The sequence below is a fragment of the Diceros bicornis genome, chromosome 22 (genome assembly GCF_020826845.1).
Source record: "Diceros bicornis minor isolate mBicDic1 chromosome 22, mDicBic1.mat.cur, whole genome shotgun sequence".
NCBI lineage: Eukaryota > Metazoa > Chordata > Mammalia > Perissodactyla > Rhinocerotidae > Diceros > Diceros bicornis.
Window position 1 is genome coordinate 53,750,297 of NC_080761.1, and position 564,886 is coordinate 54,315,182.

The following is a 564,886-nucleotide window of genomic DNA, read 5'->3' on the forward strand; positions in this document are numbered from 1 at the left end:
AAGAGGCTGATTTGGCCGGAGCATACCCAGTGGGGAGCAGTAGATTGAGATCCAAAAGGTGGAGAGGACCTTGTGGGCCAGTGGTAGAGACTTTGAGGTCTACTCTACTCTGAGAGACAGTAAGCACTGGAGAGTTTTGCACAGAGTAATGTCATGATCCGAACTTTTTATTTATTTATTTTTGTGGGGAAGATCAGCCCTGTGCTGACATCTGCCAATTCTCTCTTTTTTTGCTGAGGAAGACTGGCCCTGGGCTAACATCCGTGCCCATCTTCCTCTATTTTATATGGGACGCCACCACAGCATGGCTTGCCAAGCGGTGTGCGCCTGGGATCTGAACCGGCGAACCCCAGGCTGCTGCAGTGGAGCGCGTGCACTTAACCGCTTGCACCACCGGGCCGGCCCCCTATTATTTTTTTTTTGTGAGGAAGTTTGGCCATGAGCTAACATCTGTTGCCAATATGCCTCTTTTTGCTAAGGAAGATTGGCTCTGAGCTAACATCTGTGCCCATCTTCCTCTATTTTGCACGTGGGACACCTGCCACAGCATGGTCCTATGAGCAGTGTGTCAGTCTGCACTCGGGACTCGTACCTGTGAGCTCTGGGCCACGGAAGCGGAGCGTGCGAACCCAACCACTATGCCACTGGGCTGGCCCCCCTGAACTTATATTTTAAAAAGATCACTCAGCTGTGTGACTACTGTAGGGGCAGTGAGCATGTGAGGAAGCTGGAGACCAGTCAGCAGCTGAAAGGTGATGTGGCTTGGACCAAGGAGGCAGCAGTGGAGTCGATGAGAATCAGTCAGATTTTAGATTTATTTTTTTTTTGAGGAAGATCAGCCCTGAGCTAACATCCATGCTAATCCTCCTCTTTTTGCTGAGGAAGACTGGCCCTGAGCTAACATCTATTGCCAATCCTCCTCCTTTTTTTCCCCAAAGCCCCAGTAGATAGTTGTATGTCATAGTTGCACATCCTTCTAGTTGCTGTATGTGGGACGCGGCCTCAGCATGGCCAGAGAAGCAGTGCGTCGGTCCGCGCCCGGGATCCAAACCCCGGGCCGCCAACAGTGGAGCGCGTGCACTTAACAGCTAAGCCACGGGGCTGGCCCAGATTTTAGATTTGAAATCTTCCTGACAAGAAAAGCTGATGGATGGGATGTGGGGTGTGAGAGAAAGAGATAAGTCAAGGATGACTTCAAGGTTTTTGGCCTGAACAACTGGAAGATTGAAATACCATTTACTTGAAAGAAATCAGAAAGTGGTTGGAGGAGGGCGGGTTGGGAGCCATGGTGGGAATTTGTTGGTAAGAGGCTCACAAATGAACTTTCTGGGGTAATGGAAATGTTTTATGTTTTGTTTTGAGTGGTGGTTGCCCAGGTATATACACTGTCAAAACTCAATGAACTAAAATAATCATCTCTGCATTTTATTTTACATAAATTATGCCTAAAAACACATACACACACACACTCCAGAAATTACTATTTATTGATGTGGGGAAGACTCAAGAATAAAAGGGTTTACTTTAAAGGATGCACGTGAGTGGAAATGGGATCCATGTGGTAGGCATTAAGATCCAAGGCTGGGGCTGGCCCGGTGGCATAGTGGTTGAGTTCACGCACTCCGCTTTGGTGGCCTGGGGTTCACAGTTTCGGATCCTGGCCGTGGACATATACACTGCTCATCAAGCCATGCTGTGGCAGCATCCATATACAAAATAGAGGAAGATTAGCACAGATGTTAGCTCAGGGACAATCTTCCTCATCAAAAAAAAAAAGATCCAAGGCTGTTTTAGGGGTGATTCCCCCTTCTCTATCATGGGGTCTCTGCATCTCCCTGTACATCTCCCTCTCCATCACTTTCTTAAGTCTGCACAATCAACAAAACAAGCCTGATTTGTAGCATTTGCTGATTTCTGCAACATAAAGACTCCCACCATAGCCTGTTTCAAGCTACAGCATATACGAAGCCACATCCACGTACGGTATAATCCCGGAGGTGGTGGAGTGAAGTAGTAGAGAACACAGATTCCAGTGCAGTTTCTTTTCCAAGTTTCTTTACCTCTCTGAGCCTCAGTTTCCTCATCTGTAAAATGAGATGATAATTCTAATGCTTCCTCCACAAGGTTGTTATGAGGGTTAAATGAGGGAATAAAGGAAAAACACTTAGAGCAGAGCTCACCATTATGTGTCTTTTAACTGTTATGAGCTCTGCTATTAATTTACTGTGATCTTGGGCAAGATCCTTCCTCTCTCTGAATCTTAGTTCTCTTATTTGTAAAAAAAAAAAGGATTATTGTAAATCATCTTTGAAGTCCTTCCAACTCTAGAAGTCTTAGGGCCGTCTATGACTCCCGTTAAAGAGAAATCTCAGTCTGGCTCTCTGGTTTTTAAGCACTTTTCCTGAAATCATAGGTGTGAGACAACTGGGTGGTACAAGAGACAGCCAGGTGGATTCTGTCCAAAGTGTAAAGTTAAAATTAATTGTCAGTCTTGGTCTCACCCTGGGACAACTTCTCTGAGGCCAAAAGTTTCCAGCATCTGGGGCTTTCCCCCTAACTGGCAGCTCCAGGTGCGGGCCAGTTCTGGCTGCCTCATTTGTATGCCTGCCAGGGACCTTTGTTTAGGAACTGTCTGAATCTCCCCAGCTATGTAGGTGCTGAAGGAAATGCCTTTTTTTCTTTTCTTTCTTTTTTTTTTTTTTTAATGGAGAGAAACAGAAATAAAAAGAAGAAAACAAATACAGAGAGAGACTAGATTAATAGCAGTAGAGAGATTGAGAAAAAACACCAGGAGAAAGAGATTTTTCCTACATTTCCTAACAAGGGAAGACAAATACAAACAGAGCTGAAGATAAAATAAAAGCTGATTCCTCCTACAACTCTGGAGAATTTCTTGGAAAGGACCATGTTTAAAATAAACACACTTGCAGCACAGATGGAGGTATTACTTGCCTTTTTCCTTACGAACTCTTAACTCTGGCTGACTCCCTTAATACCTACACCCAAATACCCAATGGAATAATGCTACTATTTCTCCATCCTGGTTGAATTCTACAGGAGCTACACTTATCACCTTAGAACCCAGAATGATTCTAAGAGCTGAAAGTGACCTCAGAGCACCCCTTCTCTCCCTGCAGTATTTTACATAAGAGGAAACTGAGGTTCAGAGAGGTTGGGTAACTTGTCAAGGTCCCACAGACTAGTGACAGAGGTAGGGTAGGTGGTGATTCGTATATCTCCGTGGTACCTGTCCTATCTATCAGGGTCACAGCAAGAAACAGAGGGATCATTGAAGAGAGTTGAAAGGCAACAAGAGATGGTGCGGTACCCTGGGGCCAGTGACAGTAGGGAGACTTGATCACTACTAGACCTTAGGGGACAACAGAGAGGGAGAAGAGAGTGTAGGGAAAGGCCAGTTGACAGGCATCTGCAGAGACCCTGCTTTTAGGAAGGTAGGGTATGTGATGGGGAACAAACAATCTCATGTCCCTCTCTTCCCTCCTTCTAGTCTCCGTTGGCTGAACCTAACCAGAAGCCAGAGGACGAGGAAGCCTGTTGATAAGAGACCAAATAGAGGCCCTGAGCAGGGTGGAAAGCAGATCTGGAGGGGTATAAGACAGCACACCCATCATCATTTTATTTACTGAAATTTCAAACAATGTTGTTTATGCCCCATAATTTGGCCATAGAGTGTGCAACACAGCGAGCCTCCAGGAATGTAAGATACAACAGGAGTCAAGAAGCTGCAAGTTAGGGCACTGAGCTGTCATATACTGATGGAAGCAGAAGACTGGATGGTGGATGGAAGTTTCCAGGGCTGCTCTACTCTTCAGCCCAACACTGACTCCACACAGACCCGGTGGAGATTCGGACAACAGCTCAGGCCCTGCCCTCAAGGAACCTGAGTCTAGTCTACAGAGGGTGAGGCCTGGCTGTAGATGACTGCACATGGAGACCTGCATGATGGTGATGGGCAGGTAAGACTTCTCCAAGTGGGCGACTTCCTGGAGAATCAAAAGTGATATTAACTATAGGAGAGGCAGAGAGGGGCTGGAGTCTCTGTCCTGGGACCTGTGAGGAGATAGTTTGGCTAAGTTCAGGGAAGCCTGGGAGACCCTCTCCTCCCTCAGAGTTAAGTTATCTCTCCAGGGATCTGCTGACTTCCCAGCTCCCTTTGCCTATACCCTGTCTCCTCCTCCCCCACCCTTCCACCTCCCTTCCCTGAAGCCAAAGGAGTCTGGGGTGGAGTCAAGACTCTCAGAAGCTAGTTAAACCAGTTCCTACAGGCCTGCACTGCTGAGGATTAGCCGCTGCAGAAAACTACTGTCCCCAACTGTAGCCACAGCCAGCTACAGATGGTGCAGAGAGACCTGGGGAGGGGAAAGATCTCAGGGAAAAAACTAAACCAGCACCTGACTCCAAACACAGATGGACCCAGACTGGACCTGTAGATGCTGGGGCCTTGCCTGCAGGGCAAAGCTAATACTCGTCACCCCCCTAACCCTGGTCAGCAGTGGCCACTTCTGCCTGAGAGGGCGTCTCCTAGGAGTACCAATGCCTCTTTCCTTGAGGCCTTGCTCCAATTCTACTGGCTCAGCTCCTAGCAGAGTCCTTCATGTTCTCTGAGAAGCTGCCTCTCGACAACGTCTCAGGTGGCCCAGCTTTCAGCTTCTCTCTCCAGGGTTGCTCAGGTTCCCTGCGTCCTGGGGAAAGGCCACAGATGGTTCTTTCTCCAGCTGGGCAGCCTGGCTAAGCCTCTCACCTCTGTAGTTAAAAGGGAAGGCTGCAACCAGGAGGGGTAAAGAGGCTCCTGGGTCCTGCTTGGGTAAACAGCTGGCTGGATGCCCAAGGGCTTGGAGCTTTTTGTCCCAGTTAACTCCAGCCAGTCCCCATGCTCCTGGCTGCCCCAGAGCCACGATTATTTGGACTGAGTTTAAGTGAAGGAGATCTGCCATCTCGCTGGGACTGTGAAATCTCAACAGATGGGAGCCCTCAGAATGCTTTACAGTTGTGCTGTATTTCAAAGCACCTTCACATCCCTTGTCACAGAAGTTCACAACCAGCCCAGAGAGATTCAAACAGCCTACAGTCAAACAGCTGGTTAATGATTAGAGGCAGGATTTAACTAAGAACATCAACCTCAGACCCAGTGCTCTTTCTCCAAGCTGCCTCCTACCTAAGTCCCCCAACCAAAGCTCAGTTTATTGAATTTGGAGATCCAATGGCAACGTCCTGTTCGTTCCTTGCACAGCAAGGTCTATCTGGCTTTAAACAACACACACACACATACTTTTGAGAAGTTGTGTGCATATATTTTTGTAAATCAAATCTGCACATAAAATGTACAGGGAAGCCTGGTTCAAGGATTGCTACTCTGAAAAGTTCCTTGTAGCAAAAAGAACAAACCTCTTTCAAGACTGACATTAAGGCTCTGCCTGCTCCTTCTCCCTCCCGCCCTTAAAAAACATGTTTTGTGCATAACTTTGATCACACTCCATATGGAGTTTGTTTATGCAGGGGTGGTACCTCCAGGGGTTGGGAACTAAGTTCTGGCTCCCCCTACTGGGTGTATGATGGATTCATTGACCCAGGGGAATTTTCTCAGCCTCCCCAGAAGACTCTGGGGCCCTCAGGGCAATCCTGTACTTTCTTGTGCTTGCAAAGATCCTGGAAAGCAGGGATCCCTAAGGAGGGGTGTCATCATGAAAGACTTTCTAGAAGTGTTAGGACATGAGCTACACTTTGAGAGATTTTAACAGCAGGAGTTGGTTGTACGCAATTTCTTTTTGGGTTGAGAGCAATTTTGACAAGGAAAGTACTACGTGAGTTGAGAGGAGTGGATGAGCAGGCTGGCCTATGCAGAGGGTTCCTGCTGAAGGAAAGGGAAGCGAGGAATTTTTGTTTTAGGCTTTTTTTTTGCGAGGAAGATTAGCTCTGAGCTAACATCTGTTGCCAATCCTCTTTGCTCAGGAAGATTGGCCCTGGGCTATCATCTGTGCCCATCTTGCTCTACTACAGCGTGGCTTGACAAGTGGTGTGTTGGTCTGCGCCCAGGATCCGAACCTGCGAACCCGGGGCCACCGAAGCAGAGGGTGGGAACTTAACTGCTACACCACGACACCGGCCCCCGTTTCAGGCTTTTAAAGCAAAGGAGCAATCAATATTCTCTCTCCACTCTCCTCCTTTATTATTAATTTCTTATTCGCCACCAGCACGTGTTGAAAAACTGAGAGGGGGGACATTTTAAGTGACACCCCTAGAACATACAGACAAGCAAAGAAGAAAAAAAAGTATCATCGAAACTCCGCTGTCAACAGACCCACCATTGACATTCTAGTGATAACATTTTAGATGTTCCTACACCTAAATATAGATATGTATGCGTTTTACAAGAGATGCTGCTTTAGAAGCTGGTTTATAACCACTTTGTTATGTAATATGTCTCTGCAATCATTCTATGTCAGTATATATAGACTTACCTGTATGTACTGTTTAAAAAATTTTTCATTATGGAAAATTTCTGTTACAAAATTAGAGAGACTGGTATAATGAGCCCCCATATACCCATCTACCAGCTTCAACAATTAGCAACATATTATAGTTTTAAAACATAATCTAACTCTCTGGATTATTTTATTTATGTATTTATTTTTTGTTTGTTTGTTTTGAGGAAGATTGGCCCTGCACTAACATCTGTTGCAAATCCTCTTTTTTTTCTTTTTTCTCCTCAAAGCCCAGTACACAGTTGTATGTCACAGTTGTAGAGTTGTAGCTCTTCTATATGGGACGCAGCCTCAGCATGGCTTGATGAGCTGTGAGTAGGTCCGCGCCCAGGATCTGAACCAGTGAACCCTGGGCCGCCAAAGCGAAACGCTCGAACTTAACCGCTACGCCACTGGGCCAGCCCCTCTGGATTATTTTATTTTATTTTTATTTATTATTTTTTTTAAAGTTTCAGTAGCATAGTTTTATTGATCCCACATCTGCCCAAACCCTAGACCCTGGATCCCGCAGGCACAAGGCCCTGTGGTCAGCGTGGTGAGGCAATGGCTGCTGTCTCCCTGTCCTTCTTCCCCAGGCGGTAATGGACCTCAGGAAGTGCCCTTAGTCTCTCCGCAGCCTGCTCGGGGGTGAGGTCCCTCTGAGCCTGGGCAAGCAGTTCATAGCCAACCATGAATATCCGTAGAGTGGCAGAGCGCAGGAGTGGAGGGTAGTAACGAGCATGCAGCTGCCAGTGGTCCCAGTGGGTTCCAGCCTCTGATCCTCTGGGAGCCCTGTGCCAGCCCATGGAGTAGGGAAAGGACGTCTTAAAGAGGTTGTTGTACTTGGTCAAGAGCTTCTTCATGATGGAGGCTAGATCATCACCCTCAGCAGGGGTCAGCTCAGGCAGCTGCCACACATGCTGAGGGGGCAGCAGCAGTGTCTGGAAGAGCCACACGGCCCAGAAGGGGACCAGCACTAACCAGTGCTCACTGGTTAGGACCAGACGTTTCTTCCTGAGCAGCTCCTGGCGGCCATACTCCATCAGCAGGGGCTCTCCATGCTGACTCTGATAGGCCCGCTGAGATCGCTCCTCATGCTGGACAACGTTTGGTGGAAAACTGCTGGCCCACACCTGGCAGTGGGGGTGAGGGTTGGAACAGCCCATCATGGCTCCTTTGTTTTCAAAGATCTGCACACTTGGGGCCGCCCAGTGGCTTAGTGGTTAAGTGTGCACGCTTTGATACTGGCGACCCAGGCTCGGATCCTGGGTGCGCACTGACGCACCGCTTCTCCGGCCATGCTGAGGCCGCATTCCACATACAGCAACTAGGAGGATGTGCAACTATGACATACAGCTATCTACTGGGGCTTTGAGGGGGAAAAAAAAGGAGGAGGATTGGCAATAGATGTTAGCTCAGAGCTGGTCCTCCTCAGCAAAAAAAGGAGGATTAGCACGGATGTTAGCTCAGGGCTGATCTTCCTCACAAAAACAAAATAACAAAAACACAAAAAACAAAGATCTGTACCCAAGGATACTGGGTACCCAGCTCCTCTGTGACTGACGCCCATGCATCGATGACAGCACGGATCTCAGGGACTGACGTGAGTGGCAGTGTCACATCTGACCAGGGGTGGAAGCACATGACCTTACAAACTCCTCGAGCGGGCTCAGCATGGAAAAGGGGGTGATCGCTGGGTCCTGGATTGGGGGCATCAGGCTGCAGAGCTGGAAAGTCATTGTCAAACAGGAAAGTGCTGTCATAGTGAGGATTCACCTCTCCATTGTCCTGTGTGGCCCCAGGACACAGAGGGTTGTGGGGGTCATGGTGGGGCACTGTCTTCAGAAGTGGGGGCTCTACTGGCCCCGGCCAGGGCCGCTTCATGTGGTGAGCTGACACCAGCACCCACTCTTCTTGTAGCGGGTTGTAGCGGATATGCTGATGTTCGCTTGCCCGGAAGGCTGTGGCCGTGGCCTCTGCCTCTAACACCTGCTGGCACTGCTCAGGGCCCTCTCCGCTGTGCGACATGAGGCCACCGGGGGGATCGTCTGGAACTTCTGCCCAGCCGCCTCTCTCCCATCTCTCGGTTGGCCTCTAGATTATTTTAAAACAAATCCTTGGGCCGGCCCCGTGGCTTAGCAGTTGAGTGCGAGCGCTCTACTGCTGGTGGCCCGGGTTCGGATCCCGGGCGTGCACCGACGCACCGCTTCTCCGGCCATGCTGAGGCTGCGTCCCACATGCAGCAGCTAGAAGGATGTGCAGCGATGACATACAACTATCTACTTGGGCTTTGGGGGGAAAATAAATAAATAAATAAATAAAACAAATCCTTGACATCATATTATTTCATCTGTAAATAAAATATGTCTAAGAGCTAAGGATTTTTAAAAAACATAACCACAATTATTATACCTAGAAAAAGTAACAATAATTCTTTTCTATTATCTAATATCCAGTCAGTGTCAAATTCTCCCTGATTATCTTTTTACAGTTGCATTGTTTTAAATCAGGATGTAAACACCACCTATGCATTGCATCTGCTTGATATGCCTGTCTCAAGACTCCTTTAATCTATAACAGTTTGCTTTTTTCTTGCTCTTTATCTGTTGGAAAAAACAGGTCATTTTCCCTACAATTTTTGATTTGGTTGTTTGCATCTCTGTTATACCATTGATATGTTCCTCTAACCACTGTATTTTCTGAGAACTGATGGATCTAAAAGCTTTGTCAGATCAAGTTTGATTTTCTGGCCAGAACACTTCTTAGGTAATGCTCTTAACTTCCTATTGCAACTCATCAGGAGGCACGTAACGTCTGGTGCTCTCTCTTGGTGGTAAGATTGACCCGGGAATATTTTAAATTTTCATTTAACCATTTCCTTGTTAATAGACTTAGGATACTTCCAGTTTTTTGCTTCGTTTTTTTGCCATTTAATTCTATAACAACCATCCTTATACATCTATCTTTGCATGCTTGCCTAGAATATTTCCTCAAATTCCCAGAAGTGAAACTGTTGGGTCAATGGATATAATCAATAATTTTTCGACTTGAAAAATACCATTTTGATAGGCTAAGGGCTCCTAATAAAGACCACAGCCACCAGTTAAAGAAACCAATAGCAAAGGACAATAAAATCAATGCTGCCTTTATCTGATGACTCATGCACCCTCAATCCTTAGGGATCCTCCTCACATCCTGGCTGGCCACTCCAGGTCTGCACAGGCAGGCACAAGGCAGATCCTATAGTAAAGCCAGTTTAGGCATCTCAGACCTTAGCTGGATCTCCTATTATCTCCTGCTATCAAGGGGGACTACAGATAGCTGTACCTTTTTTTTTTTTTTTTTTTTTGCTGAGGAAGATTGTCCCTGAGCTAACATCTATGCCCATCCTCCTCTATTTTGCATACGGGATGCTGCTACAGCATGGCTTGATGAGAGGTGCACAGGTCCGCACCCGGGATCCAAACCTGTGAACCCCGGGGCCGCCAAAGCTGAGTGCAAACTTAACCACTACACCACCGGGCCGGCCCTGTACACATTATTGACTAATAAATTCAGGATGGGAAAGCATCCTAAGACTCTACAATCTGCACAATGAAAAGATGACTTACAGTAAAAGTTAACAATGTGGAGACAGTTTGAGATAGGTAGGAAAAAGCAACCAGAGGTAGGCAGTTTTGGGGGATTACTGCCTTGGTCCCAGAAGGGACAGGTTTTCCCTGATAGAATCAATTCAAGTGTGGTTCCGAGCTTTAATTTTTACTTTTACAAGTCTTAGTGCTACTATGTGAGTACAGTTCCTCTTTGTATTATCATACAAGAAAAAATTTTTCTGGGGCCAGCCCCGTGGCTTAGCGGTTGGGTGCGCGCTCCGCTGCTGGCGGCCCGGGTTCGGGTCCTGGGCGTGCACCGATGCGCCGCTTCTCCGGCCATGCTGAGGCGGAATCCCACATGCAGCAGCTAGAAGGATGTGCAACTATGACATACAACTATCCACTGGGGCTTTGGGGGGAAAAAATAAAATAAATAATAAAAAAATCTTAAAAAAAAAAAAGAAAAAATTTTTCTTAAATCTCAAATGTGATTTTATAAAAATTGGTGTCTGAAAATTCCTCAGAATACGCCTGTATTAGCTTGCTAGGGCTGCCAAAACAAATTACCACAAACTTGGTGGTTTTAAAACAACAGAAATTTAATCAGGGTGTCAGCAGGGCCATGCTCCTTCCCAGGGCTCTAGGGAAGGATCTTTCCTTGCCTCTTCCAGCTTCTGGTGGCTCCTGGCGTTCCTTGGCTTGTAGATACATTACTCTAATCTCTGCTTCTATCTTCACATTGTGTGTTCTCTGTGTGTCCCTGTATGTCCTTTCCTGTCTCCTAAGGACTATTCTTGGAGTTAGGCCCACCCTAACCCAGTGTGATCTCAGTTTGATCCTTATCTTAATTATATCTGCAAAGACCCTATTTCCAAATAAGGTCACAATCTGAGGTTCCGGGTGGATGTGAATTTTGAGGGGACACTCTTCAACCCACTAGAGTTCTCAATGTTTTATTGGAAGCCAAAACAAGGCTCACATAAAAATTTAACAAACTCTGCTATAATATTTACTGCATTGAGGACAAACTGCTTGAGGACAGGGATCACTTCCTATTCTTCTTAGACTTCCCTGCACCAGTAGAATAGTTGTGGATGTTAAGGATCCAGGAAATCATCTATTGTATAATCTGAACTCCTCTCTTCATTGTATAAGATGAAAAACCCGACGTCCAGAGAGAGGAAAAGACTTGTTCAAAGTCATATGGCCCTGAGAAGCAGTGGTAGGACTAGAACTGAACCCATATCCTCCCCTTTTAGTCCATACTTACCCTGAGCGGTTGGTACTGGGCAGTGGCATGAATCCCCCTTCAGGTAATAGCAATAGTACCTTTAATCAGGTAATATAATATCCCTGCCATACCACCACCCCTGGAAAAAAAAAAATCTAACAGTGGAACCTTAAGCATGGTGATTGGGGCAATAATGTGCTTTTAGCAGGAGGGCCCTCGGGGGCAGAAGGAGTGGGGGTGATGGTGAAGATGAGGGATGTTTCTCATCAAGCAACACATTACCGGGTCCAAACCGCCACACCTCAGGCCAGGGTACCCAGCACAGTGTTCTCTGCAATCAGCAAATGACCTTGACCCTGGAGAACAAAGAAGCCTCATTATTATTTCCAGTCCTCTGTCCAGGCTGCCACCAGCTAAGAAAAAAGTAGCTATGAGTGAGAGAAGTTTCTTTTCTTTAAGACAGGAGTTGATCATTTGTTTTCTTGCTGTCTATAGCACTAGGGATGTTAATTACAGCTCTGAAGGCTGCTTAACAAGAAATGCAGTAAACATGTGACTCTGAGCTCAGTTAATGAGTATTATTATCCTTTAAAAATTCTGACTTCAGCAATTACACACTAATCAAGAGGAGTGTTCAGTGTTCAGCCCAGAGGGAATGTGTGAGGACAGCTCACATTTCTGTCTTGGAGAGCTGAATCATAAGAGCTCACAACCCCATCTTGAGTTCAGTTCACATGCTCTCTCTAGTGATTTCTCACATGTGTTTCTCTGGATGATTCTTTGGAGGAGCTGAAGCGAGGGCAGAAGAACCAAGAAACCCGAACTTTCTTTTGTCTTCACAGTAGTTCCAGAATTAGAAGCCCAGGTTTCTACTCTCTCAAAGCTTCCAGCCATCTCAGCACACTAGCATGAAATAAAAGCAAGTAACATTGAGTGACCCTCCCTCTCTCTCTTCCTCCCCCGCCAAACTGTTTCCTTCCAGACACTAGCCAACTGAAAAGGAAGAAAAACACTTGGGTCATAGGCTCTTACAGGACTGACCCCCAATGCTAAGCCAAGGGTCTTGCTATTTCTGGGTTCCTATTCTAGGAACTGTCAGGGTGGAGTTGGATCAGAGAGGCCTGGACTGGGAGTCTTCAGCTTTATTAGGAACACTGAGGGCTCTTGGAAGGGCAGGGGCAGGGAACCTGGAGCATAAATGAGGTTCCAAAGCCTTCTACAAAAGGACCCAAAAGATGACAGGAGGAGCCAGTTGACCATTTGGAATGAGGCATGTGGCCTGAGGGAGAACAAGGAAGTTCTTTTACGGCCTGGGAGTAGGGACTGCTGGCAGGAAAGGGAGGGACCTCATGAAGTCCACAAAGCCCTTCTGTGATAACATACTTCGCTGGAAAGTCTGGTTGGAAAATGGGAGCAGAGCCAAGATTCCATGGAGGCCAGAGGCCCAGGCTAGGCCCACGCCACATCCCCTGTCACCTTTCTCTGAGAATGTTTCATGAACATGAGTTCCATAGTAACAACGTAGTGAAGAACCTGACAGGTTCTTCAGTAACCTGACGTAGTGAAGAAGCATTTGTTTTAATCTGCATTTCCCAAAAATAATTTAACCATGGAACATTTTGCAAATACCAATTACTGTTCCATGGATTGGGGATTCTAAAAACCTCATTTTGGGAAAGGCTAATTCCAGTCTCTTTCCAAATGTAACTCTTCTCCTCTAGGAGGTCCTCTCAGTCACTTCAACTCATTCCCCTTTCCCTTCTGTTTTGCAGCCTTTGGTGGTATAGGTAGGTGCCCGTCTGAGTCATGTTCTGAACCAGGCAGTCTCTAAGGCAGGCGTGAAGGGCAGCTGTATGCTGCTTGCCCTGGAAAGGAACAAGTGCCACGTGACAGAGGAATACCCCTTGCCTGGCCTGGCTCTGAGGCCCAGCCCTGATGGGTCTTCCAGAGGTGGCTGTGAGCCGGGTGGTATGATTCAGCAGTCTGCCTTTCTCTCAGCCACAGTCACAAACGGGCTCCAGGAAGAGCACCACTCACTATGGTCACTGTGTCCTCCTCTTACAAAGGGCATCTAGGATCGATGGTTCCAACTTCAAAAAAATGGTATCCTGTTCCCAAAGCACTGTGCAGCCCCTTTCACAGTCATTCTCAGGGCACCCTCCACTGAAGCAGACATGGCCTCTCACCAACCCTGGGGGATGGAAAAGGAGCTGGTCACCTTGCTCAAATCCCTAAAGTCATTCCGAGCAGGGACTAGCACGCTTCCTCCTCATCCTCAGCCTGGGTTGTTTTTCAAGCACCACACTACTCCCCCTGCGCATAACCGCCCTCAACTGGATCTCAGAGCAACTGACCTTGGGCCAGAGCTGGGGACCAGGAGCAAGCAGGTCTCAGTGTTTGTGTGTGTGCACCTGACCTGCCTTTAACCTCGAGGGAACTCCTCTGTTCCCCTTCTGCTCCAAGCAAAGCTGGCACCCCAAGCTGACCTTCCAGCCAGTCATTTAGGGCCTTTTTCCTGCTGCCTCTTGGCTATACATACTCACTCAAACCACTGTGCACTGGAATAATATTTATTTTTTTACTTGGCAAAAAGTCAAGTGCTACATTTTTGAAAACAAAATCTCAAACAAACGCATTACCCATCACAGAAGAGGGTCTGGAAACAGTACAAAACATCCTACTTAAGATCTCTTTTTTTTTTAATATACAAGTTGGTTTAAAATGATAGAAGTTCTGTGAGAACTAAGAAATCTACAGCTTGTAGTTTAACAATAGAAAAAAATTAAGACAATTAAAAGATCTATAGCATCCAGCATTTTGCTTAATTCCCTGTTTATAGCACCTATTTCTCTAGGTTAGAAGATGAGAATTCTAGAACCTGTGGTGTATGCCTTGCATCACCAAGATAGGGTGGACTTGCTGTCTCCCCTCCCCACCAGCCCCCGTCACAAGGGAGAAGACACTCTTTTTTTCCATCTCCCCACTTACACCCACAGCACAGGGGGATAACTGGGAGAGCAACTCAGAAACCGGAGTGCAGGAATAAATATGACTTTTCCTTTCCCCAGGATGGGCTGTTGACAGAAGCAGAGTATGTGCTTAGAATGGAGGAGGAATCTGTGGGTGGGAACAGCTGTTATCTGCAACATGATGCGTAAAAAGCAAGGAATAACTGGACATCACGGTCAGCCAGTTGCCTGCAAGTTTAAAAATCTCACACTAAATAGACACTTCAAGGGAGGAACAAATTACTAATCACATGGATGCTTTTACATGCACAATGTTGCTGGCTGTAGGCCACCCCCTCACCATCCCAGGGCTGAACCAACAGAGCGGGAGAGGTGGCTTCAACCCCAGCCCCACTGTATTAAGAGAATGAACATTCCAGACATGAAGCACTCACTACACACAGATAAACCCCCTGCTCACCCCCACCCTCCTGGACTGAACCCAATTTAGAACACAAAAGCAGAACCCATTGGGGAGAAGAAAGGACACAAAGCCAAGGGGACTGAGTAAGTGAATCTCAGCAGACTTGAGGCCCCCAGCTCCAGACCCCTGAGACACCAGAGCAGGTCTTGTTTGAGGGGAGGGAGAGGGAGGTTGGGATGAAGATTCTCTTCACCAAGCCCTACCAAGCCTTCTGCAGCCTCCTGAGCTGCATCTGGATGGAGACTCTCATGTTTTAGGGAGTGGCCACTGGCTAAGCAGATGGGAAGCTGAAGTGGCAGTGGCACGTACACACACAAAGTGTTCTTGCCCCGGGGGACACAGAGATGGGAAGACAGGGAGGGGCTGAGTCACTCAGGAGTTCTGGCGTGAGAGGCCCAGGAAGCTACAGTCTAACTCAGAGGGTTTTCCTGGTGGTGGTTTGTTTTCCTTTCTGTTTTTACTTCCTATCATCAGTGCTGTTAGACTTTAAAAAACAAGATCAAGACTAGTCCCAAAGCTGGACTCTGTGAATAAAGTTGTTTCTTTTATAAATATTTTAATTACAAATGATCCTCACTCCAGGTAATTTCAGTGCCACACCGGCACACAAGTTCACACACACACACACACACACACAACAAAGCCCCCAAACTTTCACAGAAAGTCTGACAGCAACCACATTATTATAAAGGAGCCCTACCTCTCAAGAGTGAAGTAAGGGTGAGAACGACTATGTCAGCCTGAAGAAGCCAGAGCGGGGAGAGTAAGTCACTCAAAGAAAAAATACAAACAGGGATTAACAACAATGTTTGGTTGAGAAGCCAGAAAGAAAAACGATAGTAAAGTAAAATTCTGATTACCAAAAGGGAAACAAACAAACAAAAAACCCTTCAGATTTTTTAAAGAGCTTCGTCCTGTCAAGAGCCTAAACCAAAGGAAAATTCTGGTGTTCCCACTAAAATATGAGGGCTTCACACAATTGGAAAAAATCAAAAAAAGAAACAAGAAAACTGAGAATGGAAGTTAGTGTAAATCTCTGCATTTTGGGGGAGTTAGCTGTCATTAACTCCAGAGCCCAGCATAGTTTCCATGGAGCCCTGAGGGGAGGGGACCTCCTGCCACAAAGAGTTTCGTTCCGGACGAGTCGTAGCAGTGGGTGTAAACAGCATTGGGGAAGAAATCAATGTCCGAAAAGTAATTCCTCCAGGTTTCATCATGATTCTACAGGAAGAGAAAGAGACTCTGTTAGCACCTCTAGCAAGGGGGCAGCAAGGGTGAGGAAGGGGCAGGAATGCTTTCTGGTCTCCTGAAGAGGAAAGGATCTGGCATCTACAACCTGACGTCAGGATAATGGTGCTCATGGGAATCAGGGCCTCATTTTTCCAACTGAACATTAGGGAGGAACTGAGCAGGCTGAAGAACTGCTACACAAACCTAAAGTCTTCTCAGGGCAGCTGGAACCAAACTCTTTAATAATTCACTGGCAGCCTCAGTGGGAGGTTCCTTCTCCTTCCTGCTCTATTATTACCTGGAGGGAATCCTGGGTCAACCAGTGTGTCTTATTGGGCCTGTTTTCCCAAGGACATGCAGACACAAAAGCAAAATCAAGGGACTGAGCCTCTGCTCCAAGGAGTGCCTCTTACCAGGGAAAACATATGTGGACAGGTGGTGTGTCAGTAGGGGGGAGTGGGTGGTCAGAGTGAAGACAATTTTTCTGTCACTGTCCAGTAACCAAGTCACGCAGGGGCTTACTTACCAGCCAGCCTTTGCCAGTGGTTAGTTTCAGATTCTCCCCTGCTAGTCTGGGCTTGGACCCATAACAAGCAGAGAGCCTCTCTTCCAGGAATCTCTGAGCTCGGATGTCATAGAACAGCAGGGAGCCCTGCCCTGTACCCACAGTGATGATGTGCTCATAGAAGCTCACTGACCGGATCCCTGAGAGAGAGAAAGGGGAATGAGCAGGGAGCGCATGCACTTGACAGTCAGCTAGCCTGAATTTCTCCGACACTGAGTTCACATGGCACCAAATACCAGACAGTGCCTTTCCCAAGGCAGGTGCAGCTCACGTGAAAGCCAGCGGACCATGATGCCACACCACCATCCATCCACTAACAGGAACCTTCTGGTCAGTCTCAGAGAAGTGCCAGACGCCTGATGATGCTCAACATGCTTTTGGCCTAAGACCTTAAGTGTGCCCTGAATCTCCCTAAACTCCCCTAGACTCACTCGAGTCATCTTTCACAATTCTACGCTCTTCTCTATTATATGTTTCCAACCTGTACTGAAACTAAGGATTAGCTGCATATATACAAACTATTACATTAACAAGGACTTCCTCATATTTGACCTAAAACCACTACCATGACACACTGGAAGAGGTCTTTGTTTGGCATTAAGTGTGTTATGAGGGTGGCAGACAGCCTAGAACTGAAGCACTCAAAGGAGCATCGTGTCTCACTCATAGTGTGAATTTAACACAAGTCACCTAACCACTCCGGGTCATAGGCAAAAGACATCTGTTGCATCTGTGGATATATGTGGATGCATCTGTGCATGGGGTATGAAGATGTCTCTTGGAACATAAGAGGTGCTCGATAATATTTATGGAATCAGTATTTCCTTATTAGGAGTGAAAGCTACTCCTGTAACAGTAACCAAAATCTCTTAAAACTTTCCATTGCAGACAGCATTCCAGCCAAGCCTACTTCTTCTCTCCCTTACTACTCTCATTACACACATTATTCTCTCTATTTTGAAATGGGAGTGTCTTAACTAGAATGAAAACAAACCCAAAACAAAAGCCACATCTGCAATATCTGCATGAAAATAAACATTACTTGAAAAAGAAAGGCTAGGGGCCGGCCCCATGGCTTAGCGGTTGAGTGCACACACTCCACTGCTGGTGGCCCGCGTTCGGATTGGATCCCGGGCGCGCACCGATGCACTGCTTGTCAGGCCATGCTGTGGCGGGGTTCTGTATAAAGTGGAGGAAGATGGGCACAGATGTTAGCTCAGGGCCAGTCTTCCTCAGCCAAAAGAGGAGGATTGGCAGATGTTAGCTCAGGGCTGATCTTCCTCACAAAAAAAAAAAGAAAAGAAAAAGAGAGGCTAAACTGTGATCCATATTGTGCCTTTTAGGGCTCTCAGGATAACACAGCCACATTTTTGCATGAGAAGGGGGACAACATGAGATGAAGAAGAAAATGCACTTCGTTAAGTTGGATGACCCGGATTCTGGTCCCCAGCTGTTCCCCCAACAACCTGTGTGATGCTGGGCAAGTTATTTAACTACTCCGGGTCTCAGTCTCCTCAACTATAAAATGGAGTTAACACTATATTTTCCTACCTGCTTCCCACAGGGTTCCTGGTAAGATGAAATGAGATATCAAATAAAGGTATTCTGAAATCTTAAAGTACAGTACTAACATAAGTCTCTCTTTTTATTCCTCAATAAAGAATGAGGGTGCTCTCACAGAGAATATGCTATAAAAGATGGGAGGCTTAAGACTAATTCACCCAGTGGTAAGAACTAAATGAAATATTTTCTTCAGCTTTACTGAGTTATAACTGACATACAATACACTGCACATATTTAAAGTATTTAATTTGAAGTTTTAACATATGTATATATCCATAACACTATCAGGACAATCAAAATAACAAACATGTTCATCATCCCCAAAAGTTTCCTCATGCCTCTTTGTAAACTCCTCCTCACCCCATCATGCCATCCCTTAGCATAAAATGAATTTTATACTTCAGGCAGGGCTCCAGCCAAAAATTACCACAGGAGAGAAAGTAGGGCTCTGTGAAAGAACATGGCAACCATCAACATCCTGACCACTGGTTTCCACCAAAGGCTTCTGTGGCCACACATCTGTCTGTGGTATTTGAAGCTCTGCTGCCATATGCAGGTATTTAAGCTCCCCTCTCGTGTCACCAAACACCCCCACCAGGTTCTATAAAGACTGGTACACTTATTTGGAAACCAACATAGAAACTAAAGGTCAAAACCCAAGTGCAATGCAGCTGTAAGCCTGAGAGGCACCCTGGGACTCTTACCACTGCCTCGCTCCCTGGAGCAAACAGACTTGACATTGTACGATGGCTGCCGTGGATCCAAGAAGGAGACATGAGCTTGGGAGCCCACTGCATACACTGACCATTCACTCCCATAGGCCAGACACACATTCTCACGGCAATATGGCAGTTTGGTGGAGAGGAGCTGAAAACAGAGAGAAGAGATATACCCGTGGCATTACCAGAGAGCATACGGCAGGGCTTTGTTCTTTTTTTTTTTGTGAGGAAGATCAGCCCTGAGCTAACATCCATGCTAATCCTCCTCTTTTTGCTGAGGAAGACCAGCTCTGAGCTAACATCTGTTGCCAATCCTCCTCCTTTTTTTTTTATCCCCAAAGCCCCAGTAGATAGTTGTATGTCATAGTTGCACATCCTTCTAGTTGCTGTATGTGGGACGCGGTCTCAGCATGGCCGGAGAAGTGGTGCGTGGGTGCGCGCCGGGGATCTGAAACCGGGCTGCCAGTAGCGGAGCACGTGCACTTAACCGCTAAGCCACGGGGCCGGCCCAGGGCTTTGTTCTTAGATGCCCACCTCTGTGGGCTTCCCTCATACACAGCCACACCAAGTCACAGACAAAAAGACAAGCCCCAATTAAGGAAATAATGCCCTGTTCTACCCCTAAGTACATAAGAGAGGGTGACTGTAATAGACAATAAGACCTAGTTACCGCAGAGGATTGGTTAGGGAAAAAGGTCAGGCTGGAATTAAATAATCAGAGGCAGAGGGAAAGGCCAAGATCTACAGGATGCTTCCAGGGATAAGCCCAGGGCACTAAAGCCAAAGTCCTACTCTGTTCTCTCTGCCGGGAAAGAGCCATCACCCTCCTCACTGCTCTTCAGTTAAAGTGGCCGATTTCTGGCTACCCCCAGCCTAACTCCCCAATTGTGTGAGAGTTGTACACTACAGAAAGCACACGCATGGGACGGGCTCAACCCCAGACAACCCCAGTCAACCTTAACCTTGGATCCTTGTCATTCAGCCAATCCTCAGTGGGTGCCTACTGCATGTTAAGGCACCAAACAAGGTGAGTGGAGCTCAAAGGCTGCTGTAACTTGAAGGAATTAATAATTCCCGGAGCTTGGCTTCCCCTTGAGAAAGAGTCTACCACAGAAGTAACAAGCAGCAAGGGCCTCTGGGACAAGAAGAGGGCAAATGATCCACAGGTAGGTTTAACCTTATGCAAAAGGTGCTTGTAAATTAAGTCCATTTTCTCATTACCTTACATGGTTATTTCAGAGATGGTTTATCTTAATTTAATTGATCTTCAGTTGCCAGGGGTTCCTAACGTTTAGGTTTTCCTGCTCTCCCAACATGCAAATAGTCAATAATCCATATGCAAAGACTGAGATGCACTGTGGACTGGAGGACTGCTGGTTAGAGGAGCCTCTCAGCAAGCCCTTGCAACGGGAAAGAGCTGCCCCATCTGATCTCTCTCTTTTTTTTTTGTGAGGAAGATCAGCCCTGAGCTAACATCCATGGCAATCCTCCTCTTTTTGCTGAGGAAGACTGGCCCTGGGCTAACATCCATGCTTATCTTCCTCTACTTTATAATTTATTTATTTATTTATTTTTTCCCCCAAAGCCCCAGTAGATAGTTGTATGTCACAGCTGCACATCCTTCTAGTTGCTGTATGTGGGACGCGGCCTCAGCGTGGCCGGAGAAGTGGTGCGTCGGTGCGCACCAGGGAGCCGAACCCGGGCCGCCAGCAGCGTAGCGCTTGCACCTAACTGCTAAGCCACAGGGCCAGCCCGATCTTCCTCTACTTTATATGGGACACTGCCACAGCACGGCCTGACAAGTGGTGCATAGGTGTGCTCCCGGGATCCGAACCCAGGCCGCCAGCAGTGGAGCACGCACACTTAACGGCTACGCCACGGGGCTGGCCCCCACTCTGATCTCTTCAAAAGACTTTCCTTCAAGAGAGGTAGGCCAGACTCAGAATTTCAGGCACATGGCAATCACATGCCCAGACGCTTGGAGAACTGGTGCTTTAGCCAAGAATGAAAAGGTTGAGGGAAAATTAAAATATCTTATTTATTTATTTATTTTTTGGTGAGGAAGATTGGCCCTGAGCTAGCATCTGTGCCAATCTTCCTCCATTTTGTATATGGGACGCCAAAACAGCATGGCTTGATGAGTGGTGTATAGGTCTGCACCTGGAATCCGAAACCGTGAATCCCGGGCTGCCGATGTGGAGCACGCAAACTTAACCACTATGCCACTGGGCCAGCCCCTGAAGTATTTTAACTGTAAGGTGAGTTTTTAGGTAAAACCACTAAGTCATGTTCATCACACCTTAGACAGTGTATTTTCAGCTTTCCAGAGATGAAAGTAGCCATCCAGAGACACTGCTCCCAATTCCTACAAAAGCAATGAAAAACAGGTTATATTCCAATCTGTAGCAACTATTATACAGTAGTGAGCAGGGGAAGACCCTGAAGGTTGGGGTCCTCCCATTCTTCACTCCTATCCCATGACAATTCCAGCAGGGGTGCCACGGATTATCAGCCCATCATCTCATGGAATGTGGCTGGACAGCATATTAAATCGAGGCTGCTTCTTGAAAGAACCCAAGAAGCAAGTCCAGATTCTCGCAATAGCGTAGAAACCCATGGTTCAGAGTCCTTACTATGCAATCATTCCCCTGACATTCTGTTGGATAGTTGGAGCGGAGCACACACATGAAGCATAGTTTCCTAAGTCTCAGTGTCAGAGCTTCTATAAGTGAAGGGTCTAAGCTAGGAGAGATGTCAACCCCTAAGCTTGAAATATGGATGGGAGACAGGAGGCTAAAGGAACTACCCTTCAAATTGTGGCCTGATTCAGAATTTGAAAGAAGGCTTTCTCCTCTTTTGGCTCTGGGTCTCCATCCCAATACTCTACTTAATACTCCAGTTTCTTTCTTTCTTTTTTTTTTTTTGGCGAGGAAGATCAGCCCTGAGCTAACATCCGATGCCAATCTTCCTCTTTTTGCTGAAGAAGATTGGCCCTGGGCTAACATCCGTCCCCATGTTCCTCTACTTTATATGGGACGCCGCCACAGCATGGCTTGACAAGCACTGCGTCGGTGTGCGCCTGGGATCCGAACCAGCGAACCCTGGGCCACTGAAGTGGAGCGCACACGCTTAACCACTGCGCAACTGGGCCGGCCCCAATACCCTAGTTTCAGGAGATCTGACTCAATGATTAGGTAAGACCCGGTGGCAGTGTTGAGAAGAGGCAGTGAAGAATGAAAAGAAACTGAATACCGAAGAGAAAAAAGTGATTGTTTTCAGAGGCATGTATGAAAATAACACCCAAAATAGAACACCTGCAAAGGCATGTGCAAATGAGAGTCAAACCAGAGTGGCCCTGGGGGACTCTGAGAGGCTGACCCACAAATGTGGATCATCCAGAGAAATACTGCAGAGCTCAATGCAAGGGGTGGGTTTCCTCATCTCACTTATAATTTCTCACCAGCACCCGTCAGCCTTCAAGAGGTGCTCTGGGTGCAGAACCCAGCTATGCAGCAAGCACTGACTTGGGGAGGGAGAAGGGAAATGCATAAGCCAAGAAGCTGAAGCAAGAGGAACAGGCTTCTGGGAACCTTTGGCGAGCTCATACCTTGTTCTTGTTGTTGAAGGCCAGAGCCCGGACCTTGCAGTTGTCAGGGTTTGTGTCCTCCTTGGGGATGTCCTTTAAGGCCTTGTGAGTGATGTGAGCATACACAGGGACCTGTGACACATTGTGCCTTGCATCACTTTTGGTCAACACATCGTCTGTCACCTCCCAGAGTCCCATAGAACCATCACGTGAGCCTGCAGGGCAGGGAGACCACAGATATCAGACAGACCCAACTCTCCATGCAGCAGTCCCACAGAAGCCAAGATGGGCTTTCTTAGTCTAGCTCTTTGAGTGTCATCCTCATATGTACGGAAGCCTGGTCAGATGGCTCACCTCAAAACAGAGAGCAGTATGCATTTTAACAGCTACACCAAGAGAATGATTCAAGTAAGGTGTAGGAGTTAAAATATAACCTTTAAGCTTAACATGGTTGGTGGGATTTTTCAAAAGAGAGTTTTATACAGTTTGCTAAAGCTCAGTTATTTTCCAAGCCAAATGTTTAGGTCACTTGGGCACGCACAGGTAATTTCCACTGGGGGAGCAGGAGGGTCTGGGAAGCTCCACTCTAGATCAGCAGTGCTGAACCTTTTCTGAGATTTGTACTCCTTTGAGAGACTTACGAATGTTAAAGATCCCTTTCTCTAGTAAAACACACAAAAACACTACATTGTACATTCAACTTCAGGGAGGTTCAAGGGCCTCTTGAAGGCTTTCCACAGACCCACAGGAACCACAATCCCCATATTAAGAATGACTGTTCTACATAAAATGAATGCTGAAAAAGAGAAACACTTTTCTTTAGCAAACAATAATGAAGCACTTAAAAAACTAAGAACACTTTTCTGTGAATTGAGCCCTAAATACACTGCTGGTGGCAAGCTAAAAATGAGACCATGTTTCTAGAGTATAACTGAGAAATCTCTGGCAAGTCCCAGAAAGTTTGTGTCCCCATCTAGGAATAATCCACTATCACAGACCCACATACAAAGATGTTTATTCAGAACAATCTATATGTCCAATAATAGGACTGTTAGAAAAGAGAATATCAAGAACCACTAGAAAATCATGTTTTAAAATTCCTTTTCCAGTAAAGTTATTTGCCAACTTTCCTTTGAGACCAGAAGGTGCCCTTCCCACACTGCAAATCTCCTGAATGCTTCACAGTAAAAATTGTCTATCATGGGAGAAATATCATCCAGTTTGCATCATAAGGCTTGTGGGCAGGGATTCAAAGCAGAGGGTTCATCACGTGTGAAATCTATAAAAGGCCAGAGAGAGAAGGGCACATCTGGAGAACTACACACGGTTTATTATGCAAATTGAAAAAATAAAACTACACAAGTTTTTTTTTCAAGCGTACTGAAATGTTGAAAGAATTTTACAACAAATTGTATACTTATACCTATATTCTATCATCACCATTTGATTATACTTGCTATATCACATATCTATCCCCATATATCCATCCTTCTATATGATCCTATTTTAACCAACTAAAAACTATGTACTGAGGGCCGGCCCCGTGGCTTAGCGGTTAAGTGCGCCCGCTCTGCTACTGGCGGCCCAGGTTTGGATCCCGGGTGCGCACTGATGCACCGCTACTCCGGCCATGCTGAGGCCGCGTCCCACATACAGCAACTAGAAGGATGTGCAACTATGACACACAACTATCTACTGGGGCTTTGGGGGCAAAAAAAAAAAAAAAAAAGGAGGAGGATTGGCAATAGATGTTAGCTCAGAGCCAGTCTTCCTCAGCAAAAAGAGGAGGATTAGCATGGATGTTAGCTCAGGGCTGATATTCCTAAAAAAAAAAAAAAAAAAAAGTACTGAGAAAAGACTAGCAAGATATATTTCAAAATGTTAATAGTGGTTATCTCCGGGTTGAGATCTTGTGGGTAATTCTTATTTTCTTTTTTGTTTATCTGTATTTTAAAAATTTCTTACAATCAACATGTATTACTTTTACAATAAGGAAAAAATTACTTAGAAAACTAATTTGGCAGCAACATGAAGATTAAATTGGAGGAGATAAGACTAGAAGCAGAGAGAAAATATGGCAGGATATTGGAGTAATTCAAGAGAGAGATGATAAACACTCAGGTAGAGAAGACAGAAAAGAAATGGATGCATATAAGAGGTATTTTAGAAACCAGTATCAACACGGCTAGGTAATCTAAGGAGCTGGAAGAGCCTAAGATGAGTCTTAGTTCTCCGGCTGTGCAGCTGGGTGGAAGGAGAGAGCATTTACCAATGTACATCAACGTGCACACAGTGAGCCTTGGAAGGGAGATGATGAGTTTGAATATACTGATTTTGAGGTGGAATGTTCAGGGGTTGATGCTCATCATTAAATTTGCACATTAACACTGGTTAACAAGTATTAAGCATTTTCAACATCGCAGCCATTGTGCATTATCTCACTTAATCTTCCCAATGACCCTCTGAAGTATATATAATCATTATCCGTGTTACAGATGAGGAAACCCAAGTCTCAAAAAGCTTAACTAACTTGCCCAAGATCACAATGCTAATAAGTGGTAGGACCAGGATTCAAATTCAGGTCTCTAATACTAGAGCCAATGTTCTTTTGTTTTTTTTAGGAAGATTGGCCCTGGGCTAACATCCACCAATCCTCCTCTTTTTGCTGAGGAAGACTGGCCCTGGGCTAACATCCATACCCATCTTCCTCCACTTTATATGGGACACCGCCATAGCATGGCTTGACAAGCAGTGCGTCTGTGCACGCCCAGGATCTGAACTGGGATCTGAACCGGCGAACCCCAGGCTGCCGCAGCGGAGCGCACGCACTTAACCAGTTGCGCCACCGGGCCAGCCCCTAGAGCCAATGTTCTTAAAACCTGCTACAATGTTCAGGAAATGCAGACTTGGGAGTCATCAGCCTGAAAACACAGGACACTAGCAGGGTACCTGAAAGAAGAGACGAGAAGCTCCCAAAACAAAGCCAAGTCCTGGCTCCCAACAACCAAATTTAGTGCAGGTTACTGTCATAAGGACAATCCCTATAGAGGTGACATGACTCAGCCTCTGCCCTCAAGGAGCTCTCATTCCTTGGGGAGACAAATGACAGGGAATCCAAAAGCTTCTGAACCCCTCCTGGGTAATTTTGCCCTTTGACTATGCTTGTTCATTCGATTTATCTTCCCTCCTGGCTGCTTTCTATTGCCTTACAAAGAATCCAAAGAAGAAATATTTATGTTCCCTTAGCTTTGTTAGTTGCAGTTCTAAGCATGGGCTTTGAAACTAGACCCGGATTCAGATCCTGACTCCATCTCTCACAATTTGTGTGGCCTTTGGCAAGTTATAATAACCCCTCAGAATCTAAATTTTCTCATTTGTGAAATGAGGCTAATAATACAAATCTTCTATTATTGTTTTGAAGATTACATGTGAAGTACTTAATTTAGCAACTATTATAATTATTTTTATTTTGGAATCTGGAATGAGGAATTGTATTTTTACATACGGGTATCGAGCAAAGCTGGTTAGCATTCTGAGCCCACTTTCTAGGCTGCTGTGGGTAACCAGAAAGCATTTTTGTATCTCTAGGTTATGTTCTCTACACTCATTTCCATTATTTTTCTGGCTGTTCTATCACTGGGAAAGAAATGCCCCCAGTCCCATACAGCTTTTATCAAGAAACTTAATGTTACATAGTTATACAGAAAATAATAATTGCTCCTAATACTTTGCAGAGTACATCAATTTTCCAAAACAATTTCACAACCATTATCTCAAAGAAGCCCCACCAAAACATCTCAACATGCCAACATGCTTTTGGGAACAAGGCAGAGTATGAATAATAAACGAAGTATGCCAGTACCTCTACATTCCAGATCAGGAATATACAGGAGAAATGACTTATCTGATGTGATAAGTCAGAGAAAGAGTCAATATTGGAAGCAAGATCTCCTGGCCCCTGGCTGATGGTCTGTTTACTGAGCTATCCCAATCACAACACTAACGCTTTTCAACCTCTAGCCCCCACTCCACCCCACACCAAAAGCTCCCCACAAAAGGGCAATTTTACCAGACACCGCCATGTTGTCGCTGATCCACGCAATGGAAAAGATCCAGTCCTTGTGTCCATCCTTGGAGGGGAGGGAGTGACACGTACAGGGAGGAAAAAAAAACAAATCAGTAAAATCAAGATCACAGTGTATGCTCTTGAAAAGCATACGTATCTCACTGAAAATATCTTTGTAAAAATTACAACTCTGATCTCTGATGATCTTAACCATAGGGCATGATCCCACAATGTTTAACTTCTGTCTTGAGGAGCTCAAGTTGGAATGGAACTGGCATTCCTGTGGGCAATAAACATGTCTGGTGGACACACGGCTCTGGCCTTCTTTCTCTGGATATCTTATTTGGAGCTCCTATACACAATCACCCACCTCACATCCCTCCAACCTCATCCTACCTTGCTACCTGGGACAATAGCTATAACTGACCTCTTTGCTGCTCCTTCTATCTGGAACTCTCTTCCTCCAGACATCAACATGGCTTGCACCCTCATTTCCTTGAAGTCTCCCTGCTCAATATCATTCTTATCAACGAGGCCTTCCCTGACTCTCCTCTGAGATAGCATTCTCCACCACACTCTCCATCCCTTTAGTCTGCCTTTACTCTCCTCCATGGCACTGACCACACTGACATACTGCTGGTAAATACTGATTGTTTATATGGTTTATATACTGGTTCATATGTCTCCCTCCATTAGAACATAGGCTTCAAGAGGGTGGCGGCTTTATCTGTTTTATTCACTGCTATGTCCCCAGTGTCTAAAACAATGCCTTGCCATAGAAGGCTCAATAAACAGTTGCTGAAGGAATGATTTAATGAACTTTGCTCTCTGATTTCAGATAGTGGGAGATGTGTGAACACTGTGGATTCAAACACCAACCCATTGCTGCTGGCCCCTCAGGTGTACTGCTTGCCCCTTCATCAAACTTATACTCTGTCAACACACTTGATACTCCTGATGGGGAGTCCAGTCCCCATTCTGATATCTCCACCCCTACACTCAGCCCACTGTCCCTAGAGTTAGCAGAAATCTAGAGGAAACCACCTGTTCCCAGAGGTCTTATGGGGAGAGGATCCATGTTACCACCAGGCTCTGTTTAAAAACAAGGCTACTTCTGACTACCATCATTGGGGAAACTTACATCTCCCACACACACAGGATCTAGCGTAGGCAGCCGGTAGATGGCAAGACTGTTGGGGTTGTCTCCTCCAGTAGCTAACAGTGTTCTAGAGGGATTCAGCTCGATAGCATGGATACCACAGCCCTGCTGGGTCACACCTCCAGGCTCTCGGTCCTTCAGAATGGGAATCTTGGTGATCTGGCTTGTCTGGACATCCACTACAAATAGCTACAAGAGAATAGGGATACAGAAGCTGAACACAGTTTCTCCTTCATGTGGCTGACCCTGGGTACAAACATCCATTCATTCAATTATGCTACTTTTAATTAATGTCTGCTACATGCCAGATCCTGGGAATTATTAAAGCCATGGTCAGGGCTACCAGTCAAATGAACCTGACTAAAGATTTTCTGCCAGTTTGGGGGTATTTTATACATATTTTCTCTACCCATGCATAGAAACTTAGAACCAAAACACAATTCCCAGAACACATCACAACCACTATTAAAGTACCTATGAATATGACTAGGTTTGCTGGAGTGACCTGAGACACATGACAAGAGTTTTGAATATCTCACTGCTTGTCTCTCTCACACACACCGTTCTGTCCTATGCCTCCACACCTCTGCTCACGTTGCCGCTTCTCCCTGAAATGCTCTCCTCCACTTTTTTTTTTTTAATAATTTTATTTATTTATTTTTCCCCCAAAGCCCCAGTAGATAGCTGTATGTCATAGCTGCACATCCCTCCAGCCGCTGTATGTGGGACGCGGCCTCAGCATGGCCAGAGAAGCGGCGCGTCAGTGCGCGCCCGGATCCGAACCCGGGCCGTCAGCAGCAGAGCGCGCACACCTAACCGCTAAGCCACAGGGCCGGCCCATCTCCTCCACTTCTTTACCAACCTAACCCCACAGAACTCGCCGAGATTCAACTCAGAGAAATGCTTCATGGAAAAGATCAGTATTAGAGAAAGGGCATTCCCGACAGAGTCTATTATGAAACTCTTTATGTGATTCAATGGTTCAGTCCTTCATTCACTCACTTATTCAGTACTAACTAAATGCCAAGTACTGTTCTAGGTACTAGGAATGTAACTAGGAACAAGAGAAAAATAACCTCTGCACTCATATACATTACAGTCTAGGAAGTTGATTTAAAATCCTGTCAGCAATTCTCATGGTGAAGCTAAATCACGTGAAATCTTTGTACAAAGAAACCTACTGCTTACACAGGAAGGAGATCAATAAAAGGAGAAACTAGATGAGTCAAATTTAAGAGATAAAAAGGAAAGGAGGAGTAGCTGGAACAAGAGCGCCAGGCAGACACTGAGGAAAAACTTTAAAAAGGAGGTGGAGTCGGGGGACGACCTCTCCCGAATCTGCAACGTCAACGCTGATAACTACCTGCAGGCTGACTCCTAGCCTCACTGACACCACCGCGACGTGTCCCACAGGCATTTTAAACTCAACGTGTCCAAGACAAACTACTTTCCTCCCCAAAGTGCTCATTTCATCTAAAGCCACCGCAATCTGCCCGGTCACCAAGCCCGGGCTTCATCCTAGACTCCTCCTTTTCCCTCACTCCCATCACTGGTCTAGTCCTGCCAACCCTTCCCCCTAAAGATTCTTTTTTTTTTTTTTTTTTTTTTATTTTATTTTTTTCCCCCAAAGTCCCAGTAGATAGTTGTATGTCATAGTTGCACAGCCTTCTAGTTGCTGTATGTGGGACGCGGCCTCATCGTGGCCAGAGAAGCGGTGCGTCGGTGCGCGCCCGGGATCCGAACCTGGGCCGCCAGCAGCGGAGCACACGCACTTAACCGCTAAGCCACGGGGCCGGCCCCCCCCAAAGATTCTTTCAGTTAGCTCCTTCCTCTCCATCCTCTCTCTCATCACCTCTTCTCTGGACAATTAAAACTGGTCTTTGTGCCTTCAAGCAAGGCCACCATCAAAACTACTCTCCATGTTATAATCAGTCATTTTCATAAAAATGGAACTCCTCCTTTGTCAATTAAAAAACATCTAGTGGTTCCCCTTCATCTAAATCCAAGCTTCTTAGCATGGCACCAAGACTCACCTCAATCTGCACGTACCTATCTTTCTAGTTTCACATCCTGCCATGGACTTAATGCTCTAGAAATAACTGCCTATTAACAACTATGCACACAAAAATCTTCAATGAAATTTAATTATTTTGTTTCACACTCATGCTGTTCACAGTGCCAGAAATGCTTTCCTCTTCTCTTTTCTTTACCTGGCCAAGATATACGACTCAGTTCAGACATGTCCTCTCTCCATATTGCCTACATATCCAGGCTCGTTAAGTTCCTTTCTCGTAGGCTCCCAGAATACCCCTCTACCCACAACACTTAGACCATATCATACTGATTTAAAATCTTTACTTGTCTCTCTTCCCCATTAATAATGCCCTCCAATCCCAAGAGCAGGGGATTTATCTTATTTGGTTCTATAACCCTGCCCCAACAGTGCAAAGCTACCTGGTATACACCTGTGGTAGCCACCTTTCAGGGAGCCTGCCCAACGATGTTAGGGCGCCCCCACATCCCTGCACTCAGAGTGGGGTCCTGTAGCTGTTTGTCTGACATAAGCCCAGATCTCCAGATCACAGCACTGTCCAGAGGTGGCCCCGTGGCTCAGGGAGAACCAGTCCAGAGGCTAGCCTGGACTGGATCATTAAAATTCTCTCAGGAGCATGGAACTGGCTGGTGGCACTAGACAAAACCACCTGCGTGGTCATTTTCTACCAAAGCCAGTCCCCGAGAAAAAGAAGAGGAAGCATGGACATCCTTGGTTCCTAGTGGCCTCCAATTCCTAGTTCTGTTTCCTTCTGAGATCCAGGGACACTTCCTGCTCTTGTGGTTTACAAACTGGCCCTTCCAATAAACCTGAATGAGTCTCTTACCCTTCTAAACAAATGATCTCTAATCAAGACAGCTTGTCTTGATTAGAGTTTAACGAAGCAAAACTAACTGGCCACTCACATGTTTGGGTTGTGTGGAACAATGCATCCATAACACATTAGCTTCTAGACCAGCGATTCCCATACTGATTATCACAATAACTTAGGGAATTTTCTTTTTTTAAAAAAACCCATAAAACAGAAACAATTCCCAGGCCCTACATTAAAACTCCTTCAATTAGAAATTTCGGGGGTCGGCCCGGTGGCGCAAGCGGTTAAGTGCGCGCGCTCCGCTGCGGCGGCCGGGGGTTCGTGGGTTCAGATCCCGGGTGCGCACCAATGCACCGCTTGTCAGGCCATGCTGTGGCGGCGTCCCATATAAAGTGGAGAAAGATGGGCACGGACGTTAGCCCAGGGCCAGTCTTCCTCAGCAAAAAAAGAGGAGGATTGGCAGATGTTAGCACAGGGCTGATCTCCTCACAAAAAAAAAAAAAAAGAAGAAATTTCGGAGTTTGGGGCCAGTAAAACGGAATTTTTTCAGAGATCTCCAGATGAATCTATTGACAGCCCAGGTTTAACAACCACTGATCTAGACCCTTGCTATTCACAGGAGCACCTGAGAGCTTGTCAGAAACAAAGAAGCTCAGGCCCCGCCTTCTACCTATTAAATCAGAATCTAGAGTTTCTCAAGATCTCCTCCAGGTACATTGAAGTTTAAGTACCACTGACGTAGTGAGAATCTGCTCTGTCCACTGAGGGAAATGAGTATGATAAGATGCAAGAGTAAACTGTGACCTGTAACCTGGGAAGAGCTGAGTTTCTCCTATGGAATCTGATGGCTGGCTAAAACTTTAAGAATTATTTTAGTCTATTCCTTTGCCTTAAAACAGGGCTCCATTTCTGTCATCCAGAAGTGAGAAGAAATATACTCAGATATTCATGAAAGAAAATCTCAAGTCCAACTTCCCCAGTTTTGGAGTTGGGGAAGATCTAGGCTTGAATTCCAGATTGGTTACCTATTAGCTGTGTGATCTTGGGCAAGTCACGCAACCTTTCCGAATTTCTTTTTTTTTTTTTTTTGGTTAGGAGTCCTCGCCCTGAGCTAACATCTGTTGCCAATCTTCCTCTTTTTCTGCTTGAGGAAGCTTTGCCCTGAGCTAACATCTGTGCCAATCTTCCTCTATTTTCTATGTGAGTTGCTGCCACAGCGTGGCCACCTACGAGTGGTATAGGTACATGCCCAGGAACAGAACCCGAGTCACTGAAGTGGAGCATGCCGAACTTAACCACGAGGCCACGGGGCTGGCCCTTGAATTTTCTTTTTTTTTTTTTTGGTGAGAAAGATTGGCCCTGGGCTAACATTTGTTGCCAATCTTCCTCTATTTTGTACATGGGACGCCACCACAGCATGGCTTGATGGGCAGTGTGTAGGTCTGCGCCCAGGATCCAAACCCATGAACCCTGGGTTGCCTAAGTGGAGCACATGAACTTAACCACTATGCCACCAGGCTGGCCCCTGAATCTTGTTTCTTATCTATAAAACTTGAATAATTTATTATTTATCTCAGGGCTGCTAAGAGATCTAATAAAATGTAAAGTGTCTAGTACAGGGCTCAGCACAGAATGGATGCTTAACAAGTGACAGCTAACAGTTGTATGTTATTCTGATGTTTGTTTAGTTTCGCAGGGTGTTAAGAAAGACTTCTATACTGGATGAAAAACATTTGATACAAGAGAGATGGAAAAAATGCTAACAGCTGGGTCTGCAGAGGGCCCAGGAGACCAAGAGTTTACCCCAACCACACCCTAATCCTCATAGAGGAATGAAAAGCACTGTGTGAAGCATAGAGCCTTTCTGCTTCTTCACAGGAAGGGACAGAGATGTGGACGAGCTGCCACAGAATATCTCCCCATGCTGTCTGACAAGGGGCCAGGGCTTCATGCAGTTCCTGTAACATATCCCAGAATGCGGCTGTTCCACAGTAACCTACTGGGATCCCTGCCAGAAACTAGCAGCATGGCAAGGTAAGCTTGAGGTTCAATGGCTCCCTGGAGCTTACACTCTAGGACAGAGGGAAAAAAAGAATGCAAAGGCCCTACAATCAGGAAGACTGTAAGACTGGTAAGCACATCTCTGTATGCATATGTACGTAGACACGTGCAAATGTGCGTACATGGCAAGATCAAGGTGGCCTAATAAAAGGGAGGGGCTCATGAAACTCAAGCGTGTTTTAGCTGGAGCCTAATGGAGAAAGCAAAGCAAATCCACACAGGTCACACAGACACCGAGATAAACTAGACTGAGTTGGACAGTAAAAGGCAAGTGGGCAGCCTCAAACTGCTGAAAGTTGGAGAAAGGGAAGACAACGTAATCCAAGCAGAAGAATCCACTCCCCATCCCAGACCAAGACGACGGGGAGGAGAAAAACAGCTGAGACCACAATAGAAAATGGTCAGACAATACGTATCAAAAACTAAAAATGTGTTAACTCTGCAATTTCAATTTTAGGAATTTCTGCTAAATGATGGGTGAACAGTTTTAACTATAGTGCAGCAACTAGTGAAACACCATACGGGATCAGGTGTACCCACACAATGCCATTTACATGGCATTTAAGAATGATGGAGTAGAGAATATCTATTACCATGGAAATCTGCTCATGCTATGGTGTGAAATAAATAAGCTTTAAAAAACATAATTCCAGGTATGTTAATTTTTTTTTACAACGAACACATATGCATAATAAAAGAAAAAGAAAAGGAAAGGACCAGAGGCCCTGAACTAATAAGGAGCTGCACTCACGTGGGACTCTGATGATGCCAGGAGAATCAGGCGCTCTGTCCAGCCCATCTCTAAAAGCTGGGTGCCCGCCCACCTGCATCCTGCTGTGCAGGAGCTGGGGGTATGGGTGAACTCAACAAGCTGCTTGAACAATCAAGACTTTGTAGCTATAAATATTTTAGACTGTTCAGGAGCTAGAAGAGTTGTCACACCCAGAAAGCCCAGCTCACTGTTTTTATTCCAAGTCCATTAAGGCAAGACCACGTGGTTATTTAAAGCAAAATAACATTTTTTTGGGTCCCAATTATAGAAGTAACACATCATAATCTATAAAAAAAATTTGTAGAACATAGAAAAGCAGAAATTAGAAAATAAAAATCATCACAATCTTACCACCACTTGGTGTATTTTCTTTCAGGTCCTTTACTACACACTCAATGACAAGCGTACATCTTTTTCTCCATTTATAAAAATGTGATTCCCATACATATTATTTTATATCTTCTTATTTGATACAGCATAAGACTTTTCCAAATTAATCAATATACTTCTATATAATTTTTAATGGCTGTAAGGTAGTTCACAGCATGGGTATAGCAGCATTTATTGAATGCATTCCCTATTATTGAACATTTACACTGTGTCCACATTTTCAGTAATATAAAACACTCTGCAATCAACATCCTTGTGTGTACATCCAGGTGCCTGTGCTCCGCCAAGATTTCTTACTCTCTGAACTGTGAACCTAAGCTGCTTCTCCAAAAGACGGCTGTGGGGCTGGCTGGCTGGATGAGATCAGCAACAGTCCTTCATATTAGCTCCTGAATTCTGATATTTTTCCACTAAAATCATGATTTTGTGGAAGGAGGACCATATTAGGATTTATAATTATCCTGGATTTAAGTGACATAATTCTTTTTTTTTTTTTAAAGATTTTATTTATTTTATTTTTTTCCCCCCAAAGCCCTAGTAGATAGTTGTATGTCATAGCTGCACATCCTTCTAGTTGCTGTATGTGGGACGCGGCCTCAGCATGGCCGGAGAAGCGGTACGTCGGTGCGTGCCCGGGATCCGAACCCGGGCCGCCAGCAGCGGAGCGCGCGCACTTAACCGCTAAGCCACGGGGCAGGCCCTCTCTCTCTTTTCAAATCTGTTTTTCATTTATCAAGTTCCTGTTTAGTCCTTAACCACATGCATGTATAATTGTGCATAGCTATGATCAGCAGAGATAGAATTTTGTATCTCATTACATTTAACATATGAAAGCTTTGCATGTTATTACAGTCTTCATATTTATGTTAGTGTCTGCATAATATCATGCAGATTTGATTTACCATAATTACTTAAGTATTCTCCTATTGTTAGCATTTAGATAAAATAGCTTCCAATGATCACCTTGTTTTTTATTTTATTATTTTATTTTATTTTTTTTGTGAGGAAGATCAGCCCTGAGCCAACATCTGTGCTAGTCCTCCTCTTTTTGCTGAGGAAGACCAGCTCTGAGCTAACACCTATTGCCAATCCTCCTCCTCTTTTTTCTCCCCAAAGCCCCAGTAGATAGTTGTATGTCATAGTTGCACATCCTTCTAGTTGCTGTATGTGGGACGTGGCCTCAGCATGGCTGGAGAAGTGGTGCGTCGTTGCGCCCGGGATCCGAACCCAGGCCACCAGCAGCAGAGCGCGCGCACTTAACTGCTAAGCCACAGGGCCGGCCCTGATTACCTTGTTAATAAAGGCTTTTCTCTTCATTTGGATAAATTCCCTAGTCTGAAGATATTAGGTCAAACGGTATAATATTCTTAGGCTCTTCATTCAACAAATAATATGTACCAGGCTTTTGAAACATAATGCCAAATTACTTTCAAAAAAGGGTTTTAGTGACAATGTATATGTACCTGTTCCACTACATCCTTATGAGAACTAGGTATTACTTTATATTTAATTTGCACACAGAAAAATATTTTGCTTTTATTTGTGTTCTTTCTATAATTAAATATGATTTCCCATAATTTACTAATTGTATTTCCTCTTATATAAATTATATGTAAATGAATTATTTTGAAATGTTTAAGCTATTTGGGATGTGACTGACATGCAGAAAGCAGCCATTCACAGGGTAGAGAAATGCTTACTTCTTGTCTTAAGTGTACCTGAATTTGCCCAGAAATACACTTAAAAGTCTAGAATCATCAAACCACTGCCGCCACTTCCTCCTCCACCACCACCATTAATGACATCAACAATGTACTAAGCACATGTTCCAGGCACTGTGCTAACCAATACCTTTTCTTCCCGACTCTGCCGGGCAGGTACTACTCTGTCCGTTTATTTTAAAGGTGAGAGAAGAAAAGCTTAGGACATACCTGGCTTGTCCAAAGGCACAAAGCTAATAAGAAATGGAGCCCAGGGGCCGGCCCCGTGGCGTAGCGGTTAAGTGCGCACACTCCACTGCTGGCAGCCCAGGTTCGGATCCCAGGCGCGCACCGACGCACTGCTTGTCAGGCCATGCGGTGGCAGCGTCCCATATAAAGTGGAGGAAGATGTGCACGGATGTTAGCTCAGGGCCAGTCTTCCTCAGCAAAAAGAGGAGGATTGGTGTGGATGTGAGCTTAGGGCTGATCTTCCTCACAAAAAAAAAAAGAAATGGAGCCCAGATTCAACTCATGTTGAGTTGAATATGTATTTGTTGAATCCAAATATATAATACAAAATGACAATCAAACTTGTTGGTATAAATGTGAATGTTTCTGATAGATGTTTACAAATTACTCTTCTAGAACAGAGACCAAAAACTTGGAAACTAACGGACTAAGCTAAGATCTGACATAAAAAAAATAATGGGAAAATCTCTTGCCTTAAGTTTTCATGTCCATTAATGAGACTAGGCAGAGGCAAATGAGGAAAATACCGTTTGTCAAGGGTTTCCTTAAAGTGCAGAAATAAGATTTAATTACACCCTGCTGGCTGCTGAACAGATATTAACGAAGATGCCTACAAGGAAATTCTTCCAGATCCATTAAATCTGACGCCCCACCTCTGCCAAGTGTGGTTTAGAAAATACAAGGAGATTCAAACAACTGGTCTAGGTGGCAAAAAAAGATTATTGCTATATAGTATAAAGGTCAAGCCAGTGATTCATATAAAATTGCCTAAGAGCTTGTTTAAAATGTCAATTCCTAGAGCCAGCCCTGATGGCCTAGTGGTCAAAGTTCAGCATGCTCTGCTTGAGTGGCCCAGGTCTGGGTTCCCGGGTGTGGAACCACACCACTTGTCTGTCAGTAGCCATGCTGTGGCGGTGGCTCACACAGAAGAGCTAGAAGAACCTACAACTATACACAACTATCTATTGGGGCTTTGGGGGGTAAGAAAAAAGCAGGAAGATTGGCATAAATGTCAGTGTAGGGTGAATCTTGCCCTGGAAAATAAATAAATAAAATTAAAAAATATGGGGCTAGCCCGGTGGTGTAGTGGGTAGGTTTGGAGTGTTCTGCTTCAGCAGCACAATGTTCACGGGTTCAGACCCTGGGCATGGACCTACACCACTCGTCAGGCCATGCTGTGGTAGCGAACCACATACAAAATAGAGGAAGACTGGCAGAGATGTTAGCTCAGGGCTAATCTTCCTAAAGCAAAAAAAAAAAAGAGGCAGATTGGCAACAGATGTCAGCTCAGAGCCAATCTTTCTCACCAAAAAAAATAAAATAAAAGACTTAAAAATAAATATTTTTTTTAAATGTCAATTCCTAGGCTTTACCAAAGGGAATTCTGAATTGGTACTGGGTGGAAACCAGGACTCTGCATTTTTAACACACACTCAAGTCATTGTGATGCAGCTGCTTCCTGGGTCGTGCTTGGGAAACAAAGGCCTCACCATCAGAAATCAAATACGCATCAATTTAAAAGAAGGTGGATCGGCAAAAGAAGCCTTGCTTAGCTCATGGAACTTTTTTATTCCTTTGGTGACATGGCAGTCATTCAAGTGATTAGGCCTGGGGGTGGGGAGGCCAGCCTTCTCAAGCAAGGGCCCAAGGAAAGCAGGAACCAACTAAAGTAACTAGACTGGTTTTTTTTTTTGTGAGGAAGATCAGCCCTGAGCTAACATCCATGTCAATCCTCCTCTTTTTGCTGAGGAAGACTGGCCCTGGGCTAACATCTGTGCCCATCTTCCTCCACTTTACATGGGACGCCACCACAGCATAGCCTGACAGGCGGTGCATTGGTGCGCGCCCGGGATCCGAACCCGGACTGCCAGCAGCAGAGTGCGTGTACTTAACCGCTACGCCACGGGGCCGGCCCTTAGACTGTCTTATATTAACTTTCCCCAGGTAGCTGGTCTGCCAGGTACCTCCCAACAAAGCTCTGCTCTCAGCAACCCAGGTTTCCCCATCCTCTTAGGCTACAGGGCTGCAGGAACAGGCCCTAAATTCACCAGGGGCCATGCTGCCAAGCATGGGACTCAATTCTCCAGATGAAAAAGGTGATTAACAGGATTATTCATTATTAAAGGCTAGATATGAACCAAAGGGAAAAGAAAAAAACATCATCCAGGGGCGATTCAGTTAGCCTTACCATCCAACTCCCCAGCAACTGAGTCACAGTCTCTTTAGTTTCCGCCCTGCATCAGCAGGCTGTCTATTCAGAGTCCCTCAACATTCCTTGTATGTTTCTGACTCTGCTGTTGAACGGACACCCCTGCTTCCTTCCCATCAGTTGAAGCCCGTTCCTCCTCTAGGAAACCCTCTCTGAATACCCTAGCTATGAACGACTTCCTCCCAGGAGTACTCCTGGTTGGCGCTACTAATGAGGCATCTATATTGTAATTAACTTTGCATGTGGCTATGTATCATATCCCAGCTAAGCTAAGCAGCGGTTGGGACCCATGTATTATATATGGTGTAGTGTTACACATTTTACAGAAAAAACTAGTACCTCATCTTCCTGGAACAACTTAATCAGGAGATGAAGGAAAATTTCCACCCTCCCTCCTAACACAGTATTTTTATATTAAGGGAATCATGAATATATTACAGTATAAAACGCAAAACACACAAGGATATTTAAGATATTCTTGGAACTTCAAAGAAATTTCACACTTGCTCAGTACTGTCCACTCGCTGAATAGTCCTCTGCCATTAGGGGTATGTCAGTGAATAAGTTTGAGGAGTTCTTGGTATAATATAAAGGATTCTGACAAGAAATAAAGAAAACTGGGGCCCAAGCTTAACTCTCCACCTATCTCATAGAATCTCAGGCAAATCACTTCTCTCCTTTGGGTCTGTTTCCTCAACTATAAAAGGAGAAATGGAGGTCAGTGGTTAGGACTCCGTTACCTTTACAGTCCCTTCCAGGTGTCTGGGATTTGTTTTTACATCAATGCAACCCCACACAGGGTCTTGTATACACAGGAGTAATTCAATAAATGTTTATGGATTTAATAAATGCAGACACAAACCACAAAGTTGTCCCACTACGTTCTAGCCAGTGAGATGCAGAATTACTCCAATTTCTCTCACATCAAAAACTGTCCTGGGGGCTGGCCTGGTGGCGTAGTGCTTTAGTTCGCATGCTCTGCTTTGGTTCAGATCCCGGGTGCGGACCTACGCACCACTTACCGAGCCATGCTGTGGCAGGCATCCCACATATAAAGTAGAGGAAGATGGGCATGGATGTTAGCTCAGGGCCAATCTTCCTCAGCAAAAAGAGGAGGATTGACAACAGATGTTAGCCAAGGGCTAATCTTCCTCACACACACAAAAATACTGTCCTGATGAGAACACTACACCTAACATGTGAGAGGGACTGGTGGCCTCCACAGACCTAAAGGCAAACAAGGCCATTCAAGTGGAATCAGCAGTTTAAGTCAAATGTTGCAGCCCAACCATAATCCTGGATTGAACCCAGCTGCCAGTTTTTTGTTTTTTTTTTTTTGTGAGGAAGATCAGCCCTGAGCTAACATCCGATGCCAATCCTTTTTTTTTTTTTTTTTTTTTGCTGAGGAAGATTGGCACTGGGCTGACATCCATGCCCATTTTCCTCTACTTTATATGAGACGCCACCACAGCATGGCTTGACAAGCAGTGCGTCGGTGTGTGCACTTAACCGCTGTGCCACCGGGCCAGCCCCCAGTTGCCAGTTTTGGGTCAGTTTCTTCCTTTTATCTCCTAGACCAGACCTTTTACATTAAGGGTCAGGCAGAAAAGCAATACTCCTAGATACCACCAGGAAAAGCTTGCATTTGTTTAAGTCTCATCTTGAATCAGACCCAGGCACTGCTCCCATTCCAACAGAAAAATATCCATATGTCAGCTTGAGAAGAAGTAAAAACCTTTTTCTCTGACTATAATGTATATCAAGGATCCAGCTGGGGAAAAAAGTCTCCAAGTACAGGAGTCAGTATGTTCCTCCTCTGTTCACTCTCCAATGCTCCAACCTTCAAACAGACTATCCTCGAAATAAAGGGCTCAGATCACTTAACAGAAAAACTGCCCACCTCAAGCTTTGCAGTGGCTGTCAACTAGGAGCATAATGTGTGAAAACGCACGCATGTGCACCTGAGTGTATACGTGCATGTGCCTGACTATCATTACTGCAGGGGAGGGGGAGTGGGGGGCATTGCTGGCATCTACAGAGCAGAGGCCAGGAATGAAAATATCTTGTGATATGAGGTCAAGTCCCAGACAATAAAGAAAGCACCAAAACACCATCAACATTCTTGTTGAGAAAAGCTGCCCTAAATAAATTCTTGAATCCCCCCATAGGACTGCTCCTCAGATCCTAACATTATTGACGATTAATTTCCTCACATGCAGAGGGTGAGCCAAAGTCTGCAATGCGCTACATGAAACGGGATTCCTGGGGCCCACACCTGTGCTAATCCAAGCAAGGCCTTCCCAAAGATGAAGACAAGGCAGAAAGGGGCAGGAAAAGCCAACTCTAGTACCATCACATATAAGAGGCATAAACTTATTCCTACTGCTCCTCTTCCTAAAGCCCATAACATCAACTAATTTTGCATAGACGCTCAGAATTTGTGAAGCATTTCCACCATGATTTGCAATCTAGAAATACTTTTGCACAGGTACCCCAGCAGAAGGAACTTGCCAACATAGCAGTTCTATCACTTCCACATCTAAAATCTTCTTCTCAAGAGTCAAATATTCTAAAAATAAGATAAAGACTAATTCTGGGATAAACCTGAACATTTCTTACTAGACAGAGAATAACCACATGCCATTTAAAAAATGGCTAATTAGCAGGTTACTATCCTAACTGCAAAATATAGATGGATTATACAGATAAGAATGCTGTTAACCTGAGATGTACACTTGGCCAGGCCCAAGGAATTCTGCAAGTATTTTAAAGCATTTACTAAAAGGTAATCCCTTTGGGAAAATAAAATAGTAAGACGAGGGGGAATGAATCAAAAATCTGATCAGAGCAAAACTCACACACTTCATCATATTTTGTTTCCCTGCTTCATGATTTCAGGAATCTGAGTATGTAAACTTAGGGATATAACAGTATAGTTATTTTCCCAACCCTGATATCTACCATTCCACCCCATCCCCAAAATTAGGCTCCTCTTAGTTCTTCTTCCTCTCATCTGGCAGCAAATAGCAGCCTACACTCATCTTGTCTGCTTCATTATGATCCACCAAGTCTGTCTGTGAAGTCAGCAGTATATCTCTGACCGTTACTTTGAGAGGCAGTGAGAAAAAGAAAAGCAGCCCTGAGAGCCGGGAGTTAGCCTGGTACTATCAGCTACGCCTTGATGTCTTGGTGAAAACAATTGATTTCACAGGAAATTTTCCTGTGAAAGTCTCCTTTCCTTAAGCCTTCCCCCAAATTACTCTTGTAAATCCTTTCTAACACCTTCCTACTGAGAGGCCCCATAGTTCCCTATGGTGTACGTTCTCCCTAGCTGCAAGGAGCAAGTTTATCTACTCCAGGCAAGTCCCTGGTAGTCTTTAGCTGCAGGGCATCAACAAATGGGAAATAAGAGCTCATGTCTAAAATTAAATACCTCAAACTCTGCATACATTATCCCTCTGCCTAGCACCATCCTTCTCTTCAAACTGCTTGCTCTCAAAATACCCCCTTTGCTGAATGTCTTGGTACTCTCCTGGTTTTCCTCTGACCTCCCTGCTCCCCGTGTAGCAGTTCTTCCTGCCCCACAAATGTAGGTGTTCTCCAAGGTTCTGTCCTTAGCCCCTCTTTCAACATCAATGGTTCTTATCCATTTTTGGCTCACAGTACTCCCTTTGAAAATCTAATGAAGGGCCGGCCCCGTGGCTCAGCGGTTAAGTGCACGTGCTCCACTGCTGGCGGCCCGAGTTCGGATTCCGGGTGTGCACTGACGCACCGCTTCTCCGGCCATGCTGAGGCCGCGTCCCACATGCAGCAACTGGAAGGATGTGCAGCTATGACATACAACAATCTGCTGGGGCTTTGGGGGGAAAAATAAATAAATAAATAAAATCTTTAAAAAAAAAGAAAATCTAATGAAAACTATGGACTGCTCCCCACACTGCCCTCCCCCTATCATGCCCAGAAAATACACATATAACGAAATTTTTGCAATTCTAGGGAAGGTTTATGAAACTTGAGAGTGCCTTCTCTACCCTCTCTCCCATGGTAATAGAACAATTTCAATAATTCCTTATACATATATGACTCTCAAACTCTTTAATCTTTACTGCTCTCCCAAACTTCAACTAATTGAAAACACAAAACTAAAATCATTTTCTTTTCAAATCTGCTCCTCAATACTCACCCTGTCATCCTTCCAGTTACCTAGGTTCAAGACATCAGTATCAATTTTGATTTATTCCTCTGAACAGACTAAATCTGAGCATGTCGTCATCTATAGATTCTCCCTCTAAGATGTCTTATATCTGTCTCCTCACTCTCTCCCTGCCACTGTCCTGGTTTTACCTCTCATTACCCTGTCTACTCCTTAGCACTAGCATCCTATAACTGTTCTCCTCAAAGCATTACTCCAACCATGTCACTCCCTGCTTAAAATCCTTGGGCCTTGTCTCTTCATTGCCCAAAGGATAAAATCTTAGCTTGACAGTCAAGGGCTTCCACAATTTGATCCTAATAAATCTTTCTAATCTTAATATCATAACACTCTTCCAGACACCTAAAGCTCTCGTCACACTAGATTCTTAATATCCCTTATAAATGGTTGATACTTTTCCCCACAAAAATCCAGATTTCCAGTTTCTCTTTAAAATGAAAATCTATTAACACTAGGCCCCAATTCCTACATGGCTACAACTGGCTGGAGCCAAGAATGCCTTCTCTGGCTCTTTGCAGTCCCCACTACTTCTTACTGCCTGTGCTTGGCTTATTTAGCTTTTCTATCTGGCTCTGTACACAACTTCAGTTTATAACTCTAAACCAGGAAAATATACCTACTCATCCTGGTTTCCAGACCCACATTCCAATTAAGGTTATACTCCCTCTCCTTCTTTAAATAATTCAGTAAAAATATGACCGTACTAACGTTATTAATGATTAAAAGATAAGTTGGCCATCCTTGCTGTTATTCCTGTGCTTACTATGCCCAGGGAATTCAGGGAGGTTGAATGACTGCCCCTAGTCTGAGTGTTAGCCCACAGCACAGGGCAATTCCCACTCCAGAATCAAGCTACAGAAAAGTTTACAAAATATCTCTGCTGCTTTTTTCAGAAGATGACCCACTGCCTCAGCAGAGGTTTCAATACTATGGTCTTAAGCCAAGTAACTTGGCAATGACCTGGCTCTTTAGTATTTGTGCACACTCAGTTAAATGCTGATTAATACCAACTCAGCCAAGAGAAAAACAACTTCTAACCTACAGATACAGGTTACTTTAGAATATAAATGGTTGTGGTATACTTTTCCTACCAAGAGAAAAACAACTTCTAACCTACAGATACAGGTTATTGTAGAATATAAATGGTTGTGGTATACTTTTCCTACTAAATATATTTAATTCATTTCATTGATGGTAAAATTTCAATATATCAAAACTTAATTTACTATTCAGAATCCAACATGAACTCCTCCTCCCCCCAAATCTTCACATGTTATCCAAAGACAGTTCTAATTATTTAAGCAATTTTCCTTTCTTTCAAACTGAGGGAATTCCCAGGGAGTGCCAAGAGCATTGGAAAAGGCTTTGGATTTATCATTACCACTACAGTTTTTCAGTAAGATATTGCTAACTTGATGTATTTCCCAAGATGTACCCAGCCACCACCTCAGCACCTGATATTACCACTCTCATTTTACAGATAGGAAAACAAAGGCACAGAAAATGGAATCATTTGCCAAACGTCACAAAGTTCAGAGAAGAGCAGTGTTCCTAGTTCCCTACTTTGGTTCTGGAAGCCAAGCAAAGGAAAACACTAACTATAGAAAGAAAACAAGGGGCTGGCCCAGTGACGCAAGCGGTTAAGTGCAAGTGCCCCTCTGCGGCAGCCCGGGGTTCGCCGGTTAGGATCCCGGGCGTTCACTGACGCACCGCTTGTCAAGCCATGCTGTGGCGGCGTCCCATATAAAGTGGAGGAGGATGGTCATGGATGTTAGCCCAGGGCCAGTCTTCCTCAGCAAAAAGAGGATGACTGGCAGATGTTAGCTTAGGGCCGATCTTCCTCACACACACAAAAAAAATTAAAAAAAAAAACATAAAAAGAAAACAAAACAGATCCTATTTAAGGTCAGGAGGACATAGAAAGACAGAAAGAGGTAGGTATTAAGAGTAGGTTAAATTATTACTTAACGTTATTCTCACCTTCAAAACAGGGTCAATAAATTCAAGAAGCAGGAGACCATGATGATTCATTCAGTTTACAATTCAGCAGCATTTGCTGAGCAAAACACTATGATGGTATCTGTGGGGAGTGGAATGAATTCCTCCAAATGGGAGACTCTACTCCAAGTGACAACAATGACAGTTCTCTTATACCAGGAGTGGTGGCCTGAGAGACTAGTAGGAAAAGGAAGTTTTGTAGAGGCTTGCCACCACCACTTAGTTTTGAAAGGCTTCTGTATAACAATTGGCCTTCAACAGAAGAGGAAATGAAAGCTTGGCCCCAACCACCATATTATTTCCTTCCTTAAAATCATGTTTAGGGCCCGGCCCCGTGGCTTAGCGGTTAAGTGCACGCACTCCGCTACTGGCGGCCCGGGTTTGGATCCTGGGCGCGCACCGACGCACCGCTTCTCCGGCCATGCTGAGGCCACGTCCCACATACAGCAACTGGAGGGATGTGCAACTATGACATACAACTATCTACTGGGGCTTTGGGGAGAAAAAGGAGGAGGACTGGCAATAGATGTTAGCTCAGAGCCGGTCTTCCTCAGCAAAAAGAGGATTGGCAGGGACGTTAGCTCAGGGCTGATCTTCCTCATAAAAATAAAACAAAACAAAATAACTCATGTTTAAATCTTTGCCTTTGTAAACAAACACTTCTAGTGTTTAAGACTTTCTTGATGTAGGGCCAGCTGATGGCGCAAGCGGTTAAGTGCGCGCGCTCCGCTGCAGCGGCCCAGGGATCGCCAGTTCGGATCCAGCTACACACAGACACACTGCTTGTCTAAGCCATGCTGTGGCAATGTCCCATATAAAGTGGAGGAGGATGGGCATGGATGTTAGCCCAGGGCCAGTCTTCCCCAGCAAAAAGAGGAGGATTGGCAGATGTTAGCTCAGGGCCAATCTTCCTCACAAAAAAAAAGACTTTCTTGATCTAGAGCAAATTTCTCTCTTCAACTGATCCAAGATGTCTTTCTGTTCAGGGTAAATTTACTCAGCAATTATGACATTACTTGTCTATTCACATAGGATGAGGTAAAAATGGAGAGTGAATAGGCCTACAATTGATCTTTGCTCACACTTCATTTGGAACCATTTCCCACCTCCAGACCCTGCCTCTTTTCACTTGCCATTCCTCTGACATCATGCTATTCATGCCCTTCTGTTTCAATCATATCCACTATATCTAAATCATAGATTGACTTATTTTATCCATACCTGTAATTGTGCTAGTTATCCAGCTTAGTGATCAATTTTTCCCTTCATTCACTTATTAACTGTCTTCTAAGTCATTCTATGTAAAAATACTCTGCTACTCATGTCATATTTAATTTTTCTCTCTTCTGAATCCTTTTCAGGAGGCCACTTTGCAAAGAGCAAACATTTACCTCCTGAAATATACCACCAGACACACATTCCCTGCCCTTTCTACATATGCCCTTAGGCTAGAAGACAACACCTAGGTTTTCACTATCATGTATCCTGAACGATGCCTTGAGCATTATTCTTTCCTAAGTCTTTTCTCTGAGGTCTCTAACTTAAAAAAAAAACATAAAAAGATGAAGCCAAAAAAAAAAAACCTCTAGAAGCAGTGGCATATCCACATGGCAAGAGACCTAAAGAAATAGACTCCTCTGAAGATTTATCAGAAAAAAAATGTGGAAGTGGGAAAAGGAGCAGACAAAGAGAGGAAGAAGTCATTAACAGATAGGAGGGAATGGAAAGGAGAGTAAGGCAATTTCTTCCCAAAGAAACTGATGAGGAAAATGCGCAGTGAGAGGTTCTAGTGCCTGTGGAGCCATATATCCAGGACCTAGGAAAAAGTTCACACCCCCCGGGACACTTACCGTGTTGCATTTTGTGCCGCACACCACTTGCCTGTGATTCAGCCACTGAGACGCAAACACTTTATTAAGGGTCCCAAGGTGAAACTCTCTCTCTTTCAGGAGACTGGGAAGTTGCTGTGCTACATAACCATGCAACACTCGAGAGTAGTTGGTTTCATTCTGCAGCCTGACTTCTCGGTTCTTCAGGTAGTACACTAAGGATCTCTTCACTGGGGGGAGTCTTTTCCTTTTGTGAAGGGAGTGCTCCCAGCCAAACTGTGGAAAGCAACATTAGAAATCGAGGCTTTGGCTACCTTCCTTCAGAACAAGGGATCCTACTGTATTAGAGAAATCACCAAGAACTCTTCCTGCAGGATTTACATACAACACAAATACAAATACAACAGAACAGGAATCTCAATCCAGAAAGTCCAGTTTAACTCCTCCAACACCGAAAAGATGCTGCGTGTAGTCAAACCTACCCGTGAGAATGAAGGGCTGAAAGACAAGGGAATGGAAGCAGAAAAGAGGACAAAAGGTATACTAGGCCTTTTAGGAGTGAAGAACTCAGATCCCCTAAAGCTATCCTTAATAAGGAAAGGAATGAGAGGCGAACGATTACCATAACGACCTGGGCTGCATCTCTACCCAGCTCCCTTTTCCCTCTCAGCATGTACTCCCCGAGGAGCATGGAGGGTGCAGCCCAAGGAGCCAGACTGGGGTCCCAGATCTTCCAGGGATGCACTATCAATGGCCGCCCCCTGTCACCAGGCCCGCGCCCCAGGCAGTTACAGAATTCGAAAAACCAAACACCAACGGAGCGGTAGGTGCGGGAAATCAGAGTCCGAATACGCGTCCAACAAGTTCTTCCCCTCCAAAGACGGCGGTATAGGGATGATACCTGGGAACTGCTGCTTCTTCTAGGGGTCTAAGTGCCAAAAGGCCCAGCTCAAGGCTTGGGCATCCACAGGGAGACTCTCCTATATGAGGGACGCAATCATCCCCGCTTCCCAGTGCCCCTGGAAGGCGGACTTCACTCTCCCTCTCCGTCTCTTCCCGGAGGTTTTGTTCCCGATTCCCCTGGGCTTGGGTTTCCCTTCCTCCAAAGCGCAGATTCTGGTTTCTCTTCAAGCCCCATTCCCGGCTGCAGGCCTCCCGCGGAATATGCCCCATTTTCAAGTCCCCTTTCAGCTACTCACTCCTCCAGCCTATCTGCTCTCCAACGAGCTCCTGAGGGCCCAGCCCTGACCCTAGAGGTCGGGGCTGCGCTCTTGCTCCCCACCCCCCCGACCCGTACCCCGACTACAGACCTTGGACCCCGGTTCCGGTTCCCTGATCAGCGAACCCTCTCTCTCTTTGGGTGCCTCGGTCTTATCACCCGGGGCCCGGCCTCTCAGCCCTCACCTGTGGGCCCTGAGCGTCGCTCCCAGCTCCCGGTGAGGCGGACGCTTTCCGCTTCCTGCTAACTGCTTTCCGGGCCATAGTGGGCAGCGCCGCCGCGGCCCCGCAGCCACATGGGGCAGGGGAAGCAAGCGGGAGCAGGACGGCGGGTCATATACTGGGCCCCGGGACCGCGCACCTTAGTGTGCCCTGCCCGGAAAATAGCCCAGACCCGGGGCGGCAGTAGAAAAACGGGGGACAGGCAGAAGGGAAGGAGGGAGGACCGGGGTCGGGAAAGGGAAAGGGAAAGGGAAAGGGAAAGGGAAAGGGATGAAGAGGCAGGAACGAGAAGCTTTCGGACCACCGAGTCTGGAAAGGACGGCGAGCGGATAGAACCAAAACACCCCACCCCTCCTCTTCTCCCGCGCTCCGTCACCCATGCGCAGCCGCACTTCGCAGCGCGTCGCCGCGGAGACGCCGCCGGGACTGGAGGGGCGGGGTTTAGGGCTGCCAGGAGAGTTCGCGGCTGTTGCTCAGTCGCCGCCCGCGTTTTTCCAACGGTCATGGGGCGGCCGCTGGAGATGGGCGAGTGGGGCCGAAGGCATCTGGATTCTGGCCGCTAAGCTCGGACCCCGGCCCGCGCCTCCGCAGGCACCCGGAAGTGAGGACGATAACCCCGCATGGAGAGGGAATCCCTCCCAGCTCACGCCTCTACCCGGCAGCCGACGCTGCTTATCTCCCCCGGAGAGCGGCTCCCTTCCCCGAAGCTATCAAAACCGAGCGCTGGCGCCAAGGGCTGGACGCTGTGGGAGGAGGCAGAACCTCCTCTCCCCAGCCCCGCAAGGTGGAGTCGGGCCCGGGATCCCCGCCCGCATGGCCAGACTCGCGCACTGCGGAGAACCCGCCCTGCCCGGCACGACCAGCGCTCCCCCCCCCACCCCCTGACCCAGTCCTTCGGCCGCCCCCGGGCCTCCGGCCGCCCTCTCCTCACCCCTGGGGAGCCCTCTGGCCCCATTCGCCACTCAGTCTCCCTCCCTCCCTCTGCTGGCCTCCTTCCCGGCCTGACCCTCTCTCCTGCCCTAATCTCAGCAGCCCCTCGGTCACCTTTCCCTTAGCTGCTGCGACCTCGCCTCCCTTGAGATTCCCATGACCAGCCGGCCACACTGTCTTGTGCTTTATGAGCTAGGCCTCACGCCCTAATTTACGTTTCTTACGTCTCGCATGCAGTCCTAAGATGAGGACTGGAACAGGGGACTGCCACGGCCTGCCTCTCCCTCGGGGCCCAGGTTGTGTCTCCATCAGGACAGATTGGGTGAAATTCTGAACCACAGAGAAGAGAGTGGCCCTTGGCTTGTCAGTCCAGTTAGGGCTGGCATTGGGCACCAGACAAGGGGGCTTCTTCAGAATAACCCTTGCTTCCCTTTTCAGAAGATCCCGTGGGAATTTTAGTGCCAGCCTCCACTTTCCTCAGGCAAAGAAACCCTTTGAGGAAGCAGGATGCTCTTGCTTGGGGCTGACTGGCCTCAGGCTGTAGTGCCATGTTACCTGCTGGTCCCTTCAGGCTTCAGGCCTCATACCTCTTGGGAGTTCTGTTGGCCCATCTGAAGTTCTGCCTACAAGGAGATTTGGATGTGTTTTCCAAGCTGAACCAAAGACCAGATGGAGACAGGGTCTTCCGCCATCCCAAGTCGGCACTGCCACTAACCCCTAATGCCACCTTGGGAAAGGCAGCCCCATCTTGCTTGGTCAGGCCTATCCCTTCAGAGACATGCACACACTGAATGGGTCACAAGCCAATCAGCTTCCTTTTTTGAGCCTGTTGTTTCAGTTCTGTCTTGCCTCACAATGCCCTGGATGGCCCAGGAGCCCACTGAGCAACAGTCTGGAATTCTTTTGAAAATCTTTAGGCTCATGTTGGGCTGTGCTTGGATCCTGGTCTGGTCTGCCTGTGTCAGAGGCTGCAGGATCATCTTTGAGGTTGGTGCACTTCGTCTTAACATCGCAGGAACAATCCCTGAATGCACCTCCAAGCAGAGCTCACCATTTCTGTGGAAATAGAATGAAGATTCATTTGGAAATTTAAAAGTTCACAATTGCTTTTAAAAGACTAATAATATGGTGCCGGCCCAGTGGCGCAGTAGTTAAGTTCTGCGCACTCCGCTTCAGTGGCCCAGGGTTCACAGGTTCGGATCCCAGGCTCGGACCTATACCACTCACCAAGCTGTGCTATGGCGGCGTTCCACATACAAAATGGAGGAAGATGGGCACAGATGTTAGCTCAGGGCCAATCTTTCTCAGCAAAAAGAGGAAGATTAGCAACAATGTTAGCTCAGGGTGAATCTTCCTCAGCAAAAAAAAAAAAAAAAAATTAAATAAAAAAAGACGGATAATACCAAGTATTGGTGAGGCGGTAGAACGACTGGAACTCTGATATGTTGCTGGTGGGCGTGTAAATTGGTACGAACGATTTGGAAAAATCTACGGCAGTACATACTAAAGCTAAACGTGTACCTTTTGATCCAGGTTCTACTTCAAGTTATAAACCCAACAGAAGTGAGTGTTTATGTCCACCAAAAGGCACTTTCAAGAATATGCATAGCAGCTTTATTCACAATAGCCCTAGATTGGAAATAGTTCAAATGTCAAATAGAAAAGATAAACTGGGGGGTCTCGTGATCTCCTCATCAGGTTGGATAATTTGCTATAATGGCTCACAGAATTCAGGGAAATACTTTACTTACTATTACCAGTTTATTATAAAGGTTGTTATAAAGGATACAAATGAACAGCCAGATGAAGAGGTACATAGGGTGAAGTCTGGAAGGGTCCTGAGCACAAGATCTTCTGTCTGTGGAGTTTAGGGTGTGGCACCCTCCTGGCACGTGGATACCTTCACCAACTTGGAAGCTCTCCAACCCCGTAGTTTAGAGTGTATATGGAAGTTCCATTACTTAGGCATAATTGATTAAATCATTAATCATTGGTAATTAACGTGATCCCCAGTCCCTCTCCCCTTCTCAGAGGTTGTAGGGTGGGGCTGAAAGTTCCAACCCTCTAATCACATGGTTGGTTCCTCTGGCAACAGGCACCCATCTTGTAGCCATTTAGAGACCCATTTTGAGTCACCCCATTAACATAAACTCAGGTATGATTGAAAGGGACTTATTATGAATAACAAAAGGTGCTCCTCTCACCATTATCACTTAAGAAATTACAAGAGTTTTAGGAGCTCTTGTGCCAGGAACCAGGGACAAAGACCAAATATAAGTATTTCTTATTATATCACAATATCGCAGCAATAGAAGTCAGAATAGTAATTGTTCTTGGTGGTTACTAACTGAGAGGAGAGCCAGGGAGGCTTCTGGTGTGCTGGAAATTTCTATATCTTGATCTTGGTGGTGATTATACTAGTGTACACACACGTAAAATTTCATCAAGCTGTACATTTAAGATTTGTGCAGTTTATGTAAGTATGCCTCAATATAGAGAAATAAACACTCAAAATTCTTTCACCTGGGTTCTTCCTCTATACTTTTAAGAGACAATCAGGCTAGGAAGGAGAAAAATTTTAAAGACCCAGCCCTAGGCTGAAATGAACCTGAGAGGACATTGAATTCATCACTTTGCCCTCAACTCTACAAACAAAACAAAAATACTTTCCAGACGAATGAAAGCCTGGGAATCATCTTTGTCTCTCCCAATTCTCGTACCCTCTCCTGACGCACACTTACAAGTCTATTCCATTACCAAGTCCTATTTATTCACCTTCTAAATATGTTGAGTCAACTCACATGTCCCCACTACCCTAGTCCAAGTCTGTCACCTGTTGATTGCCCATTTATGAAGGTCTCCTAAACGGACCTCCTGCATCCACTCTGACTTCTTTGTTATCCCGTTCTGCCTTCTGCAGATATCTTTTTGAATGCACATTTGATCAAGTCATCCCCATTCTCACCTCCAGGTTAACTTTCTTCAATGTTTTCCTCTTCCTTTTTGGATAAAGATAAAATCCTTAATCTGGCCTATGAGACTCTGCATGATCTGGCTCCTACCTTGACTTCAAACACATCTCCTACCATACTCCTCCTCCTTTCTCAGCTCCAGCCATACTGGCCCTCTTTCAACCCTTCCTAACCAAAATGCTCCATCCTGCCACAGAGCCTGGGCACAGCTTTCCCTCTGGTTCACTCTTTCTGCCCCTCTTTGCTGTTGTAATACCTACTCATCCTTCAGATCTCAGTTAAAACATGAATACTTCCTCAGGAAAGTGTTCCTTGGCCTCCTTGACTAGTTGTAATCCGCACCCCCACCTCATTATTCAGTTTCATAGCACCATATGTTACTCCTTTGTAGCATTTATCAAACTTAGGATTTTATATTTATTTGTTTGATTATTTGATTAGTGTCTGTCTTCTCCACTAGAATGTAAGCTCTTTTAAAGTAGGGACTATGGCTATTTTTGCTACCATTGTATCTCTGGTGCCTAGCATATGCTAGCACTCAACAAATATTTGTTGAATAAATGGATAAATTAATGAATGAATGCATTTTTATTTTTATTATTTATTTATTTATTTTTTGTGAGGAAGATCAGCCCTGTGCTAACATCTGCCAGTCCTCCTCTTTTTTCGCTGAGGGCTAACATCCGTGCCCATCTTCCTCCACTTTATATGGGACGCCGCCACAGCATGGCTTGCCAAGCCGTGCATCGGTGCACGCCCGGGATCCGAACCGGCGAACCCTGGGCCGCCGTATCGGAGCACGTGCACTTAACAGCTTGCGCCATCCAGCTGGCCTTGAATGCATTTTTAAACTTCTTCTTAAGATTAAGGAATGTCGCTTGTTTGTTCCAGCATCTAATAAGAATCATTCGCTCTTAATAAATGATTTCCTGGACTCAAGCATCACCTTTTCTGTGACTGGTCCCCTCCTACTTTCACTCATCTTTCAACCTTGCTAAGATACTCTGCCTCTGTGCCCCCACAGGACCTTTCATGGATAATTTATCACACTGTATTGTAATGGTCTGTTTTCACGTGTGTCTCTCCCACTAGATTGAGAGCTACTTGAAGGCAGAGGACACCATTATTCACCTCTAAATCCCTAGTGCCTGGAAAGGCACCTAGAATATTTTATGCACTCCTTAAATGTTGAATGATTTAACAAAGAGTAAGTGAGGGGCCGGCACAGTGGCGCAAGCAGTTAAGAGCGCGCGCTCCGCTGCGGTGGCCCAGGGTTCGCCGGTTCGGATCCTGGGCACGCACCGAGGCACCGCTTGTCAGGCCATGCTGTGGTGGTGTCCCATATAAAGTGGAGGAAGATGGGCATGGATGTTAGCCCAGGGTCAGTCTTCCTCAGAAAAAAGAGGAGGATTGGCAGATGTTAGCTCAGGGCTGATCTTCCTCACACACAAAAAAACTATATCTCATGGTGTCATTCTACCTCTTTCATACTTTCTCCAAATGCCTAATTGGGGGTTAAATATAAATATAAGAAGTTTAAAGGAATATTATCTTTAAATTTTGTTGAAGAGTCTTCCACCAGCTACACCTGTTAACTCACATGCAAGGCGATCTTGGCTTAAAAATAAACACGTAGGTATCAACTAATGATAGAAAAATAAAATGGCTTACAAAGTAGAACAAAGATTTTCTTATCATTAGACAATTACACAATAACATTTTTGTTCTGATAACATAAATAACAAATGTTCAGAAAATATTTTTGAAACCATTACCAAGAAATAAATGCAATAAATATTTTTGTGATTTTCCTTCCATATGTGTGTGTGTATTCATTCATCTATGGGTGTGTTTATTTTTTGAAATAAAATTGCAGACATAAATCCCCTATTGTTTAAACTTAACATAACATTATGAGAACTTCCTCATGTTGTTTACATATCTTTTGAAAACATGATTTTTTTAATGCTGAAAAATAATTCAACAAAAGAATGTATCACAATTTATTAACTATTTCATTATTGTTGGATTTTAGCCTGTGTATCAGGCAGGGTTCTCTAAAGAAAAAGAACATATGTGATGTATATGTATATCAGGAAGACAGAGAGATAGAGAGAGAGAGAGAGATTTATTCCAAAGAATTGGCTTACATAATTGTGGAGGCTGGCGAGTCTGAAATCTGTAGGGCAGGCTGGAAATTCTCAGGCAAGGCTTGATGTTGCAGTCTTGAGGCAGGATTTCTTCTTCCTCGGGGAAACCTGTTTTGCTCTTAAGGCTTTTCAACTGGTTGGATGAGGCCCACTCACATTATCAAGGGTAATCTCCTGTACTTAAAGTCAACTGATTGTAGAATTAAAAAAATTTTTTCCCAAGTTTATTAAGATTTAATTGACATATAACATTGTGTAAGTTTAAGGTGTACATTGTGAAGATTTGATGTATGTATATATTGCAAAATAATTATGTGAGATAATAGAAAATACATATATTGGTCTCTGGTCCTGGTTCTTGGCACAGAGCTCCTAAACCCGTGTAATTTACTAAGTGATAAGAGCACTAGAAGCATCTTTTGCTCTAATATTTGTTCTTTGACCCAGGATCTGACACAGAGTTCCTAAATTCTTGGAATTTCCTGGGTGATGGCAGTGTCTTTCATTTTAATGAGGTGACTCTTGGTGGGCTCCTAGATGGGGCCTGGTCACCAGAAAGACCAAGCCATGATTAGAAGTGCTCCAAAGTAGTGGACTGGAGCCAGTCTCAGTGCTTAAAACCAGAGGCTAGGTAAGGTAAGGAGGCTGAAACAAACTGCTGCCCTCTGCTGCCTGGGACTTGAGTTTTTGTAACTCTACATACCCAGGAGCCAGGTGGACACAGACACAGCCTCACAACCGGGATCTGCGCCAACCTGTGCAAGGCTGTGACTGGATCCACGATGTCCACTCTCTCCCCAGAGCAGGAGTCCCCAGCAGACTGGTAAGACCAGGTTCCAAACTGGGCACTAGAAGAGAAATAAGAAAGAGTGAGAGCATTGAGAAGAAAAACAAAACAAAACAAAATAAAACAAAACGGCAAAACTTCCCACTCAGAGATGTTTGCAAGTAAATCCTAAACTCATTAAGAAAATTAATTGTAGAAAAGACAGACCTCCTCACCAAAAACCCCCTAATCAGGAGAGTAATTCTTTCCAGACAAAGGAAAGTAAAAGAAAATCTTTTTTTTGTTTGTTTGTTTTTGTGAGGAAGATCAGCCCTGAGCTAACATCCATGCTAATCCTCCTCTTTTTGCTGAGGAAGACCTGCTCTGAGCTAACATCTATTGCCAATCCTCCTTCTTTTTTTCCCCAAAGCCCCAGTAGATAGTTGTATGTCATAGCTGCACATCCTTCTAGTTGCTGTATGTGGGACGCTGCCTCAGCGTGGCCGGAGAAGCGAGGCGTCGGTGCACGCCTGGGATCTGAACCCGGGCCGCCAGTAGCGGAGCTCGCGCTCTTAACTGCTAAGCCACGGGGCCGGCCCCCATAAAAGGACCATCTTTAAAAGACTTTAACATAAGTATGCTTTGGATCCTCAAAAGAGTAAAGGAAGAATAAGAAATTGAATAAAGCATAAAAAAGAATAAAAAATTGTGAAATAAAAGCAGGCAAAAATAAAATACAAACAGGTATATATAAAAATCAATCAATTTGAGGACATATGTTAAAAGCACCACAATAATTAATAAATGCTGTGGTGGTTTTAATAATGTTCACAAATTCTTTGATACTCCTTCCTCCAGGAGGTGGGGCTTAATTTCCCTCTTCTTGAGTGTTGGCTGAACTTGGTGACTCTAATGCATAGAGTATGGAAAGGGAAAAATAGTAACTTTCCAGTAGAGAAACCTGGAAGACACCACCTTAACCAGGTGATCAAGGTTAACGTCAGTAGTATTAAGTCAAATTAATATTGTATACTCTCTGCTGTTTTGTGATGAGAAGAGCACTTCACCTTGGTGGCATTCTTCCCAAAAATCTATAACTGTAGTTTAATATTGAGAAAACATCAGGAAAACCTAAATTGAGGGACATTCTACAACACACCTGTCCAGTACTCTTCAAAAGTGCCAAGGTCATGAGAGACAAGGAAAGACTGAAAAACTGTCACAGATTGGAGGAGACAAAGTAGACTTGATAACTAGATATAATGTGGTATCTTGGATTGGATTCTGAACATCAAAAGGAAATTAGTGAAAAAACTGGGGAAATCTGAATAAAGTTAATAGTACTGTATCAACGTTAGTTTCTTAGATTTGATAAATGTACCGTGGTTATATAAGATGTTAACATTAGGGGAAGCTAGGTGAAGAATATACAGGAACTCTCCATACTTTCTTGTAACTCTTCTGTAAATCTAAAATTATTTCAAAATGGAAAGTTTAAAAAATGAAAATAGGGGGCCAGGCCCATGGCTTAGTGGTTGAGTGTGTGCACTCCGCTACTGGCGGCCCAGGTTCAGATCCCAGGCACACACCAACGCACCACTCGTCTGGTCATACTGAGGTGGCATCCCACATACAGCAACTAGAAGGATGTGCAACTATGACATACAACTATCTACTGGGGCTTTGGGGAAAAAAAGGAGGAGGATTGGCAATGGATGTTGGCTCAGAGCCAGTCTTCCTCAGCAAAAAGAGGGGAGGATTGGCATGGATGTTGGCTCAGGGCCGATCTTCCTCACCAAAAAAAAAAAAAAAGTGAAAATAAGTGAATCAATTAGAAATCCTGAAAAGTATTTCCTAAAATAGAAAAGTACAGTTATTAGGTGGAAAAAAACCCTCAATAAACAAAATACACTATCTTAAATGACACAGTCAAAGAGAGAATTAGTGAATTAGACAGTGGTTCTAAGGAATTCACCTAGAGAACAGCACAAAAAGATAGAGATTAAGTATAATAAAAAACCATGGAGGATAGGAGTGGCATCAGCGAAAATGGCAGAGTATGGGGTCCATCCCTCCCCAGAAACACTGAAAAAAACTGGCAAAAACTATTTCAACCTTATCAGAACTCTGGGAGATAGTCAAAAGTTTATAGCAACAAGTGACTGCTTACCCAGGAGAAAGGCCACTGAAACACAGCAGGAGATCTTTGTGATGTTTTAACTTACCCTAGCCCCACCCTCCTCATTGGTGCAACAGCAGGCTTAAAGATGGCAGCCCATGTTCCTGGTGTGGGTATCTGCTTCTGGAAGAAGCAGAGTGGATCTTGTTACAAAGGAATAGAGTTTGTCTTTTTGACCTGACTGGGGTTTCCCTGAAGGACTGATGCAAAGAGCTTCCCTTTGCTTCACGTAACTTGGAACTCCTTCAGGGCAGAGAGGCTACACAGAGGACTTTCCCTAAAAACACTGAAAGACAAATGAACAAACTGCTGCTGCCTGTGGCAAACACTAGACACAGCAAAAGCCTGGGAGGGAAATCCAGAGAGTGAGATTTGGGGGGAATAAGGGCTCTGAAATGTTCCTGTGTATACTGGGGAATCTAGAAAGCCACATTCATAGGAAGGGAAGGACACATGCTTAGAGAAGAACTGAGAAGACCACAATCTTTCACTTCTGGCTGATCTTTAGGCTCAGGGCAAGCAAGAAGTGGAGGTTAAGGCAGAGTTGTAAACAACCTGGCTAAGCGTGGAAGGAGCAGTCTAACACAGATCACTGCAAAAACCTGGAGATTACTTTTTCTTTTCTGCTCCTTTTTTTTCTTCCATCCTTTTCTCCAAGCATTTAAGGAAATCTCTGTTGAACTACAATTTAAAAATGTGGTTATATAGGATAAGGTTCTTGCTTTTAGGAAATAAACACTGAAGTGTTTAGGGGTTTCTAATATTCCAACATTCTAATGATATTTCCAACTTACTCTCAAAAGGTCCAGAAAAGAAAAGAAGGTTCACTAATTTAGAAATCATTTCCTAGGCCCCACTGTGTGATAGGTGTGGTGGACAGCAGAGATCTGACTCGGACCTCATCCTTGCCCTCAAGGAACTCATAGACCAGTAGGGGAAACAATCTGACTAAAATACCAGACAGACTAAGGGCCTTAACAAATATGCAAACGACCATGGGAGCTCAGTGGAGGAAGAGGATCGGGAATGACTTCTTAAAAGAGGTTACATAAGCTAATCTTGAAGCCTGTAGGGTGTTTCAAGGGAGAAGTATGGGTAAAAGCTAGCCTTGATTGGAAGGGTGAAGGGTTCCCCAATATATCCATCTTTCAGTTAGTAATGGATGCCCCCTAAGTTTAGCTGGGTGCTTGGCAGTCAGCTACACTACATTTTTAACCTCTCTTACAGCTGAGTATGACAACATGACTACATTCAGGCCAAAAGGGAAGGAGCCAAAGTGATGTTGGCAACTTTCAGGTCACACCTTTAATAGGAAGCTGCTTGCCCTTCTCTTCCTCTTTGGGATGTAGCAATGGTAAGTCAGCTTTGACCCTGTGGATGAGTGTAACACCATGGGTAGAATAACAACATGGACAGAACTGAGTCCCAGGGGAACAGAGCCCCTGACCAGCCCTGCGTGGTCTATCAGCTCAGACTTTTACCTAGGAGAGAAACAGAACTTCTACCTTTGATTAAGCCACCGATATTTTTTTCTCTCTCTCTCTAGTCAGTGTCCTAATTAAAGCAAGAAGAGGAGAAAGATGGGCACGGATGTTAGCCCAGGGCCAATCTTCCTCAGCAAAAAGAGGAGGATTGGCATGGATGTTAGCTCAGGGCTGATCTTCCTCAAAATAAATAAATAAATAAATAAAAAATAAAGCAGGAAGAAGAGAAGAAAGGCAATGAGAATACAAAGCCTACTCAGAAAGCCAAACTCTCTCTTTGTCTTTTCTTCTGTCTCTTTTTTCCTTCCCTTCCTCTCTTCTAATTCATCCTCCTTTCCCTGTCGTTTTACTCAAATGTACACACACACACACATACACATTTGCTCCTCCATAACCCACTGGTTCCAGATTGTTAGCTCTAGACATATCAATGGACTCACATCTCATATGCTTTTCCTGTTTAATCCAGACTCCAGTGAAACCTAAGGATGGAAATCATTCCCTCCCTCAGAGGCTTTCCCCAGAGCACAGTGAGGCAGTAGGCATCTGGCTGGGCAGTAGACAGGCACATATCCTTGGTCACAGTGGACAGAGGGAACTGCTTTCTTTGTGTAATCGGATTCATAGGGAATAGAGACACTGCATCGTTCCTGGGAAGCTTTCTCTCTTTCCATAAAAGGACATTTTGAGGAAATCTTCAATGTGGGAATCACAAATGCCTAATGTTCCCTTTTTCCATCAAAATTTCTAACTTCTCTACATTACCTTACAGGATATTGTAAGTATTGTTTTGGTCTTCCCAGTATCTAGGCTCTTGGTAACGGAATCCTGATTTTATTCTTAATTTTAGTTCACGTGTTTGGCCTGGAGCTTACCCAGCCGTTTGACCCTAGGATTGGATATGTAACCTAGATCTGGCCAAAGCTGGAGTTCTTGGGAAAGAGGCTCTCATGATGCTAGGGTTACTACACTAGAAGATTATAAGGCTGGAGCTGCTGGAACTGTTTGCCATCCCATGGGGGGAGCCTATCTAAGAATAAAGTCAGCACTGAGGAAAACAGAACCAAGAGACAGAAGCCAATGATGACTTTGTCTGGGAACCGCCTGCAGTTTTAGTAGAGTTTCTGTCACTTGCAACCAACAAGTTTTGACAATCCACAGGGGATATCAAACCATTTGTCAGCTCTCTGAGTGACTCTTTGGCAGATACTATGCTTACTCAGATGTTTCTTTTTAAAAAATTTGTTTATGTTCTGTCTCATTCCAGAAAGTATTGTTGGTCCCTTCTAGTAAGAAGTTCCCTCATTTGTGATTCTGTCAATTTTCTTGTGTAGGAAAAAGGGCATCAACTGGAATTTAGGGTTCTTAATCCTGTCTCCACCACTTACTAAGAGTGAGGCTCTGAACAAATTAGAGGAACCAATCCGAACCTTGGTTTCCTTATCTGTCAAATGGATATACGGTTACATACATGTTATTGGATTATATGGAGGATCACATATAGAAATTGTAAAATGCCTTAAACGTGTTCAGAATTATTATAAAATGCACTAAAACGGGATCTAGGGAGATCCCTCTTCCTTTCTATAGCCTGATTCTTTTTTTTTTTAATTTTTTGTCCCCCAAAGTCCCAGTAGATAGTTGTATGTCATAATTGCACATCCTTCTAGTTGCTGTATGTGGGACACGGCCTCAGCATGGCTGGAGAAGCGTTGGTGCACGCCCAGGATCCGAACCCGGGCCGCCAGTAGTGGAGCGCGCGCACTCAACCGCTAAGCCACAGGGCTGGCCCACTATAGCCTGATTCTGGTGTGAAATTTGGAGTGGAGTGGAAAGGACATGGCCACATCATCCTCCAAAGATTCTGCTAAATTCTACTTTCCTAGTAAGAGTGCGCATTTTCCCACATCCTAGCCAACACTGAGTATTATCAATTTTTAAAAAAAGCAACTAATTGCTACATTTTAATCTTGTGAATGGTACTTCCAGGCAGTTGCAGATGTTTTTAAACATCTTCCAAACCAGCATCCCAACGCCTGCACAAAGAGCTGAGCAGCAACTGCTTTTCTTCCACCCTGGCACCAGCTAGTTGCTGGGCATAGATAAAGCAGTTGGCCAGAGGCCTTTACAAGCTGTTGTGGCAACAGAAAATGACACCTCCACTTCTGCCTAATTTGTTGTGTGAATGAATGAACACATGCCCCCAGTGAAGCTGTTAAATCATAGCCCCATAATCCACATCTCTTCAGATCCATTTCAGGCGATGCTTAGTGCCTTCTGAAATCATTGCACGATCCAGTTCAAGTTCCTTCTCCTTGGAGCAAGCAGCTGGGTGAGGGACCCATTCATATGTTTAAAATATAAAAGAATGATTAGGGCCAGCCCCGTGGCTTAGCGGTTAAGTGCGCTCACTCCACTGCTGGCAGCCCGGGTTTGGACCCCGGGGGGGGGGGAACCGACGCACTGCTTCTCCAGCCATGCTGAGGCCACGTCCCACATACAGCAACTAGAAGGATGTGCAACTATGACATACGACTATCTACTGGGGCTTTGGGGAAAAAAAAAGGAGGAGGATTGGCAATAGATTCTAGCTCAGAGCCAGTCTTCCTCAGCAAAAAGAGGAGGATTAGCACGGATGTTAGCTCAGGTGTGATCTTCCTCACACACAAAAAAAATAGTAAAAAAAAATAAAAGAATGATTGGGGAGAAGATGGATAAAATTATATTCTACTCTATTTTATGACCCTTTATGCTTCTCAAAGTGCTATCACACCCTTTCAAAAACCCTGAGAAGTAGACAGTATCATCCCCATTCTACAGAGGAGGAATTTGAGGCTCAGAGAGGTAAGGTAACTTGTGAAAGCCACACAGCGAATTAGTGGCAGAAGCAGGACTAAAACCATATCTATCAATTGCCACCCAATCCAACAGTCTTTCCCCTATATCACACTGTTTGGGACATCGTTCATCCTCTATGGTGGTGAGATCAATACTCACAAAGGCCCATCGTACTCTAGGAAGTTCATTCTAGGCACCGGTAGCTCTGTTAAGGTCGTTTATCCCTCTGATCCTTTGTAAAGCCCCTCTCCTTGGCCAGAGCCAAGGGGTATCCCTTACACCAGATCCTGCACACCTGTCAGCCTGAGTGCATAGTCAGTGCTAGTGAAAAAGAGTTCCCTCACCCTTCACAACTAATTAACGATGGGGTCAGAATCAAGCAGTAATCACTATCCCAGCCTCCCAGGTCAAGTCTTAACATTAATGAGTATGTTGATAAGGGAGCTTTTCTACCATTAATGGAAATTCAGCTAAAATAATCAGCCAGCTCCCACAAGAGGGAAATTTCTGGCCGCAGCCAAGAGATCATATTTCAGCCAATTCTCCTTCATATATGAGCCAGACGGGAGAGGGTGGGGGGCAGAGGAAAGGCAAAGGACGAAACATGATTAAGGAAATTGTAAAAGAAGGAGATGAGAAGATCTAGTGCTCTGGGAAGGAATGTCAAGATGTAGCACTTTGCTCAAGCAAAGTTTCAAAAGGCCTTTCACAACCTCCGTGTCTCTCTCTTTCTTTCTTTCCTTCCTTTTTTTTTTTATAATTTTATTTATTTATTTATTTCCCCCCAAAGCCCCAGTAGATAGTTGTATGTCATAGTTACACATCCTTCTAGTTGCTGTATGTGGGATGCAGCCTCAGCATGGCCGGAGAAGGGGTGCGTCGGTGCGCGCCCGGGATCCGGACCTGGTTGGCCAGCTGCGGAGAGCACGCACTTAACCGCTAAGCCACGGGGCCGGCCCTTCCTTTCTTTTCTCTTTTTTTTAGCAGTCTGGCTGTACAAGGGTTAAAAAATGCTGGGGATTTAATTTCTCTAATTACTTGGAAGACCACCTGTGCCCTACTTTGACACATGAGCCCCTGCCCTGGAGAAGGAACCACATGCTAATCTGGCCAGTCCTCCCTTTCTCCAGCCTTCCCCACTCCCCATCCCCTACCATCTGGCCATGGGATCACTTTTGTCAAAGAGCAGGGCTGGGAGATGGAACTCTCGGCAGAAATTTTCCCCGCCCAGCTGTGCCCCTGATACGCTGGGGACTGGCAAACACCAAAGGATCATTTGACATCAACTCACTCTTGGCCACCAACCAATATCCAGGAGCTGCATCTGGGTGGAAACCTACTCTGGCTGAAGGAGTGTTTTTCTCCCTCTCCATGGAGACTCAGCAGCGTTATCTCCCTTTTGCAGACCTGACTTAAATTCAAGGCTGAGTCATCAGGGTGAGCCTGGGAATATCTTTTCTACACTTAATACAGGTTGATGACATTATAGCAGAATGCTAGTAACTATAATATATTGATTTGGTTGAAATTTATTCTCTATAATGAAAAATCATGAGCAAAAATGGATTTTTCAGATTCCTGTTTACCATCTAGCATGAGACTAATTGTGGTCTGTTTGGCAAGAAGAGAAGGTTGGTTTAAATTTCCATTGCGTCTTTTTCTTTTTTTGCCCTTCGATAGTAATTTCCCTTCAACTTCATCTACTCCTCCTTACTCTTCCAAGAATATGGGGAAGAAAGAAAATAGAGCTAAAGATGAGGGCAAGAGGAGTAGGAAAGGAAGAAAATTGCCTCAAAGGGTGTCCCACTTTTCTCATCAACTTCTCTCTCTGGTATATCACTGTTCTCTCTATCCAGCCATTTCTCAGAATGATCTGCAGCCCACATCCCCACCCCCAGTCTTCCAGGGGCTCTCTTCTATACTGGAATAAGCCACGCCTCTTGGTTCAGAGCTCAGGGCTGGTCCAGGCACAAAGTTCATTAGGTAGGACCTTGCTCTTCCCTCTGTGTTTTATAAGAATGTCATTGTGTTTCTGAGTGTGATGCCCTCAGGGAAACAGTGTGAGCTCAGAGTTTTTCTTTTCAATCTCTCTCATGAGTTGGAAATTCTTCTCCTTTTCCTGGTAAATCTTCTGGCCTGGGTTACAATCAGGAGAGTTCTGATCACATGATGGACAGACTGTCTGGGATCTTGGAGGTACAGGGGCAAGGACCCCTAAGGTCCAAGGAATCAATGTCTGAAGCACTCCACAAAATGCTGTACAAATGTTAATTTTAGGGAATAGTTTTAGGAATCCATTTGGACAGAATTTAGCTCTTTGCCTTGCCAGTGCAAGCAGAGATCAGAGTCAGAGGGGCCTTCAGAGATAAGCAAATCTGGCTCCCTTATTATGTAGGTGAGGAAACTGAGACAACTGAAACACCCTCTCTCACCAAGAGTGGTTGGCAAAGTGAGGGTCCTCCAGGCTCAGTGCAAAAAGGGCAAGAGAGCTCCAGATGGGTAGTGCAGTGTAGTAGTTTGGAGCTCCAGTGTCAGAGTCAGGTGGACTTGGGTTTGAAAGCCAGTGATGCTGGGCCATAACTTCCACTCTCTAAACCTGTTTCCTTCACTGTAAATTGTGGCTAATAATATTGTCTACCTAATGGGCCTATTAAGAGAAATAAATGCAAAGATGGATATAAAACACTATGCTTAGAACATATTAAGCATTTGAAAAATGGCCAATATGTGTTTCATTACACCATGCTTTTTTTTTCTTTCTTCTTCGAATCAATGACAGGAGGCCACTCACTTTCAAGGGATACCTGGCTGCTCTGTGAGCCTAAGTTAGCTGGAACATCCAAGCTACTTAGGAGACCCAGAGCAAGTAACTACTGCTTCTTGCTGATGAGAAAATTGAGGAATAGTAGACATTTAATCTTCTACCAAGTGGAATCTCATGGTGTAACAGAAAGAGCATGAGTTTGAAAGCAGGGTTTTGACTTAAGTTCAAACGCTGGTTATGCCGCCTCGTTGCTTTGTGATCTTAGGCAAATTCCATAACGTCTCAGCTTTTCTGAAGGATGTTAATACCTATCACATAGGGTTATTGTGAGGAGGAAATGAGATGATGTATGTGTATGCCAAACGCACGCTAAGTTGTGGTGGAATCTATTGTTTTTGCCTACTCTATTGTCTAATTTCCCTTTTTATAGTAGCATAATTTGATTTTTCTTTGGAGAACTACCCTTCCTTGCAGCACACTCTTATGGTGGCTCTATCATCAGGGTGCCCTACTGCCCAGGCCAAGTGAGCATATGACCCGACTTTGGCCAGCCATACCCTCGTTTCCTGTCATTTGAATCCTTTGCAGAGTGAAACAGAGATGGAAAATGGTTGGAGGTGCTTCATCCCAGGGGCACCCTGAAGAGACTATCCAAAAGTTCTTGTCATCAGACCCCTGGATCCATTTGATTCTTGTCTTTTTGAAGGCCCAGTGGTGCAGCTGTCCTTCCAATGACTTCCTTTATCTATATCACATTAGCCAGAGTGAGTTTCTGTTACTTGCAATCTCAGAAACTTAATTGGTGCACAGCCATTTGATAAATGTTAGTTCGCTCTTATCTGCCTACTTACTCCCAGCAATCCCCATACTCTTATGCCCCCACACATATAGAATATTCCAGTGTTTCAGGCCAACATAAACAATGGACTTCTGTTGTACTTAGGGTGGAATTAAGTCCAGACTGTTGATTCAGTTGATGTTGTCAATCCATCAGCAAATCCTATTGGTTCTATATTTAAAATATGCAGAATCTGATCACTTCTCAACTCTTTCCTCTGCTACTTCACTAGCGTAAGCTACCATCATCTCTCGCCTAGACCACTGTAATCATTTCCTAACTGCTCTCCATGTTCTCATTCTTGCCCTTTTTAAAAATATTTTTTTGCTGAGGAAGATTCGCCCTGAGCTAACATCCACTGCCAATTTTCCTCTTTTTGTATGTGAGCTGCCACCACAGCATGGCCACAGATGAGTGGTGTAGGTCCACACTAGGGAACCGAACCTGGGCCACGGAAGCACAGGGCCCCGAACTTAACCACTATGCCACTGGGACTGGCCCCCATTCTTGCCCTTTTATGATCCATTCACCACCCAGGAACCAATGTGATCATTTTAAAATATAAACCACATCATGCCACACCTCACCTCTCACCCCTCCAATGATTTCTCACCAGATTTAAAATAACATCAAACTCTTTCCATGACCTTACGTGACTTTGTATGATCTGGCTCCTGGCCACCTCTTTGACTTCATTCCTTTCCACTCATCCTCACTCACTGCTCTTCACCAACAGTGGCCTTGCTGCTCCTTGAACACGCCAAGTGCATTTTTACCTTAGACTTTGCACTTGCTGTTTCCTGAGTGTCCCCGTCCCCATGTATTTGCATGAGTCTCTGCTCTCTCACTAGCACATAGTGGATGCACAAAAGATAGATACATGTTGAATTAATGAATGGATAGAGTTCTTTTTTTTTTTTTCAATTGAGGTCACATTGGTTTATAACATTACATAAATTTCAGGTGTACGTCTTATATTTCGACTTCTGTATAGACTACATAATGTTCACCACCAAAAGTCTAGTTTCCATCCATCATTGTACAAATGTCCCCCTTTACCCCGTTCACCTTCCCCCACCTCCCTTACCTTCTGGTAACCCATGAATCTGTTCTCTGTATCTATGTTTTTGTTTGTTTAATCTTCCACATATGAGTGAAACCATATGGTATTTGTCTTTGTCCGTCTGACTTATTTCACTTATGGATAGAGTTCTGATACATCAATAAAATAGAATACTCTGAAACTGTTAGAAAAGAATAAGATAGAATGTGCTAATACAGAATGACCTCTAAGATATAACATAAAGTAATAAAAAAGAAAGAAAGGAAAAATATACTGTACATTGTATGTAATAGGTTTCAATTTATCTAAAAAAGATATATATTTCTGGAAGTTTACACAAGAAATTGATAACATCAGTTGACTGGGGGCTTAGGGGTGTCTGTGGGACAGACTTTCTTTTTACTGTATATCCTTTTGTACTACTTAATTTTTTAAATCATATTTATGATAAAATTGCTTCTTCCAATAAAAACCAGTAATTTAAAAAATCAGTAGTGGACTAAATAAAATAAATATTAAAGAAACCCACATACACCTGAAATTTATATGATGTTATAAACCAATGTTACCACAATAAACAAAAAATAAAAATAAGAAAAGAAAACTTCTATTAAAAAATAAAGAAACCTGGGAGTCAGCCCGGTGGTGCAAGCGGTTAAGTGCACGTGCTCTGCTGCAGTGGCCCGGGGTTTGCCGGTTCAGATCCCGGGCGGGCACTGATGCACTGCTTGGCAAGCCATGCTGTGGTGCGTCCCATATAAAGTGGAGGAAGATGGGCATGGATGTTAGCCCAGGGCCAGACTTCCTCAGCAAAAAGAGGAGGATTGGCAGATGTTAGCTCAGGGGCTCAGGGCCAATCTTCCTCACCAAAAAAAAAAAAAAGGAATATAAAGAAAGAAACCTAGAACAGTAGTTTTGTGTGTGTGTGTGAGAAAGATTAGCCCTGAGCTAATATCTGTCGCCAATCCTCCTCTTTTTGCTGAGGAAGACTGGCCCTAGGCTAACAACAATGCCCATCTTCCTCTACTTTATATGTGGGACGCCTGCCATAGCATGGCTTTATAAGTGGTGCATAGGTCCGTGCCTGGGATCCGAACCCCGGGCCGTTGAAGCAGAGTGCACAAACTTAACCACTATGCCACTGGGCAGGCCCCAAATATATTTATTTATTTTTTAACTGCTGTGAACCTTTGACATAACTTCATTGGTGTCGGAATGCTTCTTTGTTTTTTTCTACATAACATGTCCTAAGCTCACCTTGTAATCTCCCTGCCACAGAAATGTAATCAACTATTTCTCCAAGGATTACTACTTCCTTGCAATAAAATATTTAAAAGTCAACTTTAGGGGCCGGCCCTGTGGCGTACTGGTTAAGTGCTCACGCTCTGCTGCTGGCGGCTCTGGGTTCGGATCCCAGGTGCGCACCGAGGCACCACTTGTCAGGCCATGCTGTACCAGCGTCCCATATAAAGTGGAGGAAGATAGGCACAGATAGTTAGCCCAGAGCCCGTCTTCCTCAGCAAAAAAAAAGGGGAGGATTGGCATGGATGTTAGCTCAGGGCTGATCTTCCTCACACACACAAAAAAATAAATAAATAATAAAAATAAAAATTAACTTTATCGACGTATAATTTAATACAATACAATGCACACATTTTTAAGTATCTAGTTTGATGAGTCTTGTCAAATATATGCCTGTAACTGCCACCACAATCAAAACATAGAAACGTAGAACTTTTTCATCACCCTGGAAAATTCCCTTGTGAACCTTTGCAGTCAATTTCCACCCACCCCCATCTCCACCCCCCATAACCACTGATTTGCTTTCTTCTTTTTTTTTTTTTTTGTGAGGAAGATCAGCCCTGAGCTAACATCCACGCCAATCCTCCTCTTTTTGCTGAGGAAGACCGGCCCTGAGCTAACATCTATTGCCAATCCTCCTCCTTTTTCTCCCCAAAGTCCCAGTAGATAGGTGCATGTCACAGTTGCACATCCTTCTAGTTGCCGTACGTGGGACACCGCCTCAGCATGGCCAGACGAGCGGTGCGTTGGTGCGCGCCCGGGATCCGAACCCGGGCCGCCAGTAGTGGAGCGCATGCACTTAACCGCTAAGCCACAGGGCGGCCCCTGATTTGCTTTCTATCACTATGGATTCATTTTGCCAGTTCTAGAATTTCATATAAATAGCATTATGCAATATGTACTCAGTCTTTAATCTTGCTTCTTTTATCCAACATGTTTTTTTTTTTTTGTGAGGAAGATCGGCCCTGAGCTAACATCTGCCAATCCTCCTCTTTTTTTTGTTTTTGGCTGAGGAAGACTGGCCCTGGGCTAACACTCATGCCCATTTTCCTCCGCTTTATATGGGACGCCACCACAGCACGGCTTGCCAAGCAGTGTGTCGGTGCGCACCCAGGATCCGAACCGGTGAATCCCAGGCCACCGCAGCAGAGCACGTGCACTTAACCACTTGCGCCACCAGGCTGGCCCCTATCCAACATGTTTTTATTTATTTATTTATTTTTAATTTTTATATTTTTATTTTTTGTGAGGAAGATCAGCCCTGAGCTAACATCCGTGCTAATCCTCCTCTTTTTGCTGAGGAAGACCGGCTCTGAGCTAACATCTATCCTCCTCCTTTTTTTTTTTTCCTGAAGCCCCAGTCCATAGTTGTTATGTCGTAGTTGCACATCCTTCTAGTTGCTGTATGTGGGACGCGGCCTCAGCATGGCTGGAGAAGTGGTGCGTCGGTGCACGCCCGGGATCTAAACCCGGGCCGTCAGTAGCGGAGCATGTGCACTTAACTGCTAAGCCACAGGGCCGGCCCATCCAACATGTTTTTGAGGTTTCTCCATATTGTTGTAAGTATCAGTAGTTCATTCCCTTTATATTGCTGAGTAGTATTCCACTGGATGGATATACCACAACTTGTATATCTATTCATCTATTGATGAACATTTGAGTTAGTTCTAGTTTTTTTTACTATTAAGAATAAAGCTGCTAAGAACATTCATGTGCAAGTCTTTTTATGGACATATGTTTTCATTTCTCTAACAGAAATATCTGGGAATGGAATTGCTGGGTCATATGGTAAGTGTACATTTAACTTTACAATTGGCAGACTTCAAGTTAGCTAATTATTTCTTCTGCCAATTCAAATCTACTGTTGAGCCCCTCTAGAAAATTTTTAAATTCCACTTATTATACTTCTCAACTCCAGAATTTCCATTTGGTTCTTTTTTATGATTTCTATCTCTTTATTGATATTCTCTAAATTGATGTGACATTGTCATCATACTTTCCTTCCCTTCTTTAATTGTGGTTTCCTTTAGTTCGTTAAACATATTTATAACGGCTACTTTGAAGTCTTTGTTGGTTAATTCTGACCTCTGGTAGTGCTCAGACAGTTTCTGTTCCCCGTTTTTTTTCTTTTTCTGGCTCTCTTTCTCTCACCACACTCAGCTGTTAGACTCCACTAATTGTCTGCTGATTGCTCTGTTTTTCACAATGCTAGGGCACAAATTGCTTCACAGAGTAGTAATCCAATCAAATTTGGGCTCCTTTGAAGGGATGGTTCCTTAGGTCAGTGTTTAAGCTTTGTTCTGACCCTAGGAGGGATCTTTCCAGTTATCTCTTTCCATATTTCTCTCTGGCATACAAGCAGGCCAGTATCTGAGCTTATTGTCAATGAATCTATTCACTGGGGAGGAATGCAGGTCCGTGTCACCTTGGCTTGCCTCTTTTCCTGGAACCCCTGCCTGTGAGCCTCAAGGGCAATCTGGGTCGCAGTATTCTCAACTGCACCATACCCAATGAGTAGGGGCTGGCAGAAGAAGGGAATCCCCCACCTTTTGGCTGCCCTCACCCAGAACTTAACCTCAGCAACAGGTAGCTGGGGGCAGAACGAGAAATGCTGATGTATGGTCCCTTCCAGGAAGAGAGCCCTCTGAGCTGGGGAGGTGAGGGAGCCCTGTGTTCTTCGCTGCACCAGTCTGGAGTAGAGTTCTTGTCTCACTGAGCTTGGGGTGGGGGATGGAGGGTGAGCTTCTTGGTTCAAATACCACAGACTAATTCTTGCTGAGTTTTAGTAGATTTTCTTAAATGTTTCTTCATTTGCTTTATGCTTTTAGAGCCATTTCCAGAAACTTTAAATGGTTTTTTTAAAAAAATGATTTTCACTGAGATCCTCATGCTCTAATGCCAGAAGTGGAACCTCTAGACCATTTATATTTAATGTAATTACTGATACGGTTTAAATGGTTTAAACATACCTTATTGCTCTTTGTCTTCTTTGTCTTCTACTTGTCCTCCTGTGTTCTTCCTCCTCCTCCTCCTCCTTCTTCCAGTCTTGTCCTTCCTTCTTTTGGAGTGAGTAGCTCTTATTCCATTTTATCTCCTTTATTGGCTTATTAGCTATACCTCTTTTTTTTTTTTTTTAATGAGGTGGGAGTATTTTTTTTTTTTTTATAATTTTATTTATTTATTTTATCCCCAAAGCTCCAGTAGATAGTTGTATGTCATAGCTGCACATCCTTCTAGTTGCTGTATGTGGGACGCGGCCTCAGCATGGCCAGAGAAGCGGTGCGTCGGTGCGCGCCCGGGATCCGAACCCGGGCCACCAGCAGCGGAGCACGCGCACTTAACCGCTAAGCCACAGGGCCGGCCCTAGCTATACCTCTTTTAAAAATTTTTTAATTGATTGCTCTAGGTTTTATAGTACACATCTTTAACTCATCACAGTCTACCTTCAAGTAGTAGTATATTCATTTTACATATTATGCAAGGACCTTATAAGAGTATACTTCCATTTTCTCCTCTTGTTCTTTGTATTGTTATTGTAATACATTTTATTCTACGTATGTTATAAACTACAAAATACATTCTTATATTTCTCATTTAAACGGTCAATTATTTTTAAAATATATTTAAAAATTAGATAAGATATCTCTTGTTTGTATCTACATATTTACCATTTCTGGCTCTCTTTTTCCCTTTACATAGACCTAAATTTCCATCTGGTATCATCATACTTCTGTTTAAAGAACTTTAACATTTTTTGTAGTATGAAAAAACGTGGTCTGAAGGTGATAAAATCTCTCAGCTTTTGTTTGTTTGATAAAGCCTTTATTGCTCCTTCATTTTTTTTAATTATTTTTTTTAATTGTGGTAAAATACACATAACATAAAACTTACCATCTTAACCTTTTTTTTGTGTGTGAGGAAGATCAGCCCTGAGCTAACATCCATGCCAATCCTCCCCTTTCTGCTGAGGAAGACCAGCCCTGAGCTAACATCTATTGCCAATCCTCCTCCTTTTTTCCCCCTTTTTCTCCCCAAAGCCCCAGTAGATAGTTGTATGTTGTAGTTGCACATCCTGCTGGTTGCTGTATGTGGGACGCTGCCTCAGCATGGCTGGAGAAGCAGTGTGTCGGTGCATGCGGGATCTGAACCCAGGGCCACCAGTAGCAGAGGGTGCACTCTTAACTGCTAAGCCGCAGGGCCGGCCCCATCTTAACCATTTTTAAGTGTACAGCTCAGTAGTGTTAAGTATACTCACATTGTTGTGTAACCAATCTCCAGAACTTTTTCATCTTGCAAAACTGAAACTCCATTCCACCTTCCTCTAAGGCACCGGCAACCATCATTCTACTTTCTGTCTCTACGAATTTGACTACTCTGGATACCTTATATAAGTTGAATCAAATAATTTTTGTCTTTTTGTGACTAGCTTATTTTACTTAACAATGTCCTCAAGGTTCACCCATGTTGTAGCATGTGTCAAAATTTCCTTTCTTTTTAAAGCTGAGTAATATTGCATTTGTATGTATAACCATTTTTAAGTCTGCTATTTTTCCTTTATTTTTTAAACTTTTTTTTTTAAGATTTTATTTATTTATTTTTCCCCCCAAAGCCCCAGTAGTTGTATGTCATAGCTGCACATCCTTCTAGTTGCTGTATGTGGGATGCGGCCTCAGCGTGGCCGGAGAAGCGGTGCGTCGGTGCGCGCCCGGGATCTGAACCCCGGGCCGCCTGCAGCGGAGCACGCGCACTTAACCGCTAAGCCACAGGGCTGGCCCTTTCCTTCATTTTTGATAGATATTTTTTCTGAGTAGAGAATTCTAGGTTGCTACTCAACACTTTATCAATGTCATTCCATTGTTTGGTTTGCACAGTTTCAGATGAGAGGTCTTTGATTTTTCTTATATTTGTTCCTGTGTATTTTCTTTTTTTTTTCCTGACTGCCTTTAAGATATTTCTCTATGTTACTGTTTTCCAGTAATATGCCTGGGTGTGGTTTTGTTTGTCTTTAGCCTGATTGAAATTTATTGAACAGTCTAGATCTGTAGATAAATGGTTTTTCAGAAAATTTAGAAAAATGTGGATATTACTCAAGAAATTTTCCTGACTCCTTCTGGGACTCCAATTATGCATATGTTAGAATACTAGATATTGTCTTACAGAGCACTGAGACTCTGTTCACTTTTTTTTTCCTGTGTTTTATTTTGGATAGTATCTATTCCTATGCCTTCAATTTCACTGATCTTTCCTTTTTGTAGTGTTTAATCTGCTATTAAGATTATCCTGTAAAATTTTCCTTACAGATATTATAGTTTTCATCTCTAGAAGGAACATTTTGTTCTTCTTTTACATCTTCCATTTCTCTCTTCATTATGTTAACACTTTTTTTTTTTAACTTTCGAGCAGATTTATAATATTTATAATGGTTCTTTTAAATTCCTTGCCTGTTAATGCCATCATCACTGTTTCTAATTATTGATTTTTTTCCCCCTGGTTCTGAGTCACATTTTTCTCCTTGTTTACATGTCTTGCATTTTTAAAAATTTCATGCCAGAGATTGTGAATGTTACATTGTTGAGTATCTGGATTTTGTTTTTTCCTTAAACAGTGTCGAATTTTGTTTTGGCTTGCTATTAACTTACTTGATCCTTTTTTAAAATCTTTGTTTATTTATTTTTTTTAAAGGCCTTTATCTTTTTTTTTTGAATTTTATTTATTTATTTATTTTCCCCCCAAAGCCCCAGTAGATAGTTGTATGTCATTGCAGCACATCCATCTAGTTGCTGTATGTGGGACGCGGCCTCAGCATGGCCGGAGAAGCGGTGCATCGATGCGCCCCCGGGATCCGAACCCGGGCCGCCAGCAGCAGAGTGCGAGCACTTAACCGCTAAGCCACGGGGCCGGCCCTATTGATGTCTTAATAGTTTATAACATTGTGAAATTTTAGCTGTACATTATTGTTTGTCAGTCACCATATAAATGCCTCCCTTCACCCCTTGTGCCCACCTCCCAATCCCCGTGCCCCTATTAACTACCAAACAGTTCTCTCTGTCCCTGTGTTAGTTTATCCTCCACATATGAGTGAAATCATGCGGTGTTTGTCTTTCCCTCTCTGGCTTATTTCACTTAACATAATACCCTCCAGATCCATCCATGTTGTTGCAAATGGGACAATTTTGTCTTTTTTTGTGGCTCAGTAGTATTCCATTGTGTATATATGCCACATCTTCTTTATCCATTCATGAGTCGGGGGATATGGGTTGCTTTCATGTCTTGGCTATAGTGAATAATGCTGCAATGAACATAGGGGTGCATAAGCCTCTTTGGATTATTGATTTCAGGTTCATTGGATAGATACCCAGTAGTGGGATAGCTGGATCATAAGGTATTTCTATTTTTAATTTTTTGAGGAAACTCCATACTGTTTTCCATAGAGGCTGTACCAGTCTGTGTTCCCACCAGTAGTGAATTAGGGTTCCCATTTCTCCACATCCTCTCCAACATTCGTTATTTTTTGTCTTGGTGATTATAGCCATTCTAACAGGTGTAAGGTGATATCTTAGTGTTGTTTTGATTTGCATTTCCCTGATGATTAGTGATGTTGAATATCTTTTCATATGCCTATTGGCCATCTATATATCTTCCTTGGGAAAGTATCTGTTCATATCCTCTGCCCATTTTTTGATCAGGTTGTTTGTTTTTTTTGTTGTTCAGTTGTGTGAGTTCTTTATATGTTATGGAGATTAACCCCTTGTCGGATATACGATTTGCAAATATTTTCTCCCAGCTGGTCGATTGTCTATTCATTTTGATCCTGGTTTCATTTGTCTTGTAGAAGCTCTTTAATCTGATGAAGTCCCACTTGTTTATTTTTTTATTTTTTATTTTTTTTGTGAGGAAGATCAGCCCTGAGCTGACATCCATGCCAATCCTCCTCTTTTTGCTGAGGAAGACGGGCTCTGAGCTAACATCTATTGCCAATCCTCCTCCTTTTTTTTTCCCCAAAGCCCCAGTAGATAGTTGTATGTCATAGTTGCACATCTTTCTAGTTGCTGTACGTGGGATGCGGCCTCAGCGTGGCTGGAGAAGCGGTGTGTCGGTGCACGCCTGGGATCCGAACCCCGGGCTGCCAGTAGCGGAGCTCGTTCACTTAACGGCTAAGCCGTGGGGCCGGCCCTACTTTCATTCTTTTGCATGTGGCTGTCCAGTTTTCCCAGCACCATTTATTGAAGACTTTGCTTTCTCCATGTGTGTTCTTAGCTCCTTTGTCGAAGATTAGCTGTCTGTAACCATGCTGTTTTTTTTTTCTTTTTTTGGTGAGGAAGATCAGCCCTGAGCTAACATCCATGCCAATCTTCCTCTTTTTGCTGAGGAAGACCAGCCCTCAGCTAACATCTATTGCCAATCCTCCTCCCTTTTTCCCCCTTTTTCTCCCCAAAGCCCCAGTAGATAGTTGTGTGTCATAGTTGCACATCCTTCTAGTTGCTGTATGTGAGACGCTGCCTCAGCATGGCCGGACAAGCAGTGCATCGGTGTGTGCCGGGGAGCCAAACCCAGACACCAGTAGCGGAATGCACACACTTAACCGCTAAGCCACGGGGCCGGCTCCCCCATGCTGTTTTGCTTACTATAGCTTTGTAGTATATTTTGAAGTCAAGGATTGTGATGCCTCCAGAGAAAAGCTTGATCCTTTTAAGGCTTGTTTTTAACATTTGTTAGGGCAGGTCTAGAGTAGCCTTTACTATGGGACCGGCCCAGTGGCATAGCAGTTAAGTGCGCGTGCTCTGCTTCGGTGGCCCGGGGTTCAAGGGTTCGGACCCCGGGCATGCACTGACGCACTGCTTGTCAAGCCATGCTGTGGCAGCATCCCATATAAAGTAGAGGAAGATGGGCATGGACGTTAGCCTGGGGCCAATCTTCCTCAGCAACAAAAAGGAGGATTGGCATCGGATGTTAGCTCCACACACACAAAAAAGAATAGCCTTGGGGCCGGCCCGTGGCTTAGTGGTTAAGTGCACGCGCTCCGCTACTGGTGGCCCGGGTTTGGATCCCCGGCTCGCACCGACGCACTGCTTCTCCGGCCATGCTGAGGTGGCGTCCCACATACAGCAACTAGAAGGATGCGCAACTATGACATACAACTATCTGCTGGGGCTTTGGGAGCAAAAAAGGAGGAGGATTGGCAATAGATGTTAGCTCAGAGCCGGTCTTCCTCAGGAAAAGGAGGAGGATTGGCATGGATGCTAGCTCAGGGCTGATCTTCCTCGGGAAAAAAAAAAAAAAAAAAGAATAGCCTTTACTCTAGGGCGAGTTTAGTCCCACTTTAAGGTGAGATCGTCTGAGGGTCTCTACCAAATTCCCCAGGTGCTCAATGGGATCTCTACACTCTGCTGGCTGGAAAGTGAACTTCCCCCAGCCCCGTGTGAGCTCTGGGACTTGTTCAGCTGACAGTGCTCTTACAGTTTGACAAAGACTCTCTTTGACCAAACTCTAGCCAGGTTCCTCTAAGCCCTCTTCTTGTTCAGGCATCAACTTTGGCCTCTAAAAACTATAGACTCTCAGTACAAATTATTTTGTCCAGCCTCCTTTCCCCACATGAAAAATCTTAAACAAACACTAACATAGTTTCTAACAGCTCAAGGCTGCATCTCCAGGATAAGCCCCTTTAAAATGCTTGCCTGAGAAAGCTCAAGGCTGCCAAAAGTTGTTTGTTCTATCCAACACCTGACAATAGGCCACCTGACCACCTTGGCTTCGAGCATTTGCTAAAAAGGGCTTACAACTGTGAAATCTTTCTTCTGTCCCTTTGAGATGTATCTGTATCTCTTATAACTCCAAAGTGTCTTTCTCAAGGACTTGAAAACCATTGCTCTGAAATATAATCATCAGGAAAGGTAGGGCTTCCTCTACTAGTCTCTGTGGAAGGATAGAATCCTAACTTAGAAAATTGCCAGCTAACAGACACAGCTGGCTTAATTGGCATTTACACTACGAACTCCTTGTAATTTTTCACTTCCCTGACTCTGCTCAGGCCCCCACCTTTGCCCCTGCCTACTCCCTCATTCTCTCTTTAAAATGCCCAATCTGTACCAATCGAAGTTGAGTTTATTTCATGCTGGACTCGCTTCCTCTTGCAACAGCATACTATTTCTCAAAGTCTGTCCTTACCACTTTAACTAGTGTCTGGCTTTGTTTATCTTTGCCAAGTTCTTTGACCAGCCTCATGGAGTTTCACCCTATTCACATGTGGCCTAGTAATCAGCATCAGATTCAATGGGACCAATATGCATATTTCTGGTTCTCTTTTTCCACGTAGCTCTTTCTTCTCTGTTACTCTGCCTTGCAAATTCCAGCTGTCTCCTCAAACTTGACCTCTGCTTCCTCAACTCACCAAGACCGCTGTGTTCTGCTTGGGTTCCCGTACTTGAACTGAAGTCTGGAAGGTGTCTCTAGGCCAAAACCTAAAGTGGTGTTGAGCACATCTTCTTTGTTTTCCTTCTCTCAGGGCTCACAGTCTTACACTGCTCACCAGCCTAGAGTCTCAAAATAGTTGTTTCATATATTTTGTCCACTTTTCTGGCTATTTATCACTAGAGGGCAAGTCCAGTACCATTTATTCCTTCTAGTGCAAGTTAGAATCTCCTAATCGATAAACTTTTTTTTTTAATTTTTTTATTTTTTTCCCCCAAAGCCCCAGTAGATAGTTGTACACCATAGTTGCACATCCTTCTAGCCGCTGCATGTGGGACATGGCCTCAGCATGGCTGGAGAAACGGTGCGTCGGTGCGCGCCCGGGATCCGAACCCAGGCCGCCAGCAGCAGAGTGCGCGCACTTAACCGCTAAGCCACGGGGCCGGCCCTCGATAAACTTTTAATCCATTTAATTTAATTGGGTTGGAGTAAAGAAAGAAAAAAAAAAAGACAGACATCATAAAACTTAAAAGGCAAATGACATTCCTAGTACATTTAACAGACAATTAATGTATAGAATATGTGACAGCTCCTACAAATCCCTAAGTAAAAAGGAAACAACCCAGTAGTAAAATGGACAAGAATAATAGCAAGCAATTCACAAATGGTCAATAAACGCAAGAAATACACAACACCAGGAAATACAAATTAAAATCTAATTAAATATCATTTATCACCCCCCTGGCAAAATTGAAAAGATTGATAATTTAAAATATTGGTAAGAATACAGCAAAACACGGTGCTGGCCCGGTGGCGTAGTGGTTGAGTTCGTGTGCTCCACTTCAGCGGCCTGGGGTTCGCAGGTTTGGAGCCCAGGCGCAGACTTATGCACGGCTTGTCAAGCCATGCTGTGGTGGCGTCCCATATAAAGTAGAGGAAGATGGGCATGGATGTTAGCCCAGGGCCTGTCTTCCTTAGCAAAAAGAAGAGGATTGGCAATGGATGTTAGCTCAGGGCTAATCTTCCTCACAAAACCAACAAACAAAAAGAATACAGCAAAACAGATACCTTCACACACTTTGGCTCTAGTGTAAATTGATTAAATCTCTTTGTTAGGCAATTTGGGGAAATGAGGAAGTCTTGGTGAGTGGGAATCCGTGCTGTTGGACCCATAAAAAGCCTCCATTCCTGCCACTATGGCTACTTTGTCTATGTGCGCAGGGTGTCTTCTCTGGGGTGGTCGATGACAGAGGCTGACTGCTGTCAACTGGCTGAGTCATTTTGTTTACTTGGTTGCCTCTTCTGTAGTGGAGTCTCTTTGATATGCATTAACATTGTGTGGGGTGCTTAACCACAAGCTGTCAGCCATTAACATTCCCTGCAGCAGGGAATGAGCAGTTTAGTTTTGAAGGGTAGAGATCTGGGAAGCAGACCACAATGGTACTAAAATACACTTCTATTGTTTGAACCATTTACAATGGGAAAGCATTCATGTGTTTTGTGTAATAAAAAATGTTTAAAAGCATTTTTAAATAAGGAAGCCAAAAGAAGAAATTAGAAATTACCCGGAATCTTTCCACCAAGAGTTAACCATTGTAAATATTTTGACATATGTCCTTTCAGAATTTCAAATTCAAAATTATATTGTGTGTGTATAATTTTACAAAAATGAGACCATATTGTATATTGTTAGTAGCTCCTTTTTAACTTAGCAAGGTTTTATAAGCATCTTTTCATATTTACATACTTCTATAACAACCTTTTTTAGAATTTATTATTTTTTTTATTTTTATTTTTTGTGAGAAAGGTTAGTCCTCAGCTAAACATCTATTGCCAATCCTCCTCTCTTTGCTGAGGAAGATTAGCCCTGAGCTAACATCTGTACCCATCTTCCTCTACTTTGTATGTGGGACGCCTGCCACAGCATGGCTTGATAAGTGGTGTGTAGGTCCGTGCCAGGGATCCAAACCTGCGAACCCTGGGCCGCCAAAGTGGAGAGTGCAAACTCAACCACTATGCCACTGGGCCAGCTCCTAGACTTTATTTTTCAGAACAGTTTTAGATTTACAGACAAAATTGAGCAGATAGTACAGAGTTCCCATATTCCCCCAGCCCCACCACAGTTCCCCCTGTTATTAATACCTTGCCTTAGTGGGGTATATTTGTTACAATTAATGAACCAGTATTGATGCATTATTATTAGCTAAAGTCCATAGTTTACATTAAGATTCACTCTTCGTGTTGTACAGTTCTATGGATTTTTACAAATGCATAATGTCATGTATTCACCATTACAGTATCATACAGAATAGTTTTACACCCCTAAAAATGCTATGTACTTCACCTATTCATTCCTGTTCCCCAACCCCTGGCAATTGCTGATCTTACTGTGTCTATAATTTTACCTTTTACAACATCCTTCTTGTAACATTGTCTCAAGGCTGCATAACATTGTCTCGTGGATTTATTCAGCCAACCGCCTATTGTGGGACACTGATGCTGTTACATGACTTAAAGAAAGGGCTAGAATAGTAACACCAAACCTTCCATTCACACAGCAGCAAATCAAACTTTGCTGAACTGGCACAGGATTCACTTGCCCACATACTCACACTTAACTGTGTATGCCAATGTTTCATTATCTTCAGGCAAAGGAGCCTTTTAGATCTCACACGCTATCTTGGAAACCAGAAGAAAACATCTGGCATTCACTCTGATGGGAGAACCAAAGCAAAGCTGTAAACACCATCTGTCAATTTTTCCTTCCAAAGGAGCCTTTCCAGATTTCCAGGGTTTTTTTTTGCCAACTCCTTGTCACAGTAGCAGCACCAGAAGCAAATGAAATCATTGAGGTTTCTAATGATGTTTCTGGGCTAGGAGGCTGGGTTCCCAGGGCTTCTTGCTGCACAGGTGCACATCCTCATAGGCTACCTCTACCATCCTTCCATAGGTGCTAGTCTCTACCTCCCCAAGCAGGGCAGCTATGTACGAATGCACGCTTTGTGCTCTGCACAAAAGTGCCTGGCTGAGGGGTCCAGAGAAGGCTGAAGTCCAGCTGCATTCAGCTTGCCAAGCCATATACCCTGGCATTGCATCCACTCAGAGAGGGGGCCTTTTTCTATCTTGCACAGAGGCGCAGTTTAGCCTAGTGGCTGGCCTTGTTCTTGAGCTCACTGAGATTAACTCCACTGTAACTGTCTGTTTACACATCTGTCCTCCTCCAAAGACTCTTGATGACTGAAACCTGGTCTTGTTTAATCTTTGTTCCGTTTGCAGCACAGGGCTTGGTGTGTATGGTAGACCTCAGTATATTAGCTGAGTGATTACTAGACACAGAGCTCTTTTAGCTCAGTGCCAGGACAGTCTACCCACACCATTTAAAAATTTTTAATAAAATCAATTATCTTTTACTATCACTATTTACTATTAACCAGTTGTCTTTTACTTTTTTATAGGGTGACTCTTACCATGCTTCCTGCTGTGTTTTCTTTTTTCGGGAAGATTAGCCCTGAGCTAACATGTGTTGCCAATCCTCCTCTTTTTTGCTGAGGATGATTGGCCCTAGGCTAACATCTGTGCCCATCTTCCTCTACTTTATATGGGACGCCATCACAACATCACTTGACAAGCAGTGTGTAGGTCCACGCCCAGGATCTGAACCTGCAAACTCTGGGCTGCCAAAGCAGACCACGCAAACTTAACTGCTGCCACCAGGCAAGCCATACCTGCTGTGTTCTTTTACTAGGTTTTCTCCTGTTTTTCATATCAGGTTCTCCATCTCTCTCATTGGTTCTGTGAACTACCCAATAACTTTTTGAGGTTGATCATTACATCTTGGTTCTCAAACCCACTGTCTGTTCTTCTTCTGAAAACTATATTTCCCGGCTCCTTTGCCAACTGAATACTAGCTAGATTCAGTCAATGGGAGGCACTGGCAGGAGACTGGAGGGCACGAGGAAGGGAGGAGTCAGGGTAGTTCTTTCTCCTTCTTATGGCTGTGGGAGCATTTTCCAGCAGTGGCTGCCATCTTCTACATGGTTTCTACTTCCCCTTTTTCCTTGGTTCCAGGTCCTACTGCCCACTGTCCTCCAGCCATGTCCTGCTCCCTCAAGAGCCACAATTAATAGTTTGGTGTGTATCTTTTCAGTCTTTTATCTATGCTTAAATAAATCTATCTATCTATCTATAGTCTATATGTTTTCTTTTTACAAAAATGGATACAATATGCATTATTCTGCAGCTTGCTTTTTCACTTTACGATATACTGTGCTAGTCATTGCCAAATTGCTCTACAAAAGTTTTCACCAATTTATACTACCATCAACAGTATATAAGAATGCTTATTTCTCCATCCATGCCAGCACTGGATGTAATCAATCCTTTTAGCTTTTGCCAATTTGTTAGGTGAAAAATGGGGCCTTGTTTCATTTTTAAGAATTATCAGTGATGTTGACCATATTTTCATACGTTCACTAGCTATTTGTGTTTCTTTTTTAGTGAATTGCTTTTTGACAAGTTACACTGATATTTTTCTATTGAATCATTCTATTTTTCTTATTGATTTGTTGGGGCTCTTTGTATATCGGGGAAATTAATTATTTTTCTGTTATATAGGTCACAAATATTTTCCTCCAGTTTATCTTTTCACTTTGTGTATTGAGTCTTTTGCCATCATCAAATCTGTCAACCATTTTCTTTATGGCTTCTGAATTTGGTGTCATGATTAGAAAAGTTCTTTCCAACCCATGATTCAAAACATATACTTCTACATTCTCATCTAATATATATATATATATTTATTTTTTTGTGTGTGTGAGGAAGATCAGCCCTGAGCTAACATCCATGCCAATCCTCCTCTTTTTGCTGAGGAAGACCGGCCCTGAGCTAACCTGTATTACCAATCCTCCTCCTTTTTTTTTTCCCTTTTTCTCCCCAAAGTCCCAGTAGGTAGTTGTATGTCATAGTTGCACATCCTTCTAGTTGCTGTTCGGGTTGGATCCGAACCCGGGCCGCCAGTAGCAGAGCGCACGCACTTAACCGCTAAGCCATGGGGCCGACTCCTCATCTAATATTTTAGAGTTGGGGTGTGTGTGTTTATATTTTCATCCTTTTGGAATCTGAAATCATCTTTATCCATTCATGGTCATCAAGATAATTGCATCTTCATATGATGGTCATCATACAGGTCTTAGAATCAGAAGGAACCTCAGAGGTCACCCAGAGACTTGAGTCCTTAATTATAACCTTGAGCTTCTGGGGGAGGGGAAACACCTTCAGCCTGACTTCCAAGGTTCTAAGGATTCATCCAGACTTTTATCTTGGATTTCCCAGAAGAAAAGATGCCATGACTTTATTTACAGTCTTAGAACTGTTAAATTCAAGCCAAGCCTATTCCCTCCTGGTCTCTCCAGCTTTATCTTCCTCTGCTCTCCTACATAATATCCTTTGCTCTACTTACTGAGTCTGAATTTTCCTGGCACTTTCCTGCATCCATGCCTTTGCTCAAACTGCTTTGTTCTCATTGCTTCCGGCACCCTTCATTCTACCTGTCCTTTAAGGCCTAACTGAAATGCTTCAATTCTACCATGAAGTCTTCCTTGATTTCTCAAGTCCACCTGAGCTCTCTCTCCTCTCTCCTCCTTAAGCATGGAATGTGCTACCTAGGGGAATTTAGGTGATTTTCTGCCAGGTACCATCATTATCTGTACGCCTGTTTGATTCTCTCACTTGACCTCTTTGAGAGCATCTTTGTAGACTCATGGAGCCTGGCATATGGTAGGACTGAGTCAATGCTAGACAGTTGAATGAATGAAAGATTGTAGAGCTGGTTGTCTGTCTTTCCTGTCTCTGCTGTTAGACACCCCAAAAGCTTAGTGTATGAAGGGAGGGAGAAAGAAGAGGAAAAGAGAGATGAATGCAAGCTGGTGCCCCTTGGCCTGGAGCACTGCTTCTACGCCAGCAGGTATGCTGGCATTGCCTAGGTGCACCGGGAGGAAAAGATACAGGGAAGGGGTAATAGAGGACTGGCATCCTGTTCAGTCTCTTCTGGTCCCAGGTGAGTTACCATTGGGATTTACGCCTGAAAACTGACAAGTATGCATCACTCCTAGGAAGGTGAAGAAGTATTTGTTTTTCCAGGAAATGTCCCACTTCGTTTCCATTTCTTAAGGATGGGTTGCCTCCATGGGGGTTGGGGGACACAGCAGGCTGGTCCAGGACTAGGTGGTCAGCAACCTGGTCCCCACTTAAAGCAAGAAGGTAGGAAGGAAAAATTATTAGCTCAGGAGACCTAGGCTAATGGGGAATCTCAGGAAGTCCCTGTCTGATGGGGGAGGCTTGTCTCTGGTCTCAGGAAGTCCTATTCTGAGAGGAGAGGCACAGGCCTAGCCCTCCAAAAGGTTTTTCCTTCTTAATCTTCCATGGCACCATAGTCTTCTGATTCCTTTTCTACTTCTTTGGCCACTACTTTTCCATCTCTTTCTCTGCTTCCTCTTCCCATGCCCTATTTATTAGTGTTCCAAAGGGTCCTATGCTCAGAAATTTTAATTAATCTGATTTTCCATTCTTCTAGCCAAATCTGTAAGAATTTGACTCAGATCAAATATCTTAAAGTCATCCTTGAGTCTTTTCATTTCCTCACACTGTGTGTCTAATCTATAAGCAAATTCTTATGGCTTTACCTTCAAAATGTACCCAGAACCTGACCATATCTAGTCACTTTCACTGCTATGTCCACTCTGGTCTAGTCTTATTATCTCCTGCCTGGATTACTGCAATGACCTCTAAGTGGTCTGTCTGCTTCCACTCTGGCCCTTCTTTAGCTTACGCTCGGTGCTCTAGTAGCTAGAGTGATCCTGCTAAAAAGTTAGATCATTTCTCTTCTCTGCTCAAAACTCTCCAATGGCTTTCAGCTCACTTAGAGTAAAAGCCAAAGTCCTTAAAATGATCTACAAGACTTGATGTGACTTAGCCCCCTGTTACTTGTCTGACTTCATCTCCCACTATTCTCCTCTTTGCTCACTACATTCCAGCCACACTGGGATGCTTACTGTTCCCAGAACTTAGAAGGTGAACTTCCACCTTAGGGCCTTTGTACTTGCTGTTCACTTGGCTGGGCATTTTCTTCTTCTGGATATCTGCATGACTCATTTCCTCACTTCCTTCAGGTCTTTATTCAGATGTCACTTTTCCCTGGCCATCCTTTATAAATTTCAACCATGGCTACTTTCTATCTCCTTTCCCCTGCTTCATTCTTCTTCTTAACACCTATCACCATTATTATTAGTTATTTTTCTCTAGAACGTAAGCTCTGTGACAGCAGGGATTTTTTTTTTTTTTTTGGTCTCTTTTATATACTGCTGTAATTATAGTAAGAACAGTGCCTTTTATACTGCAGGCACTCAATAAACGCTTGTTGAATGAATGAATGACAAGTTTATTTGTTCAAGGAGTACCAATATACTACACATGGGTACTCCTTCCCTCTTTCCTAATTTCCAAGCTCACATTCCCTCCTGAACATCTCTCCACGTCTTAATTCCCATCATCTTAATCTCACTTTGGCCAGCTGAACTCATTGTTATCTTCCTTAGCACTTCAGTAAACCTTAGGTCTCTCTTGTTTCTGTTAATAAGAGGCCCCCAAAACTTGGCTCTTTCTTCTTCATGATTTCTCCTCCCATATAGCAGGTCTCTAAATCTTGTTGAGTCAATCGCCTAAAATCTTGCTCCAGTTCATCCCCTAGTCTCCATCCCTACTGCCGCTGCTTTAGTCCAGGTGTGAGTCTTTTACTCGATGCAGAAGTCTACCATGTAGTCTCCAATCCATTTTATTCACTGCTACCATTTTAATTCTCCTGATGAAGAGTTTTGCTCAGCTCACTGCTCTCTCCACAAACCTTCTGTTGTTGCCCATTATCTGTTGAATTAAGTAGGCAAATAATCCAGAACTGACGATTTGCTATTCTCTGCTCACTTTAATTCCCCCTCCTTCTGGAATGCCCACCTTCTCTACTAGTGAGTCAACATTGCTGCACCCTTCAAAGTATAAATATTATTTTCTCTGGAATTCTGGAGAGAAAACAGGGCTGGAGAATTTGACATGGAGTGTACACACTCTTTATGTACCCAGAAAGTGTGGAGATGTAAACCTTTCCTAACCCCTTAGCCAAAAGTCATTTTTTCCACAGCAATTGATGCACCTGTTACGTCATTATCACTCTCTGACTTCTCCTAGAGTTAACCGTTTATGCTAGTATTTCTCCCATCAATTAGGAACTTTTGGGAAGATTCATCTCATTCAGTTATGAATCCTCCATGCACCTGATTCCAGGAGACATCCAATAAACGCAGAAGGCAGTAAAGGTTTGGGATTGTATTACCTGGTTTAAATCCGTTGAATGTCAGAATTGAAGGGATATTTAGAGGTCCCCTTTCAACCTATTCATTTGTAAATGGAGAAAGTGAGGCCCAGAAAGGGCAGGACTTGTACCAGGTCACTGACCCCGGACCAGAAGCCAGACATCCTAATTCCCAAGTAGGTCTTGCTGGTAAATCTTTGTGCGTCCCTTCGCGATTCAAGGCTCTCAGTTTCCGCCTTGGCAGCTTCTCCAACCCCTACGCCTTACCCTCTCAGTGACCCCCTCCTTTCCTCCCTCCCTTTGGGTCAGCCGGGTCCATCCGTTCCAATCGCAACGCTCCGGGCAGCTAGAGCTGTCTGGCACTAGAAGAGAGATTAGTTTACGTAACCATCGGCTCCTCCCATTGGCCTCGAGGGTGGAGCGCGGCGCCCTAACGTCAGACGCCCAAAGGGGCGGAGCGGGGAGGAGAACGAGGAGGGAAGTGGGACTTCAACATGGCGGCCGTGATACTGGCGGTGGCTACGGTGACGGTGACGGCCTGGCCCAGGGTGGGCAGACTTGGAGGTGGCGGCGTTCGCTTTCCCTAGGGGCCGTCAGGAGCTCAGCGGGGACCGAGCCTGGGAGGCCGGCCGGCGCCAGCACCTTTCGGCTTCTGGGACGGCAGCGGCAGCGGCATTCAAGTGAGGGGGTCTCCCTCTGGGGGACGGGGGAGAGGGGCGGAGTTGGGGGAGGGGGCCGGTACCGGGAGACGGATGGGGGAGGTAACCGGGGGAAGAGGTTGGAGGCCGAGCGGGATGAAAGGAACTGCGGCTGAGGGAGTGGGAGGAGGAAGGGGCCAGAGATCCGTGACTTGGGGTGGATTCTGGGGGGAGGGTCGGAGTGAGGGGACCAAGAGTTGAAAGGGCGGAGGGCAGATGGGATGCGGGAAAATGGGTTCGGATTAAGGGGACTAATACTCTGCGGGAAAATAGGCATAGGCGATCTCTCTCTGGCTGGAGTGAATTAGAGGATGTCGGAGAGGGGGACCCAGGTTTTAGTAAAGAAGCTGAGTGACGGGGAGTTGAGAGTTGGGGACGTGAGGTGCAGATTTAGTTCTCCCTGAGGCAATGAGATTAGGGAGAAAGGGAGACCAGACCCGGATGAGTGATCTTTGGGGATATCTTTGACATTGTCTGGTCTTCTCCGGCTATGTTTATCTTGCCTCTTTTGTTTGTTTCTTGGGTGGAGACTTACCTGTGCAGTCCACCTGGGCCTCAGAAACAGCCCCAAATCTTTCTGTGGAACATCAAGTTATGATTCATTTGTTTGATCTATATCAGTGATCTCTGACCTTTGTGTTGTTGCCACATGTACTTGTTTCCAGACTAGGCTCTTAAAAGTATGGCTGGGCATAAAAACACATTTTATATTAAACTGAAATAAAATTTTGAGCGTTCTTATACACCATGAAGTGTTGCAAAACCAGATTTAATAATTCAGTTAACTATTAAATATGTTCTGTTCTAACCCCACTTATTAGTGCTTTCTCTCTCTCCTCAGTCTTATTATTAGCATTTGAGAATTTGGATAGATATGATTGATGTTTCTCTTTAAAATTTTGTCAGATTTGATGGTGGGAGAAACAGGGCACTTAGTCTTTTGTGATAGCTCTCTCTTTCTAGAATATGTCCCAAACTAGTTAAACTGAAAATTTCTGTATTATAGCAAAGAATGTGAAATGTCTAAAGTCTAAAAGTACACTTTCTGCATTAACTTATTTTTTTAAGTGAAATTTTTTTGTAAATTAAATTTTTATTTCTAATTCATCCTATTCATTCTTTCTGTTACTTATTTATTCAACATTTATTGAAAGCCTATTGTGTGTTGCATTAATAAGAGTTATTATAGTTATGGAAATGGGGAAATCAATGTTTCTTTAGTGAGCATGTCTGTTGCCTCACGGCAGATAACTTACTAACTTGCTATAGCCTCATTGGAAGAAAATGTGTTATTTTAGAAATGAGGACAAGGAAATTAAAGTATGTGAATATAAGAACTTCCTGAATTTTTATTTTGTTTAGTATTTGACTCATTAACTCATCATGACATATTTTATGTGTATCTGAAAGATTTTATTTTTCATTTTGATTTTGAAGAAGACAGTAACAATATCCTGATATGATATTAGGTCTGTAGACAATTCTCATCAATGTTTGTTTGTTCACATTTCTCAGACTGGCAAATGTCACTTTATCTCACACGTCTTTTGTGTCTTGACTATGGTATGGTATTTAAAATAAGGATTCCAGGGCCGGCCCTGTGGCTTAGCGGTTGGGTGCGCGCGCTCCGCTGCTGGCGGCCTGGGTTCGGATCCCGGGCGTGCACCGACGCACTGCTGCTCCGGCCATGCTGAGGCCACGTCCCACATACAGCAACTAGAAGGATGTGCAGCTATGACATACAGCTATCTACTGGGGCTTTGGGGGAAGAAATAAATAAATAAAAAATTAAAAAAAAAAATAAGGATTCCTGAAGTTTAATTCAGGGACTAAAGTTCTGTCCAGGTATCTTCAGCATTATATGTATTATCATTAGAGTATAGATGCTAGTATTATAAACTTTTCTGTTCTTTAATTGTATTGTTGAATGTGTTGAGGTTTTTGAAATGTAGATCATTTTAAGTGTAAACTTTTTTCCCACAGACTAACCAAAAAATACCAAAACAAAACATCAATTCATCATTAATCAAGTAATTTTCTTTAGGTAATCTTTCTCAAGAAATACAAAAGGTAGTATGCAGTACCTTAAATTATTAAATAAGGTTTTTCTTAGAGTCAAAAACACCTTGAGTTGAAGCTTAGAAATCAGCTGGGTTTAGTTTCCCACATTGAATGGAAATCCCTGCTTCTATATTACAAAGATAAGTGAAAATCTGTCCTCTTTTCCAGAATCTAATTTCATATAGGAAAGAGCCTTTTAGTTAGAGAAGGAAGTAAGCAGGGTATTGCTCTTCTAACCTGTAGTACACAGTTTCTTGTAATATTGGAAAATAATTTGAATGTAAGAGTAATATTTTCCTATGAATTGAGAGTTACAATTTGAGGCTTTAAAAATTTTAGGTGAGGGTAGCAAGATTTACAAAGGGAAAGGTGCTAACACTGGGCCTGTGCTAATGAGCTAGGTGTTGTTAAGCATTTTACATAATCTCAGTCCTTACAGTTTGATTAGGCAGGTAGTGATGTGCATGCTTTTTATGTGTTGAGGAAACTGAGGATCAAAGATGTTGAATAATTTAACTAAGGTTACAGCTATAAAATGGTAGAGTCTGAATTTGAACTCAGATTTGTCCAACTTCAGTGCCTATCTGCATTTGTCACAGGGCCATTCCTATTCCTATCAAGTAATTTAAAGTATGAGCACTAGTTTTAAAGTAATACTATCGGGGCTGGCCCCGTGGCTTAGCGGTTAAGTGCGCGCGCTCTGCTGCTGGTGGCCCGGTTCGGATCCCGGGCGCACACCGACGCACTGCTTGTCTGGCCGTGCTGAGGCCGCGTCCCACATACAGCAACTAGAAGGATGTGCAGCTATGACATACAACTATCTACTGGGGCTTTGGGGGAAAAAAATAAAATAAATAAAATTAAAAAAAAAAAATACTATCTTAAACTACTTGTTCTCATTGATATAGTAGTGTAACTGGAATGATGAATAGTTCATTAAAATTTTAGTCACTTATGGTGTCATCAGGTGTTCATTTCCTCCTAGAATACTGAATATTTTGTATGTAACAAAATTAACTGGATAAACTGGATAAGGGACTAAAGTGTTCTTACTTGTATTGCTGAGTCACATTGGACCCAGTTTATTAAGGGCCAAAATTTGTATTGGGAGTAATGCGCATGTGTTCACAGAATTCTGCATTGGTCATTATCAGTTGCTTAATGCTTACCAAACACTTCCAGTATTTGAGTCACTGAATTGGCTTATGATAATTGTGAATCTTGTGGTTACTGAGTCAGGAGCCAGCAGTGTGTGTTTTGGTTGCTTCACTTCCTCCCCAATACTTGATACTGTCAGACTTTTAAATTTTTTTCTAATCTAGGGGTTTGAAATGGTATCTGTTGTGTTTTTAGCAGCATTTCCTGAAGTTGAGCATCTTTTCATACATCATTGGTTGGTTGTGCTTCTGTGAAGTGTATGTTCAAGGTCTTTTTTTTTTTTTTTTCCACTTTTTCTTTTTTTTAACAATTTTATTTATTTATTTTTTCCCCCAAAGCCCCAGTAGATAGTTGTATGTCATAGTTGTACATCCTTCTAGTTGCTGCATGTGGGACACGGCCTCAGCATGGCCAGAGAAGCGGTGCGTTGGTGCGCGCCTGGGATCCGAACCCGGGCCTCCAGCAGCGGAGCGCGCGCACTTAACCACTAAGCCACGGGGCTGGCCCCTTTTTCACTTTTTCTGATCAATTTTTAAGAGTTCTTTGTAAGTTAATTAATACTAATTGTTTGTTAATTCATGAGTTGCAGATATCCTCTCCCAATTTGTGACTTGTGTTTTCATCTCTTCATAGTCTTTTGGTGAGAAAAGTTCATAAATTTTTTTTTTTTACATATAGTTTATTTAATCAGTATTAGATTATTTCCAATTTCTTATAATTTGAACTTTTTCATGTACAAATAAATGTTTGCATTTAGAATTATTATTGCTCAGAATTGGTTCCCAGAAGTGAAACTACAGAATCAAAAGAGGAGCACTTTTTTTTTTTTTTGGTGAGGAAGATGGTCCCTGAGCTAACATCTGTTCCAATTTTTGTCTATTTTATATGTGGGATGCCTCCACAGCATGGCCACTGAGGAGTGGTATGTAGGTCCGTGCCCGGGATCCAAACCCGAAAACCCTGGGCTGCCGAAGCAGAGAGCGTGAACTTAACTACTATGCCACTGGGCCAGCCTCAAAGTTCATAATTTTAATGAATTGAATTTATCAATCTTTTATGGTTTGTGCTTTTTGTATCATATTTAGGAAATCCTTTTCTTCTCCTTTTCTTCTCCTAGGCATGCTGTTTTAATAAATACAATAGTATATCCATCTGTAATGTGGCATCTAACCTGACATTTAGTCCCAATATTTGCTTGATTAGAAAGGCAGACTTCTCAGGAGTTACTTTCCTGTTGTCTTGCGAATTATAGGTCCAGAGGGCTTTAAAAGCAGCTTGAGTTGTGCCTTATACATAGGTTAAATATATTTTCCCCAACTAGGAAACCAACAGATTTGTGAATGAGGTTTGCATTTTACTGAATGTTAATAATGTGGTTTGACAATGAGAGACTTGTGTGGACAGTATTAGATACAATTCATAACGAGGCGCTCAGTCTAAGCTGTTAGCATTTCTCCTAAAATATGTTCAGAAAGATTTTTTGATGTCCAGTTCTTACAGTGTTGGTCTTCATCAAGAATAGTTGTGGATTGTGGAAGGGCTGATGTGGAAACATTTTGGAAGTTTTTTTGTTTATTTTCAAGTACACAATTTAATGTAATTAGGATACAGTTCTCTGGAATATAATTACATGATCAAGTAAAAAAGAAATGTGTAAATTTTCATAGTTAACAGCTTCTTCATGTATTTTTCTTTTAGGGTGGGTATCACATGTTTATGATATTTAAGTTCCATTATTAAGTTCCATTAGATACATTTAAAAGAATGAAGTAACTCTTTTATTCTCAATATTGGAGAAATTACATCTATTTAAAGTTATGAAACATTTCAAATCAACTAGAAAATATATGATGGAATATATAGTTTTTCTAACACTCTGCCCAGTTCCTTGGACTTGTGTGGCTCCTATCCATCATTAAACCCTTATCTCTTAAGTTATATATATATATAAAAATCTTGGTGGCATTAGATTTTCTCTGTTGTGTATTAAAGCCTCTTAAAAACATTTTTTCCCCCCATAAGAAGACTAGGGACTTTAGGAATTTTTCTTATAAGGAGTTGGATATTTGATCCTGGCAAAGATCACGCTGAAATATAAAACAACCACCAGACTTGAAATGTACTGCAAATACTATATAGTGATATGCAGTACACCCTTGATATTTATGAAAGGTATGTCTGTAGATCTTTGAGAATCCTTGCATACCCATAGTGTAGAATGTCTCTCATAACATACAGAAAAGTATAACAGAAAATGTTTAGTTACCATCAAGTTTGATGGGTATACATCTAGAAGAGAGCAACAAAGTTAGAGATTTATACACTAAACTCAATCTTAGCTGTCTTAACTCCCAGTCTTTTTCTGTTTATTATTACTGGCTGGCCTATCCCCAGCCTTCTTTAATAATCCAATGGAAGCTCAAGATCAGGCTGGCTTTTCTTGTCTTGTGCTGCATGTCATCATCATGGTCTTGGTCCCAGGCGGAGTTTGCATCCTCCTTCTTGTTTCTTCCCTTGTTGGTAAGACTGGAATCTTCCTAATCCTAACATCTTCCTGTAGTTTGGGAGTGTCAACATTTCCTTTTACAGTTTGGTGGTGAAGTTGTATAGACAGTAACTTCCCCATTTCTTTCTTCTGGTAGATTATTATACCTTACACCACACCTTGTAAGAGAAGTGATTCCCTTCTGTGGGTGGAATTCAAAGTCAAATGTCAGCCAAATTACAAATTAGTATATGGAGTGGACTTTAATGGTAGCTTGTGAATTCTCAGAATTGGAAGTATTTAATTTCTTCTATCAAAGGTTACTATATTTTCTAGTGATTCTAACAATAGAAAACAAACAAACAAGCTAATCTACCACAAATTTTGTTTTGAAAATACTTTAAAAAATCACTGAAGGTCTTCACTTGTTTATATCCTGTCTCATCCATTTTCTGGAACAGGAAATTCTAGCTTGTTATTGTAATTTAATAGGGAATCTCACTTTATCCTTGTACTAGATACTTTTTATAATAGTACTTAACTTATCTAGCTTATTCAGAGACCTAGGTGTTTTATATAAGCAGAATTTCAAGATAACTGAACATTACCCCTTTGAGAGACCATATTAAACAAAATTGTTGGTAGATTATTAAATGAGAATCTTTTATAAATGTACCTTGTATAATGCAGTCAGTAATGGGGTATGTACAGCTTATTCCAAATGACTCGAGGTTGCTGTACTTTTTGAGTTGTTGGGTCTTTGTAAAAAAAATTCTGTTTTTGGTCTCTGTATTACTGGCAGTATACTTAGTGAAAGAGTGTATATATTAAGGTAATGGAGGCTTATTTTATTTAGTATTGTAAGAAATTGTATTTAGGCACAGTTCTAGTTAGAGATGTTCTAGATCTTACCTGTCCAACATGGTAGCCGCATAGACAGTGCAGATATAAAGCATTTTCATCACTGCAGAAAGTTCTGTTGGACATTGCTATTGTAGATCAGTGATTTTCAGACTTCATTGTATATAGATGACCTGGAGATCTTGGTAAAATGTAGATTCTGATTCAGTAGTTCTGAGTAGGTTTGAGATCGTGCATTTTCTGTTTTTTTATAATTTTATTTATTTTTTTCCCCCAAAGTCCCAGTAGATAGTTGTATATGTCGTAGTTGCACATTCTTCTAGTTGCTGTATGTGGGACGCGGCCCCAGCATGGCCGGAGAAGTGGTGCGTCGGTGCGCACCCGGGATCCAAACCCGGGCCGCCAGCAGCGGAGCGTGAGCACTTAACCACTAAGCCGCGGGGCCGGCCCCAGAGATTGTGCATTTTCTTTCTTTTTTTTCTTAAAGATTTTATTTATTTATTTATTTATTTCCCCCAAAGCCCCAGTAGATAGTTGTATGTCATAGCTGCACATCCTTCTAGTTGCTGTATGTGGGACACGGCCTCAGCATGGCCAGAGAAGCAGTGCCTCGGTGCGCGCCCGGGATCCGAACGCGGGCCGCGAGCAGTGGAGTGCGCGCACTTAACCCCTAAGCCAGGGGCCGGCCCAGATTGTGCATTTTCTAACAAGCTCCCAGGTTATGCTGATGGTCCGAGAACCGTACTTTGAGTAATAAGGTTCTGAATGTAGTATGACAGGAAGTTTATTTGGGACTCTCTATGAGATACTTTCTTACTTTAATTTATTATAAGGTTTTTTTTTTTTTTTAAAGATTTTATTTATTTATTTTTCCCCCAAAGTCCCAGTAGATAGTTGTCTATCATAGCTGCACATCCTTCTAGTTGCTGTATGTGGGACACGGCCTCAGCATGGCCAGAGGAGCAGTGCGTCGGTGCGCACCCGGGATCCAAACCCCGGGCCGCCGGCAGTGGAGCACGAGCACTCAACCGCTGAGCCACGGGGCCGGCCCTATTATAAGGTTTTTAATTAGTGTCTTTTGCCATGAGAGATTGTATTGTAATGGACAGAACTCTGGACAGTGAATTGAAAGATCTAAAGTTCTAATTCCAGTTTCCCATTTAAAAACCAGTCGTCTCTCTCAGCCTTGAACTGTTTAATTTATAAAATGAGGATAGTAATACCTGCTTATATCTCATAGCATGTGAAGCTCGAATAAGATGATGTTTGTGATGGTATTATGAAAACTACATAAGTCTTCAACATATAGTTTTGAAAACTATTATGTTTTCAACATATGCTTCATTAGAAGCATAATACTTCTTTTCCACTGTCAGTTAACAGTCGACTTATTTTCTAAAGCTAATATATTCCATTTTATCCAGGAATTCTCAGTAACTTTTATTTTTCCTTTTAAGCTTAATGTTTGTCTCTATTAGAATTAATTTTAATGAGGGATTTTGTCCTGTTACTGCTGCCACTTAGAGCAGTACCAAGGAGTAGTAGGTGTTCATTACACAAATGTTGAGTGAATGAAGCATGAAGCCTGAGAAGCTGTCTTTTGCTGTGACCAGACAGGGATAGTTTTTCATATGAACAGCAAAATTTGATTGGGAACTGACTATAAGGGGCAAACAAAGAAGTAATTATTTAGCTAGTTTTTCCATTGGGGGAAAAAAATGGAAGCCAGATAACATACCTCTTCACTACAGAATTCTATTTATATATTTCTATTTCTGTATCTTCTTAGTATGTACTGTTTTTGACAATGATTTTAGTAATTGTGTACAATTTCTTGTGGGTATCCTTTTGACAGGTTTAACAATTAACATTTGCCATCTGATTTTTTTTCCTGAAATAAAGTAAATGATAGATATTTTACACTAGAATACTTAATTATGTAACTTTTTAAAAGATGAGGACATTTTCTTTCATAACCACAATACTGTTATCATATCCCATCATCAACAGTAATTCCCTAATATCATATTATACCAGTACTTATGGAAATTTCCTCACTTGTCCCCTAAATGTCTTTTACAGATTCACAATGCAATTCAGACGCTAACTACCCAGAAATAGGCCAAACTACACAGGTTAAGGGCATAGTCATTCAGAAGCCTGCCCTCACTTCAGATGTGAGCCACAAGCTCAAGGATTTCCAAGCCACCCACATGTCTGAAATAACTGGCTACAAATTTGAGGGTTCCCTCTCTGCCCTCAGGTTTGATAATTTGCTAGAATGATTCACAGAACTCGGGAAAATGCTATACTTAGATTACAGTTTTATTATAGCAAAAAGGATACAAGGCAGGAGCAGCCAAAAGAAGAGATGCATAGGGTGAAGTCTGGGAAGGTCCTAGACTTGAATCTTCTATGTCCTGTCCTCGTGGAGTCAAGATGTATACCCTCCTGGCACATTGTTGTGTTACAATATGCAAAGTATTATTAACCAGGGAAGCTCACCTGAGCTGCAGTGTCCAGAGTTTTTATTTTATTGGGTTTTCATTAGATGAGCATGATTCACTGAATCATGAAAAGATTGAATTTGATCCCCAGGCCCCCTTCCCTCCCTGAAGGTCGAGCATATTACATGGCTTAAAGCCCCAACCTGGGGCTGGCCCCATAGCCTAGTGGTCAGGTTTGGCACACTCCACTTTGGTGGCCCGGACCTACACCATTTGTTAGCGGCCATGCTGTGGTGGCGACCCACATACAAAATAGAGAAAGATTAGCCCTGAGCTAACAACCTTGCCAATCTGCTACCACAGATGTGAGCTCAGGGCGAATCTTCCTCAGCACACACACACAAAAAAAAGCCCTAACCCTCTAATCACATGATTGACCTTTCTGGTATGGCCATACTGTTATACTGTTAGCATAAATTATCTCAGGGATCATGATGAGTGAACTCTTGAGCATAAACTGTCAAGCGTGGTCTGAGGGACCCACCATGAAAAACAAAGATACTCCTATCATTTGGGAAATTCCAAGGATTTAGAGGATACTTCTCGGGAACCCGGGACAAAGGCCAGCCAAATTCTTTATTATACAAGATTTGTTCCGAGTTAGATCCAATTAAGATTACTTAATGGTTTGGATTTGGGTTTTTTTTTTTAATCTTTTAGGCTTCTGTTTTTTAGATGTTTTATTATGGGAATTTTAAGACAGAGAGTAGAAAGAAGAATGTAATGAACTCCCATGTAACTATTGCCCAGCTTTCACAAAAATCAACATTTGATCTCTTTTTCAACTCTGTTCTCCTACTTTTTTGGGGAGATGGGAAAGTGCCTGAGGTATTTTAAAGCAAATCTCAAACATTCCTGTAAATACATTATTATGCATTTCTACCTGATAGTGCTTTTATTTATTTAATTTTTAAATTAAATTTAATGTTTTTGGTGAAGAAGATTGGCCCTGAGCTCACATCTGTGAGCTGAGGTATTTTAAAGCAAATCTCAAACATTCCTGTAAATACATTATTATGCATTTCTACCTGATAGTGCTTTTATTTATTTAATTTTTAAATTAAATTTAATTTTTTTGCTGAGGAAGATTGGCCCTGAGCTAACATCTCTGCCCATCTTGCTGTGTTCTATGGAGGTGGCTTGATGAGCGGTGCATACGTCTGTTCCCGGGATGTGAACCCGAGAACCCTAGGCCACTGAAGCAGAGTGCGGGAACTTAACCACTATGCCACTGGGCTGGTCCTAGTGCTTTCTTTTAAAAACATAACCACCTTGCTATTATCACATCTAACAATCGTTAGTAATTCCTTAATGTAATCGAATACCATCCATGTTAAAATTTCTCTTATTGCCTTAGAAATGTCACTTTAACGTTGGTTTGTTCCATTCATGATTCAAATAAGGTCCATAGTCACCACTTATTTGGTTTTCATGTCTCCTAAGTCTCTTTTATGACATAATAATTACGCCCTTTTCGTGTTATTGATTCATTGGAGAAATCAGGCTATTTGTCCTGTAGGTATCCCACATTCAGGGTTTGTCTGTGTGTTCTTGTATTGTCTTTTCACTTGTCTCCTCTATTTCTTGTAAACTAATGGTTAGAAGCTTGATTTAGTCCATGGTTTTTTTTGGGTGTGCGGGGGTGGGAGTGGCATCACGTAGGTGGTGCTGTGTCCTTCCTCATACATCACATCAGGAGGTACGTAATGAGTGGTTGTCCCACTTTTAGTGCTTCTAGTTGTGTTCAGATGGTGTCAGCTTGATCTTTCTATTATAAAGTTTCCTATTAATCTTTACCTAATTGTTTAGCATCCATTGATGATACTTACTTGAATCAATTATTTAATTAGAAGTTGTGAAGTTTTGTCATTATGCTATTTCTGTCATATTTATATTTATGAGGAGTCATTCTTCTGTAAAGAAGAGCTTACCCTCATCAGGCTTACCGTGAGGTGTAGTTTCTATTGGAAAGGCAGGATGAATGCTTAATTCTTTTCCTTTAATTACAAATTTAAAATAAAGAGTTGGTATAACAGTAATTTCTAATAGTAGCGGGTTATTTGTGTTTTTTTTTTTTCCTCTTTTGGACTGTTTGTTTTCTAAGGATCTTTTCTCTTCTTTGAGTATCATCATAGGCTCGTGGATTTACACTATGTGTTTGCAACAATTATAGTCATTCTTTTTGATGCACAAGCTGTTTTATCTTTGATCAGTGAGAACCATTTCAAGTTGGTAGCTTTTTGACGTGATCCATAAATCTTTGAAAAATTTCTTGCTTTCGTGCACAACAGATGGCCCAGATTCATCTTATGAATTTCTTCCTGGACATCTGAAAACAACCATTTCTCTAAGAATTAATGCAGAAATGATATTGAGAGACTAAAATCCGGATGCTGGGGATGCTCATTGATACTGTCCTTCCTTCTACAAATAAATATTTTTTATTTTTTTCCTGAGGAAGATTTGCCCTGAGCTAACATGCATTGCCAGTCTTCCTCCTTTTTTTGCTTGAGGAAGATTCGCCCTGAGCTAACGTCTGTGCCAGTCTTGCTCTATTTAGTATGTGGGTTGCCACCACAGCATGGCTGCCAACGACTGGTGTAGGTCCGCACCCAGGAACCGAACCTGGGCTGCCAAAGCAGAGAGCGCTGAACTTAACCGCTAGGCTATGGGGCAAGTCCCTATTTTTTCTTTCATGGTTTGTGCTTTCAGTGTTATATCCAAGAAATGTTTACTAACCCAAAGTCAGAAAGATTTTCTTCTATCTTCTCTTCTAGAAGTTTTATAGTTTTAGGATGTACAAAGTCTGTGGTCCATTTTGAGTTCATTTTTTTGTATATGATGTGAGGTATGGATGGAATTTGTTTTTTGTTTTTTGTTTTTTTTTCGCTTTTACATATCCATTATCCATTTGTTCCAGCACTTTTTGTTGAAAAGATTATATTTCTCTATTGAATTGCTTTTGCACCATAAAAATATTTTGTCCAGATGTATGTGAATCTATTCCTGGACTCTGTTCTGTTCTGTTGATCTATTTGTCTGTCTTTATGCCAATATCATATTATCTTGGTAACTGTAACTGTATAATAAATTTTGAAATCAGGAAGTTTCTTGAAGTTGTTTTGGCTATCTAGGTCCTTTGCATTTCTGTGTGAATTTTGGAATTAGCTTGTGAAAATATCTACAAAAAGCCTGCTAGGATTTTGATTAGGATTGTATTGAATCTATAGATTGAGTTGGGGAGAATTGACATTTTAGCAGTATTGTTTTATGACCTATGAACATGGTATATCTCTTCATTTATTTAGGTTTTTGCTATAGACTGAATATTTGTGTACCTCCCAGTTCATATGTTGAAACCTAAGCCCCAAAGGGATGGTATTTGGAGGTGGGGGCCTTTGGAAGGTGGTAATTAGGTCATGAGGGAGGAACCCTCATGAATGGGATTAGTGCCCTTATGAAAGAGGCCCCAGAGAGCTCCCTTGTCCCCTTCCATGGTCATGTGAGGTTATAGCGAAAAGACAGCTATCTGTGAACCAGGAAGCAGACTCTCACCAGACACTAAATCTGCTGGTGGCTTGATCTTGGACTTTCCAGCCTCCAGAACTGTGAGAAATACATTTCTGTTGTTTATAAGCCATCCAGTCTATGATATTTCGTTATAGCAGCCCGAACAGACTAAGACAGTCTTCTTAAATTTCTCTCAGCAATGTTTTGTAGTTTCAGTGTACAAGCCTTGCACATTTTTTGTCAGATAGATCCTTAATTTTTGGTGCTGTTGTAAGTGGTGATTTTTAAAATTTCAGTTCCTGATTGTTCATTGCTAGTATATAAAAATGCAATTGAATGTTATGTATTGATCTTACATCCTCCAGTCTTGCTAAACTCATGTATTAGTTCTAGTATTCTTTTGTAGATTCCACTAGATTTTCTACAGACCACATTATTTTTGAATAAAGATAGTTTTTACTTGTTTTTTCTAATCTGGATGACTCCCCCCCCCCCCCCCCGAGGTATAATTGACGTATAACATTATATTAGTTTCAGGTGGTTGACATAATGATTTGATATTTGTATATCTATTATGAAATGATCACCACAATAAGTCTAGTTAACATCCATTACCATACATAGTTACAAAAAATTTTTTTTTCTTGATGGGAGCTTTTAAGATTTACTTCTTAGCAAGTTTCAAATATGCAGTACATATTATTAACTATAGGCACCATGCTGTACAGTCATGCATTACTTAATGATGGAGATAGGTTCTGAGAAATGCATTGTTAGGTGACTTTGGTGTTGTGCGACCATCATAGAGTGTACTTACACAAACCTAGATGGTATAGACTACTACAAACCTAGGCTTTATGGTATTAATCTTACGGGACCACAGTTGTGTTATGTGGTCTGTCGTTGACCAAAATGTTGTTATGTGACGCATGACTGTACATTACATCCTCATGACTTATTTATCACTGGAAGTGTGTACCTTTTGACCCCCTTCACCTATTTTTTTTTTTTTTAGATTCCATGTATAAGTGAGATCGTATAGTATTTGTCTTTCTCTGTCTGACTTACTTCACTTAGCGTAATGCCCTCAAGATCTATCCATGTTGTTGCAAATGGCAAAATTTCCTGCTCTTTTATGGCTGAATAATATTCCATTGTATGTATAATATCACATTTTCTTTATCCATTCATCCATCGACAGATACTTAGGTTATTTCAGTATCTTGGCTGTTGTAAATAATGCTGCAGTGAACAAGGGGGTGCATATATCTTTTCAAGGTAGTATTTTCATTTTCTTTGGATAAATACCCGGAAGTGGAATTGCTGGATCATATGGTAATTCTATTTTTAATTTTTTTTTTTTTTAGTGAGGAAGATTGGCCCTGAGCTAACATCTGCCAATCTGCCTCTTTTTGCTGAGGAAGAGTGGCCATGGGCTAACATCCATGCCCATCTTCCTCCACTTTATACGGGACGCCGCCACAGCATGGCTTACCAAGCGGTGCGTTGGTGCGTGCACTTCACTGTTTCTGCCGCTGGGCCGGCCCCCTATTTTTCATTTTTTGAGGAACCTCCATACTGTTTTTCATCATAGCTGCACCCATTTACATTCCCACCAACGGTGCACAGTGTTCCCTTTTCTCCATATCCTTGCCAACGCTTGTTGTTTTGTCTTGTCTTTTTATTGCTAGCCATTCTAACAGTTGTGAGATGATATCTCATTATGGTTTTTTATTTATTTATTTATTTTTCCCCCCAAAGCCCCAGTAGATAGTTGTGTGTCATAGCTGCACATCCTTCTAGTTGCTGTATGTGGGACGCGGCCTCAGCATGGCCGGAGAAGCAGCGCGTCGGTGTGAGCCCGGGATCCGAACCCGGGTTGCCAGCAGTGGAGCACGCTCACTTAACCACTAAGCCACGGGGCCGGCCCTCTCATTGTGGTTTTGATTTGCATTTCCCTGGTGATTAGTGGTGTTGAGCACTTTTTCATGTACCTGTTGGCCATCTGTGTGTCTTCCTTGGAAAAATGTGTATTCAAGTCTTCTGCCCATTTTTTAATCGGATCTTTTTTTTTTTGCTATCAAGTTGTATGAGTTCTTTGTATATTTTGGATATTAACCAATCTGGATGCCTTTTGTTTCTAGTCTTATCGCACTGGCTAGAACCTTCACTACAATGTTGAATAAAAGCAATGAAAGTGGACCTTCTTGCCTTATTCCTGAACTTAAGGGGAAAGTCTTTTACCGTTAGGTATGATGTTAACTGTAGGTTTTTTATAGATGCCCTTTATCAGATTGCAGAAGTTCCCTTCTTAATTTGTTGCAAGTTTTTTCAGGAATGGGTGTTGGATTTTGTCAAATGCTTTTTCTGTGTCTATTGAGATAATCATATGCTTTTTCTTTTTTAGTTTGTTTATTTGGTGAATTACATTGATTTTTTTTTTTCTTTAAATATTCGACCAATCTTGCATTCCAGGGAAAAACTCCACTTGGTCATGATACATTATGCTTTTTATATGTTGTTGGGTTTGAGTTGCTAAAATTTTAAGAATTTTACATTTATGTTCATGAGGGATATTCTGTAGTTTTCTTGTAATATCTTTGGCTCTTTTGGTATCCAGGTAATGTCTGTCTTATAGAATGAGTTGGGAAATATTCCTTCCTCTTTAATATTCTAGAAGAGTTTGTGTAGAATTGGTATTATTTCTTCCTTAAATGTGTGGTAGATTTCACCAGTAAAGTATTCTGTAGTGGTGTTCTCTCTTTTATTCCTAATATCAGTAGGTTTTTTTCTTCTAATGAACCTTGCCTAGGGGGTTATCAATTTTATTGACCTTTACAAAGAACCAGCTTTTGGTTTTATTTATTTTTCTCTCCTGTTATTCTTAGTTATTATTTAGGAAAAAAAATTGCTTTTTTATTTGAAGTCAGTAGTATTCTGATTTTTAATGTAGGGCTGGCCACCTATGGCTTTATTGTGCTATAGGCAGGTTTCCAAACTGCCTGCCTTGCTTACAGTGCCAATCTTTTCCATTTTTCTGAAAATAATGTACAGTACTTACATTATAGGTAACTGGCTTGTACATAGTTGGGCAATTTGTGCATTGTGTTGATACAGTTCATAAAATTGTATTGGGGGATGAAGAATTTTAAGATTTATATTTACATTTGTATTACAAGTAATTCTGTATTATGTAAATGCCACACGTTAAGCAAATCTTGTATATTTGGAATTTCCTAAACACTTTGACAGAAGTTTCTGCTTCTGTGGTAGAGCAAACCAATGCATCGTATTTATGACTTTGTAGTTGGTAATTCCAGTTAGATGCCGGGATATTATTTTTAAGTAATTTGGTTCTAGTAACCTGGTAGGACTTGTATTTCTATTCAATATGGATGTGAAAAGGCAATAGTAATATTTTGTTAACGGACATAGTCTACTTTGTTGAAGTATTGTAATGTGCAGTGATTTTCGTTTTTAGTCTAACATAAAGTATACCAACATCCTCATTCTCCTTAAAACTTTTCTGGACTTTATGTGATAGTAGGAGGAGAGACTTACTGGAGTAAGTTTTTATTCTTTGGAGAATGGTAGAGTTTTGATTGTTTTCCAGGGGAATTTCAAAAGATTGAGTACATATGTATGCTGAAATATCTTTAACCTTTATAGAAGGTTTTCTCTTTGATTGTCAGATACTCACCTGGGAATCAATAAAAAATAAACGAGTTTCTTACTATAGGTGATGATCTTTTGGTACTAGTTTTGTTTGTTCTTTAGAGTAAGTCTAAGCTGTTGAAATATGGAACTACTTAAAATAGATTTAGGAAGGTGAGGAAGTTCCAGTAGACAATGGTGAGTAACTCTTGCTTGCATTATCTTATTTAATCCTTATAATAACCACCTTTAGATTTGTTCCATAGTGACATTTTATTTAATTTCTTATATTATTAATCTTTGTTTTTATTGGTAAGAAGAATATGTTGAGTTTTGTTATCAGAGAGATAAATTACAACCCATTTTGGTAGATACCTGTAAAGCAGTTGAAGATTAGTAGAAGACTTGCCATCTACTTTTTGTGTTCCTTGATTAGAAATCATTTCTTTTTTTCTTTTGCTGAGAAATATTCACTCTGAGCTAACATCTGTTGCCAATCTTCCTCTTTTTGCTGATGAAGCTTTGCCCTGAGCTAACATCTGTTGCCGGTCTTCCTCTATTTTTTGTGTGTGGGTCACTGCCACAGCATGGCCACTGAGGAGTGGAGTAGGTCCGTGCCCGGGAACTGAACCTGGGCCGCCGAAGTGGAGCATGCCGAACTTAACCACTAGGCCACTGGGGCTGGCCCCAGAAATCATTTCATATTAAGATTTCTGAGTTGTAAAATATAGGAGGAAGATTCTTTTGTGTATGCGTTGTATATACCTTCGGCTTTAGAAGTAGAGTTCTTATCACAAGTACCAATAATTTTATTATGTTGATTGCTACGTGCAATAATCTGAAGCATAATCTATTAGTTGATAATGTTCAGAGGAAGGGAAACCTTTGCTGATTTTGTTTCCTGGACTTTAAACACACAGACATCTTTTCTATAACATTTCCTATCCTAGCTTCTCATTTTCTAGTTTTTATTTTATTTTTTTCCCCCAAAGCCCCAGTAGATAGTTGTATGTCATAGTTGCACATCCTTCTAGTTGCTGTATGTGGAACGCGGCCTGAGCATGGCCAGAGAAGCGGTGCGGCGGTGCGCGCCTGGGATCCGAACCCTGGGCCGCCAGCAGTGGAGCGCATGCGCTTAACTGCTAAGCCACCAGGCCGGCCCTAGCTTCTCATTTTCTAAAAGGCTTGTCTTTTATGCTTTTTCTTTTTTTAAACCTAAGATGAGACTTGGCCTTTGAATAGGGAGAGTAAACCCTTTCACATTAATTAGTTGTGATTAGAGATATATTTGGATTTATTCTTCCTTATTCTCTATTTTCTGTTTACCCTCCTTTTTTTCTTTTTAAAATCTCTTTCCTCCTTTTGATTGAATTTTCTTTATTTGGTGTCTTTGCTCTAGTAGTTTGGAAGTTGCTCATTATCTTCCGTTTTTCCTGGTGGTTACCCTTAAAATTTTTATGTATAAGTTTTTATACATAAAGTCTTTCTATCTGTGCTATGTATATGATCTCTATTCTCTGTATCCTCCTTTCTCTGCAATAAGACAAGTTTGTTTTACTTCCTCCTCTCTCTTCCAACCTTCTCCCATTTTTAGGCCATGTGGGATTTTAGTTCTAGATCACTTATTTACTTTTACATCATATGTTAGCAGTTACCTTGGACTAGATATATTTAACTGATTTATTTACCCACTGCTTTTTCTTATGTCTCACATTTCCCTCGCTTTAATTTTATGCTTTGCTGGACTTTATCTTTGAATTATTCTTTCAGGGAGAGATCAGTGGATAGGGACTTTTCAGAGTCCTTGGATGTTGAAATGTTTTCATCTTGCTCCCTCATTTGGATACTAGGATTCTAATTTAAAACTATTTTTCGTTAGATTTTTTGAAGATAATTGCTTCATAGTTTTATATCATCTGTTATTGATAATGAGAGTTCTTGAAGTTAGTCTTCTTCTCTTTTCTTTGTAGATAACCACTTTCCATCTAGAAGCTATTTGTTGTTTAGGCTTTTAAAAATCTGCTGATGATTTAAATTTGCATGATGTGTCTAGATTTCAGTTTTTACCAGTGCATTCTGCTTAGTACTCAGCTCTTTCAGTTTCAAGACTGTGTTATGTATTTATTCAACTCTTAGAGGTTTTGTTTCTTCCTTTCTATTCTCTCAGTTTTCTCTCTCTCTCTCTCTTTTTTTTTTTTGTGAGGAAGATCAGCCCTGAGCTAACATCCATGCCAATCCTCCTCTTTTTGCTGAGGGAGACCGGCTCTGAGCTAACATCTATTGCCAATCCTCCTCCTTTTTTCCCCCCTTTTTCTCCCCAAAGCCCCAGTAGATAGTTTAGGTCATAGTTGTACATTCTTCTAGTTGCTGTATGTGGGACGCTGCCTTAGCATGGCCAGAGAAGCGGTGCGTTGGTGCGCGCCCGGGATCCGAACCGGGGCCGCTGGTAGTGGAGCTTGCGCACTTAATCACTAAGCCACCGGGCCGGCCCCCCAGTTCTCTCTTGAAACTGCTGTTAAACAGATTTGGGAACTGCTTGAAACCATTGATCCTGAGCTTGAGACACTTTCACGGTAGCAGCTTTTTCCCACCTTCTGTCCTCTTCTCTATTTAGGACTGGATTTTTTAAATAGCTTTATTAAAATATATTTTCACATACCACAAAATTCACCCATTAAAAGTGTAGAGTATTTTTACCGAGTGATGAAACCACCATCACAATCTATTGAAAAATTTCCAGAACATTTTCAGTACCCCAAAAAGAATTCCCATGCCCCCTTAGCATTCACTCCCCATTTCCCTCTCCCCCCCGCCCCTGGCAACTACTGATACTTTCTGTCTCTGGATTTGCCTATCCTAGACATTTCACATAAATGGGAAGCATATAATATGTAGTCTTTTGTGACTGGCTTCTTTCATTTAGCATAATGTTTTTTAGGTTCAAGCATGCCGTTTTTTATTGCCAAATAGTAGTCTATTGTGTGGATATACTATATTTTATTTATCCATTCATTAGTTGATGGACATTTGGGTTGTTTCTACATTGTGTACAAGTTTTTGTGTGGACGTTTGTTTTCATTTCTCTTGAGTATTCTCTTGGGTTACCTCTTGGGGATTACAGTTAACATCTTAAATTTCTAACAGTCTAGTTTGAACTGATGCCAACTTAACTTCAATATCATACAAAGACTCTGCTCCTATACAGTTTCGTCCTACCCCTTTTTAACATCGTTGTTGTTACGAATTACAACTTTATATATAACATTGATGAACCTGGAGGGCATTATGCTAAGTGAAATAAGCCAGACAGAAAGACATTAATGTAGATGGAAAATAATTTTTATGCATTTGTCTTTTAAATCTCGTAGGAAATAAAAAAGGAAATTGGAAATGAAAAACACAATATTGGCTTTTATATTTGCCTAGTTACCCTTACCAGAGATCTTTATTTCTTCCTATGGCTTTGAGTTACTGTCTAGGGTCCTGCCATTTCAGCCTTGAGGACTTCATCTAGCATTTCTTGTAGGGCAGATCTAGCAGCAACAGACTCCCTCAGCTTTTATCTGGGAATGTCTTAATTTCTCCCTCTTTTTTTTTTTTTTTTTTTTTGGTGAGGAAGACGAGTCCTGAGCTGAGCTAACATCTGTTGCCAGTCCCCCTCTTTTTGTTGAGGAAGATTGGCCCTGGGCTAACATCCGTGCCCATCTTCCTCTACTTTATATGTGGGACACCTGCCACAGCATGGCTTGATGAGCAGTGCGAAGGTCTGCGCCCGGGATCCGAACCTGTGAACCCTGGGCCGCCGAAACAGAGCACGCGAGCCCAACCACTACGCCACTGGGCTGGCCCCCTTCTCCCTCATTTTTGAAGGACAGTTTTTCCCAGGTATAGGATTCTTAGTTGACAGTTTTTTCTTTCAGCGCCTTAAATATGTTGTCCTACTGTCTTCTGGTCTCCATGGTTTCTGATTAGAGATTGGCTGTTAATCTTATTGATGATCCCTTGTACGTGATGAGTTGCTTCCCTTGCTTTTAAAGGTTCTTTCTTTGTCTTTGTTTTTCAGCAGTTTGGTTATACTGTGTCTTGGTGTGAATCTCTTTGAGTTTATCTTACATGGATTTACTTCATTGAATCTTTACTGCATTGAGCTTCTTGGATTTGTAGATCATGTCTTCTGTCAAATCTGGGAAGTCTTTGGCCTTTATTTCTTAAGATAATCTTTCTGCCCCTTTCTTTCTTCTTTTGGGACTCCTGTAATGTGTCTATTGAAATGCTTAATGTTGTCCCGTAGGTCCTTTAGGCTCTGTTTGCTTTTCTTTATTTTTTTTTCTTTCTCCTCAGACTCAATTTTAATTATTCTATCTTCAAGTTTGCTGATTCTTTCATTTGCTTGCTCAAATCTGTTGTACCCCTCTGTTGAATTTTTTGTTTCATTTATTGTACTTTTCAGCTCCAAAGTTAAAACTACAGAAGTATAGAAAGTAGAAAGTCAAAGCCTTGTTTTTTTACTCTTTGCCAGAACTAACCACTATTAACACCTTGGTAGGACGTTTTCTTGATTTTGTGTATATACAAACAACCATACAAATCTATGTGTGTTTTGAGGTTTTTTTTTTAGTTTTTTATTTTGTTATAATTTCAGACATACTAGAAAAGTTGCAATAATAAAGAGAATTCCTGTATACCCTCTACCCAGATTCCCTAAATGTTTCATATTTTTGTTATCTTCCCCTCTCTCTCTCCTTTTCTGTCATATGTCTGTCATCTGTCTATATTTACATATACATATTATTTTTTTCCGAACTGCTTGAAAGTAAGTTGCAGACGTGATGCCCTGTTACCCTTTTACAGTGTATGTTTTCTAAAAACAAGGTGGTTATCTTAAATAACCACAATACTAATGATCAAAATCAGGACATTCACTGTTATTGAATCACCAGTTGTACAATAAGATCCTTTTTGTACAAAGGAGCATCCTAGATCATACATTACATTCAGTTGTTTTGTCTCTTTAATCTCCTTTAACTTGAAATGATTTCTTAGTCTCTCTTTGTCTAATGACTTTGACATATTTGTAGAGTATAGGCCGTTCATTTTATAAAATGTTCCTCAAGATGGGTTTGTTGGATACTTTCTCATGATTAGATTCAGGTTATGTATTTTTGGCAGGAATACCACAGAATTGATGTTGCATTCTTAGTGCATCATATCTGGAGGCAGTGATGTCAATTTGTCACATTACTGGTGGTGTTAATTTGATCACTTGGTTAAGGTGGTGTCTGCCAAGATAAAGTTACTATTTTTTCCATTGTAATTAATAAATACATAGGGGGAGATACTTTGAGACTATATAAATGTCCTCTCATGGATATTTGGATAAATACTCTCCAAATGGATAAATACTCTCATGGAACTTGCACCCACTCATTTTAGTATCTAGTGATAATGATTCTTTGAATTACTAATATGATGGTTGCCAGTTATGACTTATATGCAGTTTTAGAAAATTAGTGTGATTATTCTGCAGCCTCTTTCATTTTGTACTATCGCAGTAACATCATTTTGTTTTAGTTCTTTATTTTGTAAGTTCCAAACTTATAAATGTAGATCCAGCCCAAACAGCTATGAATCTTATTTCACATGCATACCCTCTTCTCAGTTATTTTGGAGCAAATCCCAGTCATATTTCATCTGTAAATATATTTTTGTGTATCTCTGAGAGATAATAAGTTAAAAGTATAATACCATTATCCTACCTAAAAAAAAATTAACAATACTATCAAATCTGCAGGTAGTGTTCATATTTTCCCAATTGTTTTATCTTTTTCCCCGGTTTATTGGGATTGGGATCCAAATAAGATTTATATGTGGTGGTTGAGATTTATCTCTTATGCTCTTTTTTAGTCTATAGATTCCTTCCTTTCCATTTTTCTTTTTCTTTTCTTTGAAATTTTATGTTGAAGAAAATGATCATTTTTCCTGAGCAGTTTCCTACAGCCATGAGTTTGCTGAATGTTTAATTCAATTTACTTCTATTTAATTAGAATTTGGGTGTGTATGTATATATATAAATATACACATATATATGATTTTGTTCTTTGTTTTCCTTTTTTTCTCCTATCCATGTCAAGTTTTGGTATCAGAATTATGCTGATCTCATATAATAACTTGGAAATTCGGCAACATTTATTCAACAAATACTTACTGAGCACTGACAGGTGCTATGCTTGGTGCAATGGTAAGCAAAACAGAAGTGGTTCTTGTCTTCATAGTGCTTAAAGGTTATGGGGAAGATAGGCAATAAACAAATCCTGTATAAAACTACAAGCTGCAAAGCTGTATTTGTTTTCGTTTTGTATGTTGGAATAATTTAAATAAAATAGAAATCTGTTTCTTAAAGATTTGATAGAACTTGAAATAAAAGCATCTATTCTGGTGTTTAACATAAAAGTATTTTATTTACCTGTGAAATTACTTAACAGTGCTTAACTTTCTCCCCTCATATCCTTGACATTCTATGAAGTTGTGCCATCGTTGTATTGTTTGTTCCCTGGTACTGCACAGTGTTCCTCTGGGGGTATAAGTTCTCAAGTTTGGTGAGCAAGGCTCTGTTACTTCTTTGTTTCTATGGGAAAAATCATTCAGATTTCACATGACTGGACAGTCAGAATGATGTAATCGATTAAGTATGAAGACTGCCGGAAGAATAGAAAAATTATGTTTGTGATTACTTCTCTCAGGTCACATTAGTAGCCTCTGATACGATAGTTAGCTTCTTTATATTTTAAATTAACCAGTTATATTGCATTGCTGAAATAGTGTTATTAGCGTCAAATAGTAAGCATTTTCTTTTCCTTAAAAAAAGATGGGTGTGGACAGTGTATACTTCCTGAATCATGGACTCAGCCAGTGATTGCATGTGTTTATGTGCCCTCATAACTAAGAATATGAAGTCTCTTATATATATGTGAGACCATTGAAGTCCATAGTTGTAAAAGAGTATATCTAGACGCTTAATTCTGAAAAGGTTGTCAGAGATCATTTACTCCAGGCCTGTTATTTTATAGAAGAAGACCTGAAAAATTTTTTTCTTTCTTTCGGAGGTTTTGACTGGCTCCAAACCATCCCAAATTGACAGAAGAAGGGAAACTAGAACCCAGGTTTTTAACTGTGCAGAGTGCTCTTTTTCTCTTTTGTTTTGTGGCATGAGTTATGATGTGATTTTTGAAAGAGCTGAGGAGGAGATGATGTTTTTGATTCATAACTTCTTGAAATTGTTTTTTTCTTAGTCAATGTTTATTCACAATTAAAAAATTCTTTTTTTTTTTTTTAAAGATTTTATTTATTTATTTTTTTCCCCCCAAAGCCCCAGTAGATAGTTGTATGTCACAGCTGCACATCCTTCTAGTTGCTGTATGTGGGACGCGGTCTCAGCATGGTGGGAGAAGCAGTGCGTTCGTGCGCGCCCGTGATCCGAACCCCGGGCGGGCAGTAGTGGAGTGCGCGCACTTAACCGCTAAGCCACGGGGCCGGCCCCTAAAAAATTAAATTCTTAGGTTTGGGGCCGGCCCCTAAAAAATTAAATTCTTAGGTTTGGGGCCAGCCCTAAAAAATTAAATTCTTAGGTTTGGGGCCGGCCCCTAAAAAATTAAATTCTTAGGTTTGGGGCCAGCCCTGTGGCTTAGCGGTTAAGTGCGCGCGCTCTGCTACTGGCGGCCCGGGTTCGGATCACGGGCGCGCACGAGCGCACTGCTTCTCCTGCCATGCTGAGGCCACGTCCCACATACAGCAACTAGAAGGATGTGCCGCTGTGACATACAACTATCTACTGGGGCTTTGGGGGGAAAAAGGAGGAGGATTGGCAATAGATGTTAGCTCAGGGCCGGTCTTCCTCAGCAAAAAGAGGAGGATTGGCATGGATGTTAGCTCAGAGCTGATCTTCCTCACAAAAAAAAAAAAAAAATTCTTAGGTTTGTAGCCATGTTTCCTCTTGGGACACTGTGCTCTTGCTAACTCAACTCTAAATCACATTGAAGAAAGCATGTTAAATGAATTTTAATGAATTGGTTAAGTTACTGACTTGAAGTTTCTAATTTGCTAATGCCTTATGTCATGACTCCTTATTCTAACTTTTAACTAGTCAGTACTTTCCTGTTCTTACATTATGTTCGTCTTATATACGCCTTATGACTTCAGACTATTTATTGACTATTTCATCATTTGTTCATTTTCATTCATCATTTTATCATTATCATCATATTTTCAGAAAATTTTAGAGGAGAGGGCAAGAAGATATAAAAGGCTGCCCCTGCCAAAGATCACACACAGTGCTAGATGCTTGGAGGATTAAGAGAGCCTCAGAGTTGAGGAAAATCCTTGTCTGGATTTTTCTTGACCCATTTTGGAGTTCGCTAGATTTCTTAACGAAATCAGATTGGGTCAGTAATTTGCCTCGACAATACTGTATTATCTTTGTGTGTATAACTTGTTGCTTTTTAAATTTTAGGGAATTGATATTCAAGTATGTTCAGTTTTTATTAAACTATGTGAAATGAGCTTTGTATTGAGTCACTAGTTGCTTTTCTTATAGCCTTAATACTATATAATTAATAACTTTGGTAAAACCTCATTTGCAAGAGTACTTCAGTTAGTGAGAAAATTTGTACATTATAGCAATTTGACTTTAGAAATAACCTTCATTTTCTAAGTTTTTCATAAGGCAAGCATTTTTTTGGATTTTAGGTCTCAGGAACTTGTTATTTTTACCCATTAGCTTTCTGTGTAGAATGAAAATGGGATTTATATATTTGGGCAGTTGCCTAATGTTACTATTCCTTTGGTCCATCTGAGTTTATTTTGGTATGGCATGTGAGTTGAGCAGCCCACCTTATTTTTTCTAGATGGTTACCCAGTTTTTCCATCACTTCATGGATTTTAAATGGCAGCTTTATTATATACCACATTTCCATATTTTGGGTATGTTTATTGATTTCTACTCTGTTCCATTGATCTCTCTGTCTGTGCCCCAGTACGGCACAGCTTTAAGTGTTGTGTTTTATAATAAATATTTTAATATTTGAGAGGCTAGTCTCCCTTCATTATTTTCTTTGGAATTTTCTTGGTTGTTGTTGCTTAATTGTTATTTCCATATAACTTTAGAATCAACTTGGCTAGTTAAAAAAACAAAAACGGGCCAGCCCGGTGGCTCAATGGTTAAGTGTGCAAGCTCTGCTTCGGCGGCCTGGGGTTCTCAGGTTCAGGCCCCAGGCCTGGACTGACGCACCGCTTGTCAAGCCATGCTGTGGCGGCGTCCCATATAAAGTAGAGGAAGATGGGCATGGGTGTTAGCCCAGGGCCAATCTTCCTCGGCAAAAAGAGGAGGATTGACAGATGTTAGCTCAGGGCTGATCTTCCTCACAAAAAACAAAACAAAACAAAACAAAAACAGAAGACTCCAGTTTTCATTTGCATTGTGCCAAATTTATGTAGCAGCTTAGGGAGAATTGATATTAATGATGCTGTGTTTCCTGTCCAAGATTCTCATATGTTTTTCCAGTTGTATGTCTTCTTTTCTGTCTTTCAATAGAGCTTTAGTTTTCTTCCTTTACCCCCTAAGTGTATTCCTGCTTTTTACCTCCTGTGGTACATTGTATGTTTCCGTTATATTTCTTATCTGGTCATTGTATATATGAAGGCTATTTGTTTCAGAGTATTAATTTTGTATTCAGAAACACTTCATTATATTGTCTTATATTTGTAACAGTTTTTCAGTTTTGGGGCTTTCCTGGGAAAAACAGTCTGTTTTCTGACTTTTTATACCTTTTGCTTCTTTCATCTGTTATATAACAATATTATTTTTCCCCCTCTTTTTTTTGGTTAGCTGGATGGTTTATCTGCTCTTGGATTTATTTATTAGTTGATCTATTTTTCTGATTTTTAATTGATTATTTTCTGCTTATATCTTTACTGTTTCCATTCTTGTGTTTTCCTTAGGTGGTTATTTATATTCTAAGTCCTGGTGCTGTGAATTTTCCTCTGAATACTGCTGTTTGCCCTGAGTTTTCCAGAGTACTGCTTTAGTTGCATATTTGAGATTCTCAAATGCAATATTTTCGTTGTCATTATCTTCTACAATTTTATTTTTGGTTCCCTCTTTGATCCATGAGTTCTGTAAGAGACCATTTAGAAATTCAAGTAGTAGGATTTTTTTGTTTTCTATGTAATTCATTTCTCATTTTTTTGCCTTTTGAGTATTGGCTGTGCTACTTCTGATTTTGGAAATTTATTGGGATTTTCTCTGTGGCCTAATAGTCACTCAAATTTTTGTAAAGTGTTCTGTGGGTGTTTTAAAAGGTGTATTCTGCTTTCAAGGTGCTTTTGACATAATATAAATTAGATATATCTCATTAATTATGTATTTCTACCTACTTCTGTTTCCTATAGTTTTTGCTGTATGAGTGGTGATGCTGTGTTACTTGGGGCTCTTCATTGTGGATTGCACTCTTTACCGTCAATAAAGTAAAACATCTACTCCATTTCCATGAAGTCTGTAACTTAGAAGCATTTGTGTGTTTCTAGGTATTCTTACTGGTCTGGAAACCACTGATTTATTCTTTTTTCTCTCTCTGAGGTCACAGTCTTTCCTTAGTTACGTGTTGTGTTGTTTTTAGTCCAGGTATCGAGGTTTTTTTTTTTTCCTTCTTGCTCACTAGATTTTTTTCCCCCTAATTACAAAGTATGCATTTGTGTGTCAATCGATAGATAAAATATGTGCTCAATATAGAAAGCCTGGAAAGCAAATAGCATAAAAGAAAAAACCAAAAGCTCCACCTGTAAACCCGTCACCCAAATATAACCACTATTATAAGACTATATCTTACCCTTGTTTCCATATCCATATAGACATACTCCCCTATTTTCCAAAATGGCAGAGCACATTAGATCTAGTTTCTGCAGGTTAGTGACTCAAATTTAGGTTTTCCTTTTTAGCTTGTCATAAAACAGTGGTGCTCGGGAAATCTGACTGAACAAGCAGTATTCCAGCAGAACTGAAAGAAGAAATTAATGTGTAAAGAAAAGCTTACTGGGGCTATTGAAATGCTCCTCAGTATGAATCAGTGTACTCTTGACCTCCGTTGCTGGCCTTCCATCTTCAGCCACATATGCTGATGTGCAGCAGCCAATAATAAGGGGGCTTAGTTTTGCAAACACAGAGCTTATGGACAGTGCTGGATCCTGAAAATAGTGTGTCTGGCTAGTTCTCAGACTTGAAGAGACTGAAAATAAGGTCTGATAAACTCAATTCAGTCTTCCCAGCCACATTCTTCACTCATAAAAAAAAAAAATAAGATTCTATTATTGTCATGTTCAAATAAAAATCTATGTGTTGTGTATAGGTATCCTATTGTGATTAGGTAGTTACAGTACTTGGACAATGGTTTACTCTCTTGCAAGTTATATTCAGTTCACCAACCTTTGTTGAGCTGTCGCTGCATCTCAGGCAGTATGCAAAAGTGTGTTTTTTTGTTTTTATAATCAGACCCATTTGAGGTTATTATTTTATATGTGGTAAAGGAAAATGGTTTCCAGATTTCTGGGTTTCATGGATCACTAACGTTTTAAAAAGCAGGGAAGATTAGCATATGGTTGCTGACTTTTTATTTTGCCAGTAAAGACATCTTTAAAAAGTTACTCATGGGCCGGCCTCATGGCTTAGCGGTTAAGTGAGCGCGCTCCGCTGCTGGCGGCCCGGGTTCGGATCCCGGGCGCGCACTGACGCACTGCTTCTCCGGCCATGCTGAGGCCACGTCCCACATACAGCAACTAGAAGGATGTGCAACTATGACACACAACTATCTGCTGGGGCTTTGGGGGAAAAATAAATAAATAAATAAAATTATTAAAAAAAAAAGTTACTCAGTATAGTAAGTGATGATATCACTTATCCTGAATACTGAATATTTAATTTGGAAATGTGAATATTTTTCCTTCATTTTATTCCACCATTATAGATTTATGGTATGTTTAGGGTTGGCTTATTGTTCAGTCTACTACTCTTATTTTACTGATGAAGGAACTGAGGCTCCAAAATGCCTCTGAGATCTGAGAGAGAAGGCGGCTTTTTCTCATGAATAGAGTGTAGCCTAGTATTGACATATTAATAGCAGTTACATGTGTGATTTTTGTCATATATATGTTGGATGAGTGCTAGTTGTATGGGTGTTAACTCTGTTTTCAGACCTGAAATTTGATGATTCTGAAAGCCATCTTTTTCTGTAAGTTGGAGAATTTCCTGGATTAATTTGTATCTTGGGAAATTCCTGATTGCAGCTCTTGCTGTAGGTTAATTGTGACTGTGATGGCTTACTGAGGTATGAAATGGCTGTTGTGTTTTGGGAAGTTGTTTGTAGAGTGTAATTTCATGTAATAGCAATTTAATGATGATACGAGAAAGGGAAGAAAGATAATGAGAACGTTAATATAAATTGCCCTTGGGCTTTCCCTTCCCCTGTGAAAGGCCTGGGCCTTACCAGGATGTTTGTTTTCATTCTGGTCAGCTACCCCACCTCCTTCCTACCCTCCTCACCTTTTCCCTTTTTCCATTCCTTACGCCCTCTCTCCTGCCTCCTGCACTCTACTCTTCCACCTCTCCCTGCAGTTCTCTTCTTGTTACCTATTTCCTCATCTCTTTTTTGTTCTTAGATGTTTTTAATCAGTGGTTCAAGTTTTAAGTTATCAGGTTTTCTTCCTGTAGCATTTGAACTGAAGTGGTGCTGAACTGGCAAAACAGAACATTGCTGTTACTACATTTTATTGGTGTAAAAGTTTATGAATTAAGAATGTGTGTTATTGGGGCCGGCCCAGTGGCATAGTGGTTAAGTGCGAGCGCTCCGCTGTGGCAGCCTGAGGTTTGCAGGTTCGGATCTCGGGTGCACATTGATGCACCGCTTGTCAAGCCATGCTGTGGCGGCATCCTATATAAAGTAGAGGAAGATGGGCATGGATGTTAGCCCAGGCCCAATCTTCCTCAGCAAAAAGAGGGGGACTGGCATCAGATGTTAGCTCAGGGCTAATCTTGCTCACCAAAAAAAAAAAAAAAAAAAAAGAATGTGTGTTATTGTTATTTCTGCTTGATAGTTTTCCTTTAATAGAAGCATTTATATGTTAGTGGAAATTTGTGATTGCTTATGAAATTTTTTTTCTCCCCAATTGAGGGCAAATGTATTTTTTCTGTCTTGTTTTGTGCACATTTTTTACATAGTTAAAGTAATTCAATCCAACTTGTGAAAACATTTTAAAACTTATATTTATTTCTCATTAATTATATGCTTTTAATAAACACTTTTAATTCCATCACAACTTAACTTTTGAATTTTCCATAATGTATTTAATCATTTTTCCATAACTGAATATTTACATTATAGGAAGGTATTATAAAATAAATGGTTATAATTAAATAAAATATAGGAAGTTTATGAGGAAGCTTATATATATCACTTGCTTTTGCTCAGATGTTCCAGGAAAAAAAGTTGACCCTAAGTAGCTAGTACTACAAAATGCCTTTGATCCTTGAGAGACAGTGAAGTTTTACTACATAGCAGACATTTGGAAAAACTTTAAGTGACCAAATATGGATTTCTCATATTCTCTCTCTTTTTTTTCTTTTGCTGAGGATTTGCCTTGAGCTCACATCTGCTGCCAATCCTCCTCTTTTTTTGCTTGAGGAAGATTAACCCTGAGTTAATATCTGTGCCAGTCTTCCTTTATGTTGTATGTGGGTTGCCGCCACAGCATGGCTGACAAGCGGTGTAGGTCTGCACCCGGGATTCAAATCTGCAAACCTGGGCTGCCAAAAGAGAGCGTGCAGCATTTTAACCACTAGGCTGTGGGGCTGGCCCCATTTTTTTTTTTCCAGTTATTTTATTGAGGTCATAATGTGTACATTATCAGTTATCAGTTTCTGTGTAGATGCATTGTGCTCACCACCATAGTCTAATTTTTATCCATCACCATACATATGTGCCCCTTTACCCCTTATGTGCCCATCCCCCAACCCCCTTCCCCTCTAGTAACCACTAATCTCTTCTCTTTATCCATGTGTTTATCTTCCACATATGAGTGAAATCATGCAGTGTTTGTCTTTCTCTGTCTGGCTTATTTTGCTTAACATAATACCATCAAGGCCCATCTATATTGTTGCAAGTGAGACAATTTTGTCTTTTTTTTATGGCTGAGTAGTATTCCATTGTATATGTATACCACATCTTCTCTATCCATTCATCAGTTGATGGGCACTTGGGTTGCTTCCACATCTTGGCTATTGTGAATAATGCTGCAATGAACATAGGGGTGCATAAATCTCTTTGAATTGTTGATTTCAAGTTTTCTTGATAGATACCCAGTAGTGGGATAGCTGGATTGTATGGTATTTCTGTTTTTAATTTTTTGAGAGGATTTCTCATATTCTTAAGGTTTGTGGAAAATATGATAGGAGTTGCATTCAGTGAACTATTTTAATATTTAAAGAAAAATCCTAGAAAGTCTACATTTTATCAGCTCTCTTGAGGCATAATTTTCAAGAATTCACACCCTTTTATTTACTAATAAGGGGCACTATATTTTAATTTTTACTTACCATCCTTTGTTTAATAGAAATTTTGCTTTGTTGCAGACAACATGCATGCTTTAACATAGGGGGTGGGGAGGGGAGTTTTTGATTTGTGTTTCTCTGATTGATGAATATGTAATGATGTTGAACATCTTCTCATGTGCTACCTTGTCATTTCTGTATCTGCTTTGGAGAATTCATTATTCACATCCTTTTGCCCATTTTCTAATTGAGTTATTTGTCTTTTTATTATTGAGTTGTAGAGTTATTTATGTATTCTGGATACAAGTCCCTTATCAGATATAGGATTTGCAGATATCTTCTGCCATTCTGTGGGTTGTCTTTTGGTTGAGCCTTTTTAAAAAAGCCATTAAGAATCCATTTAAATTTCTTTATTTTTTTCTTTTTATTTTTATATATATTTTTTTTTGTGAGGAAGATCGGCCCTGAGCTAACATCTGCCAATCCTCCTCTTTTTGCTGAGGAAGACTGGCCCTGGGCCAACATCCATGCCCATCTTCCTCTACTTTATATGGGACGCCGCCCCAGCATGGCCTGACAAGCAGTGCACTGGTGCACGCCTGGGATCCGAACCGGCGAACCCCGGGCCGCTGTAGAGGAGTGCGTGCACTTAACCCCTTGCACCACCAGGCTGGCCCTTCTTTCTTTTAAAATTATTTTATTGAGGTCGTAATAGTTTATAACATTGTGAAATTTCAGTTGTACATTATTATTTGTCTGTCACCGTATATATATATGCCCCTTTACCCCATATACGCACCCACAACTCCCTTCCCCTCTGGTAAGCACTAATCTTTTCTCTTTGTCCATGTTTGTTTTTCTTCCACATATGAGTGAAATCATATGGTGTTTGTCTTTCTCTGTCTGGCTTATTTTGCTTAATGTCATACCCACAAGGTCCATCCATGTTGTTGCAAATGGGCTGACTTTGCCTTTTTTATGGCTGAGTAGTATTCCATTGTATATATATACCACATGTTCTTTATCCATTTATCAGTTCATGGGCCCTTGGGTTGCTTCCACGTCTTAGCTATTGTGAATAATGCTGCGGTGAACATAGGGGTGCATAAATCTCTCTGAATTGTTGATTTCAGGTTCTTTGGATAAATACCTGGTAGTGAGAGAGCTGGGTCATATGGTATTTCTATTATTAATTTTTTGAGAAGTCTTGAGAAGCCTTCATATTGTTTTCCGTAGTGGCTGCACCAGTTTGCATTCCCACCAGCAGTGAATGAGTGTTCTGTTTTCTCCACATCCTCTCCAACATTTGTTGTTTTTTGTCTTGGTGATTATAGCCATTCTGACAGGTGTAAGATGATATCTCAATGTAGTTTTGATTTGTATTTCCCTGTTGATTAGTGATGTTGAATATCTTTTCATGTGCCTGTTGGCCATCTATATATCTTCCTTGGAAAAATGTCTGTTCGTATCCTCTGCCCATTTTTTGATTGGGTTGTTTGTGTTTTTGTTGTTGAGTTGTGTGAGTTCTTTATGTATTTTGGAGATTAACCTTTTGTCTGATATATGATTTGCAAATATTTTCTCCTAGTTGTCTTTTCGTTTTGTTCCTGGTTTCCTTTGCCTTTCACAAGCTCTTTGGTCTGATGAAGTCCCATTTGTTTATTTTTTCTTTTGTTTCCCTTGCCCATGTAGACATGGTATTTGAAAAGATCTTTCTAAGACTGATATAAAAGAATGTACTACCTGTATTTTCTTCTAGGAGTTTTATGGTTTCACGACTTACGTTCAAGTCTAATCCATTTTGAGTTAATTTTTGTGTATGGCGAAAGATAATGGCCTACTTTCATTCTTTTACATGTGGCCGTCCAGTTTTCCCAACACTTTATTGAAGAGACTTTCCTTTCTCCATTGTATATTCTTAGCTCCTTTGTCGAAAATTAGCTGTCCGTAGATGTGTGGTTTTATTCCTGGGCTTTCAGTTATGTTCCATTGATCTGTGTGTCTGTTTTTGTACCACTATCATGCTGTTTTGATTATTATAGCTTTGTAGTATATTTTGAAGTCAGAGATTGTGATGCTTCCAGCTTTGTTCGTTTTTCTCAGGATTGCTTTAGCTATTTGGGGTCTTTTGTTGTCCCATATGAATTTTAGGATTCTTTGTTCTATTTCTGTGAAGAATGTCATTGGGATTTTTAACTATGTTTATTCCAATCCATGTGCATGGACTATCTTTCCATTTCTTTATGTCATCATTGATTTCTTTCAATAATATCTTATAGCTTTCATTGTATAGGTCTTCCACCTCCATGGTTAAATTTATTCCTGGATATTTTATTCTTTTTGTTGGAATTGTAAAGGATTGTATTCTTGAGTTCTCTTTCTGTTAGTTCGTGATTAGAGTATAGAAATGCAGCTGATTTTTGTAGCTTGATTTTGTACCCAGCAACTTTGCTGCAGTTGTTGATTGTTTCTAATAGTTTTCCAATGGATTCTTTAGGGTTTTCTATATATAAAATCATGTTGTCTGCAGACAATGAGAGTTTCACTTCTTCCTTGCCAATTTGGATTCCTTTTATTTCTTTTTCTTGCCTAAGTGCTCTGACCAAAACCTCCAGTACTATGTTGAATAAGAGTGGCGAGAGTGGGCACCCTTGTCTTGTTCCTGTTCTCAGAGGGATGGCTTTCAGTTTTTCCCTGTTGAGTATGATGTTGGCTGTGGGTTTGCCATATATGACCTTTATTATGTTGAGATACTTTCCTTCTATACCCATTTTATTGAGAGTTTTTATCATAAATGGATGTTGGATCTTCTCAAATGCTTTCTCAGCATCTGTTGAGATGATCATGTGGTTTTTATTCCTCATTTTGTTAATGTGGTGTGTCACATTGATTGATTTGCAGATGTTGAACTATCCTTGTGTCCCTGGTATAAATCCCACTTGATCATGGTGTATGATCCTTTTGATGTATTGCTGTGTTTGGTTTGCCAATATTTTGTTGAAGAATTTTGCATCTGTGTTCATCAGTGATATTGACCTGTAATTTTCCTTCTTTGTGTTGTCCTTGCCTGGCTTTGGGATCAGGGTGATGTTGGCCTTGCAAAATGTGTTAGGAAGTGTTCCGTTTTCAGTCTTTTGGAATAGTTTGAGAAGGACAGGTATTAAATCTTTTTTGAATGTTTGGTAGAATTCTCCAGAGAAGCCATTTGGTCCTGGGCTTTTATTTTTTGGGAGGTTTTTGATTGCTGTTTCAATCTCTTTACTTGTGATTGGTCTATTCAGATTCTCTGTTTCTTCTTGATTCAGTTTTGGGAGGTTGTATGAGCATAAAAATTTATTCATTTCTTCTAGATTGTCTGATTTGTTCGCATATAGTTTTTCATAGTATTCTCTTATAATCTTTTGTATTTCTGTGATATCCATTTTAATTTCTCCTCTTTTATTTCTTTTTTTTTTTAAATAATTATTTATTTATTTTTCCCCCAAAGCCCCAGTAGATGCTTTGCATGTCATAGCTGCACATCCCTCCAGTTGCTGTATGTGGGACGCGGCCTCAGCATGGCCAGAGAAGCGGTGCCGTCGGTGCGTGCCCGGGATCCGAACCCGGGCTGCCAGCAGCAGAGTGCGTGCACTTAACTGCTAAGCCACGGGGCCGGCTCTCTTTCATTTCTAATTTTATTTATTTGAGCCTTCTCTCTTTTTTCTTGGTGAGTCTGGCTAAGAGTTTGTCAATTTTGTTCATCTCTCAGAGAACTAGCTCTTAGTTTCATTGACCCTTCCTACTGTTTTTTTGGTTTCCATTTCATTTATTTCTGCTCTGATTTTTATTGTTTCCCACCTTCTGCTGACTTTGGGCTTTGTTCTTTTTCTAGTTCTGTTAGGTATAGATTAAGATTGCTTATTTGAGATTTTTCTTGTTTGTTAAGGTAGGCTTGTGTTACTATGAATTTCCCCTCTTAGGACCACTTTTGCTGCATCCCATATGAGTTGGTATGGTGTATTTTTGTTTTCATTTGTCTCCAGATATTTTTTGATTTCTCCTTTAATTTGTTCAGTGATCCGTTGGTTGTTCAGTAGCATGTTGTTTAGTCTCCACATATTTGTCACTTTCCCAGCTTTTTTCTTATAGTTGATTTCTAGTTTCATAGCCTTAGGGTCAGAAAAGATGCTTGATATGATTTCAGTCATCTTAAATTTATTGAGGCTTGCCTTGTTTCCCACCATATGGTCTATCTTTGAGAGTGTTCCAGTGCTTGAGAAGAATGTGTATTCTGCTGTTTTTGGATGGAGTGTTCTATATAAATCTATTAAGTCCATATGGTCTAGTTTTTTGTTTAATTCTACTATTTCCTTGTTGACTTTCTGTATGGATGATCTATCCATTGATGTAAGTGGGGTGTTAAGGTCTCCTACTGTTACTGTTGCTGTTAATATCTCCTTTTAGGTCTGTTAATAGTTGCTTTATTACTTTAGTGCTCCTGTGTTAGGTGCATATATATTTATAGGTGTTATGTCCTCTTGGTGGAGTGTCCCTTTTATAATTATATACTGCCCCTGTTTGTCTCTCATTGCCTTTTTTATCTTGAAGTCTACTTTGTCTGATATAAGTATGGCAACACCTGCTGATATAAGTATGGCAACACTTGCTTTCTTTTTTTTTTTTTTTTAATTGATGTTTTAATGGTTTCTAACATTGTGAAATTTTGGGTTGTACATTTTTGTTTGTCCATCACCCCATATATGACTCCCTTCAGCCCTTGTGCCCACCCCCACCCCCACTTCCCGGGTAACCACAGTCCAGTTTTCTCTGTCCATGTGTTGGTTTATATTCCACATATGAGTGAGATCATACAGTGTTTGTCTTTCTCTTTCTGGCTTATTTCACTTAACATAATACGCTCCAGGCCCATCCATGTTGTTGCAAATGGGACGATTTTGTCTTTTTTTATGGCTGAGTAGTATTCCATTGTATATATACACCACATTTTCTTAATCCAATCGTCAGTCGAGGGACACTTAGGTTGCTTCCACTTCTTGGCTATGGTGAATAATGCTGCAATGAACATAGGGGTGCATAAGCCTCTTTGGATTGTTGATTTCAGGTGCGTTGGATAGATTCCCAGTAGTGGGATGGCTGGATCATAGGGCATCTCTATTTTTAATTCTTTGAGGAATCTCCATACCGTTTTCCATAGAGGCTGCACCAATTTGCATTCCCACCAGCTGTGTGTGAGGGTTCCTGTTTCTCCACATCCTCTCCAACATTTGTTGTTTTTTGTCTTGGTGATTATAGCCATTCTAACGGGCGTGAGGTGGTATCTTAGTGTTGTTTTGATTTGCATTTCCCTGATGATTAGTGATGTTGAGCATCTTTTCATGTGCCTATTGGCCATCTGTATATCTTCCTTGGAGAAGTGTCTGTTCATTTCCTCTGCCCATTTTTTGATCGGGTTGTTTGTTTTTTTGTTGTTCAATTGTGTGAGTTCTTTATATATTATGGAGATCAACCCCTTGTCAGATGTATGTTTTGCAAATATTCTCTCCCAGCTGGTTGGTTGTTTGTTCATCTTGATTCTGGTTTCATTTGTCTTATAAAAGCTCTTTAGTCTGATAAAGTCCCACTTGTTTATTTTTTCTTTAGTTTCCCTAGTCTGGGTAGGCATGTCATCCGAAAAGATTCCTTTAAACCCAATGTCAAATAGTGTGTTGCCTATATTTTCTTCTATGAGTTTTATAGTTTCAGGTCTCACCTTCAGGTCTTTGATCCATTTTGAGTTAATTTTTGTGAATGGCGATAGCACATGGTCCACTTTCATTCTTTTGCATGTGGCTGTCCAGTTTTCCCAACACCATTTATTGAAGAGACTTTCCTTTCTCCATTGCATGTCCTTAGCACCTTTGTCGAAAATTAGCTGTCCGTATATGTGTGGTTTTATTTCTGGGCTTTCAATTCTGTTCCATTGATCTGTGTGTCTGTTTTTGTACCAGTACCATGCTGTTTTGATTACTATTGCTTTGTAGTATGTTTTGAAGTCAGGAATTGTGATGCCTCCTGCTTTGTTCTTTTTCTTTAGGATTTCTTTAGCTATTCGGGGTCTTTTGTTGCCCCATATAAATTTTAGTATTCTTTTTTCTATTTCTGTGAAGAATGTCATTGGGATTCTGATTGGGATTGCATTGAATCTGTAGATTGCTTTAGGTAATATAGACATTTTAACTATGTTTATTCTTCCAATCCACGTGCATGGGATATCTTTCCATTTCTTTATGTCATCGTGGATTTCCCTCAATAATGTCTTGTAGTTCTCATTGTATAGGTCCTTCACCTCCTTGGTAAGATTTATTCCTAGGTATTTTATTCTTTTTGATGCAATTGTAAATGGTATTATCTTTTTGAGCTCTCTTTCTGTTAGTTCATTATTAGCATATAGAAATGCAACTGATTTTTGTAGATTGATTTTGTACCCTGCAACTTTGCTGTAGTGGTTGATTGTTTCTAACAGTTTTCCAACAGATTCTTTAGGGTTTTCTATATATACAATCATGTCATCTGCAAATAGTGAGAGTTTCACTTCTTCGTTACCTATTTGGATTCCTTTTATTCCTTTTTCTTGCCTAATTGCTCTGGCCAAAACCTCCAGTACTATGTTGAACAGGAGTGGTGAGAGTGGGCAGCCCTGCCTCGTTCCTGTTCTCAGAGGAATGGCTTTCAGTCTTTCCCCATTGAGTATGATGTTAGCTGTGGGTTTGTCATATATGGCCTTTATTATGTTGAGGTACTTTCCTTCTATTCCCATTTTATTGAGAGTTTTTATCATAAATGGATGTTGTATCTTGTCAAATGCCTTCTCTGTGTCTATTGAGACGATCATGTGGTTTTTATTCTTTGTTTTGTTGATGTGATGTATCACGTTGATTGATTTGCGGATCTTGAACCATCCCTGCGTCTCTGGTATAAATCCCACTTGATCATGATGTATGATCTTTTTAATATATTGTTGTATTCGGTTTGCCAATATTTTGTTGAGGATTTTTGCATCAATGTTCATCAGCGATATTGGCCTGTAATTTTCTTTCTTTGTATTGTCTTTGTCTGGTTTTGGTATCAGGGTGATGTTGGCCTCATAGAATGATTCAGGAAGTGTTCCATCTTCCTCTATTTTTTGGAATAGTTTGAGGAGGATGGGTATTAAATCTTCTTTGAATGTTTGGTAAAATTCACTGGAGAAGCCATCTGGTCCTGGACTTTTATTTTTTGGGAGATTTTTGATTACTATTTCAATCTCTTTACTTGTGATTGGTCTATTCAGATTCTCCATTTCTTCTTGGTTCAATTTTGGGAGGTTGTATAAGTCTAAGAATTTATCCATTTCTTCTAGATTGTCCAATTTGTTGGCATATAATTTCTCATAGTATTCTCTTATAATCCTCTGTATTTCCATGGTATCCGTTGTAATTTCTCCTCTTTCATTTCTAATTTTATTTACTTGAGCCTTTTCTCTTTTTTTCTTAGTTAGCCTGGCTAAGGGTTTGTCTATTTTGTTTATCTTCTCGAAGAACCAACTCTTTGTTTCATTAATCCTTTCTACTGTTTTTTTGGTCTCAATATCATTTATTTCTGCTCTGATTTTTATTATTTCTCTCCTTCTGCTGGCTTTGGGCTTTGTTTGTTCTTCTTTTTCTAGTTCTGTTAGGTGTAATTTAAGGTTGCCTATTAGGGCTTTTTCTTGTTTGTTAAGGTGGGCTTGTATCGCTATGAGTTTCCCTCTCAGGACAGCTTTTGCTGCATCCCATATGGTTTGATATGGCATGTTATCATTTTCGTTTGTTTCCAGATAGTTTTTGATTTCTCCTTTAATTTCATCAATGATCCATTGGTTGTTCAGTAGCATGTTGTTTAATCTCCACATTTTTGTCACTTTCCCAGTTTTTTTTTCCTGGTTCATTTCCAGTTTCATAGCCTTATGGTCTGAAAAGATGCTTGTTATGATTTCAATCTTCTTAAATTTATTGAGGCTTGCTTTGTTTCCCAACATATGGTCTATCCTAGAGAATGTTCCATGCGCGCTTGAGAAGAATGTGTAGTCAGCTGTTTTTGGGTGGAGTGCTCTGTATATGTCTACTAGGTCCATCTCGTCCAGTTTTTCATTTAAGTCTAATATTTCTTTATTAACTTTTTGTCTGGATGATCTATCCATTGCTGTAAGTGGGGTGTTAAGATCCCCTACTATTATTGTGTTGTTGTTGATTTCTCCTTTTAGGTTTGTTAATAGTTGTTTTATGTACATTGGTGCTCCTATGTTGGGTGCATATATATTTATAAGTGATATGTCTTCTTGATGGAGTGTCCCTTTTATCATTATATATTTCCCTTCTTTGTCTTTCTTAACCTGTTTTATCTTGAAGTCTACTTTGTCTGATATGAGTATGGCAACACCTGCTTTCTTTTGTTTGCCATTAGCTTGGAGTATTGTCTTCCATCCTTTCACTCTGAGCCTGTGCTTGTCTTTAGTGCTAAGATGTGTTTCCTGAAGGCAGCATATTGTTGGGTCTTGCTTTTTAATCCATCCTGCCACTCTGTATCTTTTGATTGGAGAGTTCAATCCATTTACATTTAGGGTAATTATTGAAATATGAGGGCTGAATTTTGCTGTTTTGTCACTTATTTTCTGGTTCTTTTGCATTTCCTTTGTTTCTTGTCCCATTTGTTTTGGACTGCCAATTCAGTTTGGTTGTTCTGTCTTATGATTCTTCTAGTTTTCTCTTTGTTTATCATATGTGGTTTTAATTTGATTATTTGTTTAGTGGTTACCTTGAGGTTTGGGCAAAAAATCTTGTGTATGAGATAGTCCATTATCTGATAGCCTCCTATTTCCTTATACTAAGTCAATTCAGTCACTTTCCTCTTCCCCTTCTAAGTTGCTCTTGTTATACCTTATTCTATCTTGTGTTGTGGCTGTGTGTTTACAGTGATGAGGTTAAATTTATTTTTGGTGAATTTCTTCCTTTGATCTTTGAGTTTAGTATTTAAGTGGTTGCTGACCTATTCCGGTAAAGATCTACTATTTCTCTGATTTTGTCTACCTACTTTTCTCCTTACTCCAAGCTTTGTGTTCCCTTTCTCTTCTTGTTTTCAGGCCTGAGGGCCTTCTTGAGTATTTCTTGTAGTGGGGGTCTCATGGCCATGAACTCCCTTAGCTTTTGTTTATCTGGGAGAGTTACTATTTCTCCATCATATTTGAAGGATATTTTTGCTGGATAGAGTATTCTTGGCTGAAAGTTTTTGTCTTTCAGTATTTTGAATATATCATTCCAGTCTCTTCTAGCCTGAAAAGTTTCTGTTGAGAAATCCGCTGAGAGCCTGATGGGAGTTCCTTTGTACGTTATTTTTTGTTTTTGTCTAGCTGCCCTTAATATTGTTTCTTTGTCGTTGACCCTGGCTAGCCTTACCACTAGGTGTCGTGGTGAAGGCCTTTGTCTGTTAATATATATAGGCGTCCTGTTGGCTTCGCTTACTGGTATTTCCTGCTCCTTCCCCAGATTTGGGAAATTTTCAGCTATTATTTCCTTGAATAGGCTCTCTGTTCCTCTTTCCCTCTCCTCTCCCTCAGGAATACCTATAATTCTTATGTTACATTTTCTAATAGAGTCTGATATTTCTCGGAGTCTTTCTTCATTTCTTTTTAGTCTTAGTTCTCTCTCTTCTTCCATCTGGAGTATATCTGTATTCCTATCCTCTAAAGTACTAATTCTTTCCTCCATATTGTCAGCTCTGTTCTTTAAAGATTCCAGATTCTCCTTTATCTCCTCCATTGTGTTCTTCATCTCCATCAGCACTGATAGGTTTTTCTTTATGATTTCAATCTCTTTTGTGAAGAAACTCCTAATCTCATTTAATTGTTTGTCTGTGTTGTCTCGTATTTCGTTGAGTGTTTTTATGATAGCTATTTTGAAATCTCTGTCATTTAGTTTATGGATTTCTGTGTCTTCGGGGTTGATTTCTGGGTGCTTGTCATTTTGTTTCTGGTCTGGTGATTTCATATATTTTTGCATTGTGGTTCCTGTGTTGGTTTTGATTTTCCTCATCCTGGAAGTCTCTGGTTGCAATTTCCAACTGCCGCCACTGTCTGGTGGTAAAGGGCTGTGTAGTCTAAGCCCCCTGCGCTCTGCCCCAGTTTTTCTGCTGCGATTCGCAGTTTTGTTTTGTTTTGTTTTGTTTTTTCCCCACTGCGATCCACGGGTCCAGTCCAGTTTGTTCAGGTAGCCTCGGATCGCTAGATCTGGTCGAGCTGCAGACTCCGGGTTGCGGGGAGGGGGGAGCTCTCTCTTTTGCCCTCTGGGTCCCTGACGTGGGAGGCTTCTCGTTTGCCCCGCTTTATCCGCTCTCTGGGGTGCTCAGATGTTGATGGTAGCCTTGTGGCTCCTCTGAGCCCTCTGTGCGGGAGTTTCCCACTGGCTGAGAGAGCCCGGGAGTTTCCCACTGGCTGAGAGAGCCCGAAGAGCTACAGTTTCCCGCCGAGGGCCGCCCCTCCCCCCTCTCTGGGAGCCGCGCGGACCAGATCGCTGATCTGATGGGGAGGGAGCGGAGTTCTCCTTACCTCTCCCCACTTCCTCCGGGGGCCCAGCACGTTCCGCTCTCAGATGTGCGGCAGTGTGGATCTCTCCGCTCTAGCTTTTCACTGTCTGGGATTCCGTTGTTGGTCTGTGGCTGTTGCTTTTGTTGTATCTCGTGGGGGAAGAATTCACGGGAAAGCTCGCTCCGCCATGATGCTGACGTCACTCAACACTTGCTTTCTTTTGTTTGCCATTAGCTTGGAGTATCATCTTCCATCCTTTCAGTCTGAGCCTGTGTTTGTCTTTAGAGCTAAGATATGTTTCCTGGAGGGAGCATATTGTTGGGTCTTATTTTTTAATCCATCCAGCTACTCTGTGTCTTTCGATTGGAGAATTCAATCCATTTACATTTAGATTTATTAGTGATATATGAGGGCTTAATGCTGCCATTTTATCGCTTGTTTTCCGGTGGTTTTGTATTTCCCTTGTTTCTTGTCCCGTGTGTTTCAGACTGACAATTCAGTTTCATGGTTCTCTTTAATGGTTTTCTCAGTTTTTCTTTATTTATCATTTGTCTCTCTGTTCTGATTTTTTGTTTAGTGGTTACCATCAGGTTTGTATAAAAGATCTTGTAGGTGAGATCATCCATTTTCTTTCTTTTTTTTTGTTTAACTTTATTTATTTATTTTTCCCCCCAAAGCCCCAGTAGATAGTTGTACGTTATAGTTGCACATCCTTCTAGTTGCTGTATGTGGGACTCGCCCTCAGCATGGCCAGAGAAGCGGTGCATCAGTGCGCGCCTGGGATGCGAACCTGGGCCGCCAGCAGTAGAGCGCACGCACTTAACTGCTAAGCCACGGGGCTGGGCCCTCCATTTTCTGATAGACTCTATTTCCTTAGTCTAAGCAGGTTCCATCCCTCTCCTCTTCCTCATCTAAGTTATTGTTGTCACAACGTATTCTGTTTTGTGTTGTTAATTTGTGGTTAAAATGAAGTGATTATAGTTATTTTTGATGTTTTCCTTATTTATCTTTAATGTTATAATTAAGTGTTTGCTAACTTGTTCTGATAGAGAGCTGCAGGTTTCTGATTTTGTCTGCTTATTTATCTCCTTGCTCAAGGCTTTGTAAACTCTGTCTTTTTCTTTTCAGGTATGAGGGCCTTCTGGATCATTTCTTGTAGGGGGGGGTCTTGTGGTGATGAACTCCCTCAGCTTTTCTTTATCTGGGGAAGTTTTTATTTCTCTGTCATATCTGAAGGATATTTTTGCTGGATAGAGTATTCTTGGTTGAAGGTTTTTGTCTTTCAGAATTTTGAATATATCATTCTGCTCTCTCCTAGCCTGTAAGTTTCCTGCTGAGATATCCACCGAAAGCCTGATAGGGGTTCCTTTGTAAGTTATTTTCTTCTGCCTTGCTGCCCTTAATATTTTTCCGTTGTCATTGACTTTTGCCAGTTTTACTAATAAATGCCTTGGAGAAGGTCTTTTACATTGATGTAATTAGGAGTTCTATTAGCTTCTTTTACTTGTAATTCCAGCTCCTTCTCCAAGTTTGGGAAGTTCTCAGCAGTTATTTCTTTGAACAAGTTCTCTGCTCCTTTCTCCCTTTCTTCTCCCTCTGGAATACCTGTAATCCTTATGTTGCATTTCCTGATTGAGTCAGATAGTTTCAGAGAACTTCTTCATTTCTTTTTAGTCTTAGTTCTCTCTCCTCCTCCATCTGAAGCATTACTATATTTCTGTCCTCTAAATTGCTAATTCTGTCCTCCATAATATCAGATCTGTTAAGGACTCCAGATTTTTCTTTATCTCGTTCATTGTGTTTTTCATCTCCAACATTTCTGATTGGTTTTTCTTTATAGTTTCATTCTCTTTTGTGAAGAATTTCCTCTGTTCATTAATTTTATTTCTGATTTCATTGAACTGTGCTTCTGAGTTTTCTTGTAATTCATTGAGTTTTTTTATGATAGCTATTTTGAATTCTCTGTTGTTTAGATTGTAAATTTCTGTGCCTTCAGGATTGATTTCTGCATACTTGTCATTTTCCCTCTGGTCTGGAGTATTAATGTAGCTCTTCATACTATTTGATGGGATGGATTTGTGCCTTTGCATAGTGGTAGTATCTGGTCGTAGATTCCACCTGCCAACATTGGGCATGGAGGAGCTGTGTATTCTGAGCCCGTCACGATCCCTGGCAGCTGTATCTGTCGTTTGGAAGCTATGCTGACAGAGCCTACCTGCATTTGCCTGCTGGCTGCCACTGCTTTACACATGTATGTGCTGGCATTCTGGTGGGTGTCCCTTGTTCTGGCCAAGTGGCTGAGCTGGTGTGCCAGGCCGGGGGAAGGAGTGCTTTCTTCTGCATGCGTGGTCCCGAGAGTGCTCCCACTGTGCCCTCGCTGACTTTCCTCCTGGGCTTCTCACCTTGGTGAATACGCCCCAGCGATTGCTTAGCCTGCTTGGTGTGGAGCTTTCCCATGGGCTGGGAGGCAAGTCAGAGAGTGAAGGCAAAGAGTGAAGGTGTTCCCCTGGAGGACTGCCCCCTACCCCCCTCCTCTCAGATCTGCACAGTCCTGCACCCTAGGTCACTTCTGTTGAGGGGAAGGAGAGGAGAGCCCCTTACCTCCTTCCACTGCCTCTAAGAGAGTCCAGCACCTCCACTTTCAGATATATAGCTGCATGGGTCTCTCAGATGTCTGTTGTGTTCTGTGAAAGTCTTCTATTGGTTTATGCGTGTCCTTTTTGTTGTATCTTAGGGAGGTGAGTCTAAGGGAAGAGCTCACTCCACCATGATGCTGACGTCACTCTGGTGGAACTTCTTTAAAACATTCTTGATGTTAGCTTGTTCTGGGGGTTGTTTGCAAAATTATTTATTAAATTAGAGGCTCAAGCAGCCTCTTCCAAGCCATTTACGTCTCACAAACAGCTCCTTCTTCAAACAGCTGATACCCCACAATATCAATAAATATTTATTAGGGACACAGAGATGAAAACGCTCATTCCTGCAGCTGTCTGTGAGCATATTCACACCTCTAATTGCTGGATGCCTAGATATGCTTCTTTCCCAACAGAGATTTAGAAAAATACATTTCTGGTATGTGCCTGTGTGGGAAGATTGAGGCTGCCAAAAATCTTGCTTCTGGGTTTAAAAGTCTCACTCTATTGTTGTGGTTTATGTACATTATGATGATCCTGAATCCTGTAAGAGCCTATGGAGTGTCTTCTGCACATATAAGAAGGTTAAATAATTTTCAGTGTGGTTTGTTGGTTCTTTGAAAATTGATGATCCATATACTTTATAATTTTGACTCCCCATTAACTAGAATATTACCTTTGCCTTTCCATGTAAAATTTAAAGTCAGCTTGTCAGTTTCTTAAAAAAAAAAATCATATGCAGATTTAAATTCTGTTTTGAGTTAAGTTTCACAAGAGGGTGCAATATACTTGCCTTTTTTATTTTTAACTTTCAGTGGAAAATAGATCATTTTTAGTATGATGCCTTGTGCTGTATTGTAATGCAGGCTAGTAGACACCATACCATAAATTCATGTAGTTAACTTTAATTTTTTTCCTGCTTATGTCTTAGATGAGTTAAAGGTATGAACACCATATCAAGGGAGATAAACTTTCAGGTTAGAGCTCACATAATTTGTGCAAGAAAAGACTTTGTATCTGTTTATATAGGGGCTGAAAGTGCAAAGATAATATTAAGCTAAATGTGTGGTTTTATAGATTTTTTTCTCCATTTTTTGGCATTTTATACAAAATTAAAACAGTGCAAAATGTTGCATATCATTCATTCCGTACTTCAAAAGTTTGAGTCTTAATAGTTATAGCATGATGTGAGGAGGAAGTATTCTGATTAACAGTTATAGTTAATTGTCAGTAAAAGGTCTATATTAGCATAACTGAATTAATGGGATATTTTTCTTAATCTATTATTGACATATTTGTAGTTTGTATCAGGCTGATATGTGCTTAGTAATTTTTTCCTCTTGATAGTTCACATGTAAATTGGTCAATGGCTAGTACTCTATTTTTCTAATTTTTTATTTTTCAGAATGTGCAGATTTCAGAAATGTTTAATTTTTCTCTAGAAAACCAAATTTTTCCCCTTTCTGCTTTCTTTTTTGAGACTTTGGGACTGAGAAATTTGAGGACTGTGTCAGTCCTGGAACCTTTTGGTCTTCTGGTTTCTTTTTTGTAGTCTCAATTTTCTTATGATGATTTGTTTATATCCCCTCAAGGCATCATGAGCCTAAGAAATATTTCTTTGTTTTTCAGGTTCTAAATGGCTTCTAAGAAGTTGGGTGCAGATTTTCATGGTAAGTGGACTGTTAACATATCATGATTTAAGTTATGATTTGATCAGAGAATTTGAAATCACTTAGTATTGTTTAAGTGCCCCTTTTTGTTTGTTTATGTGAGCAGCTTGAGAAAAATAAAGTTGTACAACAATGTAGCATATACACTTCATAGGACTTCATATAACTTTAATATTGAAGAATTTCTTGAAATGGATAGTCAAACTTCAGAGTCTCTTTGTGGTTATTGAACTTGAAACTACCAGAGATGGATAGGGAACCTGTGTAATTTTGTTGTTCTTCAGCAGTATTTTGAAGTAGTTACCATTCCTTCTCTTACTCCTTGGTCATACCTCTTCTCCATATCAGGTGTGAAAAATTCTGAACCTTTAGTTACACACTATAATGTTTTGGTTTAGTTTTTTCACCCGCATAAAAGGAATTAACTTACTACAAATAAGCCATGATCAGCAGATCCATATATTACAGAAGGATCAGTAGTGGTAATTACAGTTTTGCATTTGAAACTAATAGTTTCTCATCTTTTTCTAAGACTTGACCTTTCAAAATGGAATACATTAATAAACTTTATTATCTCCATTTGGAGGAATGGAGGTGCCTAAGAAGTTAAAATTAGATCCTCTTTTCATACAGTAGAAGATAAGAAATACCAGAAATATCCAAACAACACAATTATTTTATTTTATTTATTTATTTATTTTTAATTTTATTTTTCCCCCAAAGCCCCAGTAGATAGTTGTATGTCATAGCTGCATATCCTTCTAGCTGCTGTATGTGGGATGCGGCCTCAGCATGGCCGGAGAAGCGGTGCATCGGTGCACGCCTGGGATCCGAACCCGGGCTGCCAGCAGTGGAGAGCGCGCACTTAACCGCTAAGCCACGGGACCGGCCCAACACAATTATTTTAAAAGGAGTTTTAAAACTGATCTTCCATTTTAAAGATGGTGTCATTGTAAGAATGATTTGCTAGACTGCATGGCAACATGTGTTGGTATGCTCTTCTGAACTACAAATGGTTGCTTGACAGTATCACTCAGCTAAGTCAGGGTGGTGCAGCAATCACTATGGTTTTAACTTGCTTATATATTTTATACAACAGCTTTAATATTTTGAATTGTCATCATGCATATACTTACATACATCACTTGCACATGTTTTGTGAAACCATTTTGGAGTTACATCATTCAAACTTTGGAATTTGCATTCTGTATAACAGGTCAGGCATCAGATCTTCCAGTAAGCTATCTCCTGTTGTTTAAGGATTATTACAGGTCTCTTTCAAAGTGTTCAAATGTTAGCAGAGAGGCAGATCTGAAGTTGCCTTTGGATTACTCTTTCAAGGGAAAAGAGAGGATGGAGCTAAGGACAAGGAAAGGCCTGGGGACAGAAAATAGCAAAAATGAAAAATTGAAACTTATAATCTTATTTCAAAAGATAAGCTTTCTATCATGAATCTTTGGGAACTCCTCTTTTTTTTGGTGAGGAAGATCGGCCCTGAGCTAACATCTGCCAATCCTCCTCTTTTTTTTTTTTTTTTTTTTTTTTGCTGAGGAAGACTGGCCCTGGGCTAACATCCATGCCCATCTTCCTCTTTGGGAACTCCTTTTTGATTGGAGTGAAAATAAGTTGGACCCCAGGTTATGTATTCCTGCTAAACAATTGAGAGAGAAGATTGTAATTCTGAAGTTATCTGATCAATAAAGACTTATGTTTTAGAACTTCCTCCATCTCCTTACATTCCTAATCAAAATTTTATTGTTTAAATGAAACGTTTTTTTCTGAGTAAAATTTGAGAAAAAGATTTTCACTTTCTCTCTTTGGCTTCTTCTGCTTTAATTTGCTGAGCTTCTACTTGAATTTCAGTGACTTTAGTTGGGGTTTTAGAGTAAATAATCTTATTTTTAGATATCATGTAGTTTAAGGAATAGAAATTAAAGGGAATAGGGGGAGAATATTGAATAGGCAATTTTGTAGGCATCTGAGTGCCAGAAATCAAGTTCAGCCTGGCTGAAATTAGAAAGCCAGGAAACTAAGGCTGCCACCCCCTCCATCTCTCAGGAAGCTGCGTAGCCTTTCCTCACTGCTTTTCTCTGAGGATACGCTCCATTTTTATTCCTCTGTTTATAGACTTGATTTCTTGGCCTACTTGTGTAGAGTGCACAGGGCCAAAAATGGCCACCCCAGTTATGGCGCTGCTTGCTATTTGATCTTGCATCTTAAGTGGCTACCGTCACATAGCTAGAGTTTTTGTATCTTTTGGTCAAAGGAGTGTCCGTTTGGCACAGCCTAGCTTATGAGCCTATGGATTGGTTGCCACTAAGGTATTAGCTGACTGGTCCATTGCAGGTTACTTGATGTGTGTATGTGTGAGTGTAGTTTTTCTAGGGCATTTGGGGTGTGGACAGGGAGGTGACAACTGCTCTCATGACTGGATATGAAAATGTTTCTTTTTCTGTTTAAATATTTGGGCTGACTAGATCTTGTGCTATGCTGTCTTATGGCTAGTATTTGATTTACCTTCAAGTTCATTCTTTTCAACTGAGGTTGAACCACTTACACTGTCATTAATAACCACATATTCCTAAATAAGAGAATAAGAGATATGAGCAGTTACTTCTCAAAGATTTAAAAAAATATTTTCTTTATATTATGTGAATTGCAAACCCTTGGCTCAGTTTAAATCAGGCCTTTCTTGGAGCCTGGTGCTTTAAAATGTCAATCCTCTTTAACTCATTTTCCACTTGTTTCATTTAAGAAAATAGTTATTTTCCAGAAGCGACTTTTAAAGGATTTTTAAAATGTTTCAAGGAACAAATAAATTACTCTTTTAATATCTGGAAAAATGCCTTGAGACTCTAATTTAGGAAAAAACAAGTCTCTATAATTAGACTTAATAAACTCCCCATTTTGAAAGGCCTATTTTATCGCTTCTCGGCCTTTTGGCTAAGATCAAGTGTAGTATCTGTTCTTATCAGTTTAATATCTGATACGTCCTCTATCTGAGGACAATATATTAAATGGATTTTTGGAGCAAAGACTTGGAAGCAACCTAAGTGCCCATCAAGGGACGAATGGATAAAGAAGCTGTGGTATATATACACAATGGAATACTACTCAGCCATAAGAAACGATGAAATCCATCTATTTGTGACATCATGGATGGACATTGAGGGTATAATGCAAAGTGAAATAAGTCAGAGGGAGAAGGTCAAATACCATATGATTTCCTTCATTAAGTAGTAGATAATAACAACAATAAACAAACACATAGGGACAGAGATTGGATTGGTGGTTACCAGAGGGGAAGGGGGGAGGGAGGAGGGTGAAAGGGATAATTTGGTACATGTGTGTGGTGATGGGTTGTAATTAGTATTTGGGTGGTGAACATGATGTAATCTATGCAGAAATAGAAGTACAATGATGTACACCTGAAATTTTTACGTTATAAACCAATGTTACTGCAATAAACAAAAAATTAAAAAAAAAAAAACAAAAACTGAAAGGCCTATTTTATAACCATTTAGCTAACTTCTTGAAAGGTTCATTTTGCCATTGATTTATTAGTGCTTTACAGTGTAATGTAGAGAAGTCGGCTATCATTTAATCAGTGTTCTCCTGGGCCGGCCCCGTGGTTTAGTGGTTAAGTGTGCGCGCCCTGCTGCTGGCAGCCCGGGTTCGGATCCCGGGCGCGCACCGACGCACCGCTTCTCCGGCCATGCTGAGGCCGCGTCCCACATACAGCAACTAGAAGGATGTGCAGCTATGACATACAACTATCTACTGGGGCTTTGGGGGAAAAAATAAATAAATAAATAAAATTAATCAGTGTTCTCCTGTATCTAATATGCTGCCCTCCTCCTTTTTTCAAGATTTTCTCTTTATCTTTTGTTTTCAACATTTTGACTATGATGTGTCCTTGGTGTGATTTTCTATGCATTTATCCTGCTTGGAGTTAGCTAACTTCTTGGATCTGTGGGTTAATATCTTTTATCACTTTTGGAAAATTCACAGCCGTTATCTCTTCTCACATTTCTTCTGCCCCATTGTCTCTCTCCAATCCTTTTGAGACTCTAATAACACGTGCATTAGGCTGTTTGATATTGTCGCAGAGATCTCTTAAGGTTCTATTTGATTTTTTTTCTATTTTTTTTCTCTTTTCGTTTCAATTCGGTTAATTTCTTTTGACCTAACTTCAGGTTCTCTGATTCTTCCCTCTGTTGAATATTGTCTTCTGATTAGCATACCCTGGCTTATGAACTATCAAAAATTTTCTTCTCTGATACTGCATTTTTCATTTCTAGCATTTCCATTTGTCTCTTTCTGTTTTCATCTCTCTGTTGAAATTCCCCGTCTGCTCAAACATGTTCACCTTTTCCATTAGATCCTTTAACATATTTATTATAGATGTATACGCTCTCTGATAGTTCCAGTATCTTGGCCATCCCTGGGTTTGGGTCTGATGACTGGTTCCTCTCTTGATGATAGAGCACATTTTTTGTGTGTCTTATTTTTGATTGAATGCCAGACATTGTATATTAAAAAGCTGATTTCGTAGGTTATCTGGCTTGTTTTTGTTGTTAGAGTGTGAGTAACATTTTCTTGTGACTTCACATCCTATAGGAGATATCTTATAATTTTGTGTATGTATATATATGTGTGTGTGTGTGTGTGTGTGTGTCTGTCTGTCTATCTATCTAATTTTGCAGGTGTTACCTGACTTATGGCTTTTTTCTTTTTTTTTTTTTTGTGAGGAAGATCAGCCCTGAGCTAACATCTGCCAGTCCTCCTCTTTTTGCTGAGGATGACTGGCCCTGGGCTAACCTCTGTGCCCATCTTCCTCCACTTTTTATGGGATGCCACCACAGCATGGCTTGCCAAGTGGTATGTCAGTGCACGCCTGGGATCCGAACCGGCGAACCCCGGGCAGCCACAGCAGAGTGCACGCACTTAACTGCTTGCGCCACCGGGCGGGCCCCTGACTTATGGCTTTAAGGTAGTGATACCCAGTCATGAAATTGCAGTTTTTTACTTAATTTTAAGTTTGATCTGTCCTATTCTTCTTTTTTCAAAAACCTCAATTTGAATCCTCAATTTGAATTCATGATAAAGCCTGAGTTAAGCACGATCCAGTTGGTACCCTCTATTAGGAATTTCTTCCACTACATGGAATTGTACCTTTTCAGAAAAATAGGCAGGTCACAAGATCATAAGCATATCAGCAATTTAGAAAGAAAGAAAACAGAATGAAGCTTTCCCAGAATTTGTGCAGAGTCATTATAGTTTCAGCCCCGTCTCTTCCACCATGGCGTAATGCTAAGTGATGTGTAGGTCCTGACTTCACTTCCTCACAGCCACGGCCAGCAGAGATGAACTTAATTTCTTTTTCTTCAATATAATTCTAGATTGAACTTAAGAAAATGGGCTCAGATATTTTAGAAAGATTTTCAATAATAAAGACTGAAACTGAAGGTATTAGGGGTTAGCCAGAAAATCGTTAGCCACAATGCTTAATTCTCTGGGCATGTGGTTAATTGAGTTTTTATTGAATCTATTTAAAAAATAAAACATTGAGAAACAAAAGAAAATGATGTCTTTAAATAGATATTCTGATATATTGGATAATGTATTAAGTCCTTAAGGCCTAGTTGGTTGTATTTGCAAAAAATATTCTTTGTAGTCCTCACAGCATCATCGTTAATTGTGCTTATGGTAGTCTCTGTCCGTTATTCAAAAGGTTGTTCTTTTTTGTTGACATCTCTTTAAATGCCTTTTTGCCCTTCCCTTTATCCACCCCCCCCCACCGCCCCCAATAATCAGACAACTATTTGCTCATTCCCTGTTAACAGAGTTTAAAAGACTAAGACCAGGGAAGGTTAGAGGATGTGCTAAATCACCTTGGCATTGGCTTTGTTAGTGAAATGAAACTGCTTTTTAAAGCAGATACTTATAATTGGTGCTAATGAAGGGAAACAGCAGTTGTTTAAATGTGTGCTACTTGATCTTGTCTGTACCTAAGCCAAGGCCTAGTTCCATTTATGGAATATGTGTCATTAGTGTATACAACACTGTCATAGTTTCCTAACTGAAAGACAGGTAAGGAAACTGAATGTCCTTCTTGAAAGATATTCTCATTTCGCTCAGATATCTTAAGTATAGTGCTTTTTTGTATAGTTTTTCTCCTTCAACTTGCCATTACCAATCTATAATATAGAACTGTTCATTTAAGAAAATTTTGTTAGTATTGATATAGGATAGGTTTTCTTATGTTTGTATATCATATATGCTTGTAAATGTTATTATGGATAGGATTTTTTTATAATATGTGTGTGTCATATAATTAACCTACTTTGAATGTATACATAAAATTTTCTTAAACAAAAGACTTAATTTTGTGATCGTTAACTTGACTGTAAATCTTTCCAATGCTTCTTAGAAAATGCTAGTTTCAGCTTTATTTCCAGTTAATCAGGGTACTAGCCAAAGTCAGAATCTAACTTTCAGTAACATTTGAGCACCTGTTTTCATGAAAGACAGATAAAAATTCTTTAAAATTAGCTTTGCTTTTAATCTCTATAATTTAATGCATTTTATAAGTGGCAGAAGGTTTTAGTGTTATAGCTAACACTTAGTTTTGTTGGCAAGCTGTGAGGGTACCTGGTACCTTTTTTTTTTTTTTTTTTGTGAGGAAGATCAGCCCTGAGCTAACATCCATGCCAATCCTCCTCTTTTTGCTGAGGAAGACTGGCCCTGGGCTAACATCCATGCGGATCTTCCTCCACTTTATATGGGACACCGCCACAGCATGGCTTGACAAGCAGTGCGTCGGTGTGCACCCGGGATCTGAACCTGGGCCGCCAGCAGCGGAGTGTGTGCACTTAACCACTACGCCACGGGGACGGCACCACCTGGTACCTTTTTTCTTTTTTTGTACCTGGTGACTTTTTGTGACTTTGTACAGAATCTTAGAAATGTGCTTTCATCTTGCGTGAGTACTCTGTTAAAATGTTTTCATGACTAGCTTTGCCATTTTAGGTAAATGATTTTGAATTTTAATAAATATTAATTGAATGTGAGTTAGTGTGGGGGTGAGAGTTAAATATGAAAGAAGTACAAGACCATGTCTTCTTTATTTGTTCTTTACTTATTGAGCAAATCTCATCTGTCAGACATTATGCTGAGCTTGGGGGATGTAGAAATGAAACATCCCTTGTTAAGGGACTCTCAAATTCTTGCTCAGAGTCTTTAGGAGGAGTATAAGGAAACGGACTGTTAACAATACAGAGGGGTAAAACCTGAGGTGGTATTCTGAGATTGAGAAGGGAGTTGTTCTTAAGATCATTCTTAAAGGACTAGAAATAATTAATCAAGTAAACAAGGGTGGGAATGTGACAGGTATTGCTGGCTGAGAAAACAGCACTTATAAAGGTATGACCAACTTGGAAACTTTCCTGGAGTGTTAATAATTATGGTTATGCCCCAAGAAAATTATTAAATTGAATACAGTTGTGATGTGGATTTAATTTGCTAGCTGAGTGAGAGTGAGTTAAAATGTTTTAATTCTGGCTCGAAGTTATATGGAAAAGAGAGACTCCTTCCCCCAAGGGTGGGAGCAGGGGCCTTCTTCCTGATGGGAGGTTTCAGGTGTATCAGAGCAATATTTACCTCAGGAAATATATCTTGACCTCTGTAAGTCTTGACAGCTACAGAGTTTTTAGAAGGGCAAGAAGTCATCTTCATGGAAGAGTATTGTCATATTCTGTCCATGAGCACTCAAGAAAATACACTAGTGTGAGGCCCAGAAGCAAGCCTTATTTTACTAGCTGTTAATATTCAAAAAGCAAAACTCATTTTATCAACTATGTTTCATTGCCTATGATGGTTCTGCCAGTAAGTTAGCTCCAAACCTGGTCCGGAAAAGAAACCATGGTCTAATTTGGAGTGTATACCTAGTGAGAGTCATATACCAGAGTCACTCTCATTTTGTGGCCTAAATTAATGATGACGTCCTGGTCTTTCTGTATTATTCAGCTGTGACAGGCAAAGAATCTTCAGGGAGTTAAGTTGTGTATGGCTTCTGTCTCCTGATAATCCTCTTCTGAGTCCCATGGTCTTGTCTGGTTTTCCTTTTTTCATATGTGCTGTACTTCTTAAATATTTCCACATCTGCTCCAGAATGTAGTCTTAAAAAACAAAATCTGGAGTAATTCTTTGTGTTAATTGAAAAATGATTCTTACTGGGCCGGCCCCGTGGCTTAGCGGTTAAGTGCGCGCGCTCCGATGCAGGCGGCCCGGGTTCGGATCCCGGGCGCGCACAGACGCACTGCTTCTCCGGCCATGCTGAGGCCGTGTCCCACATACAGCAGCTAGAAGAATGTGCAACTATGACATAACAACTATCTACTGGGGCTTTGGGGGAAAAAGAAATAAATAAATAAAATTATAAAAAAAAAAAAAGAAAAAAATGATTCTTACTGAAGTAGAGAGATCCTAATCAAGGAGGTTCTTTTGTGGAGATTCATCAGTTTGGCCGTATTTATTAAGTGCCTACTATGTGCCAGGCAGTGCTGTAGGTTTTAGGATGACATTAGCTAAGAACATAGACTTAAATGTTGCCTGCAAGGAGCTTACATCCTGTTGGGAAAGACAGACAATAAATATAATTTAAAAGTGAATTATATAATATGTTAGAAGGTAATAAGTGCTATAGGGGAAAAGATAGATGTAACGTGGGAGTACTGCGGTGAGGGTGTGGCAGTAATTTTAAACAGTGGTCAGGATAATAAGCCTTACTGTGAGAAAGTGACATTTGATCAAAGACTTGAAGGAGGTGAAGGAATAAGTCACGTAAATATCTGAGAAAAGAACATTCCAGATAGTGGGAGCAGCTAGTGTAGAATTTTTGAGGTGGGTGTGACCCCATCATGGTTGAGGAACAGAGAATCACTGTGACTTAGTGCAGTGAGCCAGGAGGGGACTGCTAGGAGTTCAGAGCAGAGTGGTGGTGGGCGTTGGGAAGGCCATTTAGGCTGCTGTGAGTAGTTTTGCTTTTACGCTATGTATACATAATTGAAAATAAACCCTGATAAGATCAAGTAGGCTCAAGTAGGCTTTCCTTTTTAGAGATCTAGGGTCAGGAGAAGGTAAGCAGTCAGAAAACGAACTCTCTGTAACTTCTGGTCTTAGGATAGCATAAATCAATGTTGTATCCTAGATTTAAGATTATAGCAAAACAAATAATAAAGTTCTTTGCTGATATTTTCTACTTTATTTTTGATTGTAGGGACTTTCACTTACCTTGATGATGTCCCATTTAAGATAGGAGACAAATTCAAAACACCAGCTAAAGTTGGTCTACCTATTGGCTTCTCCTTGCCTGATTGTTTGCAGGTTGTCAGAGAAGTACAGGTAAGTGGTGATTTTTAGTTCAAGTTTAGTGCATTTAAAAATTTAAAGAGTTAAGAATTTGATGTATAGTGAAGTAGAAAAAAACCATTCTGATATCTCTTATTTGTATTTCTTATAGCTCCTGTTATTGCTTGGCTTACATTATCACGTACACAAATTTATATATGTTTTTATATCTATTACAGGTCTTGTGTAATTGGTTAGATTGTACATTCCTGGGATTCTGTGCCTTGTCCAGAACACATCCCCACTGCCCATCTGATGTGCTTATTCACCTCTTTTCCTCCTCTCTGTTAATGTCCTCATGATCTTCCTGGTCACTCAAGTAGATAATATTTTTCTCTCTGTCATGTTGCTCCTTTGCCATCCAGTTCATCCTTACCTTATTTTTTCACCTGGGCTATTGCAGTGTCTCTTCAATTGGCCCCTCTGCTTACAGCATTTTCCTTCTATTTTTCGTATTGTTTCTAGAATAATATTCCTAAATTAAAGTTTTCAAGTCTCACATCCCTGTTAAAAATTTAGTGATTCATCAATCCTTGTTGAATTAAGTCTGGACCTAGGGTCATGGTAAAGTACCTTAGTTCATCATCCCCTCCATGTTCCCTTCAAACCAGGTTACTAACAATTTGTTGAGCATACCGTGTATATTACCTGTCTATACCATACTTTTTGTCAGGAGCTATTGTCTCTACTTGGAATATCCTTCTCTTTTTCACCATACTAAAAGCTGTCTGCCTGTTACAATCTATTTATTCTTCTAGATTGTTTAAATGCCATCTCCTCAATAGCATCCTTCTCACCTCTCGTCTTTAAAGCTCACTTATATATACATGTATAGAATTACTTGTTGAAAGCAGCAAATAGCCCTATGTTATGTGACTTCCTTTCTTCCTTCAGTACACATTTATTGAATGCCTGCTTTTGAGCAGTGCTCTGCTAGGGCTGAGGGTAGAGATGAATGTGTCTCTCACTGTCCTTAGGAGCTGACAGTTTAGAGAAGGAGTCACGTGGAAAACAGGAAAGTACACCACTCATACACTTCTTCCTGTGACAAGATTTCTTTAAATACAAATTTCTAGCAAAGAAGTTTTGTTTCTAGGGGATTCACTAAGGCATCACCATGTTACTCTATAAAGTATTCTTTGTTTTATATTCCAGTCTGTATGCAGTGAGTAATCATAGTGGGAGAATTTTAGTTTCATTTTTTTAAATAACAGCTTTATCAAGATAAAATTCACATCCCTTTTAAGGTGTGCAAATAAGTGGTTTTTAGTATATTCAGAGTTATATAACCGTCATTACTAGCTAATTCCAGAACGTTTTCATCACCCCAAAAAGAAACCCAGTGCCCATTAGCAGTCACTCCCTATTTTCCCCTCCCCCCAGCCCCTGACAACCACTAAATCTACCTTCTGTCTCTATGAATTTGCCTGTTCTGGACATATTATAGAAATGGAATAATACAATATATAGCCTTTTTTGACCTGCTTATTTCACTTAGCATAATGTTTTCAAGGTTTATCCATGTTGTATGAATGAAGAATTAGTACTTTATTTTTATGGCTGAATAATATTCATTGTATGAACATAGCACATTTTGTTTATCTGTTCATCTGTTGATGGACATTTTGGTGGTTTCCACTTTTTGGCAATTGGGAATAGTGCTGTTATGAAAATTTGTATACAGGTTTTTGTGTGGACATATGCTTTCAGTTTTCTTGAGTATATACATAGGAGTGGAATTGCTGGGTCATGTGGTAACTATGTTTATCCTTTGGGGAATTGCCAGACTGTTTTCCAAAGTGGCTGCACCATTTTACAATCCCATCCTCACTGCATTTGGGTTCTAATTTCTCCACATCCTTGCCAACTCTTGTTATTATCTTTTTGGTTATATACATCCTTGTGGGTGTGCTGTGGTCTCTTGTGGTTTGGATGTGTATTTCCCTAATTACTAATGGTTTTGAGTATCTTATATATTTTTGAATACTAAATTGATATTTCTTTGGTGTGTGGTGACGTTATTGGGCCAGAAGACATATAGATTTCTGTTATAAAGTTTTACCTGTTCTGTTTGCCTAGTGACTTTTTTATTGGCAACAAGTATTCAGTAAACACTTCTCTGTGTGCAGGATACTATTAGCAATATGGTTAAAAAACACCTCCATAGGGAGTGTGTGAGGCTTAGAAACAAAACAAAACACCTCCATCTTCTTTCAGTAGTTCTCATATTATTCACAACTTCATTGATTCATTCAGAAAATTTGTTTTGAATTTCAAATTGTTGCTGTTTTAGGCCTTGCTGGGGATTTTCTGTTTATTTGATAAGTGTGAAGCTCTGATAAATGTATGGTACTGTGCCCAGTATACTCATAGCACCCACTAATAACAAAAGAGGAGCTCACGGCTCTGAGCGCCATTTGTGTGGGCTAGTTGACCTTTTTTTTTTTTTTTTTTTGGTGAGGAAAATTAGCTCTGAGCTAACATCTGTTGCTAATCCTCCTCTTATTGCTGAGGAAGATTGGCCTTGGCCTAACATCCATGCCCATCTTCCTTTACTTCATATGTGGGATGCCTGCCACAGCGTGGCTTGATAAGCGGTGCATAGGTCCGCGCCTGGGGTTCCAAACCTGCGAACCCTGGGCCGCTGAAGTGGAGCATGTAAACTTAACCACTACACCACCGGGCAGGCCCCTAGTTGGACTTTTTGTTCTCTAATTGCAGATAGCTGCCTTAAACTTTGACTGCCTGGGGTATGCATGGGGGATGTGGCTGTGGTGTTGGTGCTGGCCCCCTCTCTATCTAGAGAAGAGTTAGACCTAGAGCCCTAGACAGATAGCTTGAAACTTCCTATAACTTTGTCATATTTGCCCTTGTATGACAGTACAAACTTGATTCTTCAGCTGAAAATTCATCAGAGTGAGCCAGTAAAACATACATAACCCTGCACCCAGGATCCAGAAAGCTTTCATTGAATATGGTGATGGTGGCCACAGTCATGGCAGGGGTAGCCCTTAGTGTTGTGGTTTAAAGTGGATTCTGGTGTCACTCGTTCATGGGCTAGAATTGCCATGCAATAGCTGTGTAATCTTGTAGAGATTTCTTACACTCTCCAAGCTTTTATTTCCTCATCTGCAAAATGGGGATAATTAGCTTTTAAGGTTGTTATAAGGATTAAATAAAGTAATGCATTTATAATGCTTACTCTGGTTCCTGGTACTCCATGAATGTTAGATGCTATTGTTATTTATTATTGTATATTCAGACCACATCTTATTATTTCACTGTAATATTTCTGCTGTTTTTTTCTATGTTCCAAGTAGTCTACATTACTTTGGTAATGAAAAAGCAAAAGATCAATAAAGGTTTTATTAAAAAGGAAAGAAATTTCCAGTTGTTCTTGGGAGTAAAACGTCAGAGACCTGTGTTTACAGGTAGCGGGGAGTTGGTTACAGTTTTTGGTGGAGGAGACCAGTTGCACAGCTGGATTTCCTCCTCAGTTAGAAGCAGCAGTCTTTGCCCAGTACTGGTAGAAAGTCTCGTTAGTGGTAGAAAGGAAGCACCACGATCACTCAGGTGTCTTTCTGGGGCCCAGCAGTTGGCTCAGGGGTGTAATTGAGCTTCTTGACTTGTGCATTTGCAGGTGTCTCTTGTGTTGTTTGAAGCTAAAAGGCTTGGGGACGACCAGAGGCACTTTGTTATGTTTCTTCCACTCTAAAACACTTGTCTTGGCATGGTAGGCCTGTTTCCTTTCCCCCTCTTTTTTACTGTTAATGTGTCTCCAACCTTGAATGTGCACACAGACATTGTTTAGCTTTGGTGCTTTAGGGTGAGCACCAAAGGTTTTGTTTTCTCCTGTCCTAGGTGAATTTTGTTTTGTATAGTATTTTTTTCAAGTGTGCAAATGAAATTTTTATCAGTTGAGCTATACTTTAAGGTATTATTAAGGAACCATGAAGTGAATCCTTGTGCAGTTTGCACTGTAAAATCTAAATTTGAATACCTCTAGATTTCTTAATAAGCAGTTTTCCTGCATTTAGCGTAGAGTGTTCATTATAATGTGATAGTGGTTTAAGAGCATAGAATATGTTGTCAGACTGCCTGGGTTCAAATCCAGGCTCTGCCACTTACCAGCTTTATAACCTGGGGCACAGATAGCCCTTGTAAAGTGAGGAGAAGGATAGTACCTATCTTAAAGGGTTGTTGAGAAGATCCAGAGAGTTGACACATAAAAGGTGCTTAGAATCACGCATGGTACCTTGTAAGTGCTTCTTAACTGTTAGGGGCTGTTGTTACTCTTGAGCACGGGATCTGTTTAGAGCATTGTGCTAGATAATAGAGACTTTCACAAGGTCTAAAGCCCAGTTGCTGCCCACTGTCAGCCAAGAGGCTTGTGACATTGTTGGGGAAGTGTTTAGAGAAAGATTAAAGCTACGTGTGGTCACATGTGCTTGGCATCAATTGATAGAGACAGATGTTATGTAAGAGATCAGAGGAAGGAATGGGTGGGCCTTCAGGGAAGCCTTGTAGAGGAGGTGGCCGAGCTCTGCCTGAGTCACTAATGAAGAATTCTAGGAAGGGAGCTGGCCTGAGGGGAGAGGCGCAAGAGAAGTGGCAAGGTACATTTGGCCTGGTGTGTAGGGTTAGAGCTGGTAGGGGCTCTTTCTAGTTAATTTTTAGAAGTAATCTGGGAGCAGAGTTTGATTAAATTGTATAAGATTAGGAAGCCTTAATCTTCCTGAGCGGGGATCATCCCATACACCTTAAATGCTGCCTTGCCCAGTTCCTCTCTTGTGCCAGAGTGAAGGAGAAGGGAATTGGGTGGGGAATTGAGTAGGGGAGGGGCAGCCACCTGGGTTCACACCTCCTTTCTCTCATATACCTTTGCAGTATGACTTCTCCTTGGAAAAGAGAACCGTTGAGTGGGCTGAAGATATTAAGAAAATCCAAGAAGCCCAGCGGGAAGCAGAGCGCAAGGCTGAGGAAGCAGAAGCTAAAGTGAATTCTAAGAGTGGCCCAGAGAGTGACAGCAAAACGAGCTTCTCCAAGACTCACAGTACAGCCACAATGCCACCTCCTATTAACCCCATCCTTGCCAGCTTACAGCACAACAGCATCCTCACCCCGACTCGGGTTAGCAGCAGTGCCACGAAACAGCAAGTTCTCAGCCCACCCCACACAAAGGCAGATTTCAATCCTGCTGACTTTGAGTGTGAAGAAGACCCATTTGAAAATCTGGAGCTAAAAACTATTGATGAGAAGGAAGAGCTGAGAAACATTCTGGTAGGAACCACTGGACCCATTATGGCTCAGTTATTGGACAGTAACTTGCCTAGAGGAGGCTCTGGGTCCGTGTTACAGGATGAGGAGGTCCTGGCATCCCTGGAGCGGGCAACCCTAGATTTCAAGCCTCTTCACAAACCCAATGGCTTTATAACCTTACCACGGTTGGGCAACTGTGAAAAGATGTCACTGTCTTCCAAAGTGTCCCTCCCCCCCATCCCTGCAGTAAGCAATATCAAATCCCTGTCCTTCCCCAAACTTGACTCTGATGACAGCAATCAGAAGACAGCCAAGCTGGCAAGCACTTTCCATAGCACATCCTGCCTCCGCAATGGCACGTTCCAGAATTCCCTAAAGCCTTCCACCCAAAGCAGTGCCAGTGAGCTCAAGGAGCATCATACTCTTGGGCTTTCAGCTTTGAACTTGGACAGTGGCACAGAGGTGCGGACCCTGACCCCTTCTGATCTGATCTCCCAGATGCCTTCCCTCTCTGTCTTGTCTGTATGCACAGAAGAATCATCACCTCCAAATACAGGTCCCACGGTAAGCCTTTTAAATCCCCCTAAATTAAAGCTTCAAAGATTTCTAGATTCTACTTAGCAGTTGCCACCTTTACATTCTTCTTTTCGAGATTTAGGGCAAGATGGGGCAGGGCCAAATTGACCTTACTTGTATAAGTATATGTAGTTCTGGTCGTTTTCCTGAGAGCAAGGGTTATCAGCTTTGCACCTAGCCTGGGTGATGTTGGCTTGTTCCTCACTGCATCTTTTTGGTCTTTTCCTTTGAAAGGATAATCTATGTCATGTAAATGGTGTTTTCCAGCCTAATCAGTTTGTTCTTTTCTGTGCCGCCATGTCTTGTGTTCACATTTTTTGAAGGCTTTCTTTGTACCTTTTTATGTGTTCCTATTACCTTTCTTCATTTTTTTAAGGTTGCTTGGCACTCCTCAGTATATCTTCTCCCTGCCTCCCTCTCTCCATCTCATTCTGCTCTGAAGTTTGGTTCTTGTGTGGTTTGGCTAACTTGGGGTTATGTTTCTTCAGATTGGGTGGGTGCCTAGTAACTGGGAGATAATTTGTATTGGAAGTCCAAGCAAAAGGTAGAAATTTGTCATTTTTAAACCTGCAGGTTTTAATCCTACAATTCTTTTTTTTTTGTTCACTTCTAAGAATTGTGCAGTTTTCTCCGAAGGAAGGGAGAGGGGAGGGTTGGAACTCAGATTTAGTGTTGAAGGATGTATGGATACAAAAGTTGCAATTTGTATCGTCTTGAAAGTCTGATTTTGTCACACACAAAAAAGTTGCATAAACAGCGAGGTTACTTTGTCATGAAGTATAGGCTTAGCTCTTGTGGTTGTTTCAGCAGCACAGAACAATACATCATTGCATTCTAGGATAGAAATCATAGAAGTCCAAGAACCTTTTGCTACACAGGTCACAGATTTTTTAAATGACAGCATATCAAGACAGTATTTAGAGTCAGAAAGGAGCCTGATTGGTGGGATATCTATCAGAGACCATAACAAGCCTGCTGTTAGCTGTAGATAGGTGAGCCTTGGCCTGCCTTAAACAGTGCAAGGCCCCAGCAATAGCATTCTTGGTAAATGATTGTCTCTACGTGAGTGCTTCCGTTGTCAGAGAGCTCACTGTTGCTTGTAAACTTCTGTGGACCTTGGCCCAGCTAAACTCGATAGAGTGCATAACACTCTAGTGTTATCTCCTAGGAATGGGCTTCAGTCCTGTTTCTCCTGGTCTCTTGTTGGGCTCTGATCAGCAAGATCCTCCTCTCCATGACTCATTGTGTGCTTTAGAGACATAAAAAGCACTCCGGGAAAGATTAGGGATCCTTAGCCGTGTGCCCCCCCCCCCCCGCCCATTTAAAGTTAGAGTAACTATGTAGAGACCAAAGCCGATGATCTAATGGCAGAAGTCTTTCTCAAACCAGAACACTCCTCATCCTTTGACTCACCTGATTGTGGAGTTTCTTTCGGGCCCATTTATTTCAGGGTGCAAAAGGACTTGCTGCCTTCAGGGGGCAGCTGTAAACGTAGCTGGAGTTCTGGTGTTCTTCTAAGGAAATCATGACCCTTACCTTCAGGGAGCAAAGCCTGGTTCCCAGCACTGCCCCCCCACCCCCCACAGGGAGAACCTTACCCAGCAAGAGAAGCAGTTCTCTCCTGGGTAGTTAGTGACTTGAGGCAGTTGCAGGGGTGGGGGTGGTGGTCAGCTGGGCTGTATGTCCACCCTTCACAGAGGAACTCCCAGGGAGGCATTCCTGGAATTTGGTTCTTGTTGGCTATTTTAGGCCCAGGCTTTGGGTCTCATTTTTTAGATTTTGATTTCATGTTTTATTATTTATATAAACTAATTTTAGAAGTTGAGAAATCCCTGGGATCATATTGGGAGGAACAATCTTGCCATGTGCAAGATTATTTGGAGTCCAGTGTAGAACTGCCTGACCTAGCCCGAGCTGGTGTCTCCTCCCACTGCCTCCCAACCTACAGGGGCCTTGCTCTGCTCACGGGTTAGGCTCATTCTGCCTTTGGGTTTTCTTTCACTAGGTTTGGGTTCATTCCTTACTCTTTCACAATTACTTCAGCAAAATATTTCTGCCTTTTCCCGTATACTTCTGAGTTTTCAATTTACTAATTATGGCCAATAAGCATAAGAATAGTGCCAGTTTGCTTTTAAATTGTATTTTAAATAATTTTTGACATATAGAATCTCTCAGCTTTTAGGTATTCGAATCTGTTGATCATTTATGTTGCCATTGCTTTAATACTTACAAAGTCCTTCTTTGTCTTTAGATTTTAAAAATGAATTTATTTTTAAAAAATAATACAAGCACATTTTAATGAAATCAAGTAGCATTTAAAAGGCTTAGATTGAAAAACGGTAGCTCCCTGCCTCATTTGTCCCCAACTCCTCTCTTGCTTCCCACAGTCAGGCACTTTTAACTCTAAGCTGTTTCTGCTGGGATTTATCTCTGTATTTCTAAATAAAATGCTTATATTGGTTTCTTAAAATTTATCAACTTTAGACAGTTTTATACTTCCTGTTATAGTAGTTGAGGATTTAGCTCTTATAGTAGCCCCTCCTCCACCTTCTTCCAGTATCCTCCATCATATTGATATCACAGATTTGGGGTAAACTGATGTTATTGTTCACGTTATTACGATTGGGTAAATATTTATTGCCAAGTTCAGATAGTATGCTATGATTACTTTTTTTTTCTTTTTGTTTCTCATAAACTGCCCCATTAAAAAATTTTGCATAGTTTCTTTGTACCCATTGCTAATTTTGTCCAAATGCTCTGAGAGAGCTATCACAGACCTAATGATAATTTTCTCATTTAAACACATTCAGACATATTGGTTGTTAACCTGTCAGTTTTTGAGTCTTTGAATATCCACAAAATGTCTTAATTTTACCCTCATGTGTGAATAATAGTTTGGCTGGATTTAGATTTCTTAGTTGAAAATCATTTTCCTTTAAGAATTTTCAAGACATTGATCCCTTTTTTTTAAAAAAACCTTTTTTATTGAAGTATAAGCTCTACTGATTTCTAGCATTCCTGTGCCATTCTGAGTTCTTCCTCCCCTGCCCTCCAAAGCTTTTGGGATCTTTTCTTCATTTCTGGAGATTCGAAATTTGCTAGATGATGGCCCTTGTTTTCCTTTCTGCTAGGCCCTCCTGGATCCTTGCAAGCTAAGGCTCAGCTCAGTTTTAAAAATCTGGGGTTTTTTTTTGGTGGGGGTATTTCTTTGATACTCTCTCTCTGTTTTAAAAACTCTGTTCTTTTTCTGTAATTCCTGTAAGCTGAATGTTGGACCTCCTTGACTGTGGTTCTAATTCGCTACCCTTTTCTGTTTCCTATCTCTTTGTTTTACTTTCTAGGATATATCCTTGACTATTTTACAGCTTTTTAAAATTTATTTTATTTTATTATTATTTTTAAAGCTTCAGTGTATGATTGTGTATCCTAGTTGCTAGTTTAATTCTTTTTTATGTGAGCCACCACCACAGTATGACAACCGACAGATGGGTGGTGTGGTTCCACGACCAGGAAACAAACTCGGGCTGTGGCAGTGAGAACACCAGATCCTAACCACTAGATCACCAGGGCTGGCTGGCTCTTTTTTTTTTCTTAAATCTCACAAACTTTTAAATAAAAATTTTACTTTATCATGTTTTAAATTTCCAAGTCCTTTGTCTATTCCCTCTTTTGCTTTGATGTCTCATGCAGGTGGCTTTGGCTTTCTATTCATGTTGAGGCACTAAAATAATCAATCAAAAGGGGGGGATGTGTTTGCTGATGTGCTTGCTGATCATTGAGTTTCACTGTAGGTTCATGGTTAGTTGGCTTTGAGGGGAGCTCTGCAGAATGTCAACATGTGAAGTTCTTGGGGCTGTTTCAGTTTCTCCTGAGAATTCTGCTTGAGGGCTAAGGCAGGTTGGGAAAGGCTGGTGCAGACTTGTACTTCATCCCCTTTTTGGTTCTTGCACCTCACTCTACAGTATGCTGTGCCTGGTGTCTTTAGTCCTTTTTGGCATCTGGTTCACATTTTCTAGGGACTAAACCTTCTGCCTCCTGCAGAGGGTGAGGGTGGGTTGGGGAAGGTTTTGCCTGAGGGTGTTGCTGCTCCGATCACTTCACTTTGTGCGCTTGCCTTATCCCAACAATACATGGTGCTTTGGGATGCCAAAGAACCCCTCTCAGGGGTCTTGAGAGGCTGGTGGGCTGACTGTCCTCTCTCCCACTGACTTAATAACTTCATCGTTTCTGTCAGTTACCATGCCTCCATTAGCGTTCCAAATTCTAAAATTTCATCGAAATATATCATCCACTACTGTTTTCTTTGACAGTAAAGGTTAATACAGTTTTAATTCTTTTATTATCATTTTAGTGGGCTTTGGGGAGGGAGAATCAGTGTCAGTTTGCTGTGTTAAATGAAATTCCCCCTTTGAAATCCTAATAGACCTCTATTTATTCAACAGCTTTGATCAGGGCCCTTTAAGTGCCAAGCCCAAAGTGCCTGGCCCTTTCTTCTAGGCAGACTGCTTGGCTAGGGGTTTGATTAGTGTCAGAAATGGTAAGCCCCTGGAGCGGGCCATCTCCGTGATGGCTTCTGGGGCCCAGGTCTTCTTTCTTCTTGCCTCGATTCTCTTGTCTGTCTCTTACCAGGTCACGCCGCCTAATTTCTCAATGTCACAAGTGCCCAACACTCCCAGCTGTCCCCAGGCTTACTCTGAACTGCAAACACTATCCCCCAGTGAGCGGCAGTGTGTGGCGACAGTGGTGAACATGGGCTACTCGTATGAGTGTGTCCTGAGAGCCATGAAGAAGAAAGGAGAGAATATTGAACAGGTGAGTTGTTGGTTGGCAGGGGGTTGGGTGGTCAGACAGGAGTGAGGTCCCAGACCTCTGGAGCTGGAGTAGTGCCCTGCCTCTATCCCAGAGCCCCTCGGACTCAGAGCATCAACTTTCCCATGAGTTTGGGGGGACCCAGAGGGGCTTGTTGAGACCAGCAGCCTCAGCAGCAGTGCTTCCGCTTTGGGGGCTGCTCTGGGACCTAGGCTGAGGGAAAGCTTTGGGAGTACTGGACTGTTACCCAGTTACCCCCTTCTCTGCCCCTCCTCCATAACTCACTAGGCTTGAATTATGGTCAGATGTCTTTTTCCAGAAATGTTTATCCTGTCATAGCTGCCCAAGGAGTTCCAAAATAGGGTACTAGAGTCCTAAACCTTGGCATTTTCTGACTTGGGCTATTTCTTAGAAGAATATCCTGCCCAGGCTGTGGAGGTGATGTTCTGGGAGATGTGAGTCAGCTGTGACAGGAATTCCTTTGAAAAATGGCTACTCATGTTTAGAAGGGTGTGCGTGTCTTTTCAGCAAATTGTCACTCAGGTCCTGCCGTGTTGGATGCTGTTCAAGGCACAAAATCAAGTCCTGTCTGGGATCTAACAGCCAGGGTGGGGAGCAGAAGTCACACTTGCTGGGTTGTGTAAGACTCTTGGGAAGCACAGGAGTGGCAGTAGGTGCTCAATCCTCTTGTTTCTTTTCTCAGATTCTTGACTATCTCTTTGCACATGGACAGCTCTGTGAGAAGGGCTTTGACCCTCTTTTAGTGGAAGAGGCTCTGGAAATGCACCAGTGTTCAGAGGAAAAGGTAGGAACCTTCATGCTTCACAGGAACCCTCTGGAAAGGAGGGACAGAGTGGTTTCTCCTGGGGTTCTCCTCTGGTCTACAACCCCCTTTCCCTACCAGTGACTGCAGGCAGAGGCAGTTGAAGCACAGAATCTTCTGTGTCCAGACAGGCGTTTGGCTAGTTTGGGTGTTTGGCTCGGGAGAAGCATTGGGTTGAAGACTTAGAATTCCAAGGAAGAGAAGGGAAAAATGACCTGGGCAAAAAGTCATACTTTTGGGTGACTGGAGAGATTGCTGGTCAGTTTGCCTTAGCCTGGAAAATAGCCATTTCTGGGTTCAGTATCCTGCCTTGGTGGGAGCGTGGATGTATGTGGTGGGACCTAAACAAAGCAAGAGTTGGGACTGGGCATGGCTCCTGAAGGATGATGGGCCGTGGCATCAACCTGTCTGCCCTGGCTCCCTCCACAGGCTTCCTCTGCTTGTGAGCAGACCTGAGAGAGGCTCATGAGGCTCTGGCGAAGGATGCAGACTCCCCCGAGCAGCACCCCACACACATTCCTCCACGCAGCTGTGCTGCGTGACCAGACCCCTTTCTTTAATCTGTATTCTGTTCTATCCCTTAGATGATGGAGTTTCTTCAGTTAATGAGCAAATTTAAGGAAATGGGCTTTGAACTGAAAGACATTAAGGAAGTTCTGCTATTACACAACAATGACCAGGACAATGCTCTGGAAGACCTCATGGCTCGGGCGGGAGCCAGCTGAGACCAGGCCCTGCTTAGGCCCTGCCACGGAACCACCCCCACAGGAGGCCCTGAGGAGCCCACCTGTGGGGAAGAAGGGGCACACTTTGGAATTTTCTTTTGGGGATGGAAGGTCAGGTGTGGAGACTGTGCTTGTCAGTCTCTGAGCCTAGGCCCTGAGCTGGATAGAAGTGGGGAAGATTTGGGCATGTGAATGCCTCCAGAACTGTCCTGGCTCCTTCCGTATTAAATGTATTTGTATTTTGAGAAGTGTCCTTCCCACCTCGGCCCTCCGGAGAGACTTCCTTGGTCTTTCTGGGGTCTGTACGTCTCGGCTGAAACCTGTCCGGCTGCCAAAAGGAGTCGGGGAGAAGGGGTGGGAGGGCCAGACTCAGTGCTGCTTTGGGGCTAGATGCTTCCCTTCCCTTCCCTGCACTGCTGGACTGAACTCTAATCTGAGTTGAGTGCAATTGAAAGGTTCTTCCAGGGTTTTGTTCATTTTTTTCCCCTTTTAACAAAGTCGCTAGTGTTACACTGGTTCTGCAATGTCTCTGAGGTGCAAAGAATGCCCTTTTCCCCATGGGGCCCTGAGTTTGCCTCTTCTGCCAGGCAGTCACCACGCTTCCCTGCCCCAGCCTGTTTCTTTTGGCTTGGTTTGGACCACAGTCCTCTCCTACCTAGGATTTTAGAGTCCCCTCCTCTAGGAAACAGTTGTCGGTTTAAGGAATCATTGGCCCCTTCCCAGCACATTGAGTGGGGGAGAAATGGGCCCCGATTTAGTCGCCCAGCACTAACCACCTCAGTTCTCCTCAGAGAACAGCCTCTCCCTCCAGCCCCCTGCTCTAGGATGACACACAATGAGTAACACCTAGTCATAGAAGTCAGTCTCTTTGGTTTGTTTTGTATTATGTTGTACATCATTAAAGATCTAAATACAAAGGATATACATCTTGATGAATCTAAAGTAATTTGCTAACTATTTTGATTCTTCAGAGAGAACTACTAATAAAAATCTAAAAGGTATGTCCTGCTGTGATCATTTCTTTATTGCCAAGGGGTGCTGGGGGAGTGGTGGTGAAGGGATTTCCTGCTTAGATTTGCTGGAGATGGAACAGCACCTAACCATTTTCTGTCATTTCAGTGTTTTCTTCCCACTCTAGACTTGTGGGACCCAGGAGCTGGCCCTCCAGTCTGCCCTGGTTTTTGGTTTGCAAAGGTAGGCCCAGACAGTCTGTTTAAACCTGACCTAGCTCCATCTCTGGGCCACGGACATTTGCCTTCCTGCATGAGTGACTGGGGAGGTGAGACAGGCTGGGCCTTCGGGGGACTCGCCCAGAGATGAGGAAGAAGTCCCTTTTCCTGTGAGCAGCATCAGGCATTTATGTGCTCTGTGCCACAGGCAGGACTGGATTCAGACTGCTCCACCAGCTCTCAGTGGTGCTGTTGTATCTGATTGAAATAGGTTTATCCCTGAAGTTTCTTGTTCTTATACTTAATACTGTCCCATAGTCCCTCTGGTGCTCTTGGCTGGGTCTCTCTTTCTTTTACTGATCATGAGGAAGGGCTGCAGAGCCTTTGGGCCAGGAAGCACCAACCTGGAAAGAGTCCGCCCTCTGGCCGTCACATCAGGCATGCCCAGAGGTTGACAAAAGGTGCCCAAGGGTGGCAGGACTGTAGTCTCTGAAATCGTTAGTCTCTCTTCTGGCCTTTAAAATTAATTAAGCCCTCCTTTTAAAACCTTAAGAAGTTATCCTTTACCTTTAGGAAATTAAAGTTTCACACCATAGTGGGCGTCAGGGCCAAGGCTGTGACACGTGATCAGTTTGACTCAGGATGGCCTTGGTAAGTGATGGGCCACCTGGAGCCCCCTTTGTATTTCTTGAGCCTCTTCCCACTAGAAAGATACACAGCAAGTAGAACTCAAATGAAGTGTATGCACGTGTGTGTATAAACACTCTGCTTCAGAGTCTCAGACTGTTGACTAGAGCACTGAAGGCCAAGATACTGAATACAGGCCCTTGAGAGGAGGAGTGGGCAGCCAGGGTGAGCCTGGGTGAAGATGAGGCTAGGAGATGGACTTGCCTGAGATCCTCCAGCTCTTCAACTATTCCGCGAGGGGGCAGGGCAGGTGAGGAGTCCCTGACAGGAGCCAGGAACTGCCACAGGAGCATGAGAGCTGTTGGGGCTTCTAACAGGCCAACTGTCCCACCAAAAGGCAGAGATGGGAAAAGAACAATGCAGTGACGTGGGCACCCTCTTCTGTCCCAATACTGGATTGCAGGAAGGGAGGGGAACTGGAAACAAAGCTACACATCTGCCACTGTTAAAGACACAAGTGAAGGTTTACTCATTTTACATTTTCAAAAACTAACCTAAAGCCCCAAATCAATCTCCAAGGGCTGATAGGGCAGAGTTCACCCTGCCTGCCCCCGCCCCACCAGCACCAATGTTTTAGTCCTGAAGAAAGGCACAGAATTCAGCTGATAAATTCCCTGGGCTCAGCATGTTATCTTCCCCAGCTTGTGACCTCTGACCTCTAGGTTACCACTGACCACTCCATCCTCTGATCCCCAAATTCAGAAACGTCTACAGAGTTATTAGACTCAAGTATGTTTCCACAGGCAAGGGATTAGTAAGACAAATTCTCTTCCAGCCCCAAAGAAAAAGGGAGGGTCACAATAAGTTCTGGCTGATCTGTCCTTCCTTACAGATGCTCCTGGGCTTGGAACTTAGGGACAGTTCCAAGTTCCAACTGAGAGAAGAGCGGGGGCCCAGCTAAGGCCGTGTGAGGCAGGGGAGAGGCTAGCACGGGCAGGACCAGGGGCTGGGTTCTGGCACCTGTAGAGAGGACCTGGCAGAGGCCCCTCTGGCCCAGCACAGGCCCCCGAGCTGCCCCACCATTCCATACTGCATCTTGCTCTAAGACACCACTGTCCTCTCGGGGGCTGCGGCTGGCCTGTGGCAGGCCAGGTACAGTTGCAGCTGGCTCCTCAGACTCTGGATGCACTCAGATTTCAGAGCCATGATTTCATCCAACTGGGTCACAAAATCTTCAAAATCCTGAGAAAGGAAACACAGGACAAGTGAAGCTTTTACTATTGCTTGCCTTCTGCCAGCTCTGCTTTTCTAGTCTCTTCTCTTGTAGGAAGATTTCCAGGCCCCTCTTCCAGCTGGAAAACTTGCAGGTTAGTCACTATGGCACAGGGTGGGGCCCACTTCTCTGCATTTGAGACACTCTTTACGTAGAGAGGTATTTTGCAGGGCAGAGGGGTGTTTTTGTAGATGTACCACTGGTCTGCATGTGGCCGGTCACTGTTATTGTCACAGGGGAAGAGCCTAAATAAGCCATAAGGAAGGCAGCACAGCGAAGGACAGAGGCTGGAAACCTTTTAGCCTGGGCATCGGGGGTTTAGCACCATCTCCCACCTGTCCTTGCACCCCCTCAGGCTATCTCAGAGGAGTGGCAAGAGGAGGTCCAAGGCCTTAACAATGGTTAGAGTGTGACAGCAGACCCTTACCCCACACATAACCACAGAAAACAAGGATGACCATCAAACTTGCTGCAGGCTAATTCCCAACAGCTCCCGAGTGTCCAGCCAAGGCCACTTACATTAGGAGCCAGGTGGTTCATTAGGGTCTCCTCTTTGAAGCCCAGCTTGGCCATTTCATCCAGCTGTTCCTGATGTGCTTGGATGACCACCTGCCTGGGAACACCAGAGGGGATGCGGTGAACCTCAGGGCCTCCCATCTCTCCTAGGCAGCTGTCTGGAGCTGAGCCTCATTTTCAGGCCAGGAGCTGCCTCTGCCCAAAGCGGTCAAAGCTTTCACCAGGACCACCAGCTCACCACCACCTCCTCCCCCCTCACCTGTTCTTTTCAGGACTTGTCAAGAGACTAGGGAGTACCCATGAGATAAAGAGAGGGGCTTCTGGAGCTGCCCCCTGCCTCCCCAGGTACACTGAAGGACAGGGCTGGGTGCTGCTTCTGTACAGGAGCTGCTCACAGCCTCCCTGCAGAAAGGCTCAAGGCTGTGCCACTGCAGCTGACTTGCCAAGCCTGCCATCATATCTACTTCTAGGGACCAAAGCAAGGGGGTTTGAGCTAGAAGCTGGAGGATCTGCTTTTTGTCAGACTCTACTGATGGGTGGAGACCATGGAGACAGCAAGATTGTTCACCTGGGAGAGGCGGGCTCTTCACCTGTATATCCCTGCATGCCCTTCTCTTTGTCTATGGCCCTGGCCCGAGCCCCAGCGAGCAGGAGGCAGACCGCTGGCGTAGGTCTCAGGAGCCCTAGCAAAGGGCTGTAGCTTCACAGAAGAAGCATCTGTTCCCACAGGCCGACCCTGCGGTCCAGCTCCTGGGCCTCTGATGCTGAGAGGCACCTTGCTAGAACTCTCTGTCTCTTTTCTTTCACATCCTCTAAAGCTGTTGTCTCATCTCTTTCTGTTGCACCAACCACAGCATCCTTTGGGGAAAGCAGCACAAATTAACCAGCCTCTGTTTTTTGCCTTCCCCATCCTGGAAGGTACCCAGGCTGTCTTGGCTCTGGGGGCACAAGGCTGCAGCTGCTGTGTCCCTGGGCAGCACTTCCAGGAACAAAGGAAGGAATGGAGACTTAGCTCCAGGAATGAAGAAGAGGATTCTGATCTGACAATAGGTCATAGACTTGCTTATGGGGACAGGTCCTCCCTTCACTCACATTTCAGCTTTCCCAGGCTGAGGGTCCACACACCTTGGCAAGCCTGCTCCAATACATTTTATTCCTGCTGTTGATCTAGGCGGGCTCCCTTGAAAAGCTGGACAAAGCCCTTCTCTAGTTGCAGTACAGCTCTGACACTGAGTGAACCATAGCCATTCCCAGAACAGACAGAACATTTAAGCTGGGGTAGAACTAGGGGAGCGAGAAGAGCTCAAGTCTTGGAGAGAAAGTTCAACTTACTGTGCGTGCCCCAGGGTGGGCTGATGGAGTGTCCTGGCAGTCTTGGGAGAGCAGCTGGGGACCAGGGGAGAGCCTGGCCTTGCTAAGCACCTTGGGATCAGCCTGCGTTTGAGCCATGCAATGTCCTCGTTGTAGCAGGGCAACTTGATGGGGTGTGTGGACAAACCCAGCTCCTGCCAACCAAGCCTTGCCAGATGCTTTCTCTCCTGGGCCCAGGGCTGGTCAGCCACATCACTACTTCCTATTTGTGGGGTGAGTGTAGGCTCAGCGTGAGGTCCTCCTGTGTGTATGGTGGGCAATGGTTTTCCTGGGAAACCCCGGGACCCGTCCAGCTCTGTCTCTTCAGCGTCAGCATCATACTGCTCGCTATCCACATGTTCCTGGGAGAAGAGTGCAGTCTCTCTGCTCTGGAAGCCCTCCCCCAGGTCAGCCTCCCTACTGGGCAGCTTGTCCTGTGGGTGCTGATGGATGGGTGATGGGGACAGAGCTGGAAGATCACCACTAGGCTTATTGTCAGGGGGAGATGATGAGAGCCACAGGTGCCCAGTTCCTAAAGACACTGGCAGGACTGCCTCTTGATCACCAGATGACACTGTGTGGCCCACAGCTGGCCCCTCTGTGCCCAGTGCCACTAGACTGTGTGCAGCCCTATCCTGGGCCGGCTGCTCCGAGGGAGGAGAGCCCTTATTGTCTGGGTTCTTCAGGAGGGACACAGTGAGGGGAGCCATCAGTCCAGAAGCATATTCAGAGCACATGCCTAATTCCCCTCTAGAGTCTTCTCCTTGGAAAAAGTTACTGCTTTTCATTGTTCTGGTTGCCAGAGTTGGGCTGTCTTTGCTGACTTCTCTCAGAGGTGTGCTGACTGTGTCTCTTTGGTCTGAGGATCCAGGAACTGCAATGTGGGATAGTGAGAAAGTGAAACCATTTTCTTCCGGGGATGGCAAGCTGCCCTCAGCCTGCCCAGGAACCTTACATCTGAAGGCATCCTGTCTGAGATCAAAGGCTAGGCCGCCACCTCTTTTCTGGCCATAGACAAAGTCTACCTGTGAGCAGTAAGGCTTCTCTGCCAGGTTGTCTCTGGGAGAAGGCCCTGAGAAGGTGGAGTCCTCCTCTCTGCTCCAGTCCAGGGGCACCTTACTTGGGCTGCGGCCGTGATCAAGTGCTGCTCTTCTGTGGCTTGTGGGGTCCCTGGAGTACATACAGCTTCCAGTTAGACCCTTCTCGTCACTGTCTGTCCTGGGGCTAAAAAAAAGGCTCTGCCGCCTTTTGGCCACCTGCTCCTCAGGACCTTGCTCCTTCTGATGAAGGAAAAACGAGCCTTCGCTGTTCTCCAGGATGCTTCTCTGCTTTGTGGTCCTCTGACTGGAGACATGTGAAAAAGAATCTTCACTGAAATCGCTGTCATCAGGGTCCTCAGCTTGGGCTCCATCGTGGCTCTCGGAATAAGAGCGGAAGGGAGGAGGGGTCTCATTCTGGAGCTGCCCCTCTTGGGACCTGTACTGGCATAAAAACCTTTCCAGTGGTTGGTACTTTAACTTCTGCTGGAGGAGAGGCGGCTGCTGGAACTGCTGGTGATAGAAGCGCAAATGTTCCTCCCTCTCCTTCTGACGTGGAGGGATGTCTGTCCAAGCTGCAGAGGCAGGCCTGGCAGGCGTGTCCCCCTTGCTGGCCTGACTGTACTCTGCTAAGTGGTGGACGTTGCCAAAGGAGAGCGCACCTCGTGACACAAGCTGCTTCTGCACTGGCTGCACAGTCTGTACCTTCTGGCACTTGGAGGGCAGCTTACCGTGCACCAGGTCTTTTCCTGGGCCAGGGGCCCTGCTTCCCCACCCGAGGGCAGTTTTGCTGCTGATTTGATTTTTCTCAGAGCACAATGAGGCTGACTCTCCTGCCGTTTTTTTGGCTAAATGTCTAGACTGCATGGCTCCTTTGACAGGGCTGGTCTGAATGACCCACCCTTGGGGAGGACTCCCTCTGGAGCCACCTCTTTTACCAGGGACTTTAGGTACAGAAGCAAAAGGGATGTTGGGTGGGTGGCTGGCCAGAGGATGGGCCTTCCCTTTTGTGGAGCCAGGTGCCACTGTGAGTGACTGCTGAAGCCCTAGCTTGACTTTTTTGGGAGAACATTTGTCCCCTGGCAGGGCCACAGGGGAGCTCTGAATTCGTTTTGGAGAAGAGTTTCCAGACGTCCGATTTCGACTGGTAGCTGAAGTGCAACATTTAATGCCTTTCTTTAGTTCTTTGACCCTGTAAATGACCATGTTATGTTAAATGTGTATTCTTCATGTTCTGTAATTCCTTTTCTATAGCTTTCAGGGAAAACAAAAACCAAAGAAAAGCATTACAAGAATTGGGAGTTATTTTTTTATCTGGGAAAGAATAAGAGGAAATGGGGAGATTCTGCGTCAGCATGAGATACCTCTCTTTACCTGAACAACACACCAGTGACTTCTCTGAGGCTATAAGCATGCACCGCACATTCCATGATCAGAAGAGTTTTGGAAATCACCACAGTCCCATGGGAGGGACAGGCCCAGGGAGCTAGTCTCAGAACTGCACTACATTCATGAGGGGCTCACACCTGAAGATGGCCAATTCGGGAGCTCGTGTCCACCACGCACCTGCTCTCCACAGTCAGAGCCGTCTCGTCCTGCACACCACCTCCCTTCAGGCTTCTCAGAAAATGAGCTCCCTCAACCCTGCTGGGCACGGCAAGAAGCAAAAGCCCTCTGGAAATAAGCAGGCTTGTGCTGATTCTATTAAGGGAAAAATGACCTGTCTATTCCCAGGGTTTCTCAACCTCAGCACTAGTGGTATTTGGAGTTGGATAATTCCTTGGGAGCTGTCCTGTGCACGGTGGGATGTTTAGCAGCATCCTTGGCCCTCTACCCGCTAGATGCCAGTATCACTTCTCCCCAGCCATGACAGTCAAAAGTGTCTCCAGACATTGCCAAATGTCCCGTGGGAGGTAAAATCACCCCACAGAGAGAGAAATACCGAACCATGCTCTATTCCACAAGGGAATTTTAGAGAATATGAAAAATCCAGAATTAGGTCTCTGTGCTAGGATTCAGTTGCCAAGATCATAGTCTCTTATACTGTGATACTTAAAATAAAAACACTGTAAGAATTTGAAATTACAAGGAGACATCAAGTAAAAATGTGACTCTCCGGTGGTTTGTTTGTAGATTCTGCATTAAAATCCCCCAGGAAGGAGCAGTACTTTAGCCTGGGGGCTCCCGGAAAAGTCTTTTCCGTTGTTTTGGTTTTAATCCGATCCTCAATGGTAGCCAAATGACTCCTCTGGCCATTTCTGAAAACCAAGATAGTAAACCTGACACAGACTTGATTTAAATCTTCCTTTTAGGTCTGAGAGGCAAGGCAGGCAGATAACACAGCAAAGAGATGTAGGATGTGACTAAAGACACGTGAACTGTGTCCCGGGGCCTTTGCTAGGTGTTGTAATAGGGCACACGTACAAGGAATGGCCTGAGAGCTGCCACAGCAAGTCTGGATGGTTCCAAATGACTTCCTTTTATACAAATTGGAGTATTTTAGTTTCCTTAAGAGAGAATCACCACAATTTCCTCGTAGGAGTCATAGTAAATAATTCTAGAAACCTGAGTGCCAGAAGGAATCTTACAAGTAAGTTGGTCATTGACGCTATATACTTCCAATAGACTCTCTCTGCTACCAGAATCACTCCTGTCACTGATCTGTCTTCTGAAACACCTGCTAGGGGTTCGTCTGAAACTTTATTTTTGGACTATTAAGCAACACTCTTCTAGTATGTAGCAGATGAAAATTTTAAATCAGAGAGAGGAAGTTTTAAAATAAGCAATAAAATCATCCTTATCCTGTGTGTGCATAGCTTGTTACCTAAATTAATTTAATTAGGCCTTATTTAAGCACATGAAACAAATGGCTTTCATATTTATTTTCAATAATTTATCAGACTGCTTTGAACGGTAGAGATTATTTCTATTGTATTTTTCTATTCTTTTTTTTAAACCAAAATTATTTCAAATAATTTGTCAATATATCCCCTATGAGAAAGGGTTATTTTCATCTTCCTTTACTGAGGCACTGGGAGGAATATCTTGTTTTCTGCTCCTAATGATGATGTTCTCACTTCAAGCAATTGACAAGATGTGATGTGAGGAGAAGGTGGAGTTATGAAACAAGATCGGCTTAGAGTTAATAATTATTGAAGCTGGGCTGGATACATGGGGGGAAAGAACTTCAAGCCTTACTGCTTTTTGGAAACAATTTTGGAAGACCCCAGGTCTTCTATCTGATCTCAGCCTCTTCACTTTCTCCTTGCAGTGCTAGTGTGCTGGCATTAGGAAACCATGCAATAAGGGAAACGTCCTTGAGGAAACTTATTTGGGGGACCTATTAACATTACTGTTAAAGTTAACATATATTGAGTGCTCACTATGTGCCAGGTGTGGTGCTAAGCCCTCCAGACATATTACCTCATTAATTCTACATGACTGTTATATCAGGTAGGTGCTATCATTATCTCCTTTCAGATAAGAAAACTGGGGCCTAGAGAAGTTGAAAACTTGCCGAAGGCCATTCAGCTAGCTAGTGGCAGAGGCAGGGTACTGGCCCAGATAGTCTGGCTCCAGAGCTCACTCTTGTAACCACTCTGTAAACTCTCTCTCCTATTTAAATGAGATAAGGTACACAGAGGGACTCACTTAAGCCCTGACACCCAGGAGGAGCTCCTTTCATTCACAAATATTTACTGTGCATCTACTGGGTACCAAGTACTGTCTGGGTAGTAGAGATACAGTGAAGAAAAAGATAAAGTTCCTGTCCTCCTGGAACTTAAATGATAGCTCATCTTTCCTTCCCAATGAGTTTCATAAAATGCCATGGATACTAAAGATTCTTCAACAAAATTAAAAAAAAAAACAACAGGTTTCCCTCAAATAGTTTGTTAACCCTGGAGACAGCTTCTGGGAGATGGAAGAGGAGGCTATAAGAGGACCAGGCAGCAAAGCAGCTAGAGGAAAGGATGGTAATGAGAACATCTTCACCCACCGTAGGAGACACATGTGACCACAGGGTAAGAGGGAAGGACCCTGGCAGATACCAAAGACACCCCAGAAAGAGCTCTGACCAGCAGTCAGAGGTGCTGGCTCTGCCACTAACTCCCAATGAGTCTATCTATCTATCTAATCTGTCTAACTAATCTATCTATCTATCTAGTAAGGAAGACTGGCCCTGAGCTAACACCTGTTGCCAATCTTCCTTTTTTTTCTTTTTGGTCAAGGAAGATTGTCCCTGAGCTAACATCTATGCCAATCTTCCTGTATTTTGTATGTGGGATGCTGCCACAGCATGGCTCGATGAGCTGTGTGTAGGTCTCTGCCCGAGATCCAAACCTGTGAACCCCAGGCTGCTGAAGTGAAGCACACAAACTTAACCACTATACCATCAGGCCAGCCCCCCAATGAGCTCTTTTAAAGTTCCTGCCCTTCTCCAGGCCTCAGTTTCTCCTTCTGTAACACGTCTGGTTTGGTCTCTCCTGGACATACAAAGCTCTAAGTGCTTCTGCCTTGACAAGTAATATGTACTCTATCGCCACTGTAGGGCTGAAGCTAGCAGGAAGAAAACCTCACTTAGCCTTCTACTCCAAATATTTCATCTCCCACTATCCATTTAAAAGCCACTGATGGAGTTGTCTCCTGAAAGGGAATGTGTCACCTTCCTCTTGTCACATTCACACTTATAAAATGGCAGGGCCTACCAGGTCACATTCTTCAAATGACCAATTGTACATTCCCCGGTTAGCAGGATCACTGCCCCAAGAACAGACTTGGGGAGCTCAAGGTCAGATCCCCGTGTGTGTATGAGACACACACACACAGGACCTGCCACTGAGAGGAACTCACCGGTCAGCATAGCGCAAAGTGTTCAGAGTGTGTTCTGTGGCCAAGTGGCTTGGTGAGATGTTGGCGATCATGCAGGTTTTGGCATTGCCGATGAAAGAGTCCTTCAGGACCTGTCCGAAACCAAAGGCAGGTCAATGAAGTCAACTAACAAAGGGCATACTGACTACTTATTGTGTGTAGGACACTGGGCCATAGGCCTCCCATCTACAAAAAGGCAATTCACAAAAGAAGAAATACAAATGATCAATAAACACAAAAAAAGGTACTTGTTTTACCACTAATCAAAGAAATGCAAACAAACCATTTAAAAAACTAATATTTTTTCACCTATAAGATTAAGAAACGATACCCTGCCCTAGTGAGGGTCTAAGGAAATGGGAACTCTCGTACACTGCTACGCTGCCCATATACCGTGTACCACGAACTGGAACAAGCTTTCAGGAGGGCAGTTTGGCAATCTGTATCAAAATGCACACTACTGGTTTCGCAATCACACTTCCACGACTTTATCCTAAAGACATAATTGCTCAATTGATCAAAAAAATAAAGTACACACAGACTATTCATTACAACATTATTATAATAAAATTTGGAAAATCGAGGAGTCTATAAACAGGGAGCGAACTAAATAACTATAAACTAAATACAATATAACCATTAAAAAGAATTATGCATCTCTGTACTTAGGTACATGGAAAGATCTAAAACTTTTCTTTGAGTGAAAAAGGTATATGATTCCATAACTGTAAGTGGATCTACGTGTGGATATATGGGCAGAGAGATGCCTGGCAGGATGTTCACCAAAGTGCAGCAGTGCTTATCACTGGGAGGTGGGATTTTCAGGTACTTTTTACTATCTTCTTTGTACTTGTATGTACTGTTTGAAAATTTCTTTTAATTAAATAGGAACGCATTTTCTGGGGATGGGGAACTTGTTTTAAAAAATAACAGAGCCACTTCAACAAATGGTGTTGGGAAAACTGGATAGCCACATGCAAAAAAATGAAAGTAGACCCTTACCTTACACCATACACAAAAATTAACTCCAAATGGATTAAAGACTTGAATGTAAGACCTGAAACTATGAAACTTCTAGAAGAAAACATAGGCAGTACGCTCTTCGACATCGGTCTTAGCAACATCTTTTCAAGCACCATGTCTGACCGGGCAAGAGAAACAATAGAAAAAATAAACAAATGGGACTACATCAAACTAAAAAGCTTCTGTACAGCAAAGGAAACCATCAACAAAACGAAAAGACAACCTAACAATTGGGAGAAGATATTTGCAAACCATACATCTGATAAGGGCTTAATCTCCAAAATATAAATATAAAGAACTCATGCATCTCAACAACAAAAAAACTAACAACCCAATTAAAAAATGGGCAAAAGACCTGAACAGACATTTCTCCAAAGAAGATATACAGATGGCCAACAGACACATGAAAAGATGTTGAAAATCACTAACTATCAGGGAAATGCAAATCAAAACTACAATGAGATATCACCTCACGCCCGTCAGAATGGCTATAATTAACAAGACAGGAAACAACATGTGTTGGAGAGGATGTGGAGAGAAGGGAACTCTCATACACTGCTGGTGGGAGTGCAAACTGGTGCAGCCACTATGGAAAACAGTATGGAGATTCCTCAAAAAATCGAGGATAGAACTACCATATGATCCAGCTATTCCACTGCTGGGTATTTATCCAAAGAACTTGAAAACACCAATTTGTAAAGATACATGCACCCCTGTGTTCATTGCAGCGTTATTCACAATAGCCAAGACTTGGAAGCAACCTAAGTGCCCATCAAGGGACGAATGGATAAAGAAGATGTGGTATATATACACAATGGAATACTACTCAGCCATAAGATACGATGAAATCCAGGCATTTGTGACAACATGGATGGACATTGAGGGTATAATGCAAAGTGAATTAAGTCAGAGGGAGAAGGTCAAATACGGTATGATTTCCTTCATTAAGTAGTAGATAATAACAACAATAAACAAACACATAGAGATAGAGATTGGATTGGTGGTTACCAGAGGGGAAGTGGGGAGGGAGGAGGGTGAAAGGGATAATTCGGTACATGTGTGTGGTGATGGGTTGTAATTAGTATTTTGGTGGTGAACATGATGTAATCTATGCAGAAACAGAAGTATAATGATGTACACCTGAAATTTTTACAATATTATAAACCAATGTTACTGCAATAAACAAAAAATTAAAATAAATAAATAAAAAATGTAAAAAAAAAAAAAAAATAACAGAGCCAATATCAGAATCAGGACTAACCACCTATAAGAAGGGTTCCCTAAGGTCCTTGGTTGAAATCATGTTTGAGAAGATACAATCTAACCCACAGATCACCAATTCTGACTAGCAAGGAGCTATGTTATTACAGGTTCTGCTCCCGGCCCTGTGCAGCCACTAGTCTAGCTACACAGTGTGAAAACCTCTCCCAGAATACCAAGACCCTCACCTAGACTGCCCTCTACCTAGTCTGAGTCCTCACAGGACTCGGCGCAGAAAGGAACCAGAGGCACCCACAACTGTCTTCATCGCCGTTTGTACATAGGCAAACCCCTCCATGGGCCACTCTTCAGCAGCCATTGCAGATGCTGACTTATTGGTGTTTTCCGTTAATAAAGAAGCACATTTTTCATGACAGAAAAACAGAAGAAAAAGATTACCTATAGTTCCTACCACTCAGAATAATCAGTTAATATATGCATAATTTTTCTGTGTAATTTTTTTCTCATTTCATATTTTTTAACTATAGATTTTGGTCATCTTTCCTATCAGTACGTGCCAAAAATCAATCTCACTCTTTTTAACTGCAGCCACTATTTTTTGTCTTGAAATATCAGTCTAAGTTTTACAGCTAAGAAAGTACCAAGAACAGCTACCCGCCCCCCCCCATCCCACCCCCTTCAAAGGCTCAGAGATGCCACTAAATCACTGAGGTTTCTTTACATTAGAAATAAGCAGAAAGTGGTTGGATGGTGACCAGAAGAGCAGTGCTGCCCCTGCAGGAGCCCGACTGCTCTCCTTCCCAGTTCGTCCCGCCGCCGTCTGGGACAACATCTGTCCCCCCGCCCCCCCGCCCCCTTGCTAGAAGGGGCATTCCAGCCTCAAGCCTTGCTAGAATTGGATGCTCTGCTGAACAAAGAAATGAATGGAGGAAGGAACAAACGACTGAACCAGAACAAGCTCAAAGCTCACATTTAACTTTACCTGAGTTAACTTGCTTTGCCTGAAGGGAGTGTGGGTGTGTTCCTGATCCAAAGCTCGGATACATTCCTTCAGCTGCAAAGTGGCAGAATAACAACAAGCAAATCAAATATCACATGCAAAGAAAGAGTCAAGATCAGATTTTTCTTAAATAAATCACATTCAGGCAATCCTCCAAAAGGAAGTCAAATGCCCTAGTAGTTTCTTGTTTAATGAGAAAAATCAAGCTAGACGGGGAATCATCTTCCTGTGCAAGCTGTGCCTAGTTACGGGCCCCCTACCTTAAAAGCTGTGATCCTAGGATTAGCCCTGAGAGCGTGGAACAGGGCCCAGAGTCCCAGCTCACGGAGTGGCAATTCCGGCTTGCCAGCTCCCTTTCTCTCTTCTCACACTCTTCCCAACTATAGACGTACTTCAGTAGAGAAAATACCCACACCACTCCCCTGCCTCCCAGCTCATACACGCACACCCACAGGTGTAGGTTCAAGTGTAGATTCAGATGTAAGTTGTCTGAATGGGGCAGGAGAAATTCTAGAGTCAGAGCTAGGAAGGAATGGAGAAATCACTTAGGTCTACCTCCTCATTTAAAAAGCAAGGACGGTAGCCCAAAGGCAAGGGCATTTGACTTGCTCCTGGGCAAAGCCCCTCAAAGAAGTGCTCATTGAACATCACTAGTGCCAGCAGAGGCGCGGATACATAGACTTCCAGGGCAACATGCCCATCAGAGCAGGAAAGCAGGGGTGGGGGGACAAGATGAGAGAGGAGAAATCTTCTATTTCTGAGTCATGTGTCTTAGTTAAAAGAGAGTAAATGAAAAAAAAGGGAGGGAAGAGAATGGAAGGAATCCCTTGGAAGTGCCAGTGCTGGGAGTTCACCAAGAACAGGTAATAGCCTTGGGAGCTTGCTGTGGCTGTTCTCGGCAGCAGGCATAGATGCCTGCAGCTAACCTCTCCCTATCCAAGAAGCTGCAGGGTATAAGAAGGTATAAGGGAAATTCTTTTTTTATTACAAATCAATTCAATATCCCCAAACTTGAACACTGGGAAGATTCTCCAGCAGGGACGAACAGGTAAGCAAACCCTGCCCCTGAGTTATACCTACCCTTATATACTCAAATCTAAGTGTGGCCACCAATACCTACGAGCCCTTGGGTCCCTTTAGCCCTGCTGACTCGGAATGGAAAGTAAATTTTACTAAATACTAAGGCAGAAGCAAGGGGGGGAAATACCCAGGAAAGAAACAAGAGGTACCTCTGTGTACCTCACAAAGTACAAGATTTTGTTTGTTTTTTCCAAATTAATCTGTATGTTTATTGCAATTCCAATCAAAATCACGAGTTTTTTTAAATTTGAGATATAATTCATACCATACAATTTACCCATTTAAAATGAACAATTCAATGATTTTTAGTATATTCACAGAGTTGTGCAATCATCATCACAATCAGTTTTAGACCACTTTCAACACACCAAAAGGAAATCCCATATTCATTAGCAGTCACTCCTCATTTCCCTGCCACTTTTCCCACCTCAGTCCTAGGCAACTGCTAATCTGCTTTCTGTCTCTATGAAGATTTTGCTCCTATTCTAGAAGGCTTGTTCCCAGGCCCCTTTACATGTTGTCGCCCATGTGAAGTAGACATAGCCAAGCCCCAAAGGGTTGTATGACTTCATCGGTACTTCTTCCCAGGCTTCACAGTTGATTCCTAGACCATAGTTTTAAATATGAGAATCACAGATTTCTAGCTAGAGGCAGTGGACCCCTGGCCAACTCACTGAATCCATTTGAGCCTCAGAATCCTGATCTATAAAGTGGGGATAAGAGGACTTGCTTAACTTACCTCACAGGGTTGTTGTGAAGACTAAACTGACTAGCATACAGTAAGTGCTCAAAATATATTGGTTCTGGGACTCCTTGGAGAAATGCTGATTCCAGGGCTTGGGCAAGGGAAGTACAAGATGAGTGTGTGACATCTTATAGCGCCAAAAGGTAACGAGACGCTCAAAAACCGATGGGGACACGTCAAAAGGATACAGGAGCCAATTTGAAAGAGCTCCCAATGGCCAAATCTGGCACAATTTGAACAACAAAATAAATAATGATAGAAATGGATTATAATCTAGCAAATAAAAGAAATATCCATTTACTATTATGAATAAATAATCTAATAAATAAATAAATTGGAGAGAAAGGACAGCTCTTTCTTACAGCAGAATTCCAACTAATTAATGTAGAAAGAATAATAGGAATAGAAAATCCCATCAGGTAAATACCACAGTGATAATTGCTGCAGGTAAGAATCATCAATGGATGCTAAAATTAGGCAGCAAAAGTGTGATGTAAACAGGATATTTGCATAGTTTCAAAGTATCTCCTCATAAGATATTTATTAATTACAAAGGGAAAAAAGTCACTTGACAGTGGAGAAAGCCAGCACAAACCACCCTAACTACGTGATCAAGGTTAACATCACCAGTAGTAAGACACTGACTTCATGTACCACCTGATATGATACACTGAGAAAGGTACAACTTCCATGGTATTTTTGCTAAAAATTCATTACCTCAATCTAATCATGAGAAAACATTAGACAAACCCAAATTCAGACATTCTGCAAAATAACTGGCCAGCATTCTTCAAATGTTAAGGTCACGACTGACAAAAACTGAGGAGACTACGGAGACATGACAACTAAATGTAACATAGGATCCTGGACTCAAAAAAGGACATTAGTGGGACTGCTGGTGAAATTCAAAGGTCTGTAGATAACAAGTGCTGGAGAGGATGTGGAGAGAAGGGAACACTCACACACCACTGGTGGGAGTGCAAACTGGTGCACCACTATGCAAACCAGTATGGAGATTCCTCAAAATTAAGAAATAAAACTACTGCTCATAAACCAATGTTACTGCAAGAAACAAAAAATTAAAAAAAAAAAAAAAAAAAATACAACTACTGGGCCGGCTCTGTGGCTTAGCAGTTAAGTGCGCGCGCTCCGCTGCTGGCGGCCCGGGTTCGGATCCCAGGTGTGCACAGATGCACCGCTTCTCCGGCCATGCTGAGGCCATGTCCCACATACAGCAACTAGAAGGATGTGCAGCTATGACACACAACTATCTACTGGGGCTTTGGGGGATAAATAAATAAATAAATAAAAAAAAAAAAAAAAAAAGAATAGAACTACCATATGACCAGCTGGGTACCCATTCCACTGCTGGGTATTTATCCAAAGAACATGAAAACATGAATGCATAAAGATACATGCACCCCTGTGTTCATTGCAGCGTTATTCACAACAGCCAAGACTTGGAAGCAACCTAAGTGCCCATCAAGGGATGAATGGATAAAGAAGATGTGGTATATATACACAACGGAATACTCCTCAGCCATAGGAAACTATGAAATCCAGCCATTTGTGACAACATGGATGGACATTGAGGGTATTATGCAAAGTGAAATAAGTCAGAGGGAGAAGGTCAAATACCGTATGATCTCATTCAGAAGATAAAAACAACAACAAACAAACACATAGAGACAGAGATTGGATTGGTGGTTACCAGAGGGGAAGTGGGGAGGGAGGAGGGTGAAAGGGATGATTAGGCACATGTGTGTGGTGATAGATTGTCATTAGTCTTTGGGCGGTGAACATGATGTAATCTATGCAGAAACAGAAGTATAATGATGTATACCTGAAATTTATACAATGTTATAAACCAATGTTACCACGATTAAAAAAAAAAATCAAAAAACAAAGGTCTGTAGATTAGTTAATAGTATTATGGTGATGTTAATTTCCTGATGATTTAGATCATTTTACTATGGTTATGTTAACATTAGGGAAGCTAGGTGAAGAAATGCTGTGTATTTATTTTAGCAACGTTTTTTGTAAATCTAAAATTATCCAAAAATTTGAAAAAAAATAAAGATAAAAAGATGCTGATTTCTCGATCAGCCTCCCAGTTTATCCCTCATGAGGCCTGGAAATAATGTGCCTAGCTGGTGACTTCAGTTCTGATCAAAGGACTTAAATAATGTGGATGGGCACAAGGCAGCACCATGCAGCTGTAGGCAGGATCGAGGGAGATCTCTGAGCACAGCCGTGGAGCGGGCTCCAGGACACTGTCTGGTGGAAAAGCAAAGTGCACAACACTGTTTACAGTATGCTGCCTTTTTTCTGAGAAAAGGAGTGAATATAAACATAGAGACAGGTAGAAAAACGGTTACCTAAGGGGAGAGAGGTAATAGGGTTGAGGGGACAGAATCTGAATGTGGCTTGTTTTACAATTTTTACTTCAATTGAATATGAAATTGGTAAGCTTAAACACACAGAGAAGAATTATTTCAAGTGACTTTGTCACACAATATTATGACCATACATCCCTAGTGGGATACGACCTAAGGGTAAAAAGGAAACTCCAAAGAAATCTTAATCTGAATTCAGCAACCACATTATGAGTAATAGTAGCACTATTTTGAAATACATATATTATAGGGAGGTAGAGCAGATAAATTATATTAATGTTTTTAGGAACTAAGAATTCTAGCATATATTTGGGTGGTGAACATGATGTAATTTATGCAGAAATAGAAGTAAAATGATGTACACCTGAAATTTATACAATGTTATAAACCAATGTTACTACAAATAAATAAATAAATAAATGAAACAAAAAAAGAATTCTAGCATAAGAGAAAAGGGGGAGAAATATAAATTCAAAAAAGTTAAGCAGGGGCTGACCCAGTGGTTAAGTGCGCGCGCTCCACTTCAGCGGCCTGGGGTTCGCAGGTTTGGATCCCGGGTGTGTAGCGATGCAGCGCTTGTCAAGCCATGCTGTGGCGGCATCCCATATAAAGTGGAGGAAGATGGGCACGGATGTTAGCCCAGGGCCAATCTTCCTCAGCAAGAAGTAGGAGGATTGGTATTGGATGTTAGCTCAGGGATGATCTTCCTCACAAAAAAAAAAAAAAAACCAGGCCAGCCTGGTGGCATAATGGTTAAGTGCGCACACTCTGTGCACCGATGCACCGCTTGTCAGGCCATGCTGTGGCGGTGTCCCACATATAAAGTGGAGGAAGATGGGCACAGATGTTAGCCCAGGGCCAGTCTTCCTCAACAAAAAAAGAGGAGGATTGGCATCGGATGCTAGCTCAGGGCTAATCTTCTTCACACAAAAAAAGTGAAGCAAAAACCATGGAATCTTAATTTTTTTCCCTTCTTTTTTTTTTTTTGTGAGGAAGATCAGCCCTGAGCTAACACGCGATGCTGATCCTTTTTTTTTTTTTTTTTGCCGAGGAAGATTGGTCCTGAGCTACATCTGTGCCCATCTTCCTCCACTTCACATGGGACGCCGCCACAGCATGGCGTGACAAGCACTGCATTGGTGCACGCCTGGAATCCGAACCCACGAACCCCTGGCCGCTGAAGCGGAGTGCGTGTACTTAACCAATTGCACCACTGCGCCAGCCCCTGGGATCTTAATTTTGAATTAATTTATTAGAATGAATCCCTGATATATTTTTCTCCTTCAAAAAAATCTATTTCCTACCTCTGTCCATTAGAAAAGCCTAGAAGCAAGGATTAACCCAGTGTGTGGTAAGCACCCCTAGCACCCTTAAATGGTCTCTAAATACCGTTTTCTTTAAAACCAAGGCTTGTTGAAAAAATGGCTGATTCAAGGTCTAGGGAAGGAAACATATAAGATAAGCCTAGAACATCCTGTCATACCAGAAAGCCAGGAGGCTATCAGAGACTAGTGGAGTTGGGGCAAAAAGACACAGGAACACACTTGAAAAGGCTCCCACTGGCCAATGACATACAATTTAAGCAGCAAAAAGAATAATGATTACAAAGTGTTATAATAATACAAAAACAAAAAAAAGTAAACAATAACAACACAATCATTAGTCATATTTAGGTTACCAGGACACCAATTCATTCTGAAAACTGGTGAGTAAAGGCAAAAAATCAAGCATTTATCTTGCCTCCACTACATTTCAGGATAATCAGATAGTTTGGGAAAGTTCTTTCCAGCAATAAATACAGAAGGAATATTAGAATTAGAATATCACCATTTTGGAATCCCTAATGAAACAATGGATATAGGTGATGCTCATCAATGGCTGCTAAAACCATTAGGTGAAAAAGGCTGATGGAAAACTTTATAATGGAGGAATTAGGCTGACAACATTTGTATCTTTCTTAATTCTTTTTTTTTTTTTTAATATTTTCCTTTTTTAAAAAAATTTTATTTATTTATTTATTTTTCCCCCAAAGCCCCAGTAGATAGTTGTATGTCATAGCTGCACATCCTTCTAGTTGCTGTATGTGGGACGCGGCCTCAGCATGGCCGGAGAAGCGGTGCGCCAGTGCGCGCCCGGGATCTGAACCCGGGCCGCCAGCAGTGGAGCGCGCGCACTTAACCGCTAAGCCACGGGGCCGGCCCTCTTAATTCTTAATATCACAAAGACAGTCAGACGTTCTGTAACTCCCGATGTGTTCCTATAGGAAGTCTAAGAACTACCTATGAATTATTCTTGCCAAAAAAATAAACCTAAATCTGATCAAGCCTCCAGGTCAGCGCTTCCTCAATAGAAATACGTATTTCTCAAGAGAAATACGTTTGCACAAATGTAAACCATATACGTAATATTAAATTTCTAATAGCCACATTGAAAAATAAAAAGATGGGGTCCAGCCCGGTAGCGTAATGGTTAAGTTCGCACACTCGGCTTTGGTGGCCCGGGGTCCGCAGGCTCGGATCTTGGGCAGAGACCTACTCACTGCTCATCAAGCCATGCTGAGGCAGCATCCCACACAGAAGAGCTACAACTCTACAACTATGATACACAGCTATGTACTGGGGCTTTGGGGAGAAAAAAGAAAAGAGGAAGATTGGCAACAGATGTTAGCAGAGGGCCAGTCTTCCTCAAAAAAAACCCAAATAACTAAAATAAAAAGATGAAATTATATATACTATACAATTACATATAATATTCTATATAATAATATATTATATGTAATATATATTAGTAATACATATAAAATATGTAATCTTAATTATATATTTTAGTTAACCTAATACACCCAAAACTATTATTTCAGCATGTATATCAATACGGAAAAATATTAATGAGATACTTTACATGCTTCAAAATCTAGTATGTATTTTACACTTAGAGCATACTGCAATTCAGACTAGCTACATTTCAAGTGCTCAACGGCCACATGTGGCTTAGTGGCTACCATACTGGACAGCAAAAATATAGATCTTAATCACTTTATAGAAAATATAGATGATAGAGTACCAGGTTAAACATCAACATGGGGATGCAGTCAGCCTAATCCAGAATGTGGGAAATCTTACAGGACAAGTGACCTAGTTTTCGTCAACAAATACATTGACATAAAAAAAAAAGAGAGAGAAGAAGAACTCATATGGAATAAAAGGGACATATCAACCAAAAGCAATCCAAGGATCTTGTTTGCATCTTGATTTGAACGAATCAACTATAAAAAGACATTTATGGGGGGGCCAGCCCAGTGTTCACGGGTTCGGATCCGGGCCAGACCAATGCACCGCTTATCAGGCCGTGTGTGGCGGCGTCCTGCATATAGAGTAGAGGAAGATGGGCACAGATGTTAGCCCAGCGCCAATCTTCCTCAGCAAAAAAGAAGACAACTGGTAATGGATGTTAGCTCATCCTCACCAAAAAAAGGAAGGACACTTATGGGACAACTGGAAAAATTATAATACTTACTGGATAACAGACAACATTAAATAATTATTTATTTAGGTATGATAATAGTATTATGGTTATATTAAAAAATAAGAGTCCTTTGAGATATGTAACGAAATATTTGTGGAAGAAATGACATGACGACAGAATTTGCTTTAAAATAATCCAACCAGGGGAAGGAAACAGTTGCTTAGATTTTCACATGTTGAAGCTGAGTGACAAGTATTTGGGAGACCATTATACTACTTGTTCTACTTTTATATATTTGAAAAATTAATACAATGTTATTTATTTATTTTTTTATGAGGAAGTTCAGCCCTGAGCTAACATCCATGCCAATCCTCCTCTCTTTGCTGAGGAAGACTGGCCCTGGGCTAACATCTGTGCCCATCTTCCTCCACTTTATATGGGATGCCGCCACAGCACGGCCTGACAAGCGGTGCATTGGTGCGTGCCCGGGATCCGAACCCCGGCTGCCAGCAGCGGAGCGCGCACACTTAACTGCTACGCCACGGGGCCGGCCCCTAATACAATTTTATTTTTATTTTTATTTTTTTTTCCCTTTTTCTCCCCAAAGCCCCAGTACATAGTTGTATGTCACAGTTGCACCTCCTTCTAGTTGCTGTATGTGGGATGCCGCCTCAGCACGGCCGGACAAGCAGTGCACAAGTAGGTGCGCGCCCGGGATCCAAACCTGGGCCACCAGTAGCAGAGCACGTGCACTTAACCGCTACGCCACGGTGGGGCCGGCCCCCGAATACAATTTTAAAACTTGACGAGAGGGAGAAACCTTACCTAAGTTAACTATTCAGCAACTGCAGAAATAATTCTCTGTTCCTAATTGGCAGGGACTGACCAGAGGAAGAGAAGGCAGGGAGAGAAGGGAAGAGTTGCCTCGAATTGCTGAGAATCTGACTGAGCAGCCTCCATCTCCAACGCTGGAATTCCACTGCCAGATAAGAGCATGCCCTTGCTCTGCTGATTCCACCCCACCCTCACCCACTCTGGCTACATGTAAAGACAGGCAAAAATCTCTCAAGGAGGATTTTTAGATTAAAGCTTTCAAACAACTTACAGCTAGAAGACTCTGGTTTATTTCTGCACCTTCCATCTTTGTCTGTCTATCTGAGTCTCTGGCATCCGCCGCTCTTTCACTGCCAGCCAAGTCAATAAAAGAGATCCTAGAAAAAAGACACAGCAGAGATGACTTCTTTGGGGCTTTGGTTTATTTTTACATCAGTCAGCACTTTGTGATGGCAGGAAGAAATTAACACTGGCCCATCCTCATTAAAGACAAGACATTACTGTCAGCTTTCCAAAAGCATTGCAAGATTCTGATCTGTCAGCTGCTGCTGGCACTGTTCACTTAGACACTTCCGTTGGTTTTAATCATTTGTGAGAAAGTATGACTGAAATTAATAAAACATTCTTCCCATAAGGCTAAACGACCACACTGCAAATCACTTAGGTGACCACTTAGATAATTAAATAGAAACTTTTGTGGGCGGCTTTCCAGCCAAAAAAAAAAGGAAGAAAGAGAAGGAAAAAAAAAAAGACTCATTACTCAGAGGTGAGACAGGCTCATCCATCAGTGTGGCAGAGTTTGCTAAGATAGCACCAGAGAAGCAATGAGGGTACCCAATTGTCTTATGGCTCCTTTCAAGAAGGATGGATTAATTTTTCTTTTTTGCCTGTAAGCTCTCTGAGATGCATTCTCTGCTACTCCTATGCTGATATTGTGTTCCATGTTAGAAGCAATCAATGTCCCTTTTAATAACTTAGGGTTGACCAACAATAGGTCATTACTTCACAGTTAATCAACCGATGGCACTTTAGTGCAATGATTTATTTCAGGGCTAACAACTCTACTCTGTATCCCTGAAATAAAGAACTCCATGGTGGCAGGGTGTCCTGTTGTTGATAACACATATTTCAAAGTCACATTAGGGAAGGCAGACAATGCAATTCCTTGCATATTTCCAGCTCACCTGCCAAACGTCCTCTTGGCTGAATCTTTGATCTGAATTTGGATGACAGCATGAGAGCGCGAGGAGTCTGCATTAACCCCAGTGGCCCCGGTGCTGCGCTCCTTGCTGCCCTTCAGAATCGCCTGAAAATAAAATTGGGTGACTTCACCAAGGAGTAAACAAAGCCCTCTGGCTCCTGAGAGTTGGCTGAGAGCAGTAGAGACCAGACATAGAACTCTGTCAGTACACACTGCAGCTTTTTCCCTCCATGTGGAAAGCTGCTTAACTCTAAATCATACAGAGTAAGTACCCAATAGCAATGAAAACAATGTGGAATACTAATCTTGGAGAAGAACATTCAATAGCTCAAGAGCTAATTTACTTCTTGATCTCCTATATTCTTTTTAATATCTTTGATGGATTTAGCCTGACTAAAATCCTCAGGGCATAACTTGGCTCCAAAGCAAGGTCCCATAATACCCATCTATCTTAGTAACTGAAGCAAAGGACAGAAATGTGCATCACGGAATGACTGATCACATCCACCTGTTCACCCAGAATGCAGCCATAAAACAGGCCAGTCCTGATGTGTGGGAACATGGAAGTGATGAGTTACCGTAAGTGCCATGAGCCCATGATTTCCCTTGAGACCAATGTCCCTCCAAATGGAAGTAAAGACTAACCTGGGTCCCTCTGGCCACAAGGGAATGGGGGAGAGGAAACGAAGCCTCAGGATTGGCCTCTAGCCACTGAAAACACAGCCATATATGAACATGCTACACTGATTTTGGACAGGGGGAGGAGTGTTGATTACTGAGAATCAACAAAGTGAAGAACTTTAAAAATATTATTTGATAGAATCCTCACAATAGCCTAATATGAAGCAAGTACGATTATTATGCCCAGTTTACAGCTGAGGAATAAACTCAGAGGCTGACTTACTCACCAACAGCTGTTGTATGGCAGAACCAAATTCCACATCCAATGTGTCTGACTCCAAAGCCCATGTGGTTTCTACTGCACTGCGGGGCACTTATGATAAATTCATTTATTTTGCAGTGAATTAAGGGTTAGGAAGTCCTATTTCATTTTGTCTCAATCTCTCAGAATTTCTATTTATATCATATTGAACACAGCCACAGTTTCCAAATTAAGAGTCCAAAAGATGAGAGTCAAACTTCAACGATAGGCCATAAAATATCTTAAGAAGCAGGGGCCGGTGCTTTTTAAAAATTTAACTAACTGATAATAAGTTCCTCCATGGTCTAAGCAACAGTTATGTTTCTAAAGACTATCTCTACGTGATATTTACAATCGTATTTTAGAATCATATTTTAAATGCACCAATTCTGTAAATAGCTTGCTAAAAGTTTAAAGGGACTATGATGAATCCTTTTATAAAGAGAAGAATCTGTTAATTTATAAATCTAGATTATTAACTGCATGGATAGTGTGTTGCTGCTAATCAGAAACCAGAGCAGTAATCCCTTACACTGGGTTTGGCAAGTACCAAAAAAAGAGCACTGCTAACTAAGCTTGGATGCTGGCTAGGTCACTGAAGGCCATATCTCTGACTGAACCACCTAGTTTAAAGGCACTTCCTCATCCTGGCCTCTATGTATCACTCTGACTTCATGCTTACATAGACTGTAATGCAATGATGATGGATCATCTTAGACTTGTATTGTTCTTTTTATCAAACTTTTCTCTGTCTTTTTTTCTTTTTCATTAGAAAAGTAAGACAGGCTTACTGTGGAAAAATTGGAAAATATAGGAAAAGCATAAAGAAGAAAATATATACCTCTCGTAATCCCAGAGTTAACAAGATTCTGGTGCCTTTCCTCCTAGAGTTTCAGGATTATCATTGCTGTTTTGATTTTTTTGTCTTTTACAAACCCCGTGAAGAGACAGGAGAGATGTTTTAAACCCCTACATTTGTGTAAGCAATATGCTCGATGGATAAAGGATCACAAAGGAGTTAACTGACTCATCCAATGTCCCATAGGTAGAATGTGATCAGGCTAGGGAAAGAAGCCAGGTGCCCTCTGTGACATGTGAGTAATGATGCTACTTCTGTTGGGACCTAGTGAGAGCTCAGAGAGGCCTCAAGGTCATACCTAGCCAGGAACTGTGGATACTGTCAGGAAGCTGAAAGGATAGCTTTGTGGTTCACCCCCAGGGGAGTCAAGAAAGACTGGCTTCTGGGGTTCCATTATAGAGTTTTATACTTGGCTTTTCAATGTACCTTGTCCACCATGATGTACTAGGTACCTGTGAGTGCGTCTCAGAAAACCTAATGTGTTGAGGTGACCTTCCTGACTAAATGCCTTTTAGGGAAGGCATGAAGGAATTTTTGGTCCTTGGTCCAGTTTCCTCAGCTTCAGTAACAGCCTACAATCACCATGCCTTTCACAAATTGTAGAATGAAACAGCGGAGTTCTGAGGAGTAAAAATGAGGCAGTTTGTGAAGGTCATCAGACAAACTTTTGTAAATGATACAATTCAAGTGTAGCAGTTAAGAGAGTGAAATCTGAAGTTAGACTGTTTGGGTTCACATGCCAGCTGACATATGGTTGGGTGAACTTTTGCAAATCATTTAATTTTTCAGGGCCTCAGTTTCTTAACTATAAAATGGTAGTCTCCTAGGTTACTTATGAGGACTAAAAAAGATGATACATGTAAAGCACTTAGTACCATGATTGGCACATGGTAAGTTCTCAATAAATATTAATTTTTAAAAAGATATTAAAGAACTAACATCTTCGTGTAAACTTTCAAAACTTAAACTATTTCTTTTCACAAAATGTAAAACAATCAGGGTTTCATGAGGAAATAGAGCTTTATAATCAACATGCGATCCCATGGGCTCCCTAGTAAAAGGAAAAAAAAAAAAAAAAGAAGAAAGGAAGGAAGAAAGAGAATAAAGAGGAAAAAAGAGAGACAATCTATTTGAGGTAAATGCAAGTTGAGGAGCAGAGCAAAATTAATGCAATCCTCTTAAAAATCACCAGGGCCCCTTTTCCTCTCACTACCTCCTCCTCCTCCTCCTCCTCCAATTCCTCCTTCCATAACTCAAGTCTATCGGCAAGTTTCTAAATCTACGTCCTTTAGACAAAACATGTTATGTGAGTAGTGAAATGAGGACCTGCTACAATAGAAAGTAGAGACAACTGCCGAATTCTGCGGCATGGGGAAACCTGCAGGGACTAATTAATAAGAATAACAGATGTGACAAATTGAGCTAGCATCACAGTAAGCATTTTATGTACATTATCTCATTTCCTTCTCTATCACCCAACTCAATCATCTACTATCACACACATGTTTCAGGCTCAGAAGGGTAAAGGACGTGCTCAAGGGTACACGGCACTAGGACCCAGCTCTGTGTGGGTATAAGGCTTTCATCACTGAGCTTCCTGCACAAATACCAAAGAAGGACAGGACAGGATACCTTCAGCAGGACAGGCACTATGTAGAGATTAAGTCTCTATCACCCGCATACAACTGAGGCTCATCTAGGGGAGGCTCTTGCTACATGGGCCTCTGCTACCAATTACAGCCAAGGCAATGATAAAACATGAAACAGATTTATTAGAAGTTTGGGAATAGATATCTAGAAGTATGTGAAATGGCTGTAGGAACGACTTAAAAACCTGCAAATCTCTACAAGTGAAAAAATGCCTATCAGTTGCCTGACAGACAAAATCTTGATTCCAAATCTGGATGAGTCAGTGAATCCTCTGGAGAGGCAGGGAAGTCCCAGTGCCTGCACTGGTAAGACCAGGTAATAAAATACACCTAGGAGAAACTTCCTGGAGGAAGGACAATCCTGTGTGAAAAATAAAGCTGCCAGTTGCAGGCAGGTGACAAGTGGCCATGCTTGAGTGAGCTTGAGGGTGATCTGTGAGGGTAACACTTGATGATGACACCTGAGGATGACACTTGAGCAAACAGATGGGTGATACCTGAGTGAGCATGAATGGCGACACCTGAGAGAGAGTGAAAGTGTAACACCTGAGTTAGCAAGTGCTGTTGTTTCGAGTCAGTAAATGTTTATGAGGGTAACTGTGTCAGATATCCATAATTTATATCAACTTTCCACTTTGATCTCAGCTAGCTTCCTTCTTGTACAACCTCATATGTATTACAGACTGAGGGTATCAATGGCGATAATATGTTGACTAACAAGAAACTTCCTTCTGCTTTTCTTAGGAAACATAACTTAGGATAGAGCAGTGTCATAAACTCTCTAGGGTGAGAGTGCAATTTGACACTAGATTGTCCTTTGGCACAGTTATGGCCCATAACCGAAGAAAAGGGACTTCCTCCTAGTGTTTGTTCCTTTCCCATTCAATTGGTCTAATCTCCAGGGACAAAGGCATCACAAGGACCAACACTCCTGAAACTTCCAGCCAAATGAAGGAATGGCTGGGGAGGTGGGGGCAAGAGGACCACAGGGAATAGGTGTGTGAGGAACAATTTCCTTAGGACTCCACAGTGGAGGGAGCTCAGGACAGGTTAAGAATGGTCACAGTCTCAGAGGAGCCCCTTCATGTCCCACACACTTTTGTTCCACGCCTGCCTTTGCAATCACTAGAAAGCGACTCTTGGCTCTTAGGTGACCCTCTATAATAGTCACACTCAGGTGCTAGCCTCAGGTTTTGGATCCCAGGACTCAGGAATCTGATAATCACACAAACATGAGGTCCCAGCCCTTAAACAAAATTTACCTATTTGTCCCAGGAAAAAGAAACTGTTAGAAACTGGCTCAATGGTGAGCCACCCTGCCATTTCACACACCCAAGTCCCTGGAGGGGTATACTGTGAAGCTGTTCTAAAAGTGGGTATTGTGAAGTATGCAGCCTGTCCTTCTAGCCTTCTCTATTTGACTCTAGCTTTGCTGGATATACTAGAAGAATGACTATCATGGCCGAATGGTTAGAATCACCTGTGGAGCTTTTAAAATAATACCCACCTTGGGGCCAGCCCGCTGGCGCAAGCGGTTAAGTGCGCGCACTCCGCTGCAGCAGCCCAGGGTTCCCTGGTTCGGATCCCAGGCGCACACCAATGCACCGCTTGACAAGCCATGCTGTGGCGGCATCCCATATAAAGTGGAGGAAGATGGGCACAGATGTTAGCCCAGGGCCAGTCTTCCTCAGCAAAAAAAGAGGAGGATTGGCAGATGTTAGCACAGGGCTGATCTTCCTTACAAAAAAAAAAAAAAGTAACATAATACCCACCTTCATACATTGCTGGTGGGAATATAAAATGGTGCAGCCACTTTGGAAAGCAGTTTGGCAGTTCCTCAAGAAGTATGACCCAGCAATTCCACTCTTAGGCATATACTCAAGAAAACTGAAAACACAAGGTCCACACAAAAACTTGTACATGAATGTTCAGAGCAGCATTATTCATAATAGCTAAAAAGCAGAAAAAATCTACATGTCCATCAACTGATGCATGAATAAATAAAATATGGTATATCCATACAACAGAATATTATTTGGCCATAGAAAGGAATGAAATACTGATACACGCTACAACATGGATGAACCTTGAAAATATTATGCTAAGTGAAAAAAGCCAGAGACAAAAGGACTCCTATTGTATGATTCCATTTATATGATATGGCCAGAAAAGGTAAATCCATAGAGATAGAAATTAGTGGTTGCCAGGCACTGGGAGTAGGGGAAATAAGGAGTAACTGCTAATGGTACAGGGTTTCATTTTGGTGTAACAAAAATGTTCTGGAGTTAGATATTGGTGATGGCTGCACAACTTTTTGAAAATACTAAAAAAAATCACTGATTTGTACATTTTAAAAAGGTGAATAATATGGCATATGGATTGTATCTTAACAAGAAAATTATATTAAAAAACCACTGAAGTGTACACTTTAAAGAGGTGAATTTTATGGTATGTGAACTATATGTCAATTTAAAATAATAATAATACCTGCATCTAGGCCTCACCCGAGAGATTCTGATTTAATCCGCTTCAGGGGAACTCAAGCAAGCATTGAAAGACATTATGATGAAACTAGAAAGACAAGCCACAGAATGAGACGACAGCTTAAGACACAAATAACTGACAAAAGATTCATATCCAGAATATATAAATCAGTAAGAAAGACAGAAATCCAAAAATAAGGAAAAGACCCGAACTGGCATTCCCGAAAGAGGAAATTCAAAAGATAAAACTATGAAAAGCTATTCAATTTCACTCTCAACCAGCGAAATGCAAAGTAAAACCACAACGAGATATAACTAAACACCTCCGGGCCGGCCCCGTGGGTTAGTGGTTAAGTTAGCGCGCTCCGCTACTGGCAGCCCGGGGTTCAGATCCCGGGCGCGCACCAACGCACCACTTCTCCGGCCATGCTGAGGCTGCGTCCCACATACAGCAACTAGAAGGATGTGCAACTATGACATACAACTATCTACTGGGGCTTTGGGGAAAAAAAAGGAGGATTGGCAATAGATGTTAGCTCAGAGCCGGTCTTCCTCAGCAAAAAGAGGAGCATTAGTGTGGATGTTAGCTCAGGGCTGATCTTCCTCACAAAAAAAAAAAAAACACCTCCATACTGGCAAAAATTCAAAAATCAATAAAGTGATGGTGAGGATGAGTAATGGGATTGCTCATACACTGCTTGTGGGAGTCTATATCACTTTGGAAAACAGTTGGCATTATCTAGTAAGTGGAAGATATGCATGTCCTCTGACACAATCATTTCACAACTATATATACAAATATATCCTAGAGAACTCATATACTGCGTCCTGAAATACATGTATAATGACACTCACAGCTGCATTGTTCAGAATAGCCCCAAAATAGAAACAACACCATTGTCCATTAACAGTATAACAGTTAAATTGTAGTATATTCATATGATTGAATATTATACAGCAAATAAAAATTAACAAACCTATAGCCATATGGAAAAATATAGATGGAACTGTTGAGCAAAAGAAGCAAGATACAAAAGAATATATATACAGGGTGATTCTATTCATACAAAGTCAAAAAACAAGAAAAACTAAGCTACATGGTTTATGGATGAATACATAGGTGGTAAAACTGTAACAAAGAACAAGAAAGTGATCAGCATAAAAGTCAAGATAATAGGGGAGTGTGATTGGGAGGTTGTGCAGGGGACTTGAGGGGTGCTGCAATGTCCTATTTCTTAACATGGGTAGTTGATTATGAGGGCGCTTGTTAATTCTTTATACTGTACATATTTAGGTTTTATGCATTTTTCTGTATAGTGATATTTTTCACAATAAAAAAGGTTAAACTATTTTTTTTTAAGTAAGGAAAAAAAGCCCCCTAATGATCTAATGTAAAGCCAGGTTTGAGAACTACTGCATTAAAGGAAAGTTCACCAGAAATATATTTGGACCGAAGTTAATAAATGCCCAGAACAGGAAAAAATATTTATATTTATATATAAATATTCTAAACTGTTAACAGTGGATATCTCAGTGGAGAATGGGGAACAGTGTACAATAAGTTAGAGGGGGCTTTATTTTTCTATCTTCTTACATATTTTTGTAATGTTTAGATTTAATAATGAGCAAGTGTTACTTTGGTTATAATAAAAAGATAACTTTTAATAAAAGAAGCAGATTTTAAAATACCTTTGGAAAGATACACAAAAAATTGTCTGAAAATTAGTTGCCTCAGGAAAAGGGAATGAAAGGGATATTTTCATTGTACCTTCTGAATTTTGAACCCATGTGAAAGTATTACCTATTAAAATTTTTATTTAAAATAAGGATATTTCTCTCCAGTAGCTTTTCCCAGAGCCCACCACCACAGAAATATCCATTAGCAGCCTTTGAAATTGGCCAAGACTATCCGCTCACGCATTAGGTTCTCCTACATGCCCTACCTCCCACTACCACGCTATTGAGACTATAACCTTGTAGGGAAAGGAGCTATTCTCTCAGAGGAGGACTCACACTTTATAAATGTGAAGTGGTGTGCTTGTCATTGCCCTTTGCCTAAATCTGAGTCCATCATACTTGCTTGATAGCAAAATGAATTCTTTCCCTGTACTTACAGTGGAGTAGTAAGGAAGGGTTACCTCTAAGAGAAGCTCCACACCATCCACCTGAAGCTCTTGCAGACCCACTATCTGTACCACATGCTTGCTATCTTCTCTTGCGAAGAGCCTGCAGATGCAAGAACATGGTTGGTGTGGCAGAGCTGCTGTAATAAACTTTGTTCTTGCCTCCCCAGAAATCATTCCACCACTCCTCCATTAAGTAGCAGTTTTGCTGTTTGGGTGAGATTAATGTGCATTCTCCCTGCCCACTCTCACACCTCCTGACCCCACCCTCAGGGTTCAAGGGTAGTCCTTGATAGAAACTGTGCCCTTATAACATCCTGAGCGGCTGAAGTAAAAAGACCCTAAGGTCTGACTGTCCTCTAGGCTTTCTAGTTATATGAGATAATGACCTCCCTAAATGCTTAAGTGAGTATAAGTGGGATTTTATTTTACTTGCAACCTAAAGAGTCTTGATCTATCTTCTAAGGGAGCAAGGATGGTGCTGCAACTGGATGCCTCAGGCCTGCGTACAAGATAATGAATGGTTATGGTCTACCATCATCATTAAACCAGATACATCAAGGGGCATATACTGAATCTATCAAACACTCTAATTATTTTTCTCCCTTAATAAGACACTGATTAAGGTTTAAAATGGAATTCTACTTCATAGCCAAAAAACGACCTGATTCTCTCAAAAAAAATTTTTTTCTCAGTCTATGCTTCACCCCAAGTTTCCAAATTTTTACAGAAGGATTGGGGGAAAATAGCCTCACCAATGCCTATGATCTTTCAGTAAACAACTCTATTGGAACAGTTAGGCTTCTGGAATAAAAGAAGAATCTAGTTTTCAGAGCCTTCATGTCCCTCCTGCACATACTTCCCATGCCTTATGCCCTGAGCTCACCCCAGAAAGATTCTTAATGGATAGCCCAAAATGTACTGATAGAATTTTCAGTCCTATAAGCAAGCAGTATATTTCTATCACTTTTAAAGCAAGGGTACAAAAACAATTTATTCTCTACTTTTAAGAGTTAATTTGAAGATCCTTAAACTTTGGTTTCTAGTTTAAGAGGTGGACTGAACGTAAATAATTCTATCTACCTTTGTCAAAGCCCCATTATTATTACAAAAATTATATTTTATTAAAAAAAACAACAGAGGCAGGCCCCATGGCCTAGTGGTTAAGTTTGGCATGCTCTGCTTCAGCAGCCCAGGTTCATGGGTTTGGAGCCCAGGCACAGACCTATACCACTCATCAGCCAGGCTGTGGCTGTGACCCACATACAAAATAGAGAAAGACTGGCACGGACGTTAACTCAGGGCTAATCTTCCTCAAGCGAAAAAAAAAACAGACAAATCATTACAACTCTAAACAAATAAGAAAGGGTGCCATCAGTGGACCAGGACACTTCAGAAGTCCCAGAAGGTAGGAAACAAAGAGATATTAGCCAATTAGTCAGAGACATTAAAATACCAAAAAACCCACAGCCCAAGACACACATGCAGAGTAAGTATGGGTCTTCCCTAGTGAGCCCAGGGAAGCTTCAAAACCAGGAGTTAGCATGTTCCCATCCCCTTGGCTACAATTAAAGAATGCAAATATACAGGGCAATATATCTGGGTCATTCATTAAAGAACTGCACTCACAAACAGCTGGATATCCTGACTGTCCCTTCACACAAACACACAAACCACACACACGGAACAACAGTGGCTTTTGTTCTCATGCCAACTGTCCTTTAAAGGAAGCGGGCATTCTGACTGGAAAGGGCTCCTAATAAGGGTGTTGGGGCTTGGAAGAGAAGCTGTGATTGAGCTAACTTGAGGCTTCAAAACCAACACAGACAGGGCAAAAAAGAAAGGCAACTCTTCCCCAAGGCAACTCCAGAGCAGCACCCTCCTTTATTTGGCAGTTGAGTCACAACTGAACATTCTCTGAATGGTGGCATTTCTGAAGGTGCCCTTCTTTTGGAACAGTCCACAGGACGGTGGCCTCTCCAGTTACGCTACTCAATACTCCAGTGCCCCTCTACGATGGGGGCCGGCCCTATCACACTCTCCCTACAGAACTGGGCTACGCCTCCACTCTCACCCCTATTTTAGTGCTTGCCTGGAGCATGTGGAACTTGCATGTCCTTTTGGACAGATCCTTAGGGATGCCTTTGCTGGGGGCTAGTCTCTTTCACTGATTTAGTTTCCCTAGCCTTCCACCAAGCTCAGCCTCAACTCACTCCTCTCCATCTAATGTAGCTGCTCTCAACATGTCTCAAGTCTGGTTAATTCTGTTATGACAACCTTTTATCCTTCCACCTCCCCTACTCCCTCTCTCCATCCTATTCTCCCAGTCAGTTGATACCTTCACAACTTCATTGCCTCTTACTCAATTAATGTCATCTGTATCAACCTAAACAAAACTTTATGCCAGAAAAATGCAATAGGGATTTAAAATCAGAGTTACTGAATACATTTCTAAAATACTGTATTATCTTACAAGGGCAATAGTTTAAGCCTTCTAAGGGTTAAAAGTCTAATGTGAAGAGAGATTCTTTTCTTTTTACTGATTTCAGGAAACTATCGTTAAATGTACCCTAAGATTACTGACAGGAAAAACAAGAGAAAGTGGGAAACATTATTTATCCTTCTTTCAGTGTAATAACAGGTCAAAAGGGATTTAAGTACATGTTGGTTTTCTGACTTCCTGAAATTATGACATTTTTCATAGACCAAAATAAAAGAAACAGTCTTTTGATAAACATTAGGATATTGATCACTTAAAAAAATACCAATAGAAGGCTAATTTACATTTTTCTCTAGCTGAATTGACAGTTTAAAAAATACGCATCTGATTTAGGAGACTATCATTTCACAAAAGGGCATTAATGTACCAACGCGTCTCATTAAATCCCATGATTCAGTGGGACTCCAGCGTAAAACAATGATAAACAGATTAACAGTTTCCACTCATATCCAGTACCTTTTTCTCCCGTTTAGGAGGTCATAAAGCTGTCCACAGTAAATTTCATAGAAGCTGATCCACACAAAGAGATGCCTTCTTGGCTGGGATACTTCTAGTTGCCTGAAGATATCTTTGGCAGCCAGAGCATATAGTCCTGGGTTCTGATGAGTTCCTATCATGGTGTAGGTCTTTCCAGCACCTGTCTGTCCATATGCAAAGCAAGTGGCATTGCCTCTGGGGGAAGAATCATTTGTATCACTCATACATAGTAAGAGAAATGTTAATTTACACATGGATTTTTAATGACAAAATTCGGGTAGGAAAAGAATCCTTGACAAAATGCAGCTATAAACATACAATCCTTTAAGGGGCCGACTCAGTGGCGTAGCAGTTAAGCACGTGTGCTCCGCTTCGGCAGCCCGGGGTTTGCAGGTTCAGATCCTGGGTGCGCACCAATGCACCACTTGTCAAGCCATGCTGTGGCGGCATCCCATATAAAGTTTAGAGGAAGATGGGCACAGATGTTAGCCCACTGCCAATCTTCGTTGGCAAAACGCAGAGGACTGGCATCAGATGTTAGCCCAGGGCTGAACTTCCTCACAAAAAACAAACAAAAAAAATACAATCATTTTAGGAGAGGAGGGCTTTACATGATAAAAACATAAGATGACGAAAAACATTCTCACAGCAGTACATGAGTTTTCTTCAAGGAATTTTTTATGGAACTGGTAAAACCATAAGACAACTCTGGAAGATAAGGAAACAAGGACTCCATGCTAGGTGCTTTAGAGGATCCCAGAGAAGATTCTGTGTTAATTGTAAAAGATAAGTTTGGTGAAAGAAGTAATAGAGAATTAAATACAATAAATAACAGAAGATCATACGATAAACAGGAGGGTAGTGACCACTCATTTGAATATTAAGGAAGTTTAGACAGAAGTGACAATCAATGTAAGAAAAATATTTGAGGAAGGACTCACAACAGAGCTTCTCTCAGGGCCTCAGTTCTCACTTTCACCAATAAACTACTGTGTTACTTGATTTCTAAGATCCTTTCTAGCCCTGATGTCCTATGATTCTAAGTGAGAATCACTATTCTTGCATGTGGGTATGTGTGTGTGCACACACTCCGTATCAGTATGAAGAACTGCAGAATAAAAGGTGGAGAGGGGGGCCGGCCCGGTGGCGCAAGCGGTTAAGTGCGCGCGCTCTGCTGCGGCGGCCCGGGGTTCGCTGGTTCGGATCCCGGGCGCGCACCGACACACTGCTTGGTAAGCCATGCTGTGGCGGCGTCCCATATAAAGTGGAGGAAGATAGGCACCGATGTTAGCCCAGGGCCGTCTTCCTCAGCGAAAAAAGAGGAGGATTGGCGGATGTTAGCTCAGGGCTGATCTCCTCACAAAAAAAAAAAAAAAAAAAAAAAAAAAAAAGGTGGAGAGGAGAGGTGGAGGCCAGCCAAGATTATGGGAGTATTGTGGGGCCCAACTATGTAGTACTAAATAGAGAGTGAACATAATGTTAGGTAGTAAGTAGCTATTGCAGACTCTTGAAGAGGAATCACATGGATTAATAATAAAAGTAGCTGCTTGCAGCAAGAAAAAACGTCTATGTAGGGACACAGGGGTACGGGGAGGCTGATGGTGGGCAGAGAGACAAAAACACAGAAAGGGACCTGAAGCCAGATAGAAACCAAAGAGTGATATGATAAGAGCAAAGGAACTGTGGAAGTGTGAGACTCAAGAGATGGGAGCTAATCAGATTTAAGCTGCTTAGAGCAGAGACCAACTAGTTACTCCTTTTTTTTTTCTTTTTTTTTTTGTGTGAGGAACATCAGCCCTGAGCTAACATCCATGCTAATCCTCCTCTTTTTGCTGAGGAAGACCGGCTCTGAGCTAACATCTATTGCCAATCCTCCTCCTTTTTTTTTCCCCCCAAAGCCCCAGTAGATAGCTGTATGTCATAGCTGCACATCCTTCTAGTTGCTGTATGTGGGACGCGGCCTCAGCATGGCCGGAGAAGAGGTGCGTCAGTGCGCGCCCAGGATCCGAACCCGGGCCGCCAGTAGCAGAGCGCGTGCACCCAACCGCCAACCCACAGGGCCGGCCCCTACTCCTTGTCTTTTAACCATGGCTCCCAGCAGTGTGGGCACTTGAATACACTGGCAGTGGCACAGTCAGGGAAAAGATTACAGGAGGAAAATCTTTTATTTTTTTATTTTTAATTTTTTTTAAAGATTTTATTTATTTATTTTATTTTCCCCCCAAAAGCCCCAGTAGGTAGTTGTATGTCTCAGCTGCACATCCTTCTAGTTGCTGTATGTGGGACACGGCCTCAGCGTGGCCGGAGAAGTGGTGCGTCGGTGAGCGCCCGGGATCCGAACCCGGGCCGCCAGCAGCGGAGCGCGCGCACTTAACCGCTAAGCCACGGGGCCGGCCCATACAGGAGGAAAATCTGAACACACCAAAGAAGATCTAGCAGAATGAGAGTAAAGAATAATATCTACCTTATCTTCTGAACATTTTAGTAATTAGTTTTTTTCAAAAAAAACAACAAATACGGGCATAAAGAATCTCTTATTACACTGTACAGAATTTACAGTTAAGCTGCACTTAATTTGCAACTCTCTTATTTTTTATTGGTAATGTCTCAACATTCCAATTCTAACTTATTTTAGAAACTTGCTCTCTCAAAAAGCATACCCTAGATTTGATGCATAAGAAACTGAACCTGAAAGATATTTCATTTTTTTAACCTGCTCATAAAAATAATAAAAAAATTAAATAACTTCTACAAAGCAACAATAAAAAGACAACACAAAAAATGGGCAAATGAAGATATCTGAACGGCCAACAAGCACATGAAAAGATGCAAAGTATCATTAGGCATTAAGGAAATGCAAATTAAAAACACAAAGAGATATAGTTCCATACCCATTAGATTGGGTAAAATAAAAAAGACTGACAATACCAAATATGGTGAGGATGCAGAACTGCAATTCTCATACAGTGCTGTTGGGAGTATAAAATAGCGCATGGAAAACTGTTTAACACTTTCTTATAAACATACATCTATCCTATGACCCAGCAATTCTATTTCTAGTTTATCCAAGATAAATGAAAACATGTCCACAAAAAAACTTGCATAAGAATGTTCGTACAGCTTATTCATAACAGTAAAAAATTTGGAATCCATCTAAATGTCCATCAACAGGAGAATGGATAAACAAATTGTGGTCAATTCATAGAAGGGAATATTACTAAGCAGTAAAAACCATGGACACATGAAACAACACGTACTAATATCAAAAAACTTTATGCTAAGCAAAAGAAGCCACGCATGAAAGGATATATATTGTAATGATTCTATTTCTATGACATTCTAGAACAGGCAAAACTAATTTACAGTGACAGAAAGCAAGTAAGTGGTTTTATAAGACCTGGGGGTGCTGGTGGGGGATTAACTAAAAAAGGACACGAGAACTTTCTGGGGTGATGGAAATGTTCTTTTATCTTGTTCCAGGTATTGGTTACTTGGATATATATAACTATCATAACTCATCAAACTTGAATACTTCTGTTTTTCTGTGCTGAGGAAGATTCACCCTGAACTAACATCTGTGCCCATCTTCCTCTATTTTGTATGTAGGTCGCCACCATGGCACAGCTGCAGACAAGTGGTGTAGGTCCATGCCTGGGAACTGAACCCAGGCTGCCAAAGCAGAGCACGCTGAACTTAACCACTAGGCCATGGGGCCAGCCCCCAAACCTGAATACTTCTTAAGATCTGTGCATCTTATTACACTAACTTACACTTCAATTTTTAAAAAAATTATAAAAGTTATTTTAAAAAAATAGTCAAAATACTCTGGAATCAGCAACTCTAGCAGGCTGTTTAGCATTTTCTACCCATACACACCAACATTTTAAATATATAACAGAAGCCTTAGTACCTTTTCTGTCCCATTTAATGTTTATTAAGTGTGAATAATTATTTCAAAATTTAAAAAATACATCTAAAAAAAGTGGATAAGTGATAGTCACTTATCCAATGGAGCACCCAGTGAAAAAATTAACAGAACTATAGCCAGGATACATAACTCCTATCATTAAAAGTTCAAACTTGTTATAAACCAATGTTACTGCAATAAACAAAAAATTAAAAAAAAAAAAATTTCCAAACTAACTACAACCACTTAAACTTTTTTATTCTGAGGACTTTGATGAAATTATATTGTTGACAGCTTATATTTTTCCACTAAGCACAGAGAATCAATATCACCAGTGTAAAGGAAATTTTGCTGAAGATTTCCAAATGCTTGGTAAATCCTATAAATAGAGACACTGAATTTTTCAGAAGAGTCTAATTTAAATTCATTAGATCAAAACATAAATTCCTGTTTAATTCAAAAGAATTGAAAAGCATAAGTGATATTTATAAAGAAATATGATTTATGGAAAATAGAAAATAAAAAACGAGAGAAGCAAATAATTACTATCGTACCCATTGAAAATATGCTGAATGAGTGGGTGAGTAGTCTTCATGTAAACATCTCGATTGGTGCACGCTTCACCAAAGACTTCATCAAAATAAAAAACATGCTGAAAAAGAAATTTGTTATAGAAAGAGATATTTTCTGGATTTTCTTCACCACTATTCTAGTAAACACATGATAAAGGCACAAGTACATTTTTAACTAATAGTAACTGACCATCACAAACTTACAGATAAACAAGCAATCAATAATTGTCAAATGACAGGGCCTTCTTTTACTTGAGATCTCTGCAGACGTTCTTATAATGTAAAAACTAAGGCACACAATTTTTGTTCTCTCTTAAGTGAAGTAAATTGATGAGTACAAGAATGAGGCAATCCTCCTTAGGTCCAGGAAAGGAACTGAATTCAATGGAGATTATCCTCATAGCCCAGGTAGGGCCAGCATATTTGAAATTTTGGGGGAATTCTAGAGGAAGACCTCTATTCTATAGGTTACATAGCTTAACTTTTAATTCTGTAAACATTTACTGCTCAGCTGCTAGCATGTATATTGCAGTAGGCACTTCAAGAGGCCCACAAATACAGACATTACCTTACCATTACCCCATCCCACCACCTAAAGATGTTAATCTAGACAAGTATACAAATGACTATAAGGTAGAAAAAACTTGAGAGAGAAAGTACATGTGGAATTCAAAGGAAAAACATACTCCCTCTGACTGAGAAAGACATTATGAAAAAGACTGTACTGAGAATGGACCACGGAGGAAAGAAGAGGAATTTGAGAGGTAGAGATGGAGGCAGGGAAGGTATTCCAGGCACGGGAGAAACACGAGCAAAGAGTCAAAGCAGGAAAGCACAAGGAATGTTTAGGGAACAGGGAGAATTCAATGTGGTTGAAATACAGGATCTTGGTAGGTAGAAAAGTAAAACAGCAGGCTAGAATAATGAGTTAGGACTATGTTGTAGGGGTCTTGGAACACCAGCCTTAAGGCAGGGTTGGAATGCTTACATTCAATTCAGTAAACAGTGGGAAGACAATAAAAAACTTTGCAAAAGAGAGGGATGATCTGAGCCGTTTTATTGGAAGATTAATCTGGCTTCACACTGTGAATGGATTGGGAACAGGGACACTAGTAATTCAGTGGTGAGGTAAGAAAGGTCTAAATTAGATGATGACAATGGAAATAAAGAGGAGATGGACACATGAGAAATTTGGCAAATGATTGGATGCGGGGGAGCTGGGGAACGAAGGGAGTAAGACGACCCCCAAGTGAAAAACCATGGTAATCTGGAAGAGGAGATATAGGAGACCCCATTAAATTGGGTCTAGAAAGCATTAGTTCAGCAGCCATATTATTTGCATAATTTAGAGGCTTTCATGTTCACGTTGTATCTGAGTAGAAATCCTAGTAATTTTAAGCCTGATTGTAGCATCATAATGGCTGAGAGTCACTGAGTCCAAACACAATGAACGTGAGATGAGGTTCTATCCTCTGCTAACTTTTGGGCCTGCTCTAAATACCCAGCTAAGGAAAAACTGTATGGGCAAATCCAGAAAAGTAGACTTGGGTCAATTTATTGTAGGTCACTCTACCCCAGGTTCAATTCAGTTTCGTGTACTATTACATTAGAATGGAAATTTGTTAGGTCATCTGAGAAGAAATTACGGCCACAAAGTCAAATTTATCAGTTTAAAAAAAATCTCTAGAAGTTAGGTGAGAAAATAATGAATCTGTGCAGCATGATAAAGAAATCTGTGAACTTCTAGTGCTTTGAAAAATGTGATATGATTTTAAGAACCGTAAAATGTTTATAACTGTTGAAGCTGGGTGATAGGTATACTGGGGGTTCATTAAACTTTTGATTAAGCTTGAAAACGGAAATAATGAAGAGTAAAATATATTTCTAAAATCTGGTTTTAATGAACACGATTTATATCTAAGTTATAACTGGTCTTTAAGCAAGGAGACAAATCCACTCACTGCTCAAATATTACCATAGGTTTTTACAGTTAAGTAAGAACTCAAAAGTAAAAAAATACATGTATTTGGCATTTTTCAGGAAAATAAGAAAAAATAACAGAAGTAAATATAAGAATACGTTTTTTTGTTTTTCTTTTATTTCATTGAGTACACGGCTATTCTTCCTCTCCTTCTATAAGAGCTCCTGAATAACGTTAGCTCCTGCGTAAACACCTTAAAAAGCACTTATTGATTAAAGGAATTAGTATCTTTTCTTCAATAGGATTTAGGTATTGATTTTTCCAGTAGTTTTGTAAGTATCTTTCATGAAAGACATGTGAACATGCAAGATTATTATTACAACTCATAAAGTCCTTTGCATCACATATCCTTTCATTTCATCACACTCTATCGATGAGGTTGGATTAACACTCACTTTAGCCTTGATATGATCAGTGTTCCATAGTTTATTTTTTAAATAAGTTTTTTTCAGATTATAAAAGTAATATGTATTTATAGAATATCTCTGGAAAGATACACTTAGAACAGTTAACAGTGGGTGCCTTCAAGGAGGAAACAGAATCAGGGATACTTTTCATTGTACATCCTTTTGTATCTTTTGATTTTGAAATAGGTAAATCTATCCTATTCAAAATTTTTTACTTTTTATATAAAAGTAACACAGCTGATTGTAGAATATTTGGAGAACAAAAGAGAAGAAAATCAAATTATCTGTAAATCTTACTACTCAGAGATAGTCACTGTTGACTTTTTGATATATTTCATTACCATCTTTTTTTCTATATGTATTTTTTTATTTAAGAAATTGTAATGAAACATATACAGATTTCCTTCCCTGTTTTTCCACTTATTATATTGATATTATAAAATTTAATGGTAAGCAGGATAGCACACTACTATGTATGTGATATCTTAGTGTATACTAAGTAACAAAAGAAGATAATTAAATGGATACATAAACCTACTGTTTGAATTCCTGAATAAGTTTAAAAATAAAACCTGGGGCCAGCCCCGTGGCTTAGCGGTTAAGTGCGCGCGCTCCGCTACTGGTGGCCCAGGTTCAGATCCTAGGCGTGCACTGACACACCGCTTCTCCAGTCATGCTGAGGCCGTGTCCCACATACAGCAACTAGAAGGATGTGCAACTATGACATACAACTATCTACTGGGGCTTTGGGGGGAAAAAAAAAAGGAGGAGGATTGGCAATAGATGTTAGCTCAGAGCCGGTCTTCCTCAGCAAAAAGAGGAGGATTAGCATGGATGTTAGCTCAGGGCTGATCTTCTTCACACACAAAAAAACAAAAACCCAAAGAATCTAGGATCAATATTTATTTTCTAAGTTTACTATGAACCTCTCTTTTCTTCTTCCTACTTAGGAAAGGAAAAAGCCCTCCCAACGCTTTTATAGTATAGCATTGATAGGTAAGGACTTTGACCTATGAGAGCAAAGGTCCAAAGTTCAAACAGCGGAGAAAGTGCTCTGGAAACTATGGGTATTCAATAAGTATTGACCAATGGTAATGACAAAGAAGTAGTTATTGTGTTTTGGGATAATGGAAAAAGACAAAAGATAAGATGATGCCTCCTTGAGGGAATTACTGTGACAGAAGCATCATTAACGCAGTCTTGGGTAGATGGTGATTGGATGGGGCTATTACTATGGCTATAAGTAGTCAGAGAACTGGATAGCATTACACCTAATTGGTCATTTGGACCATCTTCAAAATAAATACCTCCCACCTAGACCTAATAGACTGTGCATTGATCAGCAATCGATAAGGCTGTTAAAGTGATTGGGTTGGTTATACAGTGGCCTAGTAATTTAGTGCCCAAAGAAAGACACAGTGGATTACGTCAAATGTCACTGTGAAACCCAATTTTGGTAACCAAAGAAAAAGAACAATGCAAGTGTAAAAAAGGGGGGAAGTGTTAACAATTTGACTTCAGTATTAAGGGATTTATTCCAGTAGAGAGAGATCTCATCCGACTAAGAGGAATTTCTAGAACACCAGATTAACTCACCATTTTTTTTTTCTCTCTACCAGTCACTGGGTTTTGAGTCGAGAGAGAGAGAACAGAATGAATATAATACGAACATTTAGGGAGGCAGATTCAGAGTAAGAGAAACTCTGAATTCTCAAATCTTAACATCTGGTGGATTATCCCATTTTAGATTATACACAATTGCTTCACAATTTTAGGAGTACCTAAATTACAGTATCTTCCTTCTATGGAATTTGCTGCTTCCATGTGAGACTGAAGAGTTATTGCAAGGGTATCTGTCAGCTTGGAATAAGTTCCTTTCAATACCAAACCCTTTCTCCTTGGACTCTGTGATCATTCTGGCAGGGAGTGAACAATGTGAAACCATATCCCTGCATTATATTTACCCACTGCAATCTACCCTGGACAAAGTGGCCTGCTCAAGAACCCAATTTCCAAATTAAGTCTAAGCCCAAAGACAGTTGAGAATCAAAATAGGTAGTTGGCTGGTAATCTGGGGCCTTGTTGCTCAAAAATATATCCTTCATCATTAAACTACGGACTCACACTCAGCAGAGTGAAAAGTTCATACTGTAAGAGACAGGCAAGAATTGAGATCGACTGTGACCATCTCAGTCACTCTGGGGCATACACTCAATGACTGGTCCTGTCTACCACCAATTCACTACTTAAATTCTTTTTATCCTCTCATTCCCCCTTTTTTTTTGCTGAATATGTATAATTAAATTCATGTAAAGCGTCTTAAGTGAATATATGATGCAACTCTACTGCACTAGAGTGGCGAAATTATGTTTTTGTATCCCCCATTGCATCATATTTTTTAAAAAATGAAGGCCCAGGGTATCAATGATTTAATGCAATGTCATATTAGGAATGAATGCCTACACCCAAATCAGAAACTAGATTTTAGAATTTGTATGCTGCCACTCAAACAAAAAGCAAAAAATTGACACACTTGATAATATTACTTCCAAATACAAAAGGAAAGCATCATACCTGCAGAATATATTGTGTGAGGTCAACCGCTTCTTTCTTCTCATGAACAAGTAGAGTTTCTTTGTCTTCTACAGTAATAATATTAATTTCTCCACGACGTACCTCCCTCACACCTAGAGGGCGTTTTCGAACACAAACTCTGATTTTCTCCATCTCAGTCCAAGGATTTTCTTTCTCCGAGGTGTTCTGTCTGATACATGTTTATAAGTGGGCTTTAATTTTTAATAATAGGATAAGGCTACTTAAAAGGTCAAAGTATCAGTGCACTTTGTTATATATTAGGTGAAATATAAAGTTACATATTAAAGTTGTTGACATTGAGAAAGTTCTTTTATTAGCTAAATCCTCCCAATTACTTCTATCTCCCTCCCTACACCACCCCACCCTTTGTTCTGCCAACAAATAAAAATAAACCCCGAACTCCTCAGAGTTGCTTTAGCTCCAAGACTTGTGTGTTTGGCTTCCAGATTTGGTCTTCCAAAAGCCTTCTAATGATGGATGACAGATGCTCTTTCTTTAAGTTCCCCAACCTCATGCTGGTTAATCCTCAAAATCTAACATAATATGCTGCGTCCAAGGCCTTTATAGGACCCAAACCCATATCTCCTGCTTCCTTTCAATCTAATTATTCTTGTACATTTATTGTTTTCTTGACCATTCAATCTAATTTCTTTTTTTAATCCTACCTGGGTTTACTAAATACCTTGAATCAGGTGGTAGGTTTCAATGTACTTTTCCCATGTTCCTCTCAGGTATATTCTGTCTCTCCATTTGCCTTCTTCTCTTACTTCCTCTTTTTGCCCACCCTGATATGTATTTGTTTGTTAGAACACAATCATATATTCCTTCTTCCCAGGAAAATTTTATGACTGGTGCTGTCCATCACTAATTCACTCTTCTATTCAGATGCATTTCTTCTCTGTCTCTGACTTAGTGAACTCATCAGCCTTAACATACAGAACATCTGAGGCAATATTCCTTGGGTTAGGGATACAAAATTCATCAGGTTTATTTGCTGAGCCTAATGGTGGCATATATGTGTATATCTAAGAACTGGCTATTTACCTATATAGAAATTCCTCTTAAGCTAGGTAAAAAGAAAACAGGATTCTTCAAAGTAGGTGTTTTACCAGGATCAATGCCTTTGGTCCATTTGCTAAGAATGTCTTAGCAAGACAAATTATTCCCTTCCTTTACACTTTAGAATTTGATTAATAGCCCCTATAAAGGCTTTAACGATAGATTTTACACAGGATACTTCACTATATAATTGTTTCATATCAATTTCAATTTTCTGAGCCCTCCAACTGACTGGAAAATTATTTTTTGCCAGGATCTAAATTAGTAAAAAGTAGCAAATAAAATTTCTAATATAATGTGTAAAGGACTACTCAAGGCTTTGGAAGCATGTTTTGTTTTCTTAACATACAGAAAACTTTTAAAAATGTACCATTTGAGGTTAAGTGTGGCAAAATCTTGACAATCATTAAAAGTGGATGATGGGCATATGGGGGTTCATTGTTCCATTCTCTCTTTTTTTGCCTATGTTCAATTTTTTACAAGAAAAAACAAATTTTTAATGCATCATTTTAACAACAGCCTTGTGTCAAAATCTCTAGTTGTTGATGAGTATTAATAACTTAATCTTATGAAGCTAATCAAAGAGGACAGAAAATGTCCTTTTCAAAATTGACAGGGACTCTAGGATGGGTCATATGGACAAAGGACTGCAGGTTTCAAGTTCAAGGGGCAAAAAGGAATGAATGTCCTTCTCCTAACAGGCTTTAGTTTTAATGCCTAATCTTCTCTAGAAGAAATAGACTATATCTGTCTGACATGCAAAGAGTTAAGACAGCTGGAGTTAGATCTATTCAAGATGTTAAATAAGTCAGGGCAACCAGTTCTCTAAATGCTTCAGACTTTATTAAAATTCTGACGCCAGCAATTTATTTTGAACTTACCTGATTTGAAGCATCCAAAGAGAATGCTTTTTGGATAGGATGACTCCCTAACAGCAAACCTTAAGTTGATGAGGGAGTTTCTCAAACCCTGATTTCTACTTAGGGTTTGGGTGAGAAGACAATATTGAGGATTATTGTGGAAAATGTGCTTTCTTACTTACATTTCTCTAATATAATAAAGAATGGGAAGAGTGAGATAATAATGATATAAAAGGTGAGAAAGCTCAATTGAACAGCTTTTGCTCTGCGTTTGTCACTTATAAACCTCTGTAAGAGCACTTATCTCACCATATGGTTGGTTGTCTGTCTGTCCACTCACATTGCCCCCTAAGAGTCTCCAGAATCGAGTCTAGCAGAAGTGGTACTTAACATCTGCCATTAAATGAAATAGCAATATTTAAACTAAAATATCCATTCTATCCACATAAATAATGCAAAGTGGTATCTTTATTCTATTTATAAATAATTCCAATTTAGATTTTTATGTGTTTTTCAATAAAAAACTGTAATATTAAAGAAGATATTTGTTCTTTCACCACTGACTAACCAATAGGACAGCAACAATCCTGGCTTTGATGGTCATGGAACAATCTAGCCTCTCACAATTAAAAGAAGAAAACAGTACTAAAGGCTCTGTGCTCTGCTAAACCAAACCAAAAAAAACAGTTTACAGAAACACTATAAAATTCACTTATGTATTTCAAACTACTAAAGATACTTTTACTTTTAAAATTGAGTCTTCTGTTTTTTTTGGAATAAAAGAAGTGGTTGGTTATCAGATCCTCTGAAACCTTAGCCAATATAGGACTAGATGTAAATACCTTGTTTTAAGGTATGTATAATAGCCTTTTTAAAAAAAGAAATGTGGCTTAAGAATGTATTTTGTTGCTCCATAACTTACTGTCTATAACTTCTAAAATAACAAAACAAGCAACAGTTATTTTATTTTTTTGGTGAGGAAGATTGGCCTGAGCTAACACTTGTTGCCAATCTTCCTCTTTTCACTTGAGAAAGAATGTCCCTGAGCCAACATCTTTGCCAATCTTCCTCTATTTTGTATGTGGGTCACCGCCACAGCACGGCTTGATGAGCAGTGCATAGGTCTGTGCCCAGGATCCAAACCTGTGAACCCAGGCTGCCAAAGCAGAGTGTGCCGAACTTAACCACTATGCCACTGGGCCAGCCCCAGCAATAGTTATTTTTAAAACTATTTTCTATTATACCAATGTTAGTATTAGGGATTACTTGATATTTCAAATTCTAACCTGAAGCACTAGGTGAAAATCACTTATTGTCACCCTGACTCTCAAACTCTATAAACTCCATCAAAAGTGTCTTACTCTTTGCAATCACCAAAATCATCTGTTCTTCCACAGGTGGAATTGTAGAAAGCACTCAAAATCAGGACCATATTTCAATGTGTGCAAATAAATTAACTGCTCCAAAGACCTACTTAATTCAACAACATGCTCTTTGTTTTTAACTAAGCTTTACATTTCCTGGTTGGTTGAAGTGAATTTGATAGCCTTAAAAAAAATCCTGTGGATTGTGTAATTCTTTTCCCACTGCAGAAGGCTAGTTAACTATTTTACCTTCATGGATGCACTAGATGTATCATGTTACACTATAATAAATAATAGAATAGGTCTGCTACAGGAATAATAGCAGATCATGGCAAGTAGCAGTTCCTAGATGTACACGAACAATATCATCTTTCCCCCATCTGGAAAGTCCCAACTCCTGATTAATTTTCCCCTATCAAGGTATTTCTATTATCAATGCAGAAGATGTTCACTATCATTTTCTGTAAATAAAGAGTAGTTGCCCTCCTCTGGTTGTGGAGAGGCCTGCCCTTGCCTGAGGCTACCATCTCTCCAAAAAAAAAAGATAAAAAGAAATTATTACCTGATACAAGAATGAGGGATTCCATAGTTATACCCTGAAACATGAGAGAGTCTTTGAATAATGGGACTATCACAATCCCCCAGTCTTGGAGAAAAGTGATTTAATGCAGAGAGTGAAGTGTTAGTTTCTGTTTGAACATAGGAATCAGCAGCTATGGCATTCAGAATTCTTGTTTCTGTTTGGTACTGGAAATCCTCTGGTAGCATGTGTTCCAGCACTTTTAGGTAACTAGACTTCTGTTCATTTGCAGAAAAATCTGATAAATTGCACATTTCAAACCCATAGTTGCTGGTTGTTCTGTCTTTGTTGTCAGCAGGAGAATCAAAATGCAGTTGCCTCCGAGGGCCAGGTCTGGATTCCCGAGGCTTGCTATACAGGCTGCTTGTCTGGAGAGGATGTTCTGGGCTACTGGCTGCTTTGTCTTCTTCCTGCATCATTTGAATGATTCTGATAAGTCGGAAGAGACGTTTGCGGTCATTCATGTCGTGGACTCCCAATTTGGAGTAGTCCTTCATTGTAACCGTGGCTAATTCATCTATTTTCTGGAGGCCAATGGCAGTAAAATGAGGATAATACTGTGCAAGTTCAGCTTCACAAAGACATTCATACAACCAGGATGTCATTTTTGTCAAAGGTTTCTATAAACTCTGAAGAGAAAAAAAAATCATTTACTTGAAATATAGTATATATAATACAATTATTCCTTTAAAAAACAAAAACCACAAAAGAAACATGCAGAAAAATCCATTCTAAGGTTTTCAATAAACATTTTTCTTCTGAAACGATTAAACAGCATAGTGCATAAACAAAGATGCTTATGATGCATTTGTAGTAACAGATGTAATTTGTTCATCTGCTTAATAAAAAGAGACTTTCAACTGTATATATACATAGGTACATGCACACACACATGACACAAGTCACTTACTTATTTCTAGGGAGTTCCTTCCAACCTTGCAATGTCTACTTAATACATGCCACAAACTACTGAAACCTTGTTCCCAACCACTGATTGTAGCAGGACTAATTTTAGATGTTCAAGTTAATGTCAAGGGATGTTGCACAACTGTTTCTCACGATTAATGAACAAAAGCTAAGAACTCTTTTAGAATGGAAAGTGGAATTAAAAAGAAAACCACAGAGGATTATAAACAAATATAACTCAGAGGAAATCACATTTGTTTCTGCTGAATACTGGTAAAAGTTAGTTCAATAAAGAGACAAAAATATCATTAATTCAGAATCTCCTACACCTCAGGATTTCAGATCACTCTAAAAGGTAGGTGGCTGTAGATGTCTACCTGTACAGAATATGAATAAAAGAATTTACCTAGGAAATTAATACTATGGTCAAGATTTTAAATGGTTGCACATTAAAATGCTTAAAAAATTTTAACACCAAGATATTTAATTAAATGCTAACAAATGATGTGGTAATAGCATATAATCCTGGTCTATTATTAAAGTTAGGACTTGGAGGAGTTCTCTATACGACTTTTATTCAAGTTCAAGTTCATGAGAATATTCAAAAGTAAGTAAACTACATGTTCTTTTAAAAAATTGTTTTATAATTCAGAGTTTTCAAAATTCAATTAGTTCTTGGGAAAGCGTCTCTGTTTTTTGTTTTAATTTATATTTCATCTTCATTCTAGGAGAAACAGAGAAAGAGGTCAGGGCTGGGTAATAAAGGTGATTAAAGGACTTTGTACAATTAACTTTGGAGGAAATGCTACTTAGGCTAAAGAAAAGGCCAAAAGGGCTAAGTAACACATCCAAAACTCATCCTGCCCTTTTCCATTTGCTGTAGATTGGAAAAAAAAACAAAAAAAAAGCCACAAATTCCTTGCAGGTCCTTCCATCAAGAGATGGAGTCTATTTCTCCTCCCATTGCATCTATGCTGGTGTGTGACTTGTTCTGGCCAACAGAATGTGGGTGGAAGCAACACTGTGTGACTTCCATGCCTAGGCCTTAAGAGCCCTTGGCAGCTTCTATGGTTCTCCTGGAACTCTTCTGCTGCCGTGTGAAGAAGCCCAGCCAACAGCCATCATCAAAGCCAGGCATATGAGAGAAGTCATCTTAGACTACTTAGGCCCAGTGGCGCCACCAGATGACTGCAGCCACATGAATGACCCCAGGTGAGACCAGAACTATCCAGCTAAGCCCAGCCCAAATGTCTGACTGAAGAACTATGAGCAAATAAAATAGTAATTGTTTTAAGCCACTGAGTTTTAGTTTACTACACAGTAGTAGATAACTGCAACACCGCTTCTATGCCTTTTTAAATGCTGTATCTTTGAAATGTTCCCGACTCCCTCTGCCTACTAAAAACGAGTTATGTCCATCCTTTCAAGATAGCTCAATAGCTCCCCCTCACCCCCATGAAGTCTTCTTTCATCTCTCAGCCTCTTCTACAATTTTACCGCCAAGCACCCTATGCAGCAGTTAAACCAGGCCACCAATCCCTTTACTATTGTTTCTTCTACCTGGAATACCTTTCTTTTCCAGGAAAAACCCTATTTATATTTTTCTTCTGTGAGGTATGCCCTACCAAGGTATAACTGGTATTTCCTCTGTGCTTCAGTAATAATAATCACAGCTAGTATGCACTGAACATTTATCACGTACCAGGGACTGTTCTAAGTACTTTGTTAACCTCCAAACAATTTTATGAAGTAGATAAATGTGTGACCTTCAGCAAGTTACTTACTTAACATCTCAAACTCACTTTTCTCAACTGTAAAATGGGAATGTAAGTGTCCCCATTAGTTCCTAGGGTTAGGATTCAATGAGAAAATACTTGTAAAACTCTCAGCATAATGCCTAGCACATACTTAGTGCCCAGTAAGTGTTAGAAGTCATTTTACAACTGTGATTGTTATTTCCCTATTACTGTCTTCACCACCTAGCCCAGAACCTAGAACAGAATAAGTCTTCAATGTTTTGGTGTGTTTTAAGTTATTTCTAAGCAGTTATATTCCCCATTTGGTTCAGCCTAACCCAGGGAACAGGTTAAGTGCTATGCAGTCTTCTCCATTTCCACAGGCTGTACAAGATCCTGTATTTTCACATACTCATTCCCTAGGTGACATACCAAGCATTTCCCAATCCAACTGTGATAATCATGGCTTCTATTGCATCCCTTAAGCAGTACCTGCAAGATCAACATATTCATTTTGCAATGCTTAGATATCTCATAATATCATGGGAGGGGAAGATGCCAGGGATAGCAGGAACCTGGACATGCAGATTAAAGCAGCCAATGGCATGCTTCTACATAAACTGGCAACACGGTGCCTTCTGAGCCCCACAGTTAGCCCATGTTCTTTTGTTTCAAATTAGATACGCATTTTTGTCCCACATTCCATTTTACAAAGGTCCAGCCCCTCTCTTCTTTTGGGGTAAATATAAGAATCGCCCTAGGAACTTTAAAAAATAAGGATACCCAAGCCCCATCGCAGATCCATAGAAAAACAAAAACTAAAAAACCTCCCAGGCTTTGGGGAGGACAGACATAAGAAAATGAAAAAGTTCCCAAGGTAATTATGATTGTACTCCATTGATCTATATCTACCAAAATTACAAATGCAAATGCACTGACTCAGCAATTCCACTTCAAGGAACTTATCCTACAGATATTCTGTACAAGTACAAAATGACATAGGTACAAATTTATTCACTGCAGCACTTTATGTAACAGCAAAGAACTGGAATAGGGACTGGTTAAATAAATTATGGTAATCCATTAAATGGAATACTATGGAGCCAGCCATGATGGCCTAGTGGTTAAAGTCTGGGGCGCTCTGCTTCAGCAGCCTGGGTTTGGTTCCTGGGCAAGGAAGCACACCACTCGTCTGTCAGTAGTCGTGGTGTGGCAGCAGCTCACACAGAAGAACTAGAAGGACTAGAAGAACTAGTAGAAAATACAACTATGTACTGGGGCTTTGGGGAGGGGAAAAAAAAAAGAGGAAGACTGGCAACAGATGCTAGCTCAGGGCAAATCTTTCCCAGCAAAAAAATAAAACTAAAAAATAAATAAATGGGGGCCGGCCCGGTGGCATAGCGGTTAAGTGTGTGCGCTCTGCTGCGGCAGCCCGGGGTTCAGATCTCAGGTGGACACTGACGCACTGCTTGTCAAGCCATGCTGTGGTGGCGTCCCATATAAAGTGGAGGAAGATGGGCACGGATGTTAGCCCAGGGCCAGTCTTCCTCAGCGAAAAGAGGAGGATTGGCAGATGTTAGCTCAGGGCTGATCTTCCTTCCAAAAAAAAAAAAAAACAATGGAAATAAATAAATGGAATACTACAAAGCAATTACAAAGAATAAGTAAACTCTCAATATACTATTGAAGAAAAGAAAGCTGTCCAATGGATTGTTAAGTGACTAAAGCAACGTACAGAACAGTTTGTATAGTAAAGATACCATTTGTAAAAAAGAAAGAGATCACTGATCTATGATAGATCTATAAATCTGCTTATCAGGCATAAAGTATCTATGACAAGATGCACAAGAAAGTAATAATATTGGTTTCTGCGGGGAGGGGAACTTGTTGGTAGAGGGCAAGTGTGGGAAGGAGACTACTGTATACCAATAAATGCTGGTAGTTATTATTACCTTTCATATTGTTATTTCTATTTTACTGCTATTTCCATCACCCAGAGCAGGACCTAGAACAGTCCTTTTTTAAATTTTGAAACTATGTGACTATGTTATTTATTTTTAAAATATATTTCTAATTTCATCTACCTTTGTCCCTCCCAACCTCTCCAAATTGACCTAATACAACTTACTTATTACTCTTTTGGTGTTCTTCCCTCTAGCCTTTTTTTAATGCATTTTTCCTACATTGTATATAACACTGTACTCATAACTATATTGCAATCTACTTTTTTATTTAACATAAGCATTTTCATATGCTGTTTGTTATAGCCATTAAAAACAATCCACACCATTATTGAAATAACGTTTGCTGAAAAGATGAATTACCCCAGGGAGATGTGATTTCTCTCTCCAAACTCCTGTAGTGTTTTGATTATAAAATTGAGGGGCCGGCCTGGTGGCGCAAGCGGTTGGGTGCGCGCGCTCCGCTGCGGCGGCCCGGGGTTCGCTGGTTCGGATCCCGGGTGCGCACCGACGCACTGCTTGGTAAGCCATGCTGTGGCGGCGTCCCATATAAAGTGGAGGAAGACAGGCACAGATGTTAGCCCAGGGCCGTCTTCCTCAGCAAAAAAAGAGGAGGATTGGTGGATGTTAGCTCAGGGCTGATCTCCTCACAAAAAAAAAAAAATTGATAGGGCATTTATTACAGACTCATATATATATATTTTTTTTTTGTGAGGAAGATCAGCCCTGAGCCAATATCTGATACCAATCCTCCTCTTTTTGCTGAGGAGGGGATGCCGCCACAGCATGGCTCGACAAGCAGTGCGTCGGTGCGCGGCCGGGATCTGAACTGGCGAACCCCAGGCCACCGCAGTGGAGCGCGAGCACTCAATTGCTTGCGCCACCGGGCCAGCCCCCAGACTCATATTTTTAAATTTTTTTATTTATTGCCAGTCTTTTTCCAGAGATAATGTAAAGTATAGCATGAATTCTTAAAGAGAAAAGCAATATAATCCCACTCAGCCTAGCATTGTGCTAGGTAGGTATTCAACAAGCACTTGTTGAACGAACAGAATCTGCTTAGATAGGACAAACGACAAAAGGTTCCACCATTTCTACTTTTTACCCAAGGCAACTAAGTGATTAAAAGATTCCATGAAGCCTGCTTATGTGGCTATGGAGCCATTTTCTCTGTTTCCTAACTCTCTACAAGTTCCATCACCCACAGTAATGGAGACAACCTCACAGTTCTTACAATGTAGAAGAGCCTAATACACACAATGTCTTTACCAATGTCACCTCGAACACTTCATATAGTTCAAAGAAATATTTTATATAACAAGGCTAATCCCATTATTTCAGCCGAGAGTCCACAGTCAGACTATTTTGATGATCTGATTAAACTAAAATTTATTGAGTTCTATTTTATGCTAAGCACTGTGCTTAGGTGCTTTACATAAACTATTTTATTTAACCTGGTTAAACCAGAATTCCATTTTAGAAACCCTGTTGGAGTGAACTCCTAAAGTAAAGATAGTGTTTGTTTACTGGTTGTCATTTTAGATTGATAATTTCAATGTAAATTACTCTTAAAATGTTAATGTTTTATCCAAATTGCATTATTGGGCTTATTGTTCAGTAGGCAGAAGAGGATGGGAGCAAAGGATCATTTTAAGAGTACTTTCCTCAGCACCCAGAAGCCTAATTAGATAATTAGGGAGGAGAACAAAAAAGTCCAAGGTTGGTGGTCTGTTAACCTAGGCTATAAATTGTAGCAGTTCCCCAGACAAAGGTTATAACCCACAAGTAGCAAGAGGCCTCCCTTGGTTAGGGGGGAGAAACTACACTAAACTAAAATCTTTTTTCTCTTCCTACAAATTTAAGTATGTTTGGATTCAAGTTGCCAAAATATCACTGAAATGAACTTGATTTTATCTATACCCAGGACTTTTGCTCTAGATCTCCTTAGGCAGGCTTACTAGGATAATGACCCTTCTCCACACACCTACCCATAAATGCATGCTTTTACTTTTATTCCATGTTTTCTCTGTAGCTATGTGTTTTATTGTAGGAAGCCCCTTCATCCTTCTTAGAAATACGTTAGCTATAATAAACTATTGACATGTGAGCTTTACTAGTGGATTTAGAAGGCAGCTAACACTAAAGCACTGGTGTAATACATCACACACATCCAATACACATCGACTCTTAAAGCTACCACCGCCACCAAACACATTCTTATTGTGTAGGTAGGGAGACAGAATTGAATAAAGAGCAAAATATTCACATGATTTCTTTTTTCAATTTTAAGATGTCAAATAAGATTTTTATTTTAAACACGTCAGTAGATCATCAAAGAGTCTGTTTAGTAGTAACTAGTATAGCAGAAGATTACTGGATTAGGAGGCAATAAAATCCAGCATCCAGTCAGGCTCTGCCAAGAACCAGATGTGATAAATGGTTCAAGTATTTAATGTCTCTGGGCCTCAGCTTCTTCAAGTAAAACTAGAATAATAATTTCCACAGGTATTGACAGTAAAATTAGATATTTTAAAGTATTGATTATGCAACAGATTCTGGAAAGCACCTACTAAGGTGCCTGGAAAATGGCAGGCACAATAATCTAGCTATAGCATTTAAAAATATTTTTATTATAAAAAATTTCAAACATCACAAAAGTAAATAGAATTGTGCCATAAATCCTCATGTTATGCACTCCTAGATTCTTCAATTATCAAAATTTGCCACACTTGCTTCCTCTATCCTTTCTTTCCTTTGCTGAAATATTTAAAAGTAAATCCCAGATATTACATCATTTCACCTCTAAATTCATTTTTAATGGATATTTTCTTATATAACGATGCCATTTTATATCTAATAAAATTAAAAATAATTCTTTGCTATCTTATAATCAGTCCATAATCTAATTTCTCCAATTATCTCAAAAATATCTTTTAAAAATATTTATCTTTAAATACATATTTTTAAAATTTTTACAAAACTATCTTTGTGTTCAAATCAGAATCCAAACAAGGTCCACACATTTGGTTGTTATGTCTCCTAAGTCTTTTTTTCTTACAGGGCAATATCCCATCCTTTCTTTTTTCCTTTCTATTCTATTGACTTGTTGCAGAAACCAAGTATGTTCCAAGTATAGGTCATACTTAATACTAAAAAAAATCACTCACTGTTCATCTGCAATTCAGATTTAACTAGGTGTCCTATTTTGTTTGGGCTTAATGTGGCAACCCTATATTAGAATCAAGTTCCACATTTCAGGCAAAAATACTTCATAGGTGTTACCATGTGCTTCATAATACATCACATCAGAACATAAATGAATGTCTGCAAATAGCAGCTTGAGTCCTTCATTGTAAAGCTCTCTCCTCAACCAATCAATCCAATGGTGTCATCTACTCATGACTGCTACCTGCCTCAATTATTTCATTACGGGTTACAAAATGGTGATTTTCTGAATCTATCATTCTTTGTGGAATTTTCCTGTAAAGAAAAACTTTCTGTTAACAACTAGGGCTATCTGATTATCCAAAGTAGAGTTTGCACATGAAGGCAGACATAAAGGTATTCTTTCCTTTCAATTTCTAACTTTCACAGTAAGTAGTAGTGCCCTAGTTATTTTGGATTGTCCAATGAGTTCTTATACGGTTTTGATTTTGCTTTCTTTGGGGGAGGGCGGGGGGGGGGGGGGTCTTTTTTTTTTTTTTAAATTCATTATGAACTCATGGGTTTTTATATATTCCATGTGTTTCAATCAATTGCCTCAGTCTTTAACAGCTTCATCTTGTATATTTCCTGGCCAAAACCTGAAATCAGCTTTCCTCCAAGAAACGCATGTCTCTGTTTTAGAAGTAGCTGCCCACTGTCCCACATCCAGCTAAAGGTTATACATTCCCAGCAAGTCTCAAGCAGCGAAGGCCTGGACATTAGGGAAAGGGGAAAGGAGGAGCATACCACACTGGCCCTTCTCTTCCCTTTGGAGATCAGGAACAGCTCTGTGCAGCCACAAGTAACTTAATCCAGAATGGTCACTACTCACTTCGTATTTGAGTTACTGAATACAATCCCTCAGTATCCGCAGGGAATTGGTTCCACGATCCTCCTCATACCAAAATTCCTGGATGCTCAAGTCCCTTATAAAAATGGTGTAGTATTTGCATATAACCTAAAGTATCCTCCCATATACTTTAAATCATCTCTAGATTACTTACAATACCTAATACAATGTAAATGCTCTGTAAATAGTTGTTATACTGTATTGTTTAGGGAATAACAACAAGAAAAAAAGTCCGTACACATTCAGTACAGACACAACCATTACAGACCTTTCGATCTGAGGTTGGCTGAATCTGCAGATGGGGAACCTGCGGATGGGGAACCCATGGACAGGGAGGGATAACTGTGTTCTAGGTCAATTTTCAACTTCAGTGTCTACTCCAAACAATTAGTTGTGGCTTCTGGAAGGATTTATTAAGGAGAACTTTGAGGCACTTAACAATCATTAATAGAATACACGATGAAAATTTGGGGGGTGGTGGGTGTCAGGTCATTTCCATTTTATTTCTTGTCCCTCTCCTTATATACTGGAGTTAAGAATTCACCACTGACACCTTTGTCACACTGTGACTAGTAAGGATGTAAATGGAGTTCAACACAAAGGTGATAGGATATAATAACTACTAAGAAGCAGAACAATCAGACAAATGGACTACAGGACCAAAACATTTAGTAATTTAAGTATTTCAAATATTTTAGGAAATTTGCCTGATTTTGAATGTCCTCTACCACTTCTACTTCATAAAGATTCAGATGAAAAATGACAAATGGGTAAAGGAAGAGTTAGAGGTCAAGGCTGATGACTGTTGATTTTGTTTACTGTTTGAGTATGCCTACGATATTAGCTATAACTTTACTGGGAATCTAGAGCAAAATGGGCAAATACATAGCCTACAGATACACAACACAAACACACATCTGTGCTGCTTTTCTCCTCTCCTATACCCATGGTAAATAATCCAAACCTATTTCAATGTTCTTTCTTAATAAGCCCTGAAACAGCCTCAGAATCCCCTTTTCTGGGTGTGTGTGCACGACAGTGTATAATTCCATGAGTTTTAACAGTTGTATACAACTGTGAAAACACTACAATTAAAATACAGGGGCCAGCCTGGTGGCATAGCGGTTAAGCACGCGTGCTCCGCTTCGCAGCCCAGGGTTCGCAGGTTCATATCCCAGGCGCAGACCAACACACCGCTTGTCAAGCCACACTGTGGCAGCGTCCCATATAAATTAGAGGAAGATGGGCACAGATGTCAGCCCAGGGCCAATTTTCCTCAGCAAAAAGAAGAGGATTGGCAATGGATGTTAGCTCAGGGCTAATCTTCCTCAAAAACAAACAAACAAACAAACAAACAAACCCCAGACTATTTCCATTACCCTCAAAAGATTCCTCAGGCCTCTTTGCACTCTGTCCTTCCTTCTGGCCCCAGCCCTAGGCAAACATTGATCTGCTTTCTGTCGTTATAGTTTGCATTTTCTGAAAGTTTATAAAAATGAAATTATACAATATATTCTCTTTTGTATCTGGCTTCTTTCATTTAGCATAATGATTTTGAGATTTATCTGTAACGCACATATCACTCCCTCATTTTACTTAGGAGGAGAAAGATTGGAATGAATCAGTGAGTTGCCCAAGGTAACAGAGCTTGAGTGACAGTTCTAGGATTGGAACTTAGGTCTTCTCATGGCTAGTCCCATGTTCTTTCCACTATTCCATTCTGCCTCCTTCAAAAGTAGCTGCAAAGACAACCCCATTGCCAGGCCCCCTAAGAAGCCCACTAGCTACCCTGCTCAGCAGACTGGCTGCTCCCTGTGCTGCAGCATGGAATCTCTCACAGCTGCCACGAAAATGCCTTGCAAATCAGCGAAATCCAATGGGGGCCAGATGGGCAGGTTTTTACAAGCAGGGCCCACTCAGATTCAATGCCACAAGTATGCAGAGTTCTCCTTTGTGACAAACCCAGAGACTGCTAGGTCTCAGCTGTTGGGGTAACAATCAAAAATAGAGTTTTGGAAGAAGTCCAGCTGGCAGAAATTCAAACTTCATTCTCTCTGCCACCAGGATAAGAAACTGGTAGAGGAATACATGCAACTTTATATGCAAGGAAGTTTATTCACATTCCAGGATGTGGATAAGATCCAACTATTTAACATGCTCCCTCAAACTCTCCATTCACATACCTAAATTATGTAACTCTACCCACCTAAATTGTCTGAAACTCAACTTGGAATCAGATAACTCTCAGTCATTTAGCTGTGTGACCTTGGGCAGTCACTTACTTTCTCTGAGTTTCATTTCCCTCTCTCAAAGGATGCAATACGATATTTAGGTAAAACTAATTTGAAAACCGTAAAGTATTCCATAAGGGCGGGGCCATGCTCTCTTATTCAGCACCGGATCACCAGGCCTGGCACACAGGAAGTATTGACTTATTAGAAACAAACAGACGCACCAAAGGAAAGACTTTTAACACTATTAAAAGATGGTTTCTATTATTTGATTGATGAAAAGCTGAATACATAACAGAATGAAAAGGTAAGGGATTAGAGATACTGAAGTGGATGTATTATACCTGCAAAATATACTAATTTCGGGGGCCAGTACTGTGGCGTAGCAGTTAAGTGCTTGCGCTCTACTGCTGGCGGCCCGGGTTCAGATCCCGGGCCCTCATCGACACACCGCTTGTCAAGCCATGCTGTGGCGGCGTCCCACATAAAGTAGAGGAAGATGGGCACAGATGTTAGCTCAGGGACAGTCTTCCTCAGCAAAAAGAGGAGGACTGGCATGGATGTTAGCTCAGGGCTGATCTTCCTCACACACACACACAAAAATTTTTTTAAATAAATAAATAAATAAAAGGGAAAGCTTAGGCCAGCCCGGTGGCGCAGCGGTTAACTGCTTGTGCTCTGCTTCAGCAGCCCAGAGTTTGTAGGTTCGGATCCCAGGTGCAGACCAATACACCGCTCATCAAGCCAGGCTGTGGCAGCGTCCCATATAAAGTAGAGGAAGGTGGGCACAGATGTTAGCCCAGGGCCAATCTTCCTTAGCAAAAAAGGGGAGGATTGGCATTGGATGTTAGCTCAGGGCTGATCTTCCTCACAAAAAAAAGGGAAAGTTCTTCCCCTAAAACATTCACTTCTATAATTATCAAAAACAAAATTAACCATGGATGAAATTGAGAAAAGGTATTGAAACTTTCTATAGAAATCTGAGCTATGATTAAGAATTGTCAAGAATGCACATGTAATAAATACGTTTTTAGATTTTTCAAACAAAAAAGGAAAATCTCAAGAGCTTTAGTTGGATAAATTAGAAGGGCATAATGAACATGTTCTAGGTGGATACAATGGTCATAGTTTTTAAAAAGTAATTCAATATAAACCTAATAATGCATAAACCAAAGCCTATTTCATTTTATTAAGATGCTTAGGAACCCTATCCTACTCATTTTATTTTTTATTTATTTTTTTAAATTAATTAATGAATTAATTTTTTTGTGAGGAGGACTGGCCCTGAGCTAACATCCAATGCCAATCCTCCCCCTTTTTTCCTTGAGGAGGATTGGCCCTGGGCTAACATCCGTGCCCATCTTCCTCTACTTTATATGGGATGCCACCACAGCACGGCTTATCAAGCGGTGCGTCAGTGTGCGCCCGGGATCCGAACCTGCAAACCCCAGGCCGCCGAAGCAGAGCGCATGCACTTAACCGCTTGCACCAGCAGGCCGGCCCCTATCCTTACTTATTTTAAATAAAATAAATCTACCTGTTTAAAAAAAGAAAGAAAGCCTGACTCACTTGTACATGGATTTCATAGTATCAAATAATCTGTTATTTTTGTAATGGTTAATTAAGCAATTCCTCTTTAAAGGTGTATTTATTTCTATTACAAAGAATACAGTGAAGAGAAAAGAAAAATGTAGCTTCGGGTAACTTTTACAGTAGCTGAAAATATCTGTGTTCACAGCCTTTTTAAAAGAAAAATATTCAAAATTATTACAGAATTAATTCATGTTCCCAAGTTTAGAAAAAAATCATCTCCATTCAACAACAAAATTTCAAATTATTTATGCTGAGCAACTCCTGAAACGACTATAAGTTCACAAATGCCAGAAATAACCAGATCATTTGTGAAGTAATTGAAAAATACAGGGGCCAGTCCGGTGGGGTAGCTGTTAAGTTCGTGTGCTCCACTTTCGCAGCCCAGGGTTTGCCGGTTTGGATCCTGGGCGCGGACCTACGCACTGTTTATCAAGCCGTACTGAGGTAGCATCCCACATAGAAGAGCTAGCAGGACATACAACTAGGATACACAACTATGCAATGGTGCTTTGGGGGGAAAAAATGGGCAAAGGACCTGGATAGACATTAAAAAAAAAAAAAAAAATACAGCCACACAACAAACAGAACTTAATTGTAACTAATCCTAGACCAAACCTGACAAATACAACTCACAAAGTTCTTTAAATGACCGTTAAATGTCTAAATAAATATTTCTGCATGGAAAAGCTTTAAAAAAGGCACTTTTAGCAAGTTACATTTATAAAAGGATAAGATCTACTTCTAAATATGATTCTATTATGTTAGCCAAAAAGTTCTTTTTTTTTAATAATTGTATTTATTTATTTATTTTTTCCCCCAAAGCCCCAGTAGATAGTTGTATGTCATAGCTGCACATCCTTCTAGTTGCTGAATGTGGGACGCGGCCTCAGCATGGCCAGAGAAGCGGTATGTCGGTGTGCGCCTGGGATCCGAACCCGGGCCGCCAGCAGTGGAGCGCGAGCACTTACCGCTAAGCCACGGGGCCCAGCCCAGCCAAAAAGTTCTTAATGAAATGGCAGAGAACATACGGTTCTCTAGAAAAAGAAAATAAAGGGGTAGTGAAGCAGAAGGTCATCTTCACCAAAGGAAAAAAGCTGTGGAAGAAGAAAATACAATAAATTATAGAAGGCAGAGAGTTATGGAGAACTTTCAGAGTAAAAGATCAAGGGGCTAAATCAGTAACACTGAAAAACAGTTGGCATTATTTGGTAAAATTGAGTCTTCACATAGCATACAACCAAGCAACTCAACTCCTAGGTATATAACCTAGAAAAACTTTTACGCACGTGCTTCAGGAGGCACATACAAAACGTTCACGGGAGCACTGTTCACAAGAGCCAAAAACTGAAAATAACATGAATGTCCATTGGCTGGAGAACAGATAAGTAAATTTGGGTGTAGTCATAAATTGGAATATTTAATAGTGATAAAAGAACAAACCACAGCTACACTAAATAATTTATCAAATCTCAGAAACATCATAAGTAGAAAAACAAATCCAAGAAAACTATGTTCCTTTTTATAAGGCTCAAAAGAAGTGAATCCAATGTATTAGTTAGGCATCTAAACACAAAATGTAGGATAGTGGTCACCTCTGAGGGGAGAGCGGGGAAATGAGGAACAGGAGGAGAACACAGGGAGATTATGTGCTAGGTCTTGGGTATGTATTCATTTTGCATTATGCTCTATAACTTATATATGTTATATATGTTTCACACATATTCTTTGGTACGTACCACATTATATTTCTATAAAATGAAGAAGAAAAAAAAGACTCCTACAGCTAGCCAGGTCAATAGAGATCATCTAGTCTATAATACTTGGCTTATGAAAGATTCCTTCATACCTTGTGGTTTGGCTTGCACAGTGTTTAAAATTTTTTAGAATTAGATGCAGTATTTAAAAATCAGGAGCAATTAAAAATATCCAGTTTCTGTTTTTCTTGAAAATTAAAAGATACAGTCACATTGGGCCTACAATAAGATAAGGCAACAACAGACCAAAATTGAGTCGTGGCTGCTCTTCTTAGAAGAGCACATACTATCCAATATGCCATGGTCCCCGGATCCTGGTTCCTTTACACCAACCAACTTTATTCATTTACTATAATTAGTTTAGTCCTATGAGCATTTGAGTTTGAGAACCATGAGCTGGTCCAACACCTTCATTTTATGTGATAACTGAGGCTCTGATTAAGTGTCTTGTCTAAGGTCACACAGCTTTGGTAGGCTAAACCTCAGTGGCCTTTTCAAACATCTTACTGTTTTCCACTCTCTACTTACTCAGTTATATATGTTTTAAATGAATATGCTGTTCCTGAAAGTAAGGGATTACATAGGAAGGTCAGCAGCCATTAGGGCATATTATACATGCTAAAATTATTATTATAGAAGTAGTATGAAAATAGAAGGACTAAAATAGCTTCTGACTGCCAAGAACTATTTTTTCATCTGAGTTCCCCTAAACTGCAACAATGATCACTTTTTAAAATATATATAACAGCTTTATTGAGATATAATTCACGTACCATACAATTCACCCATTTATAATGAATTCAATGGCTTTTAGTATGTTCACATACTAACCCCCCAAACCATCCAGCCCTAGACAACCACTAATAATAACGATTTTTAAGGAATTACCAACAGTCAACGGGCTCACTGTACCATTAGAAACAGACACAATACAAACCCAACATTCTCAATGGATTTTCATAAAAATATTTCTGTACCCCATGTTAGGCATAAAGTCTCTAATTAAGAACACAAGAAATTCAGTATTATCAGTGGGAGATTAAAAGGTAAATAATACAGTATACACTTCTCCCCCAACAAGGGAATTAGTTATTCAAACTCTAGGGATTATTCTATATATAGACTACTGATCTCAACAGAAGACAAGTGATACCAGACAACTGCTTAAAACAGCTGCAAAGGAATGAGAATATACCATACTTGATGGAATTCTTAAGGCTCCATGTGGATTTTTGGATACCAATCATGTGAGTTATGCCCAAAAGTAGTTTTTGAGAGATTGTTTCTTTTTGTAACTAAAAAGAAGTTTCAAGTTTGTTTACGGTTAAGTAGCTAATGCTTTACAATGACTGCAATTTCTTTCAAGAGCTCCACTATGAGGTTATTAAGTTTCTAAGTTAAGGAGCAATCGCCCAAAAATAAACATAACAAAATTGTTGAACTCAGTTATCTTAAAACAGTGCAAGTATTACTGTCTCTAAATATAGAGGTTTAATTCTGAAAGAATTCCCAGGAACAGGTGGTAACCAACGTTGGGTTTAAATTCAGTGCTTTATTTTTAAAATCTTGGTCTAATTCAGTTGCGGAAGTTGTCATTTGCAGATTTTTGCCATTTTGCAGTTACAAAATACTTTCAACAAAATATATTTCATGTGTTTAACTGGAAAAGTAACAATTACAATCAGTTTTTATAAATTACTAAGATGATATTGTTTTACTCAGGGTTAAAGCCTTTTGGGAACTGTTACCACGAAGGCACCAAAATTATTTCTAAAGGAGTGAAACTGAGAAAGCAAAGAACAATTAAAACAATAATTCCATTCTCTGGGATCTAAATAATATGTAATTAATTGTGCTACTTGACTAATCTTCCAAAACTTTTTGTGACAGACAGCAATTACCATTACCTCCCTTTTTACAAATGAAGAAACCAAGGCATAGATAATTTATTAAAAACAACTACATGAATTTGTGTTAGAAAGTGATCAGATACCCATATGTTGGCTACACGATGCTATACCACTAGTCTTAATCAATCAAATCTCAACATAAGCAGGTAACTAACTTAAAAGACTACAGTAGACACAGTACTGCTTGCTGGTGAAATCTCAACTACAGTCTTTTTGGTCTGGATATTGTGCAATATTATTAACTGGGTACTTCCAGAACTCCAGTTTAACTTTAGTTCACCTCACAATAAAACTGACAATCTTACAGATGTCTTGCAGCAAAAACATGCAGGGATCACTGTCAAAATGTCCCCATGATTGAGCATCTGAACTACCTGTCAATAACCAAACTCATTACCTCCCCACAAAATCTGCCCCTCCACCCTTCTGTTCCTTGGTTGCTTGGGGGGCAGGGGGGAGGGGGGTGGTGGTAGGGAAGGTTGGGGGTAATGAGTGACAATACCATCCATCCAGTGACTCAGAGCTAAACTGGGAAGTATTCTAGACTCCTTCCTCTCCTTTAATCCCAAATCTAATCAACAGGTCCAGTCAATTTAATCTCGTAAATGTTTGTCAAATTTCCCCTCTGCTATCCTCATTCCTACTACCACAGTCTTGGTGGTTCAGCCCCAGTATCTTTCACCATCATCACATGTCTCTTAACTGCTCTTCCTGCCTCCAGTTTTGCCCCCTCCAAACCATCCTCCACACTACAGAGCCAGATCATTCTTTTGAAAGCATAATGACCATGCTGTTCCCTTATTTAAAACCCTTCAGTGGCATCCTGTCACCTGTCTAAAGGATAAAGTCCAAGCTCCTTAGCATGTCCTACAAAGCTTTCTATAGCTTAGCCCCTTCCTCTCTCTCTCCAGTTTAGTCAACTTCTTAGACTGTTTTATTTCTCTGTGCATTTATTCACATTGTGCTCTTAAATGGTCTCCTCCCATTCTCCTCAAATCTCAGTTTACCTGCCTACCTCTTACTCATTAAAACACAAATGAGGTCTTTTCCAATCTCCCAAGGCATGGTCAGATGTCCCTTCTGTGTTTGTATCATACCTTTTGCATATCTCTATCACTGCAGTTACATTCTGTAATAATTATCTATGAGTACGTCTATTTCCTCCACTAGAATATGATCTCCTTGTGGCCAAGGAACATTTCTTATTAATCTTTTTATCCTCAGTATCTAAAACAGTGTCTGGAAATAATAAACACTCAATAATTATTTAATGAATAAACAAATAACTATCCTTACACTGTTTTTAAAACTATACAGGGCCGGCCCTGTGGCTTGGTGGTTAAGTGCACGCGCTGCGATGCTGGTGGCCCGGGTTCGGATCCCAGGTGCGCATCGAGGCACCACTTCTCCGTTCATCCTGAGGCCGAGTCCCACATACAGCAACTAGAAGGATGTGCAGCTACGACATACAACTATCCACTGGGGCTTTGGGGGGAAAAAATAAAATAAATAAAATCTTTAAAAAAAAAAAAAAAAACTATACAAAAGCATCTGATACCATTTGTAGTCATAGGTGGTAGAAACTTTTGTATCAGGGTAATCTGATTGCTCAGGAAAACTCTGGCAGAGTTGGTGGTGCCCTGACTCACAAGAGAAAGACTGGCAATGGATGCTAGCTCATGGCTAATCTCCCTCACACACAAAAAATAAATAAATAAAGCAGGGTGAAAGGTCTACTTCACATTGGATGATCAGAGAAGGCCTCATTCAGAAGGCAGTACTTGAGGTGAAATCTGAAATAATACGAAGGAGTCATTCGTGTAAAGATCAGGAGGAAGAGCACACCAGGCAAGTACACTGGCCCTGAGATGGAAATGACCACAGCATGATCAAGCAATGAAGAGACGACCAGTTTGGTTCTAGCTCGGTAGGTGAGAGGGAGGGTAGTATGAGAAAGGTAGGGGCCAGATTATGTCTGTTGGGCCATGTAAAGGCTTCCGGATTTTAACTTAAAGTGAAACAGGAAGTCATTGGAGGACTTTAAGTGGGGAAAGGACATGATCTTTGAAGATCACTCTGCCAGTTCTGTGAGGAACCGATTGTCAGAGGTGGGCAAAAATGGGAGCAGAGAGATCATTTAGGTAGCTACTGCAGTTAAACAGGCAAAAAAATGATAGTGAAAAGATGTTTGCTTTTGTAACGATTAATCAGGATAACGTGAATAAAGTGCTAAATCCAGTGTCTGATATATACGCCCTCAACAATAAAATCGTGTGAGATAATAGAAAACATATGTTGATCTCTGACCCCGGTTCCTGGCACAGAGCTCCTAAAACCCTTGTAATTTCCTAAGTGACAAGAGCACTAGGAGCATCTCTTGTTCTAATATTTGGTCTTTGACCCTGTCCCTGACTCAGGGCTCCCAAAACCCTTATACATTCCAAAGTGATAAGAGCACTAGGAGCATCTTTTGTTCTAAGGAGGGAATTCTGGGTGGGCTCCTGGATGGGGGCTGGTCACCAGAAAGACCAAGCCATAATTAGAAGCTTGGAATTTTCAGCTCCATCTTCCATTCTCCAGAGAGGGGAAAGGGACTGGAAATGGAGTTAATAATTGATCATGCCTAGGTGACGAAGCCTCCATAAATATCCCCAAAGTACAGGGTTCAGAGAGCTTCCAGTTTGGTGAAGCATCCACACCGGGAGGGCGATGCATCCCAACTCCATGGGCACAGAAGCTCCTGTGCTTGGGACCCTCTGAGCAAACATAAGTAAGTGTTTCTCTGAATTCTGTGAGCTGCTCTAATAAATTAATCAAACCTGAGGAGGAGATCGTGGGAACCTCCGATTTGTAGCCACGTCAGATAGAAGTTGTGGGTAACCTGGGGATCAACTACTTTCTATTGGCATCTGAAGTGGGGTGGGAGCAGTCTTGTGGGACTGAGCCCTTAACCTGTGAGATCTGACACTATCTCCATGTAGACAGTGTTAGATTGAGTTAAACTGTAGGACACTCAGCTGCTGTCACAGAGAATTGCTTGGTGGGGGGAAAAACCCCCATACATTTGGTGACCAGAAGTGTCAGAAGTGAAGTGTTCTGTGTGAGTAGTCACTCAGGAGAGAAAGAACTGAGTTTTTTCCTGCACAGGAAAAACTGAGTTTTTCCAATATAAATGGTACCTATTGTTATGAGTTTATGCCTATGGACAAGTCTTCTTGTTTAATAGGATATGAACATCAAAATCCTTGAGACAATAACTTCGGAAGCATACAATGACCACAACACTCAAAGCATATGAAGCAGACCTCTATGAGTCATTTAACAAACTTTGTTGAGGATCTACTCTGCACAAATTACGAACAGGTTTGCTGAGCCAGCACAGGAAACTGGATTAACAGCTCAATTAATCTGAAAGAGATCTGAGAAGAGTTCAACCCCTCACTTTACAAACAACAAAACTGCAGCCCAGAGAAAGAAACCCGCTGTTCCTCCTAAACTGGAAGCTGAGAGGATCATGCCCTAGTTTGCCCCAGGGAAATACTATGAATAGCTAAAGATTTTCATTAACAATAGAAACCAAAAGTTTTTAATGAAATGTTATGTGGATAGCCCATTAATGTACTATGCTAAGAAAAATGCAATATTTATATAAAGCCCTTGATACAGTGCTTTGCACAGGGTAAATGCTCAATAAACAGTAACTATTACTTCCAGCTATATGGTCTTTAAAAGGAGGCTGAGTGCGTGACGTCTACCTGACACCAGCTGCTTGACTAAACCGACAGGAGAGCCACAAGAATTATAATCTAATTCAACTCTTTGATTTTCCAAATGGAAAAAAGTGAGGTCTAAAAGGGCTAAATGACTTACTTGCAAAGCCAGCCACAGTGAGTGAGTTAGAGATAGCACCAAGACCAAACCCTGAATCCCCAGGCTGGTTTCCATTACGTGTCACAGATCCGCAGTTTAGCTATAAAGTAGCATTCAAACTTTTATAAGAGGGTAATAAGAACACAGCTGCGATACCTGACTTTTTCAGTCTTTTTATTAAAGTCATCACTGAGCTATGATTTTGATATAAGAATCATCAACAACACAGGCTGGGAATATACAGTCTCGCGAGTTAACAACGCAATACTCTTGGTAATGCCGTTCTATCACCGACATCTGATGAATGGATAGGTTACAGAAGGAGCTGTTATGTACTGAAGTAGAGACTACAAGCAGAATACAAAGGAGAAAATGACTTAAAACATTTCCCAAAACACAAAACGCGACCATAGCTGTGGGTCACTAACACACCGAGCTAAACTCTCTTGGCACACAGCAACAACAGATGGTTTGTTTTTAGCAAAGACTAATAGGGAGCCTAATAAAAGCACTGGGAGACCAAGACTAAAACCCACAATGCGGGAAGAGCCGTAGCAAGCAATCCAAAAAGGGTTTCCCTTTCACAAAGAGTGGAAGGCCAACCGTGAACTTTCAGGACTTTTTACGAGATTAGGTGCCCTCCCCCTTCTCCCGTGAACACAAAAGATGATCTCCGTGTGGGAGGGAAAACGGGGCAACCTATTTGTGGTGAGTTAAATTCAACTCAACAAATATTTCCTGAAAAATCTACTGTGTGTAAGCCATTGTGAAAGATGCTTGCCTTGCCACAAAGACCTCAGAATTATGTGGGAGAAGGGAGGAGAATCGGGCTCACGGAAGTCCACAAATAACCCAAATAGGAGCGCTCTGAGGTCCCAGTCAGGGCTACGGGTTCAAAGGCAAAACGACTCCGAAGCTCAGAAAAGCCTTCACGGGAGAAGTCGCGCTCGAGATAACGCTGAAGAAAAGACGGGGATGCGAGGATGAGGGGAGGAGAGACGGCGAGCGTTCGGACACCCGGCAGAGGCCGCCTCCCGGCTCCCTCACAACCGCCCGCCTCCGCACGCGCTTGGCGGGCGTCCTGCGCAGCCTCTCCCGCCGGGCAGGCGCAAGCCTCCCGAGGGCCTACCCCGCCCCGCTTCTCCCCCGCCCTTTCTCACCTCAGGGGCTTCCCAATTCCTCCTCGGCCAACCCAGTCTGCGGACAGGAGAAGACCCCAAAGCGGGCGACCCAGGCGTCGGGTCAACTCACGAGCCTGAGGCGGCGGCCAGGCCGCATCCCCATGGCAACGCCGCCAAGCGCCGGTTCGAACGCCCGCGCCGACAGCCGCCCGCCGGCAGCCCCGCATTGTCCACCAATGGGCATCCAGGGAACTCGTTGACGTGACCGCCTTCTCCTCTAGGAGACCAATCAGAGATCCGAGGAAATAGTGGGCGTAACTCTCAAGTTTCGTCTTTCAACCAATCGTTCCTCTCGAGGGAAGATCTCGCGACGTTCTAAGCGAGAGAACGGCATCTTCGAGGCGGGCCGAGGATCCTCTGCGCCATGCTGTTGGTCGCCCGAAGCGCAGCCGAGCGCTCGGGATTGGTTGACGTTCTTCCGGTCTCTGTCCAAGGCCCGCCTCCTCAGCTTCGGTGAGTAGCCTTAGAGAGGGGCTTCTGGGTTTAGTTTTCCGCGGAACAGCTGAGACCCCGGGCTCTGGGGGTCTCCAGCTGACTAACCCTGTGTCGGGAGGCTGGGCCGGCCAGGCCCCAGCCGCTCGCAGGACTCAGTTTTCCCTTGTGCACGGGGAGAAGGGAGGGTTCAGTGGCCCTATGACCCTTGATTGCCCCCACGCAAGTGGTGGTATGGTGAGTCGTCGGAATCCCCGAGTTCGGGGTTTTAGGGCCCAGCGACCCAAGCGCCATACCTTCCCCTCCCTGGGCCTCAGTTTACACTTTTTTGTTACCCTTTAAACCCGGCCTGCTTTCCAAAAGAGATTTTATATATTCTAGTTGGTTCATTTATTGAATGGATAATATCGTGGCAATTACAACAGAAATAAAGTCACACGGGAGTCCCACCACCTAAAAACATAACTTCCTTTTCCTTTGTTCTAGCCTGGTTTGGGTCTTAAGTATTTGTTATATCTCCTAAAGAAAAAAAAAAATATATATATATATATATATATTTATATGTTAGCTTAAAATAAACTGAATGCAGGCAAATAGCCAAATGTGAAACGCTAATATAGAGTGGAGATTAAGAGCAATGATGTTGGGAGGCGGGCTGACCTGCTTTTGTAGGATTCTTTTTTTTTTTTTTTAAATATTTATTTAGTGTATGTGTGTGTGTGAGGCAGAGCAGCCCTGAGGTAACATCTATGCCAATCCTCCTCATTTTGCTGAGGAAGACTGGCCCTGGGGTAACATCTGTACCCATCTTCCTCCCCTTTATATGGGAGGCCACCACAGCAGGGCTTGACGAGCGGTGCGTGGGTGCACGCCCGGATCCGAACCCGGGTCGCCAGCAGCAGAGCGCTGGCACTTAACCACCATGCCACGGGCTGACCCCCTGACTTGCTTTTGAATCGCTACCCAGACACATCTCTGAGCCGTAGTTTCCTTTTTCCTCTTCTGAAAAATGGCGGTAATGCCTCAGGAGGTTGTTGTGAAGATTAAGTGAAATAATGAAAGTAAAGCCCTTGGCACAATGCCTGGCAAGTAGTAACTCCACTAAAAATGGTAGCAATTATTTTCATAGTAGAAACAAGCAAATATACTAGCCAACGGGGCCGCTAGACTTCCTGTAACTGAGTACCCAGTTTTGCTCAAAACTTGTCGTTAAAGAAATAACTAAAAATTAAGGAAACAATCTGTTTTTCAAAAGAGTGAAATATTTTTCCTAGTACCTATATTAAAAGGAATCTATCAGTGGGACCTTTTACATAAGGAATATACATGGTGTGATGAACAGTGCATTCACTGCAGTTTTGCAGAAAATATGAAAAGCCATTTCTTTTTGTGTGTGTGTGAGGAAGATCAGCCCTGAGCTAACATCCATGCTAATCCTCCTCTTTTTGCTGAGGAAGATTGGCCCTGGGCTAACGTCTGTGCCCTTCTTCCTCCACTTTATATGAGACGCGGCCACAGCATGGCTTGACAACTGGTGCCTCGGTGTGCGCCTGGGATCCGAACCCCGGGCCGCCAGCGGCGGAGCGCGCACACTTAACCAGTACACCACGGGGCTGCCCCTGCCATTTCTTGATTCAACTATCAATAATAAAAGCTAAGAGTATGCCATGAAAACATAGCAAAGCTTTCTGATGACCTCTTGTGATATAAGGGTAAGAGCGACTCATGTATATTCAGTACTTCTGATATATCAGATCCTGTGTATACATTATTTTAAACTCTACAAAACCATGAAAACTAGATGTTATCCTCATTTTACAGATGAGGCTTACAGAAGTTTTCTGCTCAAAGTAACAGCTCTTAAATTAGGGAGTTAGGTCTGTCTCGCTGCACAGCCAGCCAATCTTGTGTGTGTTGCGTCATGCTGTTACTGACTGAGAGGATGAAAATGCCTGGAATAGGAGATGCACAGGCAGACTTACCCAAGTGGAGGGAGGTGGGCTGCAGAGGCATCTAGGGTGCGAGAAAAATCTTTCTCTAATGGGAAATTTCCACCTTGGGAAATGAAGAGACGAGATGAGATGATCACTGAGCTCTGTCCATTTACGTTGTGGGTAGTCTGTAGCACTTCCCATTCAACCTGTCCCAAACAGAAATCGTTAGCTTACATCCTACACCCTATATTCCACCTACTTCTCTTCTAGTCACCCAAACCAAATACTCATCCCCCCACCCACCTCTCTCTCTCTCTCTCTTGCTCTTTTTCTCTCTGTCCTTTGGACAAGGAAACATCAAATGGTGTTGATTTTCTTTTTGAGATGTCTCTCAAATTCATCCATCTCCTTTCTCACTGCCTCTGCCTTAATTTAACTCTATACCATTTGTCATCTGGACTGTTGGCAACAGGCTTGCAACTGATTGGTCTCCTTGCCTTCAGTCTTCCCTTCTAATTCATTCTCCACCTTCCTTGTTGCCAGAATGTCTTCATAAAATGTCAATCTGACCATATTACAGCCCTGCCTCAATCTGACTGTATTACTGCCCTGCCTAAGACCTGTGAAAGGCTCCTCATTGCCTGCAGAATATAAACTAAGCTGTTCTTCAATGGTATGTCATCTCATGCTTGAGAGTCTTTCCACACTCCTCCCTTTGCCTGGAGTGCCCCTTGCCTCCACCTGTATTCTGCCTGGTAAACTCCTAGCCATCCTTCAAAATCCTTATGGGGTACCCCTTTGACCTAAAGATCATCACTCCTTTGCTACCTTTCCACCTTACACACAAGCCTGTGATGCACAAAAGACACTGGTAGCTTGTCTGTTTAAATATCTTCCACTTCCACTAGGCTGTCAACTCCTAGAAACAGGGGCTTTGTAGTATTCAGCTTCCTATCTACTCTTCAAGCCTGTCTCACTGCCCGTCCCGTGGGACACACTCAACAGACATTAGATGAGTAAATGAATCCCTGCAGGCTCTAATATTAGAATTCCCCGTGTTTGCTTTCCAGAATTGTACAGCAGATGGCACTAATAGGCCACTTAACAGATCCCCTTCACTAGGAATGATTTTTATCTCAACCTTATCTGACTTTGGCCTCATCCTAGAAGCCAATATTCATGTCATTACAGGTTCAATCTCCTGTTTCCTCCCTCAGCCAAATAGCAAAGAAAGCAAGATGACTCAGCAGCTTGGTCTCTCAGAAAAGAGAGATGCAGGCGTCCAGGGAAAGGGGCAGTTGAGGGAACATATTCTTTGTCTCAATATATTCATAGTAGTTGGGGGCTTTTTTTCTTTTTCTTTCTTTTTTTTTCCCCCCTCTCTTTTTGTTGTTGTTACCAGAGAGCTTTATTAATGGATGGGCACCTCATTTCTGTCCTGCTTTGGAAGGGAAGAAGGGAGCTGGAGAGTCAGAGGAAAGACCGTTATGATGTGGGAAGTGAGGGAAAGCTAAGCAGTTCGAGTTGCTCGTGGGCAAATTTCCTGGACACCAGCACCCTCAGTTAGGTGTCTGTGGGCTTGTCCAAGGCTGGCATCCCAGGTGTTCCCGACACTTGGTGCTTGGGAACCCAGGCTACTGGGTATGGTTTTGAACATGTGGTTTTAGGTTCCTACTTCCCAGAAAAAAGCAGAGGAGTCGTGGAAAGCCTTATCAGGTAGGCAAAGTGTAGGGGCCTCAGGATACACTTCACCCCTGCAGGGTCATCTTTGGGCACCGGGACCTTCATCTACACCCCCCTCCAACTAAAACCTGTTCTGTGGAAAGGATTCCGGCCAGACATCTTAAAAATCCTCTATAAGAAACTAGACCAAAGACTGGGAATTTTGGAACTGGAGGTAATTTTATAAATTATTTGCATGTCCCCTCTCTGGGCCACTTGTGCCCTAAGCCCTGCTCTTTTACGGTAGGCAGAGCTGTACTGTATAAGGGAAAAAAATATAGACTTTGGAATTAGACTTATGTGGATTCAAATCCTTCCATTCACAGACCAGCTATGCGTTTGGGCAGGTATTTTAACCTTTTTGAATCTCAGTTTCTTTGTCCTAAGCTGGAGATAATAACGCTTATGGTGAAGAGTTGTCCTGAGCATTAGAGAAGATACATGTAAAGAACCTTGCACTGTGTAGCTGGCACAGTGTAGATGTTTAATTGATAACATGGTAGCATGAAACTGTGTCTGTTACAGGGATTTTAGACTATGAGGAAACCAGTTGGAGGGAGGATTTGGGGAGCTCTTTCTGTATCTAAAGGTATATTTGTGAGGGCTTTTGGGGTTGAGCTGTGCTTGCAATAGCACTCTGATTAATTTGATGAAAACATTGGAACACCACATCAGTATAGCTATTTATCTGTGAATTATTTTTTGGCACCTAGATCCTGAATCTCTTAGGCTATGAGGGAATTGTATATATAGAGAAAGCCAAGAGCACTTTTCCTTAGCTTCTGGAACCTTCTGATGACATTGAGGTTTTTTTTTGTTCAGGTTTTTTTTAACCACCTAAGGCACTTTGCCACTTTTTTGAAGTGTGAATTGCCTGCTGTCAGCCTGGAGTTCTCACCTCCGCAATCCTGGCTGCAGGCATATCTGCATATTGGATGCTGTGTTCTTTAACCCCCTGAGGTTTGAATCCATTTGGAGTCCGTGTGTGTGTGTGTGTGTGTGTGTGTGTGTGTGTGTGTGTGTGTATGTACATGTGAAAGCTGGCTATGTTCACACCCCTGGACAGTTTCAGCTCCGTGGTCTCCAGAAAACCAGAAAACCTCCAACAATAGCTCTATTGACTTTTATGTAAATGGCACTCTTCAGGAAAACGCTGGACTATTTCCCAAAGTCCCAGAACATACCCTGAGCATTCGTTTGAACGGGAGGTGGGGAGAGAGTTCTGTTGAGTCAATGAACATCTGTTGAGAGTTGCTGTGCTGGGTCCCAAGAAGACGGAGCTCTTTGACTCTTCCCTGCCAGAGGTACAGGCAAACTTACCGTACTAGGTATGCGGGCTTGTGGTGGCTTTGTACTGTGTCCACTTAGCTAGGGTGGAACTAAGTTTCCTGGGATTCCCCTCTTATTGGTTCCAGGTTAGGGTTGACCTCAGGAAAAATTTTGTATGAGATTTGGAAAGCCGAAGTGAAGTAGCAGCCTGTACACTGTGAAGGACAGAGCAGGCTACCAGGCATGGTGGCAGTGTATACCTTTTGACACTGATCTGCTGGCTCACCTCGTTGGTGCAGGACAGCACCCAGGCCTGCAGCTCCCCAACTCCTGAATCTCCTCCTTCAGCTACTCTGAGTCCTGGACCAGGTGTACACTCAGCTTTGTGGCAAAGGGCTCCAGCTTCTCCTGCAAGTCACCTGCATCAATGTGCTTGGAGACGGTGAAAGGAAATCGCAGGTTTCAGTTTGTCTTTGTGGGTTCCAGTTGTCCTCGTAGGTCCCGATTTGTTCTCACAGGTTCTGGTTTTCCTTGCTCTCCTCCACTTCACATCCAGCTTTCCTCCCCAGCTGCTGGCCTCGCTGACCTAGAGAGACTTCAGGCCCAACACCAGATGTGGAGTCGACAGAGTTGCATGGATCTCTCCCTCAACTTCCATAATTGCACAATGTCTAATCCCTATACTAAATCCTTAGTTTTCTGTTGCTCATAGTGTTCTGCTTCTCTAATCAATCCCTATAGTAGAAGTTTATTCATGCCATGTTAAAGGCCCTCTTCACAGAAGAGGTGACATCTGAGCTGCTTCTGAAAGGATGTGTAGGAGGTTATGTGTATGGGGAAGGAGGGAGAAACTTTAGAGCACAGCTGGATCAAGCCAAGCAATTGAAAGAGCAAATAGGAGTTCTACCTTTCTAGAACAGCTGGCCTCTCCATGGGTCCAGAGCATAGGTAGAAAGTGAACATCTGATCCTAGCTCTTGATCCTAGCTCTTCTGGTCCCACTGAGATGAACTGTTGTCAGTCTGGTTCTTAGATGTGGTCACCCCTGCCCATTGGTATCTGCTGAGATACATGTTTGCTAGGGTGCACCCTTGTCACTACCCTAAGCCCCCTCCCCATAGGAAAATATTGGCCTGCTCCGCTCCCCAGTGGCTCCACCTGGCCCCCCAGGCCTGTCTTTCTTGGCCCCCATGCAGGCATCTTTGTTTCTGCAGGCTGTATTGGTGATGGCAGTGGTGTGGAGGAATGCTCTGGGGCTTCCTGTCCTAGGCAGGGCACTGTGCCCTCTAGTCTTGGATCCCTAAGCTTATGTAGGAGTTCCAGCATTCATTCCATGGGACTCCACCCAAGGCAGAGCAAGGTGTCCTATAACTATAACTTGCCGGTACTTTCTGCACAACTTGATAGGGGTATGTGGGATTAGGTAGCTGTTTCTGGAACCAGTAATTTGAAATCTTTGTTCACCAGTTCTCTGGTGACAGGGTGCTTCCTTCTGGCTTCCTGAATGGGAAAAGTTCTCAGCATAAATAGGAACACCAGGGAAGCAGAACATGATGTTTAATAAAAGTCTGCTACCAGGTTACATTTGAATTTTTAAGTAGTTTTCTTTTTCTTTCTTTCTTTTTTTTTTTTGTGAGGAAGATCAGCCCTGAGCTAACATCCGTGCTAATCCTCCTCTTTTTGCTGAGGAAGACCGGCTCTGAGCCAGTCTTCTTTCTATTGCCAATCCTCCTCCTTTTTTTTTTTCCCCCCCAAAGCCCCAGGAGATAGTTGTATGTCATAGCTGCACATCCTTCTAGTTGCTGTACGTGGGACGCGGCCTCAGCATGGCCGGAGAAGCGGTGCGTCGGTGCACGCCCGGGATCCGAACCCGGGCTGCCAGTAGCAGAGTGCGGGCACTTAACCGCTAAGCCATGGGGCCGGCCCCTTCCGTATTTTTTGTTACCTTGGTTATATGTCCTCCTTCAGATGATGATTTTTTTTTTCACTTCTGCAGATATTCCTACTCTTCCCCATCCTGTCTTTTGTTGTTGTGTTGACATTTTTTTCTGAAATGGAAAAAAGACTAAATGAAATGGAAAAGACGAAAAAATTTTAGTCTTTATCGTATTGCTAATTATAAAATTAATAAATGTTCTTTAGAAATTTACAAACAATACGGAAATATATGGAGTAGAAAATGAAAGTCTCCCCATAATCTCATCCTCCGGAAAACACTGTTAATGATGTGTATCCATCCAGACATGATTCTATGCATATTGAGGTCTACGGAGTGCTCATTACATGCCAGGCACTGTTCAAAAGCACTTTACAAAAGTTAAGCCGTGTAATACTCACAACAGCCCTTTGAGGTAGAACTATTACTATCCTGTCCTACAGATGAGGGAACTGAGACAGGAGCTAATTGCACGGTGAGTACGTGGCAGAGCCAGAACTTCAACCAGGTTCCAGATTCACGCTCGTGACCACTATGCTGGTTTGCCTCTCATGGGGTGGGAAAGAGGCTTTCTACTATGTGTGCTCTTTTGTACTTTGAATTTTGAACCATGTGAATTGTATAACATTCCAAAACATGGATTAAAGACTAAAAAAAGTCAATAACAAAAAATTTTTAGTACACCAAGCAGCCCTTCCTACATAACCCTCTGAGCCATCAGAAACCACATTGCTGGGGTCTCTGCTCCAGAGACTCAGGCTGGAGGCTGAGGGAAATGGGACCGTGGATTGATGATAATGTTGTACTGCATCTTTCCCAGTCCCAGCATATCTTGAGTTTCAGTGGGTTTGCTTTTGAGGATCTCCAGTCTCCTAACACACACACACACACACACACACACACCAGCCCTGCGTTTTAGCAGGCAGACCTGGAGGAGCTGGGATAGATCCACACTGACAGAGTAGGGGCCAGGGCCCTGCAGTTACACACAAAGGCTCATCCCTGATTCCTGGTTAACTCCCATTAGTCCTTGGCAGGCTGCTTTTTTCTGTAGGTGACGACGTCCCCATTAGTTGGTCTGTGCCACTCCCCAGCACCAGAGTGCTGCCCTCCAGTATGGATCTTCCTGTTTTGTGTAACTTCCCAATGTCCCACATCTTCTTTGTTAAGTCCTCAGATAGACCATGGCCCTGAGAGCATGTGGCTTGATCATCTTCCGAAGACGCCTCCTTCCCAAGGTGAACAACACTGCAATTGAGTTTCTGCTGCTGCAGGCATCAGATGGCATTCATCACTGGACTCCTCCCAAAGGTGCAAGGCCAGAGGCGCTGGCTCTTGGGGAAGTGCCAAGCGTTGCTCAGAAATCCACCCTGCCAGGCACCCCACAAGGCTTGCTTCTCAGTGACTGTGCAGCAGCAAGGGGTGGGGTAGGCAGGAGCCCTTGATCCTTTCTACATGCCAGGCCAGAGCAGAGCTGGGAATAGAACTCTGTGACTGGATCCCAGGGCAGAAGTAGCACCTGTTTTTTTTGTGAGTATCATTCGCCAGAGCTCCAACCCGTGTGGCGAATGGCTGGGTAGGAGAAAAGGCACTGGGCTGGGAGTTGGGGACCTTGGGGTCGAGTTATTACCAGGCTACAGGTCAGGAGCCCACAGTGAACAGCCCCCAGACAGAAGGGAGCAGGGACTCCAAAGGGGAGTGGGGTGGGGGAGGGGTAAACAAGGATCCAGGGTTGGAGGAAAACAAGGAAATGGGAACAGGACGTAAATTTTGCATATTTGAGTTTTCACTTGGCAGAAACAAGGTGAAAAAAAGGGACAAGTGTCACAAATACTATGAATAGGAATATTCACACTTGTCTCCTGATCACCTAAGTCACACTGCATGGTAGCTCTCATTGAAAAATTTCAAAAGACCTCTCCGAATTTTTTCATGCTTGGGCCTAAGGGAGTAGTTTCCCTGTTAACATTGGTGGGCAGAATGCTGAATAGATGCTGTTGGGAAGGGTGTGCTCAGAGACTCCCACACACTTCTGAGGGAAGGTACACATCCTGGATCAGTGTCACCTCTCTCTCCACCAGCATCCCTCCCACCTTCCTCCCCCGATGCATTACGTGTCTTTGTGTACATGGCTATATGAGGTGCTATAGAGAGAAAATTCCCCAGGGGCCATGAGCTAGAATGGATTTTTAAGTCCAGACTCCTGGTGCTTTCGGTGGGAGCTGTGCAGCAGCAGCTGACTTGGGGCACTGCTCTGAGGATCCCTGGGAAGCAAGAGGGCTAGGATATAGCCCTGTCTCTGAGCCAAGAAGAGAACAGCAAAAAATTCGTGCTCCCCATGAGCTCCTGAACTGAGAGATCCCCAGCAACTTGCTGGAGCCATGTGTTGACAGAGACTGCCAGACCCCTCCCAGTCCTTCTTGGCCCCTATGGGCAGGCTGAGAATTTGCAGGGAGGGCTAGAGGCAAAGCTGAGGGCTGCTCCCAGTCTGCAGAGCTTCAAGTTCTCCTACAGCAGTTTCTTGGCAGCCGTCTGCTTGGGTTTAGGTCTTGCCAACAATTTTCTTAGAACTGGCTCTCAGCTTGTCCTTAGTCTAAGTTCCCATCAGGACTTTCCCAATGAAACTAGACTCTGGCCTTGCTCAGTTAGAAAGATGAAAACAATTTGGAAAAGCCTTGATAGCTACTTGGAAACGGCTGCTGGTGCTGCAGCGCAGGGTTTTGAGCCTGTCTGTTGGCCCTGGGACGTCAGGGACCAACTGCAGACAGTGTTAAGTCCTCACTGTGGATTGTAGGCAAAGTGCTCCCTCTTCAGCTAGCTCCTGCCTGCCAAGAAGGGACTGCCCCTCCTTGGGAAAATCGCTTTAAGGTCTCCAAGGAAAAGGTCTCCCTGAGAACATGTGATGAGGAGAGCTCCAAAGAATAAAAAAGCAGAGGTCTGAGGGAAGCCAGCTCTCTCACCATCGAAGAGCAGTATTCTAGACCAGACTTGCCAAACACATGGTCTGTTTCACTCTCTGTAGAGAAGATGGGGTGGGGAGGAGGGGTTTCCCAGACACTGAGAGCCGGACACTCTCTGCCCTGCTCCTGATTCCTAGGTGTGTTAGGATATCTCTCTAGGCTCCCTTTAGCTTAGCAACACCTAGAAAAGTCACTGAAGACCCCACCTTTAAATCATCTGACCTGGGAAATCCAGCTTTGTGAAGATTATCTCTTCCTTCTCTTCCCCTCTTCTCCTAACTAGGCCATGTGGAGCCAGGAGAGAATGACTTGGAAGCAGCCCTGCGGGAGACTCGGGAGGAAGCGGGACTAGAAGCAGGCCAGCTGACCATCATTGAGGGATTCAGAAGGGAGCTCAATTATGTGGCCAGGCAGAAGCCTAAAACAGTCATCTACTGGCTGGCCGAGGTGAAGGACTGCGACGTGGAGATCCGCCTCTCCCACGAGCACCAAGCCTACCGCTGGCTGGGACTGGACGAGGCCTGCCAGTTGGCTCAGTTCGAGGAGATGAAGGCAGCGCTCCAAGAAGGACACAAGTTTCTCTGCTCCACAGCTGCCTGAGTTGACCAGAGCAGAGTCATTTGCCTCAGTAGGATCCTTGAGGGCCTTCTGACATGAACCCACCTTCAGCTCTGGGAAAAGTTGTACCAGTCTTCGGCTCATCGTAGCAAAGAGCAGATAGGTTAGTGAAATCGGCTGAGAACTCTCAGAGGTGAGCAAGCAAAAACCTTAGCTGGGTGGAAAGGAAGGCAAGGGAGAAGTGGGAAAAAAAAAAAAAAAGCCAGGCCCAGTAAGTGCATCCTTATACTTATAAATAAACTTCAAGCAGCTTATCTGTCCTTCTAACCTGTTGTATTTATTTCTTGGATTCTTGCCCTCGGTGAGGGGGAGAACACTAAAGTGAATCTGAGTTCTGACCTTAGCCAGAGGGAATCCTGTGTCCATGTGTTATCCCCAGAGAAGCTAAGGGAGGGAGTCGGAATAGGAGACACCCAACCCTGCCAGGGGGGCTCTCCTGCCTCTGGAACTCCAAGCACTCTGACCCCACCCTCACCAGCACACCCGAGACTTTTGTGACCTGTAGTGGGACAGGAGCACAGGAACAGGGTCTGTTCTACTCCCTAGTGTATCTCTCTCCCCAGCACCAGGCACATATGTTGTAGGTGCTTAGTAAATATTTCCTAAAATGAGAGACCCCCTTTGGGACATATCCCAGGTCACAACAGGCAGAGGAGGGACAGGCAATCCTGGACCACCAGGTCAGTGACACGCGCTCCAACCTCTCAGCCCAGTCCTGCCTCCCAGAGTCAGCATGGGGCTTGTCAGCACGACTCAGGTCCCTGGCAAGAGGCAGGCCCAGGCCTGGCGGGCTCTGCTGGGCCATGCAGCAGCCCTGTCGCACACCTGTGGACTCCCCGCTGTAGCTGCCTTCTCCCCTTTAGCAAGCCCTCGTCATTGGTGTTTCTCTCTTCCCACCTACTCCTTTTCTGCACAATTCAACTGTAAGACCCAGAGGTGCAAGAGTTGGGTCTCGGCCCTCTTTTCCCTTGCTACTAGGGCTCAAGGAATGCGGGGCAGGTGTTAGATCTTACAGCCCTTCCAGGAGCTGTTAGCAGCTGGGTTCATGTGGATTTTATTACAGGGTTGTTGCCCAATGAAGTGCAGAAGATTGGATGGGAAGGGGCATTGGCAAAGGTCACCCTGGATTACCAGGGTCAAGAACAGCCACCCCCAGAGGAAGGAGAGAGAATTTGCCTGGGTCTTAAGCAGGCCTCCAGATGTTTTCAGTCACTGGTTCTCCGTGCAGACAGGGCAGAAGTACTAGCGAACAGGATCTTGGAGCACCGCCAGGGACTGGAATGGTTTTGTTCCTCACCCCTCTGAGCAGCACTCTCTGAAGGAGGCCTGCTGCAGGAAGTTTTTGGAGCTTAATGTTCTCTTTCCAGGCCAGCAGGGACCACATCCCACTGATTTAATAAATGCCTGCTGGGCAGTGGTGCCAAACCACAGACTAGCTGCCTCCTAACAAGGGCTGGCTGGCCCTGTGCTCTCAGCATGGGAGGCTGTGGAATCTCAAAATGCTAAGACCTTCAGAGTTGGAAGGGAGCTGGGAAATGACCTGATTTTGCTGCTCCTTTTTATAGCTGGGGAAATCAAGGCTTAAGAAGGTAAATGGCCTTGGCAGTTGCCCATATGTGGGGTACTTTGAGGATGAGGTGCCAGAGTGAAGACTGCTTTAGAATATCTCATATAGCTTTGGAGTTATTCCTCTGGGCCTTACAGAGTTTTCCATTAAAACACAGGTACTTTGGAGAAGAGGGGGGGTGGTGGTACATAAATTGCATTCAGCTGCTTGCTTTGCAGGAAGAATTGACAGCAGGGTGGGACTGGGGCATGTTATGGGGGCTGGATGCGGGTGGGAGAGAGTGGAACTGAGGTTGGGATGCGGCAGATGAGTAGGCTTTGTTATCATCACCACTTTGCTTCTGGCCAGCTGGGCTCGTTCAAGAGAGGTGGGGCTGAGACCACAATTTCCCTTTCAATCCAAGGCCCTCCATCTCCAGAGCATCTCCAACTGGAAGCTTTCCTTTTTTTTTTTTTTATAATTTTCTTTCTTTATTTTTTTCCCCCCAAAGCCCCAGTAGATAGTTGTATGTTATAGCTGCACATCCTTCTAGTTGCTGTACCTGGGATGTGGCCTTAGCATGGCCGGAGAAGCGGTGCGTCAGTACGCGCCTGGGATCCGAACCCAGGCCGCCAGCAGCAGAGCACACGCACTTAACTGCTAAGCCACTGGGCCAGCCCTGGAAGCTTTCCTAATAACCACCCATCCTATAAACACCATCCTGTTTCCCCACCTCTACCCGAAGAGGCTCCTCTTGGAGCGCCACCTATTTTCACCACTAACAACTCCACCACCCCAGGGTGAAGAAACATCTAATGGACTTATCCCCACCAGGGTGGTCTTAAGTTGCCCCCCTCCTAGGGGCATTTAGTAGAGGCTCTAGAAAACCAAAATGCCCTCTTGACCCCCAAAAGCAATACCTTACACCCCCACACTAGGCACTTGTTTGCTGAATTGAAGACCCAAAGGAACGAAGTTATAATGGTAGTTTTAATGGTAGAATTTCAATTGAAATACTTGTGCAGGTGTGGGACCCCAAGTGAGGGCCCATGTTTGGGGAGCAGAGGCTGACCTCCATCGGTCTGGCCTGGGGCCCAACCTGTCCCTTCTTTTCTAGAGGAGGGTCTTGCCAGCCCGCTGCTGCCCCCTTGAGGCTGTGCTGTAGGTGCCCAGTGAAACCCACTTTGCCTTGCGCGCAACACACCCACTTCCCTTCCCCTTGCTTTCCTTCCTCTCCCACCCCGCCTCCTGTGACGGATTGTGTAATAGGAAGTTCTCAGCAGGACTCCCTGAGGAGGGGAAAGGGGCTAAGGAGGGAAAAACACCACAAGGATACAGACTACAGGGGCACAACCTCTTCCTGTGCTTCAGACTGGGAACTCCCAGGGACAGGGCCTCCTCCTCCTCCTCCTCAGTCTTGTCCCGTTCCTCCCCAACCCCACCCCAGCCGGACTCAGGGCTTGCCACATAAGGCCAAGAATTCTCCTCTCCCCCAATGGGTGAAGGGGCTCCAAGGTACAAATTTCCAATTATAAAATGACTAAGTCCTGGTGATGTAATGTACAGCATGGTGATTATAGTTAATAATACCGTATCGCATTTTGCAAGTTGCTAGGAGAGTAGATCTTGAATGTTCTCATTACAAGAAAAGAAATTTTTTTGTAACTATGTATGGTGATGGATGTTAACTGGACTTATTGTGGTGATCATTTTGCAATATATACAAATATTGAATCATGATGATGTATACCTGAAACTAACATAATGTTATGTCAATTATACTTCAATTAAAAAAACAGAGAGAAAGTCAGCTGCTGTTTTCTTCTATATTCCATTAAAATGGCGAAGTACATTGAAAAAAAAAAAAAGAGTTCTCCCCTTCCATCAAGCTGCTGGAAAGATCCTTGGGCATGATGAAGTAAATGGCTAGCCTTATGATAAAAACCAGGTTGTTCCTTGGGAGCTGGGGTGTGTGCCAGAGAGGGGAGGGTGTCAGCAGAAGTCCCACTGAGTAGGACAATGGCAGGAAGGGAAATCGCCCAAATCACCCAGTTGCCGCTCCAGTTTTCTTGGAGGCTGGGTCCCGGCAGGCCTCCCCTTGCACGGATGAGCTGTGCAGCTGTTCCAAGAATAGAAGGTAGTATTTCTTCAAACGCTTTTCAAAATATGCTCATAAGTATGTGTGTGTGAGCAAAACAGAAACAGAGGTTCAAGATGGATTCAGATCTTAGAGGCCTTGAACACCAGAGTTTGAATTTTTTCCTAAATGACATGATTGAATTTCAGAAAGCTTTCCTGGGCTGCTATGTGGATTGGATTAAAGGATCCAAGAGTGGAAAGAGTTAGGAGGCCACTGCAGTGGTCCAGGCTAGAATTGATAATGTCCAACGTGGAATAGTGGCCAGGGGATGGAGAAGTCAACGTTGACCTTGGATTTCATGTGGGGAGAAGGGACCAGTAAGCTCAGTGAAGGGAACCAGCAGAAGAAGAATGTTCTGGAGCCAGCCAGGGTGAGAGACACTTGACCCAAATCTGAGGGAACAAGGGTAAAGACCCTCCCAGAAAATTCACATCTTGGGCTTTGAGAGAGGGCTTGGCCAGGGTTCAGCTGATTCATATGGCACAGAAAGGGAAACTGAGGCAGACACTCAGGGCACACAGAGTCACAGAATGGGGACATTAGGCCCAGTCCCGGATTTCCTGCAGTGGCTACTCAATCCCTCCCCATTACCTCTGGAGAAAGGAGTTCCCCATTCCTCCACATCAGCCCCCACCACCAGCCCAGGGGTACATGCTGGGTATGAGATCAACGAAGAATTCTAGCCATGACAAGGCTGCTGGAAGCTCCATGGAGGAGGGGAAGCCCCCATCCAGATGTGTAGAGAGATAAGTTTGGAATGCACAAGAGTTGCTGGCAGAATTAGGGGGTTGGACAAGGCTGGAAGGGCCCGAGTTCCTAGCCTCCTGGGGAATAGGTTAGAGATAGCTTCCAGCCCGCTTCCCTCCCCTCCCCATCTCTAAAACTCAGCTCTTTCTCATGGCTCCTGCCATTCCAGCCCCCACGCCAACTTCTTACACTTCTCTTTTTTGGTGTCATGGGGGAAGGGAAACACTTCTTGGCCAAGAATCAGGCCCATTGGGTGGCAGCTTCAAAGACACACAATTCAACTGGCTCCCATCCCTGGAGGTATACAGGCCAGGACTGGGCCATGCTCTTGAACAGTGGGTGAATGCCGGGTGGGAGATTCTAGGTGTCTGGACGCAGAGCACCAGGTTCCAGTCCAGTCTTCTAATCTTCTGTGTGAGTTCAGGCCAACGCCCTCCTTTCTTCAATTTGTTCATCTGTGCTTTTGTGATTAACGAGGTCAATGGTAGTAGAGGCCAGACTGGAAACCAGATCACAGGGGCCAGCCCGGTGGCACAGTGGTTAAGTGCGCGCACTCTGCTGTGGCAGCCCTGGGTTCGCAGATTCTGCAGGTTCGGATCCAGGGTGTGCACCGACGCATTGCTTGTCGAGCCATGCTATGGTGGCGTCCCACGTAAAGTAGAGGAAGATGGGTACGGATGTTAGTCCAGGAATCTTCCTCAGCAAAAAACAGGAGGATTGGCATCGGATGTTAGCTCAGGGCTGATCTTCCTCACAAAAAAAAAAAAAAAGAAAGAAACCAGATCACAAACCAAGGGCTAGTTTGCTGGAATTTGGCCAGACACGGGCACTCTTCTTTTTAGCCATGCCCCAGCACACAGTGAGTGCTCAGTGGGCATGGTGTCCCCCACTAGGATGTAAGACACTGCTGCCTGCCCTCAATGCCCTTCTACAGGGTACCCCTCCTCCTCCACATCAGATTACTTCAGCCTTTCAGATTACTTTATCCCTCCCCATGCCATCTCAGACAGCACACACTGCTTGGTCTTGGGCTGTCCAGTAAAACTTTCTGCAACTATGGAAATGTTCTATAATCTGCACTGTCCAATATGTTAGCTACTGGTCACACATGGCTTTAGAACACTTGAAATGTGGCTGAAGAACTGGATTTTAAATTTTGCTTAATTTTAATATTAAATTGAAGAAGACACATGTGGCTAGTGGCTACCATATTGGATGGCACAGGTTCTAGGCAGAGCTTTTCTTTGTTCCTTGTTTAGAATAAGAATTGGTGAGTTACCATTTATTGAGCACTCTGCCAATTTTGCATAACTGTTTTACTGACACATCTCACTAATCCTAGGTATTCCATTTTTAATAATTTTATTTATTTTTTCCCCAAAGCCCCAGTAGATAGTTGTATGTCATAGCTGCACATCCTTCTAGTTGCTGCATGTGGGACGCGGCCTCAGCATGGCCGGAGAGGCGGTGCGTCAGTGAGTGCCCGGGATCCGAACCCGGGCCACCAGCAGTGGAGTGCGCGCACTTAACTGCTAAGCCACAGGGCCGGCCCGTAGATATTCCATTTTAAAGATGAAGAAACCAAAGCTCAAGGGGTTAGGTGAACTGGCTTCAGATTGCACAGTAGGTTGGAGGGCCATTCAAGTGTGAGTCATGCTCTCTATTTAGGGAATGTTCCCTAAATGGTCAGCCATTTAGGGAACATTCCAGGGCCCAGCCCGGGTGTCCTCCTCCTACTCTCACTGCACAGCACACGGCTGGGCACCAGGGCCTGCGGAGGCTCATCATGGAGCCTCATGATTGGTAGATGCTTTTGACCAAATGGAGAGGGAAGCTACTTCCATCTTTACTCCCCATCTCCCGGGGACCGAGGAATCCTGGCTCCTGATATCCCCCCTTCAGATACTTCTCCTCTTGGGCCGGTGTGGTGGCGTAGTGGTTAAGTTCGCACACTCTGCTTCAGCAGCCCACGGTTCGTGGGTTCAGGTCCTGGGCACAGACCAACATACCGCTCAACAAGCCATGCTGTGGCGACATCCCACATACAAAATAGAGGAAGATTGGCACAGATGTTAGCTCAGTGACAATCTTCCTCAAACAAAAAGAGGAAGATTTGCAACAGATGTTATTTCAGGGCCAATCTTCCTCACCAAAAAAAAAAAAAAAGATATTTCTCTTCTTGCCTTTCTCCTGGGCCACAGTGTCCTTTGGGTCACAAACTCAGAGTTCAACCAGGTAGGTACTATGTGCAGTGGTTTGGGAAGAGAGTATCACAGGCAGGCCCAGAGGAAGCCAGTTGGGCTGGGAGGTGGGGCCTGGAAAAATTCTTGTCGTTTTTAAGCAAGAAAACAAGAACTAGTATTATAATAGCTACCTTTTATTGAGCACCTACTTGTGCCAGGCACTTGGCATACATCTGTGCTTATAATTCCCACAACAACCTGGGAGGTAGGCATTATTATCACCAGTTTACATATGAGGAAACTGAGGCTCAGCAAGGTTAAGCAGCTTGCTCAGGGTCACACAGCTTGTAGATGAGGGGTAGAATCAGCACTCGAGATGGGCATCTGTGAGTGCACCCAAACCTTCACTAGGCATTCTTCGCACTGAGAAAATAGAGCGGGTGGAGGAGTGGGCAAAGGGATGCATTCTCTAGGGGGTGAGGGACTGGTTCTGCTGTCCAAGCTGTCCAGGGAAGCTGAGCCCTACCCTGTTTCCCACCTCCCCTTCCGGCAGCCACTCCTTCCCCCGACTCAGCTACAAAGTCAGGAAAAACTCACTCTGGCCAAGGTTGTGCTTCTCAGAAAGGGAAAATGGCTGAGTGACCTTACCGTGTATGTGTATTTGCAGGTGTCGATGTGTGCGAGTAGTTCCTATGCTGAAGCATACCACCATCGGAATAAGACCGTCGCTCGCTTTTAGGTCACACCCTTGCCACGTGTGCAGGGAGTAGGCAGCTGAGGAATCTTGGAAGGACTGTTTATTTCCTGCCAGAGTCCCAGGGACATCACCTGGAGGGGGGCTGCAACTCAACAATCAAAACCTTGAATTTGCTCCCTGCCTCCTTCCTCCAGGCTTATCCAGCCTTAGGTGTATTGTGTTCATTCCATAGATCCAGGGACACATGGTGCCTCTCTCTCTGTCTCATCACACACACACACACACACACACACTCACACACACATACACACACACACATACACACAGGTCCTTGAGTTAAGGCACCAAGTCTGGCCTGCATGGCCTTGCAAGTGCTTGCCCATCAGGCCATGGCCCAGCCCAGGGCTGAGCCCCTGTGTGTACACAGACAGGTTAGTGCAGTGTTAGGAGTCTCTTCACAAATGAGGGACAACAATGACGGCTCCGTGCTGAGCCCAGTCCTCCTGTCTTCTAGGAGGGGACCTCCTGCCTCCTTGTCAGTTGGCCAAGCACCTCCATCCCTTCTCCCCAGCTGGGGTGGAACCAGGTCAGCCACAGTTCAGGCCAGCACTGGGAACTCAGGGCCTGGCTTCCAACACCAAGAACATGCCATTTCTAAATGTGGTGAGGGCTATTTTAGACCTTAAGGAGGATCAAGTCTCCACCTCAGAAGGACAAAGATGGCCCTGCAGGCCAGGATGAAGGGCGTTTTCTCTTTGTGCTTTTAAAACTCACCCGTGTGTAGCAGGAAGAGAGCTGACCACCTTCCTCTGAGCTTTCACCCCCACCCCAGGGAAGAGGTTTCTGCAGACTGGAGGGAGTGTGGAGGGAAAGGGGGCTGTTAGGATTGTGGCTGTTGTGGGAGGTTGCTTCAGCGCCCCCTCCCCTGGCCTAGCAGGAGCTGGCTCAGGCACGTTTACCTTAGCACCCTGTCAGTGGGTGGTACAGAGATGGGGACTTCCTGGGGATACACGATGTGGTTGTGATAAAGGGTTAAAGGCCCGCATGAAGACTGGGGTTAGGGCTGTGGGGTTCCCGGGTCCCGGGCTGGGTCAGGGTGCCCAGATGAAGTAGGCGACCTCGTCCAGGTCGACGGGGTAATCAGTGAGCAGCACGGGCGTCTTGTCGAAAAGCTCGCCTTTATAGCTGCGCCACTTGCCCGCCGGCAGGTAGACATCCCGTTCCTGCTTGCCGGGTTCCAGCACCGGCGCCACGAGCAGCGTGTCCCCGATAAGGAATTGCGAGTCGATGCGGTGCGCCGTCTCGTCGCCGGGCGCGATCCACCAGAGGGGGCGCACGATCGGGTCGCCCGTGTCGGTGACCTCACCCGCCAGCTCAAGCAACAGCGGCGCCACGAGAGAGGCCCTCAGTGCGGCGAACTTGTGCGCGATGGCCACCACTTCGGCGTCGTATCGCCAGGGGGGGACTGAGAATTGCATAGCGGGCATGAAGGCGGCCACCTCCAGCCAGCGCACGTAGAGCTCGCGCTCGGGCACATCGCCGCCGCCCGCCGTGCGCTCAGGCACCGCGTTGCCACCCACCATATCGGGCAGGATGAACGGGTAGCCCAGCATGCTGACGGTGAGCACCGCGGGGATAAGCGAGCGCAGTCCCAGATCGTAGCCCCACACCGAGTCCCGGTCCACCAGGCGGAAGAAACACGAGATGTTCTGGGACTGGTAGCCCACGCGGACCTCGGCCAGCGAGAAGAAGGGCAGTGCCATCTCGGTGTAGCGCCGGCTCCAGACGCTGGGGTCGGGCAGCGGCCTGTAGGTGCTGAAGTCCCGCGGCAGGTAGCTGACCTCGCCGGCGTCGAACTTGAAGGAGGCCACTGCATAGCGCGAGCGCAGCCGCCGCAGGTGCCCCTGGAACCAGTCGCGGGCCTCGGGGCGCGTGAAGTCGAGCACCGCGCCGATGCCGTTCCACCAGCGCACGAGCGCGGGCAGCCGACCCGTGGGCTCGCGCACGAACAGCTCGCGCTCCACGCCCTCGCCAAAGCGCGACGAGTTGTAGTTGACGAACGGATGCACCCAGAGCGTGACGCGAAAGCCGGCGTCGCGCAGGCGGCGGAACATGTCGCTGGCGTTGGGGAACTTGGCTTCGTCGAAGTCGAAGTCACCATAGGCAGGTGTGTACATGTCGTCGATTTCCAGATGGCTGCTGTTGAAGCGGTGCTGGCGGATCTGTTGGGCCAAACGCAGCACCTTGTCCTGGTCCACGGCGCGCCCGTACAGCACCCACGTGGACCAGATGGGGTCCCGGAAGGCCTCGGGGGCTGGCACCCTCGACGGCTTGTTGAAATAGCGCCGCACCATGTACTTGTGGATAGAGGTGACGTCCGAGCCGACGCACACTCGGTAGCTGAGCTCTGGCGCTGCGGCGCGGCCGGCGGGCGGCTTGTAGGGCGTGTCGTGGTAGCGCGCCTGCAGCCGCAGCGAGCGCTCCGTGCTGTTCCAGCCCAAATGGAAGGGCACTGAGTCATTGACCTTGATGGCAGCCGCACGCGACGACAGCCAATAGCGCTCGAGGATGCCTCCGAAAGCCGCATCGGAGGAGAAGACGTCGCTGGTGACGAAGGGCTGCGGCTCCTGCTGGCCGTCCAGGCGGATGGGCCAGTGCTGCGTCCTCATCTCAGCGCCGCCGTACCAGTGCGCCGCCGCGTCTCCCAGGAACATGGCATGCTCCACGGCGCGCCCCGGCGCCGCCTCCTCCCAGCGCACGCGGTAGCACATGACCGTGTCCTTGGGCCGCACAGTCTGGATGAAGAAGTGCAGCGGGCACCCGTCGGCTGTGCGCGAGCAGCCTAGCCGGGCGCCGTCGCGGCTGCAGGAGTCGAGATCCAGCGCTCCCGAGCGGAAGGCCAGGCGGAAGACCTGCTCGCCCTTCTGGTTGCGGATGGAGAAGCCGCCGCGGTTGAGGTCCAGCAGCTCGGTGCGCAGGCGTTCCGCCTTGCGTAGAGAGGCGCTGTAGTAGCACCAGGCCACGACCGCGGCCAATACCAGCAGCAGCCCCAGCACCGCGGAGCCCAGCAGCGGCTTCAGCTCCTTGGACGGCTTGGGCTTGGAAGGCGAGAAATTGTCAGGCACGAAGGTGTACATGGCTGCGCTTGCGGCGGCCTCAGGGCTCTTACGGCCTGTGTGGCTCCCAAGGTGGCGGCGGGGATAGGCCTGGCTCTTCTCCTGAGGGTTGTGGGGCATCAGCCCCCAGTTAAGGAAGGAGTGGGCAGTGGGGCGACCCAAAAAAGCCCATTTGAACCTGGCCTGCCTGAGTCTGGAAGGGGAAGAGAGAGGTGAATCGGAGCTTTCTCATTCCATAGTATTTCCGTTTGCTGCAGCAGGAAAGAAGAGATGTGTACTTTGGGAAGGTGTATACCGGGACGTAAGGGCTGGGACGTAGGGGTTGAATCTTACCAGGACAATCTGTCTGTGTCTTACCCTCCCTTTCTCATGGGTCCCGGTGCTTGCCAAAATTAGTCAGGACTCTGAATGGGGAGGGGCAGATGGTATGCATCCCCATTCTCCTGGTGGAGGAACAAACCCAGACAGGGTCTGGGAGCTGTCCAGGATCACAGAATAAGTCAGGTCTCCCTGGATCACACAGGGCAGCAGTTCAGGCTGAAGAGAAGGGGAGGGATCTGGAGAGGGCCTGGTTTCCCAGAGATGTGGCCATGGTGGAGGAGGGGGGATAATCCAGTAGCTCCTTGAGACCTTTAACAGGGCAGTAGGCTGGTTTCCCTGTCCCCGGAGGGGGAGAGGAGAGAGGGGAACAGCTCAGGTAAGGAATTTAATCTTGAGTCAGAAGCCCAGTTAAACCTGGAGATTAGAGAAGATACACAAGGCCAGACTCAGCCCTATAGCCTGGTTTGGAGGGAGGCGGTGTTGGGTTGGACATTATGGCTGGGGTCAGGAGCCTAGCATGGGAGCTATGGTGGCTTCTCAAATCTCCCCCTCTTTGCCTTCAAACTCCACCCTGCTCTCAGCTGTCGATCTATCTCTCTTCAAGTCCATTTCCTTGCCCACCTTCCTGCGCTGCTCCCAGCACCACATCTGTGGGCCAGTTACCTCCTGACTTTCCTCCACCACTCACCCACTGTCCTGCTGCACCTGCTATAGTTTGGGCTCTGCCAGTTCTCCTCTGAATTATTGCAACCCTTCCCCAAGAGGCCTCCCTGCTCCCAACTTCTTTCCCCTCAATGCCTGCTGCTCACAGCAACCGCAGTGATCTTTCTAAAGCATTTATCAGACTACCAGAGAGCTGCTTATGACCCCCATGAGGAGGTGCAGAAGTGTAAGCTTTGCACTTGAGGCCCAAGGCATGATGTGGTCTTATCTGCCTTTCTGATTCCATTTCCAGCCAGGCCTATCCTGTGACTACCAGCTCATTTCTCCCTCAACCTAAATCCTTCAGGCCATCTGCTTTAGGAGATTTCACCCACCCCTCTTGGCCCAGTGTCTCTCTCCGACCTACCAGCTCTCCAGGGATGAGACCTGCCCTCCCCCACTACACACATACACTCTCACCCACTGTATGCTAAACATCCAGATATGACTGCAGGGAACCATAGACCTGGGGGGAGGTGTGTGTCCCAATCTGTTGCTCAAGGCCGCTGATACTTCCTGTCCCAGCCCTTGGGGCAGGGTCCAACAAAGAACTAGCACCAGCCAGGTGCACACACAGACATACTCACTGCCAGCCAGCTGGCTGCCCATCTGCTCCAGCTGGGGGGAAAGAGAGAGGGAGACTGGCAAACAGTAATTAGCCTCCTCCCAGATGCCAGCGTCTGTCTCTAAGTCCCCAGTGGCTTCCTAGGAGATGCCAGAACTGCTCAGGGTCCTCACCTCCCCTGCCTCTCCCATGAAGAGACTCTCAAGAATGCCAGGTGCAGATCAGAATTTTGATCCCAGATGTCAGTATACAGCTCCCCACAATGCCCTCCCCCCACCACCAGGGAGGTGCTATCTCAGGGCCTCATTCTCTGTGTTCCCTCTCCCCCACTCCCTAAGCTGGTCAGTTCCAGCTGGTCTGGAACAGCCTCTTATTCTCTTCCTGTCAGGCCACCCAACTTAGCTTTCAAAACTCCCCCACCTCGCTGTGGACTCCCCTTCCTGTAGGTACAGGCTAGAAAAGCCCTCCTGGAAAATACAGGCAGTGGCCTTTAGCTCATGCCCTCAAGCTAGGCTGAACCCAAAGAAGGCCTTAGGTGGCCCAGGCCAGACCTGCTGTACACTGATTCATTCAAGACAACCAAGGACCCAGTCTGGGCACTAAGGGAATAGGGAAAAGACTCCATATTGGAATAAGACAGAGAGCCCTTATCCTTGAAACTTACATATTAAGTCAGCCCATCTCATAACCCCTGGAGGTTTGGAGAGGCCACCAAGGTGACCTCAAAAACTCTTTCCAACACTTCTGATTCTGAGAATTTTAACTTTCTAGGATTCTGAGGTTCTTTGATGAAGGACGGGAGCCTACAGGCCTGGGAACCCACTGCATGCAGGCCCTGGGCTGGTCTTTCCAAAGCCACCACAGCATCCAGCCCTAACAATGATGCCGAATGGAGCCATGGCTGCGATGCTCACTTTACAGCTGAGGAAACAGTGGCCAAACAGAAAACGGAAATTGTTTGAAGTCATCCAGTAGCAAGGTTGTCTGAATCCAAAATCCCAGCTTAACCCTCCACAGCATAAGTTTTAGGAGATGGGAGATAATGGTCTGACTGGCTGTCTCAACACAGCAGAGGAAAGGAGCTTTGTGGCCAAGAAGGTGGGACCGGCCTCCATCAGGTGGGTGTGGGGTACCGGTGTGGTGAGGCCTGTCTTCCCAAGGGCTGCTTGCTCTAGGAAGGCTTCTTGGGGGTGGGAAAGGGGCAATTTTAATGGCATCTGGTCCCGGGGCTGTGGGGGAGGAACTGTGGTTCCGGTGTTAATGGTGGCGCTAGAGACCCCTGTAATCTGCCGCCTCCGCCATCTGGCCAACCACAGGCTAATGCCGGCAGGTGGAGTCTGCCCTAGCCAAGCCTCTCCCTACTTGACACTCAACCTCAGTCTTGGCTGCCAGCCCCTAGCCGGGTCTGAGGGGGAGGGCCGGGCCCGGCCCAACAGAGGGGAAGCCATTCCAAGCGGAGTCGTTTGTCGAACACAATTCCCGGGGGGGTGGGGCTGGAAATGTCAAAGGCAACTCGATCCGGCCCATCTCCCTGCCCTGCCCAGCGCCGGGATCCGGCGGAATCGAGTGACTGCGCCGACAGCCTAGAATACTCCACACCCACCCAGCGCTACAGCTACAATGTCCGAAGGGACAGACTGAGGTCAAGGGGCCGGTCGCCCGCTGGGAACCGTGGCCCGAGGAGGGGCTCAGGTGCCCAGGCTCGCCCCATTACTTATTGGTAGGAGCAAAAGTTCAGGGAGTGTGTGCCCTCAGCAACCCCCCCAAGTCCTCCCGCTGGGCGCACTCACGGCAGTGACCCCAGAAGTGGGGGTGAAGGGAGGCTCCCGCAGATCCCCACCACGCTAGCCGGAGCTGAGCTGCCACGGCGCGGCGCAGGGTACTGCCTGGCGGGGACAGCTGAGGCCTCCTCGCGCCCCGCCCTCTGGCTGCTCGGCCACGCCCCGGTCATTCGGTTTCGCCTTGGGCCTGGGAGTCCAGCCCCGCCCCGGGAGCCCGACCCCTCCTCCCACATTGTCACGCGGACTCGAGGCCCCGCCCCTTGGCTCCCACCTTCCTCCTAAAGCTCGGTACCCGTCTCCGGGCATCTCAGGCCGCGGTTAAGCCGGGTGCATCCTGGCTCCGCCCCCCGCCTGCAGGCCCGCCCCCGCTGGGCAGGAGCTTACCACCTGTGGGCGGGGCTCTGCCCCGGGTTTGCTGGGAAGCGTAGTTCTGGAAGAAGGAGCTGCTGTAGAATGTTGGGCTTCTTGCACCTCTCGGCTAAATTTGGAATGTGTATGAGAAGGAGCGAGCCGCAGGGTCAAGAGGCAGGGCTGGCCCTTGGGATTCCTTCCCCTCCAGATTTGCGCAGGTGGAGGCCGTCTAGGTACAACGCTGTCACCAGCTATCCATATGGAAAAAGTTTTCCCATGTGGAAAAAGGTAGCAGAATTCCGGGAGGATCTCAGCGGCTCAGTGCAGGGCGGATCCAATCAAGGACCCCATGGGGGATCCTAGTTCCACCAGCTGGGAAGCCCAAGCTGAGAAGACCGGCTTCCTCTCAGTATTTTGCAAACCTCCTCCTCCCCTGTAGTAACAGCAGTTAGAAATGCCCGTGCTGCGAGGACGTGGGTGTGCCTCGCCATACCTCTGCCCCAAGGGGAAGTGGGGTGCAAAAATACTGAAGATCCCAGAGATTCCAGAACACCCCACCTCTTGCTCCCTGGGGGACAGAGAAACAGGGCTTTGTTTCCTAATTTGAAATTTCTTGGTCATGACACTCTCTAAAATTATATTTTGGACCCCTTGGACTTGGGTGAGGAGGGCAGCAAGGGTGTCTAAACATAGGCTTTTGGGGGATCTATGTGTGATGGAGACCCTGGGGGCAGAGATCAAGAGCTTTGGGTATAGGGACAGGGCTCTGACTGCAGAATGGAGGATTCTGGGTCTACTGAGATGGTGGGGTGAGGGGGCATTTAAGTTTGGGGGATGTGGGGGAAATGCCAGCGGGAGGGCCCTCTGGGGCTGGGAGGTAGATGGGCCCTCCCTGCATGGCTAGGTAGACCCATTAGTTTGGGCTCTGGGGTGGAGGGGAAGAGGACACCAGCTGGATATAAGGCTACTGTCATCTGTCTGGAGGGCCCTCAGGGCCACCCAAGGGAAGTACTGAGATGATGGGGGTAGGGAGGGCTCAGGGCAAGATGACTTTGAGAAACTGCATCTCATCTGAGGAGGCCTGAGTGACTGGTTTCTCACTGCCAGATCCTGCTGGGTAAGGACACAGAAGGCAGCTTTTGGGGTGAAGAATTTATTGATTGCTCAGCCCCCTTGGCCCGGCCAGCCCAGGCTCTACCAGCAGTGGTAGTCGGGATAGGTCTCAGACACAAACTCAGGGTGGACAACATAGTTGTTTCTCTGGAGGCCACCGGTCTTCTTGAAGTGACTTGTGTCCCATCTGTGGGGAGAGATGGGCCAACCCATTTGGACCCTCCTATGCCTGATTCCAATTCTCAATGCTAACCTTATTCCAACATTTTGCCCCTAATACTGACCCTAGGCTCCAACACTGACCTCCTGACCTCAGGTTCTACTGTAATGCCCTGATCTCATGACTCTAAGCCCCACTGCCAACCTGTAACCCCTCAATGCGGCCTCCACGCCCTCTCATGGGGTCCTCCATTTCCCTGCCAGCTTTGAAGTGCCCATGGCACTAGCGCCCCCTGGTGGCGTCTTCCAGTCAGTGCATCGCAGTGGACAGTCTCCACCCCAACTAGTCCTTGGGTTCCCCGCCGCCGGGGGCTTGTGTATTTGCATGTGTGCGCGCCAGACTTACCTAAGGTTCGGACATGGGTAGTATGACGGCGGGGGAGTTATAACAGCACACTGCATTCCGGGCCGGTGCTCGTAGGGCAATACACTCCTGGAGGAGGAAGCGGTGGGCAGGGAGGGGTAGGGCCCTTTGCTTTCCCGCTATCCCTAAACCCAGACCAAGACTCTGAGCGGCGCTTCAGGTGTCAGTCCTACGGTTCGGAGATGCTCCCCTCCGGCCTCCTGGCCCTTCGAGACCCCATCGAAACATCCCCCTGGGAAGACACCTGGAAGTCCTCCTCCCGGTAAGGCGTCGTTCCTGCCGCCTAGTGGGCCGTGGAGCACGCTGGACTCTGGGGAGGACCTGGGAGCCCCTGGATCCTCGCCCTGGGACGGCAATTACTCCAGCACTATCGACCAGGCGACGTTTCTGAGGCTCAGGCACTTTCTCGCTCCCCCAGGCCCTTGCGAGGAATAAGACCCAGTCGCGCACAATGAATCAGGCTCTCTGCCTGGGGAGGGGCAGAGGATCACCACAGGGTTAGGGACAGGGTTCAGGACCTCCTCGCAGCTCTCCAGACGGATGCAGACACTGGAGTTCTCCTGGCTCGGCCCGCCCTGTCTCCGCCGGGCGCAGGGAGACAGCTGCGCGGCAGTCGGGCTGCGGCTGCGCGCTCGTCGGGCTGCGGCTGCGCGCTCGGGCCTCAGTGCCTCGGCAGTCACACGCGAGGCTGTTTCCCTCCAAAGGTGGCGCGGGGCTCCGAGGGCCCCTCTGGTCATCCGGTCACCATTTCCTTGCTCACTTAGCACCCGGCAATGACCCTGCCCATTACTGACCGTGACCCGAGGCCCAGAAAGAGAGGACACTTTTCTGAGGGCACATGGCACTCCGCAGGCTAGAACCTGCGTCTCCGGGGCCGGGTGTCCAGGTAGGGGCGGGGCCGGCGGGCGTGGGAAGGGGACGCGACTGGTGTGCGGGGTTTCTTGCTCAAAAAATCCCCCGGCGGGGCCCTCAGAACAGATACAGGAGCCAGTTGACCCTGAGCCCAGTTTGGGAGGGACAGGGTCGGGAACTTGGGGGAACTTTCGTGCGGGTTCTCCCGCCTCAGCGGTCTGCTCAGGTCCTGGGTCCGGAGGGCGGGACAGGCGCCCCAGTACGGGGGCAGAGCAGGCTAGAGGCGGGTCTGGCCTCGAGGCAGCGGCGAGCTGGAAGCGGCGCGGGGTGGCGCGCGCGGACGGGATCTAGGGGCGGGCCTGGGCTCTGGGGGCGGGGCCCGGCTGAGGCGCGCGCGGCCCGGCGAACCTTACAGTCGGCAGCTCTGCGCACAGAGGCCGCAGGCGGCGCTCGGTGCAGGGCGGGCCGGTGGCGTAGTAGTCCATCCCGCGCAGACAGTAGTGGCGGCCCGAGCAAGCGCTCTCATAACCCTGGAAGGGCAGGCGGCCCGGCAGCGGGTCCACGCACCCGCACCGGGGCGCGATCTGCGGCAGCGGCTGGTTCCGTGACAGCGAGTTCAGCATGTTCACCACCACGTCGCGCTCTGCGCCCGCGGACCCCGAGCCCGGGAGACCCAGACAGAGTCACAGGAATGGGAAGAGACAGGAGGAGATGGAGGCAAAAACAGGGACAGATAGAGACAGGGTTACACCCTCTCCAGGACCCTGCCTCCGCCCCGTCCCCCGGGTCCCCATCCCGCCATCCTTCTGTCCTCCCCTACCCGTTCGGCATCAACCGCCCCACCACCCGTTACCGTAGGCATTAAGTCGCTCCGGTTTAGGAGGGTACTCCAAGGGCATTCCTCGTACTGCTGTCTCCATCCCGGCCTCCTGGAAGTGGCACACACGCTACCTCAAGCTCTGACCCGCAAGAGTTCGTCCTTTTGGGGGTCCTCCCAGAACAGCCAGACGGTGCCAGGCTGCCCCTTCTTCCGCCCCCTAGATGCTCCCTACTCCCCCAGGCTCTAGGTGTTTGGGCTTGTCGCCGGGCAACGCGTTTACTCCGCCTACCGGGTGTGGGGGTGGGTGAGGGGAGCTGTAGGTAGACCGGGCCTGGAGCCGGGCTTCCGACATCCCTGCCTCAGCGTTTGCCTTTGATCTTACCCCTCTTTGTCCCTCTGGCTCTGTCTAGCTGTGTCTCCATGTCTCTCTAACAGAGAGGTTTCAATATTGCCTGCCCATCAGAATCACTCGGGAAACTTGTGGAAAATTCCGATTTTTGAGGAAGTTCTGATTCAAATGGGTTCAGTCAATCCGAAGTCAGCCATCAGCCTACAGTTAAGAACTCCTGCTCTGGTCTCGGATCCTCTCACCTTCTCTCCTCCCTCCGGCTGCAGCTGAACTCCTTCCTGTCTCCTTTGAAAACTCTCCCACATCTATCTGCACTGCCCCGGGGGGCCTTGTTCTCCGTCTTTTCCTCCTTGCTCACATCACAAAGGAGGGGAGAGTGGAGCAGGTACAGTCAGCCTATCACTGACTACTTGGCCAGACCATGTGGGCAAGCTTCAGGAAGGCAGCACATCAAGGAGTGCAGACTAGCTGTGTCCCCACAGAGCCCGGCTAGAGATAGTGACCCAGGGGCCCAGCACAGTTCCACTCCTGAGCTCCCTTGTTTCCTAAAAAATATAAACTCTAGTTTCATAGATGGGGAGGAGCCCTGGAGCATTGTTGATAGGAAAGAGATGGGAAACTAGTGAAATATAGTCACTGTGGTTTGGGAGGTGGAGGGGTGTGTGTGGCCCAGACCCCATCTGTGCTGGACACAGTAGTTACCTTAGGCAGCCGGGGAAGGCACGTGGCATATTTGTTCCAGCCGGTGCAGTTGTAAAGTCCCATCCTCCGTGTGTTATACCGGTTACTGCACAGGTAGTTTGGGGTGCATTTGTCTGCTTGATCATAGGGGAGGAGACATAGGACAGTGTTACTTGTTATTCTACCCAAGGATCTGAGACTCCCTAGATGTTTCTCCCCTGATCCCTAGATGTTTCGCCTCTGATTTCCAGCACAAAGCTAGACTCTCCCTGATCTCCCTCAGGCCAGTAAAGCCCACCCTGGCACTACACTTGTCTTAGACATTGAGATGCAGCCCATTTCCCACCTAAGGCAAACCTCTGAGTGGGGTCTGGATCCTTTGAGCTGATACTTTTCACCCTGGCACCACCCTCTCTGAATCAGCCAACCTGGAAATGAGGCCTCCTCCCAATTCCTCTCTCTCTCTCATCTTCCACATCCAGGCTCCAAAATTTGCTTATTCTGCCTCCTTGAAATCACTTGAATCTCTCCCCTTTCTGGTCCCTCATGATCTCACCCCTGTATCTCTGCAGTGCCTTAACCAGGAGACAATATGATGTCTTGGTTAGTAGAATGGACTCTGCAGACAGACTGTCAGGGTTCAAATTTCAGCTCTGCCAGATATTAGCTGTGTGTGACCTTGACTGAGTTAATTAACTTTACTGCCTCAGTTTCCTCAATTTTAAAATGGGAGTAATAGTACTATCTACCTTATAGGGTGGTTGTGAGATTTAAATGAGTTAATATATCTAAAACACTTAGAGCAATGCCTAGCACATAGAAAACTATTATTATTATTAGCCTACTGGTTTCCCTGCCTCATTTTGAAATCCTACAATCCAATCTCTACATAGAAGCTGTGACACTTTTTCACAAATGAAAATCTGACCAAGACATTTCCCTCTTTAAAACCCTCCAAAGCCCCACCTACTCAGTCACCTAGGTTTGTCCTACAAGGCCCTCGTGATCCACTCCCTAACAGTCTGAAGGAACATGTGGGAGAGACATCTGGAAAGAAGGTCTAGGAGCCCTAGAGGAAAAGCAGGTGTATGTGGGGGGCAGGGTGTTGGGATTTGGAGTTCTGGGTTGGTGGTTTGGACATACAGAGTTTGAGGTGTTTGGGGACATTCAGGTAAAGATGACCATAATCAGATGAAGGAGAGTGGAATTCTGGTTAAGAGGTCAAGTTTAGAAAGAAAAACTTGGAGTTGTCAGTAATTAAAGATATGGGCTAGATCGAGTGGTCTCAGGAGAGGAGTAAGGAGAGAAGAGGGCTCAGATTACCACCCTGAGGACCCCATGTTTCCAGAATGGGTGGACAAGAGACCCAGGAAATTGAGGCGTCAGAGAAGCTGAGGAATAAGGAGTTTCCGGAAGCAGAGGGTGGTCTGAGAGTGAAATGCATAGGGTAGGTCTCATAGGTAAAGACTGAAGAGTCCCATGGACGTGGTAATTAGAACCCGTGTTTGAGTGTAGGAGATGCAGACTCCCAATTCCAAATCGATGAAGATTTATCATCAGTTCATTCAACAAATATTTATGAAGCCTGGTGCTGTTCTAAATGGAGGGGGAAGAGCTGTGAATAAGCTAAGACTCTCTGCTCTTTTGGAAGACAGATCATAAACACCTAACCAAGTGAGAAAGATAATTTTTCATAAGGTGTAAGAAAGAGTGAAGAAGTAGAGACAGTGAATATAGACTATGTTTCAAGAATCTTGGCTATGAAGGGGAGGATCAAGAGAGAATTTTTAGGCAGGAAACAATTAAAAAAGACTTCCAGGTTGAGGGGAGAGAGGTGTGGTGGGGCAGAGGGATGCAGGAGAGATGGGAAACCTGATGGAACAGGGTCACTAAGAAGATGGGAGGAGACGGTGCCCAGAATACACTTGGAGGGATTTATTTGGAGGTTAAAGCTCCCCCCATCTCTCTAAGGATAAGACTCAGGCCTCTTCCAGTTCTTCGGCAGGGACAGGGAGCTCCCAAAAGGCAGGGCCTGGATCTCCTCCTCCAAGGTCAGGGTCACGGTCAGGTCAGGTGGTTGGGAGTCAAGCTAGAGTGGAGGTGATTAGAGAAGCAACCCAGGTCATGAGTGGGGAAAAGGTTGATATAGGATCAGGGTAGAGGTCAGGATCCAAGGTGGGTTCAAGTTGAAGGTCTTTGTTGGAGGTCACTGAATGGGGTCAGAGTTGGGTGAAGGGTGAGGCCCTACCTTCCTCTTGAGAGACCCAGTATTTCTCAGGCAAGTAAGGGTGGCCTGGAATGGAACCCTTATAGGTGTAGTCCTGCGCAGCACATTTGACCATCTTCTGTAGGGCTTCAGGATCCACGTGGCGCTGCGCAGTCTGAGTCAGGCCCTGGGCAAGGGGAGAGTGGAAGAAATGGCTAGGTGCATAGAGACCCCAGGCTTAGTGCCCTGCTGGACCCAGATGCAGCCCTATCGAGCAGGACAGCCTAGATGGGTCTCCCAACCCCCTTCCCTAGGCCAGAGGGACCCCCATGCCAGCCTTGGCCCCTCTGCATAGTTCTTTCATTTGAATCACCCTTTCCTCCTTTCTTTCCATCCAAGGCCAGGGCTTGGAGCCAGGCATTTGCCCTCAGTCAGAGTGGTTTTCTGATGTTCTCATTTCTGTCTTTCCTTGGTTGGGAGCTCTGTAAGGGCAGAGCTGGGCATTCCTGTCCTCTAACTTCCAGACTGTGTGCCGCCTTGGAGCAGGGTCTGGGTCTCCCCAAACAGAGCAACAGGCCCCCGGTACAAACCGGAACCTCAGGAAAGGCTGGCTGCCCTGGGAGCTGGCTACCTTGTGCAGGTGTTTCGGACAGGGAGAACTCTCTGGGAATCTTGCAGGAGAGGAAGGATGGGGCCGAAGGGGCATCTACTTTAAAATCTAGTTCCCTGACTCCAACCTGACCCTGATTCTGCTGTGGTTCTGATTTTGACACCAATATTGACCCTGACACTCACTTTGTCCTGGTCCTCATCCTACCCTGACCTTTTTCCTATCTTGGTTCAGGCCCTGGGCCCCTCTGCTGCTTGGGGTTCACCCCATCTTATCCCATCACCCCTTGTTGGGCTAGATCTGTGGAATCCCAGAGCAAGACCTCCCTTTGGGGCTCCCTTGTCCTCAGCTGAGGGCAGGATGCCAAGTTAGTTGTGGGCCCATAGGTCCCTGCAGGCAGCTGGGTCGCAGGGGTGGGTTACCCAGCAAAGTCAGGAACCAGAAAGGACTTCCTCATAGAGCGCAGCAAGGTGCTGGGATGGTGACACTCCCACCCACAGTGCCCCCTACGATCTAAAGAGCAGAGGCTTCTCTTGCTGCTCCTCCTGCCCCTGCCGCCCTGAAAACCCCTCAGCTGAAGGGCTTCTTGGATCCTCTGTACCAGCTGAGGTTCTGTTCTGTGGGCAGATCCCGCACGGTCATACTCCGTATCGGCGGAGGGGCCCCACGACTTGGCACTCCTCTGAGCTTTACACAGACACACATATGTCCAGACATACACATAGATCTATGCACCCAGATACATTCATAGACGCACAGATGTACATCTATATATACACACTCAGACATACTCACACACACACACACAGATACAAAAACAGTCATTTAGAAGAACTCACAGACATTATTAATTTTTCCGTTAGAGGCTTTCCTCAGATGTCCGTCATCTTTGATTATCTGCTTGTGTTTATGAGTAGGAGACTGAAAAAGCTCATTGGATGCTGTGAGCTGTGGTTGGGCTTTGTCAGCCATAAGCATCATTGTAGGATGATTTGGCTAGACTATTTTTTGCAAAATCTCTGAGTAAATTGTAGGTCTTTCCTCTGGGACTGACCAGAGCCTTCAGAAGAGACTCGTTCGGTCTTTGGCCTGAGGGCGGTGACCTAGCTGCCAGTGTTCTGAGAACCTGCTGGAGAAGAGGGCTGCTCGGGGTGTTAGCATGTGGTATATCGAGGTTCACCTGTTTTCAGTATGGTACCCTGCCCTTATCTGGGCCTGGTATCCCCAGTCCTGAGATCCTCGCCAAAAAATAAGCCTTCTGCTTTTTGCTGAGATGGGACAGGCAGTCCCCCTATGGCATGGAATACAAGAGGGATTAGTGGATTTAACTGCTTCTTAAACAGCTTTCAAATCATCTTTATTTTAGCCTTGGTCTTGTCCTATCTTCAGTTCCAGAGAAGCCTAGTATTACCAGTGCCTGAGCCTTTTGAAAATTCTGCAGTTTTAAGTTGAATTATGTCTTGTGTTTCCCACTGCTGGCTTTGGATTCAGCTTTCTCAGGTCTGCTGTCAGCTACCACTTATCTACCATACTTTCCAACTTCCAAAAGTTTTGTTGCCATTGTCCCTTCTTTCTCACTATTCTTGTGTTTATGTCTTAAATGCTCATTTACTGTAGTTTTAGAGGGGTTTCTGGAGAGAGTCAAAACACGTGTTCAATTTTAACCTGGAGAATTATAGTTCTTTATATATTCTATATGCTAATCCTTTGTCAATTACATGTTGCAATTATCTTCTCTCAGTTTATGGCTTCTATCTTCATTTTCTTTATGGTGTCTTTTGATGAATAGAATTTCTCAATTTTAACGTAGTTGAGTTTATTAATCTCTTCTTTCATGTAGTGCTTTTGTGGCTTGTTTAAGAAATCCATCCATACTCTAAGATAATGGAGATAATGTCCTATATTTTCTTAAAAAACTATACAGTTTTAATTTCCATATTTAAGTCTTTAATCTGTCAGGAATTGCTTTTTGGGTTTGGTGTGATTTGGGGATCAATTTTATTTTTATCCATATGGATAACCAATTGTCCCATTGAGTAGTCTGTCTTCCCCCCACAGATGTCTAACGCCACCCCAAGCCTGATATATCTTTTCCCATAGGTTTACTTTCATCATCTCTGTTGTATGTTGTTTCCATAGATGTGTGGCTCCATTTCTGATCTATTTTATGCCATTAATCAGTTTGCCTATTTCTACAGTAATACTATGCTTTATGAATTTCTGTAGTTTGGTAACAAATATTAATACCTGACTGGGCAAGTCCCCTTCTTCTTTAGGTGTGTTTTAGCTATTTCTTGGGCCCCTGCTCTTCCCTATAAATTTTAGAAACAGCTTGTCAAATTCTTCAAAAAATTCTGTTGCAATTTTATCATTATGATTAAATTGCATTGATTAAATGCAACTAAATTCCATTTAATCATTATGATTAAATTGCATTGAATATGTTAATGACTCTTCCTATCCAAGAGCATGTTATACCTCTCCATTTATTTTTCTAAAGTATTCAAAGTTTTGTAATATTATCCATATGGTTTTGCACACATCGTTAGATTTATTTCTACTTAATTTTATTTTTTGTTGCTAGAATGATATATGTATTTTAAAATTTTCTTCCTAAATATTTGTTGTTGATGTAAAGATATGTGGTTGACTTTTTATCTTATATTCATCCAACTTTCTAAATTCTCTTGTTCTAATAATTTGTAGATTCTCTATGCACCACTGTATCATCTGTGAATAATGAGTTTTTTGTTTTATTCCTTTCCTGTCCTTGCCTCTCACGTGATATTGTTTTCCAATATTTTGATATTGTATTCCAATATTTCCAATATTTAATTTTACAAATTAAAAATCACTATAATTATTTTCTATAGACAATGTTTGCTTGAATTTATCTCACCAATTTCTTAGCTCACCATTCCTTCTTGCATCTCAGACCTTCCTTTTGTGATCATTTTCCTTCTCCCTGAAGTAGGTCCTTTAGAAGTTCCTTTATTATAGGTCTGATGGTAATAAACATTTCAGTTTTCCCTTGCCTGTAAATGTCTTTATCTTTCTTTTGTTCTTGGAGGGAAGACACTTTGAAAAAAATTTTTCTTTTTTAAAAAAGGTCCTCTCTTAAGCCAGTGTTGTGCTGTTTCACTGTGAGATACCAAAGTGTAGAATTCCTTCTATTTATTTTGTATCTGTGGATTCATTTCTTTCATTAGTTCTGGAAAATTCAGAGCCTTTTTCTCTTCAGGTAATGCCTATTCTCCTTTCTGCTCTTTCCTTCTGGGACTCTGAGTAGGTGTGTGTGAGATCTTCTTCTATCTTTCATATTGCTTAATGTCTCTTTCGTATTTTCTATCTCTTTGTCTGTGCTGCATTCTGGGAAATTTCTTTTGCTCTATATTTTATTTCACTGACACTCTTCAGCTGTGTCTAATCTTCTCTTTAACCCATCCACTGAGTCTTTGGTTTTAACACATGTATTTTTCGTTTCTAAAATTTCTGTTCGGTTCTTTCTACATTTGTCTGGTCTTTAAAATATATAATCTCTTGTTGCTTGCTCATTTTGATGATTTCACATTTTATTTATTTATTATTATTTTTTTTTGTGAGGAACATCAGCCCTGAGCTAACATCTGCCAATCCTCCTCTTTTTGCTAAGAAAGACTGGCCCTGGGCTAACATCTGTGCCCAACTTCCTCCACCTTACATGGGACACTGCCGCAGCATGGCCTGACAAACGGTGCCTCAGTGCGCCCCCGGGATCTGAACCCAGGCTGCCGCAGCGGAGCGCACACACTCAACCGCCCGCACCACCGGGCCAGTCCTCACATTTTATTTTTAAAAATTTGTAATAATTATTTTCTATTTTTTAACTGTTAATTTTAATATCTAAAGTCTTCAGAGGTTTAAGTCTGTTGTTTACTGTTTCTGCTGGCTCTGTCATATGGTGGTTTGTTTCCTTATATCTCTTATTGTGAGCTCAGATTTGATTGACCTTACTCTGAAGGATACCTGGAAACCTACGCTGAGGATATTTTCCACCACAGAAGATATCCTTTCATCTCGTGTGTGTATGTGTGTGCACTGGGGGGATCACTGAACTTTCTGGTTCAGTTTGGAATTTACAGGTTTAGTTCTTTTATCTTTCGGCTAGCTTAAGGCTTAAACTCCTGCGTTTAGTGCTGATACTGGCGTTTGTCCTCAGGACAATCCTGTCTAAGTACACTTACCACTCACCTCCATGAGAGTCCAAAACAAAATGAAAATTAATTTTTATGAAGGACCTAGTTGTTGTGAAGCAGGAGGGACCCTCAGAGTTTCTAGACCACCATACTGCGAGGAACAGAAGCTTTTCCTTCATTCTTAATCCCACCGCTATCTGGCTTCCCCTCCTCTCCACTCACCGAAGCCAGGTTACTAGGGGTTACTACATCCAAGAGATCCCTTCCTATGTGGACAACATTTGACACTGGCCTTTGTTGAACAATGCTGTCTTTGTTGGTTTCTCTTTGATTTTCCTCCTATCACTCTGTCTCCTTTTATGGCTCTTCTTCCTTTACCTACCCCTTAAATATTGATATTCTCCAAAGTTCTGTCCTTGGCCATTTTCTTATGCTTCCTTGGCAATTTCATTCACTCCTGTGAGTTCAGCTACCACCTATATGTGATGATTTCAGAAACTATATCTGAAGCCCAATCCTCTTTTCTTTGCTTCAGATACGTATATCCAACTACCTACCACATCTTTTCCTGGAAGTCCTCGAATATTTTTGTCCCAAAATGACCCCACATCTCTCTCTAATCTGCAATTCCAAACCTCAGTTGGCAGCACCACCATTCCTCCAGTTGCCAGAGCCCCAAACCTGGGAGTCATCCTAATCTCTCTCCTCTTCTTTACATCCAAATTGTGGTGGTGACCCGAGATCTGTTGATCTACTTCTTAAAATGCCGTCCTATTGAGTGTGGGAAGCAGGCAGGCACTCTCATATTTTGATGGTGGGCATGTAGATTATTACAACTCTTATTATAGCAATTCGAAGCATATATCAAAAGTTTTAAAAATGTACATATTCTTTCTCCCAACAATTTCATGTCTAGGAATTTACTGTAAGGGAATAGGGTATACAAAGGATATACTTGATATATACAAAGATGTATGTACAAGAATGATTATACTAGCAAAATTTTGTAAACAATCTAGATTTCCAATAATATGAGATTCTTTAAATATATTTTGGTATTCATAAAATAAAACACTGTCATTAAAATTACATTATAAAATATTTTTTGATACAGGAAAATGTACCTGAAATATGGTTATGTGAAAAAAGCAAGATTCAAAATATTAGTATACATTATGATACCATTTTCATAAAAAATAATCTTTGCTTCCCCAAAGGGCATATAATCAATTAACAGTGGTTATTTCGGGTAGTGAGATTATAGGACTTTCTTCTTTGTACTTCTCTGAGTTATCTGCATTTTCTGCATTGAGCATATATTTATTTTGTAATTATAATAATTATTTAAAAAATTCTCTCCTATTCAACAAATTCCCCTTTTCACTGCCACAGTCTCTCCTTATCTCCCACTCACATCCTCCTCCCTCGTCCTTTACCACCTCACTGGACTTCCTGCCCTCAGACTCAGCCCCTCCAGTCTCCTGCCACTGTGGCCAGAGTGGTGTAACTCACAATCCAACCATGACACTCCCCGGTTCACACACCTGGAGCATTATGTCCGCATTCTCAACACAGCCTGAGGCTCCTCGTGATATGAAGGCTCTCTCTTCCTATAGGGCCAGCCTCTCTTTCTGCTCCAGCAGTTCTCAGTTCCTGGGGGGTCCCTGCCCCCACGCTGCCCTTTTCCTCCGACTCTTTTCTGCTGAAAGCCTCCCTCCTCTGGATCTCTTAGGAGACCTGCCCTTCAAGGCCTGGGAATGCTGTCCCCTGTCTGGCTCTTGACCAGCACATGCCTCTGCAGGTGCATGTTCCACACTGGGCAACCCTACTTTGTCCACTTGTTTGCTGAGAGCTCCTCAAAGGCAGAGCCTGGCCCTTCATTGTATCTGCGTTGTGCCTGGCACATGTAGATACTCAGCAAAGTTTTGTTGGATGGTATACCTGGATAAATTCCCTTAGGCAGGGTCACAATTTGATTCACAGATTTTCTCTCCATTTTGTGAAAGCTCTACAGACCCACTTGGCCACCTGTCTTCAAGCACAGACACACAGACACAAGGAGACTGTGATACACATGCATAACAACATGCCTATATCCCACAGGCAGCCTCAGGGCCTTTGCATTTTCTGATCATCCTGCCTGGAACCCTATTCTTTCAGCTCTTCACATGGCTAGTTCTCTCGCATCTTTCCAGTCTCAGCTCAACGTCACCTTGAGAGAGAGAGGTCTTCCATGACCTCTCTATTTAAGTAGCTCTCCCTGGCTACTTTCCATTTCCATTACTCTGTTTATTTCCTTTATAGCATTTTGGACAATTTGTAAAACTCTTGTTTATTTCTTGATTATTATCTATCTCTCTCCACCTCTTACTGTGGTGGAGTAGAAGGGTACCATGAGGGCAGGATCTTGTATTATTTTATATATCACTATAAATTCCATGCCTAGGCAAATGAATGAAGCACATACACAGACAAGGTACAAATAATTACAAACACATAACGACAAACACACACTGGCAGTCATCCAGACATGCATGGCCATACACTCTGGCCTGTCCCCCACCCCCAACCTCCACTTACCGGGGTCACAAACTTGTTGGCTTCCCAGGCCCACAGAGGTGGGTCCTTATAGACCTCCTTGATGGAGGTAGGAGCCCTGTAGGAGTCACTGTAGGTGCTGATGGGAGTCTTGGTCTTACGGGAGAAGAGGAACATGGTGGGGTCTAGGGGATGCCGTGGTGGGCTCTACCTACCAAGGGCTCCTGTAAGACATCAGTGACCACCCCTCTCCCAGACAGCCCACACCTCCAGGCCGGCAGGTGCCCCTAGCTGCTGTGACCCCCTGTGAAGGATCTTTCAGCTTCGCTCCCCTACAACCTTCCTGCTCCTACCCCACCCTGCTTCCCCCTCCAGGATGGGCACTGCCCATTATGATATCACCTGGCTCAGCCCCATCCCTGGGGAAGTGAGGCGGTCCTATTCCCTCCCTACCCCCGGCCTCTTCCTCCTCAAGCCTCTCAAAAGAGCCCAATTTCCCAGAGTTCAGAGGGCCCCTGGAGATCTTCTAGGCCAAGCTTCTCACTTCGATGAGGAGAAACAGAGGTTCCGAGGGATCAAGTGCCTCGCCCAGGGTCATGTAACAGATCAGCGGCAGGCCTGGCCTGCTAACCCACGAGTGGAGGTAGAATGAAATGTACATTCAGCGGATCAGTTCTCTCCCTTTCCCAGCCCACTTGCCCCTTGCCCATACCCCAGGTAGGGAGCTGAGGCTGGCTTGTTTGATGCTTTTAATATCATTATTTGTGTTACACGATACACAACCAAGGATGATGGTCAATACTGCGATGGAAATGTTAAAAAAAAAATATTATACACGGCTCATGTCTTCCACACACCTTCCTGGAAATAAATTAGTGAGCACGGAGAAACCTGGCTGGGTGGCAGCCAGAGCTGAGGGTAAAGGGAGTGTTAAGGCAGTATCTACAAGGGGAAGGGTGGCAGGGGGCAAGCTAAGGCCTCGATTCCTCCCCTCCAACCTTCCAGACAGGGGAGAAGGGAACCACGCACTCTCCCTAGACCCCAAAGGTGCTAGCTGCCAGCTTCCTACCTCTCTCCACCACTCCTACACTGCCTCGGTCAGAAGCACTTGCCTGCCAGGGGACTAGGTATATCCTGTAGGGAGCAAGCTTTCCCCTGGTTCCTCAGGGCCAGAGGTTGAGCAGTAGGCCAGAGTCACACAGCAAGTCATTAGCAAAGGCAGCAGTCTAAATGAGCCCCGGTGGGGGCCCTGCCCAGAAAAAAAGAGGTACCCATGTTCTAGAAGGGGGAGTTGAGGAGCCCAGGGTGGTGGTGGTGGTAGTAGGAGGCTTGGTTCTGGGGCCCAGATGATGGGGGGTAGGGATGCTGACCAGGGTGGGCGAGATGGGCTCAGATGGGGGCCCTGCAGGTGCCTTCTGTGTCCTTGCCTCCTTCGGCATTTTCTCCTCATCTCGGCAGGGCCCTGGCCTGGTGGAGGCAGGGGCAGGTTAGAGGAGTTGAGGGTGGAGAGCTGCACCTCCACACCTTGGAGTTGGCAGCCCTGGGCATGGTGCAGGTAGAGGTGCTGCCCTTTTAAGCCAGCAGCCTTATTCTCTTTTCCTGCCCTCTCCCCCTTCCAGCTCCCACCCCCAGGAAGAGCCAGCAGGGAGTGGGCTGTGGGTTGTCCTCCACAGACCTGCAGCATGTGAGTGGTATAGATGAGTGTGGACACACCAGCACGTGTGGGGTGTCAGCATGGAGGAATGGGGAGGGTACACTCTGGCCCTGGGATATGGGATTTGTGGGGCATAGACCTGAGCAGTCTTAGTCTATCTGTGCTTTTGTTTTTCTTCACATGGGGTCTGGTCTATATTGCCCAGTCCCAGGGGAGGGCCTTGGTCACCTCCTCCCTCTTGATTTTCATCCTCAGCTTTTCTGGCACCCCCTCCCTGCAACCAGCAACAGTGGCAGAAGCAGCAGTACACACATTCTGACTCATAGACTCCCCATATAGCTACACACACAATAGATAGCCCCCACACACATTCACAGACACACACACGTATTCACAAATAGATCCGCATGTACTCAGACACACACAGGTCCTGTAGGAACTTCCCCTCTCCTTTCCACACAGACATAAGACTCAGAAAGCCCTCTAGGTGTACTCAAAGACACACAGAGACCTCCTGTACACCTCCACAGAAATTCCTGTGAAAAAATTCCTTCAGGTTTGAAAGGACCTTAAAAATAATTTCAGACACTGCTCATTTTATGGTGAAGGAAACTGAAGACTGGAGAACCCAGGTGGCTTGTTGAAGATCATAGAGAGATGCCAGAGCTAGGACCAGAACCCAGGCTTCTGACTCCCAGTCCTGGGCTCTCATCCACTGCACTGTGGATGAGCAGCCTCTCACACTGTTAACAGACGACATAGTCACTTCCCCACCCTGGACACTCACACCCATGACAGAAAGACATCTGGAGAGACAGACACACACCCTGACAGCCTCAGGCACATACACCTTCCGCCAACCTCTCCCTACCACACACATGCAGCCACTATATTCTCCTAAGCTTGCTTCCTGGAAGATTCTTACTGGGAAGCAGCGTCCAGAATCTTGGGTTGGAGTGAGATGGGAATGGGGCATTCAAGGCCAGCCTTACCTCCTGCTTCCAGCCTGTGACAGAGACCAGTGAACAGAGTGTGTGTGGGGGGAAGTTGGCAGAGAGATAGATGCATTGGTTAGGGACAGCTGAGGACAGATCATAGCACCCCAAACTCTGGCCTGGCTCTAAGGCCCACCTTACCCTCCCTTACAACTCAGAAAGCAAGGAAGGGGGTGAATGGGGCCAAGAGAGGGAAGAAGGCAGTGATCCGATGGGTGGGGCGATGTCCGGCTGGGCAGCTTTGCCAGGCTTCCCATCTGGAGATGAGGGGAGACACGCAAATAGGTATATGGGCCGGCAGGGGGCGCGTGGAGCGGGCTCCGAGGTGCTGGGCCCCGCCCCCACTGCCTTGGGCCTTTCTCCCTCCCAGCCCCTTTCCTTGTCAGGCTGGGGCTAGGGGGTTCATGGCTTCGCTAGGGTGGGGCCAAGCCCTGGCTTTGTGATCCCTCCCCCATTCATTACTGTTGGCTTCCCTGCCGTCCAGCTCCCCCTCTCCCGCACCGGACTGCAGCTTTGGAGAGGGGGGCAGGGTGCTGGGCGAGGTCCCCCAAGTAACTGAACAAACAGCCCCCACCCCTCCTCAGCCCCCGGGGTGGAGAGAGACCCGGTTTTGGTTTCTCCGGCTCCATGAACACACAGAGGTACACGTCCTACCATAGGAGGAAGCAATGACTGTTACGAGGTTGGCGGCTGTAGGGGCGCGGACGCCCGGGGCAGGTGGACGAGCTGGGGTGGGATGGCCCCTGCCCTGTCCAACCTGGCCCGCGGCGGCCCCGCCCCGGGAGGCCGCGGCGGCCCGCCCGCTACTGAATGTGGCAGGCGGTGGAGGACGTGGCCTGGCAGCACATGCAGGTGGGGTTCACGGACTTGGGGGGAATGAGGTCCAGGTCCTCGTCGTCGGGGATCTCGTCTAACCGGTAGCCGTCCTTCAGCAGCTGGATGTTCAAATCTTGATTGATCTGCTGTAGACAAAGGGGAGGGAGGCTCGGGGCGATCCAGAGGCACGACCCACGGCCGGGCCGCATCCCCAGGCCATCCGCGCCCAGCCTGTCCCATCCCAGGTCTCTCTGAAACCCCAGGCTTCGCCCCTCCTCAGGCCCCACCCTCAGTTCTGGCCTCACTTTCTTACAGGCACATCCTTACGAGGCCCCGCCCCACTCCAGACCCCACCCCATTCTACCGACAACTTCCCACCTTAGGTCCTGCCTCTGCTCGGCCCTGCCCCTATTTCAGGCCCTCCCTCACAAGGTGTCACCTATATTTCACACCCCAGTCTATTTGAGAGCTCTGCTCCAACCCAGGGCCCAAGCCCCGCCCCTAACCATAAGGCCCCGCCTCCGTGGGGATCCGCCTAGCTTTGCCCATTGCTCCTCTGGGGCGAGATTCGGCGTTGGCCTCACCCCTTCCCCCTAGGTGGAGGTGGGCCTGCTCCGCTGTGTCTAGGGCAGGAAGGGATGGGGCCTCACCTCAGCAGAGGAGTAGCCAGAGGAGGAATATCTGGACATGTCAAAGTCATCATCGCTGCGTGGAGGAAAGAAGACAGAGAGGAAGTGATTCCGGGAAACTAAATAGAAAGCTCCCTGCACCCTCCCCCATCAGTCAATACCCCACCCCTCCCCCACGCTTCCAAATAAACAGCACGATCTAAACAAAAACTATGCTTGCTGTGCAAATGCAGTTTTAAGACAGGTTCCTTACCCCCAGCCCCCTTCTAAATAAATTGCCACCCTTAACCTCCTTCTAAATAGAGCTGCTACTCTCTTGCCCTCATCCCTCCACCTTTTTATCAGGCCCAAATCATCCTGGCTTGTTGGGTTTTCCTAAAGTCCAGGTCCATCGGGGTGTGTTCCCAGCAATAGGTCCCTTCCCTTAGAGGGTGCAGAGCATTAAGCATCGCACCAGGGCCCTTTCTAGGGGCAGCCATTGGATCAGTTGTCCAGGCCAGCAGCAGACGGCACCAGTGCCCTTTTCCTCTCTCTGCTCTCCTCCACCTCCAGGTACAAAATTCCATTCCCTGGGGGATTCACCCTCAGAGAGCATCTGGCTGTCTGAGGAACACCCCAATTCTAACAATATAGCAGATGTGGCCTGTACAGCTCACTTGGATGTTCACATGCTTCCTGTGGCTTGCCCAGCTCCCCCAGGGTCCCCGTACACACCTGTCTGTATCAAGAGCTACCAGTGGCTTCTCGTCTGGGCTCTGGTCAAGCGAGGAGTAGCCTTTATTGGGGACGACCAGCCTGGGTGGAGAATTTGGGGGATTAGATTGGCAACTGGAGCACACAAACCTGGCAAGGAACTGGGTAGGCCCCTGACCCCTCCACCCCCCTTGGATCCTGTTGAGACTCTCCTCTCACAGAGGAGCTGGGCCTGAGGAAGGAAGGAAGAGAGGGAAGCTCAGGACCAGCCGAGATAGCTGCTGACTGGTAGGGTCCGGGAGGGGCAGAGGGTCTCTACCTTGTCCGGGCCATAACGTTGTTCTTCTTGGGCTGCTGGTTGACGGGGCTACCCATACTGCCATTCTTCAGGGAGCCCTTCCGGGCCAGCTCCCGCTGCTTCTCTGCAGGGGAACGTGGGAAGGAAGCTGTGTCCTGCCCCAAGGCCACCCTACCTTACTGCTCAGGCAGCCTGGGCTGGGCCTCCATTGTGAAACCGCTTGCTTTTCTAGAAACTGAGGCAGGGATCCCAACTCCAGGCCCTCCTGCTTGGTGGAGACAGTACTTGGCCCTGCACAAGCCAAGGCAGATAGTGAGGGGCAACAGGAGGAGGCTGACCCCTGTCTATGAGGAGCTGTACTCCCATGTGGGGCAGTCGGTGTGTGCTTGATGCCAGAGAAAGGCTAGAGAGGGAGAGAGGGGCAGAAGGATGGAGCAGTCAGGGCTTCCTGCAGGTGACAACTTGAGCTGGAGAGAGGAGGGCATTCTAGGAAGGAAGGATAGTGTATATAAAAATGCATTTAGAGGGGCTGGCCCGGTGGTGTAGTGGTTAAGTTCGCATGCTCCACTTCGGCTCCACTTCGGTGGCCTGGGGTTCGCAGGTTCGGATCCTGGGTGCGGACCTACACACCACTCATCAAGCCATGCTGTGGGGCATCCCACACACAAAATAGAGGAAGATTGGCATGGATGTTAGCTCAGGCGCAACCTTCCTCAAGCAAAAAGAGGAAGATTGGCAACAGATGTTAGCTCAGGGGCAATCTTCCTCACCAAAAAGAAAAAGAAAAAAAAAAAGCATTTAGAAACGAGCATAATAAATGTGGATCTGGATGGGATGGAGGGCTGAAGATGGAAGGAAGTCAGGTTGGAAAAGTAGGATACATTTATTTGGTCATTCACTTATTCAACAAACATCTGTGTCACCAATCATGTCTCAGGTCCTGTGCTAAGGGGCTGGGGGGCTCCCTCTGATTACAAACTCAGAGCATGAAGGCTTTGAAGGTCAGAGAGGTGAGTTTGGGATTATTACAGAAGGCAAAGGAGCCACTTAAGGTTGTGGAGTGGGAGGGGAAGAATGGGGCTGGCAGCGTAAGGGGCAGGAGGCTGGGGGAGCCCCTCTGGCTATACTTCTGACTCTTCTGCCAGCCTCTGAGTTCTCCAAGGCTCCAGAGCCTACCAGATTCAAGCAGCTGGCCACCAGGTGGCCCACTGCCTCGTGTGTGGCACTGTTTCCAGTAGCCATAGCTGCCTGGATCCTGGAGGGGGCCCACCCACCCTCTCCTACTCATCTGTAATAAAGCCCAGAGGTAGGAAAAGGGACTGTTGGTGGAGAGGCATACTAGGGGAAAGCTCTCACAAAACAACCATGAGCTCCAGAGAGGAAGGACGGGGTGGACGTTTCCAGCTACTGGGACTTGGAATTTCCCCTAGGCTCCATGTCTCTGCCCCTCATCTCCCAGTCTCTGCCCCTCTTTCTTTGCCACTGCTCATCTGACTCTTCCAGTTTTTCCCCAGCCTCTTTCCAGTAGGCAGCAGCTGCCATTACCACGCCAAGCCTCTAGGGGGTGCAATTTGCCTTAAAGTTCCTGGTGGTTATTTTCTTGAGTGCAACAGGGACAAGGCTGTGAATTTTCATGAGGAGCTTTGGTGGTAAAATAATGGGGAGGAAAAAAGTGTTACTTTAAAAGCATGTTGGAATTGTTTAAAATTGTGAAAAAATGCAAACAATAAACTGGCAAAGCCAAACTACAAACTACTATGCAACCATTTAAAAGAATGAAGTCATTCTCTGCATACTGGTATTGGGAGAGGTTCCAAGACATTAAGTGGAAAATGAAAACAAAAACAAAAAAAGTTTCAGAAAATGTGTACAGTATGATACCACTTATGTTAAAATACAAAATAAAACTAGAAAAACTAAAAAAGCTTGGAATGATTATCCCTGGGGAGGAGAATGTGATGGGAAAGAGTAAAGGAGAAGTTATACTTGTTAAAATACTTGTATTGTTAAATTAAACAAAAACAAACAAATAAAACTGGCTGCAGTTTGAGTCTAGTGTCTTGGGAAGATGAATAAATTCCACTGAGAGATGCTCTCTTGTTTAGAAAACAGCCTGAAGGGCTCCCTGGATGTGGTCTGGAAGGAGAGAAGCAAGGTAAAAAAAAAAAAAGCTGAATAAAAGAACAGGACCGTGAAAAGGAGTCCTGGCAGGTGCAAAGGGAGAAGGATGTACGATAGATGGGAAAGTGCTCTTAGGATGAGGAGGGGTCCAGTATTTGGTGGACAGCTGGAGCCTGACAGAAAGATGAACAGGAAGGTGGCAGGGATGACAGAGGAGTTTGAAGGATAATGATGACTTGTATTTAATTGTAAATTCTTTCCTGGATGCACTGTGTTGTAACTTCTCTTCACAAAACCAAATTTTTAGTAGAAGTCTATTATGTACGGCAGCCTTCGCTAAGTGAAACTTTGGTCCCTGAAGGGTAGGGCACTGTTTGTGGGAACAGCATTGCAGGAGTGAGGGGCAATGGTCGGGAGCCATGGGGCTTTAAAGGAGAATAAACTGACACTGGAGTGGACATGAGATAAACTCCCAAGGAGAGGTGACCCTGGAAAGGGGGGAGATATTTGGGTTTCCTAAGACAGGAAGGGGAGGGCTCCCCAAAATGAGCCAACCAGGCCCTGAGATCTCCCGACAGGCTGAGGCAGGAATGGGGAGAGGGGCTCAGCTTCTTGGCTTTGGTCCTCATTCCTTTCTACCCTCAGACATAGCAAGTGACACCCACCTCAAAGGCAGCTTCCTCTCAGCCTGGTCCAGTGTTTGATGGCACTTCCAACCCTCTCTCTGGGGTTCCATGCTTTTATCCCTGCAGCTATCCCCTGGAATACCTAGAGCCTTCTTGGCCTCAGAGATGCCTCCTAGAGTTTTGGGCCCTGCAGAGAACTGTAACTTCCCTCGTTGCTTGCAGGAGATAAGGTGCCTGGCAGTGCCAATGACTTGGTGACTTGAGTCTTGGAATCACCTAGCCTGAGTTGGTTTATTTGTGGCACCTCGTTGCAGACCCAGCCCAGAGCACCTTGTCCACTCCCCACATCTCCCTCACCCCCCAGACACACTCACCCAGCTTCACTTGGAGCGGGGATGGTTTGTAATTCATGGCTACTGACTCACCCTCCCGGGCGTCACAGTCTCCGTCTGAGATGGAGGCGGCGGCTGGGTCCTGCGGGAAGAAAGCAGAGAGACTGGGATTTGTTAGGAAGTGAACACAGTGGGCTGCTCTCAGCCCTGAAGCTGGCCTTCCCACCTGTCCTTTGGGCCTCTGGGGGTATTCGCCCCTGGCAGCAGGCAGGAGATTCAGGGAGGGAGGGGCAGACCTGCCCGCCCTGGGAGGAAGACCGTGAGCTGAGTGTAAGACCACTTACACCCACCTGGTGTCTGTCTTCAAAGTCCTGTGCAATCCAGCCTCTCCCAGAAAGCCCACCTCAATTCCTTAAACCCACAGGACCTCCTTCTCCAACCTCCTGTACTAGTTGCCCTGCTGCTAGCGCCCTTCCTGTGTACTTGTTTGGAAAGATCTTTCTAGGTTCCTGTGAGTTTAAGTCTGGTTTAAGGTCAGAGTCAGTGCTCCCAAGATATGCCTTCTCCTTGTTTCCCCAGCACTGGACAGGTCTCGTCACAGGATCCAGAGAACTGACTGGCCAAGCCAGGCCAGACTTCAAGGCTGCAGCCACTGGACAAAGTTCTCATGAGGCCTTCTCCATTTCACAGATAAGACCTAAGGAGTGTCTCCTGGGAGAACCTGAAAGGGTGGCTGAGTATGCAAATAATGACAAGTCAGCTGGCGGCTAGTTGGTCTTGTGCTGCTTACTAATCCAGCCTCACTATTTGCTCCAAAACACCCCAAACCTCTGCTACAAGATCCAGGGCCCTGGGCCACCCTGCCTCAGTCAGTTGGAAGGGGCTGGAGTCACTCACATTCTCCCTGAGAAACTAATGACCAAGCACTGATATGCGTGCTGCCATCCTAGGCACCTGCTCAGACCACAGCGGTAAGCCCAAGGTCTGAGGATTGCAGAGTGGGTCCAAGGCTGTGCCTGTTCTGCCTCTGGGGATGCAGAGAGCAGACACAGGCAGGTAGAAAGCTCCAGGACTGGCCACACAGTGTCATCTGAGTGGCTGCTGGTGATCCAGCAAGGGAAGGATATATAACCATTATGGTGGCCTCTGCTCCTTTTAGAACGAGGCAGTGGGAATGAAAACACGCTTGTCACTAAGAGGAAAGGGAAAAGTCTAGAATGTTTGGGAGGGAAATCCTGGCTTTACCTGTATTCCTTCAGGCCATCCAGAGTGCAATGCCCTGGGTGGGCTGTGTTGCCATAGTGGTTTGTGAGTTCCTGAGGGTAGAACATGGGTCTCTGTCCTCTGCCCTGATTGCCACTTTAGCTGTGGTTGCTGCAAACCTGTTCAGTCCTCATCCTCTGCCTCCCTGGTGCAGCTCCTCCTTGGGAGACTCCTTACTGCCAGCACCTGTCCCTGCAGCTGTGGAAAAGCAGGCCGCTAGTGGCCCTCACGTGCCTCTTTGCAGCCAAAACAGCCTCGCAGGCGCTACCTGCAGGGGATGTGGAGACCTGACAGCTGGGCTCTGGCTTTCCCCTTAGGCCACAGGGAGGGCTCACTCCCAAAGCAGCCTGTGGGAGAGCTTCTCAAAGAGTAAAGTCCATAAACGTGCCTGTGGGACCCTACCAGGGAAGCATGAGCACATGTCCAATTTCCTTAGTCACATTACTTTTTCTGTAGTATTTGTCACATGGCACACATACCACATCCATTTGGAAATGGTTTCTTCCCCTGGCTTTCAGGACACTTGTGCTTCTTGGGTCATCTTGCCTCTTTGACCATCATTTCTGTCTCCTCTGCAGGGTCCTGCCCACAGCTCTCCTCTCTCTCCTTGGGGAACCCTGATGTCTCCTACAGTTTGGATTAATATGTTTATACTGGTGACTTCTAAATCTATGGCCTTCCAATCACACATTTCCTCCATAACACTCCACCCCATCCATCCCATGAGAGTGGTAAGCCTCACTGTCCTTTCCCTGGGGCTGACTTTAAAAACACAAGGCCTCAGGCATTTGGGGCTAACTTTTCCTCCTCAGTGCAGATGATTTCATCAGAGTTTCTTCTCTGAAGCTAGAGGTACTGGGTGGCAATGGGAACATTGGAGGGAGACAGTGCAGGAAGGATAGGGCCTGGGTGGCAGCTGGAAAGCTGTAGAGAAACTCCGGTCACAGGGACCCACATGTGGTTTTGAGGCCATTGGGCAGGTCCTGGTGGCATTTGATCCCTAAGTGAAACTGGCAGTCCCTTAGGGTCATTGAACCAGGGTGCAAAGCCCTAGACTGAGAGGCCCCTTCCAAAGCCCACCATTCAGCATCTCCCATCACTGTCCATGATAGAAGGCCACCTCAGTGGCAAGAACAAAGGTCTCTGGCACTGTACCTGCAAACTCAAGCCTTTACCGTGGGCTTCCTGTATGTCTTCCCTGAGAAACGCAGCCAGTGCACCATGAGCATCACATGGAAATGTAATCAGGGAGATTAAATGTGAAATATTCATGAATATAAGTATCAGAGAGGAATCCAGGCAGAAGGAAGCGTCTGGCTCCAAGAAATCAGGGAGAATTTAAAATGCTCCCCAAGGACATTTGACGGAGTTAGCTAGATCCGGGAACTAGAGCGGGGATTAGCGAGATTATTAATAAACACTCAGCAGAGACAGACATTGAAATGCATCTCTAATAGCAGCCCATGTTTCTGCAAACCTTCAAACAAGTTCTCCACAGACTGCAGAAATGATTAATAGCCCAGCCTCACTGTTTCTGGGACAGGATATTTAGGCTAATGGCCAGCGCAAAGCCAATATAACTAGAGGAAGGCAAAAGTGCCAGAAGAATTCTGGGAGTTAGTCTGGCCCAGTGATTTTCATTAAACTGTGTTCCCTGAGCCCTGTGCCTTGGGTGGGGCTGAGTGTGAGAGGGGAGAAAAAGGAGGGGCCTGGCTTCCCTTCAACCAGAGTAGATCCACTTTTATTTCATGTACATATCAGCCTTTCCACAAGATTTTTGTTGGAGAAAGGGTTCTGTTGCTTAAAAAGAAAAAAAAGGTTAAGTCCATTGATTTAATCCCATCTGGTCTTTAAAAAATGTTTTGTTGTGGAAACTATTAGACTTACACAAAAGTAGAGAAAACAATATAGTGAGATCGTGGGTACCTAACACCAGCTTCAACAAATATCAACTTATCAACCCATTCTGTTTATAAATACTGACTCCTCCGCTTACTAGCTGTATGAACTGGGCTTCAGTTTCCTCATCTGGAAAATGGGACTAATACTAATACCTATGTCAAAGGTTCTTGTAAGGCTAAAATGAGGTGATATATGTAAACACTTAGAATAGTACATATTGAGCACTGTCTCTGTGCTAGCTCTAAACTTGTTATTAGTACAGGTTCCATGAGGCCCATACAATCATGGGCAGTGTGCCCTGGGAGTGACTGGCCCACAGCTGCAGCCCTGGTACCACACAGGCTGGGGCCTGGTTATGTGGGATGTATCTGTGGAAAAGGTGCTCCCTCCAGAGGGTGAGGAGGGACCTGACCGGCGGGCATCCTGCCTGCTCTCTGTGTCCTCACTCCACTCTGCTACATTTCCCTCACTTATTGAACAATGGTAGGCCTGGGGCTTGTAAAGATAACAGAAAATGGGCCCATCCTTAAGGAGCTTCCAGTAATTATCCATAAAGGTAACAAGAGCCACAGAAGAGGGAAAGGGACAAAGAGAGGGTGGTCTGAGAAAACTGCACAGAGGAAGATACTTGAAAAGATCTCAGAACATCAGTTCACCAGTTAGCTTAAGAGGAAGGAGGAAGGACATTCAGGGAACATCTGCAAAGGCTCAGAAGCATGAAACTAGCACTGCATATTCAAGGAACAGTCAGTATTTTGCTACAGTTGAAACCTAGACGGTATGTTGAAAAGTGGCAGGGAATAAAGTTGTGGGGTTGGGAGGGCTCAGCTCACGGAGGAGGATGGGCCTTGATTTTGCTCTTTACTCAGAAGATAATGGGGAGCCAACAAAGCCTTAAGCAGGAGAGTAACATGATCAGATTTGAGATGGAGAAGGACCCTCTGATAACCATGTAGAAGATGGATGGCAGGGGACGGAGTCTGGAGGTAAGGACAATGAGGAAACCACTACAACAGTGCCAGCAAGAGATGACAGGGACCTGAACTAAGCAGAAGCAGAAGATAAAAGGACAAAAAGGAGGATGTAAAAGAGGAGGAGTGGCAGACTTTAGAGATAAAATGTAGAAGGTGGAGTCCATACATACCTGATTTTCTGTCTGTAGTAATTGGGAAAGAGGTACTAATCACTAAGACAGACAATGCCGGAGGAGGCATAGCTACATTGCCAGGGAAAGCCAGATGAGTTCCACTTGGGACATGTTGAGTTTTGAAGTGTCTTTTGGACACCCAGATGATATCATTAGTCAGTAGGATTTGAGGTTTGGGATCTCAAGAAAGAGGTGTGGGCTGATGGTGATGGAAGCCACAGAGGAGAATAAGCTCTCTCAGAGAGAATGAGCAGAGAAAAAAGATAAGAAGCAAGAATAGAGCCCTTGGGAACATTAAACCTTAAGGGAATGACTGGAAGAAGGAGACTGAGTAGGAGCAGAAAGATGAGATGTAGGAAAAGATCTAGGAAGCCATTCAAGTAGAGTTTCAAGGTGGAAGAAATCAACAGTGTCAAATGAACAGATGGGTCCATAAGATAAAGACAATATTTAGAAATAAGGAAGTCATAGGTGGCTGCAGCAAATACAGTTTTAGTAGAAGGGTAGGAACCAGATTATGGAAGATTTAGGAGGGAAAAGGAGATGAGGAAACAGAGACAGTGAACACAGGCACTTCTTTCAAGGAGCCAGACAGAGAGGGGAAGGAATGAGAGTGAATGACAGACAGAGGGAGCTTTGGAGTTGATGGATTTCTTTGGAACTAGGGAACACCTGACCACTGTCCTAGATGAGGGGAAAGAAGCTGGGTAGAAAAGGAGATGTTTGGGGCTGGCCCCATGGCTTAGCGGTTAAGTGTGCACGCTCCGCTGCTGGCAGCCCGGGTTCGGATCCCGGGCGCACACCGAGGCACCGCTTCTCCGGCCATGCTGAGGCCATGTCCCACATGCAGCAACTAGAAGGATGTGCAGCTATCTACTGGGGCACTGGGGGGAAAAGTAAATAAATAAATAAAAAATAATAATTAAAAAAAAAAAAGAAAAGGAGATGTTTGATGGGTCATAGTCTTTGAGGAGACAAGAGGAGATGGAACCAGAACCTTGGACCAGAAGAGGAAGGTTCCTTACTGAAAATGGAAAGGAGGTGAAGATGAGTGGGGGAGGCAGATTACGTGGAGGCAGAAAGGTGGGTGGAAAGTTTAAAAAGTTCATTCCTAAAAGCCTAGCTAGGTAAAGGAAGAGGGTGAATATTAACAGGTTGAGGAAAAGAGGGATACCTGGTGGCTGGCCAGGAGTGGAAAGAGATCAGACTGGCTGGGCTCCCAGCTACAAATCCTTATCTTTCACCCACCCTTGATCTCAGCGCCAGGATCAAAGGCGCTCTCCGTGGTGCTGAACAATTCTGCCTTTGTCTTGTGGACTGAACATGGATGATTCAGGGTAGAGACAATATTCAATTTTAGCTTTCCCACAGGAAAGATAACCTCTGTCCTCACTTCCAAGCACTTATTCTCAGGAAGATGGAAAGTGAAATGGATTTAGAATGCGGTATGAAGAGGCAAAGTGCTTGTACCAACTTTATCTAATCTTTCTTCACTGAACACACTTGAATTTTCCTCTAGTTTTAGGAGGGAGTGGACGGAGGCAGTTTTCAGCTGTGAAATGCTGAAAGGCTACCTCTGGAGTAGAGTCATATATGTAGCCTGTTCAGTCCTCCTGGGTGAAAGCAGGAAGCTGGACAGACCTAGAGCAGAAACAGGACCAGGAAGAAGGATAGTGCTGATAAGGAAACAGGAAAGCAGGGAAGAGCTGGATCTCAGGCCACTCTCTGACACGTGGGCACAGCAAGATAGAGCATCAAAGACCAACTCTGTTTCTGTCACAATTTGTCCAGAGGTCAGATCAGAAACTACCAGGGGAGGGGTGGGTGGTCCACCTGTTCAGGGTTATGCCTCTTCCCCCACTCTCCTGGCAGTGGAGGGGAATAAGCATGTTTAGATATCATATTTTAGAGGGAGATCCAGAAAGTACAACTCAATGCCTTTATGTCCAATGTCCATGGCTGGGCAGAAACCTAACCTCCTGTCCAAAAATATTTGGTAGCAGCCTAGGCAGGGGTTAGACCTCTCTACTTCTCTACAGATGGCTGTTCATCCAGTCTCTAAGGCATTCCTATCAGTCTCTGACTTCACACCTCAACATGAGAATCATTTGACCAATGACAGCTCTTAATCTGTGGTATGACTTGAAGTCCTGAGTCACACTTCCTGAGTCTAATTGTTGAGTAGCTCCCACTTTTATTCCCCACCTTTGCTTCTCTAGGATTTCTCCAGGAGGTGCCTGCATGCCAGGCAGTTAGCTAGGACTTCTATCCTTTGGGGACATATTAAGACCCTTAGGGGTCTCACTAGGAGGGAAGGACAAAGACCTCTTACAAGGGTAAGGTCTTTGGGGGAGATCTGGAGGAGAATTGGGGAAATATAAGGAAGACAGTCTCTCCAAATGTTGTTAGTGGCTCTTACAAACTGGCGAAGAAGAACAGAAAAGCTGGAGAAAAGTCTGTGAAGCCCAAATGTGGGAAAGGGGGCAGAGGATCCTGCCTAGCTCAGGGTGGCCTCTCTTGCCAGTGTAAATCTCCTCAATCTTTTAGATTTTTCTCTAAAAGAACACTCAATTCAAATAAAGTCAACACACTGAGTGTCCACTCTCTTTCCAGCTCTGGACTGAGTGCTGGAAGCAGAATGTAGAGGAAAGTACTCTTTTGTATGCACTACACTTCTGCAGAGCATTTTGGGACAAAGTAAAGTTCACTGAAAAGAAGTAGAGAGCATTTTTATGTTAGGGCTAGAGTTTGAGAACTCAGATTGGCTCTATGAGTAGCTGAGGATTTTCCTCTCCTTAAACAGCTCCTAGGATAGAATTCAATACCATAAATAAGCACCACCAAGCTTTAGTATCTTTGTGGAGGCTGTCACTGGGAGAACCAAAATGGAGGAGGGTGCTGCTGACCCCAGGCCTAGTAACAACTGTAGCTATGGCAAGTTTAGTAGATTTTTCTATTATAAACTAAAACATGCTAAAAATTTTTTAAAGTTATCTTTAGTTTCACCACCTTGAGCCAACTTCTGTTAATATTCTAGTATATTTGAGTCTTTTGTTTGCATTATAGTAGCAACACTTGGGTTTCCGTTCTCTGAGAGCTGGTGCTCCCATCCTCATGTTCACAGGGATGGGCCTCCAGGTACCATGTTGGTTCTGTATGGTCCTATCCCTGCTTGGACCAGGTGGAGCCAATCAGTCTCCCCCAGAATTGGGAAGTGGCACTAAGAGGAGGTGTAAAGCTCAAGACTGTGGACTAGGTAGCAGAGAAAGCCATTGGGTAGGGACACAAGAATAAAGCTGATGTTCAGAGAGAAGCAAACATAAGACAGAGAGAAAGTGCTCCCTAGGTTTCAGGCTCTGGTTCTAGAGCCTGCCCTACCCTTCCAGGGCTTGATTACATGCCTGCCCTTAGACAGTATGAGAAACTCTAGTGTCCTTACAGCCTAGTCTCCTTTTTAGCTTAAACTAGCTTGAGTTGGATTTTGTTACTGTAACCAGAGAGTACCAACTAATACATGTGTATAGAACATTTAAAGAAAAACACACTGTATCTTATAGTCTGTATTTTTAAAAATCAGTATTAGAACATAATCACTCCATATTTTTACATAGTTTTTGTAACCATCAGTTTAATGGCTGCATAATATCCATAGAGAGAATGTACAATAACTTTTTAACCATTCACTTATTTTGGACATTCAGGTTGTCTGCAATTTTTCACTATTATAAATAATACTACACTGAAATCCATATATATTACATTAAGATCATTTCCTAAATCAAATAGAATTACTAAGTCAAAAAGCATGAGCGCTTTAAGATTCTTGATACATATTGCCAAACTGTTTTCCCAAAGGATTGTTCCAATTTACAATGCCTCCAGTCATGACTGAGAGCTATAGCTGGTTTTTAATATTTTATTTTTCAATGTGCCAGGGAACTTCAGGTCATCACATATATCCATCATCTTCCAAGAGAGCTCTGCTCTTGTCCTTATTTATCTGGTTCCCTCTGGGGAATCTTCTTTCAAAGAATAGAATTCCCTCTGGGCATCATCTGCCAGACAATATACTCCTGACTTGAGGCCACCAATTAAGAACAAAAGGAGGGAAGACTGTTACACTGAAGCGTGGGAAAGGTTCTAAATGGAGCACTAGTACTGCTTGGTAGCTGGCCACCATGCTTCAGCTGGTCCTGGGCCTGTGTCAGCATGTCAGCCGGAGGAACCCTGACTGCAATTGCAGAGCCAGGAGGCAAACCTCACAGAGTGTCCTCTGCTTTCAGACTTGGAGCGGGAGAATTAACCAAAATGGCTCTGGAGTTATCCCAGTGGGGATGGCAGCTCCTACTCCCTTACCCATTATTTAATTTTCAAAAATAGCTCAGAAACAGGGAGAGGACAGAATGGTGAAAGATATGGAGCTAGCACTGGGATGACAAAGAACTGGATTCATTTTTGAAATGGGGAGACAAGGAACCAGCGAGTTTTTAAAAAGAAAATTTAGAATCCTGCTTTGCCTTCTTCATGGGTAGGACTGCTTGTCCTAGATTAAGGTTCTGCTATTCATCTCCCATTCCCACTCACCTGGAAACCTATGACCAAACAGCATTCGTTTGGGAGATAAGACAGATACCTCAACTCAGGGACACCCAATGTAGCAGCTGTGGCTTGGGGGAAGCCTGTGCATAAAGGCCTAGAGGACAAGCCTCATGACCTAGGAGGTAGGAGTCAGAGCCAGAAATCAAGAAACCTTGGTTCCTCTGGGAGGCCTGGCTTGGCCTACCTGCTTCATCCCCACCCTTAAGCTCATCTCCTGAGTCAGATGTTGAGGAAGCTCCTGCCTTACCTTGAACCACAGAGACATAGGTCTTCACGTAAAACTTCACAAGATCTTTGAGCCCCACATTCTGCTGTCCCCACCCCCCCCATTTCAACCTCTTTAGGGAAAGACCACCTCACCTAGTGGAGAAAGGGGTGAAGGTGTAAAGTTCTTTAATAATAGATCAACAATGGTTAAAATGGTAAATTTTATGTCATATATATTTTACCACAATAAAAAAATGGAAAAAAAAAAAAAGATCCACTGCAGGGCTTGAGGCAGAAGGAGAAGATGGTGTGAGGGTGGGCGGTGGAGAGGAAGCAGTTCCTTTTCCTTTTTTTTTTTTTCCCTCCTCAAATCCCCAGTACATAGCTGTATATTCCAGTTGTAAGTCCTTCCAGTTCTTTTGTGTGAGCCGCTGCCACAGCACGGCTACTGACAGATGAGTGGTGTTGCTCCACGCCCGGAAATGGAACCCAGGATGCTGAAGTGGAGTGTGACAAACTTTAATACCTAGGTCATCAGGGCTGGCCGCCTTCTCCTCTTTTTTTATTCAGGTTCAGCCAATACAGACTTTGGGGACAAGGTCTGTCACAAGAGAGGGGAAATGATTCTAAAATCAAGGGAGCTGGAGAGGCTGAGGGATTCTGGATTGAGTTTCTGGGGGCCTTCTATTCAGGGTGCTCCTAAGGCAGGGCCCAGAGGAAAAGAAGCAAAAACCAGATGTTCGGGGCTAACAGAGCTTTAGGGAGCATGGTCCAGAGGATCTTTCAGTTTCCTTCCAGGATGTGGATTCCAGTTCTCCAAGGTAAGGAAGGAGGCACAAGACACTGAGGAGAAATGCTGCCCAGGAATCGATAGAGGGCATTTGGTTGGAGGGCCCTTGAGACTGGTCCCTCAGCCCTGCATGTGGTAGGAAGCTGAAGCAAAAGAAATGTCACTGGACACTGACGTTTGGAGTGGGGCCAGACTGACTTCTAGATCCTCATTAAGATCCTGGCCCCAAATCTCATTTAAGGAATTTTGGTAATTTCAATTATTCAAGGGACTGAGACTGCCCTGCACTGGTTCACAAATCTTTTGGACTCCTTGATTTCCCAAGATAGCAAAGTAATAATCTGGTGGTCTATGGGATGCCTTCACAGAGCTGCCATCTCTGGTCCCTTTCCTCTGGCCTTGGAAGAGTAAAGAGCCACTTATCTGCAATGGACAATGGATTCAGAGGGCAGGTATCAAATAGCTTTTCCCCTCTGTGGCATTTCCTGCCCCTGCCCTTCCTCTCCATTTCAGCCTGTTCAAACTCTCTAACCTCCACTATGCCTGGCAAGCACGACTTTTTGGCCAGAGCAGTCTCCTATTCTTTCCTTTTTGTCATCCCAATAATTAAACATCAGTGAGCTCACCACTTGTTAAAAAAACTTGATATTCACTGAACACCAACAAAGCGTGGGCAGGGAACAATGTACTTTGGGGAGGGAAAAACACCAAGAGCCGGCTCTTGCCGAGAAGACTTTAGTCTAAAGGTGGGGAGATGACAGGCACACAAACTAGCTTATTTAAGGCAAGGAGAGAAGCATGAGAGACAGCAGTGCATGACGGGTGGTGGGAACACAGAGGAGAGAGTGATGGTGGCAGAGGTTTGTTATCCTCCCTCTCGTAGAGGGTCAGGCCTGGGCAGGAGCAGGTCACCAGGGGCCTGGCTATTAGGTTGCTGGGTACTTTGGCAAGAGGGTGCAGAGCAGTGACAGGTGAGGCTCAGCCCCAGGGCCAGAACTCTCATCTTAGTACTTTTAGTTGCTGCAGCTGCAATCAGGCATTCAGTCCACCCCATTTCTAGGGGGTCAAGCACAGCGGGCCTGGTCCTTACCACTGAGATGCACAAACAACTCTCCCAAAGAGAACGGTCAAGAGGCTCTAGGTGGGTGGCTGGGAAGTGTTTTTATTGGGAAGGCAAACAGGGATTCAGAGTCCTATGAGTGCTCAAGAGAGAGATATGGTGGCTCTGGTGAAACAAACTCCTGCTGCCTCCAACCAAGCCTAGGGCCTGCGGTCACTCTCCCCAGGCCTGCTTTGTGTAGCAGAGAGGTCAGAGACGGGAAGGGGATGGCTAACCCCACAAAGGCTTATGAACTCCCATCTGAGTTTCCAAAGAGAAGTTAGTTCTTCAAGTGTGTGTGGCAGTGTGCACGTGTGTGTGTGTGTGATGTGTGTGCCAGTTGGTGGTGGAAGAGTAGGGTAGATTCTAGCCTAGCACAAGCTCAAGGCAAGTTTTCAGCAGTGAAGCCAGCCAGTTTCTGGTTATGCATCTCTCCAGGGAAACAATATGCATCTGCTAAGCTAGCTGGTCCTGGGGTCCCTGCTGGAGGGTCTCCCCAGGCTCAGGGTGGTAGAGCCTGTCCCTGCCCATCCGTCACTCCCTGGCTGATGCACTGACATTGACTGGCTAACTCAAGGGTACAACCTCATTCCCGAGGGATCCACAGGAAGGGGTCCTGAAACAACAAATAACCAACATCGACCCAAAGAGCCCCTACAGCTCTGCAGCCCACACCCCTGAGGAATATCTCCTTCACTCTGACTATACACCCCCCACAGCTCCTCCCACCTGTGCAGCCTTCACCTCTTCTCGACAGCTCTGACACAGCTGCACAGCCTACATCCCTCTGCACCTTCAGAACTTATCTATGTCCCTCTAAGATGGTGCATCTTAAACATTAATGTGCATACAAATCACCTGGGGATACTGTTTAACTGCAGATTCGGATTCAGTAGGTCTGGAGTGGAGCCCGAGTGTATGCATTTCATACAAGCTCCCAGGTGATAGCAATGCTCTTAGTACACGGACCACACTTTGAATAGCAAAGCTCTAGGCCAGCCCCTCTACACCCACACCATCCCCAGGCAGCCCCTCAGAGAGCCCTCCACCTGGGCCTTAACCTAGTTACATTATTAGTACCAAGCGAGGACAGTGGTTTGGTGCGGGAGGAGGAAGGAGGGACTTAGCAGAGAGCCCTGGCTGGGCCCAGGCAGGGAATTGTTCAGAGCAATGTAGCCCAGGTGTGGTTCTTCTGGAATTCATCAAATCATTTAGTTAATATCGCTTGAACACCTGCTATAGGTACCGCTATGGTGCTTGTTGCTTTACATATATTATATCATTTAATCCTCCTAAAAGACCAAGTAGGGACCAATATCATTCCCATTTTAAAATTGAAGAACCAGGTTGTATAAAGTAACATGTTCAAAGTCACACCTTGAAGGTGGTAGCACTAGGATTTGAATTTAATTTGCTCATTTCTTATCCCCCAGTCCCTTTCAGAGACATGAGATAAAGTCGCGAGATTAACACCACATCAGAATTACACGGCCGTGGAACTGCTGTCTTGTAAAGGAAGGCTGGTACTCGTCTAATCAGGTCTCCGGTGCTCAGCCCACAAGTGGAGCCCCTCTTTAGAAGATGGCATGGATGCTTTCTGATCACCAACTTCCTGCTCAATGAGTCCTCCACAGGAAGGAAATAGTGGAATCACTGAAGCAGTCAATAACTCAAAATGCAGAGAGAGAGAGAGAGAGAGATTGAGAGAATGACTGGCAGGAAGCAGCCAGCAAGAAAAAGCACTGGGAACTGAGACTGTTGAGCTCAGGCGAGAAAAGCAGAGGGCAGTACAGGAAAAGGAGATGAAAGAGTCTCAGCCATTCAGTGCTGGCCCCACATTTTAGGGGCACTTATATTCTAGGCACTGTGCTGGGTGCCACGAACCCAAAGATAACATGATCTCTGCCCATGAAGAGCTCAAAGGCCAGTGAGTAAGGCAAATGAATAAGCAGATAATTTCAATAATATGCCAAGTGCTAGAACAGAGGTTTGTATAGTGTTGTAGGTACACAGGATGGAAGCACCTATTCTACCTGGGAAATCAGGGAAGACTTCTCCAAAGAAAGCTGAGGCATGAAGGATGAGTGGAGGCAGATGTGAAGCAGATGAAGAAAGGCATAGGGAACAAAAAGAAAAGAAAGGAGTGGGGAGAAGATGTACATGACTATGCCGCAGGCAAGAGGAACAGCTCAATTTTGCTGGAGTGTTAAATGAGAGGGGTGAAGTGGCAGGGATGAGACTAGAATGGGAGGAAGGCTTAAAGTCATGAAGGGCTTTGTAAGCCATGCTCAGGGCTTTGGACTTTACCTGGAAATAATGGGAGCCATTGAAGGATTTGAAGCCCCTTGTCAGATTTACATAGATGATTACTCTGGGAGCACTGTGGAAAGAATGGGAAGGAATGATTAAACTGGAGGCTGGGAGACCAGGTAAGAGGCAGTGCAAGAGGTAATAAAAGCTTGAAAAAGGCAGAGTCAGTGGGCCTGGAGAAAAGGGGATGGAGAAGAAAAACGTATCGAGGTCAAACTGCCAGGGCTCAGTGGCTGATTGGATCCGGGTTTGAGGGAAAGACTTAGGCAGAGTTTCTTCCTGATTCAGGAAGTGATGGGTGAATTGTGACGCCACCAAACAAGACAGAGAAACAATGTGAGTAAGTTCTAATGATTTTGTTTTGTGCTGGAGTGTGTGTATATCTATAAATGTGAAGGGCCTGAGGAAAGAACTTGGGGAACACCAATATTGAAGGGGTATGCAGAAGAAGACTGACAGCCATGGTCAGAGAGGCAGAGGACCAAGGAGAGGCTGGTGTCATCAATGTCTAGGAAGGACAAGGTTTTCAGAAGGATAATGTAAGATAAGAAGGAACCAGAACCAGAGTCCTGCAGGGGCTCTTACATGACGGGAGAGAAGGAAGATGGTTGAGGCTGCGGGAGAGCCAGTGGAGGAGGGCCAGCTGTTTGAAGACATCAGGAAAGAGCACTCAAGACACACTGTTTGTTCTCTGGTTTGCTGACATTTCAGCAAAAGCTTTATTTTGTTCTCAACAATTATGGGTCTGATCTTTACGAGGCTTGAGACTCCCCACAGAGAGAAGCCCTCCAGTAGAGAAGTCCAGCCATGGTCCAGAGATCATGACAGGTCTGATCTTTCTTAGGAATTGTGGGCTGAAGGCAAGGGAGGTTGACCAGGGCCTGCCAATCTGGAAGGAACAGCAAGCCGAGAGGTGGTACTTGCCAAGTTCTGGCTATACCACAGGCCCCTGACTTAGCCTTGGATCATCCTTCCCAGGCAATGGCAAAAAGCAGCCAAGACTCTGGGCTGCTACTCCTTGGGGCAGGAGGCCTGCACAGACCTAACAGGAGCAGCCTGGGAATCCAAGACAGAGGAGAGCAGCCTAATTGAGGTTTTCTAGAACCTGGAACACCTGCTCCACCAAACATGAACATCCAGCAAAGGCTCCACCGTGGAACCTATGCTCCAAGTGATCATGATTATGTGGTGATCATGATTTCTCACTTTAAAAACCTTCAAGAGGCCGGCCCTGTAGCGTAGTGGTTAAGCGGCGCCCTCCTCTGATGGTAGCCTGGGTTCAGATCCTGGGCGCGTACCAAGGCACTGCTTGTCAAGCCATGCTGTGGCGGCATCCCATATAAAGTGGAGGAAGGTGGGCACAGATGTTAGCCCAGGGCCAGTCTTCCTCAGCAAAAAGAAAAAAGAGGAGGATTGGCATGGGTGTTAGCTCAGGGCTGATCTTCTTCACACACACAAAAATAAAAACCTTCAATAATACTTTTCCCTAAAAACAAAGTAAAACTAAAGAATCACTTGACTTAATTATTAATCCATCCCTCAGGTATGGTAACGGAGTATAGTAAACTGCCTGTCCCTACCACGAGAAAAGTTAAGAAATGTGCAGTTGGAGTTGGGGTAGATCCTAGTTCTTCTGTCTCCTGCATGCAAACACGGGAACTTGTGGGTGAGTGGGCAGGGCCCTGAGGGCCGAGAAGCCAGCCTTGCACTAGGGCAGAGGACCGGCAAACTCAGTGAGGTGGGACTGACCTCTCCCAAAACCTGGACCTTGGGGGCCAACTGGATTTTGAAAAAATCATGTTTTGGGGATGAAGAGACTGTTTGGCTATTTACAAAAATAAGTCTGTAAATGCTGCCAGAGTTGAATGAACGTTTTATGCTATTTGATGCATTTGAAATAACCCAATAAGCTGAAATTTTTTGCTATGAAAGAGCTACTTGTTCTGTAGAGTTAAATCTTGGTTAAATCCCAGGCATCCATGACACCAGCCTCTCCTCGGTTAGAAAAGAGACTGAAAGTTCCCATGGTTCCTGGCAGGGGAACAACGCTTTCTCTTCACTCCACAACCTTGTAGCAGTCAGGTTAGTTACAAGGCCTCAAATCTGGGCCTCGAGAAAGCACCGAATAACATTTCCTGCAGTATTTTGGCTTTTACATGGACATCTAATTTCACAGGCAGTAGGAACCTGCCTTGTTCACATTATGACTCCCACTCTGCCCCCTACTCCCTTCTATCTTTCACTCCAATGGAAACCTGAGTGTTGGATCCTCAGTGATTTTATCCTATTCCAATGTTTAGGAGAGTAATTTTCAACTCCTTGTTACATCTAGGTGGGACTAAGACGAGTTCTCTCTCTAAATATAGGAGAACTGATGGTCTACGGAAAGAACCCGAAAATCCCAGATCCCAGTCTACGGTCAACCTGGGGCTGCTCTGGATTCTCAGAGAATTTTGCCACCCACTCCCCTCTGGCCCAGCTCCAGCCAGCTGCAAATTGTCTGGATCGAGCTGCTTCGACACACTGATGCTATCAGCCTTGCAGTGCCTGGAGCATGCAGATAGGAACAGGCAATGGCGCTGTCTCACCAGACGTAGTAATATAATTTAGTTTCTGAAATCCATGTATAAAATGTTGAAAGCAGACTTTTTTTTATCTACCTCAGGAGTGGAGTGATGGTGTGGAATTCCCAGCAGAACCATCTAAATAGGGAAATGGCTTCGGTCGTGTATTAATAAACAGTTCAAAGCAATGGAAATACGTAAGAGAGGATTTGTAGGGAAAGTAAGTGCCTAGTCTTTCTCGCTCCTCCCTCCCCGCTCCTCCGAGCTGTGCTGCCAGGTGAGGACCACTCCATTTGTGTGAACCCCAGCCTGGGGCTAGAAGCGCATCTCCTGAACATTCCTGTGAGAGTCCCTTGTGCTAGGGAGACAGAACAGGCCCCAGCCTTCCCTGGGGACATGCCATGGCAGTTTGGGTGGGTCTCAACTAGCCCTTTTCTTGAAAGGAGTTATTAAGACCTTGGTGAGCAAGAAGAATGGTGGCAAAGAAGCAGTCGCTGTCCCTTCCTTTTCCCCAGCTCATCTCGTGCACTTCTCCCCCAGCTGACTACACTTTGCATCACTGGTCCTCTTTGCTCCTGATGGAACACCAAGATCCTTCCCACCTCATGCTCCCCTCCGGCTAGATCTTACTGGTCCTTCAGGCCTCGGCTGACACGTCACCCTTTAAAAGAAGCTTCCCAAGAAAACCAGGCTAGGTTACGTCCCTCCATCGTCCCCGCAACCCCCATACATTTCTTTCATGTACTTATCAAATTTTACTTAAATGATTATTTGTATAATTTATTTGTTTAATAAATGTCATGAAGGCAGGGACCATGCCTGTCTCCACTATGTCCTCCCAGGGCCTAGCACAGAGAATGAAGGGTCATAATCTGATAAGAGACAAACAGATTGCCTTCTACTTGGTTTGAAGCCACAGCAAAGATCTTTCTGTAACAGAGAGGTGGCAAAAGGCTGGTGCTCTGCCAGTCTGTGCCAGGGCCCTGTCTGCTGGTGTCCCAGATAGATATCGCATTGTGTGCTCTTTGTAGGGCCACTTCATCTAGGTAAGCCTCTGGCCAGTGGCTAAAGATTGCCTTCTAGGAACTTGTTTTGGAGAACAGCCAAAGCAGGAGCCCCCAGAACCCTCACTCACTCGCTCACCTGAAAGCTTGGCCTAGTTAAAATGCCACTTCAGGTCCATGGCCAAAGCAGTAGCTCAACTCCAGGCCACCTTTTTGTGGGGACTGACCCCCAGCTGAGAAGACACAGCTCTCTGTGACTCAAGGGCCAGGCTCAGATTTTGCTTGCAGATATACACTCCCACCATCAAACAAGTAAAGCCCAACCCTTACTTTCAAGTATTAGAGGAGTGGGCAGCCAGCCTGGAATCCAAACCATTGGAAAACCCTTTGGAGGGAGACGGGGGTGAGGCTGCTCTGATCCTCTGTTCAAAGTGCTTTCTAATAACGTGAGGCCTGCAGCCATGTCTACCAGGGAGTGAACCACCCACAGCAGGGGAGCTCTTGGGAGTTCAGATATAAGGGCAAGGAGACGGCAAAGGAAAATGCAAGAAACCTCCTTGAACAGTAAACACAACCTCTGGCTGCAGAGGGCCTGTGGATTCCAGTTTTCCCTGTGAACTGCACAGGCTTTGAGAGTCTAGATAGGTCGTTTCACTCTCTGAGCTCCCAGGTCTGTTTTTATTCAGGCCCTGAGATTCTAGAAAGCCTCCAGGGCAGAGAGTAAATGAGTTGTCCCAGGTCAATGCCAGATGGCAGCCCTGGGATTAGGATCCATGGGCTCTTCTCTCCAGCCAGCTGCTCCCTCCCCTGAGTCCTGAACTGTTTCTTCTTCTGAATGCTCAGGATTGTATTCAATTTAGTAAGGTTTGTGGTCACATAATCACTGCTCCTAAATCAAACAATGACTACAGAGCATCCGCTGTGAGGAAGGCAAACATAGGGCACCTTTGCCCCTGACAGAACAGGCCAAAAGCAAGCTCTGGCTGAGGTTAGGCCTGTTCTACTTGAACAAAATCCAACACAAACAACTCTCTTGGGATCTGGCAGAGTCCACATAGTTCTCGTTTTTTCTCCAGGCTTCGTCATGTGTCGAAAGCCTGTACTTAATCCCACAGTAAGGGCCTCTCCTGGGAGCTGGAATACACTGTTTCCAGAAGCAGGAGAGGGGCCAGGCTGAGGGACAGTCTGGATCCAGATCCTCTGAGCATCTTTTCATCCATACACTAGTTACTGCATTATTTTTTGTTTTTGGTGAGGAGGATTGGCCCTGAGCTAACATCCGACACCAATCCTCCTCTTTTTGCTGAGGAAGATTAGCCCTGGGCTAACATCCATGCACGTCTTCCTCTACTTTATATGGGATGCCACCACAGCATGGCTTGATAAGCGGTGCGTCAGTCCGCAGCCGGGATCCGAACCTGTGAACCCTAGTCCGCCCAAGCGGAGCATGTGAACTTAACTGCCACGCCACTAGGCTGGTCCCATAGTTACTACATTGTTAATTCTTCCAATTCCAGGAGTGCTAGCCAGCTATGCCTCTTCAGGTGGGGTAGGGGCAGCCCTAGTCCTTCCAGCCCAAACTCTGCTGGGGTCCACTCATGGCTCAGTGAATACCAAATGTTCTTTTCTCCTCCCTGCCCTTCCCTGTCCCATTATGACTGGCTGGTGCTAAGAGAGGGAGCCTGCAGCTGTTCTCTGGTGGTTTCACTATTGCTTTAGCACCTGTTTCCTTTACCAGGAAGTTCTTTGAGGTATAAGGCATGTAATGGCCTTTGGGCTCAGACACTGCCTTCAGTAAGGGACCCAGGAGCCTATAAGAGGTGAAGAAAGCAATGGAAGAGAGCCTTGCACAAGGCCCAGAGCAGGGCTTGTTGGGGGGGATGGGGTCCTGAGTGTTTTCACAGCCTCAATCCAGGCAGACTTGCCTTCCCTCCTCACTCACTAGCCCAGGCAATCAAAGCGAGAGCACAGTAATATCATTTGCTGGCTCCGATTCATTTAGCCACGGAAGAGGCCTGGAGGTAGAAGAGGACATTTCAACTAGAAAATCCAATCCCTGGTAGATGATTATGATTCCTCTGCCCTTCCAGATTCCTCACACACACCTCTCCTCTAGATAATTTGGGGAATCGGGAAGGAAACCCCTCTACAGTGCTAATTTAAGTCTCTTCTGCCTAGGGGCCATGGACATGGCTAGGGTGGGGCTGGCAGGCTGTGAGCCTCCAGAGTCACTAGTTTCATTTCTGCTTCGACTTGCTACACCTGCCCTCTTCCACTTTATGTCAATGTCCTCCCCCTAAAAAATGATGTCTTTAAATCAAGTGTACTCCCACTGCCAGGCTGAAGGTACAGTGATGGCTCATGAAAGCTTCCAGTTTCAGGTCTTGAAAGCTGCTCAGTGCTCCCCCTTAGTTCCCCCTGCCTCACACCCCTCACTCTCAGATTGGAGAGGGGTGTGCAGGGGTATTAGAGACAAAGGCCCATTTCACATTCCCTTGTTCCACAAGACTCTTACTCTCCCCCTACAGTTCTACAGCTCTGGGGTATCAGGGTGTCAGACCCTGGCCAGGGACAGCTCAGGACATGCCATGGTTATCTTGAAAGGTTATTTCACCTTCAGAGTGATGGTGACCTCTACAGAGAGCTCAGTCAGGCTAAACGTGTGTGGGGAGGTGGGGCAGGGGCTGGGGGCAATAAGGGGGAGTCCGTGGATCCGTAGGTCTGATCTTGGAAAGAGAAGAGGCGGGGCCCTTTCACAGCTAGAGACATGTGCAGGAAGGCTATTCAAAATTAAATAAGCAAGGACCTTAAGGACTCAGGCACCTAGGCTTTTCAGACCTGGCAGGGATGGGGCTCCTCTAGGAGCTATCCATGGTCCTGAATAGCCTCCACCTGAAGACCTTGGCAGCTCTGGACAAGAGCCCTCCCTGTCAGTTAATGCCAACCTTAAATGCTGCTGGCCCCTTCTGCCTATCCCTGATATCAACGTGCCTGCTTGGATGCATGGCCTGCATGGCCTGAAGTAGCTCCAGCATGACTCCAATCACTCTGTATGGCTGCAGCCTGGGCGTCACGCCAGCAGCCTGACTCCCTGGCCAGATTTTCAACAAGGAGTGAGGTTGAGGATATTAGTGTGTATGAAAAAATATCTCCTAGTTCCTGTGGAAGCTCATGACTAACAGGCCTGGCTCAGGGACAAGGTGACCATAGGGGAGGGAGAGAATTCTCCATGTGGCACATCCTTAGACAGCTCAGCATCTCCTCCCTTCACCTCAGCAGCTGCTGCACACAGGTGCTCACACACATACACATGCCAGATTCTCTGTCCTGTCACTGCAGAGCCTGTATTGCTGCAGAGAAGGTAGACTCTCCTTTGTCTGCACTTGAGCAGAATGCACCTGTTTTGTTCTCATCATGGATATTACAGAAATTTGGCAAAGAGCACCAAAACTTAAAACTTACATAAAATATTTATTTATTTTTCTGAATTCAATAGGAATTTGTAGTCACTGTAAGAAGTCCAGATAAGCACAAAAGAAGAAGAAAAAAAATCATCACCCTTAATCCTGCCACGGAGAGCTCTCTCCCATGTTAACCTCCCGGCACAGAGCCTGGGTCCTGGCATGTGTGTGTGCGTGTGCCTCTGCCATTTACTTATCTGTGTGATCTTGATCAAATTTCTAACCTCTCTGGGTCTGTTTTTCATCTTTAACATGAGGAAAATGATAGTACCAGTCTCATAGTGTTGTTGGGAGGATTAAATGGGATAATGTATATAAAGTGCTTACCACAGTCTGTGACACATGGCAAGCAGTCAATAAAGGAAAGCTCTTATTACACATACATATGCCCTTATAGAAATCATTCTGTAATACTATTTAATGCCTAATTTAAAAGCATGGATTATTCTCCATCTCAGATAAAAGCTGAAGGAGGGTGAATGAGCTCAGCTTACTTCATTTCCTGTCTGCCCTAACTTTCTAGGCCACAGTGGGGATAAGCTGGGACTTGGGAAATAGAAAGGCCTCCTAGCTCAGGAAGGAAAAAGCAGCCCTTGAGCCAGGGCTTCCAGCTTTCAGCCTGAGTTCTGCAGCCAGAGACGGCAGGGGCTTCCTTTCAGTCTAGGCTCTCCTCTCTTCTTGAGCTTTGGGCCCCAGCCCTTGGGCCCACTTGCTCTGGACACACTTTCGGCCTCTCTGCCCAGGAGTGTCCACTCTCCTCAAGGGCTCCTTCCCCCTTGGAACCCACACAAGTCTGTCTGCCTGGCTTGGACAAGCCTGCTTCCTCACTATCTGAGTCCTGGCCATTTGATTCCTATGTCTACCATGCCCACTTCTCTACACCTGCTCTACTAACACTATTCTTTTTGAGGTTGGCACTGAGCTCCTGGTTAAAATGGTCTTTTCTGAGGTGATCTTCTATTACCTTTTGGTGTCACTGGACAGTGCTGACCAGATCTTTCCAGAAATTCTATTTTCCCTTGGCTTTTATGAAGACATCCTATTCCTACTGTTTTGACCCCCTCTCTACTGTTCCTCCTCTCATATGCTAGACATAGGTCCTCTCCTCAGTGTGGTCACGGGCTCTCTTTCCACATGCTCTCTCCTGGCATGTGGAAATACAATATAATAATATTATAAACTTATTATTTCAAGTAATATCTCCCCGGGTTTTATTCCCAAATCTATATCTCTAGCTCTGACCTCTCTCTTAAGCTCCAGACCCACATTTCCAACTGCCTACTACTTCCGCTGATGTTGTACCCCTCCCTCAGCCTAGTTCTTCCTTTTAACTACTCTTATCTTGTCAATGGCACAACCACTTTCCCAGGTAAATAAACTAAAGAAATAGAGGATTGTTTAAAAAAATTTTTATTCTGAAATAATTTTATATTTACAGAAGAGTTACAAAGACAGTGCAGAGTCCTTGTGTACCCTTCACCCAGCTCTCCCTAATGTTAGCATCTTACATTGATCAAATCAATACTATTCACTAAACTGCAGACTATAGGCAAATTTCTCTAGTTTTTCCATTAATATCCCTTTTTCTGTTCCAGGATCCATACTGCATTTCATCGACATGTCTCCATGATCTCCTTAGTTTCTCAATCTTTTCTTGACTTTCATGACCTTGACTTTTGAAGAGTACTAGTCAGGTATTTTCTAGAATGTTCCTCCAATTTGGATTTGCCTGATGTTTTCTCATGATTAGACTGATGTCATGGATTTTCAGGAAGAATGCCACATAGATGATGTATCCTTGGCATCACAGCATACCAGGGGTTATATGACTTATTGCTGGTGATGTTAACTTTAATTACCTAGGGTTTGCCAGGTCTCTCCACTATAAAGTTATTTTTTTCTCTTATTCTGACCATATTCTATTAGTCAGAAGCAAGTCACTAAGTCCAGGCCACACTCAAAGGAAAGGGAATTAAGTTCTATTTCCTGGAGGGAAGAGTATCAAAGAATTTGTGGACATATGTTAAAACTACCAGAGTAATTGATACATATTTTGGTTGAGATTCCTACTATGCAGATATCTTGTTTCTCCTTAAAGTTTCACACACTAGCTTTAGCAATCAGTGGATCTTGCCAGCAGCAATTATTAATACAATGTTCTAAAGGTAAATTTTAAATTTCCCTCATTCTTTCTATAAATAAAACTTTTAAATAAATTTTAACAATTTTTTTTAACACATAAAAATTATAGGGGCCAGCCCCGTGGCCTAGTGGTTAAGTTTGGTGCACTCCACTTTGATGGCAGCCCAGGTTCGGTTCCCAGGTTCAGACCTACACCACTCGTCAGTGGCCATGCTGTGGGGGTGACCCACATACAAAATAGAGGAAGACTGGCACAGATGTTAGCTTAGGACAAATCTTCTTCAAGCTAAAAAAGAGGAAGATTGGCAACAGATGTTAGCTCAGGGCAAATTTTCCTCAGCAAAAATAATAATAATAATAATAATTCTTCTGGAAGAAAGATTTGTTCCTTCTCCTCAGTTTATTTATTTACTTGATCATTTATTTATATCAGTATGGATTAATGTATATTTATTTTCTTTTGAGGGTTATAGTCCAATACCACCATTATTTATTTTGTTGCTCAAATTGTTCCAGCTTTGGCCACTGGGAGCTCTTTCAAATTGCCTCCTGTTTCCTTTCGACCTGCCTAGGGGGTCATTTTGGCCCACTTCTTTCCCCTTTATCCCTCTGGCAAGCTAATTATGAACCTATACAGCACTTTCTTCAAAACATCTAACATTCATCTTTTTTTTTTTTTTTTAAACATTCTCTCAGCCAACATCCTGCTTCAGGTCCTTATCAACTTATTCCAGGACCACTGCAGTGGTAACCCATCCATCTCCCCAACTTCTCTCTTCTTCCTCCAACTCATCCTGTGCATTACTCCTAAATTACTTTTCTGGGAATTAGACACTGCTCTGATTGCAGTATTCCCTTGCTCAAGACTCTTCAATGGCTCCACCACTTAAAAACTCCTCGACCTGACATTCAATAGTTTTAATGACATGCCCCCAATTTGACAATGTGGCTGCTTCTCCAATTGCTCACCTTTCCAAATGCCCTACATGCAGATGACTTCCCATTTCTATCTCTAGCTCTAACTATATCATTTTAATCCATTAAAAAATCTTTATTGGTTTCTTTAACTTAAAAAAGTAATACATGTTTAATGAGGAAAATTAAAATAATACAGAAGTGGTTAAAATAGAAAATGAGTTTCTGACTCTCCTCTGCCCTCCCCCTTCCTCAGGTTTGTTTTAAGAATGAAGTGGCCTTTCCAGACTGTTCAGTGTCTCTCCTATCTCCCTATTAAGTTGTGACATCATAGCAAACAGATTTAGAGACATGCTTCTTGACTTAAGAGTTTATAATGCAAGTCAGAAAAGGTTGAATTCAGAAAAATACAGATCTTTATGTTTGCAGTGCAATTTACATTTTCAAAGTTTTTTGCTTATTGTTATCTCATTTAATCTCTGACAATCCTAACAGATAGTAACAGCATCTATTTTTAAAATTACGACTTTTTTTTTTAGAGCAGTTTTAGGTTCACAGCAAAATTGAGGGGAAGGCACAGAGATTTCCCACATACCCCCTGCTCCCATATATGCATAGCCAGCCTTCTCTGTTATCAGCATCCCCCACCAGTGTGGTACATTTGTTACAACTGATGAACCTATAGTGACGCATCATAATCACCCAGAGTCCATAGTTTACATTAGGGTTCACTCTTGGTATTGTACATTCTGTGGGTTTGGACAATTGTAAAATGACATATATCCATCATTATGGTATCACACAGAGTATTTTCACTGCCCTAAAAATATAGCATCTATTATTTACCCCAATTTTACAGAGAAAAAAGCTGAAACCCTGTAAAGCTGAGCAGCTCCCCTGAAGTCCCCTGGCCAGGGCCAGGTCCCAAGTTTCCTGACCCCTTTCCTACTTCACCTCATAAAAAAGCCATACTGAAAACCACAATGAGCAGCGACATAAGGGGAGGGAGGATGGAAGCCAAAGAGAATCACTCAGAATGTTGACACATCAGCGATCATGGCTTTTCACCTTGGGAAATGTGAGAATAATTTTGTCCCCTTGCTTCTCTTTTTCGTGTGTGAGGAAGACTGGCCCTGAGCTAACATCTGTTGCCAATCCTCCTCTTTTTGCTGGGGAAGATTGGCCTTGAGCTCAAATCTGTGCCCATCTTCCTCCATTTATTTTTGTATGTGGGATGCCGCCACAGCATGGCTTGATGAGTGGTGCATTAGTCTGCGCCTGGGATTCAAACCCACGAACCCCGGGCCGCCAAAGCAGAGGGCGCAAACTTAACCACTACGCCACCAGGCCAGCCTCCCCTTGCTTCTCTTTTACGGTGAAGGTGAGACTATAGGAGATCTCTAAACTAGAAATAAGAGACAAGAATATATCTGATCAGTGTGATGACTTTCCATTTCTAAAGAAATGCCCTGCCTCCCAAAAGCTCTCCTTCTGTAGAACTTGAGAAGGAAGTGAGAAGAACTAAGTCACGTGTGGGCAGTTGAAGCTGGGGGTGCCCAGCAGGAACAAGACTGGCCAGGCGGGTGGCATGCAGCATTTCCACACCCAATTCATCTCACCAACTTGTTGGTGTGCATACTTGATTGAAAAACATGGGAATTATGAGGCAAAAGCTATATCTCCTGGGTAGGCATGATACAGTAGAAAGAGCATGATTTTTGACCATTTATTTCCTAAAATGGAAAAAAAATATTAGAGAAAAAGCAATAGTGGTTTGTCATAACAGATTCAAATATATAGAGGTGAACAAATTCAAATCCATAGAAGAATATGAAAGTTCTCCTGTAAGTCAGAACTGTTGTCAGTTTATTGCATATTTTCAGACTTTCAGATCATCTGTACTCCAAATGTATGTGAAAATGGTAACTTTTATGTTATATGCATTTTACCACAATAAAAAAAATATGTATCTTGAACATCTTTTCACGTCAATCCATGTTAGATCTTACCTCCTCCTTTTAAAAGGCTGCCTATATATAGGTATGCCACGGGACGGATGTACTATGACTTATTTAATCAGTCCCCACTGATGGAGATTTATGTTGTTTGCTTTCTTTTCTTTATTCCCCTCAATATTACAATGTTGCAGCTATTATAATGTTATGATATTGCAAGAGTATATATATATTTATAACTATTATAAAATCTTGTAAAAAAAGTCTTTATACATTTGTCTATTTCTTTAGTTTAATAAATTGCTAGAAGTGGAAGTGCTGAGGGGATCAATGGGCAGGCACACATTATGTCGCCAGTGTCCTTCCAGAGAGGCTGTGATGATGTACACTCTCACAATGGGGTATGGGGTGTACTCGGATTTTGAAGTCAGCTGGTTGCATGACCTTTGGCAACTTACCTTTCTTAATGTCCCTTTCCTTTCCGAGGGTGTAATATTACCTACTTTGCAGGGCCCATGTTAGAATTAAATGAAATAATATATATAAAATGCTTTATAGCATGCCTGACACATATAACAAATGATAGCTGTTTTCTGTTTTCTGTTGTTCTCTCCTCATTTACTTTGTTTCCATCTAGTCTAACGCATTCAAGAGTCCCAATCTCCCTGGTCACCAAAAGGAGCTTGGGATACTGACTAACTTGAGCTTTTCTGATCAACAGCAATAGATACTGCCTTCCCACTGAGTCTAAATTTCCCAGGAAGCCAATTTCCAGAGCTCTATCTTTAGCAACTAAATCACAAAGAGACAAACTCTCCCCTTCACAATGATCTTTCCTAGAATCTTAATCAGGCCATGCTTACTCCCCAGGACACTGCCGATCAGGCCATTTCAACAGCTGGCCCTTTTGCCCTTTGCAACAGGACATTGCATCAAGCCCGAGAGGCTACAAAGGGCCCACGGAAAACAGATGGGAGACAGACCCTGAGACACATGCACTCTGGGACATCTGGGAGTCCAGGTTGAATTCCCTTCCCTGTGTCCTTCCACAGCCCGGCCCAAAAGCAGGAGGGCTGGAACTGGATCATGGCTTCTTAGGGCTTTACGTTCCAAAAACATTGATTTAGCGTTGAAATTAATCAGGACACAGTGACAGAAAAAGCCCAGAGACAACTCTCCAAACTGCCAAAAGGGGGCAGTGTAGTGTTATGGTTAAGAGCATGGGCTTTGACTCCACACACTGGGCTTGACACAAGGCTTTGCCATTGGCTAGCTGTGTGACCTTGGGTCTCACTTGCCTTCTCTGTAGATTAAGGGTTACCTTCTTCATATTGTTGAAAGGATTAAATGAAATGTGTATCTGGTGGCAGACACATAATAAGTGCTCATAAATAGCAGGACACACATCTGCAGGGTGTATGGTTGAATATGATAGTCAGACATGACATGGGGTCACCAAGCAAAGGAGGCAAGAAGATTGAATTCATTCATTCATTCATTCATTCAACAGATCTCTACTGAATGTTTACTATGTATAAGGCACTTTGTGAGGCACAGGAGACATAATGGGAAGTAAAAATAGGTATGGTCTCTGCCTTCGTGAAACCTGGCCTTCAGAAGGACCCGTGTGAATAGAATAATCATACAAACATATGTAAAATTACAAATGTAAAAAGTACAATAAGGAGAAGGCCACTGACCAAGTCTAGAGTTCAAGGGAAGCCCTCTGTGATGAAACTATAGCTGGGCTAAGATCTGAAGGATGAGTAGGAGTCAACCAAAAAAAGGTAGAAGGTACAGGGAAAGCTTTCCAGGTAGAAGGAACAACATATGCAAAGGCCCTAAAGCAGAAGGGATACTTGGATATTAGAGAAATGGAGGAAAAGCCAGAGAGCTTGGATGCCATGATGGGGGTGCATGTGGGACGAGATGGGCTGGAGAGGAAGCAGGAGCCACATCACTGACGGCCTTGCAGGCCATGGTAAGGATTTGAGGCTTTACAGGAAGAGCGAGGGGAAGCTGTGGAAATGTAAGGGGCTATACTGGGCATACCTGCTACTTGGCAGCACTTTCCTCTGACGTCTCCTCTCATGGGATGAAAGAGATAGGTCTTCATATGATTCCGCTGTGGCCATCCAGGAGAGGGAGGCAAAGAAGTAATCTGCAACAGATCTCTCCCCAAAACAGAATGCCCCTCTGGATCCTTGCTGCCCAAAGAACTGGACATCAGGAGGAACGCAAGTGGGGATCCAGGGCTTTGAGCCTCATTGGAAATCCTATACTGGTGATGGGCTGTCACTACAGAACTCCTAACGTTTTCTAGCTGCTGCATAGCCAGGTCCCTAGCCAGACTCCACCTCTCAGACTTCCTGCCCCATCAGATTCTCCATTGTCTTGGACATATTGACTAAGAGACTAGCAGCTATTATGCTGGGGTGGTGGAGGTACAGCACTCCTGTGGGCAGGCGCAGGGCCCAGAGGTGGGTTTAGGTTTGCAAAAAGCAGGTCTCAACCTCTGTATGCATCCCTGGGTAGCTGGCTCACAGCACCCACGGTACATGCAAGGTGTTTTTCTAGGGCATATGCACACACAGAAGTGTACAGTCTCTAGAGTCTCTCCTTTGTAAGGAGAGAAACTAGGAGTGGAGATCCTGGGCAGCACAGGAATGCTCAAGTACCAGAAGTGGTGGCTGTGTTCTAACCCTCACAAGTTTTTGAACTTGGCTGGAATGAGAAAAGGGCCTAAGAGTGCTAGAGCTGCCCACTCCACCCCTCCTCCAACCTCTCCCAGCCCACAGCCCAGAGGAACAGGAAACCAAGCTTGGGTCCTTGCCAGGGCCCAGGCTGGGGCAGGAAGCTCAGGAAACAGGGGGGAAAGATCCTCTTCAGCATAGAAGAAGGCTGCTTAGAAATCCCTGGGAAGGTAGAATAAACCCAGCCCCTGCTGAACTCTCTCCCAGAAGAGTAAAAAACCAGAGCTGCCTCCACTCCCCAGCATGGTCAAGCCTGGCCCTAGGAAGATTCACAGAGAACAGACCCAGAAGCTTCATGAGGAGAGACAGTGCTGTCTCAGTGAGAACAGACTCCAAGTAAGGACCCTCCCCTCAGAGAAACACAGGTCCGCAGTGAAGCAGGGTGGGTACATGTGGTCTGAAGACATCCTAGGGCCATCTTGGGTTGATAAGGAAAGAAATGATGGTATAGGATAAGGGCAGTGGTACAAAAAGTGGACCTGAAGGAGAAAGGGCCAGGGATCTCTGTGAGATCTGTAGGGGGTGAAGGCAGAGAACTGACAGGGGTTCTTTGTTGTCCAAATGTGAAGGAAATTCCTGAGGAAATAATAGACTAAGGCAATGACTATCAATGGCTGCTAAAAACATTAAGTGAGGGGCCGGACCCGTGGCTTAGCGGTTAAGTGCGCACGCTCCGCTACTGGCAGCCCAGGTTCGGATCCCGGTCGCACACCGATGCACCGCTTCTCCGGCCATGCTGAGGCAGCGTCCCACATACAGCAACTAAAAGGATATGCAACTATGACATGCAACTATCTGCTGGGGCTTTGGGGAGAAAAAGGGAAAAAAAGGAGGAAGATTGGCAATAGATGTTAGCTCAGGGCCAGTCTTCCTCAAGCAAAAAGAGGAGGATTGGCATGGATATTAGCTTAGGGCTGATCTTCCTCACCAAAAAAAAAAAAAAGAAGAAGAAGAAGAAGAAGAAGTTGTCCTAAAAAAAAAACAACAAAAGTGAAAGGCAGAAGAGGAAGCTTTGTGATGGAGAGATCAGGCTGACTACACCACTAAATCAATCTGAACATCACAAAAAGTAGGACAACCATATAGGAAGTACACAGCACACCTCAGAAGGATTCTTCACAAAAAAGCTGAATCTCAATCTGATCAAACCTTGAGATCTAATTACCAGTTTGCAGAAATATAGGAGACAGAGGATTATAGATGAAATAATTATTCGAAGTAATCCAGTGGGTGGGGTATAGGTGAAACAAGATTAGCTGTGGGTTGATAATTGTTGAAGTTGGGTGATGAGTACGAGGGGGTTCATTTTTACCTTTTTCTCTACTATATATATGTTTGAAATTTTCTACGACAAAACACTTAAAAAATTTGAAGAATGTCTGCAGCCTGGAAACTGCCTTCTTCTCTAGCCCACTGATCTGTGGGGAGAGTAGTAGCAATGTGGATTTTTTCAAATGTTTCTTGAACCCTGAGAGTTGGCCATCGGGAGCTGAAACAGCAGCAGGACATCCTCCACTAGCATCAGTAGTGAGGCTCTCCAGGAAGGCTCCATTCCGCCAACAGGACTCTGCAACAGCCATGGCAGGGAGGGGCAGGGCCAGGGCCTCCTTCAGCCCAGGCCCACTCAATGGAACCCCTCTGGGAATCAATGGAAGCACAGAGCGCTTCCGTCTCTATCCTGGCCTCATCATGGCCCTCTCAAGGAGGCCAAGGACTCTTTTCATTTGGTGATGAGAAGAATAAACCATCTTCTCACCCTCTCCCATAAAAACTCCCGTGGAAACCACTGACAAAAATGGAAATCGCCAACTTCTTAATCACCATCAACACTTAGATCAGAAATGATACAGTAATTTGCAATTCATTTTCACATAATATGATCTTATTTATTTTATAAATAGACTGAGAGAGGTTAGGAGCCTTGCCAAAGGTCATAACAAAAGTGGTAGAGCCAGAATATACCCAGCCAACTTTCTTCCACCGCTGTGCACAGCTCCTGCCCTGAGCCCCTGTCCCTTACTAGCCCACCCTGATCTCTACAACCCCTCAAGGATACTCAAACCAGTTCCTCTTGTGGAAGTTCCCTGAGACTGCCTCACTGCTGTAGCTCATCCCTTGGCAAATGAAGTATCTGAAACATGAGGTTCCATCAGGAAGTTGATAGGGAGGCTGATAGGTGGTCAGACCTTGGTTCCTAGCTGGTTCCCTTTGGTGCCCATGTTTGCTACCTTGACTATCACTCCCCAACTTGATCTCCCTCCTGACCCCATGTAATTTTCCCTCCTCTTCCCCAAACCGCTAGCCGCCACCACCTCCCTACATGGTTATCCCCACTTGGCCTTCGTCTGAGCTTATGATCTCCTCTGAGCCAGGGCTGGAAGTAGCAGGCCAGCTGAGAGCAAAGCAGACTTTCTGGAAACTGAAATCCTCAGGGAACACCTTCGGGATTCGCAGGAGGCCCCGTGGAGACCCCTCTCACCAGCTGCTGCAATCTGCATGCCAATGTGGCTGCTGGCTTTCCCACCAGAGGCAGGCCTACTCCTGCACAAAACAGCTTGTGGCATTTGGTTTTTGTGGTAAGAGAACATGTGCCTGACACACAGAGAACAGGACCTCCAGGCTGGCACTCTTCCCTTCCTCCAAGAGATCCAGACATTTTTTTGCATCTCCAGTAGGATGTGTGCAAGTCATACAATGTTGGAAGACTCAAGTGGGAGCGCTTCATCAGCAGAGCTAAGTTTTTTGCTCACTAAATATTACACATCACAACTCTATTAATGGCTTCTCCAGCCTCACGACAAAGCTGGCAGCACAGTCATCACTGTGCTACCAATGGGAGAGGGGCAGGATTGACCCTCCTGTGTTCTTGTATGTCCCTCACTCCTGAAAACTTACCTAATGCTGCAAAGGGAGAGGATGGAGAAAGGCCAGTTTGTAAGGGATTCAGACTACCAACTCAGCTGGGAGCCCCCACCCCACTGGGGAGCAAGTAGCAAGTCACTCCTCGTCAGAACATTCAAGGTCCTTCTCATCATGTGGTCTGAGCTTAAACTTCACTTTCTCATCAGAGCCTTACCTGACATCCCCAGTCTAATGTGGCAGGCTTTATTATCCTCTGTCATGCTACCTTTTTTTTTTTTGTGAGGAAGATCAGCCCTGAGCTAACATCCATGCCAATCCTCCTCTTTTTACTGAGAAAGACTGGCCCTGAGCTAACATCCGTGCCCATCTTCCTTGACTTTATATGGGATGCCGCCACAGCATGGCCTGACAAGCGGTGCATCGGTGCGCGCCAGAGATCCAAACCTGGGCCGCCAGCAGCGGAGCGCGCGCACTTAACCCCTAAGCCACGGGGCCGGCCCATGTCATGCTACCTTGTACTTGTCTTTTCTATCACTTGTCATACTTTGTAATTGTAATTTCGTTTGTGCACTTTGTTTAGTATCTGTCTCTCCCACTGGCTTGTCAGCTCATAAAGCCAGGGACCATGTTTGCTTTATTCATTATATCGTTCCCTGTGTCTGGTACAGTGTGTTGCATATAGCAGATGCTCAAAAGATATTTTTTGAATAATGAACAAACCCCAATCCACGTATCCCCCTGAATCTCCCACAATTCCCCACATGTACTTTCTATTCCATTCACTAACTCCCACCTACTCATCCCCCTCTGGGTCTCTACTGGTCTCCTCCTTAGAATCACCTCCCAACCTCCTCTCCACTCTTACTCATCCTTAAAGGAACCTGCTATATTCCTCTGTAGTTCTGTTTCATGAGAGCAAGTCTCTTCTTTGCCAGACTGTAAGCTCTGGGGGCAGAAGCTATAGGAGTTTAAAGGGGAGTTGGGATGGTGAGACTCACAACACAACCCATCAAAGTGGACACCCCAAATCAGGATATGATCTGTATCAAGTTATGTGCTAGAGGTCAGAGAAGCTTTGGGGATGGGTTGGAAGCTCACTAGAATAGTCAGGGAAGGCTTCCTGGAGAAGGAGAGTTTATACGGACTTCTAAAGAATGGGTAGGAATGGAATAAGCAGAGAAAGAGACAGGAGAGAATTCTTAAGAGGAGAGGAGGCCTCAGGATGTCAATAGACGAGAGGAGGTGAAGGGCCTGGCTGGACGTACTAGAAAGAAATTTGGCATGAATAGTAGAAAGTATGGCCAGCTGGGAGGGGCAAAAGTCTAGTGTAGATGCCTCAAAAGCCAGTGGAGAAGTTTAAGTTGATGCAGAAGAACTTAATTAGGTCCCAAATTGTGAAGGAAATATCATGGGCCTGGGAGTCAGGATACCTGGGTTCTAGTCTGGGCCATGCCAACCTCTAGCTGGGTACTGGCCAAGCCTATTTACCTTTCTGGATATATCTGTAAAATGGGCAAAAGTAATTTTCCCAATCTACTTCACAAAGTGGTTCAGGTGCTCTGGAAACCTCTTTTCATCTATCTTAAAAAGGAATTTAAGATATGGATAAGACAACTGCACCCATAAACTTCACACAGAGACAATGGATTCAGGCCACAGGACAGGTAGAATGGAGAGTTCATACCCTACTGAAGGAAAGAAAAGGATGCATGAAGAAGGTGGCATTTTTGTGACAGGACTTGAAAGATGGGAAAGATTAGCAAACACATATCAGAAAACTAGGGAAGTGTTGCTCATAACAAGCTCCACAGTGGCTTTTTTTGGACATATTTGTATTGCACACACATAATAGAGCCATGTTCATTGCTGCAATGTTGTTCCTAGCTCCTACTTTTGCATCTGGCAAAGAGCAACATGTCTTCCAGGTGCCCTGGCCTCTGGCCCAGTTTAAGAACTGCTACCACAGGGAAGAGGAGGCAATGGAGTCCAGAGGTAGAAGCATGCTCACGCTCTCGCCCAATGGCCCTGGTTTCTCCCTGTGAAGCCACAGGTAATATGAAGTCTAACTGTCTTTCCTTTCTTAATTCCAGTGCTTTAGGCATTTGAAAACTTTAAAATGCTTTCCCTGAGACTGCTTTCTTTTACAGGCTGAACAGCCTCAGTTCTTCCAACTGTTCTCGCATGACATGGTTTTGACTCCTTTCCTCATTCCAGTCACACCCTCTCTTGAATGATAATAGCAGCATAGAATGCAGGACATCAGATAGCACTGACCAGTGCAGAATAGGACTATCACCTCCTAGGACCTGAACTCCATACTTCTATTAATGCAGCCCAACAGCACATTAGCTTTTCTGGCTATGTCTTATAGTAGACTTACAGTAAGCTTTCTGCCCACATAAGCACTAGCTCTCTCTGAAGGTCTACCCTAGCCTGTCCAATCACACAGCCTCACCTAGATTCCTATTTAAATTCCACATTGCTGAATTCAGCCAGTTACCTCTCTGAGAATAAGAGGCACATTACACATTACACCACACACACGGTATAGTTTCCAGTAAGTATGAAGCTACCACCTCACTAGCTCCAGTGGGCCCTTACCTGTGTTAGCAGCCAGCCTAGATAAGGGTGTGATTCCAGGTTCTTGCCTTGATTTTACACTGCTAAGGCAGAGGGCTACCTTGTTTCAGATGTGTCCTGAGTGCAGCAGAACAATAGGTACAGCTATTAAACATGATCGCGAAAGCTCAACTGACAATAATAGAAGTACAATATCAATATTATGGATGGTGGCAGCCCCGCAGTAATCTGTGCTGGTCAGATCACATGGAGAGGTCTGTGGCTATTTCCAGGGGTGAGAAACTCAAAAGTATCCACTAGAGCAGCCAGGATGATTGGGGATTTGGAAAATGGTAGAAGGAAGAAACAAGGCCTGTTTAGCTTGGGAAAAAGAGTGCTAAGGCTGTATAGCCCATTGGGGGGCCTTTCCTCTCCAGTAACTGCTGGCTTAAGGGTCTCTTCTCATAGCCTACTCCTTCTTCTTGCTTCTTTGGTCAAGGGCTTATAGTTTCATCTTAAGCGTGGCCAACCACTTATGTGATATTTATGAGATCTCTTCCCGAATCTGCCTCTTTTCCCCTTTTATCTGCTCAGCAGAGTCAAGGTTACTCCCTCTCACCTGGCCTATTTATTTCCAAAGGATCATTAACTTTGTATCAAGTCAATACTTCAAAAACCCGTGCTGAAGATCAGGGTGGGAAGATCAGTTTTCTCCCTTCATCTCTTTTTATTTTTTTTTATTTTTTTATTTATTTTATTTATTTTATTTTTTCCCCCCAAAGCCCCAGTAGATGGTTGTATGTCATAGTTGCACATCCTTCTAGTTGCTGTATGTGGGACACGGCCTCAGCATGGCCGGAGAAGCGGTGCGTCGGTGCGCGCCCGGGATCCGAACCCGGGCCCCCAGCAGCGGAGTGCACGCACTTAACCGCTAAGCCACGGGGCAGGCCCTCTCCCTTCATCTCTTAAACAGTCTCGGTGAAACAGATTGCTGAGCTGGTTGACATCTCCAAGAGTCTGCCTTTCCTGTGTTCTTTGCCTAGGATAACTAGAGGATTCAGGCTGCCGGGATGGCAAGAAGAGCAGTAGAACTGATGTTTCCCCTGCTGAAGACCATGGCAGATGTGGAAAATCAACCATGTCACTCTTTCTCACTGAACCAGGACTCTGCCTCAGAAGTCACCTTAACACACGTTCCAGGCAGCCACTGCTGATCAACGGGCACTAGCATAAGGAGTGAAACCTGTTTATCACCCCTCCTTTATGTAGCCCAGGGAGTCGGGGGTGTAAAATGATTACACAGGAATGCCCCTTGAGCTGCTGTGACCAGTGGGGACATTTAATGGTACTGCAGAGGAAGTACTGAGGCACCCTAATCAGGAAATCAGTTTTTCAGCTTAAATCCCAATTGAGATGGGATTCTTCCAGATGAGAGATTTGGACTATAATCTTTATATTCTCTCCTGCCCAGCAGAACACAAAGGGGCAGAGCCCAGCCCACAGGTGAAAAGAAGAAAGAGAACTGAGCCATGCGGCAGCCACACTAGGACTAAAAGTAAAGTCTATGGATTACATCTCAATGAAGCGGTCAAAAAAAAGTTAACGGTGAAAATGCTGGTTTCACCAAACCAGTATTTAGTAGAGGGACTGGAAGGGAAGTAAAACCCCCTTAGCAATGTCATGAGAAAAACTTAGTATTCACTTCTGCACCTGACCAAAGTTTGCTAAGAACTTCCTAACAGGGTAACAAGTTCAGAACCCGACACAGAGCAGCAACATCCCACCGGAGCCAGCATGGGGGAAAACGGTGTGGGTTATAAAAGAGGCTCCAAAGCACTGGGAAGAGTATAAACCAGACTGGATCAGAGAAAGACTCACTTCCAAGCCAGAGTTTCCCAAAGAGCATTCCATGAAACACATTGGTTCTGTGAGACGTTGATAGATGTAACATGAAAAAGGTTCCATAGTTACTCAAGCTTGGGAAACACTGGGTTAAACAAGGCTGGAAGGTTTCTTTACTGCAGGACTTCTCAATGCTAATACCACTGATGTGATAGAGTGGGTAGTGTTTCCCCAAGGAATCTATAGATCCTTTTTTCTCCCCCCATAGAGTATCTCAAAGGACCAATATTCCTAAGAATATACTATAGGAAATGCTGGTCTAAGCATGCTTGGCTGAGGGCTTCACCAATTCCTTTATAAGGATAAAATTGTGGGCTGGCCCCGTGGCTTAGCGGTTAAGTGCGCGCGCTCCGCTGCTGGTGGCCCGGGTTCGGATCCCGGGCGCGCACCGACGCACCGCTTCTCGGGCCATGCTGAGGCCGCATCCCACATACAGCAACTAGAAGGATGTGCAGCTATGACATACAACTATCTACTGGGGCTTTGGGGGCGGGGGGGAATAAAGAAATAAAATCTTTAAAAAAAAAAAAGGATAAAATTGTAAATTAATGTGGGAAGTATAAATCATTTATAGCTTGTACATAATTATATTTAAGTTAGCTACACAGTAAAATATATATGGTTCTCATTCTATGGTTTGGGTGCAATTAATTTAATAAACCTTAAAGTACTCCTTCAGGTATTGTTCTAGAAAGATAAGATGGGGCGGACGCTGGTTATGACAGGCAAGAGTCTGGTGGCAAAAACAGGCAAAACCAGGCCAGGGACCACAGTAGCTGGGCTCTTTTCTGCCAGGGCGTGGCCTGTTGTCATATGTGCACCCTTCAGGGCTAGAATGGTCACTCAGAAAGCACACTTCATGCTGTTAGTCCCTCTTACTTGTGCACACACTCACATCATCATCACCACAGAAACTTAAAATTGACCCTCAAGAAACACAACCATCTGATCCTCAATTTGACGTCTCTGAATAACAACAGCAACAGCAAATGCGAGTACATGTTTGCTTGAACTGGCTCCTAAGAAAGTAAAGTCTAGGGGGAACTCCTTACTGGTCCCTGTCTACCCATCCCCCAGGCCAGATCCCCTGGGCCTCCTTCCTAGATGAATTCCCCACTCCAGAGTCCCTCCCTACAGCCCAGAGTTCCCTGGTTGCCCCACAGGGAGGCCTTTGGGTCATGGGCTACTTTCTGAACTCCAGAGTAGAGCCAGATCCAGAGCTAGTCCCAGCTCTGCCTCCTTCCTTCCTTCCTTTCTCCCACCCAGATGGCCAGATTCCTACCAGTCTCCTTAGGAAACAATGACGTGAGAGCCTGCTGAGCCACGCCTCTGGCTTCCTTCCAGCACCTCTGGGTATCTGCTGTTAGCCAGATTCTTCCCTTCCTGCCCCCAGTTCTCCCAAGGTCTGCTGGGAGGCATGAAGCAGCTAAGCCAGGAAGCTGAGTCTCCCATGTCCCCTTTCCAGACACAAGGCTCCATCTGCCCTTTCAAGGAGGGGTGAGGGTCCCTGAGGCTAACCAAGTTCCAGTGAAGAAGGCTCTGTTTTCCATTTCTGTTCACTCTGGGCTATGGTCGGTCAAGGGCAGCTGGTGGCTGAGGGCTGGAAATTACTCAGCCTGACTCCCAGCTACCGTGGCTTGGGCCTTTAAGAAGCCAAGACCTCTCTGAGTGGTCTCACCCCAGAAGCCTGCTCCCTTGGCACACCTTGCCTGGAAGACAGCAGCCTGGGCGCTGCTTCTTCCCCAAGTGCAGCTTTCCAGGCTGGTCTCAGAGAAGGGAGGTATGTGTCCTTTTCCATTCTGACTCTTGCAGGTGAGGCAGTAAATCACAGATCCATTCTAGAAGAAATCAGTGAAAGGGCCCAGCTCAGCCAATCAGTCAGAAAACCATAGGTTGGGCTAGAATGATGCTAAAAGGCCAGGCCAGAAACTGCAACATAAAACACTCTCTCAGCCAACGAAGGATTTTATTTTTCCTTCATCAAAGTGCTGCTGGAAAAAAAACCCCCAACAACAACCCACTGTGGCTCCTTGCTGCTGCCAATCCGCTCGCATTCATCAAAGCAGGTTGCAGGGGAAAGTATTCACTGGCAGGTGAGCACATTTCTCGGTGTCCTTTTTGAGCCTGTGGGGCCAATGTCACCCTGCTCTTTGGTTTTCCACGACTCCTGGGTGCCCCATGACCCCAAGAATGGAGGTTCAGCAGCACAGCAAAGGAAAACAGCAGCCTTCTCCCATATAAGTAGTCCCTGAAGCCAGAAGGCACACAGGCCTCTGAATTTCCTGGGGTAGTGATGGTGCCTCTTGCCATCCAGAATCCAGGCCAGAAACCTGGTAGTCATCCTTGACTCCCTACCTCTCCACTCCACCTCCAGACAGGTAGCACATCCTGCCACTTCCACTTGATTAATATCTGCATATATGCCCCTCCTCTCTTTCTGCTTTAGTGCAGGCCTTCACCATCTCTTGCCTGGATTATTATTGCACCCACCTCCATATTAGTTTTCCAGTCTCCAATCTCACCTTCTCCAGTCTCTCATCCACTACTGGAGTGATAGTCCTAAACTCAAATTTGATCATGTTATTCCCGTAATTACAACCCTCATTCATTCAAATGCACCCTTTCGTTTCTTCCTCCACGACTTTTGCCTGGAACTCTTGCCCTCTCCTCATCTTATCAGTCTGCCAAGCTTCTAGTCCTCTTCTAAGATTCAGTTCATAGTGTCTCCTCTGTGAAGCCTTCCCTGACCACTTGATGAGAGCCCTTCCTGTCTTCCTTTGGCCCTGCAGGACCTGGTTCTTACTTCTTGCAGTGCCCATTACCCTTTAGTGCCTTAGTCTTGACTGTGCATATCCCTGGAGCAAGGTTCTGTGTTATCGAGCCCAGCAAGACATCTAGCAGAAAGTTAGTTCTGAGTGTTTGTTAACTGAGGAGATGAGTAGTAATGGAGGAGCTGGAGGCCTGAGAAAACCCGATGATCTTCACTTTGCAATACAGGAACAGACAGAAGGGTGTGCCTCTTGCTGGAAACTGAGAAATACTACTGGATCATGAGCCACATGACCCACTCGGAGAATCCACCCTTATAATGAAAAGTCTTCTGACTACAAGGAGGCAACTTAAGGCTCCCAGACCACAGAATACATGTAGGTCAATATTCCATAGTGGCTTCTTGCTATCTTTACAATGTTCTCTCTGCCACTTTCAGATGCTGTGGCCCACTCACTGGGTTAATGTCCTCACCATTCCCATCCCTGAGTGTCAGGAGGAAGAAGGAATCTGAAACTCTTTTCCAAGCTCACATGGTCAAAGGGTCAGAATGTCAGCATTCCTCGTCTTCTCCCAAGGGAGGTGTCACTCTTTCTCAGGAACACCTGCCATTGATCTCCACTCTTTCCTGATACGTATCTAAAATCTTCCTGTAGCTGTTTGCACCCATGCTTCTCCTGGCCACCCACTGGAGAGATCTCACTTGTCTCTATCCTTAAAGTACCTTGGACTGAGCATATGCTCATGAACTAAACAAATGAGTTAATAGATAACCTGGGTTTCAGGGATGCCAGACTAGCATTTCTCTCAAGCTTACAGAGACCCCATCTGGTGCCATATTTGTCTCTTTGATCTCTGACAACATAAGAGGCAGGGTGTTGCCTGGCACAATTAAGTGCTTAAAAGCTCCATTTGTTTTTTTGCAACAAATCTCTTCATCCGCAATTGCAGCCGAAGAGAAGACATAAGACTGTGAGGCTGCACCAGCCAGCCCAGCAGACAGACAATAGGGCCAGAGAGCCTCTCCCGCTGCTCACACAAACAATAGCCCAAATTCAACCCAATTGCTCAGCAGAGAGCCTTGGACAGCTGGGAGCTTCCCTAGGTCAGTGAGATGTATGGCTTGGACACAGAACTGACACACAAGGTGTGCCTATCCCTGGCAGTTTCTTTGGGAAAATCTGTCTTTAGAAACACTCAGGATTGTCTAGATTGCCACAGCAGGAGTGGAGGCCAGGGACTAGGTCTCCAAGAGGAGCTCTCATTCCTTTCCTAAGGAGACAGGAAGAGACACTGGGGAGCTCTCAGGGATGGGCCCAAGCCTGGTTCAGCTGCTGAGATGCAGCCAGGCCAATTAAATAATTGGTGTGATGGGGAAAGGAGGGAGGCCACTCCCTTCAGGCAAACTCCCACCCCAGACAGGAGGCTCCATGCAGCTGTGGCAACAGCAGCAGCAACAACAGGGCAGGGACTTCTTCCTCTTCCTCCCACTAGCTGAGAACTAATGCTTAAATTAGCACCTTGGAAACACCCAGATCTGCTGGCTGTGCCTTCTCTCCCAGCTCCTGCTACTCCCCTAGGCCTTCTTTTCAAGCTTGAGTTTCTCTTTCAAGTAAATAATAAAAAAATAAAGATGCTCTCCCCCTAGAGCTCATCTTTCCAGGTAAGGAATGGCCTCGGGATTCTTCCCATGCCTATGGGTGGGGGAGGGTTATTTGATGATGGAGCCATGTGACAGCCTCCATCAGTACAGCTTGGTCCAGAAAGGGACAATGATCTGATATCAGCATTGCCTTGTTTCCCTTAGGGCTTAAGGAGACAGCCTCCACGCTGCCCTCGGAGGGGCTCACACAGAGGGAGTCAGCAAGAACAATAAACTTCTGCTGAACTGTGAGCTCCAGGAGGGCTGGGCTATTATTGGTGTCTGTGTTGCTAACCACTGTGTCCCCAACACCTAGTATAGTATCTGGAACAGAGCAGATGCTCAGTAAATATCTGGTGAATAAATCTGATGGATCAGGGCCGGCCCCGTGGCTTAGTGGTTAAGTGCGCGTGCTCTGCTACTGGCGGCCGGGGTTTGGATCCCGGGCGCGCACCGATGCACTGCTTCTCCAGCCATGCTGAGGCCGCGTCCCACATACAGCAACTAGAAGGATGTGCAACTATGACATACAACTATCTACTGGGGCTTTAGGGAAAAAAAAATCTGATGGATCAATGATATCAGGTCTCTATAATATTCTTTGGAAGAGAGAGTGAGGGGCTATTGTTTAAACTTTAAAGAGATAGTTTGTCTTCATTTCATAAGTGGGAAAACAGTCCAGAGAAGAGGAGAGACTTCCTAGAGGTCTCAGTAAATAATGGAAAAAATTGAAATAGGTCACAGATGAGTCCAAGCCTAAGACCCTAGTTTTTATGGTCTACTCAAACACCCCTAAAGACCCCCTTTGCCCTTTTCTTCTGCAGTATGCCATATTCATTCCTTATGCCCTGAAATGAAGGCTCTTGGGGAAGCTCCACACAAGATTCTGCTGATTTCAATAATACACAGAGCATTTAAAGAGTTCTGGGGATCCTCTAGACTTCAGCCTGGGAACAAGGGTCAAGAGGCAGAGACCTGCAGGGCAATGTCTATGACCCCCAAATGAAGGATGACTGTATTGTTACTTCCATAAGGCTCTCATTCAACCTCAATGAAGGATCCTCTTGCAGAGGAGGGCTCCTTTAGCCTTCAAAGAAAGGGTCTGAAGGCAGCCACAACTTTTCTAAGTGCCTCCTTGCCATCAGCACTTCTACTTCAGAGCCACACAGACCAGAAGCCGCTCAGCAGTCTTCTGGGGCCACTGCTCACTCAAACCATCCTTGAGTACTTCAGGCAATAACAGAGGCACCAAGGACAACTGAGAGAGCCTGGTGACCCCATTCCTTCCTCCCTTTCCCTTGACAGCTATTGCCTCCCTTCTTAGGAACCCCAGATGGGAGGCAAGAACCAACTCATTGCTTTCTTCTCCTGACTCACTTGGACCTCCTCCTCCTCATCCTTTATCCACGTTCCCTTTTGGTTCTTAATTAGATGCTTAGAACTGGGAGGTCAATCCAGTTTGACAAGCCAGGTTGGCTGGAAAGATAATCTAGAAAGGAAAGTTCTCTTAATCCAGTCCAAAGTTCTTCAAGTTTACAGGACAGACTTCTTCTTTTTTTTTTAAATGATTTTATTTATTTATTTATTTATTTTTTTTCCCCAAAGCCCCAGTAGATAGTTGTATGTCATAGCTGCGCATCCTTCTAGTTGCTGTATGTGGGACACGGCCTCAGCATGGCTGGAGAAGCGGTGCGTTGGTGCGTTGGTGCTTGTCTGGGATCTGAACCCAGGCCGCCAGCAGTGGAGCACGTGCACTTAACCGCTAAGCCACGGGGCCGGCCCTTACAGGACAGGCTTCTCACCAGGATTATCTGGCTCCCAAATAATCCAGTGATGGCATCAGACTAGGAAAAAAGTCCAGCACCATCTCTCTCCCCAGTTTAATATTGTACACTTTTGTAAAGCTTCTCTGTTTTGGCTTCTAGAACTGTCTAAGTTCTAGGAAAAAGCTACTTATCTCCTGCTAGGTACCCTCTAAGAATTCTCTCTACCATCCCCCAAAAGGTGTGGCTTAGAGTCGGTCATGGGTCCCTGCCAAGGTCTGTCTTGGCTGCTGTAGTAGGCAGCTTACTTGCTCAGGAAGCCACAAAGCACATCTGTTAGCCAGGGGCCTGGGGGCCCAAGGGTAGGACCTGTTCCTTACCTCTTCACCTAACACAGACAGAGGAGGCTCAGGGAGCTCCAGCTCTTCAGAACTTGGAGAGCTCTGCTCCTCTCCAGCAGACCTCAGAGAATAGGGCATCCACACCTTCAGGTTCGTGGCCCACCCTGCCTCCTTCCAGCTCTTCCTCAGGCCCCAAGGGGAAATGAGAAGGAAAAGCGAACAGAGCCGGGGCACTCCTTCCCTTGCCCCTCTCCCTATACCAGCTGGCTAGGCCTTGGCGTCTCTCACCTCGCTGCGGGGCGGAGAGACCAGTCAGGTAGCCACCCGGAGTGGTGGCCAGCGGGCCTGATCTCCCCTAGGCCTGGCCTCCGTGCGCTCGCGTCGCCCTCCCCCTTCCATCCCCTCCGCGCCGGCAGCGATGACATCATTCCTCCCTGACTCCGGGACCGCGGACAGGCGGCAGGATCGGCGCCCAGCAAGGACTGCGAGCACGTAGGCCTAGGATGCTGGGGGCTCGCCCGAACGGGTGGGCACGGGCGGCTCCAGCGCGGCCCCGCCCCCTCTCCTGTCGGTTCCCAGGCTCTCTCATCCGCGACCCTGATTCTCCATCTCGCCGCCGCGCTCTCTCCTCCCCGCAGCCTAGACTGCCTGCGCTGTCCTCCGGAGAAGAATGGAATTCCAGGGCCCTGCACCGACCCTCTGCCCCCACCGGCCCTTGGCCCCGGATCCGCGTTCCCACCCATACCCAGCGCACTGGCGGGCAGGCCCCTCCTCCTTTCCAAGCCTATTCCCAGTCTCTCTTAGCCTGACTGCTCCCTGGCCCCCTCCCCCGCCCTGAGCATCACAGGCCTCTACAGTTAAACGCCTCCCCACCTCTCACCCCAGCCCCCGGGGCCTGCCGCCCGCGGTGCCTCATGACAGTTCCCTTCCTTTCCCAGCTAGGGGCCTCCACTAGCGGTGTGCACCATTGTGGCCCGCTCGGTTCCGTCCGAGGGCGCTCCTCGTAGCCCGCTTGGCCTCCATCCGCTGACGGTGCCCTCCGCCCTTACAGGCCGCTTTGCTGTCACCCCGCGTATTCTCCCACGGTTTTCTCGTCCTGCAAGTCCCCCTCTCCCGGTGATGCGTTTTCCTGGCTCTCTTTGCCCCATCCGAAGGCGCGCCTCCGCACAGTGCCCAAGGCCTGATTCCCTCCCTCCCCCTCAGGCAGCGCCCCCTCCCGGCCTTGGCCTGCCCGCCGCCCGCCCCCTCACCAGCGGCTGCATCTCCGAGTGCGCGGTGGGCACCTGGAACCGGTCGATCTCCTCCATCATGGTGCCGGCGAGCGGGCGAGCGGGCCCGGGGCGGGCGCGGCCAGGGACGCCGATGGACCGCGCGGGGCGGCGGCCCCAGGAGCCGGTGGGTGGTGCAGACTAGGCCGCCCCGGACGCGTCGGGCGGGCGGGCAGACGGTGGAGGGGGCGCGGGGCGGGAGGTTCGCTGGCGGCTGAGGCCGGCGTGGCTCCGTGGGCTTGCCTAGCGCTACCGCGGCTGTGGCCCGGCGGAGCCGCAGGTCTTGCCTCGCCTCCTCCTCCGCCGCCGCCTCCTGTCAGCAGCTCAGCCACTGCGGTGACTCGGCAACTCCACTTCCGGGTCCGGGACACCGCCTGGATGCTGCATTATTCATGAGGAGGCGGAGCCTGGGCGACCCGCCCCGCCCACATTCAGGGGTTCCGAAGGCGCGGCCGCGGGTCCCGTTACCCCCTGAGGGGCGGGGCTTAGCGGAGCGGGCGGTCCCCGCGCGCCCAGCCCCGCCTCCCCCTCGGGCCGGGGGGAGGCGTTAGAGGCGCCTGCGCCTTGGCTGCCGGTTGGTTGCTGGGTAACCGCGTCAGGGTGGAGCCGATTCCATCCTGCAAGGGCGCGGGGACCCACAACGACGGCTGTCCCCAAAGAACCCCTGCGACTGGAAATTGAAGTGAAAAAGAATCCGGATTTCCTGTGCGTGATCCAGGGGACGGATAAACTTCTTGTCCTTAGGCGAGGGAGCGTTTTGTAGGCGCTCCAAGTGTTGAGGTGCTTCCTGCTTCTTCGAAGATGCCCCCAAAACAGCCGCCTCGTAGGCAGGTAACACACAACCCGACCTGCCCTATCCCGATGACCTCTGACCTTCGCCGCCAGTGACCACTGATCACACCTCTCCTACTGATCCTTCATCTTCCTTTCCCTGTTGACCCCTAACCTCTCTCTGTGACCCCTGGCCTGTGTTCCCACTCACTTCTGACCCTGTCCTACTCTCTACCACTGATCCTAGCCTCCTCTCCCACACTCTGCACACTCCTCTTCCTCACTCCACTCGGTCCGCAGACCCACCCTGACCAGCCTGTCCTCCTTTACCCCCACCCTTCCTCCTTGCCCTCACATTCTTGTCTCAAAGACATTATGTGCAGGAGTTTGGTTTGGATTTTCTGTGCTGGGAAACTTGGGAGGAGAGAGGGTCAGATAAGAGGAAGAGGAGAGAGATCTGTTTCCCATTCCTGACCCCCCTTCACACAGTGCACACCCCAAACACTGGCCCCCCATTATTTTTGGAGCCGCATATGTCTCTCTTCCCTGTGAGCCCCTGGTCCACTCCTGTGACTCATTCAGCCATGTGAACATGTGTCCTTGTTGCCACCTGGCCAGATGTCATTCCTTCTCACAGGAAACCCCTGACCCACCCAGCACAGAGTTCTGCTTTCCTACCAGCATCACCCTGGAAGGTGAGGCAAGGCCCAGCTTCTCAAGAAGCCCTCTGTGGTGAAGCCACTCGGTCCTTCACAAATCACTTTTTCCAGACCCTCTATGAATTATCACCCTGGGACTAATATGCAGTTTCTGGCTCTGTGAGGCAGGATTTATATTTATTTATTCTAAATTTCCCTCACTCAGGCCTAGGTATTTTGAGGTTGAGGTGTGGAGTGCAAATCTGTGTCCATGCTGCTTGACTTTACATATTTTGGTCTGGCCTGCTCCGGATCAGCCTTTGGTCCTTTGCTTCTCTCCCCTGGCCTTCCTTGGCAGGTGGACCCATCTTTCTTAGATCTCTGTCACCATGGGGAGGCCGCTATTCCCGTATGGCCATGCCTTAGTTTTATGTCAGCGTTGAACTGTGTTTTTGAAGCTCAGGTACTGTGCTTGGGCCTACTGATTCTTTATTTACGTGCAGTTTATTTTAAATTCAGCATTACTGAGATCTGCTTTACATACAATGAAATGGACCTTTTTTTTTTGTGAGGAAGATCAGCCCTAAGCTAACATCCATGCCAATCCTCCTCTTTTTGCTGAGGAAGACTGGCCCTGGGCTAGCATCTGTGCCCATCTTCCTCCACTTTATATGGGACGCCACCACAGCATGGCCTGACAAGTGGTGCATTGGTGCACGCCCGGGAGCCGAACCCGGGCCGCCAGCAGCGGAGCGCCCGCACTTAACCGCTATGCCACGGGGCCGGCCCTGGGAAATGGACCATTTTTGTTGTACATGTTGACAAGTTTTGACAAATTTATACACTTGTGAACCACAATCAAGATACAGGACACTTTCTCACCCCCAAAATTTCCCTTGTGCCTCGTCCCAGTCAGTTCTCCCCAGGCCCTAGCCCCAGGTAACCACTGGTGTGTTTTCTGTCACTACAAATTAGTTTTGTCTTTTCTGGCACTTGCAGTTTGAACAAGCTTGGGGATCCGTTTCTCCAGCCCATTAGGGGAGACATTGGAGGCTAATTACACTGAGAGCAGAGAGAGATGACAGCAGACGGGAAGCAGAGAAACCTGGGTCAGCTGGCCCTGCACACTTCAGCCCTACCTCATGGAGGGAACGGTTGTTTTAGTACAGTGTAAATATTGGTGTGTGGGGTGTGAGAAAAGGCTGGGTTGTGCTAGGTTGTATTCATCACTCTCTTGTCTCAGTGAAGCCCACTCTGGGTCAGTGGTGAGCTGGGTGTGGGACGACCTAGAGAGGTTTGAGAAGTTGTTCCTGTCCTTGGGGAACTCAGTCTATTGCGGGAGACAGAACACAGGCATACACAGATAAGGGAGGATGGGATTCCTGGGGCTGAGAGAGAGAGATACGCAGTTTCAAGCAGCAGAAAAGCTTTAGGGAAGAGGCAGCTACAACTTGGATGCCTGCGGCAGGGAGGGCAGGTCAGGGTTGGGTTTGTTAGGAGACAGAGAAGAGTTTAAACTCCATTGTTCATGTCACTCCACTCATCAGACCTTTCAGTGGCTCCCTTTTGCTCTCAGGATAAAGTCTCAAATGTCCAAGTTGCTTTGTATGGCCTCCAAGACCTTGCAAGGTCTAGCCTTTGCTACCCACCCTACTGCAGGTCTGACCATTGCTCTGTGAAGATTCCACAGTCACAGCACACTCAACTGCCCTCACTTCCTGGAAAATGACATGTACACTCTCTTTCTCCTCCAGGCCTTTGAAACTGCTATTTCCTCTGCCTGCCTGGTACAGTCTTTTCTATCTGCTGCCGCCTGTTCCATGCCACCCTGCCCCAAAGCTCTCCTTCATCTCCTGTTCATACAGCAGGTCTCAGCTTGGCTGTCATATTCTCCTACAAGAGAGTTAAGTCCCCTTCCTGGAGGTGCGATAGGATGATATCCCCACTAGACTGTAAACTCTGGGATGGCAAGGATCATGTCTGTCTCATTCATTGTTGATTCCCCTGAACCTAGCACAATGCCTGGAATATATTAAATTTTGAGAAAATGAGTTGAATATGAATTCTGAATGCCTTGAGCTGTTCTTTGGAGATTTTGATCTGAGTGTGTTTGAAGGGTAGGAAGAGGTGACCCTGGGATGGGGAGACTAGTGGGGAGTGATAATGGGGAGATGTCTCTGTAGAAGCATGTTTTCCGGGTTCATGTCTGTATCTGCTTTGGCAGTAGGGCTGTGAGTGATGCAAATGTGAAATACACGTACCCAGCCTTAGGAGCTGGGTGTTGGACATTAAGAGGTCAAAAATTCTGATGATGTAAATATTCATTCTCATTCAACAATTATTTATTGAGCACCTACTATGGGCCATGTATTGGTGATATAGCAACAAACAAAACATAAACCCCTGCTCTCAGGAGCTCATCTTTTAGTTGGAGGTAAATTGTCAATAAACAAATGAGTAAAATATATAGATTATCAGATGTTGATAGCTGTCAAAGAGAAAAATAAAGCCGGGCAGTGGACTATGACAGTCAGGGAACCAGAAGATTGTGATTTAAATAGGGTAGTCAGGGAAGGCCTCGCAGAGGTGGCATTTGAGAAAGACCTGAGGGAAATGAAAGAGTTGACTATGTGATATCTGGAGGGGAAGCATTCCAGACAGAGGGCATAGCAAGTGTAAAGTCCCTGAGATGGGAGCTGCTGCTACACATGTTCTGGATCAGCAAGGAAGGGATGGGGAAAGTGACGGGAAATAAGGTCAGAGAGGCGTATCGCCCTACCCCACAGGGTTAATCAAATAACCCATGGCATATTAAACTGATCATGATGGAGCTCCATGAGTCATAATTTGTAATTAAAATGCATGAATGTCAGGCACCATAAACCATGACCAGCTCAAAACATCACTGGTAACGCCCTAATAACAAACCGTCCTTCCTGAAAATTGCGAGAATTCCAACTGGCTGCACGTGTATATATGCAGGAGGAGCCTTGCAGCTTTGCCAAACATTGCCTGGCAGCCAGACTTCTTAGTAGAGAACTGAATTAGAGTCTTCTGTGAACTCCAGTTAAAAGCTAATTTTAGTTTATGACTAACAAATTTTAGTATTCCTTTATAACTCAGTTGGTTACTATAAAAAAAAAAATCAAAGTCTGGGATTTTACATCATTTGCCTGTACGAGCCAAAGAAAAGACTTGTGTTTTCGGATCATTTTGTGGTCTGTCCAGAGGCCCCTCTGGGACAATACTTTTAGAAATATTGATCTTGGTGTGGGGTGACTAGGGTAGGGGCAAGTGGTGCATAGCCAGGAAGAGAGTCTGATGATTCAGAGATTTTGAGCCTGGCGACTGGGCCTGGGAAGAAAGGATAGGAGGAGGGGAGCAGAAGCTAAAGGAAATTGACATGTTTCTCTATGTCCAAAGTAAGATATGCTCACTTTTGTGACCCTTCTCCTCAGTGTCATCCTTACACCTCTTATTTTCCTCAAGCCGTGGATATGATCCTTTGCCCCTTTACCTCCTAATTATCTCTCAAATCAAACCACTTTTTTCTCGAATCAAACCACTGCCACCCGCCTAGCCCAGCCAACAGTCATCTTTCACTTTCAGAGTGCTATAAAAGCCTTGTAACTGGTTTTCCCCTCATCTACTCATGCCCCTTCCTATCCATTCTCTACGCTGCATCAAGTGATCTTTTCAAACTGTCAATCTGATTTTGTCATCCCTCACTCAGAACTTTTCAGTGACTTCCCATTGCTCTTAGGATAGGGACCAGATTTTGGATAACCCTTCAGGAGCCTAAACACCTAAGCCGAGGCCTGCTTGGCCTTCACTTGTAAGTAGGCCTTCACTTGTAAGTAAGCCTTCACTTGTACCACTCTTCCCCTTGAGAACTTAGAACTACTGTGCTGCGGTTCTACGTACTGTCCCCTCTTTCTGGAGCACTCTTCACACCCTCCCTCACACATGTACTCACTCCTAAGATTTCAGCTCAAACATCAATCCCCACAACCTGCCCCAGTGCCTCCTGCCCTGTTAATGAAGATAGGGTTGAGATTCCTCTATGTGTGATTGCTCTTGATCCTTTCTTCCATAGCATATATCACAGTGTATAATTATTCACTTGTTTGTGTAATTATTTGATTATTGTATGTCTCTCCCACTAGACTGTGAGCTCCTTGAGACCAGGGCCTGTGAGTGTTTTTGCTCGCATCTGTATTCTCAGCCCCTAACACAGTGGCCATCACGTCAGAAGCTCTCAATGAGTGATTTAAATGAATGATGGAATGTGGTTGGGGAAGTAGCAGAGGTGCTATGGAAGTGTGTGTTAGGAGATCCTAACATGGATTCTGGAGGAATCGGGGAAGACTTCTCGGAGGAACACCATGATTTAAGGTTTGGACAGAGGAAGAAGAGGTCCAAAATGTAGGATAAGAAAGAATGACCAGAGAGGTTAGAAGACGGCAAGGAAGAATAATGTCCCAGAAGCCAAAGGAAGAGTGGTGTATAGTCAGTTTATAGCGTTTATAGAGTATGTGGTCGGCCATGCCACGTGCTGCTAAAGGGTCAGTGAAGATAAGAACTAGACATAGCCATTAGATTTAGTAATTAGGAAGTCAGTGGGGACCTTGGAAAGAAAACTTTCAGAGGTAAAAGCCAGACTGAATTGAGCTAAGAAGCCAGTAAAGACCATACAGACAAAGATTTTTTTAAGAAATGAAAGTAAGACTTGGATATATTAAATGCTGAGAGGAGGGACCCTGGCATAGATAGAAGAAGTTGAAGCTGGAGACAGATAAAATAATGATGAGCGCCAAGTCTCTGAGGAGGTGGGAGTGGATCAGTTGTGGACAGGAGGTGGAACACTTTGTAACAGGAGAGGAGAAAAGAGGAAGGGATGGATGCAGATGATGATAATTTAAAGGTTTAGTGGCAGGAAGTTGAGAGAGTTTTCCCTTCTCTTCCCCTAGCAGTGTTATGGAATTCCTTCTGGAAGTGATAACTAGAAAACAAATTTTGCCAATGGCTGTCCCATTTTGTTATGATTACAGTCATGCTATTTTCAGAGTTATGGTCTGAGGTTTGTCATGCACAATTATCAGATTACAAAACAGCTGTGAGCATTTGAGGCCAGAACTTGGTCTCCTCCCCTGTTTACTGTGGAGCCTAGCACATCGTTAGTACTCAGGACATGCCAGGTACTTGAATAATAATGGCAGAGGGCTCTTGTGCTTATCCCTGGGCTTTGCAGCCTGCAAGCTGATGCTAAAGAGTAATTTTGATTCTCTGGCTCCAGCTGTGAGCAAGCCACACGAAATTGTTTTCTGCCAGTTAGGAATTTGTATGGAGTGTTTAATCCTCTCAATCCCTGAGACAGAGTTGTATGGAGGGAACAAGCAAAGGACGCAGCTGTTGATCAAACTTTGGTTTCACTGCCTTGTGTCTCACAACACTTTGTCCTACTCCTGGATTCTGGTTTGTGTGGTGTGTTGATGTGCTCCGTTTATCTCACCTCTAGATTTGAGAACCCTTGGGGTGGGACCAACTCAACCTTGGTTCTTCTTTAGCTGTCATCCTAGGATCTGGTACATAGTAGATTCTTAATAAATACTGGATGAATGAATAATGACTGAGTGAATTAGTTGATGAGTAGATAAATGAAGGATGGAAAGGTATGTACTGCAATACTCTAAGAAAAGAAAGAATACTAACTTTTCTTTCTGGGCCTGCAGAAGAAGCAACTCATGCCTCCTTTGTCCTAGCCAAAGCCGCCAAATTCTGTTAATTATGTAGGGACCCTACTCCTGATGTTAAGCTTATTTTCTTTTTTTTTTAGAAGAATGATTGCTTTTATTTATTTATTTTTCCCCCAAAGCCCCAGTAGATAGTTGTACATCATAGTTGCACATCTTTCTAGTTGCTGCATGTTGGACGCGGCCTCAGCATGGCCAGAGAAATGGTGCAGCAGTGCGCGCCTGGGATCCGAACCCGGGCCGCCAGCAGCGGAGCGCGCGCACTTAACTGCTAAGCCACGGGGCCGGCCCTAAGCTTATTTTCTTACTTTTATTGTTACCTCACATTTGTTTTCTCATTGACTTATTTTTTCTGTGTGTCATACATTCAGCCTCGAATCTTGCTTTGGAACAGATTGGGATAAAAAGGGATAAAAAACCCTGCTAATGCCTGGACAGACATATATTTCCAAGCCTCTGTATCTTTGTTAATGTTTTGTTCCCCCTGCCTTGGGAATGCCCAAGTCTTTCCTACTTCTTCTGCCCTTTATCCTGGCAAACTCTAAGGCAGATATATTTAATTTAATTAATTAATTAATTTATTTATTTTTTATTGCAGTAACATTGGTTTATAACATTATCTAAATTTTGGATGTACATCATTATATTTTGATTTCTGTGTAGACTACATCATTTTCACCACTCAAAGACTAATTACAATCCATCACCACACACATGTGCCTAATCACCCTTTTCACCCTCCTCCCTCCCCTTTCCGCTCTGGTAACCACCAATCCAATCTCTGTCTCTATGTGTTTGTTGTTGTTTTTATCTTCTATTTATGAGTGAAATCATACGGTATTTGACTTTCTCCCTCTGACTTATTTCGCTTAGCATAATACCCTCAAGATCCATCCATGTTGTCACAAATGGCCCTATTTCATCCTTTTTTATGGCTGAGTAGTATTCCATTGTGTATTTATACCACATCTTCTTTATCCATTCGTCCCTTGATGGGCACCTAGGTGGCTTCCAAGTCTTGGCTGTTGTGAATAACACTGCAATGAACATAGGGGTACATATGTCTTTATGCATTCTTATTTTCATGTTCTTTGAATAAATACCCAGAATACCCAGCAGTGGAATAGCTGGATTGTGTGGTAGTTCTAGTCTTAATTTTCTGAGGAATCTCCATACTGTTTTCCATAGTGGCTGCACCAGTTTGTACTCTCACCAGCAGTGTATGAGAGTTCCCTTCTCTCCACATCCTCTCCAACACTTCTTATTTCCTGTCTTGTTAATTATAGCCATTCTGACGGGCGTGAGGTGATATCTCATTGTAGTTTTGATTTGCATTTCCCTGATAATTAGTGATGTTGAACATCTTTTCATGTGCCTGTTGGCCATCTGTATATCTTCTTTGGAGAAATATCTGTTCAGATATTTTGCCCATTTTTTAATTGGGTTGTTAGTTTTTTTGTTGTTGAGATGTATGAGTTCCTCATATATTTTGGATATTAATCCCTTATCAGATAAATGGTTTGCAAATACCTTCTCCCAATTGTTAGGTTGTCTTTTCGTTTTGTTGATGGTTTCCTTTGCTGTGTGGGAGCTTTTTAATTTGATGTAGTCTCGTTTGTTTATTTTTTCTGTTGTTTCCCTTGCCTGGTTAGACATGGTACTTGAAAATATGCTGCTAAGACCGATATTCTAAGGCACATATATTTCAGTTAAGCTCTTTAAGTTACAAAGAGCAGAGGCTCACTCAAGTTATCTCAAGTAAAGGGAGGTGGGTGAAGGGGGAAGGTGTATATGTGGCGGTTTGTGAGTGGGTGTAATACATAGATAGCCTAGAATTGGAATTGGAAAACTATAGAGTCTAAAACAGATGTAGGATATAGGTACTCATTACTTTCTCCATCTCTCATGGCTTCGCTACTTCTCTTAACAACTACATTCCATTTCCTATTTTCATTTCCCAATCAGCCAACTTTTCCATGATTTATGGTCCCTCATAACTTTAGCACATTTCCAGCTCATCACGGCCACTCTGGCCTCTCTCTACCTCACAAGCATCTCTATCAATATCTCCATCCAACCACCAGTTCTCTTTGTAGTCCCAGTTCACAGTGTTGGAAGAGGAGTCTTACTGACCCTAGCTCATCTGTGCATGCTGGGCTGTATCAGGGGGAGAGAAGATCCCATGACTTTCTAAGCAGCCAAAGCTGTGAGCAGGGCAATTTCCCTTAGAAGGAGGTATAGTCTTTCCTTGGCTCCTCCAGTACAACGTATAACCTGCTTTACTCCAAAGTAACTTCTGCATTGTTTCTGATAAATCTCTTTCTCATACATTGTGCAAGAAGGTGCCTCAGATTTCTTCCAGCCCAATGCATTTATTTAGGGCTGATATTTACATTACAAAGGTTCTGTCTTTCACAAAAGACTTTACCTTAGGGTTTGTTTATTTTATTTTATTTTTTTTATTTAAATTTATTTATTTGTTTTTCCCCCAAAGCCCCAGTGAATAGTTGTATGTCATAGTTGCACCGCTTCTCTGGCCATGCTGAGGCCGCGTCCCACCTACAGCAACTAGAAGGATGTGCAACTATGACATACAACTATTCACTGGGGCTTTGGGGAGAAAAAGGAGGAGGATTGGCAATAGATGTTAGCTCAGAGCCGATCTTCCTCAGCAAAAAAAAAAGAGGAGGATTAGCACAGATGTTAGCTCAGGGCTGATCTTCCTCACACACACACACACAAAAATTGCACATTTCTGAAATAAATTTTAAAATGCAGTGAACTTTATATATAACTTTTAAAGACCTTGGTATAGGGGACTTATATTCTGGTCATGATGGAGCAATTCATACTAGATTTGCCTTTCTACTGTGAATAGCTATACTCTTGGACAAAATGTGTGAGGCAGCTGTTTTAGGCATTCCCTCAGGACAGCGATTCCTGAGGGAAGGAAAACGCCCAACATGAGTCAACTGTTTATCCTTGCTCTCGGCCTGGGGATAATTTCTTGATCATGGCTCAGGGAGATAGATCCAAAGGAGAGAATGATGATACCAGTGAGATAACCCAGATGTTGGAATTAGCAGACAATGACTTTAAAGCAGTTGTTATAAATATATTATGGACTTAAAGAAAACATTGACTTAATGGATGGGGAATATAAGCAGAAAAATAGAAACAATAGAAAAATAAATATCAGAAATAAAAAATTTATTGGATGAACCTAACAGCTGAATGTGAAGATGGATCCATTGAAATTATCCAATCTGAAGAACAGAGAGAAACAAGGTTAAAAAACAAAAAAGAGCCTTAGTGACCTGTGGGAACATGTCATATATATATTTAGAATATGTATGTGGTTGGAATCCTAGAAGGAAAGAGAGAAGGGGGAAAAATATTTGAAGAAATAGTGATCAAAATTTTCCTAAATTTGGTGGAAAACATGTAGTATTATCAGAAGCTCAGTGATCCTGAAGCAGGATAAATTCAGAGAAAACCACACCTAGGTCCCTCGTGGTCAAAATACTGACAACCAAAGATACAAATAAAATCTTGAAAGCAGTCAGAGAAAAATGACACATAATTGTCATTTGACGTCATAATGATATGATTACTGCTGACTTCTCATTTAAACAACAGAGATCAGAAGACAATGGAATGACATATTTAAAGCATTGAAAGAAAGTTACTATCAACCCAGAATTCTATATCCAGAAAAAAATGTCCCTCAGAGAGAAGGGTGAAATAAATACATTTTCAGATAAACTAAAGCTGAGAGAATTTGTATCAGCAGACCTTCACTACAAGAAGTACTAAAAGAAGTTCTTTAGGCTGAAGGAAAATGATGCCTGATGGAAACTGTATCTATGGGAAGGACCAAAAAGTATTGGAAATGGTTAATATGTGGCTAAAGATAAAAGACTAGCTTTTTCCCCACCTATTAATTTTCTTAAAAGACATATGACTGTTTAAAGAAAAAATAATACCATTGTAAGGTAGGGCTTATAACCTACATAGAAATAAAATATGTGACAACAACAGGGCAAAGGATGAGGTGGTAGTGGTAAATGGAATTAAGATGTTGTAAGGTTATTACATTGTGAAATATGAAGTGGTATGATATTTATTCTTAGTAGACTATGGTAAGTTTAGGATGCATGTTGTAAACCTTAGAGCAACCCTTAAATAGTAGTACAAAAAGGTACAACAAGGGGCTGGCCCAGTGGTGGGGTGGTTAAGTTTGCACACTCCGCTCAGTGGCCCGGGGTTCACGGGTTTGGATCCCAGGCGTGGACTGACGCACCACTTGTCAAGCCAGGCTGTGGCAGTGTCCCATATAAAGTAGAGGAAGATAGGCACGGATGTTAGCCCAGGGCTGATCATCCTCAGCAAAAAGAGGAGGATTGGCAACGGATGTTAGCTCAGGGCTAATCTTCCTCAAAAAAAAAAAAAAAAGGCACACCTAGGGGCTGGCCTGGTGGTGTGGTGCTTAAGATCGCATGCTCCACTCCAGTAGCCCAGGGTTTGCAGGTTCAGATCTTGGGCATGGACCTACACACCACTCATCAAGCCATGCTATGGCAGATGTCCCACATATAAAGTAGGGGAACATGGGCATGGATGTTAGCCCAGGGCCAATCTTCCTCAGTAAAAACAAGAGGATTGGCAATGGACGTTAGCTCAGGGCTAATCTTCCTCAGCAAAAAAAGAAAAAAAAAAGACAGCTAAAAAGCTAAGAGAAAATAAGATGAAATACTAAAAAACTCAGTTAACACAAAAGAAGGCAGAAGATGAACAGAGGAACAAAAGCAGATGGAAAAAAATAGAAAACAGAGAGCATTGTGATAAAGACAACCCCATACCAATACTTTCAATTAAAATGCAGTTTATCAGGCTGGAGGGAAAAAAAAAAAGCTAGACCCAACTATATGCTGCCTACAAGAGATGCAGTTTAATGTAAAGACATAGGAAGGTTGAAAATAAAAGAATGGGAAAAAAACACCGTTCTAATGGCAAACATAAGGAAGCTGTGTGACTATAGTATTATCAGAACTAAGTAGATTTCAAGATGAGGATGGGCTGGCCCGTGGCTTAGCGGTTAAGTGGGCGCACTCTGCTACTGGCGGCCCGGGTTCAGATACTGGGCGCGCACCGACGCACCGCTTGTGGGGCCATGCTGAGGTGGTGTCCCACATACAGCAACTAGAAGGATGTGCAGCTATGACATACAACTATCTACTGGGGCTTTGGGGAAAAAAAGGAGGAGGATTGGCAATAGATGTTAGCTCAGAGCCGGTCTTCCTCAGCAAAAAGAGGAGGATTGACATGGATGTTAGCTCAGGGCTGATCTTCCACACACACACACACACACAAAAAGACGAGGAGTATTTTCAAAGATAAATAGGGACATTTCATAATGATAAAGGGTCAATTCAAGAGGAGACATAAAATCACAAACATGTATGCACCTGTTAATAGAACCTCTAGATATATGAATCAAAAACTGACAGAGCTAAAAGGAGAAATAGCAAAAAAAACACAATGATAGTTAAAGATTTTAACATTCCTCTCTCAGTAATTGAAAGATATAGAGGATCTGTTGACCAACTTGACCTATTAACATTTATAGAACACTACACCCCAAGAAATGTAGAATGAAAATTATACCCAAAAGCTGCAGAATGTTCACAAAAATAGACCATATACTGGGACATAAAATAAGTCTCAATACATTTTTAAAGATTAAAATCTTACAGATTTTAATTCAGTTCAAATTCAACATCCATCCATGACAGAAAGATCTCAGCATACTAGGAATAGTTCGACCAAAGTGGAATTAAATTAAAAATAAATAGCAATATCTTTAAAATCCCCAAATATTTAGAAATCAAAGAACACACTTCTAAGTCACACTTTTCAAAAAAGCACAGGGGAAATTAGAAAATATTTTCAATTGAATAATAATGAAAATATAACATCACAAATTGTGAGGTGCTGCTCAAGTTGTGCTTAATGGAAAGGTACAGCTTTAAATGCCTATTTTGGAAAAGAAGAAAGATTTAAAATCAATGTTCTAATTTTCTACCTCAAGGAAATAGAAAAAGATGAGCAAATTAAATCCAATATAATAGAAAGAAGACTTATTTCATCAATTCCACTTATTTTATTGATTTATTCACTTATTTTATTGTTTCATAGAAACAATGAGAAAAACAATAGAGAAAATTAACAAAGCTAGAAGTTGGTTCTTTGAAAAGATTAATAAAATCGATAAAACCTAGCAGGGCTCATCAAGATAAAAAGAAAGCACAACAGCCAATATCAGCAATGAAAAGTGAGATCTTACTACAGATCCTACAGACATTAAGAAGGATAATAAGGGAATATTAACAACTTTATGGCAATAAGTTCAACAACTTAGATGGAATGGACAAATTTCTTGGAAAACAGTTTATCTTAATTGACACAAGAAGAAATGGAAAATATGAAGACTCCATATCTATTTAAAGAAATTGAATTTATAATTTAAAACCTTCCCACAAAGAAACTCTAGACCCAAAATGGTTTCACTGATGAATTGTATCAAATATGTAAGGAATAAATAACAACAATTTTACACAAAGTCTTTCAGAAAATAGAAGAGAAGAGAACAAGTCCCAACTCATTTGATGATGCCAGCATAACTCTGATATCAAAACCAAAGCTATTACAAGAAAAGAAAATGACAGACCAATACCCCTCATAAGCATAAATGCAAAAAATCCAACAAAATCTTAGCAAATCTGTCCCAGCAATATATAAAAAGAATAATATATCAGACCAAGTGGAGTTTATCTCAATAACACAAAGTTAGTTCAACATTAAAAATCAATCAAGGATTTCTTCACATTAACAGAAAAAAAGAGAAAAATCATATGATGATGTCTCAATAGATTCAGAAAAAAAAATTGAAAAAATTCAACATCAGTCCGCAAAAGATTGTTATAAGGGTCAAATGAGATAATGTACTCGAAAGTGTTTAGTAAACTGAAAGATGCTGTATAAATGGAAGGGATTTTTATTGTCATCCCTCTGCTGTGACCCCCTGAGATTTATAGGCTCCTTTCTTCTTTTTTTTTTTTTGGAATTGTTTTTTGTTTTTTTTTGTTTGTTTGTTTTTTGTGAGGAGATCAGCCCTGTGCTAACATCCGCCAATCCTCCTCTTTTTTTGCTGAGGAAGATGGCCCTGGGCTAACATCTGTGCCCATCTTCCTCCACTTTATATGGGACGCCGCCACAGCATGGCCTGCCAAGCAGTGCGTCGGTGCGCACCCGGGATCCGAACCAGCGAACCCTGGGCCGCCGCAGCGGAGCGCGCGCACTTAACCGCTTGCGCCACCGGGCAGGCCCCGGCTCCTTTCTTCTTTTTTTTTTTTTTTGTGAGGAAGATCAGCCCTGTGCTAACATCTGCCAATCCTCCTCTTTTCGCTGAGGAAGACTGGCCCTGGGCTAACATCTGTGTCCATCTTCCTCCACTTTACATGGGACGCCACCACAGCATGGCTCGACAAGCGGTGCGTTGGTGCGTGCCCGGGATCCAAACCGACGCACTAACCGCTTGCACTACCAGGCTGGCCCTGGGCTCCTTTCTGATAAGGACTTCCTGGGACCCAGACAACACGCTTTTCAACTATTCAGTAAATGCCTTCAGAATGGAACTCAATTGCCATGCATGGCAGACCATGATAGAATAATAAAATAATGACAACCACCAAGTCTACACGGCCACTGTTACTTGAGGCCTTACTGCATGCCAGGCTCTGAGTTAGGTGCTGTTCATGCATTGTTTCATTTTGTCCTCACAGCAACTCTAAGGAGGCCACTAATATTTTTCTCTGCCTTGTAGATGACAGAATGAGGATTAGAGACTAAATACCTTGCTCAAGGTCTCACATATACCATTTCGTGGCAGAGTCAGGAATCCAGCCAAGGCTTAGTCAGAGCTTCAGCTTTTCAGCCCTCCCCTGCCTTGCCTTCTGCAGCCTTACCTGGGAAGGTTCCCACAGAACTGGCTTCTGCCCTCCTGGGCTTCCAGGGAGGCGTGAGCCTGCTCTCGCATCCTCTTTTTCTGCATTCCAAGCACTGTGCTAACACTGAGTTAATGGGAGAGAAAAACCTCTTTACGTCTACTTTGTTGGTTTTTAAAATTCTCAATTAGCATTTTAAATTATAAAAGTAATGCACATTCACATTAAAAATATTAAAACCATGACAATGAGTATAATGTGAACAGTATTGTCCCCTTCCCCACAATTCCGCAGTCACATTCCCTGGACTATCAACAGATTCCACATATTCTTCCAGAAATTTTGTATGTATATGCAAATACACATATACGCATATTCTTAAAGTAAGCAGATGGGTCATCTATTCCTGTGACTTGCTTTTTTATTTAACAGTATACTGAGGCCAGCCCGGTGGCATAGCAATTAAGTTCGTGCACTCTGCTTTGGTGGCCCAGGGTTTGCAGGTTTGGATCCTGGGCATGGACCGACACACTGCGCATCAAGCCATGCTGTGGCGGCATCCCACATATAAAATCAAGGCATATGGGCACAGATGTTAGCTCAGGGCTAATTTTCCTCAAAAAAAGAGGAAGATTGGCAACAGATGTTAGCTCAGGGCTGATCTTCCTCACCAAAAAAAAAAAAAAAACCCGCAAAAAACAATATAATACATAAAAGTTTACCTCGTTCTTTTAAAAAGATGCATAATATTCCATTGAATGGCTATACAATAATTTATTTTACTAGGCCCCTATCGAAGAATATTTAGGTTTTTTACTTTTTTTAAACATTACAAATAATGCTGCAGTGAGCAATTTTGTATATACGTTTTATGCATGCGTATGAATATTTTTATAGGAAAAATTCAAGAAAGTGGAGTTGCTGAGTTGAGGGATATCTGCATTTTAAATTTTGGTAGGTATTGCCAAATAACCCTATAAAAATTTTGCATCATTTGGCACTCCCACAATAATGTGCCTGTTACCCTTCATCCAGTGTTTCAAAATTTTGTGATCTCTTTCCACTATACTTATTGAGAGCCTTCTGCGTGCCTTAGACACTGCACTAGATTCAGGGATTTGAATGCAGTCAGCGTAGCTAGAGGAAGATTTGTTGGTGAATTACTGTTCCTTTGGGACTAAGAGCTTTTACCCTTTTAGAAACGGAAACTGCAAGCTGGTGAGGTATTTAGTTTCAATTTAGCTTAATGGAAACCTGTTAGTGAGTTTTAAAATAAGGATCAAGACAACTGAAATGGTAAAGGATGTCTCCCAGGCCCCAGGACGGAGGATGCAGCGTCTGTGGATTTGCATGCTTCGAAGAGCCCCTCTTTCCAGGAATAATCATGCTTCAGCATTGAACTCTTGGGTGGAGATATGAGCTGCTAAAGGCTCTAGTCATCTCTAGGGTGGTGTTTCCTAGTAGGCAGCCACACGGATCCTGTGTGGCTGGGGGCAGAACAGGGCCTATAAATGGGAATATAATGCTGTCAACTATCATTTATTGGGTGTAAACTCCGGCTAGGCGCCACACTATGCACTTTATGTGCATCAACTCATTTAATCCTCGTAACAAGCCTATGATTGTCTGAGAGGGTGTCATTATCATGCCTATTTTAGAGCTAAGGATACTGAGATACAGAGAAGAGAAGTAGCTGGCCTAGAGTTGTGAAACTAGCAGGTGGCAGAGTGGGGACTCAAACCCCAGTATGGTTGACTTCAAAGCCCATATTTGGGCCCCAAGGGAGCATCTGATCACATACTTGTTTTTAAATATTATATCTTCATGATAGGGAATAGCTTAAGAACTTTTTATCTCCTTCCTTACCCCTAAAATATGCTCAGGGCAAATGGGTTGCTTACATTATTCAATAGGTCATATACCAAAACAGGTCTAAGAGCACGTAGGTAGTAATAATAATAATCTGTTACATTGACCGGAATTTTCATTTTCAAAGCACCCTCCCATGGCTGAGGGAGGAAAAGAGCAGAAGATGAGGTGGGTGCTGTGTCAGGGAGCTTGGCGTTCATCTCATGGCTGATGGGGGCCCTTGAAGACATCAGGAGAGTGACATGATCAGATTTATGTTTTAGGAAGATCTCTTATAGATAGTGATTAAAGTTTGGGTTCAAATCCTGATCACCTTTGGGTCAGTTACCTGGTCTCTCTATGCCTCAGTTTCCTCATCTGTAAAATAGGAATAATGATAGCTCCTACCTCATAGGGTGGTTGTGAAGATTAAATGCAATAATCTACATAAATTGCTTAGTAAACGACTGGGCCAGAGTTCGTGCTCAGTAGCTGGAAATGATGATAATGATATAATTATTGGAGTGGAGAGAAACTGGAGTCAGGGAAATCAAATGTAGTTAGTCAAGAGATAGTAAGGGCCTGAATTAAGGGGGCTATAAGTGGAGACAATAGTTATGAAAGATGTTAAAGAGATAGAATTGCTATACTTTGAAATATGATGCTGATGGGAGGGTGAGGAAAAGGCAGGCGTCTTTGATGGCTCCCACTTTCCAACTTGGGTGACTGAATGGATGGTGGTGCACTTCAGTGAGATAGGAAGTACTGGAGGAATTGGAAGTTTGGGATGGAAAAAGAACGTAATGAGGTTGGTTTTTAAGATACTGAGTTTGAGTACCGTCATCAACTTGAACGTGAGGTTTTGGGAAGTCTAAGCTATAGAAATAGATTTGAACTTCATCATGAGGCAGAAGATGAAGTTCTGGATGGGGATAAGGCACCCAAGGGGAGTGTGTAGAATAAGAAGACTAGGAGGGGGTCAAGCATGTATTCCTGGAGGGGTCAAGGATATTGAGAAGGAGCTACTGGAGAGGTCGTTGACGTGGAAATGAAGGTGGAGTAGAAGTTTCAAGAAGGACGGAGGGAGCCCTTAGCAATGTCAGGTCTTATAAGAGAACTGAGAAGTAACCACTAAGCAGCTGAGTTGTTATCAATGAACTTTGTAAGGTTAGGTGAATTCCATCCAAATGATGGTTCTGTTCTAGTGGTCCAAAGATGAATAAGACACAGTTCCTGCCCTCAGGATGCTCACACTAAAATCTGTAACAATGAGAATAGAAAAATGCCCTCCTGTGAAGGAGTTCAGTCTGGGACATCTGTTATCCCATTGATCACCAGGGTTAATTTGGCTGCCATGGCGTTCTGGATGGGTTTCCTCTTCCTGCCGCACTTCTCCGTCGACATCCTCCCTTGGCCAAATAGAATGACCTATCCAAGAGAAGAGGACCTTCTTTGGTCAATAGTATAAGAACTGTGAACCTCCCTTGCTGGAAGCACCAAGCTGCCTCCAGTGTGTACTACAGTATTATGTCTTTTTTCATAATACTGTCCCCTTTTGCAGACCAAAACCCAGAGACAACAGAGTGTCTATTTGAAGATACATTTCACACTTTATCTCGCAACAGCCAGTATTTGTGGTGGTGATGGAAGGTGGGGCAGAGCCTTGCTCAAAGTGAGGAAAGGAAGAGTAGAGGGAGGTAGGAGAACAGCGATATTATGTCAGGGTTAAATAAAGGACCAGCAGAGGCTAGTGGGTAGGGTTTTCTTAGGCAGAGATAGTGGGGTCAGGGAAGGGAAGGGGAGGATGGCGTTCCTGACAGGAGAAATGGTAAAAGCAAAGGTGCAGAGAGGGGAAAGCACAGGCCAGGCTCAGGAAATGTGAGTAGGCTCTCTGGGCTGCATCTCAAAGAGCCAGCACATGAGGGGTGGGAGAGCAGGCTGCAATGGAGATGCGGAGCCAGATCATAAATAGAATTCTTAGGGCCAGGGGAGGGAGTTTGGGCTTTCTTCTTCTGTGGTTTGACGGCTTCTGGGAGGAACCATCAAAAGCTTTTCAGGAATTCAGGCTTGTCTGTCTCAGGCTCCTCGTTATGGAAGACCAAGGGCCCAAAGTGGCAGCCTGACGTTCAATCTCCTTTGCCGTGGTTGGGAAGTCAGGGCTGTCGCTGATTTCATTGGCCTGTTTTGCATTTATTATAGTGTGGCTTTCATAGTGTGTTAATTGAAATATTTCCAACTGCCAAAAACAATTTCACTCAAATTGCCTTGTCAGTTCTTTTATTGCCAGATAAATGTTTTACAGACATATTTATGGGGGGCAGTGGTAACTGGATCTCGTTTTCTATTTAAGGCTGGCAGTTTGGGTTGGAATTGGCCCTCCAGTGGTCTGTTGTGGGCCAGAAAGCTGTTGGACATTGTGACGCTTCCATCCTGTTACCTTAGGGATCAGAGGCTCTTCAAAGGAAAGCAGCTTTCTGGCTCATGTGGCTTAGCCTCAGAAAAGGGTTCTCATCACTGGAAACCTTGGCAACCTAGCAGAAATCTGAATCCTGCTGCCTGCCCTATCAGCAACAATCCCAGCCCAAGCTGAGACATGCTCTTCTCTCCCCCTGGAATCCTTTTCCTCCAGTCTACCTGCAAACCCTCTCCCACAGACCCTGTCATATAAGTGCTATAAGAGCCCATCTAGTCTAACTCCCTCACATTGCATTTGGGAAACCGAGGCCCAGAGCTTCCCCAAGATCATACAGGTGGTCAGCTAGAGCTGGGAGCAGAGGTCTGTGTCCACGTGCCATGCTGTCACCAACATGTGCCTTTTGGCTTCTCTGCTGCCTTGACCCTTCCTTCAGTGCTCTAGGCCTGCTTCTGTCGAGAGCACCTCACTCGCATCTCCAGCCCCCACTGATCTCCCTCTTGCTCCATCATCTGAAACACCTATTTATTCTGTATATGTGCTGCAGGGGTTTTGGTTGTTTCTTTGGTGGGACATTTTACTGTCTCTATCACTATTCTGTTCTTGCCTCTGTAAATGCTGTGTTCTTCTTCTGAAAAACATTTTCTCCTCTTGGACGACCCATACTTGTCCTTTGATACCCAGCTGAGAAATAGGCCCCTCTGGGAGCCTTTCTTGTGCACCCCAGTCTGGGTGGGTGCCTCTGTGCACTCCTACAGCACCCTGGGCACGCATAGCTTGACTGCTGGCACATAGCAGGCTTGCAAAGGGGCATATGCTGAGTGAGTGAGTGAGCGAGCAAGTGAGTGGATGATGAGAACTCAGCACACTCATCTGTCCTCCACAGACCCTGAGCAAACTGGGGTAGGGACCTCATCTCTCTTTGTCTTTGTCCCACTGCTTAGGTTAGTCCCTGACACATAAACAGATGCTCAACAAATGTTTATCAAGTTGAATTGAGCATGCTGCTCTTGGGAACATAAATTTTTAGCATGTTAGAACTGGAAGGTCATCATATCCAATCCTAAGCAGTTTGCTGACGAGGAAACAGGCCCAGAAGGGAAAAACACTTTTCCCAGGGTCACGATTACTAATGGGTTTGATGGCATTCACTCATTTAAATTCAATAAGCATTTTGAACACCTACTATGTTCTGAGACAGCAGTGTACAAAACAAAGCACCTGCTCATAAAGAGCTTACATTCATCCCAACAGGTGTTTATGAATATACTCTGCCCTCACAGTCCCATTAATGCCTAGCACAGAGCTGAGCACTTAGAATATGCTTTCCAAAACTGTTTGCTGAACTGGTTGCAAGTAAGAAATGCCCAGTGCGAAGTTACCTGGTTGCTCTCCATAGGTCAGTCCCACTGATGCTGGCTGGAATAGGGTTGCCTCAGATATAGGACCTCCTTGGCTGGGCATATGTTGCCACTGACAGGACTGTTTTTGAGACTTGGGACAGCTCAGTGTCCTTTCTCTATGAGGTCCCTGGCTGGCAGCCTCCCCGGAATACTCCTTCTGATATTCCCACAGTGATTCACTCACGACTTGCCTCCTGTTTCTGTTCTTTCAGAGCATCAACGCAGGCAGAGGAACCAGGAAGAGGGTAAGTGCTGAGACCACCGCAGTCTCTCAGTAAGAAGCTAATAGCAGTTTTTCTGTTGAAAATATTAGCTATATATTTTTAAGAAAATTCAAATGAGCATAAAAACATTAAAATCACTCTTAAACCTACCACCTTGGGAAACTTCCTAATTAGCATGTGAGGTTATATCCTCCCAGACATTTCTGTGTGTATATAAGAATTACATATATTTATTTTTAAATGGAATCAAACTGTTTATGTTATTTTATAATCTGCTTTTTACATAATATATTTAGAGTGCCTTTCGTTGCCAATAAATATACTTTTATAGCATCATTTAAAATTACTGCATAATATTTTACCATATGTTCCTTAAGGCCATGCTGTAATTTGTTCAACTGTACCCCGTAGTTGGACATTTAGATGTTTTCTCTTTTTCACTATTATGAACAATCCGCCCACAAGCATTCATGAATTTAAATCTTTGGGCATATCCTTGGTTATTTCTTTAATATAAATTCTTACACATAGAAATTTGGGTCAAAGGGTATAAACACTTATTAGGCTTTTGGACAAATATTTCCAAATTGCTCTTTAGAAGGGTTGTGATAAGTTACGGGTGCCCGTTTTCCCACAACCTCACCAATATTGGATATTAGTTTTGGTTCGTTTGTTTATTTTTGGTTTTCACCAGTTTTATAGTGAAGAAATTGCATTGTTTTATTTTGCACATGTTTGATTGCTAGTGAGGGTGAATATTTTTTAATACGTCGTGGGCCACTTTGGCAAGGTGTTTAACCATCTGTCGGGAAAAGGAAAAACTTCTAGTCCTTGATTTTTTCACTCCAAGGATCTGATGGGACTGTGAGGCTTAAAGTTACCAAGTACTGAGAGTATTGCTGTAACAGTAAACTTCAAGTGGCAAATTGGAAGGTAAAATATGAAGTAGAGTTGAAGCCCTGCCTTTGTCAGCTGGTCCGGGCCATTAGCTTCCAGGCTGTATGGGAGGCAGTAGGGAGGATCCAGCTTTTCTGGTCCCAATACTGGGGCCAAAGGCCCACCACAATGTTCCAGCTAAGCCCTGAGCCCAGGGCTGAGGTGGCCGTAATCTTCCAGGCAATGAGAACTCTGGCCTGAGCAGCTCCTTTGGATTCATCTCATGAGTGGTCTGTTGTACATCCTGTGTTCTATGTATATTTTGTATATCAGGACAGAGCTTGGCTTCTGGGAGGATTTGTGAGTGAAGGGGCTTCCTGCAGCACTGCTTGCATGTCTGAGCAGATCAGGCCCTCCTGATCCTCACGTTAGGTTCTTTTCCAGGATGAAGATTCAGGGACCGAAGTGGGAGAAGGAGCAGATGAATGGGCCCAGTCCAAAGCCACAGTTAGACCCCCTGACCAGCTGGAGTTGACTGATGCGGTGAGTGAGCAGCATCCCTCCCTTGCTCCTTCCACCTCCTCCAGCCTCAGAGATGTGTTCTTCCATAGTTCTGATTAGGAGCCTGCACAGAACCTGGGTGTCAGATGTCTGCTGGTACCCTGACGGGGTCTTCCCAAGCCTCAGAGGGGGTGGAGGACCCTCCAGGTATGACCCTCTTGGTATTTCTCTCCCTTAGGAGCTAAAGGAGGAGTTCACCCGGATCCTGACAGCCAACAACCCACACGCTCCCCAGAACATCGTCAGGTACAGCTTCAAAGTAAGTCATCCCCCTAGGGCAGGAGCCTCTAGGTGCTCCTTGGCCTGGTGGTGACCTGCTACAATGCAAAAGCCTCTCAGCTGTTCAAGAGACCACCTTTATACTGAGATCTTTGGCTGGAACCCTGAGATTTTACATGGAATTTTCCAGAGATTTGTGAAATTTCTTTATGAATCTCCCCTACAGTCTTGCTAATTGCATTGTCTTAAGTACCCTGCAGAGCCAGTCTTTTCAAGAATCCTGAAGTGAATTATTTGGTTAGAAAAATACTTTTTCAATATGTATAACATGTTTTTTACTAATATCAACTATTGGGTCTTCGGAAGCCGGGCGTTCCTCCAGCCAACACCCAGGTGGAGTACAAACGCCCCTCTGGACCGGGAGCTGGCCTTTTCCTCCGGCGCTCCTGCCTGGGAGGAAGCCCCGCAGGCTCCGTTCTCAGCGTCTCCTGACATCACAGCTGTGATGTCAGCCTGGTACACGTGTTTTGGTACACGTGGCATGGGCACATTCTCACTTTGTAGACACCCGTATGGCACCTCGTTAAGGAGGACAACACTGTTTTCAGCCGTAGCAAGGTCAGCTCCTGTGAGGACTGACTGAAGAGAACTTCCAGGTGCCATTTGAGCTAAAGTGGAAGTGATGTGTATTTCATTATTTTTTTTTTCATTATTTTAAGATCCATTTGTTCCAAGCTTACTGTGTGCCAGTATCAGGTCCTATATTAGAACTTTTACACAGGGTATCTCATTTAATCATTTAATCACATTTCTTTGATATAGGAACTATTTTTATCTTCAATTTGTAGAAACCAAGGTTAAATTAGATAAAACATTACAAAAGTCACATAGCCAGAATTCAAAGCAAGATTTCAACTAGTTTGTCTTACTCCAAAGCAACATTGCACTGTTTCTTTAAAAAGATGTATATAGAGATAGATAAACTATTTTGAATCTATAATAGAAACCCATAGTGCAAATTTCAAAAGATTCAAAAGAAGAACAAAAATAGAATGAAAATGAAACCTCCCTCCCCGTCCCCTTCCCTGAAGACAACCATTATTAACGGTTTCTTTTTTTTTAGACAGTTTCATTGAGATATAATTTCTATATCATACACTCACTTTTTTACAGTGAGCCATTCACTGGCTTTTAGTGTATTCACAGATTATGTAACTATCACCACAATCAATTTTAGAACATTTTCATTTCTCCCAAAAGAAACCCCGTCCCTCTCAGCTGTCACTCCCCAGTCCTCCATCCCTTCCAGCCCTAGGCAACCACTAATCTATTTTCCATCTGTATTGATTTGCCTTTTCTGGACATTTCATATAAAAGGAATCATACAATATGTGGTCTTTTGTGACTGGGTTCTTTTACTTAGCGTATATTTTCAAGGTTCATCCATGTTGTAACATGTATCAGTACTTCATTTCTTTTTATTGCCAAATAATATGAATATACCACATTTTATTGTATGAATATACCACACTGTATGAGTATACCATATTTTATTTATCCATTCATCAGTTGGTGGACATTTGGATTGTTTCTGCTTCTTGGTTATTATGAACAGTGCTGCTATGAACATTCATGTAAGAGTTCTGGTGAACAATTTCTTGAACACACTGTTTCTTATTTAAGATTGAGTAATCAACCCCTCCACAAAGAGACTGCAACAAATCCAGATGTATTTCTTGAGAGGTTCCACTCCTGAGGTGTGCTAATGACCTCCTTTGGCAGCCCATAAGGGACAGAGGGGCAGAGGGAAGCTACCTCGCCCTCCCTGAGCTTGTGCTGGAGTGTGGTGCACTCTGTGGGCTCTTGTCCTTCCGACATCTGGAAAGTCTCTCTAGGGCTCAGTGCACTGGCCATAGGAGGCATGCTACAGGCAGAGGATTGGCCCTGCCTTGTGGGTGTCAGTGCACTCCTCTTGTCCTCTGGGAAGAAAAAACTTATTAGAAAAATTTCCTTTGAGTCACCTACTAGCCGGGTAGCCCTAGGCTCCCAGGCAGGCTCACCTTACCCAACCTTCTAACAGCCTCCCAGGCCTGCCTGGCATCCTCCCACAGAGCTGGTCTCCATCTCTTTGGTCCTTCAATGAGATCCAAGAGCTTAAGGTTTCTAAAGCTACTACTGTCCCTTGACGTGCTGGAGTGGGGACACACATGATTCAGATCTAGGCATGCCTCCCTCCTTCTAGAGAAGCACTGGAGTCTGAATTCCATCCCTAAACTGAAGAAGAAGGTCCTAGTCACTGACGGGGACAGGATGAAGGTGAAATCTCAAATAACAGCTATATGGATAATTTATTCTCATGGGAACCTCCATTGTCATAGTAAGAGTTACTATTTTTATTGAGCACTTATATTTAGCACTTTTGTGTCAGACACTGTGTTAATAGATTGTTTTCATTATTTTCAATACTTACAACTATCCTGAAAACTAGATATTATTATCCTAATTTTACAGATGAAGAAATGAAGGCTTAGATTGGTTAAGCCCAAGGTCATGAAGAAAATAGGGGCAGAATCGGGATTTGAATCCAATTCTGCCCACCTCCAAAGACCATGCTCTTAACCGCTGCACTGCCCCGTCTCCACATCCATCCAAATCACTGACAGAGGAAGGGCTTTGGGGTGACTTTTTAAGGCAGAGCCTCCCAATCTGTGTGCAGAAAGAGTGATCCTCTTAGCCCCCCAGGGGCAGGTGGGTCTGGTACAGCTGGAGCCCATGGGCTGGTTTCCTTTGCAGTGAGTTTACCCCAGGTGCTATACAGATGTGATCATCTTCTATATGACTTGAAAAGGTTTGGAAAGAACTGTTTTAAAAGAGGGAGGAACTACTGGTCTCAAAGTCAACTTTAGGACTAGCATACCGATAATGAGGAGGCAGTCTAGAGGAACCAGACTCTGGGCTCTATGAAAGCAGAAATCCTGTCTGCTTTTGCTAAGCTTTATATCCCTGGCACCTGGAAAATACTTGGCACATTGTTTATATTCAAAAATTATTTGTTGAGGCGCCGGCCCGGTGGCGCAAGCAGTTAAGTGCACGCGCTCCGCTTCGGCGGCCCGGGGTTCGCAGGTTCGGATCCCGGGCGTGCACCAACTCACCGCTTGTTAGGCCATGCTGTGGCGGCGTCCCATATAAAGTAGAGGAAGATGGGCATGGAAGTTAGCTCAGGGCCATTCTTCCTCAAGAAAAAAAAAGAAAAAAAGGGAAGGATTGGCGTCAGATGTTAGCTCAGGGCTAGTCCTCCTCATACACACACAAAAAAATTATTTGTTGAAGGAGGAATGACCAAGGTTGCCTGGGCTTTAAGCCTAGCCCTGCTTCTCATTTGCTGTGTGACCTGAACAAGTGCCAAACACAAACCTCTAGATTTCTGTGGTCCCTTGTATGGAACAGGGGGACTGGGGATTTGGTTTCTCTGAGGATCTTTCTAGCCCTGGCGTCCACTAAGTACGGTGGAGAGAGGGCCATGCCAAGGGCGTTTGATGACTATGTGTAACCCGCCCGAGGTTTGTGGTGAGACAGGTGAGGTGGGACCCCTTGGCATGGATGTAGGAGACAAGACATCTGAGCCAGTGACAGGTAAATCCAGAGCTGCTCAAATCGGAAGGAGGAGGTATCTTAAAACAAATCTCTGATGAGAACTTAAAAAAACAAAAAACTTCATTTCATTTGCCTCTTCTTCTCTAAATTGGAATACAGGGAAAACTTCAGGTTAACTGAGGCTTTGGTGAGTTATATTTCCATTAACAGAGATGGACTATCAGGCTTTAGAGAATGACTCCAGGCCTTTTGGGGACCCCTGGTCTGACTCAGGCCCCTCTCTTCTTAGGAAGGCACATATAAGCTTATTGGCTTTGTGGACCAACTGGCAGTTCACTTCAGCCAAGTCGGGAATCTGATCCCCAAAGACTCAGACGAAGGACGGAGGCAGCACTACCGTGATAAGTTGATGGCAGGTAGGCCTCTGGACAAGCCTGAGGCTGCAGGCTGGAGCTTGGTCCCCTTTCTCTGGTCACTCTAGGGAGTAGATCACTAAGCTAGAACTTTGCAGAGCCTCTACTCACATGAAGTCCAATAGCTGGCTGTTCTGGATAGGTCTAGGAGATAACCCATGGGGCTCAGGCCAAAGAGAACCCTGGGGCAGGCAGGATGTGAAAGGCAGGAACCAAGGTCAGCGTTCCAGGGGTTGGGGGAGTGGGCTTGGACTTTAGGATCATCAGCAATGTCCTACCAAGGTTCTCAGGAGTCCGCCAAGGTGGTGCTTTCAGAAGCAGAAATCCTTGAAGAAGAAGAAGAGCCCAAGGAAGCAGAAGCTGAAGCTGGGAGTCAAACAGATGTGCCTGCAGCTGAGGTGCAGTAGAATATTGCTCTCCATCCCTCCCCTTACAGTCCAGTTGTGGATGGAGGCTTCAGGGGTGGCTCATTGGGGGTGCGGGCGGAAGATGAGAAGTTAGAGGCTGCAGGTGCCAACGCCTCTGGCGTCATCACCCTCCCCCACTTCCATCCTATCCCAGGACACTACCTCTCCCACTCCCAACTCCCTACCACCTTCTTCTCCAGCCGAGTCCTGGTGCTGTGGGTCTTTTTTTCTAGGCAGCTGAAAAAGTAACAGAAGAAGAATTGATGACTCCTAAGCAACCCAAGGAGCAAAAGCTCACCAACCAGTTCAACTTCAGCGAGAGGGCCTCACAGACCTTCAACAACCCTCTCCGGGTAGAGCAGCCCCTACCCCAGCCCTTTGACCTCGCAGCTCTGCACTGTGCATGCAGGGAAGAAGCAGGCCTGACCCAGCCCCAGTGACCCTCAGCCTGGCAGGGTGACAGGGAAGATGCCACATTTTCTCTCTCCAAGGAAGGCTGGGAACATGTGTTCAGGTCCCTGTAAGCCATCCAGGCAGGAGTTCAGAGGGAGCAACACAGAGGCTGGTGCCCTCCACTGAGACTGAAACTTGAATTGGGCTTTGAAGAGGAGGTGAAAGTCAGGATCTGGGGAAGAGAGGGGAGGCCAGAGTGTGCCGGGATTGGGGGTAGGAGCCAGTTTGGCTGAAGTTGATGGTCTGTGTGGTAGACTAGCTAGAAAAGATTAGAGAAATTCCCTGGCTCATAAGTACGGAGAACCCTGAATACTAGGCTGAAAGAACCCCTCAGAGTTTCAGGTGAGAGACTCACATATGTAAGGTAGTATTCTACAGAAATGAATCTGTGAATGGAGGGCAGAGGTCTACAGGGTGGGCTTTTGGCAGCTCCTAATCACCATGTGTGGTCCCTACGCTGACATTAGGTAATCTGGGTGATACACAGTGGGAAGGGGGTGCATTCTCTTGGGGAGCCAGAGACCCCAATATCAGGGATAAGCCTTTTCAGGGTGAGGGATATTAGCCCAGTGGCCTGCCAGAGGCTGACCTCTGTGTCCTGTGTCTGAAGGTGGGCCACAGGCAGGTCTGACTATCCCCTACTTGGAGTTTTTCTTGGTTGAAACTGGCACTATGAGGCTTCATTACCCCTGCTTTCTAGCTCAGGCTTCTTCTGAAGGAAGCTTGGATGGAAAATGTAGACTCTCTTTACCCCGGCTCCTCTTTGCCTTCCCAGTTCTGTGTCTCACCCCTCCCTCAGCCCCAACCAAAATGCTTCATCCATGGATATACTGTTGGGTTAAATGAGAAAGAGTTGAGGGCTTTCTGTGGGTTTCCTGTTGTCATTGTTCTCTAGGACCGAGAATGCCAGATGGAGCCTCCTCCCAGGACAAACTTTTCAGCCACAGCCAATCAGGTGAGACTTGGGCCAGTCTAAAAGCCATCACTGTCCCCTCCCAACCCCCTATCCTATGCATCCTTGTCCTGCTTGGCAACAAGGGCAACTGGTGTGGTCAAGGATTCCTCTGGCAGTCTGCCCTTCCCATCCATCCACCTCTCTGCTCCTTGTCCAGGCTGTGAACACCAGGCACAAGAGATAGTAGGTCTCTACTCAGTGAGCTCTGGACCAGGCACATGCCCCCCAAGGCAAGATGTCTAAGGGGGAAGCGGGAGTGGCTTCTGGAAGTTCCTCCAAGAACATGAGCGAGCATTCATTCCCATGGACTCTCTGTATCCCGTGGCATCCCATGGCTGACTCTGAAGTCTTAGCACTCTGCCCCTGCCCTTGTAGCAGCCTTCAGTGTTCCTGCAGACCATCCTTCCCCCTCAAGTCTTACTGGACAGCCACGCAGATTTGGGCAGGATATGGTGCCTGGAGATCTGAGCTCAGGCCCCAACTCTGCTGCTCATGCTGTAAGATCCTGGGCAAACCATGTCACCCTTAATGCCTGTTTCTTTCTCTGTCAAGGGAGGATGATAAGCTGCCTTAGATGGTTGTTGGAGGACTCTGAGTAAAATAAACATTGAAGCACTTTGCATGTGCAGTACTGGCCCATGGGTGAATTAATAAATGTAAGGTGTGCCTATCTGGCCTCCAGGTGGCAGTGACTACCCAGCTCTGGGGAGCACACAATGTGATCTGGAGCGTTTGCCCAGCCCCAAATCCTTGCTGCTTCCTCTGCTACTATCCTTGGGCTTCTCTTGCTGTCAGATCCAGTTAGCAGGGATTCCCTTACTTTTTGTTTATCTTTTTATGCAGAGAAGGTTTAGTCAATGCTGTAGACAGCCAGCCTGATCCAATATGTTTATCCCATCTCCATGGGTGGAGACATTTTTAAATTTCCTAGTTCAGAGTCTTATAAATCACCACCAAAAATGTGAGTTAGCCTGATGTTTACCCGTTTGTTCTGCCTGGTAGTGGTTGTAAGCTGGAACAATACTGATCTTCAGCTAACAACCCAGCCCCTGAGCTGTAGGATGGATAGGCCCAGCGCAGAGGTGCTCTGAGAGCTCCTTCATTCCTGTCCTAGAGCTGACAGTTAGTAGGGAAGACAGACACTGAGTACATAATCACAGTGGGCCAAGTAGAGGATGTTATGGAGGCATGTGACAGGGGTTGACATGGTTGACTCCTCAAGCCCTAAAGGCTGAAGAGTAGCTGGCTGGGTGAAAGTGTTGCCCCACAATAATCCCTCTCATCTTGCCCTTGCCTAGTGGGAAATCTACGATGCCTATGTAGAGGAGCTGGAGAAGCAGGAAAAGACCAAAGAAAAGGAGAAGACAAAAACCCCAGTGGCTAAAAAAATGGGGAAGATGGCCATGAGGAAGATGACATCTATGGAGTCCCAGGTTTGGTGAGGGTTCCCATGGCTCTGTCACAGAGAATGACTGAGTGGGACCTTGGCTCCTGGGTAGACAGAAGCCTGGCTATCTGGGAAGGCTTCACAAACACTTAAAAGGGGGGGCTAGTGTTGAAGTATGAATATTCTTTCCTTGTGGGAAGATGTGAGGAGAGCTACAACTGTCTCTAGCATTCTACACTCCCCCCAATTTTGTATAGGTCTGGAGGCTAGCAGTAATTCAGGGTTGTTGGGCTAGGGGGAGCCCTGGAAGAGCTAGGGAGTCTTCCCAAGGTGGGGCTGTGAGGATAAGGAACCACCTCCCTGGGCAAGTGCTCATGGGGTTTGGGAGGGTGATTTGCTCTTTAACCTTCAGTCCTCAGGTTTCCTTGCACTTAATTCTTTAGATGAGTCTTCAGGGACAGGAGCGAGGTCAGAACTGACCACAGGTACCAGCAAGTCCTGGCCAATGGGTGTGGCCACTGTGGGCTGGGTTTGCCATGAGGAGCCTTGTAGGAGTTATTATAGAGGTCATGGTTGGGGGGCTCATTGTAGGTGTAGCCAGCATAGGTTTGGGATCATCATGGAAGTTACAGCGATAAGTCACTGCAGGGAGGGTCACCACAGGGAGATGCTGAAAGGACACGTTTGTCCCTTCGACGGAGAGAAGGCTGGGTCAAGGACCCAGAGTCCCAGTATTGAGCTCAGGGTGGGTTGCTGTGTGGTGAGGCAGTAAGGACAAGGCCCACAGGAAGCTGGGGGCTGAGTTCAGCACCTTGGAGAGCTCCCAGGCAGCTCTCAGGGAAGTGGCTCTGCTGCACCCCAGAATCAAGGCCGGATCAGTTAAAGGAAGTTCTGCTTCCTTTGTCTGAGATATGCCCACTGCCACTCAGTTCCATGTCCCCGATAAAGTCACATTTTGGGGGAGGTTTGGGAGTTCCCTGCCTTGGCTTAGCAGAAACTGCCCCAATCGGTTTCATTCAATCACAGACCGAGCAGTTGGTGATCATGACCATACCAGGCACTGGAACCCTGAGGTGAAAGATGGATGCACTGCAGGTGCCCTGTCCAGACCCTTGACTTCCCCTGCACCATTCCCTAGAGGTTAGGGCTTCAGGGGCTGTTGGTCTGGGTCAGGGTTCGCATGAAGATCCATCAGGGGTTTGGCTTATAGCCTCTGTGCTGGGGCCATAGTTGCAGAAACCCTAACTGCAGTCACCAAGACCCAGAGATCAGAAGAAAGGTCCCTGTGGCTGAGACTGAAAGCTGTCCTTGGCTCTAAGCCCTGCCAGAGTTGGTGTCTAACCAACACCCTCAGGCAGGCAGGACCACCCCCTCCGTCACACTGGGTCCTTCCAGCTTGGCTGACATGGAGGGCTGTGATACAGGCAGATTCCACCCCTGTGGACCGAGAAGCCACAGTGGAGGCAGGACACTGGGGAGTATACCATACTCCCCCCAGTGAATACTTTAGTGTGCAACCTCTCCCCAAGGGAATTGAGCTCAAACTGGGAATCCCAAGCACTGGGCCAGGCTGTCTGTAGGATAGAGTGGGTGTGGCAGTCACCTTCCCCTTTGCTCAAGCCCAGTGCTTGAGCAGTGTGAAATCCCTTTCTCAGAGACCCGGGTGTGACTAGGTTGGTCTAAAACTCAAGTGTGTGGGAGGGGAGAAAGCAGAATAACTTCAGGACACTCTGTAGTAAGGTCTGCAATGGTAGATCTCAGGTTTCTGTCTCATTAATGATTTGGGTGAATGTACAGAATGAATGCAAGCTTGTCTAATCTGAGTGATTAGGGCAGGAATGGGGGAAAGGGCTCGGAGTCCACAAGCTCAGTCAGAACCAATAAAGAGCTGTGGCTGCTCAGGTAACACAGTACCCAGAACAAAGGAGGTGACGGTCCACCCTACTCTCTCCTCAGAGCACATATGGAGCCTGAATCTCCCAATACTAGGAGAGGGTATTCAGGCTGGGGAGGGACTGGCTCTCTGTGTGGGGTTGACAGCATGGGCCCTGGAGTCCATAGACCTGAGTTTATATCCTTGCTGTGCCACTGATTAGCTGGGATTTTCTGAAACCTCAGTTTCCTCATCTGTAAAGACATCCTAATGATACCTACTTTCCAAGGTTGTTGTCAGAACCCAAGATAATGTATGTACAGCCCCTGACATAGTACTTACTGGATACTGGATACTGATTGATAGGTGGTGGCTGTTGTTATTAACATGCCATGTGGCTGATGGAGTTGGGACGGTTCACCTGGAGAAGGGCCGACTCGGGGAATGAGGCACTATCCTCTTACATCAGAGGAGCTATCACCAGGCACACAGTTCTCTGTGGCCAGAGGACAGAGTTAGGACCGTGGGTAGAAGACCTTGGGGAGTTAGGTTTCAGCTAGCAGGCTGTCTGCCCACAGAAGATGCTGCCTGACACAGGAGAAGCATTTGCCAGGAAGCTGCCAAGGGGAAAGGATCCTGCTTTTTGTCAGGAGTAGGGGGAGTAGCTGGGAACAGGTGAACTCTGAAGACTGTGGTTGTAAGACTCCAGTGAATGTCCTCGGTCAGTTTCTGAGATAAACTTGGAGTCAGTTTGAGACCTGACAAAAGGCTCCCAGAGGGCAGCTCCCCACATGGGACTTTGTAAGCCCCCGCCGCACTGGTCTGCATGTTTCCCCTGACACCACCACCACCGGGCACGGGGTTAATAACAGCATGAGCGTTGCTACATTTAGTCCTACAATGGCCCTGTGATGCAGGTGCCATTGTCCATCCCCACTTTATCGTGAGGACTCTAAGACTCAGAGAAGTTAAGTAATGCCCAAGGTTGCCACCCAGCTCCTAGTCTGTGGGATGGGATGGGAATGCAGGTCTGTGTAGTTCAAGAAGCTATTCTCTAACCACTGCCTGACACTGTCACTCCTGGGAAACCTCATCCTCAGGGACCATGGGCCTGGCTCCCTGGATCCCCTCTAGGGGGCTGCCCACTCCCAGCTGGCTCACTCCCGCCACCTGCCCTAAACTCTGTGTTCCTTTCTTGTCAGCCCCAAACTCTTTGCTCCTCTATTAACGTGCTAAGTGGTTCACCTTGTGGATTTATGGAATTTCACATAATGATAATCTTGTTTTTTGGTTCAAAATGAGTCATTTTTCCCTGACATGAAACTTCCTTCTTTCTCTTTGGTCTGGGCAGTGGGCAGGGCCCTGGACTAGGCGTCAGCCCTGCCTGGTGCTCCCTGTGTGCAAGCATGTCTCTCTTCCCTCTCTGGGCCTCCATGTCTTCCTCAATTCTTGACTAAATAAGTTGGACCAGAAGATCTCGGAGGCCTTTTGTGGGTCTTTGTCATCACTGAGCTGGTGAAGCCTCTCTGTCTCGTCCAAAGAAGCCTCCACCTGCCCTCGTCTGCTCTCTCTCCAATCCTTCCCTGGGCTCTCATTGATGCCCTGTCTTGTGTGCAGAGATATGCCTTCTCCGGAAGAAGCTCAGAATGAAGAGCATGAGCTCTGTTCAGGGGCCAAGTATGGCAGTGCAGTCTCCTTGTGCCACTTGTGAACCGGGGGTTCCCAGAGCTGGGTGTGGTGGGGCATGCAGAGATACCCTTACAGAGCGATCTGGGGTGGCCAGTGTCAGAGAGGCATTGCTGAACCACTTGCGAGTATGGGCTGTGGCTCAGGGCATGACCTTTCCAGACGCTAGCTTATGAGGACCTGTGGCCTCTACATCCCCACAGAGTGATGATATCACTAAAGTGACCCAAGCTGCTAAAATCGTGGAGCGGATGGTCAACCAGAACACATATGATGACATTGCTCAAGGTAAGATTTGAAGTGCTGGCAACCACTGTTATTACCTGTATCGAAAGTCCCCCATACAAGGCGAGTGTTTGAGTGTCCCCTGCTAGTTCCCATAGGTACAAGGGGAGAAAAAAATAATCCCTCCCTCCTCTGGATGTCGCTAGAGAGACGAGACTTATGCAGATCAACCATGGACAGTGGCATAAGAAATAATGGTTGTAGTGATGAGATCTGACAATGGGGTAGCAAAAAATACCTGCACATCAGTAACCCAATGTCATCTTCCCAAGAACCCTGGGAGGCAGGCTGAGCAGAAATTATTACCTCCACTTTACACATGAGGATGCTAAGGCCAAGGTCACCTGGCCAGTGAATGGCAGAGAGGACCCAAATCTAGGTTTTGAGCTTCCTACTTCTGTGCTCTGTCCTCTACGCAGTCCAGCTTGGGGACAATATAAATGCTAGAATGTACCAGATGACAGAGCCTCGAGATGGAAGAAGGGAATGAGGGATGAGTGGCAGCAGTCAAGGAAGGCTTCAGGGAGCGCTGAGCTGGGAGCCAAGGGGTAAGCAGAGTTGGAGGGGGAGGTTAGCGAAGGGCAGACGTTCTGGGCAGGACACAGCATAAGCAGTGACTTGGTGGTGAAAATGAATTGGAATGGACTCTGGGGACAAGGGGCAGCAGGCTCAGTGACCCAAACAGGGGTTTTGTTAGAAAGTGGTGAGAGTTCAGGCTGGAGAGGTGGCTGAAGCCAGTTAATGAAGGGCCTCAAATATCATGCAGGGAGTCTGAGCTTTCTCTGCAGACAGTTCAAAGATACTGTCCAGGCAGGGACATTGCCGATGAGAGCAAGGCTGGAGGAGGATGGGATTGGGCAGAATACAGGGACAGAGGCGAAGGTGAGGTTCTGGAGTGGGATGGAGTGGGCCTCGCCACACCTGACCCAGACTGCAGCCTAGGGGATGGAGAAAAAGGAGCAGTTACAACCGTAAGAAACAAGCCCCATGTTCCCTGGGAAAGGCCTATGTACCAGGCGTTGTGCTGTGCAATTTATATGTATTATTTTATTTCATCCTGACAGCCACACTGTCAGGTATAAACCATTATTATCTCCATTTTATAGATGAGAAATTCAGGCTAGATTGTTCTCACTTGTTCAAAATCACAGCTCATGTGAGGTGTGAGTGGTGGAATCAGGACTCGAACACAGGCCCCTTGGATCCACAGCCTGAGCACTTCAGCACTGGGCTACAGAGCCCCTGAGCTGGACGGGACATTTCAAATAAACACTCAATAGGTCTATGCTGGTGATTAATTGGTGATGAGGTGAAGAAAGAGATTGATTCAGAAACGCTTCAGTCCTGGAGGCCTGGGAAATTCTGGTGTCTTTGATGGAGCCAGGGAAACGGAATCCTTCCCATGGTGTGAATGGCACATTCCCGAGTGGCTCGTATTTCCCTAAGAGGTTGTGCATTTATGTGGAGCAGCTGCCTCCCCAGAGTTGGCAGCTCCTCGCTGCTGGCTGGTCTCCGTTGCTGACAGCCCAGGGCTCTTCTTGGTGACTTGATGCTCATGGCTCACCCACGGGACAGAGAAGCCGGGGCTGCCAAGACCCGCAGCCTAAACAAGCCCCCTTGTTATCATTCAGGCTGGAAAACGACCTTGAGTGCTTTTCAAAGCTGTCAAAGTACACAGCAGCTGTGAATGAATTTGTCACTCACACAGCTTGGCTCCCTGAAACCCAGCCTGTGCAACCAGCCCACCAAAGGGCTGCAAACATGATTAATACCCGTGGAGAAACTGGCCTTGGTGAACCTTTTTCATTTATAAGAACACAGTCACATCAAAATGCATTGAACTTTGATTTTTTTAATTGCATACTCTTTTCCCTTTGGGAAAGTGTAATCACGAAGAAGTGAAAATAGAGAAGTGTTACCAATTAATCTCCTTTCTGAAACGAGGTATTTTCAAAGACGGCCCGAGCCCAGGGATCTCTGATCTGATCCAGGCTCACGCCTCCGACCACTCTAATCTTTCTTTGTTCTGAGACATTTTTAAGATTTGACTTTAGTCCTACAACCTCAAGGTGTGGGGCACTGTGAGAGAGGTTGGCCATGCCGAGGCATGTCCTTGACCGTGTTAGATGAGAGGATTCATTTTCTAATGGGTCACCTTTGGTTGGAAAGAAGACTAGAACCATTTCACTTCTGTTGATTTATTTCATTGCATTCTTTGAATGTCATTGGGTGTGTGCTCTGCGGCTGGCCCTGCGCTAGGCACTGCGGGCCCAGAGATGAATCTAACATGCTTCCTGCTCTCCAGGAGCTGTCTGGTGAGGGAGGCAGGCAAAAGGATAAAAAGAGGCGACACAGTGTGACAGACGTTTCCGTAGAGGAGAGGCACAGGGCTGGAATGGAGGAAGAAATGCTCACTAGAAAGTGAAGGCCTCACAGGGGAGGAGGAGTTTGATCTGGATCTGGAGTGAGTAGGAGTTTGCTGGGAAGATGGAGGAGCAGGATATTTTAGACACTATTTGATATAGAGGGTATGTGGACAGCTGGCTGGAAATGACACGGAAGCAGTGGCCTGGAGCCGTGGTCTGAGCAGGGAGCCCCTGTGCAAGGAGAGCCATTGGGGGGTTTTCAGTGGGGTGGGGGAGGTGTGCGGTGAGGTGATGTATTGGTTCTCGCTCTGGTGGTTCTGTGGGACGTGGACTGGAGGGGGAGTTACTGGAGGCAGGGAGACCAGTTAGGAGGATGTTGTAATAATCCAGGTGATGGCTATTGGGGCCTAAACCTGAGTAGTGGTTATGGGTTTGGAGAGAAGTGAATGGATTAAAAAGATAATGAGAAGGAAAATATGAGAGATGATGGAAAGAGATCAGTCAAGGGTTACCTAGGTTTCTGGCTCAGACACATGGAAGGATGGATGCAACTTCTACCTAAGTTAGAGGAAACGGGAGGCAGAGACAATTTAGGGCAGGAGATGAACTTGAGTTCAGGTGGGCAAACCTGGGATTTTATCTATGTGGACATCGTGGCTTTATTGTAATTTACCTCGAACCACAATGATGACAGTAACAATAACACATATAGAGCACTTACTATGTGCAGGTATTTTTCTAAGTACTTTACATATATTAACTCAATTAATCCTCACAACAGTCCTTTGAGATAGGTACTATTTCTATTCCCAGTCTGAAACACAGAGAGGTTAATTGTTTTGGACAAAGGAGGTACAGACAGAAAGTGGAGGACCTGGGTTTGTCGTAAAGTGGCAGTCCCAGGGCTGACTCAGCTGTGTGTGTTTAAGATTTTAAGTACTACGAGGATGCTGCTGACGAATACCGGGACCAGGAGGGTACCCTGCTGCCGCTCTGGAAGTTCCAAAACGACAAAGCCAAGCGCCTGGCCGTCACCGCCCTCTGCTGGTAAGTGTAGACATTGCAGCAACCCCAGAGCCCCTGAGCGCCTGCGGGTGCCAAGCCCTGAGCTGGGCACTTCTACTGCACTTAGCCACCTTGAGGGTGACACGTAGCATTGTGGAAAAAATGGGACTGGGATTCTTTTGGGGTTGTGGGGTCAGCCCAGGTCTCTAAGCTGGACAGTAGATGTCTGCAGTGCAGTTAAGCACTAGTGTTCACGGGAAGGCCCGTGTCCATGGGAGGGCCATGTCCATTTCCTGGGCCAACGGGTTCATATCTCTTTTGCAGGAATCCAAAATACAACGATCTCTTTGCAGTGGGACATGGCTCCTGTAAGTGATCTGGCTCTTCATTCATTTGTTCACTCAACCAGCAAACATTAAGTACCTGCTCCGTGCAGAGTTCTTTGCCAGGTGTGAAAGATACAAAGATGACTAGGATACAGTCACTGCCCTCAAGGGGCACACAGTCTAATGGGGAAGACCGACCATCACACCAGCAATTAGTGCTGGGTAGAGAGATGCCACAAGGAGCCTTGAAGGAGTTATTGTGGTGAAGAGGGAGGAGGAGAGCACTTCTGCATATGCAGAGGTCCGGAGGCATGAGAGATATGGGAGGAAATGAAGTGCCGTGGGGCCAGGGTGGCCCCCAGGGGGCGTGGTAAGCCATTCCAAGAAGCTTGGACCTTCTCCTGAGGGCAGATTTCTGACCTTATCCCCAGGGGAAACCACTGGAGGAATTTGAGCAGGGCAGGGACACGACCAGTGCAGGGGGCACTTGCAGGCACGAGACCGGAGGCTGGGGGACCAGTCAGGAGGAGTGAGGCATCCCAAGGAGGGATAGCAGGGTGTGAGCCCCAACTGTGGAGTGGAGACGGAGAAGCAGGTGTGACAGGCATGCAAAGGTAGACTGGAGCAGACCTGGGGAGGGAGGTGTGGCGGGGCTGATGGAATGCGTTTCCTCGTCAGGCCCTGGAGCAGAGGGCTGGTGCTTGCTGTCCATCCCTTGGCCCTGAGCCCTGGGAAACCGCTGTTGCTCAGGGTGTTGCTGTCCCTTCCAGTCCCCCCAGCAGGAGGCAGCACCGTGGTAACTGTGTGGATTTGCTTTCCTTCCTTGTTCCTCGGTCCCTGCAGAAGCCCCTGCCTCCCCACTGGCCCGGGCGTTCCCCCTTCCTAACGGGAGAGGGCCCCACAGTTCGCGTTAGCCGCAGCTCCGCTAACAGCTTGTTCTCTGGCTGGGAGGATCAGCTTCTGCAAACAGAAAAACCTTTCCATTCTCCAAGCTGCTGCTGGCTGGCAGGCATACAAGCTCCTGGTCTCTGCCCCTCAGACCGCCTGTCTGCCCAGTCCAAGTCTTTGACTGTGGTGGGGGAGGTGGGGGGGGGTGGCAAGGAGGAGTTGGTGTTTGTCATTCCTCTCAGGGAGGAGGCCTTGGAGCTGCTCCCAGTCTCGTGGTCTGGGCCGCCTTTGAGGATGCCCTAAATGCCCGCTTTGTGTCCCCACTCCTAAGGGTGGGCTGCTGCCAAGTGGGAAGCACCCTCCCGCTTTGGCAGGGAACTAGCACATTCCTCCTTCTCTGCTGTAGCTACTGGGCCTGGAACAGGGCCTGGGGGCTGGGCAGGCCCTCCCAAGAGTGGGTGTGGATTCCCCTGTGAAGCTGCTCTCAGCCCAGGCTCTCTGCCCAGGACTGAGGTAGGGGTGTGCGGGGCTCCCCAGCAGGTGGGAGGAGAAATGGCTTCAGCTCCAGCCCGGTCCTCCTCCCACCCCGGGCCAGAAGCAGGGTCAGCTGGTTGGAGTTATGTGGAGACTCTCCGTGGGGGCAGCCTTAGCCAGGAGCAGTGGAGAAGGGTAACCCAACCCCCAAGAATAGATGACCCCAAGCCTGACAGGCCCAGCAGCCTCCGTTGGGCAGACGTGTGCCCAGGAAGGGTCTCTTTGTGCTTCATTGGTCCTTTCAGCCACATCCACATGCCTGGGTGCTGCCACAGTCAGCTGCAGACATTCTGGCTGGAGTGTCACTTCCCAGTGGTGTGACCTGGGGCCAGTGACTTCACAGTCATTGAGTCATGGTTCCTCATGGGTGACGTAGAGAGACTGACACCTGCCAGCCCTCCATCCCAGGGCAACTGTGAGGCACACTTGAAAGAAAGGCCTCAGATGTGCCCTGTGAGCCATAGGAACCCCCCACACAGAAATGACAATCATCGCTGATTTGTCTGTCATTCTGGCCCCCAGCTTTCCTGCAGGTCCCTTTGGGGGCCTTGGCAGAGAAAGGGAGCGTGAGGACAGAGGGGAATCAGACGAGCCCCTGCCGACTCCCTCAGAGAGCGGGGCCCTCTCTCACTGTGGCTGTGGCGCTGGTATTTGCTGTTGCTGTCATTTGCCTGGGAATCGACCAGCTTTCAGGTGGCCTCTGTTCTCCAGAGCCTTGCATATCTGGGTACCACTCTGCAGAGGCCTGAGCAGAGCCGGTTGGGGCTGGGGCTCAGAAGAGCCCCTGCACTTACTGCTGAGGTCGCCTCTGGGAGTGCTGTGCTCTTGAGTGCCAGGTACCTCTCTGGAAGAAAGGGCAAAGCTGAGGCAGGCAGAGGGCACACTAGTTACTGGACGGGGTCGTTGTAAGGAGCAGCTGGCTCGCCAGCATCCATCACACTGTCTTTGGAAGCTCTCAGATGCCAGCCTCCCAGCATCAGACTTCGCCGCCTGCAGACAAACACTGAGTGAGAATTTGAGTTTGTGGTTGGGTTTGACTCTAATGAGCTCAGCCCAGGCCTCCTTTTGCCTGGGATTCTCAGATGTTTATTCTGTGACCCAGTCAAATAAGACTTTGGCGGGGGTAGATGTGTACTCTAGGAAGGACTGGGACCAGTCTCCTATTTTGGGGACAGGGCAGGTTGGCTGGAGCCAGGCCAGGAGCAGGAGGTGGGGAAAGGGGGCCAGGCAGTTGCCCAAAACAGCACAGAAGCATTCGCACCGCCTCCCCTCTGGGGCTGCTGGGTACCGGGTGGTGGGCATGCCAGGCTGTGTCCAGGGCAGAGACTGGCGTGCCCCCAGGGCCAGGCTCCGTGTCTCCCTAGAGTGGAAAAAGAGGCCATCAGCAGGCGAAAGCAGATGGAAGAACACTGAGGGGCATAGAGATCTGGTCCAGGAAGAGATGGCCCAGGGGGCGAAGCTGGGATGTAATTATGTCAGCCTGCTGCACTGAAGGGGTCCTTTCCAGCCCATTAGCCACTTCATAGCAGGAAAATGGAGACTCCTCACGGTCTGTCGGGCAGGGATGGTGGAACAGATCCTGGAAACCCTGTGTAGTCACAGGAGACGGGTAGGAAGCTTCCCAGTGGGCCATGTCTTGGAAGGCAGAGGAGCCAGCTGTCCCTCTGGGGGCAGCACCCTCAGAAAGGGCCAGAGTCAGGCCCTGAGTCCCAACGCTTGACCAGCTCCCCCTCTGTCCCACCACATCCTGGCCTGTCCCTGAGCCTGCCCAGGCCAGAGATACACTTGTAGGGATTTAAATCTTTCCTGATCATTTATTTGTCAGCTTTGCTAATTAAGCAGTGTTAATTTCATTTACCGAAAATGGAAATTCATCCACCTCATTTCTCCCCGTTCATCCTCCACACACAAAATCCATCACTTCTCGGCTGCAGGCTGCGTAAAATTTACAGGACTAATTATGTTGTCAGGTCTCTTTGTAAATACAGTCCATAAAGGCCACTGCGCTCGCCGGGTTGTAGGCGAGGGCATTCCCGTTGTGAGTTTAATTACTGGTTAGTTATTTAGGTTCTCAAATGTTTGCCTCGTTTTCCCTAAATCAAATTAAATGTCCCGCTTGATGTATTCTGTCTCCAAGGCCTTGCCCTTATTCCCCACGCTGTTTAAACATGACTTCTAGTCGGATGACAGTGCTTGGAAAAGCCCAGCTTCCTGGGCGGCTGGTCCCGGCCTGGCACCACGGCCTCTGGGCCACACTGGACATCTGGAACCTTCGAGGACTGGTGCCCTTTTTTGGGGGCGGATTTGGGCTGGTCCCTGCCTTTGGAGACTGTGAAAATCTTACCCCAAGGGGCATTTCTATTCCCGGAGTCCGAGGTGGCAGGGCTGGGGTGTGGGAAACTCAGGGAGTTTCACTATTGTCATCAGAAGAGCTGAGGATCATTGCTCCACCCCCTGATATCTACAGGTCCTGTTTCCAAACGACCCCAGGAAAAAGGGCTATCTATGAGGTCTTCTCCCTCTGATTCCTAAAAACAGAGTTTGGGTCAACCTTCCCTGAATGCCTACTATAGTAATTTCCTATTGCTGCTATAGCAAATTACCACAAACACGATGGCTGAAAACAATGCACACTCATTATCTTACAGCTCTGGAGGTCAGAAGTCTAAAATGGGTTTCACTGAACAAAAATCAGGTGTCAGCAGGGCTTCATTCCTTCCGGAGGATCTAGGGGAACATCCATTTCCTTGCCTTTTCTAGCTTCTAGAAGCTGCCCATATTCCATGGCTCGTGGCCCCCTTCCAGCTAGTAATTGCATCATTCTGACATCTGCTTCTGTTGTCACATCTCCTTCTCTGAGTCTCCTACCTCCCTCTTTCCCTAATAAGGACCCCTGTGATTACATTGAGTCCACCCAGATAATCCAGGATAATCTCCCCATCTCAAGGTCTTTAACTTAATCACATCTGCAAAATCTCTTTTGCCGTGCAAAGTGACATATTTATGGGTTCTGGGGATTAGGACATGGACATCTTTGGGGAGGCCATTATTCTGCCTACCACAGCCCCCCTCCCAGTGCCTCTCATATGACTTAATAAGGGAGTTGTTGAACAGCAGCTGCCTTGGAGCCAGCCCTGGGCTGGACTCATTTGGGATGCCACAGAAGAGAGGACGAGGCTGCTGTCCGAGGCTGGCTTTGTACCCTTGTTGCTGCAGCTTGGCATTCATTTCCCTCTCACCACTGACCTGGCTTAGGCTGATGCTCCAACATGCCCTCTGCTTGCCTTGCCCTCCCTGAATCCTGAGCAGGAACCCAGGCTTCTCCTGACAGCCAGAACTCTCCAGAGTGGCCCCCAGAATCTGTTACTTGCAGAGCAGGGGTGGAGCTGTGGGGCTGAAGCCCCCACTGGTGGTTGCCAGTTCAAGAGGACATCCATCCATGCTCCTCACTGGGCACTACTCTGCCAGGGCCCTAGCAGAGGGAGCTGAGGGTGGTGAGAGCTTCGGTCTATGGTGGAAGTAAGCCACCCCTCCCCTGAGACCATGGCTTTCCAAGAACTGCCAGATCAGGCTCTAGTATGTTGATTATCCTCCCCCAAATCTAGTGGATCATTGAAGGTCAGAGTGAGGGAGGCCTTAGAGATTATCCAGCAGAGCAGGGTTAGCAGGAGGCCTTCTCTGGAAAGAGCAAGCCTGCTGGGCCACGCCAGGCCACGCTCACTCCATCCTTCAGTGGCAGGCTAAGGAAAACACCTGCTCATGACCACTCAAAATAATGGGATACAGGTAGAGGAGTACCTCATGCGGGAGCACTCACAGATGAGAGAGGCTGGGGGCTGAATGGTCTGGAAGGCTTCCTGGAAAAGGACAAAAATACAAAGTGGAGTGGGGGAGCTAAGGCCAGGCTGCAGCCCTCACCCTTGTCTCGGGGTCACAGAGAGACGGTCTCTCTCTCTCCCTCTGCCCCTCCCTCTCCCTCCCTCTCTGCTCTCCTCTATTCTTCCTTCCCTCTACCCAGCCACATATACTTACTGAAATCCTATGGCCTGGAGGAACCTGGAATTCATTCACTGCTCTAGACTTCAGAGTCTCTGTCTGTTTAGACAATGGAGTGTGGGTTTAGGGGCTCCCATCTGTGTCACTGGACCCTCCAGTCCTGCTTTGAGGAGCCAAGGAGTTTGTGGGGTTCAGGGCAAAGTACACCAGGGCCCAGGGCCCAAGGCTCTGTAAGCCCTGAGCTGATGGGATGCTAGCTTCCCTGAGAACTGGAGCACTGTGTGTGCCCTTGATGCCAAGGTCGTACTGGGACTGCTGGTGACCTGGCTATGATACCATGCTGGGAATGTTGGAGGGCTGGGCCACGATTTCGCTAGGTTTCTGGTAACCTGAATGATGCTATCACATGGGGACCACTGGTGGTCTGAGTAGTGATGTCATTTTAGGACTCGTGGAAGACAAAATAACAATATCATGCTTGGACTGTTGGAGGGTTGGGCTGTGACGTCACACCGGCTGTACTTAGAGAATGGAACAGTGAGGTCTCCTAGGAGCCACTGGAGTCAGGGATGAGAAGATCATAGAATAAGATGGAGTGGAGAGGAAGCCCCAGTTAAATGAGAGTTTTCTTTGCTTTCCTGGGGTGGTTTGGCAGACAGAGCACTGAACTGGAATTCGGGAAACACATAGTCTAGTCATGATTAGGAGCTGTGATCTTTACGTCAGGAGGGCTCGTTTGGTTGCAAGTAACAGAGACCACTAGAGCCAGCTTAAGAAAGGCGGGCTCGTTGGCAGGATGCTGTGACCCGGGAGCTAAGGCCTTAGTGTGACTGGTTGCTCACTATGTCCCTCTCTCATGAAATCCATGCTTCTCTCTGCCAGAAGTTTCCTCGTACCATGCTTAACTGCTGTGTCCCTTACACAGTCTTCAGTCCGGATTCTGGAGGGATTGGCCTGGCTTTGCCGGCCACCACCACCCCATTAGGTCTGATGCCCCTTCCCCTCCTTTCTCCACCTCCATGTAATGACCAGATTAGGGCTATTCCCCTGAGCGGGGTAATTTCAGCTGTAAAACAGGATATTGGGTGTGACAAACACCATGTGATGGGTCTGATGCTCCTGGGCACACTGCTCCTCCCCTCTGGCCTCCATTTACCCATCTATAAAATCAGAGGCCATAAGTCCAGCTTCTAGTCCCAGTGGTTCTGTGAGTAGATCAGACATGTCCTCACTACAGAGTTGCTAAACCAGCCTAGTGTCTCCTGCCCTCCTTTCCTGGGTTCCCTGGTCATGAAGGCTCTGTGCGCCCATGCAGGGGCAGGGGTGCTTGGAGTCTGTCCAGAGAAAGCAAGTCATCACTGCTGTCCCTCAAGGGGCTAGGTCCGGTGCCAGAGTGAGAGCAAGTGTGAGGGTCATGCCCACCTTTGCCCTTTGGTGCAGGAAGGAGAGATCTGAGTCCTCAGCCTGAGCGTCAGTCACCCACCTAGCCACACTTTCATCCACCCTTTTGCCCACTCACTCACCCTCTGCAGTCTTGCCTGGTATCAAGGACAGAGTGGACATCAAGGGCACCGACAGCTCGCCTCTGGCCTGGCAGTTAACACCCTGAGTACCCAGGGAGGGGCTTACCTCATTCCCTGCAGGGCCTGGCTCTCTCATCACACTCAGGGCTGCTGAGGGCAAGCCCACATCTTAAGTGGGGTATCTCTGTCCCTGCCAGTGTCCTGCCCGGGGGAGGCCTAGATCAGGTGCTCAGGATTTATGTGATGAACAAAGGAGCTACAAGTGATGGTCACACTGCCCAGTTCAAGCCCTTCATGAACTGGGTGGGAAAGACACTCCCCTCAGCCAGCTGCAGATCTCCCCCTTCAAGAGTCAGCCCTCCGGGCCCACTCTGGAGCCCCACAGGGTGAGGTACTGCCAGCTCCCCACCCCCCCTCAAGGCCAGCTGCCTACTGGCTCTGAGATAGTGCCAGACCCAGGGTGACCGGACTTGGCTCCAGAGGATCTGGAAGCCCCCCAGCTCCTCCTCTTTGGGAGATGCTCACTTTCCCAAAAACAGAAGCATTTTCCTTCCTGACCACTGCGTGGCAGGGAGGGCCCTCATCTCAGCTAAAGGGCTGCCTTAGCATAACAGGGCCCCCAAAACGGGGGGCTGCTCTACCTTCCACCTCTCCAGCTCTGGCTTTCTGAGCTTGGGAAGGGTCCTGAGCTGGTGGCAGGAGAGCTGGACTCAAGGCTGGGACTGGATTCTGTTCGGTGATTGCCTTATCAGGATGGGCGCCAAGTGTGCAGAGAATGAAAGAAAGAGCAGGAGGCACTCCCTTGACATGGGGTGGGCAGGAAGGAGGACCTCTGCCCAGTGGGCCACTGTTGATCTGTGCCCAGGCCAGAAGGATGGCACTGTGGCCTGTGGAAGCCTGACTGGCTGGCCTGGGACTTCTTGATCCTGGGAACATCCTAGAGCTAGGGTTCAGGCTGCAACTGGGGACTGTGGGGCCAGAGGGTATGGGAAGATGCCCACAGGTGGTGAGTTTGGGACTCATATAGACAATTCCATGTTAGTCCAAACTGAACCCATGTCCTCAGCTGGGCGTGGGGGACACATGGGCATTATCCAGGCATCTATAGACAGCAGCCTGCCCCTGGGCATCTCTGAGGGCACTGCTCCTTCCCAAGCCCACACACATTCTTCACTTAGCAACTCTTTGAGGCTGCATCCCCCTTTCCTGTACCCCAGGGAGAATAAGGAGAAGGGCTGTCCGTCCCTCAGATAAGCCTGGTCATGTGATCTCTTGGATCCTCCCATGAGTCCTGAGAAGGGGTAGGCCCAGTCTCATGATTCCATGTCACAGATGGAGAAGACAAAGCCCCGAGAGGAATCCCATGCTCTCTGGCAGAGGCAGAGCAGGCCAGGGCTTGTCCCTGTGGTGGGGGAGGGGCCGGGGCAGGGCAGCTGGATCCTCCACTCACAGCTGCCCAACTTCCCTGGGGCAGATGACTTCATGAAGCAGAGCCGGGGCATGCTGCTGCTCTACAGCATGAAGAACCCCAGCTTCCCGGAATACATCTTCAGCAGCGAGAGCGGCATCATGTGTCTCGACATGCACGTGGACCACCCCTACCTGGTGGTGGTGGGCCACTACGACGGCAACGTGGCCATTTACAACCTCAAGAAGCCACACTCCCAGCCCTCCTTCCGCAGCTCGGCCAAGTCTGGCAAGCACACGGACCCTGTGTGGCAGGTCAGCCTCCAGCCAGGATGGGAGCAGTGGCTGTGGATGAGTAGGGATGAGTAGCGTGCAGGCCCAGGAGCCACTGGAGGAGGGAGCTTGGGGAGGAGAGGCCACAGGCAAGGGGGTGGGGATGACGGGTACCAGCTTAGAGGCCAAGGGGCTGGGTGCGAGAAGGGGCAGAGAGGGGCGGCAGGTGAGAATCAAGAGGGAAGCAGCTCTGCAGTAAGAGCGGGGCTCTGGTGCCCCAGAGCTCCCATCAGGAGGGCCCATCTGTCCCCTGAGGATCTCTTAGGAGTGGTGATTGGTGACTCAGAGCCCGTGGCTGGAAGCCTCAAGGGCTTGACAGGCCTCTGCTGAGTATGTCAAGGGCTCCAGTTCCCTGTCTCTGGGCTCCTCAGCACCCCCAGGGGCTCTCCTCTACCCCTGGGCTAGATTTGGGGGACTCCCAGACAGGGGTAGGTGCTGCTGGTTGTCTGCCCTCTGGGTGGGGCTGTAAGGCCTGGTAGGCAAGGTCTGTCCTGGGGCTTCTCTATGCACCCATGTTCTCCAGATGGGCACAGAATGGGGCCATTTCCTGGACACTGTGCCTGGATTTCACCCGACTCTATCTCCCATCTTAGTGCACTGGGAGCGGATCTCACGGTGTCAGTCTCAGAGGGTCTCTTAGCTCTGGCTTTGCAGGCCCTTCCTCACTGTGTTCTAAAGGTCCTCCTGCTTCTGAGGCTGTGCATCCTTACCTCACAGGCAGGTCTGGGAGAATCTAAGGATGGATTTCTGCCTCAAGTTGCCCAAGGCCTCTGGACCTCTTCTCATCTTCCTCTGCCCCCTGCCTTGACAAAGTCTGCAGGCAGGATCTGTACCCCTGCCTTTCTGGCCCTGAGCTCTCTGAGTCATGTGGACACCCACCTCAGGCACTGGCTCTCAGCTTTCAGACAGGCCTGAGCAGAGGGAGGACTGTCCAGGCACAGGGGGCATGGTGGCCTCTCAGCTTCATCCTTTGCCCAGAGCCAGGGCACAGGGAGGGAGGCACCCCCTCCCACTAAACACTCTCTCCCCTACTCTTCACCAAGGCAGGGCCAGAGCTTGCAGCCTCAGGAGTCCTCTCCTCTGAAAAGCCCACCTCCCAGTTCGTCCTCCGGGCACACAGAGACACAGGGTGGATGTCTGCAGAGTCTTTAAAGCCTAGGGAGAGGAGAAAAGACCCACTTTGATCAGACTGAAGCAGCACCAGCCCTGCCCCTGCTCTCCATGCTCAGACAGCCCAGGGCCAAGCAGGGCACATCTCTGGTTGGCCTGACCACCCTCCTCAAGCCCAGGAGAGGGCGAGGGGCCGAGGCCAACCACCCTACTCCCACTCTGCCATGTTCTCTGAATCAGGTAGCAGGTTGGGGAAAGAAATGGGGCATGCAGAAGACACATGATCCCTTTCACTGGGTGGGTGCTGGGGAGACTGTGGCCCACCTGGACAGAGGTAGCCTTCTGCGCTCCCACCATCCTGTCAGGAAAACAGGGCTGCTGCCTTTGCAAAACCGAACACTGAGAGTTCTTGGCTGGAATCATGGCTTGTGACATGGACAGGGCCTGCCTGTCTCCTCAGTTCCCTTCTTTCTCTCTCATTCCCCTCCTTCCCCATGCCTCTACCGGGTCATCCCTGTTCAGTAACTCCTCACTGTTGGCTCCTTGGGAGCTGAGGATGGTAACGACTTGGTCTCTAGAGTTCCTGGTGGGGACATAACCACAGCCACAGGCTAAGCAGGACAGGGCAGTATGCTAAGTGCTAAAGAGGGCCCGTGGGGGCACTGAGGAGAGGCATCCAGACTGTCTAGGATGGAGAACACGGGCAGGAGGGCCAGGGAGGTCTTCCTAAAGGAAGCAACACCTGAGCTGAATTGTGAGGGCTGAGACCATATTAGTTAGCTGAAGAAGGGTACAGGGGGGTCACACGTGTAATGACACAGGGGCATCAAGCAGAGAGGCCTGCTAGGAAACAACACATCATTTAGGGCACAGTGTGAGAGATGGGGAGGGGGCGCAGGACCTGAGCAAAGGAGGGGCCCCCAATCCCAAGTGTGCTTCTCTAGCGAATAGGAAGGCTGGTTTCAAATGGCGTGTTAGTACAGGAGCCCAGTATAGTGAAGAGATGACAGTGGAGCCGCTCTGGTGGGATCCCGTCCTGCTTGCTTGAGGGGCCCTGTTCCAACTCCTCTGAGGTGCTTTCACAGGCTCCTAAGAGCTCCCCAGCTTAGTACGAAAATCGCTGCCCAACCATCAGGGTGTTTTGGGCAGAGAAGTCCCACAGGCATTCTTGTGTCCTGGAGACGGACTCTGGCTGCAGCCTGAGCTCAAGCAGGGGGAGGGGAGATAGCAACGAGAAGACAGCTGAGAGCCTTCGAGGCCGTGCAGCCAATAGAAGGAAACAACCAACCGGATGTGGGAAAAGGGAGAACCGGTGACGCTGCCTGGCACTCTGGTTTGGGGGACCCAATAGGGCATCCACGGAGGTGAGAAATGGCAGAAGAGGAACAGGTTTGGCCAGAGGTAAATCTGAGAAGCCAGAGGAGGTGTCCTACCGGCAGCTGGCTGTAGAAGCTGGAGCTTGAAGGTGAGCCGGGCTAGTGTGTGAGATGTCAGAGACATCAGAGTCTAGGTCCTTCTCTTGGTGGAGGCCAGAGTTGTGGTTCTGGGTCTCACATGCCAGGCTGGGGCAGAAGGACTTTGTTCTGTTGGCAACGGCGAGCCATGGCAGCTTTTGGAGCCACGGAGAGAAATGTCCATTCAGAGGGGATGGCTTCCTGTCCCATGGCACAGGCTACTCCCTAAGGAGCCCATCTGGGTGGCCTGGCCCTGTTCAAGCCCCACTGTGAAGCCCCAATGAGCAACAAACACTCTGTGGTGTGTGTGGGGGTATTCTTTGCTACACCGGGGAAGGGCACAGGAAGGATATATGCGCAGAGACTGCCGTCAAGCAGGTCTCCCTAATCAGATAAGGCAGAAGAGAAGGAATCCGTTAGGCAGGCTCCATCTCCTCCCTACACCTGCTGCTGGGCATTCATTCATTCTCTTAACTCCACTTACCACCTGCCCCCCCTTTTATTCCTACCCTCCCACCTTCACCCAAGGAGCACGTGTGTGACTTGCACACACACACATACACACTCACTTGCAAATACACACACCACCCCCCATTGGGCATCAGGCTGCTAAGTGGGGTGTGAAATACAGTTTCCATGCATGCTCGCGGCTGCTCATTAAACACTTCCCTTTGTAGCTCCCTAGCGCCTCTTACAGCCTGGCCTTTAACACCCCCGTCCCGTCCCCCCTTTTAAAGGGACTACCTTTACACAGAGGGGGAAAAGGTCTCAGCATCAGGGCGGCTCTGACTTGTGCCTTACAGGCTCTGTGGTGTCCTAGGCCCCCCAGTGACAGCGCAAAAGAGCCAGCTGCCCAGACAGGCACAAGCAGGACTGGGCCCGCCCTCCTGCAGCTCTGATCCACCAGGCCTGGGGGGCGGTTGGGGAGGGGCAATCCCCACTCCCCCTCACCACACCCATCAACAGCCATGGTGACAGCTGTGGTTACAGGCAGCGGCCCTGGGTTCCCGTCCTCCCTCACTGGGCCTCTGCTTGTGACAGGGGGAAGGGACGGTGGTCCCAGCATGGGAGGTCTGGAGGGAGCTGGAGAACGGAAAGCTCTGGGCACCCAGCCCCACCCCAGCTCTCCAGGACACGGCTTGGCCAGGCCTCCACATCTGGCAACAGAAACTTGAGCCTCAAGCGTGTCATCTTCATAAGACAACAGCTCTGTCTCCAAAACACTTTCCCATATGTTTGCTTCCAGCCTGAGAAGATGGGTGGGGCGGGACTATTAACCCCGATTTGCAGATGGAGAAATGCAGCTCAAATCTGAGATTTGGGAGCAAGATTCTGGGAGCTGGAGCTAGTGGTGAAGCAAAGGTGGGAAAAGAGGAGAGACTGCCTAGAGAAAGGGCGAGCCTGGAAGAGGAGGGCAGGGGATGGGGCTGCTCCTAACCTCCTAAAAAAAGCAGAAAAGAGCCCCCAGCAGAACCTTGGCACCCCGATTCCAAGGATGATGGTAATAATGAAGATACTAGCTATCATTTATTGAACACTTAACATTTGCAATGTTCTGACCTAACAGCTTCATAGTCATTGTCTCATTTATTCCTGATAACAAACCTGTGCTATTACGGTTCCTGTTTTATAAATAAGGAAACTGGTTGACGGGCCCTGTCCTTCCCAGGCCCTGTCTATGTGAGGAGGTTCAACCCAGAGCCGCCACCTCTTCCCTACAACCAGGTGCCTAGAACCCAAGCCAGGGAGGAATTGGGCATTTCCACTGCTGAGCCAGGGGGTTAGGGCAGTGCCCTGACTGGCACTGTTGCCCCAGGATGGTCAGAGAGAGGGATGAGAGAGACAGAGATGGGTGGAGGGAGAGAGGGAGGGCCAACTGTGGGACTCCGGGAAAGGGGCTCCCAGAACTTGCTCTGAACCTCAGATTTGTTCCTGAGGAAGCCCAGCTCAGCTGACAACTCTAACTCAACACCCCTGAGCTTAGGGTCCCTGAGCTCACAGTTTGGGATGTTTCAGGTCAAGTGGCAGAAGGATGACATGGACAACAATCTCAACTTCTTCTCTGTGTCATCTGACGGCAGGATCGTGTCTTGGACGCTCGTGAAGGTGCCTGTTTCCCAGAAAGGGTTGTGCAGGGGGGAGATGGGAGTGGGGCGAGCTGAATGGCAAAGGGACCCCCCCAACCCTGCTGATCCAGCCCAACCCGTGAGCCCTTCCCCATCCCTCTGTGACTGCAGAGCGAGCTGGTTCACACAGATGTCATCAAGCTGAAGGTGGAGGGCAGCACCATGGAAGGTGTCGAGGGGTTGCAGCTACACACAGTGGGTAGGAGCCCCAGCCCACTCACACCCAGGCCTGCCCAGGTCACTCGGCCCCATGAGGGTCAGCGACAGTGGCCCTCCCCCTTACTGAGCACTCTTTCCTCCACCTGTGCCAAGCCGAGCTGACAGAAGGTGATAGGAGAGCCTGGTCCTGTCTGCCCAGCCCTTGGCCTTTCGCAGACCCCTGTTTATGCAGACCCTGTTCCTGTTTATGCAGATCAGGTGCTGTTATGCAGATCCAACCCTGTTTATGCAGATCAGGCCCCTGTTTACCCAGACCACGTCCCTGTTTACTCAGTTCCTACCCTGTTTATGCAGACTGTATCCCTGTTTGCACAGACCCTGTCCCTGTTTACCCAGGCCCCATTCCTGTCTGCAGAAGCCTGGCTGTTTGCAGAGTCCCAACTGCCTGGGACAGCGGCGGGCCAGAGGGCCAGTCTCTGTGTGCCTGGCTGGCCCGGCCCTCACAAGGCGGCCCTCACAGGAGCCCAGCTCAGGCTGTCCGGGGCCTGCTGGGTGGAGGAGGTGCTGGGAGCCTCTCTTAGAACCAGGCTAAAGCTGCTCCCTCTTCTCCCGAGGCTGTGGCACCGCCTTCGACTTCCACAAAGAGATCGACTACATGTTCCTAGTGGGCACAGAGGAGGGAAAAATCTACAAGGTGAGGCAACACTGCCCCTATGCCCTTACAGGGCTGCTTAGACATGAGCACCCCCGGAGCCTATCGTTCTCGACAGACCCTCTTCTGACAGACATTAGGCTCATCAGTTCTGGAAGTCTTCTTGGGGGAAGAGAATGCATTTCTCGACCTACTGGTGAGCAGGAGGAGAGGCTGACTGCAGGAAAGAGGAGGGAGAACCTCCAGGGTGACTTTAGCTCAGCCTGGCCTCTTTCCCTCGGAGCCCTCCCTCTCTTCCTGGGAGTGGAGGAGGTAGAGGTGGGAGTGGGGGTTGAGGGAGTTGGAACATTCTGGAAAGAATTCCTGGAGGAGATCTGAACTTGAGCTGAGATTTGAAAGCCAGGTAACAAGAAAATCTCTCTCTGAATACTGAGTGCGTCCCAGCTGGCAGGACGGAACTTCATGGCTAGTTTCTGCGAGGTCTCAGTGTTAGGTGAACATCCTTCTGAACCTCCATCCATCCAGAAATAGCTCTACTGCAAGCTTTTCTGAGGCTCAGAGACTCAGAATGTTAATTACAGGCAGCCTCCCGGGAGCCCCTGGGGCCCAGCCAGAGCCGGTCTGAATGCAAAAGAGGTCCCCCTCCTTCCCAATGGCAGATGGGAGAGGCAGGAGGGAAGAAGAGACTAGTCAGTCACTCTGTCTCCTCGAGGGAGGGCGCGAGGGGCCTGCTGGTCAGGGCAAGAAACCCAGTGGGGAATCATGAGACTGGGACTTGCTCCCAGCTCAGCACCTGCTCTTACCTAGGCAAGGTGGGATGTTTCTCACTGTTGTGAGGATTCTGTGTGTGGGCCGCGGGTGAACCCAGGGCTCTGTCTGTCTGTCCACAGCCTTAGCCTGGACACAGGCTAGGCCACACCCCACCCAGCGCCCTCAGACCTGCTCTGCCTTGGCTCAGGGAAAGAAGGCCTTTTCTGCCTGGCCTGGAATCCTCTGGGCAGACTACAGCACTTTCCCTCCAGGGAGGCTCCCCTGCACCCCCTCAAGCCCTAGCCCCGTGAGCCCCTCCTTTCTCTCTGGTTATGTTGAGAGTGAGAAGAGCAGCCAGCTGCTTGGCCCCAGCTCAGCTGTGACACTGATGTAGGGTGAGGACAGAAGAGGAGTTTCAGGTTCTGACCCTCCAGAGCCGGCCCCTAGGGAAGTGGTGCTGCTGACCTCTCGCTCACTCCTGACCCCTGACCCCCACCCCAGTGCTCTAAATACTACTCCAGCCAATTCCTTGACACCTACGATGCCCACAACATGGCAGTGGACGCCGTGTCCTGGAACCCATACCACACCAAAGTCTTCATGTCCTGCAGCTCCGACTGGACAGTGAAGATCTGGGACCACACCATCAAGTGAGGGGCAAGCCCTCCCTCAGCCCAGCCTGGGCTGGGGCCTGGCCCGTGGGGCTCTGGCTCTGTGAGCCCTCTGTGTCATGAGCTCTCCACCCTTCCACCTCGGCAGGACCCCGATGTTCATCTATGACCTAAATTCAGGCGTGGGCGATGTGGCCTGGGCACCATACTCTTCTACTGTGTTTGCAGCAGTCACCACCAACGGGAAGGTGAGCGCCCCCTTCCTGACCCTGCTGAGCCCCCACTGGAGACAGGATAAGGTATCTCAGGGTCTCCCTCCTGGAGACCCCACCCCGTGCCCAGGTCAGGTAGGGAAGATGGGACAAAGGGCTGTGAATTCTCAAGGGCCACCCAGGGCCCTGTCAAAAGAGGAATCATTCATCCCTTGAGGCCTCGAGGAGAGAATGGGGCTGTTTACCTTGAAGGTGAGAGCATTGTGGAGGTAAGATGCCTTGAGGAGCAGTTATCTTCTCTGAGGCCCTGGGGAGGGAGCGACAGGGTGGCAGGGGCCAGCTTGATGTAAGGAAAACTTATGAGCCAGAGCTGATCTGTCATTGAAATAGTGTTTAAAAGGTAGCGAGTCCCCATCCCTGGGACTGTGCAAACTGAGAAGGGGAGATGGGAGGGGTCTCTGTGACACTCAGAAACAAACATTTTGTGAGAGAATTCTTAGATGCAAACCATTTTCCTTATGGACTTTGATATAAACTGAGAGGCACCTACCCAAGGAAAGAATACAGTGATTAAGACATCACCCTACAGTCAGCCCGTCAGTCAGTCAGTCATCTATCTGCTGAACAGGCGTTTACTAAGGGCCGACTATGGTGCCCAGCTCCGGGCCAGGGCCTGGTGAACCAGGTCCCTGCTCTCATAGGGCTTACACTCCAGTGAAGGGAAAGAGACAAAAAGCAACAACAAAACTCCCACAGCCTTAGGTGCTAGGCAGGGATTAAAAGAGGATGCAGTGTTTGTAGCAGCATTATTCATAATACCCAAAAAGTGGAAACAATGCAAATGTCCATCAACTGAAGAATGGATGAACAAAATGTGGCCTATCCAAACAGACTGTTATTCAGCAAGAACAAGGGATGAAGTACTGACACGTGCTGCAACACAGATGCACCTTGAAAACACACTTAGTGTAAGAAGCCAGTCACAAAAGACCCTGCTCTGTGTGATTCCCTTTATAAAGGTCTAGAATAGGCAAATCTATAGAGACAGAAAGAAGATTTGTGGTTGCCCAGGGCCATGGCAGTTGGGAGAAATGGAGAATGACGGTTAATGGGCACAAGGGTTCTTTCTGGGGTGATGAAAATGTTCTAAAATTGGTTGTGGTGATGGTTGCATAACTGTGAATATACTAAAAACCAAGAATTGTATACTTTAAATGTGTGAATTTTATAATATGTGAATTATATTTCAATAAAGCTGTTATATTTTTAAAAAGAGAGTGATGTAAAAGGAAAGGCCTGGGTGGTCTCAGATAGAAAGGTCAGGGAAAGCTTCTTTGAAGAGGTGACGTTCAAGCTGAGAGCCGAATGACAAGAGCCACCCGTGTGAAGATGGGGGAGGCATTCCGGACCAGAGGAACAGCTCATGCAAATGCCCTGGGGTGAGAATGAGAAGAGGGGTTTCAGGAACAGGCAGGCAAGCGTGGCTGGGGTCTAGTAAGCAAAGAGGAAAGCACATGAGATGAGAGTGGAGAGTGGAGAATTTAGAGTAAGGGATCTGGATTTGATGTAGAGTGCCGAGGGAGAGTCGAGGAGGGTTTTAGATTTTTTAAAGGTCAGTCTGGCTGCTGCATGGAGACTGGATTGTAGAGGGCAGGAACGGAAGCAGGGAGACCAGTTAGGATGCTCTACGGTGGTCCAGGCAAGAGTTGCTAATGGTTTGAACTACGGGCGTGGAGGAAATCAGATCAAACACTTGCTGAGCGCTTGCACGGCCAGCACTGTCTGAGCACCTCACACACGTGAGCCTCTATCCCCTCATTTATAACATGGGGATAAGAACAGAACCCACCTCACAGAGCGCTGTGAGGATTAAGATTAGATGACACACCCTGTACCATGCTTGCCCAGAGTCTAGCACAGAGTAAGTGCTCAGTGCAGGGTAGCTGCTATTGGTGTTAATGCTGCATAGATTTAAATTTTCTCCTAAAGTTTTTATTCTCATTCCCTCAGCCACAGAAAAAACACAGAGACACAAATCCCCTCTCGCCCTGCCTCCAGCTCCCACTGTGCCAGGCTTCTGTTGGGCTTCCCCAGAAGGCTGGGGGCGGGTCCTCTGAGGGGGTGCACAGGGGCCTCGTTGCCCCCCGAGGGTACTGACGTGCTGACCCCCACTTCTCCACAGGCCCACGTGTTTGACTTATCCATCAACAAGTACGAGGCCATCTGCAACCAGCCCGTGGTGGCCAAAAAGAAGAACAAGATCACCCACGTGCAGTTCAATCCCATCTACCCCATCATCATTGTGGGTGACGACCGTGGGCACGTCACCTGCCTCAAGCTCTCACCCAACCTGCGCAAGATGCCGAAGGTACAGGCCAGGGGGGTCTGCGCTGCCGCCAGAGGGGAAGTCTCCAGGATGGGGGTGTTGAAAGAAAGGGGAGGAGCCAGGGGGTAGCCCCAGGTTTCTGGCTTGGGACCCAGGGTAAGGGTGGTGTCATTGCCCAAATGAGAAGCATGGGAGAAGCAGGTTTGTGGAGAGACAGTGAGATCGGTTTTGACATGCTGAATCTGAGTTACCTGTGAGCCCCCAGGTGGAGACATGTGGTAGGCAGGGGACACTATGGGTCCCAAGCCTGGGGGAAGCATGTGGGCATCATTGGCTTATTTGGTGTGGACCAGGTCACCCAGGCAGGGGGCTCGGGGCTCAGTCACTGCTCCATTGGCTGGGCTTACACAGAGCATGAGCTCCAATGGTCCCCGAGCTGGGAGCTGTGGGTGCACCCAGGGAAGAGGAAATAAGCCGTGAAGAGGGTAACTAGGTCAGCAGCCAGGCAGTCCTCCTTTTGAGTTCTGGTTCCTTTCTGGGATCTATGATGATCTGGAGACCCTGTCCAGAGCCCAAGGGTCCCAAATACAGGCCACGGAGCCCAGAGCCCTGACCTCAAAGTCTAGATCTCAGAGTCCCAATTCAGACTTAAGAATCCAGGCCTTAGAATCCAGAGCCCAAGAGTCCAACTTAAAAATCCAGAGCCCAGTCCTGCCCATTTAGGTGCTAAGAGAGGAAATGGAATTTGCTTTCTGCCAGGTTCTGGGCCAGGATGAGAGCTGGGCCATGGCTGGGCCAAGTTGCCCTGATAGGTACAGTTGCAATTTGAGGCATTTACTTGCAGTTTGAGGCAAGGGCAGGGGCCTATCTCTTTCAACTACTGACACCTGCTCCCCTGCGTCCCTACCAAGGCAGAGGCCACCGCACCATCCCTCTGGTGCAGGCCTGGTCTATTCCTCACCATGGCCAGCGAGGCAAGGGCTGGGAGTTTGGCCGGGCCTGTAATTGTAGCCAGCTGGGGGAGGGGGTGGACTTGGCTATAAATACTCAGAAGGCTGCTAAGCGCCTGCAGCTGTGGCCCAGAGGCTGCGGTGGGCTGGGGGGGGCTGGGAAGGATGGGATGGGATGGGGGTGGGGCGTGGTCTGAAGCTCTTTGCTGAGCCCAGCTAGTTGGCCTCAAGGAGGGGGAAGGAGACAGCACAATTTGTGGAACAGATAAAATCTGCTCTTAATTTAGTGAGGAGAGAGACCCAGGCTTGAGCTGGCAGAGCTGGACAGCTCTGTGGGAGGGATCATGGCTGCCCCTTGGGGCAGGGGTACAGCCATCACACCGTGAGGTGGTAGGTCTGGATGGGGGCCTGCTCTGCCCATTCTGACCAGGGAGGCAAAGATCTCCCACAGTCCTAATCCTCTCAGAGCAAGGTCAGTCACGGCTGGGAGAGCTGGGCTCTGTGTTTCTGAGGACCCACATCTCTGAGGACCTGAGGACATGAGTACTGGGGATCAGAGGACCTGAGCAGGTGACAGCTGGAGGCTACCACTTGGGTGGATTGGAGGTTCCTGTGAAACTGCCATCTGACCTTATCAGCAGCCCAGATTCATGCAAAAGGAAGTCCTCTAGACATCCCTCCCACCACTCTGGGGCTGCAGTCTCCCTGCCCTTCCCAAGAGGGCTGGCCACAGAGGCCTGACTTCCTGGCCCAGGGAGCTTCCCATGATTGGTGTCAGAGACCAGCTTGTCACAGGTCAAGGGCTGTCTTTCCCTCACTGCTGTATAGATGGGAAACTGAAGCTCAGAAAGGCAAGGGACTTGCCTGAGGTCATGTAGGGAGTTAATGACAAAGCTGGATCCAAAAGCCAGGTCCCCTAACTCCCAGGGAATGGGGTGAGGCCAAGAAGAGAACATGAGCTTTATTTGGGAGGGAGAGAGGGAAGAGAGAGAAAGACATCTTTGTCCTCTGCCGTGAGAGTGAGGAGGTGAGCTGGGCAGTGGCAAAGGCATCGGGCTGCAAGGGGAGGGGGAGACAGATTTGGGAGCAGGTGCAGGGGTCACACCAGGAGGAAATCTGAGCTCTGCATGGTGTCAGTAGCCGGGATGGGGCCAGGAAGGGGCTGGCCCTGCCCTCTCCCCCCACCTCACAGCCCAGGCCAGACCCAGGCTGGGCCCTCAGCAGGCAAGGCTGGGGCGGATGCCAGTGAGCAGTGGGCACAGGTGGCCGACAGGGCGGGGGCTCGGGAGCAGAGGGAAGGCAGGAAATGGCAGCTGCCCCGGCCTAGCCCACACCCCACTGCCTGCACAGAAGGGAGGATGTGACTGTGCTGGTCTGCCAAGGAGCTCTCAGGGCCCTGAGTGACACACACTCTCTTTTTCTTGGGGCCCAGCTTACCAGCTGCAGTATTAGAGTGCCCTGTAGGCAGGGGTGAGGGGTCATAAATTCAGGATCTGCCCTTCTGAGAGACAGTCCCAGACAAGGACATCTGGAATCACATGAGATATCCCATCAGCCCTCTTGGGTCTCCTGACATCATTTCCCCCTCCCCGGTATGTTCCACACAGCAGGCCTGGCCCCAAATTGCACCTCACTCCCAAGAATTAGCTAAGACTACTAGGTGAGAGCACCTGTGGCTTTGTCCACACCCCACTCCCTCAGCAAACACACCTCTTAGTTCCTTGTTAGGACTCAGCCAGGGGCCATCCTGGGGGAAGGGTGGTCCCAACGGTCAGAGGCCCCACCTCTCCCCAGGGCTACAGCTCTCCCTGGCTTGCAGGGCTAGTTCCTGTGAGCGTCAGTGAGCGGATACCTTCCTCCGCTCCTTCCAGCATCAAGATCCTATGTTGATCTGAGGTTCAGAGCAAGAGCTGCATGCTTCTTGTAGGCCTCAGCTGGGCCCCTGTGTTGCCCAACCTGAGTTGGGGAAGGATCCTGTGGGGGTGGGGGGAGGCAGAGATCCAGAATCTAACTGGGCAGGGGAGGGGCGGGGCACAGCTGGGGTAGCTGAGCAGAGGAGGTGGTGCTGGGACAGGGAGAGGTGGCCCAGCCCTCACCATTCCTCCCCTACATGTACTTCCCCTCTCCCCAGGAAAAGAAGGGGCAAGAAGTGCAGAAGGGTCCAGCTGTAGAGATTGCAAAATTGGACAAACTGCTGAACCTGGTGAGGGAAGTGAAAACCAAGATCTGAGGGCCTGGCCTCAGGCCCTGTTCCATTTCTTGAACCCAGTACTTGTGTAGCCCCTGACTCTGGTACCCAAGCCTTAGAACCCCGTATGTGACCCCACCCCTGATCAGGCCCCAGCATCTGCCCTCAGCACCCGCTCCAGCCCTGGTTCCAGGACCTTATCCCAGGACTTGGCCCTCCACCACCATTACCCCCTACTACTCTGCACAAATAAACCTGTGTCTGGAAGCCCATCCCACACCTTTAATTTTGCTACCACAGGGCCCCCAGGAAGAGGAGAAAATCTCAGGTTAGAGCCATAGTTCCATTTATTACCCAGCAAACAGTGGGAGGACCAGAGGAGGGGCCCAGCCTGGACACCCTCCCATTATTGCCATGGATTCCAGTTTGCTTCCCCAATCTCAAGGGCCTAGAGGCGATTGGCCTAGGGAGAGGGTGGACCCCGCCCCCAGCCCGCCTTGGAATGGAGCAGTTCAGATGGCCCTGGCCCTAGCACCAACTCATGAACCCCCAGCGCAGGCCTGTCTACCTGGGGCCACCAGAGCCCCTCTTGGAGCTGGCTAGACTCTGGGCTGCTAGATCCAGCTCCAGACAGGCTGTTCTCTGAGTTCTGAACCCCAGGCTGGCTGGACCCTGGGATCCTGATTCCAGGCTCTGGGTGGGGTCGACTTAGGTCCCCTACTCCAGGCTAGGCCAGGGGACTTCAGGGCTGCAGCAGGTAGCTGCCTTCATGGCTGGACTTCTGGGGCGGGGGCCCCTTCTCAGGACAGGGGCCAGGGCTGGAGTTGGGACTGGATTCGGAGAGGGAGTCGATGTCAGCAGAGCGGGAATGGCAGGCCCAGCAGAGAATGACCCAGAGCAGCAGCAGCAAGAAGCCTACGAGGCCGTTGCAGACGATGGCGATGAGGGCCCCCTGGGAGATGGCTGCCCCCATGACGGGCAGCACCCTCAGACCAGCACAGACCTTGGGGCTCCCTCAACGGCAAGGCCCATGCCGAGGCGGGACTCTGGTATAGCTGGCCTTCCACGGAGGCTGTCCTGTCCACACACTCGATGATTCCTGGGCAGTGGAGATGTCCACCAGCAGTCCTGAGCCTGTGGGGGCTACAGAGCAAAGGGAAAGGTATGAGGAGGCAAGGGTGGGGTGAGGCCTGGGAGAGGGGTAGCGGAGAGAGCCCCTTCCACATCTCTGGGCTCCCTGGCAGAGGACTTCGCGTCCCAGCAGGCCCAATAGCCCACAGAGCCAACGCCCCCTCCTCATGCCCCTCTCTGGGCACCTGGATGGGGGTGTAGCCACCGTGGGGAGGCTGGAGTAGGCAGCTCATTTTCTTTAGAACCAGTGGGCTCCCCCTGGCCCTGCCCACCAGCTTCCAGCCCTCCAAGGCACTGAGTGGGAGGGACTGACGAAGCCCAAGGCCTTGGAGGATGGAGGCTGTGACCAGTTTGGTGTGGCCCGGGCGCCTCCCCTCTCAGGACTCCAGCCAGGCCGCTCAGGGCCCTCCGGAGGCGCCGGCTCACACAGAGGAAACTTTGTGGAGGTCTGGCAGGCTAGTGTGGGTCTGCGGGCCAAGGCTGTGCCCCAGGTGTGCCCCTGGGGCCGCCTCTCCGGCCAGGGCTGTGTCTGCGCGTCTGGCTGGGTCTCGGGTCCCTCGCCTGGACGTGTGCCTTGGTACCCACCTCTCGGTCTGTGCAGCTGTCTGTCTCCCCGTGTAGCGTCTCCGTGTCTGTCTCTCTGTGTGTCCCCATCTCTGGTGTGTCTCGTTTCTCTCCAGTCTCTCTCTGTGTGCACGGGTCTCTGTGTGTCCCTCTGTCCCCGTGGACGTGTCTCCCTCCTCTCTCCGTGGGTCTGTCTCTACACTTCTGCCTCTGTCTTTGTGTCCGTCTCTTTCTCCCCGCTGTCTCTGTCTCCGAGGGTCTGTCTCTTCACCTCCGTCCCGGGTCTCCGGTCCTCGCCTCGTGCCCGGGGGGAGGCCCCTTACCTGAGTGGAGCCCGGTGCGCGCCCGCGGAGGGTCCGGGGCCGCGGGATGCTGGGCGCCGACTGAGGCTCGGAGCCGGCGGCGGGGGGCGGCGGGCGGTGGGCAGGGGCGGCGTGCCCTCCCCCGGCCCTCGCCCTCGGCCGCGCAGCCTCCGCCGGCCGCTCCCGCCGCGGCGCGACCGGGGCGGCCTCTGCCGCGGGCGGTCTGCGGCGAGCGGGCACCTCCTCCCCCTGGGGCGGCGCCTCCTCCGCGGCCGCGGCTGCCCGCTCGCTCGCTCACTCGGCGGCGTTCGGTCGGCGGCGGCGGCTCGGGCGCGGGGTTCGGCTGGGCTCGGCTGCGTTCGGCTACGTTCGGCTGGGCTCGTCTGGGCTCGGCCAGGCTCGGCCGGCCGCAAAAACAGCGAGGAGCCCCGCCTCCCGGGTAGCCGGCGGCCGGCGGCCTGCCGCAGGCGGAGCCATCCCCGCGCGCTGCCGCCATGCAATTGGCTGGCCACTCCAGGCTCGTGCTATTGGTCGTGCGCTGGGGTGGGGACTGGCCTGCTCTTTGTCCGGGCGGGGGCGGGGGAGGAGGGCTCAGGGGGCTGCTCAGTCCCGATCCCTCCCAGGGGAAGGGGGCGGGGGAGGCCCACCTATTTGTGGGGATCTCTTGCACCTTCCACACCTGGAAGAGCTGCACACCCAATATCTGAGAAAAGCCGAAGCCCCTGTACCCCCCATACCTGAGGAGACCGCCCCCCATATCTGTGAGAGGTCTCTGTCCCCGTCATGTGGAGGCAGGCTCTGGGTCCCCACGTCTGGGAGGAGACTGAACCTCCTCTTCTTGGAAGCCCCCTATACTCCTGCACGTTCACTCCACCTGGGTCTGCATCTCCACTTCAGAGGGTCTGTAGTTGGCTCCACACTCCCTGGCCCCAGGAAGGGTGAGCAGCTCTGCCAATGTGTCCTTGGACACATTTGTTGAGTTCCCACTCAGGAATGGTTGCGGATTTGTGCTTTGCTCTGCTATGAGGGTGTCTAGGACAGAGAGTAACGGGGTGCTCTGAGGGATGTCTCAGCCCTGCTGGAACAGGACCAGGCATGACTGTCCATCCTAGAAGCTGTCCTAAGAGGAAGATCAGCTTGGGCAGGAGCCATCAGGTAGGCCTTCCTACCCCACCTCATATGCCAGTGATTCCTAAGTGTTCTAAACTGGACCCTTTTCTCATCTCACTCTACATGTTCTCTATGGAGGAGCACAACCCGAAAGCTATATCATGAAGACTCGCAGTGTTCCCAAATTCAGCGCTAACTTATCTCTGGAATTCTAGATAAAGATCCGTGTGCCTACCAGAATCTGGGTGGCATCGATTCCTGATTCTGCCGCTTAGCTAACTTTGTGACCTCTTTTAGCTTCAGCCTCTTCATCTGTAGAATGGTTTTTAGTATTAGCTACCTCTCAGGATTGTAACTCACGAATTCTTTCATACCAGACCAACCACATCTCAGCAAATGCCAACTGACACAACCCCGAGGACCACAGGGCTAAGGGGTCCCTTCCTCCAATGCCATGAAATTACATGAGATCCCTGTAAATCCAAATCCTATTTTGAAAATGAGAAAGGGAAAGGTAAAATAATCTGCAAGACTGAGTCATCCAAACCTACTGAATTACTTTGTCTAAAATTTTTGGACCCTACTGAGTTTACTAGAGTGGATTAATTTTAGTTGCCACTGGCCGTTAACCAGCAGGGTGGGGGCATTGTGAGCAAGATCAAATCAGTTCTAGGAAACAAGAGACTTATATCATTGCACATCTGAGTGTGCTGTGAGTGAATCTGTGACCCAGCTGCAGGAGTTCGGATGTTATCCTGAAAACAGTGGGGAGCCACTGAAGAACTGTGAGCCGAGGAATAAATGTGATCATATCCAGAAATGAGAAGGATGGTTTAGGCTGCTGGGTGGAAGGAGGGATTGAAGGCTTTTGAGAGTGAAGGCAAGGAATGATGACAAGGACTGAAATGATGTAGAAGGGTAGGAGTGGAGAGAACAGCGGAGCACTGAGGGTGTTTGGGAGTTACAACTGGCAGGACTCAGAGACCTAGACCTATAGGATATGGGGGGTAGGAGAGAGGGAAAGTCTAGGCTGACTCCCAGGTCGGCGACTAGGGACACTGTGATGCCGTGGACTGAGATAGGGAACCCATGAGGAGGGGTGAATTTCAGCAGGGGGCTGAAGGTGGCATGGGGGAGGGGATAGTAAGTTCTGTTTGGGATATGTTGAATTTGAGGTACTAATTGGACACCCAAGTTGAGATGTCTAATAAACAGTTGGATAAACAGGTCTGAAGTTCAGGAGAGAGATCCAGGCTGAAGATAAGGTTTTGTGAGTTATCAGCAAAAGAGTAGTAGTCAAACCAGAAAAGTAGATGAGCTCACCCAGGAAGAGTAAGAACTGGTTTAAGCAAAAAGATACATTTATAATCAGATACTGAAACCTAAAGACAGGGATGCCTCAGGAACCACTGGAACTAAGACACAAACCCATTATGTTCTCTCTCCATCTCACATCTGTTACTTTCTGCCTGTCTCCTTTATTTCCCTCCCCTGCCTCAGCCCCAGCCGCTGCCCTCCCTACCTCCAGACTAGCTTCCAATGCTCTTCAGGTCCACCTGGTGAGAAACCTGACTCACACAATCCCAAAGCTTAAATCTTATTGTCTAGGCATCCAACAGACACTGGCTTCTTTTTCAGTTGCAGTTCACAAATTCCTCAGGAAGTACCCTGGCTCAGCTTAGTAAGATGCTTAACTATGGCCAAGGGATGGATGACGATCAAGTTGCCTAACATGGCCCACATGATAACCCTATGGACATTGCGGGGCAGGGGGGATGCAGCGGACGTGGTGGTGGGGTGGTCCCATGAGAAGAGAGATCCTGAAAAAAGCAGAATGGTAGGTGTTTACTGTAGTTCACTCTGCCCAACACACACACATCATTTTCCTATATATATGATTCCAGAAATGCCCTCACCTACATAATCTAACCATCCCGCTGTACATATGCCAATAAATTCACCTCCTCTCTGATGGAGGGCAGCTCACTGACACATCCAGCTACTGCTTCTGGAGCTTATATCATAGGACCACTGTTCTTCATATATAGGTTCTCTGGGAAATGTCCCTTTACACTCTAGTCAGGTCTCTGTAAGGTGTGAATATGGCTTCTAGTAATCCCATTACCTTTGTTTGAACTGCTTTTGAACTATCTTTAAATCATTCCTACCCCCCAAAATAACTCCTGATATTTAGTGATGGAAGAAATAGAGAATAAAATGGAGTAAAAAGAAAACACTGCACAGTGGTCACTAATCCAGAGCATCGTCTATGTATTTTTTGGACATGAATAACAATGAAAATGATGGGACTAGGAAATCTCATGGTATCTGTTTGTTGACTCACTTCTTTGGCTACAGAGTTCCTTGGTCAGCCAGTCTGGCTGCCCCAGGTTTTTCCCACAGGGTGAGATCCCTTACCCAGGGCTCTGAGAGCGCCATTGTGGAGGATTTCTCTGTGGGGCACTGTACTGATTAGCACTGCACTTTCTAGTGGTGTCTTCGGGATTATCCTGGGATTGAGCAATCACAGATATCTGAATTTGTGAGAATCGGGTGTGGTTTTATTTTTCCTCCCAGATGACACAGTTCTTTTAAAACCATAATCAGCTGTCTGTCAGTTTCATCTGGGGGAGAATTCCTTCTGCTAATAACATATTTCATTGATCCTAAGGCACATTTTTTCTCTAGTTTAAACAACTCTGAGATCAGAATATGGCTTACAGTTAATGGCATGTAATAGTTTTTTAGCCTCTTTTTTTTCTTAGTAGTACATAAAATAACTTGCCTCTTATAATTGATGGAACATGAGATTTATTTAATATAGTAATTTTATCAGCCAGAGTTCTTTTTCACAAATAATAGGATCCGCTCTGGATAGTTGAAGCATAAAAGGGATTTGTTAAAAGATATTATTTAGCTCAGAATTGTTAGGCGGGCTGGGGAAATGGACTTGAGGCTCAGTTTCTAGGAACAACACCCAAACCATACCACACAACCTGATGAGGAAACCACAGCCACCGCCACTCCAAATACTAAGCACTAAGTGTTCAATTTGACTGCCAAGTTTACAAGCTCTTTGGCCCTTCTGTGGTAAGAACTCAATATTTGCCACCACCAGGAAACCACCGCTGTTACCACTCCCGCCCCCAGAAGCTGGACACTTGCACTACCAGCAACAGCAGAAACTGAAGTCCTGTGCCAACTTGCTTCCTTCCTCTATCCGTCAGGATTAGCTAGGTAACACAGTAGTTACAAACAACCCCCAGATCTTCCCAGCTTAAAATAACAGTGATGTATTTTTTGCTCATGCTACAGTTCCAGCATGAAGAGGGGAGGAGGGGTCTTGCTCACTGTGGTCACTCAGAGATCGAGGCTCCACCGTCTTAGGATGGTGCCACCTTCTAGATATGAACCTTCAGAGTTTGCCTTGGCAGAAGACAGTGAGGAGAAACATACATTGGCTTCTGCTCGTCTTGCGTTGATCAAAACAAATCTCATGGCCACACCTAACATCAAGGGACAAGGGAAATGCAGTCCTCCTGGCGCTCAGAAGGAGAGAAAAACCAGAAATGTTGGTGAACTTTAGTGATATTTAGCTCCCTCATATTGCTCACTTCCAAATCAAAGTCTCACATGGGGGAGGTAGCAAGCTGCAAGGGATGCTGGGAATTTTATTTCTGACTTCTACACTGAGGAGGCTGGATTTTAAAATCAGAATTTTCCCACACGGAAAAACTATTTAACAGATTCACAATATATTCGCAAATATAACAGATTTCTACCACCATAATCAATACTAGGATTTTGTAGAACCATGCTCTCTAAAGCTTCAGGTTTGTCAAGAAGATGCAGGGCCTACACAAGCTCTTGGAGGAATTTCTCTTTTTTAGCACTATGTCTGGGGCTTGTTCAGTCCCCCTGACTATGCCTTCTGGCTTCATGGGAAATCATAGGTTGGAGTTCCAGGGCTGGAAGCCTTTCTTCTTCAACCTGCCCTGGAACGATCCCTTGCCTTACGCTCATTCTAGTCAACTCACTCTACTATGGGAGGGACCATCACATTTGCCTGGCAGGGTAGGAACATCCAAAATGGGTGGTCTGCAAGCAGTTAGGGGACAGCAGAGTATTTAACTTGGATAAGGAGATGTGTTCCAGGCTTGACCTCAGACTGCTAGGAGCTAGATCATTATGTAGCCTTACTGAATTGCAGAAGCTGAGTTATTGGCTATTCTCTAATATTGGTGCCCTGATTAGGAAACTGAGAGGTCCTAGCAAACAGGATGGAGGTGTAGTGGGAGAGTCAGAGGAATTGGGAAGCCCTGCTTGTCGTCCCCACCCTGCCTCCTCTCTCTCCTTTTCTCTCTCCACACAAGCTTCTGATGCTTCTCCAGTCCACATAATGATAAACCCAGCTTCTGACAATTCTCAGCTCTATAGCTTAAATCCAGGTACCCAACAACATGTTGGCTCATCTCTTTCAGTTCCAGTTCCAAATTTCCTAAGGACTTGCTCTCATCAGCCCGGCTTTGGTCAACTGCCATTCCCTGCGCCAGCGATCCGTGGGGAGGATCATAAGATGGTGGTTCCCATGATGACCACATGAGTGAAAGGCAGTTTCCACCAGAAGGGAGGGCCATCTAAACAAAACGTAAAGGAGTCCACCATACTAACATTTATGGATGCAAGGGAAAAGATAAATCTGCAAAGTGAGTAAGGAAGGAGCTGTCAGAGGGAGAGAAGGAAAACCAAGAGGGAACATAGTTTCAGGGAAGCCCAGAAAGGACAGAGGTTCAAGAAGGAGGGAGGGGTCAGCAATCCAAATGTCAGAGAGAGGTCCAGTAGTTTAAAGAGAAGGGGGCTGGCCCCGTGGCTTAGCGGTTAAGTGCGCGCACTCCGCTGCTGGCGGCCCGGGTTCGGATCCCGGGCGCGCACCGACGCACCACTTCTCTGGCCATGCTGAGGCCGCGTCCCACATACAGCACCTAGAAGGATGTGCAGCTATGACATACAACTATCTACTGGGGCTTTGGGGAAAAAAATAAATAAATAAATAAAATTAAAGAGAAGGGACCCATGGACTTAAGAACAAGGAGGTTGTTGGTTATCTTGGCAAGAAGTAGTTCCAGTGGGCAGTGGGCAGTGGAGGTGGTGGTGGACGCCAGGTTTTAGTGGTTTCAAGAGTGAGTAAGAAGTTGATGCGATATAGATGATTCTTTCAAGAAGATTGACTGTAAAAATTAGGAGGAAGGAGAATGGATACAGAAAGATGTGGAATCAGAGGAAGTTTTTTTTAATTTCTAAAAATTTTTTTTTTTAAAGATTTTATTTATTTATTTTTCCCCCAAAGCCCCAGTAGATAGTTTGTCTGTCATAGCTGCACATCCTTCCAGTTGCTGTACGTGGGACACGGCCTCAGCATGGCCGGAGAAGTGATACGTCGGTGCGCGCCCGGGATCTGAACCCGGGCCGCCAGCAGCGGAGCGTGCGCACCTAACCGCTAAGCCACGGGGCCGACCCAAATTTCTAAAACTTTTGTATTTTTTTCTTACATGAACAGGTTTAAATACTGGTGGGAAGGAACCAGGATATAATTGATAGCTATTCTTATTACCTTCCATCTCCCCTGGGCTTTGCAGATCCAGGCAGGCAGAGACAGGGACAGAAGCTAAGGCCCTGGCAGAAGGTGTGAACCACTTCAACTTTTTCCCGGCCACACTGGAAAGTAGGGCAGAGAGGAGGTGTCTGGCCACAGCATTGGGAGACCCAGGTTGGGGCCCAGGGATTGCACCGTGGTCTGTGCCCAGACAGAGAGGCCTTGTGTGGAGAACAAAGCAGCCCAAGGCCGGAGCCAGTCCTCAGTGGGTGGGGGCCGGGGACACCAACAGTTAAACAGTGGGGCAGGCAAACTTGGCATGTGCTGATTTCCCCGTCTCAAAACCGTGCCTATCGCTGCCCTTACCCACCTACTCGCTCCTCAGCGTCCCTGCCAAGCTGTCACCTGCTTTCTTAGCTCCACTTTCCCACCTCCCATCACTCCTCAGCCACTGCCCCCACCTCCTGCTCTCACAGTCCCTGAAGCTGGCTCGCCAAGGTCACTTTCACCTCCTTGTCACATCCAATGAATACTTTTTAGTCCTTATCTTTGTTGACTTCTTGGCAGCATTGAGGCTGTTGATCCCTTTCTGAAACTCTATCTCCCCTTGCATCCGTAAAGCCACTCTCTTGGAACATTTATTACTCCTCCTAAAATGACAACCATTGTTTATTAAGCACCTAGACTCTGTCAGGCTCTGCAATCATGATAGATAGCCCTCAGCTTCATGCAAGACAGCTCCAAGGCGCGGATGAAGGAACTGGGCCTCAAGGCAGTTGAGGGGTTAAGGCCCCACAGCAGCAGCAATGGAGTCTGGATTAAAACCCCAATTTGCTGCATTGCCCTCAACTCCAGCATGCTGTCTGTCTCCCTCACCTTGCTGGGCCCCCCTCAGCTTCTTTGGTGGCCTGTGCTCTCTGCACCTACCCTCTTTTCCTCTCCTCTCCTTAAGTGAGCTTTTCCTCTGCATTCATTGCCCATTTTTGTGCTGACAATGTTTTAACACCAACCCAGACCTCCCTCCCAAGTCCCAGACTGGTATTTGTTGTTGCTGCTGCTGCTGCTATTGTGATTAAGAGCTGAGATTTATGGAGTGTTTACAACATGGCAGGCACTGGGCTAATTTCTTTATATACCTCATCTCGTTAAATCCTTACAATGACCCTATGAGGTAGGTGCTGTTTTCCCATTTTCCACTTAAGGAAACTGAGCCTTAGAGAGATTAATCACCTTACCCAAGGTCAACAGGAGCCCAGCTTTGTCTGACCCCTGAGTCCATTCTCTTAACTACTGTCCAGATGCTTTCTACCAAGAGGTCCCACTTGTGCCTTACGCTTGATATGTCTACATCTGAGCTCGTCTGTCACTTACTTGCTGTGTGACTGTAGGCAAGTGATTGAATGTCTGAACTGTGGTTATTATCAATTTCCCCAAAGCCTCTCCTTCTCCTGTACTAACTAGTTCAATACACAGTTCTACCATCTCCCAGTCAACAGGGTGGTATAAGACTCTTCCCTTTCCCTTCCCTCCCCACCCTGCGTTCATCAAGACTTGGTGACTGTAAAGAGCCCTGTGCTCACTGCCCCGGCCCTGGTCCTTCTCCTACCTGTTCTCACTCAGGCCTGCTCGTGCCCTCTGCCACCACGGCGTCCGCATTCTCTGCCCTACTTACCTACCTCTGCACAGCCCCCAGAGCAGTCTTTCCCAAACACAAATCGGTATCCCCAGCTCCCAGGGCCCCCTGCGTCTCAGCAGAAGCCCCTGAACCTCAGTCTGGCTTTCAAAGCCCCTGCTGCCTGGCCCCACCTCTTCTGAAGCCCCAGCTCCCACCGGGCCCACTGCCGACCACAGCGGGGTCCTCACCATTCCAGCCTTTCCCTCCTGTTCCCCTGCTCGTCCCCTCAGGGGTAAGGGGTGTCCTTTGTCTCTCCACAGCCCTTCCCCCGGCCGCTGGTATGTGTTTTTTCCATGACACTGAGCCCAGTGGTGGGTGTGTTCAGGTGTGCAAAATTGGTAATGTTTATTTTATAAAAACTAAATATATGGTTGCACAACAATGTGAATATGCCACAGGACTGTACACTTAAAAATGGTTAAAACTACACTAAATGTAACTCCTCTCCCAGGTCCCAGCCCCTAGAGCTGGTCGGAAGGTTATTTTGGGGACCCCTTCTCACCCCAGCCTCCCCAACTGTGTAGAGGTCCTGGGTATTTTATGCTGTGATTCATGTGGTCTCTGCTGAGATGCCCAGATTGGGACCTCAATGCCCAGGATCCCCACTTCCCAAGCCCACCCTCCCCCACTCCTAGGGCATCATTAGTGTTTGTGGGACCCACCTACCCATGTAAACACAGACCCCCTCTTCATCTGGGGGAATCTCTGGATTGTTTTGCCCCCTCTCCCCTCTCCTTGGCATAGTGCCTTCAAGAAGCTTAGGCTTCCAGAAGGCCAGAGTCAGGAAGAAGTCTGTGGTTGACTCAGCCTTCGGCCTGAGATCCTTACCCCAAGAGACAGGGAGAAAGAAGGCCCAGCCTTCTGCCTGGGACAGGACGGGGAAGACCTGGACTGAACAAAACTCACAGACCATCTCAGTAAGTTATCCCGGCACACCAACTCCTGCCACAGGGGGTCAGAGTCCTTGGGGGCAGAAACCAAAAGGTGTCCTTCCCTGCATGTATGGACACACACTAACACACACACAACCCACAAAGCAGAGACACACACGTATACAAGCAAAGACACACGTATACAGAAAAAACAAGCTTACCCACAGACAGACGCATGCACATGAAAACACACGTCCATAAAGAGACACACACTACATATCCAGGAAAATACACATAAAGAGGTTCAAAGGTCTCCATAACACACACACATACACACACACACACACACAGGAACAAAGGTAAACCTACTGACAAACTCATGCAACAGGTGTCACTGAATGTGTTTTGGACCAATGACTGAAGAAAGAAGTCAGAGATAAAGACACAGATCAGTTTTCTAGAGATTGGAAGAGTGTATGTATGTAGGGACAGACTGATGGGAGAGAGAGCCAGGCAGAAATAGGGAAGGGAGAGATCTTGACCCCAAGGAAAGAGAGTAGTGGTTATTTACATGGTCCCAGCTACTCACCTAGCCCTCATTTATTCATCTGTTCTTTTAACAGTTACCGCACTGGGTCCTCTGCTGGGCTGGGTAGGCAGAGGGGGCTGGGCCCGGCCCTGTCCTCACATATGCCCAGCCTGGGAGGGAGAGAGATCTGTCCCTGAGCAACTACAACACAGAGTGGGGAGTGCTGTGATGGGGGACATGCACCCACCTCTGGGCAGCGGTGGAAGGTAGGCATTGTCAGGGAAACCTGAATCAGATATTGAAGAGATAGGAGTTGCGGGGGATGAAAGATGGATGGGGAGGTCAGCTTGGGCCAAGGGGACAGCACATAGGAAGGTGTAAGTATTAGTTTTCTGTTGCTGTTTTAACAAACTACCATAAATTTAATGGCCTCAAACAACACAGATTTATTCTCTTACAGTCTGAAGTTCAGAGGTCTGAAATAAGTTTCACTGGGCTAAAAGCAAGGTGTAGGCAGGGCTACACCTAGTGGAACCTGTAGGCAGCGTTCCTTCTGGACGCTCTGAGAGGAGAATCAATTTCCTTGCCTGTTCAGCTTCTAGTGCCTGCTTGTGTTCCTTGGCTTGTGGACCCTTCCTCCATCTTCCAGTCTCTGCTTCCATCATCCCATTACCTTCTCCTCTGACTCTCACTCCTCCTGCCTCTTTTCTATTAGGATGGTTGTTATTACATTGGGACCACCTGATGATCCAGGATAATCTTCTCGCCTCAAGATCTTTAACTTAACCCAGCTGCAAAACCCCTTTGCCACATAACTTAACATTCACAGGTTCTGGAAATTAAGATGCGGACATATTTGGGGACCATTATTCAGCCTACCACAAGGAGGGTGGCATATTGTCTCACAATCTTCAAAACATCCTCTAATGTAAACCTTGTTTTCAATCCCCAGATTGAAGATGAGGAATCTGAGGCTCATAGAGGTTAAGTGATTTGCCTTAAACCAAAAGAAATAGATGATAGCTAGCTAGCTAACTAGCTAGATGATACATAGATGATGATAGAAAGAGAGAGAGAGAGAGAGAGAGAGAGAGAGATAGATAAATAGATAGATAGATAGATAGATAGATAGATAGATAGATAGATAGATAGATGGATGGATGATACACAGATGGTCTTTTTTTAAAAAAAATGACTGAAAAAAGATACATGCTTATTATTTAAAAGTTATCTATGCCAGAAAGAATATAAAGAAAAATGCAACAAATCCTTCAAAATCTTACCACCCGGAAATGGTCAGTGTTAACATTCGGGAAGCAGAAAGCCTTGAGAGAGAGAGAGAGGTGTAGAAAGAGAGCCAGACAGGTAGAAAAATTATATAAGATTGAGGCATACTATAGAAGCTATTTTTTTAGCCAAAAGTACAAAGTGTACTTTTACTTGAATATAACAGAGGGAAAAGAAACTAAAGTAAAAATGAAGGAATAGCTGAACTTCGGCTAAATAATTCTCCGCCTCAAAAAATGTTCATTCCTAAAAGACCCCCTCAAGTTAAGAAAAGCGATTTCAATTAAGAGATTGGAGTAGGATTTTTCCCATTATGTTTCAGTTTTTCTGCTCTGAGTTGCTCTGAACTATGAAAGAAAATGTGATTAGTGCTTCTGTCCTCCACCCCACCCCTTCTCTCCACTCTAGATTTTGTTGCCAGTGTTGTTTTTATTTTATGAGGATTTGTAATATTTACATTCTGTTCTGCAACTAAAATTCCTACACCTTAATCTCCACCTAAATGGAATGAAGATTCACTACCAGTCCTTTTACCATGAATCCTCCTTCCTCAGCTTCTTATTTTGATTTATCTCTTGGCTGACTGGATTTTGTCCTTGAGTAGATTTTTCCAGAAGGGCTCATGGGTTCTGTATCCCCAAATTCATTATTGAGGTCAACCAGTTTGTTGGTTATGTTCGGGATGACACTTTTCTACCCTCAGAACTTTGTGGATATTGCTTCATTATCTTTGTTTGTCAAATGTTCCTTGGAGAAATTTGAGATCAGACTGAATTTTCCCCTGTACGTGACTTGCTTTTTCAGCCTAGGTTCCTAAGGTATTCTTATTTTATTCTCAAAATTTGGTAAATAAATCAGTGTGTTTTAATATCAATTATTCTGTATCGATTTTTCTGGTTTATGGTGTGCATTTTCAATCTGAATATTCAATTCTTCCTTCATTTCAGGGAAAGCTTTTCTGTATTTCATACCTTAATATCTTTTTCTGTTCCATTTTTGGAACCTCTACTTTAGGGCTGCCAACAATTATGCTTATGGTGGCTTGTCTTTGTCCTGTCTGTTAACTTCCCTCTAATTGCTTTAATGACTTTACCATTTCCTATCACATTTACCCTCAATATCTCCAGCCTTTCCTAAACAACATTACTTTGATTTTCACGCATGTCTATTCTGTGTTTTGCTTTCTAGTTTATTTATTACATCTGAAACAGCATTATTCTGGTCCTTTATTATTTTTCCTTAGTTCTGTAATTTCCCTTTTCCTCTCATCCTGTTGTTTTATCATCTTGCCTTTGAGTTCTTGTTCTATTGATTTCATACTATTATTAAGGCTTCTATGACAGGAAGAACTTGCCAGGAATCTGCTTTTATTCTTTTGGTTGTGTTTTCATCTAGATTGGGTTCTTCATCGATTTTTTGCATTCTGTCTTCCTTGTTCCTTTCCCTCCCTCCTCCCTCCCCACTTCCCCTCTTTCCTTCCCTCATGCCTATATCATGGCTGTGGTCTATAAGCCTAAAGTCCATCCATTTCCTTCCCTCTTCCCACTGTCTACCATGGCTCACACTGAGCAGCCCTCTCCCTGCTCTGGAGTGTAGGTCCTCGAGCCCCTTCCCGTCTTGTCTGAACCAGTTTATCCTCCCCTGGGAGCTATGGTTTGAAAGCTGGCTATTGCTTTCAAACCCACCCACCCCATTTCTGTGGCCTGAAGGTGGCTTGGCTGGGCCTGCCTGCTGACTTGACCTTGATGGGGCCTGAGTGCTGTCTCTCCTCTGAGGCCCGGTTAAGGATCTCATTCCAGTGGGGGAGGGGACGACACACACATCCCATCCTGTAGGCTTTGGCTTGTCCCCAGAACCTCAGCCCCATCCCTTGGAAGACACCAAGTCTTGGCAGTAATTCTTACCTCTCCTGAGGTCTCATGGAAGAACACAGGGGCTTCTACTTACAAAGGTTTTTTTTCAAGACTTTTCCTAAATCTGCCACCTCACTCAACAGTCCACTTCCCTCAGATTACAGGATATTAGTGAGAATTCTTGGTGTTTTGTTGGCTCACCTTTTCTCAATGCTTTTTTGGGCATGAGGTTAGGAGACATACTGCTCATTCATTGCACCAGAATCTTCTGTTACTTTCCTTGGCTATCACATTTTAAGGTCTATAAATAGAATTTCCTTGTTTGGTTGGACTTGAGTTTGTAGCAGCGTTTTTGTGTCGGTTTGTTTTGGCTTTTGTTCATTTTGTTAGTGGAGGGTAGGAGGAGGTGGAGTGATTCTGTGACGGCTTTCCTTTGCCGTCTAACCCAGAGATCCCCAGCCTTGCCTTGCCCATACCTCTCCCCTCAGACCCCTCCTCTGGGCAAGACCCTAGCAGCCCCCAGCCCTCAGCACTTTCAAGTCCCTGGGGTGACACAGGGGCCCACAGGACTAGGCCTCGGCCCATAGTGGGTCTTCAGTCCATGGTAAAGAGAAAATGAGCAGGGAGTGTTTCACGGAGGCAGCATCAGAGGGACCTCAAATGCTTCCCAGGAGAGCCTCAGGCAGGGCAGAGCATGAACAAAAGCATGGAAGTAGGAGAGGAACAATGACTGGGGAGCGGGGTGGGTGGGGGTGTCCAGCTAGAGGAGTGCCAGCTGAAGGGAGCAGGAGGAGAGAGGCTGGAGAGCAGGGCAGGCAGGACCTAGGAGTGCAGACTGGCCTGGGGGCTGCCGTATACGTGACCAAAGCACTTAGCCCTGTGTCTGGACTCTCAGGGAGTACTATGATGGGCAGGGGCAGGGCAGGTAGGGAAGCTGGTTCCTGTCTCTCCTCCCCATCTCAGCCCCTCCCAGGGAAACTTCTCTGACTGCCCCACTGTCACTGCCTTCTGCTGCCCCAAGGCGTTCCTGCTCTCTTCTCTAGAGCCACAGGTAAGGCTTGGGCCATGGCCACACTAGGTACCCTCTCCATCACAGGCCACACACTAACACAGCACCGATATGCCCCTGGCCACCTAGTCACACAAAAACAGAGCTGCACGACTGTACACCATCACCACCAACTTAGATATGATGGCCCTGTGACACACGCGGTTGAGGGCACATGTTGCACACAGCCCCACACTATCTGGTTCCCCCAGAGGGGGAACCTTTGCCTCTGATTCTCCTGAGAGCTTGCCCTGCCCCCTGGTGGCCACTCCCCAAGCCACTGCCCTTCTGGGAGGACCCTAACTATCCACCCACTTCCTGGTCTGGTTCATGCCCAAAGAGCTTCTAGCCTAAACAGCTTCTCCCCTCAGACCGGCACTGTCAGATCAGGCCCCCTCAGATCCACTCACTCACAGGTGGGCCTCTCCCATCAGACCAGCGCTGTTTGGCAAGGCCTTCTCAAAGAGGGTGACCAACTGTCCCTGTTTGCCTGCAACTGAGGGGTTTCCCAGGACTGGAGATATTCAGTGTGAAAACTAGGACAGTCCCAGGCAAACCGGGACTAGTTGGTGATCCTAGTCTCAGATCTGTGTGCCTGTCTCTCCTCAGACTGGACCCTCTGACACTCTCTAGATCAGCCTACCCCCTCAGACTGGCCCTTCCAAACAAGATCTCTTCAGCAGCATGTCGCAGACCAGCCTCCCCTCAGAGTAATCCTGTCGCACAGGCCCTCTCAGACCCTCTCACCTTCAGATTAGCCTTCCCTATCCGAGTGGCCCTGTCAGAGAAGGTCCCCTCCAGCCTCTCTCCTCAGACTGGCTCCATCAGATTCCCCTTCTCAGACCTCCTTCCCTTCTGCCCTCCTCTGAGGACATGGAAGGATGTGAGGATTACACCCCAATCCTTCCTGCATCCCCAGACAGGTGCCACCATCTGAGGGTCATCTCTATACCTGGCCACGTTCAATAGCTCTGGGCATGTGGTCCTCAAGACATAAAGACACACAGGTGCAGGGCACAGAGCTGGGGTTTGGAGCCAAGCATTTGGATGAACTTTCTCAGAGTCCAGCCTAGGGAAGGAGTGAGCTCACCGGCTCTGGGGAGTTCTCAGGGCTGGAGACTGCCCAGGAGGGATTCCTGCCTAGTGTCTCCCGACCACCTCCCTCTCACCTGGCTGGCTGCTGGAAAGCAGACGTGGGCTGTGTGTGCTGATAGCTGCCTGCCCCGGAGCAGGAATGAAGGGCAGGCAGGCAGCCGAGAGGGGGCAGCAGAAGCCAGGACAGTCCCCAGCTGAGGCCAGAGAGGCACACGGCCACAGGCTGGGGTCTGGACCAGGGCAGGAACACAGAGAGGGAGGCAAAGAGGAGGAGGGACTGATGGAGTCAGGGAAGAGGAACAGACACAGAGATGAGGATGAAGAGTCACACAGAGAGAGACAGAAACTCCAAGATGGGGATAGACACACAGAGACAAAGAGATAGGGAGGAAGGCAGCACAAGAGAAGCCTGAAAGGTAGGGAGGAGGGACAGAGAGGCAAAGACAGGGATGGAGACAGAGAAAGATGGTTAGAGAGACAAAGTGGGCAGCAGAGACAGGAGATGGAGACATACAGAGAGACAGAGATGGGATATAGACATACAGAGAGAAACACAAGGATAGGGACCAGGACAGACATGTTCAGAGATGGGAATGGGACACAGACAGACATGGGACAGGTTCAGGGAGAAGAGGATCAGGGCAGAGACAAGTTAGCGTTGTAGGAGTGGGGCATGGTGGGGGGGGGATCCCTATCCCCAATGCACCTTGGGGAGCAAAGAGAACTGTGAGCTGGAAGGCTGGGCTGCCGTGCACATTGGGCCTGGGATCCAACTCGCCCCTGGCGGCCCCCTCAGCAGTGTTTTGATTCTCTGGGTTCTGATTTAGCTCTACGAACTGATGTCTATACTTATCCGCAGCTCCCCAGAACCACCATGGGGAATAATGGATATGGAGCGACAGCACTCAGAGGCAGCAGCAGACAGCAGCCAAGACCCTCCAAGGCGAGCAGCCTCTGTGAGGTCAAGGGCCAGGACCCCCAAGTAGGGTTGACCATCCCCAGATCCAGGCCCAGTCCAGTCAGAGGCAATGACACTGCCCCTCCAGCCACCTCCAGGCTTGGGACAGGGCTGGGTCTCTCTTCGGGTTGAGGGCAGGGAGATGCCCCAGTCCTCCTCTCCATCAGCCTCTGAGGCTCCAGCAGGCCCCCTCCCCTCCTTCTCCTCCCTAGGCCCCACATAATTGCTTTCCCATGTTGCTAATGGAGGCCAGACTGCTGATGCCCAAGCCCTGGGTGGGCGGCAAGTGGGTCAGGGCTGACCAAGGCTCTCAGGGCAGGAAGGCAGCACAGGCCAGAGACCCCTTATAACTTCAGACCCCCTACCACGGGGACAGGGAAGGAGGAGGCTCAGACCCCTCCCAGGACATTGTATTCCTGAGTTGGTGACTCCCTGCTCCCTCCCCCGCTGCTGGACATGGAGTACAGGTTCAGGCCCAGCCACACCTCAGAGGGACCAAACAGGCAGAAGTGAGGGGTCCAGAATACTGAGGTAGGTCCACAACTACTTCTCAGGATGTCCATCCCAGAGCTAGGGCCATTCAGCTTGAAAAGCCACAGGCCTGTCTACCCTGACACCTGGCCTTTGCTTTCCATGGGGTCTCCCACGTGTAGCACCCCTCTCCTCCTGTGGCACCTGGCCCAGAGGAGAGCCCGCCACCCTCACTCTGAGCCCCTCACCAGCCCGAGTCCCGTCCAGGCCTGACTCATCAGTGCTGGAGGCACTGTGACTCCCTCCTCCCAGGGCAGGATCCCATGTGGGGCTGGGGAGATGAGTAAGGAATGTCCACTTCCTGGCCCTGGTCTGAGGAAAAGGCTTTGACACGGGGTATGTGTGTGACATTGGGGGATCAGTGGCTCCATGCAAGTGTGGGGCTCAGTGCCTGCTATGGGAGTGTGTGTGCATGGGTCAGTGTGTTCAAGGCTTTGACTCCACTGCTTTCTTCTTGTTCCAGCCACCCAGAGCAAGGCCAGGCCTGGCTCCCCAGGTTGGGGCTCTGGTCTAGCCCTTTGCTCCCATCCCCAGGCCAGAGGTGCCTGGCAACTTGGCCCCAGCCCCTGACATCCTCAGCTAAGGACCCACAGTGAGTGGCTTCTACAAGGGGGCTGGACCTGAACAGGCCTGGGGCAGCCAGAGGCCCCCTGCTGAGGAGGAATCAGAGGGACCCTAGAGTCGCAGTCTGGGGACTGGAGGGGTGTGGGCAGGGTGTGGAGCTGGACCAAAGACTGGGCATCCTGTAAACCAAAGCCCACTCCTCCCTGCTCACACTGAGTCCTAACCTGAGGTAAACCTGGTACCCCACATTTCCAGTCGTTGAGCACAGGTCCCATCCCTAGTCATATTTCAAGCCTCCTTCAGGCAGCCTCCCTGCCTGCCCAGGCCCAGGATGCTCTGTGCCCTGTGGCCCAGCTGAGCCCCAGGCCTGACCTGCTAGAACCCCTAGACTGTGTCTCTTGGATGGCAGCGATGACAACCCCCCACCCCGAGGATGAAGCCTGGCCTCTTCACCTTCTTGTTTCTCTGCCCCTGTGGGTAAAGCCCAGGCCTGGGCACACATGGAAGGCAGCTCAGACGACCCTTGACAGGCCTCTGCCCTGCCAGGACTGACTGGACACCCCCATGTGGGACCTGCCTCACTGGGACCTCTCATCCCCCACGACTCTGCCCCTCGCCTCCAGGGAGCCCTACCCCCTAAGAAGCAGAAAGCCCCATCCCCAGACACTGCCTGAGAGCTGAGCTACCTCTCCCCCACTCCATGGAGAGAGCTGTCTCTCTCCAACTAGAATGTCTTCCCTCCTCCCCTCCCCCGGGCCTGGAAGGGGAGGAATGCCCTCCCAAAGTGGGTCTGTTCCAAGGACTCATGAAATGGTGGCGTTTAATGAGAACCCCCCACCCCCTCCCCTGTATATACATCTATAAAAAATTCAAATACAGCAAGTTACCATGGAGTCAGACTAGAAGGGACTGACAGGGCATTAAATACTGCAGGGTAGGAGCAGGGAAGGGGGGGGTCATACAAAACAGGGGTGGGGGGGACTGAAAAGTATGGGCGCTGGGGGGAGGGTGATGGCTGGGCCCCCCCAGCATCAGGAGCTTATAATCTGATGGTGGCAACAGAGACCCTGGGACAGACAGGAGGCTGGGGCAGGAGGAGAAACTGTGGCTGTGAGGGGCTCCCCTCAGGTCCCCCAAGGGCTCCTGGGAGTCGCTGGCGTTGGAGGGTCCAGCCCAAGGGGGCAGGGTGGGTGTGGGGGGGTCTTTGGTGGGTGGGTTAGCTGCATGGCCCTCCTCCCCTGAGGGAGGGAGGAGGGCCGGCGTGGTGTGGCAGGGCTGGGGTGCGGCAGGCCCGGGCCTGCCGGGGTCTCTACAAATTGTGTCTGAAGAGAATGCAGAAGGTCCTCCTGCCCGTGTGCAAAATAGAAACCGGGGTCTGCGGGCTCAGCTCCGGCCTCCTGCTCCTCTGCAGGTGCGCTGGCATGTCCTCACAGGCTGCCGGGCTCTGGGGAGACAGGGCAGGGGCTGTGAGGGACGAGGGTTCCCTCAGGCTCCCCTCTGCCGCCCAGCCTCACTCGACCTACCAGATCAGGAGACTGCTGGCAGTGGCGGCAGCGGCAGCCAGGGCCAGAGTGACAGTGACACTGATGGAGAAGGGTGCCGAGGACCCTCCGCCGCTGCCCAGCTCCCCGGGGTCACAAATCTTCGTGGTGGGTGGGGGCGCCAGTGAGCTTGTGGTGCTGGTCGTGGTCTCTGGGGAACAGGGGGGAAACTCAGGGCAGGGTCAGGGCTGGAGTCCCACCTAGGTCTGGGGGTCCTGAGGCACACCATTCCTGCTTCCTGCATCAGACCAGTGCAGCCTTTCCCTCAGACGGCCTCTGCCTCCTCTCCACCATGCCCTGCCTCACCTGTCAGGCAGATCCCGCTTCCTTGAGGCTCACGGATGACCCCTCCACCCACAGCCCCTACCAACAATGTCCAGACAGCAGGCACCAAGAACAGCAGGGGCTGGACGGACAGATGGGAGGGAGGCAGCCATACAGAGCATAGAGACCCTGGGGCAGAGGCGCTGAGTCCTGGGAGGAGTTGAGCGCAGGGGCGGGCTCACCCGGGGCCTGGGCCTCGGTGGTGAGGTGTCGAGGCTCCTCAGTCCAGGGTGTGGCATGGGCGGCCACGCTCCAATCACTCCATGTCCCGATCTCATTGTCCTTGGCCGCCACCTGGATGATGTACTCCTTCCCGGCGTAGGCATCCGTGATGGTGTGCGCTGTGCCATCAGACAGCTCCACCTGCAGCCAGACCAGAGGGAGCGCGTGCCTGGGGGTCAGGAGACTGGGGCACCCCTAGAGGAGGTGAGAACACTTCTGGGGAGAGAAGAGTGAAGACACCCCTGGAGGGAACGAGGACTTCCCTGGGGGAGAGGGGCTATTGAGAATACTCCTGCAGGAGAGGGAAGACTACTTAGGGAGGAGGCCCCAGGGGAGGGAAGACAGGCCTGGAGGAGGGTAAGGAAAGCTTTAAGGAGACTGGAGCCCCAGGAGAATAAGGAGGACTTTTCTCAGGGTCTCGACTCTGCTGCCATCCCAGCTCTCTCACAAGCCCCAGCCTGAGTCCTGACCTCAGTCCCAGCCTGGAGGTGACAAGAGTCACGGGGTGAGAGAGAGGATGGCGAGCTGCCCTCTCCCATGGAGAAGCAGTTAGGAGGGAAGGTCAGGAACACAGACGTGCAGCTAGGCTGCCTGAGTCCAAATTTTAGCTCCATCCCTCCCAGCTAGGTGACCAGGTTACTTGACTTCCAGCGCCTTGCAGTCCACATCTGTAAAACGGGTGTTAACGATCTTCCTCACCGGGTTGTAATGAGGACTCGGGCACGTGGTGAGCACCAGACTTTGGCCAGCTCTGTTATCATGGGTTCCAGCTCAGAGCCTGGCTTCCCAGATGTCCAGTGCACCCAGAGCCTGGCCCCAGCTGGACCTCCCCTGGGGAAGGCCTCCGTGTGGTTATCGCCCTGCCTGAGGCTCACAGGGGTGGGGGCGGCTCCCGGGCGGCAGAACAGCAGGACAGCTGCTCCATTTCCTCCTGGAGGCATCGCCGCTCCACCCCTGCCCTGGCTGGCCCCCATCCCGCTGGTCTCCCCCCACCCTCCAGGCTGGCCTGCCTGTCCGGCGCCCCTCCCAGGCCCAGGCTGGGCTCTGGTTCATCTCAGCGGCACCCGCCGCCTCATTAAGCCGCCTCGTAAACAGGGGCAGCCGGCGGGGGCGGAGGAGGGGCTGCTCTGGGCCACGTCTGGCTTCAGGGCTTTTTTGTCCCTGTTCCGGTCCTCCCCCAGAACACCGGAGTCTGGGCTACCTGACCAGATAGGCTGTGAGTATATGCGTGCGCGTGTGTGTGCATTAGTGTGTGCAGCTGGGCCTAAGTGGAGCGGGAAGCCCCTCCAAGTCCCGGGAGTCTGTGGCCCTGAGGCCCTGAGGCCCTAAGGCGAGAGGCACTGGGAAAGGTTGATGTCAGCGTGAGAGCCACTCCTGGCACAGCCCTAGGCTCAGTAAGTCTTATTCCCAGCCCTGGAAGGTCGGTGGGCCTCAGAGACCCTCCTCTTCTGGAGCGGGGGCCCAGTTCCACCTCTGCAAAGATCCCCTCTGGCTGAGTAGCCCCAACTCCTTCAGCAATTTCTCTCTCGCGCGCGCGCTCTCTCTCTCTCTCTCTCTCTCTCTCTCTCTCTATCTCTCGCCAGGATTTGCCCTCAGGCCCCTCCTTTGATTCTGTCCCCCAGACCTCCACATCTGTCTTTCTCTAGAGGGAGAGAGCCATGGGGAGCAGATCAAATTACCACCTCCTTGGTGGGCTTGTGGCGGGCACCACACCTCTACGAATGTGGCCCAGGAGCCCAATGCTCTCCTAGCAGCCACATCTTCTAGGCCTGGGCTCTTGCTGCTAGGTTTTCACTGATCCCTTAATCCATCCCCTTAAGAGAAAGGCTCCTCAACTGGCTGGCATCCGCCTCGCCTGGGAGTCCTCCATCCGCTCTGCCACAGCAGGTGTGAGACAGGCCCTCCTGGCCTCCCTGCTGAGTTAGGGCCAGAGCAGGAGATGCAGGGAACCCAGGCTGGGTCCCAGTCCTCGCCTCCCCCTTGTCCTTATCCGGCCAGATCTCACGGTGCCCATTCTTGTGCAGTTCCTGACCTGCATCTCTCATTCCCTCCTGAAAGTCCAAGGGATGTTTTTCTCTGCTCTCCCCTCCGCACCCCCTCCCACGCATACACCTGCCTCTCCAAGATTAAGGATCAGGGAGAGTAGATTCTGTTCAGAGCAAAACTCAAGTTCAAAAGAGCCATAAAACTAGCCAATCGCAATGCCAATGAGATATGGGACAGGGCTAGCACATGCCACAGGCCACGCACGTTCTTGCCACAGAGCCTGCATATTTTGCTCTGCCCATGTTGCTGTCAGGGTCAGTTCTGCCCATGGTACAGGCCAGTGCATGGTCTTGACATGTTAGTCACATGCATGTCTGGAGCATGGTTCCTGCTGGGGACCACGTGTGTGCGTGCATGTTCCCGTGTGTGTGGTGGGCAGTGTGCCAGGTCCACTACAAGGCGTGTGCACCGCGATGCGCGGGGCTGCTGCCTGTAGCTCGTTAGCAGGGGAGGGGGGCTTGTGAAACTAGACCCTGGTTATTAGCAATGCATTAGCCGTGGGCAGCTGGCCAGGCAGGAGAGACTCCGGACTGTGTCAGGGAACATATGAGCGTGAGCAGCCTTTGTGGGGGCTAGGCCTGCAACCCGGACAGGCACCCTGGAATCAAATTACGCACTTTAAAGGCCAGCTGGGACGGGGGCATAAGGAGATGGGGCTGGAGCCTGGTGTATGCGGTGGGGGTACCGGTTGACCCCCAGGTGCCAGCCTGGGTTGCCCCTGGGAGCACCCTCCCAGCCCCAGTCCTAGCCCACAGACCTCATGGGCCACACAGAGTGCCCACAATCCTATGGGCCCAGGGCTCTCAAGGAGAGAGAACCTCAAGTATGTCCCAATCCCCTGGCTGCTCCCCAGAGCCCTGTCTTGTAGCTTCATTAACAGCCCAGACCACAGCCTGACCCCACACTGCCCCTTGTCCACTACTTGGTTCCCAGCCCAGGCCACCTTCTGACCCATAACCTCAAGCTGACCTCTAAGCTAGATCTGACTGGAGCCCTGACACTAGTCATTGCCTGAACTCACGCCTTGGACCAAGCTTGACTCCTCTGCCTGATTCTGAACCCTTGAGCCCATCTGTGAGTCCTTAAGGACAGGACTGTCCTGCCCTTGGGTCCAGCACAGGCCCAGATCCTGGGCCAGAGTATAAGAGGGAGACGCTTGATCAGGTCTGAGAGCCAGAGGAAAGGGGAACACTGCCTGCCCTGCCTGCCATCTCCCTCCCAGCATTTCTCTCCACTACCCTGGGGAGCCACAAAGACAGACGTGTTCCCACCGCACTTAATGGGGGTCACCAGGAATCCCTAAGGGCCTCAGATCAGGACACCTTGCTCAGCCCCATCCATCCTCCCAGGCCCACCTGGTCCCCTCTCCCTCCCGGAAAGCTTCTCTGACTGCCCTCAGGCTTCACACTGGAACAGCTACCGGCAGGGAGCTGGGTCCCACCCACGCCCTGTGGCTCTGATTCAGGCACTGGGGATCTGGGCAGGGCAGGGCAGGGCAGGACACTCACATGCTGCCACTGGTCCAGGATGAGGGGTCGGTAGCGCAGGAAGAACTTGAGGGGAAAGGACTCAGGGTCGGGCCAGGTCGAGGGGGTCTGCCACGTCACCTCTAGCCGGCGAGGGTTGCTGGGCACTGGCCGGGCTACCACGTTTTCTGGAGGGTCAGGCTTCACTGTTTAGGAGACACAGCTTCATTACCACACTAATCTCTGGGAACAACTCCACTTCATCAACACCAGCCACCATGTCTGCCATCTCACATCGTCACCTAGTGTCTTCATCACCACGGTTGCCATCCTTCTTCTCTGTTGTCAGTTCTGGCAACCATCATTAACCACCATCTCATGATTTCCGCCTCTGACATCCCCGTCATCACCAATGACTGTCAATACAGTCATTGTCATCAGCTCATGATATCAGCATCCCAAATTTCATCCCATCATCCCAACCCCATCTTCATGATGACCAACATCCCAGTTACTAAGCCTGTGTGATGAACATTACCCCCATCATCACCCGGATCAGCTCCTCCTGCATCAGCATCATACACTCCCCACAAGCCTGGTTTTTCACCTCAATTTTTCCAGTTCAAACCGAGACACAGCCTCCCTTGGAAGAGTCTGGGTTTGAAGCTGCTCTGTGGGTCAAGGGTAAAAGACAGTCCACAGGTGCTGCAGATCTGGATTGAAGATAGGCTGGGGGTCTGATGGGAGCATCTAAGGGCCCAGCTCATGTAGAAACAGTCTGGCTGGGGACTCAGCCAGGGGGTGGGGGCATAGGCAGAGGGTCTGGTTGAGACGGGGCAGGGGCAGACAAGGGGGTCTGCTGGGAAGGGGCAGGGGCAGGCAGAGGGTGTGGCTGGGATGGGGCAGGGGTGGGCAGGGGGTCTGCTGGGATGAGGCAGGGGCAGACAAGGGGGTCTTCTGGGATGGAGCAGACACAGGCAGAGGGTGTGGCTGGGATGGGGCAGGGGCAGGCAGGGGGTCTTCTGGGATGGAGCAGACACAGACAGAGGGTCTGGCTGGGATGGGGCAGGGGCAGGCAGGGGGTCTGCTGAGATGGGGCAGGGGCAGGCAGAGGGTCTGGCTGGGATGGGGGCGGGGGGAGGGCAGTATCTGTCCCAGTCCTGTCTCCTGTTCTGACACCTCATTCATCATAGGCCGTAAGGAAGCCATTAGCGTGGGGGGGTGGCGGCTGCAGCTGCACAAGGGTCTGGCCCAGCCTGCCCCCCTCCCCCTCCTGCATGCTCTGGGAGCCAGAGAGATGATGGGAAGAACTGCTGGAGAGGTCTCTGGGCCCCTGCAGGTAAAGGACATTCACTTGCCTGTTCACAGGTATATATGTGCTATACATACATGTGCACGTGTACATACATGCCTCATATACCTGTGCACATGTGAACATCCCCACCAATGCTCACATCCTCTAGCACTCATCCACTTCCACACTCCCACCAGAATATGCAGCAGCACCCCCTGCCCTCCACGCACCAATGGTGAACTCGTCAAAGGTGATGGCTGTGGCGTTGTGGCCCAGGGCATTGCTGACACTTATGGAGACCTTGTACTTGATGGTGGAGAACAGGTGCATGTAGCGGATGTGGCAGCGGTTCTTGAGGGCTGGGTCCTTCTCACAGACCATAATTTTGGAGCCGTGCCTGGGGAGGGGTGAGGCCCAGGCACTGTTACCAACATCAAGGGTCAGGTGGGGCAGAGGTTGGGGGAAGGTCACGCACAAGGCTGGGCTAGGGTCTGGACTGAGAGCTTGGTGGGGTGGGGGTGCAGGAGAGGTCAGAGGTCAGGGGTGGCACCGGGTCACAGGCGTGTCTACTCACAGCACGGTCACATTGAAGGTGTTGGGGATGTAGGTGGGGGTGGGCAGGTGCCAGCTGCAGTAGAAGCCCTTTGGGTAAGTGTTGGAGCGGCAGCTGAGCACGGGCTCCCGCGGCGGCACTGGGGATGAGGACAGCATGGTCAGGGCATTCTTGGAGCCCCCAGTCCCCTGCACTAGTGTGGGGACAGGTGGGCCCCAGAACCCCAGCTCTCCCCCTTCAACCCATCAGCAATGCCAGAGGTTGCGGGGGGGAGGCTGTCAGCGAGGGTCTGAGGCTTCCCAGGCCACAGAGAGCCAGATGTTTAATTAAAGAAAAACAAGGGCTTGTATGCAGAGGGAGCCCCCCCCACCTGCTCAGTGGAGGCGGGAATTGTGGGGAGCCGGGGCCGCGGGGCTCAGCTCATCAATCAGAGGATGGACGTGACGTCTGGGGGAACCAGCCCCGTCCCACAGCTCCTGCCACACTGTGTCCGTTCCCACAGGACGATGGTGCTGCAGCCGAGGCCGAGGGGGTTCTGGACTGGGTCCCCCGGTTGCTGGGTGATCAGGGTGCACTCCCTTGAGAAGAGACATCCCGGGCTTCCCCTCAGTGGAGACTGAGAAACACGAGGACAGGTCTGGTGGCTCCACGGGAACAGCACAGGGCAGCTGCTCACATGCATATCTGTGTGTGTAGGTGTCTGCGTGCATGGGTAACTGTTACATGTGTGTCTGAGACGTGAATGAGTGACCCGTGACTGAACATGGGCACAGACGTAGGAGCGTCTATGTGCACGGCTCTCAGAGTGCATGTCCATGGATGATGCATGTGCGTGCACGTGTCTGCTGAGAGGAAGCTGCTGTTCCCTTGCTGTTCACCTCCCCCCAGCTTCTCCATCACAGACCTTTTAAGAAGCCCTTTACGTGGTCAGCAGCTGCCTTCACTCTGGTATGGGGAGGCCCAGAGGGATGGGGACCTGCCTGGGCTCACACAGCAAGCCAGAGCCAAACCCCAGATTGGGATACCCACCTACATGACCACACACACACTTGGGAAGTCCTTTCTGCTGTCTAACCACTTTTTGCTGCTGTGAGCACTTAGCCCAGCTGTCTCACCTCAGGCACTGGGTAAGGCGTGAGGACAGCCGGCTCAGGTTCGTGGAAGGAGGCAGCTTCTGTGATCCGACCCAGGCAAGGAATGTCCGTCCGTGGCTCCAGGGACACTGACCCCTCCCTCCTGTGCCCTCCCCCCACCCCCTGCCTGACAGGTGGACAGGAAATGGGAGGGGGGCAGCTCAATAAGCCGGGGACGGCAAAGGGGAGTGCATGTCTATGCTTGCCGAGTGGCCATGGTGACACACGGGGAGCTGTGGGCTTTCATCCACAGTGTGCATGTGATTCTGAGTGACTGTGATTGTGCGTGCATGTCCAGTATGTGTGAAGCGGTGGAGGGACCCGGGGCAGAGCCCCCAGGGCCTGATCTGGATTTGCAGCAGGAGAGATGAGGGAGCCAGAGAGGCCTCAGGGAAGCTTGGGTATAGCAGGTGGAGTGGGCCAGGCTGTGGGCAGAGGCTCCACGCCCCAGGCCTGCAGGGGAGCGCCAGAGCCCAGCCGAGCCCCCACAAGGGGCAACCGACATTCTGCCCGCTGCTGCCTGAGTCCCCTGGGAAGCCTTCCTGGACCCACGTCCATCCTGTGTCTGCTCCATGTTCATCCTGTGTGCCTCTCATATCCCCTCCCTATCTGCCCAGGGGCGCAGAGGTGTGGGGGTGGGGTGGGGGGTGGCCAAGGACACAGGAAGTGCCTTGTGGGGGCCTGTGGGCCAGGCCAGAGTTGGCAGCCACCCCAGGAGGAAAGGACATTCCGAGGTCGGCGAGAAGCCTCCACTCCCGCCTCCTGCCACCACCACCCCCCCAGCTTCAAAGGAGAAGGGCGCTGGGGGCGGGGGGGCCGGGGGGGCAGGACTGAAGGCTGCAGAGTCAGCTCCCTGCCACCTGGGACTTGGGAGGGCAGAGCAGGCCAAGGCACTGGGCTCCCAGGCCTCCTCCCCCCGCCAGCCTCCTCACTGACCAGTCTCCTCCATTCCCCTCTGACGGTCCCCGACTCAGACCAGCCTCCCCCTCAAACCTCCCCCTCAAACCAGCTCCCCCCTCTGACTGGGCAGGTCATGGGGGACGAGGGGGCCAGGCAGGGCTTTGTCTGTCATCTGGCTACTCCTGCCTGGCCCTGGGCCCTGAGCAGGGAAGGGCTTGGGTTTCCTGACAGGGACCAGGTTTCTCAGAGGGAAAAGGAGGAAAGAAAAACAAAGAAAAGGAAGAAAAGGAGTGACTTGCTGCAGCTGGAGCCCAGCTGAGGGGCCGGGTGGGCGGAGGTGGGGGTGCTGGGAGAGACCAAGTGTGAGGCTGTGGGACGGTGCGGTCAGGCCCGTTGTGAGTGTGCAGCGAGTCGGGGGGAAGCTGTTTTCAAGACGTTGAGATTGTGAGGCTGTGTGTGTAACTCTGAGAGGCTTCATGCGTGTGACAGACTCGGGGCAGCCGTGTAACTGTGTGATTGGCCGTGTGTGACTGGATGACTGGGTTCGTGTGTGACTCGGCGAGGCTGTGGGATTTCGAGACCGTCTATATGTGTGAGGCCGTGTGGCTGAGGTGCTCTGTGAGAACACGTGTAAACGCGCCATTGTTTCTGAAACCAGTGACAGCAAGAAGACAGATGTGAAACACTGTATTGGAGATGGAGCTGAAGCCCGAGTGTATTTTCCAACTGCGGGTGTGGGAAGGTGCCCAGAATTCCACGTGTGTTCACACATATGAGCTGAACAGCGTGTGACAGCATGTTAGAGGCTGTGTGTGAGCGAAAGCTTGTACGCACACGTGTCATAATCTCACACTCTGGCACAGAGGCCCGCTCCTGGATGTCCAGGCATCCTGAGTTGCCCCTTGTGGGAGCTCCTCAGACGCACAAGTGACTGCGTCAGCCTGTGGCAGGGTGTCCCTGGGTCCCATGCGGGGACGCGTGTGCATGCGTGCGTGTGCCCCCGCTGGCCCAGGATTTGTTTGTTTTCCTCCTAATTGGCTTGTTTTTCCATGTCCAGCCCACCAAACCGCATGTTTTTCCTCTCATCTCGCCAGCCCGCCTGTGCTGGAGCCCCCGGCACGCACGAGGCCTGCCCGCCGGCCCAGAAAAGAGGAGGGGCAGGCTGCCCACACCCCTGGCCAGGCCAGAGCAGGCTGGGCGGGGCAGAGTGACCCTTCCAGCTCAGCCCTGCCCGGGGCCCCACCCGCACTACTCCTCCTGCCTGGCATTCAGGGCGCATGCCTGCCCCAACCTTATCTCTGATACCCCGAGGCACCCCGACTCCTGGACTCCCAAATTCCCCTCCTGCCTCCCACCCATCACTTCTCTGCAGACATCTTCTTCAAGCACAGGCTGCTCTTTCCTTCCCAGCAAACAGGGCTGAGGGGGAAGCAGTGCTGAACCAAGGGGTCTGGAGTTGCTGTCCTGACCAATCAAAGATTTTAAAACTGGACAAGGAACTGTCTGTTTAAAATTAGTCAATTAATCTCTGGTTTGTTTTAGCTTAAAATAAGAATGACAGTGAATCAGCAGTGTCTAGTAAACAAAGGCTGCTCCTAAAGGAACCCTGTGGTCCTGTTTCCTAATGTGGGGGGGTCCTTTCATCATCCTGGGGAGGGGCCTCCTTAGAGCCATTTGTGAGCATCCACCTGAGTGCAGGCAGGTGGATCAGGAGAAAGCAGTTCAGGGATCTGCCTGGTTCAGGGGATTTGCAACAGAATATTTTTATGATCAGGTTCCCTTGGAAATAGAGACATGAAAATCTTATATGTTTAGGATAAATATTAAATGATGTTAGGTTTGAACGACGCACAAATCAGGGGTAACTTTGTCCCGTTCTCTGAGCGCTGGCAAGAAGGATAATTTGATGTTGAGTGTTGCCAAACCCAGTCTCTTGTTACTAATATAAAGTGACTGAGACAATCATGATTAATGTCCCCTGTTCCTCTGACCAGCTCTTTAGGAGGAAATAAGGCAATGGGAGATAAGTACCTGTTACTAATGCTACAGCCAATTCACGGCCAGCTCTCCTCTGACAGGCAGGGCTTGGGTGGGGGTCAGCACTGGATATGAAAGGGCTGGACTCTGGTCACAATGTCCTGTGGGTACGGACTACAGACATTACTCCTAGACCCAATTCCCCTCCAACAAACTCTCCAAGATCAGGTCATCAGGAATGGGAGCCCAGGGTCACCAAGGCCCAGCCCTCACGGCCAGACTCGTCCATCCTGAGGGCTTCTGGGACTCAAACTGAGAAGCCAGGGGTGTGGGTGACTTGTGCCAAGTTGGCCTCATCCTGTTTCCATGGCACTCAGTATACGTCCTCTCTCCCACGTAAGGGCCCAGGGCTCGGCTGAGTGCTCCACCTCTGATGGACCCTGTGGCAGCTAGGAAGGACTCCAGTAGGCTGGTCCTGCACTTCTCAGGCTGGCCGACATGGGTCACTCCACCCTTGGCTTGCAACTAAGACGTTTGGTAACAAAAGCATCTCTCCAGTTTAAACACACAAAAGGCTTTTCTGTGGGGACAGGAACATCCCCACCAAAACATATTTTCACCCTCCCCTGGCCCGGCCAGTGGGTCAGAGATTTGTGGAGGGCCCTGAGCAACCCTGCAGCCTAACATTTCCCACGGCTGTCACGGATCTCCTGACGACAGGGAAAGGGCCTGCTCCCAGATCCCTCAGGCGTCTCCTCCCCTCGGTAGCTCCCAGGGAGTAAAGAAACCATCTTCAGACAGTGGGGTGCATGACCCAAATGGGGTGAGGCCAGAGAAGCTTCAATCTTTGGCTCAAGGAGAAAAGAAATGGCACTGTTTTCAGAGTGTTTATTCTGTCGGTGGGTGCCGCTGGCTGACGTCCGGGCACCTGCCTAGCTGACCCAGAGCAAGACTGACAACCTCATCACTCCGACTTCTCCAAACCCCTCTTCCGAATCACACTCACCTGCTCTTCCCTCGACCCTCCTGCTGGCTCCTTCTCACAGCTCATTTCTCTCCATCAACCCCTTACACAGTGATGGTTTCCAGGCCTCAGTAATGGGTCTTCATCTCTCCTCATCCCACAATCCCGCCTTTGGCCACCGCACCCCCTCCCATGGCCTTGGTGCTGACAACCCCCCAAACTCCCATCTCCAGCACAGGCCTCTCCCTGAGTCCCAGGCCCTCAGATCCACTGGCTACAGCCATCAATCCCCAGTCGTCCTCGAGGACCCCAACCCAACCTGTCCTAGCAGATGGCGGTGGTGCCGCAGGTCCTTTGCTGCATCTGCTGCCGCTTCGGCAGTTGTTTGCCTAAGAGCTTTCTGTGGCCACCAAAGCCTGCATTGCCTGCGAGGCATCAGGCCAAAAGTGCTGGGGAATAAAGCATCCCTGCCCCCACCCCAGGAGACTCTGCCACCAAGTGTGGGCAGGAGTCAGCGTACAAGCGCCCAGGCTCCTCTCCCCACAGGCAGGAGAACCCCCAGGCGCATGTCTGAATGGGCTCCAGGGTTCCACCAACGGGTTAAGCCCCAGATGCCCAGAGGCAATGGCTGCAGAACTCCCTCTTTATTAGCTAACTTCCTTTTCAGGATAACTTCCTTTTTCTTTCTTTCTTTTTTGTGAGGAAGATCAGCCCTGAGCTAACATCCAATGCCAATCCTCCTCTTTTTGCAGAGGAAGATTGGCCCTGGGCTAACGTTCGTGCCCATCTTCCTCTACTTTATATAGGACGCCACCACAGCATGGCTTGACAAGTGGTGCATCAGGGCGCGCCTGGGATCCAAACTTGTGAACCCTGGGCCTCCACAGCGGAGTGCGCGCACCTAACCGCAGCGCCACTGTGCCGGCCCCAGCTAACTTCCCTTTTCTATCACTTTCCCATTCCCTTATGGTGTTCCTATCACCTGCCAAATAAACTACTTGCATACGAATTCTCATCTTGGGATCTGATTCTAGGGAAACCCAAACGGAACACAGGATCTTCTCCTCCCACAGGAACACACTCTCTTCTCCAACCAGCCCTCTCACCTCGTCTCTGCTGCGGTGACAGAGACCACCAGCCCTCTTGACTCCTCCCGCTCTCTGCTCTCGTGTCTTCCCTGCCTCCCATCCATCACCAGCTCCTGGAGGTCCAGCCGCCCCTCTCAAGTTCCCCAGCTCCATGCCCTGGTCCCAGGTCCCCATCGTCTCTCCTGGATCCCAGCAACAGGCTCCTTCCTAGCCTGGCTTTGCCTCATCTACACTGCCTCTGCTCACCACAGTGAGGAGGATCTTTTAAGAACATGAGCCTGATCACGACCTGCCCCATCCCCTCCTTTAGCTCCCTTCCCCCATTTACAACAGCCCAAGTGGCCTTTTCATGTCCTCCCAGCCTCTGAGGCCTACAGTCACACTCAGCTCTCTGCTGGAAATGACTTTTTCAATGTGTCTTCCAAATCCTCTAAGTCTCCATGTGCCTCCCATTGCACGAAGCCTTCCTCCTTCCTGGGGCCTCCCAGAGTGCCCATACCTATACCCACATAACCCCACTTTTGTCCCTAAGGCCCTCAAGGCCAGTCCCTGTGGGAGCACACAGGGGAGTGGGGCCGTTCCAGCCAGGGGCTGTGGCTGGAGGATTCCTCTGCACCAGGCCCCAGACAGGCTACACCCCGCCAGCCCTCCTCTGCCCGTCTTGTCATAGGGAACAGGATTTCAGGATCTCAAAGACCTCTGGGGGGGGGGTGGGACACATGTGCAAAATGCCCAGGGGTCTGGACTCAGTGGGCAAGACTGGGCTCAGAGGTCAGAAGAGCAGGCAAGGACAGGATCAGAGGGCAAGGGTCAGGGTGCTGCAACCCTCCCCCCACCCCAACAGGAAGGGGACTTGATCTGGGCCAGGGGTCTGGGCCTCACTGACAATCCCTTGAGTGAGTGGGGGGTCGGATGAGCGGTTGGGAGCAACACTTACAGCCCACGTGTAGGAGGACTTGGTGGCGCAGATGCCAGGAGTCACGGTGGAAGCAGGCGTAGAGGCCGCTGTGGCCCAGTTCCAGGCCCCGGAGCACAAGCTGAGAGCCGTTGAGCAGGTCAGGGGCCAGGTCTGTCCCATTCACCCGCCACGTCACAGCTGCGTCCCAGTTTGCTGTCCCACATGGCAGGGTCACGTCTGAGCCCAGACGCTCGTACTGCACGTGGGGTGCCTCTGTGGGGGCAGGGAGGGCACAGGGCAGAAGTCACAAGTCACAGCCCTGTCCAGCACCCCCAGGTGAACGTGCGGGGATGACAGCCTGAGAACGTCACAAGTAAGGAGTCCAGGACGAGAGGCTCCGTGTCTGACAGTGTGTGTCCTGGGGAGGTGAGGAGTGTGCAGAATTCCTCTGTGGCTGTGCATATATACAGGTATGTAGTGTCTCCAGATTTTTATGTGTGTGCATGTCTGGGGACCGTGTGTGTGTGTATTAGACAGAGAGTTGTGTAGAGTGCTGGGAGGGGTTAGATCTGGGTGAAAACCCAGTTCACCTCCAGTCCCTAGGTCCTTTAGAAAGTTTTCCTAACCCCCATGACTCTAACCTCTTGCCACCAACAGGCCAGGCCCCAATCACTGACATCTGCTCCCCAAGCAAGCTGGAGCTGAGGGGCCCCACTTCTGGATGCTTTTCTCTGTCTTTCCCCATTGCCTTCGCTTCCCCATCCTTGTCTCTTTCTGTCCTGCCTCTCTCTCTCTCCCCAACTCTGGACCCCTGACAAGTCCCTCTCCCCCAGCCACCCAGGGCTTGGGCAGCAGCAGGAGAAGGGAGAACGGGCAGGGTCCAGGACAGGAGCCCTGGGGATCTCCTGGCAGCTGTCAACTCTGCGAGGCAGGAACTGCTTGGGGTGGAGGTAGGGAGTGCTGGGACCGAGGGAGCTCTCTGACCATTCCTCTCCTGCCCCCAGGAGGGGCCTGTCAGAGCCAAAAGCAAACCCCAGCCCTGGCCTCGGCAACCCAGGCGTGATGGACTGAGCCCAGGGGACCAGAGTGGAAGGGCGGGAGGGAGCACCTGTCGGGAGGCAGCACTAGGTGGGGGAGGTGAGTGGGACAGAGAAAGTCCTAGACACTGATCTATAGAGGACAGGAGATCAGCACACATGCAGAGCCAGGAGATGTGAATCTCCTCCCCTCATCTTGCCCCCCAAGCCTGTGAGGATAGATGCTTCCCTGATCCCTGGATCCGTGGAGTGAGGTGGGAGGGAAGGAGCGAGGGGGGAGGGGGCAGCAGTGGGGGGCTGCGGGATCCCTCGTTAACACTCCCTCACATCTCCCCTCCAGAGAGCCACCCCACTGAGTTGGGGGATTTTCAGAGGCAATTCCTGTTAACGAGCCAATTAAGTTGGGCCAGTGGCCTCTTAATTAGACTTGTTAACACCCTCAGGCCTGCAGGGGGTAGGGATCCCCCTATGCCGCCCGCCCCTCTTCCCTCCATCAGAGCACCCTCCCCAGTACTGCTTTTCTCTGCGCGGGAACAGCTGTCCCGGTTTGCTGCCTCTGTCGCCCTCCCTGTGCAGGGGTCTCTCCCCGGCTGCCTGTCTCCGTCTTGCCCCTCTCTGAGCCTCTCTGTCCCTGTCGGAGGAGAGGGAAGCAGGAAACCTGGCCAGCCCTGACCACTCGTTTGTGGGGCCTGGGACCAGCCGAGCAGAGGATGAACGGGCGGAAGGGCGGCGGCTGGGGGCCTTGGAGGCCACAGCTGTGAGGCTGGACCAGAGACTGAGTGAGGGCCTCCCCCTGACCAGAGGCCCAGTGTCCAAGGCTCAAGCCATAGAGCACCCCCAATCCACCAGCCATAGCCATTGAGCCCCCCTCCAGCCTCCCTTCCAAAAACCTGGAGCTTCCAGGAAACATGCCAAGCCCCTCTCCCTGCACCCCCCACCCCCAGCAGACTCTGCATCCAGCTGCCTGAGGAGGAGGCTGAAAACTGACCGCTGGGGAGGGGGTGTGGCCATCATGGTCCCAGCGGCAACACATCAACACTGACCAACAGCAGCTCAGAACAAACTCGGACCCAAAATGGTCCTTTAAGACTGCAGGCAGGTCCAGCCGCAAGACGAGGAAACAGCCGCCCAACAGCACAAGAAATACAATGGCGGTAGGACAGCACGTCCCCACCTCACCTCGTCTGCCTCACAAAGGAAATGGAAACACAACCCGACAACAATGACAAACCAACGATGTGAGGTCAGGGCAGGCGTGAAAAAATGACGACACAATGACAGAAGACAACCACAGGCCACAATGCAGAGGTGGAGGGAGCAACGTGACATGACAATCACGGTGTCACAACTGCTACAATAACACAACAATGGCAATACACATGGCCATGCAACAGCTCCAAAGATGGCAATGATTTAATCCTTTGTCTCTGGACAGCTCTCCTCCCGCCCCGTGGGTGCCCCTACTGATGTGCTGTCCATTTCATAAATTAAATCAAGAGCAGGGGGAGGATGGGGTTCTTGGCCCTGATGCGGTGACAAATGCTCCGAAAGAATCAGCTGTGAAAAGGTTGTTAGAAGCCAGGATGAGAGACAGAGACAGGATGAGGTCATGGACATGGAGAACACAGAGGGACAGGGCTGACAGCTCCCTCACACCTGCGCACACGGGCTCACATGGGGACCACATGCCGGAAACAGTCCCCCAGGGCGTCCTAAGCAACTTCACATTGCCACACACATAGGACGAGGACAGTTACCAGAAAGAACAAGCACACCCAGGACAACCGTCCCCAAGGTCTCAGCCACACAGGGACATTGTTCCACTTCAGGGATGGTAACACTTGATACAAGGTCACATGCATGCACGGGAAGGGCACTGCCACCCAGAGGCAGTTACGCATAGGGACACGGTCTCACACTCAGAGACAGTTACATGCGGGGACAGGGTCTCACACTCAGGGAGACAGTTACACGCGGGGACACGGTCTCACACTCGGAGACAGATACATGCAGGGACACCGTCTCACACTCAGGGAGACAGTTATACACGGGGACACAGTCTCACACTCAGGGAGACAGTGTAACAGGGATACAAACACACAAAGAGACAGAAACTATCATAGTTATGCATGGGGTAAGGTTTCAAACACAAGGACACAGCCTCACAAGGGCATGGTCACACACAGACAATATCACACAGAGGGCACAGAGCCCACAGCCCCACACAGAAACGCTCTCAAACAGGGACACGGTCTCACTCACACAGGAACACAGCCTAATGCACAAGCACAGTCTCACTCGCTCTCGGAGATGCAGCCTGACGCCCAGGGCCTTGGTCACACGTGGCTCTGCCTTGACATACAGGGCAGGCACCAGGCCAATGGCTGTGACCACTGGCAGGCCCAGGCAGGTGGGGTCAGCCCAGGAGCCCAGGGCAGGCTGATTGCAGGCAGGGGTCGATGGGCTGGCCTGGTGCTCCCTTCAGTCCCTGCCCACTGGGGAGAAGCCTGGGGCAGGCCAGGCTCTCTGGGTCTCAGTGTTGGTCTCACAAGGAAGAGGCCACAGGAGCCTCAACCCACTGCTCTCCTGAACCCACAGGCTGAGAGTGGCAGAGCTTAACCATCAGGGTTCTGTGCCTGGGCCCCCAAGATGCACCCACCCTCTCTGCCTCTACCCAACCCAGCCGAGATCAGGTGCAGGACCCCTCCAAGGGGGAGCACCCCACACTCAGAGCCGGCTGGAGGGGTTTCAAGGGCAGACCTTGTACTGATGTAGCCGTGTGAGCTGCTGCCTCAAATGCAGCAGAAGGGCTGGTGGTCGAGTCAAGAGGGCACCTGTTTCCCAGCAAAGGTGCAGCTCGTTGCCCCATGGGATGTGGGGAGGACTCAGCCCTCATGGGACAAGTGGTAGTGAGGGAAGGAGGTTGCCATGGCCCAGGCTGGACAATCCCTGCCTCCTCCAGCCACTCCAGCTGCTGGACCCAGCCCCTGCCTCAGTGTGCCAGCCCTCTGCTCACCCTGCCCTCCCCCACCTTGTTCCCAGTCTACCATCTCCGTCCCTGTCTTCCCTCTATGATGAGGAGAAGTAGTCTTGCCCACTGTCTCTCTCAGTGCCTCCCAAAAACCCCCAGAGGACACCATTTCACCAGATATTGTCTAAGGACCCTGCCCCTAGCCGCCCCCAACTCTCATCCCACCTGCATATACCCTACATCCACCCTAGTGGGCAGAGGAAAAGATCATTTAAAGCCAGGGATACCATTGGCATGAGACCACCCGGGAGTAACTGGAGGTCTGTGTCTATAAGACACCAGTGGGTCATCCTGCATATCAGGGTCACATGACTCATGTACCTCTGGGTGTTCATGTGTAATGATGCCAGCATGTGCCACTGTGTGGCTCTTGGGTGGGTGCATACAGCTGTGCCACGGAGGGGTCACTCTTAGCTCTGAGAGGGGGTTGGCAGGGAGCCCCCCACCCAGCACTTACCCTGCGGACTGTGTCTCTGGGCATAGACGACAGCAGCGGCGGCAGCAAGCACAGCACAGCAGGCCCACGGGACAGGAGCTGCCATCTGGTGGGAGAAACAGGCGGCAGGGGAAGCGGCAGCATCAGCCCAGGCAGGAACGTCCTGGGGAGCCCCCCACCCCGTTCTCAGGCAAGACTGGGAAATCCCAGCCCCAAGGCCAGGGCACCTTGAGACAAATGTGCTTCTTAACGGGGCTCAGGATCCTCTTTCAAGCAATAGAAAGCAACATTATTGGCATCTGTAGGCAAAGGTTTGCTAAGATGGTAGACAGCAACCTACAGCGGTTTGCTGTTCCACGAGGCTGCTGGCTGCAGGATGTAGTCAGCCGCGGATGAGTTACAGAACATTGGTAACGCCAGGGCCATTCTTCTAAAAAAAATTACTTTACTGGCGAGGTTGGCTAATTAGCTACAAACATCACAAACTGAAAAGGTAATGTTTTAACTTAATTGGACGTCTGTGCTTCTCCAAATTGCCTTAAATGGAAGGCCCCTTGCCGTGCTCCTGGGGAGAGAGCCCAAAACCTGGATGCTCAGGAGCCCCTCACATCTGCACCCCTCTCCAGGGGGGCCTTGCCGCTGGGCTTTGGGAAGTTCAGAGCAGCAGGGGGGCAGGACAGCGGTACGCTGTCACTGAGGTCAGATGTGGATCTTGCTTTAGTGTACACCAATGACCAAGAGAAGAATGAGGGACTTTTACATATAAGTCCTCGTCAGCGGCACCCCCATCCTTCGCCCCAGCAAGTGTCCAGGAGCCTGGCAGCCCCAGCCCAGCAGATGTGCATCACTGTCCACACGCACCCACGCAGGTACACAAAGCACACTCAGGACATGTCCCCAGGAGCCAGGATGGATCCAGTGCCACCCCCCGCCCCGCCCCCCCCGTTATCCCACTTCCTGGGATGGGTCCAGCTGCCCCCTACCCCCCCCAGCACATGCTCACACCTGAGGGCAGGGAAATAACTATCTCCTGCAGAAAAGGCTCCAAATCTGACCCTCCCACCCCAGTGTGAGGAGAGAGGGGGACTGTCAACTATACAGAAGCAGAGACCCAGAGAGGGACACTGCCAGACACTCAACCAGGGCTGCTGTCAGAGATACCGCCAGACACACAGCAAAGTCACTGGCCAGACACTGCCCGAAACAACCAGACAGAACCCCAAAGAAACAGCTCCACACACCGTGGAGATATCCTGCAGAGACTGTGCAAGGCACAATCAGACAAAGCCAGACAAACAGGTAGATATAACCAGATAACCAGCCAGAGATATGGTCAGAGAACAGCCGACACACAACCAAAGGACCCACCAGAAACACTGTACAAGACCAGGCCAGACGCAAGCAGACGCACCACCAGAGAAAGAGCAAGAAGCACAGGCAGAGAAACCATTAGTGACATAGCCAGAGAGCTAGAGACCCTGTCAGAAACCACGCCAGAGAAACTGCCTGACACACAAGCAGAGAAATACCAGAGAAACTGATAGACACAAACAGGCGCACACCCAGAAAAACAGCTAGAGAGAGCCAGAGACACAGCCAGATGCTCAGTCAGGAAGTATCCACACCACTGAAAACACTGCCAGGGACACTCAGACACACAGTCGGATACACTGCCAGACACAGGCAGAGACACTGTCAGAAACACTGCCAGAGAAACAACCAGAGACACTGCAGACAGAACTACAGCAGGGGGAGACAAATGTGGGGGTCGCCTGTAGCAGTGGGTGCAGAGTTGGAGACTCTGACTTCCGGGGGCTCCTCTGTGGGAGAAGGCTCTGCCTGCCTACTGCTATGCTCACCCCTTGCCAGGCGAGTCCCCCCGTCTGCACCTGGTTTTCCTCCAGCCACAGCTGCAGGTGCTCTGCCTGGCCCTCCCTGGCACAGCTCCTCTCTCTAGGCCCCATGTGGCCGTGGCTACCCCTCCCACATCAGTGACTCCTGGGGCCTTAGCTACCACTTGGCCTGGCTCCTGCCCCTCAGCCACTCCCCCTCCTTCAGCTTCTCAGGACTAGGAGGTTAAGACAACGGCCAAAGTCACAGTCAGCAAGTGGTGGGGCCCGGAAAGGAACCCAGGACTGTCTGAATTCAGAGCTGGTGCTGGAGAGAAAGACCAGAGGCTGGAGGCCTACCTGGTTCCCCACCTCAACCTTCAACCTTGCAGGTAGCTCGCAGACCCTCCCCCTCCATCTCTGCCATCTGCTCATGCCTTTCTCCTCACAGCCAGGAGACACACCATCTCAGTGCCAGGCCCAGCGCCCACCACGTGGGAGCAGGAACCAGGGCAGGGGGAGGCAGATGGGCAGGCAGAGTGGATGGAAGTTAGCCCACAGGGTGGCAGAAGAGGGACAGGGTGGCCTTCTGCTCCCAGCTCCTTCCTCGCCCCTGTTGGGGAGCGGGGGGCAAGGAGACAGCCTGGCACGGGTGTACTTGCATACAAGCAAATGCAAACACACACACACACACACACACACACACACACTCGGGCCCCTGCTGGGGGAGAGGTGGCTTCTTCATCAAAGTCGCCTCCATCAGCCCGATGAGTTACTGTAAGGGCCGGGCCCTGGGCCAACGGGGCTGCAGCCATGGGAGACGGGCGCTGCTGAGAGCGAGTGCTGCAGAGAGTGGGGGATGGGGTACCAAGACAGACACTGCATGGCTGGGGGCACCCAGAAAAGGGAGAGACCCAGGGAGCAGGGAGAGAGGGAAAGCCGTGAGCAGAGACCCAGAGGGACAAGAAGAGACCGAGACAGCGAGAAATGGAAGAGCCGCAGGAAGAGAGCCGGGGAGCGCAGGAGATGGGCAGAGATTCAAGGGCAGAAGGAGAGACAGACCCAGAGAGAATGACAGAGACACCGGCAGGGTCTCTGTGCCCACCCTAGAGCATCTCTCTAAGCCTACCCAGCTCTCCAGCGTGAGGGGAGGACGGTGTCAGTGCCACAGCTGAGACAAGAGCAGGGCCTTCCTGGGGGCTGTGGGACTTCTCCCTGCGGCTCCAGGGGCCCAGCCCCCAGGAGATAAGGGTGGACTAAAACCCCACCCACCTCTGCCCCTGCAGATCCAGAAAGCCCCAGGCCAATTTCACTTCCCCTTCCCTGGAGTCCCAGCTGGGCCTGTTCCCAGGTAGGGAAGCTAAGGCCAGAGGCGTCCAGGCTCCACTTCCGCCCGGCCCTAGCTCACCTCAGGCCACCCATCCCAGGGCAAAGAGCATCTTTCCCAGGAATTTTCCGAATCCACACCCCATGGCTCTGGGATAGATCGGGAGGATAAATCCCATAAAGCCCCAGATAAAGGCTATGCAAACTGGCCTAGGCTCCCTGTAGACCCTTCCAGGGGGCCAGCCTGGCCTCCAGCCCCGGCCCCACAATGAGGGGGGAACACAGGGCACCCCACCAGCAAGAAAGGAGCCCAGTGCCCAGCAGCCCAAACCCCATCAGCACAAGAAGCCCAGCACCTCTCCTGACATAGAACCCTACAGTGTCACTGTTATACACACACCAGTGACACATCAAGAGACAAATCCTGGGCCCCCAACTTACTGTCACTGTCCCAGTGAAACATGGAGACACCACTACACAGTGATAATACCCATTGAAAATGACACCAGTTGCACAGTTGACAATGACACATAGAGGTGTTGACAGTCACTACAGTGACAATGATGCAGTGACAGTCACATACAATGACACCAACAAACAGGGCAATGACACCTGTTGACACCAACACACTCATAGTGACAGTAACCTCAGAATCAAAGAGGCAGAGACTGATAGTCACAGACAGTAACAATGATGGTGACATCCACAGTGATACAAGGATGTTGACAGACTCAGTAACATGGACAGTCACAGAATAACACCAGTCCATAGTAATACTGGCACCAGGGAGGCTGAGAGTCACCAGCAGTGACAGTGACAGACACAATGACAGACTCCAGATCAGGGACCTCAATGACCCAGTTTCTGAGTCTGGCTTAGGATCCAGGGCCCAAGACCCCTCTGGCCAGCCCCAGCAAGGTCCCAGGTACCCTGTGCCCCCACCCTCACCCCTCCCCAGCTGAAGGCAGAACCTGAGGGAGGGCAGGTGTGAGTTTTGGGAGCCCCTATTCATGCCTGCAGAAGCAGAGGGGAGCTTAGGTGACATGAGCCCAGCCCTGAGGAACCCCTGCCACATGCAGGGTGGGGTGGGGGGTTCTGAGTGCACTGCCTGGGGCCCAGCCCTGTGTGTCAGTGGTGATGGGCAACAGAGTGTTCTGAGCTTCAGGGTGTTGGCTGGCGTGGGTGTGCTGAGGGTCAGGAAGGCTCAATCTGGCCTGGACAGTGAATGAGCAGGGAGGCCCCAGGTGGTGCCTCCGAAAACTGAAATCCAAGGAAGGTCACTGGCCTGGACTCCCCCCATGGCCCCAGGCCGAGGTGAGGTCAGGAACATTCATCTGCTGGAGGGCATCTGACCCACGTAGGGCCAAGGTGACATCTCCACGGCTTCCAGTCCCCCTCAGACTCCAGAATCCCTAGATGTGAGGGAAAAGCACTCTTTGCCCTGGGGCCTCGTCCCTTCCCCTCTCCTCACCGCAGCCCTGGAGGACCCCATCCTGGGAACGAGACAAGAACACAGGACAGGACTCGCATGGACTAACTGATGCAAAGTCCTGGGGAACTCAGAGGCCTCAGACCTGCAGAGGATTAGGGTGGAGCGAGGAAGAGACATCTACCCTTGGAGCTGGAGAGAGAAAATGAGAGACAGCAGGGGCAGAGACAGGGACAAGGACATGGTGGGCAGGGAGGAACAGCCCTGGCCGAGGGTGAGCCTGGGAGAGATAGTCAGGGCGGGCGGGAAGCTCCCAGAGTGGGAGGAGGGGCTGAGGCTGGGAGGCCCCCAGATCCCACCAGGCCTAGGCAGCCTGGACAGCGTGGGCGGTGGGGGCGGGGGCAGAGGCCTGAGCCGTCCAGAGGCTGGGGGGGTAGGCCGAGGAGGGAGGCCTGGCCCCTGGCAGCTGGCCCAGCAGGCCCCTACCGGGGAGGGGGCGGGCCCAGGTCAGAGGCCAGCTCCTGGGCTGGGGCCGGCTGTTCACAGGGCGGACTCCCACTCCCTGTGGCATCTCTCCCTCCTGTGTCTGTCTCCTGTCTCTGGCTCTTTCTCCTTGCTCTCTGAATCCAGACCTGGCTCACCTCTCAGCCCTCGGTGACCCCACCCCAAGTGGCACAGGAGCCAGAAGCCATGCCTGGGCTCAGGATTCAAGCGTTATCTCCTCCTGGGCTACCATATCCCCACACACTCCAGGGGCAAGCCCCGGGGCTCAGGGGAAAGGACCCCACCAAACATAGGCCCTCTCCTCCCCCCATAGAAGGGGCAGGAGAAGCTGAGCACCAGTGGGAGGGGGGCCGGGAGGGAGGCAGGGAGAGTGGTCCCCCAGCTCCAGTGCTGGCGGAGGTTGTGGAAAAGGAGGCGGCCCAATGTGAGCGAGTTGGGGGGGTGGGTATCCGCACCTGCTGTTGTGACCTCCACAGCCGGAGATGGGGGCCTGGGGGGGACAAGATTCCGATGGATTTTGGCAGCAGCCTGGACTCCGAGTGCACAAACCCCCCACCCCCAGCCTCTTGCACCGTGGGGACCCTGAGATCAGCATGTGCGTGCCCTGCTGCACGTGTGTGCGGGCGTGTTGTGGGGGGAGGCCTTTCCATGATGGGCCTGGCTGGGCGGCTGGGAGGTATCTGGGGAGGAGGAAATCTGAATGGTACCAGCCTGTGCCCACATGTGGAGCCCCACTCGGGGCCCTGCGTGCTGCCTGCTGTCCTGGGCACGGGCTTGTCTACACACACACATGCAGGCCTGTGCTTAAGCAGCCCTCTAGGTGCAAAAGGTCTGGACTTTCTCCCTCAGAAGTCATCTGGTCCAGCCCCTCACCTCTCAAATGGGGAGCAGGAAGGGACAGATAAGTCCAAATCCTCCCTTTGGGCACATGGGCTCCAGACAGCTTCACAGAACCTGAGGCACAAGTGCCAATCCCCCCATCCCCTAACCCCAGTCCAGAGTCCCTTCAGGCTTCTAGAAGAATCAGGAGGACCCCTCTACCCAGAAAAGGCCCACACAGCAGTCAGGTTAAATTCGCAGGGAGTGGGGCCGCTCCTCTCGGCGGGACAGAACTCTGCAGCCGGAGGTTATACGGCTGGAAGAAGTCCACGAAAGGCGGGGGGCGCAGAGCAGCAGGGTCGAACGAGACTGCCCAGAGCTGACAGGGAGAGGGCTCGAAGCAGATGAGGCTGGGGCAGGAAGGAGACTGCAGAGCCCTCCATGGAGACCTAGAATGGACAGAAGAGCTTTCCAGACGTGGGGGCCGGGACAAAGACCTATTTGCCTCAGCATCTCCCACTACACCCCACCCCTGGCCCTATCACTGCTGCGGTGCAGACACACCCTCCAATACATACACAGAGGCCTATGCTTGCAACCTCGTGTCCGCGCGCGCGCGCACACACACACACACACACACACGCAAGCAGGCACACATGCGAGGGTGGGGGGCGGGGCCGCAGTGCATGTGAGGCATCAGTCTGCAAGAACAGGAACCGAAGACGGTCCTTCTGTCAGAGCAGAGTTGAGTAGGGGGAACAGAAACTTCAACTGTCTTCGTGTAACAGTGTTCTGTTCTCCCTGCCCCCCTAACATGCACGCACACTGCACACACCACTTCTGAGGAAGCTTCTGGTCCGCTGGGCAAAAGCAAGCCATCCTCCCTCCCCCTCACTCCCCTCCTCACAGTGGGGAAGCCAGAGCAATCTGTTCCTGATGGGTAAACACAGGCATGAGTACGCGCGCACACATGCTCACACACACCCCAGCAAGTCAGGGTCACACAGCACCCAGGGCCCATTTCACCTGAGACAGCATACACTCGGGCTCTCACTACCATCCGGTGGAGCTCGCCAAAGCCCTCACCTCCACACACGCACAGCCAGGGCTCAACAGACACACCCAGGCGGCCTCTCCCCGACACTGCCACACAGTCTGCCGTCACGGCCACACATCACCGCCTCCCATGTGGACACCCACTGCCTCAGCCTTGCACACGCTGGTGTACGTGCACACACGCATTACAGTCACAGTCACACACACAGACTCACACGCACTCACACAAAAAGTCATGGTCTCACATATGGATACCATCACACACATGGAACAGTCCATCTTCCACATAGAACCATTGCACCTCCGCAAACTCAGAGCCCCCCAGTCACCCTCAACTTCTCACACTCCCACACCCGGCGGTGGGAAAACAGATCCACACTCGGAACAGTCACCTCATGCTGGGACCTCGGGTTGGGATTGAGGGGCGGTGCTTGGTTGGAGGGGGTAAAGCTCAGGGTGGCCTAAGGCGGGAAGGAGGAACTTTGTTGATCCCTAAAAATCCGAGGAAATAGATGATTATTCCCTTGGCAGCTCCTTCGCCCCCTAACACCACTTTCACCAGCATTTAGGAATGAAAGGAGATCCAGGCCAGACAGGAGTAGTAATGAAGCCCCTGGGAGAAGAGATGGTGGCAGGAGCCAGAAAACCCCAGAAGCCAGCCTGCCCCCTACTGTAGACCCCTACCACTCCCCACCTTCTCTAGGAGGAGGATCAGCAGCAGCCCTCAGCCTAGCTCCCTGCTGTGTGATCTCAGGCCTCTTCAAAACCTCTCTGTGTCCACAGGGCACCGGAGCATTAGCCCTGGCTGCAGGAGGGGCGGGAAGGGGAAGGAGATGGGGCCTCGCCCTTAACCCCCAGCCTCTGCCAAAGCCCTGTCATCACTGTCAGGCCCAAAGAGAGATGGGGATAGCACTGGCCAAGCTGGCGCTCCCCTAACTAACCACTGAGGACAAGAATCCTAAAGTGTCCTTGGACCACGCAGCCCCGCCCCCCATCACGAGAGAGGACGCTGTGTCGCTGTCCAGGCAGAATGGAATCCAGGCTGTGCTGGCCCGGCCCCAACCAGGGAACAATTGGCAGTGCTGCTGACATCCTCACCACTTGCCACTCCAGGTGTAGCTTGGGCCCCGTTGCCCTGTCCTGAAGGGAGCCTGACAGGGCTCCATGGAAGCCAGGCAGGGGGGCAGACGCCAGGCAGCAGGACCTAAGGAAGCCAGGCAGTGTGATCCCATACAGCCAGGTGGTAGGGACTTATGGAAAGCAGGCAGTGGGAACAAAAGAAATCAGGCAGCAGGGTCTAGGGAACCAGGTGAGAGGGCCCTGAAGGACACAGGCCATGGGGGCCACATGAAACCAGGCAGCGGGGACTCAAGTTAGCTAGGAGGTGGGGACAAATGAAGCCAGGCAAGAGGCCCACAGGATGTGAGAAAAGAAAGATATCAGGAGCTCATCCCCTCCTCTGCATGTCACCCCACGGCCCGGGCCTCTCTCTCGGTAGCCCCCTTCCCACCCAGGCGGTGGTCCCCTCCCCCAGGCCAATGGACACAGCCAGAGCCCCCTCCTCTCTCGGAGGCCTGGTCCGGTTGCAGCCAATGGGCCCCGGCCCCATCCCCGGGACCTCAGGAAGTCCCAGTCCCTCCCACCGGCTGCAGAGGCAGGGGGGCGGCGGGGGCAGACAACGGAGAGGAGAGAGACAGCTTGGCAGGGGGAGCGCCGAGCAGCCGCGGGGGGCGGGGGCCGAGGAAGGAGCGGGAAGCGCCGAGGCGGGCGGGCGGGCGGGCGGGGGCGTCTCGGCGGCGGCGGGGTGACAAGTTCTCCGGCCCTGCGGCCGCGCGGCCACTGACCTGGGTCCCCGCGCAGGCGCCCCGTCGGTGCCTCCGGCGCGGCGTGGTCCGCCCGGCCGCCCGCGGGCATCGGGGCCGCGCCCGGGCGGCTCGCGAGGCAAGAGCGTCCCCGCCCCGAGGGTCCCAGTGGGCGGGCGGGCAGGGGCCGGGCCGCGAGGGAGCCGGGGGCGCGCGGCGGGCGAGCGGGCGGGCGGGCGAGCCGAGCGAGCGGAGGAGCGAGTGAGGGACGGCAGGCAGTGAGGTCATCCTTTGAATCTAATTGTCTGAGTCAGGAGGAGATGTGGCACTTGATGCAGGGGGAGGCGAGGGGGAAGGGACCCTCCCGGCTCCAGGCCGGGCCCCTCCTCACCCCGGGGCCGGCCGGGGCCTCCCTTCCCCCGCCAGAGGCGAAGCGTCTCTGGCCAACTCCGACGGCCCCCTGCCTGTCTCAGGGCTGACCTCTGCTGCCGGGGGGCCTCAGCAGGCCGGGGCGATGTGGGACGCAGTCCCCTATCACCCCCGGAGAGCGGCCGTCTTCTCTCTGAGGGTGATGGGGACCCCCACCCAGGCCCAGGTCACCTTCCTGCATTTCTGAAGGTAATGTGAGGCCCCAACCCGCCCCCAGGTCCTATTCTTGCCCTCCGAGGATAAAGGGGGGACTTCAGCGGCCTTCCAAGGTACCTTCCTGCACTTTAGGAGCATGGAGTCCCCAACTCCATTCCCCAAGTTACATCTTGCACTAGGAATTTGGGGGAATCTGGGCACTGAACCCCAGCTCACCTTCCTGCCCTCTGAGAATGATGGTGCAATGCTGCCCACTCCTCCAGTGATTGCACTTTGGGGGGCATGAGGACCCCCAACTGACCCCAAGGTCTCCCTATTCTGCATGCCCAACCCTTCTGGAGGGGCAGGAGCTGGGCCAGACTCCTAGGGTCCCCAGGGGCCGCCCAGGGGACCGGGCTGCTCAGATGGTGGGGGGCAAGACAGCAGCTGGGCCCTGGGCAGTCAGGTGTGCACACCCATGCATGCACACATGAGCACATGCACATGTGTTCATGCACACATGTGTACACACGGTGGGGGGGGGCAGGAGACAGCTGGGGATCCTCACACCAAGGGCCATACACCCCTCCCCTCACCCCCATGGGGGAGGGGTGATAAATATTTAAGGGGCTTTTAGCTCTGAAGGGGCTGACGCTGGGGGAGGGAGGGGGATCCACGATGCCTGATTAATGGGGTTACGGGCTTGGATCCATCCATCCGCCCGCGGCTCCCTCCTCCCTCCTCCTCCTCCCTCCGCCTAATGCGCTTTATCAGGAGCCGCTTTTCTGACTTGGCAGCGTCGGGTGTTTTAAATAGACCCATTTAGAGCAGGGGCTGGGGGAGAACGGAGGAGGGGGAGGGAGACGGAGTTGAGACAGGCTGGGAGACAGAGACGAAGCAGGGGAGAGAGACAAGCTCCGGAAGAGAGAGACTGGGAGAGGAGAGACAGAAGGCCATGCAGAGACAAGGGGCTGAGGATGGGACTCCCACAGAGGCCGACATGGGGGTGGTGATGGGAGGCCGAGGGGAAACTGCCGGCCGAGGAGCACAAACAACAAGAAAAGAGAGATGGAGACGGAGAGGGAAGGAGCCACCGGCAGCGGGAGAAACCCAGAGAGAGGCTCTCAGCAAGGGCTGAGTGCTAGCCTGGGAGACAGCAGATATCTTTTATTTCCAAAAACAGTTTTTCATCCACTTTGTTAAATTAAAAAGCTGTTTTTAAAGTGGTGCTGGAGGTGCTGGTGGGGGAGGGTGGACAGAACTGCCAAGTCCTCCCTCCTGGCCTCCTCCTCGGCCCCCACAGAAGCTGCCTCAGCCTTAACCCCCCGGGGTGTTCTCCAGCTCCCCTGCTCTCTGTGATCCTCTAGGATCCCCAGGGACAGGGTCAGGGCATCTGAGCTACTGTTCATTGGCAGGAAGTCCTTCCTGCTGTCTGGCCTCAGTCCCTCCTGCTGCAGGAAGCCCATTCTCTTGCCTGACCACTAGCCTTCTCTTCTCCAGCCTGTTTTGGCTCCCTAAGGTGTTCCCAATTTGGGGGGAGGATTATGTGCCCTCACAGCTCAGTAGCTCCCTTTCCCAACAAGCCATCAGACTCCTCCCAGGTGTGCCCCCTATAAATATTTATTATCTATTGTGTAGATACACTACTCCATGTCCTTGGGTCCTCTGGGAACAGCGAGATGGAAGCTTAACTGTCTACAGCCGTCTGGAGCCTCCCTTCCTCCTCTTCAGAACCCCAGCTCCATTTTAAGTCCCTTTTATGGCCATGTGTCAGCCTAGGATACCCCACCCCACCCTCAACAACACCCCAGTCCTAGTTCTGAAGGGTCAGTCCCCCTCCACTCCCAGGCCGGGAAAATGGCCAGTCTGTTTGGGAGCTGAGATGAAAAGCCCACGGCCTTTGTGGGCCTCTGGCGGGTTTTGGACAATAGGCCCTTCCGTTCCGCTCCAGCGCCTCAATTCCTTGGACGTCCCCACCCCCAGGCTGCCAATCCAGGGGCCTTGCCTGGCCTGAATAAAAGGCGGGGAGAGTCAGGCCCAGCCCCACGGCTGGCCCCAGAAGATTATGGACTTTCTGACCTCCCATCCCATTTCCTCCAAGCCCGGCTGCTCTCCCAGTCAAGCCAGAGATGTTTTGGGGGCAGAGGGAGCCTGGCGACCAAACAGAAACATACCCCACAGCCGGGATTCAGCCCCTCAGTACAGAACCCAGTTTTCTGACCCAGCTTTGCCCTTGCCTGCATGACTGGGGGTAAGTCTCTTCCCCTTTCCGGGCCTATCATAGGGGCATGAAAAGCCTCCAGACAAGAACGAAGGGATCTCAGGCCCTCCTTCACTCATGTCCCCAGACCTGCAGCCCCAGTGCACCTGCCTGACATCCTGAGACTGACCTGCCCGGCCTGGGTCCCCAGCACTTACCTCTTCACCACTGACCGCACACCGAGTACATCAATGGCCTCCTCCTCCAGACCAAACTTTTCCCGAGACCTCCAAACCAAGGGGGCGGGATGACGGGACAAGGCTGGATTCTAGAAGGGGAAAGGGCACAAATCAGAGGTCATAGAGGAGCCACAGGCCTTAATCCAAATCATAGATCTCTCCATACTCACAACCCTATGGTGAGAAGGGGAGACTGAGGCAGAGAGTGGGTAAGCGTCTACAAGAGGAAAAGTTGGGAGCAGTCCAGACTCCCTCCAGCATACCTTGCTGACCTAAGGTTCTAACTACGGGACAAAAGGAAGCCCAGAAGCCAGTGGCCTGACACCACACACAGATCCACACTCATACACACTGACAGACAATCCAAAATCCCCACACAACCAGTTCACAGATGCAAGTACCTCCATATCTCACACACTCTCCCATGCACGCTCACACGGAGACACATGGCCACCAGCAGGGCATAAGCACCCACCATCACACCATCCTCTTCCTCTGTCTCATCACCGCTGTGATTTATTGAGCATCTGTCATGTGCCAGGAACTGTGTTAGGCCGTTTACATGCATTATCTCATTTAATCCTCATGACTTCGCCATGAGGTAGGTTCTATTATTATTCCTATTTGACAGCTGAAAAAGCGGAGATTCAGGGAAGTTAAGCAACTTGCCCAAGACCACATAACTGATCGGTTCCAGAGCACAGATCCAGTTCCAAAGCCTTTCTGCTCCACAAGTTTGCCTCTGCAGATCTCTCTCCCCCTGCACAGTGCCTTTCCCAGTAATAATAGGAACAGCTAAAACTTGTTCTGGGTCCTAGATGAGCCAGACTCCCATGATAAGTACTGAATCTACATTTTTGCACTCTATTATCAAAACTACCTTTGGAGGTAATCCTGTTTCCATTCTGCAGATGAGGAAACAGGCTCAGAGAGCAAAAGCACTGCGCCGAAAGTCACACAACTGGTAGTTGGTAAGGGAGCTGGCGTTGTACCCAAAGCCATGTTGCTTCTACAGAGTCCAGTCACTTAACAGAGCCCTCACCTTCTCCAAGACCTCAGGAGATCCTCAGGGGCCAGCTGCCCTCTCCCACCAAAACACAGGGCCCAGATGTGTCTGCCAAAGGCATAATCAGATGTCTAAACACAAGAAAGGGACTCCATGTCACCCAGCTATGCCCAGAGATGCAGAGACACCACCAACCAGGAAGAGACGGCCAGAAACTAAACTGAGGTGTTAGAGACAGGCTGGCTGGTGCTAACAGAGAGACACGCCAAGAGACAGGCCCAAAGAGGGAGACAGAGAGGAAGACAGGGACAGAGAGACACGCATCGGGCCAAAGATTGACAGAGACAGTGGGAAAGGAGACAACAGAGGGAGAGGAGGGTACAGGCTGCCATGAAAATGCACAGACATACACAGCATCAGACACAGAGACACATAAGAGCCACCCAACCTTCACAAGAAAACAACTGTGAAAGCAAACAAGGCTCAGGCCTTGTGTAGCGTGTGCGTGCGTGTGTGCGCGCGTGTTGGGGGGGCATGAAGAGTCTGTATCGCTACGCACATTACACCAGCTGCTTCCAGCAATTTCATCTGATTAATAATAAATGCCCCGTAATTAGAGCCGCTCCCCCAGCCCTTCTTCCTGTTTTTTGCCAGCTGCCGCCAGGCCAGCCCCCTATAGACCCCATGGTCCCCGCCACCCTCACCTGCTGCCTTCTAGGAGGCCGAGAGGACATGGGCTGATGGAGGAGGCCAGACTCCCAATCTGAGGGTGAATACCCATCTTTCTATCTTGGACGAATGCCCTCTGCCTCCAAGCAAAAGGTCATCTCTCGTAGAGCTCACTCAGAACTCTCCCTCTACCCTGGATATAACCTGTGGCCCCTAATACACCCAGGGGCCCAGGTCTGGGATGCTAGAGGAACTCTGAACTCCCCTTGCCCACTCTTTATCACTCCATGGCTGAAAGAAATCTCCATTCCCAAACATCCCCTAGCCTCAGAACCCCACAGGCTCAAAGGACGAAGGGACCAGGACAGGGGCCCCCACCCCCTGATTCCAACCCGGGCAGCCCAGAGTCTCTGCCCACTTGTGTACCCTCACACGTCGGACATTCGGTGGCCCTGCCTCCCATCCCTGAGCCCCCAGGTCCTCCCACCCTCGCTCTCCCAGGCAGCTCTATCAGAATCAGCTGCGGGTTTGTGCTGATCTGTTTCTAATCGCTGGGGCCTGGTTCACGCTTGCCCCCCCCAAATATTGATTCCATTATTTGGAGAGTCATTGACGTCAGGGGCCTGGATGGGTGCCAGAACCGCCTTCTCTCTGGGCCTGGGCCAGGGCCCAGCCCCCCCCATCCCGAGATTTCACGGAGAAGCCCAAAAAGGTCAGCTCACAGGCCAAGGTCACATGGCCTCTGCCCTCAGAGGCTGGGCTCTTCCTACCTTTTGGGGACCACTGTGCAGCTCCTTCTCCTGGGCAAAGGGGCTACACAGGAGGTAGGGTCAGAGGAGAGGGGGTGCTATCAAAGACGGGTGTGTGGGAACCTCACTGGGACTCGGGCTGCAAGGAAGAGCTCCAGGAGGTAGGGAGGGGGGCAGTGGCTCAGACAAGGCTACTTGGGGAAGACTTGTTCTTTGCCACACATTTATTTTGGAATCCTAAAGCTGGACTTGAAATGGTTACTACTGTTGACTCCTTGATTTTTATGTCTGATATCAGATGCATCTCCAGACTCTGAGAAGGAAGTTCTCGGCAGTGTAGGATAACAGATTTCCCTAAATGTTGCCATAACTTGACTAACTGGCACCACTCATTTTATAAATCTTTGTTCCATATAAAACAAAGGCTCCGTCTCCTGTGCATCTCCTGCCCATGCTGCCTCAGTTTCCCTATACTCTCCCAGCTTCTCCCGGCTCTGTGTCTGTCTGATCAAGATGCAGTCACTGCTACACCAGCTCACACCGGCAACTCCTAGGCTCTGGCCACACAGGGTATTTTTAGGATCTGAACCCCGTGTTCTCAAACAGACATTAACAACCAACACAGACAGTCCGCGGTGCCCACAGCAGCTAAACAATCTCAGAGCCCAGCTTTAGATGCTCAGAGATGGGGTCCATGGCCTCCGCTAGAGTCCAAGAAACCCAGACCTAGAGAGAGCAAAGGACACACCCACAACCACATAGGGAGAAAAGGACTTTCCCACCTTCCAAAAAATCCTGAAGCTGGGGAGAGGACAGAGGTGATCTCTGACCTCTGCCACAGAATCAGGGTAATTGCCCTGCACTAGTCTCCCCTAGTCCAGCCATTTTCAGGGAAGAAGCTGCCTATCCTCTGCACTCCTACCCTGAGTGCAGGGAAGTCCTTCCTTTAGTCTAGCCTATAGATCACTCAGGGGTCCTTCAAGCCAAACAGGGGTATACAACAGAGGCTGTTGGGTCTCAAGCCACAAACCCCAGAGTCCCCTCTCCCTGTGGTGTGTCCCACTCAGTGATTCATTCCTCAGTATGTAGTGAGCACTTAATCCCTGCCAGGCACTGTGCTGGGAGCTGGGGATGCAGTCCTGCCCACCAGGAGCACGCTCTCTGATGGGAGAGAAAAAGATGTCTTGTTAACATCACACTGGCTCCTACTGTACACCAGGTCTGAGCCGGGGGCAGGGTACAGTGGTGAGCAAGGCAGACCCAGCCCTGAGCCCCACAGAGCTCACAGGCAACCACTGCAACCTTGCTAAACACTGTGAGGGGAAGTGCAGGTAGTATATGGTGCGGCACACTGACCACCCCGGCTCTGGAAAAACCCACCCTCCTGCAGGACTGAGGACCCTTCAGTGCATTCCTCAAGCCCAGGACGGGCCCCTGCCCTGCCGAGAAGTCACCACCATAGTCCAACTCCAGCTCCTTCCACTGCGGCTCCTGCCCCAGCCTCTGGGAGCTGGTTCCCCAGGAAGCAGGGTCTGACCCTTCCCCCACATGGGCCCCTGGCTCCTCCTTCCACCCCTTGGCCCCCAGAGCTCCAGGCTCTGGGGACCCCCAACCCAGCATGGCTCTGGGGGCTCTCTTTGCCCTTCACAGAGGTAGAGATGACCTCAGTGCTCTCGGCCCACAGGGACCCCTTACCTCCCCAGCCCTTCCCCACAGGAAGCCTGAGCCCTGGTGGGTGTGGTCACCCAGGGCCACAGTTTACACAGCTGAGGTCTCCCCCACCCCATGGTGGGTCTGGAGGAGGGGTCAGCTCTCTTCAGGATCTTTGCTCTCTGGGACCCCCCAAACCAGGCACACATGGTCCCCCCAACCCATCTGCATTTCAAAGAAAATCCACCCCATATGTTTCCAATTCATTTACACTTCAACTCGCCATGGGGGGGCAGAGAGCAGGGCGCCTTGCCTCCAAGCCCCCCACCCCCATAGCGGGGCTGGAGAGCACGTGTCCCCTTCGGGGCAGGGAATAGTTACAGCCCAGCCTTCTGAGCCTGAGGGCCAGGTCCCTACTGTGTGGGTTCCCTTGTGGTGACAGTGCACCCCAGGCAGCCCCACCCGCTGGCCTCCATAATGGGAGGGCGTGTAAGGCCCCAGGCAGTGTCTCCAAGGCAGGTGGAGTCCCAGGGTTGGTTGCAACCCGGCCTCCCTCCGTCCTCCCCACCTCAGGGGGCTACTGCTCTTCTGGGGAATGGAGAACCTACGCTTACCCTGGAAACAGGATAAGGCTCAACAGGCATGCCAGGAGACGCTGTGAGATACAACTTAACTTGGCCCCTACCCGTCTCCAGCCAGAGCAGAGGAGAGAAGAGAGGGTGGGTTCCAGTCCAGTCTCTTCCTCCACTTGCCTTGTCACCACAGATCTGGGGCTACCATCTCCCCCGAATCGGAGATTCAACAGCCTGGAAGGGTCAAAGGAGCCACAGGTCTACCCCTCTCCAAGTCAATCTTCACACCCCTCCCATCCTAAGGATGACTGGGATGGGGCGATGTCTTGGGAGATGTGAGTCTTATTTCACCACACCTGACCATCTCTACCACAGAAGGGATGCCAAAAACTATTTAAGGGGGATGTGTATGTACATGGCAGGGGGGGACTCGAAGAGTACATATCACCTCTGTACCAGAAAGCCCCTCATACCCTGCTGCCAAGAGCCTAGTCTCCTTGTGCAAGGAAAGGCAGAAAGGTTTAACTGGGTCCAGCATCCTCTTGGAGACACATAGGGCGTGACCAGACATGTATCCCCTCCCCTCCCCACCTCTGGAGAGGACAGATCCTGCAGCAGTCTCTGCTCTTCACCCCAACTGCCCTGACATACACCATAAACCAAAGAGAGCATGCATGTATTTGACTACGAGTTCTAAGCTCCACTGGGAGCGTGAACACCACAATCCTGGTGCGGGTCTGAACGTGAGCCCCAGGATGGAAGCGTAACCCAGGGCCCCCACGTGCACATGAAAGCCTCAAGATGGAAGCAAGAGTCTGAGTGTGAGCACTAGGGTCCCAGTGCAAGCGTGAGCATAAGCCCCAGTATGGAAGTGAGTTTAACGTAATCGCCAGGGATGTCAGTCTGAGTGTGAACTCTGAGATGGAAGTATAGGTTTGAGTGCGAACCCAGGTCCCAGTGTGCATCTGAGTGTGAGCCCCAGGACTGAGGTGTGAGTCTAAATGTGAGTCCCAGGATTCCCACACAAGTCAGTATAAGCATTAGAGTCCTAGAGCAATTGCATCTGAGTGTGGGCCCCTGGTCTTAAGGGCATTCTGAGTGTGAGCTAAGGTTCCTCATGTGAGTCTGCGTGTGAATACTGGGTCCCAAGTGATCCCAGGATGGAAGTGAGAATCTTATGTGTGAGCACCAGAGTCCTAGTGTGAGTCTATGAACCCCAGTGTCCTATGTGAGTCCTTGAGTTCCAATGTGCGTCCCAGGTTCCCTGTGTGAGTCTGGGTGTGAGCCCCAGAATGTAAGTGTGAACCTGAGCAAGCTCCAGGCTCTCAGTGTGAGTCTGAGTGTCAGCCCTAGGACCCCAGTAAGATCCTGAGCATGGGCTCTAGGTCTCGACGTAACTCTATGAGCCTCAGGGTAGAAATGTGAATCTGAGTGAATTGATCCTAGAGTCCCAACGTGAGTCTGAGTGTAAACCACAGGACTGAAGTGTACAGCTGGTACGAGCCCCGGAACGTAAGTGTGAATCTGAGAGTGAGTCCCATTATCCTGGTGTAATTCTGAGTGTGAGTCCATATGAGTTTGTGTCCCAGTGTGAATCTGAGTATGAATTCCAGAGCCCCAAGAAGTCTTGACTGTGAACTTTAAGCTCCCAGTCCTTGTATAAGGCTTGGGATTCCAGCTGGAGTATTAGCCCTGATGGAGTGTGAACCCTACTCCACATCACCAAACCTGATCAGGAGCCCCAAGAACCAGTCCAGAGGATGTGTGCAGGTTTTGACAGTGGAGTCAGGGAGGCATAGTTTATTGAGACACACAGACTCCTCACCCCCAAGCCCTGGCTAGCCCTACACCATAGGAATAACCAACTGTTCAAGCCCCATCCCCACACAGTGGGGATGGGGTACACATCACATCCAGAATTAGACACACAAAACTACACTCAGTGCTTCAGAGCCCCTGGACACAGGCAATTATAGATGCACGAACACACCCAGCATTTCAGACCCCCACCACCTCAGTGATTACAGCCACGAGAACACCCCCGGTGACACAGACACAAATATACCAAGTAGTACAGGCAAAACAACTAGTGTTACAGACACACTCCTACAGCGGCATGCAGACACACACCCAGTGTTGCAGACAAGCTGCCAGCCACACAGACACACAGAGACGCTTCTCAAAGAGAGAGACTAGATGGAAAGAGAAAGAAAATCCTGAATTTTCAACAAGGCGTGAAATAGTCCTGTCCGCCTGAAGCTACTGAAGGGGGGAGGGGGCCGAGAGAGCGAGCGAGAGCGAGACGCAGGAGAGGCTCAGGAGAGGAGAGGAGAGGAAAGGAACCGAGGAGGAGAGCTGTCCGTCTGGTGACCTCCCAGCGGCCCAGCCCCCACGCACGGGGAGATAGACTACTCCGAGCAGCACAGGGACACCCAGGCCGGCTCACACAGAGCCGCACTGGAGGAGACACACACGGGCAGACTCACAAAGAGAGGGGGATACACCACAAGCCGGACTCACACGGACAGACAACACAGAAGGACTTACAAAGAGACACCGGGGGGAGACCCACTACATGGAGATACATCCAGGCGGACTCATGAGGAAACCATAGGCAGGCTCACGCCGACACACACACGCACACACCAAGCGGATTCACACGGACACACATACACTGGCAGACGCGCAACCGTCTGGGCGCTTTGAAGTCCAGATTTCTGCCGGAGAAGGCAGCCGCCTCCGGGCACGCGGGGGTCACTGCGACCCCCCAGCTCCGGAATTTTCCCAGACCCCGCGCGCGCTGCTGAGGGGTGAGGGAGAACAGAGACGCTAGGACAATCCGCCCGGCCACCTCCCCCCGGCGATCGTTCGCCCCCACGACCACCACCACCACCACCACCACGCCCAGCCCCCGGCGCGCCCGGACGTGGGGGGCCGCTTCTCCTGAGCCCCCGCCCCCGACTTTGCGGGCAAAGTTTCCCGTGAACTTTCTCGTCCCCCCCCCCCGGTCGCTGGCCCACGCATGTCCCTCCCTCTTCCCGCGCACACGAGGGCCGCCGATCTCTTGGTCAGCGCCCGGGTCTGAGGGTCCAGCCGCGCGCGGTCCGCCGCGGGGTACTCACCGCGCCCTCGGGCCGCCGGGGCTCCGCGCCTCGCCCTTCGACCGCCCCCGGCAGGGAGCGAGGCAGGGAGCGCGGAGCGAGCACCGCTGCCGGATCCCGCCGCCAAGCCCCGCGCCGCGCCGGCTGGAGCCGCCGCCTCCGTTGCCGCTGCCGCCGCCCGCTCTGCACCGGCTCCTCGGCGCTCGGCGGCTTTAACCCCCCCATCCTCCTCCCTCCCTCGCGCGCGCGCGCGCCCTCCCTCCCTCGCCCATGTGACCGCGGGCGCCCGCTCGGCCGCGCGCGCCCTGGCTCCCCTCCCCCTCCCGCCTTGTCTCCCCGCGCCTCCGCGGCCGCGCGCCACGACCCCCTCCCGGCCACGGCCCCCGCACGCCCCCGCCTTGGCACGCTCCCGCGCCTGGCACGCGCGGCCGGGTCGCGCGGTCACACTCACCCTGCGCAGGCCCGTGAGCCCCCACTCCCACCCGCCTCGTGCTGGCACGCGCCCTACCCCCGCTGGCACAGTCGCCCGCCCTGGCACGCATGGCCCCCTCACATTCGCCCTTTCTCGGGAACGCCTTCCAGACGGAGGGGTCTCCGCGCTTCAGGCGCAGCCCCGACCGCGGGGCTTAGAAACGCGCGCGCACGCATACCCACACCCACTCGCTGGGGCCGCGGGGCGCGCACCCACCCCCTGGGGTCGCTCATTCACACTCAGCCTCGGCGAGGTCTCGGCTGCGCACACTCCCGCACATTCAGGCCTTGACTGCCGCGTACCGACACCCTGGCACACCCCGGGCCAACTCTCGGGTTCTCCCGCCGGCATCTCGGTGAGAGGAGCGCGAGCCAGAGCCCCACTTTGGGGGGAGGAGACCAGCCATCTCCGCCCCTGCCCTCTTCCCACCGCCCCCGGCAATGCCCCCCTCCCAGTCACACACACGTACACCCCTCGGCGGAGGGAAGGGGGCTCTACGCTCCCAGAACCCAGGACGCACCAGGCTGCGAGCCCAGGCCCTCGCCTCCCACCGAGTCTCCAGTGGCACTGCCACAACCACCCTCTCGTTCCTCCCTCTGGACACGGGGCCTGGGGAGAACCCTCCGCTGGGATGAAAGGGGTCGGAAGGGTGCGCCCTCTGGCCTGGACGGGCAGTTCCAGAGCGCGGGGCGTGCGAGGCTGGCGCAGGAGGTTCACCCCGGAGCTCTCATTTCGCAGCCTGGGCCTCTGAGGGGCCAGTGTGCTCACTGCATCGCCCCCGGGCCTCCGGTCTGGCTACGACATGGGGGATTAAGGTTAGACAACCTGACCAACGTCTGAAGCCGCGGTAGAGCGCAACAGAAAGGGTGGATGCCAGAGGCGGGGAACGAGCAGCCCACCCCCATCTCCACGCCGTGGATTTTTCACCTGACTTTTGACCCACAATCCCGCGCCTTGCCCCTCCGGGAAGCAGCTCCGGGCTGGGAACGGGAAGAGGGGAAGGAAACTTCTCGCTGTTTCCTCACTCTCTTCCCCAGTAGGCTGCCCAGAGCGCCCGGGCCCTTTCCCAACAAACGCCTCAGGGACTCCCACTGCAGAGGAAAAACCTTCTTCCCGCCACTGCCCGGGCTTTTCACTTTCACTTCCGTGGCCGCAGAATCCCCCTAGCGCAACCCGCAGGGGTCAGCCCGGGCCGAGGCTCAGAGAGGGCCGTCGGGGGCTTAGGGACACACAGGGAAGTGGTGGCGCCCAGCTGAGATCCCGCCCCCCATACAGTAGGTGTCCGCTCTCCGGCCTCACCGGGCCCGCAGCCGCCAGGTCCCCGGGCCGCGGATGGGGACGAGATGGTGGGCACCGAGAGAGGCGGGGGCGGAGCGACGGGATCTGCAGGGGGTCGGGAAGCGCCCCTTCCCCTGCGCCGACACCAGGCCTGCGTGGTTGGCTGCCCAGGGGAGGCCGGGAGTCGAGATCGACGGTCACTGGTGGGCTGACTTGACCCTGGGGTCCCCTAGTGTCGGAACTGCCCGCTTGAGAGCGGTGGAGAGTTCCGCCCCGGACCGATGTCCCCTCTCTGCCGGGGGACGCGGAGGCTGCCGTGGGCAGCGCCGAAGTCCACGGAAGCCGGGGCGGGGTCCGCGCGGGGCAGCCGGGGTCGAGAAGGCGGACGTGCCGGTGTGTCCGGGGTTAGCGAGGCCGGGAGACGCACGTCGGACCGGACCCGTCTGTCGATCCGCAGCTCCTCCAGGCGCAGCACCGGCGGCCGCGCCCGCTTCCCCGAGGCCGCAGCGACACCTGGCGGGCGGTGCGGGACGCGCGCTCCCGCGCGGGTTGCGGCTCCCGCTCAGAGGCAGCGCCCACCTACGAACCACCGGGGTGCGGCCCCCGCCGGCTCCCGCCACCACCGCCTGGCCCAGAACCGATTCTCTTCCCACCTGAGCTGGGCAACAGATTACTTGTGGGTTTCCGCTCCTGCCGCCTCCAATGCCCTATCTGCACCGAGCTTCGGAGCTTCCTAAGCCTCGGTGTTGAGCCCTCGCGGACCCCACTACCATGGTACAAAGCCAGGCTTCTTAGGCGGGGCTTCAAAGCCCTTGCAGGATCTGGTCCCGTCTACTCTCCGCTTTGTTAGACGTCCCTATCCGGCCTTCCCAGCTCTGCATCAGCCCCTTTCTCTGTCATGGCGCATTTATCCTTAAGCCCAGCCCCGCTTCACTGACACGCTCCCCCCAGCCCCACCTCGTCTTCCCCATCTGCCTCTTCCATGAGGGGCAGCAGGAATAATGCCCACAGTTCGGAGCCCTAGTGCCCTGCACGTGATGGGGATCCCCGATTTGATAACCCTGAAAGGCCTTGGGAAATGGGGAGAAATTCTTCACTTTGAGTCCCTGGAGTTTTACATCCACCGTGAAGGAGGGCTCTGCGGCGGGACTTGTGGCTTCACCCTAGCAGGTGACCACCCCCCACCCCCCACCCCAGGAGTCGACTGTGTCATCCCAAGCCTTTGAGTAGCAAGGACCCGTCCCCATTCCTGCTGATGTGTCTTCAGGAAGGAGAGCCCCACTCCGCCTCCTGCGGTCTGCCTTTTCCTGCGCTCCTTCGGGAAATGGTGCTCATTTCCAACCTGCTCTACCAACAGAAAGTTCCACTGTGCAGCACAAACCCGGCTACCCAAAGTTACAAACACTCACAGGCTCTCTGCCTCACCCACAAATGCCAAACGCACCGCATGTGAAGTCACACACCTAGCCTCAGAGTTGAACGCGTAGATTCAACCTCACTATGGCACACTGGGACTCAGGGTCCCCTGCTTGGGGCTGGGAGCTAGAGGTCCCAGAAATCTTCTGGGACTCCTCGAATGACACGTTGATACACCATAGCCACACAGAGACACAGTCACACACACAGCCATGTCCTCAGCCACAGCGCGTGTCACACGGGCACACAGGCAGAGCCACACACGCTCTCAATCACACCAAGTCCCACACTGGGGTTTGGCGGGTCGGAGCGGGCTCCGGGAGGCAGTTACAGTTACGTAAACGCCCGCACCCCCCCCCCCTTGCTCCCCCTCACCCCCCTGCTTCCTCGCGCAGTGCCAGCGCCCGGGGCGGCTTGGCCGGGGCTCGGGAACAGCTCGGCCTCGCGGAGGCTCCAGGCGCCGAGAAACCCGATCCGACACAGCCCCAGGCCGAGCCAGGGAGGGGGGCCCAGAGCACCCCCCACACTCAGGGTCCAGCCCAGCCCCCCAGGGACGACTCACCCCCATCCTGAGACAGCTCCCAGCACCATCCTGGGGCTGCACCCAGAGCCCACTGACAACACCCACATCCTGCAGACCCCCTTCTGGAATCTGTCGTCTGGACCGCGGCCTGAGTGTGCCCTGACCCTGCCAGCCTCTGGCACCAGAAAAGGGCGACGAGTCCCTAAAGGTAGAGAATGGGAGGGGGCTGGAGCCATAATGGGGGAACCCTGTATTCAGCCCGAAATTACCAGGCCACCCTCCATTCTCGGGAGCCATCCCACCCCACCCATCCCCCAACCTCCCGGGCTCCAAAACCACCCTGGTAGAAAGAGGGGCTTTCACTCCAGCTCCAGGACCCCTCAGATTGCTGCCTACCCATCCCAACGAATTCTATCAGAACGCTAAACTATTTGGAGAGGTCCAAGGCCTCCCCTCCTCCCTTTGACATCCTTCCTTCCTCCTTAGCTGGAAGTTCTAACTCCAGTCTAACCCCAGCTCCTCCTGTTTTGCTAAGAAGGAAGTTTGAGGGCAACCTGAGACACTGAGAATTAAATCCCCTTAAGGAGGAAGGATTAAGGTTCAGGAAACCCCTGCAAGTCAGGAGTCTAAGAGGGGGAAGAGAACGTCTGTGTGTCCCCCACCACATAACCCCCACCCCTCACTGCAGCCCAGACCCGATTTTTCACAACAGCTTTTGAGTATCGGCCTGGGCTGCCTGGGCCCAGGCAGAAAGGGGATTTCCCCCTGTGTTCTCTGTTAATGAACAAAACATTTCATGTTGAAATTCCTCCTCTGCCCCCAGCCCAGTGTCTCCAGGGCCCCCTAGCCTGACCAAGCAGGGGGACCACTGGGAGGGAGTAACAGAGTAGGGGTCAGCCCCCAGGGGAAGCATAATTTACATTGCGGGGCATCTTTTTTCATAAATAATTAGGGTGGCTTTTTTTTTTTTGCACTTTTGGCTAAAATTACCCACTCCTGTGGCAGCTTCCCAAAAAGGGCGCGGGAGGGCGGCCGGAGCTGTCCCGAGGCCGGGGACATGGCCCCCCTCCCCGGGCGAGGAGCCTTCCCCAAGTTGTTTTCCTGGTCTCTTGGATGTTTTTTTGATTATTAATCACATTTTCCATCCACAGGCTTAGTCCAGACCCCCTCCTCCTGGGGTCAGGGCTGAACAGAGGGAGGAGGAGCGGGCTCCAGGAGGATGAGTTGGGGACAAGATGGGCAGTGACCCTTGGTCTTGGCTGACCCAAAAGAGGCTGTCAGTGGCAGGTCACAGATCACACCCTCACCATCCCAGTACATAGTAGGACCTTAATCAATACAAGTGGAGTGAATGAATGGACAGGTGTCCAGCTTTCACAGCACCCAGCTGCACTGAAAGGCAAAGTCCCTAGGGTAGGTCCCCTTGTGCTACAGAAAGGGAAACAGCTCAGAGAGGGAGAGTCACCTGCCCAGAGTCACACAGCGAGTTAGTGCCAGGGCCAGAGCAGGACCTCAGACATGCTGATGGCTCCCACGTTCATAACGCAGTCAATGAATATGTATTGAGCACACGCTATATGCCAGGCCTTGACCTAAGTGATGGGATACAGCAGTGAAGCCACCAGACAAAACCCTACCCACTCAAGGACATGGAGCAACTGCTGGGCATGGGCAAGCTGGTCCAACCACTTTGGAACACTGTCTGGCAGGATCTAAGCTTACAACCCAGCAATTCCACCCCTAGTCACATACCCCAAAGAAATGATTATATATGGTCACCAAGAATGTTCATAGCAGCTTTATTCATAATAGCCTCAAACTGGAAACAAGCCGAAAGGATGAATAGATTGTGCTATAGCTCCAGCAACGGAAAAGAACCAACTATAGCCACACACAACAAAAACGGTAAAGCTCACAGACAAAATGTCGAGCAAAGAAAAGAAAGAACCAGACACAAAAGAGTGCGTGTTTTGTGACTTCATTTAAATAAAGCTCAAGGGCTGAGGCAGAATGCATTTATGGCTGTGGAAGTCAGAAGCGCAGTCACCTTTGGGGAGGGGTGGTTCCAAGAGTGTACATACATATGACAAAATTTGAGCTGTGCCCTTGAGGTTTGTGCACTTTTTTTTTTGTGAGGAAGATTAGCCCTGAGCTAACATCTGTTGCCAATCCTCCTCTTTTTTGCTGAGGAAGATTGGCCTTGGGCCAACATCTGTGCCCATCTTCCTCTACTTTATATGCGGGACGCTTGCCACAGCATGGCTTGATGAGCGGTGCGTAGGTCCACGCCTGGGATCTGAACCTGCGAACCCTGGGCCACCAAAGTGGAGCACGCAAACTTAACCACTACACAACCGGGCAGGCCCCGCACTTTACTTTTTGCCATAAAAAATATTTAAAAGTCCCCTGCCCTCATGGGACTCACATTCTAGTCAGGAAAGATGGATACTGAACAAAATAGGTAAGTATACAGTTTGTCCATGTGACAGTGTGGTGTCTGACTCCACAGCCCCCTCAGGCAGGAGGTGACAGCCTAAATATCGCCTAAGAGAAGCCTAGACTAAGCCCCTGTGCCCTCTCCCGTGGTGCCATACAGTGGTTGGTGTGACGTTAACTGCCTGGTCACTTGGGTGGGGCCTGTAGCCCCCATCTCCAGGCACCTAGAGCTGGATCTGGCACAGAACAGGTGCTCCCAACATTTGAAAGAGGTTAAATAAGCATTGGATGAATAAATGAATGGTGCAAGCAAGCAGCACAGCCCTGACCTGGAGGAGTAAAGTCCCAGGGCGGGGTGAGGGAGCCTATATGAATGGGTCACGGTCTCTAGGGATGGGAAGGAGGGTTTGGGACCCAGTGAGGGATTAAGCAGAGACCCAGAAGGCAGGCTGAAGCAGCCTGAGTGCCTCAGAGACCACATCCTGAAGTGCCTTTGGTGCCAAGGCCACGCAAGCCTGGAAAGGCATAAAGTAGGTGAGGAACATAACCAGATTTGCATTTTAGTGAGGTCGTTCAGGCTGCTGGGTAGACGCTCATGAGAAAGGCGATGGCTGAACGTGGGGCAGTCAGGGAGGAGGAGTTTGCAGTGACCCACAGGATAGAGACCTCCAGCCTGTCCTGGGGCAGGGCCAGGGGGCTGAGGAGAGACAACAGGGCTTTAGGTGGGGGAGGGTGGGCACTCAGATTCATCTTCTCCACCTGCTCCCAGGAACCCTGGAGGAACCCCCACGTTGCCGTACGCGCAGAGAAAAGGCTCCCTGGACAGCTAGTCCAGTGTCTGCTCTCCCAAGGACCCTCCCCCAGGGTGATCCCGGGGTCTGAGCTAAGTTTGGAAAGAGAGGCAGATGGTCAGAGAGGGGGTAGAGGATCCAGAGGGGGTTGGGGGAGTGGGACAAGTGAGGATAAGGAAACTAGAGGTTAGGGGATGATGTGTGTTTGAAGGTGGGAGCAGGGCACAGACTTGCAAAATCACAGAGGCAGTTTTTCATTTTGTGTTACAAAAATTTGCATGAAACTAATTCCCTGCTCAGATACACAAAGTCCCTCCCTCCCTGGTGGGCCCTGACCCCCCTCCCCCTTCATGGAGGAGGCCTATATCTTTAAAGATTGTCCCCTCCCAGTGGCAGCCCAGAGTCTGACCTTGATCCCCACTGCTGTCAAGCTGCTTCCCTGAGAACAGGACTGGGATTTCCAAATAGGAGTGAGGGCCATGTGGCCCCAAGAGTGGCTCCAGCCCTTCATTTCCCATGGCTCCATTCCCCGCCAGCCTGCGATTCCCTGGGGCCGGGCGAGAGGGAGAAAAGAGGCCCCAACTTCCCCCAGAAACTCAACTGTGGTGACTCGGAAGGCAGAGAGAAATGAGAGATCTGAAGACTGAATGCCAGAGACACCAAGCCCCAGGGAAATAGAAAGAGGCAGAGGGGGAGTCCAAGAGAGAAAATTGAATTAAATTCAGTTCCACAGACATTTATTAGCACCTACTGTGTGCCAGGCCCAGAGGGAACATCGTGTACAAAAGCACAGAGGAATCCGGGTTTGGGCACGAATGACTGGGAGGTGATGGTGCCATTCAGTGAACTGGAGAGAGAGCTGGGGCTTGTGGTGTCCAGCTGAGGAGTCTGTGGGATGACGGCCAGCAGGGGCAAGGACAGGAGAGCAGAGAAGGTGTGAGAGGGCTGGCTGGCTGGCTGGCTGGAGGTGTGCAGTCTCCGACCAACAGCCCAGTGCTTCTGTACCTGGCTCGTGCTGGTTGCATGGGCATTCATCAAAGTCTCAGACAGACCTGGGCACCACGAGCCTCTGGGATGAGGAGATAGATCAGCCAGCAGGGTGAGGGTGTGATGAGATGAGATGGAGGGAGGAGAGGATTGAGGCTGAAACCCTGGGAACCATGATTAAAAGACAGAGAGGGCAGGGAAGGTGTGCTGACCCCAGAGGTAGGAGAAGAGCCGGGAGTCAGGCTTGCCACAGCACCGAAAAGGAGCCTGGTGAGTCCAAGAAAGAGCCCTGGGCTTTAGCAGCCAGGAGTGGGGTGGGGCCGCAGGACCAAGCTGGAGCTATGGAGCTGGCTAACACAGACCCTCCACAGGGGCCTGGGAGCGGAGTGCAGGCTCCTCCTTCCCCAGCCTCCCTCTGACCCCAGAGCCCTGCTTGGTCTGGGGGCCTCTCTCAGCCAGCTACAGGGGAAGAAGAGGATGAAAAACTTTCCCTGCCCCCAGACTTCCATCCTTGAGCCCCTGGTTTCTGGCCTCCCAGGAGGGTCCTGAGCCTTCCTTGAGCTCGGGAGCCCGCAGCGGTCAGGGAACCCTTGGGACCCTGGGGGTAATTGAAACCAGGGCTAAGACATTAGAAACCATAACGCCGACTCCCCGGCTCCCCCAGGATAGCTCCTGGTTTTCTTCTCGCCCCGATCCTCCCTGCTGCTGACAGCTCAGCTCTCTAGGCCCCTACCAGCTGGGCTGATGACCCTCCTCCCCAAACCAACTAGAAGGGGCCTCCATCCAGAAGGCACCCAAAGCCAGCCCTTGGGGACCTTTTCTCTGTGCTCGAACATCCTCACTGCATACCAGGCTAACCCCTCATATCGAAGTGTCCTCAAATTCTTATCTTAATCTCTTATTGTAGAACCTATCCTAGGGGGTTGAGGTTAGGCAGTGGGAAGGATTTCTCAATAGTGAGAGAGAAAAGAGAGGGAAGAGATATGGGGCAGGAGTGGCTCTCAATGAGCAGGTGCTCAATAAGGATGTGGGGAAGAAAGAACAAGTCTCAAAGCCTGGGCCCCACCCGAGCGAGGGGTTTGCCGCCAGCTCTGAAGCAGGGGCAGGACAGGCTGCACACGGAGGGGCAGAAAGGAGGATGGTCAGTAAGAGCTTCTGGGGCCCAGCATTCCCTTTCCATCTCTCCCTGCTCTGAGGTCTCACTCTGTCTCCCTGTGTCGCAGTCCTTACCTCTGACCAGGACAGGAAGCCCTGTGTCTGTGGCCGGATGGGAGGGCCCTCTCCCTGCTCAGCTGCCTGATGACTCCAGGATTCCCAGACTCCCCGTGAGTGCTGGTGTGCACTCACGGGGAGACCCCACCTGGGTCTCTCTGTCTGTCTGTCTTCTTGGCTCTTCAGTGAGACTCCACCACTTACTGGCTTGGTGGCCTCAGGCAAGTGACTTAACGTGCCTCAATGACCTCAAGAGTAAGAGGGGATCATAATAGTGCCAATTTCCTAGGACTATGGTGAAGGTTCAGTTAAACGAGATAATCCAGTCAGGTGTTAGCACCCTTCATCTGCTGGCTTTGCCTTTCTCCCAGTCCGTGTCTCCCACGTCTCTCCTGTCTGTCTCCATCTCCATCATCCTCTCTCCGTGCTGATCTCTGTCTCCATCTTTCTCCTGATTCCCTTTCCCTCCCCGTGTCTGGCTCTGCCTGCAGCCCCCTAGACAGCCCTGTTTGACCCTGTTGCTCCCCCGTTGGCACAACTGGCCCAGATGCAGTGGGGTTGGGTGTCCACGGAGGTTTTTAGTTCAAATATGGAATTCCTGGCAGCAGGATCATGCCTGGGCCTGAACATGGGTGAATCACAGTCAAGGGAAGAGTGATTGTGTCTGTGTCCTCTCGGCGGGGCAGGAGTGTGGGGGCTTCAGCCTGGCAGCCTCTTGGAGGAGAGGGGACTTGCCCTGACTCCTCCAACTGCCCCCACACCTGGGCCCAGGCCGGATCCCCCATGTCTAGTGCCTGCCTGGAGGTAAGGCAACCTACCCAGAGCCCAGGACTGAAAGGGGAAGCCTTCCACTTCTACATAGGGTGGCTTACCTGCCCTCAAAATACTTTGGCCCGCCCTCACCCCAAGTCCTGCTCTGAGTTTCCCTTACCATCTCAAACCCTGCATAGAGGCACGTTGCCTCCATCAATCCAGCTTCTCTCGTCTCTCTCTCTCTCTCTTTCTCTTTCTTTCTCTATCTGTGTGTCTCTGTCTCTCTTAACCTTGATCCATGACTTTGGCAGCTGCATATGCTTTGCACCCCCGAACTGAGGCCACCAGGGGTAGGAAACTATGGAGGTTGAAGAGTCTGTGTTCTTCACTTGGACCAGAGAGCCCCTTCTTAGGGAGAGGGGGAGGACACAAAAGGTCCAGATGTCATTTCTGTATCACTGTGGCTCTGCGAAGGCAGAGGTGTGGTGTAGAATAGGTGCTCCATAAATGGAGACCAAATGGAGACAGGGCAACAAAGGATCCCAACAGGGAACAGGATGGCTGAGGTTGCAGCAGGCGGGAGCGCGGACAGATTGTGGAAAGGCTGCTGCTTGACTCGTGGCTCAGCAAGGAGTCTCCTCTGGGGGCAGGATTGGTCTCAACTAGCCCCAGACACCTCTATACCTGGGCCCCAGCCAGACTCCTCATGTCAGCCCTTGGGCAGAGGGCCAGATGGGTGAACCACTAAGACTTGCCTCTCAATTCCCAACACATCATTGCCTCAAGCTGCCCACCAGCTCCAAGGAGAGAGAGCTGGGACTACAGATCCAGAGACAGAGAAACAATAGGCAGGGTCACACAGCAGACAGAGGCTGGGACAGCAGCTCTGGTGTCCTGGCAGCCAGCCTGGGCCTGTCACAGGGATCCTGTACCAACACTGTGACAGGGGCCAGACCCGAAACAGGATTTTGTGTGGGGACAGCGCCTAGGAGTCCTTGAACATGTGGGCAGCTGGGCCAGGGTAGAGCATCCCATCAGGCAAGGACAGATGTGCAGCTTTCTGTCCTTCCCACAAGACAGAGACCAGCACTGGGATAAGAGGTTCAGAGAGAAAGATCAGAGCAAAAGAGAGGACCTGGGAGAGAGACCAAGAAATAGACACAATCAGGGATGGAGTCAGACACAAAAACAGAGATGCAGAGAAAGAAAGATGTGAGTCAGAGACGTGGAGACAGGGAGATGCAGAAGGAGGGAGCCCTGGAATTAAAGAGACAGAGACAGAGATAGGGAGAGACATGAAGTCAGAGAGAAACAGCGTGTCTCAGAGTCAGAGCAACAGTGACGTGGATTCAACAATATACGGACACAGACAGATAGAGAAACTCAGAGACTGGGAGACAGAAAAAAAAACAGTGAGGAGGGAGAAATAGAGATGGAGAAGACAGAGAGAGAGACACGGAGACAGAAAGATCAAGAGAGGCAGAGAGAAGGAGAGAGAGCCAGGCAATGGGAGACAAAGACAGAGTGAGGCCAAGAAAGGGATCAAAACAGCAGGAAGGGGAGGCGGGTGACAGAGGAGAGTCTCCTGGCCTCCAGTATCTCCAGCCTGGTCTCCCCAGGGTTTGGGCCCCCCTTGCTATTCTTTGGTTTCCATAGCAACAGGGAGGGCAGCACCAAATTTGCATATACATTTACATCCTTTCTGTCTGCATAATTCAACAGGTTTCTGTGCATATTCATGAGACTGTGAATGAAGGTGACTCTCCCAATCTCTGCTCAAAACCTGGCTGTGGTGCCCCCTGCTGGCAGTACATGGTCATGGCTCCAGCCCCACCCACTGGCCCTGACCCGTCCCTGTCAGACCCTGCTAACAACATTCCCCTGCTCCCCAAACACTCCCTTGTCCTTTCCTACCTCCAGACCTTTCTCAGGTGATGCCCCTCTGCCTGCCGGGTGCTGTCCCTCAACATCAGTCCTGCCAACAGAACACACGCATGCCTGCATGCGAGCACACACACACTCACACACACGTGCACACGTGAACTCTGGGTGGCGGGGCATGGCAGGGAGTGACCAACGCTCGTCCTGGCTCCTGGCGGAGGCAGCTCCTCAGTCACACTCCCACCTGGGTGTTTCGGTCAAAAAAAAAGGGGGTTCATGAAAGGATCACGTGGAGAGAGGCTGGGGTGTAGGCTGAGCTGAAGGCTGACACATCTACCAACAGAGAGAGATCTAGGACACTGTGGCCTCCACATGGAAACTGACAGAGACCCTGGTTCCAGCCAGAATAATATCCAGAGGAGCTAGGATACAGCCAGAAGGAGCCTCAGGAACAGGAGGGCTGCGGTGGCTCAAATGGTGGGGAGAGGGCGCCGAGGGCCAAGAATGCTTTCAAAGTGCCAGGCCTTGAAAGCTCTTGTGGGCTAGGAGGGGCTTCTCCAGGGCCTGCTCCAACCATAATTTTGGCTTTACCATCTCACCCTGGATCCCCATGGCAGCCGCCTCACTGCTCTTCCTACCCTGTGCCCCCAAACCACTTTCCACACTGTAGCAGCCTGAGCTCTCTCTAAAACATCAGTCTGACATTCCACATCACTCTCTCCTTAAAGCCTTCCGTGACTCCCCCTCACCCTCAAGAGAAAGCGCAAGCTCCTTGGCCAGGCACTCAGGCCCTTCCAGCCTGGCCCCACCCACATCTGAGCCTCATTCCTCACACTTCCTGCCTTGAACTTCATGCTCCAGTGACCATCTCTATGCTCCTCTCACCTCTATGCCTTAGCTCATGCCTGCCCTTTACCCAGAATGTCCTTTCCACTTTTCTTCTAGCTCTTCTTCAAGATTCTGCACAGACATCACCTCCTCTTCTTTGAAGCTTTGTCTGTCCCTAAAGACTAGATGAGAGGCCCTGAACTGCTGAAGTCTAATGAACTTCCCTAATCTCTGTACTTATCACACCAATGGCGAAATTATCCATGTATGAGGCTATAGCCCTCAATGGGACTGGAGGTTCTGAGCCCAGTGACTATATTTGTCATTGTGGGTGGTCATCAGCTGTTTGGTGAGTCACTGAGAGGTCACTGAGCCTACTGAGGGCCAAATTCCAAGTCTAGACTATCCTCTCTGTGCCTTGAGGCTCCTGAGGACCTCTGCACAGACCCTGCCAAGGGAAGAGATGGGCTGTCCCTTTGTGAATGCTGCCACCTTGTGGCCAGACTCAGAAGCGCAGCCAGACATTACCTTCCCAGTGCAAGGATCAAAGTGGCAGCTGGAGATGCCCTACCGAATCAGGCCTGATCCCTGAGTTCCAGGCTGGTGGTCCAGACAAATAGGGGGGAGTGGGCAGGTAGGCCTCGAGGAGGGAGTCCTCAGAGCCTAGCACTGGTGTCCTCTGAATACTCGTGATGAGTTTCAAACAGACAGAATGGCAAGAGCAAAGGCTCAGAGGCAGAAAATCTCATGGGGGCCAGCCCGTGGCTTAGCGGTTAAGTGCGCGCACTCTGCTGCTGGTGGCCCGGGTTCGGATCCCGGGCGCGCACCGACGCACCGCTTCTCGGGCCATGCTGAGACCGTGTCCCACATACAGCAACTAGAAGGATGTGCAGCTATGACATACAACTATCTACTGGGGCTTTGGGGGAAATAAATAAATAAATAAAATTATAAAAAAAAAAGAAAAGAAAATCTCATGGTACGTGGGAAGAGTGAGGTGTTAGTGCGGCCAGAGCCCAGAGTCCAAGGGGACCAGGCCAAGATGGACTGACCCATGGCAGTGACCAAGCAAGAAGGCCCTCTAAGGCCATCTAGTGAATGAATTTGGATCTTGTCCTCTAATCTGGGCACGGGGAGGGTGAGAGCAGAATGACACACTTTGAGGCTCAATATTCATTCACTCACTCAGTAAATATCTATCGAGCACCCACTATGTGCCAAGTGATGTTCGAGATCCTTAGGTTACAACATTGAGCAAAACAAAGATTCCTGCCCATTTGGAGCTTACATTCTCATCAGGAGGAGACAGACAATAAACAAAAAACATTATCAAGAAGTAAATTATACGGGCCGGCCCCGTGGCTTAGTGGTTAAGTGCGTGCGCTCCGCTGCCAGCGGCCCGGGTTCGGATCCCGGGTGCGCACCGAGGCACCACTCCTCCAGCCATGCTGAGGCCGCATCCCACATACAGCAACTAGAAGGATGTGCAGCTAAGACAGACAACTATGTACTGGGGCTTTGGGGGAAAAATAAATAAATAAAGTCTTTAAAAAAAAAAAGAAGTAAATTATATTTAGAAGGCAAAAAAAAAAAAATCACACATGGGAGAAAAAAAGGCAGGGCAAGGGAGAGCAGAAGAGCTTGCCTGTAATTTTAAATGGAGTGGTGAATAGGCCTTGTTGAGGTGACATTTGAATAAAGACTTAAAAGAGGGAGGGAGACAGCCCCGCAGGATCTGGCAGAAGGGCGTTCTACGCAAAGGGAACAGCCAGTGGCTTGGTTTGGAGGACAGCTCAGAGGCGAGAGAAGCAGGGAGATCAGTAAGGAGACTGTTGCAAGATAATGAGGGGCACAGACCAACAGAGGCTGTGGGAATGGAGAGAGGCTGAGGAAGGAAGCAAAATTGGCAGGACTTAGTGCCTGCTTGGGTATGGGAGGTACATAACTCCTCCATCATACTGTGCCCTGAAGTCCCCATTTCAAGGCTAACAGACTCGCTATACGTGCCACCTCTAAGGCAGGTAGTGAGAATGCTCAGCACATTCCATCCTGGATGACTCCACAGCTCTCCTGGATGCTCCCTCCCTCCCTCACAACACACACACCACTACCCTCCCTGGCGTCTTAATTCCTTAACCTCAACTTCAGTGACTTTTCCTCCAGGCCACCCAGCTACCCACTCTCATGCTCACAACCAAGTCCTGTCAGCTCCTAAAACTCTCAAACCCACTGACGACTCCACCTCATCCTTTAACTACTGTTAGGGGTTGAACTGTGTCCCTCCAAAAAAGACATGTTGAAGTTACCGTATACTACCTTAACCCCTAGTACCTCAAAATGTGACCTTATTTGTGCACAGGATCTTTACAGAGGGAACCAGGTTAAAATGAGGTCATTAGGGTGGGCCCCAATCCAATAGGACTGGTGTGCTTATGACAAGGAGAAATTTGGACGCAGAAAGAGACACGCACAAAGGAAAGAGGATGTGAAGATGGACGACAGAGTCATGCAACTAAACGCCAAGAAGGCCAACGGCTGCCGGCAAACGCGAAGCTGGGAAGAGGCCAGGACGGACTCCCTTCGGGTTTCAGAGGGAAAACGGCCCGGCTGACACCTTGATTTCGGACTTCTGCTCTCCAAAACTGGGAGACAGTAAATTTCTGTTGTTCTAAGCCACCCAGGTTGTGGTCCTTACTTAGGGCAGCCCTAGAACCTGACAGAGCTACAACGCCTTCCTAGCTCTCTCGACTACCCCACCCCACCCCAGACATTTTCACGGGGACCTCCAGGCCACTGACCCCTGCCCCTTTCTGTCTTCACTTCTTTCCCGACCCAGCTGGGATCCCTTGGTCCCTCACCACACTCTCTTGCTAGTCTCCTCAGTTCCTCCACCATCCCAGCGACTTCACCTCCGTCTGGAAGAATGCACGTGTTTTCTCTGAGTCCTCACCCGTCCTGTGGGTGCTGCTGGAGCTCACACACCCTGACTGATGACACTGCAAGTTCATGGTCACCAGCCTCGACTGGGCTTTTAGCGCTGCCTGGTCATCCTCCTGTACCCTCTAGTGATCTCACCCAGTTGCAACAACTACCTCACACCTCCTTCCCACCAGACGGAAGAGCTGGACTCCTGCTTCAAGAGGAGATAGGAGCCTTGGGAACTCGGAACTCCCTCACGTCCCACCTTCACCTCCACACCCATCTGCATGCTGCCCATCCTCCACTCCTTCCCTCCAGGTACAGGGAGTCATGGCTCCTCTTCCCTTCGGGAGGCCCATACCTCTACACTTCTGGATCCCAATCCCTTTCAGCCCCTCAGGGTCTCCCTCTATGAGTTATCCACAATCTCCTGCACCTTTGAAATCTTTCCCTATTGGCTTCTTCCATTAGCCTACAAACATGCTCAAGTCTCTGCTCATTCATTAAAAATAAATAAATAAATAAATAAGAAAAAACCTCTCTGTAACCCACATTCCTCTCCAGTTATTTATCACCTCTCTCCTCCCATTCACAATCCAACTTCTTGAAAGGCCTGTCTCTATTTCCTTACCTTCTGTGCCAAGGCAGAATAACCTTTCCTAAGGATTATGGAAGTAATAGCCATACTGCAGTGGATTAAGGAGAAAGTGGGAAGTAAAGAAATTGAATCAGCAATTTATATACAACTCTTATGTTCCTTCCAAAGCTTGGTCAGTCTCTCTGACTCTGAGGGCCTCACTTCTCTCTGGCTCCCTCCCTGCAATTCCTCCTGTGGGCCCCAGTTGTGCCCTGTAGAGGCCAAGGAGGGAAAAGGCCCCAGAATCACTAGCCATCCCTCCCGCAGCCTATTTCCTGATTGTCTGAGCTGTGGATCCTATTCTTCCCAAGAGACTTTGTCCCCAGCTCAGTTTCCCTCCACACTGCCCCTGCCATCATCCTGGAAACACCAGGTGGTACCTTAATGATGAGCTGCCCAATTGGGAGCCCCCCCTAGGACTCCAAAAGCTTGTGATGCCACCTTACTGAATCACTCCTTCAGCACTTCAGGTCACCAAGCTTATTCTACGTGATCATTCCACCCAGGCCACAGCAGGCTGGATCAGGATGGGATTCCCCAAAGCTCCAGAGCCCATGACACTCAGAAGGCTGTTGATGGTAGAAGACACACAAGTGGAGACACTCAAAGAAAAGGCAATATGCAGAAGCTGGGAGGGAGCAAAACCCCTCATTAGCCACAAAGAGAATGGGGAAAAGTCAGGCAGTTGCTGGTAGCAAGACCCCTGAGTCACTACCACAGCCTCTAGCAGGGTGTTAGAAGCTCCATGACCCTCTGCATTTGAGAGGCCTGGCTGGGCAGTTGCTGAGAGGGTTTCCCGTCTCTTCTAATATCCCCTGAATCTCCATCACCTGCCCTCCCTCAAGATCTTCCGCATCACTCTGGACAACCTACCTTGGAAAGCAAAGGATGCAGTGTTCAAAGTTTTGACCACAGCCTGCAGGCCCTATGGACGCCTCTAGTCCCCCCAACTCTCTCTCTCCCAACATCTCAACCCTCCTGCCTGGACTCAGCCAAACATCACTTCAACACTCTCAAATTGCTGGGCCCACCCTGACACAATGTGAGTCCAGAATTCCTGGCGACTGGACTCCCAGGCTACTGGACACTTTGGAGAAGATCTCAAAATCCAGTGGGAGACCCAACTGATTCAACTCTTCATTGAGTCTACCACTGCCCACAGTTCTGCTCTGGTTCCTGCAGCCCCCTGGCTACTACTGCAAGTTTCACCTCTCTCCTCAGGCCCCTGACCTGCCCATGGTGAATCTGAGAGTCTAAGGCCGAGGTGAGACAGAAAAGGAGCAGCAAGGGGCAAAAAGGCAAGGATGAGACCTGCAGGGGAGATGTGAGATTAAGGTATGTTTTTTTTTTTTTTTTGAGGAAGAGTAGCCCTGAGCTAACATCTGTTGCCAATCCTCCTCTTGTTGCTGAGGAAGATTGGCCCTGGGCTAACATCTATGCCCATCTTCCTCTACTTTATATGTGGGACACCTGCCATAGCATGGCTTGATAAGCGGTGCATAGGTCCGCACCCAGCATCTGAACCAGCGAACCCTGGGCCACTGAAGCGGAGTGCACGAACTTAACCACTACGCCACCAGGCCTGCCCCTAAGGTATGCTTTTAAGATAGGAAAAGGTGTGTTTGTAAGCTGAGTCATTAATAACGATAGCAATTAACAATTATCTAGCACTATATGCCCAGGTGGTATCTAAGAGTCATATGTGTATATTTCTACATTTAATCCTCGTAACAACCCTATGAGGTAAGTACTATATCCTGTTTTACGGAAAACACTATGGCACAGAGCACTAACTCGCTAGGAAGTGGCAGAACCAGGATTCAAATCCACACAGGCTGGTGCCCGAGACCATGAGCTTAACTGCTATACTCTAAAATACGCTGCAGATGGAGAAAAATGTCTGACCTGGCAAAGTCCCTAAACCAGCCGAAAGTAGGTGGCAGACAGCCACCCAGGGGTCTTGATACAGTCAGGTTACTGCTTGAGGCTTCTTATCATGTCTAGATCCTCCCAGCACCGGCCTGAGCCTACCCTTCCTGTCTTCCGTCTGTGAGCTCCCGGTGACAAGGGCAGGACTCCCACTCCCTTAATCCCACCTTCACACAGCAGGCCGAGCAGAGGCTCATCAGACAAATGGGCAGAATCTTTATTTCATAACCCACTCCCTGGACCTCCGTCAGAAGGCAGATCAGAGGCACTGCAGGCAGAAGGCAGAGTGAGCCCTTCTTAAGCAATCCAGAACCCAGCAGAGACCCCACACCTGTCACTCCTCACAGCAGTCTCTTTCCACACGCCAGAGGGAAGGGGAAGCAGGACAGAGGCCCACTTCTGTGATTTAAGTCTTGATGGGGATGTTGAGCAGTTACAGAGGCTTCTGAGAGAAGGCACAGCTGTCTTAGACATTCAGGCCTGGAGAACAGCTTGCTCAGCAGGTCCTCAGGACCGGGTGTCCCGAGCCCTTCTTCTGGGTCGGGGGCCACAGCTGGAGCTTGGTGTGGGGCCCAGGCCAGGGGGTGCCCCTGGGGGCTGGTAGCCACACTCATTGGGGTCCAGGGGGTCCCGGCTGAGCAGCACCCACACTGCAGGAACGTGGCGGCGCACCGTGAGAGGATCTAGGCCTGTGTCGGGTGAGGTTGGCACCCAGCTGTCCTCGGTCTGCAGGAAGCGCAGCTTGGTGAGCTGGTGCAGGCCTGGTACCCGCCGCTTGACAATTTCAGCACAGCTGACCGCCTTCCCTGCAGCCCGGCCAGAACCTGAGAACACCACATGCCGGGCGCTGCCACCCTCCAACCGACCCAGAGCCAGCCCCAGCAGGTTTCGGATTTTGCTGCCATCTCGGACCCGCATCTCCAGGGTATCAGGAGGTAGCTGGGGCATCGGGGAAGGTGCTGGGAGTTCCACAGAGCCAGCTTTCCGGTAGTGCTCCATCCTGCTTGCTGTCGCGTCTGAATCTCGCTGCCACTGCAGGGAGGTGTCAGATGAATGCTCGGCAATGTGGCCCAGGCCATCCCCCCACCCCGGCTCTCTGGGACATGGCCCTGCTCCTCATCTCAGACTTGCCAGGAACAGGACCCTATCCCATCACCCCTAGCTTCTCAGGACAGGGGGTACGCCTGCCTCACCCTAGGAAGGGGCTGTACCCTGTATACCGCCTTTCCTCCAGACAGGGCCACAACCCTCCCCCCACCCTGGAGTTCCTGAGACAGGACCAAATTCCCCAAACACTGGGCTCCTTGGGATAGGCCAAGACCCCTCATCCCAAGCTCCCTAGGACTGGGACCAAGCCTCCCTCATCTTGGGCTCCTTGGGGTAGGGCCCGGCCCTCACCCCAGACCCCCTGAGAAAACGACTGAGCGCTCCTCACCCCGGCTCCCCAAGCACAGGGAAAGGCCCCTCACTTCGTGCTCCGAGAGGACAGCGCCAAGCCCCTACACCCCGCGCTCCCGAGACAGCCGAGAGCCCTCACCCAAACGCTCCTCCAAGACAGAAACAGCCCCCTCCCCCACTCCGGGACCCCCAGGACTCCGGGATTCCCAGGTCGACTGCCCCCAACCCAGGCCACTCGGAAGCTCGGGAGCAGAGGCTCGACGCGCACGGCGGCTTGGGCTACTCCCGGCGTCGGGTCCACGGCCCGGCCGGCCTTGGGCACCTCCATCGCCACCCCGCAGCGGCCGAGCAGCCGGCCCCGCCTCTGCTCCCCCACCTCCAGGCGTCCCCACGACCGCGCCCCGACTCTCACCGCGCGGCCCCGCACGCCTCGAACTCGACCCGGAGCCAAGATGGCGCGCGGGCGGGGAGCGCGCCGAGGCCGCGGGGCCGCGCACGCCAGAGGGGGCGGGGCCTGAGGACCGCACCGGCGGCGTCTCCGCGGGAAAACTGGGGACGGCCGGGAGGTCCGGGGACGCCGGCACACACGCGCAGTGTCCGCGGTTACGCCCCGGGAGGGGGCACTCCTGTTGGGGCAGAGACCCCTGCGGAGGAGAGGAGCGGCCATCAGCGGAGTCCCGCGTCCGAAGGGCGGGGAGGATTTGGCCCTTAGAAGATGGCAGGGCTGGCGTTACCGGCTGACCACACCAAAGTGGCAAAGGCGAAGCGGCGGGATTCACTTTGGACAGCAGCAAGAGGTTCCGTTGGAGTGGCTGCTGCTGCGCGGCGAGAGCCTTGGTCACCGGGTTCTGAGCTTCGACCTCATCCTGTGGGCACTGGCAATCCACGGGGGGCTTTCATCAGGGGCCAAACCAGTTCGTGGGCACAGCTCTCTGGCTGCAGCGCAGAAGGTAGTTGGGGTGGGGACATTGGGCAGCAACAGCTGGTGACTCCAGGCCACGGGGCCCCGGGGGCTTGTCCACGGAGACTCGTATGGTGACCGGCGTATAATAGGCGCTCAAATATTTGTTAAATGATTTGTTGAAACAAGGAACCAGAGAAATGGCAGTGGGAATGGAGAAAAGTAGATTAAGTTGGGAGATATTAGGAGGTAGGTTTGGTGAGGAGTTGGCGACTGTTTTGATGGAGGAGAGAACAGTCTAGGATGACTCCTGGTTTTAGACTTCGGACATGCTGAATTTGAGGCCAGTGAGCCCGCGCAGGCCGGGTGGCCAGCAGGCAGTTTGAAAAGGGCCAGGAGCCACAGCACCCCGAGACCACAAGGGGGCAGCAAACACTTGGCGGAGTGAGGTGTCAATCAGTCTCGCTGCTCTTTTTCTTCATGCTCCCTCCCTGTCCTTCCCAGCAGCGCGCCCCACAACCCAAAACCCCTACATCCAAACCTCTTCTGGGCTCCCCTTCTTGGCTAATAGCACGGAGAAACTTCAAGCCTCCTCTCTACCTTTGCACATGCTGCTCCCTTAGCTCTCAAAGACCCTGCATATCACCCTGCAGGGCTCCCTCCCCCATCCCTTTTTCTTCTGTGCCCCAATGGACCCTGTGCCCACCTGGTGGGACTGCCCTTTTCCTTGATTGTCTCCCCAGCTAGCCAGGGCAGGGATCAGGTGGACCCTACCTGTGTCCTCCCCACCTGGCATGGCATCTGACATTTAAAGGGTACTTGGTAAATGTGGGACAAATGGATACATAACCGAGTGTTACACTCACATCAGTCAAATGAGCGCATTCGTCCTGAGAGCACTACACCTCCCAGAAAGCCAGACTAGGATGAGTATAGCTCCTGGTCCAACCATTAGGAAGGCTGACAACTCTGCCCTCCACCACCCCTATCCCCACCCCCACCCCCATCTGAGACCAGGAAGCCGGCATACTCTTCCAGTGATTCCTATAGTTTATTGTCACTGGAATAGGACACTTATGAGGGGAGGGGGTGCAAATAGCAAATCTCAAGTCGACAGACCTCTGACCTCAGAGCCCCACCTGAGTGCAGACAGCTAGGCCATGAATCTAATAAATACAGAGCTGCCTCTGCCCTGTTACAAGGGCAGGTTGGCACAGGCCCCAGGAGCCTGGCTGTTCTGGTCCACCCTGGGATGGGGAGCAGCCATCACTCCTCTGCTGGCTTCACTTGCTTGGCGGCCTCTAGCTGGCAAAGTAGCTCATCCCACTGCACGAACTGCTTGGAGAGAAGCATTGTCTGGTCGTAGGTCAAGGTGAGAACAGGAGTCTGAGTGAGGGAGTGGAGAGATTTTGCATCTGCCAAAAGGGTGGCGGAGCAAGTGAAAGACAGGCTGGTTGGGATGGGATGAGAGACAGAGCTGGAGATGGAACAACAGGACGGGGCTTTGGACAGCACGCCTCTGGGCCTGGCTGAGCAGAAAGGATACAGTCTTGTTGTATTCTTCCAGAAGAGCCTTGGACTCCTCAGTGACCTCCACACACTGGTCCTATGGGGCCAAAGTGTGACAGAGAAAGGAGTTGGACAAAGCCCCCACTTCCCACTAACCTTCCTGCCTCATCAGGGACCCTCACTCCCCATAGAGCCTAGAGAAGGTGATGTTTAACCCCAGAGCCAAAAGGAGCACATTTCTAAAGGGGCACTTTCAGGTTCCAGGATGGGTACCCTAACAGTAGTCCGAAGGCTGATGGAAGGCGGAGTGGACCACACATTTAAGGAAACATTCCTGCTAGTATATGTCTCCTTCTCCCCTGTCCCCCATTTCTGAACCCTCTTTGACCTTTACGCGAGGGCCTGGGATAGTGAAAAGACAGCTCCACTACCCATAGTCAAGGACACACCATCCCCAGGAATTCTTGGGTACCTCCCGACATCAACCTTCTGGTGTCTCAGAATAGCCCTACTCGGGCAGGCAGGAGACCTGGATGGGGCCCTAGACAAGTCCTTTCCCTTCCAAAGGCAGATGGAAGATGAAGGATAAACCCCCAAGTTTCCCCTGGAGGGGAGCCTGAGGCTGCTTCCCCAGATGGCAGTGCTGGGGATTAGGAACCTTACCACCTCTACATTCCCTTCCAGTCCTCTCCCCTCACAAACCTGCTGCTGGATGTGGATCTGGGCCAAGCGCTGCAGGTGGGCGGCATGCTCAGGAACGGCTGTAAAACACAACGCACACTGCCCGATGATGCTGTGCCTTCCCCCGGGACTGCTCAATAGTCTATTAGGTCTTCGGCAGGATTAGAGTATTGAGTGGAGAAGCTAAACAAACGCCAGCCTTCATCGAACGCTGCAGTTGGAGGTGGTGGTGGCGCTCCCTGCCCACCCCAGTCTTACTCTAGGACCTAAAGGGGAGGGGAAGATACACGCCCCTAGGAGAAGACAGAACCTTGGGGTCCCCAGAGTTGCCCCATACCCCCACCCTGGTGCTGTAAGCAGGGCCAGGTAAAGAGAGCTTTGCCTATCTTGGGATCTGCCCCTTTGCTCTTAGCCCAGTGGAACCAGGTCTGCCTGGCCTAGGGAACAGGGAGCCTGCAGGTGTGCTGAGGATGAATGCCAGGTCCCTAAGCTGGCCTCCTGGAATCCAACACCCAGAGCCTCAGCCACTATGATGGGCCCCACAGCTTAAGGCTGTCAGATGCTCAGCAGGTAGCTGATCAGGGCTAGCGAGGGGGAGCTGGAAAAAACACCTCCAGTGACAGACAAGATGGATATCTGGATTCAATTAAAGCCACTGTCTGCTTGTCAAAACCCCGTTCTAGGAGCTGCTCCTAGCAGTGCGGCAGGAAGAATCACGCACATTCACACACAGGCAGGGACTCTTACAGAAGAATCTGGGCTCTGCAGCACCCTGAAGGACAGATGCTGAGGGCTGGGGTAGAAGGCAAAAGGAATCCCCAGAGTTGGGGGCTGCTGGGCTCACAGTAGTATCTTTAGGCCCAAACTGCCTGAGGTTCTGAAACTGAGCTCTCCGCCCTGGGAATTTTAACCCCAATGCAGGTGGCAGGTCCCCCCTGGGTGAGGGTAAAGACAAGGAGCAGACCTAGCCTGAGGCCCAGGAACCCGCACAGGGAAGTCCTGCCCATCCCCCCACTGCCCCAGGCGGAGCAGTGCAGCTGCAGCGGCTGGAGGTACCTTTGATATGAGCGCTGTCCAGCATGGGCACCAAAGCCTCCACCTGCTCCAGGAGCGCGACCTGGGAGAGGATGAACTGTTCCTCTGCAGCAGAAACAGACAATGTAGGGGCAGTGAGGCAAGCCTGGGTACTGCTAACCCCACGCAAGGGGCTGAGGCCCTGGCAGGGGAGATGGCTGGGTCCTGGAGCTTAGGACAGCTACTCTGCTCACTGCCCTCTTCTCTAGGTGCACATTCCCCCACTCTGCCCCCACCTCTCCTGGATGCCTCTGACCTGACCCACGTTGAGCCCAAAGAGCCTCTAAGTTTGTCCAAATCCCACCTTTCTCCAAGTTTTAAATCTAAGGCCTCTTCCTCTAGCTTCCTATCAGCAAACTTAGTGAGCTGCTCTTGGGCCACAGGAGACAAAGTACTTCAGACTTGGGTCCCCACACCCAAGGGCTCCTGGCAAGGTTTGAAAGAGGAGACGTGGCAGACTACCAGGTAGGTTCTGCTCAGCGGCTCTGAGAGGCACAGACAATTACAAGCTCCTGGAGAGCTGGGACAGTAACAGGAGAGTCCAGTGACGACAGCAGGATCTGGGCTGGGCCCTGCACAGGCGATTTCAATGGTTGCATGAGTGGGAAGGGCATTCAAGAAGGGAGGACTGTTATTATATCAAATGTTTGGAGGCACGAATGCCTGTCAATTAGGAAAAAGAATTCAGTTGGCTGAACTGGAGCAAGAAGGGCACAGGAAACAGAGCTGGGGGAAAGGATGGATCTGGCAGACTATAGAAGGCTTTGAATGACAGGCTAAGGAATTTATCCTAGCAAGGAGAGAGATAGACACTGAGGTTGCAAAGTAGACAAAGAGGCATGTTGGAAATGTTATGGGAAGATGATACTGGACCACATGCAAGAAGGGAAAGCCTAGGATCAAGAAGAGGACTTAGGAGACCACAAATGCTCATGTGTGAGGGGATGAACACTGAGGCAGTGGCCATAGGGAGGGTGGAGAGGCTGGACTCAAGAGTCAGTGCAGAAGAAGATCTCCTGAACTTGGTGCCTGAGCCACGGCAATGGCTCAGGGACGTCCTGGGTCATCATTGTATACCTCACACCTAGGAGAGTCTGGATCACAGCAGATGATCATTAAACATCTTTGAATGAATGAACAAACCCAGGTGCTTGGCAAACCCTACCTCGTGGAGTGGCTGACTAACTCATTAGCAGATATTGCTAAGACAATAGTTCCTGCCTAGAACTCTGAAAACCCAGAGCTTTCTCACATGAAAGAAAGATGTTGAAACTCATGCCAATATTCTCCCCTCTCCCAAATGCAATGCTCTCTGCCCCTACCCTCTCCGAGAAGCTTCTCTGTTTAGTGAGAAGAAGTGAGGAAGTTTCTGAAGGAAAATCCTAGAGGCAGAACATTGCTAGAACATTGGAGTAGCTCCCACTGTGGCTGGCACCAGGACCTGCAGCTGGCTCATAAGTATACCACACCCCATGTCTGCTACAGGACCACAGGACCACCTCAGGCCTCAGCCCAGGGCCAGGCAAGAATTCCAGAGAGCAGCTTCCAGGGCTGTCTCCATGCGAGGACTGGCAGGGAGGCCATCTCTGTCCCCAACTTGCCCCACAACCCACATCTCCAGGTGCATGTGCACACATAGTCCAGCACTACCTGCTAAGATGAACTGCAGCTTAGAGGCATCGGGTATGGCAATGCGGTCAATGTACTCAGGATCCAGGTATTTGATCAGGTCTTCAACTAGAAAAGCAGCAAGATGGAAAATGGAAAAGGGTTGGGGAGTGGGGATCTCTCTTGTGAAGGATATCAGGGGAGTGATCAAGCTTAGAGGGAGCCTTGAGTGAGGAGCTGACACCCACAGTGTCCATCAGCAGGCCCCCTATTCCCATTTCCCAGGCTCTCCCCTCTGATCACCTATTGGCCAACCTCAAACTTCAGAGCTGGGAACACACTTGCCTCCACCACCATGGGGCCCTAAGCATTCCCACTGATCTATCTTTTTTTTTTGGTGGGGAAGATTGGCCCTGAGCTAAAATCTGTGCCCATCTTCCTTTATTTTTTGTATGTGGGCCACCACCACAGCATGGCTTGCTGAGTGGTGTAGGTTTGCGGCCGGGATCTGAACCCATGAACCTGGGCCACCGAAGAGGCCGAAGAGGAGCATGCCAAACTTAACCACTATGCCACCAAGCTGGCCCCTCCCACTGACCTATCTTTATCAAGGATGAAGGGGTACTTGCCCTTCAGTGCCACCAAGACAAGCCAGAGCTTTATCTGATTTCTAGTTACTGAGCAGGTTGCTAGCTCAGACATAAGCAAAAAGGCATGGCTGAGCCAAGGCTGGGTGGGGCTCTCAGTGCCTAATTTCTTTCCTGCCTCTGAACCTTGCCTGTGGAAATCCCATACCCCTTCTCCCTCCATCAAGGGGACCTTTCAGGCAGGACCTCATCTTATCCTATAACTTAAGATACTGTCATGGGCTTGGAGTTTAACCACAAAGGAAACGTCTTCACATTCTATCCCTAAAGGGCCAGGGCTAGGTCCCAGGAAGCATAGGCATGGAAGGAGGGCAGGAAGGCCCCCATGGAAGCACTTACTCTTTTTGTACAGAATCTTCACCCTCTCCCTCTTACTAGCGATGTTCCCCAAAGCCACCTGCACCTTGACCAGGCCATCAGCCACCTGTAAGGGGAGAGGAAGTTAATTCTAAGATTCACCACCTGGATCAAGGCTTGGACGAGGTAAAGAACCCTCATTCCCTCAGAATCCCAAACCTCCTTGTCCCAGCAATCTAGGTTGGTCCCCTTCTCTTGTATTAAAGGAGATGTAACCCCACCTTCCAGGGAGCCTCAATGTGAAGGGGGAGATAATCATGTACTCCTTGGGGAGTTTCAAGTCTGACTGGGGAGGTAATGAACTATGTTAGAGTTTATGAGGCACTAGCATATGGTATATATTCCCTGGTTCCTACCTCTCTGGCTGAACCTACGTAGGCTTTAAGGGTAGAGGATGAATTCCAATATTAAAGGGTCGAATAGAGGGAGAAGCTACGGAAGTGAATGATCTCACCCAGGTTTTGGGTTAGAGGTGAAGAATGGCAATATTCAAGGGTCAAATACGTGGGGAGGCAAATAAGACTAAGCAGCAGCAGCCAGAGAGGTAACAGGAAAACCAGGTGAGTTATCCTCATGGATGTCAGAGGGAGACTGTTTTGAGAAGCCAATTCTCAAATGGGGCACAATCTGCTGGTGAAAACTAATTCCACAAGAAGTGTACAAACAGATATCATCACCTCTGATGCACTCAACTCCAGGGTATGCCCAACACTCCACCTTCAGTTAAAGGTCTTCCCCTAGTAAGAAGGGGATGATAGGACAACTGAGCTTCAGTTGTCAAAACTCAGCCACTGGTGTGAAGGAGAGCCGGTCCATATCTGCCTAGTATCCAACCCCTTCCCCCCCTAATCCGGGCCCTCTCAGACCTCACCTCTCACCCCCTGGAGCCCTCCTCAGCCACCTCTGCTCTTCCTCCTCTGGGTCCCCATGGACCTCTCTCCGCACAATTCATTTAGCAATTAATTGCACAGGGCTGCGTGACGGCCCTTCGATTGTGGACTTCAGCTCGTCAGTTTCTCGAGCGTGTCAGGTCTCCCCATCAAGCCCGCGAGGGCAGGCGCGGAGTCTCAGTCACAGTTCACACTGCACCCATCTCAAGCGGGCCTAATAACCCGCGGTGCCCTCCATGGGAATGGACCCCGAGGGTCCGATATGCTCGGGAGGTCTCAGACCTTATTTCAAAGGCCCGGCTGCGGGCGACGGGACTGGAGCGGTGGCATCCATCCCGAGGACCAGGCCAGTACAGCGTTTCTGCTCTGCCCCAGAAGGGACCACTGGACCCCAGATCGCTCACCTTTCGCGAGCCGCGCGACCCTCCCGGCCCGTACACCCAGCGCTCCAGCTCCTCCACACGGGCCTGGAGCCGCTGCACATCAGCCACCGCCGCCATAGCTACCGCCGCCCCGCCTAGCCGGAGAACAGCCGGGAGGCGGGACGTCCGTCCACACAGAGAAGGCTGGCCAATCCGAGTGCACGGGCGGCCCTCCATACAGGAAGTGACGCCACGATCCAGTCCTTCAGTGCCGGAAGGGAGCGGCAGCTGTCTGGTTACCTAGGCAACGGCTACCTGTCAGGCCGTTCCCTAGCTTTCAGCTCCCGCTTGTCAAGACAAACTTTGCCTTTCTTCTTCTAATTCCAGGGTACCAAAGAGGTTTCCCCACCCCATTCACCGAGGTCCCACATATAAACACACCCATTATTCCAGGGTTGGTCCATTCCCATAGATCGGTAAGAGGTCCTGTGAGATACCATAATCTTCTAGTCTTCTAAGGTTCCAGCGATTAAATGTTTTGCCCAAGGCCACCCAGCACTATATGGCAGAATCGGGATTTGAACTCAGGCAGTAGGATTCATTAGACCTAGATCTTCTACTCTCATAGACCTTTGCTATTCTGTCTTCCCCTCCGAGAACTCCTGGCCGGTTGCAGCCTGTGTATACCACATAATTCCTCCCCAACCCCCAAACCCAAACAAGAAGGAGAGGAGGCACTGGAGAGGGAGGGACTGCAGCTTTATTATCCAGATGTGACCCGAGGGACATCTCCTTCACAACACCCCAACCCAACCCTTCACCTGGCTCCTGAAGAGAAGCAGGTCTGACTCGAAGAGATGACAATGACATGGGGGCACATGAGGAGATGATGGGGGTTACTGGGGGCAGAACTCTTTGGTAGATGCTGCTGGAGTTGGCCAGGGAGGAGATGCCCTCCCTTTACAATGAGGTAGATGTAACATCAAAAGAAAACTCTTAGGCTTCAAGTCCATGTGGCACGGGGGGGAAGTGGTCACCCCTCAGCAGTGGGGCTGGAACTCTTAATTCCAAGTGGGAGCTCTCAGGGTGAGGCATTGGAAGGGGGCCCTGTAGGGGGCAGGGGTACAGGGTTGGTTGGGCCCTGGGAAGCTGGCACAGGCTGGCGGCGGGCAAAGAGGATGCCTGGCAGAGGGATGAGGAGATGGTAGAGGGAAAACAGAAGCAGGAGAGGGTTGGGGTATGGAAACAGAAGAGGGAAACAAAAGTCAGTGTTCTGACTGCTAGAATACCACACACGTACCCCTGCCACAAACCAATGAGGACAAGCCCCTTGGGTCAGTTAGAGGTTCCTATGCCAACACAGATACTCTTGAGCAGGTAAACAAGAAAGATTTACACTAACAGGCCCATGACAAGGCAGACATCCCATGGTACCCATGCCAGAGAGGTCATGCCTTGGACCCCATGCCATGTAGACACCCCTTTAACCCATGCCAGTGTAGCAATCCCCTGAACCCCATGTTACCCATGCAAGTTTGGATATCCCTGAACCTCATGCTCGTAGAGAAAGTCTAAAATCCCCATGCCAGTGTAAATACCCCTGACCTCATGCCAGTGTAGACAGCCTGCAGTACCCATACCAGTGTAGACCACCCCGTTGATCTCTAGGGCCATGTTGATACTGCTGATACCACTGCCCGCCAGATTGAGAGGCCCATCCAGCTGCTCTTCTGTCCAGGAGGGGGCAGGGGAGTCACATTTTGGGTAATCAGACTTCGGACTTACCAGCTACCCTCTCCATCCCTATACACAGGCCGCATTCCACTTCAGCCCCAACCAGTAATCAAACAGTTGTCTTTTGAGGGATCTATCTGCCCCATCCCCAACACTTATCAGGTAATGGGTCTATCCTCCCTCAGTGCACAGGCCCAAAGCCCTCTCAGCAACAAACCCTTTCTCACCCCTCAGGGGAACCTTGCCACGGGGCAGGAAACTGGGGGGTGCGCCAGGTCGAGGTGGGTCCATGGGTCCCATCAGCACAGCCCTCTTCTCTGGGGGCTCCTCTGGTGCCAACTTCTCCTGTGCAGGTCCCAAGGCCAGGCCCACAGGCAGTGCCAGTCGAGGGGTTGGAATTCCACTCTCCTCTGGAAGAACAGGTCATTCAGCGTCCCCACCCCAACCAACTCCGTCTCTGCATTTTGTTCTTTCCCCAGGTTTTGACCAAGGGAGGTCACCCAAGCTCAAGCATGAAATTCAATCTCCCCTCCCATCCAGAGTCTCAGCCTAGAGGCTCTGAAGCTGGAGAGCCCAAAGGGCCAATATATATGTCTAGGTTGGTCCAAGACAATTGAGGGGATTTCCTTGCTCTTGGTCGGTAAATAATCCAGGTCATAGGAGGCACAAACCACATGCAAATGGAAGCCCTGGGTGGAGAGGTGTGGAGTGGAGCTGCCTTGGATAAAGGACCTTTTCCTGAGCTTCAGCCCCCCACCGCAGTAACCAGTACCCCAGAGCCCCTAAGCCTCCATTGACCCCAAACTCAGGACCCCTTAGCATTAACGCACACCAAACCTCAATGCCCTGTCAGTCCTTGCTGCCCCCGTACCTCAATGCCTCCCAGACCTCAGAGTCCCCACGTTTGTAATGTTCCTTATATCTCAGAGCCCCCTAGGTCTCAGAAACTCCCAAAGCTCAGCCCCTCCCCTCTCAAACCTTTCTTAACGGGGTTCGGGCTCAGCTGCGCGCAAGCGTGCGCCGGCAGGCCGGAGGCTGAGCCCTGGGCCGGGCGGGGTCCGGGCGGGGGGCGCGGGCGGGGCCGAACCGGGCCCGGAGGCGGGGCCCAGAGAGCCCCGAGGGGGCGGCCCGGCCAAGCTGAAGAGCGGGGCGGCGGTGTAAGCCTGCCGACGGCCCTCGCGCCTGTTGCTGTCGATGGCGGCCTGGAGCTCCCCCGGGGAGCTAAGCGCCCGCGTCTCGCACTCGTACGGGTACAGGTACTTCATGTACCTAGGGGCGGACGGGGGGGGGGGGTGGGAGGCTGGGCCCAGCTGATCCGCCCCCAGCCCCAGCCCCGCCGCCCGCCCGGGGCCCTCCGCGCCCCCTCCCGCCCCGCGCCGCGCCCCTCCGCGCGCGCGCCCGGCCTCACTGGGTGCGCAGAGTGAAGGCGGCCGAGGTGATGGTGGTGGGCAGGCTGAGGCCGCGCGTGACCTCCCGCCACACCTTGCGGTTAATGACTTCCACCAGGCCGCCCTTGGCCGTCACCAGGCGGAACAGCGCGTACAGGTCCAGCACCTGCTTCGCCATGATGGGCACGCGGTTCACTGGCGTCCCTGGTGCGAGTGGACAGAGTCAGGGCACTAGACTAACACCCAGTCTGCGGGCATCCTCGGGGACTGAAAGAGGCCTGCCTGGACGAGGCCCGAGTACAGGGGGGACCCCCGAGAAAGCGGGGGAAGAGGGAGGATGGGGAGATGGGATTCCAGGCAGACACCACAGAGCCCCCAGGCCTCCATTGCAGCAGGAAGGACAGGAGGCTGGACCAGGGCTGGACAAACTTCTTCTGATAAGGGCCAAATGGTGAATGGTTTAGGCTCTGCGGGCCGAACAGCCTCTGTCAGAACTGCTCCAACTCTGCCGTTGTAGCCTGAAAGCAGCTACAGGGAAATTTAAATAATTTTAAGGAATGGGCGCGGCTGTGTTCCAATAAAACTTTATTTACAGACTCTGAAATTCCAATTTCACGCGTCCGGAAATGTTATATGTCTTTTAATTTTTTCCACTATTTAAAAATGTAAAACCATTCTTATCTCGCAGGCGGCTAGATGTGGCCCGCAGGCTTTAGTTTGCCGCCCCCTGGGGTAGACCGTAGGAAGGACTTCTTGACAGTGCTGAAGAGCCGTCTCCCCTAAGCAGCGTCCCCCCGAGGCAGGGGGACAGCGGATGCGAGAAGCCGCAGCCCCCGTCGCGGCTCGCCGACTCCGCAGCCCGCGCCGCCCCCGCCGGCCAGTCCTGACAAAGAGGCCTGTCTGCGCTGAGCGATGGGCCCCAGTTAATTCCTTACCGATCCCGTCCCCTTCCGCCGCCGCCTTTGGACCCGAACAATTAGCTGCGGCCTGATTAATGGGGGGAAATTATCGGCCCCGCGGGACCCCTCCCCCCGCAGAGGGCGCGGAGGGAGGCAGGGACCGCAGGGAGGCAGAGCTCTGGGCCTGGGAGTGGCGGGAGAGTGCTAGGATCCGCTCAGACCACCCTACCCCACCCCCCAATGGAGGGCAGACCTCGAGGAAGGGGCAGGGAGGGGACACTGGGACCAGAATGACTGGGCCTCCCAGGGGAGCAAAAGGACCTGGGGCCCCACCGAGGGTCCCTGGTTAGGAAGGGACCGGAAGGAGTGCTAGACTGGGGTGGGGGCCCGAGGGACTTTGGCCAGCAGCTGCACTAAGGAGTGGAGCAGTGCAGCCAGTTAATTAGCAGCTTATCAGGCCGCGCTCGGAGTGAGTTAATTAGCTTTGTAGAGAGAGATAATGAGTCAGTCTTCAGACCCATGAATCTGGGGAGAAGCCTAAGTGATGGACTGCGCCCACCTTGATCCCCTCCTGGACCCTGCTTGCATTCTCTTCTAGCTCTGAGCTTCCTGGAAAGGAATTCCTCCTCTTCCACAGCTACAACCCACATTGTCCCCAGTCTACCCCTTGAGAAGTCCTTCCTTCAGTCTAATCCCAGTCCTTCCTGCTGTAGAGCACACTGGGTGTCCCCTACCTGAAGCAAGGGGAAACTGAGGAGAGGCAAGCCTGGAGGAAAGGCCAGTGAAAGAGGACCAAGGCATTCCCAGTCTCCCAGTCCTGGGAACCCCTCCCACCCCAGGCCAGCCCCCCACCAGGTCCCCCTCCTACCCTCCCAATTGATCCCATACTCATTAACCTGCCAGTGGGCTGGCCACTAATTAATCCCTGGGTGGAGGAGGGGGAGGGTCAGAGGTTAAAGATGCTATTGAGAGCCCAAAGGATAGATGCTGCCAAGCTCAGGCCTCCGCAGAGAGGACCCAACCTAGGGACTAAACCCTGGGGTCTCTCTTCCTCAAACCTGGTAAGTGGGGGTCCTTCCCTTACATCACCCCACTCACCCCTCTTCTGCATGAAGCTAAACAGGTCATCCAGAAATTCCTTCCTCTTGGGGTCTGCATCGAGCTCGTACAGCTGGGGAAGGAGTGAGGTCATTTTCTAGCTCCACTGATTCCCCCATCCCCCTGGGACTCCATCTCAGGTTGTCCCCTGAATAAGAGTCCCCAGCTGAAGGGGTAAGTAGAGTCTGAAATGTGGACTCCCTGGCATTAGACTCTCTCCCCCTGGGGGCAGGTAGGGGCACTTTTTTCTAATACACACAGAGACCCTCCACTGGCCAGTGGTGCCCTGTGCAGCTCAAACCACCCATCTGGGGAGGAGGGGAAGGGAGGAAGCTGCGGAGGCTCAGCCTGCTCGCCAGGGCATGTATACAGCCCTAGGGAGGAAGTCAGGCTGGGGCTGTGTTCCACACTGAGGAAACTGACAGATCCAACTCAGGCCCTCATTCACTCTCATTCATTCCTGCAAGGGCTGCTTGCTGTTCACACCTCTGTGTGCCAGGGCTGGGGAGGAGGGGCCAAGATGTCTCTAACTCATCCCTCAGGCAGGGTGGATGTCAGAAGCTCCTGGATTGAATCCTGGGGCCCCTCAGCCCACCTTCTGGTCTTATCTCCTTTCAGGGACAGTATCTGCCCACTGCAGATACTGCCACAGAGGCAATGGCCCTGCATCACCCAGGATCTGTAGGGTCAGGACTTGAAAGCCCTTGAAAGGGGGTCATCCCACCCATGCCCAGTCACCTAGAGTCCCACCTCCAGTATCACCTGCCAAATACCACCCAGGAGGAACAATACCTAGAGTAACAGTCATTTTCCCAGAGTAACATTCCCTGAGTAACACCCATGGGTAACATTCCATCCCCCAATAAAAACTCTCAGAGGAAAAAAACACCCATGAGTAACAAACCCGAGAGATCCACCTTTAGAGCTACATTCCCACAGAACTGAACCCTAAGTCTTAGATGGATACCCACAAATAACACACACTTTCCAAGTAATAATACCTAGAATTACACCCAGGAGAAACTGTCGCTAGAGCCACGTATCCAGAGTAACAGAGCCCTGAGTAACACTCTCAGTTTTACACTAATGCTGCAGAGTGTTAGCCACAGATTAACACTTCTGGAAAATACCCAAGACCAACACCCTACAAGCAACATTACCAGAATAGCACACCTAGAGTCACAGCCCTGCGTGATACTGTCATAGTGACAGTCTGGAGTAGTGCCTTAGAATAACACTCAGATGGGCTCCGCAGGGAGGAAGAACCTCAAATTAAGGCCCTGTGAGTAACATCTTGTATTCCTAACTGTACAAGGGCCCTTTAGTCACACTGAGGCTGTAGTGGCCATCTCAGGCTGGGAACTGTCACCCAACAACTCAGGCCAGGGAGAGGATTTGTATGGGGGGAGTGTGATGGGGCAGAGATGAGGGGTGTATCAGCTTGCCAAAGGAGTGGCAACCTCCATTCTTCTTCCAAAGACAGAAGTAGGCAGCCCAGGACACCCCCACTGGTCACTGGAATATGATCTTGTGACTTGATATGTGCGAAGGTAGGGTAGGATGGTGCTGGCCCTGGAATCCCCAGTCCCTAGATCCCCATCCCTCAAAAGAATTCTTGAAGGCTCCTACATCCCTCCCCCTTTCCCTCCCAGCCTCACCGAGAGCTTCCAGTCTGTGGCCTCGTGTTTCTGGGCGGCTCCTGCACCTCTAGTGTGGGCCTAGGCACTTCACTCTGTGCCTCTGGGTGTCTGTCCCTCCCTCCCTGTCTCTATCTATCCTTCAGTCTTCTCCTGTCTCTCTCCAGGTCTCTGTGTCTGTCTTTCCATCCTGCAGAGGGCAGTGGGGGTTGGGGGGCTACTAATCTCCTGGCTCTGCTTTTGCCCAGAGAGGAGGCAGGGAGGGCCTGACATTGAGGGGGTCCTACCTGTTTGAACTGTTCCTCGTAGGTCCACTCATGGGCATGCGGTCCAGGTGGCTGGCTGGAAGGTGAGCTGGGGCCCCGGGGTCCTGGACGGCTCTCCTCGGCTGCCACCTCCTCTGCCCGGGTTTCCTCTCCCTCCTCATGCTCTTCAGCACCCTCCTCTTCCTCAGCCCCAACCTCCCCCAAGGCCCCCTTAGGGGCCTGCAGGGTCCGGGGGCCAGGCAAGGGAAGTTGTGGTGGCGGTGGTGGGCGTGGAGGGGCCAATGGCCCCACCCCCTGGGCCAGTCGGGCCGCCTGCTGCCTCTGCAGGGCCTCCATGACAGCTTCCAGGCGCAGTCCCCCCACTGGTGGAGGGGCTGGCACCAGGTGGGGCCCCGAGGAAAGGGCCGCCTGTGGGGGAGGGAATTATGGGTGCTGGGCCCTGCTGCCCCCACAACCCCCAACACAAGAGGAGGTGGTCATGGATTCAGGGAAGTGCAGAGGGGCCATGAGGAAAAAGGCAGAAAAATAGCTTTCCCAGAAATCGACAGAGACAGAGAGCTAGAAAGAGCAGGAGAGACAGAGACCAGACCCAAAGAGACAGAAATGGGCACTGACTGAGGACAGGTAGAGACTAAGCAGATCAGAGAGGGTGACAAAAAGAAAAAGAACCAAGAAACAGAGAGAGATGGAGAGAGAGATCCAACAGAGAGAGACAATGGCAGGGAGATCTGGAGATGGAAATGCAAATGGGACAGAGAGACAGAGGAGGGGAGAGACAGAGAAATCAGGCAGAGACCAGTGGAGAGACAGAGATGGGGAGTGATGAGACTGATAGAGATATTGGGTAGAGAGACAGAGAAGGTAAAAGAGAGAGAGGAACAAGAGATAAACATCAAAGACCTGAGTGACAGGCAGTCCAGAGAGAGGGACAGAGACAGAAACAGAGGCAGAGATAGACAAATAGTGAGACAGCGGCTGAGAGAGATGGGGAAAGACTGACGCAGCAGGAGACAGAGACAGAAGAGGGAGACGAGAGACAGGGCGAGACAGTAAATAGAGGGGAACGGATAGAGACAGGGAAAAACAGACGGAGAGATGGAGCAGAGACGCAGAGGACTGGAGCCGAGGAGGCGCGGGAATAGAGGGCGGCGGGGGTAGAGCCTGGGACCGGGATGGGACCGCGCGGGCAGCGGACGGTGGGGTCTCGACGCCCGCTCTCCGGCTCCCCTCATCCTGTGGCCGCACTCACCAGCCTGGCGCGCCCCGCTGCCCCCGGCGTCTCCACGGCGCTCCCTCTGCTCCGCCCGCCTCTCGGGGGGCCCCTGCCTCGGCCCGGTTCCCCGCGCGGGTCCCCGCCGTGCACTCCCGCCGCCGTGCGCTCCTCTGGCCGCGGTGCGCTCACTCGCCGCTCTCCTGGCGGCGGCCACGGGGGCGGGACCCGAGCGGGGCAGGGCGGGCGGAGGCGCAAATGGAGAGGCCCCCGTGGGCTCTGCCGCACCCAGCCCCCCAACAAGTGTCTCCCACCCTCCATGCAGCCAGATTCCGGGGGATTGGGTGCTGGAGAGCTGCCGGGAATCGTGCAAAGGAGTGTGGGGAGTCCACGGCCACTGGACTCCCGACCAGGGCCCCCCCACCCAGCCTCACAGGTCGTGCCACCCACACCCACACTCAGTGGCCGGCATTCACGCACAAACAGCCGTGTTCACACACCAACACGCCCTGTCACAAGTTCAGGCGCACAGCTGCCCTGTTTCACGTACTTGGTTACATGGACACTACAGCGCCAATGGCCTGGACAGGCTGCCCTCATGAGGGGAATCACTCTGCAGGATGCTGGGGTGAGTGGGAAGGGCCTGGACACAACAGAAGCTTCCCCCTGCCTGCCCAGGTGCTGTTGCCAACTGCATGCACGCTGCAGTTTGCACAACAGTATGTGCACGCGGTGGTGGACTCACACCTCTGCGCTCACACACTCAGAGGTCTCTGAGTTGATTCTGCACCCACAGCAGGGTACACACACCACATGCAGATACACAGCCCCACAGTTTTTAGCTCTTTTGATGTTTTATTATGGGAATTTTCAAACACACACACAAGAGGAGTGAATAGTATAATGAACCTCGGGTACTCATCATGCATTTCAGCAGTGATCAGCATTTTGCCTGCCCATCTTCACACACCTCCTCTACCCATGTGTGCGTGACTCCCCAGTCTGTATCTCCAGACCCCTTCAGCCAACTGCTTCCGGCCCACTCTACCCTCAGTCGTCCGCCAGATGCTGAGATGCTGTTCCTTTTAGGGGGGTCCTGAGTGGCAGGCCACAATTTCTCCTCTGAGCAGCCTGGACCCCACTCCTCTCAGACACCCTCATCCATTCTGGTTTCTTCCTGTGCCTAAGGGGATCAACCTACCAAAAGCATGAGGGCCACCTGGAGGTGATGCCAAGTGTGTGAGTGAACAACATGTGTCTGTTGGGCTCACGCCTGGCATGGGTGTGAAACTCTGCTATGTCAAACTCGGCACCGGGCCCATCCCCTGACCTTACACCCAGTAAGGCACACTGGTCCCAGGGCCAACACTCCTCTAGGAGGCAGAAATTCAGGTGTGACTCTTGCCTCCTCCCTCTCCCCGACCCGCTGCCAATCAGTGCCCTCCTCTCAGACCCAGCCTCCTCTGGCCTGGACCACCAACTCTTCTCCCCAGGACATTGTGGTAGGTGACACCCCCTGCTCTCCCTGTCTCTAGCCTCCACCCTTATCCCCAGCCCAGCTCCGACTGAGGCACTAGGTCCGTGTTCTCTTTGGCCCCTCCCTGCCACACTGAGGTTCAGTTCTGCTCACACATTTGGCTCACTCCAGCGCTCTCCTGCTCAGATTTCAGATCTGACAGCCAGGCACACCCCCTTTCCCCCAAGAAGCCTTGGTGATCCGACTGCCTTCAGCACTGATGCCCCTTCCCCAGGGCTTTGTGGGGAGAATTCTCCTGGGGAAGATTCAAGCCGCCTCCTCTACCCACCTCTCTCCGAGGCTGGGCCCACAGAGGGGAGAATGGGCGAAGGTGCAGAGGCAGACAAACATGCCCTGGGGGTCTCCAGGGGGCTAGAGTTCTGCGGACCTCCTGTGCCCAGCTTGCTTCCTTTCCCTACACAGCTTCCTCTGGCTGCTCAGAGAAGAGGGGGTGCCTGGAGAGAGCTACATGGTAAGATTCCTCTTGGAAAGGTAGGAACTGGCTTGGGGAAATTCTAGTTCTGAGTGTTTGAAGATTGCTCAGGAGGGGCAAGGGACTGGCAGCTACTTCCAAAAGGAGAGAATCAACCAAGCATAGTAAACCCACCTTTGGGGTCTGGGCCAGGAGGGCTACAACTGGGAAGGGCTGAGGGGAAGGAATAAGCCTGACCAGGACCCAGTTTCTCTCCCTCTTCATCTGCGACAGGGAAAGGCTGTCTCTCACTACCACACATAGCCCTCATCTGATCCTATACCGCACAGGGACAAAGATGACAGACCTACACGTCCACTCATCCAACACCTACTTACTGAGAACCTACTCATGCCAGGCATGTTGGACACAGGAGTGAATAAAACAAAGTCCCTATTATAATGGTATAATACCGGTGGGGGAAATATATAGTGTGTCAGATGGCAATAAGTAAAATGAAGAAAAATAAATCTGAGTTGGAGAGAATAGGAGGGGAAGGACGTATTAGTTACCTATTACTGCGTAACAAATTACACTGAAACTTAAAACAACATTCATTTTCTCACAATTCTGTGGATCAGGAACTCGAGAGTGGTTAGCTGAGTGGTTCTGGCTCACTGTCTCTCATGAGGTTGTAGTAAAAATGTTGGCTAGGGCTGCAGTCATCTGAAGGCTTGATTGGGATGGAGGATCCACTTCCCAGGTGGCTCACTCCCATGGCTATTGGCAGGAGGCTGGTCTCCCCAGGTGGACCTCTCCACAGGAGAGGACCCTGTGCCTGAGTGTCCTCCCAACGTGACAGTTGGTTTCCCCCAGAGAGAGTGACCTGAGAAAGAGACTAAAAAGGCAGTAATGCTCTTTATGCCCTCGTCTTGGAAGTCACACACTGTCACTTCTGCCATATATTATTTGTTAAAAGTACATAATTTAGGGGCCGGCCCCGTGGCTTAGTGGCTAAGTGTGCATGCTCTGCTGCTGGCGGCCCGGGTTCGGATGCCGGGCATGCACGGATGCACCGCTCCTCCAGCCATGCTGAGGCCGAGTCCCACATACAGCAACTAGAAGGATGTGCAACTATGACATACAACTATCTACTGGGGCTTTGGGGGGAAAAAAAAAGGAGGATTGGCAATAGATGTTAGCTCAGAGCCGGTCTTCCTCAGCAAAAAGAGGAGGATTAGCTTGGATGTTAGCTCAGGGCTGATCTTCCTCACAAATAAAAAAAAAAAAAGAAAAAGAAAAAAGAAAAAAAAGTATATAATTTAGTCCAGTCCACTTTCAAGGGGAAGGGAATTAAGCTTCAGTTCTCAAAAGCAGGAGTATCAAAATTTTACGGAGGTACTTTAAATGTTGGAGGTATAACTTAATAATTTAAAATTATGGAGGTATACACAAATGTTAAGAGAAGGACTCACTGAGCAGGAATCAAAGGAGGGGAGGAAGAGAGCCATGGGGATACCTAGGGAAGAGCACTGCAGTCAGGAGAGTAGCAGGTGCAGATATCTTGAGGTGGAAGTTTGCTTGATGTGCCACAAGAGTCAGGAGGCCCCTGGGCTAGAACAGGGTGGCAAGGTGAATGGCCGGATGTTTGCTCAGGGGTAACACGGGCCTTGGAGTAGGTTCCTGGAGGTAGTGAAAGGACTGAATGAGATGGGAGGCCACTGGAAATGTCTGAGCAGAGAGTGGAAGTCTGACTCTGGCTGTTGTGTGGAGAACACTCCACACAGGAAGCACTGTAGTAATCCAGGCAAGAGATGATGGCTTGGACCAGGGTGGTGGCAGTGGCGGTGGCAAAGTGGTTAGCTTCTGGATATGTTTTGAGGATAAAACTGACAGGATCTGTTGATGCCTTGGATGTGGGATGTGAGAATGAGACGTATCTAAGATAACTCCGAGGCTTTAGGCCCAAGCAGCTGGGTAAATGGAGGTTCCCTTCACTGAGACAGTAAAGACTGCAGGAGGTGCAGGATTGGGAGAGAAATCAGTTTGTGTCGAGCTTTCTAAGTTTGAGATACCAATTAGACAACCAAGTAGAGATATTGAACAGAGAGGGAGGCAGTCAGATATCCGAATCTGGAGCTCAGAGAAGAGGTTTAGGCTGAGACAAACAAGTACAAGTTAAGACATATAGACGGTCCTCAAGGTCCATCCATGTTGTTGCAAATGGCAGGATTTCCTTCTTTTTTATGGCTGAGTAATATTCCATTTTGGTATACACACATATATATCACATTTTCTTTATCCATTCATCTTGAGGATATTATGCTAAGTGCAATAAGTCAGACAGAGAAAGACAAATACCGTATGTTCTCACTTATATGTGGAATCTAAAAAAACAAACTCATAGAAACAGAGAACAGACTGGTGGTTGCCAGAGCCCAGGGATGGGAGAAACAGGTGAAGGTGGCCAAAGGCACAAACTTCCAAATATAAGATAAATAAGTCCTGGAGATGTAATGTACAGCATAGTGATTATAGTTAACAATACTATATTGTATATTTGAAAGTTGCTAAGGGAATAGATCTTCAAAGTTCTCATCATAAGAAAAAAAGAATTTATAACTATGTGAGGTGATGGATGTTAATTAAACTTATTGTGGTAATCATTTCAGAATATATACATATATCAAATCATTATATATCATTATATTGTACACTTAAACTAATACAATGTTATATGTCAATTATATCTCAATAAAACTAGGAAAAAAAAGACATATAGGGCCAGCCCCAGTGGCCTAGCAGTTAAGTTTGGTGGGCTCCGCTTCAGTAGCTTGGGTTTGGTTCCCAGGCGCAGACCTACACCAGCCGTCTATCAGTGGCCATGCGGTGATGGCAGCTCACACACAAAATAGAGGAAGATTGGCAACAGATGTCAGCTCAGGGCGACTCTTCCTCAGCAGCAAAAAAAAAAAGACATATAGATGATATTTAAAGTTATGAAATGGTTGAGATCACCTGGGAGGGGTGTAGACAGAGAAGTTTGAGGATGGAGCCCTGGGAAGTCAGATGTTGAGGAGCTAAGAAAGATCTAGCAAAAGAGGCAATGAAGGAAGAGAGCAGTGTCCTGCAAGCCCAACTAGTTTTAAGAGTGATGAACTGTGTCAAATGAAAGCTGAGAAGAAATAGCCACCAGACTTTGCAACAGAGATGGGGAGGAGCCTGGGAGCCTACTCCTATGTGGGAGGGATGGAGGGATGACAAGGGGAGCGGAGGCATCCCTGATAAATGTGGGCTCTGAGCCTGAAGGCAGAGCTGGGTTACAGGGTGGGAGAAATCCTTGACTTTGCAAGCCATGATCAATGGAGAGGCCCCAGCCAGGACCTGTCATGGCCAACATGGTGGTGGGGTATCAGGATAGCCATCTGGCCTGGGCCTCACATTCATTCAGTCACAAATTTAGACTTTTCATGTTGTTTCCAAATAGTTATACATGTAGTCTTTTGTACTTTCGTTGATTAGAATGTCGAATTTTCGGAATACCTGTATACAATTTTTATAACCATGTTCCTTCCCTTTTTAATGTACCAGGAGTCCTAAGAAGTAACAGTGGCCTGGGCCTCACTCAATCTCAGAGCAGGGCCAGGAGGAGGGTGAGGCAAGCGAGGCGCCTAGGGCCCAAAATTTAAGATGCTAAGTGCAGGGTTCCTGGGAGTGAGTGTACCTCAGGCACCTCTAGTCCAAGCCCCACCCACCTAGGACACCACCCCCAGGAGCTTCCACAGAAGTGGGTGGTCCTGGAGAAGCAGACTGGAGAGGAGGAACTCTTGCTCTGGGTGGGGGTGGAAACCCAGAAAAAAGCAAATGACTATGCCTCTTTGAGTTCAAAAGTGGGTACACACTGCCACCCCGTGGCCATCCAGGGCAAGATCCCCAGGACTGTTTCGAGTGGCACTGGCAGAGGCAAACCAAGACACACACCACCTCACCCAGCTCTGATTTCTTAAATTGCAGCATTCAAAACTGGTGGAGTGGATCTTATTAAACATGCTCATCTCAAGGCCTCAACCCAGAAGAACTGATCTCTGGGGATTTGGCACAGTAATCTGTAGTCAGTGAGCCTCCTAAGTATCCAGTCCCTAGTACAGTCCAAAGCCACTGTCTTATAAACTGAATCACACAGCAAGGAGATGCCTTCTTGAGCTCCCCCCAGGAGTTAGCAGGTTTTCCTGCTGCTCACACACACAAGGAAATGGAACTGTTCAACAGGTCTTTATTAACAGAGACAGACAGATGGACAGAGAATGCAGCAGGGGCAGTGTCTGGAAGCGGTGATGGGTGTGTGTGTGTGTGTGTGTGTGCGCGCGTGCGCACGCAGAAAAGGCCTTCTCTAGGCCAGGAATGGTCCCTTGGACCTAAGCCCACCTCTCCAGGCCCTCTCTCCAGTGGTGGGCCCTGAGCTGAGGCCAGCCTCCTCATCATACCCCCGAGGGAGGAATAGGGGGTCTTTCAGGATAGGAGGACCCTGACCTCAGCATTCTCCACATTCTTCTTGTTCCCCAGCTGACTTGGTTGCTGAGAGGGTCGGGCACAGGCCATGAGGGCACTTGCATAGCAGGGGAAAGAATGGGGGTAAGGCATATGGTGAGGACAGGGGGATGAAGGGGAAGGGCATCATAACTGCAGGTGAAGGGGGCTTCCAAAGGCAGCTCCTCTTCTCCCTCACCCTCCCCCCCAATTGCTGCTGGATTGAGGAGTCAGACCCAGGCAGAGTGTAATACCCACCTCCACCCCCAACTCCAGAGCCCTGACAGGGGGCAGGGAAGCTCTGGAAAGGCCTGAGTTAGTGAGTCAAGCTTGTGGTATGTGTTTGAACATGACTGGCCCCTTGGTATAGGTGGGCTCCCTCGCTGGATGGGTGTGAATGCATGATGCTGCCATACACACAGGATTCAGCATCTGAATGTGTGTCCCATATGTTCCCACGGGTCTCTATGTTTGGCTGTATAAGCATGTATGTCCCTGCTCATACACCTGGAACTCAGTATCTGCAAGTTGTGAGTATGTCTTTGTCTTTTCACATGGGTTCCAGCAAGTGGCTATGTGTGGGCCTGCCCACTCCTCTCCATCCACAGGTCCTCCTTCAGGCCTGGCTGGTCAGGGGTCCTGGCCGAAGAGGTAGGTGGTGAGCTCAAGCCGGAGGCCCCGAGCATAGGCGCGAAGAGTATAAAAGAGGGTGAGGAAGTCCTGGGTGCTGAAGATTGTGTCTGCCAGCGCGAAGGCCAAGGTGGACGGGATGACACCCCGGCCGTACTCCACCATCCACGTGTTTGGCCCCCACTTCACAGCCGTTGCCTCACCAGGCCCGTGCATCACTGTCTCCCCTGGGGGGACAAGGAGCACCCATATGAGGAGCCCAGCCCTGCGCTTCCATTGCTGCCACCTCCCTGGCCCGTGGGCTGTCTAGGGGCAGGGAATGGAGAGGGAGCTTCAGGAAAGGAAAAAGCCTTACCTCACTGGCCTGGTCTCCCATCTGCAGGGGGAAGAGGCCAAGATGGCCACTTCTAAAGTTTCCTCTGTGGCATCACCTGGCTCTTGTCCTCTCTTGGGGGAAGCCAAAGAGGGCCACCTCACCTGGCCATGGGCCACCGTATGGGGGCCATGGAAGTCTGTCTGCATTTCCCAAGCCTCACTCATGTCAAGCAGCAATTTAGCTAAACTTGGGCTGGGCCTGTTAGACAGGGAGGGGTAGCTGTAAGACTATGAGGCTGTCTGAGAAACGGAGCTGTTCAGTTACATGCCGTGCTTGCAACATTCAACCTCAAACCTACTGGAAGTCCACAGCTCTACTTTTTATGTAATATGTTTCACTATGTAAAAAAAGGAAGACAACTTGGAGGTATGACAGCATTTTTGATTACCCAACTGTCTCCCCAACAAATGTTGGAATACTGGATGAGTAAAATAGGCAGATAAAAATCAGGCATGGTTAACAGGAAGCTGTTATGTTTCATTTCCTTTTGACAGAGGAAAGCAACAGGCACCCTCAGCCCTGCCTCAACCAACCACCTGTGGCTTACCTGAGGGGTAAGGGAACTAGCGGGAGGGCCCCTCAATGCACCCCTTTTCTATGCCATGGCTCTCTCCCCCAACTGTGAGCACCCCAGAATGAAGGGACCCACTATCTCACGGAGCCTCCCTACCCACCTGGGTAGAAGACCTCACTTTTGGTAGTGCCCTCTCTCCACTGGTGGAAGGTGCCAGAGATGATGGTGTCCGAAATCTCAGCCCAATAGCGCCCTGAGGGACAATCAGACGGACACCGAACATCAGGGTAGCCGCACCATCATACGGCCTGGCCAAACATCAGAAAGGAGGGCATGGGCCCTTGGACTGCCCTGGCCTCCCAGTCCGGCCCGCCGCCAGCACTGACCCGAGTGGCCGCCAGAGCCCAGGGCGGTACCGAAGAGCAGCACGTACTCGGACAGCGAGGCGTGCAGAATGCACATGGCACCCATCCAGCCGCCCGCGTTCACGAACACCCACTGCAGCTCCTCGTCGGGCAGCACATGTCCTGGGTGCAGCCGCCGCAGCTCCACGATCAGCCGAGAGAAGGCCAGCTCGTGGTCCAGCCCTGGCGGGGGCAGAGGAGCAGCAAAGTCAGGGCCAGCACCGGTCCCGAACTCGGGAACGACTCCCCCGGAACCCCCAGCTCGACCGCGGCCTCCCCCGCCCCTGCCCTCCACCGGTCACTCGCCCGCTCCCCGGCCGACTCACCTGCGTACTTCCGCGCCAACTGCGCGATCTCTTCGCGCTGGAAGACGAAGCTCTGCGTGCCCAGCCAGAGCCGGCCCACCTGGGCCAGCACGGCCGCGGCGGCCAGGAGCAGCGCGGCCCACGCCCACCGCCGGCCCACGGCCCACTGCATCCCGCCGGGCGGCCTGGCACGGCGCAGCGCGGGAGCGAGCGGGCCCTCACGCCGTGACTCCCACCGCCGCCGAGCCTGCAGCGCGCCGTCAGCGGCCCGTTCCCCCGCCACCGCCATGGTACGGCTCGCCCCGGCCAATCGGAGCGCCCCGGGCACCGGGCGCCGCCCCCCGGGTTGAACCATCTCCGCGCGGGGTCCGGGGAGCGCCGAGGGGCGGGGCGCCCGTGAGGTGAGGGGGCGGGGCCAAGCCTCCCAGCCTCCCGCCTTAGGGCCTCCGGGCCGGGTGTCTCCCAGCGGCGTCCCATGTAGGGGAAGCCGAGACTCGCAATGGACTGGCCCTCCTGGGCTCAGTCATGGCGAAGCAGGCCAGCCCGGAAGCAGAGCCTTCCGGGACTCATGATTGTTAAGGCCAGTCTTTGCTAGCACAGAAGGTGGGAGGAGGAACTTCAGCCTGCGAACGTTAGGGAAGGCTTTCTGGAGGCGGTAACACCTGAGCAATGTCTTTAAGAGAGATAGGAAAGGCTTTCCAGCCAATGAGATGTACTCCAAAAGCAAAGGCACCGAGGAGAGAGACAGTGTGGGGTCTTCAGGGGCCTACTGTTCGTTGTCTGTTGTGAAGCACAAAATGTGAGAGGAGGGCCTTGTAAACCAGCTAAGGGTTATTGACAGGGGAGTGAAAAAGGAAGAGAAGCAAAAGAGAGAAAAGAGGCAGCACAGTTCAGTGATTAAGAAAGAAACTCTGGAGCTGGACGGCCTGGGTTAAAAGCCTGGCTCCTGCCACCTGCTTGTGTGATCGTGGCAAGTTACTTAAACTCTTTGAGACTCAATTTTCTCATCTGTAAAATGGGGTGAATAAAAGTACCTGTCTTATAGCACGTACCTTCATTGTGATGAAGATTAAATGAGTTAATATTTATAAAGTAATTAGTGCCTGGCACGTGGTGTCATATGTGTTAGTTATACAAATAAAACATAAAGGAGGGGGGCCGGCCCGGCCTGGTGGCATAGCAGTTAAGTGCACGTGCTCTGCTGCAGTGGCCTGGGGTTCGGATCCCAGGCGGGCACCGACGCACCGCTTGTCAAGCCACACTGTGGCAGCATCCCATATAAAGTAGAGGAAGATGGGCAAAAGGAGGAGGATTGGCAGATGTTAGCTCAGGGCTGAGCTTCCTCACGAAAATAAATAAAGGAGAAGAGAACTGGAAGAGCCTAGCCTCACAGACGAGAGTGATGGAATGAAGGGTCAGCACAGTCAAATATAATCAAGTGGGCCAGTGAAATGATGGAAAATCGTCATTTGGTTTCTCAGTAGGGGCATGTAGCAGAGATGAAGCTATACATTCACAAATCCGTTTCTTTTGCTCTTGGGCAGCCAGAGTACATTCCACAGTCTACTCTGTAGTTTGATGAGGCCATGTGATTGTGTTCTGGCCAGTGAAATATGGGCAGAATGATGTATGCCACTTCCAGGTCTGGTTCCTAAACTCTTCTGCGAGATTCTTTGCATTCTATCTCTTCTCTCCTCTATTATCGTAGTTACATAGAATTAAGTCATTGGGGAGAATTCCGAATGCTGCATGGGACAGACCTCCCCCTCTCTCCCACAGTGGACTGTAGTGCTAAGCCACTGAGTTTGGAGTTGGTTGTTACAGCAACTAAGATAGCTTACCCTGACTAATACAGGGCAAAAGACATGTTACAACGTACTATGCAGGTAAGAGTAGAGGCTGGGAAGATGGACTACTTTTTGAGAAACTTCGCCAAGAAGGGAAAGAGAAAGAAAGGATTATCCGGAGGAGAATGCAGGATTGAAGGAACATGTTTTTGTATTGGCTGTGGCTTCTGTGACACTCCTGAACTGGCGTTCTCTAAGAACCCTGAGTAGCAGGGACTAGCCCAAAAATCTGGCCTCTGTCCACGGCAGAGCCCTCTGGGACTGTCTAGCCCTGCAGCTCCCTTGTCTGGTTTTTCAGAAAGCTTCTCCAGCACACACTGTTTAAAAAAAAAAAAAGTGTCCTTTGGCCTTAAGAGGGTCTGTGACCCCAGGAAGGGGAATAAGGGCTGGGGTCACAGCCCTCTTCCCTAGATATTGTAGAGGAGATCACACCTCTGGGAGCTTGGAGGGGAAGGGCTGCATAGGCCCCATCTCAGCCATTCTCCACTTCCCCCAAAAAGTGACTTTGGGGAGACACAAAGAGAGGAGAAGTTTGGACATGCTCCTGAAGAGATGTCTCTGAAGGGGGTCAGGAGTTAGTTGGTATGACCCAGGGAGTGGCGCTGAAGCACTGGTGTTCTTGGGAAAATGGGGCTGCCTCCAAAATCCAGCCACTCAAACAACAGAGACAGCTGAGAAAGCAGGAAAGCAGATCTTCTATCCCCCTCTCCCCATACTGTGAGGAGCCAGTGGGACAGGTAAAATCCCATTTCTCAGCTCCCTGCTCCCTGCCCCCTACAGAGTGGCCTCTTCTGATTCCAGTCTGAGGCCCTGGGGCAGAGGTTCCCTAAATGACCCATGACCCAGTTTTTACATCTGAGCTGCAAAACACCTGGCTTGGTCTGGCCTGGCTTGGGGGAAGGGGCCTCTCCGCTACTGCCAAGCTCCTAGCTCACTAGGTTTCTGTCTTGAGTCTCACTGAAGTCTCAGAGGTGTTTCAGAGCAGCAGGAAGAGCCTGGAAACTTGGGTTCAAATCTCAGCTTGGCCACTCATCCCCTGGGTGACCTTGAGGCCTCTGTTCCCCACCGTGAAATAGAGAGGAGGTTCAGACAATATTTCAATGGCTCTTTAAAAGGGCCAGGGGAGTAATTAATTTGAATTTTATCCTAGTGTTAGCCAGTTGGTTTGATCCAAGAGAAAGTTGGAGAAGGGAAGGGAGTGCCTAAAGGAAACACTTCTGACCCCACCCAGATGGTGGCTGGTGGGGATAGGGTATGGTTATGGTGAAGTACCCACTCCTCTCGGTAATACCTGAGGCCAGGGTTCAGCTGAAGCAGATCAAGCTATGCGCCCCCCCCCCCACCACAGCCACTGAGTAGGTAAGTGAGGTGACTGTGGGTCCAGGGTTCTACCCTTACTTGGCCCTAGAATAGAAGCTCCAGGAGGGCAGACGCCATGTCTGACTTGTGCACACAGGGGCATCCCTTTGCCCCACATGGAGCCTAGGTGCTTGGCACATGGTAAACACTTGGTAAACGTTTCCTGAATGAATGACCAAATGCATGACTGAATGCAGCGAAGAAATCTTGTAAGCGTCCTGGAGCCGAGGGATCTGCAGGAAGCAGGTTTCCCGGAGGGTCTTCCAGGGTGGTGGCTTTGGGCCTGGGGTGGAGTGGGATCATCAAAGCGGCGCCTATAGTGCCGGGCCGTCCTGAGCCCCGCCCCCGGGTGGCCGGGCGGACCCCTCCGGCTGTCACGTGCTGGCGGCTGGCCAATCACCGGGGGCGGGGCGGGGCGAGGCTGGGCCGACAGAGGGATGGGAGAGAGGCGGCTGGGCAGAAGTTCCAGACGATCCCCTCGGTGGCCTCATGTCGCGCAGCGGAGAGGGCCTTGAGCAGCGCCAGCAGGCGTCAGAGGCGGACGCCACGGCCACAGTCTTCCGGGCAAGCGGTAACTGCAGGGCGGCCGGGACTCGCTGGGACGCGGAGCCGAGCCCTCCCCTTCCTTAGGAAATTGTGGTCCCTACCCCCAGGTCGGCGCGCCCACCCGGCCGGGCCCGCGGCGAAGGGACACACGCGTGGTGGGGCTGCAGGCTAATTGGCGCTGGGAACGCCCAGGTCCGGGCCTTTAGCTCCTGAGCAGGACCGGGCCGAGAGGGGGACTCCGAGCTTGGGCCTGCTGGTGGGCCTGCTGGTGGGCCTGCTGGTGAGTGGGAAGAGAGGGCAGAGAGCCTTGCTGACTGACCTGGACTCTGCCCCCAGAGCATCAGCATATCCGCTACAACCCGCTACAAGAAGAGTGGGTGCTGGTGTCAGCTCACCGCATGAAGCGGCCCTGGCAGGGGCAGGTGGAGCCCCCGCTTCTGCAGACAGTGCCCCGCCATGACCCCCGCAACCCTCTGTGTCCCGGGGCCACACGGGCCAATGGAGAGGTAAGCCTTTAGAGACCACATCTGCAGGCTGGGCCAGGGGGAGTTTCCCCGCTTAGAGCTGCCCCTCACCCACAGGGGAGTGGACCTCCTTCTGGGTCATAGCCCACGAAGTCTTTTTGACCCCAGAATGGGCCTTCCCCACCCCTTTGTAGCCCGTCCAGCCCTTGAAGTCCACCAGATGGCTGGTGGTAGGGGGCAGCGAATGCTTCTAGCCCATCCTTGTCAGTAGGTGAATCCTCACTACGACAGCACCTTCCTGTTTGACAATGACTTCCCAGCTCTGCAGCCTGATGCCCCCAATCCAGGTAACCTGGCTCTAGCTGCTGTTGGGGGGAAGAGAGGCTGGGCTTTCGAGGGGAATTCTGTTGCAGAGAGTGACACCCCTTTATCTTAGGACCCAGCGATCACCCCCTTTTCCAAGCCGAGGCTGCTCGAGGAGTTTGGTAATGATGGCTTTCCTCTCTTAAACCTTCAACCCAGGCCTGAATTGAGCACTGGGGTGGGGCATTGCCCCCAGCACAGCCAAGCCCTATACCTCTGTCATCTCTCCTTCCCTCTCCACCTAGTAAGGTCATGTGCTTCCACCCCTGGTCGGATGTGACACTGCCACTCATGTCAGTCCCTGAGATCCGTGCTGTCGTCGATGCGTGGGCGTCAGTCACAGAGGAGCTGGGTGCCCAGTATCCTTGGGTGCAGGTCTGTGAGGTCGCCCCCTCCTCTGGATGGGCAGGGAGGGAGTGGTGCAGCTTTGGTCCTGGGAAGTGAGATCCCTCTTTCCAAAGGGTGTGGTCACGAAGGGTTGACTGGTGTCTTTTTGGCTACTGAAACTCCCTACCCCTCCCTGATAGATCTTTGAAAACAAAGGAGCCATGATGGGCTGTTCTAACCCTCACCCTCACTGCCAGGTGAGTGTGTCAGGGGCTCCAGTGGATTTCCGGGCTGAGTCTGAGCAGCACTGTGGGGAGGGGACCTGGAGTAAGGGAGGGACAGAGGAAGGATGCTAGTGAGAGGGAGGCTTGAGGATGAAGGATCTGCTGCTCTTCTCTGCTCCTGCCCCTTGACAGGTGTGGGCCAGCAGTTTCCTGCCAGACATTGCCCAGCGTGAGGAGCGATCTCAGCGGGCCTATCAGAGTCAGCATGGAGAGCCCTTGCTGATGGAGTATGGCCGCCAGGAGCTGCTCAGGAAGGTGGGAGAAAGCCAGGCCCTGTGTCCCCAAGGAGCCCCTAACCTTACTGCAAAAGAGAGAGGTGTATGGAGATGGGTAGAAGGGAAATAGCAGAGAGACTTGCTGGGAGGCCATAGCAATAATCTAAAGCAAAGATGATGGTGGTTGAGACTAGGCTGGTGGTAAAGGAGGTGGTGAGAAGACATTGGATTCTGGGGACATTTTTTCTTCTGCTTTGCCTGCCTGTTCGCTGACCCCTCGCACCCACCTTGATGACCTCATCTCCATTCGGTCTGCCCAGGAACGTCTGGTCCTAACCAGTGAGCACTGGTTAGTGCTGGTCCCCTTCTGGGCAGTGTGGCCCTTCCAGACACTGCTGCTGCCCCGTCGGCATGTGCGGCGGCTGCCTGAGCTGACCCCTGCTGAGCGAGATGGTGAGTCTCCCAACTGGGACCCTGGGGCCAGGCTCTGGATGGGGATGACTCTGGTAGGGCCAGCATCTGGGCCCCAGGCTGAGAGTCAGGCTCTGATTCCAGATCTAGCCTCCATCATGAAGAAGCTCTTGACCAAGTACGACAACCTGTTTGAGACGTCCTTTCCCTACTCCATGGGCTGGCATGGTGAGGCTTTTTGGGCACCCATATCTAGCTAGCCCCAACACCATTTCTGGGCTCCTGGGGCCCAGCCTGGTGGACTGCAACCCCCAGCAGGCCTTGCAGCACTTGCTGGGGGAAGTGTCCAGAGCAGGGATGCTGGGATGGAGGGTGGAGGAGCGAACTGGGTGAAACCGTGTCTCCCATGTGCTTTCCAATGCCTGCCTGGTCTCCTCTCTGGCAGAGAATGCTGGGAGATGTAGTTTTCAGGTACCTAGCCTGGTTTGGGGGTAGGGGCTAGACTGAAGAACTAAGAAAGGGCCCTCCTCAGCTATCTCTGCCTTCTTCCTGTCAGGGGCTCCCACAGGATCAGAGGCTGGAGCCAACTGGGACCACTGGCAGCTGCATGCTCATTACTACCCTCCACTCCTGCGCTCTGCCACTGTCCGGAAATTCATGGTTGGCTATGAAATGCTTGCCCAGGCTCAGAGGGACCTCACCCCCGAGCAGGTCAGGACTCGGAGCAGCCTGGGTCCTTAGGTCCCCTTTTCTCTCTCATTTCTCCAAGGGATCCCAACAGTCATGACCCTGTTGGGTTCATGAGAACCCCCAGAACCTGGGCGTTCCTAGGGACTCAGGAGCTGCTCAACTCCTTCATCCTCTGATTATTCCAGCCATCCTTATCACAGCCTCCCGCTCCCACAAACACTGCCCAGTGTCTCCTAGGCACTCAGAACGCCATACTACCATTCTGGGCAGTCCTTAACCTCCTCGATTGCCCCCGTCCCTGTTCCAGGCTGCAGAGAGACTAAGGGCACTTCCTGAGGTCCATTACCGCCTGGGGCAGAAGGACAGGGAGACAGCAGCCATCGCCTGACCACGCTGACCACAGGGCCTTCTGCCTGAGGGAACAAGGGCCTAGGGTTTGGGCAGATGTGGGATCAATAAAACTATGCTTCTGAAACTTTAATCACATATTGTAACACCAGAGGAGTGTGAACTCTAACCCATGGGGTCTGGGGTTAAAGGCTGAAGGCACAGCGCCAGCCACAACTTTTCTTTGCCTACAGATGTGCAAAGACTTAAGGATACAAAAATTCCACCCCAAATCTCTGAACGAAATTAATACTCAGTGTTATGTCTGGCCGGTAGATTCCCTTACTCCTAGAATAACAAAGGCATTCCAGTTTAAGAAACTGTTTTAAAATCCGGTGTTCTTGTCTGTGGCTGAGGCTTTGGGAAGGCCGGAGCCCCCTTCACCACCACCCCTAAGAGTCAGCTTACCAAGCCTGGGCCCGAGGATATGGTGGGGAGCAGGCGAGCAAGATCCTGGTCCCAGTGGTCAGTGGCCAGACCCTGGGCTGCTGGCCAGAACCCTGGCTTTGTGTATGGCTGCACATGGCTCTGCTCCAGCCCACTGGGGCTGAAAGGGTGGGTAGGGAGCATGTACGTGGCTTTGTGTCCTTGCCTTCTCCAGACTCCCACGTGTAGCATGTGTGCGCAGGCTCTGCACACCTCTGTTGCCCCTGTGCCCCAATCATCGCACAGGGCAGAAAACAGCTCTGGCAAGGAAAGGGCTGCCAGAGTTAGGAGCCCCAGGCCCTGGAAGGAGGGGATGGTTCTTAGAGTGACCCTGGGTCTACCCCCTCCCCTCTGGACCTGTTTCCCGGGCAAGACTGTATAACCAACCACGTGGGAACAACAGGCCATGCAATCGCGGAGACCTGATGCTACCTAGTGTCCTCCAAACTTCTAGGTGAGGACAGGGTTTGTGAGCAATGCAAGGATGGCCTGAACACTTTTTGTCTCCATTCTTCTCTCAAGGAACTGCGTCTCTGGAAGGGGAAATCACGCCAAGGCTGGACAGTGATGACCTGGCCCAGAGACCCTTGGCTGCCTGCCTTCCAGTCCAGGGCTCTTTCGTCCTTGAGACCCTGGAGGGGAAGGTCTGGGACTTGGAGTGTTGCCCTGTCTGGAAGGAGCTCAGACAGACATGGTACACATCTCCCTTGAGCCCCCAGTGACTGGGGAGTGGATGAGAACCCTGGATGGGTGGCTGTTTTCTTAAGGCACAAACACTCACACACACCTGACCCTACACCTTTCACTTGGCTGCATTTTGGAATCACCTGGGGAGTTTTAAACAATGCTGACGCCTAGGTTCAGCCTCCAGAGATTCTGATTTAATTGCTTCAGAGTGTGGCTTGGCGGTTTTAAAACCACAATGTGCCGCAAAGCTTGAGAATCACTGCCCGACACCAGTCCTCTTTCCTTATCTGGAGTCAGGGGCACCTTCAGCTTCTCCAGTCACCTGCCCAGGGCTCCTGAACCACTGAACCTGAGGCTTTGTTCTCGGACAGCTGGAAGGGGGAGGGGCCTGGAAGCTTCCAGTCCTGCTGTCAGTGGAGGACAGGCCTTCAGGCAAGGACCCAGGAATCCAGCTCCAGACTCTGGTGCCCCAGCGGCAGCCTCCTCAGTCCCCGACGGGACAGGAAGTGTCCGGCAGAGGTGGGGGTGGAGGTGATTGGCAGTTGGAGGCTCCAATGGGCCGAGACCCCCCCCCTCTTTCACCCCTCTCCTTCCATTGGCGCCTGGGTGGAGCCGCCCCCACTGCGGGCCCGGGCGGGAGGGAGGAGAGGCCGGGGCAGAGGGCGAGGGCGGAGGGCGCTGGCGGCGGCGGCCGCGGAAGGTGAGGCCTGGCGGGCGGCGGGGCAGGGAGGAAGCCTCGCCAGGAGGGCGGGGCAGGGTGGCGCACGATCAGAAGGGCCCGGAGTGACTGACCCACTGTCAGCGTGTGTGTGACTGTGAGGCTGTGTGTGACGATGTCAGTGTCTGAGGCTCTGTAACTGGGTGTCACTTGGTGCAGCCGTCTGCCAGTGTGACTGCATACGTCAGTGTGCATGTGGCCCTGCAAGTGTAGGATTGTGTGTGTCAATGTGCAGTTTGTGGGGAGAGACCGGGTGGTGTGTTTGTGTGTGCGAGAGGGCCTGTGACCACATTGGGGAATGTGTTTGGGGAAGGTCTCTGGAGTGTAGACTGTGTCTGCCAGGGTGAGAGTGGGTGGCTGGGTTTGTGTGTGCCTTCAGCAGTAGCAGAGCGAGTGAGACTTGCACTGTGTGTTTGTCCTGGGTCCTAATTGTTAGGCTGCGTGGCAGTGGAGCTGTGTTCCTATCTTGGGGACCCCCTTCCACAGCCAGTGGGACTGACCTTTCTGCCTAATGTCCAGCAGGGACAGACCCGTCCCCAGCACACTTGGCCGCCCTCCTCCTTTCTGTGCTGCAGAATCCCTGCCACTGCTACTGCGCCTTGTGTTGTTTCCCTGTGGGACTCAGTTTCCTTATCTCCTTCTCCCTCCTCCTGTGCTCCCTAGAGCTATGGTCTCTGTGTCTCTTCACAGTTTTGTCTCTTCAGGTACCTCTGTGTATCTGCTTTTCAGATCTGCCTCTGATGCTCTCTGCCTCTGACGCTCTCTCCCTCTCTGCTGGACTCCCTCTTCGCCTCTGTCGCTTTGGCTACCTGAGGGCCAGTAACGGTGATGCGATGCGGGATCTGCCATGCTAAGAGCTGGCGGAAGAGGGGGCTTAAACCATGATGAGGAGTTGCTTTCAGGGGGTGCTGTAACCCCATCCCAGGGGCAGCGTGCTAAGTGTGTGTGTGTGATTGTGTGAGTGATGGCTGTGTGTAAATCTAAGTGTGAGTCTGAGGATGTCTGCGTGTGTCAGTGTGACTGTGATTGGCTGTATCTGAGAGTGTGTGTCTGAGGGTAAGTGTGGGTCTTGTGTATCTGGCACCAAGGGACCGAAGGCATTTCCTGGTGCTGGGGCCCAAGGAGTGGAGGGGGAGGTGAGAAATGGCTGGAACGTCCAGGGGAGGGGGAGCTGGATTCTGGCTTTTCTTTATATCCCCTAACCTGGGGCCTCCCTTCCCCTTAGAACACAGCCAGCTGTGCCCTGAGGAAATATTTGCTGGAGTGAAAAGATTGGGAGCTGAGTACGTGTCTGATTTTTCATTTGATTGTGTCCACGTGTGTTCAAGGGAGTGTCTTTGTTGCCTGAGCCTAGTGAGTCCACGCGAGAATGTGGCTGTGTGAAAACACAGGGAGTCTCTCATCACAGGGACAGAAGCAGCCCTCCTTTCCCTCTTGCTGGCCTGGCTGCGCCTGTGGCTTCCTTTCCAGACTGGGGGGAGGCCTCTTCCCTTCCCAGGGCCTCTGGTGGGAGGGGGTGGGAGGGGAGGAGGAAGGAGAAGGTAGGGGGAGGGGGCCTAGCTAGGGGCGGCTGAGCTCTGGGGCCCGGAGGGGCGGGGGCTGGGAAGGGGGAGGAGGGGACGATTCTGGGGTCTCAGAACTGAGTGGAGCTGAGACGGGTTCTGTAGCTGGTGGGAGCAAGTCCTGGAGGCCATGCACACTCAGCCACTGGGATCACCGAGGTAGGGTGGGGCTGAGCAGGGTAAATGTGGCTGGGGGGCCAGGGGTGAGCCACCAGGCACACTCAGACACACAGACACGTGGAGGCCCCTGCTCTGCTCTACTTGGTAGGGGTCCCTGCTCTTCCTCTTCTGGAGTCCTCTCCCGGGCCCTTGACCCATCTGCCCCTTCTACTGTGCCCATGGCCACTTCCCTAACCCTGCCTCCTCCTGCTTTCTCCCATCCAGTATCCCTTTCTCCTAGCACCCCCAACCTACATACACCCATGGTTGGTTACCTCCTCGCCTTTCTGAGTTTCTGCTGAGTCTTTGCCTCACTGAGCCCCAACAACCTCCCAGTCCTGATCTCTGAGCATCCCTTGGTCCTGTGACCCCCATCCCAGGCCCCTGTCCCTGCAGGGTCCTAGCTCCTCTCAGCCTCCTCCCCCTCCCCGCCACCCTGTCTCCATCTGCTGGCTCCTCGCCCGCCCCCAGCCTCTGGCAGCAGCCAGGGCATCTGGATCTGCTTAACTCCGCAGCCTCAGCCTGCACCCTAGCCCCATCCAGCCTCACAGGCTGGAGACCAACAAGATTCCAGAGTCAGGCCCAGATGAGTGGCCCAAGTAACCAGAGCAAGGAGCCAGGCCCAGACGAGAAGAGGCTTGGCAGCCAGAGCAGGGCTAGGCCTCATGGCAGGGGTCAAGGGTGGGCTCAGACCCACCATGACAGCCCCCCACCCCAGGGTGTTGAGGGCGGCCTCAGGTCAGTCAGAAGCAGTGACTAGCTCTAGGCCAGGTAGGGGGTGGACGCCAGAATTCCCTGCAGCTGGATTGGAGAAGTTAATGGGAGTGACGGAGCTGGTGCCAGCACTTGGTGCCAGGGGGGTGGGCGTCAAGGGTGGTGCGGGGAGCGGTGCTGGCACAGTCTCTTGCCTCCGGCTTTTGTTCTGGGCCCTAAGCCCAGGACTGAGATGGAGTGTGTGTGTGTGTGTGTGTGTGTGTGTGTGTGTGTACACATACGCAGACTGGTATATGGTGGAACAGGGATCTTAGATCAGATCCCCGAGTGAGTTCTCATATCCCTACCCCACTCGGTACCTCCATTCTCCTCCTCAGTACCCCCAGTCTGGAGGAGGGGGAGGCAGGCTTTAGCCCCCCATCTCGAGGATTGGGGATCGCTGACCCTGCCTGTCTCCCCACAGATGAGCAGCAGCTGCTCAGGGCTGAGCAGGGTCCTGGTGGCTGTGGCTACAGCCCTGGTGTCTGCCTCCTCCCCCTGCCCCCAGGCCTGGGGCCCCCCAGGTGAGAAGAATCCTGCTCTGTGACCCCGACTCTGACTTGTGACTTGCCACCCTCACGGTGGCCCCTTTGCATGCCTAACCTGTGACCCCCAACCCCTGACATCAAACTGGCAACCTCCCCTCTCTACCCTGTCCTCTGATCTCTGTTCCTAGATTATAATGTGATGCTTAGACCCAGTGACCGCCCCCCCCCCCCCGGGGCTTAAAAGCCCTCCCATTACCCGGTCACTCTCACAAAGTGGGGGGGCTGGGAGAGAGGGAAAGGAAGAGCCTCTCCTCAGAAGTGCCCTCCACAGGGGTCCAGTATGGGCAGCCTGGCAGGTCCATGACGCTGTGTTGCCCTGGAGTGGCCGCTGGGTAAGTGCCCCACCTGCCTGTTGGGTGACACTCCTGACCCTTTCTTGACCCTGCCCAGTCCTCACACCCTCCCAGCCTTGGCCCCCACCTCTCTCCCCTCCCTTGTCCCCTGCCCCACTACACTCCCATATCTGTAATCCTAACCTCTCTATCTGTCCTAACCCTCACACCATCCTTATTCAACAGAAAATTTCAACCCACATGCATTGAGTACTTGCCAAGTGCCTGGTCTGTTCCAGGCCCCGGGACACAGCCGTGCACAAGCCAGGCATGATGCCTGTCCGCACACAGCTTACCTCCTGGTGGGGCAGACAGACAATAAGCAAATAAGAATCTCACCAGGTAGTAACACCTGCAGGGGAGAAAATCAAAAGAGAGTGACGTGGAAGAAGATACCTGAGTGGTTACTTTTTATTGGTAATCAGGGAAGGCCTCTCTGAGGAGGTGACATTGAAGCTGATTTCTGAAGGTCAGGAAGGAGGCAGCCATGCACAGGTTGGGGTCTAAGCATTCCTGACAGAGGGAATAGCTAGTGCAGATGCCCAGAGTGGGAGATGAGCTCAACACTCTTGAACAGAAAGACCACCAGCATGATTGGGGTGCAGTGGGCAAGGTGGAGGGAGAAGCTGAAGAAGGAAAGGAGGCAAGCACTAGATCACCGGGGGCTTTGTAAGCTGCAGTGGAGTTTGGGTTTTATTGCAGTGAGAAGCCGATAGAGAGCTGGGGCATGGTCTGACTTAGACTTTGAATCTTCTCTCTCTCTCATCACCTCATCTCACCCCCAGGGCCCCAGTGTCCTGGTTTCGGGACGGGGAGACAAGGCTGCTCCAGGGACCTGGCTCTGGGCTAGGGCATGAACTGATCTTGGCGCGGGCAGACAGCACTGACGAGGGCACCTACATCTGCCAGACCCTGGATGGTGCACCTGGGGGCATAGTGACCCTGCAGCTGGGCTGTGAGTTGGGGAGGGAGTATTGTGTGGCAGTGATGAGATGTGGGGCTCCTGAGTAAGCCCTCTGGGATGGGCATGGGGAGGACCTGGGACTTCTCCGTCTCCAGCTGCACTGTCTGCCTCTAGACCCCCCAGCCCGCCCAGTTGTCTCCTGCCGAGCAGCTGACTATGAGAACTTCTCCTGCACTTGGAGTCCCAGCCAGGTCAGCGGTTTACCCACCCGCTACCTCACCTCCTACAGGTGTGTGCACGACCGGGTGTGTATGCCTATACATTTGGGTGTGCCGGCACGACGTGGGTATTTGAGTCATGGAGGGAGGTCCTGAGAGAGGCTTAGAGAGAGGGAGGACCCTCTCTTCCTTCCTGACCTCAGATGGCGCCCTCCCTGCCAGGAAGAAGACGGTGCCAGGAGCTGATGGCCAGAGGTAGGACATGAGGGAGAAGCTGGGGGCTCCAGCTGGATCCCATAGCGAGCATTTCCGAAGCCCAAGATCACATGCTTCCTCCTAGGATGAGTCCATCCACAGGGCCCTGGCCATGCCCACAGGACCCCCCAGGGGCAGCCCGCTGTGTAGTCTACGGGGCAGAGTTCTGGAGCCAGTACCGCATCAATGTGACTGAGGTGAACCCCCTGGGGGCCAGCACACGCCTGCTGGATGTGAGCTTGCAGAACATCTGTGAGTACCCACCTCTACAGCTCCCCCCAGGTCCCCACTACAGGACCTCAAACGGACTCCAGAGTATGGATATCCCAACACAGAACCTCCCCCACAGGAGCTCCCAAACATTCCGTCCCAACATAGACCCCATTGCAGCACACAGATGGGTCCCGCGGAGACTAAGAAGCCAAAGAGATCAGAACCCAGGGGGCACTGCCGCTACCCCTCCCCACAGGTCCTTCCTGGCTGCCTAGCCCAGGAACTGCTTCTCTGCTTCCAGGCCCTATGCTGAAGGCAGCCATATCTCTTGTCCTCCCTGCCCCTGGAAGCCCTTGCTGACCCCTCCTTCCTCTTGATCTGTGTGCGGGAGGGGGGCACTAAAGCTCTGGCTGGAATTTGGGCCAGTTCTTCTTCTTCCTTGGCTGGAAAGCAGAATTGCTCTTTAATTCACTCAACAAACATTTCAAAAAGCCATCTTAGATCTCAGCTCATTTTACAACAGGGATGACAGACAGGTCCTGAGTCTAATGGGAAATCAAGCTTAAGATTTCCCCAACCCCCTCAGAAGTGTCTCCCTCAGGTACCTTTAGGCACACACCCACCTTCCCTTGGGAGGTGGCAGGGGAAGGGATGGGTACCCATCGCCTGCCCTGACTTTGTGTCTCCACTGCCCACAGTGCGCCCTGACCCACCCCAGGGGCTGCAGGTAGAGTCGGTGCCTGGCTACCCCCGCCGCCTGCGTGCCAGCTGGACGTACCCTGCCTCCTGGCCCCGCCAGCCCCACTTCCTGCTCAAGTTCCGGCTGCAGTACCGTCCAGCGCAGCATCCAGCCTGGTCCACGGTGAGGGCTGGGGTGTGTCCTAATCTGGGGCTGTGGGTTGTGTCTCTAGTCTCATGTTCCTGCTGGAGCATGGCTTTCTGGTGCTGGCAGGTCACTGAAGCCCCGTCACCTCCCCTTACAGAGTGCTCTGCATGGGCCAGGCTTTGTGCTTGGTGCTGAGATTGCAGCGGGGACCACAGGCCGAGCCTCTGCCTGGCAGGGCTGTAACTCTGATGTAAGCCCATCTGTGGGAAGACAGCAGTGGCTTTTTAAAAATAACCTTTCTAGGAAAAGGAGCGCCTTTCACCCAGAGGCACATTCTCGTACAAACACTCCTGTCCCCAGATGAGATAGTGGTGAATTCCCATCTCTCGAGATGTTGAAGATTGGCTAGTATCAAGTTGGGGGAGCAGCTGCCTCAGACAATCACCAGTATTTATTGATTGCTCTCTGCCTGCCAGGCGCCGTGCTACACATTTTACATGTATTATCTCGTTTAGGTGTATTCAGTTCTATTTTACAAATGAAGAAGCTGAGGCACAAGGTCACCCAGGTGGTGCAGCAAAGATCTGAACCCAGGCAGTCTGACGGCACAGCCTGTCTCTATCACCATTGTGCACTTTTGTCTTCCACACACTAGGTGTAGACCTGACACCACCGGCCACCCCACGTGAGGCCCAGAGGGCTCCCGCAGGCTGACAGGGCCAGGCCTGGGAGGAAGGGGTGTTCTTTGCAGATGGGGGCTCGGGGGCAGGTGGGCGCGGTGCCTACACCTGGCCCTTCCCTCCCAGGTGGAGCCGGCGGGACTGGAGGAGGTGATCACGGACGCTGTGGCCGGGCTGCCCCACGCCGTGCGGGTCAGCGCCCGGGACTTTCTGGACGCTGGCACCTGGAGCGCCTGGAGCCCCGAGGCCTGGGGCACTCCGAGCACTGGTGAGAGCCAGAGCCCAGGGAAGGGGAGAGGCCGCCCCGCAGCATCTCTTCGCCCAATGGTGGGTGCGAGGGGCCGCCAGGCACAGGCAGGTCCACGTGGCGGCAAGTGTGGTCGGGTTTCAGCCTGGGTTGCCTGCAATCTGCCCTAGCTTAAGCCCTGCCCCTCAGCCTCCACCCTAGCGACATGCCCCTTCAGGCTTCGTCTCCGAGGGGCCCCTGGGTCCTGGGTGGCCCTGGCGTCACCCCACCCACGTGGCCAGTTCTTCTCAGGTCTTGCCTCCCTTCAGGGCCCCTCCCAAAGGAGATGCCAGCAGGGGGCCAGCCCCACCTGCAGCTGGAGGAGGAGCCTCAGGCAGACAGCCCTGCTCCCCCAAGACCCTCCCATCTGCCAGACCCCCGGCCACTTGGTGAGCTTGGGCACAGGGGCAAAGGTTGTAGAGGACGGAAAGCCCCAGAGAGAAGGGGATGCCGGGTTTAGTCAGGCAGGCTCACTCTCACCGTGGCATGTGACTCTCTGTCTCAGACCACAGGGACCCCCTGGAGCAGGCGGCTGTGCTGGCATCTTTGGGAATCTTCTCTTTCCTGGGACTGGCTGCTGGGGCCCTGGCACTGGGGCTGTGGTAAGTGACTGCCATTGGCCCTCAGCCTCTGATCCCACACATGCGCTCTGATACCCATAGGCCACACCCATGCCCACCCCTCATGACTGCCCACTGAACCTGTCTGGTTCTGGAGCTCCTCCCCCGCCCCCCAACTTCATGATTCTCGCTGATTTGCCTCATGACCCTTTACTAATAAACCCTTTTGGAGGATACTGAGATGCTCCACATCATCAAGGAGACAGCTGCCTTTTTATGCCCCAGGCTGCGGCTGAGACCGGGTGGGAAGGATGGACCCCAAAAGCCTGGGTTCTTGGCCCCAATGATTCCAGTGGATAAGCTTCCAGGTGAGTAGGACCTCCAGGAGGTTTGGACTCAGAGATATGTGCCCTCGTTTTGAGAGGGTCTGGATTAAGAGCCAGACATCTTAGTCATTGTAACGGTGCTGGGAATCAGAGTTTGGTCCTGTGATGTCTGGGCTCAGGGATGGGCCTTTCATTTTTGAGTCCTTGGGCTCAGAGTTGGATCTCTTCCCTCTCTCACAGAGTATTGGGGCTCCTAGATGGACTTCCTCCTCATTTTCAGGGTGTTAGGCTCAGAGATGGATATCCATCCTTATTCCTGGGTATCTTGGGTCAGAGCTGGGTCCCCTCCCTTATTCTTAATGTGCCTGGGCCCAGGGGTAGGTTCACTCCCTCATCTCCAGGGTGTTGCGGCTCACTCAGAGCTGGGCTTCCCTATTCATTCTTGGAGTGAGCCCATTCTTGGGCTCAGATCTGGGTCCCCTCCCTCATGCTCAGGGTATCTGGGCCAAGATCCCGTCATACTATCTCCCTTGATTTGCTTCCTGCTTCTTTTAGGAGCTCCAAACCTGTAGAGGACCCAGGAGGGCTTCAGCTGATTCCACCTATAACTCTGTCTTGCTGGTGTGGATGGACGGACAGATAGAACCCAGGCAGGACAGTAGATCCCCATGGAGGGGGATGGGTCTCAGCTGGAAGTTCTGTTTGGAGCCCATTTCTATGAGACTCTGTGTTCTAAACTTGCCAGCTGAAAGGTGCCTGGACCTCTGACTCATCCCAGAGCTGGAGGTCCACCCGAGGAATGTGTGTAGATGAGTATGTCTGTGTCCCTGTGTGCCGTGAGTATGTGAGGCAGGGAACATGTGTTCTCTGCATGTATGTATGTAGGTGCCTGGGGAGTGTGTGTGGGTCCTTGGCTCTTGGCCTTGCCCCTGGCGGTGGTTGTGAAGGTGTGAATAAAGAGAATGAGGAGATTCTTCTGTTTATTGACATGTCTCCCAGATCCAGATTCAGGGCTCACAGGAGAGTGCACAGAACTTGGAGACCACACTCGGAGACTATCATCCAATGCTGCTTTATTATTTTGGCTATTGGGGGCCCTGGCCCATTTTCCCTATCAGCCCCAAATTCAGGTTGGGCGGAGTCCCTTGGAGCCTTCTCCCTTGGCGCTCAAACCACTGGGCCAGACTGCGGTTCTGGGGGTGGATGCAGACGCTGCGTTGAGACAGGTGAAGGCTGAGAAAGGAAGGATCCAAAGCCATGGTCATGGCCTGGAGATGAGGTTAGGGCCCAGGGGTTAGGGACAAAGGCCAAATGAAAACCTGAGTTGGCATCAGAATTAGCAGTTGGGGCTGGGGTTGGGATCAGCATCAGGGGTTGGGACGGAGGTCAGAGTCAGGGGACATTATTAGGGTCAGGATCAGAGCTCACATGAAAGCCTGGAGGTGACAGTCCCCATCAGCCTTCTGCAGTTCCACTCGGATGACCTTCCTCAGTAGCTTGGTCGAGAGTGGCTGTCGGTAAAGCTGAGTACAGCAGGTAGCGCTAGGTGGCAGTAGCAATGCTAGGGGACAACAGGGCCATGTGTCCAGAGGGCTCCTGTCCATCAGACAGCTGGAGGCTGGACTCTTGGCCCCTATCCCTCCAGCCCATTCACCCAGACCCCTGGCCTTCTATACCCCCACTCACTCACCTGCTCTGGGGTCTGGGCTCAGGAGCAACAGTAGCAGCAGGAGGCTGCTGGTGAGTGAGGGCCCTTTCATGCTGCTCAGTCTGGATCCTTCTCTCTCCTCCTCCCCTACCTTTTATCTGGGTCCCTTTCACCTGGGGCACCAGGTGAGTCAGAGGCAGGTGAAGATGTATTGCTCATCCTGTGACAATCCTGGGCCCTAATTACCAGAGACCCCGCTGCTACAGACCCCTTCCCCTTCTAGGACTGCCATTTCCCCTGGGCTCCTAAGCTCTGGGCAGAAAAGCTGGGGAGAGAAGTCGTGCATGATGTGGGGACTGAGAGTACAGTGACTGAGTAAGGGCAGCCAAGGATCCCCGGTGAGAGGATCCTTGGTCCTCACTCATAGCTACTCACTCAGTCACACTCGCTCAACCTCACATGGTCAGACAGCCAGAGGCCGAATCACACAGCCCCAGTTATACTCAGAGTCCCACAACCACACAGTTGTGTTTCCACAATCATCCAGTCACACAAGCATGCCAGCACACACAAATTCTGATGGAGTGGTGGGTGGGGTGGGAGCAGAGGGCAGGCCAGCGCCAACTTGCCTTCATTTCCCCATCTCCACTTCCTGCCCTAGCCTGCCTGACTTCTCAGGAGAAATTGATGGGGGTGGGTCCCTAAAGCAGGCCCTTCTGCCTGAGGAGGAGTCTTGGCTGGAGCCAGTCACATTCAGAGTGAGAAGCTGGGAGGAGCCCTTTTGGTGGCATTGCAGGTGCCTTACCTGGGGGCTGAGGTGGGGGTGTTTTCCCCAGAAAGATGAGACAGTGAGGAAGGGTGGGTGTATAAGAAGGGCAGATGAGGGAAGATAAAAGTTCTTTAGTGCCAGGTTGCTGCCGTCAAACAGGGAAAAGACCCAAGAAATCTTACTTTCCTGTTTTTGCCTAGTCCTGTGCCAGAAATGCCAGCCTCTTGCAGCAAGGGCCTGGGGTTTCCAGACTCAGTCTCTGGCTTACTGAGACATCAGACTCAAGAGCTCAATTACCTCTCTTTTGTTCTGTTCAGATTCCAGCCTCTTTCCACTGTGAGCCTGGAGAAACATCCCCCTCCCCACCCAGGTCCAGTAATAGCCCCACCAACAACCCTACAACCTCTGCATCCCATCCTCTTGCTAAAGCCCCAACCTCCCATCTCCTTCCTGCCCCTTCTCTTCTAATCCCATACCCAGCCCCCCCCTTCCCCTCACCCCCCAATGCAAAACTCCTCCTCCGCCTCCTGTCGTTTCTTGGAAGCTGGGAACTGCCAAGGGTGGGGGCAGGCTGCTAAGTTCAGTGCCCCTGGCACCTTGAAGAATTTCCCAGTCTTGGTCTGGGGATTTCAACCCTCAAATCCTGCTCGGTATTTGAAATATAAACTGAGTCATAACCCAGGAATCCAGCTCTTATCTGGTTGTTGCAGGGGTGCCTTCTGCTCCATGGCCAGCTATCCTCTATGGGGCAGGCCTTCTTTTGGGATAGGGACTCACACCTTCCCTGAGCATGTCTTTCTGCTGCAGGGCTGCTGCAGCAATCAGGAGAGACCATCAGCTCCAAGAGTAGGAACTAGTCCCCATCCCAGGCCGAACAACTCAAGTTTCTCCCTCCTGTCCAAGATGAGGCTTGAAGGCTCTTCCCTGGAGTTTGTCTTGTGGATACTCAGGAATTCTGAGTGTCTTGGTGAGGTGTACGCCTGGGGCTGGACAGGGTACTCCACTTTTGATGGGGTTCTTGATGTGGACGTTGTAAGGAAATGGCTGAAGAGCCCAGATCTGTTCCTGAAGATGGCCATAATCCAGAGGTTACTCATCTTGAATTTCTAGTACTGAGGCCTTAGGGTCTTTCTCCTACCCTCCAGTCTGGACTTGTGCCCCAGAGCTTGGGTGCAGCCATTGAGGTGCCATTGTCTTGTCTCAGATCTTCTCCATAAGCTGGCTGTCTGCCACATACTTTATGGTCTTTCCTGGACCAGTCAGTCCGGAGACCTGAGAAGGCAAGAAATGAATTCTCCCTGGTATGCACACATCTCTCCCCTTTAGCTTTTCCAAAGAAAGGGCCAAGTCTCCCCAGCCACAACCTCCTGTGGCAGGAGCAGCTCCAGGCTGAAAATTAGTTTTGCCCCCACCCACAAAGTGGGCTGTCTCTTTAACTTAATCCTCTGGTGCCCTTTCTTGTGCTAGGGCCACTCCCTAAGTGAAAGCAGGCCCACAGTGACAAGACAGAAAGGGGTGGCAGCGGGCAGTGGCTCTTGGGTTCTCCTAGGGAGATAGCAAGAACTGCTAGGTGGGCTGACGCCAAGTGTCTTTAAACTTGGGATCAGACTGGAGGAGCTGCAAATTAGGGTATGAACTATAGGAAAGACCTCCAACAGTCCCAGTCACTCCCTGACGGCAGGCTGAGGGAGGCAGCTTCTAGGAATCTTCCTCTCCTCTCACAGCCTATTCCTACAACGCTGGGCTTAAAATATTTTAGATCCACTCCCAGGAAAAGAAGATTCTTCAGACAACTGGCAAAGTCCTGGTTAGGAAGAAGGTGTAGCAGAGAGCTGGGGTTGTCAGAAGACATCGATGTGGGGATAAGGTTGGAAGACCAGGCCAGGACTATTTAGTTGCCGCCATGTGTGGGGGGCAGTCACTATAGTAACAGGAAGCCTGACGTTGATGAGGGATCTTTAGGAATAACGGGGGCCTTGACATGGAAGGGCATCCCATGGCGGGGGTGGGGGAGGACGCCCTGTCATTAAGGAAACGGCCGACGTGGAGAAGGGCTCCTGGCCCGAAAGGCGGCAGCGGCGGCAGAGTCAGGAGGGCAGCACGGCGGGCTTTGGGTTAAATCTTTAATGCACCGGCTGGCTGGGCAGTGGCGGCGGGGGTGCGGCGGGGGAGGCCGCGACCGGAGCGCTGGGGAGCAGGGCCCAGGCCGTTTGACAGACAACTCATCAGGCCCCGCAGAGGCTCCAGCTTCTGCTCCCGGGGGTGCGCAGAGCTGTGGGGCGACCCGACAGCAGCATGAGGAGGGGCGGGGACTCCCGGATCCTCCCCTCCGAGCCCGAGCCGCGTCCATGCACCGGGCGGGTCCGCGGTGTCGCAGCCCCTCACCTCCGCTCCCTCCGCCACATGCGCAGCCAGGGAAAAAAGTAGAAGCAGCCCCAGTAGATCCTGCGGAGAGAGGGCAGAGGCGGGCCGGGCGGGGCGGGCTGGCCCCACAGGCCCCGCCCCTCGGCGCCCCGCCCCGCCCCCTGGTACCCGTCGCGGCCCCGCCCCCAGGAGGCCCCGCCCCCGCCCCTCCCGCCCGCGGGCAACCCGCGCCCTCCCCCACCCGGAGCGGCTGGGTTCCTCCTCCGCGGAACCGCCTCCACTCACTCCTCCTCCGCCTCCAGCGCCACCTCGTATCTCCTCAATCCCGACATGTCCTGGGCTCCGAACGTCTCCTGGGGAGCGGCACGATGGATCAAGGCCTCCCCAACCCCAGGCCCCCTTCTCGGCAATTCCCGGGACCGGTCTGGCTTGTCCCCAGGTAATCTGAGGTAGGTGCCCCCGGGAAGCCGCAGTTGCCACATCGGGACAGGGTGGGATGGGAGGTTTGGGAGGCACTGGACGTTAAGGGATGAGGATGTCGGTCACCTCGGGGGCGAGGGGCACTCAGGGCGGAAGGCTTGGCGGTCATGGGGCTGGGATACTTGGGGCCCCGGGTGAGGATTTGCGGGGGGCTGAGGTCACCTGGCGGGGGGCTGAGGGGTCGGCGCAGCCTAAACTCCCGCCCTCCCTGGCTCCACCCCGGAAACTGCCGTTACGGTTACGTCACAGGGACTCCGCGCGCGGGGGTGGGGCTTGCCTGTTACCCGGAAGGGGCGGGACCAGCTTTTCTTCAGAGGAGGCGGAGTCAAAACGTCACGCGAGGGGGTGGAGCCAGGGCGTGTCACTGAAGGGGCGGAGTCGGGGTTTATTATCCTGCGGGGCACAGGACCCCCTTGATAAGAATGGAGTCAGAGTTTGGCGCTTCACCCTGGGAGACGGAGACCGAAGCACCAGGCAGTGAGAAGAGGGCTTTAGGATGCGTCCAGTACTGTTTCCCCAATCCCCCTCCTCCTCTCCCTCTCCTTGGCTTCTGCCCTGCCGATGAACTTTCTTGTCTGCCCTATTGCAGTTGTATGACCCTGGGCTGTGGAGGAATAGGCCTCCAGGGACGGCCCAGTCTACACAGGCCAGGCCCCAGGATACTTGTTGGCTGAGTGGCCTGGGCCAGGGCACTTAATGGCCAGAGGGTCACAGCCCTTCCTCTCTGAGCTGAGACCTACTTCCTGTGATTTTTGTTCCTGCAGTCATTCAATAAAGAAGTCTTTATTGAGCGTCTGCTGTGTGCCAGGCACTGTGCTGGGCCTGGGGTTACAGCAGTAGAGAAGACAGGTGGAGTCTCTGCCCTCAGAGAGCTGTCATCTGGGTTGGAGATGGGGGATTGAAAGAGACCATCAGATCATTACAATAAACACATGCAGACTGGCTGGGGGAAGAAGAGGGTGCTGTGGGAAAGCCCAGAAAGAGGAATTACTCCAGTGTGGGAGGTTGGAAATAGCTGCCCCAGGGAGGGGGGAAGGGAGCCTTGTGGCTGGACTGTAGGGGAGAGAGTGACCAGAAATAAATGAAGTGGAAGTTCTCCCAGGCTAAAGTGTGGAGAACGGATATACCTACTTACTACCCCCCCAATCCCACCCTCTTTCTCCCTCTCATACCTATCTTCCCCTGCCTGGGCTACAGACAGGTGACACACAGATCCGTGGGTGCCAGTGGGCTATATTGGAAGCATTGCAGTCTGGGCGAGGAGGAGCTGTGCTCCCGCCACACTCAACCCCTCACTCTCACTCACACTCACAAGGACACTCCAGGCTCGCCCTGGCTGGGTCAGGTCTGGTGCAGGGGAGCTGGAGGCCTGATTCTCCCTTCTGGTCCGGGGTTCCCCAGGGCCACGGTGGTTCACATCACTTCACTCAGACACAGGGCTCCCTCTGGGGCTGTCATGCACTAACTGCTGTGGCGCTTGCTCTGGAGGAGGAAGGAGAGGCCAGGTCATGGGCTGGGGTCTTGGGCAGGGGCTCAAGGGAGGAGGCAGGGCTAGGGAGGGTCAGGTTTGCCTTTACAGAGTTCTTCTGCAGTCTCCGGATGATGCGGTCCACCCAGGGCTGGTCTGGTGGTGCACAGAGCTGGCGACCTCTCAGTGTGGTGAACCTGGAGTCAGAGAGAATGGAGCAGTCCTGGAACCGAGCTTCCTGGCAAGCCCTAGTATGAGGAGAAGAGCTGAGGACCACATCTGGGAATCTATTTCAGGGGCTTCCTTGTGAGGAGGGACTCAGCAGGGAGAAGGGAAGTAAGATGATGAGTGGAGGCCCAGGTGATGGAGGAGGTGAGTGGGAGGGGAGGCCTGACCACTCGCCACCTCCCACCCACAGGACAGCAGTATCCTGTAGCCATCCTTGAGGAGAAGATCAGAGCAAAAGGCACCAAAAATGTTCCTAAGGATTGAGTGTTGGTTCACCAAGAGATAGAGTTGGCATCACTCAGAGCAGGGGGGTGGGGTTAGCCTTAGGGCTTGAGGGACCATAGATGGGAAGGCCACAGCCCTGACTGGAATTCAGGACACTTGTGTCCAGTGCCATAGCTTTAGTGTTCCTCTCTCCCCCGCCCATGCGCACTGTCCTCTTCTTCCTCTGGAAACTCAGGCTGGAGGAGACAGAGCCTCTAGAAAGAAGGGCAGCCAGGGCCCAGGACCCATCCAGGCACTGAAATATGGAGGAACACCTGCGACACAGGTGTATCTGCATCACACAGGAGCACACACAGGGCACAGGCACACCCACACTGCACAAGCCCATGTGTAGACTGTATAGGAATACACACAATGCAGAGATATACCCACAGTGCACAGGGACACACAGTCATGAGGGCACACCCATTTGGCACATGTACACTCTCAGGTTCATAGACCTCTCTCAGACCTGAGTGTAGCCTGAACTCACAATCTCCTTCACAGACTCCCTGAGAGCTATGTGCGGGTCCCTGCTCTGCCACTCACCTTACCATTTTACCCCCTCCCCTTTCCAGGGGAGACCAAGAAATCAGTACGCTGAGAAGAGGAGTGGTGCTGCACAGGACCATGGAGGACGGATAGAGACGGACAGATGGGTAGAACCTTGGAAGCAGCACATGTGTGGATTGCAGGAGTCCTTCTGCTTGTGTGGAGCCTGTGTAGACTGTGTGAGGCTAGATGGGGGAGAGTGAGCAGAAGTGTGATGGCGAGAGTCCTGTGAGCATGCGTGTGTGAGCCTGTGTGAGGCTGTGGCTGTCTACTGTTTATGGCCACCTGAAGCTTTCATTTTCTATGTCCGGAAATTTCTTCCCTTCTGTGGTATAATAAAGAATTTGACTGGCCTTTGTCCCTGGTTCCTGAGAGGGAGACTCTAAATCTTTGGAATTTCCCAAGTAATGAGAGTATCTTTGTTATTTATGAACCCCTTGGATTATACCTGAGTTTATGCTGAGAGATGAGATGACTTAGGATGGGGACTGGTCACCTGAAAGACCAACCATGTCATTGCAGAATTGGGGCTTTGAGCCAGCCCAACCGGGGGGGGGTGAGGGTGCCTGGAGATTGAATTTAGTCACGTGGTCAACAGTTCGATCATATCTATGTGATGAAATCTCAATAAAAACCTTGGACACCAAAGTTGATGGATCTTCCTGGTTGGTGAACATATTGGTGTGCTGAGAGGGTGACGTGCCCTGTGTGTCTCTTCATTTGGCTGTTCCTGATGTTTATCCTTATAAAAAAATGAGTTTTAAGTATGGCACTCCTGAGTTCTCTGAGACACTCCAGTGAATTATTGAGCCTGAGGGCAGTTGTGAGAACCTTCTGGGCATGTAGCTAGTTAGTCAGAGATGCAGGTGGCCTGGTGACCCCACTTGTGGCTGGCATCTCAAGTAGGGGCAGGCTTGTTGAGATTGTGCCCTTAAACCTGTGGTGGCTAACACTAACTCTGGGTGGTTAGTATCTGAATTGAATTGCAGTATATGAGTTTGTAGCAGGATACTTTTCCACTAGATATGCTCCCCACTATCTCCCTCTCTCTGGGAGAACCTTTTTTCCCTTTCATAACTCCTCAGTAGCCTCCTTGTCCCCATTCACCCATTTCCCACTCCTTGTCTTTAGCTCCGAGAATCTCAGCAGTCCGCAGTTTGGAGGAAGGAAGGAGAGGTTGCACTGTTGCCCTTAGGGAAGATTTGCAGTGTTGTCTCCTCAGAGGCATTTGAACTATGAGACTTAAGGCTAGGGGTCAGGGCTTGGTTCAGAATTAGAGATTCAGTAAAGAGTGCCTCCCTCTTTCCCAGGTTTCTTCTCACCCCCACCTCTTCTGTGTGGTCCTAAGACCCCTGGAGAGGGAAAGATGGGACCCAGCTGGTCCCCTAGATTCCCTGAGGACAATCACAAGTAGCGGGATAAGGCTGGAGAAGGTCCCCTCCCAGGTTCCCCAGGTCTCCCTAGGCCTATCACAGTGCCTACCCATCCATCACCTGAGACCCACTCCTCCCTTGGACAAGCAGAGCTAAAGGGAAAGTTCTTTGGAAGCAGGTCCAGCTCCCCCACCTCACATTTCAGAACTCTAGGGCTTCACCCTCTGGCCCAGGCACTACTGTCACTCTCCCCATTAACACGTTTCCCTGTGTTCCAAGCTGAATCAGAGGAATAGATTGAGGTGAACCTGGCCTAGAACACCCCCTTCTTCTATCCTGCCTTCCCTATCCTGGGAATTAAGAGGGGATTTCTGAGGAGAGGGGCTGGTCAGCTCACAGACAAGGAATCTAGAGATGAGGGAGGGGAGCAAATTCTTTTTCTACCTGATGAGAGGGACCAAAGGAGGAGACCTCTCAGGAGAGACTAATTTTGGAGTGCTATTCTGTTTCCCATTCCCAGCCCTAGAGCATATGATGTGACAAACTTAACTGTGGGCCCATTTATTTCTGCCTTATCTGTCCACCATCCATCCATCCATCCATCCATCCATCCATCATATGTCCATATGTCCACCCATCTTTGTCTCTTCATCAGTCCATTCTTCCTTTTCCATCTTTCCTTTCATCTGTCTTTTCATATCTTCATCTCTGTTTATTCATCTGTATGTTCAACCATTATCGATCTATTAACACATCCATTCATTTATCTATCATTTGTGGTAATAATTAACATTTGTTTATCCTTAAGTGCCAGGCACCCTGCTAAATACTTGAAATTTGTTGTCTCATGACAAAGCTATGAAGTAGAGTGCCGTGAGCTATGTTTTTGTTCATGCAGACACTTTTCTATACTCCTTTTTAAGGTTCCTGTAGGGAACTCCTCTCCCATTTCACGTGGTCTTGGTAGGTCTGTCAACCACAGTGCTCTGATCAGAGTATCCCATTCTCTGGCCACTGTAATATACTGAAAAAGTGAGTATGTGTCATAAGCACAGTTAACCAGAGCTTTTCGTGGGATTTGATGTTAGGAGAAAGAGGGCCTCTGTTTTAGATCATTCTCCATAAAAATTTAGACTTGAGGCTTCCAGTAGCCATATTTCCTGCTGCTGGAAGACCACCTGTCTATAACAGGAATGAGGCCCAATGAAATCAAGTTAGGAGATGGCGATAACGTCTCTTGAACCCCTGGATCAAGTAGGGCTGAAATAGACTAAATCTTAACGGATCTAGTTATGTGATATGACAAATTTAACTTTTTGCTTAAGCTACTTTAAGTTGGGTTTTTGTCATTTGCAACAGAAAGAGCTCTGAATAATTATTATTATTATCCCCATTTTACAGATGAGGAAACTAAAACCCAGAAAGATTAATTTACCCAATGTTTCCCACCTTATAAATGGCAGAACATTGGCATTTGGAGCAAAACTCTGATATACTACCTATATATGTCTGTCTGTCCATCCGTGTATCCATCCATCTATCCATCCATCCATCCCATTCATTTATCTGACCATCCTTCAATGCTAAGACACCGAAGGCAATAAGCCTTGTCTCACTTGCCAACTCCAATTCTGAAGCTGGGTTTGGGTCAGAGATTAGCACACTTTTTCTGTGAGGGTCCGGATAGTAAAATTTAAGATTTTTCTGGCCATTCTGTCTTTGTAGTGACTACTCAGCTTTGCTCTTGTAGCCCAAAAGCAGCCGTAGACAATATATAAATGAATAGGCATGGCTGTATTCCAATAAAACTTTATTTAAAAAAATAGGTGGCAGGCTGGATTTGGCCCATGGGCCATAATTTGCTAATCCTTGGTCTAGATCTGTGGGGAAGACACATGTCCTACCGTTGTTGGGAACATGAGTAGAGAGTGGGAACATGTATGCCTTGCATTTGCCATTACTAATGTAGTGGAAACAACAGGATTTTTATACTCAAACTCTTGTGTTTGAATCTGGCTTTATGACCTTGGACAGATGAGGGAAGAGGTGACAGTTTCCTCATCTGTAAAATGGGAATAATATATATCTGGTGAGGTGGGACATGTGCCTGACTCACAGTGGGCACTCAATGAAAGTTAGGTCTGTCCCCCTTTCTTGTTCGTCACCTACCATGTATCACCAGTATCAGGAGGCCTCTCTCTCTTCAGGGCATCTCAGCATGCAGTTAGGACAGCTCAGTCTGGCTTATTGAGTTCAGGAGCCCAGCTTCTAAGAATGAGCTTTCATACAAGTTACGTAGATTACGCTCTTGCCAACTCCAAATTTCTCTTTCTAGTAGCTCTACCCCAACTCTTATCTGCCCTGTTCCAAACCTAAAGCCACTCTAGTGCTCAGCAAAACAAAGGGCTCTCCAGTCAACAGGCCGCATTAGACCTAGAAGCTGTTTAGCCATCCTCTTTTATGAAGTCCACCACTCAAGATATCATCCTGTTCTCCAGGGGGCTTTTCAGCCTATTTCTTCCAAACAAACACTCCTCTCCAGGAGAAAAGATTGTGTCCATGTGTGTTTGTGTGTCTGTGCCCATGTCCGTGTGTGTAATCATGTATATGTGTCTCTATGTGCGTTTGTGTCCGTATTGTGATTATATGCCTAAATGTCTGTGGTGTGTCCTTGATGTATGTGAGTGATTGACTATATGCCTGTGTGTGGGGGGGTACAGACATATGTGGGTGGGTGAGGGTGTTGGCACTAGTGTGTTTGTGTGTGAGCATATGTTCTGACTGCTTGTCCATCCATTTCTTTGTGGCTCTCAGCCTCCCATGGCCTGCAGGGGGCGGCCAGTGCACAGGGAAAAGGGGATATGAGGCTCCTGGCCTGGGCTCAGCCTCCTGGGGCCTGCAGAGGGCATCTAGTATATAGGGGAAATAGGATTTAGGGCTCCTGGTCTGTGGAAGGAGGGCTCTGGCCTGAGGAGGCTGGGCTATCTTGTTCCAGAAAGGAGCTGGAAATGAGCACGAAACCAGATGACTCAGCTCCTGAAAGTCCCTGATCCTGGGAAGGGGTCTGCTTCACATCCCCTCCTTCTCCAAACCCTCCCTCCATATCCAGAGGGTCCCTATCCAGTTAGAGGGCAGAGCTTGGCCCTGCAGTCCCAGAGTGTGGGTGACACATTGCACAGGACTTCTGGAGGTGACGAGACATCAGGATGGGGGAAGTCTTGAGCAATAGCACACCCCCCTTCCCTGCCTCTTGCCCTCTGGAGTCTGAAGTAACACCACTGTCAGTGTTTCCCGAACAGCCCCTCTCCTTCATTTCTTGCAATTTGGGCCACTCTGAGCCCCAGGGTTCCTGAGCCTGGGCTGAGCTTGCTTGGAAGAAGCTCAGGAGACAAGGGCCCCTGAACCCGAAGCAGAAGGTGACCTATGTGGCTGGAGATGGGGTGCCCTGGGAGGTCAGAGGAGTGGCAGGGGAGGCTGCCTGGTGGAGGGAGCTCTGCAGGGCCATGAGGATGGGTGAGGCAGGAAGGAGGACATTCCAGGTAGAATGAACAGCAAACACAAGGCTCAGAGGAGGGACAGGGGTTTGTGATTAATCCCCATGTGGGTGAGGTGGGGGAAAGGCAAGTGGGGAGAGAGGCTATGTGTATGGGGGAGGTGGACTGGGGTAGTTATTTCTGGCAGATCTACCTTTAGAAAGAATCTTGAGGATGGAACTGTGGGGATGGCCAGCCCGGGGGCTGCAACTGCCCGGAGGAGGGAGGCTGAAGCCAGGGCTGGGCTGTAGCAGTGGGCTGGGAAAGAGGCACAGACACCAGAGACATAAAGAGGCAGAAGGCTTTTGACTTGGTGGCCAACCGAAGTGAAGGGAAGAAGCAGGTAGAAGAGCTGGGGGTGATGTACAGATCTTCCTCTGGGTTCCAGGCTGCAGAGCCAACTGCCTATTTGGGATTTCCTCTTGGCTCTCTCACAGAAACCTTATTCCAAACCAAACTCTTGATTCCCAGTACCTCCCTCCCAGCTTGTCTCCTCCAGTCATCCACCACAGAGAATGTCACTACCATCCCTCTAGTTGCTCAGGCCTGCAGACTGGTGTCATCCTGGTTTTCCCCTTTCCCTCAGGCCTCAAATATAAGCTATCAGCTCAGCCTGCTATTCTGTTTCATAAGTATGTCTTGAACTTTCCTCTGTTCTAACTGCCACCAGCTGGGTCAGGTTAGCATCGTTTCTTTCCTGGACTACTGAAGAGCCCGCTGACCTCCCCATTGCCCTATATAGCCCATTTTCCAGACTTCCAGGAGGGTCTTCTTAAACCGTTAATGAGGTCATGTTGCTCCTCTGCTTACCTCTTTCATAGCCTTAGGACAAAATCCACACTCCTTCCTGTCGCCTGCAAAGACTTGGATCATGCGACACCAGCCTCCTGGCCTGCCCCACCTTGTGGCCTCTCCTCCTTGCCCACTATGCTCCAGCCACACTGGTCTTTTCTCTTTGAATGGCTGACTTCTCCTTTAGGTGTTAGCTTAAATATCATCTCCTCAAAGAGTCCTTCCCTGGCCACCCTATTTCAATCTAAAACATGTCATTGCCATCTCCTGTTTTTGTCTTTCTTAGCCCTTTTTGTTGTGTCTTTCATACACATATCTAATTTGAAATTCTTTTATTTATATGTTGTAGCAGACCTTTGTTGTTTTTGACTGACCACGTTTGAACCTCCTGCCCACAAAAAAACCTGATAGGCTGGATACTTGCTTTCTCAGTCCCGAGTGCAGTTAGGGAGTCTTCCCATGGCCTAGTTTAGCCAATCAGATGCACTCTCTCAGACTGTAGATTGGAGCTAGTGATGAAAAGGAGCAGAGACTGTAGGGAATCCATTTTGGTGGTGGTGGTGGTAAAAATGGCAGTGCCAGCCTCTGCCACTCGGCCCCTTAACTCAGCAGATGCAGTGGTGTCTGTGGCTGACTGCCATGCCGTAAAAGGCCGATGAGGTTGCTTACACTCCCCGCATGCCTACTCCTGTGTTGTCACCACACTTTCCTTAGTCCACACCTGTGGCCCATGGAGAGTTCCCTGTGACCATTGACCCACAAGGCCATTTTTGAGCCAGGCTTATATGGTTCTGAACAGTTTGCCTGAACCAGCTTGGGGTGGACCGCTACAGTGTTAAAGCTCCATTCAGGGTGATCCTGAAGGACAGTGGAGAAAAGCATTTTTCCAGTGTGCAGAACATCTTATTATTCATTTTTCCTGAAAGGGGAGTGGTTTCTTTGGATTGGAAGCTGAGACCACCATCTGGCTTGGGCTTCTCATGCCACAGGGTGAATGGGCATGGGAGGTCATCCTGACTATTGAGGGGAAATAAGGCTGCTGCTACATGATGGGGTCATGGAGGAGTGTAAAGGCACCCAGGTGATCCCTGGGGTACCTGGAGCACCTCCTGGTGATGCCATGCCCAGTGGTCAAAGTTAATGGAGGAACCCTTTAACCTTCATCAGGCAGGACCACCAGGGGTTAGTATCCCTTGGGTATGAAGGTTTGGGTCCCTTAGCAGGCATAGAATGTCAGCTAGCTGAAATGCCAGTTGGGGGTAAAGGGAATAAGTCATAGAGGAAGTGTGGTAAAGTGAATTCTAGATTCCTGTCCCCTGGTGTGCACGCCCTGTAAAATTGCCTTGCTTTGAGGGGTTCCCCTTGACTTCTTGACCTGTAAATATGATGGGATATCACTCTTATGATTAAATTATTGCTATATGGCAAAAATGAAGGGATTTTACAGATGTAATTAGGGTCCCTAATCCATTGACTCTGAGTTACTCAAAAGGGAGATTATCCTGGGTGGGCTTGACCTAATCAGGTGAGACCTTTAAAAAGGTGTCTGGAGATAAGAAGCAGCAGCAGATGCTCTCACGTTGGCCTTGAAGAAGCAAACTGCCATGTTGTGGAGAGGGCTGTGTAGCAGGGAGTAGCAGGCAGCTCTAGGAACTGAGGGCCTCGGTCCTACAACCACAACTGCCAACACCCAGTGAGTTCGGAAGAGAACTCCAAGCCTGAGATGAGCTCGCAGCCCTGGCAGACACCTGAGCTCAGCCTGGTGAGACTCTGAGCAGAGGACCCAGTCAACGTGTACCTGGACTGCTGACCCACAGCAACTGTGAGGTAATAAATTTGGACTTTTTGAAGCCGCTAAAGTTGTGGTGATTTGATGCACAGCAATAGAAAACTAGTACAGGAGGGAAGTAGTAAATGCCAGCTCAGCCCCAGGACCAGTTTCAGAAGTACCAACTGTGGCTCTTATCCAGATTTCCTGCCTGGTTGTGAAATGCCTCTCTTTCTTTAACTGACTCTCCTTTTCTTTCATCCTCCTCTGTTCCATTCTTGAGTAGAGATCGTTGTGGTGATGTCACTACTAGTCCCCAAGATTCTGGTTTACTTCTCCTCCTGGCAGTGCCCCCTTGAAGTTAGGCATGGCTGTGTGACCCACTTTGGCCCATGAAATGTGTGCAGAAGTGACATGTGTCATCTGTGGGTAGAAGCGTTTAAGCAAGGGTTCCCGTTGCTGTCTTCCCTGGCCGGAATGATCATGGAGACATGTATTGAGATGAAGGAACATGCCAAAAGATCAAGGCGGCCTGGAATGTTGAGCCACCATATGGGGAACAGCTGTGCTAGAGACCCACCTGCACCCACAGTAGTCTTGGTATGCATGGGGAATAGAATTTTGTTGCATTAAGCCACTCAGATTTGGGTGGCATTTGTTGTTGCAGCATAACCCAGCCTATCCTGATCAATCAGGTGGGTCTTGGTGGTGGTTACCAGGTGTTGTAGAATAGGGAGATGAGATTACAACAAAACTAGAGGAGGAATGGACATTACCTCAAGATCTTGGATTCAGAATTGGATTTTGCTATGGCTTGTATGGTGTCACCCCAGAATTCATATGTTGAAACCCTAACTCCCAATGTGACTGTGTCTGGGATAGGATCTTTAGGAACTAATTAAGGTGAAATGAGGTCATAAGGGTGGGGCCCTAATCTGATAGGACTGTAGCCTTACAAGAACGTGGCCATCTGCAAGCCAGAAAGAGAGCTCTCACCTGACCATGCTGATACCTTGAACTTGAACTTCTAACTTCCAGAACTGTGAGAAAGTAAGTTTCTGTTGTTTAAGCCACCCAGTCTATGGTATTTTATTGGCAGCCCAAGCTGACTAAGACAGATGTGGTAATTGCTAAGGCTCTGAATAGTCTCTCTTTGGGGAGGGGTGAACTTTTTTGATTGTATAAGCAAAAGTAATATTAAGTTAGGTAATACTCTTAGATTTTTAAAAAGTTTAGGGTTTGAAAAGAAGGATGAATGTTGATGTTGAGTGGACTATAGAGATATTTATCATTTTTTTCACTGCCCACAACCTTAACCCTTCCTATGTTTGAGGAATTTCCTATCACATTAGTCTTGGTCACCGGGAGAGCTTGGCTTCCATCGTAGAATCCCTAAAGGTAACATACTAGTTTTCCTAGCCCCCTTTGCAGCTAGGACTTGGGCACATGACCTCGGCTTAGCCAATCAGAAGCACTTTCCAAGGATTGTGACTAGGAAGCTAGTGGTGATGCAAAGGAGCAGGGTTAGTAGGGAATCCATTTTGGTGGTGGTAGGAGTGGTGGTGGAAGTGATGTCTGTTTTCCAGGGGCAGCTGTAGCTGTGATAACAGAACTGGAATCTGGCAGACTGACCACCTAACCTTTGTGGGGCTCGGGGCAACAGTACAAATGGAGGCCCACCCACCATATAGCTAAACATTTAACAGTTATAAATCAAGCTAACAAATTGTCAAATAAAAATGTATCTCTCTTACTACCTTGAAAAATATACTTTCAAAACAATTTGAAAGCTAAGTTCAAATTTAGAATTCTTGGACTCCTTAGAGTTCCATGACAGAATGAGGTGATAGACGAAAGCCAAGATCCAGTGCCCTACTTGTCCTCTTCCTCTTCCTACCTTAACTTCCTTCCATCCTGTGCCGGGAATGGCCTCATGAGCCTGGGCGTGGACACTACCGGCCCATACGTACAAGCTCCTTCCACGTTCCCTGCAAATAGCTACCCTCCCCACTGAGTAGTGTGCACATCAGTGACACAGTCCATCCCAGGAAGGACAGATCTGAGCAAGAGGCCTACATGGATTCTGCAAGCTGCGTGGGGCCACTGGGGCAGGGAATTCTCTGGAATTCAGTTCCTGAAATGTGGTCTAGAAGGAGAAGCATGAGCCCCAGGTGGACATGACCCTCAGCTCTGTGTCCTCTTGCCCTGTGTCCAGAGATATGACTGGAGGAGGGCCAGAGCAGGGCCCTCTAAAACATGGAGTGAGGGCAGGGGCCCCAGTTGTCTGGACATAGGGGTGGCACTGGCATTTGGCGTCGCCTTTTGGTGATGCCACCATGCTGTCCTGGAGGGCTGTCTGCATGGTCCTGGCTCTACTGCGTCCCTTGGGGTGGTCTGGCTACTCAGGCTCCCTTGCTCTTCCATTGTTTTCACCTTCCCAGGGGCTTTACCATAAATTACTTTTCTGTTGAAATCAGCTGGTGAGCTTCAGTGGCTTACAAGTAAGAATCTTGATGAATACATTTGTCTATTTGCCTTTTTTGAGGGGAGGGTTAACGTAACCCTCATTAGAAGGTTACATTCGCTTCATGAAGCTCAAGACCGTATCTGTCTTGTTCACTGTTGTATCACCAGGGCCTAGAACAGTGCCTGGCAGGCATACATGTTCTGGGTACAGACAGTGAAGTGGCATCTCTTTAGACACTTTAGGTTTTGCCAGGGCTGGGACCCTATGTCATGGCAGCTCTGAGACTACTGGGGGCCCTACACTAACAGATGACACTTAGGGCTGCCATGCCAAGAGGTGTCATTTACATAGACTACAGGGAAAATGGTGTCCCTGTCTGACAGGTGTGCATGTTCCTGACAGCGATAGGATTTCCTGAGAGGAATGGCGGCCTGATGGTAATAGGGGGCCTTGACATTAATGGAGGTCCTATCAGCAATGGGGACGCCGATAGGTATTGGGATACCCTGTCAGGGTTCCTGAATTGATGGAGGGCTTGACAGTGCTGGGCTCCTGGTAGGAAGGGTTGGCTTCCTTTTGGGGAAGGATCCTTCAAATGATGGTCTGACAGATAAGAGGTCAGCAGGGTGGTTGGGGTTTTGATGGGGATGGATCCAAATTTCCAGGGAGGGTGATTCTGCGATCCAGAGCCCTGGAGGGTCTGGTTATCCAATTAGGGGAGTGTCAAAGCTGCTGGGGTTAAAGTCATCCCACTTGGGCGGGTTGGGGGCCAGGGTAGCTCACATCTTCTGCTTCCCCACAGGAGCACAAGGGAGACTCTAATATCCTAAGAACAGAAGCAGATGGGGGTCTGACTCTCCTAGCTGCTCAAATCCTTAGAATTGTGCCCTTGCCCTTGTCCTTGACCCCTGTCCAGCCCATCCCTGGCCCCTCAGGAGACTGAAGTGGACCCCAGAAGCGAGTCCTGCAGGGGTCTGATCCCAACCCTGCTGTCCCCAGATGCTCTGCCCTGCAGAGGTCGCAGCCAGGCTGGCTCAGAGGCCATCAGAGAGGCCCTAGCTCAGAAGCCTTTCCCAACCTCCTCCAGAAGCCCCGCCCACAGGACGGGTCCTGCCCCTGCCCCTGCCCTCAGATCTCAGCCCTTTCCCTCATTCCTCCTTTCCTTTCAGTGTCACCAGGTCCTGGCCTCTGATACTACCCTGGGAATGGAGATAAGAAGGTGGGCACGGCTGTAGCCTGATCCCCTTCTCTGTGGCTCCACTCTTGGGAAAACTGAGGCCTGAGCAGACCTCCAGAACCCGTGCCCATTCCTCCTGGAGGCTCAGGCGCTGGGGTCCTGCCTGAGACCTCCAGCCTCTCTTGTTTTTTCCTGGTTCTTCCTAGGAAGCCAAGCCTTTCCACCCAACGGGACATCCCAGCCCCCAGCCCTCAGCCCTCAGCCCAAGTGCCACGGGTCAGGCAGACTTGGGCTGCAGTCTCAGCCTTGCCACTCACTAGCTGAGTGGACTTGGGAGGTCAGTCTACCTCTCTGTGCCTCGGTTTCCTCACACATAGAATGGGACTAATGATCCCCTCCTCAGAGGGTTGTTTGAGGATGCAATGATATAATGCACATAAAGGACTCAGCTTGGAGCCTGGCAGATGGTCAGCACCCCGAAGTAATGGCTTTCCCTATAGCCTGAGGGCTACTTGCTCAGACCTGGCCGTGACATATTGTTCCCCATTTTTACTTAGGAGATGGGTCGCCTCAGACCGGTGGTATCTGTAGTGGCTAAGAGTGCAGATTCTGGAGCCACAGTGCCCGGCTAGGATCCCCGGCTCTTCCACTTAGCCGGCTGTGCAGCCCGGGCACGTTACTTCACCTTTGCACCACAGTTTCCTCAGCTGCAACCGCAGCACGAGGACAGCACGGAAGCCGTGCCCAGCCCCTAGGAAGCACTGGTGGTGAGTTAGCTAGTACTGCAAAGCCATGTCCTTCCATGTGGACAAAGTCTCGGGGCCATTGAGGAAGTTCTCTGACCAGAGAAGGGCCTGCATCTTCCTGCAGAGGGGCCCTTGAGGAAACTCCCCACTTGGGAGCCCTGCTCCTTTGTAAGACTGTAATTCCCAAGGTTTTCTGGCTGTTTCTGAGTTTCCCGGATGCCAGAGAAGGGGAGCATGGGGTGGGGGTTTACCGAGAACTCAAACATGTGATGGTGAAAATATGATCAAAACCGTCTGGGGCTGGCTCTGACCAAACCATTCCCCATGCCGCAGAGGCAGCCCCGCTGTCTTGAGAACTGGATGTGCTCCAGGTGTGAGTGTGTGGGGGGGTGCATCGTGGGAACGAGCCGCACTCAGCTCCATTTTGTGTTAATCAAATGTGTACTGGGCCTTGTTCTGTGCCAGCCCCTGTGGAGAGGAATGTTGGCAGTGGAGATGGACAGGCCAATCCCTTCCCCTGGGAGCTCTGTCAATAGACAGGACAGGAAGTTTTTGTCCACCACGTAGGCAGACAAAAAGGCTGGGAGCTCCCTGAGCAGGGATGTCAGGTTCCTGTAGGGAGATGTTGGCTGCTGGGACCACAGGCCTTCTGGGGAGGGAGGTATCGCTCAGCTGCTGGCCTTGAACCTGTAGTAGGCGCCATGTGCGCTACAGAGGAAGCTGTCTCCCTAGGGGCAGGCAGCAAGGCCTCTGTATCCTGACTGGGGAGCTAAGAGTCCATACCACCGTCAGATCTGGCAGCTTCGTCATTGTCAGGTCAGCAGGTAGGCCCCGGGCGCACTAGAACTCAGGATAAAACAAGATCTAGTGCTTGTCAAGACATCAGAGTGAAATGGGCAGGTGTTGATTAGACGAAGTCACAGTGCTGAGAATGTTGGAGAGGGGTGGGACAAGTCACAGGTTGCTGAGCTAAGCCCTCATGTATCTGGCAGGGAGGTTAGGGCATGTGACCCAGGGCCCAAGAGGGTTGGTGGCTGGGGGTGGGATGAAGAGGGAGGGAGAAGTTTTCTTGTCTGAAACTCATGATGCATTTTAGAAATGGTAGTCAGGCCCTCAGTAGAGTTTTCAAAGATTTCTTTATGCCAACCAGTAGATAACAAGAATATTGATAGAAAAGACCTAAGCCGTGGATCCTGAGAGAGTCTTGCCAGAGAGAAGGAAGTGGAAGAGGAGGTTATAGCATGACCTCCTTCTTTCTTGGGTGGAACTAACTAGAAAGAAAGGGGGAAATGCAGATATATAGGGCATCAAAGACTGATTTAAGATAGGTGCTCAATACTTTATAGGTAGTGGTGTTTATTTTATTTTATTTTTGCTAAGGAAAATTCGCCCTGAGCTAACATCCGTGCCAATCTTCCTCTGTTTTTTCATATGTGGGCCACCAGCACAGCATGGCTGCTAACAGAGGGTATAGGTCCACACCTGGGAACCAAATCCAGGCTGCCGAAGTGGAGTGCGCTGAACTTAACTACTAGGCCACCAGGGCTGGCCCTACTTTATTTTTTATTGAGGTAACATTGGTTTATAACATTATATAAATTTCAGGTATATATCATTATAGTTTGACTTCTGTATAGACTACATCATGTTCACCACCAAAAGTCTAGTTTCCATTCATCATTGTACAAATGTCCCCCTTTACCCCTTTCACCCTCCCCTACCCCCCTTCCTCTCTGGTAACCACCAATCTGTTCTCTGTATCTATGCGTTTGTTTATTGTTGTTGTTGTTTTATCTTCCTCATGAGTGAAATCATACAGTATTTGGCTTTCTCCATCTGGCTTATTTCACAGTTTCAGACAGCCAACTTGAAAACTTTTCAAACAAACCCTATTGCAAATTGGGGATTATCCTTATGAGCTTATAGCCAGCATTGCCAGAGGTTGGAAGGAAATAGCCATGAAAACAAATAGATTATTCTCATTTATACAATTAACAAAAGTAATGTTTGACTTTTTGACTTAAGTGCCCAGAATTGAATTTTTGGTCAGTGATTAAGAAGGCTGGCATCATATTGCATGAAAAAGTGCCATAATTAAAAATACTATGATACATATATTAAAAAAAAAAAGAGGGAGAAAGCCAGGAGGGAAAGCGCTGGCTGGAGAAGCGGTGGGGAGGACCACATGCCTGCTCCCCACGGGGCTCTGGTGTTCACCCCTCAGGCTTTCTCCAATTCTTCATTCCACAGGCCTCCGGGTCCAGCAGGGGGCTGTTCTAGCTGCTACAGTAGCTCCTGGGTTATATTCCCTCTTTCCGAACCTCAGCTTCCCCTTTATTCCCAGAGGGTGGTCCCTGGGGCCCCAGGCTGTGGGGACGTTTCTGAATATGCATGACTTTGGGGGAGCCTGTTTGAATGCTGGGGGTTAGCCTGAGACCCAAAGATTCAGGAGTCAAGTTTTTGTTTGGAGAGACTCATAAAAATTAAGCTCCTGCTCCCACCTAACAGATGGGGAACTAAGGCCTTGGAGGGGGAGTGAGGAAGGGACTTGCCCAGAGTCGCACAGTGAGGGGCAGAAACAGGATTGTGGGGTTGGGGGCTGGGCATTGAGCTCCTGACCTGTTCCTGGACTCCCTGTGGCAGTGTCAGAGAGGCAGTGTCCAGGGGCATCTGTTCTGGTAGCACCTTCCTCAGGGCTCCCACCCTCCCCTCCCCTGCTCTGTCTGTGTGTTCCCCGAGGGTCCAGAGGGAGAGGTTGTGTCTGCCTCTGTGGCAGGCTGACCTCCACTTGGCTTCACTGGGAACTGAGAATGATTTTGGGCAATGTGCCCCCCCACACCTGTTTTGTTCTCTGCCTGCTGGTGTACAGGGCACTCGGTCCAAAGGGTGTCCACAGTTGGGACCTGTGGAACACCATGGGTGGCTGACTTAATGGATGGATGCGTAGATGGAGGTGTGGGTGGATGGGTGGATGGAGGTCTAATGGATGCAGAGACAGCTGGCTGGCTGGATGGATGCATGGATGCATGAATGGATGGGTAATTTCCCCCAGGCAGCAGAGCCAAACTTCCCAGCCATAGCAGTTGTTCCTGCAAACTATCCGCATCCCACCCACTCATTGTGACTCTAAGACCTGGGATATCTGAGATTTTGAACACCTACTTCTGGAAGCAGGGGAGAGGAAGAAGGTGCCATGCTCTCAGCTCAGTGAGGAGGGGTTGGCACAACCCCTTACCACCGCTCCCTATCCCAGGCTGCCCAGGCCTGCTCAGGCCTGTTTTACCCGATGAGGTATACCTGGTCTAATGATGGCCCCAGTTCCTGGGCGAGGTTGCTTAGCCTGTGTCCTGGCTGCCATTCCAACCCCAGTGGCACAGACTGGCTGCTCCCAGCTGGACAGGCTGTTAGGGGACACAGCCAGGAGGCCAGCCAGCTTCCCCAGGGGCCTTCCCAAGCAGAAGGAGCTCACTCCTCCCAGAGCAGCCCTGTGGGATGCTACCAGAGTCACAGGACTTTCATCTCCCAGAGCTGAGACTCCTTCCCTGTGATGCCCCTGGCCTCAGCGTTTCCTTGGCCCTGAAGCCCAGGTGGGCTGCAGGCTGCTGGGGGGTTACTGCATGAATCTCCCTGGCTCCCTGACTGCTCATTCTTCCATCCTCTCGAGCCTCTCCTACTCTGACCTCTGGCTCCCAAGTCTGTCAGTATCCCTGAGAAGTGTGACCCCAGGATTGCCCAGATAGGACTGGACCTGGCCTAGACTAACTGTGCCAGAGAGGAGGACTGGCCTGGAGGTATGGTTCTGCAGGGACAGATGGGCCCTCCCCCCAACTGTGGCACCTTTCCTCACATATTTATTCATTCTCAAGACAAATATTTATTGAGTGGCTACCTTGTCCCAAGCTGGACACCAGCGTGACAGTAGAAACCAAAATGGACATGATCCCTGTCCAGGAAGGCCAATAAACTAGCAATTGTAACTCAGAATGATGAGTGCTGCGGGAGGAGAGGGGCAGGGGGTCCTGGGAACTTGAGAGGGAGGGAGGCTCCCAACTCACCCTGGAGTCAGAGAAGGCTTCCTCGAGGAAGAGTCATTCAGACACAGATGGGAAGAGTGTTCCAGACAGAGGGAATGGCATGGGCGGATGGGTACTTCCCCCCGGCAGTAGAGTTGGGCCCTCTGTCCCTCCCCCAGTCATGAGAGCTGGTTCCTGACATCCCTCCAGTGATATCCAATCACTGAGATGCCTGGATACTTGGACACTTTTCCTGGAGAGCAAAGGCTGGGAGGCATTGGAGAGTTGGCACATTCAGGGAACTGATACAGGTTTAGTGTTGCTGAGCCATGGAGTATGAGAGGCCTGCGAGGAGACATGTGGTGGGGCCCTGACTGTGGGGGCTGATCCTGAGAACACAGGGTGTTGGGTGAGTGGAGGTCGATGAGGACGTTGGTCAGTCTGCAGGGTGGAAAACAGATCCTGCCATTCCATCTCTCCCTTTCCAATCTTGGTCCTCCTGAACAGACAGCAAACAGCAGACAGACTGATCCGTGGGTGCCAGTGGGCTTTATTGGAAGCATTGCAGTCTGGGCGAGGAGGAGCTGTGCTCCCACCACATTCAACCCCTCACTCTCACTCACACTCACACAGACACTCCAGGCTCGCCCTGGCTGGGTCAGGTCTGGTGCAGGGGAGCTGGAGGCCTGATTCTCCCTTCTGGTCCAGGGTTCCCCAGGGCCACGGTGGTTCATGTCCCTTCACTCAGACACAGGGCTCCCTCTGGGGCTGTCGTGCGCTAACTGCTGTGGCGCTTGCTCTGGAGGAGGAAGGAGAGACAAGGTCATGGGCTGGGGGTCTTGGGCAGGGGCTCAAGGGAGGAGGCAGGACTGGGGAGGGTCAGGCTTGCCTTTACAGAGTTCTTCTGCAGTCTCCGGATGATGCGGTCCACCCAGGGCTGGTCTGGGGGTGCACAGAGCTGGCGACCTCTCAGCGTGGTGAACCTGGAGTCAGATGTCAGAGGTCAGACAGAATGGAGGTCTGGAACCCGTCCTGGCAGACCCTGGTGTGAGGGGCAGAGGCTGGGGACCACATCTGGGAACCTGTTCAGGGGCTTCCTTGCAGAGGTTGGACTTGGCAAGGAGAAGAGGGAGAAGAAGGTGGAGGTGGGTGTCACCAGGGGCTGATGGGGAGATGAGGCTAGACAGGCTCCTCCCACAACTCACACAACGGCGGGCACTCTGCAGCCATCCTTGATGAGGAGGTAGCGAAAGGCTCGCACGATGTTCCCAGGGATGGGGCGCTGGTTCACAGTCAGGCAGCAATCTTCAGCGTCGTTAGCACCACCCAGAGCTGGGAAAGAAGGTAGTGTCAGGACACAGGGACCCTGAAGAGGGGAGGCCAGGGCCCTAACTGGGATTAAGGACGCCTGTGTGTGTGTGGAGGCAGCTAGGGGATATTCAGCCAGCATGCACCGATATGGCTCTATTGGTTGCTAAACATATTGAAGTACTTCTAAGCTGTTTGGTAAACAACCTCTGCCCTGAGCCCCACAATGCCTTCCTGTTGCCCGGATCACCCCAACCTCTCTTCCAGGATCTCTCAACTTCCCCATAAAGGAAGAGTTAAGAGTTAATGGTCACAGCGTTGGTGAGGGATGGATGGGGGTGGGGAACGGGGTGGGGTGGGGTAGCAGGAGGCCGGTGTTAGAGGACTTATGAATGACTAAATATTTTGACAATTAGCGCTGCCTCAGTGTCCCCCATTCTCCCCACCTTAAGCAAATATATACTGTTCTCTCCTTCTGTCTGGGACACTGAGGCAGCAGGAAATAAAGCCTGCAGAGAGAGGGGCAGCCATAGGCCCTGGGATACACCAAGAGACAGACACACATTGGAATTCAGGGTCCCAGATACACCCACACTCACAGGCACACACAGGGCACAGGGAACCCCCAGGTTCCCTGAAACATGCAGCCCTAACTCACAGTGTCCCTCATGTCCAGCACCAAGCAGTCTGAGATCTAGACATCCCCCCTCTAGCCCCCCACCCTAAGCCTCCCCTCAGCCTTACCAGGGGAGGTCGAGAGAGTCAGCAGGCTGAGGGCCAGTAGTGCAGCTGCGTGGGGTGCCATGGAGGGTGCACAGAGGCGGACTGACAACGAGTGTGTGAGCGTGAGTGAATCTCCGGGCGTGTGCAGGAGTCTGTGTGAGGCTGAGACTTGGCTGGGAGCGGGAGGGAGCAGTGGGGAGCGCACAGGCGTCCTTTCGAGGTGTGAGGATGTCTGGGCATGTGAGTGTGGGAGCCTGTGTGAGGCTGCAACTGCCTCCTATTTAAGACCCAGAACTTTCACTTTCTCTGCTCAGAAATTCCCCTCTGCATCCATTCTGTGGATTCCCCTTTGCCCCCCTCTTTCTGACGGAACCTGACACTGCTCTCCCTCCTCCCCCTCAGCAGCTCCCCCCTCTTCTGGTTTCCTTGGCTTCAGTTCTGAGAACCTAAGCAGTCTGTAGTCCGGCCAAGAGAAGGGGACCCTGTGCTGTCAGCTCCAGAGAGAGGGTCTGCACTGTCACCTCCTTGGTGACATTTGCATCATCAACCATAGGGCTGGCCTTCAGAGGTGATGGTCAGGATTGGGGGGCTGGAGTGAGGAGTTGCGCCCCTTTCCCTAGGTTTATCCCTCATCCTTACTCTCTTCTCTGTGGTTCTTCTCTCCGGTGCGGTTGGTGGTGAAGAAGGTTCCCTGGTGCCCTCAGAACAACCACGGAGACTGGGGTTGCCTCCCCAGGTCATTACAGTACCTGCCCATCCCATTCATCCTCTGGGAAGTAGAGCTGAAAGGGAATGTTCCTTGGAAAGAGGCCCAGTACCGCATCCCATATCTCAGGTCTCTGGGATTCAACCTCCTAGCTCAGTGAGAACTGCCCCATCTCTATTTGCCATTTTCATACGTCCAACACTTGGGTCAACCAAACAGCTGGCGGGAGCCTGGCCTGGAATAGCCCCCTTCCTCTTTCCCTTCCTCTCGATCCTGGGAACTAAGAGGGGATTTCTAAGGAGAGGGGCTGGCCAGCTCATATTCAGACAAATCCTCAAATTTCAAGGAATCGGCGGATGGGGGAGGGTGATTTCCTATCCTTATGAGAAGGACCAGGGATAGACCCAAAGAGAAGGCCTCAAAAGAAAAATTAATATGTGGGACACCCACTCAACAATCCCAACCATGCTCTGAACCCTCTTCTGGTTGGGGGATAATTCCATAAAGGTGACATCTTTCTTTCCATCCGTTAATAATGTTAGCAGTAATGGTATTTGTGGTTGTTTACTATGTGCTAGGCTCTGGATCAAGGACTTTACCACTTTTACCTTGCTTAACTTTTCCAACAAAACTAGGAAGTCATTTTTATTATTATCATATTATTCTCTCTGTTTACACATAAGGAATGAGGCTCAGAGCACAAGGTCCCCCTGCAAGTAAGTGTCTTAAACTCAGATATCTCTGCTCTCAGGTTTACACTCTTGACTACTGCCCCACTGCCTGTCTGCCAGCTGTGCATTGATCATAGACCAGTACAGAGGAGTGAGGCTCTACAGACAGCATGCCCAGGTTGGGATTCAGATTCCACCACTCGCTGGCTACGTGGCCAGGTGCCAGTTATCCAGTTTCTGTGTCTTAGTGTCCATATTTGTAAAACTGGAATGGTAATAGATGTGCTTCTTAGGATTAAATGAGGTGATTTGAGTAAAGCCTTTCGTTCAGAGGTTGGCCCATAATTAACACTCGTTAAGTATCAACCATTATTATTACTCTATCCTTCCATTCAGATACTTGTTAGCTCATCTATCATCTGTCTTTCCGTTGATCTATCCCTCCTTCTATTTATGGTGGTTCTGATTATTCTGTTTCCCCACCCCCCTCCATTCTCCACTCTTTGTTCTCTGGAAGGCTGACCTCCACAGACTACATTACTTGCCCTCTAGCTTCTGTTTGAGTTTGGCCCATGGGAGGCGGCAGCAGGAGATCAGTGGGTGGTAGGAGAGAGGTTGAAGTATTAATTCCCCAAATCCTTCATCTTGTTGCAGTTCTGACAGCGCATAATTTCTCTCTGGCACTTGTTCTCAATGACTGTTCTTTGGACAGCAGCCTCAGCATCACCTGGGAGCTGGTAAGAAATGCAAATTCTCAGGTTCTATTCCAGACCTACTGGAGTAATCTGTATTTTAACACACCCTCTAGGTGACTCTGATATGTACTGAACTTTTCAAACCACTCATCTACAGTCACAGATCCTTTTGGGCTGCCTCCTCTCCATGGGTCTATCTCTAAGGCTCCTGAAACATTGTTCCCTCCTCTTGCCCTTAAGGCCTTGGTATGGGAGCGGTTTCCCACTACTGCTAAACCCTGAGGGCCTCACAATCCTGCGTTGGTTCCTTAATCCTGACCCCACCTCTTAAATAGCCCCTTTATTAAGATCTTTCTGGTTAAAATTTTTGAGTGTGCCATCTGTTTCCTGCCAGGATCCTGACTGATACAGTGAATGGTACCAGAAGTAAATGATACCCTGGAAATAGATTCCCAAAATGAGATCCTAGGATTGGGTTGCTCGTATATTTGATGAGTGCACGGATAATCTCGTTGTGTGGGGAAAGAGGACGCTAGTCACCTGGAGCATGTGGAAGCATCACAGTCACTTAGACTATCACCAGTGAGGCATAGGGTGGAGTGTTGGAGGGAAAGACATCAGGAGATATAACGCCTGAGGCACTTAATCGCTATGGCCACAAATGTTGATTTCCAATGGGGATCACAGACATTGTTGGGTGGGCAGCCTATTTCTGATTGTGCCAGCAAAATTACATAAGGAAAAGATAAGATTAAGACCATGAACTTCTAACTCAAGGTGCAGGTGGAGATCCAGATAACCTCCACGGAATTCTTAAGGAGTCTTTATTTTATGTGACCACATGGCAGATATGACTGAGGATCAAGCCCAGGACCTGATTGTATGGGTTGCAGAGTTACAACACCAGGTAAATGCACAACTGTCCCATATCCCTCGTGCTCAAATAAGGGCATTGTTGGGAGAGTAGGGCTCTGAGACTTGAGGTGGGGCCATTTGGGCAGAAATGAACAAAGCTGAGAGTTTTGAACCTCCAGATCCCCTTAAACCTTCCTTGCTGGCAGAAGAACACTCCCCGTTCCCCTGCAAACCGTGAATGATCCAGCCTTTCCTTCCGATAAAAAATGTGTTTAGTAACTCGCTGGCAAAGGGCATGCATTTTATTTTCGGGACCCACCTTGACTACCCCACATAGTCCCCAGGCCCATAGTGAGAGTTTGATTCTAACATCACCTACACAGCAATCTACAAGATGTGCTCCAAGAATAAGAATATATATGCTGAATGAGTTGCAGGAACTTGTCAGCTATATTGGGAGAATCCTGGGGCCCAGTGAGGACAAATTTTATTGATGTGGGTGCCCTCATCCAGGATTTGGGTATTACTGTATTTGCTCAGCACCTGGGAGTGGCGTTCATAGTCTGTTGGGTTGGTTACTGGGAGCCTGGACTCACAGTGGCCTATGATCAATGAGGTTGAGATGCTAGAACCTCACTGGCATGTTGTAGAACATTGCTCCCCGTACTTTTGGGTGCATGTGATTTATCTGAGGGTCTTGTTAAACTGTAGATTCTGATTGAGTAGGTCTGGGGTGAAGCCCGAGTTGCTGCATTTCTTACAAACTTCTAAGTGATGCTTGATGCTGCTGGTCCTCAGACTATACTTTGAGTACAAAGTAGAGGAAGGAGTACAAAGGTTAGAGAGATGGGAATGTTGGAGTGAACCTGTTATGTGCAACCAGTAACCACACATCTCTGAAGGGCCCAGAAAGACACTTCCTTCTCCAAGGCAATAAGAAAAGCATTGGTGAGGGTATTACTGGCTTCTTTGAAAAGCACTATAGTGGCTTCTTTAGTAGGCAGGAGATGAGGATGGGAGATGCCCTCTTGGGACTGGGCAATCTTATTTCAAGGGGGATAATGGAATCCTTGAGTGGTAGAGGCCATATGTTGGCACCTAACCATGAGCAGTAAGGTGAATGAAATTATCATATAAGCTGCAGGGACAAGTGGTAATGAAGGTGCTATGACCACAGGGATCTGTGGTGGTAGCTAATCGATCATAGCGTCCCTAGGAGTGAAATAGATAGCTTACTGATGTGCTACTTGACTGGTATAAGTGGAAAATTTCTAGGCCTGGTGGGGAGAAACTTGATCCAAATTGTATTGGGGATTTACAGTCTTCTACCCAGTTCCTCGACTTAGGTTAGTTCCCCAGACCTGAAGCCCCTTGATCAGGTGGGGAGTGGGAAGGCCTGAGTCTCTTTCACAAGTGGATTCCATAAATCTTTCTCCGAGTCAGTGGTTCTCAAAGTGTGGTCCCTGGACCAGCAGCATCAGCATCACCTGGAAACTTGTCAGAAATGCACATTCTTGTGTCTGCCCCAACTCCTCTGAATCAGAAGCTCTAGCAGTAGCCCAGTGATGTGTGTTTTAACAAGCCTTTCTGGTGATTCTGATGTATGCTAAAATTTGAGAGTCACTGCTCTAAGCCTTCCCTGGGGAGATCTGTAGTCATTTGCCAGGGTGACTATGAATGGGGAACAGAAAATACTCAGACCTTTGGGGGATTATTAAATACTGTCTCATGTTAATATTAGTCTTGGGGCTCACATCCCCGTTGTGGTCCAGCAGTCAGAGTGAGGGTTTATGGAGGTCAGGTTATAGAGGATCTTGGTCAAGGTCCATCTCACAGTGCGTCTCTAAGACCTGTCCAGTGGTTATTTCTCTGGTTTCAGAATGTAGAGTGGTATCCTTAGTAATTAGCAAAATCTCCACACTGGTTCCTTGACCATGGAGTGAGGAAAATTATGGTGGGAAGGGCCAAGTGGAAGTCCTTTGAACCGTGCCTCCCCCATCACATTCCCCCTACAATAGTCAACTTAAAGCAATGCTGCGTTGCTAGAGGAATTGCAAAGATTCTAGCACCTTCAAACACGTAAGGTTGCCAAAGACCTTGGTACAGCGTGTTACAGCCAATAATGTAGCACCTGCCTTCTTTCTATACCTGGCAATTAAAGACCATCAAACTCAGTTCCTTTTCAACTGGAATGACAGCAGTACACCTTCACTGTTTTACCTCAGGGATGTGTCAACTGTCCTGCTCTGGTTATCATGAGATAATCTTGATATGCCACCGAAGATCAAACCGGTCCTTTAAACTGATAGCCTTATCTTACTGATGCTCAAGAAATAGCAATCACCCTAAATGCCGTGGTAAGATCCGTGTATGCCAGAAGGAGAGAAGGAAGTCCTTCAAAAATTCAGGTGAAATTTCTAGGCTACTGGGGTAGGGAGGAGCTGAACAACAGTGGTCTGGGGCATGTTGCACCTTCACCATGCAGAAAGAGGCACAATGCTTAAAAGATAGTTTGTATTTTGGAGGGAACATATACCATATTTTGGTGTACTGCTGCAAAATATTAACCGGACATGGCATAAAGCTGACTGTTTTTTTTTTCTGCAGGGAAAGATTCGCCCTGCACTAACATCTATAGACGATCTTCCTCTTTTTTTTTTCCTCCCCAAAGACCCAGTGCATGGTCGGATATCCTAGTTGTAAGTCTTTCTAGTTCTTCTGTGTGAGCCACCACCACAGTGTGGCAACTACAGATGGGTGGTGTGGTTCTGCGACTGGGAAACGAACCCGTTTGCGAAGCGGTGAAAGCGCAGAACTTTAACCACGAGACCATCGGGGCTAGCTCTAAGCTGTCGGTTCTGAATGAGGCCCAGGGCCAGGAAGGGGTCTGCAGCAGGTCTAGGCTCCAGGGAAAGTTGCCCTGCTGCTTGGGCCTTATGACTCATAAATCGAATGAACTTCAAATTGTCTGTGGCAGAGCAGGGTGCTATAGGAGCTCCAACAGGAGAATTACAGCAAAGACCCAGAGGGTGTTGGGGAGGGCCATGCCTGTTCTGCTGAGGATTATTTTCTATTTGAAAAGCAGCTCCTGATTTGCCAGAGGGCCCTGGTCTAAAACTCAGACTACAGTTCACCCAGTGACAACGCGACCTAAGGGTGTTATCTATAAGAAATTGTATAGTGGGATGTGCACAGCAGCATCTGCTATGAAATGGACATTGTGTGGTGTGTATGAGAGCAGGCCTTAGACGTTTCAGAAGGCTTGAGTAACAGCATGGGCAGGTGGCTCAGATTCCTACTTGTATTGTTTTCTGCTTCTTTTTCAGGTGACACTTATGCTTTCACAGAGAAGTTTTCTACAGACAGTTAACAGAGGGAGAAAATGCGTGGTCATGATTTTCAGATGCGTCTCTAAGGTATGCTGGCATCAGTCAGCAGTAGACAGTTGCTTACATTCAGGCGTAGCCCTGAAAGACAGTGGCGAAGGGAAAGTGCTCTCAGTGGGCACAATTTCAGGCCATACATTTAACATCAACGTTGTCGGAAGGAGAGACAGCCTGAGCTCTACTAACTGATGTGCGGTGGCTGCCTACACCAACCCTGCCCTCACCTCTGTAAGTGGTGCCTTCACTAAATGCTTTTCTGTTAAACCTCCTTGGGCATGGCATTTGTTTCCCGCCAACATCCTGAATGATAGAAGAGCGTAAGTGCAGAGCTGGCATAGAGGTTTCAATAGAATTTCAATACTGTCTTCCTGGAATGCCTGTTGGGAAAGATCCTGAGAACCAGCAGCAAAGAGTGAAATAATGAAATAATAATACACAAGGGGTTTGTACCACATTCATTCAATAAATATTTATTGAGGGCCTCCTATGTTCCAGACCCTGTTCTTGGCACTGAGATGCAGCAGTAAACAAAACAGATAGATGTTCCTGCTCTTGCAGAGTTCTTATTGTAGTGAAGGAGACAGATAATAAGCAAACGAGAAAAATATATAGTATGTCAGGTGGCAATAAGTGCTATGAAGAAAAATAAAGAAGGTCAGAGAGACAGGGAGTATTGGGGAGGGTGGTCAGGGAAGCCTTTACTGATAACACTTGAGCAGAGAGCTGATCCGAAGAAGGTGAGGGAGAGAGCCACGCAAAGATCTGGGGAAGATGTTCTTGGTCAAGAAAACAGCAAGTGCAAAGGTTTTGAGGCAAGAGTGTGTTTGAGGAATAGAAAGGAGGCCAGTGTTATGGGAGGGAAGTGAGCAAAGAGTAGAGTGGTAGGAGATACCGTCAGATAATAAGAGGGGCCAGACAGTGTAGGGCCTTGTAGGCCGTTGTGGGGTTTATGTTTTACTCTGAGTGAGGTGGGGGAACCATTGGAGGGTTTCGAACAGAGGCGTGACATGATCTGATTTGCTTTAAAGGCTCCTTCTGGCTGCGGGATGGAGAACAGACTAAAGCGGTGCCAGAATGGAAGCAGGGAGACCGGGTCGGAGGCTACTGCAGTAGTCCAGGGAGGACATGATGTTGCTGGGAGTTGGTGAGAGGTGGTCAGATTCTGGAACGATTTTGAAGGTAGAGCTGATGGGCTTTGCTGAGTTGTGTGAGCACAGGATGCGAGAGAAAGAAGACACAAGAATACTGCAACACTTTTGGCTTGAGCAACACGATAGGTGGAGTTATATTTACCAAGATGTGGATGACTGCAGAGGAGTGGGTTTGTGGGAAGATCAGGAGCCTTGTTAAGATGAAGCTACATTTTGGATATATCAGTGGAGTTGTTAAGTAGGTAGTTGGTAATACGAGTCTGAAGTTCAGGGGAGAGATTCTAGCTGACGATACGAGTTGGGGAGCAGTGGATGGTATTTAAAGCCATAAGACAATGAGATCTCCAAGGGGGTGAGTGTAGATAGAAGAGGTCCATGTTGCAAGCCCTGGAGCTCCCCAACACTGACAGGTCAGGGAGAGGAAGAGGAGTCAGGGAAGAGGGGCTGTCAGGGTGTTATGATGGTCCCATTATCGTGGCAAAAAGGAAAGGACACAGGCCGGTGGTTGGAAGGTTTAAAGCCCCCACTCCCCAGCCATTGGTGTAGACGATCCAGTGGGGGTGGGGTGTTGGAGGCCAAGGAGGTGGCTTTGAAACAGTTTCTGAACACCCGCACGCACAGTCCTCAGTGTGCTACTTGCTCCACCTAGTTCACCAGGGTTCAGTGTGAGCCGGGACAAATCTCCTCCCAGCTCACCGCAGCTCAGCCCAGCCGAGCCCCATCCTCCTCCAAGAAGCGGGCCCAGCCTTCCTGCTCCCTGTGTGACCAGATCCATGCCCCAGGGGTCGGAGATCTTGGGTGGAGGGCACCTTAGCCATTGGGGCAGGGGAGGGAGCAGCTGGGCCTGGGAGGTCAACTAGGTCCTCCGTGTAGGTGGGAGTACAGGGGAGTGAATGCTTGTGGGAGAGGACCTCCACTAGATGCTCAGTAAGCGTTGAATGGATGAATGTGTGCATCCCGAGCTGTGTCCATGGGGCTGTGCGTGACTGGTGTACCTGGAACCCGTGTGTGTGTGTGTGTGTGTGTGTGTGTGTGTCTGTGTCTGTGTCTGTGTGTCTGTGTGTCGACGTTCGACGTTAGTGTGTGTGATGGTCCCTCCTCTCCAGGCCTGCAGAGGGCGCCCCAGCCTGGGAAGGAAGGCTCTGGAGTGGGGCGTGACTCCGGCGGAGGGTGGGGGACGCCCTGGAGGACTGGGGTGCTCTCGCAGGGGCGGGGTGCGGCCCTGACCCCGCGGGCTCCTCCGAGAGGCTGGAAAGGGCATTAGGCCCAAAGTCCCTGGGTTTGGGGTGGCCCCCGCCGGCCCCGAGGCCGCAGGTCCCATCCGCCCCCAGGTCCCGGCGCGCGGGCGGGACGTCCGAAGGGGACACTTGGGCTGTGGGGGGACCGTACCCCGGGACGTGGGGTCAGCCTGGGCCCCGGAAGTGCCCAGCGGCCGTGACCCAGGCCTGGTGAGCGGCCCTCCCGCCACTCCCCGCACTCAGGCCCTGGACCCGCGGGCACTCGCCAGGGGCCCGAGACGGGAGGCCAAGACGACGGGGCGGGGGAAGGCCGTGTGTCCGCGAGTGTTGATCTCCGCCCTCGACCCGAGTCTCCCTCGCTGGCCCTGTGTCCGGGGCGCCCAACGTGGAGGACATGCCGTCAGCTTTGCCTTGAAGGCCGAAGGAAGTCCCATCACCTCCGGCACTGCCTTCGCAGCATCAATAACCTGCACCGGCGGAACCCTTAAACCCCGCGTTTACGGTGCCAACTCTAAGAAAAGGTTTCTTTGTTCAGCGGAGGTTTATTGAGAGCCGAACTGTGCCGGGCGACATGCTCAGCGCCGGAGGATGAAGGGCTGTAACCCGCACACGGGCGGAAAAGGAGTTTGTCCTGCTCATCAGTGGACACCGGAAAATGCTAGACCTGTGGCCTAGCACGAGACACATTTGAGGACGAATACTAAAAATAATTCAAACTGATCCCAGAAAGATGAAGGAAATGAGAACAGAACGTTCAGCCCGCAAGCCTGCAGTTTGCCTTCGGCGGACGGAGGACCGCGGCGACGATGCTGCCCCCTGGTGGCGGAGCGTGGCACGCGGCTCCGGCCGCCGCGTGGAGTTTCACTGGGTGGTGGTTTTCCCCAGTTGAAATTGGCGCCGGCTTCTCAGGTGACCCGAAGTGGAGTAGGGTGTTCTTTTAATGTTAGATTGAAGTCTGTTATTAGCACAACGCATGGCTCTAAAGCAAGAGACTCCAAGAACGTGGCAGCAGAGTTTCCCTGGGGTGTTTTTCTTTGCCATCAACTGAGAAACGAATGTCAAAGAAAACGAAGTTTTCAGCTTCTTGAAGTAGGTAGCAGGATCTCTGGAATTGTAGAGTAGACATCACGAGAAGAATTAGAGATATAGGCGTTAGAAAAGCAGGTTTGGCAATTTCAGCATCTGTAAAAATGGTAATTCATTGGTCAAGACTGAGGCCAAAGGACAAAACAGCATCATTTTGTCCTGGAATAGGAGAAATAACACCTGGATGTGGGAAAGACAAAGAACTTCACAGAAGAGGCCAGCTGAAGCTGAAGCCAATTTCACAGGTAAATGATTAAGGCTAGGAAACAAATTGATTTTGGGCTTTCATGAATAGCAAGTATAGATCTGGTCCCTCTGACTTTGCTGTGCCGTAAAGCAAGGCAGAAGATGCAAGTGTGTCAGTGGTGCTGTGCTGGTGACTCCATACTGCCTCATTTTTTTTGGTGAGGAAGATTAGCCCTGAGCTAACATCTGTTACCAACTTCCTCTTTTTGCTGAGGAAGATTGGTCCTGAGCTAACATCTGTGCCCATCTTCCTCTATTTTGTATGTGGGTCACCACCACAGCATGGCTTGACGATCTGTGTGTCCGCACCCAGGATCCGAGCCTGCGAACCCAGGATGCCGAAGTGCCTGAACTTAACCACTGTGCCGCCAGGCTGGCCCCCATACTGCCCTATTTTTAATTTTTACAAGGAAGATATCAAAAGAAAGAACCTAACTGTTGTTGGTGATCATGTCCCTCTTAAGGCTGGATTGATGAGTGAAGAATGAAATGGTGGCTAGCCAGGTATCATAGGTGTGGGGGAATGTTAAGAAATGTGGTTGCTTAGTTTGGAATCAGTTTCAGCTTCCTGTGACTGAGATTGTTAAGATGTCTCTATTAGCTGTCATTCAGGGAGATCTTAGTAGCCCCTCGGGCCTTTGCATTAGTATCAAAGAAGCCTTTAAAGGATTCAGAGGAAGGAGTGACCCAGGGGAAGCAGGAGGCTTCAGATTCTGAGGCAACACTGATAAGGAGCCCGCCCACCATTTCAGAAGTGTGTGTGTGTAGTTTCATGGAAGATAGTGATCAAATCATTTAAAAGGGTGCTATTAGTAATTTTCTGGTTGGCCCCGAGGATGAAAATGTGTGTTCATTATAATGAGTCTACATGGTTGGGGGATGACAATTTTGTAAATTTGGGGGATGATTAATCTTTAGAATTTTTTTCTTCTTTTCTTTTTACATTTCTAGTAGATGCCATTAATTGTGCTCCTGTTGAACACTGCCATACTAGTCTTCACTGAAATATTTTTCCTGTATGCATGAGGAAGGCATTGGCAGCCTTCCAAATTTATAATTTCATTTTATGCCTTGGACCTATTTTTCCGGAAATATTTACCTGTCTAAGCAGCAGTGTTCTGGAAAGTTACCTTTATCTCCTCTCCCATTTGGGTCCTTGTGGATTGATGCCTGTACACACGTACACACAGCAGAAATATTCCCTGTAGTTTTGGTTGGGGCTCAGGAGGGAGTGAAAATCAATGTATGTGTCTAATTTGCCATCTTTACCCTGAACTCCTGCCTGTCTTTGAATTTAATGGTGTTGATCTTTTCCCTTATGGTCTGTATTTTATGCTTTTATGTCTTGTTTAAGAAGTTCCTTTTTTTTTTTTTTTGTGAGGAAGATCAGCCCTGAGCTAACATCCATGCCAATCCTCCTCTTTTTGCTGAGGAAGACCGGCTCTGAGCTCACATCTATTGCCGCTCCTCCTCCTTTTATTCCCCAAAGCCCCAGCAGATAGTTGTATGTCCTAGTTGCACATGCTTCTAGTTGCTATATGTGGGACGCCGCCAGTAGCGGAGCACGTGCACTTAACCGCTAAGCCATGGGGCCGGCCCCAAGACGTTCTTTTCTACCTCAAGGTTATGAACACACTATATTCTCTTCTATTATGTGTATTTTAAACATTAAGTCTTTAGTCCTAATATGATGAAGCATTTGAAAAATATTCAGGCTGTGATAATGGTGAGATAGAGGTATTTAAAAAAAGGAAGAACAATTAGAACTTTGAAGAAAAACGAAAAGCTGAGTGACAAGGAAAAGGAAGCATAGTACACTACCTTGCAGTGAACAATATTCACATGGTCATAACAGCGTCAGTTCTGATCATGGTCTAAGTATAGTGGTAGGACTATATTTAGAGGCTAGGGTGACAGGAGAGCAGGGTTGATAAGACAGGTAAATCTCCACTCTTGATAATAGGCAGTCAGTTGGTAATATTCAAAATAGAGAAATCAAGAAACAGAGATATGAACAAAGTATTTAGACGTATGGCAGTAATTCCTAGAAGAAGTAGCTTAAGAGTTGAAAGTTGCAGGAAACGGTTGTTCAGAAGAAGCCTTTGGGTACTTTTTAATATTTTTTTAAACCATGAGTATGTATTATTTGATATTTTTAAAAATTACGCGTTTTACAGAAAGAAGGAAGAACAGGACGACATTGTCAAAGAGGAAGGCAGACAAGGAGAGTGGCCACTCACTCTCTGCTGGAGTAAACACTCTGTTGTATGGCTGCTCAGGGCATGGCCTGAGGCAAATACCAGGCATGCAAGCGTGGCAGGATAGTTTAGTGAAACATGAAGTTTTGTTTGTTCTGCCTATGTTTCTCCTTTCTCTTTAGAGCAGGCAAGGGTTTTGGCAAGGCCGAGAGAGAGGCATCCTGATGTCAGAGGCCTCTCTGCCTTTGTGAAAGTCTAAAGCAAACCTGGGAAGAGGTTCTGCTCTGGAGGGGTTGTGGAGAGGGTGGGTTTGGAGAGAGTTCTTTATGAGTGGGGAGGGATTGGTGTGCAGGTCCAGCCAGTGTGGGCAATGGACCTGAGTAGATGGCTCTGGCGGGTGTCTGGGTGACCAGGTCGAAGCCCAGAGGCTCTCATAGCTGAATTCACATGTCTCAAAGGTGGCACAGAACTCAGTTTGAGAGTCTAGGACCTGGACTGTCCTAGCTGCTGGGGCCACAGGGGCCACAGCATTCACTGGTGAGACTGATGTGCAGTGATGGGACGGTGTGGGGCACAGAGGAAGCCTCCCTGTGCCTTGATGTTTCTATGACCTTTGCACATCCCTGCAGCAGATGGGATCCCAAGAGAGCAGGATGTTGGATTTCTCAGCAGCACTCCAGCACAGGGGCTTGGAGTAGAAATCAAGTTCACTGAAAGAACATTTGAAGATGCAGGATTCTTGCATCTGAGTTCTGGAGTTCCAAATACCTGCCACAGGAGACTTATTCCTTGGCCTCAAGAGGTTAAAGGGGCTGAAATTCCCTGGGTTCCAGCCAGGGGAGAAAGGGAAAAGAAGGGAAGGGGAGGAGGCTTTCCGAACTGGAAGGAAGCTGAGGGAGTCCAGAAGCCCATATGGGAACAGAAAGCACAGCCCCATTAAACAAAAGGCAGAGGCCAGGGACAGAGCTTCATCCATCATCGGGGCAGAAGGGAGTCCTTCTGGGTCTTTAGGAGGGATGGGGCTCTGAAGGGCTCCCAGGGCTGCAACTCTGTGTAGGGAAGGTTTCAGGAGAACTTGTGTTTGCCTGTGTTATAGGCAGGACCAGGCTCCAGCCTCCCTCCTGGGCCCCACCCAAAGAGGTACCTCTTGGAGGTTTGCATTCACTTGGCCCCAAGGAAAGGGGAGGCAGTCCCTGGTAGAGCTGGGAGGGAGAGCATGCTGGACATAATCAGGGAAGGGATCTTGTGAGGGCTTTGGAGGACTGCAGAGCTGTGGGGTGTGTGTGCTCTGGGTCACCTGTCTCCCCATTGGAGGGATTTCTCAGAGACCAGGAGCAGCCCAGGTCCCACCCTGCCTGTCAGCCTCCCTTCTACTGCCCACAGGTGTGGGCACCTGGGAGGCAAGGAGAGTCTTGGGGTAGGTGAGAATATAGAATTCGCCAGCTTTGGTTCTTGGCTGGGACCTGAGTGTGTGACCCCCACCCTGTAGTGACCCTGGCTTCGGCATGGACACAAACACACAGCAATAGATGCTTGGGTAGGAGGCCGGAACAGCTCTTTATTCAGCTAGATATGAACTGTATTTACAAGGAAGGGGTAGGGTGCAGTGGGGAGCAGGGTCAGGTCCGGGTTCTGGGTGGCCTTTTCTCAGAGGGGACAGTCCTGCTGCCTCCTCTCACACTTCCTGGGAGACTCTCCTGCCTCTCCCTCTCTGGGCCTGGCCCGGTGTGGGTAGCTCAGCTGTGCAGCACGAGTAGGGCTGGGAATACAGGGGGGAGGTTGGAGCAGGAGAAGGGGTGAGGCAAGGCCCACACAGGTGGCTGCTCTGGGGCCCTGAGTCCTCCCTTTCTTCCAGCCCGCTTCTTGCCCCTTGGATTGGGGCTCCAAGCCCTGGTGAGGCTGGTGGGGCCTCCTGGGCTCCAGGCTGGTCACTGGGCTATGGCTGTTTTGGGGTCTTGGTCCTGGGAGGGGAGAAGAGGGATGTGAGGGGCTGGTGGAGGCCCCCGTCTCTTCCCTCTCTGTCCCTTCGGCTTCCTCACCTCTTACAGCCTTTGGAGCCCTTTCCCTTCTTGCCGGACTTGGGGGCTCCCTTGTCCTTCTTGCAGCCCTGGGCTGGTTTCCGTGGGGCTGGTGGCTTGTCCAGACGCTGCATCAGCTGCTGCACCCAGGCCTCCTTAGGGTCTGCACACAGCTCTGGCTGAGAGTCCTTCCGAGGTGAGAACCTGGGGGTCGGATGTTAGCAAGCCTCTCCCAGTCTTGCCCACCATGCCCTCTCCACTCAGCTTCAGCCGGCACCCACCCCCTGGCACCCACTCACAGGATAGCTGGGATGGGGCAGCCCAGGCTTGGCTCCTGCTTCCGGTAGCCGCGGACAACCTTGGCGGGGATCTCCCTCTGGCTGTACTTGAGACAACAGTCCTGTGCCCCTCCGTCACTGCCTGCAGGGTGGGGTTCACAGGGAGCCCGGGGCTGCTCATAGGCTCCCATCCAGGCCTGTCCAGCCCCTGCCCCCATCCTAGGCAATTCCCTTCTTGATACCTTGGGTCCGGGGGATGCAGAAGGCCAGGAGCAGTACAAAGAGGATCAGAGCCAGCGACTGAGCCATGACTGTGGTAGAGGGTGAGGATGAGGCCCGAGCTGTGGGCGAGGTTCAGCTCCAAGTTGGGGGTCCGTGTGTGGGCTGGGACTGGTGTGCTGGCTATTTATGCAGGCGGACACTTTCACTTCCCCCATCCCCAGCCACTCTGTCCAGGCAAGAGTAGGGATCTTCCTCCTTTTCCTTCCTGAAAGGCAGATCCTGTGCTGGCACCCAGCCTCACTAGTATGCGGAAAGGAAAACTACACGCAGCCAATCAATCTCCAGGCTGCCTGAGTCTGCCTCCTCAGCATCAGCTGAATCCCTCAGGCCCTCCTTCCATTCTCAGCCACCATCTGGGTGCAGGCCCCACCACCTCTCCCCTGGACACTGTGATTGTCCCCTCCCTGCACTCCAGACTCCATGCCCTCCCCTCCTTCCAGCAGGCTGGACTCTTCCTAAAATGCAAATCTGATTATTGAATTGTAAGAGTTCTTTGTACATTCTCATTAAGAGACCCTTATCAGATATACGATTTGCAAACATTTACTCCCATTCTGTGGGTTGCTTTTCACTCTCTTGATAGTGTCCTTTGACACACAAAATTCTTAAATCATGAAGTCCACTTTTTCTGTTTTTTCTTTATTTGCTTGTGCTTTTGGTATCATATCTAAAAAAAAATATATTGCCAAATCCCTCTCTGGGGGGTCCGCAGTGGGGATGGCTGTTGGTTTCCTCCGTGGTGAGAGCTGCTGGTGTCATCTGCAGAGTGGGCGGCTGGGGACCGCAGTGGCATCTACCGTGTGGCTGATACTGACAGCCCCATATTTCTTTGTTCCTAGCCATCCTCAGACGTCTCAGCTAAGCTGATGTCCCTAGTGATTCTTTCTGTGTGGTTATTCTCTGTTTTTTGCTCCACCGTGTTGCTGTAGGTTCTTGATTGGACTCTTGAGCCCTCCTGGGGCTATTTTCATTCCTATATACCTGTCTAATTGGTGTTTGTTGTGAGGGGACAAAGGCTTGTATCTCCTACTCTGCCATTTTCCTGACATTACTTCCCCCTATGTTTTCTTCTAAGAGTTTGATAGTTTTAGGTCTTACATTTACATCTTTGATTCAGTTTGAATTAATTTTCATATATAGTGTAAAGTAAGGGTCCAACATCATTCTTTTCCATGTGGATATCCAGTTTTCCCAACACCATTTGTTGAAAAGACTGTCATTCTTCTTTCTGTGGTCTTGGCACTCTTGTCAAAAATCAATTGACCATATATGTGAAGGTGTATTTCTGGGCTCTCAAGTCTATTCCATTGGTCTGTATGTCTCTCTTTATGCCAGTGTCACTTTTGATTAATGTAGCTTTGCAGTAAGCTTTGAAATCAGGAAGTGTGAGTCTTCCAATTTTGTTCTTCTTTTCAAGATGATTTTGGTTACTCAGTATCCCTTGAAATTCCATATCAATTTTAGGATAGATTTTTCTATTTCTGCAAAAAACGCTTGGGATTTTGATGGGGATTGCATTGAATCTGTAGATTGCTTTGGATAGTGTTATTATCTTGAATATTAAGTCTTCCAGTCTATGAACACAAGATGTCTTTCTGTTTATTTAGGTCTTATTTAATTTCTTTCAGCAGTGTTTTATAGTTTTCAGTGTCCAAGTCTTATGCCTTCTTGGTTAAATTGATTCCTAAGTAGTTTATTCTTATTTGTGCTATTGTAAATGGAATTGTTTTGTTACTTTCTTTTTAGGATTGTTTATTGCTTGTGTATAGGAATTCGCTTGACTTTTTTATGTTGATTTTGTATCCTGAAACTTTGATGAATTCATTTATTAGTTCTAATAGGTTTTCTGTGTTTTCTTTAGAGTTTTCTATGTATAACATCATGTTCTGTGAACAGAGATAAATTTATTTCCCTCCAGTTTGGATGCCTTTTATTTCTTTTTCTTGCCTAATTGCTCAGACTAGAACTTCCAGTAGTACGTTGAATAGAAGTGGCTAATGTGAGCATTCTTGCCTTGTTCCTGATCTTTAGGGGAGAGCTTTCAGTTTTTCCCCATTGAGTATGATGTTAGCTGTAGGTTTTTCATATCTGGCCTTTATCATGTTGAGGAAGTTCCCTTTTATTCCTAGTTTTTTGTGTGTTTTTATCATGAAAGGGTGTTGGATTTTGTCAGATGCTTTTTCTGCATCGAGATGATCATAGTTTTTTTTTTTTTCCCCCTTCATTCCATTCATGTGGTGTAGTACCCTGGTTGATTGTCATAGGTTGAACCATCCTTGCATTCTAGGAATAGATCTCACTTGGTCATGGTGTATAATGATTTTAAAATGCTGCTGAAATCAGTTTTCTAATTTTTTTTGAGGTTTTCTGCATCTGTATTTATTAGGGATATTGGTCTGTAGCTTTTTTTTTTGTAGTGTCTTTGTCTGGCTTTGGTATCAGAGTAATGCTGATCTTATAGAATGAGTTATGGGGTGTTCCCTCCTCTTCAGTTTTTGGAAGAGTTTGAGAAGGACTGATGTTAATTCTTCTTTAAATGTTTGGTAGAATTTGCCAGTGAAGCCGTCTGGTCCTGGATTTTTCTTTATTGGGATGTTTTTGATTACTGATTCAGTCTCCTTACCGGTTATAGATCTATTCAGATTTTCTATTTCTTCTTAAGTCAGTTTTGATTGTGTGTTTTTGGAATTTTTCCACTTCATTTAGGTTACCCAGTTTTTTGATGTACAATTGTTCATAGTATCCTGTTATAACTTTTTATTTCTATAAAATCAGTAGTAATGTCCCCATTTTCATTTCTGGTTTTAATAATTTGAGTCTTCTCTCTTTTTTTCTTAGTCAGTCTAGCTAAAATTTTGTGAAATTTGTTGGTCTTTTCAAAGAACTGCCTTTTGGTTTTGCTGATTTTTCTCTGTTGTCTTTCTATTATCTATTTTATTTATTTCTGCTTTAATCTGTATTATTTCCTTTTTTCTGCTACCTTTGGGTTTAGTTTGATTGACTTTTTCTAGTTCCTTAAAGTGTATAGTTTGGTTATTGATTTGAAATCTTTCTTCTTTTTTAATGTAGGCATTTACAGGTATAAATTTCTCTGTTAGCACTGCTTTCACTGCACTTCATACCCAAACTTATAAGATGCAGTAAAAGCAATGCTAACAGGGAAATATTTGTTTCTATTGTCTCAAGATATTTTCTAATTTTCCTTGTGATTTCTTCTTTGACTTGTTGTTTACAGTGTGTTGTTTAATTTCCACATATTTGTGAATTTTCTAGTTTTCCTTATGTTATTAATTTTTAGTTTCATCCTATTGTGATCAGAAAAGCTACTTTGTATGATTTCAATCTTAAAATTTATGAAGACTTTTTTTTTTTTTTTTGGTGAGGAAGATTAGCCCTGAGCTAATATCTGTTGCCAATCCTCCTCTTTTTGCTGAGGAAGGTTGGCCCTGGCCTACATCCATGCCCATCTTCCTCTCCTTTATATGTGGGATGCCTGCCACAGCATGGCTTGATGAGCAGTGTGTAGATCCGCGCCCAGATCAGAACCTGTGATCCCCAGGCTGCCGAAGCTGAGAGCACGAACTTAACCACTAGGCCACTGGGCCAGCCCCTATGAAGACTTTTTTTTGTGGCCTAACATATGCTCTATCCTGGAGAATGTTGCATGTTAACTTGAGAAGAATATGTATATTCTGCTGTTCTTGGGCAGAGTTTTCCATGTATGTCTGTTAGGTCTAATTCATTTATAGTGTTGTTCAAGTTCTCTATTTCCTTATTGATCTTTTGTCTGCTTGTTCTATCCATTATTGAAAATGGGGTATTGAAGTCTACAACCATTATTGTAGAACTGTTGATTTCTCCCTTCAATTTTGTTGATTTTTGCTTTATATATTATGAGGTTCTGCTGTTAGTTGTTTATAACTGTTGTATCTTGCCATATCAAACCTTTTATCAGTATATAATGTCCTTGTCTCTTATAACCTTTTTTGACAAGGTGTCTGTTGTATCAGCCAGTGATGTAGCCACCACAGTTCTCTTTATTTCCATTCTTTTCTATGTATCTTCATAACTCAAGTGAGTCTCTTGTAGATAGCATGTAGATGGATCATGTTTTGTGTATTTTATGCATTTTGCTACTCTCTGCCTTTTAATTGTAGAGTCAAATCCATTTTCTTTAAAGTAGTTGCTTATAAGGAAGTATTTACTTCTGTCATTTAGCTATTTATTTTCTGTATGTCTTAGTTGATTTTTCTTCCTCATTTCCTCCGTTACTGCCTTTCTTTGTATTCAGTTGACTTTTTTGTAGTCTACCATTTTGATTCCCTGCCTCTTCCTTTTCTGTGTATTTTTTAGTTATTTTCTTAGTAGTTACCTTGGGGATTATAATTAACAACTTAAACTTATTCGAGTTTGAATAATACCAGCTTAGTTTCAATAGTATACAGTCTGCTCCTATATATCTTAGGTCCCCCTCCTTTATATTGTTATTGTCCTAGATTACATCTTTATATATTGTGTACCCATAACATAGATTTATAATTATTAGTTTATGCATTTGCCTTTTAAATCACATAGGAAAAAAAAAGAGGGGTTACAAATAAAAAATATAGTCTACTAGTTTTTATATTTACCTATGTAGTTATCTTTCCAGAGACCTTTATTTCTTTGTATGGCTTTGAGTTACCATTTATTGTCATTTCATTTCAGCCTGAAGAGCTCCCTTTAGAATTTCTCATAGGCATTTCTACTGGTAATGAACTTCCTCAAGTTTTGTTTTTTGGAAATGTCTTAATTTCTGCTTCATTCTTGAAGGATAGCTTTTCCGGATATAGAGTTCTTGTTTGACAGTTTTTTCTTTGAGGATTTTACATATATCTTCCCATTGCCTTCTGGCATCCATGATTTCTGAGAAGAAATCAGCTTTTAATCTTAATCTACATAGTGAGTTACTTCTCTCTTGCTGCTTTCAAAATTTCAAAATTGTCTTTGGGTTTCAACAATTTGACTATAGTGTATTTTGGTGTGGATGTCTTTGAGTTTATCCTGCTTGGAATTTGTGAACTTCTTGGATATGTATATTCATGCCTTCATCAGATTTGGGATATTTTTGGTCATTTTTTCTGTCCTGTTCTCTCTCTCTTCTCTTTATGGGACTCCTGTGATAGGTATATTTGATGGTATCCACATGTCTCTCAGACTGTTCATTTTTCTTAATTTTTTTCCTGCTCCTCAGACTCAATAATTTCAATTACCTTATCTTCAAGTATGCTGATTCTTTCTTCTGCCTTCTCAGATTTGTTTTTGAACTCCCCCAGTGAATTTTTTCATCTCAGTTATTGTATTTTTGACTCTAGAATTTTTTGTTTGGGTGCTTTTTTATAATTTGTATCTCTTTATTGATAGTATCATTTTGTTCATACATCGTTTTCTAGATTTCCCTTCATTCTTTGCCCATGGTTTCCTTCAGCTCTTGGAGGAGATTTAAGAAAGTTAATTTAAGTATTCATCTAGTGTGTCCAGTGTGTGGGCTTCCTTAGGGATGGTTTCTGTCCAATTCTTTTTCTCCTGTGAATGGGCCGTACTTCCCTGTTTCTTTGCTTTGTAATTTTTTGTGGGGAACTGGACATTATGAGTTTTATAATGTGGAATCTCTGGAAATCTGATTCTTCCACTCCTTAAGGGTTGTAGATATTGACTTTTTAAGGGCTATAGCCGTCCATTTTGACTTTTGCAAATGATTTTTGCCAGGTGTGTATTCTTTGACGTGTGTGGTCCCTGAAGTTTCTGTCTGTTATCTCTGGGTTCAGCCAGTGACCTGACAAAGGTTTCTCTTGCCCCATCTCAAAAAACAGGTTCTGTCCCTTTAAATATTCTGATCTCTACCACTGTGGAAGCTGCTGCAGCCTGAGAGGGCTGAAACCAAGGCAACCTGTCCCTCAGGGAACCACCAGACCAACCAAAATGCACAGCCCCAATTTTTGGAAGACAAGGTTCTCTGCCTCCACCAGCCACTCCAGGAGTGTGGGCTGCTATCCCCACAGCGCTGGCTAGTAACTAGTTCATGCATGATGCTGTCTTATGACAGATCAGCGTCCTCTCCCTTCATCAAGCACTGCCCTGATTCAGAAGTGTCCAGTCCAGTTCTGAAATGGGTGATTCCCATTGCTCTTTCCAGCTCAATGGTTGCTTTGGTGGAGGGACTGACCCTAGAGCTTCCTATGCTACCATTTTGCATGTTGTCATTCCTGTAGTTTAATTTTTAGCATTTTAAGTCTTTTATCCATTTGGAATTTATGCTGATGTATGGTATGTGAGAATTATTGGGTCATGACTCAGAGTGTATGTTTAAAACCAGACTGAGACTTCAGAGTTGTGATCACCAGGTTAGGACTGGAAAATCCACGTGGTTCCCAGAGTGCTAAACCCAGCAGCATGCCCCTCACACCCAGGCTTATCCCAGCTTTCTGAAGGCCAGCTTGTAGGGGGATAGGGAGACCATAGGGAGATGCGGAGAGGACAGGATTGGGAGGGATGCAGTCAGGACAGCCAGGTACAAGGTAGTGACGGAGAGATTGTGCCCATGGTAGGGGTGTTGCTGTTGGGGGAGGATGGGATGTAGAGGTGATGGGGATTGGAGAGGGGGATATTGTTGGGATGGGGATGAGGACGTGGTGTTTTATCCCAAGGCCCACGGAAGAAAGGGGCTGGGATCTGAGTGAATTAGGGTGAGAGAATTGAGTTCTTGAGTGTGAGGTTTTCCAAGCTGAGATCTTAAGCAGAGCAGGGAGTGCCTCGACTGGCAAGAGGCTGGCGTTCCTGGGACAGGACTGGGCAAAGACAAGGAGATGATATTTCTTGGGTCTTTTACCTGGTGTGATGGCAGATCCTGGCACCTGAAAGCTTTTAATTCCCGTCTCTCCAGTCTCTCCTTCCCCAGCTGCCCCACCCTCTGTGGAAGTGACTAAGTGAGTCATGAGCAGCATGTGCCTGAAGAGTTCCCAGAGAGATAGGATAGCAGGGTGGGGGGCAGTGGGTGGCTTGTAGATGATTCCAGAGTCATATCGTATTAGCTGTTTCCACTGTTTCCAAACTTGGCTGCACTTCAGAATCATGTGAGGAGCTTATTAAAACTACAGAATTACAGGTACCACTCCAGACCATCTTAAATAGAATCTCAGAATAGAGCCAAAGGATCTGTATTTTTCCCAAGTTCTCCAGGTACTTCCAAGCATTTGGTGGGGTGGGGCTGGGAGAGCCACCTGGGCCTATTTTGCTCCCCATTTCCAACTGCAGATGGGCACAGAGCCAGTGGAAGTGAACAGAGGTGGTCTAGGGGAAGAGGAAGCTGGGGTGATGCACCCCAACCTTCCTGAGGCAGGGGACTTTCTGGCCTGGCACAGCTTGTGAAAAAGGGAGAACGTGGCAGAGAGAGTGGGGGACTGTGCTGCTTCCTCTCCTAAAATCACAGATTCCCCCCCTCTCCCAAGACATCCTGCCCCCTTCCCCTTATTTATGCCATCACGGGGGCCTCTTGTTTGTGTCAACGGTGTCCACAGCTCCCTTAGATCCCATCCACAGCTGCCTTTAGTAGATTCAGGAAGCTCTTCCTAGGATCTAACCTAAGTCCCTACCTCTGAACTTGAGCCTGCAGTGGTAGACCAGCCTCAGGGAGATGGTCCATCCTGGGGCTTGGGGCCTGCTTGATCCTAGGGCTTAGAACCTACGTTAGGGGCCCTGAGGAAAGGGAGGGAAACAATGGGGGCTTTGCCAGAGATATATATCTGGCTGGACAATTAGGCAGGGCTGGAAAGAGCTGCTCTCAGAGCAGGAAGGTGACAGCAAGTCCCTGCCCCACCCTGAGCTGCAGGTGTCTGAGCCTACGTGGTGGAGGTGGGGGCATGAGAGGGAGGCACTGAGGGAGCCTGGAAGGGAGTGGAGTCCAGGTATAGAAACAGTCCCCAAGAGAGGGGCTGAGATGATGACAGGAGGTGCTACTCTTCTCTGGTACCACTAGTCTGCACCTAGCCATTTCTCTGCTCTTAGCAGCTGGTGTGGGCTCATCCCAGGTCCCCCTTGAACCGTAAGCTCATTGTGGGGTTCTGGAGCTTGCAGCCCTGAACCAAGCCCCTTGCTTGGTCCTCAAGCCAGGCTGGATAGAAACGCTGAGGAAGGGGACACAGAGATTTGGATGGCTCACATCTGAGATGTGAGTGTCCTCCTTGGAGTTCCAGTCCTTTGGGTGAGAGTTTTGTCTTGGTGAGTTCTCGAGAGAGCCTGGGTAGTGTTTGTCAACCTGTGGGGTGGGCCATGTGTAGAGGAGTGCTGCACTGGAGGTCCTGGTGCCTGGGGTGACGGGTGACGGGTGAGGCAGGTACACATGGCTGACTTCGCCTTTACTTCTGCTGATGAGTTCTGAGCGAACACTCCCTCCCACCATATTGAGACCCTGGACAGGGGGAGAGGAGATGTGTGAATTCCCCCCTACTCACCCCCAGTGTCAGCTGGCCCACTCCCTCTTTAGGACAGGCACCTGGGCTGGGCTCTGGGGTGGAGGTCCGAGATGTGGGTGTTGCTAGATTCTGGAAATCCCCACAGTGGGAAATGGCCACATTCCCTTCAGCCCCAGGCCCCAGGCTCATTTGCTCCTGCCTGGTTGGGGGTTCTGGGGCAACAGATGCTCCCAGCTTGGCAGGCAGGAGCAGGGGAGGGGTATGGCAGGAATTTCAGCTCAGAGGCTGGGCTCGTCCCGGAATAGGGTTTGGGGTGGGCCCCTGTGGGCTTGTATGTCTAACAGGGGTGAAAGGGCCTGGGTGCCTTGGTGCTCCTGGGTTCCCAGAAGAGCACTGAGCTTTCCAGGGACAAGCTGCCCTGATCACTACAGGTGTTACTGAAGGAGCTACTGAGATCCTGAAGTACAAATGACCCATCCCTTCCTAATGTGTGATATCTGTGTGCCTAGTAGTCACAGCCATTACTCAGTGTGTAGCTACCTAGAGTTACGGTTAGAGTTAGGACTGTGCTTCGACTCGCTTTGATGTAGTGGTTACAGATTGGAGGTAGATAGTGGTGAGCATTGGGCCATGTAAAGATTTTTTGGATAACGCCCACCAGCATTACCTGGACAGGGTATGTCTGTCTCTTCTCTTAGGGTCTACGTCTACTGCGTCAGAGAGGCTGGGGGTCAGGACCCCGCAGAAAACTGGGGAAACTCATAGAGATAGGGATGGGTGTGTAGGTCGTGGACTCACTTGCTGACTTTGTCATTTCTTTAAAAGCACACAGCCGAGTTGTAGAGACCAGGGGTATGCATGTGAATCCAAGACTATCCTTATTAAAAGACAAGCAATGGGACAGAAATTACAAACTGGAGTTTACAGAAAGGATAAACAGGCCTGGTCTGAGGTGGCCTAGGAGGCTTTATGGAGGAGAGCACCTTTGAGGATGGATTTGACTGCATTTGTGTTTGTGGGTTTACAAGATGGGCTGTGTCTGTTCACATGTGTGCAAGCCTGTCTTTGTGTCTGATGTGTGTTTGTGCCTGTGTCTGCTCAAGCATGTCTGATCAGGGTGTTCATGTCTATGTAGGTGTGTTTCCTGGACATGTCTCTGGGTACTCTGCAGTAGTTTCTGAGAGGCATCGTTGAGTTTGTGTCTTTCTATTTAGGTCTTTGTGTGGCTAGGTATCTGTGTCCACATGTCTTTGACTGTGTGTGGGATACTGCTCTGGCCTCTCACTTTCCCTGCTTCTCTCTCCTGACACACCCCAGCTGCCAGCACTATTTACCACAAGGATGGCTTCCCTTCCCTTCCCGCTGTCTGGATTCCCATGTGTCCGGCTGACTGCCCAGGGCCCTTCCCCTGTGGCCTCTGTAGCGGGCTTGACCTTGGGAGCAATGCACTCTGGAAAGTCCCCTAATATGCTCCTTGCCTGGCCATCGACCCAGAGAAGTTACACTGGAGGAGAGGGACACAGCAGGAAAGGGGGGCAGTTGGCAGCTCCCACCCCTCCTTCTGGAAACCGCTCTCCCTCTGGCCCATTCCCAAGCCCCCTTTTTCCTCCCCATGCTTCCATCTAGACCAAGTATTCACGGTCCTGGCCCCACTGTCTCTGGGGATGGGAATAGACAGTCCTCTACAAGCCCAGGGAGACTGTTAGGGATCTGGTCCTCTGCATCCCCAGCACCTTACATGCCTGCATTGTGCTCATTCCTCATATCCCCAGCCGAACTCAAGGTTGTCCTCCCTTCTTTCCTCTCCCTGCCGCGGACACAGGAACCATTCTTGTCCTTCATTCTGTGACAGCCCTGGCCTGTGCCATGGGCCCCTGAGCCCAGGTGGAGCATTTGGCTTTGGATGGCTGGTAAAGAGCAGAGGCCTAGCTCCCCTCACAAGATGCAGGAAGCAGCATCTCCATGGGGTTTATTCCTCTTCTCATCCTGTGTTCATTGCCCTCTCTTTGTGGGCTATGGTCAGCAGGTACAAAAATGAAACAGCCATGGTCCCTATCTTCTAGATTTCAGTGTTTAACAGGAGAAGTGATTTGTGGAGAAGCCACTCTCCTTCACTGCAGGTGGTCAGTTGCCTGAAATTCTCTCCATAGAATTCTGAAGTGCCCTCTGTGGAGACCAAGAGAAGGGCTCCAGAAAGTCAGAGCCATTCACCAAGACATGACGGTACCTCAGAGGACCAGAGGTGAACTCCACAGTTCCCAAGCAAGCATTGGTGTATTCCTAGCATCTGCCACCAATTCTGGAGTAGCAAATACTTGAACTTGTGCCCTGCCATGAGACTTTTTATTCTGATTTTACCTCTCTTGAGCCTCAGGGGAGCTGGAGGGTGGGGGTTGTGGTAGGGTTATGGGATGAGATGAGCAAGGCTTCATCCTTCAACAACATCCCACAACATCCAGCATGAGTTAAAGGCTCTGATGCTATTTTCTCTCAACTCTTGACTTTGCTGAGAATTGAGAATCTGGAAGGTCTTGGTTCCAGCTCATCTCTCTGCCCCCAACCCCTTGTTGCAGGACTTTGATCAGCACTATGAACTCACACTGCTCTGGGGCAGGTAGGAGCCTGTGGGGGACCATGGGAAGGAACTGCTCCACCTAAGGCAGGATGTGTGCACATTAACCTCTGCTTCCCACCTGATGATGCTGTGACCCTTCTGGATCATTCCCTTCATTCTGGGCCTCACTGTTGTCTGCTTGCTCTGTGGCACTCTGCCCAGTTCCCTCCACGCATGGAGGATGTGCCTGTCACAAGACCTTCTATGATCTTTGGGGATGCTTTAGGAAAACACCTGGAGGGTGTTGGCTGAGCAGGCCTGGGCCTTGTGCCTCCCGACCCTGGAGGCCACAATAGGAGCTGGGTCTCCATCCCTTGGGTACAGAATCACCATTCAGAAGAGGGACACATTCATGCCTCTTCCCATCCTGCCTTTCCTCATCCTGCTAGCAGTGCACATATTGTGCTAAGTGCTAGGGTCTGATCAGAGGAAGAGAGTCCTGCCACCACCTCCTGTTTGATGGGATGTTGAGTCATCCTGGATTTCCTTAGGAATCAGTTGAGGCAGGATCATCCCACAGTCCCCCTTACCACACAGTCTTAAGGAAGCTGCAGTACTTCCTGCACTCACTTCAGCTGTTGGCTCCTCCATGTTAGGTTGGAAGTTGGGAATGCAGAGGTGCCATCTCCTGAGAGATACTAGGTGTCCAAAACAGAGGTCCATCTCATCCACTCAGGGCAGACTCTTTGTCTTTGTGCTTCCCAGGTCTCTCCTCCACCTCCAAACCTCCCTATTCCCTGGCTGAACACTAGGATGCCACACTTGCCCTGTTTCAGTGTCTTAAGCTCCATCCTTTCCTCATGCTCCATGCACCTAGAGTTTTCTCTGCTCCCTCTCCCACTGTGTTCCCAGAGCACCTGCTTCACACATGTGATCAGCAGTGTCAACCATTTTTTCCCCACCTGGCCTCAGATGTTGCTACCGACTTCTTAGGCCCTACAAAATAACCTGCCATGGTAACTTCCAGAATTACTCTCCACCTCTGGCTTTGGCTCTCCATATTGCCCCTCCCTTTGTGCCATGATCTTCATTTACCAACTCCACTTTTGCTCTTCTAGGTCTTCGTCCCATTCTCTTAATTGTGGGGAAACCTTTCCCCTCTTGATACACAAAGTCCTTCTTCATTAACGTCACCTTCTCTCTACTTACCACCAGTAAGTGTCTGTGCTTTTAGCGACTTGGGGACTCACCCCTATTCCATTACTTCTGCACTGTGACATTGCTCCAGCAGTTCTCCCTTGCTCTCCTGCATCATTAGTTTATTTCTCTCAACTGGATCTTTTCCACCAACATGCAACATGCTTATATTTCCTACCTTTAAAAAATCCTCTTGGTGCTATTTCCTCGTTTTTTTGCACCTTTGTGGAACAAACCTCCTTGACGGAATTGATCACACTTGCTGTCACCAATTGCGCTCTATTCTCTCTTGAATCTGCTCTTGTTATGCCTTCACCTCCATCATTCACCTGAGTCTGTTCTTCTCAAGGTCCTGAGTGATCTACGTGTTGCTAAATCTAATGGTCAACTCTGAGCCCTCATCTTACTTGGCCACTTGGCAACTTTTCATGCAGTTGACCACTTTCTCCTGGCAATACTTTCCTCTCTTGGCTTCCAGTGTACCACTCTCCTGGTTTCCTCCTGCCTCACTGGCAACTACTCAGTCTCTGCTTATTGTTTCCTACATTTTCCCCCAGTTTCTTTCTTATACAAAGATCTTTCCGGTAAGTCAATTACTCAGGCTCTCCTAAGTTTCAATCTGGCTATCATTTGTTAACTTGCCTCTTTGTTATATATAGACAAGACCATCATGTCACAGCATGTTCCTGGTTACACATATTTATATATGTTTGTGTATTTTTCATGCTGATAATATAAGTAAGATGCGTCAAGTTATCTGACCAAGTTATGCAGCCTCCAAATCAGACAAATTTTTTTTTTTGAGGAAGATCAGCCCTGAGCTAACTTCCATGCCAATCTTCCTCTTTTTGCTGAGGAAGACTGGCCCTGAGCTAACATCTGTGCCCATCTTTCTCCACTTTATATGGGACACCGCCACAGCATGGCCTGACAAGCAGTGAGTCAGTGTGTGCCCAGGATCTGAACCTGGGCCGCCAGTAGCGGAGAGCACGCGCTTAACCACTATGCCATGGGGCCGGCCCCCAAACCAGACAAATTTTGAGCTTCTGATTAACAAAACAAAAATACCAGGTATGACTTGTGTCCACGACGATTGTGTCCCAACACCATTACTACTAGTCAACTTGACTCAATTTTATTTATCTCTTTCTAACCTGACAGGGCTCGTATACAGTTAAGCTAACTGATCAGAAGGACACAGTGATAAGGGGTGGAATAGTTCTGTTTGGAATTAAACTCTGTAACCAGTAGACTCAGACACACAAGCTCAGATGGTGATTAACGATGCATGGATGTTGGTGGTGGTGTTTTATTTCTCACAACAGTCAATAGACCTCCGTGTGCTTTATTTTATTTATTACAGTAATGAAGTGGTGTTGATAGCTAAACTGTGTGCTTTTTACTTAATTGAAAAGAGCTGTAGTGGAAGTGTTTCCTTGGGGAAGGGGCTCGTTGTGTTTTTGGTTATGGTGGTGATGTTGAGGAGTGTTGACTTTTGACTTTGCCATGGGAAGCAAAGGGCCTTTTTTCCCTTGCTTTTAAGCTGTAGCTTGTGACTTCCATTTAACCATATATTTGTAGTGAGTGCTAAATTATGTGATTTCCCTCTGTAAGAATACAGATTCATTGCCTGCATGTCCTAAGTTTCTGTTTTACTGGGGAGTTTTCTGGGAATGGGGTTCTTTCTTTTGCAATGTGTATCCACTTTTAGGCCTTCTAATTGAAAGGTGCAACAACTCTCATCAGATTTCATTAACACTAGCCAGTTTTCTGAGTAGAGTAGCACTAATTTTCACGTTTCAGACCTGACTTATGTTGGAACAGTTTTTTTTTTTTTTTTGGTGAGGAAGATTGGCCCTGAGTTAACACATATTGCCAATCTTCCTCTTTTTGCTTGAGGAAGAGTGGCTCTGAGCTAACATCTGTGCCCATCTTCCTCTATTTTGTATGTGGGATGCTGCCACTGCACAGGTTGATAAGCAGTGTGTAGGTCCGCACCTGGGATCCAAACCTGTGAACCCCGGACCGCCAAACTAGAGCACACCGAACTTAACCACTGCACAACCGGGCCGGCCCTGGAGCAGGTTGTGATTGTATGATTGGGTGAGGGTGGAGGTGGGAAACAAGGAGTTTACTTTTCTATGGTTTGAGGTGAATATTGGACATCTGAATGTATATGTTGCTTTAGACAGTTGGGCATGTGAGACTGTCTATCTCATGAGATCATGAGCTCCATTATGCAAGTCCTGTATCTTATTCATTGCTGAGTCTGCTCGGGTACCTTGCATATAGTAAGTACTCAAATATTTTAATTGTTGAGTGTAAGACGCTTCTCAAGATCATTTTTATTCTGACCCTCCTGGGGTCCTTACCAGCTGAGTACTTCCTCCTGTGGCAGGATCCCCCATTCCCTAGCACTATTCATACTAATGTAATGATTTGTCTGCCTCCCCAGGCCAGACTTTGGATTCAAGTACTATTAAGGTATTACTATGACCCAGCCACTATCCTAAACCCTGGGGGTATGAAACACTATTGTAATTATTTAGGCAAGAACAGATGAGAAACTGAATACAAGCAGAGGCAGTAAAAATAGAAGAAGGGGGAAAAGTTGAGAGATATTAAGATTAGAACCAAGTGACTGACTTCATGTTTGGGCTGAACAAAAACATGGATTTATGGTTATTCCATTCCCTGACATTGGGAAACAGTTTGGTGGGGTGGAGAGTGAGTGTTCAGAAATTTTGAATTAATTTGCATTGTCTTTGGACAACAAGCTCAACTCACTGCTCTTCATTATACAATGGGCAACAGACCAAGATTCAGTTGATTCACCTCCCTCCCATAAAGGCATTTGGACCTTGGGTTGGCTTCCTGGCTCCTAGGTTCTTTTGAATTTGAAGCAAACTGGCTTTGCTGCCTTATCATGCCCTGGTCAGGAACCTGTCAGATTCTGTCCCAGGTACTCAGACCTCTGTCTACATGCTCCTCCTCCCTGCTTCTCTCCCTGCCTGCTCTTGGGGGTGGGGCACAAGCCCCTCCCCATGTCCTACTGTGATCTTCATTCCAGGTGTCAGTCATTCCATGCAGCTGCTGGGCAGTGGAGGTGGGATATAGGCTAGAGAGCTACAGCAGCCTCCCAGATGAGTTGTCGAGAAAGATCTAACCAATAATCATCATGGAGCAGAGGGGGAGATTCTGTCATTTGCTTTTGACACCCTGTCATATTAGCTGTGAGCTTTTGATAAACACAAAGCACCTCCTCAAGGATAGACACTGTGGCCCTCCTCTAAACCTTCCCTCCAGATTGTGGGCCTATATAGGAGTCGTCAATGAACTGTGCCTGTGCGATTCCTGGCCACTCCTTCTTGTCAGTACTATCCTCACGTCCACATTGCACCTCTGGGCCCAAGGACACCATGGGACACCACGATAGAGTTCAAGCCTGACCTTTACCTTCAGTGCACCTTAGACAAGGGCCGTCCTTCTCTGCTCAAGTCTCTTTATCCACAGTCCAGGGTGGGGCTGGGAGGAGTTGTGTGGAATGCTGACCCAGCTTAAGTGTGGGTTAAAGCTCCTTTCCTAGAGAGGAAGGACATTTTAGCCTCCCCCGTGCCTTTCCTTAACACACCCCAGTGGCAATAAGGCGCAGACAGACAAGTCTTTGCTTAGATTATAGAGTGTATTTGGGTGACGCTCTGCCCCATGTGCGCAGTAATGAAATTGATGGTAGCAGTCCTTTTCAAGTGATGCAGACATTGGGGAAGCTACAGAGTCTTTTGGTTGTGCTGGGTCTTCTTGAGGAGACCAACGTTTCCCACTGAGTGGGTAGTTGAGAATTCAGGTGGGTTCCCTGGGTGGGTGGCACACGCCACTCGAGGACAGTGGCGAGGGCAGTGGCGGGGGTGGCCCAGGACTGAGACAGAGTGGAGTTGATGGGAGTGGGAGCAGTGCCGGAGCTTACTGTCTGGGGAAGGGGCGCCATCCAAGAAGGCCATGCTGACCTGCTTCTCAGTGTGGGGAGATTGGGCCTTGGGGTCCCTTCTTGTCTTCTGTGTCTTAGTTCGCCCTGTGGGACTTTTGGCTGGAGCCAGGCTCTTTTTTACATTTTCTTTTGTGGTGCTGGCCACCGTCTCAGCTGTGGAGAACATGGATTCCTTGTGCCCTTTGCCTTTTGTCTTGCGGTTAATCCAGTGCAGAAAGGATTTCATCTTATTTTTCAAGCCAGATTCCAGGAGGCCAGGCCTCTTGTGAGTATGGACTGGTATCACCTGCCCCTGCAAAACGTGACCTTGCAAAGTTTGGCCCTGCAATGGCTTACCCTGAATGAGTTGGCCCAGGAAATGCTGGCTCTGGGACGCCTGGGGCCCCACAGGCTGTGCATGTTCAGGAGTCCCTACTGGGTTGAGGATGATGTTGAGCTTGGTTTGACTGTCTTGCGGGTCATTCTTCTCAGAATCCTGCCCCCTAGGGACTCCTGGTGGTAGCTCTGGGAGCTTAAGCTGAGGGCGACGTTCGGGACTGTGTGGACGGGGAGCTTCAAGGTGAAAGCTATGGCTCCATCGCCAGGGGTTGCGGGGTGTCCTGTGCAGAAGCATCCCTTCTGGCCTCTGGGCTTCGGCAGGGTGGCCGTTTTCTCTTGTTGAGGAGAACGCAAACCCTGCATCCCCTTCTCCGTGGTCCCCTGCTGATTTGGGTTTCCCCGGGTCCTCTCTCTTCCCTGCGAGTGTGGGGACTTGGGCTGAGTCGTTGCTCTTGCCAGGGCTTTGGGGCTCAGGGCTCCAGGGCTCCACCAGGCTGGGGAGGTTCACACTGGCCTCTAGCTGAACACAAAGCACCTGGGCCTCTGTCGCATCCCCACTGGGCTGTGAGATCTTGGAGGCCCCGTGGGCAGAACCATGGTGTACTGCTCTGGAACTAGGGTGCTTCTGGCTCTTCTGCACTGCCTTTAACTCACTGGCCAGCTGTTCTTTAAGATGAAGCCATTCTGGATCTGGGGCACGAGGCGTGTCTGGTGTGATGGGGAGTTCCTGGAGCAGTGTTTTTCCTGGGTTGATTACACTCCCAAGAGACTCCTGTGTGGAAATGTTCTCTGGGATTGCTAGGGTTAGTTCCCTGGATGCCCTTGCTCTTACGGGAATTCCCAATTGTATCTCTAGGATCTTCTTTCTCAGGTGGAAATTTAGTTTGGCCAAGATGGGTTTCTTGAGTGTGTAGGGGGTAGCAGGGTCTGTCTGGCTTTCCAGAGGCACCATCTCGATCATTCCTTCCACCTGCACTTCAGCCTGGAACTCATCTGCAGAGTCTGCACAAGTCTCGTTGGCATCTTGAAAGCATGGCCCAGCACTTCGACACTGGTCTTCACATGAGATCTCCTGGGTCAGAGGTTCCGTGAGGAATTGGACTGGCCCAGGCACCTTGTCTGTGATTAGAGCTTGGGTAGTGATTGCCGGGGCCATGGCCCTGGAGAGAGCCACATAATAGAGAGCAGGCAGCCCTGACAAGAAGGCCAGATACTTGTGCCGTAAAGTCGTCTCCAGTTTCTCAAGGGCTCCATTGGACAGGGCTCGGGGCAGCTTAGGATGTTCGTTGTTGGCATCTGCAGAGGCTTGTTGCTGCTGCTCGAGGGCTGTGGGCATCCAGGGCGTAACTTCCTGTTGTAGATCAGAGTCAGTGGCTGCCTGTCGCTCCAGGGGCTTGCTTTCTGGGATGCAGGTGAGGGGAGCCCCTTCCAGGCCGCCAGGAATGATGCACTCCCAAGAGCTATATAGACAGGCAGGGACCTTGCCCTGGTGAATCTGCCCACGTTTGGAGTTGATGTGGTTCTGCAATATTGCCTTGGCCTGGTCGAGCAAGTGTGGCACGGGGACTGACACTGGGTCCATGATGGGTGAGAAGGGGTCACCAGCCCCATTGGTGTCTAGGACTGTGGATTGGGGAACAGTCACATTGGCTAGGGCTGTGCTGTTCCAGGACAGAGTGTGCTGATCAGCGGGGGACAGGAGCAACTGGATGGACTGCTGGATCTTCTGGGGCAGGCCCCAGCGATGGTGAATCAACTGCCTCTGGAGGTGGAATCCCAGCAGCCTCCGGGCATGCTCCGGGAAGAAGCGTATTTCTCTGGTCAGGGCTGAGATGGGCTTCCCTGGCCAGGAAGTTTTCCCAGTCTCAGGAGACTGGGCTTTGTCACAGGGCTTATAGTGCACGGCTCTCTGAATATGTGGAGATCTCTGGAAAACTTCTGGCAAACCCCAGTGAAGTTGGAGCTGCCTCTGTAGCACGTGCCACTCCAGAGCTTCACATTCGGCCATTGTCAGAAATGGGACATTGATCTGAGCTTGTTGGTGGTCAGACGGAGTGACCCGATTTGGGGAAGATGGAGAAGAGGGTGGGGCTGACCCGGATGGAGTTTTAGGTGACAGAAGGAGGAAGGAGAGCTCCTTGAAGAGAAAAGGATCCTTCAAGGGGCCTTGGACATGTTCCCGTTCATGGAGAGGCCTTGACAGCCAAGGAAGACATCAACCAGGGACTCACTGTGCAGAGAAGGGAGGCCACAGAATAGCTGGCTGTATTCCTGCTGCAAATGGCCCACTGAGTCATGAGCCTGTGGGCCAGGAAGTGGATCGAGGCCACTTAAGTCTTTAAGGGCTGGAGAGGGCAAGGCTAGAGCCATATGGTTTGGGATTTGCTGGTAGTTGTATCTTTGTTCTGGGTCAAGAATGGACCACTCAGAAACCCAGAAGGCCTGGATTGGCTGGCCAGCCATACATGAACCCCAGGTCTGGTAGGAAACGGTTGCAAATTTCTCAACAGAGAGCTGAGAAGTATCGTTCTGGATGAAAGAAACTGGTTGGTTATTTATAGGTTGGTAAAACAATGGCGGGTTTGGCATGAACTGTCTCAGGGACTCCTCCACACGTCTGGGGAGCCCCCACCTCTGGAAATGCATCCATTTCTTTACATGTACCTCAAGAAACCTCAGGACTTCAGGACTGAGGAATGGCAGGTGGGCAGGGAGGACAGTGACCATATGCAAGGCCAGAGGGTGTGTCAGGGTGGTGATTTCTCCATTCGGAGTCAGCAGAGAGACCTGGGAATTCAAGGGCTGCTGACCTTGGTTCCCATAGATGAGGCTGGGGTTGCTCTGCATCATCTCCTGCTGGTTTCCTGAGATCCTAGGCTCCTCCCACCTTGAAGAAGAGATCGTCTTTGGGCCTGTGGGCATGCCTGGCACTTGAAATTCCTGCCCTAGCTGGAGGTGTTCAGCCCAGTAATCGTGGAGGCTGACCTCACCTGCAGACTGGGCAGCTGACTGTGTTAAGGATCTCTGGTCCGTTAATTGTGACACTGTGGGGGTTGGAGGTGGAAGTGAAAGGTCTTTGGATTGTGGGGAACGATGCTCCAGACTCTGCTCATAAGACACAGTAGACATGGACAACACCTCTAAGCAAGATATGCCCTGTGATGGCCTCGAAGAAGTGGAAGAGATCAAGGTGTTCTCACCCACCAGCAACTGCTGAATCTTCAGAGCCATGGCATTGCAGATTTGGCAGCAGGGATCTGCACACAGGAGCCTCCGCACACTTCCCTCCCGAGGAAGCCAGCTCTGGCTGGTAAGGGAAACATGACAGCTGTTACTGGTGGAGTGACATCTGCCTCTTTGGAAGTGTGTGGCCTGGAGATTGGCACTGCCCTCCCGTAGTCCTGTAAGCCCTGGGGCCTGCACCCCTGGGTGTTTAGCCATCTACTTTTCTCCCCAGGAAAATGCCATTTGGCAAGTCAAGGTGGGCGAGGCTGAGGTTCTTGGGCCTGTTGTGCAAGGTCTCAGACAAGCCAGGGGAGCCAAGGGCCATTAGAGAGGTGGGGTGAGTTCTCTGCTGACCTGTGTTGAGAAGGTGAACTAGGATAAGGTACCAGACAGATGGCGTAGCCAATGGTTAGTTGATGGGACATCACTGGTAGAACCTGGAGTCAGTATCATTTGGAGCTAAGAAGGCCACAGGCTGGTATTCAGTATTTCCAAACTGTGGAACATGAGGTCCTTGTGGGAACTCTGCATTCTGGGGACTGTGGTGTGCACACAACATCTCTTGGGAGCCAATCCCACTCTCTAGAGATCTTAAGAAGAGGAGAAGATGACAGGCTCCTGTCTGAGGGCTGTGCCAGCAACTGGCCTCCCTGAAGACAGAGCCAGAGGAGGTAATGTCAACAGAGTCCAGACAGACTCCAAGGTGTCTACTCTTGAAAGAGTGTAGCTGAAAAGAGAATATAAAGATGATGACTTATTTATGCACTTATTTATCCGTTCTCTTGACTGGATAACTTGTCTTGTGTCTGAGTCAAAGCCGTGTAGAGTCTTTTATGCACTATACACTAGTCAATCCTGAATTCCAGGACCACTGTGAGCCTAGTCCAAGCGGAACTGGGAGTGGCTCCCCTCCTGAGACGTGTGATCCCCTTCTGCCCAGGGAACCCTCTCAACCAGTGCTCCCGCCTCTGTTGTGTCTGGCTCCCTCCTGGTCATTATCCCCCTCCTCATCCCTGTCCCCGACCAAGCAGAGAAGTCATCACAGGCCAGGCTGGGAGTTGGGAGACTGCAAAGAGCAAGAGATCACCTTTTCATGACAGAAAGCAGCTCCCACGGCTTCTCAGCTTCTTCCTGGGAACATCTCCTTGCTGAGAAACCAGGAGACAGTGTTACATGGAAGGGGAGAGGATTCAGGGTCATCCTATAGGAAGCTGAAGGCCTTTGAATCAGAGGAGACTGGCAACCCCAACAGTCAATGCTCTAAGGCACGTCTGTGTACACCTTAACCACTTATGATGTGCTGTCCCGGACCTAATCTCATCTGATCATCACCAGCACACCGTGAGTGAGGCAGGATCATCAGATGCCCATTTCCTGGATAACAAGTCTGAGAGATGAAGTGACTTCCATAGGGTCGTAAAAGTGGTAAATACACAGCTAAGTACTTCTGCCCTACTTCCTCGTTTTTCGTTTCTGGGGCTAAGGTGGAGAATTTGGAACATTCCCGGGCTCTGATTTCCCACCCAGGAAAGTCTTCTGGGAGAATTTGTCAACTTGGGGAGTGGGAAACTTCAGTGGTGAGAGCACTGGGTCCTGGCACCAGGGGCCATAGAGGCACAGGATGCATGGGAACGGCGCCCACGGTGGAGGGGTCAGAGCAGAGAATGGGACTTTACCTCTTGATGCTGCATCTCTAGCCTTTTGTCTGACTTTTCGATGATGCTTCAAGACAGAAAAGTTAGAATGTGAAGCTGGCACACGATTTTCTTTTTCATGTCCAAATAAGACAAAGGAAAATATATATTTCCCCATCCTTTTCTAAATGTCTGTCTGTATTTTACTGACTTTCCTAACCTTCCTTTCCATACTCCACCTATGCTCACCCCAACATTTCTCTTCCCTGCTTACTTCTGATTCATTTTGAGGCTCCTCCATACGCTCTACTTCCCACTTATTTCCCAGGAGAAGTTCTGCTTGAGGCTCATGATGAAACAGGAGAAAGAGTGGAGCAGATTATTGGGTGTATGGGTCTAAAGCCAAAGGACTTCTGCTAACAAATGCCTTACTGGACCACCAACCAGAAAGATCCCCTGTATTGGGAGGTCTTCTGAGATCCTGTGAGTAGATTCCATTTCATCTGGGTCTCAGCCCAAGCCTGATAGAGAGGGTCTTGATTTTTCAGTTAGAATACACTGCAGGGATGGCCTGGTAAGGAATTATTTCTAGGCTCTATAAGAGAAGTGCCATGTAAGAGTCACTGAATGCATGGTATAAAATTGGGGGAGGGCAAAGGGTAAAAGGAGAGACTCTGTGATCTTAAAAGCTTCTTATCTGAGGCTTCATTAGTTCAATCGTGATCATAGTATTTCCTTACCCGGCAGCAGCTCCTTTTAGGTTCCAGCCTTAATCCATCGTAACTCCTTTTCACTTGCCAGATGAGTAAGACAATAATGAAGATGGAGCCATAAAGAAAAGTAGGGCTCAACATGGTCTAAACCTCATTGGCATGAGGAGACCAACCATCCCTCTCTCTAGGCGTTCAGGGTCTGGTGCCTAATGACTCCCAGTGCTATGCCTCGTCCTGTCCGCCTCACAGAGGACGGAACCAGGCCAGCTGACTGCATCACAAAGCCCGTCTGTTTCACAAGGCAGGTGTCGTGTCAGAGTCCTTGATCTGTCTTAGGGAGGCTTATGTGGTGAGTCAGTCTGTAGAGGAGGGTGTCTGGTTGTCTGTCAGGGTTACAGAGCCTGGCCCTAAAGGTGCCTGCTCACAGGTAGAGTCTGTGCTCGCACTTTGTCTTCACTCTCCACACCCTACAGCAGCTCGATGGCTCAGCTGTCTCCTTCACGATGACGTGTGGTCACCCATTCCCAGAAAACTGAGTGTTTACGGACACGGGGCACCTTTTGAGGAAGAATGGCTGGGACAGAGGATCCTCCACCAACTGCTCCACCTGTACTGGAAATATGTCTGAGAAGCACACATGAGATGAGGGAGGGCCGAATCTGGTTATGGCTTGGAGATGGAGAGCTTTGTTGTTACAGGCAGTGGGTGATGGCAACTCAGAGGTGCATGAAGGGGACCATGGCTGATGTGGCAGGGAAGGTCAAGGTGGCAATACCGTGAAATTCACATGTGTGGAGGAAGTGAAGCCTCCATTCTGTGTGGTGGGAAGAGATTGTAAATGCTGCCTTCCCTGGAGGCACTGATTAGACTCACTTATGGAGCTCTTTTAAGAGTTTGTTTTCTAGAGCTGTTTTTCCATGTTATAGAATTCTGTCTACTCATGGAGATGACTACCTGCAGAGATGGGTTGGTGCCCACTTCTGACAAGGTCATAAACTAGTTGCTGATTGTGGTTATATCTACTCATCAACTCTGGATGTATGCTGTTTTCCTGAAGGAGTCTTTTTGTTTGTTTTTGTTTTTTCACTGGACTTGTGAAGCCTTCAGGCAGGCCGGTTATTTTCTGATTCCTCCCCAGGGCCCATCACTCCTGTACTCTGCCTATTTATTTACACGTTTATGTCACCTGCTTGGCTTTTGTGGATATTGTGATATTTCTCTAATAGTCTAGGATTTCTGCATTTCCTTGAGAGAATTTTTTTCCAGTTATTTTACTGAAGTCATAATGATTTATAAGATCGTGTAATTTCAGGTGTACATTATTATTTATTGCTTTCTGTATAGATTGCACTGTGCTCACCACCAATAGTCTAATTTTATCAGTCTCACCATATATATATATATATGCCCCTTTACCCCTTTGGCCCCCCCCACCCCTCTCCCCTCTGGTAGCCACTAATCTGTTCTCTTTATCCATGTGTTTGTCTTCCACATAAGAGTGAAATCATGTGGTGTTTGTCTTTCTCTGGCTTATTTCACTTAACATAATACCCTCAAGGTCCATTCATGTTCTTGCAAATGGGATGGTTTTGTCTTTTTTATGGCTGAGTAGTATTTCATTGTATATGTATACCACATCTTCTCTATCCATTCATCAGTTGAGGGACACTTGGGTTGCTTCCACATCTTGGCTATTGTGAATAATGCTGCAATGAACATAGGGGTGCATAAATCTCTTTGAATTGTTGATTTCAAGTTCTTTGGATAAATACCCAGTAGTGGGATAGCTGGATCATATGGCATTTCTATTTTTAATTTTTTGAGACATCTCCATACTGTTTTCCATAGTGGCTGCACCAGTTTGCGTTCCTATCAGCAGTGTATGAGGGTGCCCTTTTTCCACATCCTCTCCAACATTTGTTATTTTTTGTCTTCGTAATTATAGCCATTCTGACAGGTGTAAGATGATATCTCATTGTAGTTTTTATTTGCATTTCCCTAATGATTAGTGATGTTGAACATTTTTTCATGTGCCTGTTGGCCGTCTGTATATCTTCTTTGGAAAAATGTCTGTTCATATTCTCTGCCCGTTTTTTGATCTGGTTGTCTGTTTTTTTGTTGTTGAGTTGTATGAGTTCTTTATATATTTTGGAAATTAACCCCTTGTCAAATATATGATTTTCCCTCTTAGAACCACTTTTGCTGCATCCGGTAAGAGTTGGTATGATGTATTTTCATTTTCATTTGTTTCCAGGTATTTTTTGATTTCTCCTTTGATTTCTGCATTGATCCGATGGTTGTTCACTAGCATGTTGTTTAGTCTCCACATATTTGTGGCTTTCCCATTTTTTTTCTTGTAGTTGATTTCTAGTTTCATAGTATTTTGGTCAGAAAAGATGCTTGATATGATGTCAATCATCTTAAATTTATTGAGGCTTGGCTTGTTTCCCAACATATGGTCTATCTTTGAGAATGTTCCATGTGCACTTGAGAAGAATGTGTATTCTGCTGTTTTTGTATGGAATGTTCTATATATATCTATTAAGCCCAACTGGTCTAGTTTTTCATTTAAGGCCACTATTTCCTTGTTGACTTTCTGTCTGGATGATCTATCCATTGATGTAAGTGGGGTGTTGAGGTCTCCTACTATTATTGCATTGCTGTTAATTTCTCCCCTTACGTCTGTTAATAGTTGTGTTATAACTTTGGTGCTCCTCTGTTAGGTGCATATATATTCATAAGTGTTATGTCCTCTTGGTGGAGTGTCCCTTTTATCATTATATACTGTCTCTTTTTGTCTGTCATTGCCTTTTTTATCTTGAAGTCTGCTTTGTCTGATATAAGTATGGCAACGTCTGCTTTCTTTTGCTTGCCATTTGCTTGGAGTATCGTCTTCTATCCCTTCACTCTGAGCCTGTGTTTGTCTTGGCTGAGATGTGTTTCCTGGAGGCAGCATATTGTTGCATCTTGTTTTTTAATCCATCCAGCCACTCTGTGTCTTTTGATTGGAGAATTCAATCCATTTGCATTTAGAGTGATTATTGATATATGAGGGCTTAATACTACCATTTTATCTCTTGTTTTCTGGATGTTCTATATTTCCCTTCTTTCTCTTCCCTTGTATTTCTGACTGCCATTTCAGTTTGGTAGTTTTCTCTTTATTTATGATTTGTGTCTCTGCCCTGAGTTTTTGTTTAGTGGTTACCATGTGGTTTGTATAAAAGATCTCGTACATGAGATAGTCAATTTTCTGATAGCATCTTATCTCCATTAGCCCAAGTAGGTTCCATCTCTTTCCTCTTTTCCATCTAAGTTATTGTTGTCACAAATTATTCCATTTTGTGTTGTGAGTTTGTGATTAAAATGAAGTGTTTCTAGTTATTTTTGATGCTTTCGTTCCCTTTATTTTTAATGTTATAATTAAGTGTTTGCTAACCTGTTCTGATGAGAGCTGCAATTTTCTGATTTTGTCTGTCTATTTATCTCCTTGCTCAAGGGTTTGTAAACCTCTGCCTTTTTGTTTTAGGTATGAGGGCATCCTTGATCATTTCTTGTAAGGGAGGTCTAGTGGTGATGAAATCCCTCAGCTTTTGTTTATCTGGGAAAGTTTTTATTTCTCCATTGTATCTGAAGGATAGTTTGACTGGATAGAGTATTCTTGACTGGAAGTTCTTGTCTTTCAGTATTTTGAGTATATCATTCCAGTCTCTCCTAGCCTGTAAGGTTTTTGCTGAGAAAGCCGCTGAAAGCCTGACAGGGGTTCCTTTGTAGATTATTCTCTTCTGCTTTGCTGCCCTTAATATTTTTTCTTTGTCATTGACTTTTGCCAGTTTTACTATTATATGCCTTGGAGAAAGTCTTTTTGCATTGATATAATTAGGAGTTCTGTTGGTTTCATATACTTGTAAGTCCAGTTCCTTCTCCAGGTTTGAGAAGTTCTCAGCTATTATTTCTTTGAACAAGCTCTCTGTTCCTTTCTCCCACTCTTCTCCCTCTGGAATACCTATAATCCTTATGTCGCATTTCCTAATTGAGTCAGATATTTCTCAAAGAATTTCTTTTTTTTTAATGAACTCTTCCATTTTCTTTTCTTTTCTTTTTTTAAAAATTTTTTGTTTATTGCAGTAACATTGGTTTATAACATTGTATAAATTTCAGGTGTACATCATTATACTTCTATTTCTGCATAGATTACATCCTGTTCACCACCCAAATACTAATTACAACCCATCACCACACACATGTGCCGAATTATCGCTTTTGCCCCCCTCTCTCCCCCCTTCCCCTCTGGTAACCACAATGCAATCTCTGTCTCTATGTGTTTGTTTGTTGTTGTTATTATCTACTACTTAATGAGTGAGCTCATATGGTATTTGACCTTCTCCCTCTGACTTATTTCACTTTGCATAATACCCTCAATGTCCATCCATGTTGTCACAAATGACTGGATTTCATCGTTTCTTATGGCTGAGTAGTATTCCATTGTGTATATATACCACATCTTCCTTATCCATTCGTCCCTTGATGGGCACTTAGGTTGCTTCCAAGTCTTGGCTATTGTGAATAACGCTGCAATGAACACAGGGGTGCATGTATCTTTACGCATTGGTGTTTTCAAGTTCTTTGGATAAATACCCAGCAGTGGAATAGCTGGATCATATGGTAGTTCTATCCTTAATTTTTTGAGGAATCTCCATACTGTTTTTCATAGTGGCTGCACCAGTTTGCACTCCCACCAGCAGTGTATGAGAGTTCCCTTCTCTCCACATCCTCTCCAAGACTTGTTTCCTGTTTTGTTAATTATAGCCATTCTGAGGGGCGTGAGGTGATATCTCATTGTAGTTTTGATTTGCATTTCCCTGATAGTTAATGATGTTGAACATCTTTTCATGTGTCTGTTGGCCATCTGTATATCTTCTTTGGAGAAATGTCTTTTCAGGTCTTTTGCCCATTTTTTAATTGGGTTCTTAGTGTTTTTATTGTTAAGATGCATCAGTTCTTTGTGTGTGTGTGTATATATATATATATATATATATTGGAGATTAACCCCTTATCAGATGTATGGTTTGCAAATATCTTCTCCTAATTGTTAAGTTGTCTTTTCGTTTTGTTGATGGTTTCCTTTGCTGTGCAGAAGCTTTTTAGTTTGATGTAATCCCATTTGTTTATTTTTTCTATTGTTTCTCTTGCCCAGTCAGACATGGTGCTTGAAAATATGTTGCTAAGACTGATGTCATAGAGCGTACTGCCTATGTTTTCTTCTAGAAGTTTCATAGTTTCAGGTCTTACATTCAAGTCTTTAATCCATTTTGAGTTAATTTTTGTGTATGGTGTAAGGTAAGAGTCTACTTTCATTTTTTTGCATGTGGCTGTCTAGTTTTCCCAGCACCATTTGTTGAAGACACTTTCTTTTCTCCATTGTATGTTCTTGGCTCCTTTGTCGAAGATTAGCTGTCCATAGATGTGTGGGTTTATTTCTGGGCTTTCAATTCTATTCCATTGATTTGTGTGCCTGTTTTTGTGCCAGTACCATGCTGTTTTGGTTACTATAGCTTTGTAGTATATTTTGAAATTAGGGAGTGTCATATCTCCAGCTTTGTTCTTTTTTCTCAGGATTCCTTTAGCTATTCGGGGTTTTTTGTTGTTCCATATAAATTTTAGGATTCTTTGTTCTATTTCTGTGAAAAATGTTGCTGGAACTTTGACATGGATTGCATTGAATCTATAGATTGCTTTAGGAAGTATGGACATCTTAACTATGTTAATTCTTCCAATCCAAGAGCATGGAATACCTTTCCATTTCTTTGTGTCTTCTTCAATTTCTTTCAGCAATGTTTTATAGTTTTTGATGTACAGATCTTTCACCTCTTTGGTTAAGTTTATTCCTAGGTATTTTATTCTTTTTGTTGCAATTGTAAATGGGATTGTATTCTTGATTTCTCTTTCTGCTACTTCATTGTTAGTGTATAGAAATGCAACTGATTTTTGTATGTTGATTTTGTATCCTGCAACTTTGCTGTATTTGTTTATTACTTCTAAAAGTTTTTTGGTGGATTCTTTAGGGTTTTCTATATATAAAATCATGTCATCTGCAAATAGTGAGAGTTTCATTTCTTCCTTTCCAGTTTGGATCCCTTTTATTTCTTTTTTTTTTTTTTGTGAGGAAGATCAGCCCTGAGCTAACATCCATGCTAATCCTCCTTTTTTTGCTGAGGAAGACCGGCTCTGAGCTAACATCTATTGCCAATCCTCCTCCTTTTTTTTTTCCCCCAAAGCCCCAGTAGATAGTTGTATGTCATAGTTGCACATCCTTCTAGTTGCTGTATGTGGGACGCGGCCTCAGCACGGCCGGAGAAGTGATGTGTTGGTGCGTGCCCAGGATCTGAACCTGGGCCACCAGTAGCGTAGCGCGTGCACTTAACCACTAAACCACGGGGCTGGCCCTGGCACGTCATATTTTCATTTTCATTTGTCTCTAGGTATTTTTTGATTTCTCCTTTGATTTCTTCATTGACCCAATCATTGTTCAGTAGCATTTTGTTTAATCTCCACGTATTTGTGGCTTTTCTGATTTTCTTCTTATAGTTGATTTCTAGTTTCATACCATTGTGGTCAGAAAAGATGCTTGGTATTATTTCAATCTTCTTAAATTTATGTAGACTTGTTTTGTGGCCTAATATGTGATCAATCCTGGAGAATGATCCATGTGCATTTGAAAAGAACGTGTATTCTTTGGTTTTGGATGGAATGCTCTGTATATATCTACTAGGTCCATCTGTGTCATTTAAGGCCAATATTTCCTTATTGATCTTCTGTTTGGATGCTCTATCCATTGGTGTAAGTGGAGTGTTCAAGTCCCCTACTATTATTGTGTTACTGTCTATTTCTCTTTTTATGTCTGTTAATAATTGCTTTATATATTTAAGTGCTCCTACATTGGGTGCACAGATATTTACAAGTGTTATATCCTCTTGTTGGATTTTTCCCTTGATCATTACGTAATGCCCTTCTTTGCTTCTTTTTACAGTTTTTGTTTTAAAGTCTATTTTGTCTGATATGAGTATTGCTACCTCAGCTTTCTTTTCATTGCCATTTGCATGGAGTATCTTTTTCCATCCCTTCACTTTCAGTTTGTGAGTGTCTTTAGGTCTGAAGTGTGTCTCTTGTATGCAGCATATATATGGGTCTTGTTTTTTTTATCCAATCATCCACCCTATGCCTTTTAATTGGAGCATTTAGTCCATTGACGTTTAAAGTAGCTATTGATAAGTATGTACTTACTGCCATTTTTTAACTTTTTTTTTCCTAAGTGTTTTAGTAGTCCTCTATACAGAATTGATGGTCTCTTTACTTTGATGTCTGTCTGAAAGCTCTACTCTTTAACTCCCTTCCTCCCTCATTTTATGTTTTTGATATCATATTTAATCTCTTTTTTGTGCATTTGTATCCATTACCCTCTTATCATGGAAATAGATAATTTTTCCTATTTGTGGTCTTCTCTTTTCCCCTTCAATCAGTCCCTTTAACATTTCTTGTAGCACTGGTTTCTTGGTGACAAACTCCTTTAATTTTTGCTTGTCTAGGAAACTTTTTATCTCTCCTTCCATTATGAATGATAATCTTGCTGGGTAGAGTATTCTTGGTTGTAAGTTTTTTCCTTTTAGCACTTTAAATATATTGTGCCACTCTCTTCTAGCCTGTAAGGTTTCTGCTGAGAAGTCAGCTGATAGCCTTATGGGGTTTCCTTTGTATGTAACTTGTCTTTCTCTTGCGGCTTTTAGGATTCTCTCTTTATCTTTCATTCTAGACATTTTGATTATGATATGTCTTGGTGTGGGCCTCTTTGGGTTTATCTTGTTTGGTGCTCTCTGTGCTTCCTGTACCTGGATGTCTGTTTCCTTCCTTAGGTTAGGGAAGTTTTCATCTATTATTTCATCAAATAGATTCTCCGCCCCTTTGTCTCGCTCTTCTCCTTCTGGGACACCTATAACACGGATATTAGTGCACTTGATGTTGTCCCAGAGGTCCCTTAGACTGTCCTCACTCTTTTTAATTCTTTTTTATTTTACCTGTTCAGCTTGGGTGATTTCTTCTAGTCTTTCCTCCAGCTCGCAGATCCATTCTTCTGTATCCTCTACTCTGCTTTTGAGTCCCTCTAGTGAATTTTTCATTTCCAGTGTTGTATTCTTCATTTCTGATTGGTTCTTTTTTATATCTTCCATTTCTTTGTTGACATTATCACTGAGTTCATCTATTCTTCTCCCCAGATCAGTGAGCATCCTTAACACTCTTTGTTTGAACTCTCTGTTGGGTAGGTTGCTCATTTCTGTTTCACTTAGTTCCTTTTCTGGAATTTTGTCCTGTTCCCTTACTTGGAATGTATTCCTTTGCCTCCTCATTTTGCCTCTTTCCCTGTGCTTGTGTCTGTGTATTAGGTAGGTCAGCTATGTCTCCTGCTCTTGGATAGGTGATCTTATGTAAGTGATGGCTTAGGAGGCCTGCAGTGTGCTTCCCTCAGTTCTCAATGTTCCAGGGGGGACCCCTATGTGGGCTACATGTGTCCTTCTGTTGTGGCCTATTTGCTCTCCCTGTAGGCGTCCAGGGAGGCCGAGTTATGCTCCTGGCCCAGCTGTTGTAATGCTGAGCTGCTTGTAGTTGTTGTGGACCCTTCAGTCTCTTTATCAGGTGTGGGAAGCCCCGGGACAATTGGCTGCTGGTTCTAATACCACATTTGTGTTGCAGTATTTCTTTTAAGTGAGTAGGCCCCCAGCGTGGCAGGTTGTTAGGCTCAGGGGCTTACAATTGCTGCAAGCCTCCAGCCTTTAGGTCTCTTGTCAGCTCTCTGAGGATTGCAGCTGGGTGGGGCTGGCCTCAGGCACAGGAGCACCCAATTGTTTCAGGCTTTGGAAGGTGGGGCAAACCCCCTATGTGGGTCTTTGAGAAGCACAAGTCTTCTGCAGCTGACCAGCCCTGCCGCCCACAGGTCCACACACACACAGTCAACACAGTCCTGCCCTGTGGGCACACCCCGACCTCCTGAAGTGGACCCAGTCTCTCCACGGCAGGAGCCCCACACACTCCACCACCGCCCCACACTCTCCACCCATTCCTTTTGCACGCCCTGCTGCACTGAAGTGGGCTCAGTCACCAGGCTGCAGAGAATCCAGTCACCAACCTATGCAGGCCCACAAGTTGCCTGAGGGCTTGTTGTTGGGTGGGGCCAGTCCCTAGGGTGGGCTGCCTGCCCTGGCTGAGCTGGATTAAATCTGTGCTGAAGTGGGTGGGGCAGACCCTGGGCTAGCAGGCCCCAGGGAGAACTCCAATGGTGTCTGTGTCAGCACGCCTGCACCAGGCCACAACAATGGCCGCCGCCAACGTCCCAATCCCTGGAGAGGTCTCACCTCTCACTACAGTGCACTCAGAGCCTATCAGGTGAGTCTCTTTTCACCAAAGCACTGTGCACCTTTATTTCTGGTGATTTTAGGTTGCTTTCTGAAATGGGTGAGTTTGCGTGTGATCCCTTTAAGAGCCGGTTTTAATTTCTTTGTGAACCAGCTTTTCTGGGGATACTCCCTAATGTTTTAGTAGCAGGCAAAGTCAGATATTATGCCACTTGTCTTGATTGTGCTGGGTCCACAAAATGCCCACAGCAGGAGTGCTCCCCGGCTCAGGGCCCCGTGCCTCCAGGGAGAGCTGCGTACCTTTGGGCTGCTCCCAGGCAGCCGTGAAGCTGGCACCTTGTGAAAGTGGTGCTTTTTCTCTCCAGAAGGGAGTTTCTGCCTCTTCCACCTCAATTAGGATTGTCCTTTGTTGCAGGAGTTCGTCTTATCCAGTTTTCAGTTCTCTCTCAGGGGTAATTTTTCCAGGAGTAGTTGTACATTGGCTGTGTCTGCAGGAGGAGGTGAGTTCAGAGTCTGCTTATGCCAGCATCTTGACTTCTCCCTCAAGAGTTTCATTTTTTTAAGTCTTAGTTCTTTCTCCTCCTCCACCTGAAGCATTTCTATATTTCTGTCCTCTAGATTACTAATTCTGTCTTCCATAAAATCAGCTCTGTTTTTTAAGGTTTCTAGATTGTTTTTTATCTCCTTCATTGTGTTCTACATCTCCAGAATTTCTGGGATTTTTTTTAGAGTTTCAATATCTTTTGTGAAGAATTCTTTATGCTCATTAATTTTATTCATGAGTTCATTGAACTGTCTTTCTGAGTTTTCTTGTAACTCATTGAATTTCTTTATGACAACTATTTTGAATTCTCTGTCATTAGATTGTAAATTTCTGTGACTTCAGGATTGGTTTCTGGAGATTTGTCCTTTTTCTTCTGCTCTGGAGTGTTAATATAGTTCTTCGTGGTGTTTGACAAAGTGATCCTTTGCCATTGCATAGTGGTAGTGTCAGCTCGCAGATTCCACTTGCCATCACTGGGGGTGAGCAGGAGCTGTGTTTTCTGAACTCACAGCATCTGCTGGAAGTTGTGCTGATAGGGCTCATTTGCATTTGCCTGCTGACCTCAGCTGCTTGGTGGGTCAGACATGTATGCGCTGGTGCTCTGGTGCGCTAGGCGGTGGGGGGGGGTCGCTTTCTTTCATGCATGCTGGCCCACTCTGTGCTCCTGGGTGGTTTGCATGGGTTGCTGTGCTTGGTGGGGGCACTGACGCAGTGGCTGAGCCAGGCCACTGGATGTGGAGCATTCCTGCAGGCGGGGCTGCCACTCTGAAAACGTAAATGTTCACGCGCAGGCCTGCCTGCTCCCCCACCTCCTCTTATAGTTGTGTGCTGACTGCTGCGCGAGGACCCATGACCCAGATTGCTGCTGCTGGGGGAGGGGCAGCAGATCCGCTCACCTCCTTCCACTACTACCTGGGGATCCAGTACCCCCACCTTCAGGTGTATGGCTGCATGGATCTCTCAGACATCCTATTGTGCTTTGTAGTGAATCCTCTGTTGGTTAATGAATGTCCTTTTGATTGTAACTTAGAGGGGAGAGACTAAGGAACAGTTCACTTTGCTATGATGCTGACGTCACTCTCCTTGAGAAAATCTTCCCCTAGTGATAGTGGTCTGTGATAGCTATCACAGAGCTCACAATCTCTGAAGAGGCTATTTGGTCTTTCCTCCAGCAACCAGTCCTCCACCCAGCTGCCATGGTGAGCCCTCAATCTGTGCTCATCCCTAAGCTGGGCAGTGTCAAGGGTACAAGCGATTGGAGTCATGTTGCCTTCCTGCTCTCAAGACATTTAATCTGGTTTCTAGGATAAGACTAATTCACATGAAACAAGAGCCAACAATCTAGAACAAATAGAATTATGTACTCATTTGTGAAGCCCGGTTCACAAACATCCCATTTCAGATGAGAGAAAGCATAGTGAGGATCAGGGTGGTCAGAGAGGGCTCCTGCATAGAGTGAGATTGGAGTTGGGTCTAAAAGTGCAGCCTGTGAGAGAAAAAGCATGTTCCAGGTGGGGGAGAAACTTAGCAACAAATGCGAACACTGAGGAAGGAGCCACGGAGTGCATCTGGCAATAAGAAATGCATCTATGTCTAGCAGAGGTGTAGGTGGGTGAACTGGAGAGGACTTGTGGGGAAAGATTGGAGGTGCGGAGGTGAGGCCTCTTGATGAAGAGCCAGTGCACTTAATTGATTTCAATTACTGAAAATAATTGGTTTTTTAAAAGTAGGCATACATATACATGGTACAAAATTCAAAAGGCAAAAGAAGGCATTTACTATGTCTCTTTCCCACTCCCTCTCCCCTTTTTCTTCCGTGTGTATCCTTCAGAATTTTCTTCCCCAATTGTTATATTTCAGAATTAATTTAGCATAGGAAGCATAAATAAACTCATATGTTTTTCTTCACAAATGGAAACATATGATGGACACTTTTTTCTCTCTTCCTTGTTTTATTTAATAATATGAATATATCTTGTGTATATAATTTTCTTTGATGACTGTACAGTCTTATTTGATAGAACTACAACACAACTTATCTTCAATCCCACATTCTTAGATATGTAGTTATTTACAGTCTTTTGCTCTGAATAATAATGCTGACATGAACCCCATGTATATAAGTCCTTGTACATGGGTATATGTATAGGAGAAATTCCTAAGAGTTGAATTGATGGATGAAAGGGTGTGAGTATTTTAAATGTTGATATTGCCTAATTTGCCTCACCAATTGTATGAATTTGCAGTCTCACCAAAACTGTGTAAGTGTACTTTCTTCCCAGGCTTATTGATTCAATATTATTGATTTTTTTTTTATCTTTGTCAACCTGAGAAGTGATAAATTATATCTTGTAAATTTACGAATTTGTTTTAAGGTAGGCTAATCACTTTTTTTAATGTATTTATTTCCTTTTCTGTTTAATATCTGTTCCTATTCTTTGACCACATATTATTGATATTTTACTTATTGATTTATAGGTACTTTTTATTTTTTATTTTTTTCTTATTCATCCACAAAACTTTATTTTTTATTTATTTTATTTATTTTTTTGCAGGGAATATAATTATTTATTTTATTATCTTTTTAAAAATTTTTTCTTTATTGCAGTAACATTGGTTTATAACATTGTATAAATTTCAGGCGTACATCATTATATATAAGTGCTTTTTAAATTAAGAAAATTAGCCCTCTCTATATGTACCGCAAATATTTTTCTTCTCAGTTTGTTATTTGATGTTTACAATGATTTTTTGCCATGTAGAAATTTTTACATTTTATTTATTTGAATTTATTAGTTTTATTATTATTCTTTTATTTTACAGTTTTTGTGTTTCAAGAAAACTTAAAAATTTTTTCCCTCTCTGAAGTTATAACGAATTTCTCTCCAATTCTTCAGGTACTCATGGTTTCATTTTTTATGTTTACACCTTTGCTGTGTTTAGAATTTATTTCTGAGCCATGAGTGAAGTTGGTACCTGTATTAAGAATTGTGCTCAAGTACATGTAACAGATTTAACTATAAAATAGGGTTTCTCAGGGGCTTTTGGATGCTGCTTAGGACAAAGAAAAGCTGGGAATAGCATTGCTTTCACTATTTCAACAAAAGAAATCACAAGACAATCTGAAAATTCACAGCTTTGTTGAATATATCAGAGAGCTGAGGTTTCAGGGCAATCTAATTAGTCTTAATCTAAGGAAAGCAGGTGCCTCCAAGAAGACAGCACAGGTTCACTTGCTTATTTGGGGTTGAATACCTCCCCCTCCCCCTGACACCATCAAGCTGGTAAGAATTCAGCTGTAAGTTTTAAGGAATTGCTGAAGGCCAGATGTAG

The 564,886-nt window shown here is 47.6% G+C and overlaps 22 protein-coding genes, 1 long non-coding RNA gene and 1 pseudogene across 42 annotated transcripts; 7 read left to right on the top strand and 17 right to left on the bottom strand.

Moving 5' to 3' along the window:
* Nucleotides 1-6,963: 6,963 nt before the first annotated feature.
* LOC131420174 (galactose-1-phosphate uridylyltransferase-like) lies at nucleotides 6,964-8,557 on the bottom strand. Its single transcript, XM_058565986.1, has 2 exons — nucleotides 7,998-8,557; nucleotides 6,964-7,672 (listed from the first exon to the last, which is right to left on the bottom strand). Exons 1-2 carry the CDS (start codon nucleotides 8,508-8,510, stop codon nucleotides 7,031-7,033), a joined length of 1,155 nt encoding a protein of 384 aa, XP_058421969.1. The 5' UTR covers nucleotides 8,511-8,557; the 3' UTR covers nucleotides 6,964-7,030.
* Nucleotides 8,558-13,862: 5,305 nt separating this feature from the next.
* DCAF12 (DDB1 and CUL4 associated factor 12) lies at nucleotides 13,863-47,601 on the bottom strand. The gene is made up of 9 exons (XM_058565983.1): nucleotides 47,319-47,601; nucleotides 45,936-46,190; nucleotides 27,609-27,815; nucleotides 26,471-26,531; nucleotides 22,423-22,616; nucleotides 21,115-21,180; nucleotides 18,801-18,963; nucleotides 16,495-16,673; nucleotides 13,863-15,959 (listed from the first exon to the last, which is right to left on the bottom strand). The coding sequence occupies exons 1-9, from the start codon at nucleotides 47,394-47,396 to the stop codon at nucleotides 15,801-15,803; spliced, it is 1,362 nt and encodes a 453-aa protein (XP_058421966.1). The 5' UTR covers nucleotides 47,397-47,601; the 3' UTR covers nucleotides 13,863-15,800.
* A 37,398-nt stretch (nucleotides 47,602-84,999) lies between these two features.
* Nucleotides 85,000-152,554, top strand: UBAP1 (ubiquitin associated protein 1). The gene is made up of 7 exons (XM_058565982.1): nucleotides 85,000-85,087; nucleotides 130,770-130,810; nucleotides 140,091-140,215; nucleotides 145,109-146,044; nucleotides 150,686-150,868; nucleotides 151,569-151,670; nucleotides 152,273-152,554. Exons 2-7 carry the CDS (start codon nucleotides 130,777-130,779, stop codon nucleotides 152,411-152,413), a joined length of 1,521 nt encoding a protein of 506 aa, XP_058421965.1. The 5' UTR covers nucleotides 85,000-85,087; nucleotides 130,770-130,776; the 3' UTR covers nucleotides 152,414-152,554.
* Nucleotides 133,734-133,863, top strand: LOC131420276 (U2 spliceosomal RNA; annotated as a pseudogene).
* Nucleotides 152,555-154,714: 2,160 nt separating the features above from the next.
* KIF24 (kinesin family member 24) lies at nucleotides 154,715-221,870 on the bottom strand. 3 transcript variants are annotated; one of them, XM_058565971.1, is made up of 13 exons: nucleotides 221,733-221,870; nucleotides 200,540-201,186; nucleotides 196,674-196,863; nucleotides 191,694-191,791; nucleotides 187,212-187,427; nucleotides 181,422-181,536; nucleotides 176,203-176,324; nucleotides 175,290-175,395; nucleotides 166,481-166,552; nucleotides 163,237-163,346; nucleotides 157,331-159,577; nucleotides 156,002-156,095; nucleotides 154,715-155,451 (listed from the first exon to the last, which is right to left on the bottom strand). In XM_058565971.1, exons 2-13 carry the CDS (start codon nucleotides 201,160-201,162, stop codon nucleotides 155,311-155,313), a joined length of 4,134 nt encoding a protein of 1,377 aa, XP_058421954.1. In that variant the 5' UTR covers nucleotides 201,163-201,186; nucleotides 221,733-221,870; the 3' UTR covers nucleotides 154,715-155,310. The 3 variants fall into 3 exon arrangements, with proteins under 3 accessions (XP_058421954.1, XP_058421955.1, XP_058421956.1); XM_058565972.1 differs by lacking the exon at nucleotides 181,422-181,536 and adding an exon at nucleotides 184,271-184,358 and having other exon boundaries at nucleotides 221,733-221,869; XM_058565973.1 differs by lacking the exons at nucleotides 175,290-175,395; nucleotides 176,203-176,324; nucleotides 181,422-181,536 and adding an exon at nucleotides 184,271-184,358.
* A 243-nt stretch (nucleotides 221,871-222,113) lies between these two features.
* NUDT2 (nudix hydrolase 2) lies at nucleotides 222,114-232,890 on the top strand. The gene is made up of 3 exons (XM_058565987.1): nucleotides 222,114-222,206; nucleotides 230,216-230,356; nucleotides 232,289-232,890. The coding sequence occupies exons 2-3, from the start codon at nucleotides 230,230-230,232 to the stop codon at nucleotides 232,603-232,605; spliced, it is 444 nt and encodes a 147-aa protein (XP_058421970.1). The 5' UTR covers nucleotides 222,114-222,206; nucleotides 230,216-230,229; the 3' UTR covers nucleotides 232,606-232,890.
* Nucleotides 232,891-239,424: 6,534 nt separating this feature from the next.
* On the bottom strand, nucleotides 239,425-246,497 carry MYORG (myogenesis regulating glycosidase (putative)). Of its 2 annotated transcripts, none has more exons than XM_058565989.1 (2): nucleotides 246,431-246,497; nucleotides 239,425-243,303 (listed from the first exon to the last, which is right to left on the bottom strand). In XM_058565989.1, the coding sequence occupies exon 2, from the start codon at nucleotides 243,170-243,172 to the stop codon at nucleotides 241,028-241,030; it is 2,145 nt and encodes a 714-aa protein (XP_058421972.1). In that variant the 5' UTR covers nucleotides 243,173-243,303; nucleotides 246,431-246,497; the 3' UTR covers nucleotides 239,425-241,027. The 2 variants fall into 2 exon arrangements, with proteins under 2 accessions (XP_058421972.1, XP_058421971.1); XM_058565988.1 differs by having other exon boundaries at nucleotides 239,425-243,787; nucleotides 246,431-246,475.
* Nucleotides 246,498-247,919: 1,422 nt separating this feature from the next.
* SPMIP6 (sperm microtubule inner protein 6) lies at nucleotides 247,920-260,956 on the bottom strand. Its single transcript, XM_058565352.1, has 7 exons — nucleotides 260,742-260,956; nucleotides 253,419-253,563; nucleotides 251,192-251,307; nucleotides 250,174-250,249; nucleotides 249,729-249,963; nucleotides 248,451-248,537; nucleotides 247,920-248,072 (listed from the first exon to the last, which is right to left on the bottom strand). Exons 1-7 carry the CDS (start codon nucleotides 260,874-260,876, stop codon nucleotides 247,967-247,969), a joined length of 900 nt encoding a protein of 299 aa, XP_058421335.1. The 5' UTR covers nucleotides 260,877-260,956; the 3' UTR covers nucleotides 247,920-247,966.
* Nucleotides 260,957-261,431: 475 nt separating this feature from the next.
* Nucleotides 261,432-312,254, bottom strand: FAM219A (family with sequence similarity 219 member A). Of its 6 annotated transcripts, none has more exons than XM_058565995.1 (6): nucleotides 312,096-312,254; nucleotides 268,957-269,005; nucleotides 265,806-265,908; nucleotides 265,508-265,588; nucleotides 264,815-264,869; nucleotides 261,432-264,310 (listed from the first exon to the last, which is right to left on the bottom strand). In XM_058565995.1, the coding sequence occupies exons 1-6, from the start codon at nucleotides 312,120-312,122 to the stop codon at nucleotides 264,152-264,154; spliced, it is 474 nt and encodes a 157-aa protein (XP_058421978.1). In that variant the 5' UTR covers nucleotides 312,123-312,254; the 3' UTR covers nucleotides 261,432-264,151. The 6 variants fall into 6 exon arrangements, with proteins under 6 accessions (XP_058421978.1, XP_058421975.1, XP_058421977.1 ...); XM_058565992.1 differs by having other exon boundaries at nucleotides 268,906-269,005; XM_058565994.1 differs by having other exon boundaries at nucleotides 261,432-264,307; nucleotides 312,063-312,254.
* Nucleotides 312,175-371,093, top strand: DNAI1 (dynein axonemal intermediate chain 1). The gene is made up of 20 exons (XM_058566139.1): nucleotides 312,175-312,207; nucleotides 333,125-333,157; nucleotides 334,457-334,555; nucleotides 334,752-334,832; nucleotides 338,676-338,802; nucleotides 339,082-339,197; nucleotides 339,440-339,559; nucleotides 340,555-340,614; nucleotides 341,913-342,047; nucleotides 345,764-345,848; nucleotides 349,141-349,258; nucleotides 349,541-349,584; nucleotides 357,958-358,205; nucleotides 362,804-362,893; nucleotides 363,025-363,112; nucleotides 363,687-363,766; nucleotides 364,976-365,124; nucleotides 365,234-365,333; nucleotides 367,480-367,665; nucleotides 370,705-371,093. Exons 1-20 carry the CDS (start codon nucleotides 312,175-312,177, stop codon nucleotides 370,801-370,803), a joined length of 2,091 nt encoding a protein of 696 aa, XP_058422122.1. The 3' UTR covers nucleotides 370,804-371,093.
* On the bottom strand, nucleotides 371,067-373,024 carry ENHO (energy homeostasis associated). Of its 2 annotated transcripts, none has more exons than XM_058565996.1 (2): nucleotides 372,780-373,024; nucleotides 371,067-371,895 (listed from the first exon to the last, which is right to left on the bottom strand). In XM_058565996.1, the coding sequence occupies exon 2, from the start codon at nucleotides 371,732-371,734 to the stop codon at nucleotides 371,504-371,506; it is 231 nt and encodes a 76-aa protein (XP_058421979.1). In that variant the 5' UTR covers nucleotides 371,735-371,895; nucleotides 372,780-373,024; the 3' UTR covers nucleotides 371,067-371,503. The 2 variants fall into 2 exon arrangements, with proteins under 2 accessions (XP_058421979.1, XP_058421980.1); XM_058565997.1 differs by lacking the exon at nucleotides 372,780-373,024 and adding an exon at nucleotides 372,478-372,579.
* Nucleotides 373,025-390,676: 17,652 nt separating this feature from the next.
* CNTFR (ciliary neurotrophic factor receptor) lies at nucleotides 390,677-428,430 on the bottom strand. Of its 3 annotated transcripts, XM_058566001.1 has the most exons (10): nucleotides 428,320-428,430; nucleotides 420,531-420,640; nucleotides 408,805-408,889; nucleotides 404,319-404,552; nucleotides 397,341-397,458; nucleotides 396,997-397,163; nucleotides 395,515-395,678; nucleotides 391,921-392,101; nucleotides 391,397-391,565; nucleotides 390,677-391,317 (listed from the first exon to the last, which is right to left on the bottom strand). In XM_058566001.1, coding segments are annotated over exons 3-10 (1,119 nt in total). In that variant the 5' UTR covers nucleotides 420,531-420,640; nucleotides 428,320-428,430; the 3' UTR covers nucleotides 390,677-391,316. The 3 variants fall into 3 exon arrangements, with proteins under 3 accessions (XP_058421984.1, XP_058421982.1, XP_058421983.1); XM_058565999.1 differs by lacking the exons at nucleotides 420,531-420,640; nucleotides 428,320-428,430 and adding an exon at nucleotides 417,591-417,836; XM_058566000.1 differs by lacking the exons at nucleotides 404,319-404,552; nucleotides 420,531-420,640; nucleotides 428,320-428,430 and adding an exon at nucleotides 417,591-417,847.
* An 18,126-nt stretch (nucleotides 428,431-446,556) lies between these two features.
* RPP25L (ribonuclease P/MRP subunit p25 like) lies at nucleotides 446,557-449,574 on the bottom strand. Of its 2 annotated transcripts, none has more exons than XM_058566002.1 (2): nucleotides 448,171-449,574; nucleotides 446,557-447,392 (listed from the first exon to the last, which is right to left on the bottom strand). In XM_058566002.1, the coding sequence occupies exons 1-2, from the start codon at nucleotides 448,423-448,425 to the stop codon at nucleotides 446,868-446,870; spliced, it is 780 nt and encodes a 259-aa protein (XP_058421985.1). In that variant the 5' UTR covers nucleotides 448,426-449,574; the 3' UTR covers nucleotides 446,557-446,867. The 2 variants fall into 2 exon arrangements, with proteins under 2 accessions (XP_058421985.1, XP_058421986.1); XM_058566003.1 differs by lacking the exon at nucleotides 448,171-449,574 and adding an exon at nucleotides 448,025-448,102.
* Nucleotides 449,575-449,696: 122 nt separating this feature from the next.
* On the bottom strand, nucleotides 449,697-455,947 carry DCTN3 (dynactin subunit 3). Its single transcript, XM_058566004.1, has 7 exons — nucleotides 455,830-455,947; nucleotides 454,518-454,602; nucleotides 453,574-453,660; nucleotides 451,906-451,989; nucleotides 450,871-450,929; nucleotides 450,206-450,265; nucleotides 449,697-450,015 (listed from the first exon to the last, which is right to left on the bottom strand). Exons 1-7 carry the CDS (start codon nucleotides 455,923-455,925, stop codon nucleotides 449,926-449,928), a joined length of 561 nt encoding a protein of 186 aa, XP_058421987.1. The 5' UTR covers nucleotides 455,926-455,947; the 3' UTR covers nucleotides 449,697-449,925.
* Nucleotides 455,948-456,641: 694 nt separating this feature from the next.
* ARID3C (AT-rich interaction domain 3C) lies at nucleotides 456,642-463,461 on the bottom strand. The gene is given in 8 exon segments (XM_058565353.1): nucleotides 456,642-456,969; nucleotides 457,428-457,517; nucleotides 457,749-457,931; nucleotides 458,500-458,581; nucleotides 458,583-458,790; nucleotides 458,930-459,113; nucleotides 460,907-460,979; nucleotides 462,831-463,461. Coding segments are annotated over 8 exon segments (1,236 nt in total). The 5' UTR covers nucleotides 463,146-463,461; the 3' UTR covers nucleotides 456,642-456,868.
* Nucleotides 463,462-470,200: 6,739 nt separating this feature from the next.
* SIGMAR1 (sigma non-opioid intracellular receptor 1) lies at nucleotides 470,201-472,950 on the bottom strand. Of its 3 annotated transcripts, none has more exons than XM_058566006.1 (4): nucleotides 472,725-472,948; nucleotides 472,381-472,581; nucleotides 472,173-472,247; nucleotides 470,201-471,331 (listed from the first exon to the last, which is right to left on the bottom strand). In XM_058566006.1, the coding sequence occupies exons 1-4, from the start codon at nucleotides 472,873-472,875 to the stop codon at nucleotides 471,105-471,107; spliced, it is 654 nt and encodes a 217-aa protein (XP_058421989.1). In that variant the 5' UTR covers nucleotides 472,876-472,948; the 3' UTR covers nucleotides 470,201-471,104. The 3 variants fall into 3 exon arrangements, with proteins under 3 accessions (XP_058421989.1, XP_058421988.1, XP_058421990.1); XM_058566005.1 differs by having other exon boundaries at nucleotides 472,155-472,247; nucleotides 472,725-472,944; XM_058566007.1 differs by lacking the exon at nucleotides 472,173-472,247 and having other exon boundaries at nucleotides 472,725-472,950.
* Nucleotides 472,951-476,345: 3,395 nt separating this feature from the next.
* GALT (galactose-1-phosphate uridylyltransferase) lies at nucleotides 476,346-479,690 on the top strand. The gene is made up of 11 exons (XM_058566013.1): nucleotides 476,346-476,480; nucleotides 476,792-476,961; nucleotides 477,191-477,266; nucleotides 477,356-477,404; nucleotides 477,528-477,657; nucleotides 477,810-477,866; nucleotides 478,026-478,148; nucleotides 478,429-478,561; nucleotides 478,664-478,747; nucleotides 479,076-479,230; nucleotides 479,517-479,690. The coding sequence occupies exons 1-11, from the start codon at nucleotides 476,399-476,401 to the stop codon at nucleotides 479,595-479,597; spliced, it is 1,140 nt and encodes a 379-aa protein (XP_058421996.1). The 5' UTR covers nucleotides 476,346-476,398; the 3' UTR covers nucleotides 479,598-479,690.
* Nucleotides 479,691-480,660: 970 nt separating this feature from the next.
* On the top strand, nucleotides 480,661-490,022 carry IL11RA (interleukin 11 receptor subunit alpha). Of its 4 annotated transcripts, XM_058566012.1 has the most exons (14): nucleotides 480,734-481,228; nucleotides 482,653-482,710; nucleotides 484,326-484,425; nucleotides 484,721-484,781; nucleotides 485,567-485,736; nucleotides 485,860-485,974; nucleotides 486,126-486,158; nucleotides 486,244-486,410; nucleotides 487,070-487,233; nucleotides 488,004-488,145; nucleotides 488,433-488,552; nucleotides 488,669-488,765; nucleotides 489,009-489,091; nucleotides 489,605-490,022. In XM_058566012.1, the coding sequence occupies exons 3-14, from the start codon at nucleotides 484,326-484,328 to the stop codon at nucleotides 489,619-489,621; spliced, it is 1,269 nt and encodes a 422-aa protein (XP_058421995.1). In that variant the 5' UTR covers nucleotides 480,734-481,228; nucleotides 482,653-482,710; the 3' UTR covers nucleotides 489,622-490,022. The 4 variants fall into 4 exon arrangements, with proteins under 4 accessions (XP_058421991.1, XP_058421995.1, XP_058421992.1 ...); XM_058566008.1 differs by lacking the exons at nucleotides 480,734-481,228; nucleotides 482,653-482,710 and adding an exon at nucleotides 480,661-480,716; XM_058566009.1 differs by lacking the exon at nucleotides 482,653-482,710 and having other exon boundaries at nucleotides 480,734-481,409.
* On the bottom strand, nucleotides 489,946-491,873 carry CCL27 (C-C motif chemokine ligand 27). The gene is made up of 3 exons (XM_058566018.1): nucleotides 490,740-491,873; nucleotides 490,478-490,610; nucleotides 489,946-490,282 (listed from the first exon to the last, which is right to left on the bottom strand). Exons 1-3 carry the CDS (start codon nucleotides 490,807-490,809, stop codon nucleotides 490,135-490,137), a joined length of 351 nt encoding a protein of 116 aa, XP_058422001.1. The 5' UTR covers nucleotides 490,810-491,873; the 3' UTR covers nucleotides 489,946-490,134.
* An 88-nt stretch (nucleotides 491,874-491,961) lies between these two features.
* On the bottom strand, nucleotides 491,962-494,568 carry LOC131420187 (uncharacterized). 3 transcript variants are annotated; one of them, XM_058566017.1, is made up of 4 exons: nucleotides 494,473-494,568; nucleotides 494,116-494,183; nucleotides 493,852-493,911; nucleotides 491,962-493,738 (listed from the first exon to the last, which is right to left on the bottom strand). In XM_058566017.1, the coding sequence occupies exons 2-4, from the start codon at nucleotides 494,160-494,162 to the stop codon at nucleotides 493,582-493,584; spliced, it is 264 nt and encodes an 87-aa protein (XP_058422000.1). In that variant the 5' UTR covers nucleotides 494,163-494,183; nucleotides 494,473-494,568; the 3' UTR covers nucleotides 491,962-493,581. The 3 variants fall into 3 exon arrangements, with proteins under 3 accessions (XP_058422000.1, XP_058421998.1, XP_058421997.1); XM_058566015.1 differs by lacking the exon at nucleotides 494,473-494,568 and adding an exon at nucleotides 494,377-494,458; XM_058566014.1 differs by lacking the exon at nucleotides 494,473-494,568 and having other exon boundaries at nucleotides 494,116-494,466.
* LOC131420189 (uncharacterized) lies at nucleotides 494,194-497,175 on the top strand. Its single transcript, XR_009223493.1, has 2 exons — nucleotides 494,194-494,279; nucleotides 496,849-497,175. It is a non-coding gene; the product is annotated as an uncharacterized LOC131420189 (long non-coding RNA).
* Nucleotides 497,176-513,469: 16,294 nt separating this feature from the next.
* CCL19 (C-C motif chemokine ligand 19) lies at nucleotides 513,470-514,805 on the bottom strand. The gene is made up of 4 exons (XM_058566140.1): nucleotides 514,744-514,805; nucleotides 513,897-514,023; nucleotides 513,581-513,674; nucleotides 513,470-513,490 (listed from the first exon to the last, which is right to left on the bottom strand). Exons 1-4 carry the CDS (start codon nucleotides 514,802-514,804, stop codon nucleotides 513,470-513,472), a joined length of 303 nt encoding a protein of 100 aa, XP_058422123.1. The 5' UTR covers nucleotide 514,805.
* A 13,938-nt stretch (nucleotides 514,806-528,743) lies between these two features.
* Nucleotides 528,744-529,691, bottom strand: LOC131419835 (C-C motif chemokine 21-like). The gene is made up of 4 exons (XM_058565354.1): nucleotides 529,493-529,691; nucleotides 529,272-529,392; nucleotides 528,994-529,176; nucleotides 528,744-528,915 (listed from the first exon to the last, which is right to left on the bottom strand). Exons 1-4 carry the CDS (start codon nucleotides 529,557-529,559, stop codon nucleotides 528,891-528,893), a joined length of 396 nt encoding a protein of 131 aa, XP_058421337.1. The 5' UTR covers nucleotides 529,560-529,691; the 3' UTR covers nucleotides 528,744-528,890.
* A 15,809-nt stretch (nucleotides 529,692-545,500) lies between these two features.
* Nucleotides 545,501-551,749, bottom strand: LOC131420268 (protein SPATA31F1-like). Its single transcript, XM_058566141.1, is given in 5 exon segments — nucleotides 545,501-548,202; nucleotides 548,205-549,343; nucleotides 550,349-550,409; nucleotides 550,938-550,983; nucleotides 551,636-551,749. Coding segments are annotated over 5 exon segments (4,062 nt in total).
* Nucleotides 551,750-564,886: the final 13,137 nt, after the last annotated feature.

What these genes read in the sequence shown, in the direction of transcription:
- DCTN3 (XM_058566004.1), bottom strand. Translation starts at nt 455,925, where the DNA reads ATGGCGGCGGTGGCTGATGTGCAGCGGCTCCAGGCCCGTGTGGAGGAG. An exon ending in GGTCGCGCGGCTCGCGAAAG is followed by an intron (nt 454,603 to 455,829) that starts GTGAGCGATCTG and finishes CTCCCCTTACAG; the next exon opens with GTGGCTGATGGCCTGGTCAA. An exon ending in GAAGATTCTGTACAAAAAGA is followed by an intron (nt 453,661 to 454,517) that starts GTAAGTGCTTCC and finishes CTGCTTTTCTAG; the next exon opens with TTGAAGACCTGATCAAATAC.
- ENHO (XM_058565996.1), bottom strand. Translation starts at nt 371,734, where the DNA reads ATGGGGGCAGCCATCTCCCAGGGGGCCCTCATCGCCATCGTCTGCAAC.
- NUDT2 (XM_058565987.1), top strand. Translation starts at nt 230,230, where the DNA reads ATGGCCCTGAGAGCATGTGGCTTGATCATCTTCCGAAGACGCCTCCTT. An exon ending in TCACTGGACTCCTCCCAAAG is followed by an intron (nt 230,357 to 232,288) that starts GTGCAAGGCCAG and finishes TCTCCTAACTAG; the next exon opens with GCCATGTGGAGCCAGGAGAG.
- LOC131420174 (XM_058565986.1), bottom strand. Translation starts at nt 8,510, where the DNA reads ATGTCGCACAGCGGAGAGGGCCCTGAGCAGTGCCAGCAGGTGTTAGAG. An exon ending in ATCCTTGGGTACAGATCTTT is followed by an intron (nt 7,673 to 7,997) that starts GTTTTTTGTGTT and finishes CCAAGTGTGCAG; the next exon opens with ATCTTTGAAAACAAAGGAGC.
- CCL19 (XM_058566140.1), bottom strand. Translation starts at nt 514,804, where the DNA reads ATGGCACCCCACGCAGCTGCACTACTGGCCCTCAGCCTGCTGACTCTC. An exon ending in GACTCTCTCGACCTCCCCTG is followed by an intron (nt 514,024 to 514,743) that starts GTAAGGCTGAGG and finishes CTTCTTTCCCAG; the next exon opens with CTCTGGGTGGTGCTAACGAC. An exon ending in TGCAGAAGAACTCTGTAAAG is followed by an intron (nt 513,491 to 513,580) that starts GCAAGCCTGACC and finishes TTCCTCCTCCAG; the next exon opens with AGCAAGCGCCACAGCAGTTA.
- FAM219A (XM_058565990.1), bottom strand. Translation starts at nt 312,122, where the DNA reads ATGATGGAGGAGATCGACCGGTTCCAGGTGCCCACCGCGCACTCGGAG. An exon ending in GTAGCTCTTGATACAGACAG is followed by an intron (nt 264,870 to 265,507) that starts GTGTGTACGGGG and finishes TCCTCCACGCAG; the next exon opens with CGATGATGACTTTGACATGT. An exon ending in CTGGCTACTCCTCTGCTGAG is followed by an intron (nt 264,311 to 264,814) that starts GTGAGGCCCCAT and finishes CTTTGTCTACAG; the next exon opens with CAGATCAATCAAGATTTGAA.
- SIGMAR1 (XM_058566005.1), bottom strand. Translation starts at nt 472,875, where the DNA reads ATGCAGTGGGCCGTGGGCCGGCGGTGGGCGTGGGCCGCGCTGCTCCTG. An exon ending in GTTGGCGCGGAAGTACGCAG is followed by an intron (nt 472,582 to 472,724) that starts GTGAGTCGGCCG and finishes TGCCCCCGCCAG; the next exon opens with GGCTGGACCACGAGCTGGCC. An exon ending in AAGTGAGGTCTTCTACCCAG is followed by an intron (nt 471,332 to 472,154) that starts GTGGGTAGGGAG and finishes TTGTCCCCCCAG; the next exon opens with GGGAGACAGTGATGCACGGG.
- DCAF12 (XM_058565983.1), bottom strand. Translation starts at nt 47,396, where the DNA reads ATGGCCCGGAAAGCAGTTAGCAGGAAGCGGAAAGCGTCCGCCTCACCG. An exon ending in GCGGCACAAAATGCAACACG is followed by an intron (nt 27,816 to 45,935) that starts GTAAGTGTCCCG and finishes ATTCTCTTGTAG; the next exon opens with CTATTTGTAGTGGATGTCCA. An exon ending in ATCCTGTGTGTGTGGGAGAT is followed by an intron (nt 26,532 to 27,608) that starts GTAAGTTTCCCC and finishes CTCCCCTCCAAG; the next exon opens with GATGGACACAAGGACTGGAT.
- CNTFR (XM_058565999.1), bottom strand. Translation starts at nt 417,836, where the DNA reads ATGACCTCACTGCCTGCCGTCCCTCACTCGCTCCTCCGCTCGCTCGGC. An exon ending in GCGCCTGCGCGGGGACCCAG is followed by an intron (nt 408,890 to 417,590) that starts GTCAGTGGCCGC and finishes TTCTCCCACCAG; the next exon opens with ATGGCAGCTCCTGTCCCGTG. An exon ending in ACCTTCAATGTGACCGTGCT is followed by an intron (nt 397,164 to 397,340) that starts GTGAGTAGACAC and finishes ACCCCTCCCCAG; the next exon opens with GCACGGCTCCAAAATTATGG.
- SPMIP6 (XM_058565352.1), bottom strand. Translation starts at nt 260,876, where the DNA reads ATGTTCCTCTTCTCCCGTAAGACCAAGACTCCCATCAGCACCTACAGT. An exon ending in CTGGGTCTCTCAAGAGGAAG is followed by an intron (nt 251,308 to 253,418) that starts GTAGGGCCTCAC and finishes CCTATGATCAAG; the next exon opens with CAGACAAATGCACCCCAAAC. An exon ending in TACCCATGTCCGAACCTTAG is followed by an intron (nt 248,073 to 248,450) that starts GTAAGTCTGGCG and finishes CTCTCCCCACAG; the next exon opens with ATGGGACACAAGTCACTTCA.
- RPP25L (XM_058566002.1), bottom strand. Translation starts at nt 448,425, where the DNA reads ATGGCCGCTCCTCTCCTCCGCAGGGGTCTCTGCCCCAACAGGAGTGCC. An exon ending in GAGGCGTGCGGGGCCGCGCG is followed by an intron (nt 447,393 to 448,170) that starts GTGAGAGTCGGG and finishes ACCTCCCTGCAG; the next exon opens with TGGCAGCGAGATTCAGACGC.
- LOC131420187 (XM_058566014.1), bottom strand. Translation starts at nt 494,312, where the DNA reads ATGTGGCAACTGCGGCTTCCCGGGGGCACCTACCTCAGATTACCTGGG. An exon ending in GCGCTGGAGGCGGAGGAGGA is followed by an intron (nt 493,912 to 494,115) that starts GTGAGTGGAGGC and finishes CTCTCTCCGCAG; the next exon opens with GATCTACTGGGGCTGCTTCT. An exon ending in ATGTGGCGGAGGGAGCGGAG is followed by an intron (nt 493,739 to 493,851) that starts GTGAGGGGCTGC and finishes GTCGCCCCACAG; the next exon opens with CTCTGCGCACCCCCGGGAGC.
- GALT (XM_058566013.1), top strand. Translation starts at nt 476,399, where the DNA reads ATGTCGCGCAGCGGAGAGGGCCTTGAGCAGCGCCAGCAGGCGTCAGAG. An exon ending in GCCAGGAGCTGCTCAGGAAG is followed by an intron (nt 478,149 to 478,428) that starts GTGGGAGAAAGC and finishes CGGTCTGCCCAG; the next exon opens with GAACGTCTGGTCCTAACCAG. An exon ending in GACCCCTGCTGAGCGAGATG is followed by an intron (nt 478,562 to 478,663) that starts GTGAGTCTCCCA and finishes CTCTGATTCCAG; the next exon opens with ATCTAGCCTCCATCATGAAG.
- CCL27 (XM_058566018.1), bottom strand. Translation starts at nt 490,809, where the DNA reads ATGAAAGGGCCCTCACTCACCAGCAGCCTCCTGCTGCTACTGTTGCTC. An exon ending in GAGCCCAGACCCCAGAGCAG is followed by an intron (nt 490,611 to 490,739) that starts GTGAGTGAGTGG and finishes GTTGTCCCCTAG; the next exon opens with CATTGCTACTGCCACCTAGC. An exon ending in TGTCACCTCCAGGCTTTCAT is followed by an intron (nt 490,283 to 490,477) that starts GTGAGCTCTGAT and finishes TTCCTTTCTCAG; the next exon opens with CCTTCACCTGTCTCAACGCA.
- UBAP1 (XM_058565982.1), top strand. Translation starts at nt 130,777, where the DNA reads ATGGCTTCTAAGAAGTTGGGTGCAGATTTTCATG. An exon ending in CTCCAAATACAGGTCCCACG is followed by an intron (nt 146,045 to 150,685) that starts GTAAGCCTTTTA and finishes GTCTCTTACCAG; the next exon opens with GTCACGCCGCCTAATTTCTC. An exon ending in ACCAGTGTTCAGAGGAAAAG is followed by an intron (nt 151,671 to 152,272) that starts GTAGGAACCTTC and finishes TCTATCCCTTAG; the next exon opens with ATGATGGAGTTTCTTCAGTT.
- MYORG (XM_058565989.1), bottom strand. Translation starts at nt 243,172, where the DNA reads ATGCCCCACAACCCTCAGGAGAAGAGCCAGGCCTATCCCCGCCGCCAC.
- KIF24 (XM_058565971.1), bottom strand. Translation starts at nt 201,162, where the DNA reads ATGACATCCTGGTTGTATGAATGTCTTTGTGAAGCTGAACTTGCACAG. An exon ending in CCCACCAGCAATGTATGAAG is followed by an intron (nt 176,325 to 181,421) that starts GTGGGTATTATG and finishes TTTTATTTTCAG; the next exon opens with GCGATTCTGAAGGGCAGCAA. An exon ending in GGCAAAGCAAGTTAACTCAG is followed by an intron (nt 163,347 to 166,480) that starts GTAAAGTTAAAT and finishes GGTTTCGGACAG; the next exon opens with GTCCTGAAGGACTCTTTCAT.
- DNAI1 (XM_058566139.1), top strand. Translation starts at nt 312,175, where the DNA reads ATGGACCGCGCGGGGCGGCGGCCCCAGGAGCCG. An exon ending in GCAGAGGAACCAGGAAGAGG is followed by an intron (nt 333,158 to 334,456) that starts GTAAGTGCTGAG and finishes GTTCTTTTCCAG; the next exon opens with GATGAAGATTCAGGGACCGA. An exon ending in ATATGATGACATTGCTCAAG is followed by an intron (nt 345,849 to 349,140) that starts GTAAGATTTGAA and finishes TGTGTGTTTAAG; the next exon opens with ATTTTAAGTACTACGAGGAT.
- IL11RA (XM_058566008.1), top strand. An exon ending in AGTGACCCTGCAGCTGGGCT is followed by an intron (nt 485,737 to 485,859) that starts GTGAGTTGGGGA and finishes GTCTGCCTCTAG; the next exon opens with ACCCCCCAGCCCGCCCAGTT. An exon ending in CCAGGAGCTGATGGCCAGAG is followed by an intron (nt 486,159 to 486,243) that starts GTAGGACATGAG and finishes GCTTCCTCCTAG; the next exon opens with GATGAGTCCATCCACAGGGC.
- LOC131419835 (XM_058565354.1), bottom strand. Translation starts at nt 529,559, where the DNA reads ATGGCTCAGTCGCTGGCTCTGATCCTCTTTGTACTGCTCCTGGCCTTC. An exon ending in TGCCCCATCCCAGCTATCCT is followed by an intron (nt 529,177 to 529,271) that starts GTGAGTGGGTGC and finishes TCCGACCCCCAG; the next exon opens with GTTCTCACCTCGGAAGGACT. An exon ending in GGCTCCAAAGGCTGTAAGAG is followed by an intron (nt 528,916 to 528,993) that starts GTGAGGAAGCCG and finishes CTCCCCTCCCAG; the next exon opens with GACCAAGACCCCAAAACAGC.